Source organism: Capricornis sumatraensis, chromosome 11 (assembly GCF_032405125.1).
Source record: "Capricornis sumatraensis isolate serow.1 chromosome 11, serow.2, whole genome shotgun sequence".
Taxonomy (NCBI): Eukaryota; Metazoa; Chordata; class Mammalia; order Artiodactyla; family Bovidae; genus Capricornis; species Capricornis sumatraensis.
Window position 1 is genome coordinate 29,590,269 of NC_091079.1, and position 493,340 is coordinate 30,083,608.

At 46.0% G+C, this 493,340-nt stretch overlaps 1 protein-coding gene, 1 non-coding gene and 1 pseudogene across 3 annotated transcripts; 2 read left to right on the forward strand and 1 right to left on the reverse strand.

Annotated features, from left to right (window-relative positions):
- Positions 1–34,721: 34,721 nt before the first annotated feature.
- On the reverse strand, positions 34,722–35,036 carry LOC138088217 (small ribosomal subunit protein eS25 pseudogene; annotated as a pseudogene).
- A 110,784-nt stretch (positions 35,037–145,820) lies between these two features.
- Positions 145,821–481,448, forward strand: ASAP1 (ArfGAP with SH3 domain, ankyrin repeat and PH domain 1). 2 transcript variants are annotated; one of them, XM_068983842.1, is made up of 30 exons: positions 145,821–145,920; positions 177,394–177,479; positions 216,833–216,959; positions 341,757–341,829; positions 369,317–369,462; positions 393,289–393,363; positions 393,852–393,901; positions 402,729–402,858; positions 404,239–404,324; positions 412,423–412,498; positions 413,905–413,991; positions 420,127–420,227; positions 421,207–421,276; positions 430,684–430,771; positions 432,873–432,921; positions 436,306–436,469; positions 438,041–438,174; positions 440,198–440,289; positions 443,494–443,680; positions 443,921–444,006; positions 445,057–445,172; positions 445,482–445,549; positions 446,720–446,827; positions 449,678–449,906; positions 458,956–459,126; positions 466,580–466,649; positions 468,826–468,884; positions 474,362–474,843; positions 476,613–476,735; positions 478,749–481,448. In XM_068983842.1, the coding sequence occupies exons 2-30, from the start codon at positions 177,421–177,423 to the stop codon at positions 478,821–478,823; spliced, it is 3,381 nt and encodes a 1,126-aa protein (XP_068839943.1). In that variant the 5' UTR covers positions 145,821–145,920; positions 177,394–177,420; the 3' UTR covers positions 478,824–481,448. The 2 variants fall into 2 exon arrangements, with proteins under 2 accessions (XP_068839943.1, XP_068839944.1); XM_068983843.1 differs by lacking the exons at positions 145,821–145,920; positions 177,394–177,479; positions 458,956–459,126.
- On the forward strand, positions 310,444–310,515 carry TRNAC-GCA (transfer RNA cysteine (anticodon GCA)). Its single transcript has one exon. It is a non-coding gene; the product is annotated as a tRNA-Cys (tRNA).
- Positions 481,449–493,340: the final 11,892 nt, after the last annotated feature.

Genomic DNA, 493,340 nt, shown 5'->3' on the forward strand with positions numbered 1-493,340 from the left:
TGTGCCTGCATGGGCCCAGTCCCCAGCATCAGGCCGCAGTAGGCTCAACAGTCCTGTATCACTTGATCCTGCTATCATCTATGAGGAATAGACGACTTATTTTTGGCTCCTGTCTCTCTGATGCGGCCAGGATGAAGGGATGGAGGCTGAGCTCTTTCCTGGGTCACAGGGTGGCTGCTGACCCTGGAGAAGGTGATACAACAGGGAGGCTAAAGAACCAACCAGAAGCTTCACTTGATGTGGAATCCCAGCTCAGCCATGATGTTGGTCTGATGAGCCTGGGTCTGCCAGAGAGTCATAGGAAGTCATACCCAGAAGGAACATTAAGGGACCTCTTGGCCATCTCTACTTTAAGACACAGGGATTCTGAGGAGGAGAGGAGACAAACGACTTTCCCAAGGTCACCACTAGGCAAGTGGCAGAATCAAGCCTAGAACCCAAGTCAATCAGCTCTCAGTTCAGTGCTTTTTTTCATGATGGCCCATCACCTCCTTCAAGCAAGAATGGATAGCAAGGGTTGGGGATCCATCACATCTTACTTAAAGACAATGCAAGGTCCCATCTTCCCTAGATGATGACACTAGCCACCATCAGCCCTCCAACTGCTGTATCCTCCTTCTAGCCTGGGATGGTGCTTTCAGTTAAATTACAGGCTCAGATAAGTAGGTCACTGCCTGTGCTGAATATCTTCAATGTGGATAAGTTAACTAGATCATCATGTTGCAACCTTTGACCTTGGGGAGCCCAAGAGGACCAGAAAGGGAAGGAGGGGCAGGGTGTGTGGTAGTAGGGGGCTTCAGGTCAGGCAAGGCGGGGGTGAGTTCCTCGGGGTGGAAGAGAAAGCATCTGAGAGCAGGGAGAAGGGTCAGTGCAGGTGGCATGGTCAGCCTTTGAATCTGATGAAGTCTGTCTGTTTATGGAGAACTTGGGGAGGAGACAAGGTGAACACAGGTCTGGGAATCATGAGAGGAGCTAGCTATGGGGGAGGGAGGGGACCTTGGGTGCTCCTCACTCAACCTCATGGTGCTCCCACTGACTCAGCTGTGAGCATACAGCTCTAACCATCATTCTTGTCTTCCACCAGGAGGCTGTGGGCAGGGAGCTGGGAAGCATAAACTACAGAAACAAGAAAGACATCTCCACCCAGACTGGATTCCCTAGGAGTCCAGGAACCATTGCACAGAAGTGATAGAACAGGAAGTGTGCTTTAGGACAGCCAGTGTGAAATCAGCAGAGCGAGGCAGGAAGATGACTTTGAGGATGGAAGGGCTTGAGGCAGAAAACAGTTTGCAAACTGTTGAAAATGTCTTGGGGAGAGGTAATTAATTCTGTTCAGCTGTGAGCTGATGCTCTTAAGTACACATTTGGAATGATGGGACTTGACAGGTCTGATGCAGCTTTCCAGAATAAAGGTAAAATCAGACATTTCACAGCAAAACCAAAACAGAATGTAGTCACCTAATTGACCCCTAGGCTCCGACTTTTGTCCCTGCCCCAAGCACTGCTCCTCTTCAATAACCTCCCCCCACCTCCCAGGTCTGCCCAGGCTCCTCCCTCTTTGGGGAAAGAGCCCGTGGTAGTCATCAGTTAACCTGGTGTGAGTCCCACGCATGCTCACATGCTTGCACATGTACTAAAACATCTACTGTGCTTCTCTTTTCAATTTTTTTCCCACCCATTGGATTAATCAGACACCATATCTGATCAAACATAAGCAGAAGAGTAGACATTTTCAAACACCTGAGTTGAGTCTATAGCTGCACAGGCCCAGTAGCCATTTCTTACATTTCTTTACCATTCTTTCCTGGGATTTGTGAGGTACTAAGCCTAAAAAGTCGAAAGAACTGGTTTTGAGTCTTGGACACGTGGCCTTGGACAAAACACTTCCCCTGCCTATGAGCTTCAGTTCTCTGATCTGTAATCTAAGACCTGGTTTAGATGATTTCAGAGGCCCTTCCTTTCCTGACAATCCATTCTCACAACCCCAAAGCCTTTCTCCATCCCCTGCAGAGGAGGATTGGGGCGTGTGGCTGATGAAGACTAAGGGACAGTCGTGGTGACCTTCCCACTTCCCCCACTGGCCTCCCAAGGCCCCTGCCAGAGAGATGCAGGCAGGAAGGAGCATCTCCAGCATACATCAGTCCAGCAGGGGACCTGCTGGGATTAGCTGAGTCACTGTCTCAGCTGAATATTGTCATGAACTGTGAGAACTGCTAGGAAGCTGAGAGCAGAGGAAGATGGTGGTAAACAGCATGAAGCCTCCCTTGGTAGAGGTTTCAGCAAACCTGATCCCAAGACTTTGGACCTAGAAATGTAGCCTTGCTGCCTGGCCCCGTGGCACCCTAAGTCTCCAGCCCCTACCACCAGCCCAAGTCCCCACCTCATGGGCCTGAGAGTTTACTAGAAAGGGGGCTGTCTGCAGCGAGGAGAGGGTTTTCTCTACCAGCCCACCTGAACTTCACTTGGCTGCTATCCTCTTTGAGCTTTTCAGAAGTGAAAAAAGAGATAGGGCCAAGGGGGACGTGGCAGTTTCTGGAACCCTTCTGTTTCCTCAGGGGTGTTGAAAGAGGTCCAAGATGACTTTGGGTTTGAAAGTGAAGTGCCAGCTCCAAGCTGGATTCCTGACGAATGTGGCCCAGATGTTTCTGAGCGATTTATTTGCATTAATGGAAAGTGGCTGAGCTAATAACCTTGCAAGACATTCCTGTAGGGAGAACTGAGGTCTGCTCTGCTTCTCTGCTCCTTGTATTTGATTGTGGCTTTCTTTTAGGGAAAAAAAGAAAGAAACTGGATGTAGGACAAAACCCAAGTAACAACTTTGTCCATTTGACAACTAATGCCCAGAAATAGATTTTTTTGGATCAGATTTCTATCCATTACTGAACTTTCACTGAGGTCCAACCACTTCTCATTTAATCATTATGTCCTTTAATCCTCTAAGGAGAAGACCAAGGCTCAGAGAGTTGATATGTCTGCCCAGAGTCACACAGCCAGTGAAACTGCAGGGCTGAAGAATCAAACCCCAAGTATGAGCCTCTAGATCAAAAATCTTTCCACTTGGACTTCCACTTTCCAATTGGACTTCCTTGGTGGTCCAGTGGGTAAGAATCTGCCACGAATACAAGGGACATGGGTTCAATCCCTGGTCTCAGAAGATTCCACATGCCATGGAGCAGCTACACCCGAGAGCCACAGCTACCGAGCCTGCACAGTCTAGAGCCCATTCTCTGCAACAAGTCAAGTCACTGCAATGAGAAGGCTGCACCCTGCAACTAGAGAGTAGCCCCAGCTAGCCACAACGAGAGAAAGCCCAAGTACAGCAACGAAGACCCAGCACAGCCAAAAATAAACAATAAATAAACAAATAAATAAAAATAAAAATCTTCCCACTACAGTACTTTGGGGAAATGACAAGGGCACCCAAGGATTAAAAGGGATCTTGGGTTGGGGGAAGGAAGAAGGAGTCTTCTGATTGATCCATCTGCTTTTTGCAAGGACCCAAATTGTGCCCTAAACTCAAGAGGCTCTAGCGAGTTTCCTTTTCCATAAAGGAATAGCATTGCTCTTTAACATTCTGGCTCCCCAACACCTCCTGGGTAATGAGTAATTGCACTGTAGTCCAATGCCAAACTCATGACAACGTGCAAAGAGCTTTGAAGCAGACAGAACTGGGTCCAAATCTAAGCATCACCCCTGACAATCTGAGGGACTTTGAGCTAGTAAGTTATTTAAGCTCTTACTTCATTGTCAGCCAGCAGACTCTCCAGCTCTTTCCCTGTAACTGTAGTCACAGCCTATCGAAGGGGTGCTGTGAGGACAGTTTCAGCCCAGCATTTGGCACAGGATCTCAGTAGATGGTGGTTATTATAGTTTAACTATGTAAATGAGTAAATAGTGAATGTACGCCCCACCCCTCCCTGCTGCTAAGAGAGACTCGGTGATCCCAAGTTTAAACATAAGGCACATAAAGGACCTCCCTAGTGGCCCGGTGGCTAAGACTCTGAGCTCCCAATGCAGGAGGCTCAGGTTCGATCCCTGGTTGGGGAACTAGACCCCACATGCTGCAACTGAGAGTCTGCATGCCGCAACTAAGCCCAGGCACAGTCAAATACGTAAATATTTTTAAAGAAAAGAAAAGAAAAGCCACAGACATCTCCTCCCTGGTGGGGCCTGTCCCTGGTGTGCTTGTCCTGTGCAAGGGAACTGGGCACCTTGTACTTGGAGGAATAAGCAAATAACTTTATGGGAATTGGAAAATGGCTTGAGAGGAAGCATGCTTGCCATGACTTTCATATTCTCCTGTTTCCACGTGATGAGATCACAGGACTAGCTGGGATCCAGTAAGATCTTCTTGTTTAGAATCTATGTTCAAGGAGATGAGACCTAAACCATCTCTAGTGAGCAATTATTACATACCTGCCATGTGCCAGGCCATGGGCTGAGAGAGAATCTCAAACTCTCAGGATGAGGAAAAGAACATGGGCTTTGGAGTCAGGGGGAGATTGATTGAAATCCCGGGTCAATATTTTCTCTGCGTGTGATCTTGAGCAAGTTGTTCTTCCTTTCAGAATTTCTGTAGCAGGAAAATGACTATGAACTATTTCAATCAGATCAAATACATACAGCACCTAGGACACTCTTTGGCACAGATGAGAGTCACAAGGAGTGTTAATTCTCCTTTTTATTCGCTCTGTAAAGCTGTTATCCTCCTACTTTGCAGGTGAGAATGTTGAGAACTCTGGGGACTTGCCCAAAATCACAGACAGAAGGTGCAGAAACAGAATTAACCCGCTTCTCTTGCATCCAGTCGGTTTCTGTTTCAAGGTGCAATAAAGCTTCACTAAGCAAATGGCAACCCACTCCAGTGTTCTTGCCTGGAGAATCCCAGGGACGGGGGAGCCTGGTGGGCTGCCGTCTGTGGGGTCACACAGAGTCGGACACGACTGAAGCAACTTGGTAGTAGTAGTAGTAGTAGTAGTAAACACTTAATTGGGGCTTCCCAGGTGGCACTAGTGGTAAAGAACCTGCCTGCCAATGCAAGAGACTTTTATATTTCATGCAATAGGGGAGAGGCTGGACACTTCGAGAAGATCCAGGATACCAAGGGGCTCACATTTCAGTAGGAGAAACATTTACTTGGCAGATATTCATCTACACTACATTTTTAGAACTATGGTTAGATGGTAAAAATGCAGTGGTGGGCCTGAGAAGCACGGCTTTGTCCTCACGGAGCACAGAGCATCGAGGACAGACATGACACGTGTAATGAATGAGAGGTGGAAAGTGTCTCTATAGGGTTTCCATCCTGCAGCACAAGGACTCACGAAGGACGCAGCACCTCAGAATCGCTCACATCAGTCAGGGAGGGAGCAGGAATTTCCAGGACTGGGCTAAGAGCTTGAGGAGAGAGACCGTGGAGCCTCTGAAGAACCAGAAGAAGTTAACTGTGGATGGAATAGCAGGTGGAAGGGGGCAGTGGTCTTAGGTAAGACAGGACAATTAGGGCTGGGTCAGAGAGAGTCTTGCAGGACAGGTTGAAGAGTCTGGATGACTTCCTAGGTGGCACTAGTGGTAAAGAATCCACCTGCCAGTGCAGGAGATGCAAGAGATGCAGGTTTGATCCCTGGGTTGGAAAGATCCCCTGGAACAGGAAATGGCAACCTACTCCAGTATTCTTGCCTGGAAAATTCCACAGACAGAGGAGCCTGGCGGGCTGCAGTCCATGGGGCTACAGTCAGACATGCCTAGGGACTAAACCACCACTACCAGTGCAAAACCTTCAAAGTATTTTGAGCAAAGGAGTAAGATTCACATTTCAGAAAGATTACTTGGTTGCAGTTTGGAAAAAGGATTTGAATGAGAGACACAGAAGCAATCACTGGTAAAGTAAGGCAAATGATGTGATTGCCTTGGAGGTGGGAGGCTATTCAAAATATTTAGCAATAGGTATCAAATGGCCATCAACCAAATAGAATGGAAGGTCACTGAAGAAAGTCATGCCATGTCCAGCACCATCTCTAAGGGTCCTAGTAAAGGGGTGGGCTGCTGGGTGTCAAGAAGGGAGCATTCATGTGACAGGCCTTGATGACGAGGACATTGGCTCCTGACCCATTGACCTAGATTTCATTATTTCAGCCATTGTGGATGTCAGCTGGGGTGAGGGTAAAAGCCAAGTGATTCCAGAATCAACAGTGTCCACACATTTCACTTGTGAGCTGGTAACCAAGGAAAGGACTTTCCCATGCTCCTGATCTGAACATCTTGAATCTGGGAATTCCCAGTGAGAAAAGTATGAGTTCGGAGGAGTGTCACATAGAAGAATGGGGACACTGCCACTTTAAGAGATGGGGTCTCATTGTGAACGTATGGCAACCACAGCTGGAGAGCCTGTTCAAAACCACCCGCTGTGGCCAACCAGACTTTGTCTTGGATTCACCGGGACAACTCCCCCTCCTGAGATCTTGGCGTCCTGCCCTTTGTCCTGACCCTAATGAGGTTCTCCGTGAACATGACCATGCTATTAATTTTTTAATTCTGCTTGGTTCTTCTGTCCTGTTTGGTATTCTCTGCAAACACCAGACCTTCCCAGCTCCTTTTCGATCTCTGTCTCTTGTAATTCCTTCTGCCTAACCATCCAGCTCTGTGCCTACCCGTCACTCCCCGCTGGTACCCTGGCTTTATGTTGGGAGAAGCTGTGCTCCAAGCAGATACCAGAATTGAGTGTGGTGTTTGCTGCTTTGCAAACTAAGATAATCACTTCAGCAAAGCGATGCACTTCCTCATTCACTCAACCATTCAAGTTTTCTTACTCTGCCAGGGCAGAGTAAATGCATGTGGGGTTCATCACCTTGTCCATAGCCCCAAGACACTGCCTGGACCTACTGTGCCCTTAGGAATGACTGATGAATGGCTGACTGTGTGAATTCCTTGAGCAGCTGCTACATGTCTCTACTGAGCTAGGACTGCTGAGGATTTAAGAATGAGAGAAATACAGTCCTGCTCTCAGTGACTTTTAATCTATTAATCAGCAGACATTCAGGAGCACCCACTTTGTGGAGCAGTTTCTGAATTCAAGTAAATCGCGGTTAAAATGGAGAGATGGCTGGCGGGAACAACTACAGTGAAAGAGGTATCTTTAACTGAAAGACTGTGTCACCCGTGAAAAATGAAGTTGGGAAATAAAACCAAAGTTCCTGACGCTCTTTTGGAATTAAGTATTGACTTTGGCAAGAGGATGGAGAGTAGGTGGTCCTATTTGAATGATGAGGCCCTAAATTGTATGCAGCGGTTTCCCAAATCCACCTCACCTCAAAGATTTAAGTCTAACAGGGAGGGAAATGCTTGGACAGCTTGGACAGCTCATTGCGAGCTGAGCTCAAGTTCATGTGAGACTCACGCTCCATAAAGGGAGTGGCCAGACCCTTGGCGGTTTACTGCATCAGTGCTCCTCTCTGGAGAAACACAAAACTCCGAACAAGAGAAGGTTTTCCCCCAGCATGGTCCTGCCTGAACAAGCAAAAGATGCTCTCAATAAGCATGAATGAGCATCAAGCCCCTGCATTCCTCTTTCATTCCAAAAATGTTTATTGAACACCTGTGAGCACCAAGTACTGGGTTAGAAGCTTGATGCATGGTCGTGAGATCAGTCCCCGCTGCCACGGACTTCACAGATGGATGGGAATCTCAGAATGTGCCAGGCAGTGCCCTGAATAAACCATTTATAGGTGCATGGAAACTGAGGCCTGCGTGTGTGTGTGTGTGCGTGCGTGCTTAATTGCTTCAGTCCTGTCTGACTCTTTGCGACCCTGTGGACTGTAGCCCACCAGGCTCCTCTGTCCATGGGATTCTCCAGGCAAGAAGACTGGAGTGGGTTGCCATGCCCTTATCCAGGCGATCTTCCTGACCCAGGGATAGAACCCACATCTCCTCTGTCTCCTGCAGGAGGATTCTTTACCACTGAGTCACCTGGGAAGCCCAGGAAACTGAGGCACAGAGAATTTAATAAGCTTGCTGTGAGAAAATAAATAGATACTGGTCTCTGCCCCCCGGTTCCTGGCACAGAGCTCCTTGTGGTTTCCTAAGTTATCACTTAGGAAATATAAGTGTTCTTATCAGAACACTGGGAGCATCTTTTGTCCTGATGAGGTGATTCTGGGTGAGATGCAGGCTGGTCATCAGAAAGACCAAGCCTTGATTAGGAGCTTGGAAGTTTCAGCCCCACATCACTCCCATCTTCCAGAGAGGGAAGGGCTGAAGGTAGAGTTAACGATTGACCATGCCTTTGTGAGAACACCTCCATAAAGTCCCAAAAGCATTGGGGTTTGGAGAGTTTCCAGAAGGTTGATCACTTCCACACTGGGAGGGGGATGCACCCCAACTCCACGAGGACAGAAGATGCTGTACTCAGGACCCTCCCAGACCACAGCTTACCTACGCTTCTCTTCATCTGGCTGCTCATCTGTATCCTTCATCACATCCTTTAAAGAACCGGTGAACCTAAGTGTTTACCTGAGCCCTGTGAGCCTCTCTAGCATATGAATCAGATTCAAGGAGGGGATTGTTGCAATCTCTGATCGATAGCCGGTTGGTCAGAAGCACAGGTGACAACCTGGGCTTGCCGGAGGCATCTGAAAGGGGCCGGGTCCTGTAGGATCGGACCCCTCACCTGTGGGCTCTGACACTAGCTCTGGCCAGATCGCTGAGCTGAACTGTAGAACAGACAGCTGGTGAACTGCTTGGTGTGGGAGAAAGCCTCCACATACCCGCTGACACGAAGGGTCAGAAGTTAAGGGTTCTGTGTGAGCCGAAGAAGAGACACAGGGGGAGGAAAGAGAGACCCAAGGTGGCAAACTGTGTGTTTCCTTTATGCTCACTCAGCGGGGCATTACCAGCAACGGAAGAGCTAGGACTTGAGAGCACATGTGCGACAAGAGAGCAGACGGGTCTTCACCAGGTGCCAAGAGCCACAGGCGAACAAAACTGGGAGGATGACCTTGACGGGACAGCAGGGAAGAGGAACGCTGAGAGCGGCCGGGCAGGCATCTCCAGAAGGAAAACGGGATGGGGTGGAGGCCGTCGGCCACACTCCGAGCTGAGGGAGTGCTCCCTCCGCGGAGACGGCAAAGGTGAGGGCGGAGGCCGGCATCAGGAACCGAAGGACAGGCGCAGAGCATGGGAGAAGTGATGCGAAAGGGCGCTATTGATAGAGGCAGGGACAGGTCCTCAGGGCCTTGGCCGTGAAACCAGGAGCCTGGAGTTTGGATGAAGAGGAGACGTTCAAGGCTGACCGGACCTAACTTGTAACTGAGGACAGGATGAAGACATGGATCAGAAGCACAGAGCAGCCTGGGTTCACACCTGGACTCCCCCCACCATGAGCACGTGATTTATCCTTCCCGAGTCTCAGTTTCCTCCATCGATGAGAAAAAGATCACAACACCTTCCCCAAAAGACTACATGGAGGATATAAGGAGAAATTAAACGTGAATTCTTAAAACAGCGCCAGCCACCTAGTCAGCAGTCTGTAAGTGTTAGCTTTTATCTCTCGGTCCTTCGCTTCCTGCTAAATATGGCTTATGGCGAGAGCCTTCCCACAGGCCCTGTAATTAAAGGCAATACGTGCTCAGTACAGGGAACTGTAGTCAATATCCTGTGACAAGCCATAATGAAAAAGAATGTGTAGGTACAACTGAATCACTTTGCCGTACAGCAGAAATTAACACACCACTGTAAATTAACTACACTTCAGTAACATTGTTTAAGTAATATATGTTCAAAGCAGGAAACTCAGCATAGAAAAGCACAGAAAGACAATTATTCATATTTACACCACCAGGAGAAAGTAATCGCTTATACTCCGTGGCTTCATCCTGTATCTTTTCCCACACAGCCTCACATAAATGAAGCCAATACTGAGACAGATTTGGGAGGTGGGAAGGATGTTTATCAAGGATCCACAGGTGTGGTGGGGGTGCGGGGGTAGGAAGCAGAGGAGGGCAAACTTTAATACAGGTGCTAAGTCTATATATATACACACACACAACATACAAACATACATACATGTATGCATATATTAGTAGATAGATATTGATGTAGAATGCAGATGTATAAAGAGAGAGAGATTCTAGTAGGAAACGTGGAATGTCTGGTTGAGACAACAAACTGCTTTTTTTTTAAATGGAAATACAGTGGATTTACAATACTGCGTTAGTTTCAGGTGTACAGCAAAGCGGTTCTTTTATCAGTTCAGTTCAGTCACTCAGTCGTGTCCAACTCTTTGCGACCCCATGAATTCCAGCACGCCAGGCCTCCCTGTCCATCACCAACTCCCAGGGTTCACTCAAACTCATGTCCATCGGGTCAGTGATGCCATCCAGCCATCTAATCCTCTGTTGTCCCCTTCTCCTCCTGCCCCCAATCCCTCCTAGCATCAGAGTCTTTTCCAATGAGTCAACTCTTCACATGAGGTGGCCAAAGTACTGGAGTTTCAGCTTCAGCATCAGTCCTTCCAAAGGACACCCAGGACTGATCTCCTTTAGAATGGACTGGCTGGATCTCCTTGCAGTCCAAGGGACTCTCAAGTGTCTTCTCCAACACCACAGTTCAAAAGCATCAATTCTTCGGCGCTCTGCCTTCTTCACAGTCCAACTCTCACATCCATACATGACCACAGGAAAAACCATAGCCTTGACTAGACGGACCTTAGTTGGCAAAGCAATGTCTCTGCTTTTGAATATGCTATCTAGGTTGCTCATAACTTTTCTTCCAAGGAGTAAGCGTCTTTTAATTTCATGGCTGCAGTCACCATCTGCAGTGATTTTGGAGCCCCCAAAAATAAAGTCTGACACTGTTTCCACTGTTTCCCCATCTATTTCCCATGAAGTGATGGGACTGGATGCCATGATCTTCATTTTCTGAATATTGAGCTTTAAGCCAACTTTTTCACTCTCCTCTTTCACTTTCAAGAGGCTTTTTAGTTCCTCTTCACTTTCTGCCATAAGGGTGGTGTCATCTGCATGTCTGAGGTTCTTGATATTTCTCTCGGCAATCTTGATTCCAGCTTGTGCTTCTTCCAGGCCAGTGTTTTTCATGATGTACTCTGCATAGAAGTTAAATAAGCAGGGTGACAATATACAGCCTTGCTGCTGCTGCCGCTGCTAATTTGCTTCAGTCATGTCCGACTCTGTGCAACCCCATAGACAGCAGCCTACTAGGCTCCCCTGTCCCTGGGACTCTCCAGGCAAGAACATTGGAGTGGGTTGCCATTTCCTTCTCCAATGCATGAAAGTGAAGTTGCCCAGTCATGTCCCAATCATAGCGACCACATGGACTGCAGCCTACCAGGCTCCTCCATGCATGGGATTTTCTAGGCAAGAGTACTGGAGTGGCTTGCCATTGCCTTCTCCTATACAGCCTTGATGTACTCCTTTTCCTATTTGGAACCAGTCTGTTGTTCCATGTCCAGGTCTAACTGTTGCTTCCTGACCTGCATAAAGGTTTCTCAAGAGGCAGGCCAGGTGGTCTGGTATTCCCATCTCTTTCAGAATTTTCCATAGTTTATTGTGATCCACACAGTCAAAGGCTTTGGCATAGTCAATAAAGCAGAAGTAGATGTTTTTCTGGAACTCTCTTGCTTTTCCCATGATCCAGCAGCAATTTGATATCTGGTTCCTCTGCCTTTTCTAAAACTACCTTGAACATCTGGAAGGTCATGGTTCACGTATTGCCGAAGCCTGGCTTGGAGAATTTTGAGCATTACTCTACTAGTGTGTGAGATGAGTGCAATTGTGCAGTAGTTTGAGCATCCTTTGGCATTGCCTTTCTTTGGGATTGGAATAAAAACTGAACTTTTCCAGTCCCATGGCCACTGCTGAGTTTTTCAAATTTGCTGGCATATTGAGTGCAGCACTTTCATAGCATCGTCTTTCAGGATTTGAAATAGCTCAACTGGAAGTCCATCACCTCCACTAGCTTTGTTCATAGTGATGCTTTCTAAGGCCCACTTGACTTCACATTCCAGGATGTCTGGCTCTAGGTGAGTGATCACACCATCGTGATTATCTGGGTCATGAAGATCTTTTTTGTACAGTTCTTCTCTGTATTCTTGCCACCTTTTCTTAATATCTTCTGCTTCTGTTAGGTCCATATAATTTCTGTCCTTTATCAAGCTCATCTTTGCATGAAATATTCCCTTGATATCTCTAATTTTCTTGAAAAGATCTCTAGTCTTTCCCATTCTGTTCTTTTCCTCTATTTCTTTGCATTGATCACTGAGGAAGCCTTTCTTATCTCTTCTTGCTATTCTTTGGAACTCTGCATTCAGATGCTTATATCTTTCCTTTTCTCCTTGGCTTTTTGCTTCTCTTCTTTTCACAGCTATTTGTAAGTCCTCCCCAGATAGCCATTTTGCTTTTTTGCATTTCTTTTCCATGGGGATGGTCTTGATCCCTGTCTCCTGTACAATGTCACGAACCTCCATCCATCATTCATCAGGCACTCTATCAGATCTAGTCCCTTAAATCTATTTCTCACTTCCACTGTATAATCATAAGGAATTTGATTTAAGTCATACCTGAATGGTCTAGTGGTTTTCCCTACTTTCTTCAATTTAAGTCTGAATTTGGCAATAAGGGGTTCATGATCTGAGCCACAGTCAGCTCCCGGTCTTGTGTTTTGCTGACTGAATAGAGCTTCTCCATCTTTGACTACAAAGAATATAATCAATCTGATTTCAGTGTTGACCATCTGGTGATGTCCATGTGTAGAGTCTTCTCTTGTGTTGTTGGAAGAGGGTGTTTGCCATGACCAGTGTGTTCTCTTGGCAAAACTCTATTTAGCCTTTGCCCTGCTTCATTCCGTATTCCAAGGTCAAATTTGCCTGTTACTCCAGGTGTTTCTTGACTTTCTACTTTTGCATTCCAGTCCTCTATAATGAAAAGGATATCTTTTGGAGGTGTTAGTTCTAAAAGGTCTTGTAGGTCTTCATAGAACCATTCAACTTCAGCTTCTTCAGCGTTACTGGTTGGGGCATAGACTTGGATTACTGTGATAGTGAATGGTTTGCCTTGGGGACAAACAGAGATCATTCTATCATTTTTGAGATTGCATCCAAGTACTGCATACCTCTTTTATTCCATTCTTTTCCATTATAGTTTAATATAAGATATCGAGTATAGTTCTCTGTGCTATACAGTGAATCCTTGTGGCTTATTTATTTTATATATAGTCATGTGCATCTATTAGTCCTATACTCCCCATTTATCCCTACCCCTTCTTCCCCTTTGGTAACTATAAGTTTGTTTTCTATGTCTGTGAACCTGTCTCTGTTTTGTAACTAAATTATTTTGTACTATATTTTAGATTCCACACATAAGTGATATTGTATGTGTGTCTTTCTCTGTCCAACTTATTTTGCTCAGTATGACATTCTCTGGGTCCATCCATGTTGCTGTAAATGGCATTATTTCATTCTGTTTTTTGGTGGCTAAGTAATATTCCATTGTGAGTGTGTGTGTATATATATATATATATACGTATATGTCAATATCACTCACACTCTATCCATTCATCTGTGGATAAGCACTTACATTGCATCCATGTATTAGCTACTGTAAACAGAGCTACTGTGAACATAGGAGTATATGAATCTTTTCAAATTAGAGTTTCTGCTTTTTCCAGATATATGCCCAGGAGTGGGATTGCTGGATCATTCGGTAGCTCTAATTTTAGTGTTTTAAGGCACTTCCTTGCTGTCATCTGTAGTAGCTGCACCAATTGACATTCCCACCAACAGTGTAGGTTCTCTTTCCTCTATACCCTTTCCAGCATTTATTATTTGTAGCATTTTTGATGACACTCATTCTGACTGGTAAGAGGTGGTCCCTCATTGCAGTTTTGATTTGCATTTCTCTAATAATTAGCAGTGAAGAGCATCTTCTTATGGGACTGAGAACAGAATGCTTTACAGTCACAGAGCGTATTAGCACCAGTTTCCCACACCCCAGTCCCCACAGGACAAAGCAGTAAGGGCTAGATGTTACTCAGTGCATTCATCAGGACTGCACCAACTCCAAAATTATGAAACTAGAGCTTATATAGGGTGGCCAGCCCATCTGCCCATCCTCTCCTCTGAAGAAAAGGAGATCTTTACTCTAGAATATAAATATATATCACTGCAGGAGAAAGAAAGCATCTCCAAGCTTTTTACCCTAGAATGTAAGAATATGGCTTTAGGAAGCTCAAACTCTAAATCACATTGGAACAACACTTTATCTCTAACTTGCAAGTTCAGTTCCGTTCAGTCGCTCAGTCGTGTCCGACTCTTTGCGACCCCATGAACCACAGCATGCCAGACCTCCCTGTCCATCATCAACTCCCGGAGTCTACCCAAACCCATGTCCATCAAGTCAGTGATGCCACCCAACCATCTTATCTGCTGTCATCCCCTTCTCCTCCCGCCTTCAATCTTTCCCAGCTTCAGGGTCTTTTCAAATGAGTCAGCTCTTCGCATCAGGTGGCCAAAGTATTGGAGTTTCAAGGCACGTTAGCAATTCTTGGTTAAAAGTCATCTTTAACCAATTTTGCCAGCACTCTTTGCTGAAAAATCTCAGACTAAGCAGAAAATATGAAAATATTTATGAGAATTATTTCCCAACAGCAGATTTCCCTGGTGGCACAGTAATAAAGAATCCCCCTGCCAAAGCAGGAGACGCAGGTTTGACCCCTGGGTCGGGAAATCCCCTGGAGGAGGAAATGGCAACCCACTCCACTTTCTTGCCTGAAAAATCCCATGGACAGAGGAGCCTGGTGGGCTAACGTTCATGGGGTCACAGAGAGTCAGACACGACTGAGCCACTAAGTGTGTATGCGGCTCCTAACAGCAGCCTCAACACAACCGGGGCCAACGTCATGGGGAGCTCTGGAGCATAAATGGTGTACCATGATGTTCTGTGCTGGGTGGAAATGGGGTTTATACCCCTTCTCCAAACAGTCGCTGGAGGTGGGCCAGCTAAGAAGGATGTGTCTTTGGCTCTCCAAAGGAGACACATACCCTGAAGGAGCCAACGTGGGAGCAAGCCCTTTCTTGGACTTGGATCTAAGGATTCCATCTCCCTGTGCACCATAGCAACACGCTGGGAATGTTCCCTCCCATCAGTGATTCCCAACAGTTACAAGGATTTCATCATTTTGATTTATAAATACCCCATGGTTGAACATTGGATTGTTATGAACTTTCTTCTCTTCTAAATCATGTTGTTGTGAATTGTTGTTGCTAAGGTGTGTCCTACTCTTGTGACCCCATGGACTGTAGCCCGCCAGACTCCTCAGCCCACAGGATTTCCCAGGCAGGCATACTGGAGTGGGTTGCCATTTATTTCCTCCTCCAAGGGATCTTCCTGACCCAGGGATCAAACCCAAATCTCCTCCACTGGCAGGCAGATTGTTTACCACTGAGCCACCTGGGAAGCTCTTATGGCCTGGTATACATCTTTGACCTCTTCCCTGACTTTTCTCTTCTTAGGATAAATTCCTTAAAGTGGAGTCCCAGGGCAAGGTATTTGGATATTTTTCAGACTTTTTATACATACTACTAATCTGGCCTCCGTTAAGCCTGCCTGATTTATACTCCTCTGCCTTGGCTGAGCCTGTGTGCTTCTCCTGAGGCCTCCTGACACTATCTATCATTGGTCCTTTAAATCATTGTTAATCTGGTAGGCGCAAAAAAAAGTATTCCACTTTTATTTTTGTTTGAATTTTAAAATACTGTGGATAAACATTTTTCACATGCTCTTTGACCATTTTGATTTCTTATTTTCTTAACTGCCTGTTTACATTCATTCTTCATCTTTCGAATGGAGCATTTTTCTTCTCCTTAACGATTTGAAAGATCTCTTAAACATATATCAACTCGCTTCCACGATCATATATGCTGTCATTATTTTTCCCAGCTTACTGTTGGCCTTTTCATCTTGTTTATAGTGTTTTTGGCATGCACATGTTTTATAGTTTGTTGGAGCCAATTAGTCAATCTTTTCCATCTTAGATTCTGTCTTTGTCCCTGTGTTTGCAAAAACTTGATTCTTTTTATAATTTAGATGCAGGACCTTGATTTTTCCTATTAAATTTGACCCAGTTAATTTCAATTCATTGTTCCTTCCTGTCTAGATCTTTTAGAATCTTGATTATGTCACTCAGCATTTCAGCTCGCTCTCCCAGCTTCAAGTCAGAGTCAAATTTGATCAGCACTCTTTCTGTGACTTCATCCAAGTCGTCCATTACCCCTTTTACATTTCTCTAATGATGTTCATTCAGCTTGTCTGAAAGGGAGCCAGATGGAGCTTTCTCTGTCACCAACATGCAGCCAACTGGCATCAGGCACTGATGTGGGAGAGGAGACAGTTTCTGCCAACTGGACGCCTGGCCTGGTCCAAGATGGGTGTTTGCATCAGTGTTCTCCCAGCACCTGTCACCCCTAGAACCATCACTTCAGGGTCACAGTCATTTATTTATATTTTCTCCGCCCTTCAGCATATCTTCTTCTTTGTGGGATGACGAGGGACATAAACATATGGAAAATCATCATCAAGTGTTAGGTGAACATGACGAGGCACGGATGGCAGTGCAAACTGTCCAGGGTCACATCAGAAGTCCAATTCATTTCCTTGGAATCTTGGAAAAGACATTAAAGACTATCTGGTTCCCATCTTCTCACCTGAACCCACCTGATTCTAAGATCCTTTATGTATCATTAGGCTTAATTAGAGCCATCATTTATTAAAAAAAACATGGTTTTTTTGGTGGGGGGGTGGGGGCTTATTGACCACACCTCACAGCATGTGGGATCTTGGTTCCCTGACCAGGGATTGAACCTGCCCCCTTGCAGTGGAAGCAGGGACTGTTAACCACTGGACTGCTAGGGAAGTTCCTATAAAATCTATCTTGAAATACACAGTTTTCTTACATGGTCTCTAATTCTAAAAAAAAAAACTTGCAAGACAGGTGTTCTCTCTTCTAAAACAGGAGGAAATAGACACTCAAAGAACTCAAGACATTAGTCCAAAATCACAGTTTGTAAATGTTGCAAACAAACTTATCCACCAAACAGAAAAAGATTCACAGGCATAGAAAAGAGACTTGTGATTGTCAAGGGGAGTAGGGGCAGGGGAAAGCTGGATTGAGAGTTTGGGGCTAGCAGATGCAAAATATTGTATATGTAGAATGGATAAAGAACAAGGTCCTACTGTTGTTTAGCACAGGGAACTATATTCAGTACCCTGTAATAAGCCATAATAAGTCATATTAAACCACAATGGAATAGAATACAAAAAAGAATATGTTTATGCTTAGATATGTGTATGCTTGTGTCCTTAGTCGCTCAGTCATATATAACTCTTTGCAACACTCTGGGCTGTAGCCCACCAGGCTCTTCTGTACTTGGGTTTTTCAAGCAAGCAGACTGGAGTGGGTTGTCATTTCCTCCTCCAGGAGTTTTTCCCAACCCAGGGATCAAACCCATGTCTCCTATGTCTCTTGCATTTCAGGTGGATTCTTTGCCCATTGAGCCAATGGAAAAGTCCTATATATATATGCATAATTGAGTCACTTTGCTGTACACCAGAAACTAACACAACATTGTAAATCAACTATATTTCAGTTTTTTAAAAAAAAGGAAATGCTGCAGCCTGGATGTGAACTTGTATCTATGTGGATACAAACCAGTTGCCTCCGCAGCTGATGTTGATCAGCCCTCATTCTCTGAACACCATCGGGGATGGTAACTCCCTCCCAAAGATGATGCCAGGAATGCTCTGAGGGATATTGACTGAAATTTCCCTTTCTGTATCTTCTCCTCCTAGAAGACACAAAAAACTGATCTTCTAACCATTCCTCAAGACAGGTCTTCTTAAGGTCCTATTCTCCATCTCCTCTCTCTCCTCAGATCTGTCCCCAGCCCCTCAAACGACAGAGCTGGGAGACCCTTTATCTGACCCTGCCCCAGGGTGGCCCCATCACCCATGTTGCACAACTGACCTCCATGCTCCAGATAGGCTCTGATGACAGCAGGACTTGACTCCCTGGGGGCCCACCGGGTTCATTCCTCCCCTTTCCAGGAAGCCACTGAACCCCCTCTCCCACTGGCTGACTTTGTCATCCCTGCTTTTGAATCGAGCCCCTGCCCTTCCCTGACCACTCTCTCCCCTTTAGTATTTACTTATCTGGCTGCACCATGTCTTAGCTGCAGCCACACAGGATCTTCATTGCTCCATGTGGAACCCTTCAGTTTCGGCATGTGGGATCCTTCAGTTTCGGCATGTGGGATCCTTCAGTTTCGGCATGTGGGATCTATTCTAGTTCCCAGGCCAGGGATCGAACCCAGGCCCCCGGCAAGTGGAAGCGTGGAATCTTAACCACTGGACCACCAGGGGAGTCACTCCCTAACCATTCTTTTCTCACCTTCTACTCTTAGCTTTGTCATTCCTTCCTGCTTTCCTTGAACTTTTACGTATGGAGATGCAGTCTCTGGCCTTTGGAACCTCACAGGATAAAGGGAGAGAAAGGTGAGCAGAAGAGGGAAGCACACTTCCTGATCAGGGCTCCAAAGGTGACGAGTCATTCAGCATAGAACCAGGAAGAGCTCTTTGAAGAGTGGCCGACTTCTTTTCTATTGGTGCATAGTGGATGGAGTCGGGAAAGTGAGGTTGGGAAGGTGACACCCAAAAAAGGTAGTAGGAGTAGGGAAAGGCTCTTCAGAGTCCTTCCATGGTTCTATCTCAGCACCTCACCACTGAATTACATCTTTTTGTGTTCTGAGCCCCACAGGCTTATATTCCTCATTCCTAACAGGATAATAATATTACCCTCCTCATGGGCTTACTGTGAGAATTAAGTGATAATAACTGTAAAATGCTTACAATAATTATCCTACAAATGGTAGCTATGATTATTTTTAGCCTAGCCCTAGATTTAATTATCTTAATTAACAGATAACCAGACAGCATGAGAGACTAACATCCTCACTTCGTCACCTCTTGACTTTGTTGTTGCTGTTCAGTTGCTCAGTCCTGTTTGACTCTCTGTGACCCCATGGACTACAACACACCAGGCTTCCCTGTCCTTCACCATCTCCCAGAGCTTGCTCAAACTCATGTCTATCGAGTCGGTGATGCCATCCAACCATCTCAGCTTCTGTCATCCCCTTCTTCTCCAGCCTTCAATCTTTCCCAGCATCAGGGTCTTTTCGAATGAGTCGGCTCTTCACATCAGGTGGCCAAAGTATTGGAGCTTCAGTTTCAGCATCAGTCCTTCTAATGAATATTCAGGATTGAGTTATTTTAGGATTAACTGGCTTGATCTCCAGTCCAAGGGACTCTCAAGAGTCTCCAACACCACAGTTCAAAAGTGCTGATTCTTCAGTACTCAGCTTTCTTTATGGTCCAACTCTCACATCTGTACATGACTATGGGAAAAACCATAGTTTTGACTATACAGACCTCTTGACTTTAGCCCTTTATCATACATTGAATCCTCTGACCCTTGCTGCAGCCCTGAACAAGGGTGCACAATAGGCCCTTACGGATCTTCGCATAGTGAGGATGCAGTGAAGACTAGCTGAGTAGAGTTTATCTGTACAGTTTACCTGTCACTCTCCATCACCATATTTCCCCCACCATACTGTTTTGGTTTTAATACAGATTGTTAACCAGCAATAAGAACTGACTGAATTGAGTCTTTAACTTTTGTCTGGCAGCCCCTACCTCCATTTTATTCTTCCTTTGTCTCCCTTGGGCTTCCCTGGTGGCTCAGTTGGTAAAGAATCTGTTTGTAATGCAGGAGACGTGAGTTCAATCCCTGGGTCAGGAAGATCTCCTGGAGAAGGGAATGGCAACCCACTCCAGTATTTTTGCCTGGAGAATCCCATGGACAGAGGAGCCTTGCAGGCTACAGTCCATGTGGTCACAGAGTCAGACAGCACTGAGTGACTAACATGCATGTTTGTCTCCCTCAGGCCCTTATAGCAGGACTCAGCAATGACCGCTAGTTTGAGGCTGAAGTTTACCCCAGTGCCTGTATGCTGAGGAAAATGGCAGGAAGTTACTCAGCCCTGTAGGCTGTGTCATTGTTTTGACCTTCACTAGCAATTCTGACGGAGAAGACAATGGCAACCCACTCCAGTACTCTCGCCTGGAAAATCCCATGGATGGAGGAGCCTGGTGGGCTGCAGTCCATGGGGTCGCAAAGAGTCAGACACAACTAAGGGACTTCACTCTCACTTTTCACTTTCATGCATTGGAGAAGGAAATGGCAACCCACTCCAGTGTTCTTGCCTGGAGAATCCCAGGGACAGGGGGAGCCTGGTGGGTGGGCTGCCATCTATGGGGTCACACAGAGTCGGACACGACTGAAGCGATTTAGCAGCAGCAGCAACAGCAGCAGCAATTCTGAATTCAGCCCAGCCCTCAGCTCTGGACTCTCACATTGCAATAAGAACTGTGCAAGGTCTACAGACATTGGGAACAGACATGTGCTTACCAAGGTGGTGGGGTGGCGGATAGCATCAAGGAGGGACGTCTTGGGAGTTCGGGATTAGCAAATGCAAACTATCATATGTAGAATGGATGAACAAGATTCTACTGTACAGCTTCCCTGGTGGTTCAGCAGTTAGAAATCCACCTCGCAATGCAAGGGACACCAGTTCTATCTGTGGTCTGGGAAGGTCCCACATGCCACGGAACAATTAAACCCACGTGCTACAACTACTGAGCCTGCACACTAGAGCCCAAGAGCTGCACTACTTAAGCCTGAGCATTTAGGGTCCGTGCTCCACAACAAGAGAGGCCACTGCAATGGGAAGCCCACACACCATAATGAAGAGTAGCCCCCACTCATTGCAGCTAGAGAAAGTCAGCATGCAGCAACAAAGGCCCATCACAGCCAAAAACTAAAATAAAAACAAATAAGTCTTATTAAAAAAAAAAAAGTCTAGCTGATCTGTTTAAAAAAAAAAATCCTCTTGTATAGCACAGGGAACTATATTCAATATCCTTTGATAAGTGAAAATAGAAAAGAATATGAAGAAGAATGTATATATACATATATATATGTATGCATGACTGAATCACTTTGCTATACAGCAGAAAATAAATCAACATTATAAATCAACTATACTTCAATAAAAACTTTAAAAAATAACTGTGAAGGGTCTGGAATTTTACCCTACTTGAAATCTAACAAGTTACCCTACCAAAATTCATGGATGCTGGCAAAAGACAGAAAACTCCTGGTCAGAGACCAAAGACAGCTTATGACTCATAGTAGCCACAACATCATCACTGGTACTGACTCTGATGCCCAGTTCCCACCAGAAAATGCAGGGAAGGGCAGGCAACTCTTGCAAACATAGTGGGTTGTGTTAGAGGAGAGGAATCATGACCTTAAGAAAGTCAAATCTTTTAAAGAGGCTATAAGCAAACCTGCCTAACATTGGCCCTGGAGAGAGACGTGAAATGTCAGCAAACAAACCTGCCTTCTGCTCCAGAGACAGACACCAGCTCTGTGTCCCAGGGCTATTTGCTTTACCAACATCTTTGGAAATATAACTGCAAAATGAGCCCTCTGTGACTCTGTTCACAAGATGTGCAGAAATTTGAAAGACTCTTGGGTAATTGATTCCCAAGACCTTCTTCCCCTATTCTGTGGTCTGTCCAGTTATTCGGCTCATGGGTTCTGGGACACTGTTAACAGCCATGACCTTCCTGGGCCCATCAAATCAAAGTGATGCTATAATATCAAAAGCCAGGAGATTTTCAGAACCTTAATGTTCTTTGTGCTGCATGCTGGCATCGTGGATACAGGCAGTGCATCTTGGATACATCTTGAGGAAAGATGAAGTGTGATCCAGGGTTTCAAAACCAGTGTGGATATGAGTATGAAATCAGATAAATGAGGGGAGACTCTGATATGAATCTATAATGATGTCATCGCCCCTTTCTCTAATGATGAAGGTAATTAACTGCTTGTGATTATTTAACCAACATGGATTCTCTTGATGGTTGTGGTTTTCACTTGGAGTTTATTAAGACAGGTGAACAAACACAGAGCTGGCTCAAATCCAGAGAAGTTCACACCAGTTGAGCTGACCTCTGGCTTCTGTGGCTCATCTAAACATTCTTTCATCCTTTTATCCCTTAGACAAAGATTTATTGTAGTGCTCCCCGTGGGCTGGGTTTTTAAGCTTACACACTGGATGCCAAGGTGTAGACTGTACAACACTGTTAGTCTGGCTGGTCTGAAATAACCTGGCATGAAGTTTCTATTTGTCTGCCAAAGCTTTGCAAACATGTACACCCTTTTCTCTATCAATTTCATATCTAGGGATTTATCCTAAAGAGAGAATCAGAGATTAACAAACTGGCTTTTCTGAGGGTTAAGTAAGCTAATACAAAATGCTAAGAACAGTATCTTGTTCAATGTACTCAGTTTTACTTAACAGCGAATAGAAGTTGTGTATTAGTCGCTCAGTCAAGTCTAACTCTTTGCAACCCCATGGAGTGTAGCCTGCCAAGCTCCTCCATCCATGGAATTCTCCAGGCAAGAATACTGGAGTGGGTAGCCATTCCTTCTCCAAATAACCAAAATTCCCAACAGTAAGAGATTCTTTAAGTAAATTATAATGTCACCTACAACGAATTGCATAGCATGCTAAAACCATATTGCATTTGGGTTCTGCTTATATTTAGGATGTAGAAGTTAATGAAAAATGAGTGTACTAGTTATAACAATAAGAAAACACTGATAAACTAAAAGATATGATGAATATCTAGAAATAAATTAATAACATATGTGAAGACTGCTAAACTGAAAATTATGAAACATTGCTAAGATAAATGAAAGAAGGTAACAAAGAGATTTTAAAAAGAAAGACCCAAGTATTTAATTTTGTTAAATTAATTATAGATCCTCAAATCGATCTATAGATTCTATGACATTCCAGTCAAAATCTTGAAAGACTTTGTAAATATTAGTAAACTGACCTAAGATATATACAGAAATGGAAAGAACCTAGAATAGCTAAAATAATTTTTAGAAGAACAAAGCTGGAGGATGTACATTAACATATTTCAAACTTTACTATAAAGCTGTAGTAATTAAATAATGGTTAATTACAAGTAGACAAAGAAATCAATGGAAATGAATGGAGTCTAGAAATGGGTATATATATATATATATATATATATCACCCTACATATATACATCATATATATGTATATATATGATGATGTGCGTTTTGACAAAGATAGCAGTACAAGTCAAAGGGGAAAGGAAAGGAAAGCCTTTTTAGTAAATGGTGGTGGAATAACTGAATATACACATGTAAAAAATAAACCTTGATCTTTATCTTATACCATAAAAAAAAATCAGTTCAAAATGAATCATAGACCTAGATGTGAAAACTACACTATAAATCTTCATGAAAACATAAGAAAATATCTTAGACTGTGGAAGGCAGATGTGTACATGCACACAAACACACACACACACACACACACAATGGAATATTATTCAGCCTTTAAAAAGGGAATTCTGCCATTCGCATCAACATGGTACTATCCTAAGTGAAATAAGCCAGACAGATAAAGACAAATAATGCATGCTATCACTTACATGTGGATTTTTTTAAGTCAAATTTATAGAAACAGAGCAGAAAAAAAAGGTTTACTAGGGTTGGAAGGTAGGGGAAGTAGAGGTTGGTGAAAGGGTACAAACTTTCAGCTATGAAATGAATAAGGTCTGAGGATCTAATGTAAAGCATGGTGACTATAGATGGTAACACTGTATCATGTAATTGAAATTTGCTAAGAGAGTAGAAAGTGTGTTCTCACTCATACACAAAAAAAGGTTAATGTGTGAGATGATGTGCCTATTAACTAAGTGCATGGTGGGAACATTTCCACACTATATTCATATATCAAGTCATTACCTTGTACACTTAATATGTTACAATTGTATTTGTCAGTTATGTCTCAATAAAGCTAAAAAATAACATAAATGAAGTGAGCAAGCCACTTCAAGAAAAACAACATTTGTTGTCTATTATAAAATTCAGTTTTCAAAGTGAAAATTAGAATTTCAAACAGCTTCCTAATGCTGGGAATAATCATGAATGTGATGCTTTGATATTGTATTATAAAAAATGTCAATAATTGGTAGATCTGTATAACTCATGGAGGCAGTATTTTTCAAATGACCAATGTGTGTTGTTTAAAACCACAGATGGGTAAAAGATCTATTCAAGGTGCAAGACAGATCCACAGATTTCAAGGGAACAGAATACAAAAAAACTTAACGGTGAGGTAGCTGAGTTTTCTATGTTTTGACCACCGGTGAGAATCTGACTTTAAATCGTTAAATCCTGGCAGTACTAAATCAACTGTCCCAGATTTTATGCTTTGTTCAAGACCAAGATAGCAATTTTGGAGGGGCTAAATTTGGATTCATGCAACTTGTTCAAACTCAAGTCATGCTCTGTGATGTGGCCCCAAGTTGAATCCAGACTGTTTAAGTACATATGAGGGATAAACCATCACTGAGTTTCTTGGGCCAAAGTAACTCTACATCAAGATTCCACTGAAACAGTCACTGAGGAGAAGGACCCAACGGCCAGCTGGTTCTCATCAGGATGGCATACTGGTTGTTTATGGTGAGCATCTGTTCCATTTGCTTTAAGAATCACGCAAGTTAGTCGCTCAGTCATGTCTGACTCATTGCAACCCCATGGACTATACAGTCCATGGAATTCTCTAGGCCAGAATACTGGAGTGGGTAGCCATTCCCTTCTCCAGGGGATCTTTCCAACCCAGGGATCAAACCCAGGCCTCCCGCATTGCAGCGGATTCTTTACCAGCTGAGCCACAAGGGAAACCCATTTAATTCATTCAGCAAACATTTATTGAGCTTCCTACCAGTTGCCAGGCAAGGGCAGATTTACTATGAACTAATCAAGCAGAACCTTCAGGGTCTCTCACGACCAAAGTTCCCTTCTAAGGGTCTATGTGTATATGTGTGTGTGTGTGTGTGTGTGTGTGTGCTCAGTCACCCAGTCATGTCCAACTCTTTGTGACACCACAGACTATAGCTTGACAGGCTCCTCTGCTCAGGGAATTTTCCAAGTAAGAATGCTGGAGTGGGGTGCCATTTCCTATTTCAGGGGATCTTCCTAACCCAGAATCAAACCCACATTTCTTGTGTCTCCTGCAGGGGCAGGCATATTCTTTACTACTGGCACCACCTGGGAAGCCCAAGGATCTATATAGTCATGGGCTTTTATGAAGTGTACCAAGTAAAATGTTTTACGCATAATTGGTTAGGACCACTGTCTGTTTACACTCTAGCCTTCTCTCTGTCATACTTTCCCTCATGTTGATTGATGTGGGAGTAGTTGCATCATTTGGGGAATTCAGCTTAAGAAGTAGATTTATTAGATGGAGAAATATACCATGTTCATGGATCAGAAGAATCAATATAGTGAGAATGAGTATACTACCAAAGCAATCTGTAGATTCAGTGCAATCCCTATCAAGCTGCCAATGGTATTTTTCACAGAGCTAGAAAAAATAATTTCACAATTTGTATGGAAATACAAAAAAACTCTCGAATAGCCAAAGCAATCTTGAGAAAGAACAATGGAACTGGAGGAATCAACCTGCCTGACTTCAGATTATACTAAAAAGCTACAGTCATCAAGACAGTATGGTACTGGCACAAAAACAGAAAAATAGATCAATGGGACAAAATAGAAAGCCCAGAGATAAATCCAGGCACCTTGGACAACTTATCTTTGACAAAGGAGGCAAGAATATACAATGGATAAAAGACAATCTCTTTAACAAGTGGTGCTGGGAAAACTGGTCAACCACTTGTAAAAGAATGAAACTGGAACACCTTCTAACACCATACACAAAAATAAACTCAAAATGGATTAAAGATCTAAATGTAAGACCAGAAACTATAAAACTCCTAGAGGAAAACATAGGCAAAACACACTCTGACATAAATCACAGCAGGATCCTCTATGACCCACCTCCCAGAGTAATGGAAATAAAAGCAAAAATTTAAAAATGGGACCTAATTAAACTTAAAAGCTTTTGCACAACAAAGGAAACTATAAGCAAGGTGAAAAGACAGCCTTCAGAATGGGAGAAAATAATAGCAAATGAAGCAACTGACAAAGAATTAATCTCAAAAATATACAAGCAGCTCCTGCAGCTCAATTCCAGAAAAATTAATGACCCATCAAAAAATGGGGCAAAGAACTAAATAGACATTTCCCCAAAGAAGACATATAGATGGCTAACAAAAACATGAAATTATGCTCAGCATCACTCATTATCAGAGAAATGCAAATGAAAACCACAGTGAGGTACCATTTCATGCCGGTCAGAATGGCTGCTATCAAAAAGTCTACAAACAATAAATGCTAGAGAGGGTACAGAGAAAAGGGAACCCTCTTACACTGTTTGTGGGAATGCAAACTAGTACAGCCACTATGGAGAACAGTGTGGAGATTCCTTAAAAAACTGGACATAGAACTGCCATATGACCCAGCAATCCCACTGCTGGGCATACACACTGAGGAAACCAGAATTGAAAGAGACACGTGTACCCCAATGTTCACTGCAGCACTGTCTACAATAGCCAGGACATAGAAGCAACCTAGATGTCCATCAGCAGATGAATGGATAAGAAAGCTGTGTACATATACACAATGGAATATTACTCAGCTATTGAAAAGAATGCATTTGAATCAGTTCTAATGAGGTGGATGAAACTGCAACCTATTATACAGAGTAAAGTAAGTCAGAAAGAAAAATACCAATGCAATATATTAATGCATATATATGGAATTTAGGAAGATGATAACAATGACCTTATATGCAAGTTAGCAAAAGAGACACAGATGTAAAGAACAGACTTTTGGACTCTGGGAGAAGGTGAGGGCGGGATGATCTGAAAGAATAGAATTAAAACATGTATATTATCATATGTGAAATAGATTGCCAATCCAAGATCAATGCATGAGACAGGGTGCTCAGGGCTGGTGCACTGGGATGACCCTCAGGGATGGGATGGGGACGGGGTTGGGAGGAGGGTTCAGGATGGGGAACACGTGTACACTCTTGGCTGATTCATGTCAATGTATGGCAAAAACCATTACAATATTGTAAAGTAATTAGCCTACAATTAAAATAAATAAATTTTTTTTAAAAAGAAGTAGATTTATCCAGTGTGAGTTTAGTGGGATATATTTGTGTGGCTCCAAACACTTCCATGTACAGTGACATTATTGTTAGCTCAGGCAGAAAGGAACGACTTTCAGAAATACTCTTCCTGCCCACTATGGCAACCCACCTAGAGTCAGGATACAAATAATACCCAGGGTCAGACATTGCTTATCAAGATATAACTGGTTTCTATAGAGTCTGGCAACAAAAATACAGGGTAGTGGAGAAAAAAATGAGGTGCAAAAGCAAGTGTGTTGAAATCCTTCCTAATTTTATAACTCATACATGAAGAAGTTTGATAGAGATCTTCCCAACTTTGACATTACCAAGAGTGGATTGCAAAGTTGAAAGAAATCTTCCTGAAATATCATCAGTTAAAAAATCAAATTTCAATCAACCATACTAGAGAAAAGACTGAATTGTCTTCATGTTCTCTCTACAGAAAAATTATAATTTTTCTATTTATTATTAGTTACTGAGAAATATGTTGAAGTCTCTCACTCTGGCAGCAAATTCATGTATTTTTCCTTGAAGTTCCATCAAATTTAATTTTTTATGTATTTGAGACTATCTTATTAAGCATACAGAAATTTAGAACTGTTATATCTTCCTGGCAAAAGGAACCTATTTTTATTACCAAATGTCTTTTTTTGCATCTTGCGATTCTTGGCCCTTAAGCCTGTTTGGTGTGATATATATATATATATATATATGACATACCACCTTTCTTTTCATTTACCATTCTTTTGTTATAATTGTTTTTCTCTCTTATGTTTTAGGTGTGACTCATATGCCAGAATTTTTGAAAATCCATTCTAAAAATCTATGTTTTTTGCAGGAGCATTTATTCTACTAACATTTAATGTGATTACTGATGCTTTGGGTTTTAACTAGCATCTTACTAAGTAGATTCTATTCATTTACCTATTTTATTCATTTTATTTCTTTCTTGACTTCATGAAGATTGATAGAAAATTTTTTATTATCTCATATCCTTCATATCTTCGTGTATTTGCATGGACATTATATACTGTTTTATAGGTATTTCAGTAGTTACTCTAGTGATCACAATATGCACCCTTGATTTATCTAACTCTAATATTACCCATTTCCTAGCCAATGCAAAATTCTTAGAACACTGTAACATCTTCCTAACTTATAAGCCATTGCTACTGTGTATTTATTTTATTATTTACTTATGGCTGTGCTGGGTCTCTGCTGTGGCACATGGACTTTCTCAGGTTGCGGTGACCAGAGTTACTCTCTAGTTGCGACATTCAGGGTTCTCTCTCCAGTGGCTTCTCTTACTGTAGAACACGGGCTCAAGAGCATAGGCTCAGTAGTTGTGGTGAATGGGCTTAGGTGACATGCAGCATGTGGGATCTTAGTCCCTCTGAGCTGGCAGGCAGACTCTCAACAAATGGACCACCAGTCCCTGTTATTGTTTATTTTAAATATGTATGTGTGTGTATATAATTTTAATTAATCATAGTAGGGGTAATTTTCCTTCTATCTGAAGAATACTCTTTCATATTTCTTTTAGTATGAATATTACATTCTCTCAATTTTTCTGAAAATGTCTCTATTTTGCCTCCATTGTTACAAGATACTTTTCACAGGCATAGTACTTTGGTTGGAAGATTGATTTTTATATTTTCAGCACTTTAAAACTATTGTTCCTTAGTTTCTAGCATCCAGTGTTTCTGTTTTGTCTAGCTTCCTTTGACTTAATCTTTGATTTTATTGTTATCAGCATTAATACAAGATATCTAGGTATGTTTTTCTTTATAGCTATCCTATTTATGTTTTGTAGGGCTTCTTGATTTTGTGGTTTGATGTCTCATAAATTTTGAAATATCTGTCATTGTTTCTTCAAATATCACTCCCCATTCTCTGGTTCTATTTAGGCTATAATTTATTATAAATGAAGCCTTCACACAGTTTGATGTATAGCTCTTAATCTTAATCTTTTCATCCTTTGCTTCCCCTTGTTTCATTCAATGTTTTCTTCTGAGGTACCTTCCAGTTTACTATTTCTCTTACTGTCTGAGCTACCAGGGAAGCCCAAAAATACTGGAGGGGGTAGCCTATCTCTTCCCAAGGGGAACTTTCTGGCCCAGGAATCAAACCAGGGTCTCCTGCATTGCAGGCAGATTCTTTACCAGCTGAGCTACCAGGGAAGCATTTCTTTCTCTCTTTAATTGTCCAAATTCCTTCCATGTAGGTCTTAATTTTATTTGTTGAATTTTTCAGTTTTGGAATTTCAATTTGGTTCCTTCTTGATCTCTGCATTTGATAATTATCTTTGTATCAGTAACACAGGACTAAGCCTAGTACACAACAAGTGCCAATGAATATATGTTACATGACTGTCTGAACGATGCTTGACACAAAAATGTTAAATCCTTTCCTGCTTTTATAAAAGTTGTTTTTTTAATCTAATGGCTTGTTTAATCACCATAATCTCCCCAGCCTTAAGCACATTCCCTGCTACATAAAAGATGGCATTCAGTGAAGTTGGGAATCACTGAGGTAATGTCCATGTTCCCTTTGGGTTTCCTGGATAGCTCAATTTATGAAGATGTTAGTAATTAAGTTAAGGAGGATTTGTGGAGTGGGGTTTGTTTGCTTGTTTGTTTTGGCCTTTTTCTTTCCTTTTGTTACAAAGTCTCAATAAGAAATTACAGGGGTCCTCTGTAGGCATTCCCAGACTTGAAGCTGTAATTATAGTTTTCGAAGGAAAACTCTCACACCAAAAAAACCGAACTGATGAAAGCTGCAACTAGAAAATATTTCTCAAGTAAGAAAGTTACTTTCTCAAGATGAGGGGTTGATTAACGCCACTAACGCTCATGGGGCTATGCAGTCGTTAGTATATAGAGGTGGAGAGTGGAAGAGGACAGCCTTCAACCCTGATCTGCTTGCTCCAGGTTCATGGAAGGAAACAGCATAACTTAATGCATTTATGTGGTTCTACCTAACTCAGCCTTTAATCACCAAGTGCCTTGTGCCTTTGCTGAACTATTGCCTGTGAGTGTGCTTGTCTCCTGGGCTGGATGGTAAGCTGGTGTGTGCAGAGGTGCCAGGACTGATATGGCTTTTGCGTCCCTTGCTAATAACTAGCACAGCACTGCCATCTATCAATGTGTCCCTCCGTCTATGTCCATCTATCCATCCAGTTCATCCATCAGTTGCTTTAACCTGCCACTCTATTTAATCATTTCAATGACATCTACTATTTGCTAAGCATTGAAGACAGAATATTGAAAAAGATTTGGGAAACTCTTAGTAGAGCATTTTAAGTTCCTTTTCACTTTCTGCCATATGGGTGGTGTCATCTGCATATCTGAGGTTCTTGATATTTTTCCCGGCAATCTTGATTCCAGCTTGTGTTTCTTCCAGTCCAGCATTTCTCAAGATGTACTCTGCAGAGAAGTTAAATAAGCAGGGTGACAATATACAGCCTTGATGTACTCCTTTTCCTATTTGGAACCAGTCTATTGTTCCTTGTCCAGTTCTAACTGCTGCTTCCTGACCTGCATACACATTTCTCAACAGGCAGGTCAGATGGTCTGGTATTCCCATCTCTTTTAGAATTTTCCACAGTTTATTGTGATCCACACAGTCAAAGGCTTTGGCATAGTCAAGAAAGCAGAAATAGCTGTTTTTCTGGAACACTCTTGATTTTTCCATGATCCAGTGGATGTTGGCAATTTGATCTCTGGTTCCTCTGCCTTTTCTAAAACCAGCTTGAACATCATGAAGTTCACAGTTCATGTATTGCTGAAGCCTGGCTTGGAGAATTTTGAGCATTACTTTGCTAGCATGTGAGATGAGTGCAATTGTGCGGTAGTTTGAGCATTCTTTGGCATTGCCTTTCTTTGGGATTGGAATGAAAACTGACTTTTCCAGTCCTGTGGCCACTGCTGAGTTTTCCAAATTTGCTGGCATATTGAGTGCAGCACTTTCACAGAATCATCTTTCAGGATTTGAAATAGCTCAACTGGAAGTCCATCACCTCCACTAGCTTTGTTCATAGTGATGCTTTCTAAGGCCCACTTGACTTCACATTCCAGGATGTCTGGCTCTAGATGAGTGATCACACCATCGTGATTATCTGGGTAATGAAGATCTTTTTTGTACAGTTCTTCTATGTATTCTTGCCACTTCTTCTTAATATCTTCTGCTCTATTAGGTCCATACCATTTCTGTCCTTTATCAAGCCCATCTTTGCATGAAATGTTCCCTTGGTATCTCTAATTTTCTTGAAAAGATCTCTAGTCTTTCCCATTCTGTTCTTTTCCTCTATTTCTTTGCATTGATTGCTGAAGAAGGCTTTCTTATCTCTTCTTGCTATTCTCTGGAACTCTGCATTCAGATGCTTATATCTTTCCTTTTCTCCTGTGCTTTTCGCCTCTCTTCTTTTCACAGCTATTTGTAAGGCCTCCCCAGACAGCCATTTTGCTTTTTTGCATTTCTTTTCCATGGGGATGGTCTTGATCCCTGTCTCCTGTACAATGTCACGAACCTCCGTCCATCGTTCATCAGGCACTGTATCTATCAGATCTAGGCCTTTATATCTATTTCTCACTTCCACTGTACAATCATAAGGGATTTGATTGAGGTCATACCTGAATGGTCTAGCAGTTTTCCCTACTTTCTTCAATTTAAGTCTGAATTTGGCAATAAGGAGTTCATGATCTGAGCCACAGTCAGCTCCTGGTCTTGTTTTTGTTGACTGTATAGAGCTTCTCCATCTTTGGCTGCAAAGAATATAATCAGTCTGATTTTGGTGTTGACCATCTGGTGATGTCCATGTATAGAGTCTTCTCTTGTGTTGTTGGAAGAGGGTGTTTGCTATGACCAGTGCATTTTCTTGGCAAAACTCTATTAGTCTTTGCCCTGCTTCATTCTGTATTCCAAGGCCAAATTTGCCTGTTACTCCAGGTGTTTCTTGACTTCCTACTTTTGCATTCCAGTCCCCTATAATGAAAAGGCATCTTTTTGGGGTGTTAGTTCTAAAAGGTCTTGTAGGTCTTCATATAACCGTTCAACTTCAGCTTCTTCAGCGTTACTGGAATGCTGGAACCAAGCTGGAATCAAGATTGCCAGGAGAAATATCAATAACCTCAGATATGCAGATGACACCAGCCTTATGGCAGAAAGTGAAGAGGAACTAAAAAGCCTCTTGATGAAAGGGAAAGAGGAGAGTGAAAAAGTTGGTTTAAAGCTCAGCATTCAGAAAATGAAGATCATGGCATCGGGTCCCATCACTTCATGGCAAATAGATGGGGAAACAGTAGAAACAGTGTCAGACTTTATTTTTGGGGGCTCCAAAATCACAGCAGATGGTGACTGCAGCCATGAAATTAAAAGATGCTTACTCCTTAGAAGAAAAGTTATGACCAACCTAGATAGCATATTCAAAAGGAGAGACATTACTTTGCCAAATAAGGTCCATCTAGTCAAGGCTATTGTTTTTCCTGTGGTCATGTATGGATGTGAGAGTTGGACTGTGAAGAAGGCAGAGCGCCGAAGAATTGATGCTTTTGAACTGTGGTGTTCAAAAGACTCTTGAGAGTCCCTTGGACTGCAAGGAGATCCAAACAGTCCATTCTGAAGGAGATCAGCCCTGAGATTTCTTTGGAAGGAATGATCCTAAAGCTGAAACTCCAATACTTTGGCCACCTCATGCGAAGAGTTGACTCATTGGAAAAGACTCTGATGCTGGGAGGGATTGAAGGCAGGAGGAGAAGGGGACGACAGAGGATGAGATGGCTGGATGGCATCACCGACTCGATGGACGTGAGTCTGAGTGAACTCCAGGAGTTGGTGATGGACAGGGAGGCCTGATGTGCTGTGATTCATGGGGTCGCAAAGAGTCAGCCACGACTGAGCGACTGAACTGAACTGAACTAGTAAAGCATTTTATTTTGTGTGTGTGCTCAGTCGTGTCTGACTCTTTGTGACTCCATGGATATAGACCGCCAGGCTCCTCTGCCCATGGGGTTCTCCAGGCAAGAATACTGGAGTGGGTCGCCATTTCCTGCTCCAGGGAATCTTCCCAACCCAGGAATTAAACCCAGTTTCTTGAGTCTCCTGCATTGGCAAGTAGATTCTTTACCCTCTGAGCCATCTGGGAATCCCTTAGTAGGGCCCAGCAGGTTCCAAATTTTCTTGTGTACAGGAAAAAATATGTATGTTTGAACAGGCAGCTTCAATACATGTATTTTTATTTCTATTATATATAAGTTATGAATAAGTTAGCTTTACTTCTTATTAGGGTTTCCCTGGTGGCTCAGAGGGTAAAGTGTCTGCCTGCAATGTGGGAGACCTGGGTTCAATCCCTTGGTTGGGAAGATCCCCTGGAAAAGGAAATGGCAACCCACTCCAGTATTCTTGTCTGAAGAACCCCACAGACACAGGAGCCTTGTAGGCTACAGTCCATGGGGTCGCAGTTTCACTTTCACTTCTTATTAATGATACAAAGATTTCAATCTCATCAAAATAGTGAATAATAATAATAATAATTCATTTTTAGTTAGAGGAATGTGATTGAACATACTTTCTTGCTTTTAAAATGCTGCTTCCGTTTTGTAGCGTGGCACATATTGGTTTTAAGTTCAAAGATTTCAACCCTTACAACTAAGCAAGATAGCTCCTGAAGACTCATTAGTCCAATTAAAGGACTGCAGTGTTTCTATGCTGACTACATTATGAGATTCATTTTCAATTCTGCCTCCAATTTTGCAAAGATTTTTGAGCTAGTAAAATTTGACTAGTAAAATTTCATCTTTCTTGATCAACCAGAGGTTCCTGCAGCAAACTAACTAGAAGATATTCTATTAATATCATCATTTTATATTAAGGGCAAAAATTGATTCAAAAGTCCATGTGGCTCAGCAGTAAGGAATCCACCTGCAATGCAGGAGACCCGGGTTAGATCCCTGGGTTGGAAAGATCCTTTTCTGGAGAAGGAAATGGCAACCCACTTTATTATTCTTGCCTCGGAAATCCTGTGGATAGAGAAGCCTGGCAGGCTACAGTCCATGGGGTTGCGAAGAGTCATACACAACTTAGTGACTAAATCAACACCACCACCAAACCTCTTTACATTTAAGATTATTAAACATTATAAAATATTGTTTCTAAGCTTAAATACATAGATAAGGGTTTTTAAAAATAAGTATCACACTTTATACACAGTGACCAAAAAATCAAGTACTGATGGCATTGTCTCTAAATACCATTTTCAAAATATTTCCCTGAAAGCATGAGTTCTTTTGAAAATGGGAAAAAAGCATGAGTTCTTTTGAAAAATTATTTTCTCAATCATTGTTAAATCTTCCTCCTTTTTATTTAATAAAGTTTTATTTTTTAAAACGTACAGGTGGTAGGACCTGTTCATGCATCTCCACCCTTTGTGTGTCTGGTGTAAATTACTTAAGCTCCATGCTTTGAAACTAGTTTAATAAATCCTTTACTAAGGAGTTCCTGGAGGGCTGCCCTAGCCAGGGAACCACGGATCTCCAGTCTCTCAGAGACGACAGCTGGAGTTATAAGCTTATAGCTGGGAACCTCTTTACAGAGTTTGTAATACATTGCTTTGTCAAACAAGACTAGATTACTGAGCTTGTCCCAAACTCTGCCTTTGGACCACTTCTTCATTTTGGCCTCGCCCCCAGATTTGCTTACTGGATCTTTGTCTTTCTTGGCCAACTTTCCAGCATCTTTCTTCTTGTCGTCCTTGGGTGGCATAGCAAAGCTGGGATAGGATCTGCAACTAATGCCACCTCACTAAAATGCTGGACAAAAATGCAAATTTCCCCCTTTTAATCAAAGGGTAGACTGAACAGGTTTTGGTTTTTGTATTTTAATATTGGGTGCGCAGTATGCTGCTGACAGACATGTTATCCCAGGAACATCAGTAAACACAGAACACTTGCTTTTCATAAAGGAAAAACACAAGGCTCTTCTTTGCTTTTGACTGTTCATGATTTGCCATCAGATGACTGGTGAACCACCATGTCACTGCCACACTATGCAACATTGGAGAGATTCTCATTCTAGTTTAATATAATCTATAGACCCACTTAAGGAGATCAAACCAGTCAATCCTAAAGGAAATCAATCCTGAATATTCATTGGAAGGACTGATGCTGAAGCTGAAGCTCCAATACTTTGGCCACCAGATGCAAAGAGCCTACTCATTGGAAAAGACCCTGATGTGGGGGAATATTTAAGGCAGAAGGAAAAGAGGGTGACATAGGATGAGATGGCTGGATGGCATCACCTATTCAATGGACATGAACTTGAGCAAACTCCAGGAGATGGTGAGGGACAAACAGGCCTAGCGTGCTGCAGTTCACAGCGTCACAAAGAGTTAGACACAACTCAGTGACTACACAACAATAGAGTTATTTACCTGGGCACATATTCATAGCAAAAGGTCCCAGGTTGCTAAAAGTGAAAAAGCACCAATCTATTTTGGCAACTCCCCTTCTCCAGATATAAACATATAAGTAGAAGTTCTCATTTCTCCTTTGGTCTCCAGCAGGTTACTGTGTACATTACCTGAGGTACATACTTTCTACTTGGGGAAACCTTAGTCTAGTGGGTAAAGCAACTCAGGATCAATACCCATGGAGACAGTGATGACAACGCATGAGACAAAAGGCCAATGTTGTTTCCAGAGTTCTCAGCCAACCTCAATGGGAAATCTGGGGTCAGGAAAGACCATGAGAGCTACCCCAAGTGGAGGCCATAGAGCCAGGCCTCTCGCTCCTCCTTTACGACACTTGCAACGACCAGTCACTGGGAATGAGTTGCCCCACCCCAGGGAGGGGGAATGGGTTTGAGCAGCTCTCTTCAGCTGAGGGTGATGCCTGGGAAGGAACCCAGCTGTGAGCCATCAGCAGACAACATCAGCACCCGCTGGAGGAATGAAGGCATTGGTCCCAAAGGGAGATGAGGCAACACCCCAGAGCACCCACCATATACACTCAACCTCCAATTCAAGTTGCAGTGTGAACACTAGCAGGTATTTCTACACTTTGGTGAAAGGAGGAATTCCATAAATGCAGCCCTTTAAGAAAGTAAATAGGTTAAGTTGGTGGGACTCTTTTCTCCCCAAGGTATCAAAGAATACGACATTAATACTTGATGGTGACTTCCCTGGTGGCTCAGTGGGTAAAAATCTGCCTAACAACGTAAAAGACACCATTTTTATCCTTCGGGAAAATTCCACATGACACAGAGCAACCAAGCCCGTGTACCACAACTACTGAGCCCGAGCTCTAGAGCCCACAGGCCACAACTACTAAGCCTGCGTGCTACAGCTACTGAAGCCTGCACACCCAAAGCCAGTGCTCCACTTCAAGAGAAGCCTCCATAATGAGAAGCCTGCACACTGCAAAAAAGAGCAGCCCCCGCTCACTGCAACTAGAGAAAGACCCAGCACAGCCAAAAATAAATAAATTATTTTTTAAAAAAATCCTTGATGGGAGATTTCTCCTGGGCAGCTTACACAGACTGACAAGCATGCTCATTATCTTGACACTCAGGCTTTCCAGAGTCCCTGTTATCCTCTTTGTCAATTAACTACTGGAATAAAATTTATCCTGGATTAAAAAAAAATTGCAGTGTAAACATACAGATACTCACAAGAGAGGTATGTGATAGTTGGATCTGCTTCCTATAACCAAAACCCAAAAATATGTTGAATCAGGAAAGGGTATCGCCACTTTGATTCTGAGAATCTTTGAGCTGGAAGGCATCTCGGAGGTTCTGGAACTCACCCTCCTCATTTTTACAAATGAGGAAACTGAAGTCAATTCACTCGTGTAGCCAACTTACTTTCCCAGGGTCACAGGCACGTTCTGTGGCTCTGGAAGCGCTAGATTCAGAAGTTTGCTCTTTTGACTCATAATTCATCGTATGACTCCAGCCCTGCATTTATTTGGCAGGCATCTGTGGCTGGCAGGATATTATGCAAAAGTCATATAATCTATATTTATGATGTCTTAAATAGTTCTGAAAAAGTACTCTCAAGAGTCTCTTAGTTGTCAAGATTTTCGCATATACATTTCCCATTAGCATAATTGATTAAACTATAAATGTCTCTATAAAATTACACATACTGTTTTGTTATCCAAGTGTATTTAAGCCCCTGACAACAGAAAGATCAGAAATTTATGCAACCCAACATTTGTTCACTTCCAAGGAAGATAACTAGTTCTAATAAAAGCTTCATCTGGGTAATCCATTTATGTTCATTAGTACATCATAATCTCATAGCTACAGCTTCTGAACATTATCTCATTTAATCTTCTCAGAAAGTGTGACATGTCAGTTCAGTTGCTCAGTCGTGTCCGACTCTTTCCAACCTGGACTGCAGCATGCCAGGCCTCCCTGTCTATCACCAACTCCTGGAGCCTACTCAAACTCATGTCCATCACCTCAGTGATGCCATCCAACCATTTCATCAGCTGTCGTCCCCTTCTCCTCCCGCCTTCAATCTTTCCCAGCATCAGAGTCTTTTCACACGATTCAGTTCTTCACATCAGATGGCGAAAGTATTGGAGTTTCAGCTTCAGCATCAGTCCTTCTAAGGAACACTCAGGAGTGATCTCTTTTAGAATGGACTGATCTCCTTTAGGAGAGTCCAAGGGACTCTCAAGAGTCTTCTCCAACAGCACAGTTCAAAAGCATCAATTCTTTGGTACTCAGCTTTCTTTATAGTCCAACTCTCACATCCATACATGACTACTGGAAAACCATAGCTTTGCCCAGACAGACCTTTGTTGGCAAAGTAATGTCTCTGCTTTTTAATATGCTGTCTAGGTTGGTCATAGCTTTTCTTCCGAGGAGCAAGCATCGTTTAACTTCATGGCTGCAATCATCATCTGCAGTGATTTTGGAGCCCCCCAAAATAAAATCTCTCACGGTTTCCATTGTTTCCCCATCTATTTCCCATGAAGTGATGGGACTGGATGCCATGATTTTAGTTTTCTGAGTGTTGAGTTTTAAGACAGCTTTTTCACTCTCCTCTGTCACTTTCATCAAGAGGCTCTTTAGTTCTTCGCTTTCTGCCATAAGGGTGGTGTCATCTGCATATCTGAGGTTATTGATATTTCTCCTGGCAATCTTGATTCTAGCTTGTCCTTCATCCAGCCCAGCATTTCTCATGATGTATTCTGCATATAAGTTAAATAAGCAGGGTGACAATATACAGCCTTGACATATTCCTTTCCCAATTTGGAAAGTTGTTCCATGTCCAGTTCTAACTGTTGCTTCTTGACCTGCATAGAGATTTCTCAGGAGGCAGGTCAGGTGGTCTGGTATTCCCATCTCTTTCAGAATTTTCCAAAGTTTGTTGACAGTTTGTCATGGTTTGTCACAGTTTGTTGACAGTGTGACATGAGCAGGGAGCAAATGATTAGCTTCAATTCAAAGATGAAATGACATATCAAGCAAAGGGAAATGGCTCACTGAAAGATACACATCCAGTAAATCGTGGAGTCAAAGAAAAATTCAGGTTTGTTGTTGTTCAGTTGCTCAGTCGTGTCCAACTCTTTGCAACCCCATGGACGGCAGCATGCCCTACTTCCCTGTCCCTTCACTATCTCCCAGAGTTTGCTTAAACTCATGCCCATTGAATCAGTGATGCCATCCAACCATCTCATCCTCTGTGGCCCCCTTCTCCTCCTGCCTTCAATCTTTCCTGGCATCAGGGTCTTTTCCAACGAGCCAGCTCTTTATCAATCTCATAACCCAGTATGGTAAATATGCCCTAAGGTGACAATCCCCTCCCCCTTGAATTCTTGTACAATCTTCTCCCCTATGACTTGCTTAAAACATGGCAAAGAGGATGCGATGTGATGATCTTTTATTTATTTTTGGCTGCACTGGGTCTTCCCTGTGGCACACGGGCTCTTCATTGCTGTGTGGGCTTTCTCTAGTTGTGGTAAGCAGGGGCTACTCTCAAGTGGCGATGCACAGGCTTCTCATCAGAACACAGGCTCTAGAGTGTGGGCTCAGTAAATGTGACCCATGGGATTAGTTGCTCTGAGGCATGTGGGATCTTAGTTCCTAGACCAGGGATCAAACCCATGTCACCCTGAATTTGCAGGCAGATTCTTAACCACTGGACCACCAGGGAAGTCCCATAACTATCTTTATTTAAATTTTACTTTATTGAAATACAGTTGATCTACCACATTGTGTTAATTTCTGCTGTGAGCATTCACTTGTGAGCCAGTTCCTTATTCAGAAGTCCTTCATGTACGTCATCTCCTGGCTGGAGGCCTGGGTTGGTATTGAGTCCAGTGTGGTCTTGGCAGCTCACACTCGGGATGAAAAGGAATTGGAATAGACATGTGTCTTGGACAAAGACAGTAATACATCCTCCAAGGGTTGGAGCCATCACAAGCTGTCCCCTGATGGTGTCATCTGGTTTGCAGCCCCACATTCCTTTGAATTGTAGCCCTCATAATCATCCTGACAATTAGAAAGGCCCCAGGCTGCTTGAGGCCTGTTTCATTGTTGCAGTTGATTTCACCTACTAATAGAGATGTGGAACAGAGCAAGCTGCCGAGATTCTTGTTGTGACCTTCTTTATAAATGTTAGTATCATTTCTTCTTCTTTTTTTTGGCTGCACCCAGAGCGTATGAGATCTTAGTCCCCCAGTGTTTGAACCCATATCCTTGGCTGTGAGAGCACAGACTCCTAGCTACTAGATCACAAGGGAATCTCCATAAATGTTAATATATCATTTCTTCCATAACTTCAGCAGGAGAGCAATCAGCCCACATTCTTGGGGGGATCAGTGTGTGTGTGTGTGTGTGTGTGTGTGTGTGTGTATGGTGTGTTAGTAGCTCATCTGTGTCCGACTTCATGACCCCATGGATTGTAGCCCACTAGGCTCCTCTGTCCATGGAATTTTCCAGGCAAGAATGATGGAGTGGGTTGCCATTTCCTTCTCCCGAGGATCACGCTGACCCAGGGACTGAACCCGCGTCTCCTGCATTGCAGGCAGATTCTTTACCATCTGAGTCAACATTACCTAATTCTTTTACTACAAAAGTATGAGGCTCCACCATAGTAGATAAACTCCCCAATGTACAAATGTCTTTCTTCCTACAGACTAAGATTTTTTTTTAATCAGTGATTGTTTTGATCTGAATATTTGTGTACCTCCCAAATCCATAAGCTGAATGCCTAATGCCCAACATGACAGGGCAGGCCAGTGTATTAGGAGGCAGACCTTTGGGAGGTGATTAGGTCATGAGGGCAGGGCCCTGATGGCTGGGATTAGTGCTCTTATCAAAGAGAAGCCAGAGGACTCCCTCACCCCTTCCACCATGTAAAGATAAAAGAAGAAGTCTGCAACCCTCACCCAACAATGCTGGAACCCTGATCTTGGACTTCCAACCACTAGAACTGTAAGAAATAAATGTCTGTTGTTTAAAAGTGACTCAGAGGGACTGCCTTGGCTGTCCAGTGGTTGAGACTTCACCTTCCAATGCAGGGGTTGTGGATTCAATCCCATTTGGTGAGCTCAGATCCCACGTGCCTTGAGGCCAAAAACCAAAATGTAGAACAGAAGCAATACTGTAACAAATTCAACAGACTTTAGAAATGGTCCACATCAAAAAAATCTTTTTTAAAAAGTGACCCAGATATTTTGTTATGGCTGCCCAAATGATAGCCTAAGAAATGTAATTTCTAAAACTCTGAGATTGAATGGAATTTTTCATTCTTTCATATTCTTAGGAATATAACTCTTAGAAGATACTTGATATTACACCCAATTGAGTTTTTGATGTTTTATGTGGATTTATCAAACTTGTACCCTCAGTGCACAGAGTCCTTATATATATCTTGTGCCAAAAAAAAAAAAAAATGCTGTCAAATCCATGATTTCCACACCCAGATACATCATAAACTGCCCAAAGAAAAGTCTTGAAAAATGATGGCCAGAGAAAAATGACACATTAGTTATATGTCTATTTTTCTCTTCTCAGGTTCTTTAAAATATGTATGATAGTTAAAGCAAAAATGATAAAATTGTCTGGCAGGATTTTCAGAATATGTACTTGAAATACATACAACAACTACAAAATAAAGTTGTTGTTGTTGTTCAGTCATAAGGGTAAAAGACAACGTTCCAGCTCGGCTCTGCCCAGGCCCCCAAATCCACCCTCTTTGGACACTCTAAGCTTCAAAAGTCTCACCACACCTCCAAGAAGTCATAAGCCACTGGCCTCAGCATGAAAGAAGACACTGGTGCCCTTAATCAGAAGGCAGGTGCAGAAACCAGATTGCCAGCAGACTTACTGCTCCCAACATCCAAACCCCTGAGCTTCTGTACCCTAGCTCACACCCCAGTTCTTAACTGGGAAGAAAAACACCCCTAAAGGCTAGCCTTTGGAAGGGAGAGAGGGCAGACTCAGTCCAAGAAGCATGTTGTAGATGGAGCAGCCCCTAAAAGTCTCAGGCCAGAGCCAAAATGCCATCAGCTCAGCTGAGCTGCCTGGCAGTTCTAATGCTTGTCATCAAGGTTTGTCTGCAAGGTCTCAATAGAACTTCACAGACATGGTGTTTTCCAAGCACAAAGCTTTCTTTTAAACACTCTCACTCCATCTCTTGCAATCCCAAATGCTGTCCTGGGCTGTCTTTGCATCTCTTTGAGCTTCCAGAAGAAAAGATCCCCAAGCTCCTGCATAAAGGCTTCTGCAGAGCACCATGCTGCGCTTTGCCCAAAAGAAGCGAGCTGCCCCAAGAATGTTCCTAACCTTTAAAGGACTCCTTTTCAACGCTCTGCCTCTCCTAGATGGCACAGCAGTAAAGAACCCGCCTGCCAATGCAGGAGACTCAGGAGACGTGGCTTTGATCATGGGTCGTGAAGATCACATGAAGTAGGAAGTCAACCCACTCCAGTATTCTTGCTGGGATAACCCCATGAACAGAGGAGCCTGGTGGGCTACAGTCTGTGGAGTTGCAAAGAGCTGGACACAGCTGAGCAACTGAGCAGACATGCACAGTTTCAATGTTCTCCCAGGCTGAGTCCAACCAGAACCGTCCACTTTAATGTCTCCCACCAGAAAACCCTAGAAAGAACCTTCCCAGCAACAGCTCCCGCTTCCCTGCATCCTCAGAGAGCAGCTTCCTGCCAACCCCTCCCAGAGTCATCACAATAAAACCACAAACATTCCTTCATCATAATAGTAATATTATTACAGCTTCCATCTGTCAAGCATCTCATTGCCAATCAAGACAGTTTTTACTATCCTCGTGGTAATGCAAATAATGGCTAACATTTAGAAAATACTTATTTTGTGCCAGGTCCTACACTAAGTCCTTTTAATGCATTATTTCATTCTCTCCTCACATTAAGCCTGTGAGCAGAAAATATTATTCCCATTTCCCAGAATTTGAAACTCAAAGAGGATCATCATTACAGTCAGGATGGAGAGTAGCCTGCACTGGAAACTATTTCTGTCTCACTCCAAAGATCAACATTCTTCTCGGGATACAAATTTAAAAGAGCAATAATATGTTGTAAAAATTTCTTAAGTATTTAAAAAAAAATTGGGGGGGGGGGGAGCCATGCCATGCAGCATGTGGGGTCTTAGCTCCCCAACCAGGGACCAATCCCATGCCCCTTGCATTGGAAGCGTGGAGTCCTAACCACTGCTGACTGCCAGGGAAGTCTTGTAATGTTTAACATTAGTAAATAACATTGTAACATTGTCCCCGGGATCTCTCTGTAAAGTCGGGTCATAAGGAGGACCAACCACAGTGAGGAAATTCTATCTTCTAGTAATACGAATATCCTAGTCAAGTTATATCATCTGCAGTCATTACGATACTGTGTTGGACACAGTTTTCATTTTCCACTCCTGTATTAAGCAAGCATCTATTGTCTCAGGTATTAGTAACTAGCACAGTGAGTAAAACAAGTTCCACACCCTTGCAATCTAGTGGCAGAAACAAACAAAGGGATAATAACTTAAGGCAGAGGATGATAATTAATGAGATAAAGGATGTATACACCTGAGACAGCCCTGGAGGGTGTGGGAGAGAGGACTTCCTAGAATGAGCAATGCCTAGGTCAAGATCTAAGATTTGCTGAAAAGCCCGACACATGTCAAGAAGAACATTCTCAGCAAAGAGGAAAGCACATGGGACGGCCCAGCAGCAAGAGAGCATGTGGTACTTTCGAGAAACAGAGAGGAGTTCGTAGAGCACAGGGTGAGAAATGAGAGGGAACAGGGACCAGCTTGTGGAGGGCTTTATTAAGGATTCTGGCCTCCATCCTGTGAGCAGTGGGGAGCCATCAAAGGCATTTGGTATGACCTTTCAACTCTGCCCCTTACCAGCTCTGTGGCTGTGGTCATGTCAGGGGTCACAGGGGGGCTAGGTCTTTGCAGGGGCAGAGCCAAGATGGAGATGTATCATTTTGTCAGGATGTTTGGCTCCAGGATGCGGCAAGCAAGGCAAGGTCGCCCAGGACCTGGTAGATGGGGCAAGAACAAAATAACGGACAGACCCAAACAGCAGATCTTGAGCACGTCAGACAAGCCTGCAAGCCTGGGCAGAGGAGACTGTTAGCACAGGAGTCTGAGAACCCCAGGGGCACAGAAAGAGAGAGATAAGAGGCTCGACACAAGGAAGTGAAAGTGTTTAGTCATTCAGTGGTGTCCGACCCTTTGCGAGCCCACGGACTATAGCCCACCAGGCTCCTCTGTCCATGGGATTTCTTGGGCAAGAATACTGGAGCAGGTTGTCAGTTCCTCCTCCAGGGGATCTTCCCAACCCAGGGGTCAAACCCAGGTCTCCTGTATTGCTGGCAGATTCTTTACCATCTGAGCCACCAGGAAGCCCAGAGCTAAGGAGGAACCTGTGAAAACAGGAAGGAAGGCAGAACAGCATTAGAGGACGACCTGTTACAAGGTTTGAGGAACTAAATATGAACAGCATGGGGAAAGGTGGTTAATCCAAAAGCGGCTCCAAGGCACAAGAACTTTCTGCAGTCAAGCCACCAACACCTCTCTCTTGCGTTCCGTATTTTTATAACACCTTTATTGAGACACGATTCACATACCATACAATTCACCCACTTAAGAGTATACAACTCCGTGATGTTTAGTATATTCACAGAGCTGCACAACAACCACTACAGTAAACGGAAGAATGCTTTTTCAACTCCCCAAAAGAAAGGCCATACCTCAAGCCCCCATCTCACCCAGTCCCAGGCAACTACTAATCCACCCTCTGTATCTCTGGATGGCTCGCCTGTTGTGGACATCTCATATAAATGGAATCACAGTATGCGGTCACGTGTGACTGGCCTCTTTCACTCAGCATGTTTTCAAGGTTTACCCACTTCGTAGCATGGACCAGTAAGCCCTTTCTTTTTACTGATGAATAATATTCCCACGTGCCAACGCAGGAGATGAAAACAGCTTCTATCCCTGGATGGGGTAGAGTCCCTGGACAAGGAAATGGCAACCCACTCCAGTATTCTTGCCTGGAAAATCCCATAGGCAAAGGATCCTGGTGGGCTACAGTCCATGGGGTCGCAAAGAGTCAGACGCACAGAGCAACTGAGCACACACATGCACATGGATGTACACATTCATGGATACATCACATTTTGTCAGGCAGCCTAAGCTTTCCAAGAAAAGAAGAGCAACTGAAGAGCAACCAAATATTCCAGATATCTCTGAGGATGTCTCTAGGGCTTTCAGACAGCCGCAGACAATCACGACACAGACCCTGGGTGGTGGCTCTGGTGGCGGGCACTGGGCTCCTCAAGACTGAGATGATCCAGCCCCAAACATGCCTGGTCACCACGTACCCAGGGAAGCTGCCACCCATGCATCCTTTGTCCTCTTCCATCCTCAGCTTGGGCCCTCAGAGGTGACCGCATTCACTCTCCAGTTTGAGGGACTGGCACGCAACCCGAAAGGGATGGCAGGCAGGCCAGCCTCTGAGCTGCTCCCCAGAATACAGGAGAACCAAATTCCCTCCTCCCGACCTCAGGTCCGTTCCGTGTTCCTGCTGGTAGCAAAAGGGCAAACCAGGGGGGCCTGGGTGTATAAGACAGATACAGTCAGGCAAAGGCTAATAATGGTAAAAGGGAAGGCTCATAGCAGAGGTGGGGGCGGGCAGGCGGGCAGGGAGCATGAAGCGGGAGGAACCAGAAGGCTTTTCTCCTGATCTAACCTGGATTTCTGGAAAGCAGATTTTAATATCTCGTTGGATTCAAATCCAGATTGCATGACTTCACCTGACCAAGTCTGGGTTTCCTTTCTGGGAGGACTAAATCAGATATTGTAGATAGGGTGCTTGACAGAGCAGCAGGCACGTAGTAACCTACCAAAGCACAGTAGCTATTATTGGTTATTGTTGCATGTTCTTTGCGACCGTGTGCCAGCAGAGATAATTACAATGATATTCCATATTGGAGTAGTATTTTATAATTTCCATCCCAGGTCATACACATTTTCTCCCTAAGTTCTGAGCCCTCTGAGGGAGATTTTATTGCTATTACTGTTTCCACTTTATTAAAGAAAAAACTGACAGGAGAGAGAGGAGAGACAGGCAGGGATGAGAAAAGAGATGGGACGAAATGGCTAATTGGTTGTTACCTCCTCAGGGATGGGCCAGGGAGAGTGAACAACATCCTCAAAGAATTCAGGCTGTGTGTGCCAACGTCTGTCTGATCCCAGGAAAAACAAGCCAGAAAAACATACCCAGAGAGGGTAGGCTATGAAAAAGGAATAACAGACACTGGAATCAGAAGCTCTAGACTCACATACCAGTTTTGCTTCTTTTTCTTCAGACCTCAGTTTTCTCATCTGCAAAATGGGAGGAACATTCATACCTAACAGATGGTAGTTTTCTGATGATCAAATGGGACACTAGAGGTGAAAGGATCTTCTAACCACAGAACAGTATCTATTTTTATTACTACTGAAAGCTTCTCTCCAGCTTCTATTCCCATCTTGCAAACACCCAGATCACAGATTTTTCTGTTCTTATGATTTCCACAGCATTCCATACTTCTGCCAAATAGCTGAACACATTGCACTGTTATTATCTATTTACATAACAGCTTCAATCCCCAGGTCAGGAAGATCTCATAGAGAAGGAAATGGCAACCCACTCCAGCATTCTTGCCTGGAGAATCCCATGACAGAGGAGACTGGTGGGTTACAGTCCTCAGGGTTGCAAAGAGTCAGACATGACTGAGCACTAACACTTTCACTTTGGGGGTCCTTAATTTCTTAATGCAAACTCTGAATCACCAGCGGGATAATACTCCACGGTTTCCAAAATTATCTGACCATGAAAACCTTTCCATGGGGCATGACACAGGACTAGAGTTCATCCAAGAGTTTTGAAGATGCACAGAACTGGGCTGGAGGCCCCACCCCATCCTAGCTAGGAGACTAGGGCAAGCTCCTTTCATCTGCGAGAAATGGGGGAAACAAGAATAATTCTCAGTGGCGTGGAGCAGGTTACATGAGACCACACCAGGTGCCTTCTTCATTTTTCCCTTTCTCCTCTCTCTGATCACCCTCTTTCCCTCCCTCCTTTCCTCCAACACTCCCATCTTCTCCCTTGCTGCAGCCAGCTTCCAAAATGAACCCGAGTTAGGACTCTGCGGAAAGAACAAATGAGCAGGCCAACCCACCTGAAAGCAATTAGCTTTGCGGAACTCTGTGGCCTTTTCTTTCCTCCTAAAACTGGTTCTGTCTGGGCCCAGCACCTGGGTGACAAGTTGGGTTTGATTTTAAGAAGCCAAAAGAAAAGGAAAAAAAAAAAGAAAAAAGAAAGAAATGGAAAGCAACTAGCTTGAAAAAAATGATAAGCTCTTATTCTGATCTTAAGAAGGTAGGCGACGTGGCAGGGAGCAGGCAGGAGCACCCACCCCTCCCTGATGCTGTTTCCCTCTCTGGGGCAAAAAGCTTCTCCTTCTTGGTTGAGCTTAGACTCAGCTGGAGGGATTTGGGTCAGACTGAGCAGGCAGCTCGGATTAGTTGGAAAACACCCAACCAATTTGAAATGAATTTAAAGTGAGTCAGACCCAGAGGAGCCCGTGCATTCTGAGAGGTGGTGGCATAGCTGGAGAACGGAGGGTGGACATGAGTCCACTGTGATTTCTGATCATTTTATGGCCCCGCCTGCAGGCTCAGGCTCCAAGGCCAGGGATTTCCCACGTGGGGATGAGAAATCACTGGTCGGTCCCTTGACAGCAGGACAAACGGAAAATGAACAGATTCACCCAAGGGGTCAGGCAGACCAGTTTTCGTAACGAAGGACAATTCCATCAGCTCTCCCACAAGCTATTCCTCTTAGTGGTAATTATAAGTATAATAATGGATAATAATGCTAATAGCAAGTAATAATGGTAATAACAAATAATAACGGTAAAAACAAGGGCAATCATCTGTTGGTGCCTTCTGTATGTCAGACACTGTTCTGAGAACTACTGTGTATTGATATATATTTATTATATTGTCCCATTTTAATGCACATAACAACCATGCAAAAAAAAATTCATTTACTTAACAAGTATTTCACCTATCAAATGCACTCTATGTACCACAAACTGTGCTATAAGTGCTGGTAATATAATAATGAATTTATAACCGTGGAGGAGTTTCTGCCCCATTCTACAGATAAGGAAACTGAGGCTTAGAGAGGTAAAGTAAGTATGCTCCTGTAAACAGCGGCAGTTACTAAGGGCACAGCACAGATCCTCACCCCAAACCTTAAGGCCGCATACTGAAAAGTGGAAACGTTCAACAGCAAACAGACAGCACTGCAAATATGAGCCTTTACTGGAAGTTCTCTTCTTTTGGCAAGAAATTAAATGTCTTTTCTATCTTCAGGACATGTTCTCTTGTTAAACAAACAACGATGTGTCTTGCTACTTCATGAGTAAGCTGGTCTGCAAGTTTTCTGAGCAGGAGTTTTATAGAGCAGATGCAAGCAGTCCACCTCAGCACCGAGGGGAAGCCCAGCAGATGTGGGAACAAAAGACAAGAGAGACACAAATGCAGTAAGTAAGTATCCTCTTTGATCAGAATCACGTCTAGGATTTCATCCATCCAGAATCACAAAGTGTTAGAACCAGAAAGGGAACCATACACCCCTAAAGTGCACCATATGGGTCCCTCGCCCGCATTCACCACTTCTTTTGTTAAGAAATCTCTTGAGACTTTCCTGGGGGTCCAGTGGCTAAGACTCTGTGCTCCTGATGCAGGGGGCATGGGTTCAGTCCCTGGTCAGAGAACTAGATCCCACATGCTGCAACTAAAGATCCCATATGCCACAACTAAGACCTGGCACAGCCAAATAAATAAATAATTTTTTTTCATTTTATAGAAATCTCTGCTTTCAAATGGATGGCCACTCCTCCCTCTCACAGCCCCTTTACTACAGAAAAGCTGCTGCTGTGCCAGCTCCAATCAGGCATTCCATTCCCTGGCCCCAGGTGCCAGTGCAGAGATGGGATGTTGTCGATGGACCAGTGCTGTTCAGTGAGGGGCAGGCAGATACTCCTTGAGCTTCTGGGAAAAAAGCATCTTCACTCTTCAGCGACAACATCTGCCCTCTGCTTTGAAGCTGAAGCTATGCAGAAGGTAAAGCAGATAGCCTGGAAGAAACTGAGTCTCAGGCCCATCCCTGAGCCACTGAGTCACACCAATGGGAAGTTTACACTGACTTTGGACTTTCCAATAAATCTGCCCACTCTGTTATGAGTTAATTCTAGGTAAGTGGGGTTAATGCTACAGAGGAACAGTAGCCAATAGGAAGCCAAACTTGTCCTCTCACAGGTAGACAAACTAAAGCCCAGAAAGGTCCAATGATATGCTCAAGGTCACACTTCCGGGGGAAAGAAGGGGTCAAACTCTTTCTGGAAATCTTCAGAAGAAAGGCTAAGAAGATTCCAGTTTGGAATTCCTAGTTTGAAAATGAACTTCAACCCTTGATTTTCTACAGGGAATGAAGTTCCCCAATAGAAGCTACTAAGTTACTAAAGTGTTAGTCACTCAGTCATGTCCTACTGTTTGTAACCCCATGGACTATAGCCTGCCAAGCTCCTCTGTCCATGGGATTTCCCCAGCAAGAACACTGGAATGGGTTGCCATGTCCCTCTCCAAGGGATCTTCCAACTGAAGCTATCCAGTAACAAAACAGAGTGCCAGTGAGGAGGCTGGGCTCCCTGTCAGGAAGTATTCAAGCAGAAAGACACAAAGACTCAGCGGCAGACTGCAGAGGGAGATCGCGTCTCCTGGACGGTGGGTCTAAACACCCCCAACTGCACAGCTGGAAGGGACCCAAGAAGCCACCGTGTTAGTGCCTAAGAGTCTTTCCATTCTGGAGACTTTTAAGAATGAGGATCAGAACCCTCAAACTGGTCCAGAGCTCTGCCTACCATGTCACCCTCATGCCCCTAAGGAAGCCTGGTGTAGGGGTGTCAAGATAATGGGAGGCAGCCTGGTGTCATGGCTAAGAGGACTGGCATGGGAAAAGGGATGGAACCTTAAACACACGAAAAGATGCTCAATCTCATGCATAAGAAGAAAAATGCATATTGAAATGCAGTTAGATACCACTTTAAAAAAATCTATCAGATAAGGAAAACCCTCAAGTTGACAAGCTGTTCAGTTGATGAGGCTGAGTAGAAAGAGACACTCTGAACCTTGCTGGTGGAGTGTCTTACTGGTATAAGCACTATGGAAGATGGTTCAAGAGCATCTGTCAAAATTACAAACCCATATAGCCTATAACTTAGCAATCCCACTTTATCCTACAGATGTACTTGCATGTGTATAAAATGAGCTATATACAAATATAACCAATGTATTGGAGTAACAAAAGATACAACAATTCTAAATATCCACAATAGAGAACTGGGAAAATACCATGAATCATCAATATGATGGAATACTAGGCAACCATGATGGGAAAAAATGAAGACACTCTATGAATTACTCTGGAGAGAACTTATGTTGTTAAGGTGAGAAATTCCTAGAAAAAGGAAAAATGCATAATAGGATGTAACATACATTAGCTTTCAGTCTTAAAAAACAAGGGTACAAAAGAACTTATCTACCAAACAAAAAAAGTTTCTACAGATTTAGAAAATGAACTTATGTTTACCAAGGATAAGGGCAAGGGGAGGGCTGCATGGGGAGATTGGGACTGATATATACACACTACTGTACATAAAATGGGCTTCCCAGGTGGCTCAGTGGTAAAAAATCCACCTGCCAATGCAGGAGCCACAGGTGCGATCCCTGGGTCTGGAATATTCCCTGGACAAGGAAATGGCAACCCACTCCAGTATTCATGCCTGGGAAATCCCATGGACAGAGGAGCCTGGCAGGGCTACAGTGCATAGGGTCAAAAAGAGTCAGACATGACTGAGCAACTAAAACAACAATAATATATAAAGTAGAAAAATAATAAGGACCTAAGGTATAGCACAGGGAAATCTACTCAACACTCTGTAATGGCCTATATGAGACAAGAATCTAAGAAAGAGTGGATATGTGGATAAGTGTAATTGAGTTACACTGCTATACAGAAGAAATTAATACAACATTATAAATCAACTATACTTCAATAAAAATTTTAATAAATATATTAATTAAACATATTAGCTTTTAGTAAAAGGGAAGAAAATATTATATATTCATATTTCTTATATTTGCATAAACTTTAAAAGGAAACCAATAAAAGTGATGATGGCTGTTTGGAGATGGGCCTGCTGGGTGGCTGAGGGATGGGGTGAGTGGGCATAGAACTTTACACTATTTACTCTTTCATATTCTTTGAAAATATATTCATAAAGGAAAATCTGTAGTGCTTGAAGCCTGAAGGACCTAGATTTAACTCTAACACACAGGCTGTTACATGTAAGGTTCAGTTCAGTGCAATTTAGTTGCGCAGTCATGTCCAACTCTTTGCGACCCCATGAATTGCAGCACACCAGGCCTCCCTGTCCATCACCAACTTAAGGAGTTTCCCAAACTCATGTCCATCGAGTTGGTGATGCCATTCAGCCATCTCATACTCTGTCATCCCCTTCTCCTCCTGCCCCCATTCCCTCTCATCATCAGGGTCTTTTCCAATGAGTCAAATCTTCGCATGAGGTGGCCAAAGTTTTGGAGTTTCACCTTCAGCATCAGTCTTTCCAATGAACACCCAGGACTGATCTCCTTTAGGATGGACTGGTTGGATCTCCTTGAAGTCCAAGGGACTCTCAAGAGTCTTCTCCAACACCACAGTTCAAAGCATCCATTCTTCGGTGCTCAGCTTTCTTCACAGTCCAACTCTCACATCCATACATGACTACTGGAAAAACCATAGCCTTGACTAGATGGACCTTCATTGGCAAAGTAATGTCTCTGCTTTTTAACATGCTATCTAGGTTGGTCATAACTTTCCTTTCAAGGAGTAAGTGTCTTTTAATTTCATGGCTGCAATCACCATCCGCAGTGATTTTGGAGCCCAAACAAATAAAGTCTGACACCGTTTCCACTGTTTCCCCATCTATTTCCCATGAAGTGATGGGACCAGATGCCATGATCTTAGTTTTCTGAATGTTGAGCTTTAAGCCAACTTTTCCACTCTCCTCTTTCACTTTCCTCAAGAGGCTTTTTAGCTCCTCTTCACTTTCTGCCATAAGGGTGGTGTCATCTGCATATCTGAGGTTCTTGATATTTCTCCCAGCAATCTTGATTCCAGCTTGTGTTTCTTCCAGTCCAGCATTTCTCATGATGTACTCTGCATAGAAGTTAAATAAGCAGGGTGACAATATACAGCCTTGACGTACTCCTTTTCCTAATTGGAACCAGTCTGTTGTTCCATGTCCAGTTCTAACTGTTGCTTCCTGACCTGCACATAGGTTTCTCAAGAGGTAGGTTAGGTGGTCTAGTATTCCCATCTCTTTCAGAATTTTCCACAGTTTATTGTGACCCACACAGTCAAAGGCTTTGGCATAGTCGATAAAGCAGAAACAGATGTTTTTCTGGAAGTCTCTTGCTTTTTCCATGATCCAGCGGATGTTGGCAATTTGATCTCTGGTTCCTCTGCCTTTTCTAAAACCAGCTTGAACATCTGGAAGTTCAGGGTTCACATATTGCTGAAGCCTGGCTTGGAGAATTTCGAGCATTACTTTACTAGCGTGTGAGATGAGTGCAATTGTGTGGTAGTTTGAGCATTCTTTGGCATTTCCTTTCTTTGGGATTAAGGGGATTCCCTGGTGGCTCAGAGGGTAAAGCGTCTGCCTGCACTGCAGGAGACCTGGGTTTGATCCCTGGGTCAGGAAGATCCCCTGGAGAAGGAAATGTCAACCCACTCCAGTACTCTTGCCTGGAAAATCCCATAGACAGAGAAGCCTGGTTGACTACAGTCCATGGGATTGCAAAGAATCACACACGACTGAGTGACTTCACTTCACTTTTCTTTGAGATTGGAATGAAAACTGACCTTTTCCAGTCCCATGGCCACTGCTGAGTTTTCCAAATTTGCTGGCATATTGAGTGCAGCACTCTCACAGCATCATCTTTCAGGATTTGAAATAGCTCAACTGGAAGTCCATCACCTCCACTAGCTTTGTTCATAGTGATGCTTTCTAATGCCCACTTGACTTCACATTCCAGGATGTCTGGCTCTAGGTGAGTGACCACACCATCGTGATTATCTTGGTTGTGAAGATCTTTTTTGTACAGTTCTTCTATGTATTCTTGCCACCTCTTCTTAATATCTTCTGCTCTGTTAGGTCCATACCATTTCTGTCCTTTATCAAGCCCATCTTTGCATGAAATATTCCCTTAGTATCTCTAATTTTCTTGAAGAGATCTCTAGTCTTTCCCATTCTGTTGTTTGCCTCTATTTCTTTGCATTGATCGCTGAAGAAGTCTTTCTTATCTCTCCTTGCTATTCTTTGGAACTCTGCATTCAGATGCTTATATCTTTCCTTTTCTCCTTTGCTTTTCACTTCCCTTTTTTTACAGCTATCTGTAAGTCCTCCTCAGACAGCCATTTTGCTTTTTTGCATTTCTTTTCCATGGGGATGGTCTTGATCCCTGTCTCCTGTACAATGTCACGAACCTCATTCCATCGTTCATCAGGCACTCTGTCTATCAGATCTAGGCCCTTAAATCTATTTCTCACTTCCACTGTATAATCATAAAGGATTTGATTTAGGTCATACCTTAATGGTCTAGTGGTTTTCCCTACTTTCTTCAATTTAAGTCTGAATTTGGCAATAAGGAGTTCATGATCTGAGCCACAGTCAGCTCCTGGTCTTGTTTTTGTTGACTGTATAGAGCTTCTCCATCTTTGGCTGCAAAGAATATAATCAATCTGATTTTGGTGTTGACCATCTGATGATGTCCATGTATAGAGTCTTCTCTTGTGTTGTTGGAAGAGGGTGTTTGCTATGACCAGTGTGTTCTCTTGGCAAAACTCTATTAGCCTTTGCCCTGCTTCATTCCATACTCCAAGGCCAAATTTGCCTGTTACTCCAGGTGTTTCTTGACTTCCTACTTTTGCATTCCAGTCCCCTATAATGAAAAGGCATCTTTTGGGGGTGTTAGTCCTAAGGTGTCTTGTAGGTCTTCATAGAACCATTCAACTTCAGCTTCTTCAGCATTACTGGTTGGGGCATAGGTTTGGATAACTGTGATAGTGAATGGTTTGCCTTGGGAACAAACAGAGATCATTCTGTCATTTTTGAGATTGCATCCAAGAACTGCATTTTGTACTCTTTTGTTGACCATGATGGCTACTCCATTTCTTCTAAGGGATTCCTGCCCACAGTAGTAGATATAATGGTCATCTGAGTTAAATTCACCCATTCCAGTCCATTTTAGTTTGCTGATTCCTAGAATGTTGATGTTCACTCTTGCCATCTCATGTTTGATCACTTCCAATTTGCCTCGATTCATGGACCTACCATTCCAGATTCCTATGCAATATTGCTCTTTACAGCATCAGACCTTGCTTCTATCACCAGTCACATTCACAACTGGGTATTGTTTTTGCTTTGGCTCCATCCCTTCATTCTTTCTGGAGTTATTTCTCCACTGATCTCCAGTAGCATATTGGGCACCTACCAGCCTGGGGAGTTCCTCTTTCAGTATCCTATTGTTTTGCCTTTTCATACTGTTCATGGGGTTCTCAAGGCAAGAATACTGAAGTGGTTTGCCATTCCCTTCTCCAGTGGACCACATTCTGACAGACCCCTCCGCCACGACCTGTCCATCTTGGGTGGCCCCACACGGCATGGCTTAGTTTCACTGAGTTAGACAAGGCTGTGGTCCATGTGATCAGATTGGCTAGTTTTCTGTGATTATGGTTTCTGCCCTCTGATGCCCTCTTGCAACACCTATCGTCTTACTTGGGTTTCTCTTACCTAGGATGTGGGGCGTGTAAGGTAAGTAATGCTTATTTCATATATTTTCCTTAAATTATGAATAAAAGTTTTCATTTTAAAAGGTCACAGATAAACCATATCAGGTTCACCCAGATTTTTTTTTTAATGTGGTGGCAAAAACAGAGGTGAATCTTGGCTTGACTTATTCCTCTAAATGTCAGTTTTCTCAAAGGAACATAATGAGACCATTTGGAAGATGTTGTGAAAGTTTAGTGAGGTAATGCTGGAAGCACTTAGCACAAGACCTGGTGCATATAAATGGTTAATAAATGCAGATTTTAATACTCCTAAAATAGACAACTTTTAAACAAAACCATAGAGGAAAGCATTTTGAGACTAAATAATAATGCCACTGTATCTGCCTCCATCTGTCAGTTATACCCAATAGCACAAGCAAACCACACAGGAAAAAGGAACAGCTTACTAAGGTAAGAAACACCAAAACATTGACGAGATTCTCCTCCTTGCATGAGTAGATCAGGAAGGATGGACTAACAAAGACCCAGCGCAACCAAAAATAAAAAATAAATAAATAAAACTATATATATATATAAGAATGATTTTTGCCTGCTCATCACTTCTTTGGGAAACTACTTCCCCCAGCCTTCAGTCCTTGGATCCAGGGAGACATCTCATCTACACCTGTCTAATCAGACAATTTTAATTCCCTGGCCAAAGGGATTATTCAGGATGGGTATAAGACCCAAACATGGGCAAGGAGAGGCAATTCTGGGAGTCGGGCCCAAGTTACCAGAAAGTCAACAATACATTCCCAATGAGTTTATCTCACCGGAAGCTATAAGTTTGGAATGGCTAGTAGCCATCACCACTGCTTCATGGGCAAGGCTGTGCTGGACGGTTCCATGAGGGCTCTGCTGCAGCCCAAAGCATTGGTCCCCAGAGCTTCTCTGATGCCCATAAACACCAACAGGAACCTTCTCATCAAACCCGCATGACAGCTCAGAAACTGCCAAGGAGGTAACACTCCCAGGTGCAGCCTCAACCTGGGGGCTGAAGCCAAGGATAAACATCAATACTTCTGGGGTAAATTCTCAGCAGACAAATGTGAGAGGCTTTCTGATGATGAGCCAGAGTTGCCTACAGCAGTGACTTCAACAGCATGCCTGTATTAGTCAGGGTTCCCTAGAGAAACAGAACCAACAGAATATATACAAAGGGAGGTTTCACTTAAGGAATTGGCTCCTGCAGTTGTAGGGGCTGGCAAGTCCAAAATCTAAAGAGCAAGCCAGCAGGCTAGAGATTGAGATACGAGCTGATGTTGCAGTCTTGAGTCTGAAATTCACAGACTGAAACCCAGCCAGGGGTTCTGTGTTGCATTCTGGAGGCAGAGTTGCTCCTGCTTTGGAAAACTTGAGTCTTTATTCTTAAGACCTTAAGACCTTATTTTTAAGGTCTTCAACTGATTGCATGAGGCCCACCCACACAATGGAGGGTAATCTGCTTTACTGATTTAAATGTTAATCACACCTAAAGAATACTTTTACAGCAATATCTAGACTGGTGTTTGAACAAGCAATTGGGCATGACAGCCTAGCCAAGTTTATTAGTAAAACTAACCATAACAATGCTCTTAAATCAGCTTTTCTTCCTTCATTCTCCACATCCCTTACTTCTACTCTGTGAAACCACTTCCCAAATACACATGTGGCCTTCTGGCAGGTTCTGCTTTCAGGGGTGCCCCAGCATTCACCGTGTAGAACATAAGTGGTCATTTCCCCCATCTCCAACTCCTCATAGATCATTTCACACCTCTTTCCAATGGCTTTCAAAAGCACTTTGGTTATATACATGTAGCATAACTATTTGTAATATACAATACAAATTAGTATTAAATGAGTGCTATAGTCAAAATACTATGACTGTTTCAAGAAGAGGAAGGTCAGAAAAGGTTTTAATAAGGAGAGAAATTTCCATCTGGGACTTATAAGATGTGGACAGTTCAGACAGGTAGAGAAGAGAAGGCAGGTGCTTCCAGGAGGAGAGGGTCCACATAGTTGACATTTAGTGAACACCTACTACATACCGACCATTCTTCTAAACCCTGTATGTGGATTAACTCATTAAATACAACAACTTTGTGAAATATGTATATTATATATACTTTACAGACAAGGAAACAGACATAGAGAAGTTTAAGGAACTTGGCCAAGCTTCCATAGAGCTGGGATTAAAACTCAACAGTGCAACACCAGGTCCCAGGTAAGCACTCCACTCCACCCCTCTCCCTAAGCTAGGGTGTGTCTCTTTTGAGCTGCTGAGATCAGAAGCCAGGATTTTGATTGGCTGGTTAGGTTTTGGTTTGGGTTTGTTTTTTTGTGGGGGGAGAGGGTGTGGGCAGTGCTACACATGCAACATCTGGGATCTTAGTTCCCCAATCAGGCAGTGAGACCTCACCCACTTCAGTGGAAGCACACAGTCTCAACCACTGGACTGCCAAGGAAGTCCCTTCTTTCCTTCATAAGGCTGAATGATATTCTGTTGTATGCATATACTACAGTTTATTTATCCTTCATCAGCCAATGGACATTTGAGTTGCTTCCACCTTTTGACTATTGTGAATAACCCTGCAATGAATATGGTTGTGCAAATATCTCTTCAAGTTCAGTTCAGTTCAGTCACTCAGTTATGTCCAACTCTTTGCAACCCCATGAATTGCAGCACGCCAGGCCTCCCCGTCCATCACCAACTCCAGAGTTCACTCAAACTCATGTGCATCGAGTCAGTGATGCCATCCAGCCATCTCATCCTCTGTCATCCCCTCTTCCTCCTGCCCCCAATCCCTCCCAGCATCAGAGTCTTTCCCAATGAGTCAACTCTTCGCATGAGGGGGCCAAGGTTTTGGAGTTTCAGCCTCAGCCTCAGTCCTTCCAATGAATACCCAAGACTGATCTCCTTTAGAATGGACTGGTTGGATCTCCTTGCAGTTCAAGGAACTCACAAGAGTCTTCTCCAACACCACAGTTCAAAAGCATCAATTCTTCGGTGCTCAGCTTTCTTCACAGTCCAACTCTCACATCCATACATGACCACAAGAAAAACCATAGCGTTAACTAGATGGACCTTTGTTGGCAAAGTAATATCTCTGCTTTTTAATATGCTGTCTAGGTTGGTCATAACTTTCCTTTCAAGGAGTAAGCATCTTTTAATTTCATGGCTGCAGTCATTATCTACAGTAATTTTGGATCCCAAGAAAATAAAGTCTGACACTGTTTCTACTGTTTCCCCATCTATTTCCCATGAAGTGATGGGACCAGATGCCATGATCTTTGTTTTCTGAATGTTGAGCTTTAAGCCAACTTTTTCACTCTCCTCTTTCCCTTTCATCAAGAGGCTTTTTAGTTCCTCTTCACTTTCTGCCATAAGGGTGGTGTCATCTGCATATCTGAGGTTCTTGATATTTCTCCCAGCAATCTTGATTCCAGCCTGTACTTCCTGCAGTCCAGCGTTTCTCATGATGTACTCTGCATAGAAGTTAAATAAGCAGGGTGACAATATACAGCCTTGACGTACTCCTTTTCCTATTTGGAACCAGTCTGTTGTTCCATGTCCAGTTCTAACTGTTGCTTCCTGACTTGCATATAGGTTTCTCAAGAGGCAGGTTAGGTGGTCTGGTATTCCCATCTCTTTCAGAATTTTCCACAGTTTATTGTGACCCACACAGTCTAAGCTTTTGGCATAGTCAAGAAAGCAGAAATAGATGTTTTTCTGGAACTCTCTTGCTTTTTCCATGATCTAGCGGATGTTGGCAATTTGATCTCTGGTTCCTCTGCCTTTTCTAAAACCAGCTTGAACATCTGGAAGTTTACGGTTCACGTATTGCTGAAGCCTGGCTTGGAGAATTTTGAGCATCACTTTACTAGCATGTGAGATGAGTGCAATTGTACGGTAGTTTGAGCATTCTTTGGCATTGCCTTTCTTTGGGTCTCTTCAAGACCCTCTTTCAACTCTGTGGATGTATGCCCAGGTGTGGAATTGCTGGATCATATGGTAACTCTATTTTTAATTCTTTGAGGAACTGTCACACTCTTTGCCATAGTAGCTGCAATATTCTACATTCCCATCAAAAACACACCAGTGTTTCCATTTCTCTACATCCTCAAAGGAGCTTACCTTTCTGAATTTGATGTGAAGTTGGGACATTGAGTGGAACTCTCCAAGAAACAGTCAAAGATACTGACCAGAACTCAGGTGACAGGATAGTATTGCAAACAGATTTGGAATTTATCCAACAAGAAATGGGAGAAGCCATGAAAGATAAATGCATTTGCTGATGACAGAGCAAGAGAATAGGAGGTAAGGACTAAGCCTGGGGGAATAGCCCAGTTGCGTGGCACATTATTTCACAAACGGCAGCTGCTAACTGTTTTTCAAAAGCTCATTCTCTGAGTTTAACATTCCCCTGCAGTCCCTACATTTGCTTAGCAAACCCTTTTGCATATTAAAATAAATACTAACTTCTCTCTGATGGAGTTACCCCAAGTCAAAATTAGAGATGGCAGTGATGGTTAACATCTGGAAAGGTTTTTAGTTTTCACATATGTAATCCTTAACACAACCCTGTAGGGTCAACACCTGTCATTCTACTATAGCCTTATAATGAGGAGGCCAACCAATGAATGGCCCTGAGACAAGAACAAACTCTCCTGACCTTACTATGCATTCTCACCCAGGGTGGGAGGCTTAAAAGCAAAAATCAAATTTCCAGCATCCAAAACAATGCATTTGCTAGTTGGCAGGCACATTGTACACTTAAAAGTGTATGCACGGGACTTTGCTGGTGGCCCAGGGGTTAAGAATCTGCCTGCCAATGCAGAGGATATGGGTTTGATCCCTGATTCAGGAAGATCCCACATGCCTTGGAGCACCTAAGCCCCTGCACCACAACCACTGAGCCCTTGCTCCAGAGCCCATGCTCTGCAACAGGAGAAGCCATCACAATGAGATGCCCTTGCACCTCAACTGGAAAGTAGCCCCCATTTGCTGTAACTACAGAAAGCCTTCACACAGCAATGAAGACCCAGTGCAACCAAAAATAAATAAATAATACAAAATTTTTAAGTGTATGCACAAAGATCAGAGATTGTCAGGGGTTTGCAGGAGAGATGGGGATGAACAGGCAGAGAATCAGTGGTTTTTAGGGCTGAGGAATTATTCTGTTGGTCAATACAAGTCATTAACATTTGTCAAAACCCACAGAACACACAACACAAAAAGTGGACACTCATGTAAACAATTCATTTTAGCTAGTAAGTAATAACTAACTTACACTTCTAAGTAGTGGAGCCTGGACCCAAACTCAGATTTTCTAATGCTAGAGCCTGTATTCTTTCTATTACTCTACCCCACTTCTCTAGAAGAATAAGGTTTTCTTTGATATTTAAATGTTTTTCTACCTTCTATGGGCTTCCCAGGTGGCACTAGTGGTAAAAAAGTCACCTCCCAATGCATGACACATAAGAGACACAGGTTCGATCCCTGGGTTGGGAAGATCCTCTGGAGAAGGAAATGGTAACCCACTCCAGTATTCTTGCCTGAAGAATTCCATGGACAGAGGAGCCTGGTGGGATATACAGTTCATGGGGTTGCAAAGAGTCAGACACAACTAAGCATCTAACACTTTCACACTTTCACTAGCTGCTAAAGCTTATAGATCTCTCATCGTTACACAGAAGTTGATTACAATGCACACAGCGTAGGCACCTGCATGCATGATAACATCTGAATTTCCTTCATCCATATTCTGTGACTTTTCAGCTCCTCAGGTCATTTTTTCAAGGTGGGGAAGGACCCTCTTCCTAGGGCGAGCCCTACCCAGAATCATCCCAAGAAACACACCCAGAAAATCAAGGCAAGGATGAGGACAAGGATATTAAATCACAAAGGGATACCAGGGCTCTATATCCATCAAGAGAATGATCTTTTTGTTTGTGGAGGAAAAATAAGATGGATTCAGTCATTCAATGAACATTTACTAGAGCCTTGGGAAACACAGATGAGTAAGACACAGTTCTTGCCCTCAAAGAGATAAATGTCACAGGGGTGGGGTGAATAAGGGGAGTTAGCATATACTTACATGCAGGGGTAATACTCAAAATATTTTATACCTTGGAAGAGCATGGAAGCCAACCAATCAGAATTGATGCTCAACTATTCAGAATATACCCCAACTTATAAATAAGCCACCTGGACATACCCATGTGTATTAGTCAGCTCTGGCTGCCATAACAAAATATCATAGATTGAGTGGCTTAAACAACAGCAATGCAGAGAGAGAACTGGGTAAGAGATACAGATTATGAGAAAATGGAGAACTTAATCGTAAGAACAGGAGCTCTGTGGACAGACTCAGTTCAGTTCAGTTCAGTTCAGTTCAGTTCAGTCACTCAGTCCTGTCCGACTCTTTGTGACCCCTCTTTGTGGCAGCACACCAGGCCTCCCTGTCCATCACCAACTCCCGGAGTTCACTCAGACTCACGTCCATCGAGTCCGTGATGCCATCCAGCCATCTCATCCTCTGTCGTCCCCTTCTCCTCCTGCCCCCAATCCCTCCCACCATCAGAGTCTTTTCCAATGAGTCAACTCTTCGCATGAGGTGGCCAAAGTACTGGAGTTTCAGCTTTAGCATCATTCCTTCCAAAGAAATCCCAGGGCTGATCTCCTTCAGAATGGATTGGTTGGATCTCCTTGCAGACAGACTGCCTGACTTTAAATCCCAGCTCCCACCTGCTTCTTATAAAGAGTTAAAGAGGTTTTTTCAGTTGAAGTATACTTGATATACTATTTTATGTAACTTACAGGTGTACAATATAGTGATTGACAATATTTAAAGATTATGCTCATTTACAGTTATAAAATATTGGCTAGATTCCTTCTGTTGTACAATATATCCTTGTAGCTTTTTTTTCTCTTTCTTTTTATATTTTTAAATTATGAAAGTATGATAACACATTTATGGACTTGGAAAATACAGAGCAAAGTTACATATAGTTCCACTATATATTACAATTATTTTTAAGTAGATAAATTAATATATTTAGTTGGAGTTTCAATATCAAACTCTCAAAAATTAATAGAATGAATATACAAAAAAGTGAAGGATAGAGTAGACCTGAAAAGCACCATGAACCAATTCAACATAGTTAAGATTTATACAGTTTTCACACAACTCTGTAGCCTATTTGATACATCATAGTTTGTGCCTCTTACTCGCCTACCTCTATATTGCCCCCTCACTCCTTCCCTTTCCCCCCTGTACCAGTGTATGATGCCAGTCCTCTGTATCTGTGAATCTGCTTCTGTTCTGTTATGTTCACAAGTTCATTGTATTTTTTAGATTCCTCATGTGCTATCATACAGCATTTGTCTTTCTATGTCTGATTTACTTCATTTAGAATAATGCCCTCCAAGTCCAATCATGTTGCTGCAAATGACAAAATTTCATTTTTATGCCCAAGTAGTACTCCATTTTATATATAGGGGGTGCACATATCTTTTCAAATCATAGTGATTTTCGTTTTTTTTTTTTTTTCAGATATATACCCAGCAGTGGAATTGCTGGGTCAGACGGTAGCTCTACTTTTAGTTTTTTGAGAAACCTCCATACTGTTTTCCATGGTGACTGCACTAATTTATATTCCGACCAACAGAGTATGAGCGTTCCCTTTACTCCACACCCTCTCCAGCATTTGTTATTTGTTTTCTTTTTGATGATGGCCATTATGACAAGTTGGAGAAGGCGATGGCACCCCACTCCAGTACTCTTGCCTGGAAAATCTCATGGACGGAGAAGCCTGGTGGGCTGTAGTTCATAGGGTCACGAAGAGTCAGACACAACTGAGCGACTTCACTTTCACTTTTCACTTTCATGCATTGGAGAAGGAAATGGCAACCCACTCCAGTGTTCTTGCCTGGAGAATCCAGGGGACAGGGGAGCCTGGTGAGCTGCCGTCTATGGGGTCACACAGAGTCGGACACGACTGAAGCGACTTAGCAGCAGCAGCAGCAGCATTCTGACAAGTGTGAGGCAATATCTCATTGTTTTGATTTGCATTTGCTTGATGATTAGTGATGCTGAGCACCTTTACATGTGCCTGTTGGTCATCTGCATTTCTTTGGGAAAGACGTCTGCTCCAGGTTTCTGGCTGTTTTTAAAATCAGGGGGTTTTTTTGACATTGAGTTGTATGTCCTGGCTCCTACTTTCAAGCTATGTGACTTGGAGCAACTGACCTAATCAAGCTGTGCCTCAGTTTCCTCGTATGTAAAAGAGGTAGTGGAAGTGGAAGTATTAGTCACTCAGTCATGTCTGACTCTGCAACCCCATGGACTGTAGCCTAGCAGGCTCCTCTGCCCACTGGGTTTTCCAGACAAGAATACTGGAGTGGGTTGCCATTTCCTTCTCCAGGGGATCTTCCTGACCCAGGGAGAGAACACACATCTCTTGCATCTCCTGCATTGGCAGGTGGATTCTTTACTGTCTTAGCTACCAGGGAAGCCCAAAAGAGGGTAATAATGATACTAAATTCATCGGGGAAAAAAAAGGATGAAAAGACAAAGAGGCAGAAACCAAAAAGAAACAGACAAAACCACATTTCATTATTCTGATCTGCAGCAATGATTTCTACTACTATGTCTTCCAGCTCACTTATTCGTTCCTCTATCTCATTTACTCCACTATTGATTTCTCCTAATGCATTTTTCACTTCAATTATTGTACTGTTCATCTCTCTATGTTCATTATTTAAGTCTTCCAATTCTTTGTTAAATATTCCTTGTATCTTCTCCACCTGTGCCTCCATTCTTTTTCCAAGATCTTGTATCATCTTTATCATCATTACTCTGAATTCTTTTTCAGGCAGATTGCCTATCTCCACTTCACTTAGGTGTTCTTCGGGGAGTTTATCTCGTTCCTTCATCTGGAACATATTTCTCTGCTATCTCATGTTGTCTAACTTTCTGTATTTGTGGTCTCTGTTTGTCAGGCTGCAGGTATGTGGTCCCTCTTGCTTCTAGTGTCTGTCCCCTGGTGGGTGAGGTTGGTCCAGGGGTTTGTGCAGACTTCCTGGTGGGAGAGACTGGTGCCTGCCCACTGGTGGGTAGAGCTGAATCTTACCCCAGTGGTGGGCAGAGCCATGTCATGGGGTATGTTTAGAGGCAGCTATGCACTCAGGACAATTTTAGGCAGCTGTTCTGCTGATGGGTGGGGCTGTGTTCCCACCCTGTTGGCTATCTGGTCTGAGGCATTCCAGCACTGGAGGCTGCAGACTATTGGGTGAGACCAGGTCTGAATGCCAAGATGGCAACCTCTGGAAGAGCTCACACCAATGAATATTCTCTGGGGCCTTCACCAGCAATGTCCTTGCCCCCACAGTGAGCCACAACTGACCCCCACCTCTCCAGAAGACCCTCCAAGATCTGCAGGTATGTCTGGCCCAGGGTCCTATGGAGTCACTAGGTCCCAGCGCACACAAAACCTTGTGTGTGCCCTCCAAGAGTGGAGTTTCTGTTTCCTCTGTAGCCCCTGCACTCAAGCCCTTCTGGCCTTCAAAATTAAATGCTTTTGGGCTCTTTCTCCCAGTGCCAGACCCTCAGGCTGAAGAGCCTGATGTGGGGCTCAGAACTCTCACTCCTGTGGGAGAACTTCTGCAATAAAATTATTTTCTAGTTTGTGGGTCACCTACCTGGTGGGTATGGGATTTGATTATATCACAAAAGCACCCCTCCTACTGTTTCACTGTGGCTTCTTCTATGTCTTTGGACGTAGAGTATCTTTTTCAGTAGGTTCCAGTCTATTTAGTCAATGGTTGCTCAGAACTTAGTTGCAATTTTTGGTGTATTCAGGAGAGGAGGTGAGCTCAAGTCCTTCTACTCCACCACTTTGTCTCTAAGGACAAGAAACCACATTTCAAAAGAAGGCAGTGCTCAGAGATATCTGTGCACCCATGTTCATAGCAGCACCATTCACAATAGCCAAAAAGAGGAAGCAACCCAAGCATCATCCATCAGTGAACAGAGGGATAAACAAAATGCAATGTATACACACATAGGAATAATGTTCAGTGTTACAAAGGAAGAAAATTCTGACACAGGCTGCTACATAGATGATCCCTGAGGATATTATGCTCAGTGAAATAAGCCAGTCACAAAAAGATGACCATTGCATGATCCCACTTATATGAGGTCGCTAGAGTAGCAGTCAAATTCTAAAGAGAGCAAAAGCAGAATGATGGCTGCCTGGGGTGGTGGAGGAGGAGGAGGAGCTGTTGTTTCACGGGTATAGAGTTTCAGTTCTGCAAGATGAAGAAAGCTCTGGAGACTCGTTCTCCAACAGAGAATATATGTGACACTACTGAATTATACACTTGTCAATGGTTAATATGGTATATTTTGTTATGTGTATTTTGCCACAATTAATTTTGCTTTTATTTTAATAATGGGTAGTCAACAGTAGTGAACTCTGCTAAGTCAAGAAACCAGGACCAGAAAAGGGGCCCTGGGTCTAATCAAAAGGAAGTCGCTGGTAAGGCTTCAAGAGCAGCAATGGGACTGAGAAACACAAGGGTGGTGGGTTTTGGAGAAAGTGGGGGATGAGGAAGAGAAAGACTGCCAAGAAGCTTACCTGTAAAGGGACCCAAGACATGTGTCCACAGCCACATTTCAATTCAAATTTCTCTTTAAAAACTCCGACTTAAAGGCACACTCACCAAAACCACTCACACAGCACGTTGACCCACAGAGAGTCTGTGCTAACTCCGGTCAGAATTGCACTGAACTAGAGGGCACCCGGCTGGTGTCAGAGAATTGCTGGGGGTGGAAAACCCACACATCTGGTGTCAAAAGTGTCGTGAGTGTGAGAGTAATGGAGAAAAATAGAGGTGGTTTTTCCTCTTCATCATGCTTCCTCCCTTGCTGTGAGTAGATGACTTAGTATTTAAAAAAAGTGCTTAAAATAGTACCTGGCACAGTGGAAACACTTTATAAATGTTAGCCATGGTTACTGTGGAGGTCAAGCTCTTAATTATCAGCTGTTGGGCCTCAGTTTTCACTTCCCATCCTGATGATGCAAATTAGTGGCACCCTTTCTTCCTTTGTTCAACCAAACTGAGAAAACAATGGGGTCCAATGGCAATGGACTCTGTAGACATCAGAGGTTATTAATAATAGGAATAATAATAATAAACATTGATATCCATAAATTAGAAAAATTACCATATGGCAATTAATTAGAAAAAAAAAAAGTCATATGTTATATATGCCTCAGCATACATGTGCATTGAAACAGAATGATCAAAGGCCCCAAAATGATGACACTGCTTGGTAGGGATGTGATGGCACAAAGGGTAATACTTGATTTCTTTTTTTCTTTGAGTTTTTTTTTTTTTTTAAGTTCTCCATAATGAGACTGGATTCATTTCCTAACCATAAAGGTTACTTTTTAAAGTGATATCTGGGCAAAGGATCTGTAAAGCCCAAAGGAAACGGGAATGCACCTACGTCCCTTCCCTTCGCTTTCATCTCAGGATGTGCTCCAAAACAAGAAAAGATACCAATTGTTCCCTATTGTCCCAAGGTGAGATCACAGACGGTGACTCAGAACCGGCTTCTGACACCAGGTTGCTCTGCTCCTGGGCAGGAAAGAACAAGAGAGTGGGCAGCAGCCAGCCAGCTCTACAGAGACTCCTCACTCTCTGAAGGAACTGGGTATGCGGGGCTGCAGGGTCGCTGACAGCTTGTTCTCACTCTAAACCATACAAGGCCAGACTTGCTTAATTAATTGTGTGAATTGCAAAGAGGGAGCTTTAAGCAAACAGGCAGACCCCAAACACTGTAGAATCCAAGTCCAGAAACCCCCAGCTGGCTCCCTCCACCTTCAATAAAAATCAAAAACTCAGCAGCAGGGCTTGTTTTGATTCGGCTCCCCATGCAGCCTTGCACTAGACCAAGGAGCAGGAAATGCTGGGCTCTCGTTATTTTAATCAGTGTCTCTTGTTTTCCCTACCCAACACCTATGGCTCCTTTTCCTGGTAAAATGTTTCCATTTGAGGAAATGTCCCTACCTCTCCCCACCTTGGTGGACCTGTCAATCAAGGAGATCTTCCTCACCCAGCCCAGGAGGTGGGCACTGAGCCCAAGCCAAGCCAGTCAGAAGCTCCTTTCCATGAATAGAGGCGGAGTGGATTCCCGCAACAAGCCTTTTGCGGTTTGCCATTCCCTTCTCCAGGGGTTCTTCCCAACCCAGGGATCGAACCCAGTCTCCTGAATTGCAGGCAGATTCTTTACAGTCTGAGCCAGCAGAGAAGCTCTGTTTCATGGTCCCAACTGTACCCAAATCCCTGGAGCTGAGAGAGTCTGTATCCTTTGAGAGACTGGTTCTGCAGCTTTTCGCCACTTCTGAAAACTCCTCAGTATCCTTGCCATAAAACACTTTTTAAATTAAGGAAGCCAGAGTTCTGTTTCTGTTACTTGCACCCAAAGAACCCAAACTCTGCCATTTAGCATCAAGAAGAAACTAAGATAAAAAACAATGAAAATAATTAGCGGTGATCTGCTTACTATTAACAAATTATTTGCACAACCATTGTCTCTTTGGGACTTACAGCAACCGGCAGCTCAGAGAGGGTTAATGTCTGTCTTCTAGGCCACACAGCTGGCAAGTGACCGAAATATAGCCTAGCCCAGCTCGTTAGCTTCCTGGACCAGGAGCGCTGCAGCCTGGATGGGAACCTCTGTTGCATCACCCCTCCCACCCGAGTCAGTCCTTCTCCAGCTTTGAATTTTTCTCTACTTGCATGTTGCTCGTGTGTAGCTAGTTTACAAATTCCTTCCATGGGATGGGAAGAAGCTCTTTCTCCTGTTTTTCCTTTTCAGAGCCAAGCCTCCACAAGGAATCTAAGTGTCCAGGCCCCAGGCACATTTTCCATCCCAGGACCTCTCATGAAAAATGGGGTCAGCAAATGAACAAACCTCAGACCTTGGCAGTATTCATGCCAGAAATATCTATTCTAAGTCCTCAGGGCACAGTGGTGTAGAACGCAGAACAAAAGCTTCCATTCTAGTGAAAAAGATATTCAACAGAGGAAGAAACAATATAATAATTACTATAGCTACAATATACAGTCATATGTATTTATTTATCCAGTTGACCCTCAAACAACATGGGCTTGAACTGCACAAGGCTCTTTTACACGGATTTTTTTTCACTAAATAAAGTTGGCCTTCTGTATCTGCTGATGCCAAATCTACCAATTCGGAGGGCCAATGATGGGACTTCAGACTGTTGTGGATTTCGGTGTCTGCAACTTGTCCTATGAATGAAATCATTCATTGGGGAACCAATCCTCAGTGATAGCTAAAACCGATGGTAACATAATACCAGGTTGTGATAGATGCTCTGAAGAGATAAAGCAGAATAAAGAACTGGAGGTAGAGTTTTATAATACATGGTACGTGGGGACATGCATTTTAGTAGAAATTGGAGCAGGGGAATATCTGGGGAAGAGTATAAACCAAGCAAGCACAAAGGTGCAGAAAGGGCTTCTGGTGTGCACAAGGAGCTTCCCAGAGGCCAGTGCTGCCCTGATGGGGGTGGCAGGGATCGAGGGGGTAGGGCGGGGGGAGGCAAGCAGAGGCCAGACATGTATTTGGTCACAAGTATGATCAGGAGCTGTGGGGAGCTGAGAAGACAATAACATCCTCTGATAAGTCATTGTGGCTATGGCAACCACCCAAATGTCCACCACAGCGTGATGGAGAAACAAATGGCATATCCATGCAATGGAACACTGTTTGGCCGTAAACAGGAAAGAAGTACTGATACACACATGACACACACCAAAAAAGACACAGTGAGTGATTTCATTCATAGGAAAGACCTTGAACAGGCAAGTCCATAGAGACAGGAAGCAGGTTAGTGGTTGCCAGGGTCTGAGGGGAGCGGGGAGTGGGAGTGACTGGGGATTCAGGGCTTCCTTTTAGGGTGATGAAAACGTTCTGGGACTGTAGAGTGAAGATGGTCGCACAACACTGTGAATGGACTAAATACCCCTAAATTAGACACTTTCAAATTAGTATGGGGGGGAGGTGGGTGGGAGGGAGGCTCAAAAGGGAGGGGATATATATATATTTACACACTTGTGGCTGATTTGTATAGTTGTACAGCAGAAACCAACACAATACTGTAAAGCAATTATTCTCCAATTAAAAATGTTTTAAAAATAAAATTATTAAAATGAAGGCTTTCACATTCTATCCATTTAAATAATTTAAACAATCTAAAAATCATTTAAAGGGACTTCCCTGGTGGTCCAGTAGTGAAGATTTCGTGCTCCCAATGCAGGGGGCCTGGGTTCAATCCCTGGTCAGGGAATGAGATCCCACATGTCACAACTATGAGTTCACATGCCGCAACAAAGACCTGGTGAAGGCAAATAAATGAATATTGTTTAAAAATAAAAATCTCATTCTCACTCACGTATGCAGAGAAGGGATGGGGAAAGACGGAAACAGAGACCAATAGGAAAATTCATCCAGCTCGGCCCCAGGCTTCGGCACATTTCTTCCCTTCTCCAAGCCTCAAATCCTCCATCCATGAAAGTGGAAATGCTCACAGGCCCCAACTCTTGGGTTTACTGAGAAGACTAAAGGGACCTAGGGTGCAGCCCATGGATCTTTCCTCTTTCTGACTCAGACGCACTCCCTGGAGATCTCACCAAGGCTCGTGGCTTTGAATTCTGTCTCCCAACTTAACTCCAGCCAGATGTCTCATGTATACTCCCATTGGCTGACTCAGCAACTCCATTCGAGTTTCTAACAGGCATCTCCAAACTCACCGCGTCTAAAACAGACTGTTGAGCTCTGCCTCTCCCCTAATGTTCAACCATGCTCCCTATCTCTGTGCATAAAAACTCCATCCTTCGAAGTGGAGGGTAAATATCTAGGAGTCCTGGACTTACCTCTCTCACTCCTATCCAATCAGTAAACGCAGCCGACTCTGCCTTCAAAATACATCCAGAATCCAGCCCCTTCTGGTCCAAGCCACCATCACTTCTAGCCTGGATTACTACAACAGCTTCTGCTGTTGGCCCCTTCAATCCATCCCCAATGTGGAAGCTCTGAGATCCTGTTCAAATACAAGTGACATCAAGTCAATCCTCTGCTCAACCAAAAATGTTCACACTGAAGACACTTGCATTTGTCCCTTCCACCTGCTCTCCCAGATACCCATGTGACTAACACCCTCACCTCCCCCAGGTCTGCATTCAAAGAGACTTTCTCAGTGAAGTCTCTGCTGGCCACCTATTTAGACACACCCAGTTAAGTGTGCATCTCAGATAAACAAGGAATAACTTCTTAGTAAAAGAATGCCCCCTGCAACATTTGGGACATTTTAGCATAGGGCAGACTTACACTTTACAATGTTCTGTTGATAGATGAACAGATAAAGAAGATGTGGGAGGGACTTCCCTGGTGGTCCAGTGGTTAAGATTCCACGTTCCAAGGCAGCGGTCATGGGTTCAGTCCCTAGTAGGGGAGCTAAGATCCCATCTACTGCAGAGTATGGCCAAAAAATTAAGTAAAACTTGTTTTTAAAAAAAGACATGGTGTGTGTGTGTGTGTGTGTGTGTGTGTGTGTGTAATGGAATATTACTCAGTCATAAAAAAGAATGTTATTTTGCATTTACAACAACATGGATGAGTCTGGAGAGTATTTACACTTAGCGAAGTAAGTCAGATAGAGAAGGACAAATATATATGTTATCACTTACATGTGGAATCTAAAGAAATAAAACTAGTGAGTATAACAAAACAAACAGACTCAGATACAGAGAACAAACTAGTGGCTACCAGTGAGGACACAAGAAGGAGAGAAGCAATATAGGAGTAGGGACTTAAAAAGGTATGAACCACCATGTATAAAATAAATAAGCTACAAGGACATATTGTAAAGCATGGGGAATATAGCCATTACTTTATAATACTTACTTTAAATGGATTATAATTTATAAAAGTATTGAATATGTTGTACACCTGAAAATAATAGTTTAAATCAACTATACTTCAATTTAAAATAATAATAAAATAATATTATCTGCAATGCTAATCAGATGTCCTGTATTTTTATTTGCTAAGTCTGACAACCCTAACTAAAGATGATAACCATCACTCCAATACTAGTAAGCACCATTCCCAGAATTTATTTTTCTCCCTAGCACTTATCCAGAGAATGCAATGGCACCCCTCTCCAGCGTTCTTGCTTGGAGAATCCCAGGGATGGGGGAGCCTGGTGGGCTGCCGTCTATGGGGTCACACAGAGTCAGACACGACTGAAGTGACTTAGCAGCAGTAGCAGTAGCACTTATCACTATATCATGTATTACTCATTTATTTTGTTTATTGTCTGTCTGTATAGTAGCCACATGTGGCCACTGAGCATTTAAAATGAGGTTAGTACTACTGAGGATCTGAATATTTTATTTCAGTCAATTTCAATTTAGAAATGGAAACTTGATTTAGTTATTGGAAAACTTTGTGTATTTAGAAAAACTTGCATAAGGGAAATACTTTTCAACTATAAATTTTATGAAACAAAAATAGATCACGTATTTCCAATGAAACTTTAGCATTCAAATTGAGATGCACCATAAGTGTAAATTACACATGGAATTTTAAAGATTTACTACAGAAAAAAAGAATGCACAGTATCTCAATAGTAAATATAAATTTTATATTGTTACATATTGAAATTTATTGCTAGTATATTGGATTAAATATAATAGACTATTAGAATCAACTTCACCTGGTTCTCTTTACCTTTATTAACGTGGCCACTAGAAGTGTTTTGATTATGCATGTGGCTCACATCATGTTTTTTTTGGAGAGCACTGCCATAGAATGTAGGCTCCTTCATGGCTTGGTTCCCCCGAAAGCAGAGCTAAGACCAGGGTGGCAAGCCTATTTTTTATTCTAGAACGTGATACCAGGAAGCAAAAGCAAGGGGCTGGGGATACTGATAAAGAAAAATAAGTTGATATAAGCATGCATTATAGAGGTGTCTTGGTAGCAAAGACTCTGCTTCACAGGGACTTCCTGAAAAATTACAAGAAGGCCTCCCAGAACCACCTCCTGAGAGACAGGAAGCTACAGATTTTATCTACCAGCTCCCACCTCACTGTTGATGGCTGCTCCCAGGGGTGTTAACACTTCTGGCTGCTTTTGTTCATGGGGGCAAAGAAGCTCCCACAGCATTGGGAAAAAAAACAAAACAGAAACCCCACGGTTGGAGCCATAGGAAAGACACTGGCAGTCTGAGGAGCCTGAACTTGCAAGAGACTGTCCGCCACACATACAGTTGAAGTCAGAGGTGGACCAAGGGGATGCGATGGTGCAGTGCTTCATCCCATTCAGCTTTCCATCCCCAAAACCTAGAACAGTGCTTGGAACATAGTAGATGTTCAATAAGTAATTCTGAAGAAGAAAAAAAAAAGAAAATATCTGCACTCAAAAAACACACTCAATAGCTACTATGGGCTCAGTTTACAAATGTTCAATTAAATAACAGAATCCCTGCCCTCAAATTTCACTGGTTTTCCTGATCAGAAATCGTTCTTCTTAATAAACAATTGTATCAAGCACCTTCTTTCGCATGTCATGGAGACAAGTCTTTTCCGAACCTCCCGCCACAAGACACAGGACGGCCAACAGGGTTGAGAATGTGGAATATAGGTCTGGCAAACAAGAAACCTGGTCTTCTCCTTCAGTCTATGGTCCTCAGTGGGAACAAGACAGCTTAGGGTGTTTATTCACAGCCTGTAAAACGTGCTCTGGTAAATGTAGTTTTCTCTTTCATCCTATTTCATTGTGCACACAGCAAGGGCTAATAAATGCTTGACCAGCACGTTCCAAGCTCCATGGAAAGGATCCAGGACTGTCCACCGCCACTGCAGCACCCATGAAGGACCAGCCCCTGGGAAAATGCTTTCAGGCAATGGCACCCCACTCCAGTACTCTGCCTGGAAAATCCCATGGACGGGGGAGCCTGGTAGGCTGCAGTCCATGGGGTCGCGAACAGTCGGACACAACTGAGCGACTTCACTTTCACTTTTCACTTTCATGCATTGGAGAGGGAAATGGCAACCCACTCCAGTGTTCTTGCCTGGAGAATCCCCGGGACAGGGGAGCCTGGTGGGCTGCTGTCTATGGGGTCACAGAGTCAGACACGACTGAAGTGACTTAGCAGCAGCAGCCACGTTCCCTGAAACACCAATGCGACTGCACTTGCTTAGAGGCATAAAAAGGGTAATATGCTACTTGTATCCATAAGGTTTCCTTAATTTATCTCTCTGAGGCAATAGGTGTCCACCCATAATCAAGACCCTTAATTATCCACACCTTACGACAGTTCACAGCATTCATCTCTGCAAGACTGTGGTCTAGCTGTAATTTCAAAAAAGCAATTCCTTTGGCTGCATTGGGAGGCAGAACGTTTCATCTCCTGGACTTCTCAGGCCTCCTGTCTCACATCCGGGGAAACCCAAGGGTAAAGAGTGATTCTGACTTTCCAAACTAGAAGCAGGGGTGTAGGGAGAAGGAAAGAGGAGGGAACACGATTAAAGAAGAAAAACAAAAACCAAGTGTGAAAAGCAAGTTCACAATGGTGACTTATAAAAGCAAAATTACCTCAGAAAATAAGGCTTGAACGCCTAGAGGCTGCGGCTGAGCCAAAGCAAGACGTCCTCCCAACCCTAGGCTCCTTTTTCACTTCCTAGACACGGAACTGTGGAAAGACTACAGTTCCCAGCAGCCTTTGCGGTTTAAGCGGCTGCCCATGTGACCAACTCAGGCCAATGGTCTGTGAGTAGAAATTATAGCTGCATCTTGCTCTCCTCCCACCCTATCCTGCACCCTTGCCTCCCCACCATCCCCCCACCCCCCACCTACCCCCGCCCCGCACTGGAGAGCGTGGGTTGAGATGGTGGCACGCCTAGGTGGGGCAGCCTGGATCAGAGCATCACTGCAGGATAGCTGCTCTGGAGAGTGGCCAGACATGGTATGAGACCCAGACTGAGATACTGGGTCAGCAGCATAAGCCTGGCCCATCCTGAACAAGACACAGACTTTCTGTCACTTCCCCACCCATATATAAAGGGTGTCAGAAAATGTTTAAGGAGACTTACTTGACTGAGACATTTTAAAATTACCTAGCCTAGGACGTCCCTGGTGCCACAGTGGATAAAATCCGTCTGCCAATGCAGGGGACACAGGTGCAATCGCTGGTGTCCCTGAGCAGCAAACCCTGTGGGCCACTGCTACAGAGTCCCTGTGCTGCAGCTACTGAAGCCTGGGGACCCGAGAGCCTGCACACTGCAACTGGAGAGTAGACCCCCCCCCCCCCCGCCCCACGCCCCCACAACTAGAGAAAGCCAGGTGTGCATCCGGAAGATCCAGCATAGCCAAGATTAAATGATGCAGTGTGTACCTGTCAAAAAAAATCTATTTAAAAAATTATATAGCCCAAAAAATGGGGAAAAGGAGATACTGAACTGGGAGCTGACTTTATTCATTTACATGCTTGAGCTAAAACCTCAGTTTTCTCCTGTTAGATGCAAATAAAAATAACACCTGCTTTAGGGAATTGCCATGAGGTCTTTAAACAATAACTCATTTATACAACATTGTAAATCAACTATACATCAATTAAAAAATGATAATAATAGGACTTCCCTTGGCAGGCCAGTGGTTAAGACTCCACCCTTTCTACGCAGGGAGTGCAGGTTTGATCCTGAGTTCCTTGGTTGAGGAACTCAGATCCCACCTGCTGTGTAGTTTGGTCAGGAAAAAAAGAAAAAAATTTAATGATAATGAATTTTTTAATAAAATTTAAAATAGCTTAGCAAACACATGTAATATTTGTTATGGCCAGGCACTGTACTAAGTCCTTTATCAATGTTAATATAGTCAATTCTTGAACTGGTTTCTGAGAGTTCTATAACAAATTACCACAACTCGGGTACTTAGGACCTGAGTCTTAAGACAACTTTCTATTCTTAAGCCAATAGAAATTTATTTTTTCACAGTTCTAGAAGCTAAAAGTCTGAAATCAAAGTGTCACAAGGGCCAGGCTTCCTCCAAAGACTCTTTAAGGAAGAATGTTGGAATTAATAAATAGGGATCTGGGCTAGGAAGGAGACTTATTTTTCCTTGAATCCCTCTGTGCTATTTGAATTTTTTTTACAAGGAACACGTATTACTTTACAAAAAAAAAAAAAAGCAATGCTAGTTTAAAAAATAAACTAATAGTGAAAAGACAGACTATGTTTCAGGGAAAGGGAAGTTCAGGAATTAGTGAGTAGTTGGGTGGGTGTATTTATTTACTTTGCTTTCATTTAATTGAGGGAGAGGAAGCAACCCAGGGTTCCTCGCCCCTGAGTTATTAACGCCTACGCAAAAGGTCATCCCAGCAAAGTCTGTCTAACGGGATGTACATCAATGGCCGTTTTCTTCTCTTCTTTTCTCTGTTTCTTTATTGTGTGTTGTTTTTACAGATTTTAGAAATCATACATAATTCAGTTCAGTTCAGTTCCGTCGCTCAGTCCTGTCCGACTCTTTGCAACCCCATGAATCGCAGCACGCCAGGCCTCCCTGTTCATCACCATCTCCCGGAGTTCACTCAGACTCACATCCATCGAGTCCGTGATGCCATCCAGCCATCTCATCCTCGGTCGTCCCCTTCTCCTCCTGCCCCCAATCCCTCCCAGCATCAGAGTCTTTTCCAATGAGTCAACTCTTTGCATGAGGTGGCCAAAGTACTGGAGTTTCAGCTTTAGCATCATTCCTTCCAAAGAAATCCCAGGGTTGATCTCCTTCAGAATGGACTGGTTGGATCTCCTTGCAGTCCAAGGGATTCTAAAGAGTCTTCTCCAACACCACAGTTTAAAAGCATCAATTCTTCGGCGCTCAGCCTTCTTCACAGTCCAACTCTCACATCCATACATGACCACAGGAAAAACCACAGCCTTGACTAGACGGACCTTAGTCAGCAGAGTAATGTCTCTGCTTTTGAATACACTGCCTAGGTTGGTCATAACGTTTCTTCCAAGGAGTAAGCATCTTTTAATTTCATGGCTGCAATCACCATCTGCAGTGATTCTGGAGCCCAAAAAAGTAAAGTCTGACACTGTTTCCACTGTTTCCCCATCTATTTCCCATGAAGTGATGGGACTGGATGCTATGATCTTCGTTTTCTGAATGTTGAGCTTTAGGCCAACTTTTTCACTCTCCTCTTTCACCTTCATCAAGAGGCTTTTTAGCTCCTCTTCAATTTCTGCCATAAGGGTGGTGTCATCTGCATATCTGAGGTTCTTGATATTTCTCCCAGCAATCTTGATTCCAGCTTGTGTTTCTTCCAGTCCAGCATTTCTCATGATGTACTCTGCATAGATGTTAAATAAGCAGGGTGACAATATACAGCCTTGACGTACTCCTTTTCCTATTTGGAACCAGTCTGTTGTTCCATGTCCAGTTCTAACTATTGCTTCCTGACCTGCATACAGATTTCTCAAGAGGCAGGCCAGGTGGTCTGGTATTCCCATCTCTTTCAGAATTTTCCACAGTTTATTGTGATCCACACAGTCAAAGGCTTTGGCATAGTCAATAAAGCAGAAATAGATGTTTTTCTGGAACTCTCTTGCTTTTTCCATGATCCAGCGGATGTTGGCAATTTGATCTCTGGTTCCTCTGCCTTTTCTAAAACTATCTTGAACATCAGGGAGTTCATGGTTCACATCTTGCTGAAGTCTGGCTTGGAGAATTTTGAGCATTACTTTACTAGCATGTGAGATGAGTGCAATTGTGCAGTAGTTTGAGCATTCTTTGGCATTGCCTTTCTTTGGAATTAGAATGAAAACTGACCTTTTCCAGTCCTGTGGCCACTGGTGAGTTTTCCAAATTTGCTGGCATATTGAGTGCAGCAATTTCACAGCATCATCTTTCAGGATTTGAAACAGCTCAACTGAAATTCCATCACCTCCACTAGCTTTGTTCGTAGTGATGCTTTCTAAGGCCCACTTGACTTCACATTCCAAGATGTCTGGTTCTAGATTTGTGATCACATCATCATGACTATCTGGGTTGTGAAGATCCTTTTTGTACAGTTCTTCCATGTATTCTTGCCACTTCTTCTTAATATCTTCTGGTTCTGTTAGGTCCATACCATTTCTGTCCTTTATCGAGCCCATCTTTGCATGAAATGTTTCCTTGGTATGTCTAATTTTCTTGAAGAGATCTCTAGTCTTTCACATTCTGTTGTTTTCCTCTATTTCTTTGCACTAATTGCTGAGGAAGGCTTTCTTATCTCTTCTTGCTATTCTCTGGAACTCTGCATTTAGATGCCTATATCTTTCCTTTTCTCCTTTGCTTTTCGCCTCTCTTCTCTTCACAGCTATTTGTAAGGCCTCCCCAGGCAGCCATTTTGCTTTTTGCATTTCTTTTCCATGGGAATGGTCTTGATCCCTGTCTCCTGTACAATGTCCATAGTTCATCAGGCACTCTATCTATCAGATCTAGGCCCTTAAATCTATTTCTCACTTCCACTGTATAATCATAAGGAATATGATTTAGGTCATACCTGAATGGTCTAGCAGTTTTCCCTACTTTCTTCAATTTAAGTCTGAATTTGGCAATAAGGAGTTCATGATCTGAGCCACGGTCAGCTCCTGGTCTTGTTTTTGTTGACTGTATAGAGCTTCTCCATCTTTGGCTGCAAAGAATGTAATCAATCTGATTTTGGTGTTGACCATCTGGTGATGTTCATGTGTAGAGTCTTCTCTTGTGTTGTTGGAAGAGGGTGTTTGCTATGACCAGTGCATTTTCTTGGCAAAACTCTATTAGTCTTTGCCCTGCTTCATTCCGCATTCCAAGGCCAAATTTGCCTGTTACTCCAGGTGTTTCTTGACTTCCTACTTTTGCATTCCAGTCCCCTATAATGAAAAGGACATCTTTTTTGGGTGTTAGTTCTAAAAGGTCTTGTAGATTAGAGATTGCTAGTTATCTGTCTCCTAATCGTCCCCTCTCCCTACTGTCCAAGTAGCTCGCCGGCCAAAAAAGACCCATGTGCTGTCACTCCTTACCCACCAATGTCAACTTTTGTCTCCATAAAGTGCTTTTGATAGATCCAAAGCAATGACAGTGTGCTCTTGAATTGTCACTCTCCATAGGGTCATACACAACTAAGCGAGTTCACTTTCACTTTTCACTTTCATGCATTGGAGAAGGAAATGGCAACCCACTCCAGTACTCCTGCCTGGAGAATCCCAGGGATGAGGGAGCCTGGTGGGCTGCCGTCTATGGGGTCACACAGAGTCGGACACGACTGAAGTGACCTAGCAGCAGCAGCAGCAGCATAGTGCCTTAGGAGAACCAAGGCCAGTCACTAAGGCAACAACTGGCCAAATGTTTCTCCTTTCAACATGGCTCCCTGGTTGGGGAGTAGGGTAGATAAAGTGGGAGATTGGGATTGACATATAGGCACTACTACATACAGTTCAGTTCAGTTCAGTTCAGTTGCTCAGTCGTGTCTGACTCTTTGCAACCCCATGAAACGTAGCACACCAGGCCTCCCTGTCCATCACCAACTCCCAGAGTCCACCGAAACCCATGTCCATTGTGTTGGTGATGCCATCCAACCATCTCATCCTCTGTCATCCCCTTCTTCTCCAGCCCTCAATCTTTCCCAGCATCAGGGTTTTTTTCAAATGAGTCAGCTCTCTTCATCAGGTGGCCAAAGCATTGGAGTTTCAGCTTCAATATCAGTCCTTCCAATGGACACCCAGGACTGATCTCCTTTAGGATGGACTGGTTTTATCTCCTTGCAGTCCAAGGGACTCTCAAGAGTCTTCTCCAACACCACAGTTCAAAAGCATCAATTCTTTGGTACTCAGCCTTCTTCACACTCCAACTCTCACATCCATACATGACTACTGGAAAAACCATAGCCTTGACTAAATGGACCTTTGTTGGCAAAGTAATGTCTCTGTTTTTGAATATGCTGTCTAGGTTGGTCATAACTTTCCTTCCAAGAAGTAAGCGTCTTTTAATTTCATGGCTGCAGTCACCATCTGCTGTGATTTTGGAGCCCAGAAAAATAAAGTCTGACACTGTATCCACTGTTTCCCCATCTATTTCCCATGAAGTCATGGGACTGGATGCCATGATCTTAGTTTTCTGAATGTTGAGCTTTAAGCCAACATTTCACTCTCCTCTTTCATCAAGAGGCTTTTTAGTTCCTCTTCACATTCTGCCATAAGGGTGGTGTCATCTGCATATCTGAGGTTATTGAGATTTCTCCCGGCAATCTTGATTCCAGCTTGTGCTTCTTCCAGCCCCGCGTTTCTCATGATGTACTCTGCATAGAAGTTAAATAAGCAGGGTGACAATATACAGCCTTGACGTACTCCTTTTCCTATTTGGAACCAGTCTGTTGTTCCATATCCAGTTCTAACTGTTGCTTCCTGACCTGCATACAGGTTTTTCAAGAGGCAGGCCAGGTGGTCTGGTATTCCCATCTCTGTCAGAATTTTCCACAGTTTATTGTGACCCACACAGTCAAAGGCTTTGACATAGTCAAAAAAGCAGAAATAGATGTTTTTCTGGAACTCTCTTGCTTTTCCCATGATCCAGCAGATGTTGGCAATTTGATCTCTGGTTCCTCTGCCTTTTCTAAAACCAGCTTGAACATCTGGAAGTTCACAGTTCACGTATTGCTGAAGCCTGGCTCGGAGAATTTTGAGCATTACTTTACTAGCGTGTGAGATGAGTGCAATTGTGCGGTAGTGAGCTACATACAGAATACTACATACAGAATAACTAACTAATAAGGACCTACTGGGGAACTCCACTCAATACTCTATAATGACCTATATAGGAAAAGAATCTAAAAAACAGTGTCTGTGTGTGTGTGTGTGTGTGTGTGTGTGTGTGTGTATACACTTTGCTGTATAACAGAAACTAGCACAACATTGTAAATCAGCTATACTCCAATAACAATTTTTTTTAAAAAAGAACAAACATGGCATCCTCCTTTTATGCCAGTGGCAAAACTGATACTTCAGTTCTGTCCAGTTGATGGTCAATTTCAGCAGAGGCAAATGCAGAACAGAAGGATAAGAGTGTGCACAGGGAGGCTAAGAACACATTTCTCAGTGATTGTGGTGATGGTTATTACTGTAATTGCTGATGTTGTTGTTTTTAAATTCCAATTAAGAGTTTTCCTGAATGAGGGAGAGACCCCTCGTGGGCAGTATAGGATGGTGAAATGAACAATACCTGGACTCAAGCAATCCTGGGCCCAGTTCCAGATCAACAACTTGCCAGTGGGGTGACCTTGGGCAAAATTGTTTAGTAATTCTGAGCTTCAGTTTCCTCATCTGTAAAACAGGCATAATAATCACCAACTCACCCAACTAATTTTTCTTCTTTTTGTGGCCATGCCACATATCTTGCATGTGGGATCTTAGTTCCCCAAACCGATGCCCCCCAGAAGTGAAAGTACAGAATCTTAACAACTGGACCACCAGGGAAGTCCTTCAGCTAATTTTTGTTATATTTTCTTAGGTGCTAGACATTGTCCTGGGGATTCATGAACTAACTAATTGCCGAGATTTCTCCCGGCAATCTTGATTCCAGCTTGTGTTTCTTCCAGTCCAGCATTTCTCATGATGTATTCTGCATATAAGTTAAATAAGCAGGGTGACAATATACAGCCTTGACGTACTCCTTTTCCTATTTGGAACCAGTCTGTTGTTCCATGTCCAGTTCTAACTGTTGCTTCCTGACCTGCATATAGGTTTTTCAAGAGGCAGGCCAGGTGGTCTGGTATTCCCATCTCTTTCAGAATTTTCCACAGTTTATTGTGATCCACACAGTCAAAGGCTTTGGCATAGTCAATAAAGCAGAAATAGATGTTTTTCTGGAACTCTTGCTTTTTCAATGATCCAGAACCAGGTTCAATTCCTGGGCAGGGAATTAAGATATCACTTCATTCTATGGCTCACTGCTATGTGAGATCAGGGAGCCGAGTGAGTTGATGTGAGTTGATGTCCCTACAGCCCCAGGAGGGGCAAGGAAGGACTTTACCAGGGCGACAGCAGAGAGTGGAGAGAAGCCCTTTGGATCACCTGCCCAGTGAGCTCTGCCCCTGGAGGCACCTGTGCTTGCCAGGTACCAGAGTGCATCTTCATCTTCCTCCCTTCTTGTCCCCTTCCAGTGCCTCCCTTTCCTCCCCTCCCACACCTTCTCACCCCTTCCTTCACCACCCTATCCCTGTTTCTTTCTTCTCTCTCTCACTTAGAGTTTCACTTGGGGCAGGGAACTGAAAACCCCAGTTCTGGTTTGATGCTCATGTGCTCCATTTCAGAAAGCTGGAGCAGGAGAAAGGGAAAATAGAGGACCTGAAAATTCTCTCCAGTTTCAGTACTTCTAAAATTAAAAAAAAAAAAAAAAAAAAAACCCTTTTGGCACCAGGGCAAACCTCATGGGAAAGTTTAGCAGCCCTCATTTCTGTAGGCAAAGAGCTGATAGCTGCTAGGTCTCCATCTTCCAGCATGAGTGAGTGAGTGCTAGTTACTCAGTTGTGTCTGACTCTTTGTGACCCCATGGACTGTAGCCAGCCAGGCTCTTCTGTCCATTGATTTTTCCCAGGCAAGAATATTGGAGTGGGTTGCCATTTTCTTCTCCAGGGGATCTCCAACATTGCAGACAGATTCTTTTACCTTCTGAACTACCCGGGAAGCCCTATCTTCCATCATACCTTCTGCCAATAAAATATAACGGGAAGCTTATAGCAAGTCAGGAACTGGGCAGACACTGGGTATAAAGAGCCAAAAATGACACTGGACCCACATGAGCATGCTCATAGCCTGTGCAGAAGAAGCCACGTACAGAAAGAAAGCCAAGACAGTGCAATAAATCTTAGAGCAGAGGTCCATACAAAATCTTGCAGGACCACCCTTATAAAAATTGATTGTGTTCTTACTAAGTTCCAGGAAAAGGGCTAAGTTCTTTATGTAAGTAACTGCATCAAAGCCTCAGATGTTTGCAACTGTGTCCTTGGTACTTAGCACAGCTCTTGGTACACAGAAGTATTCATCCAAGATAAAAACAGCCATGAGACAGATCTCAGTATTGGCTCCAGAGCACAGATGAGGAGACTAAGGCTCAGAGAACCGGGGCCCTTGGTCCAAGGTCACAGAATAAGTGGCAGAGCTGGGGATCACACCAGGTCTGGCTCAGCCCATGATCTTGACTGCAGTGCCCTAGGGCTGGTCCTAGCAAGGGAAGCAATCAATTGTCTTGGGGCGGGATGCAGTTGAGGAAAGAGATGGGTGGCTCTTGAGCAAGCCCTGGAAAAATGAGCCTGCCAGGTGGACCAGCAGAGCAAGAAAGTCTGGAGGGTGAGGTGGGGGATGGGGAGGCAGCTCGGTGGCTGAACGTCAGATACATCTGGACGTGCAGGGGCAGATAAGACTGGAAACGCAGCGGGAGGCCAGATGAAGGGGGAGGGGATGGGTGGAAGGAGGCATTGAGATGTCCATCTTCCCCCTCCACTTCCCTTCTGTGGCTCTGATCTGGGAGTTTCCTCTGAACCATGCTGGTGGTTCTCACGCCTGTTTTTGATTTCTTTTATAGCTGGGGTTCCGGAGCTTTTTGTGTTTGCTGCAACCTATAATACGCAATTTCCCTCCCAAGCAATTCTTCATCTTTGGCAACCCACCAGAGTGTGATTTTGGCACCCCTATGTAACGTTGCAGGGGCTCAGCTGGTGCCAGCCTGGGACACCCCATGGCTGCCGTACCAGCTGCTTGGCCAAGGTTTGGGGTCCTGCCAGAGGGGCCAAGTTCATCATCCTCACTCATTGACGGGTCCTCTACGTTTCCCCCATTTGGGGGAAATGGCTTGTGGTCTCTTCGGTGCAGAGGAGGGAGAGAGCAGTGACAGCCATGTTCTTGTGTCTCTTTTCATCATTCCTGGTGTGGCTTCATCTCCCTCGGGACACATATCACCTTCTACGTCGAGGTCACCAAAACGTCACAAGCTTCTGAATCAAAACTCAGCTGGGATTCAGTCCCAGAGCTCGCAGACTGTCTTACTGTAGGACCTTGTGGAGGGAAGCATTTTAATCCCTCCCGAGTATCAAGTGCCTCATCCGCAAAATGAAAATAGCAGTGATGTGTGCCTCAGAGAGACATCACGAGGTATTAACAATAGCCTGTGTAAAGCACCAGGGATAACCCCTGGGCACATAGCAGCTGCTGTGGACTGAATGTCTGTCCCCTCCAAATTCCTCTGTTGAAGCCTTAACCCCCAATGTGGTATTTGGAGTTGGAGCCTTTGAGAGGGGGATTAGGGTTAGATGAGGTCATGAGGGTGGGGCCCCCAGGATAGGATTAGCACCCTTGTTAGTCCAGACACCAGAGAGCTTGCCCACTCTCTCACTCTGCCATGCAAGGACACAAAAAGAAGGCAGACTTCTGCAAGAGAGGAGGCTCTTCACCAGAAACTGAATCAGCTGGCACCTTGATCTTGGACTTCCCAGCCTCCAGAACTGTGAGAAATAAATTTCTGCCGTTTAACCACCCAGTCTGTGAAATTCTGTTACAGCAGCCTGAGCTGCCTAAGACAGTAGTGTAGTGTTAGTCGCTCAGTCTTGTCTGACTCCTTGTGACCCTGTGGACCATAGCCCACCAGGCTCCTTTGTCCATGGAATTCTCCAGGCAAGAACACTGGAATGGGTTGCCATTTCCTTCTCCAGGGGATCAGGTACTCAATAAATACCAGATCATCTTACACACGTCTTACTGTCTTACACAGGCTATTGTAACACCTTGGGACATCTCTCCAAGGTATACATTTCTACCATTTTCATTTTGCAGACGAGCACTTGGTACTAAGAAGAGGTTAAAATGCCGCCCTCCCCAAGGTCTTACAGTAAGTCTGTAAATAAGTCAGTCCTTGCAGGCAAGGACCCATCGTAAACCTTTTTTGTTTCTCCCATCATGCCAAGCAGACTGCCTTGTGCAAATTAGATGTTCCATAATAGTTGAAGAATTAGCGAGTGAGGAGAATGTGCAGGTGAGTGAATGCATGAAAAAGTGAGTGAGTGAACGAGAAGCAAAGAAGCAGCACATGGAATCCCCTCATTGAAGCAGCAGATTCTCTTCCCCCCATGTTTTCTCAGAGCACAAATACGGATCTCCTGGACGCGCTGACTGTTACAAGCCCCTCCTGGCTCTTAGAAGCCTTGCAGGATGGCCTGGCCTCAGCAGTGCCATGGTCCCTTGCCCTGGCGTCAACTGCAAGGCTCTGAAACTGCCAGCCTGCAGAGAGGGCCCCCACCCCAGGTGTGAGTAGAAGTGTATGTACCCCCAGGCTCTCACTAGAAAACAACTACTTAAAGGAGAGCCCAGAGATTTCAGTTCTTACAAAGGCTCCCAGTTCCCCACCCCACCTCACACCCTGTCATTCAGAACAATGACAACATCAGGTTATTGAAAAGATGCCTTAACTTATAAAAGCCTTTGTTTCCCTGGCCTTAGACAGCACCTCCTTAACCCCCTCTTCCTCACCTCCCCTTCCTTGAGTGTGCACAAAAACACCATTTGGAAGAGCAAGACTCCCAGTCCTGGCATGGAGCCACAAAGTGAAGTAATTGCGCAATTAGAACTTAATTGCTAGATTTAATTTCTTTTCCCCTACCCCCCCTTTTGCATCTCAATTGTTGAAAATGTACAGTTCCCGCCTTCAAACGTCTGATGAGTTCCCCATGTCTGCCCCAGGAAGGGATGGGTTGGGGGAGAGAGACCCAAAGACCTCTGGGTGGATTTTGAATCTCAAAGAGAATTTACAAATTTAACCTTCCCCGGTGACTGGAGGCTAAGAAGGAGGGAGAGATTTAACTCGGATATTTGGTAGCAAAAGATTTTTTCTTTGAGGACAGATTTTCAGTGACATTCAGCAAAAGCTGTGCCTGAACTTGGCAGTGTGTGACATACTACTGCATTAACCACCATTCACAGAAACCTATGATGTGCAAAGCAGGTTACATCATCCATCTAAATCCCCTCAACAACCCTACCAACAGAGGGTATCTATGGTTTAAAACGTTAGGAAACGGAGGCTCAGAGAGGTTCAGCAACGTGTCCAAGGTCACACAGCTAGTTAATGCTCAAGATGGAATGTGAAGCAGGAGCTAGCTTTTCCCTCCCTCCTTTCAACAGAGGGCCTCGCAAAGTGTCCACCATCCAGGGAGTCACTCCAGAAAAGATGGTGATTTGCATGAATCTGGAAAATGAAGATCTCTTTTCCTGCTTACGAGCAGGATGACTCTTACCCACACCCTCCACACCCACTCACTCACAAGGCCACACCACAGGCTTCTCTCATCTACCTAAATGGCACTAGGTCCCGCCTTCCCTCAGCTTCTCAACAGCTGCTGCCACTAACACTCCTTCTAGGCCCTGGGCATGTAAGACTGGGTTCTAGCACCTTCCCAGGCCATCTTCTGAGAACTGATGGTATGAACAGTTGCAGGAAGGGGGACTCCTTCCAGGGTCTGAGAGTGGACTCTTGTCTAACACTCAGAAATTAATTGTCTGAGGAGACACACATGCCGACAAAGCAAGAGACTTTATTGGGAAGGGGCGCCTGAGAGAAGAGCAGCAGCAGGTTAAGGGAACCCAGGAGAACTGCTGTGCCAGTTGTCCCGGGGTTTATGGTCATGACGTTAATTTCCGGGTTATCTCTGGCCAATCATTCTGACCCAAGGCCCTTCTGGGACACACACTGTGTGTGTGGCACACACATTGCTCAACCAAGATGGATTCCAGCCAGAAGGATTCTGGGAGGTGGTAGGACACATGGACTGGAGTCTCTTCTCTCCTTTTGACCTTTCCCAAATTCTTCCCCTTGGTGATAGCTTGTTAGCTCCACGTTCCTTACCAGGACATCCTGTTGTAAGATAACTCATCACCAAGTGGTTACTGTGGGCCCTGGCCATGGCGGGCGGTTTCAGTCAGCGGTTCTAACAAAGAGGGTGCCCCATTCTTGTCCCAGGTAGAGGTTGCCTTCACCAGGCACTGCAGGCGGACACTGAGGAGGTACCAGGAACTTGGCTGCTGAGCAAAGCAGCCCGGGGAAGTGGTGTTTTTGTCTATACACCTGGCCCAGGGTTGCTAAGTTAGAACGCTTTGTCTTGTCCTTTTCATGTTTATGGGGCAATCGTGAATGCTAGAACTTCAGGGGATTCATTAGGTAGAACGCCTGTCTCAGAAATCATGGTGCTATATTCGTCCCCTTCTGCTCTCATCACTGTTTTAAACAGAAAGTTTTGTGCTCTGACCTCATTCTCTCATATCCTTGAACGGATCAGCAAACAAGCAGCAGCTGGAGTCTATACCGGGCATGGGGGTGAGCACATCCAGCCTGCCTCCTGGTTTTGAACAGCCTCCAGGCTAAGGGATGGCTTTTGCATTTTTCAAAAATGGAAAGAAGGAGAGGGGGAGGAGGAAAAGAAAACGGTATTTGTGACATGTGAAAAACATATGAAATTCAAATTTCAGCATCAATAAAGTTTTATTGAAACACAGCTTCCCTCACTGATTTGCATATCACACGAGGAATAGTTGTGATGAATTATACAAGCCCTGCTAAGCCTGAAATATTTACCATCTGGCACTGAGCAGCAAGAGTTTGTTAATCCCTGGTCTATAACATGTGATCTACCCCTTACAGCAACTGTGTACCCCATTCTACCCTTCTTTCATCACCCACTTCTCCAAACCCTCTGACGGTTACCTCCAGGCCAGTCAGCTCCCCCTGCATCGGAAGGTGAAGTCTTAACCACTTCAATGCCAGGGAAGTCCCGGAAGTAAGGTCTTTGTGCATGTAATCAAGTTTCAGAGGAGTTCATACTAGATTAGGGTGGCCCCTCATACAAGGACTGGGGTCCTTCTAAGAAGAGAGAAATCTGGACTCTGGGATGGAGAAGAATGCCACATGACCGAGGGTGCAGAGGCTGGAGTGATGCGGCCTCTAGCCAAGTAACACTGAGGATCACCAGCAAACAGATGAAGCTGGGAGGAATTCTCCTGTCCAGGGTGCTCGGTGGGAGTGTGATCCTGCTGACTCCTTCATTTTCAGACTTTTAGCTTCCAGAGCTAAGAGAATAAGTATTTGTAGTCTTAAGCCACCAAGTTGTGGTTATTCACTATGACCACCCCAGGGAGCCAGCACACAGTGCAAGTGAAGTCTTATGGTTAAGCCTCCTGAGCACCTACAGTGGTCACACGCTCGTCTGTTCTGATAAGGCCACCTCTTTGCTGGCTTCCTCATCACCCAAACCCCCAGACCACACTCTGCCATCTGCATAAGAAGTGTTAGTCACTCAGTCGTGTCCAGCTCTTTGCGACCCCGTGGACTGTAATCCACCAAACCCCTCTGTCCAGGCAAGAATACTGGAGTGGGTTTCCATTCCTGTCTCCAGGGGATCTTGCCAACCCAGAGGCCGGGACCCAGGTCTCCTGCATTGTAGGCAGATTCTTTACCTCTGAGCCACCAGGGAAGCCCCTGCCTCCTGCACACCCAGGTCGTATTTGCCTTCCACTCAGTACTGTATCTGTCACACCAACAGGTAATCCTGCAGCCCAGGACTCACCACGGATGTGTGCAAGCACACACCAGACACTCTCCTCTGGACATACCCCCTCTGCTCCACGCCATGCCACCATGTTCTAAGAGGAGTCGTCCATTGGAGGGTCTGCTCAGGAAAGTTTTGCCCTGGGGGTCTCATTCACAGACGCCAAAAGAAAGAATTAGGAAAACATCTCCTGATGGAACTCCAGCGCCTAGAAGTTGTACACAGCACACGTGTGCAGTGTGTGAGAGCAAGCTAACTGTTCCTGGAACTCAGCACAGGCGGGGAGAACCTGATCCCACACACGGCTGCATGTCAGCACGCATGCGGAAGCGTGCACAAGTAACCCCCTCCAGTGTTGTCTGTACATGTGTGTGACTCCCACCCAAATCAGCGTGATCCTCAAGGCCTGCAGAGACAGGGGATGTAACAGAGAAGATTGAAAATACACAAGATTTCCAAAGGTGAATCTGCTGGAGAATCAGAAACAGTGTAGAACAGAGCATTAGACTCCTGCTTCCTGATCCACTCCCAAAACAAGTGGAACCAGGAAGTGGGTGGAAACCGTGGAGACAGGTTTTAGCTCAATCCGAGGGCAGTGACGGGACATCCAAGGAGGTAACCACACCCAGGATGCCAAAGGCTTCAGGGAGTTCTCACAGTGGAGTTTCAGGATTGAGCAGAGAAACTGGATTCTAGTGAAGTTCTATGATGTTAATATGCATATCCCAGATATGTGCTAAGTCGCTCAGTCGTGTCCGACTCTTTTGCGACCCTGTGGGCTGTAGTCCACCAGGCTCCTCTGTCCATGGGATTGATTCTCCAGGCAAGAATACTGGAGTGGGTTGCCACTTCCTCCTCCAATAATCCAAATATTCTCAGCTTTATTATATAAGTTATATTAGTTCTTCACTTATGATAATAAATTGTTAAATATTAAAAGACATCATCCACAAGGAGAATTTCTATGTACTGGGAACCAACATACACCTGTTACATATGTCACCTTGTTTAAAATTTTATCATAATCTGTAGAGTATTTTAGCCTCCTTTTTTAGATGAGACATTGAAACTTAAAGAGAATATCAATGAGAACTTTTTTGATGTAAGGAACAGGACACCCAATTCAAACTTGAAAGAAAGAGGAAATTATTGGGTTTCATGACTGAAAAGACCAGAGATGAGGGAGAGGGGTTTCAGGCTCTCTGTGATCCAGGAGCTCATAACATGATAACATGTCATGAGGATCCTAGCTCCATTTCTCTCTGCCTTTCCAGGCCCTTCTTTCTGTGTGTTGCCTTTATCTCCAGTTGGCTCTCCTTGGGAGCCAAAATGGCCAAAGAAGTTCTCGATTGTGAATCTTCACTCCTTACTATTTTCTAGAAAACACACACACACACACAGAGTATTTGCCATGAGGCACAACAATGGTCTGTCTGCATCTCATTGGACCAGACTGTGATTAAGGATCCTGAGAAGAGATTTTCCTGGATTATCTGGGTGAGCCCTGCACACTATGACAAGTATTTTCATGAGAGAGCAGCAGAGAGAGATTAGGCTCACCCATAACAGAGGGAGGCAATGTGACCAGGAGGCAGAGACTGGAGTTAAGCAGCCGCAAGCCAAAGAATGCCAGCAACCACTAGAAGCCCAAAGAAGAAACAGATTCTCCCCTCAGTCAGCTCAGCAGCTCAGTCGCATCCGACTCTTCCCAACCCCATGGACTGCAGCACACCATGCTTCCCTGTCCATCACCAACTCCCAGAGTTTACTCATGTCCATTCAGTCGGTGATGCCATCCAACCATCCCATCTTCTGTCGGCCCCTTCTTCTCTCACCTTCAATCTTTCTCAGCATCAGGGTCTTTTCCAATGAATCAGTTCTTCACATCAGGTGAACAAAGTATTAGTTTCAGGTTCAGCATCAGTCCTTCCAATGAAGAATCAGGACTGATTTCCTTTAGGATGGACTGGTTGGATCTCCTTGCAGTCCAAGGGACTCTCAAGAGTCTTCTCCAGCACCACAGTTCAGAAGCATCAGTTCTTCGGCGCTCAGCTTTCTTTATAGTCCAACTCTCACATCCATACATGACTACTGGCTTTGACAAGAGGAACCTTTGCCAGCAATTTGGATTCTCCCCTAGAGCCTCCAAAAGAAGTTGGACCCTGCTGAGACCTTGACTTTGGCCCAGTAATACTGATTTCAAACTTCTTTACCTCCAAAATAATGAGAGAATACATTTATGTTGTTTTAAGCCACCGATACTGTGGTCCTTCATTACAGCACCCACAGAAAACCAGGCTAGCATCTAATACCTGCATATGACTGGGGCTGGGAACCTGGGACATACTCCTGTCACCATTCAACCTCTATTTTAGCTCAGGGATGTAAAGAGTCTTCATAAAAGTCATGCCTACACTGAGACATATATTTGGAAGTTACTGTGAACCACATAAATATACCCCAGCAAACAAAAATGCATGCCCAGCTCATGGATGCCCAAGACTTTGTGAGTTTCTCCAGATTCTCCCAGTCACTCCGATATTATCCATCAGGAGGAAAATGGCAGGGAAGGCAATCAGATTGGAAAGAGACAGCAATCTTAGCTAACTACTTTCGAAAGCTTGCTTTTACAGATGTTACAAAAACATACCAAGGGCTTCCCTGGGGTCTCAGTGCTAAAGTATCTGCCTGTCAATGCAAGGAACACCAGTTCGATCCCTGGTCCGGAAAGATCCCACATGCCAAGGGTAACTAAGCATGTGTGCCACAACCACTGAAGCCCACACGCCCTAGAAACTGCTCTGCAGCAAGGGAAGCCACCCCAATGAGAGGCCAGTGCACCGCAACTGTAATAGCCCTGCTCGCCGCAACTAGAGAAACAGGGACCCAGCACAACCTAAATTAAGATTTTTTAAAAAAAATACCTAGCAGTGAGGATGCTGCTTGGGTCCCTCCCAGAACTCTGCCCAAGGCTGTTGCAAGTGAAGGGGTCCTGAAGCTTAGTTCACAGGTCCAGGGGGCGTCACCTCCACCTGATACAGCTCTTTGTGGGTCCCTCTGGCCATGTGTTGAGATCAGACTACAGAGAAACAAGGGCAGAAACGGGGGACCTTCAAGGAGAGCCTTTAACTAACCCTGGTGAGAGGCTATGCAGTGCGGTGGGAAGTGCTCTGGCCGGGTTCTGGATGTATTCTGAATGTCCAGCCGACTAGATTTCCTGACGGATGGGGTGTGGGACGTGAAACCACGGCAAAAGCCAACGAGGACACAGAGTTTTGGTCTGAGAAGCTGGAAGGATGGTGTTGCTATGAACTGAGACGTAGAAGACTTTTTAAAGAACCAGTGCTATACACTGTTCTAGCACCTGAACAACACAGAAAAGCCCTCTAAATTCTGCGGGCATTCTTTCCTCTGCTTCTTGTTTCCCCCAGAAACACCTGTTTCGCTTCACTCCACAAGTGATGCTCTCAACCTCCCACACGATTCCTTGGCTTGGTATCTGTGCTACCTTAAAGAACCCAGTCTTGGCTGCAAAATGTTCCCTTGTCTCCCCGGAGGAACTGCGCAGAGGAACTCGGAGGAGGCTTCCCGCGCGGAGCAGACTATGCTAATCAAGCGGCTCGGTCCCCACCCACAGCCTCGCCCCCCTCCTTCTGTGCCGCTGACAGCTGGCTCCTCCCACAGACTGTGGGGAAAGGGAGCCGAAAGATTGCCTGAAGCCTGAAATGCCAAAATCTGTATTCTCTCTGCACTGAAGATGGGGAACTGAAATCCTACAGTCACAGCCAAAATCCCACATGAGTACGGTGTGTGTGTGTGTGTGTGTGTGTGTGTGTGTGTGTGTGTGTGTGTTAAGAGGCCAGTGCCATACCAACTCTAGGGTCTAAACTGTATCCTCCACTGAAAATCACAACATATAATTAACTAATCTATTTCCCAGACTAGCTGAAAGCATCTGCTTTGTTGAAGCTACTCCTGAGCTAAAGAATAATCATATCTTGACAATAATAACCACACCCCGTGCTGTTGGTAGGCATCACTGTCACCATTTTACAGACGGGAAAACTGAGTCTTAGGTTGTCTTCTCCAAGTCACCAGCTGGCTCTTTTCAAGCTCTGGTTCTTTGCACTTGGCTGTTTCTTCTGCCTGGAATTGTTCTCCCCAGACTCTTCTGCAGTGAGTCCTCATCCTTCTCATCCTTCACAGCTTGGCACAAATGTCACCTTCTCCAGGAAGCTTCCCTGACCACCCTGAACAGTGGCTTCCCCATCACCCCCCGAGTCTCTCTATCAGACCACTCTATTTTCTTCTCATAACTGGACACATTTGGCACTGCTGTTTGCTCATTCATCTCCCTGATTTGAACATGTCTTTCGCTGCCAGGAAATAAAATCTGTAAAAGCAGGGGTCTCCCCTGTCTTGTTCATTCCCACACCCCAGGGTCTAGATGAGAGCTGAGTAAATGAAGCTCTTGACCAGGTCCTCAATTTTATTCTGCTGGTCTCAGCACTTTCCACCTTCCTCTGCATCCCTGTTGACTGTGTTAGTGTGATTCTTATCCACACGGTAGGCCGTGCTAGGAATATTTGTGTGACCCTTTACTGCCATCGAGCGCCAGGTGTTTGAAGAGTCACACGTGAGCAAAATGGTCTCTGTAGGATGGATATGAACCAGAAACTGTGAGTTGCTCAGTCATGTCCGGCTTTGCGACCCCACGGACTGTAGCCCGCCAGGCTCCTCTGTCCAAGGGATTCTCCAGGCAAGAATACTGGAGTGGGTTGCCATTTCCTTCTCCACGGAATCTTCCCAAGCCAGGGACTGAACCTGGGTCTCCTGCACTGCAGGCAGATTCTTTACTGTCTGAGCCACCAGGGAAATCCTATGAACCAGATCCCCCAGATAATAAATGAGACTCTCGGACCCAGTGTGTCTGCAAAGAGAAGCCATTATGTGTAAATTAACACTGTCAAATCATTACAAAACAGAAAGAGGAGATATGCAGCGGAGCAAACGATGTTGAATATAAAAAGTTCAACCTATCAACTCAGTTCTCATTTTAATTCTTCAACAGTAATGATTGTTGTACCCCTGGTATGCGCTACCATTTTGTGCTGGGAATATGCGGTGAGTGATGCCAAAAACACAGAGAATCAGAAACGAAGCAAGAAGGAAACAAACATGGTTCCGCTGGAGGATGAAAGGAGAGACTGGTGGCCCCAGAGGTGATCAGCGAGGGCTTCCCTGAGGAAGGGACCTGAAGGATGAGTAGAAGTTGGGAGCAAAAGTACCCTTTGACTGGAGGGGGTGTGGAAAAATTACACGGAAAGTACGGCACATGCCAAGCGAGGGGGGTTGCCAGGATGTGAACCATTTTATCTTCCCAGGCAGTGACACCCTCTCTCGCCTCTTGCATGTCCCATCTGTGTGTCTGGAACACCCTGCAAAGGCAGGGAGAGGGTCACGAACAGAACTCAGGCATGAGATTAAACAAACACAGTAAACAGTTGCAAAAACAAGACTCCATCCCATGGAACTTAACGAGGACATCCTTCAAACTGTCACCTTTCTCTGCAATGGTCTGTAAGGACTAATTAGAGGACTGATTAATACTTCGCAGAGGCCAAATATGAGTGACTTAAACAAGACAAGAGCTTGTTTATTTATCCCTTGACAGGAGGTGTTCAGAGAAGGTAGGTCACCTACCAGGTGTAAAGCTCCATTGGATAAAAGCTTTTCTAAGTCCTGCATTAAGGGGACACACCTGTTTGGGAACCCTCCATTTCTGCTCACTGCTGGATCTCAGGATCTAGCATATGGCAATCATCCTGGCAAACCCCCACACCTGGGATGTGCTATGTTTTGCACATAATCAAGACTCAATAAATATTATTTAATTGGTTTAAATATATGTGCCTACAAATATATGTGTGTATATATGTTGGAACGTCTTTATGTGGCGATTCCTACCAAAACAGCAGATGGGGAACTGTGTAATTCACGTAAGAATATAAAACAAGGGAAGAGCAATAGAAAGCTACTCCATTGTTAGGGTAATGCTACCTCCAATTAAACTTGGAAATTAAACTGTCCTCATCTCAAGAGGATGTTAGCAGGATTTCCATTTGCAGTCACCATAGAATAGTTCTCACACTCCCCATTCTCTTCCTAGCTCTCCGATCATCTTTTTTTTTTTTTTTTTTAGCTCCACTGAGTGGCATGTAGTGTCTTAGTTCCCCGACCAGGGATTGAACACACATTGGAACCATGAAATCCTAACCACTGGACCACCAGGGAAGTCTCCCAGGAGTGTTTGTAAAGCAAACAGGGCTTAGTTGCTCTGTTGCACGTGGGATCTTCCCGTATCAGGAATCAAACCCGTGTCTCCTGCACTGGCAGGCGGGTTTTCTTACCATTGAGCCACCAGGGAAGCTCCTAAAATTTACTCTTATTAACTGTAAAATTTGATGTGTTTTAACAAATGCATTGTTGTGTAATCGAGTCACAATCAAGAAATATGGCATTTCTACCACCCCAGAAAGGCCCCCTGTGTTTCTCTAAATTCAATCTCTTCCCCCATCATCAGCCCTGCCAACCACTCATTTGCCTTCTGTCATGAGAGTTTTGTTTGTTTCCACATTAAACAGTTTGTGTTTTTATATATAGCTGTAAACATGATGGCAGAAATTTTTTTTTAATCTGTTTTACTCATTACTGTTCTTTCAATGCCTATTTCAGTGTCTGAAAATGTAGTAGTTAATATTAATAAATATTTATTGAAAGAAAAATGTATGAACAAACAATCAATGAATGAAAGAACAAACCAGTTTGAGATGTAAAGTATAGTTCGGGTTTGATCCTTGGGTCAGGAATATCCCGTGGAGGAGGACTTGGCAACCCACCCCAGTATTTTTGTCTGGAGAATTCCATGGACTGAGAGGCTACAGTCTGTGGAGTTGGAAGAGTCAGACACAACAGTGCGACTAAACAACAACAACAATGATGGGTTATGGTCAAAAGGTTTAGAAGTCTCAGCTGTAGATGATGCCATAGAGTCAGTACATTTGGGGACTTGCTCCATACCATTTTGGGGCTTCCCTTGTGGCTCAGACTGTAAAGAATCTGCCTATAATGCAGGTGAGTTGGGTTCAATCCCTGCGTCAGGAAGTCCCCCTGAAGAAGGAAATGGCTACCCACTCCAGTATGCTTACCTGGAGAATCCCATGGACAGAGGAGTCTGGTGGGCTACAGTCCATGGGGTCACAAAGCGTGGGACATGACTGAGCAACTAACACTTTCACTTTTCCATACCATTTTAAAGTTGTCACATAGCTTTTAAAGGCTGCAGAGTATTTCACTGTGAGAGCACATGGTGCTTCTTTAACTGGCCGCTTGTTGATATACGCTGCAGTTATCTCCAGTTCTTTCATACTAATAATATCCTTAGACATATGTCACTAAGCGAATGTGTGCGTGTCTGTGTAGGATAAGCTCTGGGACATGATTTTGCTAGGTCAGGACTGAGGGCCTTTTTCATTTAGAGAGAAGTCGCTACATGGTCCCACAAAGAGGTTATCTATATTATACCACCCCTCCCCAAGAGCACTGCAAAAGCAGAGTGCTTGTTCCTCATCCTTAATGTGTGAGCAAACAATCTTCTTTTTTTTTTTGCCAGATTAATATAATAGGTGTATAGGCTATCTCATAGGAGTTTTAGTTTACATTTTTTTTCAGCAATGAGAGTAAGCCCCTTTCTTGTGTTTAAAGGCCACCGTTACCCATTTCTCTATGAACTTAGAACTTTCTGCACATGTCCTTTGCTTTTCCTTTTGGCTTGTTGGTCCTTTCCTTTCTCATCTGTGGGCATTTACATGGGCCTTAAGGAAATGAGCCGTCTGAGTCTCACACGTTGGAAACTTTTTTTTCCCAACCAAATGTGTTGCTTATCTTTTGAGTTCATAGTCATTTTTTGCAAGGCCAGAAATTTGTAATTTGATGATATCATATATGCCAATCTTTTTCTTTTATATGGATTCTGGATTTTGTGTCCTGTTTAAAAAGACAAAGTCCTTCCCCATTTGGATATTATTTAAATAAAATCTCCATGTTTTCTTTTAATACTTTTATGGTGAGTTGTTTTCCATTTAAATCTTTGCTCCATCTGGAATTTATTTGGGTATAGGAATCTAAGAAGGGATCTAAACTTTGTTTTAGATGGCTACCATTTGTCTAAACATGACACCATTTATTGAATAATCTCCTTTTCTCCCACTGATTTAAAATGTCCTCTCAATCATAAACTAAATTTCTATGAATACTTGAATTTATTTCTGTACTTTTCACACTGTTTTATTGGTCTATTCATGTACCGTTACCAAACTGCTTAATTTATTTTAGAATTATAATATTACTATTTTTAAATGTCTTTCAGGACCAGACTACCTTTTATTTTTCAGAATTTGATGATTCTCATCTGTTTCTTTTTCCATATAAACTTTAACATGTTTAATTCGAGAAAAAAAAAAAACACCTTTTTTTCAACTGTTGGACTGAGCGACTTCACTTTCACTTTTCATTTTCATGCATTGGAGAAGGAAATGGCAACCCACTCCAGTGTTCTTGCCTGGAGAATCCTAGGGACAGGGGAGCCTGGTGTGCTGCTGTCTATGGGGTCGCACAGAGTCGGACACGACTGAAGTGACTTAGTAGCAGTAGTATGTTAAATTTAAACGTTGATTTAGAGACAGTTGCCCAGTGTCTATATCCAGCTTCCTCTCTTATTTATTCATGTTTGTATATTTTTCTTAGCAGCATCTTCAAATTTTATTCACTGACATCTTACACGTAACCTAATAACTATTTTCCTGGATATGTAATCTCTTTGTAGCTAAATGGGCTTCTTTCTTCCATTATACTTTTCTGTCTGTTTCTTATTTTGGAAGATACCAACTCTGTTACCCAGACATCTTACCAAATTCTATCACTAGCAGTGTTCTTTAGTAGAATATCCTGGGTGTTGTAAGTATAAAGTCATATCAGCCGCCTCTTTAATGTTTCCTGATCTCTTTCTCCTTTCTGATCATGTCAGCTGTGCCTTGTGATCGCTGTCTGCTAGTGACAGAGATCATGAACTTGTCGTGTTCCTAGCTAATGGGCCTGCTTCTGAGGTTTGGTGGTTAAGCATGTGATACGTGTGTCCCCACTCCCCCACATCGTCCTGTGTCTGCACCATTGTTTTTACAGCTGGGACTTAGGGAAGGGTGGCCCTAGGGAACAGAGTGGGAGCAGAAGTGATGCAGAAAATGAGCAAAGTAGGTGGAGTCCATGTCTCCAGCCTGGGGACCCACAGAGATGCTTCTGTCTCCTCGCTCTCCTGAGCTCTCAGATCACCCCCCCACCCCGCCCTCCTGAACTCTCAGATCACCCCCCCACCCCGCCCAAAAGGCCCCCCGGGATCTCATCCCTCATCACGAAAGCTCACTGGAGCTCAGAATTCAGTCTCAGCCCTGGTGCTATCCCCCTGAGCCTCGGTCTTCCTTATCTGCAAGGTAAACTCCTCCCTACCTGTTCGGCCCACTTCCTACGGTGAGCATGAAATCTCAAGGCAACTGTGAGGAATTTAGGAAGCTGGTGGCCCTCCAGCCACAGAAATCGTCCTCATCACAATGACTGCAGCTCTCCGGCCATTGGAACCAGATGGAGCCACATGCATGAAGAGAGACACTGCAGGACAATTTCCTTTCAGCTCCATCCAGGGCTTACACAACAGACTCCCAGGACCAGAATGAACCTCCAGGTTCTGTAGTCTTGGCTCTCGGCCCCCAAGCACAGCCCTGCCATTCTCAGGAAAGGATAATAAATGGCAACGGCATTGCTGACTGGCTCATGGGGGTCTCCGAGGGCAAGACTGCTTTCTCCAGGTCAAGTTGATAGAGAAGAGCCTTTACGGCCCTGAGAGAACACTCGCCATGGCCAATGTCAATGTCCCTGCCAGTCAGGCGGCTCCCACACCAGAAATGGGTCTCTGCAGGACGAGGTCCCAGCCCAGGCAACCACTTCCAACTTCCACAAACATTGTTCAAAGTGCCCTGAGAAACAACAAATTGGAAAGGGGAAAATAAAAGATGTTGGCCACAACTGTGAGAACACGGTTCTTGAGCAAAATGATGAGAAAATCATTAAGATCATCAGTGGATAAATGGACAATTTCCAGAAGAAACAGCCGGGAAACATATGAGTTGGCTTTTTTTTTCCCCCTACCTTCTTTTTCCTTACTCATACTTTCTTGGCCTTTCGTAAAGAGCATTGATATTCCTCAGGCAATCACAAAATAATTATTTTATTAATCTGGACAGCCATTTCGAAAAAGGCCTAAGGCTTCTCCCTGGCTGTCACGTTCTTCAACAAAACGGCATCTAATGTGCACTTGAACGCCAGAAGCTGACAGATACTTGGCACATGGATGAGGACCCACCCCGGGCATAGAAAGGGAGGCTGGTCAGTGGATGCCCAGAGGGAGACAGACGACCCAGAACTATGAAGGAAAATGGTAGCAGTTATGTCCCAGGGGTCTACTGTCAGATGCCCTAGGTGGACTTACCAGCTTGTTTACTTAGCAGCGTGGTGACCTTGACTGGCATATTCAGGCCCTCTAAGACTCATCACCTTGTCTGTAAACAGGGAACAGTGGTATGTGCCTTTCAACCTTGTGAGAAGTCACTGAGATGATGTGTGGAAGGGACTTTAGTCCTCATCTATACTACTTAATGTGTGATTTTGGGCAACTCACATCTCTCCTGGGTCCTGGAGGATCTCTGAAGCATCTTCCAATCCGGACACCCTGAATCCTGTTCCTAGACCATCCCCATTGGTCTGCTCTGGGCTCAGCGGGGTCACAGCCCATTTTCCTGGTCTCTGCCCTCACCTAGATGGGATCCCAGTACCGTGGCATCTGGTGGAGATGAAGTAGTTCAGAGCCGAGACTTTGATGGTGGGAAGTTCGGCCCTCCCTTCCCCAAGGAAGCCAACTTCTTGTTTGGGTCTCGCTGCCATTTCCATGGAGACCAGAGCAGCAGGGTATTGAAAAGTCCTTCCTTCAGGAAAAGGTTCCTCCCGTCCCCTGGGAGCCCACTTTGCAGTGACGCACTTTCCTGCATCCACTAAAACCGAAAGAGTTTCCCATCTCATAGGCCTCTGGGCTATTCTGGGGCAAGGAAACTGGGCCAGGTGGCCCACAGAGGTGACGCCCTGGGGAGCCAGTCCAACTCAAAGCAGCTCTGCCTGCACCTGGCAGCTTTCTTGCGATTGGCTATGATCCCTCTGCTCCTGCAGGTACCTGCTTGCTCTTTGGATACAGGAGGAATTTTCCACAATCCCTGCTCTGGGAGCCAAGGCCTCAAGTGCCAGAGGACAAAAACCCCACATAACAGGCCTAGAACAGATGTCTCTTTTTTTGGCAGAGCTCAGACTACTAGGCCTACACGCCCACTGGCAGAGGCAGGACTCACACCTGTGGCAGTGTTCCCAAAGCTCCTACCTCAAGCAGTGCTCACCTCTTTTAGGAGACCCCCGCCCAGGTCAGCACCGTCAGCTGGTTGATGCCCTTCTTGCTTCTCCTGCCTGCACTGCTGGGCCCTCAGGTGCACAGGATCACTGTCTTCCCATCAGTGTAGCAGGGGTATTGGATTCTTGCTTCAAATACCAGTGCTGCCATTTACAACCTAATGGTGTTAGGCAAGTCATTTACTCATTTGAGCCTCTATTTTCTCATCTGTAAAATGGGAATAATAAGAACTACAACATAGAGTTTTCTATACTCAACAAGTGCTTCCTAAGGACTTACTCAAAGGCTAAGCATTAGTCCAGGTGCTGGAGGTACAAAAGTGATACAAAAATTACCCAAATTCTTGAGAATTAATGGAGGCAACCTCCATACTGTTTTTCATAATGGGTGCACCAGTTTACATTCTCACCAACAGTGTAAGAGGGTTCCCTTTTCTCCACACCCTCTCCAGTATTTTTTATTTGTAGACTTTTTAATGATGGCTGTTCTGATTGATATGAGATGATACCTCATTATTTTGATTTGCATTTCTCTAATATTTAGTGACGACGAGCATCTTTTCATGTGCCTATTTGCCATCTGTATGCCTTCTTTGGGCTTCCCTGGTAGCTCAGATGGTAAAGAATCTGCCTGCAATGCAGGAGACCTGGGTTAGATCCCTGGGTTGGAAAGATCCGCTGGAGGAGGGCATGGCAACCCACTCCAGTATTCTTGCCTGGAGAATCCTCATGGACAGAGGAGGCTGGCAGGCTATAGTCCATGGGGTCGCAAAGAGTCGGACATGACTGAACAACAAAGCACTTGCCTTCTTTGGAGAAATATCTATCTAGATCTTCTGCCCACTTTTCAACTGGGTTGTTTGTTTTGTTATTGAATTCTGGGAGCTGCTTGTACATTTTGGAAATTAGGTGCTTGTCAGTCACATCATTTGCAAATATTTTCTTCCAGTCTATAGGTTGTCTTTTAGTTTTGACTATGGTTTCCTTTGCTGTGCAAAAGCTTTTAAGTTTGATTACGTCCCATTGTTTATTTTTGCTTTTACTTCTATTGCCGTAGGAGACTGACCAGAGCAAACATTGGTACAATTTATGTCAGAGGATGTTTGGCCAGTGTTTTCTTCTAGGAGTTTTATGGTGTCTTTTTTTATATATTTAAGTCTTTAAGTTTATTTTGAGTTTATTTTTGTGTATGCTGTGAGGCTGTGTTCTAGCTTCATTGATTTACACCTGTCTGTCCAACTTTTCCAGCACCATTTGCTTAAGAGACTGTCTTCCCCATTGTGTGTTTTTGCCCTTTTTGTCAAAGATTAATTGTAAGCATCTGCTGATTTTTAAGCCCGGTGGATCTGACAGACTCAGGAGAACACAGCCGATGAGTTTTCACCAGTGTCATGGCACTTGGGAGGCAAAAAAAATTGCAGTGCAGGGCGACCAAGGTAAACAGGGTTTGAGGAGCTAATACTGTGGAGAAACAATAACTGCAGAGAGGTGGCCCCCATATTCCGGACACCTTTTCCTTGAAGACATGTTCCAATTCCAGTTCCCCCCAACCCAGGCCATGTGCCTCTTGCCTCTGATCCTGTTAGATCTGTGTGTGGATCGACTCACTCGGGGTTCCTATCCACAGGGGCACCACACTGGAGTATGGTGGAGTTAGTGCCCCATCGGGTGCAACTTCAGCCAATGCAAGATTAAGCCCCTGGATAAAGTATGGGGAGTGTGGCTCAAGAATGTCACTTCCCTGATAGTCCAGTGGTTAAGAGTCCACCTTGCAATACATGGGACTCGGGTTGGTTCCTTGGTCAGGAAACTGAGATCCAACATACCCTGGGTAACTAAACCTGGACACCACCACTACTGAGCCCTTCAACTCTGGAGCCCATGCTCCACATCTAAGAGAGCCCATACGTGGCACAGGGAAGCTCACAGGACTCAGCAAAGACTCCACATGCTGCAGCTAAGACCCCAACACAGCCAAATAAATAATTTCAAAAAGAATAATGTCTCCTGCCATATCCATAAACAAAGGACGCTGTTTGTTTGTTGATGACTGTTGCAAGTCATCAAGTCATCAGCCACTGCAGCCACCCGACTGCGCACCCTGAGGGGACTCAGGATGGAGAAAAAGAGCATTCTGGCCCAAGGTAGCTAAGATGCACATCAAAGGAATGATTTCAATGAGCCCTGACTCTTCCAACTTCCCATACATACAAAGTGCTAAAATCATTACATTGAGATGTCTGCTTTTCTTTAATTAACAGTAATCTTTCGATGTTCTGACCACCTAGTTTTTGTTGCAAAAACTCCTCCCTTGCCTCCAGGTAGTCCCTCAGCTATCTGAGAGGCTGTGTCCCAGGTTCAAGTCTGGATGAAAAATAACTCTCAACTTTTAGGTTGTGCATTTTTGTCCTGCAATACAGCCTGCATGGTTTCTTTGGGGGCATTGTCCTGAATTAAGCAAATAGTTTTACTTTGCAGTGGCGAGTGCAGTATCACCTTTTGTGTTCTGTCCATAATGCCAGCTGGTTTCTGGTGTATTTCATGAAAAAGTGAGAGTTTTCCTCTATCAACATCAAAATGCACCTATTCCTTGTAATAATAATAGCAAATATTTACTGACTGCTTAGTCTGTTCTAATGAAAGTTCTTAGTGCTTTGCACATTTTAATCCATGGAATTTGCACAGTAATCCCATAAGGTAGGCACAGGTATAACCCCCATTTACAAATAAAGCTAAGGCACAAAGAAATTTAAGAATTCACCCAAGGGTCTTCCCCATTGGACCATCTTTCACACTCTGGTGATCTAGCGGTTAAGAACCTGCCTTGCAGTGCAGGGGACGTGGGTTCAAGCCTGACACAGGATCTGCAGAATCTAAAGAACTGATTCCTTTACGGTTCTATTTTCAGGACCAAAGGCCAAACCGCAGTCATTCAAGAGTCTCCTTGATCTGGCTCCCAGTGTTTCTCTAAAATGGCCTCTTCACAGCTTCCCAATTGTGACTGGCCCCCTGCCTAGAGGGCTTTCCGAGTAGTTCAAACGATAAAAAATCTTCCTACAACGCGGGAGACCGGGGTTTGATCCCTGGGTTGGGAAGATCCACTAAAAAGGGCATGACAACCCACTCCAGTATTCTTGCCTGGAGAATTCCATGGACAGAGGAGCCTGGTGGGCTACAGTCCATGGGGTTGCAAAGAGCTGGACATGACTAAGCGATTATCACATACACCCTGGCCAGAAAGAGATCCCTCTCATCTTCACAAAACTAACCGGCCCATCCCCTGACTAAGCCCTTCCCCAGTTTCCCATCGCACTTGCAGTAAAACCTAAATTCCTACCAGTAGTCAGCTTGCCTCTCCAACCTCATCTCTGCCCACTCTACCTTCTCTGCCCTCCAGTCATACCCAACACTCATTCCTGCCTCGGGGCCTTTGCACTTTCAGTTTCCTCGGTAGCAACCTCTGTTCCTCCAAATCCTTGCAACCTTGATTCTTTCTGAACCTTCAGGCCTGTCCTGATCACACAATTTAAAGTGGCCCCATCTGCTATAGGCATAATCGAGTGTATCCATCTGTTTGACTTTCTTTGTAGCACTCGTTTTATTCAAATTTTCCTCATTCACTACTGGTAGGTTGAGTTGTCTTTTTATCTGTCCCCCTTCACACTAGTAGAATGGGCTTCCCAGGTGACTCAGTAGTAACGAAGCCGTCTGCAGTGAAGAAGATGCAGGTTCAATCCTTGGGTCAGAAAGATCCCCTGGAGAAAGAAATGGCAAGCCACTTCAGTATTCTTGCCAGGAAAAATCCCATGGACAGAGGAGCCTGGCAAGCTACAAGTCCACAGAGTCCCAAAGGAGTTGGACACGACTGAGCATGCACGCACACACATACCTATAACACAACCCACCAGGGCAGCCTTATTTCCTTATCCAGGTTAAGTGTCTCTGGCACCTGGCAGTATTCACATCCCCAGAGCAAGCACACATTTGCAGAGTAAATGACCAACAGAGAGGTTCCGGTTAGCTGGAACCCTCCAGAAGCCTCTGCTGATTCCCTGAACTGGAAATAATCTTCTTCCTCTGAACAGCAAAGCCACCTTCCCTGCCTCTCTTAAGGTCCTGGGCACCATCTGCCTGTGCTGCCGTGACTTATAGTTTCTCCCTCCCCTTCCAGACTTTAGGCTTCTTGATCTGACCCTGTACTTAATTCATCTTGCTGTCCCCTGCCTCCTCCCAGCCCTCAGCAAAGATCCTTGTATATTGCCGGTGCTGCATCAGTTCCCCATCTGCACTCAGTGATGTTGACTGTCATCACCAATACATAAGAATAACTTGGAATTCTGTGTCCCTGCACACCAAGCACCATGCTCGTCACTCTGTCCTAGATGACCATGAGTGTATGAGAATATGAGTTCCAAAGATGAATGTGGCTGGGGAGAGAGAACTGAGGAAACACAGGGCTATGCTGGCAGGTTGTTCCGATGGTTATTTTCTCCCCTATATTCAGCATAATTGAATGGCTGCAGCCGTGTTGTTTTGCAGCAACCCTCTTCAAAGGAGAGTGATTAAGGGCAGAGAAAGTGAAGTCACTCAGTCGTGTCCAACTCTTTGTGATCCCATGGAATGTAGCCTACCAAGTTCCCCCATCCATGGGATTTTCAAGGCAACAGTACTGGAGTGAGAAAGTGAAAACAAAATGCATCCATCTGATTAGGGGAATGGAAAAATGACAGATGTTGTCACGGGGTCTCTGTAAGAAATCTATGCAGAGAGGTGCTTTTTTTCAGGGCTGATGGGAACATGAGTTTAAGGGGCTTTAAGGGCTGTGACTTTGTTTCCAGGTTTCCACCACCAGCCTCCAGATTGTCTTAGCTGGTCTGCATTTTGCTGGAGTGTTCCATGATGCTTCCGTAGGACACAGGATCTCACCCGTTGTTACCTAGTGATGGATGGGTTTGGGAGATGTTTGCGTTTTACCAGATGTTGCAAACAAATCTCCTGCTGGCAGCCACTCTGAAGTGTCCATTCCCACTCTTCTGACCCTCACAGGCGTGTTCCTGCCGGACCTTATTACAGTTCCCCAAACTTTCATCTTGCTTTGCAGCCGTGTGTACGCGTGGCTTCTTCTGCCTGGACATGCCCTCCGCACACCACCACATCCCTCATTTATCCACTGGGAGACTTCACCAGTAAAGTAAACTCCAACCACCCCAGCTCAGCGAGAACTTTCCTGAGTGATCAATCAGTCCCTCCTTTGTGGTTCCTCTAGACCTTGTTCTTGCCTTCATCACAGCAATTTGTCATATGAAGTTGTCTGTGTCTGTCTGCCTCCTCCTTCAGACCCGGAGTTCCCAGAGGCAGGCTCTGAGCCTCAGTTATCTGAATAGTCCTTGCGCCAAGCTCAGTGCCTGGAACACAGGAGATGCTCGATAAATGTCAGTAGAACACAGGATATAGTGAGTGTGTGTGCGTGCTCCTTTGCTTAGTCGTGTCTGATTCTTTGTGACTGCATGGATTGGAGCCCACCAGGCTTCTCTGCCCATGGGATTTCCCAGGCAAGAACACTGGAGCAGGTTGCCATTTTCTCCTCCAGGGGATCTTCCTGACTCAGGGACTGAACCCACATCTCCTGTGTCTCCTGCATTGGCAGGCAGATTCTTTAACCACTCACTGCACCATCTGGGAAGCCCCACAGGATATAGGACTCAGGTTAAGTCTCAACTGTCGCCTGAGGGTGCAGAGCCGTGCAGTGCGTGGACTCTTTCTCCAGACTGCCTGGGTTCAGATCCTGGATCTTGACTTGCTAGATGTGCGACCTTGACCAAGTTACAGGAAGTCCTTTCCTCCTCCGTAAATTAGAGACGGTGACAGAGATAGGTCCCCGCCTCATAGGGAGGAGATGTTAACACGCCGCGTGGTGCTCAGGCAGTTCCTAATCCACGATGCCCGCTGCTGTTACTGATCATAAGTCATTTGCCCAGTCTCAGTTGTTTCTGCTCATCTCCTCAGTAACAAACTCACATTTGCTGAGAGGCTCCAAACAGATGGTATGTGTGATGCTGCTGGTAAGAAGGAAAATATTATACAAGTACAGCGAATCCCCACGTCCCAATAAATCACGCCTGTGCTTCTCCCCCTCTTCCTGCTCTCCTGCTCGCCTTTCTTTGTAAACTGATGTGACTAGGTTACTCTCCCCAAGTAAATAAGAGAACATGGAAACATGAGCTTATTTGAGTGAAAAATAAAATGACGATTTCTAAAGTAGACCAAGTACAACAGGAATAATTGTTCACCTAATCCCTTGATATAAGGCTGGAATGATCTGCCTTTGGTACCCAGTGGTGGTATTGCTAATACTGTGCTCCATTCTCATCCCTTTTGAACCATCTCTCCACTCTTTTTATCACAGCAGCAGGGGAGGAGGGACTGGGTGTGTGTTCCTTCAAACTTTGAGTCAATAAACTCCTGCGCAGTTGTGGCCAGATCTGCTCAAGGTTTTTCCTTTACACTGACTCACTTTTAAAATTTAAATAAATGTATTGGAAAAGAGAACTTGATCTCCAAAATGGAAAGTGTTTTCCATAAATAAAAAGTAGCTCCAAAAAGGACTGTAGTGAAAACAAAAAGCATTGTTATCGAATTTCAGCTAAATATCATTGCCCAATCAGAGCTCTTTGCCTAATATTCTCCTTACACATTATTTAAGAGGAAAATTAGGGAAAATCCTAAAAGCGTTTTAACTACTAACCCTGAACTGAATCTGTCTCCATCTTGTTACAAGAAGAAATGCAAGGGGGGTGGGGGTGGGAATTATATCTTTCTCACTTTGTGTTTTAAGGCCATTTAATTCCATGTAGGTGACCATCTAAAATCAGCCTCTAAAGCACCTTACAGGCATGTTTTATTGATAGAATCCAGGCAGTCCTGCAGGAACACTGTCCATCTCCTGGGAAACCATTCTCATGGACTAAATGGCAGGAACACTGCCGACAGCACAGTCCAGCCTCAGCACAGGCTGGACCCCAAGTTCTGCATTGCCCGGCACTCGTCCACATCAGGTCCTATGGAGTCCTCCCCCACCCCGCATCTCTTGAATCCTCTCTCGTCTCCATCAGCGGCACTGTCTTCTTGGTTCAGGTCCCCATCAGCTCCCCCTGGGCCCGTGCAATATCCTCCTCTACATCTCTCTTCCTCTCTCTCTGGGTCCATCCACCCTGTGCCTGCCTCATAAGTGTCCTCTGAATGAATGAACCTGTATCTTTAAAGACCCCAATAATACATCACCATGCTAGGCATGGCTGGCATTTCTCAGGGCCAAGTTAGAATGAGGTTGAGGTCTGAAAGTCCAGAGAAAGGGAGAAACGCACTGATCAGTGAGGTGAATCTGGGAGGTCTGTGGAGCTCTGTAGTCTCTAGGAAAAGTTTGGAATATTCTCTCCTAACCAGAGGAAGCCCGCCTGTCTCCTTGGCCTCCGTGGACTTCATTAATTGAGCAAACCTATACTGAGGATCTTTAATGTGCAGAGCTGTTCTGGGGGCTAGGGAGGTAGCTACAAACAAGCTAGTCAGAACCCAAGGGGTCCCTGCCCCAATGTCCTTGTGTGTGTTATGTTCTTCCTGGCTTTGAAGTGTATCTGTTCCTTCCCCCCACCAGACTGTAAACTCCTTATTTAAAACGCGTTTTAAAAAATTACTTTAGGGGCTTCCCTGGTGGCTCAGTGGCAAAGAATCTGCCTACCGCTGCAGGAGACACGGTTCAGTCCCGGGGTCGGGAAGATCCCACATGCTGCGAAGCAGCTAAGCACATGCGTCACAGCTATTGAGCCTGTGCTCTAGAGCTGGGGGCCGGAATTACTGAGCCCACGAGCCCGTGCTCTGCAACAGGAGAAGCCACTGCGATGAGAAGGCCACACACTGCAACCAGAGCATAGCCCCACTTGCCAAACTAGAGAAAAGCCCTCGCAGCAGCAAAGACACAGCATAGCTAAAAAAAAAAAAAAAAATCACTTTATTATTCTTATTGTGATTTTATTTTTTTATTTTTTGGCTGCACTGTGCCACATGCGGGATCTTAGCTCCCCAACCAGGGGTTGAACCTGCGCCCCCTGCATAGAAGCACGAAGTTCTGACCACTGGACCGCCAGGGAAGTCCCCATCGACTGTGAGCTCCTTGGGAGCAGGGACCATGTGGTCGTCAGTCTCTACATGCCCAGTGCTTAGCGCACTGCAGAGATGCCAAGAGATGGCTGAGCTGAATTGCTGAAGTCAGATGCCTCATAATTGCACCTCACCTGTCCCCAATCAGGGCTTTCTCTGCCAAAGCCAACAGTATCCTTGTCACACATCCAAGGCTTGAACGTATCCCTGGATGGGTTGCAAGCAGAACAATTTGTTTCTTGTTGGGAGATCTTGTCAGCCTTTTTCCATGGAAGCGCAGTTTGAGAAAAAAAAAAAAAAACCTTGGCAGTAAACAAATCCAACAGGAAAGCAACTTGAAGGAAGGTTAAGCAGGAGTGTTAAAAGGATCTCTTTCCAAAATCTCTTACCTCTGTCTCGAAGAATTCAGCGTAACAATGACTGCAGGTCACTACCATCTTCCCCTGCCAACCATAAAATTAAATCACTTTTGTCAGTGATTGCTGTCCCCCGGGGACCTTGCCGAGGGAAAGCCATTATTTAAAAGTAAGTTCAGCACAGGGCTTGTCTTTAGCTGCCTCCCAAGCATATTTTCACTACTATTTCATGAGTACTCTGTGCCAAGGCCACAAAGTGGATGCTTTAGTAATCCTCATTTTGCAGCTGCACGATTGAGGCTCAGAGAAGTCAAATAACTTGCCCAAGGTCACACAGCAATCAGTACAGCATACAAAACCAGTGTGCCTAACCATTACACACAGTGCCCACGTTCCACCCTAGCCACCAGCCCTTTCCAGCCGCCATCCCCTTCTTCCTGGTAAGAGGTCAATATGACAACTCTCAGGCTATGGTCTTCAGAGGGAGGGGGGTTCTAACATGCGATAGTGAAACATTTCCCAAGTCCATGAAGATGTAACAGAGCAGATGTAAAGTTTTCCAATCAGACACTTCCCACAAATAATAAGAAAAGGCAGGGATAATAAAAACGGGGCATTTATTGAATCAGGCTCTATTTTATTCTCATCAGTAATTCAGTGAGGCATTTTACAGATGAGGAAACTGGGACACAGAGAGGTTAAGAAGTCTCTGAAGTGATAAGTGGAGGAGCTGGGACTTCATTAATTGAGCAAACCTATACTGAGGATCTTTAATGTGCAGAGCTGTTCTGGGGGCTAGGGAGGTAGCTACAAGCAAGCTAGTCAGAACCTCCTCCATCCATATGTTTTATCTTATCTTCATCCTTTCATTTTATCCCAGTGCCTGGAATGATGATAGCTATGACTTACTACTATTTACTGAGTACCTGCTATGTGCCAGCCTTCAGTCTGCTCAACTATAAAATGGAGCTACTATTGCCTACCTAATGACAGAGAGTAGCAGCGTACTGTCTCATTAAATCCTTATGCAAAATTGGTAAAATATTAACAATATGACAATGCCCATTTTATCGTAGACCAAAGCAAGGCTGGGTCAAGTCCCTTACCCCTCCCTAGCCCATGAATCCAAATGCTCCCCAATCACAGGGCCCAACTCAAATCACATTTCACCTAAGAGGTCCTTCTTAGAGGACCTAAGAGGTCCCAGCCTGGCCACCTTCGGCTTCTCTGGACTCTGACAATGACAGTTGTCTGAACAATCATGAGATAGGGATCTGAAACTAGAGAAACACAGAAATGTATTAGGCAATTCTTAGAAATGCTGGCACAAGGTCTGGGCCAAAGCTGTGGCTCCTTATCACAGACCTTCTCACCCTCACCAACTGGAAGAGGCTTTAGGGTTTCCCTAAACTTCTGGGCCTTCATTCTTTGAAAGAGTGTGTGTGTGTGTGTGTGTGTGTGTGTGTGTGTGTGTGTGTGTGTGTGTTTGAGAATAGAGGAACTGGTGATGACAAGATCAATCCTTTATCTGGGCGGGTGTGCAGAGTCTAACTCAGATAGTACTGTGTGCTGTTGTATAGTCGCTCAGTTGTGTCTGATTCTTTTGTGACCCCATAGTTTGTAGCCCACCAGGCTCCTCTGTCCATGGGATTCTCCAGGCAAGAATACTGGAGTGGGTTGCCATGCCCTCCTGCAGAGGATCTTCCCAACCCAGGGACTGAAGCCTCATCTTTCACGTCTCCTACATTGGCAAACAGGTTCTTTACCACTAGCGCCACCTGGAAAGCCCTCTACCCACTAAGCATGAGCTCTATGCCAGGCACAGTGCTATACCCCTTACAATGCACGATCTCATTTAATTCTTTGAACAGCCCTGTGAGATAGATATCACAGATCAGGAGACTGAAACTTCAGAGATTAAGTAACTTGTCCAGATCACGTAGGGTCAGAGCCAGAGTGAAGATTCAGATAGGCCCGTGGGATCCAAACTGCCATGTTCTTGGCCACAAAGATCAACAGTGTCCATCACCCAAGATCCCCAGGGCCACTTAAGCTCGTCTCCATGTTGCTGTGAACCAGGGCGATCTTTCTGGCCCATGTTTTGCTCCCTTCTCTACCCCTTGTCATCACCAGTTCCTCTACTCTCAAACACACACACACACACACACACACACACACACACACACACACCCCTGGTAAAGGCAGTGAGAGCGAGGTAGCTGGTGGTAAAGAACAGATGATCTACCAGCTAGTAATTAAGAAGCCACAGAGGAAAAGAATTTAAAAAATTAAATAAATGTTTTTAAATAAAGAAGCCACAGGGGTACTTATCTGGCAGTCCACTACAGGGGACACAGCTTTGGTCCCTAAGATCCCACAAGCCATGCCACATGGCCAAAAAACAATAATAATAATAACACGTTTTTTTTTAATGCAGGAAGATAGATGTGGTCTAATAGCCTCAGCACCCTGAATAGCTCCTTCCCACCCCTGGGACATCTCCGGGTCCCTGTAACCTGTGTGCCCCCAGAGCTCCAGACTCTGGGGGCATCTCCAGCCTCCCACCCCGCCCCCACCCCTCCATTCTGAACTGGCCTGCTCTGCTCTGGTGACGTCTGCATTCTCTCCTCCAGTTTCCACTAGCCTCTGCGCTGACGCGTCTTCATCCACACAGCCTGCATTGGCTGTTGCTTTTGAATGCTGCCTTTCAGGCAGAGATGGATAGAAACAAGAAGGGGCCAGAAGCAGGCAAACCACTTCATGCTCCTTCCACAGATATTCATTCAGCATTTATTTAAAAGAAAGGGGCGGGATGGCAAGAAAGCTTGCTGGTGGCCACCCCAGCCTGTCCTCTGTGATCACAGCAATTTGACAGGCAGGTCCGGCTTTGCAAACCAGAGCACCTCCCCTCCACTGACCCAGGCAGACCTCCTTGGAGGGAAGTTAGCAATCTGAGCAGCTTTTGGGAGCTCATCCTGTATAAGCATCTTGTTAAAACATTTCTGGCAACCCTGAGCTGTATTCTTCTCGGGAGGAGTGATGGAATAATTCTTTCCTCCATCATCTTCCATCTCCAGCATTGGCTTTTGCTGTTTTAGTGCCTGGGTGGTGGATCCCTCCTACATCAGATCTCTCGGGTCTGAACTGGCCCCTAAGCTAGCCCTGCTCCCTCTGGGCTGAGGACAGACTTTCAGACTCTCCATCCAGGTGTGGGGATCCTGGGTTTAGCAGAAAGGGAGTTCAAACGGCCTTATTTTCCCAATGTTACCATTTCCATAATGCATCTAATAATCGATGTGACCATTTAATGTTGTAGTACTTCCGATTGTGTACCCAAAAGCTGTCATTAAATTAGAGACAATCAGTGGTGTCTTGGGAACATTCATAGCCTTAATTCGAGACACTGCCCCATAACACACATACCCAAACAGAATCGTTTTGTCTTTACCGTTTTCCTACAGAAATTTATGTCTGCCTCTTTGATAACCCTTGTCAGGGCGTATCATCACTGTTTGTTTGAGTGTCTCACCTACCAGACAGCAAACTCCTTAAGGGCAAAGTCTGTCTAATTCACTTTTACACTCTAATTCCAACACTGTGTCGAGCGCCTAGTAGGCACTAAATTTGATTTGGTTGAATTGGAAGGCAAATGAATTCAGATGACTCCTTTAGGGAAGACATTTCAGTCCTGGTATGTAGAGGGTTCTTTTCTTCACTGATCAGTAGAGGTGGCATGTCTCTCTCCATGCAAGCTCAGCCGCTGAATCGTGTCTGACTCTCTGTGGCCCCATGGACTGTAGCCCGCTAGGCTCCCCTGTCACTGGGACTTCCCAGGCAAGAATACTGCAGTGGGTTGCTGTTTTCTCCTTCGGGGATCTTCCCAAACCAGGGATCAAACACTTATCTCCTTTGTCACCTAAATTGGCAGGTGGATTCTTTACCACTGAGCCATCTGGGAAGCCCAACAAAGGGAAATGAGCCCTGTAATTATGCATGAAAGTGTATCACCCCCACGTTCCCTAATGAATTGGGCCAAGGATGAGATGCTGTAGTTACCATTTTGGAAAGAAAAATAGGTAGATATGACAAAATTCACCTGCCAACCTGTTTGTTTTAATAATCATGATAATCATCAATATGTGTTTGTGTTTTTATGTGTTAGATGCCATCAGCGCCATTTAGTAGGCACTCGATGAATTTTTGTGGACAGAATAAATGAGTAAATGTTCTTCTGCATATGTTACCTCTTTTAACACACACAGCTCTTGAGGTACATAACAATGAATCCATCTGCTAGGGCTGCCGCAACAAAGTACCACAGATTTGGTAACACGGAAATTTATTTCTTCGCAATACTGGAGGCTAGAAATCTGAAATCAGGTGTCCACAGGGTGGTTTCATCTGAGGCCACTTTCCTTGGCTTAGAGATGACTATCCTCTGGGTCTTCACATCCTCTGGGTCTGGCCTCTGTGTGTGCTTGTGTGCTAATCTCTTCTCATAAGGGCACCAGTCAGATTGGATTACGGCCATACTTTAAATTAATCACCTCTTCAAAGGCCCTGTCTCCAAATACAGTCACATTCTGAGGTTCTGTGGCTTAGGGCTTCAACCTGTGGATGTGGGAGGCACACAGTTCAGCTCATAAAATCATTATTATTCAGATGAAGAAATTGATGCTTACAGAGGCAGGAGGAGAAGGGGATGGCAGAGGATGAGATGGCTGGTTGGTATCACCGACTCAATGGACATGAGTTTGGGTAAACTCTGGGAGTTGGTGATCGACAGGGAGGCCTGCTGTGCTGCGGTTCATGGAGTCACAAAGAGTCGGACACGACGGAGAGACTGAACTGAACTGAACTGAGGCAATGTAGCTTGCCAAAGCTTTGCCAGGATAGAAGAAGCATGTCCGCATTCCAGTGATCAGGACCTCTTCTCCTTCAGCAAGCCAGGGTCTTACAGAGGCCTACAAGACCCTGTACAACCAGGTCTTTTCCCAAATGTCACTTTTTCTCTGAGGCTTTCCCTAACCTTCCTGTTTTAACAATAATGCTTCTCAACATGTCTTATCCTCACTTCCCTGATATATCTTTCTTCATAGTTGCCACCCAGGAGAATAGGTATTTTGCTTTTGGGGGTTGTTTATTGCCTTCTTCTCCCTTTTTTCCATATCCAAAGAGAGCTGAGTTTCAAAGAGCAGCTGCACCCAGAGATTAGTTTATTTGAAAATAGAACACTTTAGTTTAAGCACGAAAGTGGCAAATCACTGATCTACGTGAAACATGATAAGTGCGTGGACCAAACGTGTGAATCGCTCAGTCATGTGTGACTCTTTGCAACCTCCTGGACTGGCGCCCACCAGGATCCTCTGTCCGTGGAATTCTCCAGGCAAGAACACTGGAGTGGGTTGCCATTCCCTTTTCCAGGCAGATTCTTTACTGTTTGAGCCCCCAGGGAAGCCCGCATGAAACATGATGAGACTGTAAATGAGATGGAAGAAGAGAAAGAGGAAGGGGAGGAGGAGAGAGATAAGGGAGACTGGGGGCTGGGGGTGGGGGGAGAGGAACCGCCCACAGGGAGGCAATCAACCTGTCATTGCAAGTTTCACCTGGGACGGATCTGCCTCCAAGCTCATCCAGGAGCCTGTTGACAGGATTCAATTCCCTGGAGGCTGTTGAGATGAGAGTCCCAGCTCCTTGCTGGTCACTGAAGGAAGCTCGCCTCAGTTTCTTGTTCTATGGGCCTCTCCATAACACAGCAGCTGGTTTTACTGGAGCAATCAAAAGAGAGAGAGAGAGAAGTCACAATTTGTAACCTAACCATGGCAGGGACATCCCATGACTTCTGTTCCTCGGAAGCCAGTCACGAAGTCCAGCCCACACTCAACGTAAGTGGATAAAACAGAGGTGTGAATAACAAGAGGCCAAGTCTTTGAGCTAAATCATCCAATTGTAGCGACAAAGCTTCAGTCTGAGTTTCTGACATTGGAAGCTAGTTGGTCCTAAAGCCAAAGGCTCTTCCCATGTAATTCCTGCAATTCTGTGAGCAGTGCCCACAGTGAACTGTGAATGCAACCACTCAGGAACCTCCCGGTTCAAGGGCCACCATGGGACAGAAGCCCTCTAGGAAACCCAGACCTCAGGGAAGCGTGAGCAGATACAGGAGAACTGGAATCCTGAGTTCATGTCCCAAACGAAGAGGAGGAAGTGTTTGCAAGCATCAGGCTATCAACTAATCACCAATGGTCTGAGGAAGAAACCCCATTGTCAGGATCTCATTAAATCTTTCATTGAGAAATACCAGGGAGAGAGGCTTTGTTTGCTGTTTGAATAATTTACTGTATTTCATGTTTAAACTGAAATATCTAATTATAGAATTGTGAATCATCCTGATTCAAATAAAGTTCACCAAAATGATTTCCTTACATAACATTATCTTCCAAATACCTGCTCTCTTCATTTCATTATGTGCTTTGATTCTGCCAGAGTCTAAAGATTTAATTGTATTTTTTATGTATAAATTTATTTATTTATTTTAGGCTGTGCTGGGTCTTTTGTTGCTCATGGGCTTCCTCTAGATATGGCTAGCTGGGACTGCTCTCTAGATTTGGTGCACGGGCTTCTCATTGCCGTGGTTCCTCTTGTTGCGGAGTGCAGGCTACAGGGCACGTGGGCTTCAGTAGTTGGGGCACCCAGGCTCAGCCTGAACCCAGAGGACAGGCTCAATAGTTGTGGCATACAGGCTTAGTTGCTCCGAGGCATGTGGGATCTTCCCGGATCAGGGATCAAACCAGTGTCTCTTGCATTGGCAGGCAGATTCTTTACCACTGAGCCACCAGAGAAGCCCACTAATTGTATTTTTAAGTGTCCCATTAAATGAAAACAACAATTGGGCTACAATAGCCATCATGAGCTAGTGCGTCTTGACTGGTATTATGTTCTGAAATGTCATGCTTTTTTTAATGGTTATTTTCCCAGGAGAGTTTATAGCTTTTGCAATTAGGCAGCCTTGTAAAGCATGGTTTTAAATGATTCTCAGATTTCAAACTAACTGAGCATTTCAGAAACCAATTTCCTTTGCTTAAAAAAAAAAAAAAATAGTAATGTCTTTCCTGTATCTTGGCTCCTTACAGTTGACAAAATACAATCCTATTTAGCATTTTATTGGTTCCTCTTTTCCAGACCCAAGTTACGTGCTAAGAGAGGACTCGGGCTGCCAACAAAGTGAGAGACTCAGGCTAACACGAAGGCAAAAGGCTTTATTGGCAGGAGAGCAGACTGTTCTAGGAGACACAGGCAGGTGAGGGAACCTGGCCAGAGGCAGGGACCAAGGGAGGCTGGGCAGCTGAGAACACAGCCAAGAGCCTGTCACGGCCATCACCTAATTAGAGTAGATCTGCCAGCACTGGCAATCCCGGATACTTCTCGGGCTACTGGAGTTTGTTTTCTTTTTAACTGAAACACAACTTAGAGTTAAATGCACAATTTTAAAAAATTTATTTATGAGGGGGGGATGTGGTGTGCCACATGGCATGTGGGATCTTAGTTCTCCACCCCGGATTGAATGTCTGTGCCCCCTGTAGTGGAAGCACAAAGTCTTAACCACTGGACCACCAGGGAAGTCCCTAAATGCAAAATTTTTTCAAGTTTTTTTCCCTCATATATACTGTTTAAAAATTGGAGTGCCAGTTGCTTTACAATGCCGTGATAGTTTCTGCTGTACAGCAAAGTGAATCAGCTATACGTATACATGAAAAGAGAAAGTGAAAGTTGCTCAGTCACGTCTGACTCTGTGCAACCCCATGGAGTATACAGACCATGGAATTCTCCAGGTCAGAATACTGGAGTGGGGAGTCTTTCCCTTCTCCAGAGGATCTTCCCAACCCAGGGATTGAACCCAGGTATCCCATGTTGCAGGTGGATTCTTTACCAGCTGAGCCACAAGGGAAGCCCAAGAATACTGGAGTGGGTAGCCTATCCCTTCTCCAGCAGATCTTTCCAACCCATGAATCAAACCGGGGTCTCCTGTATTGCAGGTGGATTCTTTACCAACTGAGCTATCAGGGAAGCCCATATGCATACATATATCCCCTCTTTTGTGGATTTCCTTCCCATTTAGGTCACTGTAGAGCACTGAGTTCCCTGTGCTATATAGTATGTTCTCATCAGTTATATATTTTATACATAGCAGTGTATATATGTCAATCCCAGCTTCCCAATTCATCTCCCCCTTCCCTTCTTGGTATACATATGTTTGTTCTCTAATCTGTGTCTGTATTTCTGCCTTGCAAATAAGTTCATCTACACTATTTTTCTAGATTCCCCATATGCCCAAATGCACAATCTTTAACATGCATGTCCCTCAAATGTCTACACCCATGTAATCACCATCTTATTAAACACACAGAGTGTTTCTAACAACTCAGAAGGCTTCCTCGTGTGCCCTTCCAACCCACCCATCATTCTCTCTAAAAGGAAATCACTTTCATCACTTCTACAATATTGCTGTAGATTAGTTCTGCCTGTTTTAGAACTTCTTACGGGTGGAAACATACAGTATTTACTCCTTTGTGTTTGAGGGGGTTTTTTTGGGTTTTTTTTTTTTTTTTTTTTTTGCTTCATCTCTTACTTTATCTCAGATGTCTCCATGTGGTTTCTTGCAGTAATAGTTCTTGGGAGGTTTTTGTTTTTTTGGTTTGGTTTCATTTGGTTATTGTAAACAGTCTGTTGAATGATTTTTCTATGTTGTTTCATCTATTCTGCTTGACAGGTACATGTGGGTTATTTCTAGTTTGGGACTATGATGAATGATGCCTATATCCGTCTTTTCATGGACACATGCACTGACTTGTTTTGAGTGTTCTGAATTGTCATGAAGTTGGTATAGATTTCACAATAGTAGATATTCATTGATGGATTTTGTGCGTGTTTCAAAGCACATCACCAGATACATGATCTGCTGGCACTTTTTTTCTTTATTTTTTTAATTGAAGGATAATTGCTTTACAGAATTTCGTTGTTTTCTGCCAAACGCCAACATGAATCAGCCATGGGTATACATATATCCCCTCCCTTTTGAACCTCCCTCCCATCTCCCTCCCCATCCCACCCCTCTAGGTTGATACAGAGCCCCTGTTTGAGTTTCCTGAGCCACAGAGCAAATTCCCATTGGCTATCTATTTTACATATGGTAATGTAAGTTTCCATGTGACTCTTTCCATACATCTCACCTTCTCCTCCCCTCTACCCATATCCATAAATCTATTCTCCATGCCTCTTTCTCCATTGCTGCCCGGTAAATAAGTGCCTTAGTACCATTCTTCTAGATTCCATATATATGTGTTAGAATATGATATTTATCCTTCTCTTTCTGGCTCACTTCACTCTGCATAATAGGTTCTAGGTTCATCCACCTCATCAGAACTCACTCAAATGCATTCCTTTTTATGGCTGAGTAATATTCCATTGTGTATATATACCAAAACTTCCTTATCCATTCATCTGCCAATGGATATTTGGTTGCTTCCATGTTCTAACTATTGTAAATAGTGCTGCATCGAACAATGGGATATATGTGTCTTTTTCAATTTTTGTTTCCTCAGGGTATATGTCTAGGAGTGGGATTGCTGGGTCATATGGTGGTTTTATCCCTAGTTTTTTAAGGAATCCCCATACCATCTTCAATAGTGGAGATATCAATTTACATTCCCACCAACAGGGAAAGAGTGTTCCCTTTTCTCCACACCCTCTCCAGCATTTATTGCTTGTAGACTTTTTGATGATGGCCATCCTAACAGGTGTGAGGTGATATCTCATTGTGGTTTTGATTTGCATTTCTCTAATAATGAGCAATGTTGAGCATCTTTTCATGTGTTTGTTAGCCACCTGCATATCTTCTTTGGAGAAATGTCGTTTAGGTCTTTTTCCCACTTTTTGATTGGGTTGTTTGTTTTTCTGGCATTGAGTTGTATGAACTTCTTGTATATTTTGGAAATTAATCCTTTGTCAGTTGTTTCATTTGCTATTATTTTCTCCCATTCTGAGAGTTGTCTTTTCACCTTGCTTATAGTTTCCTTTGCTGTGCAAAAGCTTTTAAGCTTAATCAGGTCCCACTTCTTTATTTTTGTTTTTATTTCCATTACTCTAGGAGGTGGGTCATAGAGGAGCTTGCTTTGATTTATGTCATCAAGTGTGCTGCCTATGTTTTCCTCTAAGAGTTTTATGGTTTCTGGTCTTACATTTAAGTCGTTAATCCATTCTGAGTTTATCTTTGTGTATGGTGTAGGAAGTGTTCTAATTTCATTCTTTTACATGTAGCTGTCCAGTTTTCCCAGAACCATTTATTGAAGAAGCTGTCCTTGCCCCATTGTATATTCTTGCCTCCTTTGTCAAAAATAAGGTAACCACGGGTGCATGGGTTTATTTCCGGGCTTTCTATCTTATTCCATTGGTCTATAGTTCTGTTTTTGTGCCAGTACCATACTCTCTTGATGACTGTAGCTTTGTAGTATAATCTGAAGTCAGAAAAGTTGATTCCTCCAGGTCCATTCTTCTTTCTCAAGACTGCTTTGGGCTATTCTGGGTCTTTTGTGTTTCCATATGAATTGTAAAATTTTTGTTCTAGTTGTATGAAAAATGTCATTGGTAATTAGATAGGGATTGCATTGAAATTGTAGATCGCATTTGGTAGTATAGTCATTTTCACTATATTGATTCTTTCTACCCAGGAACATGGAACGTCTCTCCATCTGTTTATGTCATCTTTAATTTCTTTCATTAGTGTCTAATAATTTTCTGTGTACAGTTCTTTTGTCTTCTTAAGTAAGTTTATTCCTAGATATTTAATTCTTTTTATTGCAATCGTGAATGGGATTGACTTGTTAATTTCTCTTTTTGATCTTTCATTGTTAATATATAGAAACGCAAGTGATTTCTGTGTGTTGATTTTGTATCTTGTGACTTTGTTAAATTCACTGATTAGCTCTAGTAATTTTCTGATACTATCTTTAGGGTTTTCTATGTACAGTATCATGTCATCTACAAACAGTGAGAGCTTTACTTCTTCTTTTCCGATCTGAATCCTTTTATTTCTTTTTCTTCTCTGATTGCTGTAGCTAGGACTTCCAGAACTATGTTGAATAATAGTAGGGAAAGTGGACACCCTTGTCTTGTTCCTGATTTTAAGGGGGAATGCTTTCAGTTTTTCACCATTGAGAATAATGTTTGCTGTAGGCTTATCATATATTACCTGTACTATATTGAGATTTCTTCTATGCCCATTTTTGGAAGAGCTTTAATCATAAATGGGTGCTGAATTTTGTTAAAGGCTTTTTCTGCATCTATTGAGATTATCATATGACTTTTATCTTTCAATTTGTTAGTATGATGTATCACATTGATATATGTATATTGAAGAATCCTTTCATTCCTGGAATAAACCTGACTTGATCATGGAGTATGGGATTTTTGATGTGCTGCTGAATTCTGTTTGCAAAATTTTGTTGAGGATTTTTGCATGTATGTTCATCCGTGATATTGGCCTTTATGTCATCTTTGAAAAAAAGATAGTTTTCTTTTTTTGTGCTGTCTTTGTCTGGTGTTGATATCAGGGTGATGGTGGCCTCATAGAATGAATTTGGAAGTGTTCCTTCCTCTGTAAATTTTTGAAACAGTTTTAGAAGGATAGGCATTAGCTCTTCTTTAAATGTTTGATAGAATTCTCCTGTGAATCCATCTGGTCCTGGGCTTTTGTTTTTTGGGAGATTTTTAATCACAGCTTCAATTTCAGTGCTTGTAATTGGGTTATTCATAATTTCTATTTCTTCCTGGTTCAGTCTTGGAAGATTAAACTTCCATAAGAATCTGTCCATTTCTTCCAGGTTATCCATTTTATTGCCATATAGTTGCTCATAATAGTCTCTTATAATCCTTTGTATTTCTACATTCTCTGTTGTAACCTCTCCTTTTTCATTTCTAATTTTGTTGTTTCAATTTTTCTCTTTTTTTTTCTTGATGAGTCTGGCTAAAGGTTTGTTGATTTTGTTTATCTTCTCAAAGAACCAGCTTTTAGTTTTATTAATCTTTACTAATGTTTTTCTTCTTCATTTATTTCTGCTCAGGTCTTTATGATTTCTTTCCTTCTACTAATTTTGGGGGTTTCCTTGTTCTTCTTTTTCCAGTCATTTTAGGTGTAAAGTTAGGTTGTCTAGTCAATGTTTTTATTGTTTCTTGAGGTAGGATTGTATTGCTATAAACTGCCAAAGCCTTTGACTGTGTGGATCACAAGAAACTGTGGAAAATTCTGAAAGAGATGGGAATACCAGACCACCTGAGCTGCCTCTTGAGAAATCTGTATGCAGGCCAGGAAGCAACAGTTAGATCTGGACATGGAACAACAGACTGATTCCAAATAGGAAAAGGAGTACATCAAGGCTGTATATTGTCACCCTGCTTATTTAACATCTATGCAGAGTACATCATGAGAAACGCTGGACTGGAAGAAACACAAGCTGGAATCAAGATTGCCGGGAGAAATATCAAGAACCTCAGATATGCAGATGATACCACCCTTATGGCAGAAAGTGAAGAGGAACTAAAAAGCCTCTTGATGAAGGTGAAAGAGGAGAGTGAAAAAGTTGGCTTAAAGCTCAACATTCAGAAAACAAAGATCATGGCATCCAGTCCCATCACTTCATGGCAAATAGATGGGGAAACAGTAGAAACAGTGTCAGACTTTATTTTTTTGGGCTCCAGAATCACTGCAGATGGTGATTGCAGCCATGAAATTAAAAGATGCTTACTCCTTGGAAGAAACGTTATGACCAACCTAGATAGTATATTCAAAAGCAGAGACATTACTTTGCCGACTAAGGTCCGTCTAGTCAAGGCTATGGTTTTTCCAGTAGTCATGTATGGATGTGAGAGTTGGACTGTGAAGAAGGCTGAGCGCCGAAGAATTGATGCTTTTAAACTGTGGTGTTGGAGAAGACTCTTTAGAGTCCCTTGGACTGCGGGGAGATCCAACCAGTCCATTCTGAAGGAGATCAGCCCTGGGATTTCCTTGGAAGGAATGATGCTAAAGCTGAAACTCCAGTACTTTGGCCGCCTCATGCGAAGAGTTGACTCACTGTAGAAGACTTTGATGCTGGGAGGGATTGGGGGCAGGAGGAGAAGGGGACGACCGAGGATGAGATGGCTGGATGGCATCACTGACTCGATGGACATGAATCTGAGTGAACTCCGGGAGTTGGTGATGGACAGGGAGGCCTGGCGTGCTGTGATTCATGGGGTCGCAAAGAGCTGGACATGACTGAGTGACTGAACTGAACTGAACTCCCTCTTAGAACTGCTTTTACTGCATACCACAGGTTTTGAGTTGTTGTGTTTTCATTGTCATTTGTTTCAAGAAATTTTTTTATTTCCCTTTTGATTTCTTCAGTAACCTGTTGGTTATTTAGAAATGTGTTGTTTAATCTCCATGTTTTTGTGGTTCTTATGGTTTTTTCCTTGTAATTGATATCTAGTCTCATAGCTTTGTGGTAAGAAAAGATGCTTGATACAATTTCAATTTTCTTAAATTTACTGAGATTTGATTGGTGACCCAAGATGTGGTCTATCCTGGATAATATTCCATGTGCACTTGAGAAAAAGGTTCTTCTGCAATTGGATGGAATGTCCTGAAAATATCAATGAGATCCATCTCATCTAATGTATCATTTAAGACTTGTGTTTCCTTATTAATTTTCTGTTTTGATGATCTGTCCGTTGGTGTGAATGGGATGTTAAAGTCTCCTACTGTAATTGTGCTACTGTCAATTTCTCCTTTTATGTCTGTTAGTGTTTGACTTATGTATTGAGGTGCTCCTGTGTTGGGTACATAGATATTTACAATTGTTACATCTTCCTCTTGGATTGACCCCTTGATCATTATGTAGTGTCTTTCCTTACCTCTTGTAATCTTTAAGGTCTATTTTGTCTGATATGAGGATTGCTACTCCAGCTTTTTTTTGCTTCCCATTTGCATGGAATATGTTTTTCCATGCTCTCACTTTCAGTCTGTATGTGTCTTGAGGTCTGAAGTGGGTTTCTTGTAGACAGCATATATATGGGTCTTGTTTTTGTATCCATTCAGCCAGTCTGTGTCTTTTGGGTGGAGTATTTAATCCATTTATGTTTAAAGTAATTCTTGATAATTATGTTCCTATTGCCATTTTCTTAGATGTTTGGGGTTGATTTTATAGATCTTTTTTTTCCCTCTCTATTTCTTGACTATATACATCCTTTTAACATAGTTTGGTGGTACTGAATTCTCTTAACTTTGGCCTGTCTGAAAAGCTTTTTATTTCTCCATCAATTTTGAATGAGATCCTTGCCAGGTACAGTAAACTTGGTTGTAGATTTTTCCCTTTCAGTGCTTTAAATATATCCTGCCATTCCCTTCTGGCCTGTAGAGTTTCTGCTGAAAGATCAGCTGCTAAGCATATGGGGTTTCCCTTGTATGTTACTTGTTGCCTCTCCCTTGCTGCTTTTAATATTCTTTCTTTGTGTTTAGTCTTTGTTAGTTTGATTAGTATGTGACTTGGTGTGTTTCTTCTTGGGTTTATCCTGTATGGGACTTTTTGTGCCTCTTGGACTTGATTGACTATTTTCTTTTCCATGTTGGGGGAATTTTCAACTATAATCTCTTCAAAAATTTTCTCATACCCTTTCTTTTTCCCTTCTTCTGGGATCCCTATAATTCAAATGTTGTGTTTTATATTGTCCCAGAGGTCTCTGAGACTATCCTCACTTTTTATCATTCTTTTTATTTTATTTTTGCTCTTCAGAAGTTATCTCCACCATTTTATCATCCATCTAACCTATTCATTCTGCTTCAGATATTCTGCTACTGATTCCTTCTGGAGTATTTTTAGTTTCAGTAATTGTGTTGTTTGTCTCTGTATGTTTATTCTTTAATTCTTTTAGGTCTTTGTTAACTGATTCTTGCATTTTCTTCATTTTGTTGTCAAGGTTTTTTATCATCTTTATTATCATTATTCTGAATTCTTTTTTCAGGTAGTTTGCCTACTTCCTCTTCATTTACTTGGACTTTTGTGTTTCTAGTTTATTCCTTCATTTGTGTAGTATTTCTCTGCCTTTTCATTACTTTTTAAAACTTATTGTGTTTGAGGTCTCCTTTTCTCAGGCTTCAAGGTTGAATTCTTTCTTCCTTTTGGTTTCTGCCCTCCTAGGGTTGGTCCAGTGGTTTGTGTAGGCTATGTATAGGATAAGATTTGTGCTGAGGTTTGTTTGTGTTTTTCCTCTGATGGGCAAGGCTGAGTGAGGGGGCAATCCTGTCTGCTGATGACTGGGTTTGTACTTTTGTTTTGTTTGCTGTTTAGATGAGGTGTCCTGCACAGGGTGCTACTGGTGGTTGGGTGATGCAGGTCTTGTATTCAAGTGGTTTCCTTTGTGTGAGTCCCCACCATTTGATCCTCCCTAGGGTTAGTTCTCTGGTAGTCTAGGGTCTTTGTGTCAGTGCTCTCCCTCTGAAGGCTCAGGGCTTGATTGCTGGTCAGGAACAAAGATTCCACAAGTGGTCTGTTATGGCATTAAGTGAGATTAAAACAAATATCCAAAAACAAGAAACCACAGGTGAACCCCAGACAAATGGCAGTTACAAAACCAGGCAAATAATAATTAAAGTAAATAAAAATAATTAAAATACACACATACATATACACCCATGAGCAAAGTCAAAACAGTCCAACAAAAATAAAGTACAGTAGACTGACCTGGTGAACAAAAGAAAACAAAAATTATATTTATCAGTTAAGGACAAAACTAACTAAAGCACAAACCAGGAAAACAAAACTAAAGCAAGGTGCCACATGGGTAATAAAGCACTAACAAATATATTGAAAGGAAACATATGCAAAGTTAAATAGAGATAGATGAAGAAGATTTATATAAAGATTAACTACAAGTGGAAAAGAACAGTAGGAAAGGCAAACAAAGGAATAAATGTAGAAAAAATATAATAGGTTTAAAAAATTAAGAATTAAAATCATAAAAAAGAGAAAATAAAAAAATGGAAGGGGAAAGAAAGGAAAACTCCACAGAACTGCAAAAGCCCAATGTAGAGGCAGAGGTTTATAACAATAAAAAATGTGACTGAGAAAAATTAAAAAAGCTCAAAAGCTTAATTGGATTTCATAGTGCTGATAAAATCAACAACTACAGCAGAGGGGGGTGGAGAGGGAAAAAAAAAATCCAAAAGAATCTACAGAACAAGTCAAAACATAAGAATAATAAATGTTTTTCTTGAGTCACTGCTGTCAGAATCCTTTCCCTTGCTGGGAGTCACAGTCCACCTAACCTCCCTAGGATGCCCTCCAACACTGTGCTGATCTCTGGACCTGCTGCGGGGGCAGCTCAGATTCTAATCTGGTCCTACTCCTATGTGTTCCTGCCTCCAATATCCACAGCTATCAAAACTCGTGTATTTTCTTTTGTGGGAGCTCTCAATGGCCTTTTATATATTCCACAGGCACAGAGTCTGCCTAGTTGATTGTATGGATTTAATCTGCAGTTTGTACAGCTGGTGGGAAGGTTTGGGGTCTTCTTTCTTAGCCATAGTGCCCCTGGGTTTCAACTGTGGCTTTATTTCCCCCTCTGCATGTGAGTCGTCCACTGGGGTTTGCTCCTGAGGCTGCCCTGGAGGACTTGGGTTTGCCCCTGTGAGGGCCAGGTGTGGAGGCGGTGCAGCTGCTTGGGTCGCAGGGTTTCTGGCAGCACCAGGTACTCAGGGCAGTTGGCAGCTAGGGCAGCAGGAAATATAGTGCTCTAGAAGGGTACGGCCACTAGTATTGGCCAATATGCACTAGTATTCTTGCCTGGAGACAGCCCCCTCCCTGACAGAGAAGCCTGGCAGGCCACAGTCTATGGGGTCGCAGAGTCGGACACTACTGAAGTGACCCTGTTGGCATAGACATAAGACTTTTTTGCCTGTGGCAGCTCTGCCCCAGTGAGAGTTGAACGTGAAGGTGGTGCAGCTGCTTGGCTTGTGGGGACCCTGGTGGTGCCAACCATGCAGGGACATGGACTGTCTCCGACACAGGAGTTATGGCTCTATCAGAGTCTTTTTTTGAACCTCTTGTAGCTGGATATCAGAAGGCCTCTTTGGCCAGTCTTTCTCCATAGCTCCTCCTGTTCACACACTTGGAGGGCTCCCTTGCCTGGGGTCCTTCTCTCTTGTTCAGCGTGTCAGGCATATAGAAGGACCAACTCTGGCTGGGGTCCTACTCTGTAGATCATCGCATCAGGCACTTAAAGGGGCACCATGGGTGGGGTCCTGCTCTGTAGTTCAGTGCGACAGGCGTTTGATGGGCCAGCCTCTCTATTGTTCAGCTGTGGATGCTGGCAATGTGGGGAGAGACGGTATGCTGATGGCTCCACACCCTAAGGGTGATTCAGCAGTATCGCCTTGCTTCCACGGCTGCCCAGCTTTCCTCCACAAGCATTTCCACCACAGTCTCCTCCCTCACATCCCCTCGATCTGTCTCTCTGCAGTCAACAGCAGTCCTCGCCCTGGGATTGCTCCACAATCCCTAAACTCCAGCTCTTGCACCTTCCCAGGGACCTGTGTCCCCGTCCGGGGTATGTATGGCTGGAGCCAGGTCTGTCTGATTCTCATTCCATTTAGGCTGCCACAGATCAGCTGTTACACTCTCAGCCTTAAGTGTTTCTCCTCTGATTCAGACAATTGCCCCGATGTGGGGATTGGACCCCTGCTTCATTTCCCCCACCAGCCGAGGGCAGGTCCAGTCCTACTAACACTCCATTTCTTCCCCCTGGTTCCTTCCTCCTCCCGAGTTTTGCATGGGTCTGTATATTCTTTCCCTCTGGTCAGGCACTCCTGCCCACTCTCAGCTGGTGTTCTGCACACACTTCTCTGTCTGAAGGTGTATTCCTGATGTATCCGTGGAGAGAGATGTACTCCACATCCACCTACTCCTCCTCCATCTTGTTTTCTCCTCTGCTGGCACTTTAAAAAAGTAATTTTAAGTTGTTTTTTTTTTTTTTTTTTGGCTGTGCCACACAGTATGCAGGATCTTAGCTCCCTAACCAGGGATCGAACCTGTGCCCCCTGCAGAGGAAGCTCAGGCTGAAGGGCAGAGGCAGGCTTGGAGCCCTGAAAAGTTACCCCTCTCCCTTGTCCTTCCCACTGTGGTTCCAAAGTCACCTTTTCAGAACGCAGGAAAGGCCTTTTGTAAAGGAATCTCCATTGGCATAAAGGAAGACACATATGTTTTGGAACAGGCAGCCCTCTGGCCTGGAGCAAGTAGCTTCACCTCTGAGCTTTTGTTTTCTGAATAATGAAATGTACTTATTATGAGGATACAAATGAGGTCATTAAAGTACCCAGCACAATGCCCAGCCTGTCTTAGGCAAGAAGGGAAATGTTTCTTCTCTTCCATTTCTGGACTCCGGTTTGGTTAACCATCAGTTGGATGAAGCATATGTGGATAATCAGAAGCAAGGTGAGGACTTCCCTGATGGTCCAGTGGTTAAGACTGTGCTCTCAGTGTAGGGGACACAGGTTCAATCCCTGGTTGGAGAAGATCGTGCATGCTGCTTGAAGGAAAAAAGCAAAAATGAGGTTGGCAGTGCAGGGGAAGAAGAAGCAAGAGAAGCCTTTATCTATTTCCCATTCATGACTGAGACCAGCTGCTGAGGTCTTAGGGAGTCAGGAAATAATAACCCCTTTCTTCTCTCTGGACCATGGAACCAGTAGAGAAATGAGGTACACAGAGAGAGGGAAATCAGAATATCATCTTGATGACTGATAAAACAGATGGCAGATCAGGGCTTTAGACTTCTGACCATAAAGATCTGCTAACACTCTTTGCCCCTTTAGACCTAAGGACAGTCCAGCCCAGGGACATTTTGGGGTGTACAGCAGACCTGCCAGCCAGGCACATGCTCTATGAAGCTCAACCTGACTACTTTTATTTGAAATGGCAGCATCCCACAGAATGGGAGAAAATATTTGCAAAAAAACATATTTGATAAGGGATTAATTGAGAATATACAAAAATCTCCTAAGACTTGTCACCACCACCAAAAACAACAATAAAAGCCCAATTCAAAAATGGGCAAAGGACTTGAAAACATTCCTCCAAAGAAGTGACACTTTTAAAGAAGATCTAAAAGATGGCGACCGCGCCGGGGTCGGTGGCCGCGGCGGCTGCGGGGCTACGCGCGGGCCAGACCCACTGAGGCGGCGGCGCAGGGAGCGGGGCTGCGGGGTCTCGGCGGCGGCGAGAGGCCAGAGGGAGCGCGCGGCGCCCCTAACCTCCAGCCGCGGGAGCGCGCCGGCACCCGCCCTCCGGGCCGGCCGGCCGCGATGTCCGGCGCCGAGGAGGCTGGCGGAGGCGGCCCCGCCGCGGGGCCAGCCGGCTCCGTGCCGGCCGGTGTCGGGGCCGGGGCCGGGGCCGGGGTCGGGGTCGGGGCCGGGCCCGGGGCGGCCGCGGGGCCAGATTATATTTAAAATAAAATAAAATAAAATAAAGAAGATCTATAGACGGCCAAAATCCACATGAAAATATGCTCATCATCTCTAAACATTAGGGAAATACAAATCATAGCCTCAATATCACTTCACACCCATTAGAATAGCTATTATAAACAACAAAACAGAAAACAGTAAGTCATGGTGAAGATATGGATAAATTGGAATCTGGTGCACTGCTGATGGGAATATAAAAAGTTACAGTTGCTGTGGGAAAGAGTATGGTTTAGTCCTCAAAAGATTAAATGTATAATCACCATATGATCCGACAATTCCATTTTGGGTATATATACAAAAGAATTGACAGCAGGGCCTCACCCAGATATCTGTACACCCATGTTCATAGCAGCATGATTCGCAAAAACCAAAGAGGAAAACAACCCAAACGTCCATTGACAGATGAATGGATAAACAAAACGTGGCATGTGCATACAATGGAGTATTATTCAGCTTTAAAAAGTAACGAAATTTTGACACGTTACAGTATGGATGAACTTTAAAGACATTTTGCTAAGTGAAATAAACCAGTCACAAAGGAACAATTTCTATGTGATTCCACTTACATTAGTAACTAGGAGTAAATTATAGAGATAGAAAGTAGAATGGTGGTTCTCAGGGGCTGAAGATGGTGAGAAAATGGGGAGTTTTATGGACTCCCCTAGAGGCTCAGACAGTAAAGAATCTACCTGCAATGCAGGTGGATCCCAGGTTCGATTCCAGGATCAGGAAGATCCCTTGGAGGGGGGAATGGCTACCCACTCCAGTATTCTTGCCTGGAGAATTCCAAGGACAGAGGAGCCTGGCAGGCCACAGTCCATGGGGTCACAAAGAGTTGGACATGACTGAGCAACTAACACTTTCACTTTTCAGTCTTTAATGGGTATAGAGTTCCAGTTTGTTGGGATGGAAAAGTTCTGGAGATGGATGATGGTGATGGCTGCACAACAACATGAGTATACTTAAATTCCAGTGAACGTACACTTAATAATTACTAAAATTACGTTTTGTTGTGTATGCATGCGTGCCTGCTAAGTTGCTTCAGTCATGTCCGATTGTGCGACCCTGTGGACTATAGCCTGCCAGGCTCCTTTGTCCATTTGTTGTCTATATTTTACACACACACGCACACACACACAGATGTCAGCCTTGGTTCCACCCCATGCTACTCCTGATCTCCCTTCCTCTGGCTTGTTGGCTTTTTTTTTTTTTTTTTTTTGCTCCATGGACCTCATTACCTATAATATATTATGTAATTTACTAATTTTCTACATTTATTTTTCCCTTTGTAAGCTTCACAAGGACAGAGACGTTTGTCTGTTCTGTTTATTTCTTTGGTTCACTGAGATAGTCTGAGCACCAAGAACAGTGCCTGCATATAGCTGGTTGCTTAGTAAACATTTGTTGAGTGAATGAATCTCAATAAGTCCTTGATGAATACGTGAGTCAACCGAGGGCGGGAGGGACAGATGGGACAATGCTGTCAGCTGACTTCCTGGTACCATTTTCCATGCAGAGGTCTTTAGAGGTACCACGGAAGCCCATTCTACATTTGAGTTCAGTTAGGCACGGATGGCAGCGATGATTTTTCCAGTCTAAGGAGAAGCCTGGCTCAGAGCCACAGTCAGAGAAAATAGCAAATCCAACATGAGAGGAACCTTAGCTCGCCATCTCAGAAAAATGTGAGATTCACCTGCTTTATCTTTTTTTAGTATTCACCCTCAAGGAAAAACTTGTTCAACTTACAGTTTTAAGAAAGAAAGCCTTTGTGTTTTCTAGCAATATCACTACTGGATTTCATCAATCTTTTCCCAACTGATACCTAGTTGTATCCACTGGGAAACAACAGTAAAGTATTGAGGTGAAGAGAGGGCCATGGATTGAATGACCTATTGGATTTAACACAAAACATACCCTCTGAATCACATTTAAAGAAATATCTTGAAGGTTCTAGATAAATATCGTGAAGGTACTTAACTTTGTTGGGAGATTTTTTTGGATGGGGTGAGTATGATTTCCAGAGGTGGGGATCCCTTTTAGCTTTAGCATTTTAACACTGTCTCTCTGCTAAAATAACCTTTCCTGTCAGATCTCAGTTTTATCATCTGAACAGAAAGGGGACTAGGGACCCAGGGAAAGTGTGAGACCATCTCTAGGGTTTCAGAGCTATGTTTGCACAGTGATCACACTGTTTTTGCTTAGTGTGTGGGTTGGAGACCAGAATGGCAAAGAATTCTAAAGATGCTTCTATTTGCAGTTTACATCCTGCGTTTGGATTTGGGGTGACTGATGGAAAGCGAGGGTACAGGAGTTCCCTCAAAGGCACTCCTTGTGGACACCCCTGCAGAGGGGGCACCTCGGAAAAAGCCATGGGGAAATGAAGGGGGCTCAAGTCTGCAGCACTGGGGCCTCTGGAAGATATCAGTCTGGGTGCCTGTTTTGTGCCAAGTGGGAGGGCTTCAAGGGCAGAAGACAACCTCAGAGAGCTTGGAGGAGATGAAGCTGAGAAGTCTGTTCAGAGTCCACGTGAGACCCCCTTGAGGATCCCTCCAAAATAACTGCATCAGATTCTGAGGAGAAAGAGGTGAGATTTGCTTGGGCAAGTGGAGACAACCAGCCCGTGAAATCTGAGAGCTGACTGTAAATGTAAATGGGGTGAGGGCTAGAGAATTCATTTCCGGGTGCAAATTGATGAACTTTTAAACCAAACAAACAAAATGATATTACAACTGTTGAAATAGCTCAGTGGCCACTCCATGTGTAGTGCGTGTAGACATTTCAGGCAATCATTTGATTGCGGTTTGGGCCACATAGGAAGTGTGTGGTTAAACAGGCTGACTTTGGGTTTATAGCTGAGTTAAAAAACATAATGGATATTTGGATTCATTTCAGAATTCTGCAAATTTGGGTCCACATACTAGAAATAATAATCCTGTTCTCTTCTGCACTGGTCAGGTGCCACCTGGAGAATTTATGTACTTCTAAGAGCCTTATGTTAGAAGGATGTGAATAAACAGCCATTGGGTCAGACAAGAGCAAAGGAGTGGAGGGAAGGATCTAGAAATCTGTTATTTGTAGACTTTCCTAATGGTCCAATGGTTAAGACTCCATGCTTCATGTGCAGGGGGCACTGGGTTTGGTCCCTGGTTGGGGAACTAAGATCCCACATGCCCCAAGGTGCAGCCAAAAAAAAAAAAAAAATCTGCTATTTGAGAAATTGGGAATATTTGGGGATACTATGTTTGAGTGTTTAAAGAGCTGTTGGACTGTGAAAAGAGTCGGGCTTGTCCTGTATTGTTCCAGAAGGTAGAAGCGAATCACAGGAAGAAAAGCTCTAAGGACAGAGACCTTGGCTCTATTTAAGGAAGAACTTTTGATCTGATTCCTTCTTCCAAGGAGGCTGGCCTGATTTGGGAGCGGAGTCCTTCAGGTCCATCTGGGGCGGAGTCTGTTAGCTGTGGGAGTCATAGGCAGAGACAGCCACAGGGGCAGAGACACGCCGATTCCGAGTCTGTGAGAGAGAGCAGTACCCAGACCACAGGCAGGAATGGAGAAGAAAAACGGGAGCAGAGCCAAGCCTCAGGAGCCAGGCGGAGATAGACAGGGAGCTAGAAGGGCTGGCGGAGCCTCAGCTGGCCGTCACCCATCGGTGGCTTTATGGAATATGTGCAGAGCCATTATCTTAAAGACTCCAAGTTATAATAGAGGCCATGAGTTGGTCTCTGGCAAAGTCATCGTGTCAGGAAATGCTCTGATTCCGCAAGCGTTCAACAGATGCCTGGTGACCGTCCATACTTTCATTGGTTCAACTCTTTAAATTTTTAATCATGGTATGAATAAAATATACATGGACATATGATTTACCATCTTAAATACGGTGCCATATTAAAGTGTACATTTCAGTGGTATTAAGTATATTCACTTTGTTGTACAATCCCCGTCCATCTCACCATCATCCATCTCCAGAACTCTTTCTATCTTGTATACTGGAGACTCTGGGCCCATTAAACAATAATTCCCCATTACCCCTCTCCCAGTCCCTGGCAATCCCCATTTGACTTTCTGTCTCTATGAACTTGGCTCCTCTAGGTACTTCTGTAAGTGGAATTATACAGCATTTGTCTTCACATGACCATCTTATTTCACTTGGAATGTCCCAGGTTCTTCCACGTTGTGTAGCATGTGCTAGAATTTCCTTTCTCTTTACACCTGAATAATATATTTACAATGGCTTTCCCAGTGACGCAGATGGTAAAGAACCTGCCTGCAGTGCAGGAGATCTGGGTTCGATCCCTGTCAGGAAAATCTGCTGGAGAAGGAAATGGCAACCCACTCCAATATTCTTGCCTGGAGAATCCCATTGACAGAGGAGCTTGGCGGGCTACAGTCCATGGTGTTGCAAAAAGTCAGACACGACTGAGTGACTAAGCACACAAGATATATGTACCAACCATGTTTCATTTATTCATTCAGTCGTCAATGTACACTTGGATCAACTGGATTAGATCAGTTGATCCCAAATTAGATCGATTTTGTACCAGGCCCTCTGGTAGGCACTGAAGTTAGCTAATACGATGATGACAACTTTCAGGGACCTCACAGGATCCATGAGAGTGGAGGGAAAGGCTGGGGAGGGGAAAAGTTGGCAGATATGTTAACCAATTTTAATGCTTTTTGAATAATAATTGTGTGATACATCTGAGCCACAAGGGAAGCCCAAGAATATTGGAGTGGGTAGCCGGTCCCTTCTTCAGCAGATCTTCCTGACCTAGGGATCGAAGCAGGGTCTCCTGCATTGCTGGCAATACAAACCCTATATCAGATATCATGGGAACACCATGAAGGAGGACATTGGTCCCAGGGATTATGGGAAGGGAAGGGAGAAAATGTTTTTTAAAGAAGGCTGTGCCTGAGCTGATGAGATCAATATGGCTAAAGAACACTTGAATCTGGACAACCTTGTAGCCAGCAGCTCTCCTGAAAGGTGGACTGGTTGCATCTAATTCCTTGGGATAGCTTTCAAAAAATAGCGATCCTAGGTTCCAAGCCTCAAAATTCTGATTCAGTGAATCTAGAGTGGAGGGTACAAGTCTCTTTTGAGCAGCCCCTCCTGGTGATTTTAATGTACCAATCATGTTGGCAGGCTCTGGGGAAACACTAAAAATTCAAGTTTACATTTTAGCTAAAACCCTCAGACCTCACTGTGGAGGGGGCAAGAACAAGGAGTTAAAAAAAAAAAAAACCCAAGGCAGAGAAATTAGTTCCAGACCATGAGTACAATATTGCATGGGCTGGAGATGCTGACAACGATCATATATTGGGTATTCATCCTTCCATTCATTCAAATTATTTTTGGTACACAGCTACTTTTTGTTACCTGCACTGGACTCACTTTCCATTTCTAAGATCCTACAGGAGACAGGGATCAAGACCATCCCCATGGAAAAGAAATGCAAAAAAAGCAAAATGGCTGTCTGGGGAGGCCTTACAAATAGCTGTGAAAAGAAGAGAGGTGAAAAGCAAAGGAGAAAAGGAAAGATATAAGCATCTGAATGCAGAGTTCCAAAGAACAGCAAGAAGAGATAAGAAAGCCTTCTTCAGCGATCAGTGCAAAGAAATAGAGGAAAACAACAGAATGGGAAAGACTAGAGATCTCTTCAAGAAAATTAGAGATACCAAGCGAACATTTCATGCAAAGATGGGCTCGATAAAGGACAGAAATAGTCTGGACCTAACAGAAGCAGACGATATTAAGAAGAGGTGGCAAGAAAACACGGAAGAACTATACAAAAAAGATCTTCATGACCCAGATAATCATGATGATGTGATCACTAATCTAGAGCCAGACATCTTGGAATGTGAAGTCAAGTGGGCCTTAGAAAGCATCACTATGAACAAAGCTAGTTGAGGTGATGGAATTCCAGTGGAGCTGTTTCAAATCCTGAAAGACGATGCTGTGAATGTGCTGCACTCAATATGCCAGCAAATTTGGAAAACTCAGCAGTGGCCACAGGACTGGAAAAGGTCAGTTTTCATCCCAGTTCCAAAGAAAGGCAATGCCAAAGAATGCTCAAACTACCGCACAATTGCACTCATCTCACATGCTAGTAAAGTAATGCTCAAAATTCTCCAAGCCAGACTTCAGCAAGACGTGAACCGTGAACTTCCTGATGTTCAAGCTGGTTTTAGAAAAGGCAGAGGAACCAGAGATCAAATTGCCAACATCCGCTGGATCATGGAAAAAGCAAGAGAGTTCCAGAAAAACATCTATTTCTGCTTTATTGACTATGCCAAAGCCTTTGACTGTGTGGATCACAATAAACTGTGGAAAATTCTGAAAGAGATGGGAATACCAGACCACCTAACCTGCCTCTTGAGAAATCTGTATGCAGGTCAGGAAGCAAAAGTTAGAACTGGACATGGAACAACAGACTGGTTCCAAATAGGAAAAGGAGTACATCAAGGCTGTATATTGTCACCCTGCTTACTTAACTTCTATGCAGAGTACATCATGAGAAATGCTGGACTGGAAGAAACACAAGCTGGAATCAAGATTGCCAGGAGAAATATCAAGAAACCTCAGATATGCAGATGACACCACCCTTATGGCAGAAAGTGAAGAGGAGCTAAAAAGCCTCTTGATGAAAGTGAAAGAGGAGAGTGAAAAAGTTGGCTTAAAGCTCAACATTCAGAAAATGAAGATCATGGCATCCGGTCCCATCACTTCATGGGAAATAGATGGGGAAACAGTAGAAACAGTGTCAGACTTCATTTTGGGGGGGGGGGGCTCCAAAATCACTGCAGATGGTGACTGCAGCCATGAAATTAAAAAACGCTTACTCCTTGGAAGAAAAGTTATGAGCAACCTAGATAGTATATTCAAAAGCAGAGACATTACTTTGCCGACTAAGGTCTGTCTAGTCAAGGCTACGGTTTTTCCTGTGGTCATGTATGGATGTGAGAGTTGGACTGTGAAGAAAGCTGAGCACTGAAGCATTGATGCTTTTGAACTGTGGTGTTGGAGAAGACTCTTGAGGGTCCCTTGGACTGCAAGGAGATCCAACCAGTCCATTCTGAAGGAGATCAACCCTGGGATTTCTTTGGAAGGAATGATGCTAAAGCTGAAACTCCAGGACTTTGGCCACCTCATGCAGAGTTGACTCATTGGAAAAGACTCTGATGCTGGGAGGGACTGGGGGCAGGAGGAGAAGGGGACGACCCAGGATGAGATGGCTGGATGGCATCACGGACTCGATGGACATGAGTCTGGGTGAACTCTGGGAGTTGGTGGTGGACAGGGAGGCCTGGCGTGCTGCGATTCATGGGGTCGCAAAGAGTCGGACACGACTGAGTGACTGAACTGAACTGATATCTTATTAATCATATTTGAAGGTGCTTTGTCCTATAGAATGTGGCAGAAATAAGGTTGTGTGAGTTCTGAACCTAGGGCATAAGAGTTCTTGAAGCTTCTTGCAGAACCCTGCTGCTCTGTCAACAAACCTGGCCTCACCTGCTAGAGAAGGAACAACTATATAAAATAGAGATGAGCCATTCATTGACCTGGAAGTTGACCACAAGGTATGAATGAGTGAACCCAACCGAGATCAGAGGAAAACAACCTACCTGATTCTAGCCATGTTGCCAACCCACAGAATTATTTAGCTCATTATGAGCTAAATGATGGTTTTAAAGCCACTAAGTTTTGGGGGTGTTTTTTAATGTAGCAGAAGCTAACTGATACACTCTCCTGGGCCCTGGGGCCTTTATACATGCTCTTCCCCCTGTTTAGAGCACACTTTACTCTTTCTTGTCTCATTGATTCCTACCCATCACAGCTTGGCAAAATTTACCCTCGTCTTGATTAGGTCAAATGTCTTCATTTTAAGCTCACATTGTACTTTTTGCCTCTCTGGTAGCACTGCAATTGCTATAATTTTACATATATCTGTTTATAATATTTGATCATGGTCTTTCTTCCCTATTAGACTATAAGCTTCATGAGTCCAGGGACAATGTCTGTTTTATTCATCATTACATTTCAGCACCTAGTATAGTTCCTAGCACATAGTAAGTGCTCACTAAATATTTGTGGAATGAAACAGTGTGCTATTGGCGGGGCAAGGGGGCCGGTGGAGGGGGGGGTGGTTCTTCTTTAAAATAATAATCCTCATAGCAGTCTTCTCCTCCCACTATCCCAAGAATTAAAAACTAGGCAAGTCACTGAATAAGAACGTGTCTTGTAATTTTTAAAGGACTGTACAAATGTTAGTTCCTAATTGTTAGTGTTATTATTCTGGGCTGGCAACAGCTGGCTTTGGGGGAATCCTCTAGCTGTCTCATTCCCCTAAAATGGCCCCAGGCAGTTTCCAGCAGCTACAATTGTGGCTGGATGAGCAATTTACATGCTGAAAGTCTTGCCTAGAGTTATAACACAGATATGTAAATATCTCTGTAGCAGCAACCTAGCAAAGCATCTCCAGGCTGTTTAATTACAGAACTTGGTGGTAAGGATACCAATGCTGAGTTCAATTAAGGACTATTTACAAAACCAATGAGGGAGGATTTTTCTGCCTTTTCTGAAACAGTAGGAATTGACTAGAGGGACCTATTATTTTATAACATAAATCTACAGCTCAGATACACAATAAACTGCATAGATTTGGAGTCTGCAAACTCGATGCCCTATTTTGATCTGAAGCTCAAAGAGCACAAATCTAAGCAGAGAGCAGAGCAGTCAGAGCAGAGAGCACAAGTCTAATTAGTGAATCATTCCAAAGACAGATCCTCTCTGTGCAACTTTTCCAAGTCTTGGTTTCTCTGTACATATGATAGCCTTATACTGCCTGTTTATTCTGAGACTGAGATAATCATTGGAAAGCACCATTAGAATCATGAGAACAGTGCCAGGCATCCAGTAATCATTCAATATATTTTAACTATTATTGGTTATTATCATCACCGTTAATCATCATTGGAAAAAACCCTGATGCTGGGAAAGATTCAGGACAGGTAGAGAAGGGGGCAATAGAATATGAAATGGTTGGATGGCATTATCAACTCAATGTACATGAGTGGGAGCAAATTCCAGGAGATAGCGAAGAACAGGGAATCCTGGAGTGCTGCAGTCCATGGGGTCACAAAGAGTCAGACACAACTGAGTAACTGAACAACAAAAAAATCACAGTTACTGCTATTAACACACGTAGCTGTTTCAACCTGGACAACGTATTCTGCCAGCTTGAGAAGCCTGCTGGGAAACCTTCTTGACTGATTTTACTTACTTAGGAAGTGAGTGGGTTTTCTCACATAGCTGATGAGCAGCAATGTTTCGTAAAGTATTCAAGCAGTCATTCATGAGACATGGGTTGAGCACACACTATGTGTGGCATTGGGAGTGTAGAGGCGAGTAAGAGCACCCCTGCCCTAGGTCTACAGGGGAGCGGTGAGGTTCACTGCAGTAAAGGCTCCTTCCACATTGATCCCCACATGCTGCGGGCATAGAGAGAGAAGTCAACCCCACCCCAAAAGGTCAAGGAAGGTTTGCTCTGGGCCACCTGGGATTCTCGGGTGGAGGAGAGGATGAAGCCCACATTGTTGTTGCTTATTCGCTAAGTCGTGTCTGACTCTTTGCAAAACCATGGACTGCCTGCAGCCCGCCAGGCTCCTCTGTCCATGGGATCATCCTGGCAAGAACACAAGAGTGGGTTGCCATTTCCTCCTTCAGGGGATCTTTCCAACCCAGGGATCAAACCCAAGTCTCCTGCATTGGCAGCAGGATTCTATACCACTGAACCACTAGGGAAGCCTGAAGCCCTTCTTAACTTCACTCAAAACAGAAGAGGACATTCCTTCCTTCCTTAAGAGATTGTGGCAACGACCTATTCATCTGAAACTTTTGTCACAAAGCTCCATTATAACTGGAAACGAAGCTTTCAAAATTAATCATCTAAGGACACAAAGCATTTCCCCCAATGTTCAGCATCTCCCGAGGGAGTGCCCTCGGGTGTTCATCTTACCGGACCCTTTCAGGTTCTGCTTTGGCAAAGAGGAGTTTTGTTAGCTGTGTGATGAGGAAGACATCGTCACATCTCACATTCTTGTGACCTGGAATCAAGGGGAGGCTCCAGGACTGACAAAGACTAGATACAGTACAGGGACCAGGTTTTCAGGAGAAATAGCTCCCTGGGCATCAGGAAAGCTGGATTCTATCTCTGATGATGCTAACCGGACATATGCAACTGTGCTCCAGCCATTAACCTTTCTGCGAATTGGTGAGTCCAACTTGAGAAGGTTTAACAGCTCTTCCCAGCTTGGGGAGGGGACTTAACTGCTCACCACATGCTTCTGTCTGTTCCTCTCTTCTGCTCTCTGCAAGAGCTCTCCCAGCTGGAAAAACAAAGAAATGAACAAAAATCCTCCCTGGAGTCCCTCTAAGCTTCATGTTAATATTCTGTCTCTCCCCTTCATTACTCTGGAGCTTGAAAATTAATAATTTTTAAGACACTGATATCACAATATTAAAAAAGGAAAAAACACTGAATATTTATCGTGTGCAAGAATTTGGTGTGGCTTAATCCATTTAATCTTCCTAATAACTTTATGATATGGGTACTTTTATTATCCCCATTTTATAGCCAGGAAACTGAGGCTTAACACTTGAAGCGAGTAGCAAAATCACACTACTAGTAGCTGAGCCAGAATTTAAACCCAGGCTACTGACTGCAGTGCAGTTCTTTTTTTAAAAAATTTTTTTTGAATTATTTTAACTGTTTATCTGGGGAGTTTTTTGGTCGAGCTGAGCAGCATGTGGGATGTTAGTTCCCCTACCAGGGATTGAACCCAAGCCCTCTGCATTGAAAGTGCAGAGCCTTAACCACTGGACCTGGGAAGTCCCTGCAATGCAGCTCTTGCACTGTATGTTCAGTCGCTTCAGTCGTATCCAACTCTTTGTGACCGTATGGATTGTAGACCGCCAGGCTCCTCTGTCCATGGGGTTCTCCAGGCAATAATACTGGTGTAGGTTGCCGTGTCCTCCTCCAGGGGATCTTCCCGACCCAGGGATTGAACCCATGTCTGTTATGTCTCCTGCACTGGCAGCGGGTTCTTTACTACTAGTGCCACCTGGGAAGCCCCAGTGCAGTTTTTAAGCAGTTGATTCAGCATGTCAATTTCCATTCTTTCCTTACCTGCTCTCTGCACATTCCCACACCCTAGAATGTTTTCTTCTCGCACAAAGGATTTCCAGCTCGCCCCAAAGGGAACCTCTTGTAAGGGATATTTGTTAGATTTTGGTGCATAGTGTCCATTTCCTCTTCCAAAAAGCATTTGTTTCCTGTAGAATGACCTCCTCCCCATTGGCTGAAATCAAGACTCTTGCTTCCTCCTCCCTCAGGAACAGGGGAGTGACACAGGCTGGAATTTGACTTGTAAGCAGCAAGGTCAAGGAGCCTGGAAGACTCTGGCATTCTGTTCAATCCATCTGAACAGGTGCCAACAAATTCAGTGATCAAGATAAAAAATATTTTAATGCAGTCCTTTTTTTTTTGCAATCCTTTTAAAAAGAAAAATTAATGTAAAAATTCCAAGATGAACAACATTTCAAAATGTTACATAAAGTAACATTTCAATATGGCTGATTTTTTTTTTCCCTTTTGCCTTGGGCTCCACTGTGGCTGGACATGGCAGAGCTGACCATTCACCATCGTGAGGTCCCCCTGCGTCTTGCCCTCCAGCCCGTTGCACCTGCCTCACACTTGGTTTCCTGACACTGATGGATGCACAGGGTTCATGGAGCTCTGCTTTGGCTCCCGTGGTTTCTGCACTGAGGCCCTTCTCCTCCCTTCTTACCTTTCTGATAAATTCACCTTCCTTCACCTCCTTCTCTATATGTCAGTTTCTTCATCTAGAAAATGGGGATAATAAGTGGTATCTGTGAGCATTGTTGTTGTTCAGTCACTAAGTTGTGTCCAACTCTTTGCAACCCCATGGACTGCAGCACACCAGGCTTCCCTGTCCTTCACTACCTTCCAGAGTTTGCTCAAACTTATCTCTATCGAGTGGATGATGTCATCCAACCATCTCATCCTCTGTCATTCCCTTCTCCTCCTGCCTTCAATCTTTCCCAACATCAGTCTTTTCTAGTTGAGTTGGCTCTTCACATCAGGTGGCCAAAGTATTGGAGCTTCAGCTTCAGCAGCAGTCTTTCCGATGAATATTCAGGGTTGAGAGCACTAAATGAGCCTTAATATCTGCATAGCACCTGACACATGAGCACTCAATGGGCACATCAACATCACTGTCATCCTCCCCAAATACAGTAATCTGCTGTCATGCCTCTCATCACCCAAAGTTCAGGGCAGTTGCTCAATGCTGACTGGCTGAAAAACTCACACCTCTTCCCTGTCTACATTTCTGACCACCCAAATGTAAAATACAGATGCCTTACCCTCCAGCTGCTCAGTAGGGGTTTTGGCTTTCTGCTCCCTTCTTCTTCCTATCAGTCTCTCCAGGCCATTTGATAGCTGTCCATGGCTTCAAGGCTGACCTCTTATCTGTGATATGGGGTTGGCCAAAAAGTGTGTGTAGGTATTTCCCTAACATGTTATGGAAAAACCCAAATGAACTTTTGGCCCAACCCAATCCATCTGTGATGTCCATTTCTCCAAGCCCAGATTTCCAAATGCTCAGTAGAGATCTCACCTGCGCCTACACCCCACTACAAGCATTACTAATAATAGCATGTGACCACGTAAGCCAAGTGCTTTACCTGGATTATTTCCTTTCAACTTCTCAAAAACCTCATTCTACAGAGGAAAAATAAAATAAAACGTTAAACAACAATAACAATGAAACCAGTGGGGTCTTGAGACCAGGATTTGAACCCAGACAATCTGACTCTGCAGCTGGGAATAGGGGGTTCTGCTAAAAAGATAATCCAAAATTGTGACTTTTTAAAGAGTGAGTTTTAAGTTAACTGAGGACAAGAGCAGTGGTTCTCAATGAGGGGCAATCTTGCAATGTCTGGAGGCATTTTCGGTCGTCCGAACTGGAAGGATGCTATGCATTTGGTGGGTGCTGCTAAAGATCCTACAACGCATGAGACGCTCTCACAGCAAAGAACTGTTGGGTCCAATGTATTGATAGCACCAAGGATGAGAAACCCTGCTTTATGACTACGAAGCAAGGCTGAGAGAAGCTCATAAAGAGGGTTAACTTTTTAGGAGCTTCCTCCCCAACACACCAACTGTGCAGAGCCCTCCTCCTCCTCTTCCTCGCTTCCCACCACCTTCAAGCCCACCCCCCTACCCCCCACCTCCCAGCCCAGCAAAGCCAAACTCTTAGCACCACCCACTCAGCCTTCCCAGCACAATGCACAAACAGGAACTCATTATCTTCCTCCTCAAAACCTTCCCTCCCCTGCTCTTTATCACGGTTAAAAATACCACCCTCCTCCTCCTCCTCCCAGGTGAGCATCATTGTCCCCCACCTTGCCGTTCTCACGACTGCCCCCTCACCCCCCCACCATCCAACCATCAGTCACCGAGCTGTGTCTCTTCCTGCTCTCCAAAGCTCCTCCTGCGCTCCATCTCCTTCCCATCCTCACTAACCTACTTTGGGCCAAAATAGCTTCTTATGCTATTTCTTTTCCAGTTATGAGACTGAAGTCACTTTTTATTCATCTACACGGGGATGCATTCATTTCACCCAGAGCAGGAATGTCATGTGGAATTACCTGTGTGAGCCCACCCAAGTCCTAGCCTGGGGATCCAGGAGAAGTTCCTGATGGAATCTGAGCAATCCGTTCCCTTCCTTCTGGCCGTCTACTCCAGCGGGCGAGGTGGTCCCTGGGGGCCAGGGCTCATCCCCTCCCACCTCCCACCCGCTCACCCTCAGGACCTGTTCCATGAGGGACCCTGCTGTTCCCCTTCAACCTCTCCCTCCTTACTGGGACCTTCCCATCAAGCACAGATGCTCACTCACCCACTCTCCTTAAAGAATCCTCCACCCTTGCCTCCCACTAGCTAGACTGCCATGTCTCTGAAAAGAATTGTCTATACTTGCTGTCTCCCACTCAGTCTTCAACCCACTGCAATCTGGCTTCCAATCCCTCTACTCCATTGAGGCAGTTCTGGCAAAAGTTACCAGCCTTCTAACTGTCAAATAAAATAGGCACTTGCTTTCCTCCTGTGGTTGGATCTTCTGTGATATTTGAGAGGGTTGGCCATCGCTTTCTTTTAGAAGCAGTTTCTTCCCTTGACCTCAGGTATTCCTTCCATTTCTGTTCCTGGACCACTCCCTTCCCTCCTGGCCTCAGTCTGCTTTGTGGGTATCCCATCCTCTGCAGCCTACAGTGTCCCTTAGGGTTCAATCTTGATCCCAGTGCCTTCTCACTCTACATATTCCCCATGGGTGAATTCATCTGCAGCTTGCACCCACAGTTTTAACCACCAGGTGAGAAAGTAGAGGACAGTAGTTAGAGCCTGGACTCCAAAACTCCTCTGTGAACCAAGTGTTTGACCTTGAGCCAGCTAGTCAACATTTCTGTGCCTCAGTTTCCTCAACTGTAAAATGGTGCAAAGCTTTCATGTCTTATTGCTTTTCATGACCAAACATGCACAGTTTCCTCAGACCATGCTGAACCTTGTAGAGCTACCAGATGTATTACATGCTCCTACTCAGGTTCAGTCTTTGCTCAGACACAGACAGAAATCTTGAGACAAGGAACTGGGTGCAGCTAGCTCCAATACTTTGGCCACCTGATGCGAAGAGCTGACTCATTGGAAAAGACCCTGGTGTTGGGAAAGATTGAGGGCAGGAGGAGAAGTGGATGGCAGAGGATGAGAGGGCTGGATGGCATCATCGACTTAAGGTACATGAGTTTGAGCAAACTCATGGAGACAGTAAAGGACTGGTAATCCTGGTGTGTGCTGCGGTCCATGGGGTCAGTGGCAAGAGTTGGACACAACTTAGTGACTGAACAACAAGTTTATTTGGAAGGTGATTGATTCCAGGCAGAACAAATGAGGGAGTGAGAGAGTAAGGCCGGGAAGAGACAAAAGGCACAGTGAACTGATGCAAGTTATGCCTGGGGGCAATGGGACTCAACTCTACTGGGGGGGTCCTCTGTTGAAAGCACTTGAGGACTGTCCCCGTTAGGGATAGAAGACTGGGACATTTATCCACTGATAGGTTGGAGGCTGCCCCAGGGCTGTTAGGCACTTCTGGTCTGGGCAAGATTCTGCAGCCTTGGAGAAAAGCCCGGGCAGAGAGGAGGAGACAGGCAACAAAATGCAGCTGCGGGTGAACTCACAGCGGGGTCCAGGGAACTGAGAACTTAGCATCACCAGCTCTGTGCCTTTTGCTCTGGCTCCCAGGCCTGTGTTCCCTTATCTACCTAGGTAAGTTCAACCTCTTCTTAGAAAGTTAGTTTCCGAGCACCCACTTCTTGGAAGTGGTTTCTAACCCCCTCCAAAATTCATATGTTGAGAAACCCTAACTACCAATGTGATGCTGTTGGGAGGTGGGGCCTTTAGGGGGTGATTAGGTTATGAGAGCACGTGGGGTTCTCATGAATGGGATTAGTGAATTTATAACAGAAAGACAGACCCCTTGCCCCGGAAGAAGATGGTCATTTGTGAACCAGGACGAGGGGTCTCACCAGACACAGAATCTGTCAGCATCAGACTTCTTAACTTCTAGAACTGTGAGAAATAAAGGTGAGCATATAAGTCACTGAGTTTATGATATTCTGTTATAGAAGCCTGAACTAAGATACCCGCTCCCTACTGATTTAGGAAGACTTCCCTTTGATACCCTGAGCATACCTCTATAAGGATAATCATTTCTCTGCTTTCTAAATATAACCTGGAGGGCAAGAACAGTGCATCTTTGCAAATCTATTGCCCAGAAGATTTTTGAGCACTTAACTAGTGACTTTTTTTCAGTTGGCTGTGAGGCACAGGCTTTTTTCTCTAGTTTCAGTGAGCTGGGGCTAGTCTCTAGCTGTGGTGTGCGGGCTTCTCATTGCAGTGGCTTCTCTTGTTTCGGGAGCAAGGGCTTTAGGGCATGCGGGCTCAGTAGCTGTGGCGCACCGGTTTAGTTACTCTGAGGCGTGTGGAATCTTCCTAGATCAAACCTGTGTCTCCTGTATCGGCAGGCAGATTCTTTACCACTGAGCCACAGGGAAGCCCTTAACTAGTGATGGCTTTAATTAATTCAAATTCACCCTGCTCAGGGTCCTGGCCAGAGTAAGTGGTCAATAAATGCAGTCCTTTCCTTTCCCTCCAACTCAGAGTTTGCCTTCTAACTTAGGAGGGGACTCACTGAGCAAGTGTAGAATGTGATATATTCTTTAAATGAATGGAAGTGCTACAGGAGCACAAAGGAGGGTGCAATTAACTAGGACTGTATCAATGAGATTGCAGTTAACTTGTCTGACAGTCTTAATTACTTCGAGTTTTAACTTTCCTGAGCCATTAATAGAGGTGTCTGACACTTCTTCCATTACACTGGGCTTTCCTATTTGAAAGCCTCCTGGTGGCTCAGAGGGTAAGGAATCTGCCTGCAACGGAGGAGATTCGGGTTAGATCCCTGGGTTGGGAAGGTCCCCTGGAGAAGGGAATGGCTACCCATTCCAATATTCATACCTGGAGAACTCCATGGACTGAGAAGCCTGGTGGGCTATGGTGTATGAGGTTGCAAAGAGTTGTACATGAGGTTGCAAAGAGTTGTACATGAGGTTGCAAAGAGTTGTACATGAGGTTGCAAAGAGTTGTACATGACTGAGACTAACGTGCCCTTTTTCAAGGGCTATAAAGCAATGAAACAGGGCATGTGATGTGCAGGAGAGGTAGGGGTGGGAGAGGTGAGTGTCAAAGTCAAGTAGATCCAATGGTTGGGGAAAGCTCCCTTTGAGGACTTGACTTCTGAACTATGAGCTGAGTGCCACGAACAGTCAAGCAGAGATTCTTCCAAGCAGAAGGAAACGCAGGTGCAAAGGGCTGGGGGCAGGACCCTGGACTCCCAAGGCCAAACCAAGAGCTTGTCCCACTGCTTCTGGCCACTGATAAAGGATTTGCAGAAAAGAGACAAAATGGATCTAAAACTGATGTCTGGTCCTTACTTGAGGTTTGAGGAGCTGATATCCAACTTCCAGTCCCTGGCAGACTCATTTCAAGTTTGGTTTTCACTCACTGGGTATGTTGATCCCTCTTCAAAGTCAGACTGGGTTTCAAAGGAATTTGAAACACTTACAGCAAAACCACCAAGCTGCATCCTCCAGGTAGAAAAACTCCAAATGTGGCATTTCCGTGGGAAACCACAATGAATCACTCCCACTGGCCCACCTAGTCCAGGCCCGACTGCATGGAGATTTACTTTGGTTTTCTCAAACTTCCTAATACCTCTCTAGACTTTTTAACAAACTCCCACAGTGTCCTGAGTCTCAGGTTAAGAGCAAAATACCAAATTCTGTAGCGTTTGCGGAGTTTCGGATTTCACCAGAAGGGATTCTGCCATAGCTGCTAACCTTTTCCTCTGCAGACAGCAGTTGCTGAAATGCTGCAAAAAAAAAAAAAAAATCAGTTGTGATAAGCATGGAAATGAAGTTTGGGGGCTTTTTAAGTAGATATAGATAATGCACAGCACACACTCCATCAATTAAAACCCTCGCCTCTCTGATGTCTCTTGTAGTAAAGACAATCATGGTTATCATTTATTCGAGCATTTACAATGTGTCAGTCCTGGTCTAAACGTTTGGTTTCCAAATCAAACCTATGAGGGCAGTATGACCACCTCATTTCACATTTCAGCAATCCGAGGCTCAGTGAAGTAAAGTGACTTTCCCAAGGTAACCCAGTTGGAAAAGAGACAAAGCGTGGATTCCAACCCAGGTCAGAGTCCAAAGTTCATACTATGACTGTCCATACCATTTGTATACTATCCTGACCTGGAAAGGTCCTGTCCCCCTGGCACTGGAAAAAACATGAGGAAATTAGCAACGCGGAAGCAATGAAAGGGGTAGGAGGGTGGTAGTCAGGTAAAGTCATTTATTTTACGAAAAATAGGGGAAACGGCCAGGAGATTTCAAGTTCATTCTCTGTAGGATGGGAGAGAGGCCAAGGTCCTTTCCTGGTGTTGGGGGACTTAGAAAGGCACCTCCCAAGGCCAAGGTTTTATGGGGACAAATCCGACCCCTTCTACATCTGAGCGTGGAGGAGGCAGGCCACCGCGAGTGTGGGGCCGAAGAGGCAGGAGGCCCGACACTGGCCCAGCTCGCACGCCGGAGTCGTGGGGTCGGAGACCCCGCTGGTCGGCCGCCGGGTGTCCGGCCGCCGCGCTCTCCGCGCGATGTCGGGGAGCCAGCCGGCCCCCCACTCCCCTCCTGAATGCCGGCGGGCCAAGGGTTAAGCGAGGCGGGAGCCCTCGGCGCGGGGCGGCCCCGGGACCGGGAATGCTTAGTCAGGATTCCGATTTCCTGTCGAAGTGTTTGGATTTCCTGAAGCCCGCGCCCTCCGCCGCCGAGCGGGATCGTCCGAGCCGCGCGCGTCGCTGCGGCCTCCTCCCCTCGGCACATGGTCGCCCGCCCCTTCCTGCGCCGCGCTCGGCTCCCGCGCCTCGCCGCCGTCGCCGCCGCCGCGGGCGGGCTCTCTGCGCTCGGGCAGCCCCCGGCCCGCGCCTCCCGCCCCGCCGGCTGCTCCCGCCGCCGCCGCCGCCGCCGCCGCTGCCTCCCGCTTTCTGCTGCGACAGTCGCGATCGGCCGGCCGAAGAGAGCCGGGGCGCAGGCGTCTGCGCCGCCGCCAGGGAGCCGCTGCCGAACCCGCGATGGAATAATGCCCAGCGGCCCGCCCGGTCCCGGTGAGTTGCGGGGCGCTCGGGCTGGCTCGGCGGGGCCGCGCGGGGGTCTCGTCGGCGCCCCCTTGCTCGGCTCCCGCGCGGAGAGGCGCCGGCACGGGGGCGGCGGGCGGGTCCCGGCTCTGTTCGCGCTGGGGAGCTGGCCGTGGGCTTCGCAGGGCCGGGCTCGGCCGTCTGGGGGGCTGAGGGTCTGCACCCCCGCGGCGCGGGGGTGGGGAGGGTGGGACCGCCCGTGGGGGTTTGGCGCGCCCTCCCGAAAAGGGGTCCAGGCCCCGCCGATCGGGCGCCCTCCCGAACGACCGCGGCATTGTCTCGGGCGCGGCGGAGGAAAGTTCCCCGCCGTTTCTGGAGCCGGCGGCCCGGCCCCCGGCCCCCGGCCCCCGGCCCCCGGCTGGGACTCGGCGCTGCCAGGCAGGCCCTAGACCACTTGGCTTACAGCGAACGAAACTAAAGAGAAAAAAATTTTAAATCCATTCGGGGCTTGGGGTTTGTTCCCGGGAAGCCAGGAAAGTGGCTTGTGTTTTTCTCCTTGTACCATTTGGAGACCTGCTGCATTTTCTGAGAGCGACGTGAAGTTTCAAAGAAAAAAAAAAAGAAAGAAAGAAAGAAACTCTCTGGCGTCTGGTATTCTGCGGTTTCATACATCCCGAGTGTTCTTCCCGGGCATTCCTAAAGCGGTTTCCTTCAATAATTAATTTTTCCACTAGCGCAGGCGGATGGAGGGCTAACTTCAGACCATCCTCAGCGTGACCTCAGCTTTACCCTCACTAATCAGAGAGAGCAGGAACTTTCTCCCACTCTTCCCCATAGACTCGGTCAGGTTGTCTTGGCACATTGGATCCTGGAATGACAGCCGGGCACGGATTGCTGAGTAATGTTCGGGATTGTAAAACATAGTTCAGTGTTGAGGCCAGTTTTGTCTGTCCATCAGAGTGCAGCCCAGGGCTTTCCCGTTTTGCAGTTGGAGATTCACCTTTTAACAGTTAGATCTTAGATGCAGATCTTCTGCAAGCGTCAAATCTCAACAGTTTAGGAAGAAACAGGACGTTTGAGAGCAGTTGTTGCTGCCCCTTCTTATTATTCCTGCAGCAGAAGAGGTGACTGGGACTTATGGAAAGTCACGTGGCCAGGGCTCAGACTCCCTGACCAGTGCTCCTTACACTGTCAATTTCTGGTCTGTGTCAGCCATTAAGTTTGGAAATATGTCTTCTTGGCATTGTAACTTTCATCATTTTTAGTGCCTTCTCTTGTTTTGTCTTATGTTATTGCTGCTATTTCTGAGATATGCAGTTACCTCAAACTGCTTATTTTGAGATAAGAGTTAGAGATGAAATTCCCTAACCCCTACTATTCAGTCACTAAATGTATTTGGAGTTTCAGTCACCAAATGGATTTTTTTCCCCCCAGCAAATGGATTTGAAATATAAAATGGGTGGCTTCTTCTATGGGGGATGACTTTTCTCTATTCTGTTCTTTTGTACGAAGTAGAAACTCCCAGGTCCAGAAAAGGGCAGTATCTTAGCACAAAATATACTCTGTGATGTTCCCTAGGCTTGACTTCCAGCCCCTCTGTATCTTGTGAGCTCGGCAGCCCATCTATTTTTCTCCCTATGAGAGCTCCAAAGGGCTGGTTTTTCATTTTTAGTATGTGATAATGTTGGAGAGAAAGGACTTTTTCGAAAGCTTGCCATTTGGTGAAGGAAATTGAAATTCTCTCCCACCTCCCCACTCCTCACCAGCCACAGTGAGCCAGATTTTGCAACTCAGTCACAGTCTTGCAGGCCCCCACGTGAATGTGTACTTTCAAATAGGACCCTCCCTCGCCCTCCCTGAGGATGCACCTCCCTGCGGGCCTCTCCACACTGCACCCAGGTGGCTGAAGTCTAGAGCAGGTGTGTTCACACCCTCCCAGGCCATGTACCTGTCCCTGGCCTGTTAGAAGCCAGGTCCCCACAGCAGGAGGTGAGTTTCAGGGTAGAAGTTTTACACCTGTGTTAATAGCCACTCCGCCTTGCTCGCATGAGTTCTGCCTGTCAGATCAGCAGCAACATTAGATTCTCATAGGACCCCAAACCATCCATACTGTGCTTGAATCATTCTGAACTCCGCCCCCCTGCTCTGATCTGTGGAAAGATTATCTTCCATAAAACCAGTCCCTGGTGCCGAAAAGGTTGGGGACCGCAGGTCTAGAGGAAAGGCAGTGTTACCTGGAACCTCATTGTTACTGTATCTTCCCTCCAAGTTCTGAGTGTCTTGCCTGGATCCCATGTCCCCGTTCTCGTTTTTCCCTCCTGTGTATCTCCTTCCCACTTCTCTCCCAGCCACTCTGTGTGCGTGGGTTGGAGCAAGTCTTTTCTGCAGGCTGTGTGACTGAGGCCCCATGTCAACGACAGTGACAGTGACACCGGCATTTATTAAGCAACTGCTATGTGCCCTGGGTCTGCCCCCTCCTAAGAAGTCCCAGAGAGGGACTGCTGCTTCGGGAACCTTGCCCAGAAAGGACAGCACTTTTCAGATTCATCTGGAACCTGAGTCATTCTTTCATTCATTTTGTGCACATTTGCTAAGTGGCTCCCCTGTGGGAGGTGCCAGGAGCTCAGAGATGGATAGGATCCTGTGTTCAAGGCCTTCTATTTCCAGCCTCATCTCTCAGGGTCAGCCTTGCGCTTTCTCTTTTAATTAGTTGATTCAGCAAGGCTGTACTGAGTGCTTCATGCTAAGCACTGGGTGCAGTCCCAACAATACAGTGATGAATAAGATAGACCCAGCCTCACCCTCCTGGGGCTCGCATTCCAGAACAAAGGAGAAAGCAATTTCTAATGAATGAAAGATGCTAGCGCTTGTTATTAAAGAAACACCAGGGATCGAAATGATGACTGAAGTGAAGGGGAATGGGGTGTAGGGACGGCCCTAGTTTTGCCAGGGAAAGGCCTCTCGGAGTCTCAAGAAGAGAGAAAAAACTGGCCTGGGTAGAGAGGTTGCTGGAGAGGGGGCATTCCACCCAGGGAGCTCAGCGAACGCACGAAGGAGCTTGATGTGATCCCAGAAGTGAGGAAAGTGGGGCGATGAGCAGGACAGAGTGTAAGGGAGCGACGGGGAGGATGCTCGGGGGGTGAGGGTGAGATTTCAGAGGGAGGCAGGGGCATCATGCTGGGGACGATCACCTCAGCAAGTACGAAGAGGAACTGATGCATGTAGGCTCAGGAGTGGGGTCTGATTGACATTTTAAGGAGATTACTTTTATAAGAGTGGATCACAGGGGGCGAAGAGCAGAAGCGGAGAGATAGGCATATAAATAAAATTGCAGGCAGATTCTTCACCGTCTGAGCCACCAGAGAAGCCCATGTTAGTGTGTGCGTGTGTATATATTATATAATGATAAATAGTGTATTAGTTTCTTCTTGCTGCCATAACAAATTGCCACAAACTTGGCAACACCTTAAACAACACCAGTCTATTCTCCTTTAGTGCTGGAGGTCAGAAGTCTGAAATGGGTCTGATGTCAAGGTGTGGGCAGAACACTTTTTTTTCTGGAGGCTCTAGAGAATGATCTATTCCCTAGCCTTTTCCAGTTTCTAGAGGCTTCCTGCTTTCCTGGGCTTCTGACCCCTTCCTCCATCTTCAAAGCCAGCAATGCTGGTCCTAGTCCTTCTCACGCTGCCATCTTTGGTTCTTTCTTCTTTTCCACTTTTGAGGACCCTTTTGATGACAGCAGCCATCCTGTATAGGATGAAAGTGTTAGTTGCTTAGTTGTATCTGACTCTTTGCAACCCCAAGGACTGAAGCCCACCATGCTCCTCTGTCCATAGAATTCTCCAGGCAAGAATACTGGAATGGGTTGCCATTTCCTCCTCCAAGGGATATTCTCGACCCAGGGATCAAACCCAGGTCTTCTGTATTGCAAGCAGATTCTTTACAACTGAGCCACCTGGGAAGCCCTAGAATAATCTCCCTATTTTAAGGTCAACTGATTAGTGACCTTATTTCCGTCTTCAGCCTTAGTTCCCCACTGCCGGGTGACCTGTGTAGCCTAACACATTCACAGTTCCTGGGGATTTGGACGTGGACATCTTCGCAGGCTGGTAGGGGAAGATGTTATGGGGGCTGTGGGGCAAGGCCCCTAACCCAGTGAGGGAGGGGAAGCCAGGGACATCTTCCTGGAGGTAGTGGTACCTGGATGGAAGTCAGTCTCTACTTGTATCTTCACTGCCCTTCCAAGTATTTCACTGTCTCATTGAGATTTATTCATTCCTTCATTCAAAGTCTTGTCGATGCCCGGCTTTATGTGGGGAGTCAGAGTTGAGGATTCACTTCACTGCACATCCTTCAGGCTGCAGGCCAGATTGTTCACTTGCAACTCAGGACATTCACTTTTTTTTTTACCCCACCTCATGAATCAGTTAAACTAACCAACCCATGAACACCCTCCCCCAGCCCCCCTACCTGGCATCCACTCCCAAAAAGAAGTGGAGACTGAGGGGAGTCGGTCCTCTCTTTAAAATTGCCTGGGGTTGATCTCCCGGGATGGCGGGAACCCCAACACGTGTGCCTTTTGTGCAGTTAAAACCTCAGTTCCTGAGCTATGGTTACTGTCCCTAGCCTTAGCCATTCCTGTTCCCAAAGCAGGCCATTGACATCAGGAGAGGGCGTGTGGTTTGATCAGGACAAATCCGTCTGAACCGAAAGGGGAAAAGGCATCCCAAGGCCTGGCCTCCTCGTGGCCTGTGGCAGGTGACCCCATCTTCCGAGAGTAAAGGAAACGCACCATGATGGGACGTGTAGCCGCGTCGCTGCGAGGGGCTGATTAAGACCAGATTGCGAACATCTTCCCTGTTATTTGGAAGAAAATGGGCTCTTGTCCCAGCTACTCTCCAGATGGTGTCTGGAGACCTTCAGTGCCAGGGGGCCCCCATCAGCTCTGCCGGCCAGCACCATGGGGAGTGCAGGGAGACCGAGGTCCCTCACTGCCTGCGCTTCCCCTGCCGACCCCCATCCCTTCGAAGTGCCACCAACTAGCTGGTCTTGTAGTATTTTTGGCGTTTCCCCTTCCTCTACCGGTCTAAGTCAGGAAATGCAAAAAGTGCACAGCGTTAGAAAAACAGAAATGAGCAAGCAGTATCTCTCCAACGGAGGGATACCAGGTGGAAGTCTGGTTAGACTTGGAGTAAAGAAGCGTGACCGTCAGCGTGTCCCCCAGATGTCGCGGGGCTTCCCGAGAACCAGGCCCACACCAGGCATCCGTAGGCAGGACAAGAAGGAGAGGGTCTGGCCTGTTTGTGGTTTCTGCGGACTGGCTCGTCTTTCCCTCATCAAGACTCATCATGCGTTTTTCCAGCAAGGCATCTGCCTTTATAAAACTCTTGCTTATGGGATGATACTGGGTGCCTGTTTCATTGTAGTTTTGTAATGAAATAATTATCCTTTCGAGTGGGAGGGATATCTAAACGAGAGGGAAACCTAAAAGGGAGGGGATATATATTTATAAGTGTGGCTGATTCATTTTCCTATGCAGTAGAATCTTAACATTTTAAAGCAACTACCTGCAATAAAAATTAATTAAAGAAAATAGACCATTTGTCCCTCTACAGCTACAGTCTTCTTTTAATTGTTAAAAAATTAAAATACAAATAATATTTCTTTTTGAAATATAGTTGCTTTAAAATGTGTTAATTTCTGACTCAGTTATCATATATATATATCTTTTTTCATATTCTTTTCCATTTTGGTTTATCACAGGATATTAACTATAGTTCCCTGTGCTATACAGTAGGACTTTATTGTTTATCTATTCTATATCTATTGCTAATTCCAACTGCCTAGTCCATCAGAAATGCAGAAAGGCACTTCAGTAAAAGATCATCATATGGGCAACTTGCCCTCAAATGGTTCAGAAAATAATTGTATTTTCTGAATACATAAAAATTACATGGGAGGAAAAAAAAAAGGAAAAAAAAGCAAGAGGAGTAAAATATTAACCATCAATGCAGGTGGGTAAAGGGCATGTGTGTTCCTTGTACTATTCGTATTGACATTTCCAAATAGGATTTTTGCAAACTGAAGGGGGGATGTAGAAGAGGGCTCAACATTCCATGGTGATTGTGACCTTGATTCAGGATGGCCCAGAGGAAGCCAGAAGATGCTGGGGTCTGCTACGGACCCCACCTTCCTGGCATCCTCACACTTTTCTGTACCGAACCGAAATCATGGAAAAGCATCCCGCACGGGGAGTGCAGAAATGCAAGATCATCACAGCCGTCCTGTATGGAAATGCACTTGCTGGTCTGGTTGCCTCCCCTTCAGACTGAGCATCTGGAGGGGCGCGGGTGGGGGTTCGGGCTTACTCCTCTTGTCCCCTCGTGCTGGGCGCAGGCCAAGGGCAGGCACTGGGCAGGGAGGAGGAATCAAGCGCCTTGGCTTCTACGTCACCACGTTTCTTCAATTTTCTCGTCACTGAGTTTCTATTTCTGATGACTCTCCATTTTACTTCTGGAAATTCCCTCTGGTTCTCTTTCCAATCCATTGGTTTTGAATCCTTGGGTCTTATTCTTCCATGAGAATTCTTCATTCTTATTTCATATCTTTACTTTAAAATGTACTGATACTCTTTTTCAGACTGCTCTGTTATGTTAATTCTGGAGGAGCCTATTCTCCCATTTCCTGCATCTTCCGATTTGGAGGGCAAGGTGGTTCATACCCCACCTTTCCTGGGTAGCAGAAGAGGATTTACAGAGCTGGTTTTGTGCTTCAGCCAAGGATCTGAGGGTTTCCTAGGTCCTGGAAATGCTGCTGTGCTAACTGCTGAACCGGAGACTTTTAACCCCAGTCCATGCTTTTAACCCCAGTATCTTTGAGCTCTGCGTCCATACTTAGGGCCTCAGAGTTTGCACAGAAGCCTTTTTCTCCCCCATCCAGACCCAGAGGCAGAATGTGCTTTCTTGTCATTTCTCTGCACTGGAGAGAGGAATCGTTTTGGCCCACTTTCAAAGGAGGCTGGGACCTCTGTGGGGTTATGGCTTTATGGAGGGTTCTCAGCTGTCCTGTCCTGCAGGCACCAAGCAGAGACCAGCCAGCTTAATACTCTGAGTCTTCTTTTGCAAACGAGGAAAAGAAAGAACACTTACAAAAATGTAAAAACTGCCATTTCCAGAAAAGAAAACCAGAATCCTTATCAGACCAGTAGCAAAGATGTGATTCAGAGCAGCAAGCACTTTGAACACTTTCTGCGTGTTCACCCTGCAGAGCAGTGGTTTGGGGAGGCAGGAATGAGCTGGGCCTTAAAATGTCTTGTTCATCTTTGTAACTCCCAGTGCAGAGTAGACAATAAGTATTTAAGAAGAGAGGGAAAGAGAAAGGAATTGTATGTATCAAAAAAGACAAATGACTGATGTGGGAGACAGATTAATGGAAAGGAGCACTGAATTGAGACTCAGAAGTCCAGAGTTCTAGTCTGGAAATTGACTAGATATTGACTGTGATGTGACTGTTACAAGTAGTCACTTACCTTCTTGGAAGCGCCCTACCTCACCCGAGTCAAAAGGTGGTGATAATTCTGTCCTGACCCTGACTCCTTGCTGGGTTGCGTGAGGTCACAAATGTGGGAGGAGGGAGCCTCAGAGGGTACGGGGGCTTTCTTGTCCTCAAGGTGGAAGGGGCCCCGTGTCCTCCAGCTGCACCTTGTTTTGAAGACTCCCCTCCCCACCCGCCTCCACCTTGTCTCACCACCAGGGGCCCTGGGTTTTCCAGGGAAGAGCTGCAGGCATTTCGGGGTTCTCAAAGCTTGTGCAGACTAAGGGGCTATCCCCTGGCATATGGGCAATAGTTGGGCACTGGGGTGGCCAAATGGCTCCTGTCTCTTTCCCCTGGGAGGTCCCCCCCAGATCCCACAAATGAGGGCAGAGCTGCAGCTGGGAGCCCTTGTGGGATGGAATTTGTACATTGTGTTGCCTTCGTGCTGTTTTCTGAGACAGTCCTCTGGATGATGGAAATCAAGATTTCTGTGGGGTCTATCCTTTGGTCAGGTCACTCTCATGCCTGGGTTGATTTGGTAGATGTAAGTAGTAGCATTTGTTATGATACAATGGGAAAACTGCTGGACTCGGGATCAATAACAACAGCTAATATTTACCCCATGGACTGTAGCCCACCAGGCTCCTCTGTCCATGGGATTTCCCAGGCAAGAATACTGGAGTCGGTTGCTATTTCCTCCTCCAAGGGATCTTCCCAACCCAGGGATCAAACCCGTGTCTCTTATGTCTCCTGCATTGGCAGGCAGGTTCTTTATCACTAGCGCCATCTGGAAAGCCCTATCGTACATTAATACACATCAAACATTGCTTTAAGCAGCTTTCTTATGAATTTGTTTAATGCTTGTAACAACCCTGTGAAACAGGTACTCTTTCTCTCCTCATTTTATGTGGGAGGAAACAGACACACAGGGACTAATTTCTCCGAGGTCATACACCTCACAAGTGGCAAGATTTTAAGCGAGGCTGTCTGTGTTCACGGCCCACACTTGACCATTGCCTCTGAAGACTTGAACTTGAATTCCATGCCCTAATTCCTCATGTGGCCTTGGAAGAGTCTGCCTTTCACTTTTCTCTTAGCTTTTCTGATCGTCAGTGTCTTCCTCTGTAAATTTTGAAAAAGCTTGCAGGTTTTTTTTAAAAGGTGTTAAACCAAGCCATATATTAATATACAGAAAGTAGTGCCAGGCACATAATCAGTTCTAAACAAAAGTGAGTGGGTTCCATTTGCAGGATCAACAGGGGAAGGAAAAATGAGTTCTCATTTGCAGGATCAACAAGGGAAGGAATAAAGCAAGGACCAATTCAACTTAGAGAGTCTTCCCTGCACACACTTTTACTGCATATCCCACTGTGTGCCAGGCACCCAGGAGACAAAGGTGAAAACTCAGGGTCCGTGGGCTAGAGCCTCTTATAGCTGATTAGAAGAGAAAGATATGGAACTGTTTGCAGTTTTGGACTGATGTCCGTCCTCACCACAGCAAAGCTACACAGGCATGGATGGCCGTGAGTGTGCAGGGAAGGGAGAGTACCCCAGTGGGGCAGAAAGGGGAACCTTTGGGGAAAACGTGCTCTAAGAATTTATGATTCAGGGTGGGCAGGCTCTTAGTATGTGGAGGGAGTGAGGAAGGAGTCACTTCTGATCACAGTCCCTCTGATAGGAATGTGCGGGGTATTTTTAATCAATCAATTACTTTTTATTTCTTTCTTTTTGGCTGAGCTGGGTCTTCATTACTGTGTCGGCTTTTCTGTAGTGGCGAGCAGGGGCTATTGTCTAGGTGCGGCTCGTGGCCTTCTCTTTGCAGTGGCTCCTCTTGTCGCTGAGCGCAGGCTCTGGGTGTGAGGGCGTCAGTAGTTGCCCCACGTGGGCTCGGTAGGTGGGGCACATGGGCTTAGTTGCTCCACAGCGTGTGGGACCTTCCTGGACCAGGGATCGAACCCGTGACTCCTGCATTGGCAGGTGGATTCTTTACCACTGAGCCACGAGGGAAGCCTCTGTGCTGGTTATTTTTTTTATCGTTGAGGCCTGTTGTTCAGTCACACAATCGTGTCTGACTCTTTGCGACCCCATGGACTGCAGCACGCCAGGCCTTTTTCTCCCTAAGGAAAGAGAGGCCTAAGGAAAATATTTGTTCAAGGAGACAGGCAAAACTCTCAGGTAAAATACCACAGCATCCGGGGTCTCTATCTGGAACGCAGGCATCCCTGCTATTTCCTACCCCCGACTGTCACAGAAGTCCGGATCCAGAAAAGCAGACTGCAGTGTTTATAGACCTTCCCGTCATAACTCTCAGCCAGTTTCCTCTCCTAGGACAGTTACTTCCTCAGACCTAAAATAGAACCGCTGAAGGGTGGAGGTGCCGGATGTTTGCAGGTTGCACTCAGTTTAATGGTGTACTTCAGGGGCAGGCAGGTAAGAAGTTATAGAAGACACTGTTGGCTGTTTATCCTACGTCTTTGCCCTTTTGCTTTGCTGACAGAACACAGATCTTCAGGAGCCCAACCTTCCAGGGACATTGAGAGAGACCAGTCCCAGCCCCAGTGGTGAACCTCTGTGGTCTTGTCCTCCTTGGCAGTGATTGGTTTAGGCATGGGCATGTGACACAGCTCTGGCTGTAAAATATACAGGGAAATTTTCAGGGGGGTGGAGGAAGGTTTTTCCCGTCTTAAGCGGAGGCATTTAGAAACAGCCTCTCTTCTGCGCTTGTCGTTCAGTCGCTGAGTCGTGCCCGACTCTCTGTGATCGCGTGGACTGCAGCACGCCAGGCCTCCCTGTCCTTCACCATCTCCCGGAGTTTACACCAACTCATGTCCATTGAGTCAGTGATACCATCCAACCATCTCATCCTCTGTCGCCCGCTTTTCCTTCTGCCCTCAATATTTCCCAGCATCAAGGTCTTTTCCAATTTTTGAATCAAGTGGCTGAAGTATTGGAGCTCCAGCTTCAGCATCAGTCCTCCCAGTGAATATTCAGGGTTGATATCCTTTAGGATTGACTGGTTGGATCTCCTTGCAGTCGAAGGGACTCTCAAGAGTCTTCTCTAGCACCACAGTTCAAAAGCATCAATTCTTCGGTACTCAGTCTTATTTATGGTCCAACTCTCACATCCATACATGACCACTGGAAAAACCATGGCTTGGACTACACCATGGGACCTTTGCTATGGGATGTAGTAGGGCTGGCATGTGATACTTGGCACAATGGCAGCCATCTTGGGGCCATGAGGGGGCCTTGCTTAGGGAGAACATGTTTGAGTGTGTCTGAACAGAAAGATGGGAGGAACAAGACGCTGAACACCCTACCTTGAGACTCTTTTTGCGCTGAATTTTGTTAGCCCCTATACCCAATCTTAACACAAGGGTCTGGCCATGTCACATAACATTTGAGTGATTCTGGGTCCACTATACCGTCCTCTAATAACCCTGTGCTTAGCCCAGCACCCTATTTGAAACCACCACCAATTTGTACATGTTTATACCTTGGCTGTCTTGCTATTTTTTTCACCTACCAAATACACAGCTCTTTAAAGAATGGCTCAAATGTCCCTTCTCTGTGAAGCCTTTCCTGATCATTCCTGTTGTGAGTCATTATTTTTGTCATTGAGCACCATAAGATTTGTTGCCCCGCCCATTGTCCCTGCCTATCCCCACTCTCCTTCTTTAGTAGGTGCCTACTATGTGCCAGCTGTGGTGGTATACAGTGGCATTGTCCTTCACTGTAGTGGGGGCAGACGTGGGCAGTAAATTGTGAGCCAGCGTGGTTTGTGTGATCCCAGGGGAAATAAGGTATCACTGAGTCCTTACGAAGGGGACGCCTGACCCCACCCTGCACAGAGGGTCGAGAAGACTTGCTCCAGGATGGAATCCTTGAACTGAGTCTTAAATAATGAATAAAAATTAGCCAGAAAAAGAGGGATGGGAAGAGAAGGAAGTTCCAGGTGTAGGGAGCCACTTCAGCGAGGGGTGGATGGTGCAAACCACACGGTTTATGCTGGGAACCGAGTGATTCAGCCTTGGTGAATCCACTGTGTGGGGAGGGATGCACTGAGCCTGCAGGGGACATCAGGAGCCGCATCCAGAAGCTGGGACTTTATCTTGGAAGCTGTTGAGGAGCCATTGAAAGCTTACGGCGGGGCAGTGATGTGACCCTTGGTCTTTGGGGAAGCTGACTCTGGGTACCTTGGACCGAATGGACCGGGCGGGTGAGGCCTAGGACTGGAGGTGGGCAGGCCATTCAGGATGCTCTTGTAGGAGTCTGGCGGCGAGTGGCCCGGGAGAAGGAGAGGGAAGGTACTAGGCAGTCGCACCGGCTGGCTTGGGGATGGATTGGGGGAGGGCAGAGGGAGAGCCATTGAGGACGCTGAGCCTTCTGGCTTGTTTACGAGGCTGAGTCACGTTTGCATCTCTCAAGACCACAGCCTCCCCGGACTCCTGGTCCTTCTGGTCTCTGCATCCCTAGATGCTCAGTGCTGGGCTGCAGTGGCGCATGGGTGAGAAAGAAGCAAGTCTGGGCCTCTCTTCCGCCTTCTCTTCCCCTCCCACAACTTCAGCTCTTCGGTTTTTTGTTTACGTGGAAGGGGAAGGGGAGCTGTGATGTGGTTTCCTGGTGTCCTGGCTTCCCTAGATCTGAGCCTCGAGAAGAGGGAAGAGGTTCTTACTGCCCATGGCTCACTCCCTTTCCTTCTTACGCCTCCTCTAAGCCAAACGGATTCTGCAGAAGTCTGTCCCCACATCTCCAGTCCAGCCCTTCCGTGTGTCCCCACAGTTTCTGCCACAGGCCAGGTTTCTGCAGGATCTCCCCTGAGCCATCCAGCCTTTTCCCAACTCTCTGCCCTTCGCTTCATCTGTCCTCCAAGCTGCTGCCAGGGGAGTCTCCTCAAGACTTCACATCGGGGTCACCCCCTGCTTAGTAGGAGATGACATACTCCTACTAAGTAGGGTCACCAGCTCCGGTCCCTGGCTCCGTTGCCTGAGCGGTCAGATGAGGAAGCAGGCAGCTTGGTTTTCTCAGCTGCTCTGACCTAGGGGGTCAGCCCTCGTTCTCACCTTATCTTATCCTCAGGGATGTTGCTGGTTTGGTTCCAGGCCACCACCATAGCTGGTAAAGAATCTGCCTGCAATGCAGGAGACCCCAGTTGGATTTCTGGGTTGTGAATATATCCTGGAAAAGGGATAGGCTACCCATTCCAGTATTCTGGCCTACAGAATTCCATGGACTGTATAGTCCATGGGATCGCAAAGAGTTGGACATGACTGAGTAACTTTCACTCACTACCATAGAGTGAATATTGGTATAAATCGAGTCATGCAATTTGTTTGGTTTCCCAGTGCGAATAAAAGGTATGTTTACGCTATAGTCTATTAAGGGTGCAGTGGCATTATGTCTAAAAGAAGCCAATGTAGATACCTTAACTGCAAAATACATTATTACTAAAAAGCGCTAACCATCATCTGAGCCTTCAGCAAGTCATAATCTTTTGCCATAGTAACATCAGAGATCACTGATCTCAGTGATACCAGGGTCTTGGCCTTCTTAATCAATAGAAATTGATAAGAGACCAGACAAGAAATTCAGGCACGGCTTTATTTATTATTTATTTATTATTCTTTATTTATTCTGGCCTGGAGAATTCCATGAACTATATATAGTCCATGGGGTCGTTAAGAGTCGACTGAGTGACTTTCACTTTCACTGGAGCTAGAACAAGGAATAGTTTCCCCTTCTCACTTGCTCATGGTGGAGTGAGCTGGTTCCTTATATGTGGTGAGGGTAGGGTAAGTGGAATTGTACAATATATGACCCTTTGTGTCTGGCTTTTTCCCTTAGCGTAACGTGTCTAAAATTTTCTCTTCAGTTCAGTTCGGTTGCTCAGTCATGTCTGACTCTTTGCGACTCCATGGACTGCAGCATGCCAGGCTTCCCCGTCCATCACCGACTCCTAGTGCTTGGGCAAACTCCTGTCCGTCGAGTCAGTGATGCCATCCAACCATCTCATCCTCTGTCATCCCTTTCTCCTCCTGCCTTCAGTCTTTGCCAGCATCAGGGTCTTTTCTCATAAGTCACTTCTTCACATCAGGTGGCCAAAGTATTGGAGCGTCACCTTCAGTATCAGTCCTTCCAATGAATATTCAAGACTGATTTCCTTTTAGGATTGACTGGTTTGATCTCCTTGCAGTCCAGGGGACTCTCAAGAGTCTTCTGCTGCTGCTGCTGCTGCTGTGTCGCTTCAGTCGTGTCCGACTCTGTGCGACCCCATAGATGGCAGCCCACCAGGGTCCCCCGTCCCCGGGATTCTCCAGGCAAGAACACTGGAGTGGGTTGCCATTTCCTTCTCCAATGCATGAAAGTGAAAAGTGAAAGTGAAGTCGCTCAGTCGTGTCCGACTGTTCGAGACCCCATGGACTGCGGCCTACCAGGCTCCTCCATCCATGGGATTTTCCAGGCAAGAGTACTGGAGTGGGTTCTCCAACACCACAATTCAAAAGCATCAATTCTTCAGTGCTCAGCTTTCTTTGTGGTCCAACTGTCACATCCATACGTGACTACTGGAAAAACCATAGCTTTGACTATATAGACCTTTGTCAACAAAGTAATGTTTCTGCTTTTTTCCCTTAGCATAATAATTTTGAAGTTCATCCATGGTGAAGCATGTTTCAGTCCTTCATTCCTTTTTATGACAGAACCATATTCTAGCGTATGAACAAGCCACATTTTATTTGTCTATTCATTGGTTGATAGACATTTGGGTTATTTCAAATTTACGATTATTGTGAGTAGTGCCTCTGAACATTCACCTGTAAATGTTTGTTTGAAAACCTTTTTTCAACTCTGGGAAATATACCTAGAATGGAATTGATGAATCATCTGTTAACTCAGTATTTAAATTTATTGAGGACCTGCCAAGCTTTTCCAAAGTGGCTGAATCATTTTACATCCCCCTAGCAATATAAGAGGATTCCAGTTCTCCACATCCTTGCCAAGACTTGTTATTTATGGTTTTTGGTATGATAGCCGATCTAGTGGGTATGACATGGTGTGTCACTGTGGTTTTAATTTGCATTTTTCTTTCTTTTTTTTTTTTTTAAGAAAATGTTTTATTATTTATTTACCTGGCTGCGTTGGGTCTTAGTTGCGACACGCAGGATCTTCACTGCTGTGTGGGCTCCTCCCTAGTTGTGGCTTGTGGGTGCTCTTGCCCCATGGCATGGCATGTGGGATCCTAGTTCACCGACCAGGGATTGAACTTGTGTCCCCTGCACTGGAAGGCAGACTCTCACCCATTGGACCACCAGAGAAGTCCCTGATTTGCATTTTGTAATGACTGATGCCTTTGAGCATCTTTGCTGTGCTTGTGGGTCATGTGAAGGGATCTTTAGGGAGGTGTGGGCAGGTGCAGGGAAGCTCCAGGAATAGTGTGGTGCCCGGGTCACGTGGCCCTGGGGCTCCTGTGTCATGCCCAGTTCGAGGGGTGGGGAGGGAACAGATTCTGGGACCTGGAGACAGCGAGGGCGTGAGGAGGGTTTCTGACCAGAGCTCAGACTTGGGTCGAAGGTGGCAGCCAGTTCACAGTGGCCCCCAGAGAAGGGGCAGTGGTGGGTCCAGAGAGGGGCAGAAGGGGGAGTGGATGCCTCACCCTCCCTTCCCTCCTGTCTCCTGCTGGGGGCTCCCTGTTGGCCAAAAGCATCCTGCAGCAGAGGGAAGGGGGCCTTGCATTATTAGTCCCTAAAGGCCAATCTGGGGCTTGGGAAAGGGGATGGTGGAGCATGAGGGACGCGTAGCACAGAGCTAGTGTCCGTTCCAGGCGGCCCCGCTCCGTTTTCCTGTAGGTCTTCAGATCTGGCCTTCATCTTGCACTGACTTCTGCTTGAGGCTGGTAATGAGACGGGCCGCCTCCACCTCGCACATCTTTATTATAACATCCAGAAGAAGGGAGGAAACACCATTCCCAAAACCTCTTCTAGGAGATGCAGAAAGAGCCTCCGACTCCAGGTCTCCTTGATCCAAGTTGGGTCACGTGCCCTTTAGATTAATCCCTGGCAAAGTACTGGGAAGGTGTTCTTTTTAAGGTTTTGTAGAGTCCACATTTTGTTTTATTTTTGTTTGAAAGGTGTTATTTTTCTTTAATTAATTTTTATTGCAGCAAAGTCACTTTACAGTGACCGGGAAGGTTTTGAACTGGCAGAGCCTGTTCCTGGGAGCTGCAGGAACACGCACCTCCTGGGAGAAGGGGGATCCTGAATGAAGTCAGGAATGAGGAAGGGTGCTGGGTGGAGCCCCATGGTGCCCTTCCCTGGGGATTCTTTGGAACATCTGATAAGCTGGAGCCCACGATTTTCCCACTCCACCCCATACTGTGCCAGGGGCGAGATGAGAAGCTTGGACCAGGCTTCCGGGAGGGTTTACGCCCTGGCTGCTGAGTCATCTCCAGTCATACCAACCACCTCAGGCTTCAGGGTCTCCCAGGTCCGGTCACCCCTCTGGTCCACATCCTTAATAGTGATTCCAGGGAGTAAGTCCAGACTCAGTTCAACTAGGAGTCCAGGAAATGGATTTTTTTTTTTTTTTTTTGCAGATTTTAGGACAAAAGACAGAATTCTTAAAATCCACCCACTGGGCTTCCCTGGTGGCTCAGTGGTAGAGAAACCACCTGCCAACGCCGGAGACACGGGTTCTATCCCTGGTCCGGGAACATCCCACCTGCCCTGGAGCAACTAAGCTCAGGTACCACCACTGTTGAGCCTGTGCTCTAGAGCCTGGGAGCTGCAACTGTTGAGCCCACCTGTGGCAGCTGCTGAAGCCCATGCATGTCCTTGAGCCCACGCTCAGCAATAAGAGAGGGCACAGCAGTGAGGAGCCCACACACTGCAATTAGGGAGTTGCTCCCGCTCGTTGCAACTAGCGGAAAAACTCGAGCAGCAGTGAGGACCTATCACAGCCAATAAGTAAATAAAAGTATTAAAGCAAAAAGCCAAACCACCCCCCAACACCTTTTGTATGATTCTGTGTATGTGAAATCGCCAGAATAGGCAAATCTATAGAAACAGAAAGTTACGCTGTTCTTTTGCCAGGAGTGGGTGGAGGTGGAATTGGAGGGGAGTAACTGCTGATGGGTATGAGGTTTCTTTTGGGGGCAACAGAAATGTTCTAAAATCGATTAGAGTGGTGGTCCCACAACTCTGTGAGTTATGTTTTAGACCGTGGAAAGTGAAAGTGAAGTTGCTCAGTCACGTCCGACTCTTTGTGACCCCATGGACTGTAGCCTACCTGGCTCCTCTGTCCATGGGATTTTCCAGGCAATAGTACTGAAGTGGATTGCCATTTCCTTCTCCAGGGGATCTTCCCAACCCAGGAATCGAACCCAGGTCTCCCGCATTGTAGACAGACGCTTTACCATCTGAGCCACCAGGGAAGTCCGACTGTGTCCTTTAAATCGCTATATTGTATGGTATGTGAATTATATCTCATGAAAGCTGTTACAGAAGACAAAAGACACAAAAGCTCGGTCAGCTGCTGTTCTTCTTGTTTTGTTTAAAGCTGAGGTTGATTGCTGTTTTATTCCTTAATAATAAAAATTATTTGTGGCTTATACCATGTGTTTTTTTAAAATTTCATTTATTTGTTTGGCTGTGCCAGGTCTTTTTTTTTTGTTGCCAGGGCTTTTCTCTAGTTGTGGCCAGCGGGGCCTGCTCTCTAGTTTTGGTGTGTGGACTTCTCTTGCTGCAGAGGACGGGCTCTGGAGCACTCGGGCTTCAGTAGTTGCAACAGGTGGGCTCAGTAGTTGCGGCTCCCGGACCGTAGAGCGCAGGCTCAGCAGTTGTGGCGCACGGGCTTGGTTGGCCCACAGCGTGTGGGGTCTTAGTTACCTGACCAGGGATCGAACCCATGTCCCCTGCATTGGCCCTGCCACTGAGCCACCAGGGAAGCCCCCTGTTTTCTTTATCCTCCCTCTTTCCTTCATTCTCTTTCTCTCTCTCTTCCCTACTTTCCTCCAGATGAGTACCTACGTCCCCTTAGTCTATGTGGGTCTTGTGGACGTGACCCAGCCGTTCACCTGCATGGACCTGTGAGCAACAGCCAGCCCGTGGAGTCTTCCAGCCCCTGGCCACAGGGCCGAGTTCAGGGCTGCATACAGTCAGAGTCAGCCCTGAGACTTATTAGAACCACGGGGAAAGAGATCTGGCCTTCCGCAGGGGTTGCTGAGCTCTGACTGCACATAAACCTGAAGGCCAGTGGCCGCCTGGGGGCAGAGCTGCCTGAAACACCCCCCATCACCCCTCCCGGAAGACAGAACCAGCAGATGGAGACCAGCCTTGCCCTGACCACACGTGAGCCCCTGGATCTAGCCGTGCCTGAAGTTACAGCCATGCCGGGACTTCTCAGTTTGGTCAGCCCAGCATCTCCCGCTTCCCTTTTTTTTTTTTTTTAAAGCCAGTAAGTGTTGAGTTTTCTGTCTCAGAAAATCAGTCTAGATGTGGCTTCTGCACACGTGGGCCCTGCAGGCTTACACGATTCTGAGGCCTCCTTTCCACAACAGTCCCGGTGCTGTGTGAGGGAACTGATCCTTCCGCCCATCTCTAGTATCAGAGCAGGCCAGGAGGACCGCTTCCACAGAGGAAACAGGCTGCTGCTGGAACGTCCTGTGGCCTGGCACACAGAGTCCTTTGTGAGGCTCCGGACGGTATCTGGGTCCGCCCTGCGGCCTGTTGTGCCCACACAGGTCAGTCTGCGTGCGTTCTTCGGTTGCAGGTCAGTGTGTGTGTGTGTGTGTCTGTGTGTGTGTGTGTGTGTGTCTGTGTGTGTGTGTGTCTGTGTGTGTGTGTGCGCAGCTGGGCATGGATGTCTCCTGGAGTATGGCCTTCATTCATGGCCCGTGGTTCCTTTTCTTCTCTCTCTGCTTGTTGGTTATAACTTTTAAACCATTGGAGTAACACTCAAGATTTTCGGCGTGACAAGGGGGAAGGGTGCCCACGTCCACTCAGCTGTCATGTCGCCAGAGTGAGAAACGTCTGATATTCTTTCTGCTCTGTCTCCCTGGTTTCTGGGAAACACAGCTGTTTTGAGACCTGGGCCTTATCCTTCTCATTGTGCTTCTGAGGCTTTGAGGAGCCAATGGACTTTCCATTAGAGGGTTTTATCCCCAAAGCAGGTAGAAGGGGCCAAATCCCCAGCTACTTTGGGCTGCAAACATTCCTGCTTCAGACTCAGGTCCTCATGGTTCTTTGTCATTTAAGGGAAATAGAGTTGGGGAAGGTGAGGAGCCTTGATTCTAAGAGAAGTTGAGTTCATACCAGGCCCCAGAAGATGATGCTTAAGGGTGACCTACGTTTATTGTTGTTTAGTCCCTAAAGTCGTGTCTGACTCTTTTGTGACCCCATGGTCAGTAGCCCCAGCCAGACTCTGCTGTCCATGGGATTTCCCAGGCAAGAATACTGGAGGCAAGAAATGTATTGCTCAGTTGCTAAGTCGTTTCTGACTCTTTGCAACTCCATGGATTGTAGCATGTCAGGCTTCCCTGTCCTTCTCTGTCTCCTGGAGTTTGTTCAAATTCATGTCCACTGAGTCAGTGATGCTATCTAACCATCTCATCCTCTGCCACCCCCTTCGCCTTTTGCCTTCAATCTTTCCCAGCATCAGGGTCTTTTCCAATGAGTTGGCTCTTCACATCAGGTGGACAAAGTATTGGAGCTTCAGCTTCAGCATCAGTCCTTCATATGAATATTCAGGGTTTCCTTTAGGATTGACTAGTTTGATCTTCTTTCAAGAATACTGGAGTGCCATTTCCTTCTCTAGGGGATCTTCCCTGACCCAGGGATCGAACCCACGTCTTCTGCATCGGCAGGCAGATTCTTCAGCAGCCATCAGACAAGCTGACTTATGTTTGAGACAGAGGGAAAGCAGGAGGCTTGCAGGACCCCATGACACTTTTAGCTGATGTTGACCGGTTGGCAGCTGTACTCTGGTGGGAAATTAAAGTGTGCTTGCAAGTCTTGGTGTGAGGGTGTTTGTTTAGGTGGTCATTCACTCATTCAATGAACATTGACTAAGCCAGACACTGTGCTAGCCACAGGGTCTCCTGGTTTCCCCGAAGTCTTCTTTGGAAGAGTAATGGTAGAGGTGGGACTCTTTGCTCACAGCTCTGTTGTGCCTACCTGGGTGATTTTCCCAGGGCCTTCCAGTCTGGTGGGCATCCTGGATTCGGTGACTCCACTGGTGGGGACCTCAGGGGCGCGGGGAGTGGACTCAAGCCTGCCGTGAGTCAGTTGCATCCAAATGCAGCATCCTGCTGTGTCACTTGCCATACCTCGGAGACAAATAGCTATGAAATAGAGAAGAATTACATCCTCAGGAGAAGGAAAGAGTCTTGACTCTGGAGAAACTTCATTTTGAAATGAAGTCTTATAGACATTGGCTGATCCTTCTAGGTTTTGCAGGCAGTAAACTTCCTAAGATGGATTTCCAGAAAGAAGTTTGAGGATTGGGGTTTTCTTGCTCATGGGGTTTCCTCAGGGTAGGGCTGGGAGGTAGTTCCTTCTCGGGCTTCCTGTTCGACCGGAGGTGGTGGAGTGCCAGGGAAAGCTGGTGTCGGTCACATGACTATTTCCCTGTAGTTTAAGGGAACCCCTGGTTTCTCATTTTGACAGCTCATACAGAAGTCTTTCTGATGTTTCTCCTGTTTTCCTCTCATTCTGATCATGTGTTCGGTCAACAGGTATTCGCTGAGCACCTATGAAGCATATTGTGTTACCCTGTCATGACAGCATTATTGAGTTGACAAATCACCTCTGCCTTCAAGAATGAGATGAAACCAATCAGCCAGGTCCCTCTTTGCAGTCACCCCTGCTCATCCTTCTCTCTGCCAGACTGTCCTTTTTCTCTTGCAATGCCACCTCCTTCCAGGAAGCCTTCCTTGATTGACTCTGCCCCTCTGTTACCATTCAACAAATGCTGCCATATGCCTGCTGCATGTCAGCCCCTGGACAGTGGCTTTGGGGGTCAAGATCAGAGATTTAGAGGAGAGTTTAAGTCATGGTTCCTGTCCCAGAGGAACTTCTCGTATTGAACACAATCATGGGAGCGATGTTAGCCTTTGGATGAGGAGGTTTCCAGGATGTACCTGCAGTATTGTGTTAGGCTTCCCTGCTGGCTCAGTGGTAAAGAATCTGTTTGCCAATACAGGAGACACAAGTTCAATTCCTGATCTGGGAAAATCCCACGTGCCACAGAACGTCTCAGCCCGTGTACCACAACTACTGAGCCTGTGCTCTGGAGCCGGGGGGTGTAGCCCCTGCTCGATGAAGCCAGAGAAAAACCTGTGTAGCAGTGGAGGTGCAGCACAGCCAAAAGTAAAATAAGCGAGTAAATTGTAGAAAAGCACTGTATTGTTGGGGGCTTTCCTTGTGGCTCAGCTGCTAAAGAATCCACCTGCAATGCAGGAGACTTGGGTTCGATCCCTGGGTCGGGAAGATCCCCTGGAGAAGGGAAAGGCTACCCACTCCAGTATTCATGCCTGGAGAATCCCATGGACAGAAGAGCCTGGTAGGCTACAGTCCATGGGGTCGCAAAGAGTCGGACACGACTGAGCGACTTCACTTACACTTACTTACCCACTCCAGTATTCTGGCCTGGATGATTCCATGGACTGTATAGTCCGTGGGGTGCAAAGAGTCGGCCACGACTGAGCGACTTTTACTTCACTTCACTTCATTGTATTATTGGGACTTCCCTGGGGTCCAGTGGTTAAGACGACGTGCTGCCAACGCAGCGGGTGTGGGTTTGATCCCTGGTCAGGGAACAAGGATACCACATGCTGTGTGGCACTGCTGAGAGACTTTTTAAAGGTACTGTGTTACTATGCTGTGTCTATTGTTCATTTGGCTTTCCAGTGGTGAAGAATCCACCTGCCAATGCAGGAGGCGCAGGCTTGATCCCTGGGTCAGGAAGATGCCCTGGAGAAGGAAGTGATACCCCAGTCCAGTACTCTTGCCTGGGAAATCTCATGGACAGAGGAGCCTGGCAGGCTCTAGTCCATGGGGTCACAAAGAGTCGGACACGACTGAGTGACTGAGCACACACGCATATTTTTCATTCACTAAATACATCGCTCATTTACTCTTCAACTGTGTATCCAGTTCTAGAAACTGGAACCCTTGTGCACTGTTGTTGGGTTTGTAAGATGGTACAGTCTCTGTGGAAATCAGTGTGGCAGTTCTTCAGAAATTAAAACTAGAATTACTGTCTGACCCAGCAGATCCGCCTCTGGGTGTATATATATATATCCAAAAGAATTGAGGTCTCAAAGAGATGCTTGAACATCCATGTTCACGGCGGCCTTATTCACTCTTATTCAGCCATCAGTAGCTGAATGGATAAACAAAATGTCATATGTACATATAATGGAATATTATCCAACCTTAAAAAGGAAGGAAATTCTGATACAGGCTGTAACATGGATGAATCTTGAGGACGTCATGCTAAGTGAAATAAACCAGTCTCAAAAAGACAAATGCTATATGGTTCCACTCATGTGAGCTATCTAAAGTAGTCAGATTCATAGAAATAGAATGTAGAATGGTGGTTGCCCAGGGCTGGAGGGAGGAAGTATGTGGAGTTATTGATAAATGGTGTAGTTTCATTTTTATAGAATGAGATAGTTCTGGCATCTGCTGTTAAAGCAATGTGAATATACTTAACACTGCTGAACTATATACTTGAAGATGGCTAAAGTGGTAAATTCTATGTCATGCGTTTTGTTTTTTAACCACATAAAATAATAATAAAATAAATGTATCCAGTCTTTTTTCCCTTTCTTATATGTGCAGTCGTGTCAAACTCTTTGTGATCCTATGGACTGTAGCCCTCCAGGCTTCTCTGCCCATTGGATTTCCCAGGCAAGAATACTGGAGTTGATGGCCATTTCCACCTCTAGGAGATCTTGCTGACCCAGGGATCAAACCCATGTCTCCTGCATTATGCTAGCTGTTATTATTATTTTTTTCAGTTATTATTTAACCTGTCAAAGCTGTTGTCTCCTCTCAAAGGTGGGGCTCATAATTGCAGCTGTGCTTCTCACTGTGGGAAATGGGGTGAAGTGTGAGCACAATCGAAGGTGGCAGAGTGCCTGGTGCCCACGCAAGCCCTTCATGGTGCCCACGCAAGCCCTTCATGGTGCCCACGTAAGCCCTTCATGGTGCCCATGCAAGCCCTTCATGGTGCCCTATGGGCACTGGGCAGTGGGGCTTCCTGCAGGGGGATGAAGACCTTTCCATGCAAAATCCTTTCCATCCCAGTTCCCTTTTCCTTGGGCAGGACGGAGGCCAGGCCTTGGTCGTGGCCCCCCTGCCTGTCCCCTGCAGCAGGATGACCAGCTGCAGGAGCCACGTCTACGGCACTGGCCTTGCTGAGAAGCCACCTAGTTGGGACCCTGGGCTGCTGACGTCCTTTCTACTTGTGGGTTGTCACTGGAGGGGAGTTTATCCATCACACATCTGCTGTGTGCTAGTGTTCCTCACATCCTTTTGTGACGGCCACATCTGAGAGTATTAGTTCTCTGGCACTTGTCCAGTCGCTCAGTTGTGTCTGACTCTTTGTGACCCCGTGGACTGCAGCGTGCCGGGCTTCCGTGTCCTTCAGCATCTCCCAAAGTTTGCTCAAACTCACGTCCATCAAGTCGGAATTGCCATCCAACCATCTCATCCTCTGTCGTCCCCTTCTCTTCCTGCCTTCAGTCTTTCCCAGTGTAGAGCTTTTTCTATTGAGAGCACATTCTCCGGCAGGAGGTCCCAGTGCTGCTTGCCAGAGGATGCACTTGGACGTTCATGAACTTGTGGGCACCCTGGCAGTGTGTAGGGCACCATCAGTGTCTGCTGCCATCCGCATTTTCCAGAAGAAGACACAGACTTGCTGAAGTGAAGCTCATGGCCTGGGGTTGCGCAGCAGTTAGCGGGGAGAACCAGTGCTTCAATGGAAGCTTTCCTGCTCCAAAGACTGTCCTCTTTCCAGCGCTTGGGAAATTCCCCCAGCGCAGGGCTGCCTGCTGCTCCTTTTCCTACGCAGCGAGCCTGGGGGGCAGCCACACAGATGGCTCTGCGCTCAGTGTGCTTGCTGATGGTAAACACGCAATTGTTTGCAGGGACCTGCGTCGTGCTGTTAAAACAGTTGGTAGCACAACAGACCCTAGGCACCCGCAGACTTCACACGCCGCGCTTGCAGTTCTTCCCAGGAGACCCCAGGAAGTGTGTAAATTTTGAGGTGGCACAGACTGAGTTGGACCTGCTTCTGTGTTGTGTGAGGAGCAGGCACTGTGGTGAGTGAGGCCCCCTGCACATAGTTCTGAAGGTTACTCGGTGGTTCTCCTCTCAGCTCCCTGAGCTTGTTTGCCTGGCATTCACGTATGTTAAGATTCACACAGTTCTCAGGGTGCAACTTTTTAAGATGCTGAGAAGTTATTATTCACCTGCAGTGCATAGGTTCCTATGGCACCCAGCACTTTTTCTCATTGCCCAGGAGGTAGTTTGGTTAAGGTCTGATTCTCTTAACCACGAGCTCTAAGCAGAGCCTGGGTCTGTTTTGCTCTGTGTGTGTGTGTGTGTGTGTGTGTGTGTGTGTGTGTGTGTGTGTGTGTGTGTGTGTGCCCTCAGTTGCTCAGTCATGCCCAACTCTCTTGCAACCCCATGGACTTTATAGCCCACTAGGCTCCTCTGTCCATGGACTTTTCCAGGCAAGAATGCTGGAGTGGGTTGCCATTTCCTCCTGCAGGAGATCGTCCCGACTTAGGGATCGTACCCTCATCTCTTTTGTCTCCTGCATTGATAGGCGGATTCCTTACCACTCTGCCACCTTTGCTGACCATTATTACATCCTTGGCACTTAGCTTAACAAACACTTTTCCAGTAATTGAATGGAGGGATTTTCCAACAGGTGACTCTCATTTACAGGAAGCTCTTGCCAATGGGACATGGCATGCAGTAGGCACTTGCTCATTGTTTGTGAGGCAGGTCCTACGTTTTGTTCACACCCAGACTAGGTCACTTGTGAGAGTTTATTCTGTCATCTGTATCCCTGGCCCCCTGCACCCGCTTGACTGCGGTCTTAGACTACCCAACTTGGCCTCCTGACTGTGGCCTAGTGTGCAGTCCACCCAGGAAACATGATCTAAGACATTAACACAGTCATCATTAGTTTATAATCCAGCCAGCCAGTGTACTGAGTAGATTTCCCTGTGTATACAGTAGGTTCTTAGTTCTCTGTTTTATTTATAGTCACGTGTATATGTCAATCCCAATCTCTCCGTTTATTCCTCCCTCCCCTGTTAACCCCTGGTAACCATAAGTTTGTTTTCTATATCTGTGATTCTATTTCTGTTTTGTAGATAAGTTCATTTGTACCCTTTTTCTTTTTACATTCCACCATAAGTGATGTCATGTGATAGTTGCCTTTCTCTGTCTGACTTACTTCTCTCAATATGAAAATTTCTAGGTCCATCCATGTTGCTGAAAATGGCATTATTTCTTTCTTTTTTATGGCTGAGTAATATTCCAGTGTATATATGCACCACATCTTCTTTATCCAGTCCTCTGTTGATGGCCATGGAAGATTGCTTGCATGTCCTGGCTATTGTAAATAGTGCTGCTTTGAATACTGGGGTGCATGTATCTTTTTGAACTACGGTTTTCCCCAGATATATGCCCAGGAGTGGGAGTGCTGGTTCAGACAGTAGCTCTTATTTTAATTTTTTAAGGAACCTCCACAGTGTTCTCCATAGTGACTGTGCCAATTTGCATGCCCACCAACAGTGTAGGCGGGTTCCCTTTTCTGGAGAAAGCTGCTTGAAGGAGAAGGCATTTTGAGTGGGGATAGACAAGCTAGGCTTCCAGTAGATAAGAGGAAGATTGGTAGAAATATGTGCTCAGGCTATTTCCTTTCCATCCCTGGTTTTCTAACTATGATTGCTACAAAACAGGAAAGAGTCTCATCAGTAAATAGGATAAGTGTTTGCTGAATGTTATGGGAACAAAGGAAACTGTCCAAACTGTAGTCAGCTGCAGGTGACTCCAGTTCACAACGTCCTCCATAAAAGGATATGAATCTCCACATTGGTGAAGTCACTTCTGTTGAATAAAACTCAACACCTATTTGGAGATTGGCAGTAAAGAAGGGCTGAGGTGCCCAATGATTTATGTCCCTGTTTCTGCCTGGCGTGCAGTAATTGCTGTCTGGAATGACAAACTGTAGGACACAAAATAGAATTTCAATGGAAAAAGCAGAAACGTGGGTGGATAAAAATTAAGATGCTTGATGGTAATGAGTTCTGGTTCACTCTGGCAGGTACTTGCTCTAAATCTTCCTTCGCTGGTGGCAGGGGGAAAGGAGAGGTTATGGAGAAGAGCAAGGGTGTTGATAACACACGTTCATTCATTCCTCTGGTGTGTATTTATCGAGCATCTAGTTACGGATGCTGTGTGTTCCCTGCCTGTATCCTTGAGCCCACCCTGGAAGGTCTTGCAGACAGTGCCTGTTTCATGGAACGGCTTCCTGCATCTCTCTCTGAGGCCATTCCCTGGCTGTACTCGGCCAGGGCGGCATGGAGTTTGTGCATAAATATCCCAGCTTCCTTACCCCCGGGAGGCAATTTTGAGGTGTGTTCCCATCTCTCATGGGGTCCCCAGTGGGCTTGGGCTCCAGGTGCTAAAGTAGTAAGCGCCTGACTTCTTGAAGAGTTCCCTAACCTGTGAGTTTCAGATTCTTGTAGGATGGTTGTGTGAATTAAACAAGATGATACTATTACTACCGCCACTACTGGTTACGGTTTGGCTTGGTGCTTGAACTTCAATTATCCCAGTTTTAAAGATGAAGAAACCGAAGTACGAAAGAATAAATAACAGAGGCACTATCTGATTTCTAACCCAGATGCATTTGTTCTAAGGGGCCAACTTTTAGTTATAAACCAAACTGTTAAAGTACAAGGTCTAGCAAGGAAATTGCCATTATTATTATTACTAGCAAGTGCCCAGCGTATATAGTTGGTGCTCCATTTATTTGTGGAGTTAAAAAGAATCTCAGTAAAAAAAAGAAAAGGAAAAAAAGTGAGCACCAGTCTTTGAATGGAGTCAGAATTCTGGATCAAAAAAATATTTGTGATTAGATGAAAAATAAAAGGGAGGGTGGGGATTCTCCAGCAGGTCAGTGATTAGGACTTGGCACTTTCACTGCCGTGGCCCAAGTTCAGTCCCTGGTTATAGAACTAAGATCTTGCAAGCTGTTCGTTGTAGCAAAAAAAAAAAAAAAAGAATGAATGAATGAATGTTAGTTCCTTGAGATTATGAATTTTTTTATTTTTGGCTTTGTCTTCCCTGCCAAAGAGTGGTAGGTCCAAAACAAATATTCCTTGAATGAATGAATATGGATTTTTTTTTTTAAAGTTGCTGGTAGTTCCCTAGTTATTTGACTTACAAAAACCAGTCCCAGAAAGGAAACAGCCTTAAAAATCCTGTGAATATTTCTCTCTAGGTGTTGGGATACTGAAATATTTTATTTTCATGCCTTATTATTTTTCACTGATGGACTTGGATTACTTTATAACTGGAAAGGAATAATCTCTGTTTGAAGAAACAATCAGTCTCAAAGCATAAATGGTTTCAGAGCGCTGTACACTGACCTACACGTAGATGCTAACCTAATGCAAGTGAGCTCAGAGTCGAGGAAGCAGGATGTGAACTGACTTTGGTGTCAAAGCAGTTTCACACACCATCTCTCTGGGGGTTCATGCCAGTCTAGTGACGTAGGTCAGGCCAGGATGCATGTGAGTGCTAAGGCGCTTCAGTCGTGTCTGACTCTTTGTGACCCTATGGATTGTAGCCCACCAGGCTGCTCTGTCCAGGGCAATCTGCAGGCAAGAATACTGGAGTAGGTCGCTATGCCCTCCTCCAGGGGATCTTCCTGACCCAGGTATCAAACCCATGTCTCTTGTGTCTCCTTCTGCACTGCAGGTGGATTCTTTACTACTGAACCAGGCTAGGATAGTGACCTCATTTCACAAACAAGGGACCCGGCAGCCAAAGAAGCTCACTGACCAGGACAAGGCTCTGTCTTGGGGCCTAGCTGGCTTGCGACTCAAGGCATTTGAGTTTAATTCCAGTGACCTTTCACCGTGTCCCTGCACCCCTTTGTGAAGACCCATTCAAGAAAGTGGAACAAGGACAGAGGTGGATTGGTGGGCCATGTGACATGCTCGGGGACTCATGTGACAGTGGTCTCTCAGCATCTTTGAGTTCTTTTAAGGAGAAAAAGTCTGGCTTAGACTTTGTGAGTCAGACAACAACCTGGGTTGGAATCCCAGTTCTGCCACACACTGACCTGGACACACTGTTGCGTATCTCTGAGCCCCTGTGTTTCCATCTATAAAGCTGGCCTGATGTCTGCCCAGCAGGATTGTTGTCAGGGTCAAACTGGCACCAAGTAGGTGTGTTTTCTTCAAGAGGCGGCTTTGCTGATTGTTATCACACCTGTGCTGTCTGTGTGTGTCTTTTTTTCCAGTCACGTTGATACTCATTGGTGTCCATGAATTAGTGTTCCCATGTGTATCAGTCAGGTTTTGCTGAGTAACAAAAACTGCAGAACTGCAGTGACTTGCTTGACAGCCAGTGTTTATTTTCACACTCGTGGGTCTGTGAGTCGGTTGTGATTTGGCTGATCTAGGTGGGGCTTGGCTAGCTCGGGCTGGACTTCAGATTGGGTTCCCTGCAGGATCAAGACTGAAAGGCAGCAGTTGAAAGAGACTAGTGACACCACCTCGCCTCATGGCACAGCACAGAGGGCAAGGGATAGACTTGGGAGCAGTACATTGTCGCTTCCGTCCGAATTCTGTTGTAAATGAGTCATCAGTGGGCCAGTCTAGAATCCAGTGAGAAAGAACGAAAAGAACCACCAACCGCCACGGTGGGAAGGACTGCAGAGTCACATGCTGAAGGGCAAGGATGTATAATTGAAATTCAGATTGAGAGTGAAGAATGGGAGAAATGATCCAGCCTAGACACTGCCTTAATTGTTTGCTTGAGTGGAGCAAGGAAAGCAAAGGGAAGGTAAGATGAGAGGTGGGCTGGGAGAGGCCAGTACAGGGTCTTGTTTTCCATGTACATAGAGCATGTTAAGTTGTGGTCAGGAGGTGAATGTTATGGAAAGATCATGCTCTGTGATTCTGGGGGGCAGTATATGTTTATGCTATGCCTGTACCTCGCTGCCTTGATTATTCCCGCTTTGTAGTAGGTTTTATTTAATTCCTTATTTTTGGCTGTCCTAGGTCTCTGTTGCTGCACATGGACTTTTTCTAGTTTCATAGCGGAGTCCACTCTCTGTTTTGGTGCTTGGGCCTCTCATTGCGGTGGATTCTCTTGTTGCAGAATACAGACTCTTGTGAGCTCAGTAGTTGTGGCTCACGGGCTTATTTGCCCTACAGCCTGTGGGATCTTCCTGGACCAGGGATCGAACCCATGTCCCCTGCATTGGCCGGGGGATTCTTAACCACTGCACCACCAGGGAGGCCGGTAGGACACTTTGAAATTGGGAAATGTGAGTCCTCCAGATGGTTTTGGCTCTCCTGAGTTCATTGCTTTTCCATATCAATTTTAGGATAAGACTGTCAATTCCCCATCTAATTTAAATGTATGACTCAGAGTTCAGGAAGTCAATCACCGTTGGCATCTAAGGTTGAAAAAAGTAGTTTGATCATTTATCCAACAAATATTTATTAATACTGTGCTGGACACCACTGTGTGGTCTGGCGATGCAACCAGAAAATCCAAACATTGTCCTTGTGTACTCACATGACTTACTATCAAAGCAGATGTTAATCAGTTCTCATGTGAATAATGTAGAGTTACAAACGGAGATAAATCCTGTGATCGAATCTAGAGGAGTAGGAAGAGTTTCCCTGAGGAAGTAAGATTTAAAGAAGCACAGGAATTAACTAGGCAGAGTCAGTGAGGAAGCCTTACAGGCAGAGGGAACAGCAGGCACAAAAGACCTGAGGTAGGAGGACTGTGGGAAGTTGCAGGGTTTGAAAGAAGGTTGGGTGGTTGCAGCAGTGAGCCAGCTGCCTGGGTGGACAAGGTGAGGTCAGGGAGGAGGTGGGTAGGAGTCTGAGTATGTTAAATGATATATATATATATATTAAAACAATTTTTTTTAGGGAGCTCTTTTTGCTTTTATTTATTTAAAAAAAATTTTTGGCTGTACCGCATGTCATGTGGGATCTTAGTTTCCCAACCAGGGACAGAACCCATGCTCCCTGCCCTGGAAGTGCAGATTCTTAACCCCTGGACCTCCAGGGGAGTTCCTGCTGATGGATTTTTATCTGGAAGCACTGAGAAGCCACTGAAGAATGTTAAGCTGTAAATGAAGAGATGACACGATCAGATTTGTATTTTAAATTGTTTTTAATATTGCGTTAAGTTGCTTCAGTCGTGTCCAACTCTTTGCGAGCCTATGGACTGTAGCCTACCAGGCTCCTCTGCCCGTGGGATTCTCCAGGCAAGAATAATGGAGTGGGTTGCCAGGCCCTCCTCCAGGGGATCGTCCCTACACAGGGATCAAATCTGCATCTCCGGAGTCTCCTGTATTGGCAAGCAGGTTCTTCACCACTAGCACCACCTGGTATTAGCCAGTTGTATTCAGATCTGGGATTTTTTTGTTGTTGTTAAAAAACATATTAAACATTTATGAGACTATTGGGTGATATCAAGGAATTATCATCTTTTTAGGTGTGGTAAAGGTATTGCTGTTACATTTTTGTAAAAGACATATAGCAACACATGCTGTAATGTTAATGACTGAAATAAGATGTCTGGAGCTTGCTTCTAAATAACAGTGTGGAGAGCGGAGGGGTTAGGGTATGGATGGAGTAGGACGGATTATAAGTCGATGGTGATTGGGGCTGGGCAGTGGGGATCTCTATTGTTGTGTCTGTATAAAATTCTGCACACTAAAACATAAAAAGGAAAAGATTGTCCTGGCTTTAGTGTAGGGGATCAGATTTCAGAGGAGAAATGGTGACGAGGGGAGACCAGTTTGGAGGTAGTGGTAGGTGTAGTCGTCCAGTTTGAGAATGATGGATTCTGGTCCAGGGCTGTGCCGGTGGAGATGGAGAGAGAGAGGGACAGGCTGAGAAATACCTAGGAAGAGACATGTGACTTAGGGCTGGGTTGGATACAGGAGTAATGGAGATGGTGCTTCAAGTGTGTTCTGGGTTTCTGGCCCCAGGTGAAGTTACCACTCTGAACTAGGGATCACTGGAGAAGAATCAAGCAGGTCCTTTGACTTCTCTTGTTTTCACACCCACCACCTCTGTTTCCCCTCCATTCCAAAAATATTGAAGCTGTTCCCTTATGTAACACTTTTAATCCCAGACTTCCTGTGCTCTGTGCACTCAGCAATTAATTAAGCTTTGGTATGCATGAATTAATTAAAATCCTGTCTCCGGTTCAGAGGGGCTGTCCTGAAATATAGAGATTCATGTATATATCTGCCTCCTTCTTGGGGTTGATTGCCTTGGCTGGGGGAACTTTTCTACTTCCCCGTGGGCATACAGCTGTGGCTGTCTGTCTGTCTGTCTGCTGTACCTGTCAGCACAATTTAATTTCATATTTCGGAGCCCAGGTCTGGAGATATTAATGACTTGTAAATTGCTCTCCAACGTAGAGCTAGAAATAGAATGCAGGAAGGATTCCAGAGCACTTGCGCACATTTACTGATGGAGATGTCAGCCCCAAAGTGGATTGCTGAAACAGTGGTTTCCCAGCTGTCTTGCTTCCCATTCCTGGATGGCCAGTGTGGAGTGGGAATATTCCTAACAAGGGTGCTGGCCTCCAGATGAAATCACGTGTTGGTCTGAGACGATGTCTTCTGTCTAAGCCCTGCTGTATGACTCTTGTCACCTTTTTTTCTTGCTCCCCCATCCAGGTAATTTTCTGATGTGACGGCTGAGACATGAGATCTTCAGCCTCCAGGCTCTCCAGTTTTTCATCAAGAGATTCGCTATGGAATCGGTGAGTGGTCCAAAGAGCCCAGCCTGGGAAATGTGGAGGGATGCTTTTGGGAGGTTGAAATGCAGAATTTGACCAGACTCAAGCCCTGAAACCTGCAAGAGACACCACGAGCATGGATGTTAGTGGTGACCAGATCTTCGGCATTTGTAGAACGGCAGGCTTTTTGATGTGTCTCCTGTGGGCCGTGGGAAAGGCGGTGGGGACCTGAATGAAGTCAGGAATGATAACAGAGCAGCACTGTCAACAGTAATAAGTGCTAGTTTAGCCGAGTGGCTCTTTAAAGATACGATTTCATCCAGTCCACCTGATAATCCTACCAGGAAGGGTTTACCGCATTCGCTTCACAGATAGACAGCTTGCCCGACTGGATTTTTCCTTTTTGATTGGAGTATAATTGCTTTACAATGTTGTGTTAGTTTCTGTTGTACAACGAAGTGAATCATTTCTGCGTACACGTGTGTCCCCTCCCTCCCGGCACTCCCTCCGGCCCTGCTGGGGCGTCGTGGAGCACTGAGCCGCGCTCTCTGTGCTGTGCAGCAGGCCCCACTGGCTGTACGCGTATCTGCCAGGGCCACTCTCAGTGTGTCCCCCTCCTCGCCCCGCCTCTGACCCCCCACCCCTCCTGTCCATGCCCACATATCTCTTCTCTACCCCTGCCTCTCTATTCCTGTCCTGGAAATAAGTCCATTTTTCTAGATTCCACGTATATGTGTTAATATATGATATTTGTTTTCCTCTTTCTGCTTGACTTTACTCTGTATGACAGACTCTAGGTCCATTGACATCTCAGCAGATGACTCGATTTCGTTCCTTTTTATGGCCGAGTAATATTCCATTGTGCATATATGCCATATCTTGCCTGGTTGGATTTGAAACCAATGTTCCTGATTCCAAGTCTCTTGTCTTTTTCCTCCCGCAGTGTTGGCTCTTGTAGAGGTATGATTTGCCCCATTTTGCAGCTGGGACTACTGGGACCTGGCATAGAGCCACATGATAGAATCTTAAGGCATCTAACCTCAGTGGGTGGAGGTTTGTGTTGGTGGATGATAAAAAAAAAAATTGGACTGGACAGTCTGTGAAGAACCATGAAGAGTAAGCAAAGAAAACGAAGAGTCCAGGAATCTTTAAGTTGCCAGGGTGAATCAACATGGGGTCCACCTGCTATGATTGGCATATCCCAGAAGTCAGCTTAGTGGTGGAAAGACTGGGTGCTGGACAGGTGGTTGAATCTTGCTCTGCCTCCATCTTGCTGTGATCTCAGACAAGTCACTGACTTTCTCTGTTCTTTTTTCTTATCTATGAAATCTGGGCAATAATATTTATGTTTCAGGTTTTTGTGAGATTAGGAAAAAAGGTCTACAAGAAAGTGTCTCATGTAATGTAAGGGCGTAGAGCATTGTAATTATTCCAGTTTTTAAGATGAAAGTCATATTTAGAGATAGTTAGACAAGAACGCCCTGAGTGTGGAGGAGAAGTTAGAGGCTGGAGGCAGAGAGGCCAACCTAAGAGGCTTTCATGTGACCCAGACATGAAGTAATGGGAGACTGTTGTTACCATCGTCTAGGATAAATGAGACTTTGCCTGCTGATTTTCATAGTTTGACTATTACAGAATTATGTTTTATTCTGTTTTGTTTTATAAATCAAGAATCCAACACGAAAGTGACATTAGTTTTGGAGATATCTGTTTAGGTGATATTATTACCAAACCAAACTGAGTCTGCTCGCCCAAAACACAGCAAAGTCAGTCTGCTCACACCAGGTTGTGGCGAAGGAAAGTACAGCTTTTATTGCAGAGCACCAAGCAAGGAGAACGGGCTTGAGATCTAAACTTGTGAGGAGAGGGTCACAGGGTGTGTGATCAGTTTGTGCATGGTTCTCTGATTGGCTGCTGGTAAGGTAACAGGGTGGTGTTTGGGGAATCTCATCTATCAACCTTTTGCTTCCAGCCCCAGTCTGGGGTACACATGTTAGTGGTCAGCCTGCAGTTAACGTCTTCCACCTGGTGGAGGTTTCAGTATCTGCAAAACAGCTCAAGGATATGGCTCAGGATGTTACCTGTAGCCCTTGAGGAAGAACTTATGGCTAAATTATTATTATTTTGTCTTACTTCACTGCTTTCTTTGTGCATATTCTCATTTTTCTGATTAAATTTGCTCTTTGAATCTTGGGGAAGGCCTTGGAGGCTAAAGCCTTTATAGAAACAAGTGGTAGGGAACATGGTAGGGTGTGTGTGTGTGTTTGTGTGTGTGTGTGTGTCTGTCTTGTCTGTCCCTGGGAACATCCTGCAGAGTCTTCTTCAGTTTCAGTATTAATTATAATTGTTATAAGAGTGCATTATTTAAGATTAGGTTTTGTTATGAATGATGTAAAATCTAAAAGAACATTGGCTTAAATAGAAAACAGAAGTAGTATATTTATCTCTTACCTAAAAGTTCAGTTACAGGGCTGCTACAGCAACCTGTGAAAGACCCACACTTTTCCTCTCTTGTTTTTCTGCCGTGTGGGCCTCCATTCCCCCCAAGGTCACCTCATGGCCCATTCTGACTGCTTCTGTCCCAGCTATAACATCTACCAACAGGAAGAAGGGAAGAAGAAAGGCAGGCCCTCTTTTTTTTTTTTTTAATCACAAATAATGCTTTTTAATTATTTAACTTCTTACAATACTTACATAACAGAAACTGACAAATCCATGTTGTTGTTTAGTCTCTAAGTCATGTCTTGCGACCCCATGGACTGCAGCCTGCCAGACTCCTCTGTCCATGGGATTTCCCAGGTAAGAATACTGAAGTGGGCAGGCAGGCCTCGTCTTTTAAGGATGCTTCTGGGTATCACATCTACTGCTTCTGCTTATATTCTGTTGGCCAGAATTTAGTCCTTCAGCTATACTTAACTGAAAGGAAGGCTGGGAAATGTGATCTTTCTTCTGCAAGACTACCTGCTTACGAAAATGGAAGATGATTATGAGACCAAAGAAAGAGAACAGATATTGGAGGACAGATCTTTCTTTGCTATGCAAGTATTTATTAAAAAGAGAGTTCTCTTGAGAGGACAGACTCTGTGGCCAGACTGCTGGTATTAAAATCCTGGATTTAGGACACTCTCTGTGACCTTGAGAAAGCTACTTAACTGCTGTGCTTTTATCTGTGCTTATCTTCTGTGCCTTTAAGTTCAGTTTCTTTATCTGTAAAACCCTATTTTATCTGTGTTTATAAGGATTGCTTTGAGCATTAGCTGAATTAAGGTACAGCCCCTGGACCAGTATCTAGAACGCCCTGTGTGGTATGAGTGTTAGCTGTTCCTGCCACTGCTGCTTCTACTCTTAATAACACTGCCTCTGTTACCACTATTACTGCTTCTGCTGTTGCCATTGCTGCTGCTTCTATTCTTGCAACTCCTGCTCCTCCTATCACATCTGCTGTCACTGGTTCTGTTACTACTACTATTACTACTGTTCAAACAGTGACTGTTGCTGCCAAGTATTGCCCATACGTATATGAAATGTTATGCTCGTGGCATGGTAAGTGTTACTCATGTTCCCCGTGTGAAGATGAGAGTCAGGGAGGATAGTAACATGTCAGATGCATGCGTCTTGCAGGATAGTGGTTCACCTTTGAGTGGGTCGGTGAAGAGTGAGTGACCTGTAGGGAGCATAAGGCAGCTTCTGAGATTCTGCGAGTGCTCTGGGTGCTGATTACCTGGATGTCAAAATTCTTCGACTGGTAGTTTGATGACATAGACCATGTTATGCGTTTGTTGTCTATTTCAATCAACATCTCATGGAGCAGATAAGTGATAGACCGTGAGTGAAACAAAACCCAACCTGATTCTAAACCACCACTCTTTTTAATAATAATGTAAAGCCCAACACCATTGCTTCTTTTCATTTATTTGTTTGTTTGTTGACTCTTTCATGTAACATATATAGATTCTTATTACTTAGGTGCCAGGAACTGTGCTCAGCGTAAGCAGCAGTGTAACTCAGCCCTAGGCTCATGGGGCTTTCTGTCTAGGGGAAAAGGGAAGATGAACATTATACAGACTGGAACTTCCCTGGTGGTCCAGTAGCTAAGACTCCATGCTCCCAGTGCAGGGGCCCAGGTTCCATCCCTAGTCCGGGAGCTAGATCCTGTGTGCCGCAACTAAGCACTGGCGCAGCCTAAATAAATAAATATTTTTAAAAAATCATTCACATGGACAGCTACTGGCTTAGGCTCAGCGTGAGATGCCCTGGGGCCACAGGAAGGTCACAGAAACTAATCCAACCACACAGTCCTGTGTCTGATAAAATAACAGTGATCTCCGTCTCAACTGACTGCTTTGATAGGGTGGAAAGTCCCCATGTCCGTGCTTAAGCTGACCAAGTCAGGGCTACATCAAAACACATAAAGCAGTTCTTTGCCTTTCCTGCTAACCGGCTCTGAGAAGGGGTCAGCCTTTCTTTTCCTTGCTTGTCACTGTGACAGTCGTTGACCTACACCTGGCGTCTCATGGAGCAGACAAGTGCTGGAGCTCTGGAGTTCAGTATACAGAGGGAAAATGCCCAGGAGCAGAGATTCTCTATAGGCTTCCCCAGTGATTCAGTGGTAAAAAAAATCTGCCTGCAGTGCAGGAGCTGTAGGTTCGATCCCTGGGTCGGAAGAGTCCCCTGGAGGAGGGCATGGCAACCCACTCCAGCATTCTTACCTGGAGAATCCCATGGACAGAGGAGCCTGGTGGGCTACAGCCCACAGGGTCACAAAGATGATTCATTCAGAGATGCCTGAAGCGACTTAGCATGCACACATGCAGAGTTTCTCTATATGTACCAGGACTTGAGTCCAGGGGCCTCTTATATATTATGTATATTCATACAGAATAAAAAATAAATGAAGTAAAACTTCCCTGGTGATCCAGTGACTACGGCTGTGCACTTCCAATACAGGAAGACTGCTCACTTCCAATACAGGGGGTCTGGGTTCCATCCCTGGTCAGGAAACTACATCCCACTTGGCTCAGCTGAGACCCAGTGTACCCAAGTACAGAAATATTTTTTAAAAAATAAATGAAGGAATGGATGAATAAAATCATGCTCCACAACTGAGCAGTTGTCATCCCTGGGAAAGTTCAAGTCCAGAGGAAGGAAGAACAAGATGTTCCTTTTTTTCACCCCAAATAGCACCAGGAGGGCGGGAGTAGCAAATGGCAGTGTCACTGAATTCTGAGCCGGCAGTGGGAATCACTTGGCCTTATTTTCAGGATTTTTCTCCATGTGTAGAAATGAACTGACCTAAACGTTAGACCCTTCCAAGCCAAGCCCAGGACGAACCTCTGCGTCTCTCCCTCCCTCCCCGCCTTTGCCTTTGCAGAGGTCGAGGCAGACGCCCTGTCCTCCTCAGGCCGCGGGCTGTCAGCCCGAACTGAATTTCCCTGAGCCCAGCTGATGTCCCTTTTTGGCCGCAGGGTAGGGGTCAGGCTGAATCCAGCACAGAGACGGGAAATGTGTCCTTGGAGCTGAACGCAGAAGCGCTGACCTCTCAACTCAGAGGTGCATTTCTGACATTGTTGGAAGGGTTGGGAAGCCTTATGATTTCTGGATGTGAAAGAAAAGGAAGCGCGTTTCAGAAAAACAATGTTCAAGTTCATGTGAAAGACAAAGCAATGTGTTTTAGAATAACAATATTCAAGTGTTTAGAAAAAAACATATTCAAGGAGGGGGAGGTGAATTATATTCAAAGGACTGTGAAAGCCCTTTCTGTATAATTGAAGCTGTTTAAAATCCAGCTGCTTATTTCATGACCTTGGCCATTCCTCAGTTAGATGCATGCAGGAAGGAAATTCCTACCTAGACCCAGAGTTGGGAAAGTATGATCTTGGTCTGCTTTCCTTCGCTCCCATCTTTCTCTTCATTTTTTTTTTCCCCTTCGCTCCAAAATTTATTAAGGAGATGCTGTGTTCCACACTCGCTGCCGAGTCCTGGGGAAATAGATGAGTAGGACTCATTGCAGAACCTTCCTGGGCTTATCATTTATTTATTTAAAGACACTTACTCATTCTTCAAACATTTATTGAGCACCTCATTTGCTCTGATGTGTTCATAGAGATAAAAGACTTAGTTCCTCCTCCTCCTGAGTTTATACTTTATTAATTTTTTCTCTGGCTCACCCAACAAACACTTTCTGAGTACCTTCTACTAGCCGGGGACTGTTTCCGTGTTTGGGGTTCCAAGATGAACAAAGTATAGCTTTTTTTAAAAAAAGATTTTTTGATGTCGACCATCAAAAAGACTTTAAAAAGTCTTTATTGACTTTGTCATGGTATTGCTTGTTTCGTGCTTTTGGTTTTTTGGCCATGAGCCATGTGGGTTCTTAACTCCCTGACCAGGGATCGAACCCACACCCTCTGCATTGGACGGTGACGTCTTTATTTTTAAAAAGTAAGTGTATGTATTTATTTTTATTTGGGGCTGTATGAGAGTTTTTCTCTAGTTGTGGGGGCTACTCTAGTTGCAGTGTGCAGGCTTCTCGCTGTCGTGCCTTCTCTTGGTATGGAGCTCGGGCTCTGGGACATGAGGCTTCAGTAGTTGCCGCGCCCCAGCTCTAGAGCATGGATTCAGTAGTCCCCCTGGGCTTAGTTGCTCAGGTCCCATGCCCTGGCAGGTGGATTCTTTACCACTGAGCCACCAGGGAAGCCCTGGAAGGTGAAAGCTGAACTGCTGGACTGCCAGAGAAGTCCCTAGTTTCTGTCTTGATGGAGTTAACAGACCAGGCAATATTGTGTTCATTGGACTTCCTGGGTGGTTCAGTGGAAAAGAATCTGCCTGCCAGTGTAGGGGACACCGGTTCGATCCCTGGTCCGGGAAGATCCCACATGCCACAGGGCAGATAAGCCTGTGAGCCACAGCTACTGAGCCTGCGCACCCTAGAGCCTGTGCTCCACAATAAGAAGAGCCACCTCGACGAGAACTGCAACTAGAATGGTCCTGCTCACCATGAGTAGAGAAAGCCCATGTGCAGCAGGGAAGACCCAGTGCAGCCATAAATAAATGAATACATTTTTTAAAATATTGTATTCATCTCCTAGGGCTGCCATAACAAAAGTACCACAAACTTGATGGCTCAAAAAATAGTGGAAACGTGTTGTCTCACACTTCCGGAGTCCCGAAGTCCAAAACCAAGGGTATTGAAGCCTCTGGGGGAGACTTCTTCTTGCCTCTTTCCAGCGTCTGGGCTTGGCCGGCAGTCGTTGGTGTTCGTTGTCTTGCAGCTGCGTTGCTTCCGTCTCTGCCTGGGTTGTTCCATGTGCCTCTCCCTCTGTGTCTGTCTTCCTCTCTCTTACAAGGACACCAGTCTTATGGGAATAAGAGCCTGCTGTGCTCCAGTATGACTTCATCTTTAATTTATTAATACATCTTAGTTACATCTGCAAAGATCCTGTTTCCAAATAAACCCACTTCCATTGGTTCCCTGGTATGGGACATTAACAAATATCAACCCATAACACACACACACTCACACACACACACACACACACACACACACACACACACACACATAAAACAATGTAGCAGTCACCAACATTTTGGGGACTAGGGACAGGTTTTGTGGGTGACAGTTTTTCCATGTCCCGGGTGTGGGGGTGGGGGATGGTTTGGGGGATGGTTCAAGCACATTACATTTCTTGTACACTTTTAATTACTGTTATTACATCAGTTCCACCTGAGAGCATGAGGTTGGGGACCCCTGAATTGTAAAGCAGCTACAAAGGTTCCGAGTGGGTCCTGGGTCAAGGTTAATTGGCCCCTTTTTTCCACTTTCTCTCTGCATCTGAAGGGTCTATGCCTTTAGGGCAGGAACCCTGTGTTGCTCTGAGTGACTGTGTGTGGATTTTGGCCTGGGAGGTGAGACGTCTCCTGTGTGGTCGAGTTGATGGACAGGGCTCATTCCTATCACTCTCGTTAGCTGTAGTTTCTCGGGGTGGTCATGGAGCACCTGCGTTGCCTGTGAGGCCCAGCCTGGTGGTAGGAGCTGTGGATTCCTGTCCTGGCTTTGCTTTGGCTGGTCCTGTGAGCCTGGATTCATTTCTTGGCGTTTCTCTGCCTCAGGCATCTCACTGTGCCTCCCTCCCGGGTCTTGTGAGGACCAGGTGGATCAGATCTGTAAAGCGTTCACACGCCCCTGGCCCGCAGTATGTGTTTGGTGTGAGCTGGTAGGAGTTAGGCCAGGCATGTAACACGTCTCTGGAGATGGCCTTGACCCAGCTCATTCAGCACAATCGCCTTAATAAAGACTTTTGTTCAGTGTTTAATGCCATTTACCGTCAGAACATTCTTTCCATAATCTTTCCTAAGGAAAGTTTTGTGAAATATAGCAAATACCTTCAGCACAAAAATATCCACTGCAGTATAGTTTAAAATGTCTGACTCTTTCATGACCCCATGGACTGTAGCCCGCCAGGCTCCTCTGTCTGTGGGATTCCCCCGGCAAGACTACTGGAGTGGGTTGCCATTTCCTCCTCCAGGGGATCTTTCCAACCCAGAGATTGAACCCGCATCTCCTGCACTGGCAATTGGGTTCTTTACCACTGAGCCGTCAGGGAAGCCATTAAAATGGTAACCAGTGGCAACCAAGACAAAGACCTGCCTTACTGTGAGAAATGAGTTACCAAATTAGGGCAAAATGATTAAAAAAATAATAATAGGGTAAAACAATGAAAACCAGTGATACAGCCATTAAGAAGAAGATAATGGTCACTTTTTAAAGGTTATGAGAATGCTCATGATGTAAATGCCATGTAAATAAAAGAAAATTTTATTTTTGAGGAAGTGGCTGAATTTCCCTGGGCCTCAGTTTCCTCATCTGTAAAATGGAGATAATAACAGTACCTTCTTTAGATATAAGATTGAGAATTAAATGAAATAATAATACATGGGAAACAAACGATTGGCACCTGGCATATATGAGGTGCTGATTGTTATTATTATTGATCACGTGATCTAAATTATGTAGAAAATAGCCACAGAAAAATATTTAGAATAAGTAACAAGTGAAGCACCACAGATTTTCCCTTTTGATGTCTTATGCAAAGGACTTGATTCTATGAGTCACTCAGCAAACACTAAGCCTCTCCCTGAAGCACTGTTAGCCACAGAGCAGGAGGTGTCAATATAGGAGAATGCATCAGAGTCCCTTCTGAGAGCTTTTGGAAAATCACAAGATGTCTGGAGATGCTGATTTAATTGATGTGTGGTAGGTCCCAGGCATCCATAGTCTGGAAAAAAAAAAATTCCACAAGTGATTTAGATTCTCACAGTAGATGTAAGGCACAGTCACTCCACTTAAGTTTGCAAACCAGATGAGAAGATGGGAACAACAGCATAATATAAAATGAATCCTAAAGAGAAGGCAGTGGCAACCCGCTCCAGTACTCTTGCCTGGAAACTCCCATGGACGGAGGAGACTGCTAGGCTGCAGCCCATGGGGTTGCAAAGAGTCGGACATGACTGAGCGACTTCACTTTGACTTTTCACCTTCGTGCATTGGAGAAGGCAATGGCAACCCACTCCAGTGTTCTTGCCTGGAGAATCCCAGGGACGGGTGAGCCTGGTGGGCTGCCGTCTGTGAGCCTGGTGGGCTGCCGTCTGTGGGATCGCACAGAGTCGAACATGACTGAAGCGACTTAGCAGCAGCAGCAAAGGAAATCAACCATGAATATTCACTGAAAGGACTGAAGCTGATGCTCCAGTACTTTGGCTGCCTGATGTGAAGAGCTGACTTACTGGAAAAGACCCTGATGCTGGGAAAGATTGAGGGCAGGAGGAGAATGGGGTGACAGAGGACGAGATGGCTGGATGGCATCACCAACTCAATGAATGTGAATTTGAGCAAACTCTGGGAGATAGTGAAGGACAGGGGAGCCCGGCGTGCTGTAGTCCATGGGGTTGGAAAGAGTTGGACACGACTTAGTGACTGAACAACAAGTGCTTTAGCTTGGGGCTCCTGAGTCTGGGTCCCGTTCAGAACTCTGTAATATTAAAGATCCCCTTGACTCCACCCCCAGATGTATAAAATCAGACCCTCAAGGAGGTTCTTTTTTCTTTTCTTCTTTTTTTTTTTTTGACTGCACCACACATCTTGTGGGATATGGGCTCTTAGTTCCTCAATCAGGGATTGAATCTATGCCCCCTGCTCTGGAAGCGTGGAGTCTTAACCACTGGACTTCCAGGCAAGTGCCCCTCCAGGAGGCTCTGATGATCAGCGAGATGGAGTTTCTGCGGTTCCCTCCTCCTGCCGCCGGATGCCTTCTACCCAGTCTGCAACAACATAGATAGAGAACCAGAGTTTTTCCAAAGCCGTGAGGCTGATATATTTCCTCTGGTTGGTACCTGTGAATGCTTTTTAAAACATTATTTGTTTATGTATTTAAAAATGTTTTTAATTGTGCTGAAATACACATAAACATAAAACTTAGTGTCTTAATGATTATTAAGTATATCATTCAGTGCTATTAAGTATTCTTATTGTTGTGCAACGGTCACCACCATCCGTCTCCAGAACTCTTTTCATCTTGCAAAACAGAAACCGTACCCAGTAAACAACAGCTCCCTGCCCCCCCTCCCCACCCACCCACACCGTTTATGTTCTTCCTCCAGCCCCGGGCACCCAGCATTCTACTTTCTGTTTCTGTGACTTTGACTCTATGTATCTCACTGAGGTAAATCCGCAGTTTTTGTCGTTTTGTGACTAGCTTCTTTCACTTAGTGTATGTCCTCAAGCTTCATCCATTTTGTACCATGTGTCAGAATTTCCTTCCTTTTAAAGGCTGCATCTATTCCATTGTATTTAATATGTGTATATACCCCATTTTGCTTATCCAGTCGTCCATTGCTGGGTGCTTAGGCTGTTTCTGTCTTTTGACTGTTATGAAGAATGCTGCTGTGGACGTGGCTGCTCCGATGCCTTGAGACCATGCTTGGTGTCTGTTGGTTGAAGAAATTCCACCCAAAGGTGGATTTGCTGGGTCCTGTGGTGATTCTATGTGTAATTTTTTTTGAGGACCCACCATACCACAGCAACTGTCCCATTTTATTTTCCCATCAAGAGTGCACAGGGGTTTCTGGTTCTCCACGTCTTTGCCAACACTTATGACTGATTCTCTCCAGTCTCTCAATGGTGCTCTCTTACTCCAGCCAGCCTCAGAACGTTCATGAAGACCATCTGTATGCTGACTGCTTCCAAATTATGCCTCCAGCTGAGTCTGTCCTCTGTCTTCCAGACTTGAGTATCCCAGGTGCCGAACTCAAGTCTCCATTTGAAGATCTAGCAGGCACCTCGAACCTGGGATGTCCAACGTGGCTTATTCTCCACACACCTCCCGGATGAGAACTTGCTGTGCCCCTGCTTAAAACCCATCTGTGGGGCTTCCCTGGTGGCTCAGTGGTAAGGAATCCATCTGCCAAGGCAGGAGTCACGGGTTTGATCCTTGATCCGCGAAGATCCCGGATACCAAGGGGCAGCTAAGCCCGTGAGCCACAGCTGCTGCAGGCCGTGTGCCCTAGTGTCGGTGCTCCTCAGCAAGAGAAGCCCATAGAGGACAGCCCCGCTCGCTGCAGCTGGAGAGAAGCCCTGGCAGCAACGAAGACCCAGCACAGCCAAAAATGAATAGATAGAATTATTGTGAAAAAAATGCATCTGTGGCCCCAGTGCCTTCCCTGCCCGTTATTTTGAATGGAACCCAGGTTCCTTACCATGGCCTGTAGTGACCAGCATGATCCAGCCCGTGCCTAGCCTGCATGTCTCGTCTGCCCTCACCCCATCCGCTCAGCAGGCTTCAGCTGCCGACCTCTTTCTGTTCTCACACTCAGCAAGTGCTGTCCAGCCTCAGGCCTCTGACTCATGCTATCTGTCTGCCTGCAGGACCCCTCTCCCTGCACCTCCAAGCCCTCAGCTTCTGCTCCTCCATGGGGTGACGACTTCTCATCCTGCAGTCTCAGCCCGGATGCTATTTCCTTGGACAGACCTTTCCTCACCACCCTACTCTTCTAGTTACACCTTGTAGCTTTTCTCCCCAGGACTGTGACACTCTGGAACTATTTGTTCACTTGTGTGTGTCTGAGGTCCCCACCAGACCACAAGGCACGATGCTGATGGCTGCTTATCCACAAATGTTACCCCAGTGCCTGGCATAAAGCCTGGTACATAGTAGATGCTCAGTAAATACATATGATTGTTTAAAAACACATTTTAAAAGTGTTTTTTAAAGTTTAATTTATTTAAAAGCTTGTTGGCCATTCTGGGTTTTTGTTGCTGCACATCCGTTTTCTCTGGTTGTGGTGAGCAGGGGCTGCTCTTCGTTGCACTGTGTAGGCTTCTCATTGCGGTGGCTTCTCTTGTTGCGGAGCACAGGCTCTAGAATACGGGCTCAGTAGTCGTGGCTCACAGGCTTAGTTGCCCCTCAGCATGTGGAATCTTCCCAGACCAGGAATCAAACCCGTGACCTCTTGGGTTGGCAAGCGGATTCTCATCTAGTGTACCACCAGGAAAGTGCTGAATATATATGATTGTTGAAATCAAACCACTGGTCCCTGTTTGGCCGATCATGGGAGACTTCCCTGGTGGTCCAGTGGTTGGGACTCCGTGCTCCCAGCGCAGGGCATAGAAATTCAATCCTTGCTTGGGGGAACTATTAATAGGATCCCATGTGCCGCATGGTGTGGCCAAAAGAAAAAAAAAAACCAACCCAATCGTGAACATAAAATACCAGTTCTAGGCCTGTTATTTGCGGAGTCCTTTCACAGGCGAGGCGGTACTTGAATGTGTATACAGGTGATTGAACGTTGGATGGGACCTGGGCTTTTCTGATGGATCTCAGTCTCTGTTTTCATGTTTCTCCTTGCTGGGCCCTCCAAAATGTTAGGACTTACAAATGTAATCTTTGGGGAAACAGCAGCCTCAGATACCCAGTCCATATTAAAGTTGATTTGATTTGGGTTTAAAATGGAAACTATGAGCTAATGCATTTTACAGATTTGAGTAGAGAACAATTCTCTCTGTTTAAAGAAAAAAAGAAGTCTGAGATGTAGAACATTTTGTGTGGGTTATCGTAGTGCCAAAACCTCCTGAAAGGGGTTCTCTGCAAATATTTGGGGTTTGATGCTCATAAACAACTACACAGGTTTTCCTCGGAATCGATAACCACGGCAACAGCAGCATAGCTTCCAAAGTGAAAAATGTGCTTGCCAAGCGACTGTTTCTGGCTGAGCCACGAAAGTAAAGGTTTACAGAGCGACGGCAGACAGGTCATTAACAAGCCTGGCTGCAGGCTACTTGCCCTGCTCTCCCTTGCCGCTGCCTCTTCATCAGCAGAAAGGTAATTGACTGTTAGATTCCTGAGCCACAGACCAGGTTCTCACATTGCAGCTTCCAGAAGCACCTGTCTGACAACTACCAGTTTATCTGAGATCCAAAGCTTGTCTTTCGAGAAATGCTAGCAAAATCCCTGGCTTGGTGTCCATTGGTTCAACCTGGGTCCCTTGTCCCAATCACTGTGGACAAGGTGTTGGGATATTCGGACCATACAGGCCTATGTCACGTGACCACCTGCAGACCTGGAGAGGGGTCATCACCATGGAAACCGAAGGACAGTGCTGGATGCTGGGAGGCCAGAATGCAAGGGCCACCCCACTAACCAGGTCACTGGAGGTGGGGACAGCCAGTAGCTTAAGCTCAAACCATCTTTCTTAGCAGGTGTTCTAGAGTCTTTGTTCTGCTTTGGCTTTTAACATGAACCTCCGGCACACTCCCAGCAGCCAGCTACATCCCGACTTGCTTCTGGGATGACTCCAGGCCATATTCATCAGCTGTGTCTGTGTGTGTGCATGTGTGTGCTCAGTTGCTCAATAGAGTCCAGCTCTTTGCAAACCGATGGACTGTAACCCACCAGGCCCCTCTGTCCGTGGGAGTCTCCAGGCCAGAATACTGAAGTGAGTTGCCATTTCCTCCTCCAGCAGATCTTTCTGGCTCAGGGATCGGACCCACATCTCTTAACGTCTCATACATTGGCAGGCGGGTTCTTTACCACTAGCCTCACTTGGGAAGCCCATAACGGGCTCAGATTTTAGTCTCAGTGCCTTAGCAAGCCATTGTTGCAATTTGTAGTCCAGCCTGGAGTTGGTGCTTTTCATTTTTGCTTCAAACACTGTGACGTCCAGTAGGGTGGCCACTAGTCACATGCGGGCTACTAAGCACTGGAAATGTGGCTGGTCTGAATTGAGATATCCTGAAGTATGAAATATACCAGTTTTCAAAGACTTTGTAGAAAAAAAAAAAAGGTACCAACTACATCATTAATAATTTCTATTGTTTACATGTTGCAGTGATATTTTGGATATATTAGACTAAGTAACATTATTAAAATGAATTTACTTTTAAAATTCAGTAATCTAACATTTTAAACTTTTTCTTTTTGGTTGTGACATTTGACTTTCAGGATCTTATTTCCCTGACCAGGAATCAAACTTGGGCCCCCTGCAGTAGAAGCACAGAGTCCTAACTACTGGACTGCCAGCAAAGTCCCCTAAAATTTAAAACTACATGCAGTCCTGTTATGTTCCATTATGTCTCTGCTGGTCAGCACTGCTCTAGAAGCGACTTTAGCCTTTGCTTTTACCTGCCTGGGTTATGCCTACCTCTGGCCTTGCGTGCGTCCCCACTTGAGGACTGACCTCCTTTGGTTGGTGGTCTTCTCCCTGGGCAGAGTGTACTGGAGTGGTATTAGTGCACCTGTCTTCTTGGAACATACAGGTTCCCCTTGGCACATACGGGTTCCGAGGGTGCTTCAGGACCCGAGGTTTCTCTGCCAGCCCAGGCTGCGGATGGGTCAGGCCAGCAAAGCTGGGAGTTAACTCCACAGGAGCAATCAAAGTGTTAGTCGCTCAGTCATGTCTGACTCTTTGCGACCCCATGGACGTCACCCGCCAGGCTCCTCTGTCCATGGGATTCTCCAGGCAAGAATACTGGAGTGGGTGGCCATGCCCTTCTCCAGGGGATCTTCCCAAACCAGGGATCGAACCCGGGTCTCCCACGGGAGCAGCCCCCTGCCAAGTAAGGAAAAGAGTTTGGGAATAATTGCCTTAGCCCCCTGGCCGCGGGCACACCATCTGAGCTGTGTTCCAGCCTCTCCCTGGCGTCCCTACTGGAACTGGAGCCCCATTGCCCTCGGCTGGAGGCTGCTCTTCCATGCACCCCTGTTGGCTTCCTTTCCATTTGTGTCCTAGTTCCCTGGGATCGTTGCCTTAAATCCTTGTTTCAGGCTCTGCTTCTGAGGAAACCCAGCCTGAGATGTGGGGTGCCCAGCACACAGGAGCTCAGTGGAAGGAAGAAGGGGACCATCTGTCTGGCACCCCACTGGGTGCAGCAGTGGGGGCGGGGTGCAGGTGGCAGGGGTACAGGCTTCCTGGCCAGTCTTCTCCAGCCCTTGGACTTCCTTTTTTTTAAAAAAAAAAAAAATTTATTTGGCTGCATCGGGTCTTAGTTGCAACATGTGAAATCTTTAGTTGCAACATGTGAACTCTTAGTTGCGTGGGATCTACCAGGGATCGAACCCGGGCACCCTGCTTGGAGTCTTAGCCACTGGACCTCCAGGGAAGTCCCTCCAGCCCCTGGACTTCTGAGCCAGAGGGCTAAGAGCGAGGACATAGGGCCAGGCATGGGGCGTGCTATCTGGCTGGTCCTGAGCACCTCCAGCAGCCACACCCAGAGGGACAGTTGAGTCAGCAGGTGAGTCAACTGCTGCCCAGATGAGGGCTGACCTTCTGTGGTCAGTCTGGCTGTGGGATCCGGGTGTGGCTCCCAGCCGAAAGGGCAGCGGGAAGTGTCCAGCGCATGCCACGAAGCAGAGTCGATGGGTGCGGTCTTTTTTCCTAGCACAACTTCTGACTGAAGGCAGCTTTCCAGTTCTCCGTCATCCACTGGTGTGTCCAACAATTCAATTCACTTCTGACACTATGTACCTGGAATTAAGCAGAGACCCCACAGGACAGCCCCCACTTCAGATGCCAGTCACAAGTCCCAGAGGCTACTTATTTATCTTATTTTTCTATTTTTGTCTCTGCTGGGTCTTTACTGCTGTGAGAGCTTTTCTCTAGCTGTGGCGAGTGGCTTTTCCCTAGCTGTGGCGAGTGGCTTTTCCCTACCCTTCGCTGCGGGACTCAGGCTTCTCACTGCCGTGGCTTCTCCATCCTGGAGCACAGGCTGTAGGCATGTGGCCTTCGGTAGTCTCAGCACGTGGACCTAGTCGCTCCACGTGTGTGCTCTTCTCTGACCAGGGACGGAGCCCGTGTCCCCTGCGCTGGCTGGCGGATTCTTGATTGAGCCACCATACATCCCGAGGTTTCCATGAGCCCTCCTCAAGTTCTGTAATTCCATGAAATGACTCACTGAACTCAGGAAAGCACTTTACTCACTGTTACCAGCTTATTATACAGGCTGTAACTCAGAAAGCGTCGAATGGAAGAGATGCAGAGGGCGAGGTGTGGGGGAGGGCAAGGAAGCCAGCACACTGATGTGCCCACCTACCTGGAAGCCCCCAGTCTGGAAACTGTTTCATTGCACAGGCATGACTGATTTAATAATCATTGGCCGTTGGTGACTGAACCCTGTCCCCAGCCCCTGTCCCTTCCGCGGAGGTCTTTCTGGTGACTGTCGTGAAGCCGTTTTGCCCCACCTCTGAGTCGTCTCATTAGTATACGAAGACACACTTAGGGACTTCCCTACTGGCACAGTGGATAAGAATCCACCTGCCAATGCAGGGAACACGGGTTCAATCCCTGGTCCGGGAAGATTCCATGTGCCGCAGAGCAACGAAGCCTGTGCACCACAATTCCTGAAGCCCGTGCACCCAAAACCCCCTGCTCCGCAACAAGAGAAGCCACCGCAATGAGATGCCCACTCACTGCAATGAAGAGTGGCCCTCGCTTGCTGCAACTGGAGAAAGCCCACGTGCAGCAATGAAGACCCAGCACAGGCAAAAATAAATAAATGAAGAATTTTAAAAAGGACACTGTTAGCCCTCTGGATATCCCAAGGGCCTTCGGAGCTCTGTGCCAGGAACCAAGGGCAAAGATCAAATATATCTTTCATCCTGCCACAGCGGAGCCAGTGAGATCCCTGGGAAGACCTGTGACTGGCGAGTTGCCTGGAGTGTGCTGCATATGTATTGGAAGGAGGAGGGAGGTTCCAGATTTTGCCTTACACAACTGCTGCTGTGCATCCATTGTTCAACAAGCACGCAGATCACCTACTGTGTGCTCCTGCCATGCCCAGGTCAGGGCCAATGGTGTTGCCAGATTGAACATTCTCAGCTTCTAACCCATCGGCCCCTGCCAGCTTAGAAACTCTGACTTGCTTTGAGGACAAAAACCGACTCCTTGGCATGACATCCAGAATCCTCTTCGGTGACCCCCGCCAAACCGCTCTTACTCTGCCCACACGTGTCCTTCACAGTCACTGCACTCAGCTGTTTGCACCACCCCTCATCTGATGTGTCAGGCCTCCACACACTTGTATCTGCTGTCCCGTCTGCCTGCCATCCTACTAGCTACCTGCTTACTTCTCTGCATCACCTCCTCCAGGCAGTCCTTCCAGATTCCCTCCTTACCGTTGATGCCCTATTGTTTCTTGATGTTTCCCATGTCTACTTACCCTGGAACTTCAGCCTTTTAGTGGTTACATATTGGGCACTTACTGTGTTGACGGGACTCTACAGTTAACTCAGAATCTCTGCTGTATCTGTCAGCAGTGGTGAAGAGCGAGACGGTGAGCTCCTTTCTCTACTTGTACTGTGTCGTTCGATCCTCACTGCCGCCCTATGTAGTTGGTAGGCGCTAGTATTAACCCCATTTTTCAGAGGTGGATTCTGAGGATGAAGCAGGTTTAACAGAGATAGGCAGTGGGGGAACCAGGATGCGCATCAGACCCCAGAGCACTTGCCCCTCCCCAAAGACAGTACTGTCTTCCTGGCGCTGCTGCGTTCCAGTGCAGCCCTCTTTACTCTGCCTCCCTGGGTCCGTCGGGGTTCCCAGCAGGAAGCAGATGGTGAACCCAGAATAGGATAATTCAAGCAGAGTTTAATAGAATGCTCGTTTGAGAAGTGGGGGTGAGGGGCAGAGAAACCATAAAGGCTGGTGGGGCCTCCAGGCTCCCCTGAAGGTCTGAAGAGGGGAGCGAGGGTTGTCTCTGGACCGTGGAGCCGGAGAGGCCGTGTGCCCACGGCTCCCGCTCCGACGGCAGCAGGAGGGCAGGAACCTGGAGGGTAGGGACACCCGCTTCCCCACGCCTTCTCCTTCTGTTCCAGCGGCCGAACCCAGCTGGAAGCCAGAGGGCCAAGGACCCCGAGGTGTGTTCAGAGCATATCAGGCCCCAGGGGTCCAGGGCAGGGCAGGGCAGGGTAATGAGTGGACCTGGAGGGCCTCCCTCACCCCCAGGTTAACCGTAGGCTTCTTGATCCATCAAGAAGGGCTTCCTGGCTCCTCCTTACACCTGGGGGACCTCACGCTGAAGCCAGCAGGCTGCCTTCACTTCACGTGTGTGTGTGTGTCTGATGAATGATCTTTAGCAGAAAAAGGTTCCTTCCGCCATTGTATAGCACTGGAACTCTGCTCAGTGTTATGTGGCAGCCTGGATGGGAGTGTAGGGGAGAACGCATACATGTATATGTATGGCTGAGTCCCTTTGCTATTCTCCTGAAACTATCACAACATTGTTAGTCGACTGTATCCCAATACAAAATAAAAAGTTCAAAAAAGAAAAAGCATGACTCCTTACACACTGCCTGCTTGTTGATCATGTGTGGACTCAAGATTCTGAGTGTGAGAGTGTGTCTGTGTGTCTGTGTATCTATCTGTGTTATCTCTGAAGTTTGCAGTGAGGAAGAGGATGGTAACAATTCTGAAACATTTGATTTTTTTAAAAGTCTATTTTAAATTGAAGTATGGTTGATTTACAATATTGTGTTTCAGGTATACAGCAGTGATTTAGTTATATATATGAATTAGATTCTTTTTCATTATGGATTAATATAAGATATTGAATATAGTTCCCTGTGCTGCACAGTAAACCTTTGTTGTTTATCGTGTGGTGTGGTGTGTATCTGTTAATCCCATACTCCTAATCTATCCCTTCCCTGCCCGCTTTCCCCTTTGGTAATCAAGAGTTTGTTTTCTATGTCTATGATTCTGTTTTATAAATAAGTTCATTTGTATTGTATTTTAGATTCTACACATAAGTGATAGCGTATGACATTTGTTTTTCTCTGATTTACTTCACTTAGTACAATAATTTCTCGGTGCATCTATGTTGCTGTGGTGGTATTACATTTACTCTTTTTATGGCTGACTAATATTCCATTGTATATATAGCTGTCCATCTATTTATCTATCTATCTACCTATCCATCACATCTTCTTTGTCCATTTCTCTGTCAATGGACACTTAGATTACTTCCATGTCTTGGCTATTGTGAATTATGCTGCTGTGAATTGGGGTGCACCTATCTTTTTGAATTAGTTTTCATCTTTTCTAGATATATGTCCAGGAGTGGAATTGCAGGATCATATGGTAGCTCTACTTTTAGTTTTTAAGGACCCTCCATACTGTTTTCCATAGTAGCTGCACCAATTTATCTTCCAACTAATGGTGTAGGAGGGTTCCTTTTTCTCAACACCTTCTCCTGCATTTATTATGTGTAGTTTTTAATGATGGCCATTCTGACTGGTGTGAGGTGATACCTCGTTGTAGTTTTGACTTGTGTTCTGACTTCATTCTTTTCAGTGCTTCTCAGAAGACTTTTCATGTCTCTTGCCCGGTTTGAACTTGGATATGAAGGTAGAAGACAAGACCTTTTTAAAAAATTTAGTAAACAAGTAAATGCCACACTGATCTCACACTACAGAGAGGCAGGGGTAGGGGGCAGGTTATCTACCCTCTCCAAGGATGTTGGATGAAGTGAAAATTTCTGTCTTCCCCATTTATTTATTTGTTTCTCAGCTTATATCAGCAGGGGTGAAGCTGTAGGCAGCCTATGTTAAAAAAAAAAAAAAAAGCAAACAAAAACACTGGCTTTGAAATCACACAGACCTGCTTTTAGAACCTGGGCCAAGTATTCAACTTCTCTGCGCCTCAGTTTCCTTATCTGTGAAATGGGTATCATACATCACGAGGTTGTGGAAGAACTAAAGGAGATACAATAGGGGCATAGCTCTGAGGGTGGTGGGTAGGCAGTAATGGGCGTTCCCTTCCTTTTCTCTCTGCCTTTTGCTGGCAGCACTCCACTTGCCTGCTCTTCCAATTACACCTTTCAGAATCTTCTCCAGTGAAACCAGAGGAAAGAGACCTCATTTCTTTTTTTTTTTTTTTTTTCAATTGCATTGTCTATTTCCTTCCTTCTCTGTTCCCCCTGCTCCCACCCCCAGCTGTAGTCAGAACCTACTGGGGCTGTTCTTTCCAGTTAATCCTCCAGGGCTTCCCTGTGTGTGCTCCTTCCTATAGGGGCCAACAGAATGTTAACCAGGGAAGGTGAAGTACAGCCTGAGGACCACAGAGTCCGAGGGATGAGAGCCCTGAGTCTAGACTCTCGTCAGTAATCAGAAAGCCTCCCTGACATTGGCCCCCGTCTTTTCCACCTGTGGACCCTAAGTGCCCACCAGAGAAGGCCTGTAGCTGAAACCAGTAGTTTGGAGCTTATTTAAATTTGCAGCAACCTCAGACGTTGCTGTCTGCAACCCCATTGTAGGGATGAGGAAGTTTGAGTCTTCTGCCCAGTGTCCTACAAGCTTGTATGCAACAGCGTCAGGATTTGATCTCATGTCTTTTGACTCCTAATCTGTGCTCACATTGGCTGTGACACTTCCCTTGAGGAACTGGCATTTTCTGCAAAGCCTTTGAGCACCAAATACGTTTTGTTTTATGTTATTTTTGCTGGTCTGATTGAAAACCCTCCTAAAAGACCTGCACCTGGCATGCTGCCTAGACTATAGCATCATGTCTCAAACCTCTTGATTGCAAAGGTTCATCATTTTGAATATCACCTCTTATTGAGGTTGGCGTCGGTAGAGCGGAATGGTGTGCCTTCATTAGCAAGCACATGTATTTAGAATTTCTTTCTGGTGGGGGTGAATGCTGGCAAATTTCTACAGTTTTCTTTTTTTTTTTTCTTCTTTGTAGTCCCTTCTCACTATTTCCAGCATAATTGCTCCCTTCAGTTTGCTGAGGGCTTAGGAACCAGCTTACCAAACCTGTAGCAATTGAGTGTAAAGTAAGAGACACAGGGTGAAGTGAGTGCTGTGGAGTGGGGGTAGGGGAATTCCTGTGATTAAAAAGCATGAATTTTGGTTCATGGACTTTGTGGAAATGAATTTGGCTCTCTGGGAAATCTGTGTACTTTATTTCCTGATGCCTATGTTCTAGAAGAGATGGTGTGTGTGTGTTCACATGCATACATGTACATTCTTATTTTATTTTATTTTTTGGCCGTACTACTCAGCTTAAAGGATCTTAGTTCCCCTACCAGAGATCAAACCTGAAACCCGGCAGTGGAAGTTCAGAGTTCTAAACCACTGGACCTCCAGGGAATCCCTACATGTATACTCATAGAAAAGGAAAAAGGGTAAAAAAAAAAAATCCCACCCAATCTGGAGAAAGGGTTGCAATAAATTTTAATCTGAATTCTGTCTCTTCTTACTTGGACACATATACAGACACATAGCCTATGATACAAAATAACAAAATAAAATCAAAACTTTTTACCCTCATCAAGAGTATGTGGGTTACCAGCTCTAGCTGGTAGGGTGTAAAAAAAATCAGATATATTAAGCTACAGAAAAAAACAGTGTGGAAAAATCTTTCCTTCCTCCAAATGTTTTATCTGCACTTGCGTCATTGTGGTTTGAATTCTTAAGAACCCTAATGAGAAGGAAGGAGAATCAAAGAAAACCCATTCTTGACCCAAAAATACTGTACCAACCTGCTGTTGGGTTATAAATAATACACTGACTGATGCGAAACACATCTGTGTTTTGTAAATAAAATAAACAACAAAACTGCTATTCTTTGTCAACTGTGAAAGACCACTACCATTTGTCTTTCTGGAAGGGAAAATAATTTTAGAATTTTAAATGAATGCTCTGGAAAGACTGGGCAGAACATTGATTTTAAAGCAAAGAAGTCTTTGATCTTTATCATCTTATTTCCTGTTTAGAATCTGTTCTGTCTCTTCTCTCTTAACTAAATTGTGCAAAGGTTGTGTAAATAAATTTGCTTCTTCAGAAATCCAGTCTGTGGAAGCCTGTTGGCCCCCATGTGGCTGTGTTTCTAAAGCAATTCCTAAGATGAATTTAAGTACTTATAATATGTAATGCCTGTACTTGGTAAATTGAGACTGGTCTCTTCACTGATTCTATAATTCCACAAAATAGACCTTGGTGCCTGTCTTCAGAATAATTCAATAGAATCTTTATGCCTCTGAATATAGAGTCTAATATACAGGACAAAATGACTCTGGTAGATTGTTTCAAATTTGACCACCTCTAAGCTTAGCTGTTTTTATACATTCTTAGTTGGTTAAGTATGTTCATAGGTTCAATATATAAGCTCAGATTATATTTCAGCTGCATGTGAAGAAAATACAAATAATATTAGCAATTAGGGTCCCTTCACCTCTTTCTCCAAGACCAAAGAAGCCTGGAGATAGTCCAAAGACAGATGGTGCTTCCATGATTATCAGGCACCCAACCTGATTTTGTCTCACTGGTTAAACCATCCCTAGCATATTATCTCATGATTCAGAATGGCTGCTGGAGTGTCAATCATCATATCTGCATTCCAGGCAGCAGTATGGAAGAAGAGCGGTAGCAGGGGTCCTCCTCTAGCAGAAGTAACTCCTTTCAAAGCATTTCCTCAAAGGCCTACATAGTACTTCAGCTTACATCTTACTGGTTAGACTTAGGCACACAGCCAACCATACCAGCTATAGCAGAGGCTGAAAGATGAGTCTTTTGGCTGAATATATTTCTCCCCTGAATCAAATGGGGCTCTGTTACTGAAGAAAGGATAGAGGTGTACTGGATAGAGGTGACAAACCAGTAGTCCCTGCCACATCCAGCAAGGTACTGTCTGTATAAAGAACGCAGTAGAAAGAACTTGAACTTGGAATTCGGACAGACTTGTGTTTGAACCTTAGTTCCTCTACTTACTGGCTGTAGCGCCACTTCTTTGAGCCTCAGTTTCCTACCCATGAAACACGTGGAGAGTAATAGCTACTTTTTAGAGTTGTCATAAGGTTTAAACAAAACCATTGCCTAAATTGCCTTGTACATGTGTGTGCGTGTGTGTGTGTGTGTGTGCTCAGTCATGTCCAACTCTTTCTGACCCCATGAACTGTAGGCTGCCAGGCTCCTCTGTCCATGGAATTTTCCAGGCTAGGATTCTGGAGTGGGTTGCCATTTCCTACTCTAGGGGATCTTCCTGACCCAGGGGTTGAACTCGCATCTCTTGTATCTCCTGCATTGGCAAGTGGATTCTTTACCACCTGTGCCACCTGGGAAGCCCTGTACAAAGTAGGTACTGAATGGTTATAGTTGTTATTGTTATAAATGAGTAAGTTGTACCTTCTTCCTGCATCAGAATAGTATCTTAAAAATTGCCATAGCATAAAATTTACCCTTTTAAAATGTCCAATTCAGTGGGTTTAGTGTATTCACAAAGTTATATAACCCTCACCATGATCTAACTCCAAAACATTTTCATCACTCCCCCAGTCTTATGTCCGCTGAGTCACTCCTTCTTCCCTTCCCCTAGACCCTGGCAACCATTAGTAAGCTTTCTATTTCTATGGATTTGCCTTTTCTGAACATTTTGTGTAAACGGAATCATATATTATGAATATGAATCAATAATTGTGATCCTTTGTGTCTTTCACTTAGCATAATGTATTTTCACGTTTAATCCATGTGGTAGCCTGAGTATCAGTACTTTTTTCCCTTTTTGTGGCTGAGTAATATCCCATTGCATGAATGTACCACAATTTGTTTACCCAGTTATCTGCTGGAAATTTAGGTTGTTTCCACTATTTGACTCTTATGACTGATGCCGCTGTGACAGATGTAAGTCTTTGCATGAATGTGCATTTTCATTCCTCTTTGATATATACTGAACAATGGGATTGGCAGGTCATATGGTGGTGGTGGTCACATTCTGTTTAACCTTTCGAGGAACTACCAGGTTGTTCCCCAAAGATATTTTACATTCCCACTAATAATGTATGTTGAACTTGGGTCTCCCGCTTTGCAAGCAGATTCTTCACGGTCTGAGCCACCTTTTAATGGCTGACAGTGTATGAGGGTTCCAATTTCTCCACATCCTCTCCAACTCTTGTTACCTTCCAGCTTTTTTTTTTTTTAATAGCCACACCTAGTGGCTGTGAAAGGGTGTCTCATGGTTTTGATTTGTATTTCCCCAATGACTAGTGATACTGAGCATCTTTTTCATGTGCATATTATCCATTTTTATATCTTTTTTGGAGAAATGTTCATTTGAGTCCTTTGCCCATTTAAAAATTAGTTATCTGTCTTTTCATTGTTGAACTTTTAGAGCTTATATATTTGGGGGAACTTCCCTGATGTTTCAGTGGTTAAGAATCTGTCTTCCAGTGCAGGGGATGCAGGTTTGACCCTGGTAGGGGATCTAAGATGCCACATGGCATAGGGCAACTAAGCCCATGTGCTGCAAATAAAGAAAGCCCTTGCAACGCAATAAAGGCTCAGTGTAGCCAAAATTTTTTTTTAGAGTTTATATATTTTGGATGCTTGACTCTTATCAGATATATGATTTGCAAGTATTTTCTCCCATTCTGTTATGTAAGTCAGTAAGTGATAGTCACTTAGTTGTGTCCAGCTGTTTGCGATCCCGTGGATGGTAGCCTGCAAGGCTCCTCTGTCCATGGAATTCTCCAGGCAAGAATACTGAAGTGGATAGTCTTTCCTTTCTCCAAGGGATCTTCCCATCTCAGGGATCGAACCTGAGTCTCCTGCATTGCAGGCAGATTCATGTGTATTACCTAATTTGTTCTTTTTAATAATCTTTTGAAGTGGACATCAGTATTCCCTTTTTACAGATGAGGAAGCTGAAGCTCTGAGGCAGTGAATAGCCTCCCCAGGGTAACACATCTACTAACTGTGAAGGTGGTGCTGGAAACCAGGAAAAGACTAACCAGAGCTCTTTTTGTTTTATTGGTAGAAACCCACCTCAGACAACTTAGGCTGAAAAAAAGAAGTATCAGTTCAGTTCAGTTCAGTTCATTCGCTCAGTCATGTCCAACTCTTTGTGACCTCATGGACTGCAGCACACCAGGCCTCCCTGTCCATCACCAACTCCCGGAGTTTACTCAAACTCATGTCCATTGAATTGGTGATGCCATTCAACCATTTCATCGTCTGTTATCCCCTTCTCCTCCCGCCTTCAATCTTTCCCAGCATCAGGGTCTTTTCCAATGAGTCAGTTCTTCGCATCAAGTAGCCAAAGTATTGGAGTTTCAGCTTCAGCATCAGTCCTTCCAATGAATATTCCGGACTGATTTCCTTTAGGATGGACTGGTTGGATCTCCTTGCAGTCCAAGGGTCTCTCAAGAGCCTTCTCCAACACCACAGTTCAAAAGCATCAATTCTTCGGGGCTCAGCTTTCTTCCTAGTTCAACTCTCACATACATGACCACTGGAAAAACTGTAGCTGCTCACATACCTGGAAAGTCCAGGACTGGCAGCAGGCATGGGAGCGATTCTGGGGTCCATTGATTCAAGCGATCTCACTAGGTTCTTCCTCCCTCCCCCGTCTTCCTCCCTCCATCTCTTGCCATCTTTGGTTAGCATCATTCTTAGGTACGCTCTCTTATGTGTGGCAAAGATGCATGTGTGCTAAGTCACTTCAGTCGTGTCCGACTCTTTGCTCCCCTATGAACTGTAGCCCACCAGGCTCCTCTGTCCATGGGATTCTCCAGGCAAGAATACTGGAGGGGGTTGCCATGCTCTCCTCCAGGGGATCTTCCCGACCCAGGGATCTAACCCGCGTCTCTTGTCTCCTGCATTGGCAGGTGGATTCTTTACAACTAGTGTCACCTGGGAAGCCCTGGCAAAGATAGTCACCAGTAACTAAAGGCTTCCTAAGTCCGTTGAGACCTGGAGAAAAGGCACATTGTTCTTGACTCTAGCTTCCATATCAGACCTTCATATGCTCCCTGACTGACCTTGCTCGAGTGTAATCCCTATCAGAATACACATCGATGCTGTACTCAGAACGCTGGTATATTCTGGACAGCTTGGTCCAGCCCTTTGGTTGGGAATATGGCAACACTGCCTGGAAAATCATGTGGAGTTATGAGGATGTGTAGGGCAGACAAAAATTATAGTCAGTGTTCTTCAAGGTCTGTATAGAACTGCAGAGTTCAAGATGCATGAATTTCTTAGGGTTAAATGAAGGTTAATTCCCAAATCCAAAGAACAGGGAAAAAGTCAGTTTACTCACAAAAGAAAAACAAAAGATAATTGAAAATAATCATCTCCACATCTAATCAACAGTGAATTCTCTGCTGTCCACTTAAACATAGCAATTTTATAAATTAGTTTGTATAATACCTCTAAGTCTCTAAGACCTGAGCAAAGAGACTAATTTTTCAAAAACAATACACAAAATAAAAGGCAGGAAACAGAAGCTAGATGTTTGTGTCAGAAGCTTAGCTAGCAATTGTAGAGTTGTTTGTTGTTGTTTTTTTTAAATTAGAGCCCCTAGTGTGATTTGGAATGTTCACATTTGAGAAAGACTTTAACCAAATAGCATATGCTAGGAACAAAACTCTGCAGTGGGTGGGCAATTTTCTTTTTTCAAATAGAGCAATGCCCTACATTTGACAAAATTACAGGAAAATTCTGTGATAATACAGCTCATTGTTATGTGGGTTCAAATACATTGCAGGTGAAATCATATTTTTGAAAAGCAACAACTGAGCACTGTGATAGATTCATATAATGTAGGGTGCTCATAACAGAGGCCCCCAACACAGAAGTAATGACCTCCAGACTGTTCTTGGCTTACAAGTAGATCTTGAGGCAGAGCTGGTGTTTGGGTTGGTTATAACACTGACATAAGAAGAGAATTCGTCAAATTGTAGGATGTTATTGCCCTAGGACCTCAGAGAGCATCTGCCCTGGGTTCCTGGGAAGTGAGACGAAAGGAGGTGAGCCGATTTGGCTGAGGAAGGGAGGCTGAACTCCCTGGCAATGCCATGTTCTCTCTCAGTGCTAAAGTTGCAAACAGCTGTCATTTATCAAATGTTTCTTCTTGAGTAGTGTTTCAGATGATAGGCAGCTTTGAACAGCCACTTGTAACAGTGGGTCTAACTGGGCTTTGGGCAAATCAGAGATACATGAAAGGACCTTTTTTTGGACTCCACATGCATAGGTCACATAGCTGAAAGACACATTTATTTCCTGTTTGAGTTCTTTGAGCATTTGTGGCAGTTGTGCTGCAGACCTGTATCTCTGCCTACATGTGAGCACAGGGGCTATATCTTATGTGTCCTTTTGGCTCCTCAAGAGTCTAGCACAGGACCTGTTTCAAAGACAAATATCATTTACTGTATACCAATACATCTTGCATGGATTATCTCATTTATATCTCACAACAGCCTTAGAAGAGAGAGAGAGAGATCACCTTTTAAAGGACACCTTCCTTTGAAACCACATTAAGTAGCTGACATTACGTAGGCCTACCGTTAACCATCCCTATTAAGTGGCAGGGCTGGGATTTGAACCAGGCAATCTGGATCCAGATTACACATTCTTAACCTCTGGAAGGATTATTAGTGCTGCTCAGTAACTGCAAATGGAATTGAACCAATGGGTTCCAACCTAAATACCTCTGCATCCATTGAGGAATGTCCTCAGGGACTCAGGGACAATGGTCTTATCTCTGAAAATGTCCCACAAGGAATGAGTCAGTCCCAGAGAGTAAAGTGGGTTTGGGAGGAGAAACCTCACTTACCCTGGGATTATCCTATAGGGCTGCCCTGGGTTGGGCAAGGAGAAGGTTGTTTACTAAAACAACACTGACTCCCAATGTTCTGGTCACCGAAACATCTCCTTATCTCTTGTGACTTCTAACCTTTTAAAAAGGGTCGCTTAAGAAAGGAATTAGTAACTCACTCCAGTATTGTTGCCTGGAGAATCCCATGGACAGAGGAGCCTGGTGGGTTACAGTCCATGGGGTCGCAAAGAGTCGGACATGACTGAGTGACTAACATACAAGGAAGGGCACAGGGGTGGGAGGGGCGGACTTAGAAGGTTCTTGATTGCTGTCAAGTTTCTAGCTTAGTTTTTGGAGAGCAAGAAAGAAGAGAAAGAGGCAAGACAGTGATGAAAAGGGGGTGGGTATCACTCCAGTCTTTGACTGTACTCACAGTCTCCTTGCTCAAAATTAGGAGTGTTAGTTAAGTAATCTTATGCCAAATTTTATGTAGTTAGAATTTTAGAAGTTTTAAATGGTAGGCAAATGTCTGCAGGGATTCCTTGACATTGCGACACAAAGACCATTATAATCCATTCTTAAATGGCAGTTTCATATATTTTTTCTTAAAGTAAGTGTAAGTGAAGTCGCTCAGTCATGTCCAACTCTTTGTGACCCCATGGACTGTAGCCTACCAGGCTCTTCCGTCCATGAGATTCTCCAGGCATGAATACTGGAGTGGGTTGCCAATTCCTTCTCCAGGGGGTCTTCCCGACCCAGGGATCACCCAGGTCTCCTGCATTGGAGGCAGACGCTTTAACCTCTGAGCCACCAGGGAAGCCTTATTAAGGCAAGGTCTTTTAAGCACTTCTTTGAAATGAAGGGGGAGGAGTCAGGCAACCCTTAGGAACCAGGATACTTGGGATCTCAGAATTCCCCACAATTCTGCCAGGGGATACTGAGCAAATTCATTTAACCAGTGAAGAATCTGTTTCCTCATCTGAAAAATGAAAGAGTTGGTAAGCATATTATCCCTGAAATTTTTTCCAACTCTGGTAGCTTTATGATGATGTCAGAAACTCTTTTTTTTGGTATCCACTCTTTTTATTTATTTATTTTAATTGGAGGCTAATTACTTTACAATATTGTAGTGGTTTTTGCCATACACTGACATGAATCAGCCATGGGTGTACATGTGTTCCCCATCTTGAACCCCCCTCCCACCTCCCTCCCCATCCCATCCCTCAGGGTCATTCCAGTGCACCGGCCCTGAGTGCCCTGTCTCATGCATCGAACCTGGACTGGCGGTCTATTTCACATATGATATTATACATGGAGAAACTCTTAAGAACCAGGATTCCTCATTCCAGTTGCTGCTCTCCCAATTCCTCTCACACCCCTCCCCCATCTTAAATATTCATCCATTCATTCCTCCTTCCATCTGTTCAAGAAGCATCTCTTGAGCACCTGGGTCTCTGAGACTGTAACAGCAAATGGAAAACCCTCGAGTCTCAAGGACCTCACAGTCTTGTTGGAGATATAGAAATATTTGGAAAACGGTGCCATGAGAAAGGGTCATAAAAAAAAAGACATGTTGTCAGCCTTGAGATAGCGCAGAAGTGGGCACGAGTAAGTGTAAGCCACCAAACTGAACTAAGACAAATGCATCAGAAAAAAAGAAAAGAGACCTGAAGGTTTTCTAAGTGTTTCTCTTTTTTCAGGTGATGATTTCTTTTTCAGAAACAAACTAAGGTTTAAAATCCCTCACTCCTATAGGTGGCAAGGTTTTAGGAACCCCATATAACACCACCATTTTTCTTCACTGGATGTTGTTTTACTTATATTAGGAAACATGTAGCTCATAAAAAAGAGCTGGCTTAATCCAAAACACGTTTATCAGGGACCCACAGGGAATGTGTACGAGGCAGCACCTTCTGTGGGGAAGAAAAAGCCTGCAGGGTTTGGATTCAGACCGGCTGTGCATAGCGATTCTCTGTTTATTACCTAGAGTCCTTAAGGAGATTGTGCATGTATCTGAGTTCTCAACAGGCAGCATGGCCCCTCATTAGGCCACTGGGGGGGATTTCAGGAGATGGTGCTTATAAAATGCCAAGCCTGGAGCTCTAGGAATCTCTTGCCCTCCCTTAGATCTTCAGGGATATTGGTAATACCAAGAAGGATACAATGTACCACCCTCCTTCCCCCAGGGATGGCCAGTCTGGGAGTTCTTCTGTGCAGGAAACTCATTCAGTTCAGTTCAGTCGCTCAGTCGTGTCCGACTCTTTGCAACCCCATGAATCACAGGACACCAGGCCTCCCTGTCCACCACCAACTCCCGGAGTTCACCCAGACTCACGTCCATCGAGTCAGTGATGCCATCCAGCCATCTCATTCTTGGTCGTCCCCTTCTCCTCCTGCTCCCAATCCCTCCCAGCATCAGAGTCTTTTCCAATGAGTCAACTCTTCGCATGAGGTGGCCAAAGTACTGGAGTTTCAGCTTTAGCATTATTCCTTCCAAAGAAATCCCAGGGCTGATCTCCTTCAGAATGGACTGGTTGGATCTCCTTGCAGTCCAAGGGACTCTCAAGAGTCTTCTCCAACACCACAGTTCAAAAGCATCAGTTCTTTGGCACTCAGCCTTCTTCACAGTCCAACTCTCACATCCATACATGACTACTGGAAAAACTATAGCCTTGACTAGACAGACCTTAGTCGGCAAAGTAATGTCTCTGCTTTTGAATATGCTATCTAGGTTGGTCATAACTTTTCTTCCAAGGAGTAAGCGTCTTTTAATTTCATGGCTGCAGTCACCATCTGCAGTGATTTTGGAGCCCCCAAAAGCAGGAAACTCATTAGGAAGACGAAATTCTGAGCCGCGCCCTGACACTAGCAGAGCTGTTTGTCACTGGGGAAGTTCTCATCTCTCCACGTGAGGGAGTACTTAGGTCCTTCCCAATGGTGCCAACAGTCTTCATACAAAATAAGAGAGAGGCTGTATTGTGGAATTCCCTAGTGGCTCAGTGGATAAGAATCTGCCTGCCAATGCAGGGGTCATGGGTTCAACCCCCTGGTATGGGAAGATCCCACGTGCCTCAGAGCAACTAAGCCTGTATGCCCCAAGTAGAGAGTAGCCTCTGCAACCAGAAAAAGCCTGTGTGTAGCAACAAAGACCCAGCACAGCCAAAAATAAATAAAATTATATATATATGAATAAAGTTATATGTGCTGCTGCTGCTAAGTCACTTCAGTCGTGTCCGACTCTGTGCGACCCCATAGACGGCAGCCCACCAGGCATGTACTGCAGCCTTCCAGGCTCCTCTGTCCATGGGATTTTTCAGGCAAGAGTACTGGAGTGGGGTGCCATTGCCTTCTCTGAAAATTATATGTATATATAGATAAATAAAGGGAGGCTTTACTGTAAATATCACTGTGAAGATTAATTCCAACTGCAGTAATGGAGCAATGGGAGTGCTCTCCACTTGGAAATCAACCCTGATTTTCATTGGAAGGACTAATGCTGAAACTGCAATACTTTGGCCACCTGATGTGAAGAGCTGACTCACTGGAAAAGACCCTGATGATGGGAAAGATTGAGGGCCAGAGGGGAAGGGGACAGGATTGAGGAAGGAGGGGGAAGAGGATGAGATGGCTGGATGGCATCACCGACTCAATGGACATGAGTTTGAGAAAACTCTGGGAGATAGTGAAGGACAGGGAAGCCTGGCATGCTGAAGTCCATGGGGGTCTCAGAGAGCCTGACACGATTCATCGATTGAACAACAACTCCACTCCAGCCATTACTTTGCCTTTGAGTTGGGCTTGTAACAAGTTCCCCTGGAGGGAAAAAGATGACACACAGGCTCTAACAAAAGACCATCCAAGGGCTGTGGACCCATTGTCAGGAGACTAATCACACAGGCTGTGAAATCAGACCAGTCAGTCTCCTCTGCTTGCTAAGGTGACCTCCAGGTTCCTCCCAGGTATAAAATGGGGATAATACCAGTGCCTGCTCTATGTGGTGGCTGTTGAGTATGAAATGAGGGTATGCCTGCAGCAATGCAGAATCATGCAGGGCATATAACAAGCCCAGCATTTACTAATTGATGTTATTATTATTCCTTTATAGAACAGAAGTACATTCCTGAGTCCTTTCAGTTGATAAGGAGGAGAAGAAACCATGTTCTCCTCCTTACTCACTGGGAACACTCTAGTGGTTTTTACTTGGAGTATTTACATTAAGTTCATTGGAGACTAGAATAGGCTTTTTGTTTGTTTGTTTCTTACTTGAGAGAATATAAGTGTACTTGGGAAGCACTCAGACAAGGCACATGAGTGAAGCACTCTGCTGCTGGGGTCGAATATGGCAACATGAGCCCGACAGTAAAACACGTGGAATCCAGTGTGTCTTTCCCTCTTCCTGCTCCCCCAGCCCCATCCTCCGCCCACCGCTTTCCTTGCTTCTAGCTCTTTGTTAAGACGATAGAAAACAAACACAGAAGGTGAAATAAGCAACAAACAATACTTATTTTGATTGACCGATGAGAAGGACATCTAATGGAGTAGTACTCTGTGAATTATTATTGAGAACTTTATTTTTGCAGGCAGTAGAACAAGCCCAGGATTTCATCTCCTGGGTGCTGGGACATTAACTTGCAGTGAGCTCTCATTGTGTTTTGGTTTCCTTTATTGGGTCTTTTTTTTTTTTTCCCCGGCCACGCCCTATGGCATGTGGGATCTTAGTTCCCCCAACCAGGGATCAGATCCAAGTTTGATGCATTGGAAGCACGGAGTCTTAACCACTGGACCGCCAGGGAAGTCCCTTGGTTTCCATTATTGTAATACTCCCACATCAGAACTGTTACCCACGTAACAGTGAATTCAGACACTGCCTATATAACCAGGGCAGTGCCTGGCTCAGAACAAAAGCTCAGAAAGTACTATCGCACACCTCACTAGCCTCGGGTTTCTCTCCAGTAAGTTTAGGATAATCATAACTGGGACTTCCCTGGAAGTCCAGTGGTTAAGACTTAACTCTCCAATGCAGGTTCGATTCCTGGTGGGGGAGGAAAAAGGGGAAAGAGGGGCTATGATCTGATATGCCTCAAGGCCAAAAACCAAAGCATGAAACAAGCAGTATTGTAACAAATTCAATAAAGACTTTAAAAATTATCCATATTAAAAAATCTTTATTAAAAAAAAAGATAATCATACCTACCTTATGAAGTTGTCATGAAGTTTAAAGAAGGATGCTACTGCTGCTGCTGCTAAGTCGCTTCAGTCGTGTCTGACTCTGTGCGACCCCATAGACGGCAGCCCACCAGGCTACCCCGTCCCTGGGATTCTCCAGGCAAGAACACTGGAGTGGGTTGCCGTTTCCTTCTCCAATGCATGAAAGTGAAAAGTGAAAGTGAAGTTGCTCAGTTGTGTCCAACTCTTAGCAACCCCATGGACTGCAGCCTACCAGGCTCCTCCATCCATGGGATTTTCCAGGCAAGAGTACTGGAGTGGGGTGCCACTGCCTTCTCCGTTAAAGAAGGATATGTATGTCCAAAATGCTATACTTGGCAAGGTGTCAGGTACATTGTAGGTTTCAGTAAATTTTAGGGGGGAAGGAATATCCGAATTTTTATCTCCAGATCAAGCTTTCAATATTCCCATAATACCTGAGAAGTATCATCTACTTATGATCCCTCAGCCCCTGCTAAGCACCTTATATGCCATAGCTTATGAAATCCTTAGAGCGCTAAGACATAGTTACTAACATTGCCCCCAGTTTGCAGATGTGAAAACTGAGACTCAGAGAAGTGAATTACTTCAGTGAGATCTAATAGCTGCTACATGGTAGAGATGTGAGGCCAAGTCTTTCTCATGAGAATCATGCTATAACTCATGCTCTTATGAAACAAATGCCTATTCTACCCTCTAGAAGTTGCCTTGGTTAGAATATCCTTCTTTACAGGAACTGTGTTCCACGAAAACCAGGCTTTTACCGTCTCAGCTCTCTTCTGATCCCCATTAGTATTCATTCTGTTTGACTCTAGATACTGTTTCTTTACTTCCAAAATCCATCGTTGATGGATCTGACCTCACAAGGGATACTTACAAGAATAAGCAAAGTTTCTAAAGACGATCCCCAAATCTGAGATCCCAGACTTTGGGAATTACTGAGCAGCTTCCCCTTCTCTTTAGTCTTTCCTCTGCCAGGTGACTAATTTAGGGAGAGATCTGAGTCCTGGAATGAAAAGAGATGTATTCATGGTCATAGTTGACATAAAAAGGGAGTTCAAAGGGAATTGACATTGGTTGATTGTTCGCTATACATCAACTGCTTTATCCACAGCTTCTCAATTTATTTCACTTAACAACCTGTAACATGGTCATTTTATTACTATACTAATTTCACAGATGAGACAACAATGCATTATTATAAGTGACAAAGTGGAGATTCAAACCCAGATCCAAGTAACACAAAGCATATTCTCTTCCCACACTATCTATGGCCCTGCCCCATGAAGGCACTGGGAGCCTTTGATGAATGCTGTAATTCCATCCTGTCAGCCTGGGCCACTTTCTAGGCATGTGAATCAGAGCACTGATAGCTCTTCTTGGCTTCTTTTTTCCCCCTTCTGTTTTTTTGGCTGTGCGCAGCATGTGGGTTCTTAGTTCCCTGAACAGGGATCAAACCCGTGTTCCCAGCAGTGGAAGCTCTGTGTCTTAATAACTGCACCAGCAGGAAAGTTCCTGGTTTCTTGTGCCCAGAAAGGACCCCACACTTCCTCCGTACTCTCCCACCCCTGGTACATTGTCAGCTATCTTGCAAATGCACCACCTTGGTTGTTAGGCAGATAGATGAGTGAAGCCTGCCACTGGGAATCTAATTCAGCCAATTCCCTGATGCCTGTGGGGTCACTAGTGCCCTTGCTGACCAGGAGAATAAGCCACCACTATTTTTATTCCTGCTTTTCTAGAGGAAGAAAAGCATTCTGTAAGGACCATTCTTATCTCGTCAACAGTGCTCAGAGTAACAAACAGGCTTGAGGAGTGCAAGGGCGCAGAACAGAATTGGATGGGGGTGATGTTGATGACGAAAGAGATGATGTACGCTTTAGACAAAACTGGGTGTGCACGAGTTAAGTGTGTGTGTTTTTCCTGGCTCCAGAAAGGATGATGTGTATTTCTGAGCGGGGTTCCCTAGTGGCTCAGTGGTAAAGAATCTGCCTGCCAATGCAGAAGACACGAGTTCAATCCCTGGGTTGGGAAGATCCCCTGGAGAAAGAATTGGCAACCCACTCCAGTATTCTTGCCTGGCAAATCCCATGGACAGAGGAGCCTGGTGGGCTACAGTCCATGGGGTTGCAAAAGAGTTGGACACAACTTAGCAACTAAATAACAACAAATATTTCTGAGCAGTTCTGCACAAAGAAATCAACTTTAAGTTTTGCCTGCATCAGGCTCTATCCACAGAAGATAGCCAGGATGGTTTTCAGGGTGTTTTGAGAAAATGAGAGGTGCAGATGGTTTGCACTGGGGCATGGTTTCAAATTTTAAAGGGATTATGGTTCATGAACCCTAGGAATGGTGGATGGAGGTGTGAACCTTTGAAATTCTAATTGCACACCAGTCTAAGGAGGTATATACTTACCTGGGCACAATATCTCATTGTTCACATATTCCTTTCTTGGCTAGGGAAGACGGGGAGGAGGAGCGGATATATAACATAATCTTCAAATGAAACTGAAACAACAATTGGTGGCAGCAGTTTGGACTCTGGTGAATTCCATTAAGAAAGCAATCCCCATTGTTTACCATCGCAGTTAGCTTAGCTCGTTGTAATAATCTTTATTCCTTGCATCTGTAGAGCTGAGGGCAGACACAGACTCAGCTCCTGCTGGGAAGGATCTCTGTGGTCATTTTGACATATGCATCCCTTTATTTTATCCAAGTGAGGGCACTAAGGCCCAAGCTGACAGCATCAGTTATTAGGAGAGAAAGCTCTGGAATCCAGGCCTCCTGGAATTGAGGCAATTATTCACTGACTCCAGGCTTTTTAATAACAGCTCATATTTATCAAGTGTTTGCTCTAAGCCATACATATGGGATAGAAGGTGCTACCAGCCCAGCAGGGATGACAGGTATTCGATGACAACTTGGAAGAGAGAGAAAAGTGGAAATAATGCAAAATCAGAGTCTCAGTTGATTTCCAGCCTAGAGGATGGCCTTCTTGGAGTGGTTGGAAGGCTAAGTGCTGGGTGTTAGAGTCTCAGCTGCTGCATGGGGATGCATGCATGCATGCATGGTAAGTCGCTTCAGTCGTGTCCGACTCTGTGCGAGCCCATAGACGGCAGCCCACCAGGCTCCTCTGTCCCTGGGATTCTCCAGGCAAGAATACTGGAGTGGGTTGCCATTTCCTTCTCCAATGCATGAAAGGGAAAAGTGAAAGTGAAGTCGCTCAGTCGTGTCCGACTCTTAGCGACCCCATGGACTGCAGCCCTCCAGGCTCCTCCGTCCGTGGGACTCTCTGGGCAAGAGTACTGGAGTGCGGTGCCATTGCCTTCTCCAGCTGCATGGGGATAAACATGGGGTTACTTGAGGCTCTTGGAGCTTAATGAGCACAAGCTAGTAGTGGCCATATTTGCTCCCAAGTCACAGAACCTTCTAGATACAGGATGACCCAGTTAGAATATGGGAAAAGAGGTAGGGTTTTTTCTGGTGTCTCATATTCTGTCAGTAACAGCATGTGAACAAGTGACCTCCGGGTACGGGTCTTAAATGCCAACTGGCAGTTTCCCCAAAACCTCAACCTTGGTGTGTCCCAATGCAGACTTTTAATGTAGAAGGAGGAGAAAGTGTGTACCTGTTTGTTTCTTTGTTTTTTAGGATGCCCTCAAAGCTGATGTCTCAACATTTTGCCAGAGCAGAGTCTTTATTCCTGTATGCTGCCTTACCAAGGCCTTCCTCGTGAGCTGCACTGCTTGCCTTCCTGACATTAATGAGCGCTTCCCCAGAGACACAGTGCAGGTTCAGGACAGCCAGCACAGGCAGACAAAACACCTTGAACTTGGTACAATGGCTCTCCGGTGCACAGAGCACCTTCTCATCTGTTATCATTTACCAGCCTCATGGGGCTGACACCCTCTTCTTTCATCTTCGTGGGAGGCAACTGAAGGCCAAGATCCCATAGCTACCAGGATACCTGCAGAGGCAGCCAGCCCCTCATTCTCTTTTCTTCTTTTTATTATTTGGCTACATCGGATCTTAGTTACAGCACACAGGACCTTTGATCTTTGTTGCCACTGCAACATCTTTTTAGCTGCGTCCCAGGAACTCTTTTGTTTGCGTCATGTGGATCTAGTTCCCTGACCAGGTATGAAACCCAGGTCCCCTGCACTGGAGCGGGGATGTCTTGATCCTCCAGGGAAGTCCCTTCATTCTCTCTTCTGCTCTAGATGTCACTTTGTCAAGGAGGTTTTCTCTGCTCATTCCTTAAACCATAGCTCCTGCATCACTTGCTTACTCTGTATGTACTTCACTTTATATTACATGTATATTGCTTGTCTGTTTCCCTTACTACTGTTGATGGAAGAGTAGCTGCATTGTCTGTTTACGAATCTCCAGCGGCAGGAGAAGGGCATTAGTAAATAGTTGTCAGCGGTGAGCGAGAAGTTCTCCTTTGACAATCACTCCCGGGTCCAATGTCCCTCCCTGCCGGTGGGCACTCTATTGTGGTTTGGGGAAGGACCAGAGGACAGATAACCGTACAAGATCGCAAAACTCAATCCCAGGGGAGGCCTGGGGGCTAGCCTTCTGCCCAGGTTGGTGAATTTGGGACTTTATGAGCCAGCTCCAGTTGGCTCCAATTATAGGAGCCAATCGTCAGGCGCTTCCTAAGGGCCTAGTTTTGTTTTTTTAAAACCAATTTGATCCGCAATCAATGGTGAGAAGTTAAATGGATTCTTTGGGCTAAGTAGATTGAGCAAAATAGCCATCTGCCAGAGCCGAGGAATGAGCAATCTGTTGGTAATTTTTCCGCTGAAATTTGGCGTCTACTTAGCATTGTACACCATTTGCACCTCGGGAAATGCCTTTTACACCCCTTCCCCTCCTCTGTCCTTCGGGTTAAAAACAACAACAAAAACCAGTGTAAATGAAAGATTAGAAAATTGTGGTATATAAAAAAAAAAGAAAACCCTTCCTATATCCTATATCTTCACTTAGCACTTTAGCGGCTTCAGCAAACGACACAAAACTAGCCTTCGGGAGGCTCGTGAGCGCCCTGCTGAGTGAGGAGCCGGAGCCAGCGGGCGGGCAAGCTGCAAGCCGGGCCCCGGAGGCCGCCGCCGCGCTTCCCTCTCGCCGGGCCCGCGGCCCGCGCAGCCGGAGGCGGCTCTCCGGGCCTCGCTTCCTGCTCCCACACGGGGCTAAAAAAGAACGCGCACAACTTTTTATTTTTTTGGTCCCCCTTCTTGCGAAAAGCTCGCGTAACGAGCTCGCCCGAGTAACCGCTCCGGGGGCGGCCCTGGGGACGCGGGCATCCGCCGCCCCAAGAACCGCGCGGCCCGGGCCGCCTGACGGGGCACTCAGTCAGAGCGCCGCGCGCGGGGCTGGAGGGATTAGGCCGGGGATGGCGGGGGCGGCGAGTGGGCGGGGGAGGTCCGGGGCGGGGCTGCGGGCCGGCGTGGGCGGGCCCGGTGGCGTGGGCGGGCCCGGTGGCGTGGGCGGGCCCGGTGGCGTGGGCGGGCCCGGTGGCGTGGGCGGGCCCGGTGGCGTGGGCGTGGGCGGGGCGGCGTGGGTGGGGCCGGGCCCCGCGGGGAGGGGGGCGCGGCGGCGCGTGCGCAGAGCACTTCCTTGTTTGTTCCCGTGACCATCGCGGCAGCGCCGCCCGCCCGCCCGCCCGCGGGAGCGTGTGCTCAGTCAGTCGGTGTCCGCGCTGCCGCCTGTCAGAGCGTGTGAGCAGGCAGCGCCGGCCAGCCGCGACTTGCCCGGCCCCGGGCGCCCCCTTCCCGGTCCCCCGCGAAGCGCCCCGCCGGGTCTCCTCCCCCGTGGCCGGGCATGAGCAGAGGGAGGCGGGTCGCCGAGAGCCCCGAACCTCGCGCGCCGCTCGGAGTTTGAAGGGCCCCGCGCAGATCGCTGATCGGGGCCGCCGCCGCCTCCTTCCTCGCCCGCCAGAGCTTTCCTCCCGCTGCCGCCGGGATCGCAGCCGCGCCAAGCCGGGCGGCGGGTGGCGGGCTGCGCGCGGGGGTCGTTCATGAGCCGCCGGCCGGCCCGCGGCCCCGGGAGCCTGCGCCGTGACTCACCCCCCGCCCTCGCTTGTGTCTCGCCCCCTCCCCCGGCAGGATGCCGGACCAGATCTCCGTCTCCGAGTTCATCGCCGAGACCACCGAGGACTACAACTCGCCCACCACGTCCAGCTTCACTACGCGGCTGCACAACTGCAGGAACACCGTCACGCTGCTGGAGGAGGTAGGTCGGAGCCGGTGCCCTCCGCGCGCAGCCCTCCGGGGACCCGGGCCCGCCCGCCGGGACGCCTCGCTGCCTCAGCTCGCGGCCGCTGCCTCGCCGTTGGATTGCGTCGATTTCCGAGCCGGGGAGGAAGGGGATGTATGGGGCTTGGGGGAGCCACACCCCCCTGCAGGACCCCCTCCAGCCCACCCGCGGCCAGGTGATGGGCGGGGGACATCGGATGCGCAGCCCCCAGCTCCGTCTCCACCCCCCCCCGCCGCGAGGCTGGAGGTGGGGAGAGGATTGAACAGGCTGTGGACAGCCCTAAGAAGAGGGAAGTCCTCTCCCTGGCTTGAGCCCTTCTAGGCGCTTTCCACATCACGCTGACCCTCTTGTAACCCGCCAAGCAGATGGTGTCAGGCCTCTGAGGGCAGAGGGAGGCAAAGCAACGTGGCCAAGGTCACCAGCAAGGGACTGGGAGATGGTCAGTTAATTAATGCACCTCTCCACGGCCCGGCTTGGCTGGGCAGAATGAGCTGCATCGGCTAGGACTGGTGGAAAAACCCCAGAGGAATGAGAGGGAGCTCTGGCCGGGACTGCCTCCACCCCAGGATTCCTCCTCCTCTCTGGTCCTAAAGCCCTGGGTGGAAAGAGCTATCTCTGCAGACTGGTCCCCACCCGGCTCCCCTGGGCGGCTGGTTTGGTAGAGTCAGGCTGCTGCGCCAGCAGGACCTGCCCGCAGGGCACTCATAAGCTGTGAATGGAGCCCCGAGGCCGATGCTGCCCTAAGGACCTGGCCAGACAGGAAGAAGGGAGGACTGAGATGCAGAAAGAATCGGTCCTCTTATCTAGGTCTCCAGGGAAAGCTTGTTGGTGCCTCCGACAGCGTCAAGAACTTAGCAATTTCCTTTACAATTTTAGGTGCATTAGTGATAGGGCCGAGTGGGTACAGAAGGAGAAATCCGCAAGCCTGGGAGCTGGGAAGCCTCTGAACCTCCTCAAAAACGGGATATTTGCCCTGGAACTCTGCCCCATATATAAGTGCCATAAAGTGCCACTCCCTTCTCAACCCCAAAAAAGATAGCACTGGAGGAAGTTAGGAAGGCAGATCGTTTTCCCTGGGTGGATTCTTCTGTGGTTGGTTTATATGAGGTTTAGGGGAGCTCTTTCTGATGTAAGCTCCCCAAGGTTCCTCCTCTGTAATACTAAGAAGCTTGGGCTTCTGTGAGCAGACTACTCTTGATGCAGGCTGTGATGCTTGTTCCTGGGCCAGGTTACACGCAGAACTATGCGTGTACTCAGAAGCACCGGGGTCCTACATTTTAGGAGGGGAGAGGTTTCTGCTAGTGCTGGGTCCTGTTTTGCCAATCTGATGCTGCAAATGAGTCTGAATGTTTTATGCCAGTTGAGGTTGCTTCTGGATTCTCTCTGAAGTTAATGTTGGGTTATTGAACTGAATTTTGAAATTCAGTTGGAGAAGCACCATCTGACTAGGTTTGTTTGAAAGCCAGAGGTAGATGACTTTTTTCTTTGCTGTGGTTTTGTTTCTGTCAACTATCTTGTCTGTTGAAGCAGCCTGATGCTTGGTGTCTGGGATTAAGTGGACTTGCCAGGCATTCAACCCTATGACCAGTCTGTCCTTCACTTAATTGTGATGAATTGAAACATGCTGATATGGCAGCACTTTGCATCCTTTTTCTGTACCTACTGTATATGCTCCTAAAGGACGTGACATTGGTTAGACTGAGGGGCTATTTTCCTTCTAGATAAGTCCTTCAGGGCCTGCTGATGGAGCTGTCAGTTATTTTAACTTTTCCTTTCTGCGCATTCAGATAATGTTACTGTATTCTGTTTGTGTGGAGTGTGATAAGGGTAAGTGTATAGTTGGTGATGCTGTTTGTAGGTGTATGTGCCCATACTATGTGGCCACGCTGGAGGATAGGGTTAGTGTTTTTAAATTATATGCAGCTGCTCTGGATCTTTGATTGAGGTTACTAAATTTAAAAGCAAAGGCAGCTGATGTATTTTTTTGGTGGGCCATGCTGTTTTGCAAGGTTGGGTAGAAAAACAGACCCAGTCTTATTACCAACCTGGTCACCTATGAACTTGAGAAGGAATTGGAACCAGGCTAGAAGTTCAAAAGTGTCGTGTTAGAGTACGTTGGTAATACTCAGGTTCTCAAAAATACAATAGTGATTCATCAAGAGCAGCACAATCATTTTGTAACTTTTTTCTGACTTTAGTACAGTCCTAGCCAAGAAGTCATTGTCCCCAGTCTCCATCTTTGAACTCCTTTTTAAAAATTTTTTAAAATTTATTTTATTATTATTATTTTTATTTTTTTTGGCTGTGAATAGGCTTTCTTACTTGTGGCGAGTGAGGGCTACTCTTTGTTGCGGTCCTCAGGACGGGGTTCTCATTGTGGTGGCTTCTCTTGTTGTGGAGCATGGGCTCGAGAGTGCTCGGGCTTCAGTAGTTGCGGCACTTGGGCTTAGTAGCTCCACGGCATATGGGCTCCTCCTGGACCAGGGATTGAACCTGTGTTCTCTGCGTTGGCAGACGGATTCTTAACCACTGGACCACCAGGGAAGTCCATCTTTTAACTCTCGAACTGAATTCCATGAGGTTGGATTCAGAGTGATTGCCTTTAGCCTTAAAGTGCAATATGCCCTTTAGGTTCTCAATTGATAGATAACTACCACGGTTGAACTTTTAATCCCACCCCCCCAAAGCTTGTATGTATGAAGGAGGTACATTTATAAATATCTTACGTGGATCAACATTCAGTTCTCAAAAATTACGGGGCTTAAGGTTATTACCCTCAAAATATAAGGAAAAGTTTTGGGGCAAACCACAAATTCTTGTTGGCATAGGCTTCACCAGTGAAATAGGTGGAAACTTGAAGACTGCTGTTTGGGTTATCTTGTGGTTATTCTTAGGAAGAGAAATTTTGGGTACTTTTTTGGTGATGTGGAAACTCAGGAATAGGAATTAATTTGGGCAGCTTGGAATTTTTTAAAAAATATTTTTCTAGTTCTAGCAGTTGTCTTCCTATTTATTTATGGACTGTTTTGCTCTTTGAATTCCAAAGTAGCATGCCTTAATATCACGTAAAAAATTGTGTTAGATCTCCTAATTTGGAACCCCAAATTAACCCACACTCTCCCTTTTGGTTTGTCCTCTTGGCAAAGAGTTCTGTGCTTTGCAGATGTTGCTGCTTTTATTTTAACCTATCACTGATGAGCACTTTAGGAACTGGGTCAGACACACGTGGTTAAAAAAAAAAAGAAAAGAATTTACTTCCAGGCTTCAACTTTGGGGGCAAAGGGTCCCCCATGATTTTGGAAGTCATGGCGGGGCTGGCACAGAATGAGTGGCTGCTTTTGAGAGGCAAGAGTGGATGGGCTGCCAAGGTTTCATGCTGGTGTGTGAGTGTTTTCCAAGCAAAAAGCCAGTGTTTTGCTTATTCAGCAACCAAAGCACACTGACGTGTGCCATTTTACTCGTGACCGTTTGGAAATTATGAGTAAATGAGTAGGAGAAGGCTGAGCTTTCCCAGGAAGGGAGCAAGCACCATCGAGGGAGACAAAAGGAGAGGCTCTTCATTTAGAGGCTTAGGTTGGTGCATACGTAGTGTTGGCTGAAAGGGAGAGTCCAGTATGACATGTGAAGGTCAGCTCGGTTATTGATTCAGTAGTATTGGCCCAGCACTTTTATCTTTGGTGATGATGGAGGAGGCATGCTCTGCCCATTCATTAAGCAGCTAGCTGCTTGGTACCAGGACTTCGAAGACACACAGCATGCCTGAGAACACTCCACCCTTACAGAGGCTTTATGGAGGAGAAACAATTGTTAGCCCCATTTTACAGGGAAGAAAACTGAGGCCTAGCGAGATGAAGTGATTTGTCTCCAAGATCAGATGGCTAGTAAGTGAGTGGTGTTAATGATGAACTCTGCTGCGGCTCAGTTGCTTCAGTCATCTCTGAATCTTTTCAACACTATGGACTGCAGCCCGCTAGGCTCTTCTGTCCATGGGATTCTCCAGGCAAGAATACTGGAGTGGATTGCCGTGCCCTCCTCCAGGGAATTTTCCCAGTCCAGGGATTGAACCTGCCTCTCCTGCATTGGCAGGCGGGTTCTTCACCACTAGCGCCACCTGGAAAACCCCTAAGTGGAGTTAGGAAGCCCCTAAATAGTTAAGACTTAAAATAGATGTTCTAAATGTCTACAAAGACAGACTTCAGTGGTTAGTGTTTTGTAGAAGTGTAGGAGGCTTCACTCTTATTGTCTGTTCTCATTTTGGTACCATGAATCAGGTGCGTAAGTTCCTAGGTGGTTTGGTTTATCTTCATGTTCAAGTTCCAAGGAGTTCTTCATGTGGTTGCTGCTGTTCAGTCGCTAAGTCATGTCTGACTCTTTGCAACCCCATGGACTGTGGCACAGCAGGCTCCCCTGTTCTTCACTGTCGCCTGGAGTTTGCTCAAATTCATGTCTGTTGAGTCAGTGATGCTATCTAACCATCTCCTCCTCTGCTGCCCCCTTCTCCTCCCCTCAGTCATATCCAGCATCAAGGTCTTTTCCAGTGAGTCAGCTCTTCACGTTAGGTGGCCAGAGTATTGCAGCTTTAGCTTCAACATCAGCCCCTCCAGTGAATGTTCAGGATTGATTTCCTTTAGGACTGACTGGTTTGATCTCCTTGCTGTCCAGGGGACTTTGTAGAGTCTTGTCCAGCACAAAACATCAACTCTTTAGCACTCAGCCTTCTTTTTGGTCCAACTTTCACATCCGTTCATGACTACTGGAAAAAAATCATAGCTTTGACTACACAGACCTTCATCAGCAAAGTGATGATATGCTGTTTAGGTTTGTCATAGCTTTCCTTCCAAGGAGCAAGCATCTTTTAATTTCATGGCTACAGTCACTGTCTGCAGTGATTTTGGTGCCCAAGAAAATAACTCTCACTTCCACTTTCCCCCCTTCTATTTGCCATCTAGTAATGGGACTGGATGCCATTATCTTGCTTAGTTTTTATTAATGTTGAGTTTCACATCAGCTTTTTCACTCTCCTCTTTCACCCTCATCAAGAGGCTGTTTAGTTCCTCTTCAGCTTCAGCCATTAGAATGGTATCATCTGCATATCTGAGGTTATCGATACTTCTGGCAATCTTGATTTCAACTTGTGCTTCATCCAACCCGGCATTTCTCATGATGTACTCTGCATAGAAGTTAAACCAGCAGAGTGATAATATACAGCCTTGATGTACTCCTTTCCCAGTTTGGAACCAGTGTGTTGTTTCATGTCTGGTTCTAACTGTTGCTTCTTGACCTGCATACAGGTTTCTCAGGAGGCAGGTAAGATCAGTTGTGATCTTAAAGGAAAAATAAGTCTCAGGAAAGGTTTAGATAAAACCAAGAGTCTCTGTGCATTGCTTAAGTTCAAGAAAATGTGCTTTCTTTGTCCCTGAGCTCTTGAAGACGAAACAACAAAAGGTGAACAAGTCTCCTGAAGCCACCGTCCCATGCAGAATTCTGGGCTCTGTGGCTCCCCACTCAGTGCGGAGGGACGTAGGGTGAGTTTTCTCTGGACTTTACCAGATAAGGCCAGTGAATGAAGAATACATTTGTCTGCAGAAGCAAAGAGAGAAGGCTACTTCCTTTCTGTAACAGAACTCACACTCTTTCTAAAACAGGGCTCAAACCCGTTAGTGAGCTAGTCTAAGCTAATGCTGTTTGCCTTTTTTATGCATAAATAAAGAAACATTTTTACCATCTAATAAAACCCCTGTCTGATAGCATTCTTATTGTTCTTTTACATATGAATAAACCTCAGCGCAGCCTTCCCAGGTGGTTCAGCTGTGAAGAATATGCCTGCCAATGCAGGAGACACAAGAGGCATGGGTTAGATCCCTGGGTTGGGAAGATCCCACGGAGAAGGAAATGGGAACCCACACCAGTATGCTTGCCTGGAAAATTCTGTGGACAGAAGGTCCTGGCGGGCTACAGCCCATGGGTCCAGCAAAGAGTCGGACACGACTTAGTGGCTAAACCACAAACCACTGCTCAGAGAGGTAAAATGCCTTATCCAGAGTTGCACAGTAGTGAATGCTCTGAATGTAAGATCTCAGGATCTGAAAGCCTTTGTGTTTCACCTGTAGCTCACTCTGTGTTTCCTGTCTGCTGTGGGTTTTCTTTTTTTTCTGTCTCATAGATATTTACGGATTATTTTTCTTATCTTCACTTGATTTCTAGTGCCAGGGAGGAGACAATTTTGGGTAGAGAAGAAAAGGGGGAACTCTGTGTCCCTCTTCTTCTGAGACCTCGTGTTGGACGTCTCTCGAAGTCTCTGCCTTTGGTCCTCAGAGGTGGCACTGCCAGCCACCCTGCCTGGGCTGAGCGGAAGTGGACAAGGCCCTGTGGTTTCCAGCTCCACCCTGGCACACTTACGGGACTGTCGCCCAACCTGTCCTTGCCCGTGAGCTGCCCACAGCCCTGGCTGAAGAACCTGCAGCTCTGGGTGGAGTTGCTGCAGGGCTCCATGGCCGGCTGCCTTCTGGCTTCCTGCCCGTCCCAGCCCTGCCTTTGGGGTGGCTGCTGGCAACTCTGGGCATCAGAGCTGACAGGGCCTGGGAGAGAATGGAGGCTGGTGCTCACCAGCCCAGGAACCTGGTCTCTGAGGGGCCCGTGAAAGTCACGATGTAGGTCCAGTAGCCAGTGGCCCAGAAGAATGAATGGACACCACCTCTCACAGCGCGGTTCAGCATCTTTTTCATGCCAGTCATCTTTGATTTTGGCTGAAATAGGTCAGGTCGGTGGTGTCACACTGATATCTCCTGCTGATCAGATACTTGGATCACCAGTCATAGATTCCTAAAATTGGAAAGCAAAAGGTTCTCTCATTCTCATGACTGGTTTGCTTGCAGAACCTTCGAGTTCTGTGTTGCTATGGGAGAGAGCTCGTGAAGGAAAAGGACCCACACAGATCTGGTTCAGTCCTGCTGTTTTCAGAGGTGGGGACCGAGGCCTGAAGATGGGAAGGAAATGGGGTGAGGATTTGGGTTCCCGTCTCCAGACTCCCAGTCCAGGCTCTCTGCACTCTGCTCTCCCAGAGGTCTACGGAGACTGTTTATTCACGGGGTGGAGGGGTAGGGGTGGTGAGCCTGGGGCTTGTCCAGTGCCCTTCCCTAGAACGTGCTTAAGGCAAGAGGTGGAGAGTGAGCCTGAGTTAAGGAGCCTCGATCTTGCTGGCCGGTCTGCTGGTAAGTTCTGGTCTCACATCACGTGCCCAGTGAGGCCACGGCGGCCCTCCTTGATGTGGGGCTCAAAAGCTCTCATTAGATGCCTTTGTGGTGTTGGATGTTCAGACGCTACGCAGACCTTTGCATTTGTGTCTGGGCGTCAAAAGGAGCCTCAGAGAGGTGGTTTCCATTTATGTAACCTAGTCATTTGAGGACTGGAGGCAGACCTTGGCCTTGGCCTTTCCTTCGTGTATTATCTAAACATGAGTAAGCGATGGGCTCGATGGGGATCACTTGGCAGCTGAGCCTCGGTCTCCTCGTTTGATGAATAAAAGAAGTATCAAAGGGGAGAATGCACGTGCGACACCCATCCGGTGACTTCACTCCTGGTAAAATGTGCACACCAGGGGCTGCCCTGCCACGTTAGTCAGCCTTCCTCCCATGGGGCGGGGCTCAAGGAGGTGAGAGGCATTCCTTGGTAGGGAGCTGGGCAGAGTTCTCGCCACTGTGGACCGGCAGGTGACACTTGGGTCAACAGGAGGACAAAGTTCCCTTGCCAGGGTTAATCGCAGCCCTGTTATTTTCTCGTGTGTGTCGGGCGAGTCCCTGAGCCTTTTTACATCTTTGTGTGCTGCCTCTTAACCTGTCGGTGTATGCGAAGTGCTCAGAGCCCTGCTGGTGTGGCGAGTACTCTGTGAATGATTGTTCTCACCGCCTCACCATCCTCGCTGTTTAGTATTATTGGGTTGGACCCTTGAACCTGTAGGAGGAGAGGACGAGAGGACGAGACCCCTTTCCGCAGAGGATGGGTGAGGAGGTCAGTGACAGGGCCGGCTGTGTGCCTCAGAGGACCCTGATGGTGGAGGTGCAGACGGCCACTGGGCGGTCACGGTCAGAGCCAGCTTGATCTGAAATAGAGTGCCTGCTCAGTTTTACTATGTCCGCCTTTGGCGGCACTGCTCTGAAGTAAGGGGACCGGTGACCAGCGCTGCCTCCTCGGACCCGGGCCAGCCTCACGGGCTCTGCGGGCGCTGCCTTGCTGTCCGGGCTTCCTTGGGTCGCTGCTGTTTCTTTTTTTCCTTCTCCCGACCTCGTCCTGCCACATGCCCTCCATCAGTGCATCAAAGCTGGGGCAGTTGTCCCTTTTGATTTTCACTGGGGCTTTGTAGTAACCAGTCGCTTTCTCTGTTCCATAATAAATGCAGGTATTGGGTTTGGGTCGTTTGTGGGGAGGCGCTGGGGGAACCATTTCTGCCCTGGCCCCAGGAGGACAGAGCGTGGCAGCTCGGTTGTTTGCTTTCCTGATTACAGCTTGAAGCACTGAGACCACAAGGAATTCTATTTTGGTTTGGAGGCAGGCGCCTTCAAAGGAAAGGATCTGTCCTTGAATTTGCATTTCTGTGTGCCTCATAACTTCTTTTCAGCCTCAGTAAGATGCATTTTCATGATCTCTGGGGCAGGGCTTAGGTCAGACCTGGACGCCCTTGACCCTGCCTGGTCTTAACAGAATAACAGCTCACGGTGGGCTCTCCCCACCCAGAGCTCATTCGGAGCAGCCCAGGGTCTCGGTGTGCTTAGCGTTCACTTACATAAGAACTGAATTTTAATGTTAAGGCCATGGTATGATTTTCCCCCAAGAACTGGAATATGTGTGCCTTTGTTAAGACAGCACCCAGTTTAGCCACCCAGAAGCTAGGAAAACAAAGTCAGAGCCACCTGTCCCAGGGAGGTAAAGCCCTAAAGATGATTGCATTGCACGTAGCAACTATTCTAAAAAGCAGAGTTGGCCAAGTCCAGCCAGACCATCTCTTTCCCCGCCAGATGTGATTTGGATGGAGAAAAATACAGGTTCTTCCAAGTTCGTTCTGTTATCAGTAGAGCCTGGGTACCTTGCCTCTGTGTAGCATTGTGCTCAGGGACTCGGGGGAGGACAGCCGTGTCCCGCCAGTGTCCCGTATTACTATATCACACCTTTGACAGACCTGGTAAAGTTCTTGGAGACCATCTATTCAGCTCCTGCTTTCCATGGACGAAAAAACGGAGGCCTAGAAAAACCCAGCCATGTTAGGCTTTTTTGTTGGAAGTAACAGGTTCCGCCTTCCCCCTACAAAACAGAATACAGCCTGTCCAGACAAAGTGAGCGTTGATTGTAAGGACTCATAGGGGTATTTTATAGAACACGAGGGTCCAGAATGGTGGGAAATGAAATATTCTCCTGAGCAAATGATAGAGAGGGGACATCCCTGTCTCCAGTGCCCTCATCAGCTAAGTCTCTGTGCCTGGTGGGGACACCTGGGGTTGGAGTGGATCAGATTGGCGCAGCGGGGGTCAGGAGACCACTGCTAGTGCAGTCAGCTTTGTTGGGAGGGTGGGGCTACCTGACGGAGTGCAGGCATGATGGTGGTCCTCAGAGCAGGGTTAGGGACTAGGGAAGCACCTTCTCCATACCGGATCACACAGGGGGATGGGACTGGGATCCTGTCTTCTGGTCCCATCACCCTCCATTGGAGCGAGAGCCGGTTGGAGACGTCGGTACCTCGCAGGGTGGCCCTGAGAACCGGTGCGGGAGGTAAGGCAGCCACGTGCCTTGCACCGCGCCCTGGGGATGTTAGTTCTCTGCCCTTGCTTCTGCAAGTCTCGCCTCCCCATGACCCCTCCGCTCTGTATTCACTTGGGACACTCTGAAGGGCTGTGGTCAGGGCACCGCGCTGCCTGGTTGTAGCTTTCCTGATGTGGTCAAGAAAGACCAACATTCTACACAGGGTGTGGGCAGAGTAGGAACACCCTACCGCCGTTTCAACCCGCAGTGATGACATGGTGCTCAGAAGTCACCTCCCATGGCTACCCAGGACGTTTGGGAGACGCTGGGCCGCTGGGGAGTGTCCTGGTCTGACTGCTTCCTTCCAGTGTTGGATAACAAACCACTTAAAGGTCTGACGAGGACCACAGCTTTCCTTCCATCCAGTGCCTTCACTGACCAATTTACACACCAACTAAAATTCGAGTGTCTTTGCTGTTTTGAAATGTGGGGAGTCTTCCTTTATGTTTCATAAATCACTTTTTTATAAAAAAATAAATGCAACCCATTTCCTTTTCCCTATGATGTTTATTCACATTAATAGCACTTAACATAAAATTAGATACTCCTTATTTCCAGGAGGTGCAAATCAAAATAAGCGTTCACGGCTGGCCCAGCAGCTGCTGCTGCTTTAATAATAGTAATATTTTTCATAGCAATGCAAGTGAAGGCGCTGCCTCCCAGTAAATAAATTGATGCCAAGGCAAAGAGTGCTGTCACTGTCTCAAGGCTTGCGTGTTTTGAGTGAAAGAGTTTGAACAAATCCTGAATCTGCCAGCACTACAGTTAAGCACCTGCTCTATGCTGGGCTGTATGCTGGGCGCCTTACACACATCATGTCACTTAATCCCTCCAACAGCTCTGTTGGCTGGGTGCTGTTGCCCCAATTTACAGATGATGAGCTCGGCCGAGAAAGGATTCAGGTCAGTCCATCCTCTTCTCCCTCAGACTTATCCTCAAGACAAAATGCTTTATATTGTGAATGGGTTGCTAATGAAATAGAACCACCAGGAAATAGGCTTCAGCTGAAGCGTGTGATATTTAGGTTAGAGTTGAATAATAACTCCCTGGGCTTTCCTGGTGGCTCAATGGTAAAAAATCCGCCTGTCAGTGCAGGAGACACGGGTTCGGTCCCAGGACTGGGAAGATCCCACATGCAACCAAGTCGATGTGCCACAACTATTGAGCCTGTGCTCTAGAGCCTGGGAGCCTCAACTGCTAAAGCCCGTGTGCCCTAGAGCCCGTGCTCCATGACAAGAGAAGCCACCGCGGTGAGAAGCCGGTGCACTACAGCGAAGAGTAGCCCTAGAGCAGCAAGGAAGACCCAGCGCAGCCAGAAATAAGTAAATAAAATGATATGTGTATAAACACGAAGAGCTTCCTGACAAGGTATTACGTATCAACTGCATGGCCCCGGAAGTCATATTTTCATCCTCCAGTTGGCTAATTGAATTATATACTTACTCATGGTCACACATGTATTCCCTTTTAGTAGATTATAAGTACCTTGAGGCCAGGGATACCCTTCTACTCCTCCCGCTGCCCTTTCTTTTTTCACCTGCTAGGCACTCAGAAATTAGATGAAATTGCATTTGATTTTTAATTGTTGAGGGCTGATCCGGTAAAAGTTTCCCAAGTACTTCTGTTCATCTCTCTGGACTTCAGTTGTATGCCCACCAGCTGCATAGAGCAATTGGGAAAAACCCTCAGTTGCTAAATTTCCTGGAGGTCTTGCCACAGATACATGGCCGAACTGGATGCCATGCTGAGTTTTTGGTCTGGCCTCTTGGTGTCTGGAACCTGCGGTCTTTCAGTAGGTTAGCAATTTCATGAACATTGATAACTCTCTTTGAGTCGCAGCTCTGTGCTCAGTACAGAAATAACTGTAGGTGCAATTTCTAAGCCTCACGCCACCCAGCTAATAAAAAATGGAGTCTGGAATCACAGCCAGGTCTGCGGGGCTGCATAGCCCACACCGTCCCCACCTCCAGCCAGCCTTACTTTGTGGTGATTTAGCTGCGCAGTGCCAGGAAACAGAAGACAGGTTAGTGTTGACTTCCTTAGTGGAAACAGACACAAGACCTGCATCCTCCACTGGAAAAGAAAGCTTTTCCTGACTCTGGGTTTGTTTCCTTAAGTAGAACGGGGGGCATTTAAATTCAGATAATTTACATCCATCTTCGGGGGCAGCCAGTTTGTGGTGTGGTATCGGAGGGATTGCCGAGAGGATTGGTATTTTCAAGAAGAGTTGACCTCTCTGATTTTCCTTTACAAACGGTGAAAGTCGTGATGTGAGGCAGTTGTGCTGTGTGCTTACTCTCCAGCGTTTCTGTGCCCCGTTATGACCGCTCACACCGGGCTTTCATGTACATTGTCTCGTTTCATCCACAGTACTTGGTAAGGCAACAAGCCACCATTTCCTCTTTGGCAGTTGAGGAAACGGAGGCTCAAAAAGTTGAAGTGGCTTGTCAGGGGCCGCAGGACTGAAGAGGTAGTGTGCTGAAGCTCGAGGTCAGTTCTGCCTTCTGGTCTCATGTTGTGTCCACCTCCCCTCCCCACCCCGTGCCCCCCAAGTAGCTCCCAGCTTAAACAGATCGATCAGTGGGATGTTTTGTCAAATGCTTTTTAACGTAAATAATTCCCTTTGACTTTAAGCACAGTTTTATTGGACAGTCACATAATACTTTGCATTACTAGATTCCTCCCCATATGTAGTCTCTCTTTTGTAGTCTCTTTTTTCCTTAGTAGCTCAGTCCTTCGAATGGCTTTTTACTTTGGGCATGTTTCTGTTTTAGGGTGTTGGTTTGTGACTTCTACACAAATGCACAAGTAGGCAGAACAGTAGGAGCCTGCATGTACCTCTCACCCAGATTCAGCAGATCTGCTTTGGCCAGTCTTGTTTTTATCTCTATCTCCTGCCCCCCTGATTTTTTTTTTTAAGCAGTCCCAGATATTCTTTCATTTCTTCCATAAATATTTTAGTATGTGTCTCAAAAAGATATGGACAAACAGCAGCAGCTTCAATGAACCGCAATAAATATAAGGATCATATCAAAAAATGAACATTTTCTCAATATAGCATTAAATGGTGTTCTGATTCCTTCAGCTGTCTGTTTTTGTTTCTGTTAATGATTTGTTCAAATCAGGATTCAAATGCAATCCATATGTTCAATTTGACTGACATATATTTAAAATGTCTTTGTGGGTAGTCCCTCTTTTTTCCCCCTCTAATTTATTTGTGGAAGAAATGAGTTGTTCGTCCCATTGAGTTTCCCATAATCTGGATAGTGTTGCTTGCGTCTATTTTTCTGGTGTCGTTTAACATGTACTACAATCTGTTCTTAACATATTTTGTTCCCAGTAGTTTTTGAGAATAAAAGAAATTAAACTCCCCTTGTAGAGAAGTATTAGGGAGAGCACAAAAGAATTGAAAAGTCACCCATAACCCCAGAAGTTAGGGAATCGCCTCTCTTGTCCCTTCAGGCTTTTCTTCAGATTCACCTGCATCCTGCTCACCATCATTTAACACATTGAGAGCCTTTCCCCATATCATCAAGAGGTTTTCAGTAACAGTTTATGAGGTGCATCATTTTATTAATGACCTTTCCCTCCTCCCCTTAAGTTACTCCCCCCACCCCACCAAACTGAGGACTTTGTGTTTTTAAATAGTTGGCTCAGCAGTTGCCCAAGAAGACTAGTCAGCCCTCTGAGGCAACTGCTTGGGCTCCAAGGAGATCAAACCACGTCAGCCCTAAAGGAAATTAACCCTGAATACTCATTGGAAGGACTGATGCTGAAGCTGAAGCTTTGGCCACCTGATGTGAAGAACCGACTCGTTGGAAAAGATTGGGAAAGGTTGAGGGCAGGGGGAGAAGGGGGCAACAGAGGATGAGATGGCTGGATGGCATCACTGACTCAGTGGGCATGAGTTTGAGTAAATTCTGGGAGATAGTAAAGGATGGGGAGCCTGGCGTGCTGCAGTCCCTGGGGTCGCACAGTCAGACACAGCTTAGCGACTGAGCAACAGCGACAGCTGGGCAGAGACAGAGCGGTGCGCGTGGGACTGCACCTGTCTGTCTGCATTGGTGCTCGCAGAGTCCCAGGAGGAGAGCGATGGGGTCCAAGGCCGGTGTGCTTATCAGTTCCTGATACGGTCGTCATGGAGCCAGACCCTCCTCCTGCCCCCCCACCAGAAGGATGGCCTGTGTCGCACAACCCCGGAGCCCCAGGCAGCCTGTGAACGAGCTTGTCTCCTCGCAGAGACAAGCCTTGAGTCAGGCCTTTACTTAAAAGTTTCTGCAGAGGGAAAGGCGTGCTGTCGCCCTGCCCTGCGTGCTGATGCTCCAGAAGGGACTGTGAGTCTGAGAGGAGAAGGAGCAAGCGGGGGTGTTTCCAGGCCGTCTGCAGAGCTGAGTGGGCGGCGAGCCGAGAGCCCATGTCCTTGGGGTCACAGGAAGTGGCAGCTCTGCCCTGTCAGCCCTCGGTGACATCTGTGCCTTCTGGAGCCTTCCTGCCCAAGTCCCCGCTTACCCTGGAGATAATGTTTGCGGAGGCCTGTGCCTCGTGCCTTCAGGGATAAGGAAAGCAATTTTGCTATGAAGAGGGTGGACATGTAGAAGATGGACATGGAGTCCGTTGGACTCCTCGCCAGCCCTGGTGGTTCTCCTTCCTGCCTTGTTGCCTGGACGGTCGCACTTTCCCTGTTAGCGTCACAGGCTGTTCTCCAGCTGAGAAACACCTTAGGATCAGTGAGTATCTTTTGCACACCTAAGTACTGCCACACATGGTTGTACTTCATACATGGTTGTGAATTTGCTAGTTGGATTGTTTCCAACTCACCACTTGGCCAAGAGATAGCTTGCAGGGGGTAGGAGGGGAGGGTGTTTTGGAGAGAGGGACCTCTTCTCAAAGTCACGTGGGGCTTATGGGGCACCTGGGCCTTTGGAATAACCCGAGGGGAAGAAGGTGCCAAAAATAACTTAACTTGTTCTCTCTGAGAGTTGGCACATGGTTTTTTATTTTCAGAAGCTTGTATTTTAGAGTCCTTGAGTTGTCTCTGGGCTGGGAGCCCCATAACTTTGTCACGTGAATTGTTACATGACAGGTCCATAAGGTTTTCCTGGTTGACCTGGAAACTCAACCAGGACTGTCCCTTGGCTGGTGTGTTCCCAGCACCAGAGGTTTCAGAGAGGCCCCTTCTTAAGTCTGAGCGTGTCTCTGGATGTGTCGGGACCCCATTTCCCCAGGGAATCTAGGCAGTGGCTTTCTGGGGCATTTTTTTGCAGTGGGATTTCCACTTAGTGGAGACTACTTCAAGTCAGGGTTGACTCTGGGTGTGGTGTTCTGGGTTCCATGCTGGTACTCCGCTGGTGGTGTCTTCAGGGTCCTCAGAGCATCTGGAACCTGAGAGGTAGGAACTTCATTTTACAGATGAGAAGACCGAGCACAGAGAATTGCAGGGCTTGGCCCCGACGTGCAGGCAGCGGGGGAGGCTGGAGTTTGTGTGTTTTGTGGCTGGTGTGGTCCTCACCCATTCGGGTCCCTTCTCTATCCTTCTTGCTTCCCCTGGGGGTCCCAGGACATCCCCCTCCTCACCCCGCACTGTCCCTGTGCTGGCTCAGGACCTGGGTCTTCTGCACTGAGGTCTGCTGGACCAAAGTCTGACTCTCCTGGAAGCCAGTCTCGCTGAGGATCCCTTTCAGTGTTAAAGCCTGACGAGGCAGCTGCCGGCTTTTCCTGGAGCTGTGTGTGCCCCCCGCAGTGCTGATGCCCTGACCTGGCATCACCAGGAGGCGGCTGGGAGGCAGCTTTAGGTGTTGGGCACGGGGATACCCTCGCACTGTACGGTGTAGCTGCCTGTCTCTTCCTGTGTGTCAGTTCAGTGAACTCTTAGAAAAAAATGCCAAATTGCCTCAATTTCTTAAATGGTTTCTCGCTGCCCCCTTTTCTCCTGTTTGTTAGTAAATGATAACATGCGTGCCTGTGTGCTCAGTCACGCAGTCCTGTCTGGCTCTTTGCAACCCCATGGACCATATAGCCCTCCAGGCTCCTCTGTCTTTGAGATTCTCCAGGCAGGAATACTGGAGTGGGTTGCCATGCCCATCCCTCTCCAGAGGATCTTCCTAATCCAAGAATCGAACCTGCGCTGCACTGGTCGGTGGGTTCTTTACCACTAGTATCACCTGGGAAGCCCAGATTATTACATAAATAAATGCTATTCCTGTTTCCCTTTCTGTCTCCCAAGAATCTCCTAAAGCCTGTTCATGAACCCTTGGTGCCTCAACCCTGGTTACCAGGTATATGTCCAGTATTGGGCTGGGCAGTCAGGTTAAACGTGTTGCATGATTTAATCTTCGTATCAACCTCAGAATATGGATTCTCAGCTCACCCATGTTACAGATCGTGGAACCATTGGCTCGGAGAGGTGGCAGGCTCTTAACGTGTATTTTATCATTCAGTTCTTACAACAAATCCATCATGTAGTTAATACTTGGATATTCCAATGAGGAGCCTGAGGCTGGGCAGTGGGCAGTTCCCTGGCTCAGGTTATACCACTAAAGGGAAAGAGCTGCGTTCAGACTGAGCTCTGTCTAGCCCCAAGGTCTCTGCCCTTCCCCTCTGTGCGCTGCAGTTCTTACCCAGGATCCCACGACCGCCGCCTGGTTACACCTCCTCTTGGCTCGGACACTGGGCACTTCCCCACACTTATTCTCTCAAGCGTGAGTAATGGAGACAGGAGCTCAACATTGTGACCCAGAGTCACACATCCATGTGGGGTGCCCTGCGCCTTCCTGGGCACCCTGTGGGTGATGTGCGTGCTATGCTCTGGAGCCTAGGGTTGGGGGCTTAGTGTTGCTTCCTGCAATGATGCGTTGTGTCCCATGACTTACTGACTTAATTTGATCTGTTAGCACCCCCACAAACATGTGGCATCGCTGCACTAAATACTGGTTAAAGCAAAACAAAGCAAAATAAAACACCCACTCCATAACACCCCCATTAAAAAAAATATATACTAGGAATTTACTAGGTAGCCTCCTGAAAGTGTTTCCACATCCCGTCACCATGACGCAAGCCGCCTTTGGGAGTCACTGTAATCTTATAACAGCCACCATTTATTAAGCTTTTCTTTGGACCTAGTACTGTGCTAAGTTCTTCACAGGTTTCTGATCCTTAAGACAGCTCTGCAAGAGTTTCAGCACTTGATAGGAAAGAAAGAGATGCTAAGAGAAGATCAATAAATTCTCAGGTTACACAGCTGGTTTATGGCAGAACTGCACTTCAGAGGAGGTCTGTTTAGCTTCTCAGTGTCACACCACTTTACAGCTTGTTACAAAAAATAGATGTGGGATGAAAATTTGTAAATTTGTAGTTTAAATATATATGTTATGTAGTGCATGTGTATAATATATATTTTCTACATTGAGAAGGAGAATATGAATACGGCAGATATTATTCATCAGATACTCAACTTCTGCTCGTGCCTTTCCCCTAGAAAGGTTATAGGAAGAAGGGAGCTGGAGGGATTTTCACCGCATCCAGCGTAAATGGTTCCCTGGGGAGAGGTAATTTGTGCTTATTTCTGGAGCAGCAGCGGATGCTCCCTGAGGGCCCAGCCCTGTTTGACTCTCGTAGGATAAATCTCTCTCTCAGTGTGTTTCCTACTTTTCATTCCCTGGGAAGTTCCCCCTTTGCGAGGAAGTTCCCCCTTTGCGTTGCAGGCACCCTCATCTCATGACCGCGTGGGATGCTCAGAAAAGAGGGAATTATTTGGGGTCATTCCCTTCTCCATCTGCTCAGCCCAGCCTTTTCTCCTTGTGTTACTGTTTCGAGGACAGGACGTGGTCTTCTTGACTTCCTAACCTCCAAAGCCTGGGAACCAGGAGGATGAACACTAGCTGAAAATGAACAGATGACCACACGCACATGTCTACGCGTTGAGGGGCCTTGAGGCATTTAGGCAAAAGTGACCCTTGCTCTGTGGCAGGCAGAGGCAGGGGAGGGTACTGTGTGTAGGATTGACCAGACAGTGGGGAGGAAGTTTTGGACTCGTAAGAGGTCAAGGGACATCACGTAATCTTGGCATTTCGGAGGCGGAAGGAGCCTTAGAGATCCCAGAGATCAACATTTTCCGGGTCACTGAGATCTCTCACCAGCCCTAAATTTGCAGCCACTGCCCACTTCAGGGCCCAGAACCGGACAGATCTCTTTAAATTAGTGCTTTTATTGATTTCAGCACTTAACCGTTCATCGTGTTGTGTTTTATGTTTGAAGTAATTGATTTTGTTTTTTGTTGGAGCCCTGAGGTGGTTTGGGTAGGAAGGAAAAACAACTCTAAAAATTCTAGAAACTAATCAAATAGCACACTGCCTTCAGGTGAGAGAGAACTGGATCTTAGGCCAGCCCTGCTGGCCACCTCTGCCCTGGCCTCTTTTCCACCCCCCGACTCTTATTACGTTGCCGATGCCCCCCTGCTCTGTTTGAGAGGACCTGTGCATTTGCTGATTCTTAAAACTTACTCTCTGTCAGGACCTAGACTATCTGTCCCCGTCTGTTCCACAGCACGATCCTTTAACCACCGAGAAGGTTCCCAGCGTCTTATATTTGTGTAGCACTTGACAGTTTACAAAGAATTTCTGTGTCTGTTGTCTTACTTTGAGAGGTACTGATAGGAAAGCAGGTAGGTTTTCCACCACCCCTCTTTGCAGCCTTTTAATAGCAGGAACAAAGAAGTTCTGCGCCCTTGTGCACGGCCAGGTTGAATCGGCAGAGACACTGCAGAAGGTTAGCTGGGGCGGCTGCGGACTCTACAGCTGTTTGTGGTAATGTTCTTGGAGGAGAGCCCCTCTTTATCCACCTGACATCCATCTCCAGTTGCTGTTGCTGGCTCCTCTTTGGGAACACTTCCCATATGAGGGTGCTTTCACTGTAGCCACTTGTTTTTATTAAGTGCTTGCTGTATTAGATACGACTGACTGCGTCCGTTCATCGAAACCCCACAGCAACCATTAAGGTAGGCACTGTTCATTGCCCCTTCCTAACTGTGCTATTTTGGGAAAGTGACTTGACTTCTCTGTGCCCTGGCACAAACTCCCTGAATCACTGGAGTATTAATGCTGCCCTACTGCATGAGGCTGTCATGTAGTGAGTGAGTGGCTGCGAGTGAAGCGTCATAAACTCCTTGGAGAGTCTTATCCCTCAGTGCCTTGCCCCTCTTTTTTCACCCATTAAATGTGCACAGTAGGTTTTGAGAGGGTTGCTGTGAGGCTGGATGAGATAATGGCTATTAGGCATCTCATGGTCTGCATCGGTACGTAGTAAGTACTAGATGCAAATGGTAGTTATAAACGCCATTCCCGTGGGGAGTTGTTTCTCACCCTCTTATGTGCTGAGTAGATTACAGGTCAGAGGGTCTTGTTAGCAAGGCTGGCCCCTGGCCACTCTCTGTAGAAGACAGAATGTCTTGGTGCAAGGGAACGATGTCAGGTTGAGGGTAGGAGAAAGTTCAAAGACTGTGATAAAACCAAGGCAAATACAAGAACATAGCTCTTCGAGAAGCCGGAAGATTCCGGCAGCCTTTAGTACTTTTAATTTTCAATTATGGAGCCTGGAAGTCTGAGGTCAGGTGTCGTCATGGTCGGCTTCTGGTGAGAACCCTCTTCTCGGTTGTGGACAGCTGTCTTTCTGCTATGACCTCGTGGGGGACGGGGTGAGGGGTCTCTTTTGTAAAGGCACTCAACCCATTCATAAAGGCTCCACCCCCTGATACTGTCTCAATAGGCTAGGCGTTCATCATCTGAATTTTGAGAGCATGCGAACACTCAGTGAGCATTGCAGTAACATTTATTTTCTGTTAATTATCATGGACATGTTAGGACTTGATTGTTTGGGAAGGACCAGCACGCTTAATTAGCATTCAGAACTTAGCATTTCTAACAGGGGTTCTCTTGGGAGTGGATTCATTTTTGTTGCCTTTGGAGACCTAACTTCTGAACAGCCAGGGTGCTGTATAGGTTATCAGTGGGGAATCAGAGGCAAGTGGTTAGTGGGACAGATCTGGAGAACCACCGCCCTCCACAGCAGGTTACCTCCTGGGTCGCTGGCCGGCACGTGGAAGAACCTCAGAGGGAGGTGTGTGCCCCGGTCTGAGGGGGCCCACCCTGGGGTCTTTGACATTGGACGTGACTTGTGTGTCCAGTACAGACCACCAAGCCTGCTCCCTTTCCTTTACCCCAGGGACCCTGTGTTTCTGTAAATGCAGTAATTTCAGCTTTTCTCTTTGAGTCACAGCATCCCTTTTGTGATCCATGTAATTTCAACAAGCATATAAAGAATGTGAAAACAAAAGGACAAGGGTGTAGCGGAGTTGGGTCCCTTCTGGCAGCCGCCTTGCAACGGTGGCTTTCAGAATGGAAATAAACAAGGAATTGTGGAGTTAGCACTTTCCTTCAGAAACTCAGCGCCACATCGTTGAGGTGTCGGGCACTGCAGTTTTTCTGGCTATTTTCATCTCAGAACTTCAGAGTCCTTGGGAAGAATTCTGTAACTGGCACCAGCGACTCCTTCAGAGCCTCTTCCCTTTTCCCCCGCCTTCCTCTTGGTGGTTTACTGTGAGACCGTCTCGCTGCTTTTTCCCCTGGCCCAAAGTTCTCCTTCCTCTGACAGGTGTTGGAGGTGTAGACCACGGAGGAGGGCAGCGTTAGGGAAAGGCCTCTATCTGATAAGAAGAGGTGCGTCAGCATCTGTCTCTGCAGCGCGCCCAAGCCCATGCCGAAGGCAGACATCAAGGGCCCAACACCCTCCATTTTTGTTACTGATTGACACGCCTGTCTGTGTCTAGGCTAGAACTAGACTGAAAATCTCCATAATGACTGTCTTGCTTCTTTAAATTTATACTGAGTGCTCAGTGCCTGTTTGTTTTTTCTTTATTCTGAGTTCTTTCAGATTTTTCTTTTTAATTGAAGTATAGTTGATTTACAACGTTTCTGCTGGACAGCAAAGTGGTTCAGTTATACACGTATATACACACACACACACACATCCTTTTTTAAAATACTCTTCCTCATTATGGTTTATCGCAGGCTCTAGAGCGCTTGGGCTTCAGTGGTTGTGGCGCATGGACTCCGTTAATTGCAGCTCCCAAGCTCTAGAACACAGGCTTCGTAGTGGCGGTGCGTGGGCCCAGCTGCTCCTCGGCACGTGGGATCTTCCCAGATCAGGGATCGAACAAACCTGTGTCTCCTGCACCGGTGGGCGGATTCTTTGCCGCTGAACCACCAGGGAAGCCCTGTCATTGTTACTTGATGAGTAAATTCTGGGCCCTGCGCAGTCAGATAGCTTTAGTGTAAGTGGTAGAGCTGGAACTTATTGAACTCTCTTCTCCTGACTCTGAACTTCGTTTTCCTTCCATTGCCCCTGGACAAGGCAGCCAGAAGGGCGAGCAGACAGCCGTGGTGCCCCCTGACCTCCCAGCGCAAGGAGTCCCTCTTGAGGGGAGGGGCAGCACTCTGACCACTGAACCACTTCCCTGGAGCTGGCCTGGTCAGTTACAGTTTGCAGCCAGTATGTTTAGTTGCTGGCGGCTTCTGTGTGGGTGATTCCCAACCACCCCTCCCCTGCTGCCCCAGAAGAAGATAACTGTTTTTGTTTGTTTTTAAGAGCCAGTGGTTTCTTATTAGAAACATTGTGGACTTTTTCCTGTCCTGGTGCCAAATTGTGGACGTTGATAAACACAAAAGCTGTGTATCTTGTGTCTGCATCAGCTGCTTAAAAATACTAGCATCTTTGGTAACATTTTTCAAGCTCCCCACTGGGCTTTTTTCAAGCCCCTTACAGTAAGAGAGAAGCTCCCCATAATAGCCCATTTATTGCATTATTAATTTCGGTCGAGTGCTATTTAATTATTGATGTTGCACTGAAGGCTGGTTTGGCCAACATAAGTAAGCAGCTTGACTGGGGAGAGATCCTTTTGTCCCCATGGCTGGACTAGAATCCTCAGTGCCCGGTATCCTGCAGGCTCCGCCGCCAGCCCTGAGAGTCACTTGTTGGCTCGGGTCTTGCTGAAGCCCTCCCTGTTTGCTTATTGGGAGATGGGAGGAGATGCTTGCCTCTACCTGGAGCTGTTTGATGGAGCAATAGTTCCTCTCAAATTGTCCTCATCTTAACATTGTTCCACCTATTCTCCTGGGTCTGATGTCTGTTTCTGGTGCAGAATAAAATTTCGCTTTCTGCCTCTCTACCTCCCTAGCATTGCTAACTCAGGATACACATAGGTTCTTTTTTTGGTTTACTAACTAATTGAAATGAGGACTGTCCGAAAATGGTTGTTTCCCCTTGGTTGGCTTTACCACGCGTCTCCCAAAGTCGTAAGAATTTGCAGCGTTTCTGAATCCGTCTGTTACATCACATGATGAGCGTGGACACGGTTCATCCAGCCTCGCTCTTTGCTGTTTGGTACCTAGGAGGCGGGGGCCACATTAATGGCTCAAGCGGTTAAGAATCCATGTGCAATGCAAGGGCCACAGGAGACGAGGGTTCAGTCCTTGTGTCAGGAAGACCCCCTGGAGGAGGGCATGGCAGCCCACTCCAGTGTTCCTGCCTGGAGAATCCCACAGACAGAGGAGCCTGGTGGTCTGCAGTCCTTGGGGTCGAGAAGAGTCGGACAGGACTAAAGTGACTGAAATACCTTGGAAGCATTCTTTTAGTTTATTGCCTTGTCTTTATACATTTTGCTTTGAATGTGTTTCCTAGATGTAGGCCAATGTCTCTCAAAGTTTCCTGTGCATGCAGGTTACCTGGGAAGTTTGTTAAAATGCTGACTTTCATTTAGTTGGTGTTGGGAAAGGCCCAGTAATTTGCATTTCTAACAAGCTGTCAAGTGATCCTGCCGTGGCTGGTCCAGAGGCCACACCATGAGTAGCAAGGAGGAAAACCACTGATACACACACACACACACATACATGAAGACACATACATGTACACGTGTGCACACACCTTTGTTTACCTTTACTTTCTTGTCCACTGCTGTGATTAAGTGTAAGGCAAGACTTTTCCTTGGAGCGACTAATCATTCATCCTTTCAGTAAACATTTATCTTGGGTCACAGGAGTGGAAGACCTGACTGGAAAGGGCTGTTTTTGAGGCTTCTTTTTGTCGTGTGTACATCCCAGGTGCCCACCCCTGCTGGGCAGTGACTCAGCAGCACTTGGTGGTCTCTGAGACATGTAGCCTGCCCCCACCCTGGGCCTCCGTTCCCCTATCTCACGTGGAAACCTCATATCCTAGTAGTCAGACTTCTGAGTCATGCAGGTGCCTGCAGTTGGCTTTTTTTTTTTAACATCCTGAAAATTTATTGCAAATCGTGGGACTGACTCAGCGGTGTTATAAAAGAAGTGATGGTTGCCCTAACAGGCTTACTGATCTCTTGTTGAGGCTCACATGTACTGTGCTCACTCCTGACTTGCTGGCGGGGCTTTCCCAGGAGCTGCATTTCCCAGATGACCTCTGACGTCTCTCACTGACCAGAGAGCCCCGGGTTTCACGAGGAGGAGGGGGTGGGCAGCACAGCCTCAGCAGAAGGAAGGGCTCTGTACCCTCTGTCTCCACAAGAGGCAAAGTCAGGCCCAGAATCTGACTTCCAGCTCTTTCCATCTCTTTCTCCCCTTGGGTGACTCTGTACTCTCCAGACACTGTTGGTTCCTGGCTGTGGGTCACAGTCCCCCCATATTCCAATGTACACGGATAGGGCGGTTCACCCTGCCAGTTCTCAGCAGAAGTGAGTGTGACCACCCAGGGTATGCGTCTGGTGGACATGGGTTTGGATCCTGGCTGTGTCACTCAGTGTTGTCAGTTTATCAGTATCATACCCTTCTCTGCCTCAGTTGCTTTGGACCTTAGTTTCTTCACCTGTGAAAACAGAACTCATACACTGACGCTGCTGAACGATAGTGAGAAGGAAGTGAGTTAGTCTCTTTCAGTGCCTGGTGGAGGAGGGTCTGCTCCCTGATAGGTGTCCAATCAGTGGTCATTCTGGTGATAAAGATGGTCAGGGGCATCAAATGAGAAGGAAGGGAGTATGGGTACTCTCTCAGTACCCAGGCTGAGAGTATTAATAGTTTGGAGGAGATGATGCTCACAGTGGGATAGGAAGTAAGGGCAGGAAGCCTCCATTAGTTCACTCTGCAGGGAGGAGAGAATAAATCAGCCGTCTTGAGGCTTCTTGTGTCAGTGACAGAGCAGTGCGATCAGAGAATTTTGGGAATGAGCACGGCCCCGGGAAGGTAGCAGTGAAACGGAGAGAGGCTTAATGTGCTGCCAGGTCCAAGGTGTGACGGTCTGGGGATGTATTTGTATCATCTAAAGGGAAGGTCTGTTTATGATAAAAGTACTTTGTTAATGAGATGACTTTTCTCAATCCCCCTGCTATTTTATCTTGGTAAATGGTGAGCTGTTGCCATGTGAGAGGATGCCCAATTTTTCACCAAGTCTGAAAGAAGATCTGTGTTGATATCATAGTATAAAAAGCACTCTGTGATACGGTACAGGGCTGCCCAAAGAGGGAAAAGAACAGGAAGTCACCACGCACAAAACAGAACAGAGCTTTCATTCATTTTGTGTTTTGTATCCCCCCCCTCCCCAAGCTGTTAAATAAAAGTTTATTTTGGTCACATTCTACAACTGGAAGTAATTTGTAAGCCGTCAGAGTGGTTTTTGAGGAACTGTGGAATAATCTCAAGATAACTGTCTTTGCTTTATGGCATGAACTGTTGGTCGAACTTAGTTCCCCATCTTCTAGTTTAAAAGTGAAAGAGCCCATGTACCTGGTCTCCTGAACTCTAGCTGGTTTTGATGAAGAGCAGGTGGGGCTCTTGGGAGCAGAGGCTTCTAGGAGACTTCAGTAATTACTAGATGAATGAAGGGCTGCAATTTCGTGATAGCATTTCATCACATGCTTTTCTTTTTCCATTACCTGAGAAGCGTACTTGATACACCAGATTTTTGTCACCTGGAAATGCAGGTGTAACTCCTTGTATGTGGGGCCTCGGTAGCTCCCCGTGGCTTCCAGGACAATGTTCGTTCTCTTTGGCCACCAAGCCTAGAGTCCGGTGCCCCTCTGCCCTCCTCCTGCGTTGCTGAGTCTCCTTGGCTTCTCCCTGACTCTCTTTCCCTTGGACCAGATATCACCTTTCCCAACTGTTGTTCCCTGATCTTGTCCTTGTTCCCATTTGGCCTGGTGGCTGTGGGGCTTCCTAGGACTGCTGGTAGTGGTGGATGCCTTCTGTGGGACAGTATAATATTGTTGTTGTTCAGTCGCTAAGTCCTGTCTGACTCTTTGTGATCCCATGGACTGTAGCACACCAGGCTCCTCTGTCCTCCACTGTTCTCCTGGAGTTTGCCCAGACTCATCATGTCCGTTGAGTCGATGATGCCGTCCAGCCATCTCATCCTCTGCTGCTCCCTTCTCCTTTTGCTTTCAGTCTTTCCCGGCATCAGGGTCATCTCCAATGAGTCGGGTCTTTGCATCAGGTGGCCAAATTGGAGCTTCAGCATCAGTTCTTCCAGTGAATATTTAAGGTTGATTTCCTTTAGTTTGATTTGACTTTGGTTTGACCTCCTTGCAGTCTAAAGGACTCTCAAGAGTCTTCTCCAGCACCATAATTCGAAACTGTCAATTCTTCCATGCTCAGTCTTCTTTATGGTCCAGCTTTCACATCCATACATGACTGCTGGAAAAACCATGGCTCTGACTATACAGACCTTTGTCAGCAAAGTGATGTCTCTGTCTTTTTAATGTGCTGTCTGGGTTTGTCATACTTTTCCTTCAAGGAGCCAGCCTCTGTTAAAATACATCTGATAGTCTGTGACAGAGTTTATTTATTTATTGTCTTTTTAGGTTTTATTTTGGCTGTGCAGACTCTTCATTCACATGGGCAGGCTTTCTCTAGCTGTGGTGCACGGGCTTCGTTGCTCTGTGGCACAGGGGAGTCTTGGTTCCCCAACCAGGGATCGAACTCGCATCCCCTGTGTTGGAAGGCAGATTCTTAACCACTGGACCACCAGGAAGTTGCAGTGTGGCTTCATTTTATCAACACAATCAGCAAAAATATGATTTTTTTTAAAATTTTTGTGACCATTTGACATAAACCATTCTGCTTCAGGATGGGGAATGTCCTGCCATATCTTTATATTGTTAGAGCCATGCCTATTGTAGAAAGAAAGGAGAATGTGAAAGTTGCCTATAATTCTATCACCTGAAGATTATCAAAGTTAGTATTTGGGGTTATAATTCTTTTTAAAATCACCTTTTAAGTGATCCAGTGGGTTTGGATGGGGGAGAGCGTTTAGAAGACATGAGGGGTAGATAGAGAGAGAGTCTATAGTAGATGTATGGTTGTAATTTCCCCATGATGTTTGAGAGCACGATCTGGTTAGAGCACCTAACAAAAGTTATCATAAAAGGTTGAATGGCTTTATGCTTATAGAATCTTTGCATATGTTTTTATTTCTAGTTCATTCTGTAATGTGAAGACACTTTCACTTTATTTTCCCTTTTTAAAAGATATTTCTCTCTAGCCACTATAAATTTGTTAGATTTTTATTTTTAACAAATGTTTTCTAAAATTTTTTTTTTTTCCAATGAAAATTGTGTCTTCACCTTAAGGGCAGCCACTGGCCAGTTGGTGGGCTTCTCCTTCCTGGTGGGGGAGTGAGTAAAGATCACCCTTTGACTTTGAAAGAAGTGATAAGGGAAGTAGAAAGTAAATTGGCATGAGATTAACCAGAGAGGGAAGCTTTTTTTCCTATTCTCAGCTATTTAGGAGAAAGAAAAACTTTTTTTCTTATATGAGAAAGAAAAGCCCTTTTGCATTCTGGAATACTTGAAAAAGCATTGCTATTGGTGTTAAATTCCATTTGGATTTGGAATTATGAAATTTTTAAAGTGTTGAAGTAAAATTAGTTCTCTGTGTTATTTTTTGACAGTGTACAAACAACAGTAACTTGAATTAAGCTACCGTCACATCATCACAGAAACCAGTATAAAAGTAGTTATTTAATTTGAAATGGAATTGAATATTCAAAGGTGTAGACGTGGTGGATGGGTTTATGGGCAAATGCGGTTTCCTTTCTCAGTGAGATATGAGGGAGTGAGAGTGTTTCCATTGGAGCCACTGCCAGTGGTGATGGGTGTGGAGACCTGGGATGGCCCAGGCAGTGTCTTCAGCGAAAGCATCATAAAAGCACAGAGCAGAAGCAAGCAGTTTCACTGGAAACTCTAGTAAATCAGATCATTTGATCAAGAGTTGCACAAAAAACTCCAGATAGAGGTCCTGAAATAATATGACCCAATCAAAAATATGACCCCCCAAACCAAACCAAACAAACAATAAATTGCGTTCAACATATTCTTCATGGCTTCATGTTTAATTTTCTATTTGAGTCAGTTTATAGGCTCAGGGAAGCCTGGCATGCTGTGATTCATGGGGTCGCAAAGTCGGACACGACTGAGCAACTGAACTGAACTGAACTGATAGGCTCAAGAAGGGTGGTATATAAAGACAGGCTGGATTCTCACATGATAAAAAATACACTGTTAGATTTATTGGCTAGAATCCTGTACTCTCCCCCACCTCACATACAGGCATAAATACTCATTTAATATGGGGATGGAGACAGAGATCCATCGTAAAGCTCACCCATAGGACAGATACCTTATGGCTGTAAAAATCTCAACTGCTCAAGAAGGCCTCCCATCAGACTGTGTGCGTGCTCAGTCGTGTCCAACTCTTTGCAACCTCGTGGACTGTAGCCCACCAGGCTCCTCTGTCCATGGGATTATCCCGGGAAGAATACTGGAGTGGGTTGTCATTTCCTGCTCCAGCGGATCTTCCTGATCAAACCCTCATTCTGCATTGGCAGGTAGATTTCCTTACCACTGAGCCACCTGGGAAGCTGCACTCCCCTCCTCCCCCCACCCCCTGCCCCTCCCGCCAATATCAGACTAAGTTCAGTTTAATTTGCTTCTCCCATTGTTTGAGCACCTGCTGTGTGCCCATTCTGTGTTGGATGCTGAGGGGGGTTGGGTAACAGAATGAATTAGACATATGATTTCTGCCCCAGAGGTGTTCGCAGGCGAATGAGGTCTAGGGAGAGGGCGCAGAGTTACGTGTAACGGACAGTGCTGTGAAGCTGCGTCTCATGGCTCGGGGAGTGCAAGTGGAGTCACAGCTGGTTCCAGCCGGAGAGAGCTTACAGCGTCCCTTCTCACCTGGACCATGAAGGGCAGATGAGTACAGCATTCCAGGCAGAGGACACCCTTTGCGCAAAGGCCCAGGGTGGGATGAACTTCGGTGAGGCGGGGAGGCGGCGGGCAGCACACCCGTGGTGATGGTGTTGGCTTTATTTCATCCTCTTCCATTTGATTAGATGAAGCCATCAATCTCCTGCTCTGTCTTTCTCCGTCTTTTTTGTTTTATGTTTTGTTGGGGGTGTATGTGTGTGTGTGGAAGGGAGTCATTTCCAGCTGGGTCAGGCTGCAGTGAAAATGTCGTGCTTGACAAATTAGGAATTAGATTACAACCATCTCTCATTGCAGGCCGGGACAGTAGCTGCAGCATCAGACACCCCTCGCTGTGGGGGCAGGACAGGAGGGAAGTGTGGATTTAGGGCTGCTGGGTGTGTTGACTTAAAAATTATTTGAGAAACTAGGGCTGTGTGGTCCCAGCTGGTTAATAAATATGGCTGCTCGTCCCGCCCTGGGGCTTTTCTCTGGGGAAAACTTGGGGGTGGCGCTATCAGAGGCTGCCTTGGCAGAGAGGTACGCATATCGTAGGTGGGTGAACATTTTTTTATTGAAAGAATTAGTGCATTTATGTGCTTGACTATTTAGTTCCTGTTTCAGAGCCCTTCTTAAAATGTAAAAGATGCTCAATTTTAAACTTTTGGAAACACCTGGAGTTTTGGGTCCGCATTTAATGAGGCAGGAATATGTTTGCACAGAAGGTCCAGACTCAGGCCCCCAGAGTCACGGGGGCTCTGCGGCAGTTTTGCAGCCACCCGCCCCAGCTACTTTCTATGTCTGTAAGGTGATGGCTTTGGAGCAGCTGGCCTCCAGGGGCGCCTGACACAGGAGCCCCTCAGAAGTGGGAGGAAGGAACCCCAGGTCCTGGATCCTAGCTCTGCTCTGGATAGTGTAGCAGCCGTGTAAGGAGGAAGTGAGTGCTGGGGAGCTCGGTGGTGTCCCCCACGGGGAGACTCCCGGCCACGTCTGCACCGCAGCTGGGGGCCACATCTTGAAAGGAGTGATGGAAGCCAAGTAGGGACAGAGCTGGAAGTCTTTCCAGAATTGACTCGGGGAACGATTGTGGTGTGACCCAGAGAAGGGGCAGCGTGGGCGGGAGTGGGGGCAGTGCCAGCCCAGAGAGCTCTCCTGCCCTCGATCCTGAGCTTGGGTTGAGGAAAGACGTACCACCCTGAACTGAAACTGGGGGCCTCAGAGAGCCCCAGGGGCCTCAAGGGGACGGTTTAAGCAGACGCCGTTTTCCAGCTAGGAGAAATCTGGTCAGGGAACCTAGTGCCCTGAATTCCCAGCTAGTGTAGGCGGCCTCCCCTCTTCCAACTGTTAACAATCTATACTGAGCCTTAACTGATTACTAGTGTTTTTACAGCTTTTTGTATTAACTGTACATCTCCCTCTTGAAAACAATTTGCTGTAATATTATCTGGTCAAGGTGCTATGTGCCCATGTCCTATTATAGACAGCAGGTGCTTAGAACCTCTTACTTATTTGGCGGGGCGGGGCGGGGCGGGGGCGGGGGGGCGGTTCACACTGTGTGGCATGCAGGACCTTAATTTCTTGGCCAGGGATTGAACCCACACCTCCTGTATTGGGAGTGAGGAGTCTTTAACCACTGAACTGCCAGGGAAGTCCAGGAACCCCTTGGTTTTTTCTTGTCAAAATTACATCTATTTCTTGTCTTTCCTTAGTCTGAAAATTAATGTGGAATTTTCATAACAGGAATAATATCAAGGTTAAGTCACCTGTGCTTTCACTGCTCTGAAGACTGTTGGCCACTGTATAATTTGGCACAGAGGTCGACAGCGTCCAGGCTTCGGTCTGATGGTCCTGGTCTTGGATCTCCTCTGTACCACCGTGTACCGACTGCATGGACTTGGTCAAAGTCTTCTGTGTCCATACTTTGTGACCGTTTCCTCATCTACCACAGAACCAGTTTCACCTGCTTGTTGTGACGATAGGTGAGAAATGCATGGAAAATACCTAATCAGTGCGGGTCCGTGGTTTGCACACTCATTAAATGGTAGGCAGTTGCAGTATTGATGGCAGAAGTAGAATTAGTAGATGGCAGTAAGCCTGTGAATGTGTGTGTGTGTTGTTTTTTAAAGTTTTTGCAAAAGTGGAATCTTATTAAATAATCTGCTTTAAAACCTACCTTTTCCCCTTAACATTATATTGAGCATTTCTCTACATTGTTAGTCTCCCCAACCATAATTTTTTTATGACAGCTTCATTGAGATGAAATTCACATACCATAGTGCTTCCATTGAAAATAAACAGTTCAATATTTTTTTTTAGCGTTTTCAGAGTTGTACAATCAATTTTAGAACATCTCTATCACTGCCTCCCCCACCACCCCTTGTGCCCAGAGTAGGAAATGGCAACCCACTCCATTGCGCTTGCCTGCAAATTCCATGGAGAGAGGAGCCTGGCAGGCTAGAGCCCATGGGGTCACGAAGAGTCAGACATGACTGAACACATCACACCACCCCCAACAAAAGCCCTGGACCCCATTAACAATCACTCCCCATTTTCCTCCAAAGCCCACTAGTCCCCAACTAATCTGTTTTCTCTCTTTATGGATTTGCTTATTCTGGACATTTCAGCTATTTAAAGGCCGCACAGGTTTCTGTCATGTGAATGTCCATTGATTGAGCAACCATCCCTCTGCTGGTAGGCGTTTAAGTTACTTTCATTATTGTAGGTAACACCCACGGTGGGCTTCTTTGCCATCTCAGTAGAGTCACCTGGGAGTCATGTTATTAAGGTGATGTCTTCAGCTGTGTGGGCCACACCCCTGCGCTGGGAGATGCCCCTGGACCCACCGAGGAAGACCCCGGCCTGAGCCATGAGGTCTCTGGCGTTTTTCAGGGGGCAGCAGCCTGCCAGGGGCAGGGAGGACGATCGGCTTTCTGAGCAAAGTTGTTAGAAGACAGACCAAGCACAGGGCCATAATCATCACCAACTCTTTCAATAGTGCTACGGTTTCAAGTCCAAGGACAAATCCTGGTGGAAACAGAACACAGGGAGAATTACATCTGAGCAGAGAGAGCTATTCAGGGCCGCCTGCCGGGCATCCGTCCACGGTGAATGGTGCTTCCTGTTGGTGGTGCAGAGACTGTTGGGGTCGGGGAGAATCAGCCACAGTGCATCTGATGAGCCTCCATCTAAAAGGCTCAAGTTCAGGTGCCTTGGGAAGGAAAGAGATCTTGAAGAAAGAGACCACTCTTGCTCCCTGAATCTCTCCCTCGGGATCGTGTTCCAAGTCCCAGGGCTGGATAATGTGCTGTAGGGAGGTGCATTCAGCTCACACTCTGCTTTGAAATGTCGGGATTACTGTGGGAGAATTGGCTTCTGCATGTTTGCTGTCTGGCTGTTGTGAGCGCGTTCAAGTTTGGAACATTTACATTCGTTGGGTGTTTTCTCCACCCTCTGCCGGGCCCCCAGGTGAACACCGCTGATGCAATTTGATTAGGGCCAGTAGGCTGGCCCAGCCTCTTTTGGGGGAGACGGAGGTGGTTGCCACAGGAGCTCAGCAGGGTTGTGCTGACCACCATTCAGACATGCCAGTCCATTCGTGCTCTGCATCAGATTTGTGTTAATTTGGGGTGGGAAGTGGCTGCAGGCGTTCCAGCTTCTTTGTGCTTAAACTGAGGACCCTGGTGCAATTGACTGTTTTATAAAATGAAAGAATGGAAGGAGAGAAGCAAGGACCTTGCAGGCCTCTGAGGTCTCAGGTTTTGTAGGTGGGCCCGTAGTCCTCCCATTACGATGGCAGACCTGTAAAAGCAAGCCCCTTGCGTTTTCCATCATGCATGGGCGTGCCAGGGCTCTGCTCATTCCTCAGTCCCCAGCAGGAAGGGATGGGCCCCGGGAGGTAGGCAGGGAGCCACGGCATTGGTGTCACATGCCACCTCCTCCCTAAGCCTTCTGATATCACAGGGCGCCCCGCCTCATCGACGCGGGGGTGGCGGTGACAGGTACTTGCTACTGAGTCAGAAAGCCCTAGGCTCCTAACCCAGCTTTGCTGAGGCTCTTTACAAAAATTCTGTGCGTTTCCTCATTGGTGAATTGGTGTCAGTGATACTACTTAACTTAGAGGGTTGTTGTGAGGTTGGAATGAGAAAATTCCATGTGAGCTGTGTTCATGTAGCACAGTTTTCCACATTTTTAGTGCCCTGTAACAGCCATGGTTACTGTTACTTATTGTCTCAAATTTTTGTTTATTTCAGAAGTTGGAATTTTATTATTTATTTTTGGCCATGCCAGCAAATGTGGGATCTTAGTTCCCGGAACAGGACTCGAACTGTTGCCCCCTTAATTGGAAGTGCAGAGTCTTAACCCACTGGACCTCCAGCGTAAGCAGGGGAGTCCCTGTTTCCAGTTGTCTGATTTGGAGTCAAATGTCTCTGAGCCTCAGTCGTGTCACCTACAATATGAGAACAGAAATATCGAAGTCAGCAGCAGCTTTGTAAGGAGTGGGTGAGACGGTGTGGAGAAGCATCGGCGTAGCTCCTGGCACTTGTCCCGGCTCTTGGTGTATCAGGATGCGGCAGTCAGTACAGTTACAACAGTTCGATCTGCTCTGTGGTCTGTAGTTGTTTATGAATTGCACACCCCCACACCATGAACCTGTAAGCAGAGGCTGTGCTTTCATCTCTGCCCCCCAAATACTCAGCCCAGTAGTTAATCAACGAATGGTCATTCAGACAAGGTGTGCTTGAGCTTACAGAGCATATGGACTAAGAACAGGTGCCTCTTACCACGCTCCCGTTGCTGTCTAGTTGCTCACATTGCTGTTTGTTTGCTCACGTTGCCATTTAGTTGCTCAGTCGTGTCCGACTCTTTGCAACCACATGGATGATATAGTCCTCCAGGCTCCTCTGTCCATGGGATTCCCCAGGCAAGAATACTGGAATGGGTTGCTATTTCCTACTCCAGGGGATCTTCCCGACCCAGGGACCGAACCTGCATCTCTTGTGTCTCCTGCATTGGCAGGCCGTTCTTTACCCCCGAGCCACCCGGTAAGCCACCTGCATCTACGCGAGGGGAGCGTCGTGCCTTTCCTCGCTGTGTGCCGTGTGAAGTTGTCCTCAGCACTAGACAGCTGTATTCCCTGAGTCAATGTCTAGATATTTCTGCTTGCCTTCAGATACAGTGAAAGAAAAGAATTCTCTCATGTGTCAAAGTCTCCTCACAGTTAAAAAGAAACCACCAGTTGTGGCCCCCTAGAAAGAGCCGGCTGTAAGCTTGTCTGAGTTTTTGGAAAAGGAAGTGTTGAAAGCCCGCACGTTCATCACTGCGCTGCTGGTCTCCCCCTCCCTCCCCATTCCCAGCATGTCAGGGGAATTCTGGTCCCTAAGATGCTGAGAAGGCCCAGGTTAGGAAAAGATGCCATCACCTCTGAAGGGCTTGAGAGCAGGGCCACCAGTGACAGCAGCTGAGGCTCAGGCTTTTGGAGGTTTGAGGTCTCAGCTGTTCACCTATGTTTTCCAAGGTTTCAGTCGCCTTTGCTTGGCTGTTGCAGAACTCAGGGTTACCGAGCCGACTGTCTAGAAGCTGTTCATGCTTCTTGCTTAGATGCTCACGTTCTCCTACCACCAGTCAAGGAAGCAAGTTTCCACTAGCCAGGGGCTTTATGTTTTTTCAAAAGGATATCGAGCAGTTAAGATGTTAGCCATGTGAACATTTGTTCTGTGAGTCTTTGTGCCTCTGGATAAAACTGATGAAGTCGTAAGTTCCACTGAAGTTTCATAGCCCTGTTTGGGTATCCATAAAATCTGAGGCCTATGTTTTAACTGGTTTTATGAATTATGCTTCCTAAATTGATGTAGTAGAGTTAAATAGGATGTAATTAACTCTCCTGAACACACCGGAGTCACTGGGTGCACGCACAGGTGCCCCTGGTTATCTGAGGTCCGTGCTCCAGCCAAGCGACTCCCCAGGTCACATCTCACCCTGCCTGTTTCCTCTTCCTCAGACAGAGGGGTCAGACTTAGATTAATCTTTAAAGACCTTCAGCTTTTTATTTTGTAAGATGATTTTTGTTCTTGATGTGGACTTGTTTTTAAAGTCTTTCTTGAATTTGTTACAGTGTTGCTTCTGTTTTATGTTGTGATTTTTTGGGGGGATGTGAGGTGTGTGGGAGTCTTAGCTCCCCGGCCCAGGATCGAACTAGCAACCTCAGCGTTGGAAGGTGAAGTCTTAACCACTGGACCACCAGGGAAGTTCTTACTTTAGCTTTTAAAAAATCACTTTTCTGCAGATGAAGCCAGCCCTCCAGTTGGGTATGGCTTCATCCTTTGATCCTTCATCCTGCCTGTTTCTGCGACAGCCCGAAGTCTTGCTGGTCTCTGATGCTTACCTTCCGTTCTGGAAAAAGAAAAGCCAGCCTGACGTTCCTGGAAGCACAGAAGTTGACAGACAGCTGGAGGAGAAGTGGGACTGAGTCAAGATCTCTGCAGAACCGGGAGGGCCCCGCCCACATGGGCCAGGTCTTCTGATTAAGAGCTCCCAGCTCTTTATACAAAGCTGGATTCTACTTCTGCAGGGATGGAACCAGAGCGTTTTGTTAGTTTACATCCAGAAGAGCTGGCTGGCAGGGCAGGAGGGGGATCGCCACTGGGGGAATAGGGGTGCAGTCTTATAAGGAAACCACAGGCAGCTCTAGGCAAGAAGGGAGAAGTTCTCCTGCACCCAGTCCCCCTGTGTTTCTGGGTTTTTATCCAGGTGAGTCGTTTTCATGCCTGGTACTTTGTTAGGCTGTGGGGTATAAAGGCAAGAGTGTGCCCTTAAGGGGCCTCAGAGGCTAGAGGGGAGACACTTACTGCCGTTATCACACATCTGCTGTGCTTTCCCTGTGGATGACCACATAATTCTTCTCTTTTTTTTAAGAATTATATATGTATATATGTATGTGAGTTAGTCGCTCAGTCATGTCTGACTCTTTGTGACCCCATGGACTGTAGCCTGCCAGGCTTCTCTGTCTGTGGAATTCTCCAGGCAAGAATACTGGAGTGAGTGGCCATTCGCTTCTCCAGGGGATCTTCCCCCCCCAGGGATCGACCCCGGGTCTCCGGCACTGCAGGCAGGTTCTTGACTATCTGAGTCACCAGGGAAGCTTATCTATATGTGAAGGATCTTAGTTCCCCAAGCAGGACTCAAACCTACACCCCCTGCAGAGGAAGCGCAGAGCCTTAGCCACTGGCCCACTAGGAAAGCCCCTGTCCACATATTTCTGATACAGAGATCAAGTTCACAGGCAGTGTCTGCAAATGGCTGAGGGCACATGGAGGAGAGAGGAAAGTCCTGGCTGGAGCTGGGGAGTCAGAAAGGGGTCATGGACGGCAGAGGGAAGGAGGAGAGGTCAAACATGGGCATTTTCAATGAGGCAGGAATCTCAGATCTGCTACACATGGCAGTGGAATGTGTTCACTTTCTTACCCAGCAGTACAGGGATTGGTAAGTAGGAATCTCTGCCTTGAGAAGGCATATATTTATCTGCAAGAGCAAGGACAAATGAGTACTGCCTTTCTCCATGTCTTGTAGGTTAGTTATAGCCTCTAAAGGCTTATTAGTTGGTTTCTGGAAAGTGGAACAAGAGAAGTATGTTCCTCTTGCTTCTCCTGACCAGTATTTAAAAACCCCAAGCGTCTCCACCCCTCTTTCTCAACCCACATCCCTGAATGAAGTGTCTAAAGGGTGGTATTCATGCTTCTGTTTGCGTCAACCTTGGGTGGCCTGCCCTCCAAGCACATGAGCCAGAAGAACATCTGGTCTTACCAGGCCCTCGCTAGGGGTGGTTGACTTTGGTGCTTCAGGAGACACCGGTTCCTGCATCTCTGTGTGGTACTCGTCTTTAACCACCGGGGCGCTCTCTTCTTTGCAGCAAATGCATTGTTACTTTCTTTGCGTTGCTCATTCTGCTCTGAGTCTTTCTCATCCAGCTGGACCCCACAAACGCCCACAGTAACACAAAGTCTGGGTGGAACTGGTCCTATGGGTGTGTGCTGTGTCCTCCCTGAAACTTTCTCAGACTCCCTGGCCTGGAAATGATCTTTCCTTACACACTAGTCTTTGTATCGCTCTTCTTGCCCCATGACATCCTGCCCTTCATTAGTTATTTATATGTGTGTCCTATCTCTCCTCGCAGGTTGTAAACTCACCTTGGCAAGGACTGTGTGTTCTGTGCATTCTTCACAGTCCCTAATGTAAGGCTTTGACCATAATAAGCACTCAATAAATATTTATTGAACTGAATCCAGATAGCATTATTTATTTTGAGCGGAGTCCTCATCAAGTACAAAAGGAATTGTTTTTAGAAAGGTCAATATTTACTTTCGCCCCCAGATCTATATTAGTTAGTTATTTAAGACAGGTATGTCTTCTATAGCCTGAAGGATATGGCAGACTCAAGATGAGAATGCAAGATTAAAAGAAGGCAGTTTGGTAGAAGATTCACTAGAAAACTTCTGTGGGAGGCAACAGACTCCTGAGTTCAGCAGATTGTAGTAACTCCATAATCTTTTGTATCTAAGACAAAGAAGGAATCATGGGTAGATACAGCATTTTCTTTCTTTTTTTTTAACCACAGATGGCACAACCTTCATCTGTAGAAAGACTTCTTGGTCATAAACTTGAATAGGAATTTTTAATCTCTCAGGTCCTATGCAACCTGTCATTGCACATACCTACCTAGTAAGTCTTCCTTTGTGAGTTGTCTTATTGAATTTTTGTTATTGTTGTTTTTCTGTTTCACTTGCTGCTTCTCTTGTCTTCTCCATGGCTCATTTTTCTGAACAAGAAACTCTAGAGATATGAAGAACCGTGTCAGCAGCAGCGTCCTCAGTGCAATTTATGACTTGGGTCTCCCGGGTGAGGACACTCAGCTGCATGTTTTCAAGCAAGTTTAGTTTGATAAAGAAGTCAGATCCGTTAGATTCAGATGTAGCTGCTGTCTTTTCACCGTCTGCTGTGAACTCGGCACTTGCACAAACGTCATTGCATCTTATCACGGACAATTATAACAGGAAGGAAAATCCGTGATTATTAAGAACCTTGCATCTCATACTAGGAAATGCATTCTTGGGGGATTTATGTGATGTCCTGGGAGGAGAGAGGTGAGGTTACAGGACACCCGTGGTATAGCTTCTGGGAGCATCAGCTTTACTCAAAGACCAGGTTGTGGTAGGTAATGCATGAACTCAGGCCATTTAAGTGACCAGTGGTCATTTTATATTTAAACCATCATATTTAAATTAGAGGTATATGGAAATATGGAGGAGATGTAGAGAAGAATGCAAAACATACATGAGTCTTGGTGATAAAATAGAGACTTTATTAGGATTATGTACTTAGAGTAAGTGCTTTAGGACATGCCCTGTCTCAGCTCAGGGGGACCTTGTGGAAGAGTTGGAGAGAAACCCACCCCCCCCCCCCCCCCGCCACCTACTAGGTTCATCGCTCTTTGTCTTGTAGACACTGGAGTCCCAGAGTTTCCATCCCAGTTGGCTGATGTGGGGCATGAACTTCCAGTTCATTGATTGCCTTTTCTGTCACGTTGCCTCTTGCAGTTGTCTGTCTCTGTGGCCCCTGAGTCCTCACTCCCTTCCACTCTGAGATTCATACACTTTCACAGGAAAGTGACTGCCCTTTGGAAGATTTGGAGCTTCCCTGGTGGCTCAGCTGGTAAAAAATCTGCCTGCAATGCAGGAGACCTGGGTTCGATCCCTGGGTTGGGAAGATCCCCTGGAGACGGGAACAGCTCCCCACTCCAGTATTCTGGAGAATTCCGTGGGGTTGCAAAGAGTCAGACAGGACTGAGCGACTTTCACTTTCACTTTCACTCACTCTCTTAAGACCATACTCTGTCTGGGAGTGCCAGGGATCTTTCTCAAGATACTTTTCCTTCCTTCCTTCCTTCTTTTTTTTTTTTTTAAGGACAGAAATGGTTCTCTGAAAATTAGCAGCAACTGGGGGCTGCTTCTGGCTCCGTGATCCCACATGACAGTGACTTAGACGAGCAAACAGCTCTTTCCGGCTGCAGAGCTTCCTTGGCGGAGCCTAGGCATCCTTCACTAGGGTTCTGGACTCCTGTGCCGTTGCTTCCTCATGCAACCGTGGCCGTTGCCACAGAGGAAATGAAATGGTAAAACCGCTTCGGAAGATTGACAGCCGAGCTGATTGTAGGAGTGACTGCTCTTAAGTCCTAATAAATTGTGTTCATTTTCTTAGAATTTTCATTCAGATACATTGGAAGCCTCAGTTTTTTAATTCCCCTTTTAGGTTTGAGAGTGGCTTGGTGTGTTCCCTTCCCGATTTCCTGGCCTGTGTTGCCCCAGAGAGACCAGGAAACGCGGATGGCCCACCTGTTCTGACCTGCTCATCTGTTCTTTTTTCTATTAACCTTTCTCCCTCTAGTTGGTTTGACTTAGTGTCTTATTTCCACGATGGAGGAAAAAGGTTTCTTTTTTTTTTTTTTTTTTTGGTGTTTGGTCCTTATTTGAAGTTTAACAAACATGGGCTGAACCTCAACTCTATCACCAGTTTGTTTGTTTTTTTTAATTAAAGGTGTATTTAACTTGTGGCCTTATATTGGTCTCAGGTATACATCGTACTGATTCAAGACTGTGTGCATTGCAGAATGATCACCACAGTAAGGTTTGCTAACATTGTCCCCCTTACATAATTACCAAAAAAGAAAATTTTTTCCCCCTTGTGATCACGTGTCAGTTTGAAGACTTTGGGAGACCACTTGCCGTGTCTGTAAGAGGAGATGACAGCCCTCCTTCCCCAGGCTGTTGGCAGGATTAACCTGGATGGATGTCACGTGCAGAGGGAGCGCTGAGCCTTTTCCTGTCCTGTCAGCGACCCTCAGCTGGGCTCCCGGTGTTGCTGTGAGGATGGAAAGGGCGGCGTGGGAGATGCTTGCCCTGGTGCCCACACGCTTCTCTAAGCATCCTAACCCCCCACCCCCACCTCCCGTCACCGGCGATGCTCCTCGTCGGGAAAACACCTCCTGTTCCACGATCCCATGAGGCCCCTCAGCGCTCTCTCTTTACGTCCTGTCAGAGGGTGCTTTCTGCACACGCATTTGCAAACCGTTTCCTGTTCCTGATTTTCAGCCGCTTCTGTGAAAGTAATTGCGCAGAGACTGTTTCTTCACCAGCTCTTCCGGGTTCTCCCCTCCACCCCGCCCCCATCCCACGCTCGTCTCTGCCGCCGTGGCCCGGGTCAGCAGCTTCCGTGGGAGACTGAGGGGCCATGTGCGCAGGATGCTGGGCTGGGGTTTCAGGAGCAGGCCACAGCTCCCTGTCTGGCTCACCGAGTCGCTTTATTTTTATCCATTGATTCAGTGACCGTTTGTTGAACTTGTGCCGTGCTCCTGGCACTCTCAGCTCCAGTGACACTAACAGGCCGGGCCACAGAGCCCCAGGCCTCAGATGCTCACAGTGAGGTTAGCTGGTGTCCAGGTAAAGTGCTGGAAACTGTGGTGGTGTTAGGCTGGGGCTCCAGCGGGTTCTGGAGGAGGCACGGGTGATGGACATTTCCGTTTGGCGGAGGAGACTCTGAAAAGCCTTCGGATAGGGTGGGGGGTGTTCTGGTTCACAGAATCTGTCCAAGCCCTTCACTCCTTCCTCTGAATTACTCCCTGGTGGAATCCGGGAAACTCAGGAGCAGAAAATCCGAGTTCAGCCCTTTTCCTACAGTAGCTGAAACTCTCAGTTCAGTTCATTCGCACAGTTGTGTCCGACTCTTGGCTGAAGCCCTGAGGGTCCATTATGGCATTTGGGTTTATCATGGAGATATTTTCCCTTCCCTGGTGGCTCAGATGGTAAAGAATCTGCCTACAAGGCAGGAGACCCAGGTTCGATTCCTGGGTCAGGAAGATCCGCTGGAGAGGGAAATGGCAACCCACTCCAGTATTGTTGCCTGGAGAAGCCCATGAAAAGAGGAGCCTGTTCGTGGGGTCGCAAAGAATTGGACACAGTTGAGCGACTAACACTTTCGCTTTCTTTTTCTTTGGAGATATCTTTCCCCCTGCTCGGGTCATCCCCTCTTGCCAGATTCTCGCTGAGAAGTGGGGGTTTATCAGGACCGTTTTGCATATATGGGGGTTGTTGTTCAGTCACTAAGTTGTGTCTGACTCTTTTCGACCCCATGGACTGCAGCACACCAGGCCTCCCTGTCCATCACCATCTCCCAGAGTTTGCTCAAGCTCATGTCCATTGATTCAGGGATGCTATCCAGCTATCTCTTCCTCTCTTGTCCCCTTCTCCTCCTGCCCTCAATCTTTCCCAGCATCAGGGTCTTTTCCAGTGAGTCAGCTCTTCACATCAGGTGGCCAAAGTATTGGAGCTTCAGCTTCAGCATCAGTCCTTCCAATGAATATTCACAGTTTGTTTCCTTTAAGGTTGACTGGTTTGATCTCCTTGATGTCCACGAGACCCTCAAGAGTCTTCTCAAGCCTGTAATGATGTGGTATGAGTGAAGAATAAAACCGACTCTTATTTGTTACTCTTTTGAAAAAAAATTTTTTGAGATGTATTTTTTTCTTTTTAACACGTTTGTGATACTTTCTACAAAGGTTATATTATAGACAAAATGAATGAAGTCTGAAGGTATAGTATAATGTACCACATCATAGTGGGGACAGGAACATTCAGTAGGGCATCCTATACTGATAAAAAGCCTAGGAAACATTGACCTTCACTCTCTGGACCCCTCTTCGTTTTGGAGACCCTGCCCGCAGTTGGTTCATTGTTTGCCATTATTTGATCATTGGCTTGTAATAGTAAGGATTTGGTTGAGCTGTATGTAATAGGAACAAAGCAAAAACAAGAGAGGCTTAAGTATGGTAGTTTGTTTCTCACCTGTAAGGAGTCTGGACGTGAGCCTGGAGTGCCAGGCCCGTGGTGCCGTCAGGGGTTCCGGGCTCCCTTTCTCTACTCCACCTTCTTCCATCCTTAAGTCCACCTCCTGGCTCGCGATAGATGCTGGTGCTCTAGCTCTCCTTTCTGAGATGAGATGCTAAAGAAGAAAGGAAAAGTTGCCTCTCCACCCCACGGAGTCATTTGTCTTCCGGAACCCACATACCAGTACAGCTTAATGGGCTGCAGCTGGCTGCAAGAAAGACTGGGAACTGGAAGTCTTTTATTTCCAATGGCAAAATACCTGCTGAAAACTGGGTTTCTGGTGCTAAGGCAAAGAGGAGAATGGGAGTCAGCCATGTCTGTCCCACAGCCAGGATTTGGGGTGGAGAGAAGATGAAGCTGAGTGTAGCATCGCAGGGAAGAAGTCAGGGTTGAGCGTCACCCTCGTGGGTCCTGACGTGGCTGAGAGTGACGGTGGGGTGTTGTTACTAAAGTGTTAGTGTCCTGGAGCTCAGGGGAGGGAGATGGTGGGCATGAACCCCCAAAGAGGAGATCATGGGGTGGCGCCGGTGTGACAGTGGCCGCAGGTGGACTTGTGGATGGGAACGTGGTCGTAAAAGGACTGGTGTGCCTGAAGAATAGATCATAAGGAAGGGAAGTGAAAAGGCAGAAGTGCCTTCTCTCCAGCCGTGGAAAAGATGTAGAATTGATGCACTCAGCAAGGAAGAGACCCCGGGGGCGCTTGGAATCAATTGATTAAAGCCGGTGGGGAGGTGAGGCGTTAAACCAGATAAGAACGAAAAGGAGGCGAGGGGGGTTTATGTCTTGGGCTTGGGTGGTAGCTGAATTGCCAAGAAAGGGAAGCTGGCAGGTGGACGTTAGGGAGAATGAGAATGGTGGCTAGGCAGAAAGTGAAAGTGAAAGTCTCTCAGCTGTGTCCGTCTCTTTGCGACCCCATGGACTGTACAGTCCATGGAATTCTCCAGGCCAGAATACTGGAGTGGGTAGCCTTTCCCTTCTCCAGGGGATCTTCCCAACCCAGGGATCGAACCCAGGTCTCCCACTTTGCAGGAGGATTCTTTACCAGCTGAGCCACCAGGGAAGCCTGGATAGGCAAAAGTGTGAGTGAAATCATTTTGGTCTCTGTATCGCGTTTCTGAGGTTTTCGAGTGTCCACATGCAGTAATGGGTGGCCCACTGAAAGTTCCAGTTGGGTAGGCCACCTGCTGGCGGGAGGCACGTCTGTCCCATTGAGTTTGGGAGGTGGAGGTGGGTGTCCTGCTAAGGAAGGTGCTCCGCGGCAGGCTGCCCACGCACAGGGCAATTCATTTTCTTGGCTCGCCTTGACCTTGAGGGCCTTCATCTCCCGTAAGAGAGGAAGACGAGCTTCCACTTCATGCTCTGCTCACCTTGTAGGACTTCTTCCTTCCCCTTGTTTGCAGCTCTGTCTTCATTATAGACAGGATTTGTGGGGAGTCCTGCCTTTGAGACTTGGCCCTGCCGTGGCCCACAGTTGCCAGCTCTTGCCTCATGGGACCCAGCTTCACCTTTCTGTTCCCAGGTCTCAGCTCTGATCCCGGACGGAGCCTGAGACTGACTTCACACGATCTCTCTTGCTTATATGCCAAAGGAGTAGCCGTTCTGTGGAGTGGGCCCATTTTTTGGTTTTGTTTCGTTTTCTTTTTTTTTTTTTTTTTAAAGGCTAGCATGACCACTGTCTGTCATTAGCATCATTAGGGACTGCGCAGTACCTTCCTGGTGAAAGTCTTACCGCCCCGCTGGTATGTCACGTTAATTCTTTCCATTTCTGTACCACTTTATGGTTTACAAAGTTCTTTAACACAGTTTCTCCTCTGATCCTCATAATAAAGAGAGCTGTGATGGAGCAGACATGACTTGTCAGTTGTTTACCGTCAGAAAACCTAGGCTCTGAGGTCACCCAGTTATGACACTTGTGGAAGACCTGAGGTTGGAAGCCAGGTCGTCCACCTTCCTTTTCAAGCGTTTAGCTTCAGAGGAAGCAAGCGAATGCTAATTCTCAGCCTGAGCAGAGTCTGGTTAGTCAATCTGCTGTGGCTGAAACTGTTGTCTGCACATCCCGACCGCATCTAAACGAGTCTCTCCAACTGGTAAAGTTTGGTATCTTCTGTGGCTCAGCCCCTTCCTTGCACACTGGTGGGGCCAGGTTGATGACCTAGCAGCTCCATCCTGGCTGGGCCGTGCAGGTTTTGGCAGGTCCCAGGTTCACAGGTGCCTGTGGGCGGCAGCTTACTGTTGTGCAGAGAGCTGGCCCAGGCGTCGGGACCGGGTAGGCCTGGATGTGTGTGGTTCCCGGCGTGGGTACCAGCTCTGCATCCTGGGCTCACCACTTCCTATCTCTGAGCCTCGACCTTGCCATTGTACAATTAGGGTCAAAAACATACTGTTCTGAAACGCTTTTGTTACCTGTGCAGATTTTCTTGCTCTCTCATCTGTGAAATGGCGCCAGCGTAGCACGTGGCCATACCAGGAACTCAGCACCAGGCCTGGCGACGTCGCTGGCGCCCAGCATGCATTCTGCCTTCTTCTCCTTGCTCTTCATCTTTACAGAGTGTTGTGAGAGCCTCCTAAAAAGTGATGATAACAAAAATGAAAGCTAACTGGCACTGATGAACCTATTTGCAGGGCAGGAATAGAGACAGACATAAAGAACCAGACTTGTGGACCCAGCGTGGGGAGAAGAGGGTGGGACGAATTGAGAGTAGCTTTGACATATATACATTATCATATGTCAAATTGATAGCTAATGGGAAGCTGCTGTGTAGCCCAGGGAGCGCCCGGGGTGCTCTGTGACAGCCTCGAGGGGTAGGATGGGGTGAGAGGGAGGTTGTAGAGGGAGGGGACACATTAATACTTACAGCCGAGTCACGTTGTTGTATGGCAGAAGGCAGCACAACATCGTAAAGCAGCTATTCTCCAGTTAAAACTAAAGGCAAGAATATCGTGGCCTGGCTGCCCTGCCCACTCAGTAGAGTGGATCTATGGTGTGTTGAGTATGGGGAGTAAACCCACCTTTCTGACTAGGGTGAGAGAGCCTTGCCCACGACTCATCTCTGAACAGTGGCCTTTTCCACCCAGAGCATTCACTGCGGATGGGGGTGGCTCCACGTGCGAAGGTTCCTGTCCTTCCCTCTGCAAATTCCACAGCCGATAGCATCCAGCCACGAGTGTTCGGTCTACTCAGAGTGAGGACATTGTTCAAGATAAAAGTTTATAAGCCTTGAAGATTCTGGGGTTGGTAGTTTTAAGCAGTGAAATTTTTTTTTTTTCTTTAGCTGAAACCTCTGGTTTTCTGTGAGGACGTTGATTTTGCCATCTGCACCTAAGCAGAGTTTCCCATTTTCGAACTGTAGCTCCACCATTGGGCAGTTTGGCTGTCGATGGAGAATACCACCACTCCGGTGTTCTTGCCTGGAAAATCCTATGGATGGAGGAGCCTGGCAGGCTACAGTCCATGGGGTTGCAAAGAGTCGGACACGACTGAGTGACTAACACTAATAAGAAGCGTAATTCTGCAGTTAACCTACAGCCAATTTGCTTGAGGGCAGGGCTTCCCTCGTGGCTCAGATGGTAAGGAATCCACCTCCAATGCAGGAGACCCAGCTTCGATCCCTGGGTCGGGAAGATCTCCTGGAGAAGGGAATGGCAACCTTCTCCAGTATTCTTGCCTGCAGAATTCCATGGACAAAGGAGCCTGGTAGGCTACAGTTCATGGGGTCGCAAAGAGTCAGACACAACAGAGTGACTAACACTTGTACTTTTCACTGCTTTATAATGGCTTTCTTCTCTGATCAATAATTACAAAGCAAAACAGCAGTTTCCTTTCTAAAAGGATGAGATTTGGAAAGAGGGTTAAGTTTATATGTGATCTCATTGAGACTGAGGGTCCCAAAGGTGACAATAGGAAGTAGACCTTTACAATTTTTTTACGTTTTTTTTGTTTTGATGAAAGTGGTAGTGGATGGGTGTAGAGGCTATATTTTATTTAGGGACCCACCAGAATTACTTAAACATGCCCTGTAGGTTCTAGGGTATTTTTACTGACCAGTCATCAGCTTGGCGCTTAAGTGGTTAGTACTCAGTCCTCCTCTTTCCCTTCTTGCCTGGTTTGTTAACTCAATTACTCTGATGTCAGGTCAGACTTGACTGTTTATCAGAATTGCCTAGAAGGCTTCTTGGGACACCTTGTGGGCCTCACCCCCCAGAGTTCGTGCGTCTCAGGAGGTCTGAAATAGGGCCTGGGAACTTGTATTTCTAACCAGGTGCTACCGAGGCTCCAGGCACCACTCTCTGGAGTCAGCAAAGCAGAACTTACAGGGAGCTTATTTAGCGCTGAAACATTCGCTTCACGGGGCTCAGCTGACCGTTTAGAAGGACTGAGTCCTAAAGTCCTGAAACAGCAAACAGCTGAATGTTTAAAAGAGAGAGAGAATGGGGTTAGGGAGACTTACTGATGGCCTGTGACTTTCACTTCCTTTGTAATTTTGACGGAACTCGCATATCTGCACCTATGTCTGTCATTTTTTTTTCTTGAACATTTTATGCTGGAAAATGTCAGGAAACCCAGCAAAGGCAGAGGGGATAATGAGTTCCCTCGTACTCAACGTCCAGCTTCAACAAGAGTCAGCTTATGGCCTCTTCACTGCTGCCTTCCCTGCCACGGCCTCCCCCAACCATGGCCCTTTGTTGCGAGCAGTTCAGTACACGCTCTTAAAAAATAATAATAAAAATAATAACCACAATACTATTATCTCGCTTAAAAAATTAACCGTAGGGAATTGGCTGGTGGTTCGGTGGTTAGGACTCGGCGTTTTTCACTGCCTTGGCCCGGGTTGAGTCCCTGGTTGGGGAACTAAGATCCCACATGCCAAGTGGGAAAACAAAGAAACACAGTAGTTCCTCAGTATCAGTAGGGCTTCAGTCAGTGTTTACATTTCCTCGGAGGTCTCAAATGTTGGTTTGTTTAAATCTGCATTCAAATAAGAATCAGACAGTCGTTTTGGCTGGGCTCCCCCACCCACCTTTTTTCCCTTAATGATTAATTTGTTAAAGCAATGGTTCATTTGTCCTGTAGAACTCGCCACATTCTTTGCTGGGGTTTTGCTAATTGCAATCCCTGTGGTGTTTAATGTGTTCCATTGATCTAGCAGGCTAATCAGATTCAATTTTGATTTTTTCCCCCCTTTTTTGGGAGAGTGGAGTGGGATCAGAGTCCTCTGGAGTGATGCTGTCAACTTGCATCAGGAGGCGTGTCACGCCTGCCCTGTTCTTTCTCCCTGTCTCTGTCTCTCATATGTTAAGACCGACCAGCTGGCTCAGGTGTCGTCAGCTTTTTAATCTACTGTGTCTTTTGGTTTAGCAGCTTTCAGGGGAACAGAGCGCAGGCGAGTGTGAGGCGCCTCCGTGCTGGCTGCTCTCATGCACTGTTCTCACCCCGGGTGTTAGCTTTGCCGCCTGGGCTATTTTGTTTCGTTAACCAAGGCTTTATTCTTTCTTTCGATTCACATTAGTATTCCAGCCTTGTGAGAGCTGCTGTCTTTGAGTGAAATACACTTTCTTGGAGTTTATTTCAGGTGCATTGGTCCAGAACCGCCGACTATTTATCTCCGTGATATGTGTGTCTAACATAGTGCTTTGGGGAGGCAGTGGAGGGAGCAGAAATTGGGCACCTACAGATTGAGTTACTGGCTAATCACACACACAACACATGCACAGTTGAGGCAATATTCAGCTGTGTGGCTGTCTAAGACCAAACTCATTTAGTATCTTTATATTTTCTGAAAGAAAGGTGAAAACAGATCTGTTCAAACCAGAAGCAGAAGACGAGGGCATGTTTCCATGCAGAATTCAAGTTAGACACCGGTGTACGAAGGTCACGTTGTACTCAAGTGCCTGTCCTTGCTTTCACAACATAAAGCATTTTCATTTCAGAAAGGAGCTTTAACGATCATCTAATTTAGGGCCTCAGAGAAGGAGGGTCTTCCTCAAGCTCACACGTTGAACTATTGTGCCCTGCTATGCCCCGGCAACTCCAGAGTGACCCCGAAGGTGCCTCCAGTAATGAACACCTGTTTGTTCCTGGCAAGGAAAAGGCCACCCCCTTTTTCACAGGGACCAACAAGGCCCTGGTACTTCCTCGGAGCCCCAGAGGCCTAGCAGCAGAGGGCAGCCTCCTTTAGTCATCTGAACTTGATGCTGCCATTGGTGGGATGAGCCGTTTGCAAGCGAGCTCCAGGGTTGTTGGCCTCCCAGAACGTCTAAAGACAGACTAGCTCTCTCTTCTAGTCCCTGAAAGTCCAGGGAGATGCGTCAGGGCGTTTGCAGGACGAGGTGCCGTGTCACTGTGTCCGCTTCTCAAGCAAGACCGAGAAGAGCTAGAAAGACAGAGTGATGTGCTGGACTCAAGAATCTACAGCCTGCACTTACTGCTGTGTTGTCCACTTTGCTGGGCCTTAGTCTCTTCATCTGGAGAAGGCGATGGCACCCCACTCCAGCACTCTTGCCTGGAAAATCCCATGGACGGAGGAGCCTGGTGGTCCACAGTCCATGGGATCACAAAGAGTCAGACACGACTGAGCGACTTCACTTTTCACTTTCATGCATTGGAGAAGGAAATGGCAACCCACTCCAGTGTTCTTGCCTGGGAGAGCCTGGTGGGCTGCCGTCTATGGAGTCGGACATGACTAAAGCGACTTAGCAGCAGCAGCAGCACCAGTCTCTTCATCCGTAAAACTGGTGGATCGAACAGATTGTGGTTTAAGCTTTTCTGTTTTGACAAAAGCTCTGTGTAACCCTGGTGGCTCAGACAGTAAAGAATCCACCAACCATGCAGGAGACCCGGGTTCCATCCCTGGGTCAGGAAGATCTCTGGAGAAGGGAGGGAATGGCTACCCACTCCTGTATTCTTGCCTGGAGAATTCCATGGTCAGAGGAGCCTGGTGGTCCACAGTCCATGGAACTGAGCGACTGACACTTTTCACTGTGACCTCTGATACATTAACGTTTCTGAAACAGTTTTCTCATGAGTGTTGAATTGGGGAACTGGACTGGCTGATTCTGAGCTAACATTCTGAAGCTCTGTTTATTTCATATACACACACACACATATACATACACCCACACACATGCACACATATATACATACACATTCACACACACATACACCTACATACATACACATACATGTACATACACTCATATTCACAGACATACACACAGACCAAGATATAAGGTAAAAGTGTTTTATATACTGAATGTTTGTACCTCATGCTGCTTCTTAATTCATTCTCCTCCTTTGGCTCCAGACTTCCTTATAACTGATACTCAGTTTAGAGATTAAAAATTAAAACTGCCAACATGGCTGTCAGCTAGAGCATTTGTTTTTATTGTGATTTTCCAGAACGAGTGTGAGCAATAATCTTGCAAACTATGAGGAAGGGATGACACATTTGTTGAGACAGGAGGAGGCCCAGTAAGTGGGTTCTCTGCTACAAAAGTTTTGGGCTAAATTGTTAATAAAGTGAACGGGGACCAAATAGACCATCTTTACGCTGGTCAAGGCTTGTGTTCGGTGACCTGGCTTCTCTTGTGATGGAGGCTTCCTGACGCAGCTTGGGGATGGGCGCATCTTGCCAGAAGTGCTGGAGTAGCAGAGCAGAGGAGCGTGGTTCCTCACCAGGCCTGCACCTTCAGCTTCAGCCCCCCTTGCAGTGGGAGAAGGGCAGGGGTGTCAGAGCAGTGGGCTGCCCTCATGTGCATGGTGACGTCTGGCTGGAAGAAGCATCGCCCCCGGCAGCATGTGTGCCAAAAGCTGTGGCCGCCGGTGTCTCACAGGTGTTCCTTGGTAGCTTGGCAGATGACTGTAGTTTCCCTCCATCCTGTTAGTAAGCCTGTGTTTCCTAGCATACCTGCATGCTCGGTCGTGTCCGACTCTTTACCGTCTCATGGACTGTAGCCCACCAGGCTCCTCTGTCTATGGGATTCTCCCGGCAAGAATACTGGAGTGGGTTGCCAACCCCTCCTCCAGGGGATCTTCCCGACCCAGGGATCAAATTCACATCTCTTGCGTCTCCTGCATTGGCAGGCTTTCCTAGCATGTGGCTGTGAATTCCTAGCGAACAAGGTTAGTTAAGGAGGCTGCCTGTGCTGGAGCAACCCCTCACTGTTATGGGGCACTATCTTCGTGCCTGCCCCTGTGAAAAGCGTTTTGGACTTGTGTTTTTTTATTGAGTAGTGTAGTGTTAGTCGCTAGTTGTGTCCGACTTTTTGCAACCTCACGTACCTGCCAGGGTCCTCTTGTCCATGGAATTCTCCAGGCAAGAATACTGGAGTGGGTTGCCATTCCCTTTTCCAGAGGATCTTCCTGACCCAGGGATCAAACCTGGGTCAGCTGTGTTGCAGGCAGTTTCTTTACCGTCTGAGCTACAGGGAAGTCCTGAAGTGAGTAAATAGGTGCCATTTATCCCCATTTTGTAGATGAGGAAACTGAGGCTTAGTGAAGTTAAACAGATGCCCAAGGGTCACTGGTGTAAAGTAAGAAATGACAAGTAGTCATTGTATTCCATCCTGAGTCTGTACTACACGCTGGTGGTGTTTTGCTCTCTAAATCTGGTGTTGAGTGGCTCCGGGTAGGTAGCTGGACTTGCAGCATGGTTAAGCGAAACCTTCAGCACCACGGCTGAGAAGAAGCAATCAGAAGAGATGGTCTGATGTGATCACTAGTATCAACCTCACGTGAGCAACTGACAGTTATTTTAGAAAATGTTGGGTTCGTCTGTAAGATACGAGTTGAGGTACAGATCAATACATCAATACCTGCTTCCACTTACTGGTGGCATTGCTGGGTGCCAGGACTTGGGCCAGGTGTTTTATGGGTGCTGGTCTCTTTGAAACATTAACATGTGAAAAGGACTGGTGAGAGCCCGCTGGTCCTTTTATAAGCCATTTACCTGCCCTTCAGCCCTCTAAGCGTGTATACATTGGACCTCCTGGACCAAAACACTGTTCAGTGTGATCAACCACGACAAACGTCTCTATGCAGAGGATGTTCTTGAACAGACAGGGGAGCCCCTGGGAATTGATGCAGGTGGCGGTATTTCTTTTTAAGCTAGAACCCCAGGTGGGTTCCTCTGCCTCCTTTTAACCATGTCATATTCTGTTCGGGTGTGTGAGATGACGTTTTGTTCTGGTCTGGGTCATGTTCAAGCTCCTTTTCAAAGGCGCCATCAAGTCCAAGGTGAGGGGCTGAGCTGCAGGGACCTATAGACACATCCCTTCCATCTTTAACAGTGGGTGGTGGTCATTTAAAATTTTATGAGGTCAGTAAGCAAAAATGTACTTGCTCATACATATGCCAGGCTGAGTTCAGATCTCCTCTTTCAGAGGGAAGGAGTACACGTAATAAGGTGGCTTATTACGTGTACTAAGGTGGCTCAGTGTGGCTCAGCTGTAAAGAATCCGCCTGCCAGTGCAGGAGACACGGGAGATGTGGGTTCCATCCCTGGCTCGGGAAGATCCCCTGGAGAAGGAAATGCAGCCCACTCCAGTATTCTTGCCCAGGAAATCCCATGGAGAGAGGAGACTGGCGGGCTACAGTCTGTGGAGTCAGAAAGAGTCGGACACAACTGAGCATGCATGCCTTTAGGTTTTTGTTCGTTTGTTTGTTTTTAGTATAATTAACAGCAATTTTTAATTAGTCATATGTAAATTACCATGGTTTCAAAATATTGCCATTGTTAGCTGGAGTAATTGTTTCTTTGAATGTTTCTAAGAGAATTTTAACTGTCTAACATGGTTTATGATTATCTGGCTTAACAACTGTGCTTTTTGTGTTTATTTTTTTTATCGATGTGTAGTTGACTTACAATGTTGTGTTAATTTGCTTTCTGTAATTATAAGTAACATTATATATATATTGTTTATTTTGCCCTCCCTTTTAAAATAATGGTGTAACATATGAAAAAAATAAAGCATATTCATTGAAAGAAGACTAGAGAGACATATAAAGCAGATGGATGGTGGAATTGGCCATTGCTGTTCTAGTCTTTTTCTGTATTTTGCAAAATCTCCATCTAAGTGGCTGCTGCTGCTAAGTCGCTTCAGTCGTGTCCGACTCTGTGCTACCCCATAGACAGCAGCCGACTAGGCTCCGCCGTCCCTGGGATTCTCCAGGCAAGAACACTAGAGTGGGTTGCCATTTTCTTCTCCAGTGCATGAAAGTGAGAAGTGAAAGTGAAGTCACTGAGTCGTGTCCAACTCTCAGCAACCCCATGGACTGCAGCCTACCAGGCTCCTCCATCCATGGGATTTTCCAGGCAAGAGTACTGGAGTGGGGTGCCATTGCTATTTCTTGTTAATTTTTAAAAATATGGCCATTGGTAAAACTTGAAAATAGAGCAAAATAAGGGGAACAGAATTTAAACGTCCTCCCACCGCCTCCGCCACTCAGATCACTCACTGCAGCTGGCATTTCAGCAAATCGCACTTGTCACTTGTCTGAACAGTTAAGAGGCTGCGTTTCCCAGGCTTGCAGTTCGCTCCCCTTGTACAGTTTCTGACAGCCTGCCCTAGACAGTATTTTCACAGAATGACTGTCGTCCCCACAATAGGAGCACCTACTGAGTCTAGCAAAACTGCCTCCTTCACGATGGATTTTAGCAGCAACCTGTTCAAGGAAACAGGATCCCGCTGAGTTTGGTCTCAGCCCCAAACTAGTACGGTGTGTTCCCCAGGAGAGCGTAATCTACGCACTCTGCTGGCATCATGTGAAGCCTGTTTATTTACAGTTTAAACAGATCATTGCCTTATTTCCTTCAGTAGGCATGGAGCTGCCCTGTTTAACATACCTATTCAAGATATTTTTCAGAGGCTGGTTTTTTTTTTTTTTGAGGATATATGATTTGGTTATGGAATCTATATATAAAGTGACCCATTTTTAGCTAGATTGCTGGTGTGCTTTTCAGTAGGACTTTGTGGTTTAGCTAATGAAATCTTTCAGAGATGCTCCTCTGAACCCTCTGTCTGGTTGTATCACCACTTTCATGACTTAATTGGCTTTGTGGTTTAATTCTGTTCGTGACACATCCATCACTGTGAAGTTTACAGTGTTCACCCATGTCTAGCCTAGAATTTGTTTGATGACTCCTGGGGTCAAGGAGAGGTTGAGAGGTGGTTTTATGCTATTAAAAATAAGTGGTTCCTTTGTATGGGCTAATCTATCTTTTTTAATTAAAACAGTCCTCTTCATTTTAATTAATACATTAAAGCTTCTTCTCCCTTTTGATAATTTAATGTTCTGTAGTACTGTCAGCTGAGCCTGCAATAAGTTCTTTCTTTCATTTGTGGAGAATTAGATTTTATAAGGTCCTTTCATATTTCTTCTATCATTTAATCATTCCCACATTCGCTTCTAGAAAACTCCACGATGGTAGATGACATTGTCCTCATTTTGCAGATGAAGAATCTGAGGCAAAGAACTTAAAAGGTCATTATAGCCAGTGGTGTAGAATTGGGACCTTCCACTGTGGAAACTGGGCAGTTGAGATTGGTCACATCTTCTGTTTTTGTGGACTTGGCCATGCATCCATGGGGTAGTTTGGCTTCAGATTCACTGGCCTTAAAAGTCTACTTTTGAAGAAACCTAAATCTGTTCTTATGGGGTCTTTCCAAGTGGTGCACTGGTAAGGAATCCACCTGCCATTGTAGGAGACACAGGAGACACAGGTTCGATCCCTGGGTTGTGCAGATCCCCTGGAGAAGGAAATGGCAACCCACTCCAGTATTCTTGCCTGAAAAATCCCATGGACAGAGGAGTCGGGCAGATTACGGTCCGTAGGGTTGCACAGAGTCAGACACAGCTGAGCAACTGAGCACAAATCTGTTCTTAAAGAGTCAGACACGACTGAGCGACTTCACTTTCTCTTTTTCTTTCGTTTAGCGCCAAAGTTGGTTTGGCTTGAGTTTTCCCACTTTCTCCAAGTCATCGGCGAGGTGTCTGGTATTGCCACAAGCACCCAGTGTCTGTCTTCCTGACCTTGGCCCTGTCCACATAGAGTGGCCCCTCGGGCTCACATGGTGAGAGCGCAGCCCTCAGGCCCTCCTGGCTGAGCCCCGTCCCCCCAGACCTGCCCCTGTCCCCTCATCTGCAGCAGCGGGTACACACACACCTGTGCTTTCCGGGCTGTGTTCATTCCTGCCAGCCCTCTCACCCTGTGCTCCCGATCAGGTCTCCTGACTATGAGGGGCCAGGCCGAGAGTCAACCCCTCACGCTTCACTGGCCACCCCCATGCCTCTGCTGAACTGGGCTGGGTTGACACTACCCTCTCATTCCTAGCACTCCTGCACTTGTGAATCAGGGTGTATTCTGCTGAAATGATACTTGTCTCTCTCTGTACCCACCACTCTACCCCCTCAAGACCAAACAACTTCAAAGTAAGGACCGTACCCCAAAGAAGCCCTGTGTTTATTAAACAGTGGGCGCTCCTCAACTGGATAATCCCAGAGCTTTAGCACACTGTCAAAAAACAGTGCATGTTGAAAAAACTAAATCTGTTGCTGAAAAGATTCCAAAAAGGACTTCTGAATTATCCATGTTTGGGGTTTTCTTCCTTCCCTGATGCTAATGTTCACAAATAAACTTGACTATGTAGCTTTGTTTTATTGAAAGATCTTACACTCAGTGGATTTTTGATTAATGTCCTACAGTAATTTTTAAAAGAATATCTTACACTGAAGGGTGGAATTATTTTTGTATGCAGACCCATCCAGCATCATAAATGTACAGCTTGATTTTAGCCTGTTTGATTTACATTTTATTTATTGAATAGTGCATTTCATGCTTTGGGTTTGCCTATAGTCACACTTCTCGTTTTGATCGTAACATGGACTAGGTTATTTTTGAGTTCAGAATGGACTTGAGAATCGATTTTTCATAATCCAGTTGGAGAATACACTCTAATATCTTACATTTTGAATTGGGCAACTGGGAAAATCTTAGCTTGGGAATATATTTTAAGTTTGCAGTAGAATTTTGAAGCTATGACTTACAAAACTTATCCTTAAGATGGGTAGTTTAATACATATATAAAATCCAGGTATTTTATATGTGTATAAAATATTTCTGTAATTATTAATGGAACTTGTGATAGTGTTATATAAATTCAAGACTGTATTGCCAGGAGCAAATTGAGTTACAGATTTAAAATGTGAACATTTGCTAAATTAATTCTGTGTCAGGAAATGGAGACAACTTTTGAGAGAGGAAGCTACTCACTGAAGCTGTGCAAATGTTATTCCTCTCAAGTGTATTTGAATATTGATGTTAAAAAATCCACTTTATGTATTTGGAAAGGCAGCTTACTGTAGTAGAAAGAAGGAGTGAGCATTTTAGAGCCAGAAACACCAGGTTTCATGTCCATCTTCCTCACTCCTTTGTGCCTTTGGGCTAGTGCAGCCAATTTGACTCAGTGCAGCCAGTTAATTAACTTTTAAAAAAAGATTAAAAATGAGAGGGAAACATTTAAGCTGTCGAACACTATACACATGTGTATGTGTGGCTGTGTCCAACTCTGCGAACCTACGGACAGTAGCCCACCAGGCTCCTTTGTCCCTGGGATTCTCTAGACAGGAATACTGGAGTGAGTTGCCATTCCATCCTCCAGGAGATCTTCCTGACCCAGGGATTGAACTCTCATCTCTTACATCTTCTGCCCACTGGTGCCACCTGGGAAGCCCACACATGTGTATATGTATTTCTTTCTCATGAAGAGAAAGTTGGGTACTGGGGAGAAAAAGGAAGTAAGAGAAAATCCAGAGGCAGGTGACAGATAAGACTTTTATGAGTTTGCACGGGACTTCTAGGCCCCTTTGAACCACTGAAGGCAGGAGCTGACATCCCTGGTCTATTTGGCATGGCTTATACCTGAGTCTGCTGGGCCATTGCTGTGGGTTGTACATGCCATTGGTCAATAGCCCCCATTTGGGGAGTGTCTACTTTTTGTCAAGGGATCAGATAAAATTTGTGACCTTCAATTAGTTACTTTTTCTTGAGAATATTCACTATATTTGTGTAATCAAGGAATATGAAATTAAGCACTTACCAAGTGAGCGTTAGCCGTTCAGTTGTCTCCAACTTTTTGTGGCCCCATGGACTGTAGTCCAGGCCCTCTGTCCATGGGATTTCCCAGGCAAGAATTCTGGAGTGGGTAGCCATTCTCTTCTCCAGAGGCTCTTCCCAGCAAAGGGATTGCACCCCTGTCTCCCTCACTGCAGGCAGATTCTTTACCGTCTGAGCCACCAGGGAAGCAGGCAAGCAGTTACTGCTGTGTGATAGTAATTGTCCTAGGTGCTGGGGACTAGAGCAGTGCAAAAACAAAAGCAAAAGCCCTGTCTTCTCAGTGTGTTTCATGGGCAGGCAGACGATGCAAACAGATGTAAAGATAAGTTCAGCTGGTGATCACAGCCTTAAAGAAAGCAAGTCAGGTGTCTTTGATAGAGAGCAGATGTGGGAAGGCTTAGTAGGATCACCCAGGGATGCGCTGAGGAAACGACCTTTGAGCTGCAACCGTGGTGTGAGAAGTAGCTAACCTGAAAAGAGCTGGCCGGACCTCAGAGCTCGAGGCCGTGGGAACAGCTCCACCAGAGGCTCTGGATGAGGGAGGCTGGATGTAGCGAATTCCACGTTTCTCCTGTTTGGCCCAGTGCTCTCTGCCCTGAAAGAATTACATTTTTAATTGGAGGAGAAGAAGTACGGTAGAGGTAAAACACAGAGGTGAAAAATAGAGCTAATCTTAATCTAAATGGTTGGTACATTGTGAGTGCCAACAGATTTACTTCGAGAGTGTACCCTAAATATAAGGATGAGCTAGCTTCCCAGCCGCTTCCCTTCATTCTTACATCTGCTAATTTAATCTTGTGCCAAGAGCTGGGTTTGCTGCTCCTCATACCCTGAGGTTACCCCTGGCCGCCATCCCCTGGTCTCACATGCAAGAAGAGATGGACCAGCTCAGCTCAGACCTTTGACCAGTTGATCACGTGAATCCTTGGGGATTTTGTGCTAATGACAATGGATATGGTTTTCTCTTCGCTTCAGAATTGATTTTGTGGCTAAAAAAAAAAAAAAAAAAGATTTATCAAAAGCTAAAGGGATTGTCAGTGTGGGGAGAGGGCATTAAAAAAAAAAGCCATTAACCAAATGACTGCTCGAAAGGAGTCACTTAGGATTTATAGTGACTTGCATTAGTAGAAGTCAACAAATCTCTGAGTGAATTACTTGCTAAATAATACTTAAAAGCTTAAAGGAAAAAAAGAAAGTTAACACATAGGAAGTGATTGCTGCTTGCTAGACTCCCTGCAATTTCTATACCTAATTCTGAGTCCTCCCAAAGTCCCCATAAGGTTGGTATTAACATTGCTGTTCTTCAAGTGAGACACCTCAGGCTTAACCAGGCTAACTTTGTTGGAGTTCTCATAGTCAGTCCGTCGATGGCCGAATGGATCTTGGCACCAGGTTTTTCTGACTTCAGAGTCCTGCTTAATCATGACAAGTCACGGCTTCCCCTGGCAGGGTTACTGCTGTAGGCATAGGGCCTTGCAGGAAGGTCATCTGGGAAGAAATGATAAATCGATGGAGGAGACCCACGTAAGTATGAGGAGCTCAAATAGCCAGTAAAATGCTTTGGAATAGCTACAAAGGGGAGCAACTGGATACAGAGTTCTTGGCACTGACCCCTGTGTTTCCTCTCTTAGGGTGACGTGGGGACCTCTGAAACGGGTCACAGTGAAGTTCGTTTGCACGGTGGAGTCTTGATGTCACTCAAGGTTCACTTGCTAATGGTGACTTAAAGCTAGTGTAATTTGTCTGGCCTTTAGTTTCTCACTTATACAGTAGGGATGGTTAATTAACTGGTTCATTATAAGAATGAGTGACTGACTCCCTTGTGAAGTGCCTACAATGTGGCAGGAGTATCACTGTGGATAGAACAAGGAAAAACAGGCCAACAGTGTGCTCGATGAGCTTACCTTCTCTCTCTTTCTCTTTTTTAATATATTTTAATGAAATACAGTTGATTTGCAACCAGCATACATGTTTAGTTTTGCTTTAGCCCGTACTTTGAGAATCTCAGGCCTATAGCAACCCCAGGAGCCAGATGTGCCGTAAAACCGGCTAAGAGACGTCAGTGCCTCTGGTCACTCTGCCAGTGAGTGAGCTGAAGCCGGGATTCTGACCCACAGCTTCTAACTCAGTCGGAGTCTGACACTGGCACCAGCGTATTAGGTATCTTTGGGATCTTCCTTCTGCATTGTGTGTGGATTCTTCTGTTTTTAACCCAAATACTCTTCCTTTGTTTCCTTGGTGACTTAAGTTTCTTGTCGCCTTTTCACTTCAGTTCAGTGGAAGTCTTTTAAGTGCATACTTGGTTTCTTAGTGGCCTGCCCTGGTGGCTCAGATGGTAGAGAATCTGCCTGGGATACAGGAGACCCAGGTTGCATCCCCAGGTCATGAAGATCCCCTGGAGAAGGGAATGGCTACCCACTCCAGTATTCTTGCCTGGAGAATCCCATAGACAGAGGAGCCTGGCGGGCTACAGTGCACAAGGTCACAAAGACTTGGACACTTCACTCAGTGTTGTAGAAGCAACAAAAATGAAGACGCCGTGGCCTCTGGCCTCCAAGAAGTTTCTATGCAGTTGTGTCTGGCCCCTTCTTTCTTCCTGTTTTTCTCGCCTTTGATGTGGTTGCCCCAGAGGATAAAGGCACAGTGATGGTGTCCTCCAGTGACTCAGTGCTTCCTAGTCCTGGGACCCAAGCCCTGTCTTCTCCCGAGAACCATCACGGAATGAAGAGATGAGGCATCAGACCCCCGCCCCCACCTCCCAGGTGGTGTCTGTCTCCGGGCTTGGCTGCCGTCTCCCAGCTTCTTCCTGTGGCCGCGGGTCTGGTCCCCGTGGCAGATGGCAGCGGATCTGGATAAAGAAGTTGGTTGTTCTTTTCAGTGCCCAGTAGAGGCCTGCCCTCCCGACCTGCTCTTCCTGTTTGCGTGAAGAACAGCTGGCAGTGTTGGTCTTAAAGCCAGCGTTTTCATTTGTTTGGGATTGCTGTCTGTTTATTTTTCAGCATTTCTCTTTCATCCGGGGAGATGGCTGTTCATAGTGGTACATGTCCAGTGTCTGGGGAAAGTGAGCCCTCTCCTGCCCACCCCCAACACACAGAGACACATCCCACCCCACCCCCTCTCTAAACTATACATTTCTAGCACCCCTGGTTGTTTTCCATCGTTTAGAGAATTTTCCTCCAAAACTGAGAGAATTTTCTTAAATAAGGTTGGTATAGGGTCTTGGAACTGGTTAACGTGAAAAGGTACACGTGGTCTTCCACATCTTTGGTGCCCGTGTCAGTTTGTGCATGCAGGCGCCTCGTACATCACGTTAGACCGCCATGGCCGGCTTGTTTGTTTACATGCCTTTCTCTCCTTTTAGAATGTCAACTCCTGGAGCTTGGAGATTGATCAGTCAGTATTTGAATGCTTACTGAGAAGCAGACTCTGGGTGTTGGGTAACGTCTGCCTTCATGAGCATCTTCTTGCAACTCTGACCCAGACATCCTACTTGGTGAATTTTATCCTATATGCAGGCTTTGTTTAGAATGGCAAAAACAGAGACTTGTACATGTCAGCTTTAGTGAAATCTGTCAATGGAATGAGATCCCCAAGGTGGCGCAAGTGGCAAAGAGTCCACTTGCTACTGCAGGAGACACAAGAGACGCAGGTTTGATCCCTGGGTTGGGAAGATCCCCCTGGAGAAGGAAATGGCAACCCACTCCAGTATTTCTTGCCTGGAAAATTCCATGGACAGAGGAGCCTGGTGGGCTACAGTCCATGGAGTGACAAAGAGTCAGGCACAACTGCGCACGCGCACACACACACAACAACATCAGTGGAATACAGTGAACAACAGTACATATGCATACCTACTGATATGGGAAAATAGTCACCATATGTTAAGTGGAAAATAGCAGGTTATAAAACAACACAGGAAGGAGGGATCTTTTCATTTTATCTAAAAAGAAAACTTTGGAAAGATGCACTAAAAGTTGCATGTTAGTTATCTCTGGATGCTGGAGTTTAAAGATGATTTTTTCATAATGCACATGCAGTATCGATTTAATCAAATAAAGAAACAGGGCAAGAAAAAAAACACTGTAAGCTGCTCCTGTCCTGGAGTTGGGGGGCAAGAGGAGTGACTCATGTCAATTTCAGTGACCACTCAGTATAGCAAATGCTTTTTCCTTCATCCAACAACTCTCTATCGAGTGCCAACTATACTCTGGGCACATTTATAGGAACTCAGACTATAGCAGTGAACACAATAGAAAGAAGTCCTGGGTTTCTTAGAGAATCACTTCTAAAACACAGTTCATCATTCATTTCTATTTAATAATGGAAATGTGTATAAAATGCTACTTAGATAACAGGGAAGGAGAAGCAAGGTATGTGGCTTAAAGTCACACTGGAATTTCCATGGTTGTGCAGAAAACAGTATTTTGTTTGTGGGTGGGATAAAGGAAGGCGCCATGCTTGGTATACATATTGAAAGACTGGGATTTTCTCCAAGAGCCGGCATTGGTACATGTCACTCCATAGTTATTATAGAAAGTGGAGTAAGGTAGCTTCATTAATTACTTGAGCCACTTACCATTAGGAGGGTCTGGGTAAGATGTAAATGGTTCTTCCTTGTCATGTCCTGTGTTTATGCTGGTTCCCTCATCTGGTCCCCTCATCTGAACTAATGGGCTTTTTGGCATCATCTCCTTAGATGCATCACAGGGAATGAATTTCTCCACATAGAAGCCCCGTTATAGATTTGTCAGACAGGGTTTTGATTTAGCGATAGCACAACATGCTTTCCAGACATAGGACGGCAAGGAGGGAGGGCCCCTGCCAGCCCTTAAGTGCAGGCAGCCCCCTTCTTAGAGGTGAAACATCACTTTCTGAGAGATGCTCTCCTGCTGAAACCTGGACCAGACGGGGCATAAAGGACTGGACGTTGTCTCCTCGTTCCTCTCGTGGCCAAAGGAGCCGACCCAGTGGTGGGCTTTGGTTTTAGGAATCCAGTTGTTGAGAAAGGGGATAGTAAAACAGGAAAAGATGTTTTCTTTTTAGGAATTAAGAGACTTTCTGATAGAATAGTTGAGTTTGAATTCCTTCCACTTGATTATCTGTTCCGGAAACTGAGAAGTTGCCATATGAATCTGGGAAATACTAAGAAGGTGGTTCTCATGTAATAGTGCTGGGAACTATTAAACATCCCAGGCCACACCCTGGACCAGTTAAATCCGAACCTCCAGGGGAGGGTGCCAGGCGGCAGGAGTGTAAAGCTCCCAGGTGCTGCTAAGGTGCTGCTAAAGCTGAGCACTTCTGCAGTGTTTTCATGCCAGCTGCTTCTAAAAACTGGGCCAAAAGTGATTATGAAAATTAGGAAATGACATGAAAATTTTATCCTTTCCTTTAAAAGGAGAAACATACAATGGGATGAATTTACTTAGATGTCCTAACTTGGCTTCATTTTCAATTCCCACAATTAATTAAGGCCAAAGCCACATCTGTTGTTTGCCTGTTTGCAGGATCTGATCACAGATTTTTCTGGGAATTTGTAGCCCTTCTGTATTGGGGTGTGTGTGTGTGTGTGTATGTGTGTGTGAATTTTTTAGAACTTGTAGCCATTATGTATTGACATGTGTGTGTGTCTGAATTGTTTAGAACTTGTAGCCCTTCCGTATTGACGTGTGTGTGTGTGTGTGTGTGTGTGTGTATGTGTGTGAATTCTCTATTTGGCCAAGATATTGTATGTGCTTGTCTGTTTTTCATTCTTTGTTTTGGTTACATTGTTTTTCAAGGGACTGCCTGACTCCTCCTTTAATTAACTTCCACCTCCTGCTTATGTGGCCCGTTTCCCAATCCACCCTGTCTTTTGGTGGTTTTCTGTTCCCCCAGGAAAGATTTGTATGAAAGCTCTTTCTCCCGCTTATTTCTTTGAAGCGCATCATTTCTGGTCTTGAAATGTAATGTTTCTAAATGTGTTTTTAAAATAGGAGCTTGTTCTCCTCTGAACTCTGTCCTTGCTGCTGCAATAGTTCCTGCCCATCTTGAACTTCTTCGGCTCAGCTCTGGAAGTTTCCCCAGGTTCCAGCTTCTTGATTGCTGTCTCTTTAAATCCCGAGTCATTCTGCATTTTCCCTTCGCCCATGAAGTGCCACATTGAGTCTGCCTTTCTATCTTGTCACAATTTCTGGGGAGTGCCCGCAGTGTCTGTTTAAATAGCACAGTAGCCAAATCCCATCCATCAGTTGTTTTCTAGCCATGTCCTGTCTGGATCGGCATCTTTTAAAAAGGAGAGGGAGGGGGGCGGTCATGCCGGACAGAGCTGGTGCACAGCAGAGAGGGCAGTAGACACGTTTGCTCCTGCTGTCTAGTGACTAGCATGGCTGAGTTTACTCGTGACCCACTCTTACATCCTCAGTCCTCCATGCAGACATGCAGTCCTGAAACAGCGTTCTCACTGCCGGCACGTCCGAACGCCGGAAACACAACTGACAGCGTCCCTGGGCTCCACGGAGTGCAGCCTGGGCACAGCTGACAGAGCACAGCGCGCAGCTTGCCTGTGCAGGGATCACTGCTGCTGCCCTCGCTCACAACCTCACCCAGCCTCTGGGCAGACGTGCAGAGGCACAGACGTCCCCTCTTGGGCTCCCGGCCGGTCCCTACCCCCCTTTCAGCCTCTCCTCTCCATTTAGCCAGCCCTCGTTCTCCACCTTCCACAGCACACCATTACGAGACCCTTCATTTCATCAGCAGATTTCTGTGTGTTTGTTTCTAAAGTTTGCACTGTGTGCCAGGCACTCTGCCAGGTGCTGATTGCAAGACAGATGTGGTTTCTGCCCCCTTAACACCGATAGTCTGGTGGGGGTGGGGTGCGAATGAGTAAACAGGAATTCACAGTGAAATGTTGTCAGTGCCGTGATGGGGAGCAGGCAGGTGGTCTGGAGTCCAGGGCACGACCCACCTGGTCCACAGAGGGTCACAGGAGGTTTTCCAGAGAAGGGACCCCTCAGCTGGGACCTGAAGCGTAGGGGTGCAAGGCAGTGGCTTTTGAGAAATCACGCCTGTTACAGCTGGAGCTTGATGGGAGAGAGGGTGGTAATGGGCATGGGAAGACAGTGGGGGTTTGTCCTGAGAACAACAGAAAGGCTCTAGGCTGGCAGCAGGGCATTGGCGCGCTCGCTCTGCCTTTTAGAGGTACGACTCCTACCAGAGGGTGGGGAGTGGACTGGAGAAGGCAGGCCTAGATGAAGGGCCATCATCACGTCCACTCAGTCACGTCCAACTCTTTGTGACGCTTGGGACTCTACTTCTCCAGGCTCCTCTGTCCACGGGACTTTTCCGGCAAGAAATACTGGAATGGGTTGTCATTTCCTCCTCCAAGAGATCTTCCCAACTCAGGGGTCAAACCCCCATCTCTTGCCTCTCCTGCATTGTAGGAAGATCCTTTACTTCCCGTTGAGCCACTGGGGAAAAGAAAATGAAGGGTAATAAGTGTTTATAGACTGCTAGCAATGACCCAGCAAGAGCTGTTGGTGGCCTGACCTGGAACATGAAATGGGATGGACAGGGCCGGAGAGAGAGAGCCCCAAGCAATATTTAATCCGTGACTTCCTTCTGGGCACAAAGATGGTGTCTGGCTCCTGAACAGGGGGCTTGTCCTGCCTGCCTGTTACTATGCGATTTCATCAGGGTTCTACATCATGTCGAAAAGATGCTCATAAGCTTCCTACTGATGGAAGCGTCTTCGTGGATGCAGCCATGTTTACAGATTCCCTGCCCTTCTCTTGGTCTCTCGATCCTCGAGCTAAAGCGTCGGGTGGCCTGTGCAGTAGACATACTCATCAACTAGGTCTTTGTCACTTATTTAGAATCCCAGAGTCCAAGAACATTAGAGGAGAATGAATCCTTGAAGCCTAGTGCATCCCACCCTCTGGCCCCACGCACATGGTTTACCTGTGAAAATGTGGCACCCAGAGAAGAAAAATGACTTGCTTAAACTCCCAGAGAGAACTGGGACTAACACCCAGGTGTCTTAGCTCCCAGTCAGGTGATTTGGGGTGCTGACAGCTGTTCCCCCAGTTTAACTGCAGGAATGTGTCTCATTGCCAGTGTTCCTCTCACTCACTCTCAGCTGAGTGGACTGCAGTGTGTGACAGGTGGATAAATCAAGGCTGGTCTTGGGTGTCACCTTCTTTTAAGAGCACAGGCTCTTTGTAAAGAACAGTGTGAATGTTATCCTCTAGCTCTGCTTTTCTCTTTCATTTTCACTCCGTGATTTCTTCATTTCTGACAGCAGAACTTAGATCCTGGATTCCCCTTTCTGAAGCCACCTGATGGGCGGCGGGGGGCGGGGCGGGGCAGGCCCCTGGGCTTCTCTTGGGCTTTGTTGTGCTGAGAGGTGGTCCCACTGCATTTCTGTCACAGACAGCCCGGGTTTGGGAGTCAGACTGGCTGGAATCCCGCCTCTGCCACTTGTCTGCTAGGCAGGTTTTTTTGGGGTGAAATAGGGACAGTGATATTTAATTAATTGGGCTTCCCCAATGTAACTGGTGGTAAACAGTCCTCCTGCCAGTGCAGGAGACACCAGAGTCATAGGGTTCAATCCCTGGGTCAGGAAGACCCCCTGGAGGAGGGCAGGGCGACCCACTCCAGTATTCTTGCCTGGAGAGTCCCATGAACGGAGGAGCCTGGCAGGCTGCAGTCCATGGGGTCGCAGAGTCAGAGACACTGGAGTCATAGGGTTCAATCCCTGGGTCAGGAAGACCCCTGGAGGAGGGCATGGCGACCCACTCCAGTATTCTTGCCTGGAGAGTCCCATGAACGGAGGAGCCTGGCAGGCTGCAGTCCATGGGGTCGCAAAGAGTCAGACTGATCATGCGCTAGGATACTTAGCTAATGAGAACACAGACTCTAAAAGAAGTAGATGTGAAGAAAGCCAGCACCGTGCCTGCGACACAGCTGATGCTCAGTAAGTGGTGACTGTGTTGACACTAGATTATCGCTGTCCTGTATCTTCACTGCATTTGCCCAAACTGTAATCCATCCAGCACACGCCTGTTTACCACCAGCTGCCCTCGAGTCATTACCCTGATGGACTCCTGTTTCCACCCTTCCAGAAGGTTGATCTGAGCTCTGTCTTCTCCCTGAGGAGGGTGTCTCTCTCACCCTCCCTGAACTGCGTCACTTAACCTTCAAAGCTGTGTGACTGTGGAGACTACATAAGACCCCTGGCCTGGGAGGGGGCTCCAGCCTTAGTCACAAGGGCCCAGAGCAGAGGAGCAGATAGAGCATACGTGGGAGCTCGTTGTTGCTGCTTTGGAAGCTAGCTCAATTTTTTTTTTTTTAAAGTGTTTGTATGGTCACTCTTGTGCTCAGAAGAGACACGTGACTGATTACAATGAAAGGTTAAAAAGGAAGAAGGAGAGGACTGGACTTGGTGATACAGAGCCTTGAATCCTTCCTAGATGCGGGATCTTAGAACGGCAGGTGGAAAATGCAGTGCAGGACGTGATCGGTCTAGCTTCTGCTCAGCTAGAGTGACAGCAAGGACTTGGCAGAAGGAAAAAAGGGGAAAGTGAGGGTGGAAATACCAAGTTTAAATAATGCAGAGGATCCGTGCTAGAATTTCACCCTGGAGGGAGCGTGAGAATGACACAGTGTTGAGCGAGGCGCTCCCAGAGCTGAGGGTGCCTCTCGGGAACAAAGACACCTGGTTTTCAAGCAGAGGAGCATCCAGGTGCAAAACGTGTTTTATCTGGCATCCCTGGGTTGTGAAGATCCTTCTAAGGAGAGAGGAGGCCCCCCCTCCTCCAACCGGAACTCCTCTGGGCTGGGGTTGCGGGGTCAGCACGGGCCCCTGTTGCTCATTCCAGGAGAATCCAGCAGTATCTTTTTTAAAGTAATAATTATTCATTTATTTTTGGTTGCACTGGGTCCCGTTGCTGTGCGGGCTTTTCCCTAGTTGCAGGGATTAGGGGCTCCTCTGCAGTTGCAGTGTTCTGGCTTCTCACCGTGGGGTCTTCTCTTGTTTCAGAGCCCAAGCTCAGTTGTTCTGGTGCACAGGCTTAGTTGCTCCGCAGCATGTGCTATCTTCCCAGATCAGGAATCGAACTCGAGTCTCCTACACTGACAGGTGGACTTTTCTCCACTGAGCCCTCCAGGGGAAGCCCCCAGCAGGGCCTTTGGTTGGTGGTGTTTAGGGAACTAAGAGGAACGGCTTTGGGAGTCGAAGGTAGGACAGGAGCGGGGAAAAAAGTCTTTTTTTTTCTTTTTCTTTTTATTTGATATAGGGCCTAGCTCTTAAACTTCGGAGAAGGCAATGACACCCCACTCCAGTACTCTTGCCTGGAAGATCCCATGGACGGAGGAGCCTGGTGGGCTGCAGTCCATGGGGTCGCTAAGAGTCAGACACAACTGAGCGACTTCACTTTCACTTTTCACTTCCATGCATTGGAGAAGGAAATGGCAACCCACTCCAGTGTTCTTGCCTGGAGAATCTCAGGGATGGGGGAGCCTGGTGGGCTGCCGTCTATGGGGTCGCACAGAGTCGGACACCACTGAAGCAACTTAGCAGCAGCGGCAGTAGCTCTTAAACTTAATATATTTAACTTTGAAATGTAGCACAGCTGGGACTTGGTCCAAAATGTTCCTGAAATCTCCATGACACCTAGTTAAGGGCTGATTTTAAATTAAAAAAAAAAAAAATTCTTCTTGGGTCACAGCTTCAGGATATTTCTAGGAACCTTCTGAAACCAGGGGCAGCACAAATGATAGCCCAGCATCAAGCGCACCTCATGTACATCCGCCAGTTTACAGTTTGTTAGGAAAGCCTTTTCTGCTCCCAGGAATCAGTCACAGTAACTGACAGCTGCATCCATTGTGTGCTTGCTTTTTGCCAGATGCTTTGAATACCTTTGTTGGTGGTGGTAGTGGTGGTGTTTAGTTACTCAGTCGTGTCCGGCTCTTTTGTGACTGCATGGACACCCAGGCTCCTCTGTCCGTGGGATTTCCCAGGCAAGAATGTTAGAATGGGTTGCCATTTCCTGCTCCAAGGGATAGAACCTGCATCTCCTGCATTGGCCGGTGGATTCTGAGCCACCTGGGAAGCCCTTTGTAGACTTTAATCTCTCAGTGACTACAGGGCAAATATTGTTATTTTGTTTATTTATTTATTTTAGCTGAGGGAGGTGAGGCTAAGGATTTTTGTGTAGCTTGTCCAGGGTCACAAGTCTAGTATATGCCAGAACATAATCAGACAGAATTCAGTTCTATCTGATTTGGGAACCACTTCTTTTTCCACAGTCCTTCTTGGGTAATCACTGTAGTACAGTATTTGCAGCAACAACAACAAAAGTTACCTTCAGGACTTTAAATCCATTTGGGAGAAAATTTAGGACATTATTAATATTCCCCTCACTGTTATATGCTAGGCCCTGTCCACCTGCCTTTAAATTGGATTTGATCATCTTTCTGACTTCCAGATATGTTAACAAAGAAGGCATCTCATCATCTTTTTAATGGCTTCCATTCTCCTCCAAGTTAAACCAGAGAGTCACTTGTAATTTGCCTTGGTAATTGGACTGTGACTTTCAGTGGCGGCTGGAGTTGGCCTTTTGCTGACTTGAGTCGTGTTCAAGTAATTCTCTGTTCTCATTAGCCAAGTAGGACATGTAACTCTTAACGCTGTTCCCCCTGAAGCAGCAAGAAGGCGGCCCTTATATGGGAGAAGAGAGGTTGGATTTGTGGACATCCACGGTGCCTTTAAACACATTCAACTCACTTTAAACATGCTGTCTCGTGTCTTCCTTTCAACCTCACAGGAAGCTGCAGTTGCTACCCCCCTGGTGGAGGTGCAGAAAGGGTTAGCGGCACCACCCAGCTGACACATGGTGTGGGCTTGGGATGCAAACCCAGCTCTGTCCAGCTCTTGCATGTTTCACTCTGTGTGAGGGATGCCCAGGTGGGTCAGGGAGATGACAGAGGCCCCAGGAGGAATGGCGCTGCCTTTCTGGGCACTAGTTCCAGGTCATAGAACTCTTGCAGTGGGCAGTAGGCCGTTGGGTTTTGGTCGTTGGATGGAAATACTCTCTGTAATTGGGGGCTTCCCAGGTGGTGCTCGTGGTTAAAGAATCTGCCTGCCAACGCAGGATGCAGGAAACTTAAGACACTCCTGTTCGATCTCTGGGTTGGGAAGATCCCCTGTAGGAGGGCGAGGCAACACACTCCAGTGTTCTTGCCTGGAGAATCCGATGGACAGAGGAGCCTGGTGGGCTGCAGTGCCTGGGGTTGCAAAGCGCTGAACCCTGAGCATGCACGCACACTCTAAGACTAGCAAAGAGCAGACAGACTAGCCGCAGCTTTTCTTTGTGTGGGATGCATCTTGTGTTGTGCTGCTCCTGTTTCCTCACCTGCAGCATGTGGGTGTTCATACGTGCTTCGTGTGGCTACCACGAGGATTGAGATGTGAGATGGTGACAGGCAGCATGATCAGAGGGCACCTGGCACTTCCTCGGGGGTTCCAGTCTCAGGGGTGGGTGGGCGAAGCTGTCTCCTTTGCCCTCCTCAGCCCCTGGGCCACTCAGGCACAGGTGTGGTGCGTGTCCACTAAATGTTGGACGTTCCCACTTCACTCACTGCACAGGTGTTCGAGCACCTAGCCCTGTGCCAGGTGAGGGAAGACGTGGGGCATTTATCATCCCTGGGGTGCTTATAGTCTCAGGAGATACATGCTCCTCTACCAAGACAAAAAATCAGAGAAAGTAACCCAAGTGGTGGTCAGGTGGTGACCTTTGAGGTAGCGGAGTACAGAGCTGACTTGGAAAGCCTCCCAGCTCCGTGGCTGACTGTGCTGGGGTGGGGGTGGAGTCCTTACCACTACGGGCTCTGCTGTCAGAATTGGACCTCATGCTGCTGCAGAAATCCAACGTCTTGTCACCACTCTGTGACTGGAGGGTGATTTACTGTGTCATGAGGCCGTTTGGTTTCAGGAACTGATGGTTTACTGGAGCGTAGGAATTGGTACTTGGCCACCTGACGCCAAGAGCCAACTCATCGGAAAAGAGCCCGACCCTGGAAAAGATTGAAGGCAACAGGAGAAAGGGAGACACAGGATGAGATGGTTGGGCGGCATCACCGACTCAATGGACATGACTTTGAGTCAGTCCAGGAGGTTGTGAAGGACAGGGAAGCCTGGCATGCTACAGCCCATGGTCTTGCAGAGAGTCAGACGCGACCTAGCAACTGAACGACAACAGGAATGGTTGTTCACAGTTGGGAAAGAGCTAGCAATTAAAGAGCTGCTTCAGCTGGGTGACTGAATCCACTCTTAGCCAATGGGGCAGCCACACATTGATTTTTTAAAGCACCTGGGGGCCAGCAGCGTCGTCACCAGGGAGCTTCTTAGAAACACTGAACTCGAGTCTCCACTCTAGACCTCGTGAATTAGAGTTTGGAGTTTAATAAGATCTCCAGGTGTTTGTATGCAGTCTGGGGAGCAAACTTTGGGAAAGATGGAGCAATCCTATAGACCGAAAGCCTGGGAACGAGAGTGTTGTTTGTGGAATGTCAGTCATTGTGCAGGACTGCCAGTCAGAGCCAGCTTTCTCACTTTTTAGTACTTGCCAAGTATTTTAAGCAACAGAATTCCAGACTGAGCTGCATAAATATGGATTACTGATGAAAACAATGGTATCTTAGCATTAAAAACCCATTTATATCCATCCTCTTCTCTGATCACATAGCCTTCTTGTGAGATACTCAATTCTCTGCTTTGTAGATAATAAAACCGAAAGCACAGAGAGGTTATGTGACATACCCAGAGCCACACAGTAAAATCAGTAGCAGTATTTGAACTGTGGTCTTAAAACAACAGGTTCAGACCTTGCTTTTCTTTTGAATCATCTAATGTTTTAATAGTGAGATACAGGAAATCCTCCATCGGGGCCATGGCTTTGTGTAAGTGCACTTGTGCAGAAGGAACGTGGAAAAGTTCTAAGTGGAAAACAGTCTGGGCCAGGGACGGAATTCTGTAGGAATCGACTTCTAGAACGTTTCATGATCCCCTGGCTTAGAGCCGGGAACAGTAAGACACTTTCCCTCTTCCCTTGGCTTACCATTCACCTCCAGCTCTTCAGTGAAGCCCAGCCCAGGGGAGTCCTGCTCTGTAGAACCTTCCCTCCGGGGAGGGACGGATTGCTGGTTCCTCCATTAGCGTTCTGGGCTTCCCTCACAGCTCAGTTGGTAAAGAATCTGCCCACAATGCGGGAGACACAGGTTCAATCCCTAGATCGGGAAGATCCCCTGGAGAAGGAAATGGCCACCCACTCCAGTATTCTTGCCTGGAGAATCCCATGAACAGAGGAGCCTGGCGGGCTACAATCCATGGGTTTACACAAATCGGACACGATTTAGCGGCTAAACCACCGCCACCATTCATGTTTCATTCATGCTTCTGTTACAAAAAGGATCACTGCGTCTTAACTACTTGTCTTATTACCCACCTACCCAGATAGTCTATATAAGCTCCTTAGAAACCAAGAGACGTCCCAGTTCACCATTATAGCCCCAGAACCTGGCTTATTTTGGCCCTCCCTGCATCCTTGGTGGCTCAGATGGTAAAGAAGCTATTTGCAATTCTGGAGACCCGGGTTCAACCCTTGGGTCGAGAAGATCCCCTGAAAGAGGGCATGGCTGTCCACTGCAGTATTCTTCCCTGGGAAGTCCTGTGAACCGAGAAGCCTGGCAGGCGATAATCCACAGGGTCGCAAAGAGGCGGACACGGCTGAGCAACTAACACTATACTTTTCGCATGTTGACTGTACGACGCGTGCATGCATGGTCTAGATGCGGTTTTCGTCCACCCCGCCCCATCCCACCCCCACTGTCTGCTTTTTAAGAGCATCTGGTGGGTTGGGGGCAGGAAGTGTATGGGTGGGAGATAACACTCAAATTTTTAGTTTGGCTCCTCTTCAGTGGCTTTTGGGAAAGCATTTTAAGGAAGGGAGGGGGATTCACTTGGGCTTGAGGGTGATCTGGTCCATTACAGTGAATAACCAGGCAGGGACTTCAGCTGCACTTACGTGAAATGCTTGCACATTGTCTTCTCAGGGTCCTCTTGTAAGCAGTGGAATGTAACAAGTGATTCTGGGAAGTTCAGGAGTTGCTAGGCTTTTCCATTGTTTGGGGGACTCTGACTATAGTGCCTTGGGATCTAATGAATTAACTCATGTCTGAAAATATAAGTCAGGGTGAATTTTACCTCCTAATAAGTAAAATGGTAGGGAGAAGGCTCTGACTGCTTTTTCAAAGAGTGTATGCAACATACTCATTTGTTCACTCCACTGATTGACAGCATTCATTTATTTATTCCTTCACCGTGTATCTCATTTGTCAGCCTTTCCTCCCCTCTCTCCTTTCAGAGAGGGAGAATCAAATCCCACCGACTACGAGGTTCCTCTGTCGGTGGGATTTTCCAGGCAGGAATATTGGAGTGGGTTGCCATTTCTGCCTTTGGGGGATCTTCCCAACCTAGGGATCAAACCCACGTCTCTTGTGTCTCCTGTATTGGCAGGCGAATTCTTTACCACTGAGCCAGGTGGGAAGCTCTGTGTATTTGATTCCCCTCCCCTCATCTCTGTAATCCCTGGGAGCCTGAGGGCACCTGGAAGCTAATCAGCATTTTTGCCCTGTGGGCGTTGCCATCTCACATCTTCCATTTTTCTTTCTCGAGGACATCGAGGGGAAGTGGCAGAAGGTGACATCTGCAGCCCCTTTCTCTTAATGAGGACAGTCGGCCCCTCAGTGGGGACAGGCGCAGGCATGAGGGGCTGATGAACCAGAAACTGTTGGCTGAGGTCTTAGCAAATTATTTTCTCTGGAATTCATCCACTTGGAATATATACGCTAGCAATTGTCTATTTCTGGCTCCAGAATTTGTCTTTGAGTGTCAATCCTGGTTTCATCTCTTGAGTTTTTTCAACAGGAGAATTTGATATTCACATTCTGAGAGCACTGTGTAATGTTACCACTTACATCCCAGTCTGCCTCGTTTTTTTGGCTGGAAGGGTATGTGAATATATCCAAGAACCCGAGGTTCATTTTTAGTTGCAGCAGAAGCAAGCCCCAGGGGAAAAGTCAGGATAACTGGATTCCTGAACTGGTAGCTTGGCAACTCTTCTTTTCTCTTCCTCAGCCTGCCAAGCAGTTCACTGGTTTTAGAAGATAAGTGGCTCCTACTTGTGAAGGTCTTCTGTAGAAGGATGCCTTGAATGTGTCAAGAGCCCTTGTAGTCTTTACTCCCTTTACCCCAGGCCAGATGTCATCAGCCTAGAAGCACATCACAGCAAAGGAAGAATAGTGTATTTGATGTGTGTACGCACATGCGCTTTATCATATCCAGCTCTTTAGTGGCCCCATGGACTATAGACTACGAGGTTCCTCTGTCGGTGGGATTTTCCAGGCAGGAATACTGGGGTGGGTTGCCATTTCTGCCTTCGGGGGATCTTCCCAACCTAGGGATCAAACCCACGTCTCTTGTGTCTCCTGTATTGGCAGGCGAATTCTTTACCACTGAGCCACCTGGGAAGCTCTGTGTATTTGATTTCCACTAAAATTGTTCATGTCTTCTTGGTACAAGGAAAGGAAGAAGTAACGTCCTGTGTGTTCATATGAAAGTTTGGTGATTCAAAGCACCTGCAAGGAAGTTGTCCCAAGGCACAGACCAGCAAGAGGTTTGGAATTGAAAAGTCTTGTACACGTTACTGTAGCCTGGGAGAAAGGACCACCATTGGAATTAGGAATGTTTGGAAAGACTTAGGGGGTTCTTTATGAAATCAGGCACACACCCTGTAGAGGATGAGGCTATACAAAGGCCTCCCCTAGCCCCGACTCAGGCAAACTCTTGTTTCCAGGAAGGCTTCCGCAGCTGTCCCATGAAATCCTACAAAACCTGGGTTGAAAGGGCAACCTGGGATCTCTAGATGAAGGTGGTTAATGCATATCTGTTTGGTCGATGCACAGAGCAGACTTCAGAATGTCAGGGTGCGTAGCGTGTGAAAGCCGGCCGAGCTGATAAGTGTAGGGCTACAGGTGAGACTGCAGCTGCAGGCAGTGTTTCCTGTTAAGCATGGGCAGAGAGGTCAGACCTGTCAGAGGGGCTCTGTGTCCTCTTAAAAACATCCCCTTTTATTAACAGCTGTATAAATGAGGGGTGCTTTTTTATAGCAGCTGTTGCAAAAGAAGGGCACTATTTCTGAGGAGTCAGTTCTGGGGAACCAGGGTAAGGAATGGTGCTCTTGAGGTCAGATACTAGAACCAGAAAGATTAGAAATAGATGAAAAGTCCCAGTTTAATCAGAAACAAAGCCACTGATCAAATGTCTCAGTTTCCAGCTTGGTTGAGGAGGTAAGTTTACTATATTTTCATTAATTAGCAGGAGAGCCATTTAGCATCAACGGAGCCATCTGGATGGTGAGATTTGCCCACAGATCTGGGCTTCCAGTCTCTGGTCCTCGGAGTTTATATCTCCATCGGATTGTTTCCCCTGGGGTGGGAGAATTAGCCCAATGAGCCCTCCCCGCCAAATCATTTGGCCTCCCTTCTCAAAGACAGATATGCAGACGGATGGATTAGATAAGATTCATCAAAGGGTATGCCTGAATGAGTGTGTTTATGTCACCCACTCCGCTGGCACTCATTCTGTTTGTTCAAGCTCCTGCTCATCTGAAGTGCCCTCACCAGCCCCATCTTGTCGATTATTCCCCAGCATCCTTCAACTGGTCATTCCATCCCTCTATACTTTTCATCCACCAGCCAATATTTCCCTGCCAAACACTAGGCCTCAGGCAAGGAATAGACAAGAAACGATCTATGGGTCAGTCTCTGACCTCTGAGTGCCTATGCAATCGAGCTTTGTTCAGTTGGAATCAAATAATTCTGCTCATCAGCCTCTGATTTCCCTCAGGCTGCACTCATCTCTGTTTCTGTCTGGTTCCTCAGGGTCCCCTCGCCAGGAACGCACTCGCGGCCCTTCTCTGAGCAGCACCTGTCAGGGGCTCCCTCCAGGCACCCTCTCCCCTCCCCACCTCCCCAGCCCTTCCTCCTCTGTTGCCCACGCCTTCAGCTTGAAGACTCACGCTCTCCTGAGCTGTGTCTTCCCTCTGTCAGTCTGTCTCATCTTGCTTCTACGCTGGTGCCAGGGTTAACGTTCCCCAAGGGCACGGACTTCTGCTTCCCTGTTGTTTCATGACAGTGAGCACGCAGACATTAAGGCTGTCTGCTCATTTGTGCATTTGCTTAGATAGCTCTCAGCAGGTTTTCAAGTTCAGGAAGTCTGATGGATGCTCTCAATGCGATCACCTGCTCAGTTCACTTGTAAATAGGAGCCTGAACGTACGAGAAGCTGACCTGTGCACGTACTTGCTGTGTATCAAGCAAGCCTTCTTCGTGCTCTGCGGGCTTTGACTCAAGTCCGCACAGCAAGCTTCATTTTCCGGAGGAAGGAAACGCAGCATGAAGCGATAAGTGTCTTGTTCAAGCAGGATTAAAACCTCGGGAGTTCTGGCCTCCAGACACCATCAGTACGTGGAAGCGTTGCCTGCCGTGACTCTCAGATTTTGTGAACGCTTTTTTTTTTTTAATATGAAACAAAGTGATGGGCTTCGACTGTGAACAGAAATAGAATCTGACATACACGGTGAGATAGACATCAGTGAAATGAAACCTCAGCCAGCTTTGTTTTTAGTTAATTGAGAATAGCTTTGTCAACCGCTTTGTAGTAACTTTTGATTACTGTCCCATTTTCACTCAACTGTAGTTCAGTTTATAGAAAAAAAGAAAAAGAACAAAACCATTTTCACGAAAGCTCACGGTTAGTGTCCCAGGACAGGTAGGGTGCTGTACCTCGGGTGTCCTGGTTTCAGGAGCCTGCTCTGCCCTTTGATACGTGAGACCTGTGCTTCTCTGAGTTTATTTTTCTCCTCTGGAAAATCAAGATGGTAATTGACCTGGCAGATTTTTTGTGAGCATTCAGAGAGGTAACACACGTCGCCTGCCAGGTCCATGCTTAGCACATAGTAGGTCCTCAGAAATGATGGCTACAAAGAGCAGAATTTTCAGAATCCTGTCATTCGCAGGCAGTTATCTTCTGATTTCCAATAGTTATTGAGTTCATTATTACATCTGTGCCTCTAAGGCCTTGACTGCCTGTTTTGTTTTTGTTTATTTGTAATCAATATATGGATCACTGTACGGCTGAAAAACACCATAAAGTTACAGCAGAGACTAAAAGCAGCAAGCCTTCCACTGTGATCTGCATAAACATTTCATGTTTTTAAAGAAAGTCTGGCTATTGCCTATGGAACACAAAAACTGCTATCAGCTTTTTTCCAACTGTATTTGAATGCCAGAGTGACACTAATCATGGATGCCTTCCCAGAACTTTCAGAAAAATAAAACCAACCTTTTGTGTTTGTTTAGTTTGCCATGGATGTTAGGGTTGCGATTGGTTGGGTATTTTAGCTGCTACACACACGATGACTGTCTCTGATTCAGCAGCTAAAACAAAATTTTTTTTAGAAGATGACTCTCAAATAGGCAGATATGATTATAATTACATTTTTCTTCATCTTATTTAGACCACCAAACATGATTCTAGTGATAAGATCATTTTGTTTGGGCCAGTGTACATAAAATTCTCTTCATTCATGGAAGTCTGTCCTGGCTAGTGCTGGCACCGAAACAGTTTTTTTTTTTTTTTTTTCCCCAGACTTAATGGTTCAAAACTCTGAGTATTCTGTCTCCTTGTGTGTGTTTCTGAAAGCTGCATAAGGAGGGTAGGCTATTCAGTGTCATTAATGGTATGTCCTAGTTTTTATTCTGCTAATCCTTTCCCATCTTGCTTCCTGTAGGAAAGTGAGTATGGATCGCCAAACCCTCCTTTTCTTTTCGATCTAGTGTTCCCTGAAGTAACCCCCTCCAAATCTTACAGTCAAGGAAGGCTCAACTGTTAAGGAACCACTAGGACCATCATTGTTAGAGACTGGTCTGTACTTTGATGGGTCATGAGCAGAGTGTGGGGTGGGAGGTTTTCCCATTCCTCTTTCACAGGCATTAGGACCAGTCTCCATGGATAGCCCCCCGCACAAGACAGGTGGGTAAAGGGAGAAAGGATTGATCAGTTTCAATACCTTCTAGGAGGTCACATCTTTTGTATGGGGGGAGGGGACACCAGGAAAGATGCCTTATCCCTTGCAGAGCGGTCACGCACTGCCAGTGGTTGCTGAGATGCTTAAAACTACGTTGCTCCATTATCCCTCCCTCCCTCCCTCCCTCCCTCCCAGGACCACAACTTAACTCTCAGTCTTCATGGGGTCACCATGGTTCATTGTCACTGGTTCCCAGACATAACCAAAGGAAGTCGTGCATCTTGTCTAGAGGTGACGCTTATCTTCACAGATCCCAGCTACGCTTTGGCTCATCTCCTCTGGTTTATTGCTCTTCATAAAACACATAAGATAACTTTATCCACCTGCTGCGAAAGGCTGACTCATTGGAAAAGACCCTGGTCCTGTGAAAGACTGAAGGCAAAAGGAGAAGGGGATGACAGAGGATGAGATGATTAGACAACATCACCAACTCAGTGGACATGAATTTTTGAGCAAACTCCAGGAGATAATGGAGGACAGAAGAGACTGGTCTGCTGCAGCCCATAGGGTTGCACAGAGTCAGACACGATTTAGCGGCTGAACAACAATAATGTAAAATACAGGTCATCTTACCTTACATGGGCTCCCCATCACCTTTACTGAAAATTTGGCTCTTGTTTCTGTCTTTCTGGCCTTCAGTTGAGCCTCATGCCCTGTGGACTGAATTACTGTATAATCACTTGAATCCAATTATAGATACAATTTTGGGGGGGTCTGGCTATTTTTAGGATGCTTATTTGCCCAATTTTCCTTTTTCTACTCTCATTGCTCCAGTGTTTTGAGATCTTGGATTATGATCACTACATTTCTGAAGAAAAAACAAGCATTTTTTTAAAGGCATTCTTTAGGGCCCCCAAACTCTTAAGAAACCCTGCACATACAACTGGCCACTGCAGTCGTTTTCTGGGGAGGGATCCTGTCCATGAGACCCTCTGCCTTCCATGTCAGTGGACTGGGAGTTAGGGAGGGTGTGATGGAGGTGGGTCTAACAGAGCCATCCTGATCACACTCGGTTCTCCACGAGGTTGCTGTCGATATAGCCAGTGAAATATTCATCCCTCGGGGCTGTCCAGACCAGTGCCCTGCAGTTTCTGGGGACTTCCTACATCACTCAAGTCTCTGATTGCCTAACCTGAAGCTCCTAACACTAATGTGTTCGTGAAAACTTTTGCCTTTTGTCCAAACATGGGTTTCTCCTGAGACGTGACACCATTTTTTTTAAGGCCTTTTGTCTTTGTGGGAGTTTATCACGCTTTTCTGTTGAGGCAGCTACTGGCAATAATTCTGCTTTGCCCACCAGAGTAGATCTGAATTCCTCTGCCTGGCTTTAAAGGCCTTACCATCCGAGTGTTCCTCCTGTGCCTGGTCGCCCCCGGGACTGTCTGTCCTTACCAGGCCAGTGGCCTCCAGCACTATCCCCACACCTCCGTGCCTTGACACGGCCTCTCCACTCCTCCCCGGCGTCTGCATCTTTTAAAGCTAATCCCAGACCCCATGTTCTCTGCACAGAGGTCTTTACGATCCAGCCTGCCTGGGTGTGGTTGTCTTCTCGCCGACTGTAGTTCCTGCAGGGCTCACGAACTGGTGGCGCTCTTGCCGCCTCCAGCCCACAGATGTTTTGTGTTTCCACCAAATTTGACTTAGTTGCTAACTTTTAAGTGTCGGGAAATTTCACATAAGTATTGAATTTCTGGCTCGTTTTGAAAAACCAGAGAATCTTATAATACTGAACTCTCCCATATGGCAAAAGCCAGCTAAAGCTACTTAATTAGTGGCTGCTTTTTTTTTTTTTTTTTTTTTTTTTTACTGGCAAATGTTACTGGTTTGCCATAGTCAGGCCCTCTCCCTGTAAAACTAACCAAACTTGCTTCTCTTATTAACATTATTACCTTGGCTCTGGCAAGCATTTGTATTTGTGGTCCTTTGGTTTCTAGCCTGTATCATCCCTACCCCTCTCCTCTTTGTACCTTCAAATTGTTATTTGTGTGATTTTCATGAGAGTAGGATGCATGGCCTTTTTTCCCACCAAATCTAATTTCCCCAAGAGTGTCCATACTCTGATGGGTAACTGTTCTTCCAGATCAGTAATTGGTTTTGATATTTTAGCTTGAATGCCATGGTTGAGGTACACAGGACAGAATATTCTTATTTAATCTACCCTACCTGGCTTTTGCAGCATCACAAATCCTCGATACACTAATGCGATCATACAGAGGTTCCATGCAATACATCTCAGCACCTCTGGGACGAGGCAGAGCAAACAGCCATGTAGGGTGAACCCTAGTTAGAGAGAAAGAGGGGAAGGGACGTGTCTTTTTTCTAGGCTTTAAGCATTGGTTGTGGCATCAGCTTCCATAGCAAGTTTCCTGGTCCAATTTAGATATCTCTCTGTTGGATTTATTGAGCACATCCTTTTCTGTCTGTGGGCTTCCTGAGGTCAGGGAGTGTGCTTACTTATTTTTTCTATTCTTAGCACCTAAAACAAGACAGACAACTAAGGAAATAATTGGTAAAGGGAGCATATGTGAATGTGTTTCATTTTTTCCCAACTTGTTTGTAGGTCTTTTTTGCCTCTTTCTGTAAGTTCTCATGTGGTCCCTTTTGGGAGTAGGCTTTTTTCTCTTTGATAACCATTTGTATTACAGAAAATGGAAAGACACTTGAAGTATTTAGCCTTTCAATTTGCCAAATAGGGATCTTATTAAGTGTTCCTATAATTACATTCACAAGTCAGGATTGATAATAGATATCCATGAAGTGTGCCTAAGACACCAGTTTTATTGCACTGGATAGACCTTAAGCAGTTTCCGATGAGATTTTTTAAAGATTTTAATTCCGTTGTTTTTGCAAATAGAGTGAAAATAATTAAGCCTCTTTTTTCAAAAGGGAAGGATTAATATACAAATACAAATGAAATGTATAGTTTTGACTAAGATACCTAAAAATTATGGAGTCACAAAATCCTTTTGTTTGTGTTTCTCCTTTTTCCCCTATTTGGTGAATTAAGTAAAGAAATGATTATTTGTCAGATACATTATTGAATCCCTGGAACACCATAATTGCAGGGTCTCAGATACTTTGACAGCATGATCAAATCATATTGGATTGTAATTAAGCTATACTGCAAAATGGAGAACACACACGTGTGATGCAGAATGAGTTGATGTTTGCCAGGACTGTGTATCTTGATTGCTGGGTTCCCTATGTGTCATCATACAGTTGTATCTCAGAACAGAATAAATCAGGTTGCTTAAAAAAAAAACAAAACTCTATTTTTAAACTTACGCTACATCTTCCAGCCTGAAAAACTAAACCAGTACGTTGGTTGTAGACCCATAGTCACCACCCCGAGATAGAAGCCCCTCTTCTCAGAAGGGTCTGGCATAATTAAGAAATCAAGAACCAGACAAGTAAGTCCCCAACCCCATAGTAAATTTTTTACTTCACTTAATAAGCATGTATCTGTCTTTCTATGGGGGTGGGGGCGGGAACCAACCCATAAACAGTAATGGGATTGACCATAAAGAGATTTGTAAAAACTTGAAGCAGAGAGAAAAGCCATAATTAGTAGAGAAATGCTGTTTCTGTTGACTTGTAGATCCCTAAGACTGGTCGCTTCCTTTTATTGAGTGGTGGGCTTGCTTATGTGACCTCTTGAAATACATATCGTTTCTGGTTTTACAAATGAGGTTATTGAGTCCATCAAGATGAATTAACCTAGACAAAATCTTAGCGACCCAGATTATCTGAATCTAAGTCTCTGTTCTCTTCTACTGACCAACACTGCTGCCAAATATGAGGTATTTTCATGTGTGTATATATATATATACATACACAGACATAGTCTAAACCTTTTTGTTATTTAAAAAAGCAACGTGTTGTTTTATGTTGGGAAGATCCCCTGGGCGAGGAAATGGCAACCCATTCCAGTATTATTGCCTGGGAAATGCCATAGACAGAGGAGCCTGTTGGGCTACAGTCCATGGGGTCGCAGGAGTTGGACGTGACTTAGCAGCTAAACCTCCACCACCATATGTTACTTGGAAAAAGTGATTCTCTAAATGCAAGTATTCATTCACTCATTCTTAGACACACCAGTGGCTGTTAGAGCACATGTGTACTGGCAGCAGGGGACTGACCGACAAACCCGCATTTCCTCATTTCTTTTTAAATTTCAGTGGCAATTGAAAAGTCGTTGAATTCTAATGTAGAAAGTTAAATACACTTTTGGTATTCTTCCCAGCTCTGAATAAATAACCCTTCTGAATTTTAAGTAACTGAATCATTTCTGTTATTTTATTCAAGCAGAATCTCTGATGAGTATTTATGTACCTCTTTGCTCGCTTTTCTGCTGCCATTAATTGGCTTGGATAAATATCTCTGGCCCAAAGCTGGACGAGTTTATTAATGTGACAGAATTACATTGCATGGATCATGCTCTGAGAAAAGTTTCAGTCCAGCTGCTGAAAGTGCTGGCATGATTGATTCTCGTCTATCATGGTTGACTGGATGCCCAAAACTCCTTCCAGGAGCAGTGCTGACTTGTGAAGACAGTTGTCAAAAGAAGCCAGTACCATTATCTCAGTTAGACTATTTGCACACAATGCTCACAGTTCGGGGTGGGGGGGGCAGGAATACAGTCACAGTTGATTATACAGCATACCACTTTCCTAATCTTGTTTTCTGGGCCGGAGGTCAGTTAACCAGTTCTATGCTGGATTCTTCTGACATCCATAGATGAGTAAAGAAGGTAGAAAGGGAACATTAAGGAGTATTAGAAAGGGCACAGATGAAATAATCTTTTTCCAAGTCTATCTGTGCTACTCACTGGCCTGATGATTTTTTTTTTAAGGCCCGTTGATCCCTTTGATTCTTGGTTTTCTCCTGAGCAAAACAAAGGCAAAAGCATCAGCTCTTCCTCTCTCTCTTTTTTTTTTTCTTTTAATGTGGACCATTTTAAAAGCTGTTGAATTTGTTACAGTATTGTTTCTGTTCCATGTTGTTTTGGGAGGGGTGAGGGATGTAGGATCTTAGTTCCCCAACCTAAGGGATCGAACCTGCATGGCTTGCCTTGGGCAGCGAAGTCCTAACCCCTGGACCGCCAGGCAAGTCTCTGCATGTCTCTTTTTAATGACCAAGGCACACAAAAGTAACGGTGGAAAGTTACTGAACTGAGACACTCAGGTTACTGAACTTTAGAAACTCAGGTTTCTAAATCTGGTACATAGTTGATGTTCGTTCACTGATAAGTTATTTCCCATTTCCTCTTTTTTAGCCTTGGATTTTATGTTGGTTATTGGTTCACGGGGGCATTGGATTCCACACAAAGTAGGGTCCCTCTTAGGGGAGGATGCCCCAGACAGCTCAGGGGATCAGCACCCCACTTCCCACCATACACTCTTTCTTCTCTGCTCTCACTTCTGTTTTTTTCCTTTCTCTCTCTCCTACTTCATGTCTTCCTCCATCCGATCTCTCTTACAGAAATGACAGAATATTTTTAGAGTTGAGCACCATCTAGGAGGGCTTCCCTGGTGGTGCAGAGGTTAAAGCGTCTGCCTCCAATGCGGGAGACCCAGGTTCGATCCCTGGGTTGGGAAGATCCCCTGGAGAAGGAAATGGCAACTCACTCCAGTATTCTTGCCTGGAGAATCCCATGGAGAAGAGCCCCTGGGAAGAGCCTGGTAGGCTACAGTCCAGGGGTCACAAAGAATCAGATACAACTGAGCAACTTCACTTTTCACCATCTAGGAATCATCCGGTCAAATCTATTTGTTTTACAGATAAAGGAGCTAAAATCAAGAGGTCAGTTCCCTGCCCAAGAGCACACAACTGGCAAGCAGCCAGGCTGGTGAAGCCCATAGGTGCAGTTTCAAAAGCAGCTCTGTTTTCACCACACCATGCTGCTTTGAAAATTTTGTCCCCATGGAAGGGGCTCCCTAGCCCCCACTTTAAAACATGGTTAAATATTTCTGCAGAAGTGGATTTCTGACACCTGCCATTAACATTCTGTGCAGTGTCAGCCAGGTTCTCAAGGCCCCAGTTGTCGTGTCCATGGCTCCGAGAAGCAGCTTGTGGCAGAAGGTGTGGGTAACTTCAAAACCCCTAACACTGGATGTATGATTCAGACCTTACATGAGAAAAGAATAATTTCCTCTGCCTCCCCCATGTATTTCTGAGCTAAAAATGCAACCACAGAGTTCAGAGGAAGGTGTAGGATTTATGCTCTTCTGTTAACTTTCTTTTCTCTCTCAGTCTCACTGGGGATCGAGTGCTGAAGTTTTGGGGGTTTTGTTTTTACTTGACAAGCAGGTAGACTGAGTCAGAAACCTGTATCTGTTCCACTCCTTAAGAGCTGGGTGACCTTTTAGAACTCTGCTCACTTCAGCTGTCTCATCTGTGAGAAGGGTTTGCAGGTTCCTGTCTTGAGGGTTGTTTTGAATCAACTAATGGGGGAGGAAGGGCTTTTGTAAACATGCCAAAGGCTGATTGTGGGGGCTTTTATGAAGAGACTTTAAAGTATGAGATAAAAGAGCCTGGTGAAAAGAGCCGACTCATTGGAAAAGACTCTGATGCTGGGAAAGATTGAGGGCAAGAGAAGGGGGCAACAGAGGATGAAGTGGTTGGATGGCATCACCGACTCAAAGGACATGAGTTTGGGCAAGGTCCGGGAGATAGTGAAGGACAGGGAAGCCTGGCGTGCTGCAGTCCACGGGGTAGTAAAGAGTTGGACACAACTTAGTGCCTAAACAACAGCAATAAAAGACGTGGGTTTGAGTTCTGGTGCTGTCCCCAGCTTGGGACTGAGCTAAGTGAGAGGATGCTGGCGGACCCAAAAGCAATGGCTGACTCTCTTGCGTTCCCCCCCTGTGTAGTTTAACACAGATATTTGATACATATGGATCAAATATCCTAGGAATTGTTGGGGATATTTTTGTCCTTTATCACTCATCTCTTCTGTCATGTGTCTTGATCTGATAAGTGTGTTCCCTAGCTACAAGACCGGATGGTACGTATTCAAGAGAAAGAAAAAACAAAAGAAGGAAAAAGAAACATTGATTTGCATGGAAGACTTGCAAAGAAAGAGGAATATTTTCTCATTGGCAGATACCGTCTTCATGTGTTTCTAATGAAACAGAAGCCAACAAGTGTCTGGTTTATTTCTTTGTTTGTCCCCTCACATTGTTGATGTCAGCAAAAAAATTCAGTTTGTTTTTTGGCGAGGGCCCTGTTTTCCTTTTCCATTTAGCACAGGAATGGTGGCTTCTATGTGCCACACCCTCTAAAATAATAAAATACGTATAGAATGTGGGATGTGACTACAGCTCTCTGTGGTTAGATCCGTCCTAAAGACCTGGGTTGAGAAAATTCTCTTGGAAATGCCTGTGTGAGCGCAGTGCCCAACATGCATCACTCTGCGTAGTAATTACTTAACTGTGCTTCTTCCCTAAGGACCCTCTCCTTCAAACCCTGCGGGCATGCAGTCTTAGGACATTGGTGCTGATTTACACGTGATAACATGGCCCTTTTATTTGTGTGTGGGGGGGTGGGGTTTCCCACACACTCTTGCATTCTCTTCTCTTGGCACCTCTCTGAGAAGCAGTCTGCTCAAGATTTCTCGCTCTTGTTGCTAAGAGCACGTTTCTTTGCCTTTCTGAGCTCCGCCCAGCGGGGCAGGCTTCCCACCTGTCCTTCCCTCTCTCTGCCTGTTGGTTCCGGGCAGTCTGGGTACCGCCCTGCCCACGGGCCCACTCAGGTCTCAGGCAGCAGACACGATGATTGCCTGATGTGGAGACACATGCAGAAACTCCTGTGAGAAATCTCACAGAACTCATTCCCAAATTGGAGCTAATGGCTGCCTGTTTGCGATGTTCGCTGAAGCATTTGCTGTTCAGATACAGATACAGAACTGTTTCTGTATCTGTCCTTCCTTCATGCTCACCCTTCAGACTCTCTGTCTTGGCCGGTGGATTCTGAGCGCTGTGACCCTCATCTCAGATATCTGTCATGAGAACACCGAGTGTCATGCTGCTTACTTCCTGTTTGTGCCTTTTTTTGTTGTTGTTGGACTAACAAGATGGGGTTGTCCAAACATTTTTTTTCCATGTGGCAAAAATGGAATTGATATTTTGAACTTGTTTTTGTTGCACTGTAATGAGTTTTCTGGTTCTTTCACTTCAACTCAGCTGTAGCTGTTGGATCTTTTTTGTTTTAAACTCATTGGACATGGAGAGTTGGCGTGGCTTAGGGTCATTGGCGGGTTATTTTTTTTTTTATTTGGGGGAGTTTTTTTGGGGGAGGGGCAGTGAGGAGCCACGCCAGGCAGCCTGTGGGATCTTAGTTCCCTGATCAAGGGTCGAGCCCACACCCTGGCAGTGAAAGCATCGGGTCCTAACCCCTGGACCGCCAAGGAGTTCCCTGGTGTTTTTCTGTTGCCTCTGGAAGTCGTCTCACTCATTTCTTGCATCCTTGTGGCAAAGCGGTTATCGCAAGGGAGTGCCGAGGAGGTGAACGGCCAGACCAGGTGAGGCCCTCCTGCCCCCAGCCCCGTTTCACCCCTGCTTTCTCCTCCTCAGCCTTTGTTCCTGGCTGTGCTGGGTCTTCACTGCTAAGCGGGCTTTTCCTCCAGTGCTGGTCCACAGGCCTCTCACCGCAGTGGCTTCTCCTGGCGCCGGCTCCGGCTCCCGGGCAGGGGCTTCAGGCTCTAGAGCACAGGCTCAGTGGTCGTGGCACTCCGGGCTCAGCTGCTCCTGGGCCTCTGGAATCTTCTCGGACCAGGGATGCCACCTGTGTGTCCTGCATTGGCAAGTGGATTCTTTACCACCGAGCCCCCAGGGAAGCCCCCTCCTCAGTGTTATTCCAGACACTATGGCCTAGTGTGGAGGGCTTCCCTGGTAGCTCAGCTGGTAAAAGAATCCGCCTGCAAAGCAGGAGACCCCGGTTCAGTTCTTGGGTCAGGAAGATCCCCTGGAGAAGGGATAGGCTACCCACTCCAGTATGCTTGGGCTTCCCTTGTGGCTCAGCTGGTGAAGAATCTGCCCGCAATTCGGGAGACCTGGGTTCGATCCCTGGGTTGGGAAGATCCCCTGGAGAAGGGAACGGCTACCCACTCCAGTGTTCGGGCCTGGAGAATTCCCTGGACTGTATAGTCCATGGGGTCGCAAAGAGTCAGACACCACTGAGCGGCTTTCACTTTCATGGCCTGTGGCCCTCTGCTGGAGCACCTGTTGTAACCTTCCCTCTCAAAGAGATTCTGGAAGGTACAACCCAGGGCCCAGGTGTGTGTGATTAAAAGCACTCACCGGGGATTCGCATGTGGGCGGGGCCGGGCCTAGGATGCAGGGCGGGGTCTCGCAGAGGGAGCCAAGGTGTCCTTGCAGAAACTGGGAGGGTGCGCCTCCGCCTGGCACTCGCCTCTTCTGGCAGCGGGCAGGGCCCGCGGGCCCTCAGGTTCCTTCCCTGCCTCGGAAGCTCCCGGCATCGTCGGGGAACCGCCCGCCGCATTCTCTGCTCCAGCCAGTGCTTCCTGGCTCTTCTGGTCTCCTGGTCTTCTGCCTCCTGCAGCCGCAGAGCTTCTTTGTGAGTGTGTGTGTGTTTCCTATTTCAGGTCACATGACTGGGTGCCGTATTCTTTATTTTTCTCAGTTCAGGCTGAGCCTGCAATTCACAGCTCTCCCTGTTTGGTGAGAATTTAGGTCGGGTGTTCACAGCAGAGATTCAGAGCCGCAGCCGGGCTCCTGTTCACAGAGGACCCATATGGCCACTCCTGCGGCTCCTTCTTCCTCGGAGGATCTGCTGGTTACACAGACCGTGGATGTCCTAGCAGACTTGCCTTTGTAAGGCATGATTGGGTGTAAGACAAAAATAAAAAATTGGAATTTGAATCAAGAGTTATGAGTTCCAGCCCCAGCCCAGCCACCTGTCAGCAGTGTGATTGGGGGCAAGTCATTGAACCTTACTGGGGCTCACCTTCCTCCTTTATAAAACGGGCTAGTAAAGTGGAATGTACATGGAATCACTTTTTAAACTAACACAAATATTGTTAAAACTGGAGCAGTAATGTGCCACACACACCCCTCTTGTCTATGACTTTTTTGTCCTCCGCTTTATTGAGATGGAATTGACTTATAACATTATTTAAGTTTAGGTGGACAGCATAGTGATTTTGTATATGTATGTATTTCAAGGGGCTTACCTCAGTAAGGTTCGCTGGTACATTCACCATCTCACAGAATTATAGTTGTGTGGTGAGAGTCCCTTGGACTGCAAGGAGATCCAACCAGTCCATTCTGAAGGAGATCAACCCTGGGATTTCTTTGGAGGGAGTGATGCTGAAGCTGAAACTCCAGTACTTTGGCCACCTCATGCAAAGAGTTGACTCATTGGAAAAGACTCTGATGCTGAGAGGAATTGGGGGCAGGAGGAGAAGGGGACGACAGAGGATGAGATGGCTGGATGGCATCACTGACTCGATGGACGTGAGTCTGAGTGAACTCCGGGAGTTGGTGATGAACAGGGAGGCCTGGCGTGCTGCGATTCGTGGGGTCGCAAAGAGTCTGACACGACTGAGCGACTGAACTGAACTGAGAACCTTTAAAGTCTATCTACTCTCTTAGAAACTTTCAAATAGACAGTACAGTGTTATCAACTGTAGACACCTTGCTGGACCTTAAATGTCTTAAACTGGACGTTGGTACTCTTTCATCCCCTCCCTCCCATAGTTTTTTCTTTTTTAAATTTAAACAAATGAGCTGGCTCTAGGGGTTTGCTGTGCCTGGGGGCACCATACCTTGTTAATCTCGGCAACACCAGACCTGGAAGCCAGGCCCTCGGGGTTCTTTCTGTATCTTTTTTTCAGTGCAGAGCATCCATTGGTTCATGGAAGGTCCTGGGACTGAGTTTTCCTCACGTGCTTTCCTTCAGAGAAGCTCGCCTCTCTTCCCTTGATCACTCTGTCTTCGCATCTCGTGTCCTTGGCGGCCTCTGCCGAGGCCCAGACATTGTCAGGACATTTACTTCTGCAGTGAGGCTTCTGTTGCTTCCGGCTTGTTGGTTAGTGCCTGTGTCCTTTTCCAGGTCTGCTGTTCTAATCTTCGTGAGGAATATAAACCGTTTCCAGGGGCCCTTTCCATTGCAAAGTTAGAACAAAAAGAGCAAACAAAATAGGTCCCTTTGGTTTCTGATAAGGCTGCTTTAGTAAGCCTTTTACTTCTGAGAGCAAGCTCTCAGCTCTGTGCATTCCCCTGTTTGGAAGTGCTTTTCAGCTTCTGTGCTGGCCAGGAGGAGAGCTTGCGCAGGCCGGGAGGTTCTCAGGGGGCTGTAACTGAGAGAGCGGTATTGACCCTGTGGTCATCAGTCTGAATGTGCCTAAGTGGGTAGCCGCCCAAAGCCATTACTGCCGCCTTCCAGGAATCTTTGATAAGTGAGTTAGTGGGCTTTCTGCAGCCATGGATGACCTGCAGAAAGCCTTCCATGGCCCTGAATTGTTCACCCATTTATTTCCTTCTGCTGGAGCCAGGAAGATAACCCCTTCCTTGGAAACCTCCTGGCGGTGGTTTCAGAGCTCTTGGGAAAGAGGGAGCGGCCATCCGTTGCCTGTCTTGTGAGTGCTCTGTGTGCCCTCTGATCTCTCTCTAGAGCCTCAAGGTGATAAGGATGGATGTCCCTTCCTGCTTCACAGACCCGGGTAGGGGAGGCGGACAGAAACCTGCCTCACCCACCAGCTCCACAGTCACAGGCTGTGAGTAGTCTTACGAGCCTGTGCTCCCTCACCCAGCGGTCTCTGTCCCAGGTTATGGGTAGTGAGCCAGACTCATTCTTCAGTTCCCCCTGCAAGTGTGGGTGGAGGGGGTTAGCATGACAGGAGTGGTCGCTCCAACCAGTCAGGTCCTGTGCTGGCAGCATTGAAGAAGCTTGAGGAAGCACGTGGCTCCTACGGTCACGTCAGTGCACGTGTCTGCTCTGTGCCCAGTACTCTGCTGCGGAAAGGAGGTGCAGTCACCCCTCAGTACTCGGCACAGGGGTGGTGGTTCCCAGACAACCCCCACCAGGATCCCCAAACCCACAGATGCTCGAGTAGCAGTCTCAGACCCCAGTGTCCTCTGATGCAGAGCCTGCAGATACCGAGGCCCAGCTATACCTTGCCATTCACTCCTCTTGTTCCCGAGGAGGTGGGCTTTTATTGATCAGACTTGAATGAAATCATATCTCGTCAGGTCTTAATGCCTAAGGTACATCCCTGACAATGAATGCTAGAAAGTAGAGTGAAGAGACGTTGCTCTATCAAATTATACTCTTGGGCACAGGTTGGGGGATTAAGCGTCCCTTTTTCTCTTTTCCGTTTAGGATATTTGGGTAAATGACGGTCCAGGATAGATTGAGAGATGGATGCAGTTCAAGGGTTCAGACCAGAAACCTCGGCTCCCTACTCTTCAGCCTGGTTCTCTATCAGCCAGCTATTATCTTCTCTCTAGCAATGAAAAGAATATAACCTCTCCATTTTTGCATGACTGCCCCCCAGAATAAAATGCTCCCATGTACAGTATAAGTGAAGACTTGGCCTCTCTGAAAAGTACTCAGAAGATATCAGCCAGGCCCCTCTTCCCTGCCGTGGTCGCCCTCCTCCTGGTAACACAGTCTGTCATCCTGGGATCATCTCGAGCCCTGCCGTTTGGTGTGGTTCTTCCCACAGGGGAAGCGGTACAAACATGCAGGTGCTCATTAGCGTGAGAAGGAAAAAAACAGTTGATCATGCTTAAGGTATTGCGAATTACAGAATTTTGTACCCTCAAGGGATCTTACTGCAAACATTTCCCTTTTATAGATGGGGAAACTGAGGACCAAAATAGATCAAAGCCTGTGATGAGGCTATTAAGTGGGTTTGATACAGTAGTGGTCCTGTAAGAGACAACTCGGAGACCTCAGAGCCAGTTAGTGGCTGAGCCAAGATTAGAACTCAAAGCTCTTCACTCTAAGGCCTGGGCTCTGGGGGGCGTCCCCCACCTCCTTCATCCTCTGCAGGGTTCTGGGGATTTTGAGCAAGTCTTGGGGGTGAGAATAATGAGCTTTGTGGTCACAGCAGGCAGGATCAATAGGTTTCATCCACACGCCTCCTGCTCAACCCTAGCTGGGTACTGGAATCATGTGGGAATCTTTAACAGTGCACCTGAGGACCACCACAGCCCAGTGAAAACCACTCTCTTGTCCTCCTGAGATTGATGTCTCAGGTGTGACTGCAGAGTTTTCTCTAGGTGTGGTCGTGGACAGCCTCCATCAGGATCCCCAGGGTGCTGGCAAGGAAGCACACTCCGAGGTCCTGTCTGCTCCTCCGAGGTCCAAGAGCCAGGCTTCCCGTTTGCAGCCCGTTTCCCCAGGTGATGCGGATGCTAAACCAGTGTTCTGGACATGGGCAGTCCTCCCCCTGAAGTCCCCTGCCCTCCTCTCCCCTACTCTGTCCCTGCTTCTTCTGGGGTGCCAAATCTGGAGAGGCAGGTGCCTTTGAATTTCAAGGTTTTAAATCACTTTTGATGTTTCCCCCCTTCTTCAAAAAGGAAAGAGATTTAAAATATAGACCTCTGTATTAATTTTAAATAGATGCATGGAGGTTACAGGAGTTAAGTGAACTTCCCTCTTTTCAAGAAACTAGATACTGATCCTGCTGGTGAGTCGGTGGTAGGATTGTATCTTTCTCCTTTAGCTCATCCTTTTTTTGAGCTTAATTTCAGAAGTGACCCTTTGCATGCCTTTTGCTTGGCACCAGCACTGAGCTCAGCATATTAAAAAAAAAAAAAAAAAAGCGTTTCTCACTTTCCACTTACATATGCAGGGATCCAGCAAAACAAAGATCTTAGAAAAAACATGCCATCAGTTATTTACAAGAGAAATGATAGTATTTCTCCCTTCTGAGTTTTTTTCACTTCCAGCACATTTTAAAACTTCACTGTAATGAGTTTTTCTTTCTGGCCCTAGGATTTTTTATCCTGCTTATTACAAAAGAAACAAAACTGGGTCCACTGTAGCTGTGTGTAATAATATTCCTCAGGTAGAAAACAATTTGAAGGAACAGACCCAAAGCGTGCCTCGGGAACATGCAATAAATGCATTTTCATCTGATATCTCTCAAAACTTGAAAATTGCACATTTTCAAAGAAAAGACTGCTCAGTTCCCTCTCTTCTAATTTATAATTTTAGAGTATGGGGATTCCTTTAGTGTTTGTGCAAATCTCTTTTGCTTGCTTACTGTTTTTTGCCTTGACATCATTCATTTCGTGTAAGGTAGTACGATCAGAGATGTGCTAAAATGTTTCAGTTTGGGGAACCAGTTTTTAGAACTCTGGCCTAGGAATGTTTTCTCCCCTTCCAGACCCTGCCACCCTGTCTGTGTACATGATTTTAAGTAATGCCATGATGTAGTACCATTATTTCAGTTCTGTCTTTACATCCCTCTGGTATCAAAGGTTTCACGATGCACCTTCTAAAATGTGTGCATTGTTGAAACACAAGCTGATTTGCTATATTATAGAAGTGGGCACCATAATTTAGTTGCAGTTTCTGAATGCTGGAGAAAAAAAAAAAAAGGCCAAGAAAACAAGTGGAAAAGTGGTATTTTAATTTAAGATGACTTTTACCACATTAATTCTTCTAATTCCATTTCTTTACCGTAAAACAAATTGAGCGTGAATACTTCATAGGAGGGACTATTTAGGGATTGAATGTTCATGTAGAGTGCTTGTCATTAGAGGGTGGTGAGTTTAACAGATCTTGGCTGAATATGAATCCCTGTGTGGAAATCAACTCTAAGGCTTTCTAACACGGACCATTGTGTGACCAAAGGTCTGAATCTGTGCCTTGGGAGGAGAAGTCTTTGTTTTTATTGTTGTCTTTTTCTGAAATAAATCAAGTAGTTGCATAATAAACCATATGAGAATAAGGCCATTCCAAAACACTCAAGCATGTACCTACTGCAGGCCAATCAAAACAAGCCATGGACAACATGAGAAACAATGAAAAGTTAGACCTCAAATAATTGGATAATTAAGGATCAACTCATTTGCTGCTGCTAAGTCGCTTCAGTCGTGTCTGACTCTTTGTGACCCCATAGACCCGCCAGGCTCCTCTGTCCATGAGATTCTCCAGGCAAGAATACTGGAGTGGGTTGCTGTGCCCTCCTCCAGGGGTCTTCCTGACCCAGGAATTGAACCCGCATCTCCTGAGTCTCCTGCATTGGCAGACGGGTTCTTTATCACTAGTGCCACCTGGGAAGCCCCTTACTCCTCTGACGCATTAGTAACTTAGTAATTCTTAACTTTTTCCCCTCTTCCTATCTAAAGTCATGCAGTGTTTATTCCCACCAAGGTTTTATACATGTATAAATAAGAAAGTGGGAAAAGCCTGGAACTCAAAAGTAGCACAGATTTGTAAACAGGAGGCCGGAGAATGATAACTTTAACTTAGTAATTCAGTAGTGGATATAATCACGTGAAAATGAGACCCTGGGGGCTCATTCCCTAAGAACATGAAATCTTAATAATGAGCAAGTTTAGCTCAACGAGTGATCAACCTAATAGTGTATAGCTTGTTCAGTTCCATTTTTAAAACTTGTGGCTCTTATATTTATGAAGGATTCAAAAAGAGACGAGCAAGAAATATGCAGATATGGGTGGGTAGATGGGTTGGAAGCTAAAATCTGAAGTTAGGTGGATAACATCTGAGCTCTGCACATAGCAATGGAAGGAATGTTACTGGTTTGGGTTCCCTTTACTTCTCCTTGAGGTGGTTAAGTATTCTTTTGACCAAAATGCTGTGGGGTAAAATTTCCTGGCAAAGAAGAACAAATACCTTGGAGTTCTGTGCCATACAAGAGAACAGTGTCTTCAAAGCACATTGTGATAACTTGTATTTTTTTGAAAAGAGCAGAGTGAGTCTGAAGTTGCATCCCGGATGAACTGCCCCCCTTAGCACTGGGTATGCTGGCAGTGGATACTCCTGAATAAGTCTTCAGAGCAGCCCCACCCTGACCGGACAAATGAGAAGCTGGGGAATGAGGGAGATATGTTACCCACAGGGCAAGAGTGAGCTGCCCACAGCTGACTCTGCTGACCAGCAAGGGTGCCTCTGGGACGAGAAAGAGCAGATCCTCCCGGCGGTCAGCGTGATTCCCAAACCGCTGCCCAGGGGATGGGTGTCTATGGAGGAGACAGCGATTTGTTTGACCAAGCACATTGTTGAGCACTTGCTTTCTGTGTTGGTGACTCATCTGAAACCATGAGATAAATGACTCCTAGGCAAAGGTTATAGGAGAAGCTAATTTGAGCAGACCAGGAAAATGGATTTTAAAGGTAGAGACACTGAAGAAAAGTCTGTAGCCCCTCTTTAAGTGTTATTTTCTTCCCTAGCAAGTAGGACAAAAATTACCTTCCTAAGGTACCTCTATGTTTTGAAAAGTGGTTGTTTTGTGTTTTTTTCCCCCCAAAATTCAGATTGTTAGGAGGTTAGAACCAAATTGTCTTCTCCCAAAACAATGTGAGGGTGAAGATCTGGCCAGTCTGTTTAATTTTTATGTCATCATCTGTGTTACCCACATTAAGCAAACATTCATCAAAATGAAAAGCACTCAGTGTTTAAGAACTTTGTACAACGAGTTACCCAGTTAACATTTTTAACAAGAGAATTTATTTCCTTCCTTTTTACGTACAGAGCCGATTCTGTTAGAAAGCAAAGATGGGACTGAGTGAATGTGTGAATCAGGCCCATTGAGAATGCGAGGAACTTTATAGAAATATGCTAGTCAAACTGCAGAACACAATGCATTCTGTGTTAGGAAATGAATTTAGTTTGATCCTTAGATTAAAAAAAAAAAAAGTTTGTTATTAGAGGGGAAACGTAGGTCCAAATAGCGGAGTGACTTAATTTAGGCCTTTTGTTCTAGATTTCTGATAGCTTCTTTTACTTTGCAGTAATGCCTGCCAAATATGGTGATTCTTAGGTACTTGAAACTCACACTTGGCCTACTTACTAATCTGGAGACCAGATGAGGGCAGCAATTAAAACTAGCCCTTCCCCCACATGGATGCAGAGGTCTTAGAGCCAGCAGCCCCTACCTCTAGTATCAAGACGGTTGACTTAGCTGACGGTGACCCTGAGGCTGCCACACACCCTCTGGGTGGAGACCTGGCTTCAGCCAGGAAGTAGGTTTCCCTGGTGTACCAGGAGGAGAGAGCCAGTCATCCACAGTTGTCAAAAACTTATACGTTCTACACGAAGCCAACATCTTGCCGTAATAGGGGATGGCACGTATTACCTAAGCTGCAGTGTGGCGTGTCTGACATTTCTATCTTTCCTGCTCTTGACCCTCTGAGCAAGTGTAAACAGCCTGTGGAACTTGTCACTACCTGTATTCCCAGGACATACTGTTAACAGTTTGTTGTCCACTTCCTTGCAGCTAGAGGTATGCTCGGGTCACACAATGGCTGGTTTATTGGGGAGCCATATCGCAGAAATCTGCACCGAGCTTTCTAACTCCTGCTCTGTGGGTAATTCTGAAAACCTCAGATCTTACTTTCAAATCGTCCACAGCTAAACCCAACTCTGCTTCTTTCCCGAGTCTGAAGAATGCATCCCAGACAAAAGTTCAGCTGACCTTAATTCTCCCTCTGCGGCATTCCTTTAGTTCTGTGTGTTTGAAATTCAAGGCCTGCTCTGGTTTCAAGTACACTTTTTTAAACAGTCTGAAACAGAAATGTATTATTGGACCGATAATGCCTCACGGAGGCCAATAATGGTCTTATGTATGAGCCACAGTGCTTTTTTTGTTAGCGGTCTGAGTGCCTCTGACCGTCCCTTCTCCGTGCCGTCCCCCTCCCTCAGGTTTCCTGAATCATAAGCGCTAACCCGATATTGCTCTTGTCCTGTGTAACGGAAGCTAACATTGGCAAAACCGTGGGGAGTAGGGGTGCCTCAGTGGAAAATCTTTAGTTTAACGAACGGTAGTATAATTTTGTGGAGAGTGCAAAGGATTATTGACTTGGAACATTATCAAGACACCTGAATGCCTCCCCCAAATAGTATACGCTGGAACAATGGCACATTAAAAAATATTTGGAGAGTAATGATCCCCCACCATTCCACCACCCTAACCTAACAGTTTTTGGTTATTGCTATTCAGTCTTTGTTGCTTCATGCATTGTTTTAAGGGCTTCCCAGGTGGCTCAGCGGTAAGAGTATCTGCCTGCAATGCAGGAGATCTGGGTTCGATCCCTGGGTTGGGAAGCTCTCATAGAGAAGGGAATGGCAACCCACTCCAGTATTCTTGCCTGGAGAATCCCGTGGACAGAGGAGCCTGGCGGGCTACAGTCCCCGGGATCACAAGAGCCCGACACGACTTAGTGACTGCATACCCACTGCCACGTTGCTTCAAACACTTGCAGCTTTGAATCTTGCTGTTTTACTTATGAAACTGTAATGGCACACACACTGTTCTGAAGTGTTGCCATCTCTTTTAGTTTAAGGGCCCCATAATAGTACCATCATATTTGTTGTCATTGTTTAGTCGCTCAGTTGCGTCCGACTCTTAGCGACCCCATGGACTACCCGACCACCAGGCCTCCCTGTCCTTCACCATCTCCCAAAGTTTGCTCAACTCTCCCAGAGTTTGTCCATTGAGTCAGCGAAGCCATCCAACCATCTCATCCTCTGTCTTTCATCTGTGGCATCATATGCTGCTGCTGCTGCTAAGTCGCTTCAGTCGTATCCAACTCTGTGTGACCCCATGGACTGCAGCCCACCAGGCTCCTCCGTCCATGGGGTTTTCCAGGCAAGAGTACTGGAGTGGGGTGCCATTGCCTTCTCCGATGGCATTATAGAGATGTTCCTTAATTTACTAAAATCTCTGTGCCTGCCTTTGGGCAGAGACCATGTATGCAGTGGTCCACTCGAGTCTTTAGCCTCTTTTCCCCATTGAGTGAGCTCCTTGGGGAGCTTTCCCAGAAGTGAGATCCTTGGGCAGAAGGCACGGGCACCGTCTTTGGGATCTTGCACTGCCATGTTGCTTTGTCAAACTGTCATATAGCTACAAAGATGCGTTATGGTTTTTGGAAAAAAGACTCCAGCAGCTTCTTCCCAAGTTTCTCCCTAGAGAGAAGGCCTCTCCCACCCTCCCCTCTAGCTGACCCCTTAGGAGGAGGATTTCCCAAGGAAAAAATGTACTGGTCATCGCTAATATCACTGCTCTTATGAAGGAAATGTGTCCTATCCAAAGGGCATAGGCGGTTCCAGCCTGACCTCACTGTAAGGATGGAGTAGGGGAGTGCCTTCAACATGTTATTCATTTAATAGTTGCAGATGAGATCTTTTATCAAAGGAGAGGGGGTTCTGCCTAGATGTGAGAACGGTTCATCACCCAGCTCTGGAATTAGACGGTCTGGGTTTGACTTCCAGCTCCCCTTTAGCTGCAGTGTGACTCTGGGCAGGGCGCTCAGCCTTGCTTATCTGTAAACCGTTGTCATCATCTAAGCATCCCCATCCCGTAGGTTATCATGGAGTTTAATCAGGTCCTCCATCGAAAGTGGTCAGCTCAGTGTCTTGTATAGACTAAGTGCTCAGTAAGTCTTAGCTGTTAGTATCATGTAACACACCTTTTATTTCCCAGTTCTTCAAGGTCCATGAATTACTTCAGCACTGTTGCTCTTATTAACTCTTTTTCTCACTGAATTCTAGTGAGCCCTAGGAGCTGATACTAGGGTTAACGTAGGCATTGGTTTAGCAATAGGTTCTGTGGTCTCCACTGGCTTAACAATGGCTTAGTCAAACAGAATATGTGCAGGCGGCTGGCTGTACTTGTTTTGTGTCCTAATAGTGGCTCCCTTTGTTCTTGGTACCTGCAGGATGTGCTTAAGCAATGGTTGATAAGAGATGACGTTTCGGAAAGCTAACAACCGTATTTCTTTGAGCTTTTCAGAATATCACATTGATCTCTCCACTCTTTCCCACTGTTCTCTCCTTCTGGAACTTTATTAGATTAGCATTGGGCCTTCCATTCTATCTTCCATGTCTCTTAATATCCTATTAATACATTGTCTCTTTAAAAATTAATATCCTATTAATACGTTTTTGTGTGTATCTTCTTAGGATAATTTCATCAGACGTATCTTCCAGTTCACTAATTCTCTTACCGGTATATGTTTAATCATTCCCTTGTTAAATTTTTTTTTAATTTTTGGAGGATCTGTTTAGTATTTTTTCACATCTGTCTATTGTTCATAACATCTTTTTTTTTTTTTCTCTCTCTCTCATTTTTACTATAGGCTGTCAAAAGGCCTCCTTTGCTTTCCTATTTTGCGTTGGGGAGAGTCAGGGGATCTCCCTCCCAAATTTGCATGCCTTACTTGATCGTTCACTTCCAGAAATGTTTAGGGTCATCTCCTGTCAGTCACCCAGTGCTGGGTGCTCTGGGGTGCCCTGAAAGAAACAAGACTCGGCCCCGTCACAGATCGTACTGAAAGCCGCCTGTGGCTTTATGTGGCCTTGAGAAAGGGTCAGCTCTTTGGCCCCAGTCACAATTTTCCTTGAAGTGTGTTAAGTCACTCAGTCCTGTCTGACTCTTTGGGACCCCATGGACCGTAGCCCGCCAGGCTCCTCTGTCCATAGACTTCTCCAGGCAAGAATCCCGGAGTGGGTTGCCATTCCCTTCTCCGGGAAATCTTCCAGACCCTGGGATTGAACCCGGGTCTCCTGCATTGCAAGTGGATTCTTTACCATCTGAGCCACCAGAGAAGCCGTCATATTCTTTGAAAGAGCCCCTCATCTTTTAATACTCCCCTTGCACACCAGGGATTCTGGTCCATGTCACTTCTCCTTGCCTCTGCTCACCCCCCTTGTTAAAACATCTTTCCCCTGATGCCTGGAGAACACTGGCTCTTCAAAGCCAGGAGACACCGCCCTGTCCGGGACCTCCCTCCCGACCTCCCTGCAGGGCTTCTGGAGCCCTTTGAGCACGGCGACCACCTCACACTGCTTACGGCTCACTCCTGCTGCTCCGGCATTGTCACCGCCCGGTGTGTTTCTACCCTTTCTCTCTTTTAAAAAAAAAATTTTTTTTTCATTTCAATAGAATATTTCCCTTCATATACATTTCTGTCTAAGTCTAGTTGGTGCACAGTACTACATAAGCTTCAGACAAACAAGGATTTTCCCTCTCATTTGTACTCACAGGGAGGCCCAAGCACATGGCGTAGCACATACTAAGCGCTTAATCAGTTCCTGCATGAAAGGAAATACTGGTGTGTATGAATAGCTGATAGCAATTCAGGAATACAGTTATTATAGTTCTTTTTTAAAGTGGTTTAGACAACCATTGTTTGCCAGCTCTGCAAAGAGAGACACTGGGGACTTCCCTGGAGGTCCAGGACTTCATGCTCCCACGCAGGGGGCACAGGTTTGATCCCTGGTCGGGGAACTGAAATACCACATGCCTGGCCAAAAAAAGAATAGGGAGCCACTGCATAGGCAGGGAGATCAAAGGGGATTTTCTGCCCATTTCACCGCGTCTTGCTGGTCTTTCACCAGCCAGTGCAAGCGCCCCAGGCAGCATTGCTTTGCCCACTGAGGAGCTGAGAGGGCCTGGCTGGCTTGAGAACTGTGTCTCCCTGGTGGGGCGGGGCGATCACGAGTGTGGTAGACCCTGCAGCGTCTCCTGCCAGGTGAAAGGTAGAAGGAGCCAGCCTATGAGATGAAGCATCAGCGGTTTCCTCTCACCGTTTGGTAAGAGCTTCTGTCATTTAATCATGCAGCTTGGCCAGCATCCCTGATTCGGTTTGCCTTGAGGGTCAGCCCAGCCCGGTCGCCCTCCTGTCCCATTGTCTCCTCTCCCCACAGCTGGGGAAGCCCTTGAGCGTGTTTGTCCATCTGTTCACCTCTACACCTGTCACGTTGTGACTAAGAGCCCTCAGCTCTTTGCAGTCGTGGCTGGTTTTCCTCTTCTCACCAGTTTCAGCAAGGCCCAGAATCTCCCAGTTGTCAGTGTCTGCAACACGAGTGGGATCACGGGACTGGTCTTTCTGGCCTGTGTGACTGCAGACAAGGCACTTGGCCTCTCTGAACCTCGGCTTCCTCACCTGTGAGATAATGACGAATGCCTGTTTTCCTAGGCTGTTTTAAAAAAAAAAAAAAGATTGATGATTTTTACCTAGTGTCTCTATGTGCCTGGTTCCTAGCACTCAAAATGGGTAATTATTCTTCCAGGATGCCTAGAGCTTGGGGAATACACTCAAGGAACTGGAGCAAAACACTGCTGAACTTGATTCTCTGATCTTGCAGTTTAACCACTCCGTGGCCTATAGAGGTTAATACTCCTCACTTGGTGGAGTTGTTCCGAGAGAAAGAACAGAGAGCTTCATTTCCATTGGGCTCTTGAAAGAGCAGAGGCTCATTTAAACTTACTCAGAAGTAGTGATGGGGGGCAGCGTTAGTTCCAGACCACCTCTCGATCTCTCTGCGATGTCTCCTTTATTGCGTCTGTGCTTTCCTTCTCCTCCTGGTCTGGACTTGCTCCTGCTTTCTGTATCTTTGTATCTCTGTTACCTGCTGCTTAGTTGGAGTCTGTGTTTCTTCATTAAGGTGCCTGTGCCCGGTCGACCGTGGCTTCTCCTCTGTCACCTTTTCCCTTTTGCAAGTTCCTTAGGGGGTCAGCTCTGACTAGTCCAGCTCATCTGTCTTCTCTCCAGCCACATCGTCAGTTCCTGGGAAGCCCTTGGTCAAGCTACCTTCCCTGGCCTAGTTAGTGCTGGCTAGAAGAAAAGTGTGGTCCCTTGCCATGGAACCTGGCTGTGTCTTTGCTGATCTTTGAGTTGGGGGTCTTTGAAGGTAGTTGTGATCACATGTAATCAGACGCTATATACCAACTCAGTGCCATGTTAATAAACGTGTTCAGTATTTTTGAGAATCATTTTCTGTGTTTCCATGTTACACAAAAACGGAAATATTTTCAAGGCAAAGGTTAACGATAACTTTTGGTTTCAGGAGCTATTTCTTCCCTCTTGACACAAGACAGGCCTTTGGTTGGAATGTAACAGACTCTACAATGAGTCAAGATTCCCACTGGTTTGCATTTTTCATTAACGTGTCATTCAAGGAAATCCTGGCTTTTTGGGTCATGGAACAGACCTCTCTGTTTATCATTCTGCAAAAGTTAAAAATGTGAAGTATTTAATAATACATCTGAAGATAGACTTGTATTTGGAGATCTGTTCTCCTAGAGCTATTTGGGGGAATTGCAGTGGAGCCTTTTGTATAAATATTTTCAAAATTTTGTGATTGTCTTTATCTCAACAAGGATCATGGGAAAAGAGGCGTTCTTACAGTCTAAATATCAGTTGAAAGGATTTAAGAAGCTCAGAATTCCAATGCACATTCAAAGACTACTTTCTTCATATTTAATAAAGTATTAATTTTCATCCCAAATGTTTACTGAAGTGGACAATGAATAAACCTTCTGTACCCTATCTATGATCCTACATGGACTTTTTTTCATTTAAAGCAACACTGGGAACATGACAGTCTATGACATGCATTTTGTTTTAATCACATGGTGATTGTTAGCTAATGAAGAAGTATGCAAAGTTTATATTGTCCATATCTAACAGTTACTTTTATTTTTGGAGTATACAGTCTTTTATGTTTTTGCAGTAACTGTCAGATGCGTTTGTCTTGTCCTGTTATGCCTGGCAACCATATTTATTTATTCATTCCGCAGTTGTTTGCTATATGTACACAATAGTAAGAATTGTGATAGTTGCTGGGAGTCAACTATGAGTAGTCCTGGAACTAAGAAAGAATGGAAAAAATATGAAAGCGGAAGAGAAGGCAATGCCCTGACTATAATCATGCCCACTCCAGCGTCTCCTCACCCAAGGTCCCCTGGCCACCTCCACATAACACCGTTTACGTGAACCTTTGAGATTTTATTGTGTATCAGAGACTCTTACTCCACATCAACTATTAATATATGGGCACCTTAGGTACTTCTGCCTGAGGAGTTACCAGCCTCTGATTCAGACCAAAGTATAGGTTTTCTTGGCAGTTTTTTCCCATACAATCAGAGATGCTCCAGGATCCTCCAAACCTACCCCAGCCCCCACTGCCGGCATAGAACCCCATCCCAGGATTTCTCAGGGATCTCGCCCGTCTACGCCTCTTTCTCAAGCTTACTTCCTGGAAGAAGGGTTGAATTTTATGCTGGTTTGTCATTAACTAGGAGAAAGAGGCATAAAGGCAGGAATACTCTTGAGAATTTCTTAGGAAGATTCTATGTTTGTGGCCAACACGTCGACAGTCACACATTTTCCTTTCAGTATACTCTGTTCATTCAAGCACCAGATAACGTGGTTGGCTTACATTTATGGGCCATGATGTCATGAGCACACTTATGCCTATACACACACACACACACACACATTTTATAAATGCCAGACTCTGTTGTGAGTTGCTGAGATCTTGGAATAAGCAAAGCTGCAGGATCTGAGGGATTAGCAGATTCTTTAATATCTTCCTTGGTTTCCATGGCCTGGCCTCCTCACAGTGGGTTGATGAGGGTAGAAGCAGGCACACACATGTTTTTTGGGCCATGCCACGTGGTGTGTGGCATCTTAGTTCCCTGACCAGCAATCAAACCTGTGCCCCATGCAGTGGAAGCGCAGAGTGCTACCCACTGGACCTCCAGGGAAGTCATGACGCTCTGATACTTCTAACTAGTAATTCCTCTGCTACTCCTGCACTTTCTGAATGCATGTAATTTGAGTCATTGTGGAGTATGTTTCTGCTGAGGTTCCTTGAGGAGTGGGAGACCCTACAAGATCTGGACGTTTCCTGGAAGTGCTGTGCTTTATCTTGAGGGAGAAAAAGCAAATTTGCCCTTGTGCTCCATAATATAATTTGTCTTAATGTAAAAGTCTGTTTTCCCCCCGCAAATCTTCAGTGCCCTGGAAAGAGACTCCGTGTTCATCCAGTTTGGGGCGGGTGGGGGCCGGGTTGCCCTGGCATACCTCTACTTATGGTCCAGTCCACTGGCTGGAGGAGACAGGGGGGTTTAGCACACAGAGACCCAGTGCGACCCCTCAGAGGCCTGTTTGGCCCAAGTTTCCTACAACCATGGAGTCATCCCAGTGACTCCTCTCACACCCACCAGGTTTCCCAGCTGAGGACCACGAGTGCCATCCTCGGGCCAGTCTGAAATTCCAGTTGCATCTTGGTATAGGGAAAAGCCACAGGAGTGGGAGACAGGCGTGGGCTTATTCCTGGCACTAAACTGTCCTCTGTGAACTTGGGCAAGCCGTTTAACGTCTCAGGATTACAGGGTTTGCCTTTGTTTTAAAATAAAATGTGGCAGTGCTGTGCTTAGTTGCTCCGTCGTGTCCGACTCTGCGACCCCATGGACTGTAGCCCACCGGCTCCTCTGTCCATGGGATTCTCCAGGCAAAAATACTAGAGTGGGTTTGGAGATATATTAAGAGTTTGGGACAAACATACAGACACTACTCTAGATAAAATAGGTGAACAACCAGAACCTACTGAATAGCAGAGGGAATTATACTCCCTATCATATAATAACCTATTATGGGAAAGCATCTGAAAAAAGAATATATGTACATATACATGTACAGCTGAATCCCTTTGCTATACTCTTGAAACTAACACAACATTGTAAATTAACTATCCTTCAATTTAAAAAATAAAACTTTGGCAGTACAGAAAATACGTAATCTCTTAAGGTCTTCCCAGCTCTACAGTTCTGTGAAATGGGGTGAGCTTTTTTGACTGTTAGAAATAGAGAAAAATGGCAGAAACATTTCTAGCACAGAGTTTAGCTTAACCTCGGGGCCTCCCTGGTGGCTCAGATGGTAAAGAATCCACCTGCAACGCAGGAGAACCGGTTCGATCTCTGGGTCGGAAAGATCCCCTGGAGAAGGACATGGCAGCTGTCTCCAGTATCCTTGCCTGGAGAATTCGTTGGATAGAGGAGTCTGGCAGGCCACAGTCCATGGGATCGCGAAGAGTCCGACGTGGCCGAGTGACTGGCACACCTAGCTGGACTGCCGCAAATGCGCAGGAAGTAGACTAGCGCCTGCTCACCCCACGCCCCTGCCCTAGTAGCCTAGCGAGAGGGACAGCCCGTTTGGAACAGAGTGGTCAGTGAGTTCGCAGGAAGAGACTGTTACTACGGGACCTATTCCTGTGGCAGAGGGCACGCGCTCTCCGATTTTACTGATGTAATTAAGTCATCGTTACACGTGAGTGTAAAGACCTTTTTGTGTCACAGAAATAACAAGAAACATTCGGAACACCTACTGACAGAAGGAAACTAGGGATTCTTGCGTTTTTTCCTATAACTGGACAACATATAAATGAACAGTGTTGGTTGGCCTTTTTTCTTCCCTTTCAGAAAAGGAATTGTAACATACCCATTATTCATTATCCCAAAAATGTTTTGAGAAGAGCAGAATCACTAGTTAAGGTGTTTTTTATAGTAGAGCCAATGGCTAAGAGATAAATGCAATTAATTTGAAAGCCTTAATATTTCTTAAGCCTCACCCAAGAAGTAGCCGAATACATGCAATTCACTTATCTTGGAACTCTTGCCCTGCATGAGGTCTGCTGCACTCAGCTCTGATCCAGCCTTCCATATGTTTCTCAGGTGAAGACGTGGTAATGCAAATGCGTCCCAGCCTGCTTCCCCGTCCCTGTCCATTGTAAGAAACTAAAATGTGGTGTGAGGCAATGTGGCATCACTAATTAGCAAGCGAGCATGACAAGATAATGATGGTTCGTTAGGTTCGACTTTAAAAACAGCACTTCTAATTTATGCTAATTTTGCTTGAAAATTTTTGTATAGTCATAGCCAGCCCAAAAGAGGCACTTTCTGGATCTGAGCCCTGCTCTCTTTCGTTTTGCTTTGTCCCGTCTGCTTCTTGAATATTAGCGTCAGACTCGAAAAGTCCAGAGGGCAGGGGAGGCCTTGCATCCAGGGCAATCCCCGTGTTGTCTCACAAAAGAGGTCTGGCAAGGGCTGAAAATGAATTTTAAACATTTAAGCGTCCGCTTTGAGATTTTCTTTCCATGGTGAGAACTCGTGAGAAATGGCTTCAGTTATTAGCTGGATTGAAAGGAGACAAATTTAAAAGGAGTGGAAAACAGGAGAATGTTTGAAGCTCTTTGGGAACAAATAAAGACTTGGGGGAAAATCCCCAGGGAAAGTTTTCTGATATTTAGTAATCCCAAGGCATAGAGGAGAAAAAAAAAAGAAAAAGCCAGTTCATCTTAGTGCATGAGTCATCACTTCATTTCTCTAAATTACAGGCAGATTGTTAGTTCTTAAATCACCTCAGGTCATGAATTTTGTGAACCATACTCTGTGGGGAGAATTTTTTTCTTTCTTCTTCTTCCTCCTAGCCTTCAAAACATTTTTTAAAAAAATTTTTCCATAAGTAAATGGACAGATGCCCTTCCGGAATTTATTTTTTAAATTGATGGGGACAAATAAGGAAAGTGTTCCCGTATCAGTTAACCCCAAATTGGCAAAATTAAAGAAACATGAGAATTGACAAAATGGCAGTTCTTGATGCTTTTTCTTTTTTTGAGGAAAAAATCAGATCAGTCAGCAGTCATGTATTATGTATAGTATCTGCCATGAAAACCCAAAACCACTGGATTCGAATGACATAATTCCAGGGAGTTATATTCTCAGAACTAAAAGTACTAGTTATTGAACCCCTGCTGTTTATCAAGCACTTGCTGCATCCCTGATCTTCCCGTGAACTCTGAAATAGGGTGAAGCGGGTCTGAATCGAGAGGCATTAGAGGACTTGTCTATATGCAACAAAGCCATTCAGCGGCAGGGCCCAGAATCAGACCCAACTCACCTGGCCTCTGATGTCAGTCTGATTTCTCTAAGGCTCACATGAAGCAATTGGGAAGTACTGAAGGGCAGACTCAAGTGGTAAAATGCATCTGTGGGACTTGAGGACGTGGAGGTGAGTGTCTGGGAGGACTTCACAGCTCCGGTGGCTGTGTCCTTATCCAGAACGAGACGAGGGTGAGGGTGGCTCTGTTACTTGTTATGCCAAGGCAGTGGGTATAAACAGGCATCATCCTTGGCAAGCCTTCGTAAGGGAGGTGGACTGGCGGGATGGGCAGGTCAGCAGTGACCTTCTCTTCCTGCATCCCAAGCGTGCCCTGATGCCTTCATCATGGAGCCATTGCCCAGAACAGAACAGGGGTCGGATTCATAGGACCCTTTGTGAAACTGGGGCCAGGCCTGCGTGACTGGCACAGACCTGGTGATTCAGTGGCAGCTGGAGACTGTAGACTGGCCCTCCTCCTGATGGGCATTCCTGGGGAAAAGGGCCTTCAGCTCCACCAAGGCATTTTATAGGGAAGGTTGGACTTCTGAATTTTTATCTTAAATCTCCCAGGTTTTAAAACCAATTCTGTGGCATCACTGGCTCTATGGACATGAGTTTGAGTAAGTTCCAGGAGTTGGTGATGAACAGGGAAGCCTGGCGTGCTGCAGTCCATGGGGTCACAGAGTCAGACATGACTGAGCGACTGAACTGAACTTTTAAAAATGTGTGGAAGCTATATTCAGAAGTTTACAAATGATATTTTGCAAGTTGAATTTAGACTCTGAGCTACCTATTTGCTTTCTCTGATATAAATTAGAACAGATTTTTTTTTCCTTAAAATATTATGGTCCAAGTGTGTGTAGCCCAAAGAGTATCATGTGGAGAGCTAATTCTGAAAGGACAGTGGCAGGAAGTGTGTTTTTGTGAGGTCAATGAGTTTGGGGAATCCTGTATTAACCAAAGTTAAAGAAACAGGAAGCTCACGAACATATAATAGATCCATGCTCTTTGGGTCTTCAAAAGAGGGTATAGTGTGGAGCATTTCCCAGACCTGCTGGCTGTTGTTGTTGTTGTTGTGTCTCAAAGTCATGCCCAACTCTGTGACCCCATGAATACAGCCCATTAGGCTCCCCTGTCCTCCACGATCTCTCGGAGTTTGCTCAAATTCATGTTCATCGCATTGGTGATACTACCTAACCATCTCATCCTCTGCCACCCTCTTCTCCTTTTGCCTTCAAATTTTCCCCAGCATCAGGGTCTTTTTCCAGTGAGTCGGCTCTTTGCATCAGGTGGCCAAAGTATTGGAGCTTCAGCGTCAGTCCTTCCAATGAATATTAAGGGTGGATTTCCATTAGGATTGATTGGTTTGAGCTCCTTGCAGTCCAAGGGACTCTCAAGAGTCTTCTCCAACACCACAGTTGGAAAGCTTCAATTCTTTGACACTCAGCCATCTTTATGGTCCAGTTCTCACATCTGCACATGACTACTGGAAAAAAACCATAACTTTGACTAGATAGACCTTTTCTCAGCAGAGTGATGTCTCTGCTTTTTAATGTACTGTTTAGGTTTGTCATAGCTGTCTTTCCAAGGAGCAAGTGTCTTTTAATTCCTTGGCTGCAGTCACTGTCCACAGTGATTTTGGATCCTAAAAAAATAAAATCTGTCACTGTTTGCATTGTTTCCATCTACGTGCTATGAAGTGATGGGACTGGATGCCGTGATGTTAGTTTTTTTAATGTTGAGCTTCAAGCCGGCTCTATCACTCTCTTTCACCCTCATCAAGAGGCGCTTTAGTTCCTCTTCACTTTCTGCAGTTAGAGTGGTATCATCTGAGCTTTTTTATATTTCTCCCAGCAGTCTTGATTCCAGCTTATGATTCATCCAGCCCAGCATTTTGCATGATGTACTCTGCATATAAGTTAAATAAGCAGGATGGCGATATATAGCCTTGACATACTCCTTTCCCAGTTTTGAACCAGTCTCCCCCTTTCTCAGAGCATTGGTTGGACTAGTTGGGCATGACTTTTGGGAAATGCTGATCTAAGCGAGTAGTTCTCTGATTTAAGCATATTTTAACTATGTGAAAGCTCTAAAACCATGTGTTTCTCCACACTTCTACCCGGCAAACAAAAGCTCGTGGAATGAAATAAATATTCGTCCTGAAGTACTGTTCCCCCAAAGCTGGTCTGTGTGAGACGCCAGCTGAGCTGTTTGTCAGTGTTGTGGTGTGAGGGGGCCTGGGCTGGACCACTTGTGAGTTGATGGCGCACCTCGTCATTGGATAAGAAGGGCACTGTTTGTTCAGTTTCGAGAAGTGAAGTCATTTGAAGGATCTCTAGAGCACCTAGATAGTAAAACGCCACTCTGCACTGTACTAAGGGTCACGATCGCAGCCAGAATATATTTAAAAGGGATTGAGGGGGCCCATTATAGTTACTGCCCTGGGATCACTCAGGCTCCCCAAGAAGTGGCCTGTGAACATGTTGCTTTCCCAAACAGTCAGCACAGACATTTGGAAAACATCTTCGTTTTTATGAAATTACTGATGATAAGCTGATGCTTTCTTAGAGCCTTAGCACTCCAGTTTCTTGTGTTTTTTTTTTTTTTTTAATGTTGGTATTTGAAATGGAAACCACTTCTTAAACCATTAGTATCCCTCTAAGTTGATTCCCAGCAGCATATTAAAGAATCATTCAAGGGAAGTTGTCCTCTCCTTTTACAAGATAACTCAGTCCGCGAGATGGGATTTAATAAAAGCTTCGATATGTATTTATCAAGGAGAGTGAATGTTTGTTTTTTTCATTCCTGGCTTCAAGCTATATTTTTTCCTTAAACATTTTTTAAAATTTACTACATACTTCGCTTCTGGGTAAATACATTTTTGCGGTGGCGTCCTTATCCCCAAATGTTATATTATAGGGAAGCATTCATGGTTCAAAACATTTTACATCCAGCTACCTAATAAACATGATTGGAGTAATCCTTCACGATCCCTGAGGTCAGGGACCGTCTCTGTATTCCCCGACTCTGGGATTTTGTTCTCACCAGATGTTTGTCAAGCTAAGGCATTCGTAGCCTGGAGATTGAAGTTGTTTTCCAAATGTTCCATAGATGCTTCTACATTTCAGATAAGCTGGTTGTGAGTGTGGGAGGGTGTCATTTACATTACAAAAGGACTCTCTGATGAAGGTAACAAGAAGACTGGAGGCCTGTTGAGGAAAGCATCTCTGAAATGTTAATGTGTACATCTTTGAGGGAGTAAGGTTTAATATCAAAGGTTTGATTTGTAGAAAACTTCAACTCCCATAAACAGAAAGATTTACCTTTATGGAAACAGCTGCCAGTGGAGCATAATATTCATTTATAGTTCAGAGCAAATTATGTTACCTCAGCCTTGTTTTCTTCAAAGGGTATTGAATCAGCGGGTCCTGGGATCTGTGCACATTCTCCTTATAATAAGACTTCCATCTGAACTGGCCATTCGGAGGGAGCTTTATTTGAAAGGGTGACTTAAACAGTTACTGGTGGCAGCGTCGGGGGCGGGGAGGGGGGCGAGGGTGTTTAGAATGGGGAGCATTCTACATTAGCCGCTGCCCCCTTTTAAGAGGCCTGTGCTTTTTGAGTTAACCGCTATCCTAAATTGCACTCATTTATAATTTTCAAGAGGATTAGTTAGATCTTTATGACATTTCTGGTATGTGACAGCTTTTTAGAAGTCAGAAACTTAAAGACCTTTTCTGAGTGTTGTGCCTTGGGGGCATGAGAATTATTCAGATACTAAAAGATATCATTAGTGCCTGCTAGTACTTCATGAGCATGTTTAAAACATACACAACTTAAAATTATCCTTATTAAAAACAACTTGATTATTTGACAGCCATGCTGGAACATTAAGTCTTAAATACCTTTATTTACAAAAAGTGAAAAAGCCAGCCATTAAGTTGGCTTTCAACAAGAGCAACGCGTAGATGATATGTGATATGTAGATGATATATGAGAGTGATGGAATGCCGAAGTAGTAATGGCTGTGCTCGTGCAGGAAAAATAAGCAGCAGTATTTGCAGTATAGTATTAAGTGAAAAAAGCAGAATACAGGTTGTATGCAATGTCGATTAGTTACATAGAAATCATAAAACGTGAATAACGATGGCAAGTCAAGAAAAAAGAGAATAGTGTTTTAGAGTTGCAGAATTAAAGTTTTGAATTTGTATTTCCAATTTACTCAGTATTACATTAAAAACAAAAGCAGATTTTTTTGATGGTTTGTTGTTTTTTTGCCAGTAAACCTTTTTCCTGAGTGCCTTGTGGTAGGAAGCAAAAGACCAAGAAGCAGCATCCACTTTCAAACACTTTTGGCAGTAAATATACAGAACACTTGTGAGCAGAATCATTTTTTAACACTGTATTCTCATTTGAGAGACTTGAGTTTTAAGACTCCTTTTATTACCCAGGTGAGTTTAGAAAAATTCCCCTAGTCTATCTAGGCTCTCCCTGAGCCTTCATTCATTCCCTTAGGAGAGACTGTGATAATATTTGGGCAGCTGGAGAAATCAGATGCAAGATAGTAAAAGTGACAAGCAACTAGGTAAAAGGGTATTCTTTTATTTTGAAATCAAACTAGTACCCGTTGCTGCCCCTCCGAGTTCTAAGCTAAGTTATTAGATTGATTGACGCTACTTGTGAGAAACCCACCGGCATTTCTGGCAACGTCCTTTTAAGCATTGAACCAAGCGCTGTCTTCTCTCCATGTGCAGACAGCAGACAGCCCTGGGCCACACGGTTGTCCTAACTCCTTGTTTCCCCACAGTTCCTACTTAAGAGAAGTAAAATCTTCATGTCCGTTAACAGAGCAGCGTTTTCCAAACTTCTGTGCATCTCATTTGTAAAACGTTTTAATGCGTGCATGCCACATGCATGTATGTGTATATACATCTGTACATACTCTTTTGTACTAATACTGTATAATTATCTAACATAAAATAGTACAAGAGTTCTGTTTTTCCTCCCATACCAAAGTGAACTCTCCTGTGTGCATTGTAGGGAGGTCACCGATCTAAAGAAATGGCCTGCGTGGAAGGTTTTATATCAGCTTCTCCCTTTTCTTTTCCTCCTTTTTTAAAAATAAAGTTTATTTTTGGCTGTGCTGGATCTTTGTTGCTGCTCGGGTTCTTCTCAAGTGGCGGCAAGCAGGGGCTCGCCCTAGGTGCAGAACGTGGGCTTCTCATTGCGGTGGTTTCTCTCGTTGCGGCTCTAGAGCACAGGCTCAGTAGTGTGGCACACGAGCTTAGTCGCGCCTTGGCATGTGGGATCTTCCCGGATCAGGGATTGTAACCGTGTCTCCTGCATTGACAGGAAGATTCTTTACCACTGAACACCAGGGAAGTTTCTATAGTAGCACCACCAGCAGTGTAAAAATTACACTTGCTAACTACATATCTCTTAGGAACCTTAGAAAAAATAAACCCAAGTATCCACACTTGCAAATTCTAGCTAACATTTGTTGATATTGCTTCTGCTCCAAGCACCATTCTGAACACTTCATCTACATGGTTACTCAATCCTCGTAACTCTGCAAGGTGGATCACCGGTGGAGACACTGAGGCACACCTGGATTGAGTAACTGGCCCAGATCATATAGTCAGTAAGTACTCAATCCACGTAACTGTGCAAGGTGGATCACCAGTGGGGAAAATGAGGCACACCTGGATTGAGTAACTGGCCCAGATCATAGTCAGTAAGTAGTGGGGCTAGAATTTGACTCCAGGCCGTCTGGCTTGAAATTCTGTCCTCTTAACCACCATGTTTCCAAGCATCTAGTCAGCAGTCTCCACTTTAGATAAAATTATGTAATTAAGCCTAAAAGACCCTGATGCTGGGAAAGATTGAAGGCAGGAGGAGAAGGGGACAACAGAGGCTGAGATGGTTGGATAGCATCACCGACTCAATGGACCTGAGTCTGAGCAAGCTCTGGGAGATAGTGAAGGACAGGGAATCCTGGAGTGCTGCAGTCCGTGGGGTCGCAAAGAGTCAGACACGACTGAGCGACTGAACAACAACAAAGTCTATATGACTAAATCAGCACCAGCGTATCTTGAATCATTGGGTCAAGACCCATGCCCATGGTTTAGTAGGTCATTATAGAACCTCAGAACTGGTAGGAATTTAAAAGGCTCAGTAACTCCGTGGTTCTTAATCTGTTCACCAGTGAAAACTCTTGTTCTTTTATGAGGTAGGTTCCTGATAAATTCTCAGGATCCTGAAAAGACATGACTCAGGAAACTCGTTTGCAGTCTAAGTTTTAAGTCTTTTAATGAACTCTCATTATGTTATAACACGGAAAATGGTGTTTTCATGACTCTTTTTTTTTTTTTTTTTTTTTGGTCTTTAAATACCTTGTTGTACCTATAATTATTATTTTCCTAAGAATGGAGCTGAAATTGCTTCAAGATGAAAGAGCCATGGTGCTTGTGGGTGGGTATGCTCCTCCGAACTTTAGAACTACAACAGAAATTAGAGGTTCACAAGGTAATTGCTATGATTACAGTTTTCTTTTTGGCCCCAGACAGGAGCTCTTGAAACACAATATTCTACTAATTTTTTAAATGTACAGTTTTCAAGGCAACAAGGAAATTACTGAGAGTGTGTACTGTTTCTCCCTCATTTTCGATGAAAGTTAGCATCTTGCTGGATCTCTTGCAATTGCTGACAGAGAAGCAGACATTGAACGTATTACAAGACTGTTAAAAGGCTTAGAAGAATTTGAAGTACTACATCAGCCTTAAGATACTGCACAACTAAACTTATTTTAAAAGAAAGCTCCTAATCATAGCAGTCCAAGGTAACAACAGGTTTTAAACCTCTTTATGCACCCTTCTAAACTTTATATTTCTAGATAGTTCACTTCTTCATAATATCTGCAATTTTACATTGTAAAATATGGAATTCCTTACTATTTGCACATCTCACACAATAGGCATCAATAAATGGTAGACCTTATCCTTTATTCTTTCTAATTGTTACAGACATACTTTTCAGTGACCATATAAGCCCTTCTCTTTGTTTCATATTTTACTTTGTCATTTCCTTGTTGTTAAACTTAGGTTATTTCTAGTTTCTTACACTGTAAAACTTGGTGATGAGTTTTATACTATCTTCTTTTTATTCGTTCTTGAGGGGATGGTGGTCGTTTTGATAGGAATTGTCAGGAATGGAGTTGCTGTGTCAAGTGTAAGAGCAGTTTTGTGACTTGGAATAATACACTTTGTCCTGGTTATCAGTTGGGACTGTTTCTCTGAAGCCTGTCCTTTCATTGTTTTTTATTTATTTATTTATTTTTAACATCTTTATAAGGATAGAAAAGCCCTTCACTTTTACTTGGAATTTAAAAGTTATCAGTGTGATTGAAGTCCTTTGCATAGGTTTACTGTTTTCAATTTCTTATGTTAATATCTTTTGTCCTCATTCTTCTGGATCACAATAGCAGCAAAATAAGAATTCCACATAGTAATTATGTCCTACGGATGTCAACGTTTTTTCCTCTTCTTGTTGTTGGGATTATTTTTACTTCTTAGTTCTTTTATCGTGGGTTTTCTGTTTTAGTCTGGTTTTAATCTTGGTTTTTTTTTTTTCTTGTTTCCCTAATAGCATCTGTCTGTTTTTAGACCTCTTACTTCATATACATAGTGTATTTTTTGAGGCTTAACTTTTGTTCATTTTTTTTTTTAATATGGAGTTTTCTGTATTGATGTCCCAATAAGTACTCTGTAAGTGTGCACAAAAATTTCTGATTTTAATTATTTAAGTTATTTTAATGGAGAATTGCTGGGTTATAAAGTTAACCATGTTCCTTAAAGTGTCCCAGTCTTCCACTCCAGGGTTGACCTGGCCTGGCAAGTCCCGAAAGATGTGTCTTTAACTCAGTTTCAGTCCACTGTGGCCATCCGCTACATTTGTGGCGTGTTGGTGAGTAGACTGCTGCATGGTTCAAAGCACTGCGTCGTGTGGTACGTTTCTAATAAGGACAGTGTTCTCCTGTACTTAAGCACTAAAGCTCTACTCTATCCCAAGATGTTTTTCTTCACACAGTTTTGTGTTGTTGTTTAACTATCATTGTTAATAATTTCAAATTTTGAAGTGAATTTTTATAATAAAATGGGTTTACTAATAAGACCCACACAAACAAAGTATCCCAGCCTTTGATATTCTTGTGTGCCTTGGGGATCCAAAAGAAAGGTATAGTTAATTAGCACATGGTAATTAGCACATAGTGTTTTCCAAATTTGCAGCCTCTTTTTTCCCCCAGAATACTTTCCAGCATCTCAGAAACAGTTATCTACGGACCTCAGTCTGGGAAATGCCACTTGAATCCATTTCATTGTTTGTTCGCAAGAAGTGGTCCTTCATTTCCAGTGTCATCTTCACGCAGGTGTGGAGTTGGGGTTTCTTGATCTCCACTGTCAAATCAGGCCAGTCTTTCTTTGTAAAAACCATTCCTTAACAATGACCCAATCTACGGTCAGCAGCTCTGAGGTTTCTTTTGGAGAGGACACGAGAGTTCTAAACTCGGCTGAGCTGGGGACATCACCAGTGGCTTAGAGCTTGTTTCCCCTTAGAACTTCTTTTCTCAGAAGCTGGGCCCTTGAGCCACCTATAGAAAGCTTAGTGTGTGAAATAGCTGAGCATAATAAGAAGCAGAATAAAACATGTCTTTTAACTGGAGAGGCAGTCTGATGTGGCAGAAAGAACACAGACATTGAGGGTTAGACTTTCCACGGTGAAAAGCCTGGTTTTGCCATTTCCCAGACTTTTGGCCCTGGACACTTGCTCTGAATCAGTTCCTTCATCTTTAAAAAGTCACAGTGAGAGAAGCCACCACAAGGAGAAGCCTGTTCACCGCAACTAGAGAGAAGTCCCCGCAGCAGTGAAGGCCCAGCGCAGCCAATAATTAAGTAGATTATTTTTTTAACAGGCACTAAGTATGCTTATCTTATATGATCAATAGAGTCTTTGAACACAGAATTCAGAATGAACTTTTCTAAACATTTCTTGGAGGACAGAGAACACAGAAAAGTGACACAGAAATGACTGGAATTGGAATCTGAGACCAAAGCCACGGTTGAGCTTTTTAATAGCACAGAGGTCTTAAATGTACGGTCCTTCCTAGGGTTACTTCCTTTTTAAAAATTAAGGTGTCAAAAAAAATTAAGGTGTTTTCCCTTTAAAACAAAACCTAATATGCTAAGTGAGTTGAAGCAGTAGGATATAGTCCCTAGGACTTGAAAATGGTTTGTTTTCAGAAAACTAGAGCCAAGAGAAGCTATGTAGTGGCCAGTCTTCCAGGTTTACAGGTCAGGAAGCTGGGAGCCCGAGTGGTCTGAGAGTGGGGTCAGAGTTAGCCTCCAGGTAACCCTTCCTGGATCCTGGGTGGGGTTCCATCTGTGCCCTGTGAACATCTTGGTCTCCAGGTCCCATGCATGCCTAGGGCAGGGAGCTGGCTCTGCAGTGGGGAAAGGCAGTGAGTATGTGTGTAGCGTCTTGAAAGATTCATAGCTCCATTTGTTGGAGATGGAAATGTAAGGAAGAAGTCCTTATGATAAGTGCTCTCACAGCACTGCAGAGAGATTCGTTCTCAGTAGGAAGGGGCAGGTTTCAAAGAAGAGATGATAAAACTCAAGCGTAAAGGTTGAGCCTGTGTTTGTAGCATGTTAAGATGGAGAAGAAAAGGCAAAAGTGTTATTGAGGACGAGAGCTGTAGCTAGTGGAGTTGGCATCTCCAGAGTCAAACAGAGGCCAGAAAAGTGCTGCGTATGACTGGGCACCATGGACCTGGACCGCCAGGAACATCTGGTGAGAGATCGGAGAGAGCAGGTCATCGTGCTGCAGAAGAGAGCCTGCGGTAGCCCTTGGAGTAAGGCAAAGAGGGTTTTCAAAGTCATTGAAAGAGTCAGCCTGCTCATTATTCTAAGTTTTAAGGCGAGAGAGTGCCATGATCGGATTCATAGTTTAGAAGAACTCCTCCCTCTGCCTGGGACGTTGTGCAGTCCTGAAGTCAGGCTGGCGCCCAGGGGATGGGTTTAAGGACTGCTGCAGAGGTGGGCCTGGCGGGGTTTGGTCTCCTGAGTCCAACTGGGCATCTCAATGCCCTCCACCGAGGTCGTGAGTAGGTGTGGAGCAGGGAGAAGAAAAAGAGGAAGCCTTAAATACGAGTTCCTGAGTGGGTGTCAACAGGGGAAAGCTACTTCTGGAGGAAGCTTTAAATACGAAGTGTGATCCTAGAGGAGGAAGTAGATCCAGCCACATGAGAAATACTTAGAAGTTCTGTCTGTGTGAGACCCAGCCGATTGGCTCTTTCCTATCCAGTCTTGGTCCTGTCCCTCCCATTCCCAGCACATCAGCCGTAGTCATTTTTCCAAAGTTCAGGAGTAATTCCCACCTTCTTTCTTGTAAAAACCCTGCAGCCCCACTCTTGACTTACCTTTGCCATCAGAATAAAACCGAACTCTTCCCGCGGCCTCTCCTCCCAGCGTGATCTGGCCCCCGTCCATCTCTTTATCCTCCACGTGTCCACGTGGTCCAGCCACCTGGCCTCCTTGGTGCTTCTAGACCCCAGCATCTCTCCTCTGAGGAACGTTGGTTTGCACCTTGCTGTTCCCTTTCTCTCCCTCTTTGAAGAAGAGCACTGTCTGGTCTTTGCCTGGTGTTCCCACGTTGAGTGTGGACGTTGGCTGTTGAGAGGGGTAGGTGCTTGTGGATGGATGCGCCCAATCTCTGGATAGTCCTCTCTGTCCCTCTCACTCTGCACAGCAGGGACCAAAGCGACCTCTCCGCAGACCAGAGCCGAAATAGAAGTACCAGGTGGAGAAACTGTCCCTCTTCTTAAAATAGGCTCCTGATTCCCTCACTGACCCCAAGGATAAGCGCACCAATTCTTTCCGAGGGTTTTTCTGCCAGTCACTCTTAGTAATGTTGTTCAGTCTCTGATATTTTAAGGTGCACCTGGATGCTTTCACAAGCCTGTGGATTTCCATGTGCTGTTGTGATTAGTTATTGCTCTTTAACCTGTTTTCCTCCTTGGGGGCACACACGTCAGTGATCAGTTTTAGTGCAAGTCATGCCCAATATCCAGCATGGCTCTTGGTGAAGTCCACGAAGGCTGTACTGCAGTCCTCCGGGTGCCCCTGAAGCCACGTGGAAACCCTCTCTGTGGCTGACTCATCACCACCACACCCAGCACAGTGCTTGGTTAGCAGATGGGCCCACGTGAAGTGGCGCGGGGGTGTGGGGACAGCCAGGTGACTCGGCGCCAACGAGCTGCAGGCTGACCTCCTCCCACTTTGCTTTTGTCCCCTCCCCCCTGTAAAGAGCAACTTCAGGTTCTCAAGCTAAGCGTTGGTCTCAATTCCTCTTTGGCTTCTTGCGAGAGCGACCCTCACATGGAAAGGAGAAGGTTTCAGAAGTTGTTTGTCTCGTGGGCTGCTTACCGAATCCTTGGCTCATCCGGTCTTTTAAAGTTTCCTTTGGACCCAGTTTGTCAGGCTGGCAGCTTGGAGAACACAAAGCTCACTAATAAGGGATCGCAGGTCAGGAAGACACGGGCTCAAACCTTGACTGCGTCTCTGACTTGATGCAGGATCTCGGGCCATCCTGCGCTTTAGTCTCCTTGGTAAAATGTGGGTGACAGAGACGTCCTGATCGGTTACTGTGAGGGTTAAATCAGAACACGTTCCAGTTGTTTTTATCACCCTCATCATCAGTGTTGGGAGAAGGGAGGTGAGACTGGGCCGATGTAAGCCTCTAAGGAAGACTTCCCTCGTGACTCAGTGGTTAAGAATCCAGCTGCCCACGCAGGGGACACAGGTTCGATCCTTAGTCCAGGAAGATCCCACACACGGAGCGGCAACTAAGCCCATGTGCCACAACTACTGAGCATGTGCTCTGGAGCCTCCTTGCCACAGCTACTGAAGCCCGAGCACCCTGGAGCCCCTGCTCCCCAGCAAGAGATGCCACCACAGGGAGAAGCCCATTCACCGCAGCTGGAGAACGGCCTCCACGCACTACAACTAGAGAAAGCCCACGTGCAGCAGCAAAGACGCAGCACAGCCAGAAATAAATAAATAATTTTGTAAAAAAAAAAAAAAATCTCTTTAAAAGAAAAATGTCTCTAAGGACAGTTAGAGGCCGAGGAGGCAAGAAGGAAACACTCCCTGTGGTGGCGGCGTGGGAGGAGGGCAGGGGCACTTCAGGACAACTTGCCTGAGCAGGTCCCAACGGAGCCAGCAGAAGTCGTCAAGGGCTGGGCCCTCCGAGCTCTCCACCACAGCATCCGTTTCTTGATGGCTCCGCAGCCAGGCCCTGCTTCTTTCAGGGCCCAGATATGCACCAGAGGCAAAGGCTGCACTCACCAACGAGGGCTTGAATGCTGGAATATCAGTGACCCCATGGAACTGGGGGGCCCCCGTGGTAACAGTGCCACATGGTTGCAGACCAGCGGGAGTTGAACCATTAGGTGTAGAGACCCAGCCTCACGGGGCAAAGCAAGACTCGGCTTAGCGCTTTGAGTCCAGCGGGTCTTATTATATGGCTTTAAGGATCTTAAAGGGGCCGTTGGTCCCCACAGCAGTGCAAGAGTCGGTTTATTGGTTCAGCGAAGGGAGTCTTGACTATGACAATATGAGGTTGTATGAAACACTTAGCTTTTTAAAATAAATAGCGCTTGAGAAATAAATAGCATTCTGTGAGTCCCAGTGCTGTTCTGTATACCTTTACTTTCAGATGCTCTTAGTACAGAGGCAGATTCAGCTGACTCACGTTTATTGAGCCCTCGCTCTGGGCCTTGCGTAGTCTCCTTCCTCGAGATGTGTACACAGGAAAGAGGACTTTGGTGAGCCGCAGTTTTATGCAGTGTCTTTTCTTCAGCCTGGAAAGTTGATAGGTTGGTGTTGTTTTCCTGCATGGCATAGATCCTTAGAATCAATCAGGAGGTATTGCTGAAGGTATATGGCATCACCAACTCAACAGACATGAGTTTCAGCAAATTCCAGGAGATAGAGGAGGTCAGAGGAGCCTGGCAGGCTGCAGTCCATGGGGTCGCAAAGAGTCGGACATGACTTAGTGACTGAACAACAACATTGCTTAAGGTGATACATTGATCTTTGCTGCATATCTGAGCTGTGAAGTCTGAAGCTTCCGTGTGAAGTGGGGTCCAAACCCTTAGTCCTCAGCACCCGCAATTCTCTGCTGCCTGTGAGTCTGATTCCCTCTGGTTCAGCCATTCAGCTACAGGTAGAGTAGAGGACAGAAGTTTCTGATTGAAATCTGTATTAACAAAGGAGAATCTGAATCTTAAGGACACTTTTATAGTCTAAAATAGCACAAAGAGCTTAAAACCTATGTGGATGACCTGTCAACTTTCCCTTTTTGAGATGCATTATGCAAATCACGTTTTATTTTAGGTTGATCATTTCCCCTTGTGTAGCAGCCTCATTCAACTCGTGTTAATCTTGAAACTAAGAAATGATACCATCTCTCCCTCTTCCTTTCATGTGAGCTGCTCTTGGCCTCCTGTGCTGATGTGTAGCTGAACCACAGGGTGCCTCTCAGCGCCCCCATAACTTCCAATCCTCAGGTTAATAGGGGCTGTGCTTCCAGCATTTGAGGTGAATGCATAAGAAAAAAGGAGAGAGCGAGCAGGCCACACCCCTTTACATCTGGGGAAGAGTTTGGAGAAAAGGATTTCAGCAGAGATGTTAGCAGTTGCAGAAGCTCTTGGGTGGATTCAAGCTTATAGGTTCCAAAACGACTGCGGATGTGGCTTACACATGAGTGGAGAGTGTGGGAACAGAGTCAGAGGCCACCAGCCCTGGACCTCACAGGGCCTGGCTGGCAGTGATGAACATAGGTTTTATCCTTGGTTCAGTTCAGTTCAGTCACTCGGTCGTGTCTGACTCCTTGCGACCCCGTGGACCGCAGCGCACCAGCCTTCCGTGTCCATCACCAACTCCCGGAGCTTGCTCAAGCTCGTGTCCTTCGAGTCAGTGATGCCATCCAGCCATCTCATCCTCTGTCGTCCCCTTCTCCTCCTGCCATCAATCTTGCCCTGCATCAGGGTCATTTCCAATGAGTCAGTTCTTTTCATCAGGTGGCCATAGTATTGGACCACTGGGTTCATCCTTTCTTCCTTCCGTGTGTATTTTCCTTTCATTCAGCGGAGCAAGTTCTTACTCAGTGTCTTCTGTGCAAAGAAAGAAACAAATACAAGTATTATCATTGGAGTGCTTTCAGTTGACAAGTAGAGGAAGAAACAGAGGTATTAAACCCCTAAAATTCAAGGTGAAGTATAGTACAGTTTGGGAAGTGTGGCCAAAATCCCAGGGTAGGGAGGATTCCTACTTTATGAATAACTTCCTTCATGTCTTATCTAACGCAGTCCCAAGCATCCCAGCTGGCCTAGTGAAGGGTTTTGTTGTTCTTATGCAGCAGGTAGAAGGGGACGTGCAGCTGGGGAAGCAGAGGCAGAGGCAGTGCCTGGCCCAGAGGAGGGACCCCTCTGAGCCAGCCACAGCTAATGGATGAACAAGTGAGCCAGTGCCATAAAAACCCAGGATTGATCAGAACAGAGACTCAGCTGCATTAACCTGAGACTGTCCACCAGAGGCCTGGGTGAACCCTCCCCTGAAGAGCTTTGGGAGGAGAGTTCCAGGCAGACAGATCAGCTGGTACAAATGCCCTGAGTGGGGCGAACGGGCGTGGCTAGACTCCTGTGCATCTCTGAGAGCATCTGTTGGCACTCCGCTGTGACTCAGGAATGCCCCTCGGCCCAGAGGGGTACAAAAGGTTCCATGTCCTACTCCGAGTGGCCTCTTCATTCTTAAAGAATTTTTTTCTTTCGTTCTCATGTGCAGTTTGAATAATCTTTCCGAACCCTCGGGTTCCCAGCTTCTGTCGGTGCGGTCTCTCCAGCAGGCAGTCTCTCACTTGCCACAGCCTGTGCCTTCTCTGTGTGTTCAGATGCCCCAGTCCTTTCGTGAGGAAATGGCATGGTCACTCTCCCTTCATCCCACTGGCTCGCTTTCTGGGCCCACGCCTGGTCCACGCTACAGTTACACACATGCATGCTAGGGTGTGGGGTCTTGTGACGGATAATGAATGTATTGACTTGGCTAGGAGGCTGCACGCGAGCCTCCATCACTATTTCATTCTCAGAGAGTTTATGAGAATTAATTAGGCATCTCCCTCCTCCCAGAAAGGCAGTGGGGTTGCTCAGCAAGGTGAAGGATGAAGCATCTGGGCTTTGAACCAAAATCGGGCCAGCATCGTCTCCCTTTGATTTCCCTATTAAGCCAGTTGCACAGAAGAAGAGCTCTTACCTTGTGGTGATTATGGGACAAATGCATCTATTGAAATGCATTTCTGAAATTACCTCCCTGAATAGGACTATTAAAATAATAAAACGGAAGCGCTCCTTTTTTTCCCCCCAACTGAGTAAAAATTCTTTTCATTGAAGAAACCGCTTTGCTAGTGGGAGTGCTTGTTTCAGAGACGCTGTGCTGTCACTGCTCCAGGTGTTTCAGAAACTCCTCTCTTGGAAGCACCTCCAGAGGTGAGCGTAATGATGCTAGCAATTTTTGAGCACCTGCTCCATGCAAGGCTTTGTGCCAGCCACATCCAGGTACTTTAATCTATTTAATGTTCAGCATCCCTAGAGGGTGGGAGGTGTGATTGCTGTCTTCCCAGGCATGTCTGTAAGAAATCTGTGCAGTTATTTGTTATCCACTGTTTGCTTTCTCTGTAAGCATACGCATAAGACTTAGCACCAAAGACTTGTGCTTTGTTTTCAAAAATCACATCTACCTAAAATAAGACACATTTTTTTCCCACTTGGAGTATATTGAAAAGAAGGTGCCCTGGACTTAGAAAGTAATTCTGAAAGAGAAAATCTTAATGAGTATTAGCAGTCATATTGGCATTGCTCATTTAACGTAGGTGTACTGTATTGCAGTAAAATGTTTTTAACAGTTGCCAGAATAACCATCTTGAGACACAAAACTAACTGAAAATGTGTAAGCTCTGTCTGTCGTTTTAAACCGTTACTCGAGGTACTGAGTGGTCATATTCCTTATACATATATGTGTGACATACATGAATCACCACTCACAAACACACATACACACTCACGCATTTAACACATACGTACTTTTAGACCTCAGCTGTTCAAAACCATCAGGGGAAGAATTGCAGAGGGCCATGTTTTCTCAATTCAAAATTCTGTTTGGCCATTTTCAAGGCAAGCTTTGCATTGCGTAGGGTGCTATTTGGGGAGCTGAGAATAAGGAGGGGTTCGTTGATTCATTATTTGTAACTTTGTTTCATAAGCATTTTTGAGCTTCCGCTCAGCTGGACGCCAGAACTGGGAAGTCGGCCATGAAGAGGTTCCACAGGGCCCACATCCATAGTGCTTTCCTTCTCCCGGTGGAGGGAGAGAAATTCCTTACAGGTCACGACCAGGACCATTTCAGGGATGTGTAGCGCTGCTGAGTATCCAGTGTGAAGTGTATGAGAGAGTGAATGGTGGGGGAGAGCGGATAAGCTGCTTTAGGTGATCATAGAAGGTCTCCTGGAGGAAGGAGCTTTTTTTTTCTTTTTTTTTAATTTGGCTGTGCCAGGTCTTAGTTGCGGCATGTGACATCTAGTTCCCTGACCAGGGATGGAACCCAGTCCCCTACATAGGGAGCATGCAGTCTTAGCCACTGGACCACTAGGGAGGTCACAGGAGGGGCTGATAACCTGAGGCCTGGGTAAACAGAACCCTCACCTGAAGAGCTCAGGGAGGAGAGTTCCAGACAGACAGATCAGCCAGTACAAATGCCCTAAATGGAGGGGAACAGACATGGCTGGATTCCTGTGCATCTTCAAGAGCATCTGTTGTGACCCAGGGATGTGGCTTGGCCCAGAGGGCTATGAAAGGCTCCATGTCCTACCCCAAATAACCCCTTGATTCTTACAGAATTCTTTTTCATTCTCATATCCAGTTTGTAGACTCCTTCTGAGCCCTCAGGTTGCCAGCTTCTGTGGTATGGTTTCTCCAGCAGCCTCTCGCTAGTTTGCACAGCCTGTGCCTTGTCTGTGTGTTCAGATGCCCACACTTGTTAGGACTGTACATGAAATAAGATGTCTCCATATAAAGATGAGAGTACTTTCTGAGGTTAATGCCCCTGCTCTTCGGTAATGCAGAGAAGGCGAAGTTGCTGTCTTGCAGAATTCTTAGATGGGGAAAGTGTTATTGCATCATTAGAGATCAGCCTGTTCTCCTGGATTCCTGCCTTGGCTCATTCATCCTTCTCCCCTCTCCCTCTCTCCTTCTCTCACAAACACATAGGCCTTTTCTAGTGATTCACCTTCAGATGCATACTTGGAACACAGGCACGAATTTTAACATACTTTTAATGGGTTGAGAGAGAGGACAGTTGTGAGGCCCATTCATCTGCCACCTTTCTCTCCACTTTATTTAGTTTTACACACAGGACATTTTAAAAGATGTCACTGCCGAGTGTTGCTTGTCTGGCGGTCGAGGGGATGGCGCTCTCTAGCACATTCAGACATGTGTTATTTCTGGAGGGAGCCTTGTTTGATTGAAGGACAGCGTTCCCTAGCTCTCTTCAACACGGGGCTCTTAAAAGTGCATTTTACTTGGCTGCCTTTTGCCAGTGGCCAAATAGGAGAGTGTAAAAAGAGAAGTGTCACCTAGATGTAATGGTGGCTGTGGATGTCATTAAGAACCTTTAAAAGTAAGTACGTGAACTTTACATCCTATTAGTTTATAGACAGGTTGGTAAGAATCCAACATAAATTTCTGAGACTCCCTCCTGCAGAAAGGAAGCAGATAACTGGCCTCATAAAATGTTACGGCTGAAATCTTCCCCAGCCCTTTGCTTATTGGGAGTCATTAACTCTGTGCGTGGACATTAAAGTCCACTCATTAATTTCTCTATGAGTAGAATCATTCTTCAGTGGTTATCACTCCCCAAAGCTAAGCCAATAGTGTATTTTCTTCCAGAAGAAGATCTTTTGTTCTTTCTCTAAAGTTATTAAAAAATCAGGAGAAACACGAGCATGCCATCTACAGTGGGTTTTTAGGTGGCTTGTTTGAAAAAGCATCAGCTGCTTTTTCTTTTACCTGGTATGTGACACCTGCCAAGCCGTTTGACTTCTCCAAAATAAAGCAGCAGTTTTCATCAGGAAAAAAAAGATGGCAGTAATAATGGATATAAAGGCTTCCCTGGAGCCACAGGAGACTTGGGTTCTATCCTTGGGTCAGGAAGATCCCCTGGAGGACAGCTTGGCATCCACTCCAGCATTCTTGCCTGCAAAATCCCATGGTTAGAGGGGCCTGGTGGGCTACAGTCCTGAGGGTTGCAAAGAGTCAGACACGACTGAAGCAGCCTAGCAGGCATGCTCAATATGTATGTAAAAAAATAAATGGTAGCTGTTATTAGAATTATTTTTTAAAATATCCTCACCACAGAAGCAGTTCATCAAACGATAAACCCTTTGGATCCCATCTCTTAAAATGAGTGCTTATTTGCACTTATTTTCACTAATGTCTTCCCTTCCCACTCTTACCAGTAACCTAACTATCTTAACTCAGATTTGCCTCTGCAAACTGGTGGACATTCCCCACTCAAGATGAGATTGCTTTCAGTTTCAGTTCCTCAGGGATATCATTGGAATACAGTACTGGTAGTGATTAGGGGGTGGCGTTTTACTGTGAAGACCTGGATTCAAATCCCTACTCTGCCACCTGGGCAAGTTCCACTTTCTAAGCCTCTGTTGACTCATCTATAAAATGAGTCCAGTACTAGCACTTACCTCAGAGGGTTTTTGTAAGAATTCAGTGGAATAATCTGTGTAAACCTCAGCTCCCTATGTGACTAAACATTTATTAAAATGTTAGTTATTTTCCCTTTATAAAGTACAAACCTCAGATCTTTGAAATAACTCAAGCTTTGTCTCTTCTCTGCAACTATGTCGTGAAACATGGTTTCTTAAGCGTGATATGCAGTGTCCCTGGTGTTAGATGAGATGGTTCGAGGTAGTAAGGTGAGCATTTTGTGTAGTTAGAGGTACTACGTCATTTTTAGGGTATCTTCTGTTAATGATGAATGATCCAGCTCTTTACAATGTCCATTTATTTTTTTGAAAAGAAGATGTGAATGGGGGAAAAAAGGGGGGGAATGGACCTGAAGAAAAGCATTGATTTAAAAAGAATACAAAAAAGGGAGTACAGGTGGGATGTGGTTGTGACAAAGTTATGGAGGTGGGAAGTAAGTGATGGGTGTGGCAGAAATAGCCTTTGACCTGCAGTCTTATTTTTATCCCAGTATCCCGTTAGATTTGGGATTCAAGAGCCATTTGTGTGAAATGTGACCTTTAGCACTTTCTGACTCTATGACTTCGAGCAAGTTAATATTTTCCTCCCTTCTTAAAAATATTTAGTGATGACCTACCACATTTCCTTATCTGAAAAATACAGATACTGCTTTCTTTTTTGTTGAAGATGCAACTCAGAGAGTCTTATCTGCTGGGTGTGTCTTCTCCACCAAGCTTACATCTGGGTAGTAAGTCCTCGGTCTAGTCAAGACTATGGTTTTTCCAGTGGTCATGTAAGGATGTGAGAGTTGGACTGTGAAGAAGGCTGAGTGCCGAAGAAATGATGCTTTTGAACTGTGGTGTTGGAGAAGACTCTTGAGAGTCCCTTGGACTGCAAGGAGATCCAACCAGTCCATTCTGAAGGAGATCAACCCTGGGATTTCTTTGGAAGGAATGATGCCAACGCTGAAACTCCAGTACTTTGGCCACCTCATGCGAAGAGTTGATTCATTGGAGAAGACTTTGATGCTGGGAGGGATTGGGGGCAAGAGGAGAAGGGGACGACAGAGGATGAGATGGCTGGATGGCATCACTGACTCGATGGACATGAATCTGAGTGAACTCCGGGAGTTGGTGATGGACAGGGAGGCCTGGCGTGCTGTGATTCATGGGGTTGCAAAGAGTCGGACACGACTGAGCGACTGAACTGAACTGAAACTTCCGTTCTTGTGTTACTTAGGACTCGTGGTTGCAAGTGACAGCCTCAGGTTCAGCTGGCTGAGGACTGAAGGGAGTCCTCAGTCTGCAGGAAGGCTAGCGGTGACACAGCCTTGAGGACAGCTGGACGCAAGGACTGCCTCCTCCGCCTCTTGTTTCTGGTGCTTGTCTCTGTTAGCATCATCCTGTCTGGCCAGATTCTTCCACCACAAAAGCCGTGGCAGCCCCCAGGCGTGCATCATCAGAAAGGGGCTGAATGTTACAATCCCTGTTCCCAAGCCCAGAAATCCTAGGCAGGACTGAGGCTAGCATTCACCACGTTCACCCAGAGAGCAGGAGCCAGAGGAAGGCAGCAGGGCCCCTTGAACCCCACGTTCAGAGCAGCAGGAAAACCCGTCTTGCAGAAGGGGAATAGTAGGTGCCTGCTGCCGTCACCGGGCGCCTTCCTGCAGTGAGGAAGGTCCTGTCCTCTGTGGGCCTCCATTCACTCCTCTGGTGTCTTGAGGTTTAGCCGACGTAATAGGCGTGAGTGCACATTTAATGTTCCTAAACTATACAAATGAGTTTATGACGATGGCTGCTGTTGCTCCTGCCCTCCACATGTTCACGTAACCATCCAGGGGTTCCCAGCCTGTGAATGGATCCTAGACCCTTGGGAGAGCAGAGAGGGGCTTGAAGTTGTTCTAAGAACTTTAAGTCAGCATGCATAAGAGTGTTATCTTATACTGACTTGCTTTTGAAGTGTAATGCGCACGTAGAAAAGAGTGCACACCCTACGTGCATGGTGTGATGAATTTTCAAATGAAACACAATTGTGTATCCAGCACTTGGGTTAAGAATCAGGAGTGACAGTCCCCCAGTATACCCCACCCCCACCCCCCTCCGTAATACAGGCAGATGGCTGGAGATGTGTTCATTCATCACCTAAGAAATCATGTGTAAGCATTACCAGCATCATGGTAGCATTTTCCATGTTGTGATTTTTAATAAGTGGAATATTTGAAATATCAGCCTTATGTCATCAAAAAAATTTTTAACACTGAAAATAATCCTCAAGTTAAAAGTTTGAGAAGCACTTCGGGGCCACTCTTACTTATTACACCCCCTTAAATGTTTTCTTTCTGGCTGAAGTTACCATTTGATGATGTGCTTTATCCTCTGGGAACATGTCACATGTTTGCCTTTTTCCTTTCCCAAGTTATAAGCTTTCCAAGTGAAGGAATCAAATCTTAAGATTTATTAGGTGTTCTCTATTTTCTTTCCTGTGCATAACTTAGCACAGTTACCAACTGACTACCACGTTATCCACTTCACCCAATGTTGAGCCTTATGGAATAACTGCATTTATCTCAAAACTACTCAAATGCTGGGCAAATCATGTCTCTGAAATGGTTCGCCATTAGATAAATGTGCCAGTTTGCTGTTGCTGCAGTGCTTAGCACAACAAATGCAGTTATGAATAAGTTTTTCTTTTTCTTTTCTTTTTTAAACTTACCAAGTTTTCTAACACTTTCTCTCCCTGTTTTTCTCTTTTAGGCTCTAGACCAAGATAGAACAGCCTTACAGAAAGTTAAGAAGTCTGTAAAAGCAATATATAATTCCGGTCAAGGTAAGTACTTACCAACACGGACAGCACCAATCATATATATTTATAGATAGTCTTGGACTTCCCTGATGGCCCAGAGGGTAAAGGATCCACTTGCAGTGCAGGAGACCCAAGGTTTTCTGTTATTTGTCAGGTGCTAAGTTTATGAAAGACTTTCTACAAATGGAAAACCAAGTAAGTCAAAGAAATTCAGTTCTTCTGTCAGTCCAAGCCTGTTACTGGTTCCCAAGAAAAAAGAAGAAAAAACATTAATTGCAGTGGTAAGTTGCTTCAGTCATGTCCAACTCTTTGCAACCCTATGCACTGTAGTCCCCCAGGCTCCTCTGTCCAGGGGATTCTCCAGGCAAGGATATTGCAGTGGGTTGCCATGCCCTCCTCTGGGGATCCTCCTGACCCAGGAATAGAACCCATGTCTCTTATGTCTCCTGCATTGGCAGGCAGGTTCTTTACCACTAGCGCCACCTGGGAAGCCCATTAATTGCAGTAGGTTTTATTATACATTGAAAAACTTAGTAATGTTTTAGGTAATTTTGCCACAAGTGACATGTAAAATCTCTTTGTGTGGCTGGTCAGGCTATAATTCACTTAAACAAGGATCTTTTCCATCTGAAGCGTACTTGTACACATTTGAAAATTAACATTGGTGACAGGCTTCCCAGGTGGCTCAGTGGTAAAGAATCCATCTGCAATGCAGGAGATTCAGCTTCAACCCCTGGGTAGGGAAGATCCCCTGGAAAAGGAAATGGCAGCCCCCTCCAGTATTCTTGCCTGGGAAATCCCATGGGCAGAGGAGCCTGGTGGGCTACACAATCCATGGGGTCACAAAAGAGTCAGACACGAATTAGTGACTGAACACCACCACCACCACCACCAATTGCTGACAGACGTGGGGTGAAAGTTAGAGGGGATGTGGGGTACAAGGCTAAGTGGACACCTGGACACAGCCTGCCACAGCCTGCTTTGCTTGTGGCTCAGGGCAGGCCAGGTAACCTGTGTCAGCAAATGGGCTTCCCTTGTGGCTCAGCTGGTAAAGACTCCACCTGCAATGCGGGAGAGCTGGGTTCGATCCCTGGGTTCGGAAGAGTCCCTAGAGAAAGGAAAGGCTACCCACTCTAGTATCCTTGCTTGTAAAATCTCATGGACGGGGGAGCCCAGTGGGCTGTAGTCCATGGGGTCGCAAAGAATTGTTGTCAGTGGATAAGAAGAAACAAACTGAATGAAGATAAACAGTAGGTGTCCACTTGAAACAGTAGGTTCTGGCATCCCCGGGGGAGAGAGGCTTGGAAACGTGAAAGGAGTTTCCAGGTCTGTGACTCACATATTTTGTTATTGTTACTGCAGCCATCAGCTGACTTTCCCAGAGGTCATGTCTCTAAGAAGTCAGTTGTCTGTTACAGAAGAGAACACCTGGGAGGGGAAGGCAGCAGGGTGTTTGGACAGGGCAGGGCTCCGAGGTCCGGTGGGGGTGGGTTTCCATCTTTGCTCTAACCCTGACCGGCCTCGTGACCTCCAGGTGCTCCACTTTTTGAACTTCCGTCATCTTCTCTGTAAAGTGGGGATGGTGCTATTACAGGACTGTTGAAGGGATTTAAGTAGTTCACATCTGTAAAAGGTCTGCCACTTCCTGGGAGTTTAGTTAAGTATGATACATTCATATTTTATTCATTTTATATTTTATTTAAGTTTATGCTCCCTATTTTGGTAAAATCATGGGACTGAAAGGAACGTGGAACCAGGCAGAGCTCAGCCCTCAGATACTCTTCCTGATCCTCCTCACCTTATCAGAGCTGAGAATCAGTCACTTGTCACCCTTAAAGCCCCAAGCCTAGGGCACTCTATAATCCTAATTAACAGATTTTGTACCCTGGTTCTTTGAGACCCATCTCTAATTTCTTTATGTCCAATAATACACTAACTTCTAATTAAAGTAGATAAATGGTATTTGTCCAATTATCTAGTGACCAAGTGGTACTTTAAGTCTTGGCCTAGGTTATACACATAATTTGTAACTTCTCTCTTAGCTTGCATCTGATAAACTCTCATGAGGTGGTAGGCCGTTTACAGATATTAGCTCTTTTGTGGAGGATGGGATAAATTACTAGCAGGTTGCCCAAGGGGCTTCTGAGGTGCTGGCATTCCCCTGTTTCGTGATTTGGAGTGTATTATTGGGTTGGCCAATAAGGTCATTTGGGTTTTTCTGTAAGAAACTATGGATTGGTCTATCAAATCCATAGTTAAGTCTGCTTTTTGATAATTCATGAAATGCTCACTTAGAATATATGTACTTTTCTACATGTATGTGTGTGTGTTATGCTTTATATACAAGTAGGTTCATTGAAGCATTGACCGTGATTTGATAAAACAGAAAATAAATGGAGGTTTGTTGGACAGTATCATATCTATTGAATATATAATAGAATATGAGACAAACTTTATAAAAAAAACGATCTTAGGTGTAACGTAGGTCTAAGTTTGAATTATAGCTTTATTCCTGTTTGTCAAAGTCAAGTAAATTATTTAACTTCTATGAGTTTTAAATTACCTCACCATAACATGAGAAAATAACGTCTAATTTACAGAGTCTAATACGGACAAAATGAGGGAATATTTAAGGTCCCTAACATACTGCCTGCCATGTAGTGCCTGGCTAACACACAATAGGCGAGGGAAAATGACAGGTAGGTCAATAGCGTGGATGCCTTCTCTGTATTAATTCAGCCTTTCTACCAGTAATGTGGAACCAGTCTGATTTTATAACAAATGTAATGAGCCATTGTCTGCCTCAGGAATGCATGTCAGTTCTCCGTAATGTTAACAGCTTACGCTGTGACTCATAAAGGGAAACTTCTGATTTACATATCTGAGGTGTGCCATGTCAGTTCTTTGCTGGGGGCTCCTTGCCAGTCTTTTCTTTCCAAGAGTCCTTACTCAAGACACATCGCCTCGTTTTGCACAATGACCACACCATTCAGCAGCTCACACAGCGGCTCTTGTGCTTGGTCCCAGCCGTCCTGGGCATGGCAGTGGGAGAGATTGTCCTGCGTGTGCGGAAGGTGTGGGGTTGCGGGGTGAGTGCAGAGTCTAGCCTGGTCTCCGCTGCCCAGTGATGCTCTCCTGTGGGTGAGACCACAGCCCACGGAGCTTTGAGTCCTGTCACCTGGATTCCGGGCTCTCATATGTCTTCTGCCCTGGCTAATAGAAGAGCTCCTGGCCACACATAACTTTTTCAGTTTAAATTAAAATTCAGTTCAGGCCCTCAATGTCAGTAGCCACACTGAGTCCGCAGTAGTCACTTGTGACAAGCAGCTACAATATGTGCAGAGACAAGACGCCTCCATCATCCCCGGAAGAACATAGCTCACACAGTAGGGTAACTGTCGCTCAGTCTTTCAAGCATTAGACCAGTGAGTGTCAATCCTGCCTTTTCATTAAAATCATCTGAAGAAGGGTTTCTCCCTAGTGGCTCAGTGGTAAAGACTCCGCCTGCCAATACAGGAGATCCGGGTTCCATCCCTGGTCTGGGAAGATCCCACATGCCGCAGGGCAGCTAAGCCCATGTGCCACAACTCCTGAGCCCACGTGCTGCGACTTATGTCCTAGAAGCCATGCTCTGCAACAAGAGAAGCCACCTCAATGGGAAGCTGGCACATTACAGCATCACAGACCCAGCACAGCCAAAAATAAATAATTTTTTAAAAGATCACCTGAACAACTCTTTTAAAACACAACAGCAGAGATTCCCATAGGTCCACCCTCCAAGAGTTGTTCCACAGTAGGGGCCAAGTATTGGGCTTACAGCAGTATTACTCCCCAGATGACTAAATACAACTGGAATTGAGAACGGCATCGGTGGCCTGGGAACTCCTTGTTAGCGGGCCGGTATTGTGTCTTTCATGTTTGTATTTTGTGAATTTGCCAGCATAGTTTATTAGCTTATCAAATATTTATTGGGCCTCTATTATATGCTACTGTTTGGGATGTTGGGTATATTAGATAAATCAGACAGAATCTCTGCCTTGATGATAATTTGACAGTCCGGTGGGAGAGAGAGAGATGTTAATATCAGATCCTCAAGCTGGAAAGTACTTAGAAACTGGCAAGTACTAAAGGAAAGCTTGCAGGATACAAAAAGGAAACCTGATGTCATTCGAAGAGGGTGGGTGGGGAATACCTCTGGAGCACGCAGTGGGTGCTCACGCCATACTAAGTGAAGCCCACCAAGCCTTTGCGGTAGGTCTGCTATTATCTCCTCCTTATAGATGATGGAGCTGAATTGTGAAGGGGCACACCGTCTTGTCCAGGAGGCCACAACTGGCAAGGACTGGGAGGGGAGCCTGGCTGACTCCAGCTTGGCTGTTTGTAGCTACTGTATGCATGTCGTCGACCTGACACTTGGCAGGAGCTCAACAAGCACAGGATGAATTGCTGCTTATCAGCCGGATGGGTCCCCAGGAAATGCTCTGTCAGTGGCCATTAAATATTCACTGGTCGTGAATATTCATGAATGAATCCATCAAATGTAACCTCACAGCAGTGTAACCCATGAGGTGACTTTGGTGCCTCTCAGATAGGGGCCACAATAGCAGTTATCATCATCCCTGTGGCCTAGAAATGTGGGGATAAAGTCAGATCTTACCCACTGCAGGGGCCTGATAGGGTTTCTGCAGTCACCAATGATTACAGCGTATTTAGGGTTGTTTTTTTTTTTTTATCAGCTTATGTGGGCAGCCCTGTGACATTTAATTCTTAAAAAACAACGAGATGAGTAAAACAGTGATGTTGCACATCTTCCCATGAGCCATACTCAGTGGAATCCAGGCCGTTCCTGTCCAAGGGCTTCTGGTCTCTTCCAGAGAAGCCACAAGAGGCTGAGCCCTGATGTCTGTTTCCCAGTGTGTTTTCATAATTTTCTTGGTTTCTCACAGTGCTTAAGTGACACAAAGGCCATCTGATGTTCTTCGGAACTTTAAGAAGCATTTCTGTATTTCTGGTTTGAGAGTACTCAACCACCCACCTCCCCAAAACGATTTGAAAGATGGTTGAGAATGGTGGAAAGACTTGCTCTATGAGGGTATCTATTATTTTTTGCATGTAAGCTTTATCAGTATTAATTATAAGTTAATAAGAGATCTTTCACTGGAAAAACAAATCATCTCCCTTTAAGCAGTTTAGTTTGAAATGGCTTTAGGAATTTGTCTGTCTCTCTCTTACTTGTCGCTGCTGTATATGAGGAGATTTTGAAAAACAAAAAACTGAATTCTGCAAACTACTTGGATCAAGGGGAAAATTTCCAAGCCGTTCAATTCTTCTATATTGGTTCTAAGTTTTGAAGTCTTAACAGTGTTGAACTGTGAAATACATTGTCATTAAGAAAGTTTTACCTGGTGAGTGTGTTCTTTCCCTCTCTCTCCCACTAATAAATGTTTAAAATAGCTGATATTTTCTTGAACATTGTAGAGGTTTTGAAGGATGTTGCAGTTCTTTGGGGTTTTTTTTCTTTCAAAAGATAGAGTCCGATTCTCTTTGCTTTGGACATATGCCAGACTTAGAACTCTCTTCTATTGAAGAGAGTGTAATAGAAGTGATACCATGTGATTTCCAAGGCCAGTTCATATAAGAGACAGCTTCCACCTAGGTCCCCCACCTTTTCTTTTGTTTGGAGGAAACCAGCTGCCATGCTGTGAGGACACTCAAGCAGCCCTGAGGCCTTTTTTCCCCACCAGAAAGTGCCACTGAAGCACATTGGCTAGCCCCAAACCTTCAGGTGACCGCAGCTCTGACCGACATCCTGCTCTTGGTCTTTGAGTGCGACCTGAGGTCAGAAGAGTTGCAGTGGGGCTGACAGTCACAGGATTTCTGCCCCTTTGAGCACCAGCATGTGTGTGCAGGTGGTGGGTCCAGTGTAAGCCAGTGTGTCTCTAGAGAAAGGAGAGCTTACTACGTCTCATGCTGCTGGAGACGAAAGTGGTACACTGTGCTTGTATAAAGTGGGAGAGTCATGTGGTTCACTGTGAGCGTGGGTGTACCAAATTTGTTTTACTATCACATGACTTAGTTGAGTTGAATTGGTTCTTTTTTTTTTTTTTTTAACAGAGGTGTTATTTAAACACACACACATGTACACTTCTCCTTGGCAGGAAAAACCCAGGATATTCCTGCTACTAGGTCTTTTTCTGTGATTAAAAAATAATGAATCACAAATCAAAATGTGTGTTTTATTGTTATATGGTGGCTTCCTTAAAATTCATGCCAAGATATATTTGGAGTACATTTTAGCTTATTAGTAACACATGGTATCCTAGAAATCTCTGTAACATCGTTAGTCTGAAAATTCGAGTTCTCAAATCCTTTTATTTTAGCAAATAAAAAAGTGACAGTGGTATGTCATTTGATTACAAGCATATGATAGGGAAGTATTATTTCTGAAATAGAGCTGGATGGTCATGAATAGTTCCCAGCTTTTGTCAGTCAGGAAAGGAAACGCTGCTTTCTTATTGCTTCCTATTTTATTTCCCCTTTCATTTTCAGTTACAGTTGCATAGTGAGTGGTTTTACAAGAACATTTGTATTTTTAAAAACAAAATTAAAATGTGATGTTCACCCCAGATTTTCATTTTGATAATTTATGTTTTAAGAAATAGCTTGTCATATATGAGGAAATCTTAAGATTTTAAAAGGTAAAGTGCTAAATTCATCAGTGGATAGGAAGTAAATCTTTATATCCAAGTAATTTCCAACTTCATTTCAGCTATTTTTATTTAGTTAACATTTTCTCACATTTAAAGGTATAGTGTGAAGTTAATTGTAAGTAGAGTCGATAATTAAGTTTAGAGTCTTAATTGTAATGATATTTTTAATCCTGTGGTTTTCTGTGGGGAGAAAGTTTTCTTAAGAATCAGTTCAGGTCAATCACTTAGTCGTGTCCGACTCTTTGCGACCCCATGAATCACAGCACGCCAGGCCTCCCTGTCCATCACCAACTCCCAGAGTTCACTCAGACTCAACGTCCATTGAGTCTGTGATGCCATCCAACCATCTCATCCTCTGTCGTCCCCTTCTCCTCCTGCCCCCAATCCCTCCCAGCATCAGGGTCTTTTCCAATGAGTCAGCTCTTCGCATGGGGTGGCCAAAGTACTGGAGCTTCAGCTTCAGCATCACTCCCTCCAAAGAAATCCCAGGGCTGATCTTCCGAATGGACTGGTTGGATCTTGCAGTCCAAGGGACTCTCAAGAGTCTTCTCCAACACCACAGTTTAAGAATAGATAGAGATAAAAATAGATTCGAATTTAAATGGAAAGAATGTCAAGAGGTATACAGAGAACATAGTCCGTGTTTAGAATATTTTCTCCTTTTTGCCATTTTCCAAATTGGTGGCTGATAATCTGATTTAAAAAATTTTTTTGAGTGAAAGTGAAGTCTCTCAGTCGTGTCCGACTCTTTGCGACCCCATGGATTGTAGCCTACCAGGCTTCTCAGTCCCTGGGATTTTCCAGGCAAGAGTGCTAGAGTGGGTTGCTATTGCCTTCTCCAGGGGATCTTCCCGACCCAGGGATCGAACCCGGGTCTCCCACATTGTAGGCAGACGCTTTACCCTCTGAGCCACCAGGGAATGAAAGTAAACCTATAAATAAACAAAACTAGGCCCTCAGGAATAGAAGGCCCTAGACAGAAAAACTGCAAATAGCTCTTGATGGTAGTTGTAGTGATTTGAGCAAAGTTTAAACAAATTATTTTGGACCTTCAAGGCATTTTGAATTCTTGTGAGTCCATCATTACTTCTTCATTTAAAACAATATTTTATTGTTATTTATTTATTTGGTTGCACGAGGGATCTTTTAATTGCGGCATGTGAGATCTAGTTCCCTGACCAGGGATCGAACCCAGGACCCCTAGTTGGGAATGCGGTATCTTACCAGGGAGGTCCCCCATCATTACTCCTTAAAAAATGAAAGCAAAATAATGGATTCCTTCAGAATGATCAAGGAAGCAGGCTTTTCTAAAAGGGAGTACAATTATCTGGTCTAGAGTATTATTGCTCAAATTATGTAGGGATAAAACCAGAGGAGTTTTTTTAAGCTGCCTTTAGAAAATTGAAGTCTCTTTCCAGAATAACCTTACACCTTGAGGCTCTTTGGGAACTGACAGTTTTTTTATTCAAGCCATTGGCTCAAACACTCTTGTTACTTGAAATCAGAAGCTATCTGGGGTATGTATGTGTATGCACTTCCTCCATTTTGCTGATCTGGAATGAGTGGTCTTAACTTTAAAGTGAGTTAATATTTTATAATGTTTGCTTACAACTAATGGGAGCATGCTTCATGAAAAATTAACTCATGTTAAGTGAAATTGGGAACACTTACTCTATAACCTGTAGTTCCGGTCTTTTGAAAAGCCTTGAGATGAACAAGAAAAACACTCCGTTAAAGGTGACGATTAAAAAATGTTTCTGTACCTTCGTGGTCCAAGTTTGATAGAAGTGATAAATTATAACTGCCGTTTATTGAGTCCCTGCTACAGGCCAGGTGCCTGTTGTTGCTTAATCATCTCAACAGTCCTGCATGAAAGACATTGTCATCCCCGATTTAGGGGTGAAGGGACCTGGTTTAAATTACTGGCATAGCTAGTAAGTTTACATTTAAACCTGGCTTAAATTACTCACACAGCTTGTCAGTAGCTACAAGTCTTGAAACTTAGTTCTTTATCATCCCAAAGCTGCCGAGGCAGAATTGCCAAGACTATTAGCTATCAGAGGTGAATGACTGCCGACCCAGGATAGCGCACTGAGGATTCATTCAGTGGGGTGCAGAACTCATGGGCACGCCATCCTGGGGTGCCTCACCTGTGGAGACAGGGAGACAAGAAAAAGAAGCAGTAATCCTGTAACTTGGAAGTGCTAGATGGGTCACTTAAAACGGAGAGCAGGTTTATTCCTTCAAGCTAGAGCTGGAATTGAGGATTACCCACAAAGTATTCCCCAATTTCTCTCCTATTACTACTGTGTCCTTTGTAATTAGCCTAATTGGTACATGAACAACGAGGCACTTAGACCAGTATATTCGTATATTCTCTTACGTAGATTAAACATGCCTCCTGCACACCATCATTAAAGTACTGTGGGTTAGTTCAGACAAGTTTGGGATCAAATACTGATTTAGCCTCTGATTGTTGGTGAAAAACCTGTGCACAGAGAACACTTTAAGCAATTGGGTCTTCATTTCTGTAAAAGGGAATAATAATTTCTGCCTCACTGGACTGTCGTGAAGAATAACACATATGATTCAGAACCAGTGGTGATGGTGTTGATCGCCTTCATCCTTATCAACTCGAGGCTTATAGCCAAGGGAAAGTCTGGACAAACCTAGTTTGTCATTCTAGATCTGCGACCGTGGAGATGTGTCCAAGACCCTTCACCTCGCCCTCCACCCCATTTCAGTCCTCAGTTTTCTTATTCTGAAAACGGGGCGTTAATGCCTACTTTGTGAAAAGTGGGAAATACATATATAAACTACTTAGTGTTGATGCTAGGACATAGTGCATGTCAGTTGCTCAGTCAAGTCCAGCTCTTCGCGATCCCACGGACTGTAGCCTGCCAGGCTCCTCTGTCCATAGGATTTTCCAGACAAGAATACTGGAGTGGCTTGTCATTCTCCAGGGGATCTTCCCGACCCAGGGATTGAACCCAGGTCTCCCGCATTGCAGGCAGATTCTTTACCCTGTGAGCCACCAGGGAAGCCCGGGACATAATAATCAGTGATAATTATTATAATTGCAGTTAATTCCAAAAAAAATTTATCAAAGCTTTGAAAACTTTTAGCCTGTATGTCTTCAAATTGTTTACTTATTCTTATGTTCTCTTATCTTTCTGGGATTCCAGTTACTTTTATGTTAGATATCGTCCCCACAGGTCATCAAGACTCAGCTTGTTCAGGTTAGGTCTTTATACTTCTCGTGCTTCAGTTTGGATAATGTCTACTTACCTGTCTTCAAGGTGACTGCTTCTGTCTTCTGCAGCATCTGGTCTGCTAATAATCTCGCCCAATGAATTTTTTTATTTGAATATTGTAGTTTTTAGTTCTTAGATTTCCATTTAGTCCTTCTTTAGAATTTTTATCTCCTCTGTAATTCTTCATCTTCTCACCCATTTTATCCGACTTTTCCTATACATTCTTGAAGGTATTTGTAACATTTACTTATTTTTGGCTGTGCGGGGTCTTCATTGCTATGTCTGGGCCTTCTCTAGTTGTGGTGAGCGGCGGTTACCCTTGGTTGCAGCACACGGGCGTCTCACTGCGGCTACTTCCCTTGTTGCAGAGCACAGGCTCTGTGCATGGGCTTCAGTAGTCATAGCGCACAGGCTCAGTAGCTGTGGTTCACAGCGTCTGGAGCACAGGCTCAGGAGTTGCGGTGCGCAGGCTTAGCTGCGCTATGGCCTGTACAGTCTTCCTGGACCAGGGGTCGGACCTGTGTCCCCTGCACTGGCAGGTGGATTTTTATCCACTGCACCAGCAGGGAGGTCCTGTACTATTTATTTTTGAACTTATTTCATACTAAACCAACATCCAGGTTGTCTGTGGTTCTGCTTCTCTTGACTTTGTTGACTTTTAGCTGCTTATCCTGTTTCTTTGCATGTCCAGTAGTTTCTGTTTGCAAGGTAGACATAGTGAAGTACATGTTGTAGAGGCTCTGGATAGTTACCTTTCTAAGAAGTGTGTTTATTTTAGTACACAGTTGAATTGCTGGTGATCACCATCACCTTGACTCAACAGGTATGAGTTTGAGCAAACTCTGGGAGATGGTGAGAGACAGGGAAGCCTGGTGTGCTACAGTCCATGGGGTCACAAAAGTCAGACACGGCTTAGCAGCTGAACAACAGCCATCACCTTGACCCTGTGAAAAGCGTTTTTAGGGTGAGTTTGTTTTAGTTTTGCTCACGGTCCTAGGATGCAGCTCTTCGTCCTGCTACATGGTCCGTACTCCAAAGGTACAGTCCTCTGGGCCTTCAGCCCACAGTGCTTACCATGCCCTGCTAACTTTGTGGGACTTGAATTCCATACCTTACTCAGTCTAGGGAAACTTGCTGGCTGAAACCTGCTCAGCTCTCAGATGTTGTCCTCCACAGGGCTTCTTGAAGTATCAGTCATACATGTGCAGTGCAGGGTCAGCCAAGGATTTGAAGGGAGGATATACACAGACATGCGGGCTCTTCTTTCTCTGACTTCCTCCTTTCTATGATCCCCACCCCACCCCCGCCCTGCCACTCAATATCCAGCTGCTAACGCAATCCTGAATTCTGACCTCTGACACCTTAGCTCAGTAAAATGCACTTTCTGCAGAAGTTCTGTTCTTGCCCAGCATGAACTGAGGTCTGTCCTCAGGAGAAAAGCCAGTAACAGATGGTCTTTTCCCAGAGCAGTTCCCTTCCTCAAAGGCTGGCATCCCTGCCTCTTTCTTCATGCCTTTGTGTACTTTGCAGTGACTTCAAACGGTTGTTATTTTTATATTTTGTCCATCGTTTATCGTTGTTAATGAAAGGAGCATTAGCCTGGCAGAAGTCACTCTGTCACGTTAACAACTGCAGGCCTTTAATTATTAGAATCATATATGAGAAGGTTTCCCTGCTGGCCCAGTGGTGGAGAGTCCACCTGCCAGTGCAGGAGACACACGTTCAATCCCGATCCAGGAGGATCCCACATGCCGTGGAACAGCTGAGCACGTGCCCCACAGCTCTTAAGCCTGTGGCTCCAGAGCCCAGGAGCTGCAGCTGCAGCAGCCCATGAGCCTGGAGCCTGTCCTCCACAAGAGAGGCCTCCCTGAGAGGCCTGCGCACTGCAACTCGAGAGTAGACCCTGCTCGCCACAGCCAGAGAAAAGCCCAGCAGCAGCAAAGATCCAGCATAGCCAAAATTTTTTTAAATATATATGACTAATTCATTTATTATCATATATGACTAATTCATTTATTAAGCCCTTATTGAACTAGAGCTAGAAAGAATTGCCAGAACACTCTTGGCTCACAGCCGGTTACTATGTTTTAAGGCAATTCGACTTAAATCAATAAATAATAAATGCCAGTGTATGACAGGTGACTTGAGAGGTGTACTTTCAACTGAGGTTAGTGGAGTTGAAAGTTGGCATTTCATTTGTTCAGTCAGAACTACTAAGTATCAGCGAGATGAGTGAGTAATAGGATGAACAGGATAAGTAGTGATGTCTGCTCTCTTAAACTTAGTTTATTGTAAAGTAAAATATATTTATCTACAGTCACACTTGATTTGAGGTTAGATTTTAAAGTCTGCCTGGATGGAAAGTAACCCATGGAGTCAAAGCAAGCCTTGAATATGCTTGGATGGCCTATAAAGTACACTTGAAATAGAACTCCTGTGTTTTTACGTAGCATTGGCAGTCCTTTAAGAGCCCTGGTATTTAAAGACACATGGTCTTTAAGCCAGTCACCCTTAGCCCAGGGAGAGAGGCCCTCTGCCAGCAGGTGGAGAGCAGGTTGGCGTGTCTTCCTGCCCCAGGGACATGCGCTCATTGAGTGGAATGGGGGCCCGCTCACTCTCTACCTCTGTCTCTCTTGTTTTTTCACATCTGCTAAGTTAAATCTCATCAGTTAAAGACACAAATATATAACCCCATTTGTGATTTTCTGTCCTTTTCACTGACCCTTCTCACTGTTTAAATATTCAGGTCAGTAGCTATCTATAGATTTTTTTTTAACTTTTTGTTTTGTATTGGAATATAGCCGGTTAACAATGTTGTGATAGTTTCAGGTGGACAGCAAAAGGACTCAGCCGTACACATACATGCATCCATTCTCTGCGCCCCGCCCCCCACCCAACTCCCCTCCCATCCAGGCTGCCACATGAGCAGAGTTCCCTGTGCTCTAGTAGGTCCTTGTTGATCATCCAGTTTAAATAGAGCTGTGCATACATGTGGATCCCAAACTGCATGACTATCCCCTTGCCCTGTTCTCCCCCACCCCTCACCCCCTTACCCAGTAACCCTAAGTTAGTTCTCTGTGATTCTGTTTCTGTTTTGTGAATAAGGTTGTTAGTATCATTTCCGCATGTAAGGGGTGTCACATGGTATCTCTCCTTCTCTGTCTGACTTACTTCACTCAGCAGGACCCTCTCTAGGCCTGTAGTTCTTTTCTCAGGACCACCTTTCTCCTTTGAACAGCCCTTGCTGACCACTGCAGCTAAGATTCTGTAGCCTGCCTGTACCTTCCTGCTTGTTTCAAACTGCATTCGACTGTGCTCTTGGATGGTTTATATCTCATCAAATTCGGATTGTTTTTTCCTGTATGAAGATATTTCACTTCTCTGGAGGAAAGCCAGGGTCTCTGGGTTTGTTTCTGTGTATGTTTCTTTCCCCAGGTGTGCTTAAACCCTCTCTTTTTTCACACACGCTCTCCCGATCACCTGGCGTATCACACGTGAAGCAGCTCCTTCGCGGTTCTTCACCTTATACACCATCGTAAGGCAGCCATGCTCTGTGATAACCTCCAGAAAGCAGTCGGCCGTGTGTTGAATGCCGTATGTGGTTTGGGAGCAGACAAGAATCGTAAAGTGTCTGTTCCCAGGACTGGAGGGACTTTCCAGTTGAGTCTTTAGCCTGGAAAGATAACTCCACATTGATTTTTCTGATCCTCTGTTTGAGTATGGAAATCAAGCAAGTTGCTATTGATCATGAAGTGTCTTTCACTGATAATCAGTCCCATGGGACAGAATGCTCAGGAGCTGTCAGAGGATGATTTTGTGAGGATGACATCACTTGCATTCACCGGTGGCAGAATGGTATTCTTCCGTGTCTCAGACAATTCATCTACCATACACGTTCTCTGTGTGGAGAATTGCAGGGGGCTGCTTCTTTGGAATGCCTGGGGCTGACTTTTTTTTTTTTTTGAGTGACATTTTCTATTTGATTTTTTTCTTCCCATGTGGAAGTGTAATGTGGATTACCATGTTTTCTGTAGAAAATTCAAATTAACTAACAGAAGAAAGTACTACTCAGCCTTGTTTCTTTTTACACTCCATTTTGTTTTGTGTATTCTCAGTCCCAGACAGCACAGTTAGGTGGTACCTAGCTGCAGTTCTACAGCCCTCTTCCTGCTTGTCTGCCCTCAGGGTGATGTCTGTTACTTGAGTCCTGAGATGGAGAGATCTGTCTTGCTGTATTGCTCCTGGGCTGCAGGCACAGTGACGAGTGGAAACAGTGGCCCCAGTGCAGAAGAGCTGGGATGTGCCCAGGCTAGCTGTAGCTGCACATTTCTTAGCAAATCCCTTCGTTTCTCAGGACCTCATTTTATTATCTGTGAAACAGAGAAGATGATCCCTACCATGTCTGATTATGAGTTGAAAGTGAAAGTGTTAGTCGCTCAGTTGTGTTCAATTCCTTGCAATCCCATGAACTGTTGCCCACCAGGCTCCTCTGCCCATGGGATTCTCCAGGCAAGAATACTGGAGTGGGTTGCCACGCCCTTCTTCAGGCGGTCTTCCCAACCCAGGGATCGAACCTGGGTCTCCTGCATTGAAGGCGGATTCTTTACCAACTGAACCACCAGGGAAGTGGTTATAAAGTGAGATTAAGATTCTTTTGCCACCTAGAATTCACAGTACCTACCCTAAGGGGAGCCCATGAGGGCCAGTAAGGAATGCCTTTCCCCAGGGACCAAAACCAGAGTCCAGGCTTCCCTGGTGGCTCAGTAGTAAAGAATCCACCTGCCAGTGCAGGAGACACAGGTTTGATCCCTGATCTGGGAAGATCCTATATGCCTTGGAGCAGCTGAACCCATGTGCCACAACTACTGAGCCTGTGCTCTAGAGTCTGGGAGCTGCAACTGCTGAAGCCCACATGCGCTAGAGCCCATGCTCCTCAACAAAAGAAGCCACCACAGGGAGGGGCCTGCACCCGGCAACTGGAGAGCAGCCCTGGTTTGCCACAGCCAGAGAAAAGCCTGCACCCCAGCAAAGACCCAGCACAGCCAAAAAGTAAATTAAGTAACAATCAAGGAATCCAGCCTAGCCCTCTTGACCACTTTTGTGTGTGTGTGCTGACGTCCTCTCCTGAATGCACTGCACTCTGTCCTTGTCGAGGCCAAGAAGATTTGTCTTAGATTCTGCTAACATTTCCATAGAATGGGAAAGACTAGAGATCTCTTTAAAGAAAATTAGAGATAACAAGGAACATTTCATGCAAAGGTGGGCTCAATAAAGGACAGAAATGGTATGGACCTAACAGAAGCAGAAGATATTGAGAAGAGGTGGCAAGAATACACAGAAGAACTGTACAAAAAAGATGTTCATGACCCAGATAATCACGATGGTGTGATCACTCACCTAGAGCCAGACATCCTGGAATGTGAAGTCAAGTGGGCCTTAGGAAGCATCACTACAAACAAAGCTAGCAGAGGTGATGGAATTCCAGTGAGGCTATTTCAACTCCTAAAAGATGATGCTGTGAAAATGCTGCAGTCAATATGCCAGGAAATTTGGAAAACTCAGCAGTGGCCACAGGACTGGAAAAGGTCAGTTTTCATTCCAGTCCCAAAGAAAGGCAATGCCAAAGAATGCTCAAACTACCGCACAATTGCACACATCTCACACACTGGTAAAGTAATGCTCAAAATGTTCCAAGCCAGACTTCAGCAATACGTGAACCGTAACCTTCCAGATGCTCAAGCTGGTTTTAGAAAAGGCAGAGGAACCAGAGATCAAATTGCCAACATCCACTGAATCATCGAAAAAGCAAGAGAGTTCCAGAAAAACACCTATTTCTGCTTTATTGACTATGCCAAAGCCTTTGACTGTGCGGATCACCACAAACTGTGGAAAATTCATCAAGAGATGGGAATACCAGACCACCTGACCCGCCTCTTGAGAAATCTGTATGCAAGTCAGGAAGCAACAGTTAGAACTGGGCATGGAAGGACAGACTGGTTCCAAATAGGAAACGGAGTACGTCAAGGCTGTATATTGTCACCCTGCTTATTTAACTTATATGGAGAGTACATCATGAGAAATTCTGGGCTGTATGAAGCACAAGCTAGAATCAAGATTGCTGGGAGGAATATCAATAACCTCAGATAAGCAGATGACACCACCCTTATGGCAGAAAGTGAAGAAGAACTAAAAAGCCTCTTGATGAAAGTAAAAGAGGAAAATGAGAAAGTTTACTTAAAGCTTAACATTCAGAAAACGAAGATCATGGCATCCGGTCCCATCACTTCATGGCAAATAGATGGGGAAACAGTGGAAACTGGCTGGCTTTATTTTGGGGGGCTCCAAAATCACTGCAGATGGTGACTGCAGCCATGAAATTAAAAGACACTTATTCCTTGGAAGGAAAGTTATGACCAACCTAGACAGCATTTTAAAAAGCAGAGACATTACTTTGTCAACAAAGGTCCATCTAGTCAAGGCTATGGTTTTTCCAGTAGTCATGTATGGGTGTGAGAGTTGGACTATAAAGAAAGCTGAGCACTGAAGATTTGATACTTTTGAACTGTGGTGTTGGAGAAGACTCTTGAGAGTCCCTTGGACTGCAAGGAGATCCAACTAGTCCATCCTAAAGGAGATCAGTCCTGGATGTTCATTGGAAGGACTGATGTTGAAGCTGAAATTCCAATATTTTGGCCACCTGATGCAAGGAGCTAACTCATTTGAAAAGACCCTGATGCTGGGAAAGATTGAGGGCAGGAGGAGAAGGGGATGACAGAGGATGAGATGGTTGGATGGCATCACCAAATCAATGTACATGAGTTTGGGTAAACTCCGGGAGTTGCTGTTGGACAGGGAGGCATGGTGTGCTGCAGTCCATGGGGTCGCAAAGAGATGGACAAGACTGAGCAACTGAACTGAATATTTCCTCTGTGCTTCTGAAATTCTGAAGTCATAGATCCCTTTATAATGTGACAAAAATGGGTCTTCTCCTGAATTTCTAAAAACTTTTAAAATTTTTATGTATTTAATTGGAGTATGATTTGTTTACAATGATGTTTTAGTTTCTGCTGTACAACAGCGTGAATCAACTCTTAAGTACATATATATCCCCTCCCCCAGGAGCTTCCGTCTCACCCCTCTCCCAACCCATCCCTCTTGGTCATCACAGAGCACAGAGCAGAAATTCCGCATAATTTATTAGCCAGGAAGCTAAAGCTGGGAACCACTAAGGCCACAAGATGCACCCGAGGCCACAGACATAATGACCTAAATAATCTTTGTATCTCAGTGTGGGTGCTTGATGCAGGTTTTTAGTGAAATATGAAACCATATTTTTTTTTAAGCCATATTTTTAAAGTTCATCTTTTTATGAGAAAACTTGGCTCCACTGGGTGATGGGCACTCCTGCTGTGGAAGACTTGAGTAGGAGAGGAATTTGCTCGTCTCTTTAGCTTTTTCAGGGGCCAGATCTAAAATTACCTCAGGAGCCATCAGCAAACCAGGCCATGATGCGTATTTGATCTGGCAGTTAGGAAGCCTGAATAATGGAGCCAGAAGACAGAACATTTCTGCTTCTGCTATAATGGAGTGATGCTCAAGTGCCGTTTAAATGCTGAGTAATAGCCCCGTGGAACTCTGCGGGCATCTTTTCTCGGGGCTCCGTGAGTTAATGGGTCTGTCAGCACTGTGGAAATGGGAGTCTGCACGCTGCGTTTCCAGATAACACCCCTGGGGCTCAGGCAGATTCCTGCAGAAGCTCAGCTAGAACTTGGAAAGAACCGATCCAAATTCAAAATGACCTTGAAAAGGCAGTGAGATGACTCACCCAAAGTGGTATGGAGAAAGACAATTTACAAAAAAAAAATCAAAACGTACACAGGGCTTTTCTGTCTCCAAGGATGTTACCTTTCATCTTAACCAGTGCAGAGAGTGGGAACAGATGGGGAAACAGAGGCCCAGGGACATGAAATAACTGCTCAGAATCAGGTGGATGTTGTATGTCAGAAAATACAGGCTCTTAAGTCCAGAACTCACCCCCCAGTCACATGGCATCTTATAAAATTAAAACAGGTTGTTTTCGGGGTCACAGGGTAGGTTTACTGGCTTCATGGATTGGTATGGCAAAAGAGATCTGAGCCCATGTGATAATGAACGGGAGTGGAAGGCAGTGCTTTTAAACTTAGCATGCCTGATTCTAGACCAGAGACAGTGAGCTCTGGAGAGACCCAGGGCCCCCTGGTAGTCGCTTTCTAACCCCTGGCTACTTGATGGTGCCTTGGCAGTAGGCTGCTACCTCTTCTTACCTGAAGCATGCTTCACCCTAAATCAGCTTGTTAACTATATATTCTTTAGGTTGCTGCTCAGGTACCATCTCTTATGAAGCCTGATCTGCTCCATTCAAGTTCTGCCATGTGTTCATTTATCAGATATTGAAAGGGTACCTACAACCGGCTATGTTAAACAGTAATATATTTTCATACAACAGAAAGGAAATAAAATTAGAACTCTTCCTTGTGCCATATGAATGCATCCATTGCTGATGAATTGACTGTTTAAATATTAAAAAGAAAACCAAATTAAATACTAGAAGGTTTAGGACATACTTTAAATAATGTTAGAACCCTTCTTCCTGCTGTATGAACAAATAACATTGCACTGGATTAAAGACTTAGATGTTTAGAAAAAGTACTGAACATTAGAAGGGTTAAGGAGTAGAAGCAGTGCAGGAAACTCTTAAGTCTTTTGAGTAAAGCCTGATATATTTGCGACCTCCCTGGTGGTCCAGTGGCCAAGACTGCACTCCCCATGCAGGGTCACCGGATCCGGGAACTAGACCCCACTTGCTGCAACTAAGAGTTTGCATGCCTCAACTAAAGATCCCACGTGCCACAATGAAGACCCAGTGCAATGAAATAAATATTTTTTTAGAAACGGGTGTATTTGACTACATGAAATTTCAAAAGTTCATGGCCATGGGCACCACTGAAAAGTGAAAAGACAAATAGGAAAAAAATATCCGTGATAAGTATTACAAAAAATTGCCACCCCTTAGGCAAAACAGTCTTTTCATAACAGATGGGAATTATGATAGGGTTTATTATAGATGATCACAATTAAAATAATTAGATTTAATTGTATTGAATTTCTCAATCTTTATTCAGGAGAGAAAAAGCAAGCCATGGAGTCTTATGTAATACCACATTTATTTTTTAAGTGAATTAAGAAAGAGGAGAAAATCTGTATGTGTGTATATATTTTTTATATGTAAAAAGAGTTTACAGATTATTAACTTGGCTTGTTTCAAGGAGATGATTGAAGAAGAAGAAAGAGATAATAATTTTTATCTTCGTACATCTGTATAGTACTATATGGATTATATTTGTAATTTTAAAACCAAATGGAATTAATTTTGTGCAAGTATGATTTGTGCCACCAGGTATGTATAGTATAGTATAAAAGAATTTATTGCTTCCCCCTCTATGCCAGCACTATAATTTATGACATGTATTACATGGCCTTTTTTTTTTAATTGTTGTTATAGTTCATTGTTTTTTCACCCCTGGCACATGGCCCACGCTGAGTCTTCTTTTGAAGGAAGAAAGAAGACTTGTTCCAGGAGAATTCACTATAGACACTGAGCATTTTACTGAACACTAACTTGTACGTCAGTCTCAGCGCTGGGAACTGCTTGCATAACAACAGATTATACAAGGCTAGGAGCCTGGGTGTTGCAAGAGATTGAGAAGGAATGACAGGCTTGCTTGGGAGGTCACAGTTGCATTTGATCTTGAAAGAGGCAGGCTAGGCCTGGAACTGATGAAGGTTGGTGGACTGGGAACTTGGGCTAGGTTGTATAACTATAGTACAATAATACCTCTACTTAAACTGTCCTCCTGAAGATTTTTTCTAATATCATAAGGATAAACTGACAAGCACAAGTTGCTATGGACTCTTGGTGTGGAAGATAACTTGCATAAAGATCTTGGAAGAGAAGCTAGGCTCCCAGGAAAGAGAATACAGCAAACTGAGGAAGTGAGTCTTGCTTAGGAGGGAGGAAGGGGCAAACTCCAGGAGATGGTGAAGGACAGGGAAGCCTGGCGTACTGCAGTCCGTGCGGTCGCAAAGAGTCAGACGCGACTTACTAACTGAACAACAGCATCAGGGGCTCCAGCAGTTAGCCAAGCCTATTAATTAGACTCTAACAAGTCAGAGCCTGTTAAGGGCACAGGCTTGGGGGACTTCCCTGGGGTCTAGTAGTTAGGACTCCATGCTCTCACTGCTATGACCCTGGTTTGATCCCTAGTTGGGGAAACTAAGATCTCCATGTTTCATAAACAGCCAGTGTAAACCAGGCAGAGAGAGGCACATTATAGACTCTCTTCATCCATTGTACATAATAACTCTGTTAGGTAGGTATTACTGCAGTTAAGCAGAGTCATCAGAGATGGCACAGAGATTGCCCCAGATCCACAGCTGGTAAAGGGGAAGACCAGGCTTTGGTCCACAGTTGTCTTACGTACCTTCGTTGTTGTGTTAGTCACTGAAGTCGTGTCCGACTCTTAGCGACCCCATGAACTGTAGCCCGCCAAGCTCCTCTGTCCGTGGAATTCCCCAGGCAAGAATACTAGAGTGGGTTACCATTCCCTTCTCCAGGGGATCTTCCTGACTCAGGGATCAAACCCAGGTCTCCTGCGTTGCAGGTGGCTTCTTTACCGTGTGAGCCACCAGGGGAACCTCTTATGTAACTTGGAGCCCTCAAAAAAAAAAAAAAAAAAAAAGCCATAAAATTTGGATTCTCTTTGAATGTCCATCACATCAGAACTTCAGCCCTCAATCTCAGGGTGAATAGAAGTAGTAAAAGTAAAGATATTTTTTTGGAGAGTTGCTATGTACTTTCTGGATATCATCCACCACAGTTCACATACAAAGTCAAAACCCAGAAAACTTTGGTTCCTTTTCCTGGATCACACATGGCCAGGCAGGACCAGAGGGAGGTTCACACTCAGGTCACTGCACCACCCAGAACTGTGTCCCTCCATCAGGTGTGATGCCTCTGTGAGCATTTGATTGTGGTGGTCCAGGTTGGGGCTGCTCTTTAGGAGGGATTTATGATGAGTGCCTTCCAGGCCTGATACTCATTAAATAGAAATAATCCTCTATGATCGTCTAGTGTCCTCTGTTGTTGTTACTGTTGCCGTTGTTTTCCCCCAAAGAGCTTTCACATTAATGATGACATCTTTTACCTCTTGGTAGGCAGCCCCCGGGAGTAGGCTGGGTAGGTTTCATTAGACCTGTTTTCTAGATGAAATTAAAGCCCCCAAGAGCCTTAGTCACCTGACCAGGGTTGCATATAGGTTGCACTAAGACCTCGATTTTCCAGTCCCTCCATCACTTGACATCTGGCTCAAATTAGGAAGTAACTAGGGGTTCCAACTGCCGACTCATTGGAAAAGACCCTGATGCTGGGAAGGATTGAAGGCAATCTGCAATGAGATGGTTGGAGGGCATCATCATGGACGTGACCTTGAGCAAACTCCAGGAGATGGTGAGGGACAGGGAAGCTTGGCATGCTGTAGTCCCTGCAGTTGCAAAGAGTCGGATACGACTCAGTAACTGAACAACAGCACCAGGGGCTCCCCAGCACTCAGTCAAGCCTGTCGGTTAAGAACGAGGCTAGGGGGACGTCCCTGGGGTCTAGTGGTTTGCATCCAGTGCTCTTACTGCCGTGATCCTGGGTTTGGTCCCTAGTTGGGGAGCTAAGATCTTGTAAGCTTCCCAGTCAGTCAAAAATAACTCAGGCTCTGCAGTCAGCACATATCATCACCGCTTGCTAGCTGTGTCACCGGATGTGACTTGTTTAACCTCCCTAAGCCAACTTCTGCATATGTGAAAGGGGGGTAATATTAGCATGTTCTTGTGAGCATTAAATTCTCAGGAAAAATATCTAGCACAGTTCCTGGTATAGTGAGTCATCAAAAAATGTAGCTACAAGGGGACTTCCCTGGTGGTCTAGTGGTTAAGAATCCGCCTGCCGGTGCAAGGGACACGGATTCGCTCGCTGACCAGGGAAGCTCCTACATGCGGTGGAGCAACTGAGCCCGTGCTCCGCAACGAGAGAGGCCACTGCAATGGACTTCTCCCTTGCGGCGATGAAGACCCAGCACGGCCAAAAATAATAAATAAACCTTTTTAAAAATTAGCTATCATTCATTGTTACAATTATTATTGTTATTATAATAATCATATTATTGTCATGGGCCAGGAGGTCCATCTTTCCCCCCCTTTCTTCTTGCTATTCATCATCCAGTCTTTCACGTAATAGATTCCGCGTAATTATTTGTGACTCGTATCCCCATAGCCGTGACCGTCTTTCCTGAGCCTGTCAGTGGAAAAGGATGAGGTCTGGAATCCGACGAAGCTGGGTCCTCACCTGGCTTCACCACTGAGTCTCCCTTTTCTTATCTGTAAAACAGCTGCCTTAGGTTTTAGAATATCCTCTGTGTCGTTATTAAATGACAGGGACAGAATCGGAGGTGGGCTTGGTGGGCCAGTCGGGGGGTTTGGGAACGTTTCCCAGGTGGGTAAAGTCTAACAGGGTGACAGTCAGGCAGACACCCCTCAGAGAAAGGCCTGTGTCATCATTGTTGTGCTTCTGAAAATTCTAGGGAAGGCCTCACTGGAGAAATACAAGATATTTTAAAGAACACTGTATTTAATGTATTCCCAAGGCACCTGTTACTGCCAGCCACTAGGAGTGTAAACTCCTGAGTGCAGACATCACTTTCTGAATATTGTTGGAAGCCCCTGCCCCCCAGCCTAGGCCGGGCAGCCTGCTGTTTGTCCCCATCACTGTTGTTGCCCTTGTCGTGGTAGAAATGTATCGAGTCTGCTGTATACCACTCAGTATCTTACTCCATCTCTGCCATGCTCCTGTGAGGTCAGTACCATCATTACCTCCATTTCATAGCATGGGAATGAGGTTTAGAAGAAGGTGAAGTTGTGGGTCAATGCATCACGAAGTGTCAGTAATAGACCTGAGTGTGTGAGACACGCTGTGTCTCACAGCTCTGAGAGTAAAAAGTGCTAATTTAAGTTCCCTTATGCGTTGTGTGGCCTTGGCCATTTTTTTTTTCCCAGTATCTTCCCAATGAGGATGATAACAGTACTTATCTCATAGGCTTGTTAATAAACGTGATTGAAGGAATGTATGTAAAGTGCTCAGTGCAGTGAGCGGCGTGCTCAGCAGTGCTCAGTACTGAATGCTCAGCAAACTAGCAGTTGCCACTGTTAAACAGCCAGAGTAAGAGGTCACTACCTAGATACTGCCGTGGTGCTTAAATGTGTGTGTGTGCACTGTGCTCAGTCGTGTCCAGCTCTTTGCATTCCATGGACTGTGGCTCACGACTCCTCTGTCCGTGGGATTTTTCAGACAAGAATACTGGAGTGAGTTGGTATTTCCTCCTCCAGGGGATCTTCCTGATCCAGGGATCAAACCCTCATCTCCTGTGTCTCCTGCATTGGCAGGCTGGTTCTTTACCTGCTGAGCCATTGAGTAAGTATACAAAGGTGATTTCAAGCTGTGTGGAACACATCAGGGGATTAGTGTATCTTCGTCATCTCTCCAAAGTAATGCCAGCAGTTGAAATCCTAACTAAGTGGCCCTTTCTGGTTCAGTTGTTAAAACTATATTATTTTGTTCTTTCGTCAGAACTGAAAGAAGCAACATAGCATTTGCTGTCTTATATTCTGCAACTATACCCTGAATGGCAGAAGGTGAAGTTGCTCAGTCGTGTCTGACTCTTTGCGACCCCACGGACTGTAGCCTACCAGGCTCTTCCATCCATGGGATTTTCCAGGCAAGAGTACTGGAGTGGGTTGCCATTTCCTTCTCCAGAGGATCTTCCCGACCCAGGGATCGAACACAGGTCTCCCGCATTGGAGGCAGACGCTTTACCATCTGAGCCAGCAGGGAATCCCCTATAAATATTAGAAAAACATGGGTCTCCATAAGAGAGGGATCAGATTTCTCGCTCACCTTATTTTTTTTTTTCTTTCCTTTTATTCCATCTCTGTCTTCACCTGCTTCTCCCAGCCTCTACTTTAAAGATTTATTTGTTTGACTGGGCCGGGTCTTAGTTGTGGCACGTGGGATCTAGTTCCCCGACTAGGGATTGAACCTGGGTCCCATGCATCAGAAACTCGGGAGTCTTAGCCACTGGACCACCGAGGAAGTTCCAACCCCAGCCCCTACTTAACCAGCTTCCAAAAGTCATCAGGCACTTGAGTAAAGTTCTTAAAACAGACTGTCCTGCTCTCTGAGATGTCCTGAACCGATTCTTTGCGTCCCAAGTCCCACCCATGCCTACACGGTGCTCCCCTAGCCCAAGGCCTTCATTTCCCTCTCGTTCCCTAAACCCCTGAGTTTACATTCCTCTCAAATTGCTTACTCTACTCTGTAATCTGTCCCTCCCTTCTGCCTCCACCAGGATCCTGCCTCCTTGCCCTCTGTGCCTATTGAAAGCCTGTTTGGTAAACCCTTAATTTTGTACAAAGGGATGTGTGTGGTTATATAATCTTGCGGGTGAATTGTCGCTGTTGGCTCTATAATGCAGTATGTTAAAAAAATACTTGAAACGTGGGAGACCTACATTCCTGTGTTATTTGGTATGAAACACATCTCGGTATTGTGATTAATCATGGGCATAGAGGTAGTGGCTGACAATTTAGGGGCCTGTGCCGCCTGCCAGGCACTGTTCTAAGCACCTTTTATTTAGCTCCCATCACTTAAACCCTCAGTAGAATTAGTGGTAGTATTCTAAGATTTAGCTCACTGAATTAGCGGTTCTGTCTTCAGATGTGTAAAATTTCATATACATGTGTATAGATTATAAATGTGGGACTTAAACCAGGTGGTCCTGGTGGTAAAGAACCTGCCTGCCAATGCAGAAGACGTTAAGAGAGACAGGTTCCATCCCTGGGTCGGTCCCCTGGGAAGATCCCCTGGAGGAGGGCAGGCAACCTTTTCCACTATTCTTGCCTAGAGAAGCCCATGGACAGAGGAGCCTGGCGGGCTATGGTCCATAGAGTCACAAAGAGTTGGACACTGAAGCAACTTAGCACGTATGCACATACAAATGTGGTTATTACATGTAGACATACATTCTTGTGAGTGTGTGTGTAGATAGATAGATATATATGGCTAATGATTTGAGGCCTCAGTGACTCAGTGGACATGAGTTTGAGCAAGCTCCGGGAGTTGGTAATGGACAGGGAAGCCTGGCATGCTGCAGTCCATGGGATCACAAAAAGTCATACACAACTGAGCCACTGAAGTGATTCATTTGTGGGCTAAACATACAGGACCCATGATCTTGCCTAAACTTATCCAGTCTTACCTTCTGCCTCTCTCATCATATTTTTTATTTTACCTACCTGATAAGCATAATTCTTCCCAGAGTTCTGGTGTGGGTTAAATACAATATTGTGAAAAGCATTTGGGTCAGAGAAGGTTCTCAGCCAACTTCCTGTGACCTCGCTCTCTGCCTTGTCCAAGTCCATCTTATTTTTTGGTGAATCTGTCATCCTTCATAAACGGAGAGCTTCTCATACAACTTCCTAACCCCTCCCTGAAGTCCAAATTCAGGATAATGGCTGTGGCGAGGAAGGGGAGGAAGAGGTTGGAATTGGGTAGCGTGAGAGGGAGAGAAGAAGCATCCTGAAATAGTTTATGTCTTAACTGGTTGGTAGGTACCGGGGTATCCTATAATCTAAAGATTTCAATGTATCCTTTGAAATGTGTTCTAATTTCAAGCAGACACAAAGCCTGCCACGTAAAGTTTGCCCCTTAGGTTTTAATTCTGAGACCCTTCCTTTGAAAGCGGTTGAACAGGTTTCTGAACCCCTTTTTTGCTGACCTCCAGAGCAGGAAAGGATGTCGGGCAGAGTGGGCTTCTCAGGGGCGAGGTGAGGCCCTTGGCCTCAGACAGCTCACGAAGGAGGTGCTGGGGTAGCTCCAGCTTACGAAGGAGGCCAGGCGTGGGCATCCTGTCTGCAGCTGATGTAGCCTTTCTTTCGTGTTTCTCAGAGCAGCTTTACGGGAGGTAACTAGAACTGCATTTTATCTTTTTTAATATCTCAACCCGAAATGCTGACATCCACCCTAGGCATCATGCATTTCTAATGTGGTGACAATTAGAAGGCTGCTCGGGCCTCGTTTCATTTCGCTCGATGCTGTGATGCTTGTTACCATTGTCGTATTTTGACTTCTTTCTGGGGCATCCACCATCCAGGCTTACACACACTGTTGCTCCCAGGCAGTTATCGAGGGTGTGTTAGAGAGTGAAATATTTTTAAATTATTTAGTGTTCAATTATCGAACAACCCAGGAGACTTAAGGAGTGAATGCTTCTTAAATTCCCTAAAGGGTAATCGAGGAATCCAAGTCAACACCTCTTTACTGAGCCCTAGCCTCATAAGCTGAGCTCCCTGATACGTGAGTGGTGTGTGTTGGGTGCGAATGCAGAGGTGAGCCACTGGGAAGCCCTGCCTTGTGGTCTGGGGGCAGGGAAAGAGCAGTACTTACACGAATATGATGTGACGTGGTGGAAAATACCGCAGTAGCGGTACGGGCAAGGAAAAATCATTGCCAAGTAAGGGGAGGCTTACAAGAGAAAGAGCTGTCATTAGAATTAAGCCTTTAAAGGTATGGTTCTGATAGACGGTTTTGTGTTCATTTATTCTTTTCATAAATATCATGCATCTGCTGTGGACCTCCATATAAATTCATGCTTCCCTGCACTCCAGCACAAGGAAAGAGACGTGCAGAGCTGAGCACGGGGAACTGAAACGCTGCCACGTGAGGCTGGCACCACCTGCGCTCACATGTCCTTGGTCGGTGCCGGGTTACTTCAGGGTATGGGGATGTGCAGTACCCCTTTCTGTAAGCCTGCAAGGACTCAGAACATGGGGAGGGACAGTGTCTGCCACGAGACTCATGGGATCAGACGCACAACTCCCCAGGATCACACTGGGTGCCGTGCTGGGAACAGACCAGAGGCTGCAACAAGGAGCTTTTACAGGAAGGGTTGTAGGGATGGAGGCAAGAGATGATGGATGGTGTTGGATGAGGTTGATAGTCATGGGAGCGGTGAGATGTTGTCAAATTTTTGTTATATTTTTAAAGGTAGAGGCCAAGGGACTGCATCTGGGGTATGAGAAAGAAAAATCAGGTCTGACTTGTTTCCTGACGATCATGGTTTCTTAAATGCTTGAAAATGGGTTGGTAATTTGACCCCTTAACCTGTGGTGCATCTGTGGATTAATTGGGGGTATAAATGAACTCAATGCTCTGAAACAAAAGAGGGGAGCTGCCTTTGATAGAGTGAGAACACTCAGCACACTGCCAGCCACCTTCTAGATACATTCAGTAAAGAATGGATCCAGCTTCTCTGCTTTCTCTTTGAGAGTGTCTGGTGATCAGCCAGTGTTCAGAGTAACTTGTCACTGTGGCACATAACAGCTCAGACTCCTCTTTCTTCTTCTTTTCAGACCATGTACAAAATGAAGAAAACTATGCACAAGTTCTTGATAAGTTTGGGAGTAATTTTTTAAGTCGAGACAACCCAGATCTTGGCACTGCTTTTGTCAAGTTTTCCACGCTTACAAAGGAACTGTCCACACTGCTGAAAAATCTGGTAAGCCATTTCGCAAGTAACATTTAAAAATTGCAGCCTGATCAAAGGAAGCAAGATCATAAAGTGAACGAAGTGATAATCCTCTCCCCAGCCCTTGATCCTGGGGTCAAAAAAAGAAAACGAAAAATAAAAAGCTTTTTCAGTCCTTGATATGGAGTCACATTTAAGGAAAATGCCTTTGGGAAATGCCTAGAATTTGTACCACTGGCCCCACTTAGAGCAGGTAGAGAAACTGGTTAACCTGAACTCTCTTCCACATTCCTCCATTGTTTGCTTTTGTGTTTGTTTAGACAAGCGTTAGTGACTTTGGCCTTTTAATTTATTGAAAGAATGGGGATTATTTCTGTGTCAGACATACATGTCACCCTTCACACATTTCAGCCCTTGATTTACAAATAATTAACTTCTCCCAACTCCCCATATCCTTTTAACATCCTCCCAAGGAAAAAGATTTTAAGGTTTAGAGAATCTATGGTTTCAGAAGTAGATGATGACAAGAAGAATCCCTAAAAATCTAAGATACTGGAGCTGCTGACCTAGGAGCAGACATGAGGATTGTTTAGTCACCAAGTCATGTCCAGCTCTTTGCAACCCCATGGACTGTAGCCGGCCAGGCTCCTCTGTCCATGGGATTTCCCGGGCAAGAACAGTGGAGTGGGTTGCCATTTCCTTTTCCGCTGGATCTTCTGGACCCCAGGTATCAATCCTGTTGTCTCCTGTGTTGCGGGCAGATTCTTTACCGCTGAGCCATCAGGGGAGCCCAGAGCGTGAGGGTGGGAGACCCGTTTGCCAGGCACTGTGGTCTGGCTGTCCCCAAATCTGCACACCAGCCTTCCTCACCCTCACACTGCGTTCATAGCGAGAAAGCTTCATTCTGTCTAGCACGACCACCACAGCTGTGTACGAGTTAATTTGTAATCAAGCCTCCGTTCTAAGTCCCAAGAGGTGGGGCAGTGGGAGGTTGAAAGATGCCAAAGGAAAACTATATCATAATTTTGTTGGCTCCTTCCTGAAACAGAGGAGCTGTTTCCTCCTCTTCATCTTCCCAGTCGCTCAGCATTGCATCTTTGCCTCCTTTAAAGACCCAGAACTCAAGCTTAAAATGCCTTGATCCTGAGTTAGTTACCCATATCAAACAGACCTCTGTGGTCTTGCATGAGACTCTTGTCGCAAATCTGCTTGGTACAAATGGCTACCTTACAGATGATTACACTTTATTGTAAAATAAAGACAACCTGGATAATTTGACCAATCAAATTCTTCGTTTTCCTGTCCCACGAGATGAATATATGTATGTGTCTGTCATCCTGACAACTTAATTTTAATTGATAGTTTCATGCCACTGCATTAGTCTTACACAGTGACAACTAATCATAAAGAAAATAAAGGTTGAAAATAGAAATACGTCTTCAGAAACTGGAGAAAGGATAATTCTGACTGTAGGGCCTTTGTGTTCCTAAACTTGGGAGTTTATTTGACAAACCCATGATGTTTCTGTAATTCTTATATCATTTAAATCTCTCCTATTCAGATAGGGCCTCCTATTTCTTCTTCCTCGGGGCATCGCCTACCTTTTTCCAGGTGGCGTTGCCCAAAGGTGCTACGGTGGGAAGAAAGGAAGTGAAACAAGACTGGGACGTTTCCCTTTGGTCATAGCTGGTAAAAGGCTCCCGGCTCGGGAGGAAGTTCTGTTTTCCCTGACATGGGCGTTTTCACCCATGAAATAGAATATCTTGCTAACCTTTCGTTGCCCAGAGACGAAATATGTTTAGTTTAAGTCAGTAGCCATCACGTCCGCGTTTCCTGGGCCAGTTCATCTCCACACTTCCCTGTCCCATAGGTTCCTTCAGCGAAGAGATTCCTGTGTGGATTTAATGCCATCAGTTGCCATTCAGTCATTGTCTTCGTTTGCTTATCTCTGTGCAGAAACAACTGATATACATATATATATATATATATATATATATATTTTTTTTTTTTTAAGATCTGTGCATTTTCTGTATCGGCTACTAGGTCTTCATTGCTGCTTATGGGCTTCAGTAATTGCGACTTGCTGGCTCAGTAGCTGTGGCACGCAGGCTTAGCTGCCCTGTAGCGAGCGGGATCTTCCCAAACCAGGGATCAAACCCATGACCCCTGCATTGGCAGGCGGATTCTGAACAACTGCACCCCCGGGGAAGTCCCGCCACTGATACTTTTTGGGCACTCTGAGGCGCCTAGCAGCGTGCTTCATGTGGATTTTGCACAGAACAGTGTTCGACATAGTGGTGGTGGTTATACCTCGAATCCAAGTGAGGAAACTAAGGCACATTATGTCAGTGCCTTGTTCAGGCGTGCTGTTAGTTACCAGATGTGAACCCCACACGCTGGCTCTGCGTCCGTCGTCCTTCCCAGCCTTTCCCCGCCACCTGGCACCTCCTGCTCTGGGCGTCATCTTTCCGTAAACATCCCTCACGCTGCAGGCCTCCTGCTTCCAGAAGTCTAAGAAACAAATCAAAAGAAATTGCTGGAAGGTTTCATTCAGTTAGTTTAAAACAAAACAAAGTCATTTTCCCAAAAAAGGTGGTGGTGGCAGGGAGCTCCCTGGTAACTTGAAGGAAAAGTGAAAGTTGCTCAGTCATGTCTGACTCTTTGTGACCCCATGGACTATAACAGTCCATGGAATTCTTCAGGCCAGAATACTGGAGTGGGTAGCCTTTCCCTTCTCCAGGGGATCTTTCCAACCCTGGGATTGAACCCAGGTCTCCCACACTGCAGGCAGATTCTTTACCAGCTGAGCCACAGGGGAGGCCCCACTGGTAGCTTAGTGATTAGGATTCTGGGCTTTCTGTGCCATGGCCTGGTTCAGTCCCTGGTTGGGGAACTGAGATCCTTCACGCCTTGCCATGCTTCCAAAAAAAAAAAAAGATGGAGAAGGTGGTGGCATTTCCACTGCGGGAGCAGATAGAAGGATCAGTGTGTGCCATAGCCAGTTACTAGGGAAACACTATTCTGATTGAATAAAGTCTGTCCCAGGAGTTTGTACAGCCTGACAAGAGCCAGCAGCTTCTGCTTCTCTTTTTCTGTCTTAAAGGAAAGGGAAGATGGATAGGGCCACGCCCCAGAGCAGGGGGACCAAGGGAAGCCAACCCCCTCAGGGAGGGACGGGTTGGTTGCAGCACCTTCAGTCCCCTCATGAGTTTGGAGGGAGCACCCCTGGGAACCTGTTTTTCTCAGGAGATTGCTGAAAATCCTACTCACTTAGGCTAGTTAAGGTGAGAAGATGGGAAAACTTAAGCAATAATGGATCATGTAGAAAGTAAGATGAAAGAAGATACTTTGGCATTTTTTAGACTTCCTAAATTTATCCTCAGTTCAGCCAGCAAATACCCAAATATCTGTTGTGCTGAGGTCTATAGTCATGTTATTTTCTAATGAAATGTTATTTCATTAGAAATGTTATTTTCTAATTAAAAGATTGCTTTTAATGGATATTTCCATAATTTATATTTAAACAGTTATTTTTATGGGGGGAAAAGGGTTAGATTTTAGGGTCAGGTCTAGCATTCTGCTTTTAACAAACGCTAGATCTAGATAGAACTTCCATTAGTTGTGCTAATGACTTTCAAGCAGTCTGTATGACAAGCATATTGTGTTTGGGAGTTTTCCGTGTAGGATTGGTTCTGCAAAACATGACATCACTAAGGGCTGGTGACTCTCTGAGTCACCATTTAAATTTTTGTCTCTCCATACTTGCGGCAATTGTGGAAGGTAGGGTGATCAAGTGAAATGTTATTGTGAAAATCTCAGGAGCTGCACAGATGTTGTTGTCAGCATCACATGAGCTGAGGCTGGCTTTTCTTAGCTAACAGAAGTCTGAGGACTGCAGAGTAGATGGCAGTTGCAGCTGATGGTCCTGTGACCTCATACCGATCACGCCCCAAGCAGGTTTAAGTAACTTGCTTTTCTTGCAGCTCTTGCCCTCCACGTAAGAGCTTGTTTTGTTTGTTTGTTTTGCGTTTCGCTGCACCACATGGCTTTCAGGATTTCAGTTTGCCAACCAGAGATCAAATAGCAGTGAAAGCACCAAGTCCCAATCCCTCAACCGCCAAGGAATTCTTGAAAAGGGTTTTTATAAAAAGATCTCTTACCTCTGATTATAGGATGGGAGAGGCTGTGCCGTGTTAAGCAGTGGGAAGAACACAGGTTTTGGTCACAATCAGACCTGGAGTCCCAGAGCCCAGCTTTCTAGCCTAAGGCAAATCATTTAACTTTTCTCTAATGCTAGTTTCCTTATCTGTAAAAAGAGATGATGGTATCTAATTGTTTCTTGATAGTAATGAGACTTCATTGAGATCCTGGAGGCAAATTACCAAGCACAGTACCTGACAGATGGAATTCACTTAACACATACAAGCTTTTATTATTGTTGTTTACATCTCTCACTTGAGCTTCCCTTGTAGCTCAGTTGGTAAAGAATCTGCCTGCAATGCGGGAGACCCAGGTTCTATTCCCGGGCTGGGAAGACCCCCTGAAGAAGGAAATGGCTACCCACTCCAGTATTCTTGCCTGGAGAATCCCACGGACAGAGGAGCCTGGCGGGCTGCAGCCTGTGGGGTCGCAGAGAGTAGGATGTGACTGACTAAGCAGGAGCACAATAGACGGGATGTCAACGGCCCATCGGACGCCATGGCGGGGCCCTGTGCCAGCTGCCATCCCACTCCTGTTTCTCTGCAGCTTGCGAAGTGTCGATGCTTTCTTCTCTACCTTCTCCCTCTGGTTTCCCTCACTGCGCTTGTGCTGAGTCGCTCAGTCATGTCCAACTCTTTGCGACCCCATGGACAGTAGCCCACCGGGCTCCTCTGTCCGTGGGATTCTCCAGGCAAAAATACTGGAGTGGGTAGCCTTCCCCTTCTCCAGGGGATCTTCCCAACCCAGGGATGGAACCCAGGTCTCCTGCATTGCAGGCGATTCTTTATCATCTGAGCCACCAGGGAAGGCCTTCCCTCATTAGTGGATTATATATGTATTATATTGGGAGACTCTTAGCTAGCAGTTCTAAAACTTTTGGGTATTAGGATCCTAATGTTAAAAATGATTGAGGCCACCCAAGAGTTTGTGTTTATGTGGAATATTCCTATCCCTGTTTACTATCTTAGAATTTAAAACTGAGGTGTTTTTTTTAATGAATTAATTCCTTTTGTTGTGATATGGTTTTTAGTTGAAGTAGACAAAATTACAGAGAAAAGTACTTTAAGACCCTTTGCAGGTAGTTACCAATATTTTTCTTTGATACTATGGCAAAACAAAGAGAAGGCTATGGCACCCCACTCCCATGCCCTTGCCTGGAAAATCCCATGGACAGAGGAGCCTAGTAGGCTGCAGTCCATGGCGTCACAAAGAGTTGGAGACGACTGAGTGGCTTCACTTTCACTTTTCATTTTCATGCATTGGAGAAGGAAATGGCAACCCACTCCAGTGTTCTTGCCTGGAGAATCCCAGGGACGGGGGAGCCTGATGGGCTGCCATCTATGGGGTCGCACAGAGTCAGACACGACTGAAGCAACTTAGCAGCAGCAGCAAAACAAAATTATGATTCCTTAAAAAAGTTAGTAGCAGTATGAATTTGAAACCATGTAACTTTAAGGATCTGGAAACTGTCCAGTCCATGGTGGCAGAGTTTTTCCAAAGTTTTAACCCTTCTCTGGAAGTTCCAGTTCTGTCATTAGCAACAAATGCTGCCACCTGTTTACCTTGTAGTGATGAGTGATTCATTTTAAAAAATGTTTGCCAAATACCCAGGTTTCAATACCACAGTTCATCGGTCACTCTTTTATGGGAAAAAAAGTGGTATTCTACTAGAAAACTGACAAAACCAGCCAGTTCAACTAGCAACTTGAAAACCTGCATTCCTCAAGATCGCCGTCACATTTTGGTGCACCTTGGCAGTTCTTTACATCCTATGCATCCTGTTTCATGTTGGTGTTAGTGTGTAGTAAAAATCAAGCATTTCTGTTGTTTCATCGTGGACTTTCTTAAAGGAAAATGGCCTTTTTGCAACTTTTTGTGAATCTATAATTTTTCTTCAATTTAATAAGGTTAATAAAAATGAACAGATGTTAGGGAGAGAAAGTTGGGGAAAGTCTTTAATAATACAGCTATTCTTGGAGAGAATCTTCGATAATATAGCTCTCATTGTATAACTTTAATTTCAGAATTTAAAAAATGCACAGACCAAAAACCAAACTCTAGCCTCCCTGCTGTTCCTATAGACCAATTCCTACTTCCTTCTGACTCTTAAAAATTGTCTAAACCAGCTCCTGTGCCTTCCGAGTTTTTCTTCTAGTTAAAGGCCTCTACGAGGTCACTGCTCTCACAAGGTGAAGGGATTAACTGTGTCCTCCCGGAAGTGAATCCCTTCATCATGTTTGCTGTGTCTCTGGAGTGCTGCCTCCTAGTGGCGAGAGGCCAGAGAACCACGGACATAATCTGTTCTGTTGACGTTTTTAATACCGTTGCAGTGAGGTTTTAAGTGCCTGAGCTTTCCTTTGAAGTATCTTTTGGAGGTTTGGTTCATAGCCTGCTTTGTTGATAGTAGCAGTTTTTTAAAATTATTGGAAATATTCAGAGTTCAGTCTCTCTGAACTCATCCTTCCGACGCCTTCCGGAAAGGACGCAGGCATACTTACGGCTGATTCATGTTGGTGTATGGCCGAAGCCAACAGGACATTGTAAAGCAAGCATCCTCCAATTAAAAACAAATAACTTTTTTAAAAGAAGAAAGTGTAGAGGAAGTGACAAAAAAAGGAAAGAAACCAAAACTTTCCTAATCTAAGTCAGCTCCGGATACAGCAAATTATTTTGCTGTTACCGGAACTTTGGCTGTTCTTTGCTTCCGTGTCTTTACACATTCGATTCCTTCTACTTCAAATGCCCTTCAGCTAATGTATTAATAACTAATGCTTCCTTGTAAGGAAAAGAAGAAGAAGAAAAACTGGGTGCTCTTGCGTTTTTAGTTGGTTTAGTTGGTCCTAGGTTTTCTTTCCGAGAAGGCAATGGCACCCTACTCCAGTATTCCTGCTTGGAAAATCCCATGGACAGTGGGCTGCAGTCCATGGGGTCGCTAAGAGTTGGACACCACTGAGCGACTTCACCTTCACTTTTCACTTTCATGCATTGGAGAAGGAAATGGCAACCCACTCCAGTGTTCTTGCCTGGAGAATCCCAGGGACGGGGGAGCCTGGTGGGCTGCCGTCTATGGGGTTGCACAGAGTCGGACACGACTGAAGTGACTTAGCAGCAGCAGCAGGTTTCTTTATGTTTCATTTGATTAAATATACAGTGCCAGAATTGGGTTCAGTCTTTTTGTGTGCCTTTTTCTTTTTTTCTGTAAAGTCATCACTTGCTAAACCATGCTGGACGTGCTTATAACCAGCGTCAGGCCATCATCCTGTGATCCTGACAAAGAAGCAAAGGAGTCAACAGAGCCCTGCATCCATTTAATTACCAAACCACAAAAATGGGACAGGAAAGGAGTAATTGGTGGATTGAAATAGATTCTCAGTGGGCAGAGGCAAACCATTTAAACCGTATGCCAAGAGCCCCGATGTAGCAGCAGTTACAGAAATAAATGGAGAAGCTCTTTTGAAATTGTCGGAGGTGCCCAGGAGGATTCCAGTCCAGCCAGGACTGTGTGTGCCTCCTGGACAATTCTGGAGCTTGCATAAGAGCCCAGGCCTCTTTTCTCAGTTAGAGGGCAGTTATTGCTTCAGAACTACTGAAGCAAAGCAGAGGTTTCTCCAGCTGCGTAGCATTTCCTGTTTGCAATCTCTGACTGCAGGGCATTGTGGTTTGGGTTAAGGATTTTTTTTTAATTTTTAATTTTCCTTCTTTTCTTCCCACTCAAACGAGAATAGTTGGAAATGTGCAGATAACATCTAGACTCACAGCAAATGGATTTTTTCTCAAGTTTTTAAAACGTGGAAAAGCACTGAAAGCCTGGGTATCCTCAATGTAATTGATAGCCTCTGGGTGCTCTGAATTATATGTTTTTAAATTTTTATTTTATTTTGTTTTTGGCCATGCCACACAGCATATGGAATCTTAGTTCCCGACCAGGGATCCAACCCATACCCTCTGCGTTGGAAGCACGGAGTCTTAACCATTGGACTGCCAGGGAAGTCCCAGGATAATACATTTTTCAAACGTCATCATTTGGGGAATTGCCTTGTGGGCCAGTGGTTTGAACTCCCCCCTTCCACTGCAAGTGCCACGGGTTTGATCCCTGGTTGGGGAACTAATATCCCACATGTGGCATGGCAAAAAAGCAAAAACATCATTTGCAAAAATCATTTTGCAAAATGGTAATCCATAATTGAAAGATTTAAGCTTTTGATCTGCCAGGCTTCCCCTCACGTCCTGACATGCCTTGCCACTGACTAGTATTGTGGGACATTTCATGACCTGAGAGCTGTCCATTTGGGGGAGGGTGGGTGAAAGCAGGGAGGTTTTCTTTTTGCTTTCTATTATAAAAGTTGTATGTGCTTACTATAAAAATGAGGGAAAAACAGGAAATTCCAAATAAGCAGATAAAGATCATTACATAATTCTTAACTTCTGGGAATACTAATATTATATATAGTCTGTCCTTTGAAAGTGTTTCACAGATTTATACACAGAGATACTGATAATTTATACACACATTTGTGTGTGTGTGAGAGAGAGAGAGAGAGATGCAGCTCCATGGGCTCTTTTCCAGAACTCTTGGGGCTAGATGTTTTTCCAGATTCAGACTTCTACAGATTCCAGAAGAGCTGGCAGGGTGCACTTGCTATATGCAGTGTTGTGTAACGCCCCCTGGTGACTCCTCGGGTGAACAGTTACATGAAGTAGGATAAATGAGAATTCCCACCTCAGTTCAAGTCCGGCCTAACCACCACATGCATTCAGGTCAGGTTTCGCTGCCAAATATTGGGTTGGCCAGAAAGTTTGTTCGGATAAGGTGTTGGGGGAAAAACTCAAATGAACTTTCTGGCCAACCAAGTTTTGGTTTCTTTAAACCTTGTGTTCCTCATACATTTTGCATACTTTCTTTTAAAGCTTGTTAGCTCTCCATGACCAGACAAATAAAAAGGCAGAATCCACTTCCACAGGCTCCATAGTACTTCACTGTATAACTAAACCATCATTCTGTGCATAGGATTTGAATTATACATTCAGTACAGGTGTACCTTGTCTTAAATATATCCAATATATAGAGATCCTGATATCCTTTGGCCCAATGTAACATGTTTTTCTTTTTTTCAAGATTTACATTAAAAGTGTTTTAGATAAGAATTTCAAAGAATGCATTTGAAACAGTATTGGTTTCCATCTTGTGAATGCTACATGCAGTGAATAACACTTTTCATTTAGAATGTGTGTGCTTGTGGTTATGTGACTGTCAAGTGTTGACTTGAAAGAGATTCACAGAACAGCATTTTGATGCTGCAAAAGACAGGTTTTTAGAGTTGTGGGTCTACGAGAGAAGGAGGGAAAAGGAGGAAAAGAGAAAGGAGGATGGAGATGGGTGGAACTGGCATTTGTTGAGAGGGGGTTCATTTGCCAGAGCAGAGGGCTGAACGTGGAACATGGAGTCTCTGCTTGTGCCCCATGCTTTAGGATGTCCCTGACATTTTGCTTCTGATCTTCTCTTTTAAATAAAGATGGATCTGATCTTATCCTCCAAGCTTTCAGGCAGGCAAAGTTTTCATTATTTTTTATGGTTAACTTTTTGTCTATACAAATAGCAGTGACAGCCAGTGTTTTACAGTGTGGGCACTACATGCCAGGCACTGTTTTTCAGTCACTTTGCATGGTGTCAGCTAGGATAGGCAAGGATGTGCTGCAGTAATAAACTTAGCTCCCGCACGTGCACCGCTTAACACAGCAAAGCAGTGTTATTTCCACATCCTGTCCCCTGTCTACCGAGGGTTCAGCTGTACAGTAACAGCAATGCGGAGACCAGGGCGGAGAGAGGCTGCTCTGGCTCCTCTGTGCAGAGGAGGAAAGAAACTGGAGACTCACATGGAGCCATGTCTTTAAACTGTGCTCCTGGCCCCATTTACAGGGCCTCAGAGAGCAGAAAGAGCAAACGGAGGATATGGTGAGCAGTACTGTTCAGATGTGGTGAGAGTGTTGTGCCTCATCTAGAGCCCACTTCACTCCTCACATGGACCCCACCAGGTAGCAGCCGTAATCATCCTTACTGGATGGCTGAGAAAGTCGAGTCACAGAGCCCCGAGTGGATAGTGGAGTCAGCATGAAACCCAGGCAGTCTGCTCCCCACTCTGCTTTTAAGCAGTTCCCGGGACTCCCTGCCTCTCAGAGGATACAGACATAACTTAATGCAGGAGACCCCAGGTTTGACCCCTGGGTCAGGAAAGATCCTCTGGAAAAGGGAATGCAACCCACTCCAGTATTCTTGCCTGGAGAATTCCATGGACAGAGGAACCTGGCCTCCATGGGGTCGCAAAGGGTTGGACATGACTGAACAGCTAACATTTGCACTTCTATTCTTTATAGATTTAAAGACTAGCATACGAAATAGTGGCAGGGATGTTGCAAGAGTAAGGCAAACACTGTTTTTGAGATAATCAACAGCCCTCTGGCTGCATGATGTTAGTCCCAGAAGCCTCCAGACCGCCTTCTCCAGCCCGAATCTGGAGCTGCTTGGTGAAAAGCAAATGCAGATAACTTTGCTTGGCTCAGAAAATTCTGCCAGTCTCTGCCTTGCCCCCGCTTCTTTGCTTCTTTCCCCTCTCCCTGGATTCCCATTGTCATCCCAGGCTTGGCCTCCTATCTGCATTCTTCTTGCTTCACATTAAATGTTCTGTCTTGAACTGGTTTGGACTCCTGCTGAACGGTGCCTGCATTCGCCCCTCACCTCCACTTTCTGTGGCCCTCAGATGAGACCACCCTGTCCAGCCCAGACCGCTTGGCAGAGGTGCTGCACAGCCCCACCAGTCTTCTCCCTGATGGATGGGTGAGGGGAGCATGGCTGGGACTTAGGCTCCATGGTACTTGCCAAGTGTGTGCTTTGAGGTGTGCACACCCCATAAGCCCTTCTGCTCAGTGGCCAGGCTGGGCCCAGTGCTTCTGCTTCCGTCTTGCCTGGAAGCGGGCATATCAGAATGTGAAACACCTTTCCCTAAGTTTTCCTTGAAACACGAATCCCATGCCTTGAGTTCTGGATTGAGAAGCACCACATAATTAACACCCTTGCAGGATTTACTGCGCACACGTATATATCAAAGGCTAGAGGCATCGTGCAATGAAAGAGACCGGTCCAGTGTTTTCCTAACTTCCTTGACCACCAGCCTTCTTGTCCTGTAAGAAGCATTAGCTTCCTCCCATGCACCCGCCCTGAGAAATGCTGCCTGGGATGTTAGGACCAGGCAGGCCCCCAGGCCTCCTGCTGGATCAGGGGGTCCATTTCATCTGTCCTGTTTTCACATCTATTCTTCTAGAATTTCTTTCTTCCATTTCAGTGAATCGTTTTCGAGTATTTTAAGCCTCTCTGTTTATGTGTTGTCTCTTTTTCTTAGAGGATTCCCCTTCCCGTGGTACCTTGAGGTTTAAAGTGGAAGAAACAAGCCTCCTGATTTCGTCTGGAACTAGTAGCTGACTCTGTCTTCCACTCAGAGTGAATGGCCCTTTTATTGACTAATTGCCCGGCTGGGTTGAGAAACTGGAAGTTCAGAGAGCTGGCAGGCGTAACACGACTTTGAAGTCAGTTACAACTGAGTTCAGATCTCTGCTCTGCTGTTTCCCAAGCTAGGTCACCAGAGGCAGATTCCTTTATTCACTCACTCACTCCCTCACCCATTCATCCAGAAAGCACGGAGACCCAGAAAGGCTTCCCAGAAGAGAGACCCTTGACCTGAGCCACAAATAATCAATCAATATTTTGTGAAACTCCTCTCGGGCTTGCAGAAGCTCTTTTCTTTAAATAGAAACATTGTACAACACTAAGCATCATTTAATACACCTGACATTTCGAGAGATTTAGAAAATACCAACGCTTCAGTAGTTTTAAAAAGAAAGAAAAGACTTTTTCTAAAAGCGTGGCCTCGACTCAGCCAGCATTTACTAAGTGTCCGGTCTGTTCCGGCCTCTGTGCTAAGCTTGACTGTCACCTTCCATTTAAGAGATTGCTTATACAGAATCTTTTAGTATTTGTACTAAAGTGCTACTTCATTCTATAGGGAAAGGTGGATATGGGTTTAGGACCAGATTTTTAAAACTTCCTGTTTTTTGCCCCCCACAAGTAGAGAACACTTTTATTTGGTTTCTTAGCAGCACTTAACATCACAGGCATGTGTAGGAAGGTTCTTTTTCTTCACGGGTGGCCTCGAAATACATCAGCTGGGCTGACCAGAGAGAAAGCGGAGCTCAGGTGGTAATGTGAGCAGTGGGGAGCAGCTGTAAACACAGATGAAGCTTCACCTGCTAGACTGTAGCTCACCTCTTGCTGTGTGGCCTGGTGCCAGTCCATAGCCCAGGGTTTGGAGGACCCCTGAGTTTAAGAGAAATTCTTTGAATTCTAAAATACTCATTGAAGATCAAGTGAAGTGAGTCTTAAAACGTATAAGATGTGGAGCAAGCCGAGAGAGTAGGGCAGTCTAAGCAGAGAAAGCAGCAGGTGCCTGGTTTCTGACCAGGGAAATGAAGACAGAACCTGTCTGCTGAGTGGCATCACCTTATCCTCCCGGTACGTGGTGAGCCCTGTGTGCTTGTACACGTTTATCAGCTTCTTAAATTGCCTTGACAAGGTTCTTCCTAAGTAAAAGTTTGTTGTAAAACATGTCCCCTAATGTATGATAAAGATGTTCAAGGAAGGCAAGGAAAATGTGATTCGATGTCAGTTTCATTATGGTTTTGTTCTAGTTTAAACGTAGCAGATTATAGATAGCATGCATGGAAATGAAAGTAAAGGTCTGAAGGTTGACCACGAACTAACAGAGTAATCCTCTCAAGCACACTAAAGAAGCCGTTAGGGTCAGCCTGACTCTTTTAAACCAAGGCATACCTATACAGGCTTTTTTCTTTTGCTTTCTCATTTATCTCGATCTTATAAATCTTAGCTGCCCTCCCCTCCCTTTTCTTATTATTATCCTCAGATGAAATCACATAATGCAAAGGAAAATCGTGCTTTCAGTTTCACTGTTGATGTAGGAAATGATGTTAAATCTAACCCGTCATTTACTTAAATTGAATTAGACAAAATATAATTGCATTATTTTACATTAAGGTATTCTCTTATTCTCTGACACTCCTACACATACCCAGTTTTCTCTGCAAAAATTTCAGTGAAACTGTACTTTCTGGTTAAATTCAGACTTGCTCGTTCCCAGTCCCTTTAGCTTAAAGTGGGAATTTGGTTCTCCTCACCTCTCGCTCACCTCTGTTCTTTCTTCCTAGGAATTATCCTCAGGCCTTAGGCGAGTGGGTCCCACTCTCTGGCTGTAGGGCTTTCTTCTCCAACAGAGCTTTGGTTTTCCTTCTACTCTGAACAGCTAAGGCCATGGGGCCCAAACTTGCCCTTGCATTGATCTTCCCAAGAAAGCTTGTTTAAAAGCAGGTTGTTGGTCCCCTCTTGCCGCACCCCCACGCCGCCCGCCCGCCCCGCCCTGAGTCTAATAAGATTGGAGATTTTGTTTCTAACAAGTTCCCACCTGGCCTGACACAGTTGGTCCAAGGACTGCACATTGGGAACCACCAATAAGAATTGCTGTCCTGGGCAGAGAGCCCGAGTTCCCTAGTGTTATGTTGTCGTTTAGTCGCTGAGTCGTGTTCAGCTCTTTGCGACCCCGTGGACTGTAACCTGTGGGACTTCCCAGGCAAGAATACTGCAGTGGGTTGCCATTTCCTCCTCCAAGGGATCTTTGGGACCCATTGCAGGCACATTCTTTACCACTGACCCATCAGGGAAGCCCTCCCTAGTGTTACAGAGAAGATACAACATTTTTCATCCAAACCCACTGCCTTATTAATTATTTTTACTTTTATACACACCACCTGCTTTGTATCTTATAATAACAAGTAAGTTAAATGAGAAATAAGCTGCTGGGTGATTATATCGCCCTCTTGTGTTTCTGTGTCAAATTTCTTTTTAATAACAGCCTATGTAAACGTACGGAGAAGGCAATGGCACCCTACTCCAGTACTCTTGCCTGGAAAATCCCCTGGACGGAGGAGCCTGGTGGGCTGCAGTCCGGGGATCGTGAAGATTCGGACACGACTGAGCGACTTCACTTTCACTTTTCACTTTCATGCGTTGGAGAAGGAAATGGCAACCACTCCAGTGTTCTTGCCTGGAGAATCCCAGGCACGGGGGAGCCTGGTGGGCTGCCGTCTGTGGGGTCACATAGAGTTGGACACGACTGAAGTGACTTAGCAGCAGCAGTATGTAAAAGTAATAGCCAGTTCATTGTTGACAACCTGGAAGATGCAGGGGGGAAGAGTAAAATAAAAATCACCAATCACTTTACAGTCTTACCATTAAGGGGTTGGGAACTAGCTAGCTAGCTTCTGACGTTCTTTCTGTCTGTACATACGTCTTGTTTTCCTGTGACTAGTTCTTATACAGTTGTTGCCGTTCACTTTCTAGAGTCGTGTCCACCTCCCTGCAACCTCATGGATTGCAGCATTCCAGGCTCCCCTGCCCTTCGCTACTGGAAATTTGCTCAGATTCATACCTGTCGAGTCAGCAGTGCTATCTGATCATCTCATCCTCCGCCATCCCCTTCTTCTTTTGCCTGTTACATATCATACAATACTTAAACAACACTGGGCTCATACTGCAGTGCTGTTTTATACCTCCAGTCTTCATTTATTTATATACTCTGAAAATGTTTTCCCATTTTGTAAAACATGGTAGCCTAAGAACTTTTGTTTCATAAGAAGCTCCCTAAAGCAGAGCTGCCCAGGGACTTCCCTGGTGGCCCAGTGGCTAAGATTCCATGTTCCCAATGCAGGGAGCCTGGGTTCAAGCTCATTTTTTCATCCATTTACTCAGTCAACAAGCATTTTACTCGGCATATATATATATTGTGTCTATGCTGAGGACTTTATAACACAGTGGTCGACAGAACAATCAGAGCCCCTGTCCTCAAGAAGCTTTGCTCCAGAAAGTGAAAAAAACGCAAACCACTGACTCTAAAATGCAGACTCTCCTGAAAGAAAACCTGTTCTGCCTGGCTGAGAGTAATGGGAGATCAGAGGGGAGCGATCAGTCTAGAGCTAGACCAGTCAGGTCCTCCCTGAGGAAGCGGCCTGGAGATTGGAAGCCCGCTTTGCCAGCAGCCAGAGGAAGAGAGGTCCCGACAGAAGACCCAGCAGGTGCCCGGAGGAAAGACTGTGATGGGTCAAGACACGGAGGGGGCCTGGTGCGGTCGAAGGCTAGTGGGAACTGGTGGGGGAGCCTAGGACATGGGCGGGGCCAGACCTGCAGTAGGACGGGGCACGTGAAGCCAATTGATGTGATCTGATAAGCACTTTAAAATCTCAACCTAACAGCATGGCAGAGCACAAGAGTCTTTGGAGTCAGTGAAAACCTTTATTAATACGCTGACCGACTCCTTTACTTACTGTTTGACCTTGGGCAGGTGGCTTAACCTCTCTCAGCCTGTTTCCTCATTAATTGGGTGAGACCAAGACTCATCTTAAGAGAGTTGTTTCAAACAATAACTTTAGACTGTAGTTGACCAGGCTCCTCTGTCCACGGAATTCTGCAGGCAAGAATACTGGAGTGGGTTGCCATTTCCTCCTGCAGGGGATCTTCCCGACCCAGGGATCGAACCTGGGTCTCTTGTGTCAGGCAGGCAGGTTCTTCACCACTGCACCACCTGGGCAAGCCCCAGTAATTTTAGATAACATGTGTTAAACACAATGCCATCTGTCATTTTAATAACTATTTCAGGCTACCTAGGTTAAAGCAAGGTATACATTGCTTTTGTACTGCAGGGGTACATTATCCTGCAGTTCTATAGGAGGTTGAGACGGGGAAATCACTCTGAAACTTACCAGAGGAGAGAGTGGTGTAATCTGAAGGACACTTGGGAGTCTCCCCTCCACTCCTCCAGCCTCAGAAGACCTGTTTCAGGATCTGAAATGCTATCATTAGATTTTTTTTTTCCCACTATTACTGCTGAGCTTTTCATGTGTAAAGACTCCAAAGAAAATAAACGGGGCTACATTTTATTATTAAGAGTCTGTGTTGTGCCAGGCATTTTGCATGCATTGCGGGCAGTGTCTGCGTGTCGTGGCCCCTTGGCAGCATGTGGCGTGGCCGTGAATGCCTTCCCCAGGCGCAGCCTGGCCGAGTGCACGTCCCCCGGTTGACTGTGCGAGCACAGGGCACTCTGGTGGCTGTGAGGGTTGCACCTACAAAACCCTGAGCAGGGGATGAAGACGCATCCTTACCTCTCACCCCTTGACCTCTGAGCAGAACCTGTTTCCCCTTAATGCATATGCAACCAAATAAAATAAAGCTTAGCTTTTGTTGTTGTTCAGTCGCCAAGTTGTGTCCAACTCTTCACCACCCCACGGACGGCAGCATGCCAGGCTTCCCTGTCCCTCACCATCTTCCAGAGTTTGCCCAAGTTCATGGCATCAGTGATGCCATCCAGCCCTGCCCTCCTCTCCTTCTGCCCTCAATCTTTCCTTTAGCTTAATAGGTTCGTAATAGCTGATAATGATTGTTCATTCACACATACAGTATATCGTAGTTTTCAAAGCATTCTGATACCTCTAGGAAGACAGTGAGGTAAGCATTTCGTTACCTTTAGTGCCAGACCTGGTCTGTGGTTTGATGCCTCCACTTAATAGAGTGTTTGAACACACCTTGCATGGTTCTCAGGAGCCGCCAGTGAAGCAGGCAACCCTTTGTGTCTGCAGTGAAGCAAGAATTTCGTTGGCGTCAGGCCCTGGTCCCTGCACACTGGCTCGGGCTCATAGAGGAAGGCGCCAGGATGCCCATTTTCAAATCAGGGAGCCAAGTCAGCAAGTCAGGCAGTTCTCCCAAAGCCACAGGCCAGGAGTGATGCATGGCCTCATGCCTCGCGGCTCCTGCCAAGAACTCTTTCCTCCGGATCTTAAATGCCCTGGAAGACAGCCTGATGCCCAGGCACCAGAGTAAAACAGCTTCACAGTGGTGAGTCACTCTGCAGGGCAGGAAGGAGTTAACACATGAGCCAGAAGACCTAATTTATACCAGGGAACCTCGGGAGAACGCTGGGAGCTGGCTCATTACTTTAATTGGATTTTCCAATGTGCTGAGCAAGTCAGCAGATTCGCATTAGCTTTACTTTCAGAGGAACTCTTTCTGTCTGCAGAGGGGAAAGAGAGAGAAAGAGAAACCAGTGGGCGGTGAAGACGGGTTGTCAGAAGTAACGCAGGATGACAAAGCAAGCAGATTACGTCCTCGTTAGTTGATAGAGTTGCATGTGCAGGTCGGTGTTGTAGGTGTCCTGGGGGTACCGTCTGCAGAGCTGCGCTGCTGAGTCACTGCCCCACCCCATCGCCAGGCCCGCACCGGCCAGCCAGCAGCTGCCTTGGAGCATGAAGACCTACAGCTGCCGCTTGGCTCCTGTGTTGGGATCTGATCAGTTAGTGAACAAAACAGAGGAGCCGCCTCCCCGTAGGAAGCATACCTTCTAGAAAAGATCGGCGGGAATCAGCAAACGCTAACAAGATCATTCCCTAGCAAAGCTCTACAGGGGTAGAGAAAAACTAAGGGCATGGAGGTGTGTGTGTTTTTATATCCAGGAAAACGGCTCATGAAGCCTTTTCCAGTGGCTGGAATTACAAGGGCAGTTTGTATAATGTCTGGTAGCGTTTAAGCAGTTGTAGGCAAAATGTTTTCCCCAAAGCCAATATTAATCATAGTTCATGTGCTTAAGCAAATCACTTTTGCATCATTGTGCAGGATGGTAGCCCTCAGCCACTCCCTGTCTGATTTACCCCGGATTCCTTGGTGGGCTTGATATGTGTGCTCACAGGGGAAATTGCCCTTTTGTAAGGAAGGAAACAAACAACAGTGTGTTTGGAAAGCACATGCATTTACCACAACTAAACATCACTCCTGAAAGGGGCATTAGTGTGTTATGTGCTTAATAAAATGGAAAAGATGTACCTTTAAAAACATGCCCGTCTACATTGTGTAATCTTGAATCACATAAAGAGCTTATGTTAGTTCAACTCTATTGATAAAGGAAATGGGTTGGGAGTAAATGGGAGTGGAGTAATCAATATAGGACCTCAGTAAAATAAATAGGAAATGATTATATAATGGATTTGAAAGGCTGCTTTTAAAAACCTGAGGCTGACGAAGGTGATACCAGAAGTCTGTCCGCCCATATTATTACCATGTCACACTGACCGCATTGCCCATGGGGTGCTTTTGTTATATATCCGTTTGCAATGAAAAGTTTGCCAAGGCCATGAAAAGGATTCCTGAAAGAGCTGGGAAATTAGCAAAAAAAAAAAAAAAAGGGAAATGACAGAATCCTTCAACTGTGAATCGACCTGATCCATCCCTGTCACAGAAGCAATGCCTTAAAATATCTGAGAGTAGGTGTTCTAGGTTGAGATGGCCAAGGAAGGAAATTTTTCTCTTTAAATTTCTGTCATGAGCGTATTTATTTATTTTAATTTTTCTTTTTTGCTGCAGCAGGTGGCCTGCGGGATCTTAGTTTCCCTTCCAGGGATCGAACCCACGCTCACTTGCAATGGAAATTCAGAATCTTAACCATTAGACTACTAGGGAAATCCCAGGAAGGAAGTTTAGTTTTGCCTAAATATGTCCTAAAAGTTTTCTTCTCTTGAGATTGCTCTGCTGTTTGACTTCTCTCCCTGTCTTTATAAAAATAAATAGTTACTATTCTCACAATCTCCTTTGCCAGTTTCTGTAAATGAACCAACTTCTTCCCAGGAAATAAGAGTTTGTGTACGTTAAAATTTTTTTTTTTTTTTCCTATGGCCTTTTCATAGGCTCATCACTGGAAAGATTCTGAATTCACAATATGTGGTACTTTTGCCTTCTTGGTTTCTTATCAGCCCCCAAGAGTATGTATGCGGATAACCACAAAGAAATTCTTAAGTCTTGGGGTTTTCCATCACTGCAAACTACAGTCCACCACGCTTACCCGGTGCCTCCCCACGATGACAGGGCCAAAATGTGGGGCTGTGTGTTCATTGTGTGGTCAGTACCTGGCTTTTAAGGGACTTTTCCTTCCAAACAACCCTCAAATTCAGTACAAACCATGGAGTTTCATGACTATTATTGTTATTTTGTAACACAGCCTTCAGGCCAAAGTGGCAAGGACATTTATGTATTTTTTGGTTTTTCCTGCTTTTATTTCCCGAAGGATAAGAGGCCTTGGTGAAAGCCTTGATGTGGGACTCATGGTTTAAAATGGTTTATAATCACTGTCTCTTCATGTTCTGTTTTAGAATTTTCACCTGTTTTGGATCAATAGCACAGTCCAGGTTATCCCTCTCCTCACCTCCCCCAAGATGCACAAGGTGCACCGAAAAGGCTTCTCTTCCAGCCAGTGTCCATCCCTGGAAGGGACCATCAGCGGTGTAGTCTGTATCCTCTCTGACATAATTTGAGCGTAGCCATATTTTCTTCCCTCTTTTTGTACAAATCGTTATACACCATGAATACTGTTTTTCACTTTGCTTTGATCACAAAACAGTTTATCTTGGAGGTATTTCCAAAGTCAGACATAATAAACTTTCTCATCTTAATGGCTATTGTGTAGAATTTCCCATAATTTATTAACTGGTCCTCTACTGACAAATACTAAGTGAAGTGAGTAAAGTCGTTCATTCATGTCTGACTCTTTGCCACCTCATGGACTGTAGCCTACCAGGTTCCCCATCCATGGGATTTTCTAGGCAAGAATACTGGAGTGGGTTGCCATTGCCTTCTCCAGGAGATCTTCCCAACCCAGGGATTGAAGCCGGGTTTCCCGCATTGTAGGCAGACGCTTTACCGTCTGAGCCACCAGGGAATTCCGATAAATACTAAACTCAGTCTGAACATTCCTGTAGAGAAGAACCTTGTACGCACGTGACTTTGTGTTTCCTTCATTCTGAAAATATTTAGTGAGTAGCTGCTCTGTGCCAGGCAATGTTCTAAATTCTGGAAGCATAGCAGTGAACACGCAGACCACACTCTCAAAGAGTTTGCATTAAAATTGTGCCTTGTCGCTCAGCCATGTCTGACTCTTTGTGACCCCATGGACTATACCCCACCAGGCTCCTCTGTTCATGGGGATTCTCCAGGTAAGGATACTGGAGCGGGTTGCCATGCCCTCCTCCAGGGGAGCTTCCCAACCCAGGGATCAAACCCAGGTTTCCCGCATTACAGGTGGATTCTTTACCATCTGAGCAACCAGGGAAGCCTGCATTCAAGTTGAAAACACAGCAAAACACATAAGGAAACAAATACACGTATAAATGATAAGGGTGGTAAAGGTTGAGAAGTAATGCAAGGATCTTCACAAACAGGGGATAGGTACTTTCTGCCTTGGTTAATGGAGGTCCGTACCTCACTTACCACCGTCCACACAAGGTGAACGTGGCCCCAAGTCCCAAGACCGCAGGGTAGCAGGATGCAGGGGGCTTGTGGCCCAGGAATGAGATTGTTGAGGACTCAGAACAAAATATTATTCTAGCTATCTGTCCAGGACAGAGAGTGAATCCTCTTAATCTTTATTTTTCCCCATCTCAGATCCAAGGCCAGTGGTTTTCACCCTTTCTTTTTTTTCCTCATTATTACCTGCAAGCCTCCATCCCAGGGAGCATTTTTATTATTTTTTTAATAATTTTACTACTAATTTTTGGCTGTGCTGGGTCCTTTTGCTGTATGGGCTTTTCTCTAGTTGTGAAGAGTGCGTGGGGCGGGCTACTATCTAGCTGCGGTGTGCCAGCTTCTCACTGCAGCGGCTTCTCCTGTGGAGCCCAGGCTCTAGGGCTTGTGGGCTTCAAAATTGCAGCGTGTTGGGCTCAGTAGTTAATAGCACATGGGGCTAGTTCTCTGCAGTGTGTGGAATCCTCCTGGACCAGGGATCAAACCCGTGTATCCTGCATTGACAGGCAGATTCTTACAGACTGTACCACCAGGGAAGCTTACTTCTTTCCTAATAACTTCCCCTATGAAATTCGAATACTGTGGTATTCTGTTTCAGCTTACATACTGTGACCCTTTGGAAAGCCACAGACCCTTATAATATCTGAGGCGTTTTCACCCCACTCCCTGAGACCAGCACCCCAGACCACCCTGGAACGAGGACTGTGCATCTGGCCTGCCAGCCCAGCTGGGTGATGGTGAGATGGCAGAGATGAGGTGGCCTTGGTAGGAATCTCTTTGTCTTTGAAATAAGAAGAGTTGGTTGTTTCTGGTCTAAGCCCTGTAGTGGTGGGGAACTGTCCTCGTGTGTATCTCATTGGTGGTCAGGGAGAGCAGGACATGGAGTGACTTAGAGCTGCAGGAAACCTCAGATGAGAACCTCAGGCCAGGGCTAGGGAGGTGTTCCGGGCAGGAGGAAAAACCTCCCTGCCCTGCCCCTCCGCCTCTGCTCCCACATTGCCTTCAGTTCAGTTCAGTCGCTCAGTCATGTCTGACTCTGCAGCCCCATGGACTGCAGCATGCCAGGCCTCCCTGTCCATCACCAACTCCCGGAGCTTGCTCAAACTCCTGTCCATTGAGTCAGTGATGCCATCCAACCATCTCATCTTCTGTTGGACCCTTCTCCTGCCTTCAGTCTTTCCCAGCATCAGGGTGTCTTTTCCAGCGAGTCAGTTCTTCACACCAGGTGGCCAAAGTATTGGAGTTTCAGCTTCAGCACCACGTTGCCTTCATTTCTATTTAACATCCCATAGGATTTTCAAAGTAAACACGTCTTCAGCTTTTCCCAAGTATCAGGGAACACACTAGCACTTTCCTCGTACGTGAACTCACTGCATCGTCACAGCAGCCACCCGCAACAGACTGTAACATCCTCGCTTTAGAGATGTGGTTAAGAGGGTCTCACACAGAGCCTGTAAACGTCAGCCTTGCTCCTTCACACACCGGTTTCTCCCTCTGCTGCTGATAAACACGTGGCATCATCCTCTGGTAGAGTTGGCTGCATGCTGATTGTGTCTGCCCCCCACGTGCGGGCTCTCTGGAGGCAGGCGGTGTTTTAGACATTCTGGCACCCCTATCTCAGCCCTGGCATTGCAGGTGTCATGGAATAGGTACTAAGTCAATGATTGATGGAAGGGTGGGTGGGTCACCTGACAGGTGAATACACTTACACATGAACAAAATGACCTCTCAAATGAGGGAACCCACGGCCTCCGCATGTGAAACCAGTGCTGTGGGTCCCTGGCGTCTTGGTTGCACACTGCTGAGACTGACTTCCCTGAGATGCCTGGGTCTCCTTGAAGACAGACTGTACCATAAACTCTCCTCAGCCCTGGCTCTCCTGACTGTGTGCACACTAGACCATCCTCCCCTTGGTTTCCCACCCCCTGCCCCCCTGCTCCCCAGCTGGTTATAGTCCTACCCCCTCTCTGTGGACTTCTCTCTGCTCCATCCTGAAATCAAGGAGACCCAGGCCGCTGCCCCATAACAGAGAAAACCCCTCCCCCAGCTGTAGGTTGCACTTGCTAAGTCGTTTTCTTTTTTGTTTACTTTTTTAAAATTTATTTATTTTTGGTTATGCTGGGTCTTCGTGGCAGCACACGGGCTTTCTCTAGTTGCGGCAAGGAGGGGCTACTCTCCAGTTGAGGTGTGCGGGCTTATCGCGGTGGCTTCTCTTGTTGGGGAACCCAGGTTCCAAGCGCAGGGGTCTAATTAAGTTGTTGCAGCCCGCAGGCTCAGTATTGGGGCTGGTGCGCTCTCGAGCACAGGCTCAGTAGCTGTGGTGCCTGGGCTTAGTTGCTCTGTGGCATATGTGGGAATCTTTCTGGGCCAAGGATCCAACCTGTGTCTCTTGCATCAGCAGGTGGATTAGTAAAAAGTAGTAAATTAGGGTTTCCCTTGTGACTCAGCCGGTAAAGAATCCACCTGCAATGCAGGGGGACCTGTGTTCAATCCTTGGGTTGGGAAGATCTCCTGGAGAAGGGAAAGACTCCCCACTCCAGTATTCTGGCATGGAGAATTCCATGGACTGTATACATGGGGTCACAAAGAGTCGGACACGACTGAGCAACTTTCACGTCCCTTGAGTAAATTAGATGGCTAGGAGACTACATTATTTCTTTAAAATTGGGATTAAGTTTACCTACCATGAAATGCACAGATCTGTTTATTTCTTGGCTGTGGTGGGTCTTTGCCGCCGCACGTGGGCTTTCTCTAGTTGCAGTGGGCGAGAGCTACTCTTCCTCGTGCTGTGCGGGCTTCTCATTGCAGTGGCTTCTCTTTTCTGGCACAGAGGCTTAAGCTGTTGCAGCTCGTGGGCTCAGTAGTGTGGCTCGTGCGCTCTAGAGCACGGGCTCAGTAGTTGCAGTGAGCAGGCTTAGCTGCTCTGCCCGTGTGGGAATCTTCCCAGACCAGGCATCAAATCGGTGTCCTGTATTCCAAGACAAATTCTTCCCGCTGGGCCACCAGGGAACCCCTGAAGAGCTTTCTCTTTCAACAAAACTTGGGCACTGAGGATACAGTTGCAAGCAGGGCGAGCAAGGTCTCTGCCCTCACTGCGTCACGGCTGTACTTGCGTGGGGGCGACGGTGCTCACCGAGCATCAGCTGGTTTTGCGGTTCCCTGTGTGCTCCCTTTTTAACTGTCTCCCGTCTTCGTTTGCTTTTCAGCTCCAGGGCCTGAGCCACAATGTGATCTTCACCTTGGATTCCTTGTTGAAAGGAGACCTGAAGGGAGTCAAAGGCGTGAGTGTTCTGAAATTCAATTTTCACTTTAGCTTCAAAGGATCGATTTGTTCTCGTCTTTGAAGATCCTAGTGGCGCTGGTATCTGAAAGACACTCTGAACATGTTCAGCATGAAAAGTGTTGTTGGACGGCGGTCATTAGAAGAAAGACACCGACTCGCATAGTGTTATTGGCTGAGAAATAGGATGAGATGCTGTCAGGAAGATGGGCGGGCAGGGAGTGGGCTATGCTGAGTCTGGGCTCCACCCTGGTGGACCCACCTCTCAGAACCACCAGGTACTGCCTCATGGTTTTGACTGGGAACATGCGTGCTACAACTGTCTTAGCTTTCTTGGGTGTAATAAGTCACATGGTGTGCCTGAAAGTGTCCCATGTAAAGTTTCCAGGGTCCTGTAACAGAAATTGTTTCTGCTAAGATGTGATTTGAAAATTATTCACCTTGAAGCAAAAGCATGTTTAATCTCAATTTTATTTTCTCTTTTCTAAGGATCTCAAGAAGCCATTTGACAAAGCTTGGAAAGATTATGAGACGAAGTTGTAAGTGTGTTTTTTTTTTATTGGTTTCTTTTTGTTGTTGTTACTGTTTTAAGTGTTCTAAGAAAAAGAATAACTAAAAGAAGGACAGAGTCTTGAACTAATTCCTTCAGGAGAAAAACACTGCCAAGTCCATCCTTGTAAGGGCCGTGAGGCTGAGTATGCTGACCTGATTAGAAGTGGTTCCACCTCCCATGCTGGTTGTCTAGAGTGAGATGTACTTTCATTGTCAATTATTTTGGCGTCTGTGGCTGATACTGACGGTCAAGTTAAAGGTCAGTGAGTATTGTAGTTTTTCTTTCTTTAAAGTTCATGCATAGCGATAGACCATTTACCCGTTTCTGGATAACACAGCAACTCAGAAATAAAAAATAGCTACTGTTTGTGTTGTGACTCCACGGTGAAGAAGCCCGCCTGCCAATGTAGGGGACATGGGTTCTTTCCCTGGGTCACGAAGATCCCCCGGAGAAGGAAATGGCAACCCATTCCAGTATTCTTGCCTGGAGAATCCCATGGACAGAGGAGCCCGGCAGCCTACGGTCCACAGGGTTGCAAAGAGTCAGACACGACTTGGCAACAAAACAACTGTAACGTCCATCTGCCCACCGGGGCCTGAGCAAAATGCTTTACATGCATGACCTCCTCACAGCACCCCTCTCAGTGTGCACCTTGGACTGCCTATTTGTGGATTAGGAAACTGAAGCTTAGAAAAGCTAAGGGGCTTCGGAAGGTCCTAAGGCTAGTAAGTGTGGCTTCCCGTCTGGTCTCTGTGACCCCAGAACAGCATAGCGTGGCTGCAGCCAGAGGCCTGCAAGCTGGAGCGATCCACGTGGGACCAGGGAGACGCTGCCCATCAGACCTCAGCGTGGACCTGGCTCATCCTCATACTATACGGGTCGTTCTTCCACATCCCTTTCTTATTATTTGTTGTTCAGTCGCTCAGTAGTGTCCAACTCTTTGTGACCCCATGGACAGCAACATGCCAGGCTTCCTTGTCCTTCATTGTCTCCCTGAGTTTGCTCAAATTCATGTCCTTTGAGTCGATGATGCCATCCAGCCCTCTCACCCTCTGTTGCCCCTTCTGCCCTCAGTCTTTCCCAGCATCAGGGTCTTTTCCAATGAGTTAGTTCTTCACATCAGGTGGCCAAAGTATTAAGCCTCAGCATCAGTCTTTCCAGTGAATATTCAGGGTTGATTTCCTTTAGGATTGACTGGTTTGATCTCCTTGCTGTCCAAGGGACTCTCAAGAGTCTTCTCCAGCCCTACATTTCGAAAGCATCAGTTCTTCAGTGCTCAGCTTTCTTTATGGTCCAGCTCTCACATCCAGACATGACTACTGGAAACACCATAGCTTTGACTTGATGGACCTTTCTTGGCAATGATGTCTCTGTTTTTTAATACACTGTCTAGGTTGGTCATAGCTTTTCTTCTAAGGAGCAGTCGTCTTTTAATTTCAAGGCTGCAGTCACCATCCATAGTGATTCTTATTAGTACTCTGAGACATTTATAACACCAGGCAGTGGGGTGAGGCAGGAGGAGAAATGTATTTAAAAGCATTTAATAAATGTCTTGGCTATAAACTTGGATAACTATAAACATGAGAGAATAAAAACATTTCCGTAGGCAGCAATAACAGGAAAGTGAAAACACAAGCCAGAGAAAAACAAATTCAGGATTAAAATGTTTTCCCCGAAATCACTTCTATAATCGCTTATGTAATACGCACATCGTTGAGGATTTGCTGCCTAAGGAATGCTTCTGATGTGCTGTGACGGTGACAAATGGTGCTGAGAACAGAAGGGTTCCTAAAATGGCCAGGCAGGGTAAGCGAAGGCCATGGGCCATGGCGTCAGGCCCATGTGTCTTGCCCTGTGCAAGTGGGTCTTGAGTGCTCACAAGACTGCCAGGCCCAAGGGCGTCTGCACACAACAGAAAGGAGCTAGAACTGAGTCCTTACAAGGAGGGTGGGGCTCCTGAGTTCTCCCCACATCCCTCAGGTTCCTCTTGCTGTACCTTCTTGGTTCATCTGTATTGTATTGCCGTGATAGGTGAGGATTTATCACGCTTGTACAACCATCCCCATCACTTTTCCACCCCACCCCCTCCTCATTCATCCAGTAAGATAAATACAGTGATTTGTGTTTTAAGCTAGCTGTCAGTGATTACATTTTTGTGAGTATAAATATGCTGAACATGCATTTGTGCTCAGGCTGTCCATGGGATTCTCCAGGCAAGGATCCTGGAGTGAGCCATTTCCTCCTCCAGTGGATCTTCCTGACCCAGGGATGGAGCCCACGTCTCCTGCACCTCCTGCATCAGCAGCCTGGTTCTTTACCTCTAGCGCCGCCTGGGAAGCCCTGAACATTCACGCATTAGTCTTTTTGTGGATCTGTTCAGTTCAGTTGCTCAGTCGTGTCCGACTCTTTGCGACCCCATGAATCGCAGCACGCCAGGCCTCCTTGTCCATCACCAACTCCTGAAGTTCACTCAGACTCACGTCCATCGAGTCCGTGATGCCATCCAGCCATCTCATCCTCTGTCGTCCCCTGCTCCTCCTGCCCCCAATCCCTCCCAGCATCAGAGTCTTTTCCAGTGAGTCCGCTCTTCGCGTGAGGTGGCCAAAGTACTGGAGTTTCAGCTTTAGCATCATTCTTTCCGAAGAAATCCCAGGGCTGATTTCCTTCAGAATGGACTGGTTGGATCTCCTTGCAGTCCAAGGGACTCTCAAGAGTCTTCTCCAACACCACAGTTCAAAAGCATCAATTCTTCGGCGCTCTGCCTTCTTCACAGTCCAACTCTCACATCCATACATGACTACTGGAAAAACCATAGCCTTGACTAGACAGACCTTAGTCGGCAAAGTAATGTCTCTGCTTTTGAATATGCTGTCTAGGTTGGTCATAACTTTTCTTCCAAGGAGTAAGCGTCTTTTTCATGGCTGCAGTCACCATCTGCAGTGATTTTGAAGCCCCCAAAAAAAGTCTGCCACTGTTTCCACTGTTTGCCCATCTATTTCCCATGACGTGATGGGACCGGATGCCATGATCTTCGTTTTCTGAATGTTGAGCTTTAAGCCAACTTTTTCACTCTCCACTTTCACTTTCATCAAGAGGCTTTTTAGTTCCTCTTCACTTTCTGCCATAAGGGTGGTGTCATCTGCATATCCGAGGTTCTTGATATTTCTCCCGGCAATCTTGATTCCAGCTTATGTTTCTTCCAGTCCAGCGTTTCACATGACGTACTCTGCATATAAGTTAAATAAGCAGGGTAACAATATACAGCCTTGACGTACTCCTTTCCCTATTTGGAACCAGTCTGTTGGTTCATGTCCAGTTCTAACTTTTGCTTCCTGACCTGCATACAGATTTCTCAAGAGGCAGGTTAGGTGGTCTGGTATTCCCATCTCTCTCAGAATTTTGCACAGTTTATTGTGATTCACAGTCAAAGGCTTTGGCATAGTCAATAAAGCAGAAATAGATGTTTTTCTGGAACTCTCCTGCCTTTTCAGTGATCCAGCGGATGTTGGCAATTTGATCTCTGGTTCCTCTGCCTTTTCTAAAACCAGCTTGAACATCAGGAAGTTCACAGTTCACGTATTGCTGAAGCCTGGCTTGGAGAATTTTGAGCATTACTTTACTAGTGTGTTGAGATGAGTGCAATTGTGTGGTAGTTTGAGCATTCTTTGGCATTGCCTTTCTTTGGGATTGGAATGAAAACTGACCTTTTCCAGCCCTGAGGCCACTGCTGAGTTTTCCAAATTAGCTGGCATATTGAGGTGCAGCACTTTCACAGCATCATCTTTCAGGATTTGAAATAGCTCAACTGGAATTCCATCACCTCCACTAGCTTTGTTCGTAGTGATGCTTTCTAAGGCCCACTTGACTTCACATTCCAGGATGTCTGGCTCTAGGTGAGTGATCACACCATCGTGATTATCCAGGTCATGAAGATCTTTTTTGTACAGTTCTTCCATGTATTCTTGCCACCTCTTCTTAATATGTTCTGCTTCTGTACTGTCCATACCATTTCTGTCCTTTATCGAGCCCATCTTTGCATGAAATGTTCCCTTGGTATCTCTAACTTTCTTGAAGAGATCTCTAGTTTTTCCCATTCTGTTCTTTTCCTCTATTTCTTTGCATTGATCACTGAGGAAGGCTTTCTTATCTCTTCTTGCTATTCTTTGGAATTCTGCATTCAGATGCTTATATCTTTCCTTTTCTCCTTGGCTTTTCGCTTCTCTTCTTTTCACAGCTATTTGTAAGGCCTCCCAGACAGCCAGTTTGCTTTTTTGCATTTCTTTTCCATGGAGATAGTCTTGATCCCTGTCTCCTGTACAATGTCACGAATCATTCCATAGTTCATCAGGCACTCTGTCTTATCAGATCTAGGCCCTTAAATCTATTTCTCACTTCCACTGTATAATCATAAGGGATTTGACTTAGGTCATAGCTGAATGGTCTAGTGGTTTTCCTTACTTTCTTCAATTTAAGTCTGAATTTGGTAATAAGGAGTTCATGATCTGAGCCACAGTCAGCTCCTGGTCTTGTTTTTGCTGACTGTATAGAGCTTCTCCATCTTTGGCTGCAAAGATAAATATGTATTGTCAGTCTGAAGGTATGCTATGATTGAATTCCCAACTCTTTTTTTTTGTTTGTTTGCTTTTTCTTAATGAAGCAATTGCCTCATTTATTCATGTACTTAGTTGTACATGAATCTATTGTGAATTCTTATTATCCCAGCAGATGTCCAATATACCTATTAATGTTGCTGCTGAGCAAATACATGATGTATATTATTATGGTGATTATATATCAATTATCATTAAATTCTCTGTCAGTTCCTTTGCCTTCCTGGAGACATCCTTCCAGGGCCTCCTATGTCAGCAGAGGGGCTTCCTTCATAGCTCAGTTGGTAAAGAATTTGCCTGCGATGAAGGAGACATGGGTTCGATTCCTGGATCAGGAAGATCCCCTGGAGAAGAAAATGGCAACCCACTCCAGTATTCTTGCCTGGAGAATCACATGGGCAGAGGATCATGGTGGGCCACAGTGCATGGGGTCACAAGAGTCGGACGGAGTGACTAAAGAGAGAGATGCCAGCAGAGCGGCTCTCACCCTGGGGCTCCCCCTAGTGGTAGGCCTGTTTCCTTGCCGTGGTAAGCCCAGAATTTGGTGAGCACACCACCTCTTCCCTGAGGGCTTCCCTGATAGCTCAGGTGGTAAAGAATCTGCCTGCAATGCATCAGACCCTGGTTTGACTCTGGGTTGGGAAGATCCGCTGGAGAAGGGATAGGCCACCCACTCCAGTATTCTTGGGATTCCCTTGTGGCTCAGCTGGTGATGAATCTGCCTGCAATGCAGGAGACTGGGGTTCTACCCCTGGGTTGGGAAGATCCCCTGGAGACAGGAAAGGCTACCCATTCTGGCCTGGAGAATTCCATGAACTGTATAGTCCAGGGGATTGCAAAGAGTCGGACACAACTTAGCAGCTTTCACTTGCACGAGACCTCCAAGCCCTTCCCAGAGAGCAGCTCTAGAGGAGGTAAGATGTTCAGGTTTTGGCATGTCCAGCAATGCCTTCCTTCTGCCATCACACAGAATTGAGAGATGGCCGAATACAAAATTTTAACTTTATAATAATTTTCTCGCAAAATGTTGAAAGCATTACTCCATTGTTCTGCGATTTCCAGTGTTGCTAGTGAAAAAAAAGTCAGATGTCTCTGATTCCCATTTCTTTGTGTGTGTGACACGTGGAGGTTTTAGGGGGGGGCGTGGTTGGTTCATTTTCAGTTAGAAAATGTTCAAGTCTTCCCTTTATGAGTGGTCTTGCAGAGCTGCTTCATATGCCGTGGTGTGTGCACTGACCTTCTGTTTGTAGCTTTTTACTCCTTCACGAAAAGTCTGGAAACTTTTCATGTGATTCCTCAGGTGTTTTTTTTTTTGTTTGTTTTTTTTTTTAACACACCTCATCATACAGTGTTGGACTTCTAGCTTGTCCTTACACTTCTGTCTTTTCTGTCCTATTTATATTTTAGGTCATTTCTTCACCTTTTTTCCCACTGTTTCCATTTATTTTGTGTGTGTGTATTATTTTGGTTATCATGTTTTAAATTTCAAAAAGCTCTTTTTCACAGTTAGTTGGGGTTAGGGACGCTTCTTTTATAGTTTCTTGTTTTGTAGAGGCACTGTTTTAGCTCTCTGAGGATTTGGTTACCTTTTATAAATTTTTTTCTGCTTTCTTACTGCTCCTGGTTCCCTATGCCACCCCAGCCCTGCTGTTTGTCTTTTTTGATCTCTCCATTTCATTTTGGGGCCTTTGCTCAATTATCCTTACTGTCCCTGACTGCCCATTCATATCTCAGAGCAAGGCACCCCACGTATTCACTGAAAGGTCATGTACATATCAGGGTTTCTCAAGAGAACTAGAGCTGGCTCTTTAGGTATTAAGTTAGGGGATGTCAAATCAGTTTTTTAATTGGGATTATTCTACATGTCAGTATCCAGAGGTCTGTCTTCTGGGACCACCCAGCCCCTTGTATCCCCAACTGGTGAGTGTATATTCTGGAAGCTGCAGAAGGCAGGGGACCCTGTCGTTTGGGGTGCAGACTTTTCTCTCTTCAGACCTGCTCTTCCAAATCTTTGTTGAATTCTCTCGGTTTTTTTTTTCTTTTTGGTCTCCAGTTCCTGTCTTTGGGAGATTATACTTTTTTAATGACTTCCCTATCATTTTAGTGAGCTTGGTGAAGGAAGAATAAATAAATGCATGTGGTCATCACCATGTTAACCCAGCGTCTGTCATTGCCCAGTTGTGTCCGACCCTTTGGGCTGCAGCACGCCAGGCTCCCCTGTCCTTCACCATCTCCTGGAGTTTGCTCAAACTCATATTCACTAAGTCGGTGATGCCATCCAACCTTCTCATCCTCTGCCACCCCCTTCTCCTTCTGCCTTCATTGTTTCCCAGCACTAGGGTCTCTTCCAGTGAGTCGGGTCTTCACATCAGGTGGCCAAAGTATTGGAGCTTCAGCTTCAGCATCAGTCCTTCCAATGTATATTCAGGGTTATATTTCCTTTAGGATTGACTGGTTTGATCTCCTTGCAGTCTGTCATTACTATTAAGTTTTTCCCTGCTCATGTTCCCTCTCCAGAATCTGTAGCTTCCTGCTTCTCTTCCCACCCACACCAGTGGAGAGAGAGCTGAGGCTTATTCTCCTTCTGGTAAAATCCCTGCCTTCACACCCTTTTAACCTGTGAGGTGCGTAATGGAAGAGTTGTTAGGTATGCCAGACACTAGGGTATTACAGTGAATCTCAGCCCAGTTTGTAAGTTTTTCATTGAGTTGATGGCTCGATTTTTCTACTGTGTTTGTGTGTTGGCAAAGATATTGGCTTTCATAGGGTTTGTTTTCCCATCACCGCAATTTAAAAGAAAACTCAAAGGCTAGGTCAGTCTTTGCTTTCACAACTATAAATGATAGGCTCTCTTTGGTGAGAACTTTAATGTTGCTTGTGAGTGAATGTGGGGAAAAAAATTTTGGTGAGAGAGAATACTGGTGAATATTAAGTTTTACTGGTTGAGGTATATAGGATTTTTTTTTTTCAACTGTGTGTCCAGTTGAATGAATCCTGCAATGCAGGAGGCCCGGGTTCGATCCCTGGATCGGGAAGATCCCGTAGAGAAGGAAATGGCAACCCACTCCAGTATTTTTGCCTGGAGAATCCCAGGGACAGAGGAACCTGGCAGGCTACAATCCATTGGGTCACAAGAGTCAGACACGACTTAGTGAGTAAACCACCACCAGTTGAATGAAAACTGAAATGAAGCTGTCATTAAGAAAGTCTGAGTTAGAAAGAAAGAAATTAGAAGTCTGCTTTCAGATTAAATGGATTTTTAGAAAAAGAGCTGTGGCCATTGGTATCGATACCAAAATATTATCTACCGTAGCCAAGGATCCCCCTCAGATCCTCTTGGTTTAATGTGCTTTCTCCGCGCTTATTTCCTTGGCTCCCTCCTGGTCCTCTCCCAACTGAAGAACATTTTCACAGCATTCCAAAGAAGAGATTTGGATTTCTCCTAAATCTTGACTGTGTACAATCCATTGCCAGGTGGTTAAATGACTAAAATATTAGAGAGTGAAAAACAACCTATGTTGAGAGAAATATTGAATATTACCTTTGGCTAACTTTTGTGCATGCCTCCAAAGACCCATTATATACTCTTGAAATACCTCTCAAGTCTTATAGTCTATTAATAATCAAGATATGCCTGAGGCCTCCAACCTCCTGATTTCTTTTGTATCATGAAAGTGCTTTACTGCAGAAAAGGTAAACTGTCACAGTGACTTGATGCCAACCAGCATGGAAGAGAACTTAGGTGAATCCTCTCAAGGGTGAGATCAAAGTTAAAACGTAGGCAGTGTCCTTGGTGAAAATCCATACAACGTGTTGACTCTTCTTTGAACTTTTGATAGAAGCCGTCCATTTAAGAGTCCCTGCCTCTTCTGGTACTCTTGCCTGGAAAATCCCATGGACAGAGGAGCCTGGTAGGCTGCAGTCCATGGGGTCGCTAAGAATCGGGCACTTTCACTTTTACTTTCACTTTTCACTTTCATGCATTGGAGAACGAAATGGCAACCCACTCCAGTATTCTTGCCTGGAGAATCCCAGGAACAGAGGAGCCTAGTGGGCTGCCATCTGTGGGGTCGCACGGAATCAGACACGACTGAAGCGACTCAGCAGCTTCTTCTAGTAATGAAGAAAGAGTCGAATGGCTGTCCTTAAAGACAAGAGTGTGGTTTTCTGGTTTTTAAATGCTGGCGTCTGCTTTGGTTACAGTACCAAAATTGAGAAGGAGAAAAGGGAGCACGCTAAGCAGCACGGGATGATCCGCACGGAGATCACTGGCGCCGAGATCGCAGAGGAAATGGAGAAGGAGCGGCGCCTCTTCCAGCTCCAGATGTGCGAGGTAAGGACGGCCGGAGCCCGCCCTGCGCCTCGGACGCGGTTCCCGCTCGCCTTTCCTGCTGGTCAGCCGTCCTTATGCTTAAACGCGGGCTGTGGTTTGATGATCAGAGGAGGGGACCGTTTCTCAAGGACTCTCTAATCTCCACTTTTCTCCAAGCCTTTTGGGATCCGCCGTCTCACTGTTGTCTCATATTTTGAGCCCGGGTCCTAGGGGGCTCTTTAAGCCAAAACGGGATTCTTTGGTGAGAACTTTAATATCGCTTGTGAGTGAGTGTGGAAAAAAAAAACAAAAAACTGGGAGTGAGAGGTAACACTGGTGAATATTTTTACTAGTACAGGTTGTACAGCATGGTTTTTGTTTTGTTTTGGTTTTAACCCTGTGTCCAGTTTGAATGAAAACTGAAATGAAGTAGTCAAAAAAGTCTGAATTCATGGGGAGAAATGCAATGAAAAGCATGTTACCGTAGCCTTAGAACAGTGGTTCTCAAACTGGGTTCCCATTGAACAGTGGCATTCCGTGACCTAGAGACCAACTCATTCTGATACTAATAGATTTTTTTTTTTTTTGGCAGTTTTCAGAAAATATTAAAGTAGATAGAATTTTCTCAGTTTCAAGATTTTCTTCCTTAATTTTTTTTTTTTAAAATTTCTGTTCTGACCCCCCTCATCAGCCTTCAGCTCCTTCTGGGAGCTTATCTGTTCATGAGCACTTTCACACCATAAACAAGTGAACAAGAAGCAAACAATATCAACAGAAAATCTTGGCCAGTTGTGAAAATCAGAGCCAGTAACGTTTAGCGCATAAATGGCAACCCATTCCTGTGTCCTTGCCTGGAGAATCCAATGGACACAGGAGTCTGGCGGGCCATCATGGTCCATGGGGCCACAGAGAGTCGGACACGAGTGAAGCGACTAAGCAAGCGAGTGCATTATTATTTTTTTTCCTTTCCCTTTTTAGTACCTAAAGTACTTTCCAATTTACCTCTTTGGTCTGAATGTTTGAGTATCTTACAGCATTTTCCTTAAAGAGAATGCCATTTGTCTTTCAGTCCATCTTTCAGGTTTTGTCCCCATGAACAGTGAGTTTGAGATCCACTGAACTGGGGTGGGGGCTGGGATAATCCATTATTACGGAATGTTTTGCTGTGTTTGGTTTCCGCTTGTCTAGTAAACTAATCTTAAGCATTTCTAAAATGCTAACACGCTAATCAATTTGTGCTGCACACTTGTGACTGTCAGATCAGCGTTCCCTAAGTCAGCTCACACTGTCTGACTGCAGCCCAGCCTCCTGCAGACTCACGATTGCTGATCTGGCCCCCAAACCCATGCCAGAGAGCCTTCTCTGTAATGATCAATGTCCAATTCTGTTTTATTTCCACAGTATCTCATTAAAGTCAATGAAATCAAGACCAAAAAAGGTGTGGATCTGCTGCAGAACCTGATAAAGTATTATCATGCACAGTGCAAGTAAGTGGACGATTGCCGCCGTAATCATCAGCCCACGCAAGCCTCCGCTGAACGGTCGCTTTCTTCCTTCTTTCTTCTCTGTCCTTCATTTGGTCCCTGTGCATGGTTGTTACAGTGACCATCTGTGGCCAAATGCCGAGAAATGGTTTTGTCTTCCACCTTCCGTGTTTTCTGTAAATCAGTCACTCGAATTAAGGGCAACTGTTCGGCCTCTCTGAATGCCTTCTTACGGATTCTGGCATTGGCCTTGACAGCCCGTGGAGCTACCGGGGCAAATGCATGGTGGCTGTGTCACTCTGTCACTAAAGAGGCCTTTCTAGTAGCTTCCCTCCCCCACTTAACCTGGCGTCTTACGTGTTACTGGGTCATTTGTACAACATATCCCTACATGGGACTGGTTTTGTTTCATTTTTTGCACCATCCAAACTAAGGGCTTCCCTAGTGGCTCAGACCGTAAAGCGTCTGCCTGCACTGCAGGAGACCCGGGTTTGATCCCTGGGTCAGGAAAATCCCCTGGGAAAGGAAATAGCAACCCACTCCAGTATTCTTGCCTGGAGAATGCCATGGACGGACGAGCCTGGTGGGCTACAGTCCATGGGGTCGCAAAGAGTCGGACACGACTGAACAACTTCACTTTTAAATTAAGGGAAACTGAAAACTCTGGACGCTGGCAGCGCTTGGTGTTCGTACTTGAGCTCCTGTGTAGCTGCTGCTGCCTTTTGGGGAGGCACGGTTGGCTCCACGGGCCCCGCTGTGGCTTGTGGTGCACAGCCACCCTTGTATTATGCTTGTGGCACCACGTTGGCTTCGTCACATCTGCTTTACTTTCTGGGTTAGCTTTCTTGGGTTTTATGGTAGAATTTCTGTCTGAAAATGTACCGATTACTATTCAAGTCTGTACTAAATCCGTGGAATTTAGAGAGAAATAGTGCATGGACATTCCAAAATGGTCCAGGCAGCTGTCATACTTATTTATATGTACTCTTGCCTGGAAATCCCATGGACAGAGGAGCATGGTAGGCGGCATACCTATAATGACCGTAGTCTATAAGCAGTAGTCTCTAATTGGACTAAAAGTCCTTAGTATTATACTAGGTGAGATGCTGACTCTCCAAGAACTTAAATTTTGTAATTTCCTTTGGTCATCTCTTGGATTCTTTTTTATAATATCATACCTAGGAAATCCTTTGTGTTCAATGGAAACATTCAAGGGAGCCAGCATTAACGTGATGGGAAAAGCACCAGGCTTGAGTGGGGCAGATAGGGGATTTCAGATCCAGGCTCTGGTAACCATGTGACCCTTGTCAGGCGCTTCTCTAAACTGCAGTATCCTCATCTGTCAGGTGGGGTCAGGTGGGGTTAAGGTTCATAAGTAGACCCACCTCAGATCTTGGAAAGATGCGAGAATTAAGTGAGAAAATGCATACGCCTGGTGCACTGTGCCTGTTTGCTGCTTGGGTGATTCTAAGTGGAATTAAGAATTATTTTTATTATACAGGATTGTTTCTGTTCAAGAAGATCAAACTTTTAATGATCAACTTGTTATTTACATAAATTCGATTTTACTCTTTTTCTCTTTTCAAAGTAAATTCTACTTTCTATGAAAGTTTCAGGTATAAGAATAATACAGTGAAATGGAGACAGTTCCATGTTTATAAGATAATTTGACCTGCAGAAGCCTCATCCTGAAGACCCAGACTAACCTTTGCCTTCTTATCACAGCAGGGTGCTTATGAAACCTTGAAATGTGTAGTGGTGGTCCCTGATTTTAGTTTAGGGGGAGTCTTTCATCTTTCATCAGTTTTACTTTTCCTCAACACAGATCTTTCTTTGAAACTTGTACAGAAATCAGTGAATCTCTCTGTCTTCTCGGTCACAATATTTGAGATGCTCCCTGGTGGTCCAGTGGTTAGGCTTTGGTGCTGTCTCTCAATTACAGCAATTGAGCAGCAAGTCTGATTTCACCTGATTTTAGAAATCTCTTTCGGTCTCAAAAATCTGTAAGTCATGTAGAAGGATTTAATGTAAACAAACATGAGTTTTCCAAAAATAAGACGTTATGTAAACTACAGATATATTAGCCTTTGTTGGTAAAGGTGAAAAGGAGAGCATCTTCCCTTAATTCTTGTATTTTTCTCCTTCCATAAATATTTATCAGTCCCTAGCAGAAGCCAGGGACTTTGCTAGGTTATAGGGTGCAGAGACGTAACAAGGCTTCCACCCTTGGGAGTTCATTGTGCGATGCAGGAAGTAAGTCGGGTCCATCAAGAATCATCACGCGGCTGGGAAGTGACTGATAACACAGAAAATCAGGAGGACAGACTTATGGCTACAGAGACTGCTGAGGGCTCCTTGAAGGTGGTGGGGGCTGTTGGGACTGGACTTGGAGGAAGGCTGGCATTTGGACACTGGAGCCTGGTAGAAGCGTCTACCCCAGGGCAGAGAAAGATCAGCAGGAGGAAAGCCTACACACTGAACACATCCCTGTGGGGAGAGCGATTCAAAGCCATCCAGCAGTAGAACTGGGCTATGTGGTAATCCGACCCTGGCCACCCCAGGCTGAGGCTCACAGATGCCGTTACAGCGAGAGACGAGTGGAGCTTTCTTTCCAGGACTCTTCTTCCTCCTTCCCAATTCAGTCTCCCCAAACCCTTAACAGATGTAGCGTGGACCTGTAATGCGTTCTGCTGCTGCTGCTGCTAAGTCGCTTCAGTCGTGTCCGACTCTGTGCGACCCCATAGACGGCCTCCCACCAGGCTCCCCCGTCCCTGGGAATCTCCAGGCAAGAACACTGGAGTGGGTTGCCATTTCCTTCTCCAATGCATGAAACTGAAAAGTGAAAGTGAAGTTGCCCAGTCAAGCCCCCATGGTCTACAGCCCAGCAGGCTCCTCCGTCCATGGGATTTTCCAGGCTAGAGTACTGGAGTGGGGTGCCATCGCCTTCTCCGTAAAGCATTCTACTCAGATGTAAAAAGAGAAATTTCATATTCTGAGAACCTGATTCCAGTTCTCAAAATTATTTTTTTTAACATAAAGTCAGGTGGAGCTCCAAAATGAATTTGCTCTGATAATCTCTCATCGTAGTGCTTGTACCTGGCAGGCGTACAGCTGCTGCCGTGGAAAAATAAAGGGAGCAGAAAAGAAGAAGTCGTGTCACTCATTTCAGCTCGCCCACACCGATTACTCCTCACCTGCCAGCATGAACATTGTCAGTAACATGCTGTTTCCAAGACAAATGTATTGTTCTGCTGCTTAGCCACCCCTTCTAGCAGTGGCAAGTATCGTTATGGTCTGCAGACTCAAGAGCACTTACGCACATTACTTTATCATCTTTCATCTTACAGATAATAACAGCTAGAATTTATCAAAAGCAATCAGGAAATTGTAGCTCAGAAAAGATCAGTAACTTGCCCAAAGGCACAGTCGTTCATTTAATAGATGCTCAATTAATATGTGTCAAAACAGACAAAGCACAAGGAACCAAAGGGGAAAAAAATAAAAATGGATTTCGAAGTTAAAGACTTGTGAGTGAAAGGATACTGTTAAGAAAGTGAGAAGACAACCCACAGAAGGGGAGAAAACATTTGCAAATTGTTTATCAGATAAGCATCTAGTGTCCAGAATGTATGAAGAACTCTTACAACTCAAGGACAGAGAGCGCAGTTTAAAAATAGACCAAAAATTCAGATATCCAGTTCTCCAGAAAAGATACACGAATGGCCAGAAAGCCCATGATTAAATGCTCGCTCTCATTAGTCATTTGAGAAGGGCAAATCAGAACCCCAGTGCGATGCCTCACCACACTCAGTGGCCAGGACCATAATCAAAAGCAGCAGTGGCAGAGGGGTGTGGCCGCCAATGCAGTGGAGTAAGCCACGGAGACGGGCTGCAGGACAGCATGTTCCAGAGATGACGTCCAAGCCAGACGTAGAAGGGCAGCCCCACTGAGCCACCAGGAGGGTCATCCGTGCCCAAGGGGGTTTCAGCAGCAAGTAGTCTTAGCTGAGACGCCAAGAGAGGCTGCAGTGCTATTGGAACACCCAGCTAGCTGATTGCAAGAGATGACAGCTATATTAGCCCAACTCCTTTTAGCCTGGGTTTGTTTTCATACTGGTTCAGATTACTGAAAGAGGAAGAGTTGAGACACACAAGGTTGACTTCTCAGCTTCCAGTATGGCACTGTTAGCTTGTGATGTGTTCAGTTAGACAGTTAGACACAAGTTCAGCCCAGGTGTAAGAAGTAGGGTGCAGGGACTTCCCTAGTGGTCCAGCGGCTAAGGCTCCACACTCCCAATGCAGGGGGCCCGGGATTCAATCCCTGGTCAGGGAACTAGATCCCACATGCTGCAACTAAGACCTGGTGCAATAAAATAAATAAAAATAAATATTAAAAAAAAGAGAGAAGTAGGGTGCAAACTCTATCATGTGATTTAAGGAACTCAGAGTAGATCTGAAAAAGATTTTATATGTAAAACTGAATTACTTTGCTGTATGCACGGAAGTAGCAACATTGCAAATCAACTGTACTTCAATTTTCTTTAAAAAGTTGTTACTTTAAGTGAAAGAAGCCAGATGCAAAAGATTACATATGATGTGATTCCATTTAAGTGAAATGTCCAGACAAGGCAAGTCCTTTGAGGCAGAAAGCAGATTGCTGTTTGTTAGGGGAAAGAGGAAGATAGAAATTGGGGGTCACTGTTCACAGGTACAGTATCCTTTTTGGAGTGATGGAAATGTTCTGGAATTAGGTAGTGGTTGCACAGTGGTAACTGTACGCTTTAAAATGATGTATCATTTTATGTTACATGAATTTTATCTTACTTTTTTAAATGGGAAAACAAAAAAAACCAACAAACCAGAAACAAAGATTCTTGAAACTTAACAGTTGGAAGATGGCAGAACCAACTCTTGAACCTAGGTCTCTCACTCAGAGTGCATGCTTTCAGTATGCAGAAATTCTGATTTGTAAGCCTGGGATTGGAATTGGACATCTGTATTTTTAAGAATCTCCACGTGTGAGTCCAGTCTACCACTCTCCACCTCTCTTAGATCTGAACTGTCAAGATGTATTTGCAGTTAATTAGCGCTTACACTGCCCCTGTGCTTTCAAGTTTCTTAAATACCACAGGACACACACAGAATATATCTGGGAGAAAATGTCCCCATTACCTAGACAGCTGGGAATCAATACCTGACTTAAGCCAAACCTGAAGCTTGGATCTCAGGCTTTCCTAAGGGACTGGTGGTTGGATTGTGAGAGGGTGCTTTTTAAAAATTTTTGCTTTATAGTTTGTTTTATAGAACCGAACTCTCTGCTATTCCAGGGAGTCGTAACTGATGAAAATAATGCTCTGTGAATCTTTCAGCTTTTGGCCAAGCAATACCAAGCAGTACATGTGATAAAGGGGTATCAGGGAGACCTTCTGCTCTCTTTCTTTTAAATTAAAAGAAAGAACACAACATATTCCTTCCCCGTCACTGCTTAGAGTGACTTAAGAAAGAAGCGAAGTACATGGCGACTCTCAGGATCAAGAAGGTTCCAAGTTGTTCTAAGGAGGATGTGTCTTGCCTGATGGGTGGGTGACGGTGTTGGGCACTCCTGTGCTTGCTCCCAGCCTCTGGAGGTGTGTCTTAGCTCTTCGGTGTAAATGCAGGGGTCATTCCGCCCATCAGTTGGCAGCTTACCTTTTTCTTGCACCCAGTATCTTTAAAATGTGGTCATATTGCTTTCAAGCTACGTATTTTAAAAAATGAACCAGTTCTGCTGTGTCCCTAAGTTCAGAAAAATGAAGAAGCCTGTTCTGTGGCCATCAGGCATTGAGCTGTTTCTCTGTGCCTGGCAGTTTATCTTGGTGCTCATGAGAACTCTCCAAGGTCCATGCCATTCTGTAAAAGGACATCAAGGCACAGGGCTCCAGAGATTATGCTGTTACTCAGTGGGAGAGCGAAGATTTGGGCCCAGATCAGCCTTGTGCTTTAATTACCTGTGCTCCAGAGATGGGAAAACGGATACTCAGATCCAAACTCTGCACTTAAGGACTCAATGACCCTAGACAACCCACTTGACCTCTCTGAGCCTATTTCTTTATCTGTCTTACAGGTTAATGATAATAATTGCCTATTTTGTTAGATTGTAAAGAGACCTTTAAAAGGGGATATTTCATGAATTATGCATAATGATGAGTGACTGGCACTGAGTACTCAATTACACATTAGCTGTCATTATTATTATTATTACATCATCACCTATTTTCCACATTATTTCACTAACTTACAGAGAAGTTGGCCAAGGGACAAGTGGGATGTCACTCAGCAATTTCCGCTTCTGTAGGGAAAGCATCCAAGTCCAGGTTGAGTGATGGGTCATCAGAGCTAACACTGGTCTTTCCCTCTCCAGCCAGCAGAATGCTTTCACCGGTAGTGGCTCATCCGATGCCCCTTGAAGTTCAAAAAGCGTCCACAGGTGGAGCTAAGCATGCTCGTGGTCAGCCAAGGGCAGTAACCCGCCCCAGGTTATTATACATATGGTGAGGTTTGGAGCCAAAATACGATACGCTTTTTACTCCTGAGGCCAGGCTTTTCCACTGAAAGGGAACCAGGTCAGAGAGAGGGGAGAGGGAAGCAGGGCACAGGGAGGTGGGGCCTTGGTGAAGGTTGCAGCTCTGAGCCCCAGCCAGCAGGCGGCAGCGTGGAGCGTGGATAGGCGGGGTGCTTGGGGCTCTGCTGACCGCAGTGCTGGCCCCTGGGTGTCACTAGGACTGTTGGGGGCTGCGTTGTTCGCCTGCAGCCTCTGCCCCCCGCCCCCGGCAACTCCCCTACCCCCAACCCTGACCCCCACTTCCCACCAAAACCCAGAAGTTGGCCCTAAAGTAATCATCTGAGAGGAACTCAGCTCAGCCTCATCCTCCTAGGCTAAGTGTTGATTCTTTGATTTTATTTTGCCTGAGTAATATATGATCTTAAGAAAATATTTAGAAAATGGAGCTAATGGGAAAAAAAGTGGGGCGGGGGGAAGGGGACTTGTAATCTCCTTACTCAGAAATTTACTGGATTTACGTATGTGACTTGTTTGGTTTACAAACGTTGGATCGTACTGTAGATTAAAATCATCCCTCCTTACGTCGATTTTTCCTAGTCTGTGTCACATTCAGAAGAATTTAACTGTAGACAGATAAACTGCCTGGGTCTTTCTTCAGCCTTTTGACTGGTAGGGATTATCCCTCCTTCCAGCCTGCTTTCACTGTTGGTAAAGAACTTCATGTTTTTATCAATACCATCTCAAACTGAAACCATCCCTCTTTCTCCATAAAAATGTATGTTTTATAACATTCCTTGCAGGCTGTTCAAATCTCAGTTTGCTTCTTCTTCACCTGGAGCAGCACTGTCCAGTAGAACTTTCTGAAGTGATGGAAATTTTTTAAAATTTATTTTTAATTGAAAGATAATTGCTTTACGATATTGTGTTGGTTCCTGCCATACTGAAGTGATGGAAGTGTTGAAATTCTTTCCTGTCTCACGTGGTATCCACCAGCCACATGTGATGACTGAGCACTTGAAATGTGGCTGGTGCATCTTCATGAACTGAAAGCTTTCCAAATTCATTGGTACCACTGATTCGACAGCCTTTGTTTCAAATATGTCGGGACACAGAGATCTTGGGAAACAGAAAGAACCCTTGCTGTCCTCTGCCCTTTACTGCTCTCCTTAATGTCCAGTTCAGCTTCATTTACTCCACTGGTTTATGTATCTGTCTCTTTTGAATTCAAATTTGGCACAACCATGAAGAAATGTACTTCGTGTAAATCGGAGTGTTGGGACTATAGCTGTTGCTTGCGTATCCATGTGACACCTGCTAGCATATGTCAAATGGTGTCTATAATTTGGGCTCCCCTCATAGCTCAGCCAGTAAAGAATCTGCCTTCCTATAATTTGTCAGTACCTCTTTATAAAATACTGAAGTTAGTTTTGTAAGTGTTTTGTATAGATATATGGATAGAGAGTAAATGTGTACCTGTGGAAATTTCAGATTTTTCAGGTAACTATGGTTCATATTGTTTTTTTAAAACCGCTGGTAAATCTCTGTTGTTTTCCATTGTAGTTTCTTTCAAGATGGTTTGAAAACAGCTGATAAATTGAAACAGTACATTGAAAAACTGGCTGCTGATTTGTATAATGTAAGTTCTTTACAAAATGCATGCACTTTAACTTGGTTTTGTGGATAAATAACAGTAAATTTGTAATCTGTATTCTAAGAGTGCTAAAGAAAAGAAGACAGGGTGAAGTGATGTGTCAGCATAAACCTAAGGCCGATAAACTTTTCTTTCCCCTCCAGTTTAACTCGGAGACATCATCCCTGGTCAGATATTCCAGAGTATGTTTCTGGGACATAGGAAGAGCAGGGTAGGGCAGGGAGCAGGTGGATGGCCATTGGTTCTGAATGACTATCATCCCATGAGTGCCCTTTCATCAGCAGTTGCAGAAAGAGAAAAAGAAATTTTTATCCTGGAAGGAAACCAGCTAAGTGACTGTCTCTGAATGAGCAGATATTTATGATTTTTTTTGCTTGCTTGCTTGTTTTATATTCCTTCTCCTTTCTTTCCCCCTACTGTCTGTGTTTTGCCTTTATAATAAGAAAATCAAGAGAAAAACTTTTTTGAGCAAGAAACTAAATGCCTATGTAGAAATCTCAAATTTGTTCTTCACGAACCAGTTGGCAATGAATAATATTAAAAGTATATACAAGGACCTAATGTACAGCTCATGGAACTCTACTCAGTGTTATGTGGCAGCCTGGATGGGAGGGGAGTTTGGGGGAGAATGGATACTTGCGTACATATGGCTGAGTCCCTTTGCTGTTCACCTGAAATTACCGCAGCATTGTTACCCCAATACGAAATAAAAAGTTGAAAGTTTGGGGGTGGAAATGAACATTCACTTTCAAATTTAAAAAAGAAAGTATGTATTTAGGAGTGTAACTGCATGTACTCAAATAAAGTTTTAGCGTTACAAATGATACTCTGATAGAACTTCAAAAATACACAGCTGTGAATTTTTTCTGATTTTTCTTGAATAAGCTAACATGGCTCAGGTTGCAGTTAAATTCCAAGTAATTAGGAAAAGCAGCACCAAAGGAAAAGAAAAGAAGAAAGGAAAGCAGCACCAGTCCCTTGCCCTCGTGTAAACTTTCGTCTATGCATTAGTTCTGGGATTCCGGTCATTCTGAGGGTTGTCTTCTGGCCATTCAATCACATCATGGTATTTCCGCTACCACCCTTTGAAAAACTCAAATGACTCAGTGTTACTTCTTACCTTTGTTTAAAATAGTTCTTCTGAGTTAATTGTCTAGCCTAGACGTACTATGTAATAAGAAAGCAGGTTGCATTATTCACTAATTTCCAACCTCACTGGTAGTTTAAGAAGATGAGAAAATCATGCCTGTCAAAAATGAGACCATGTGAAGGACTTTAATAAGGAAATCAACTGTATAATTGTTTGATGAGTGGTATTTATTTGGATGAATTAAGCTCTGCTCGTAAATGTATGAGAGATGAGTGATAGAAGAAATGTTTTTCTCTCATAGATCAAACAGACCCAGGATGAAGAAAAGAAACAGCTGACTGCACTCCGAGACCTAATAAAGTCCTCCCTCCAACTGGATCAGAAAGAAGTAGGTGGTCTCTGTGTTTCCAGCAGGGCTCACCTTCTGAGTGGGGCCTCGCATCCCGACCTGCAGAACAAGCGTAGAGAGGGCTTCCTGCCAGGGTGGTCGTGGTGTTGGTGGGGACAGATGAGACCCAAGATACAGCTGTCATCTAAAACGCAGTAGAAACAGCCTCTGAGTTCCCATTCCCTCCTTGTAAAAGAACAAAAAACGATGTGCCCAGTTCCATGACCAGATTTGCCGTCCTGGCTCTAAGAGGTATGCTTCAGAAGAGCATCCCCCCACGCTTTGAAGAGTAAGCATTGATGAGCACACCCCCATTCCTCTTAGGTCATCGCGGTCTTTCCAGGCAGCTAAGAGGAGCCTGTCTCATTCTACCAGAAAAATAGAGAACTTATTTTGATGCAGAGCATATAGAGCTTTTGTCCCAACAGTTAGAAAAATTAATGTGAGGTTGTCCTTGTGGGCTGAAACGGCCTATATGGTGAATGGTTAAGTGTTAAATGAATGCAGTACACATCCTTAATGACTAGTCTCATCTGTTCGTTTGGTCAAGCATTTAATGAATACTTACCGTGCACCAACAACTGTTCTAGGCACTGAACTTGGGTCCCTGCCGTCAGGGAGCTCATTGCCTAGTAGGAAATAGTCAGCCGTGTGAACCAGCGATCAGACCTACAGCAGTATGGAAGCTGTAAGAGATTGGGAGGGACCGTGCCAGACAGGAGAAGAAGCTAGAAAGACTCGGGCGGAGTCCGCAGCCCACCTACAGCCTGGGGCAGGGTGGGTGGAGGAGTGAGACATGCTGCTTCTGTCTCAGACGTGGTTGTGGAGGACCTGGGGTGCAGCTGAAGGGAAGGGACTTCACGTGAAGGCACATGGGGTGGTGCGCACCGTTCATTGCATGGGAGAAGGTAGTGCTTACGTTATGAAATGACGATGGATTCAGTTTAAGTGCAGTACTTAATCAAAATCACACAAAATACAGCACTTTTTTATAGTGCCAGTTCCTCCCTGTATTATCTCACAATTGCAAGCTGATTTTTTTTTTTTTTTTTTGGCTGCACCGTGCATCATGTGGGAATCTTAGTTCCCCAACCAAGGATTGGACCCACCCTTCCTGCAGAGAAAGGCAGTCTTAACCACTGGACCTCTGGGGGAAGTGTCCCCCCTGCTTCTTTTTAAAATGTTGCAAACTAACCCTCTGTAAATTCCTAAAGTTTCCAAAAGGGGTTCAATGAGTCCAAAACAGGAACAAAGCAAACCCCCTCAAGCATGTACCAGCACCGTTAATCTTAAAGCAACCTTGAAGGTTCCCTTGACTGAATGACTGTCACCCTCTACCCTCCTGCCTCCTCAAATCCAGTTTTTATATAAATCCTGGGTGTTCATGCAGTGAGTGGAGCCTGAAGCCCTGCTCTGAGCACCTGCTGATCCCTGGAAGGAGGCATCAAGGGCCTGGGAGGCGTGTGAGCTTGCACCCAGCTCACCCAGTCTCTGCAGCGTCTGCACCTGTGCTCTGAAGCTTCAGATCATGCTTATTGCTGGCCCTGGGAGAAGCTGTCTCCTATAGCTTCTTCTTACTTCTCAGTGTAAGAGCCCTAGAAATACCCAACTGGAGGGGTAAGAGCTAGGTCTCTGTCTGGGGAGAAAACAACACGGTTTTTAACTGGCAGTTGTATACTTAAGCACTTCCTACCTTTGTTTTGTCACACGGGTTTACCTCTTTCCTGTGCGTGGAAGCTTTCTTGGGCGAAAAAAGAAAAAAAGATTATTACAGTCCCTTTTTGTTTTGCATAAAGACTATTCTGCTTACACTAGTTAAACAGCACAGTTGCATCTAAGCCTCTCATACGCATGAGGGAATCCACATGATTTATTTTAATTCCACCCCAAATTAATAAATAAGTTTTCATTAACACCACATCCAGAGTATTTTACAAATAAAGTTGACTTTTCACAACATGCCTGTGCCATTCTCATGGTGTTTATCATCTCTTGTCACAATATATCTTTAGAAGGTAATGATTTTTAATGACTTAGTAAAAGGCTGTCCACTAGAGAGTTCTTGTACTCCAGTTGGGAAGAGTATAAAATAATCTAAAATAAGGACTTGAGAAATTAAAGTCACCCATCAAATCATTCAGCCTCCTCATCCCCACCAGCTTCAACCTGACTCCATTAAAGGAAGCTTCAAGAATTTGAACTCTAAATAGGATCTTTGGATTTTTGGTGGATTCATTTTTTCCTTGTCCCAATTCTTTATTGACCTTTGGCAAATGTTTCAGGAAATTAGTTATCTTAGGTTTTTATAATAGCCTAATTTTGTAAAAGGACTGTTTGCCTTAATACTATTTTCAGGGTTGAAAATATTTTATTTTTAATGATGCTATCCATAAATCGTTCCCCAAACTCCACCTTCTTTTTTTGAGTCTGTCTCAGTAACCCATCTTAGTTTGCAAACTATATGTATTTTGCTCATCTCTCCTTTCACGGTATCTGGTACGTTGCCTGGCACCCCAGAACAACTCAGTAAATATTTAGTGAGATGAAATGAACTCCTCTGCCCACTCCATGCATACCTTACATTAGAAATTTGAAGCTTCTATAAATAGAGGTTTAGTTATAAATTGGATGCCAGAAACAGTTATAAGCCATTAAGTCAATGAGGGTGTAATTGCTTGCAGTTTTAGAGGATGTGAGATTCTGCTCCTTTGTAATGCATCTTATATGTTAATAAGGTTTTCTAATAAGAAAGTAAGCTAATTTGTACTGCTAATAGAGAATAGGAAATTGAGCTAAAAAAATACCACCGTAGTTTCTCATTCTATAGTTTACATCTCTTGACTCACATCGTGGCATTTCTCCGAGGTTTTCTTTTTAAGTGTAAGTCTAATTTTAAATTGCTTGCCTGAATGAGTTTCTCATTTGCATCTCCTTTCCTCGGCACATATTGGTTCCTGTTCCACTGTTAGAGGATTGACAATCTATTTCATCCCTTCAGCTTTGCTTTGTTTAGTTATTGTGTGTGTGAGAGTCACTCAGTTGTGTCCGATTCTTTGCGCCCCCGTGAACTGCAGCCTGCCAGGCTCCTGTGTCCATGAATTCTTCAGGCCAGAATACTGGAGTGGGTGGCCTTTCCTTTTTCCAGATTGTTTCGTTATTAAGTGTTAACAATCCTCCAAGATTTACTTTCTCGAAAAATAGAATCCTCTTTTTGTTTATCTGGAGTGCCATGCTGAACCATCATTTCTCAATATCATAATCATTTGTGTGACTTTCTTAGGTCATAAAACTCATTAGTAGTTAGTTTAGGATTGTTGATGCTACTTCTGACTCATCACTTCCTTCCTGCTTGGTTTAATGAAACAGACTTCTGGGGTCAAAGCCTAGGCTTCAGCCACTTTATTAACCTTTAAAACTATGTTTGTCTGATATAAAGCAAAGTGAAAGTGAAGTCGCTTAGTCGTGTCCGACTCTTTGCAACCCCATGGACTGTAGCCTGCCAGGTTCTTCGGTCCATGGGATTTTCCAGGCAAGCAAGGAATATTCAGTCTGCTTGTTATTCAGAATTTAAAGTTAATTTAGGCTAGTAAAAATATATGTAAGGAATGTCTTAGTAGTAAGTTTACAGAATATAATAGTTTTCATCAATTGTCACCATCTGAATCCTTATTTTTTTAAAAAGATAAGTACTTTTACTTTTTTATACTTGGACCTTTATCTTAAATGTTAGCAGGCCAGTTAAGGTGAAAGATGAATAGTTTTAAAGCATTTAGACAGACTAGGAATTATGTGAGCAGATAAAGAGAAGTTCATTGAAAAGGGGTCCAAGGAAGATAGTTATTCTTTTAATAAGAATCTATATCAAGGAGATTTTAGAGTTTGTTTTTAATGTTGTGGGGAGGTATAGATGTGGCAAAGATACCTGTTAAGTAATTTTCCGTAGTTAAGTGATTTCCCTGGGATTTCACTGGGTTAAGGCAGGAACTCTGTGGGTTTCATTTATCCCAGCCTGTTATTTTTGTCTCATGGCTCAAGTCTCTACCACCTGATCTGATTTTCTGTCCTCATATTTCTTGACTAATATTGTGGACATGCTGCTGCCTCCTTGAAAAAAATCCCAGGTGTCCCCACCATTGTATTGGGGTGTCCCTGGAGGCACTGGAGGAGGCAGACTCCTGCCTGTTTGGTATGAGGTCGGTCCCTCAGTCACAGCGCCTGAGTCCAAGGCTGTAGACCCTGGTTAAAAGTAAACCTGGAGGGGAATTGTTCAGCATTCCTAAGCTCCCCCCTTCCTCTGATGATTAAAACTGTCCAATGATATATTTCAGCTGGAGGGAACCTGGCCAGTTAAAGAAATGACTCAGATTAAGAAAACAAGCAGGGACTTCCCTGGTGGCCCAGTGGTTAAGACTCTGAGCTCCCAATGGAGGGGGCACAGGTTCGATCCCTGGTTGGGGAACTAAACTCCACAAGCTGCATGTCCAATAAATAAATAAAACAGACAAAAACAGAAACCAAGCAGAGTTTGTAACCTCTTTAGTCTGAGTCACCGAGCCTGGTACAGCGTGCAGTCAGCTCTCAGTTACCCACGCTAGTGAGCAGGACAGCAGGGGCCAAGGGTGAGCATCCAATTCCGGGACAGGTTGTGTCCCAGCCAGCGTCCTCAGCACGTTTGCAGCAGCCGGTTTTTAGGGAGCATCCGGGGCATGCTTTTGAACAGTGAGCTCATGGTGTGTGCAGTAGCCCTATGGATTTCCCTGCAGCTGTTACTGACATGCACCGAGCACTCACCCAGCACACGCTGTTGGTCCAGGGGATCTTGAAGGCCAGGGAGAGGCCGTCCTGGCCTGGGAGGCAGGCCGTGGGTGATGATCAGTAAATGTGCCTCAGCCTCCTGCCTCTTTACCATCATGCTTCAGGGGTTGCTTCTCAGCTGTTTGTTTTTATTTTTATTAAATTCTCTTCACTTCACATAAATTGTAGGAAAACAAAGGGTCTTCCTACCATTTGTTGTTTTCTTTAGACTTTATAAGTAAAGAACTGTTTTTTTTTTTTTTTACACATAAACATGGTGAGGTTTGTCAGCCCTTTAATCTTGGTGAAGTGTGTGCTTCCTCTTCCATTCAGCTTTCTTTTCCCTCTGTTCTCAAATGACCTGAAATGAAACTTGATAAAGATGTTTTCTTATCCTATCACCCAAAGTTTATCATGACTCAGAAGTGTGAGTGAGAGAGAGATACCTAATGTTAATTATCCTTACAGTGATGTTTACTCTGTGTGTTGTAAAAAGTGCTTAGCCTATAAACAATAAGACTATCAATGAAATTAACTATTTTCAAATGTTCTGCCTTTTTTTCCCTCTTGCTTTTGCCCTTCCTGATCGAAGTCTAGGAGAGTAAGTCAATGCGTTTTGTCAGACCGTATTGTCTGTGTCTAACGCCCTGTGTTCTCGTTCTACAGTTCAGCGTCGTCAGTTCTTTTTTACATTTCCACAGTGCAGTCTTTAGAAACGAGGGGAAAGCTTTCATGGATGTTACATCGAGCTTGTCTGCATCTGTGTTGTCCTGTCACCATGTCATACACTTTTCCCTGCCACCGAGTCATCTTTTTAAATGCAAAGCATGGGTATAGGTGTATTTTTACAGAGTACTCATTAGTTGCAAAACAAGAGTTTTATTGCAGTTCTTCATCCCTCACTGAGAAGAGCTACTTTTTGTTGGGGGTATTTTAGCAGAAAAGGTGAGGGACAGGCAGCGTGCCCAGAGGAGGAACTCTCGGGGTGCATGAGCTTTGCTGGGTGCCCACTTCACTTCCCCTAGCCCTCTCTGCGCTCGCCTCTGCTGCCAGCGTAGACTAGTTTGAGTCCTAGAATAGCTTGCTGCTGCAGTGTCTCTGAAGTAGAGCTGGCTTCCAGACTAGAAATAGGAGACCCGGACCCCAACCCTCAGCTCAGGCTTGTCTGGCAATTGCTTACCTGCCCAGTTTCCTCTGCTAGTATATGATCAAGGACCCGGCAGCTCTCAAAAGTCCACAGTTCTCTTAGCTCCAGACCAACAGGCCAAGGCTCCATGGCAGACTAGAGTCAAGGAGTGAATTATCTCGGCGTGAGTCTTATCCATGGCGTCTCCTTTCTAGGATTCCCAGAGCCGGCAAGGAGGCTACAGCATGCACCAGCTGCAAGGCAACAAGGAGTACGGCAGCGAGAAGAAGGGCTACCTGCTGAAGAAGAGTGACGGGTACGTCCGCAGCCAGCCCGGGGTCCCCTATGTGCTCAGCATCCTTCCAGGGGCCAGTAGCCTAGGGACCTGCCCCAGCCGCTCAGGCAGGGAGACGCACTTACAGTCTCGCGTGCACCAGCTTCGAACGATGCTTCCCTCAGGCAAGGCTGAGAGTTAACCTGCTGTCTTTAGAAGCAGTGGTAACTGGCCTGTGTCTACAGATGGCACCTGTGACTTGTAATGTGTGGTTTGAGGAAGGCAGGGACTGTCCCCACACGTTCAGCAGATACCTTCTGGGAGTCCTGCATGCTACGCACTGTTGTAGATGCTGGGGATACAACTCTGAACCAAAGAAAGTCCTTATCGTTACAGAGCTTACATGCTCACCAGGGAGGCAGACAATCAAGAAGGAAATGCATTTATACATATATGTATAGAAAATGTAGAATGCCGTTTCATAGGTCTGAAATTTTAACTTTTCTAGATGATACCCAAAGTATCTTAAAACAGCTTGCTTTTTCAACCAACAGTATGCTTCAAAAGTCTACGCAGGTGGCCCATATTGTAGCTGTTGTTCTTTGTAAATGCCTGCATGGTACCCTGTAGTATGAATGTAACAGGAATCATTTGCGTATTCTCCTGCTCTCAGATTTCTGTTGTTGTCTCCCGTTTTCACTGTCAACAACAGTGCTGTGGGCTTCCCTGGCGGCCCAGTGGTTAGGACTCCGCTTCCACTGCAGGGGACACAGGTTCAGTCCCTGCTGAGGGAAGTTCCACGTGCCGTGAAGAGCGGCCAGAGGGGGAAGAGCCCAGTGCTCTGGTGCCTCCTTGTGTGCCTGCTGGTCTGCATTCCCCTCCGCCTGGGGTGATAAACGGCAGCCCAGACCCTGGCTTGTGTGGGGTCTGCTTGGGGTTTTTTGTGATGGTGGTCAAGCATGAAACCGTGCAGCTGCGTGAAGCAGGTACTGTATCAGGTTGTGTTTGGCTCCATCCTTAGGATCCGTAAAGTGTGGCAGAGAAGGAAGTGCTCCGTCAAGAACGGGATCCTGACCATCTCCCACGCCACAGTAAGTGTATCCGCTCGTTCACCACCCTTGTGTCCATGATGCCTCTGGCCACATGGCCCGGAAAGCAAGTGCATGATGTAACCAGCCTGAAAATCTCCCCGCGTGTGTTTAACGTGTGGGATTCAGTCCGAGGGTTTAGGAGATTCCTTCACAAAAGTCTGCCCCTCTTTGTCCTGCCTGGTTCTCCTGTTTCACCAGAACTTTGCCTTCTGCTCCCTCGAAACCGAATCAGGCGCTCCTTTACTTTTTTCATCTCATCTCTGGGAAAATATTGTTGGCTGTTCTGAAGTTGTAACACATCTAGATGCTACCCAGATTATCTCAACAGCTGGCTCTTTCTTTAGAAATCTGTGTAACTTCACACATACGTGGAAAACCTGAAGTTTTCTGAATCCCAGGTTCACCATTTGCCTGGAGAAAAGCATTTAACTGCCAGAGGTGCTGGTGACGATGGAATGAGGCACCATGCTGGGTGGGGGCCACAGTTAATAGCAGTTGGTATTTGTGTTACCAACTAGTACCAAACAGCAGTTGCTATTTGTGCTGCCTCCTTCTCGGACGTCCCTGTAGGTGCTGAAATCTATTGACAGGCAGCCTGCCCTGCTACACACGCTGGAAATTGTGAGTCCACCTCAGCTGCCCCCAGAGCAGACCAGGGCAAGTGGGTCCTCTCCACCTAACCTCTGGCCACCTCCCACTGGTTTCTGTTAACCTGGTCCCTACTTTTCATTGGCTTCAAGCCACACTTTACCGCCAGTTACATCGCTTTGTAATCACATAACCTGCCCCCACAGAATGATCTCTGTGGCCAGTTTTAGCTGGCTTCTCCAGACTTTGCAAACACCTCTGATTCCTTAGAAACAGATTGAAAATCAGGGCCAGCAGTTTCCTGAGAAAACATGCCGAATTCAGTGGTCTTTTGAAAAATGGATAAAAGAGCTTTTTTCGGTCAGGAAATACAGGGTCTTTGTTTGGGACCCCTTTATTAAGACAGGGGAATTCCTCATGCTGGAAGGGCCCAGTCACTTTGGCAGGTTCTTCTTACCAGGTTGACTTGGGAGAGGGTCAAGTATGTGTTTAGATTGGTGAGCCATGGCCTGTTGGCTTGACCACACACTTGCGTTCTGCTCCAGGGACCATTCGTCTCTCAAGCTGACTGTTTTGGAAGAAATCCATTTTCTGTTTACCTGCACACATCCCCAGAGATTTCTTCCATAATTTCACTGCTTCACACATACCTGTTAAAAGACATTTTTTTTTTTTTAGTTTACTATTCAAAGTAATGCAGCACTTGGAGAATCAAATTCAGTGAGACCCTCTGAATCTGCTGTCACAGTAATATTGATTGAGTCTAGTATCTGTTCAGTGCAGCATGAGATGTTTTCATTTAAAAAGCCAATTCTGACAAATCTGTGGCAAACATTAGCGTAAAGCTTAAAGATAAAAGTGTTTATGTTAAGCCACTAGACCATTATAAATAGATTTCTGTATCTTTGTGTTGTTTGCTTTTACTTTAGTTTTTTAGCATCAACATATAATACAATAGAACAAGCGTTCCAAGAAAGAAAATACAAGGATTCTGTGTGAAGTACCGCTTGACCGTCATGATCCTGAGAAATTAATTTCAAAAGTGTAAGAAGCTAGTGTCCTGCTTGCCTCTGAGTTCCCAGTGCCTGTGTTCTTTCTACTACGTAATAGTCCTTTCCTCTGGTGCCAGCTTTTGTTAAGATACTTTACTCCTCACCTGTCAACTGGGATATTAACAGTTCCTGCCTTTCAGTGCCATGAGAGTTAGATGATTCATTTAAAGCTTTATAGAGCCTGGACCACGGTAAGTGTCCCTCAGTCGTGTCCAGCTCTTCACGATTCAATGGACTCTACCCTGCCAGGCTATGTCCATGGGGTTCTCCAGGCAGGAATACTGGAATGGGTTGCCATTCCCTTCTCCAGGGATCTTCCCAATCCTGGGATTGAGCCCACATCTCCCACATTTCAGGCAGATTTATTTTTACCATCTGAGTCACCAGGGAATCCAAGTGTCTGGTAAACTTAAATGATTACTCATCTTTGCTGGTGGTTAAGGCTCCGAGCTTCCAGTGCAAGGGGCATGGGTTCGATTCCTGGTTAGGGAACTAACATCCCACATGCCACGTGGTGTGACAAAAAAAAAAAAAAAAGTTTAAAAAAATCTGATTGGGATGACGTCACCCATCACCGTGGGCCCAGACTGCCATGATTTGAGTCAAAATAACACTGAATTCCTCATGCTGCTGCTAAGTCGCTTCACTCGTGTCTGACTCTGCGACCCCACAGACGGGCAGCCCACCAGGCTTCCCCATCCCTGGGATTCTCCAGGCAAGAACACTGGAGTGGGTTACCATTGCCTTCTCCAATGCAGCAAAGTGAAAAATGAAAGTGAAGTCGCTCAGTCGTGTCCTACTCTTAGCGACCCCATGGACTGCAGCCCACCAGGCTCCTCCATCCATGGGATTTTCCAGGCAAGAGTACTGGAGTGGGGTGCCATTGCCTTCTCCGTAAATCCCTCATAGTAGTGCCCAATTCATAGGTACATGTAAAGATTAAATGAGTTCATTGATTACAAGTAATTAGAACACAATGCAAGTTGGAAGTAGCACTCAGTAAATGTCAGCTGTCCTTATTGCTGTTACTATCACCTTCTTCCCTCATGTGTTAACATCTCATATTTAATCTCACTTATTGGAATTCTTTGTACTGCTGTTTCTTCCTGGAGGGACTTGATGAAGCTCATCTGGAGCACCTGACCTCTCATAGGAATTTCATTTCTTCCTGTTAGAAGTGGACAACACTTCTGGCACCTCCAGGCATCACACTAGAGCAAGACTTTGATTCTCTCTCCCTATCCTTGGGCTCTTTAGACCCACAGACATTTCCCAGGGAATCTTGTTCTGCATCTTGTCCAGAGCCTGGAAGACAACATTCAGCTTCAGGACTTTAACAGATGCTCTGAAAGCCCGCTCACAGCAGGCTGCTCCCCGTCTTGCAGTGTGTTCAATAACCTGGTTTCTGTAATTGGCCTCTGTTGAGGCTAACCTGGACTCTGCCCAGTTCCACATCTTTGTCCAAGTTGTCACTGCAAGAAGAGACTATTTTCCCCTCTGCCACGAGATTAGACGCAGCACTGTGAATTATAAAAGGACAAATCCTGGAGTTGATTAGACCTGGGCTCCAGCTCCTGAAACAAGCTGTAGGACCTTGGATAAGTTACTCAAGCCTTTGGAGCCTCCGTTTTCTCTGATGTCAAATTTGTATAATTTGCTTATTAAGATATCTTATTTCCTTCTAGCTTCCCAAGTGACTCAGCGGTAAAGAATGCACCTGCAAATGCAGGAGATAAGGTTTAGGTGCTCAATAAATGAAAACCGCTACCTTGCCCCCAAAGAAACCAAAATACTTTGCAAAAGCCAGAAGTTTTAATGTACTAAATTTTTGGAGATAAGATCTCTCTTCAGTGGTAGGTGTTCAGTGCATGCCTAACTTCTAATCCCGGAGTTGTGTGGTTGTTGATGGTGTACCAAACATATGTGTCCCTCTAAGGCATGGTAGGTGTCTAAATAAATATTGAACGAAAAATTGAAATGAGTGTAAGGATCTAAACAGCTGTGTTAGCAAGCATTCGCCTAGGAAATGAAGAGAGCTTTATTATTTTATTTTTATCTCTTTCTACCCAGCAGCCTGAGCCTGGCTGGGTCAGCCTTATTTTCCAAGTAATTAATAATGTTCACTTGTTTGTGCAGCGAGCAATCCAGCTGAATGATGGGGGTAAATAATTTCATTTCTGGATACTAATTCCAGTAGCAGCTGTTTTCTGCTAACAGAAATAGCCTGCGCTAACGACTTCACACTTCCAGCGAAAACACTTCACCACAGTGCATGCCGAGCTGTGGTGGACAAATGTGTGGTGTTTGTTTTCTTTCAGGAAATGCAGAAACGTTCATCAGAATCGAGTCATTCTGTTTCTACATACATTTGTGATGACTTTCCTAGCTGAAGGGCATCTTCTGTTTAGGGTGGCAGAGCCTTTTTGTCAGAGGGGTGATGTCTTCACTTCTGTGCAGGGAACGTGTCAAGAGCTTACCGAGTGGAAACATGTTCAGAATCCTGCGAGTAGCTTTGCCATGTGTGCGTGTGTATGTGTACATGCGTGTGTATGCACACACACATGCAAAAATGAACACTAACGTGAATACTGTTAACTGGAAAAAGCAGTTTGCAAAACAATATATACAGATGGAACCAACCCATGTTTTTCTAAAAACAGACATTTCACACACACACATATATTGTTAAAATCAGGTATTAGCCATGAGTGTCCCTGGGTTTAAGTAAGTAGGATTAACAAGTAATGTTCAGTTTCTGCTTTGCACTATCTCTGTCTCCTAGTGTTTCTTCCAGAAATATGCGTTCTTTTAAGGAACAGTAAAACCTGTAAAAGGACAGGCCTCAAAGATTTTCAGGGAACAGAGCTGGAACAGTCTTCATTTTTGAAAGACATCATAACGATGTTGGGGTGGGGGCACTTGGAGCTTTTTAAACTTGCTGTTCAGCAGAGCCTACAAGGGTGCAGACCCCCCCCTCCCCCCCACCCCCTCCCCCTCCACCCACCAAATGCGGAGCTTGGGAGAGCCACCTGCTACATAGAAGTATCTTTGGGAATAATTGAAACGTCTTTTTTCAGCAGTGTCTTGAGTCCCCAGCGGTCAGCGCCACAACCATCGCTTTGATTCAGGCCCTGTCATCGCTCACCAGTCTTTCTTGACTCCTCCCCCAGCCATCTCCCTGGATGTCGGTGGGCTGGTCGGTTCTGGGAGGGGGTCCAATCAGTGTAACTGCCGCGCTCCCGGGAAGGGGCGCGAATCCTCCGCGCCAGCCGCAGTGCCCTCCGTGTTAACTACTTCATCATCTTTTGCCTTGTCCCTCTCACTCCCAGGGGCCTGCACCCGCGCCTCCTCGCCTCAGTCCTCGCCCAGGGACGAGGCCACCCTTGGAACCTTGCGGAAGTCCCGATGCCCTCCTGAGCTCAGGCTCCGGGCTCCAGGCGTATCCTCGGTCCTTGGTCGGGTCTGTTTCCTGTATCTTACGGGTGGCACAGACCGCCTGCCCTTCGTATGTGCTTAGATGGACTTGAGGCTTCTGCAGTATTTTGTAAAACGCATTAAGTAAAGAGGTGTTTGAAATAGGCTTCTAAAATTTGTTTGCATCAATTATAGAAGCTAAATGACCTGAGAAGATTCCAGAATAGACGTTCATATTTCTAGTTATTTCTAGCCCTTACTTTTCTCAGAGGAGGTGTTCTCATGGGTTGCGGCTTTGGGCTTCCCCCTGGGCAGGATTGGGGTCACGTGGCTGGTTCCGTGGCTCTCCTTCCCGTGGAATCTGAAGGGATGAACGCCAGACTCTGTGCTGCTTGTCTACCGGGAGATTTTAGGGACGCCAGTTAAGCTCTCTGTGCCTGTTTCTTCATCTTAGTAAAAGAAACTAAAAATAGTCCCCTCGCAGGTCGATACATGAGATAGGTATGCGTAAGGCTGAGAAATGCGTTCATTCATTTGGTAAATATTTATTGAGTACTTGCTGCAGGCCAGACATATTTTAGTGAACAAATCAGAAAGATGTTTGCTCTTTGTGGGAAGAAAGACAAGCGGTAAAGGGGAGTGAGAAGAGCCTGGAAGGCAGTACAACGGAGTGTGAAGGAGTAGGAAGTCCAGGGAGGGAGGTCAGGACAGGACCACCCCTCCCTCCGGGGACTTGCTGGACTTGCTGGACTTGCTGGCTGAAGGGGCTGAAGGGAGCGAGCCCAGAGGTGTAGGGGGGAGGCCAGTGCCACTCGCTGCCAGCAGGGGGAGCCGCAGGCCAAGTGGCAGGAACCGAAATCAGAAGGAGCCTGAAGGTGGTCCGTCCGGGTCCTGACCCAGACTGGGGCTTTTATTCCAAGCATGGTAGGAATCATCAATGGTGAGGACTCAATAAATAAACATTTCCTTTGTGTCCTTTCCGTTTTTGTTTTTTTTTTTTGCTTTCCTGTAACATGATGGACGTGAGTTTGAGTGAACTCCAGGAGTTGGTGATGGACAGGGAGGCCTGGCGTGCTGCAGTTCATGGGGTCGCAAAGAGTCGGACATGACTGAGCGACTGAACTGATCATAAACAGTATGAAAGCATTTCCTAAACTGTTCATCAACGATGTAGCCCAGGGCAGGTCATTTAGTCTATGATTTTAGTCTGCTGAACTGGCAGGAGAGATTATACCTTCCCTAATCACTATAGCTGTCAGTTCAGTTCAGTTCAGTCGCTCAGTCATGTCCAACTCTTTGCAACCCCATGAACTGCAGCACACCAGGCCTCCCTGTCCATCACCAACTCCCGAAGTTCACTCAGAGTTGCGTCCATCGAGTCAGTGATGCCATCCAGCCATCTCATCCTCGGTCGTCCCCTTCTCCTCCTGCCCCCAATCCCTCCCAGCATCAGAGTCTCTTCCAATGAGTCAGCTCTTCGCATGAGGTGGCCAAAGTACTGGAGTTTCAGCTTTAGCATCATTCCTTCCAAAGAACACCCAGGACTGATCTCCTTCAGAATGGACTGGTTGGATCTCCTTGCAGTCCAAGGGACTCTCAAGAGTCTTCTCGAACACCACAGTTCAAAAAGCATCAATTCTTTGGCGCTCAGCCTTTTTCACAGTCCAACTCTCACATCCATACATGACCACTGGGAAAATCATAGCCTTGACTAGATGGACCTTTGTTGGCAAAGTAATGTCTCTGCTTTTTAATATGCTATCTAGGTTGGTCATAGCTTTCCTTCCAAGCTGTACATTAGTGCTAAAGGTCTAGAAAGGACTTTGAAATTTGAGGAAGTTACACAAACCTGGAGTTCCAGTGATGACTGTCGTGATTCCAAGCCTTCTGGTCCCTTGGTCCGTAGACTCTGGTTCAGCGTCTCACTCCACTTCCTGGTGTTCCTGGGCTCATGACTGGTCGCATCCAAAAAATTGTGTTCTCTGCTCTCCAGATTCGCCTTTGGAGTGGTAGGCTGTTTGTCCCACTAGCATTTAGAGGAAGAACACTGTGCAGGCATGACCTGTCTGCCAGGTGAAGTTCATGTCGACATGGCAGCTGTCAGTTCAGCAGACTGGACAGGCTTCCACGGGAATGAGGATCACGTGTCATCATGTCATTCAAGTTGTGGGTCGGTCATGGAATGATATAAACTGCACAAAGCCCTCGTCCTCAGAAGCTTCCAGATAACATACTTCGAGGTAGCCCATGCTTTGAATGAAAGAATGGTGCTGTTTAATTTTCCAGAATCAGTTGACACTTAGCTGAGTATGTTTTCCTTTTTAAAAATTTTGTCTGTGTTGCTTCGTTGTGTCTGCTGGTGAGGTGGTTCATAAACAGTAGAGTCACGAAGATTTGGGAAGGAAAAAGAAACCCAGTTAACCCTCTGCCACATTCAAAAATGAATGGTGTCTCAAAAATTCTTAAGGTCTTTGAAGAGCTTTCTCTACTTAGGTTAAGAAACTTGCAACCCCTTATTAAGCATGATCAGTGTAAACCTGGGAAGTTCTTCCTCGTGTCTGGCTCAGACCTGCTACAATTGGAGGGCCTTTCTCCTCCGTCTGTACAAATGGAAAACAGCTGCCCAGCCTTCCCCAGTGACAACCCTTCACGTCCCGGCAGATGGTTAAGTCACGCCCCAGCCTCTTTGCTCCAACTAAAAGATGCCTTTAAACCCACCTCAAAGTCCCCGTTTTCCACTCCTTTAATCATCCCTTGATCTTCCCTAAGCTTTTCTGTATCCTCTTTCAGAATGTGGATGCCACATTGGAACGTGGTAGTCTGCAGTCTCACCATTAACTGGGCTCACTACCTTTTCAGCCTGTCAGATGTCTTTGTCATTCATACGGGAAATCCAGCGATCTTATCAACACGCAAAAGGATGAGGACTAGCAATTCCTTTTACAGTGGACCCAGCCAAAGTTTGTGGTTGTAGCCGCCGGTTTTGGAGACTTGAGGCCTTTAGCAACCCAAACCCCAGGTCTGTTCTAAGAAAAAATTGCAGACCCACAACCTCCTTGCCTCCCTATTTTGGGTTTGGCAGTCAGTCTGTAGTACAGGACACTGTTTCTTCTTAGGCAAAACCATCCTGTACAGGACTTGACTTCTGGTTTCTATGCCTAAGTCACATGTACATGCAAAGAACATTAAATCCCTGGATTGTCTTCTCACTTCCTGCCCACAGAGAGCTTGTTTTGGAACAGATAACTAAGGACATAGGGTATCTAATATCCTTTCTGTGTCTGATATCCTTGAAACCACAGGGGAAGATCTCAGAAGTTGTTGAAACGGAAATTAAGTGTCTGGTAGCCATTATTGAGAATGAGAGGCACAAGGTGCGTCTGAAGTGTTCTTGATCATAATACGCCACCGAGGGGCCCCCTTTCTACTTCCTCCCCCTCTGTTTTCCCTAAAAACTCAAGTTGGTTGGGTGGTCGTGCTCCTGGCATGGAGGTTGTCAGCATGATGACCTTCAGCTGGGGTGGGCTTGCAGGCCTGACTTTTGCAGGCTTCTGTTGAAGCACAGCCAGGCCTGGGCACTCAGGCCTTTCACCCCTTGGTTGGCTCCTTCCAGAAACTGGCATTCATCATTGACCAGAGTGTGACCGTGGACAGACGTGGGCAGGAGGGCCGGAAGGAGTTCTGAGCAGAGTGATCATGTGGCGAGACTCTCTTAAGGCAAAGCCTACATTAGCACGACTGTCTAGACGCTACAGAGTCTGTGTGAATTATTAATACATGCGTGACCAAGAGACTAGCTGTGAAGTGATAGGAAATCTTCGTTATATTTTCCTCTCTCCAGATTTTGGAGTTGGTTAAGCAATATCTCACAGGTGGTAACTGTTCTTGTACTTCTGGGGAGAAGTAACATGAATTTTGTGTGGCAGCTAAAATTTGTGGCTGCCTGGGACATGGGATTTGCAGTGACTGGGGTCATTTTGAGTGGATAAAGAAACTACACTCAGCTGTGTTTCACAGTAAGTGATTAAAGTGTCAACTCTTTGCGCTTGTATACGTGTAGATTCCAGAAAGTCACAGTTCCGTGGGTTATACCCACTGGTCATTGAAAGTGAGATGAATTATCTTGGTTCCATCCTCATTAACCACTGGGACACTTATGCACAGTTAAAAGACATTGAGTGGGCCACCTAACTTTTTTTTTTCCCCTCTTGTTTAATGAGATTAAGTATTCCAGTAGGGTGAATTAGACCTTATCGAATGTATGATGAACCCACCCACCTGGCCCACAGGGCACTGGGCCGGCGGGTGGCAGTCTGTGTTACATTTAACTTCTCTGTTTTCTCTCGTGTCCAGTCCAACAGGCAACCAGCCAAGCTGAACCTTCTCACCTGCCAGGTGAAGCCGAATGCCGAGGACAAGAAGTCTTTTGACCTGATATCACGTGAGTCCTTTTTCTGCCGGGTCGGTTACTGTGGATCCTGCCACCTGCCCATTCTTTGAGTCGGAAGCCACGTGTTTCCCAAGCAGGGCTCCTTGAGAGGAGGTGTATGCTGCACACACTGCTCTAGGAAGAGCCTGGGTCTCTCTACACGGAACTCACCTGTGGCAGGAAGGCATAAGTGACCTGCAGTGGAGGAGAATCTAGATTTGTACAGTAAACCAGGCCAGTTCTTGACCATGAGCTTTATCCCCTGGGAGGGATTTCCCTGAGCACGTTCCCATTGTGCTCCTATGTCTGCTGAATCGGTCTTTGATGTGATGCCCAGACATAGGTGTCTTTTAAGAAGTCGCTGGATGACTCTGATGTATACCTATGGTTAAGTGCAGACAGGGGACTTCCCTGGTGGTCCAGTGGGTAAGACTCTGCACTTCCAAATCACGGGGTGCAGGTTCATTCCCTCATCAGGGAACTAAGATCCCACATGCTATGCAATGTGGTCAAAAAATAAAATTTCAGTTAAAAGAAAACAGAAGCATGGACATGGACTTGACAGTGAGGCGTGCCGCTATCTCTGCCCAGCTCCAAAGTTTTACCCCTGCAGAATCAAGCTCTGAAAGGAGAAGTCATTTCCCTGCTGCCAAGAGCTGCCTTCTGACGTCCTAAATCAGTGACACTGCGCTCTGTCCTCCATGGGTCGGGCGTGCTTTTGGCCCATCCACCCCCTCAGCTGATAGCCTGTGTCCTCATAGTCTTTGGAGTAAAAGGAGATTGTTTCCCTCTAGGCTGGCTCCCTGTGCTTTCATGGGTGCCACTGGCACTTTAGTACTTTGGCCACCGGATGCAAAGAGCCAACTCCTTGGAAAAGACCCCGATGCTGGGAAAGACCGAGGGCAGGAGAAAGGGGCAGCAGAGGATGCGATGGTTGGATGACATCACCGACTCAATGGACATGAGTTTGCGTAAACTCCCGGAAATAGTGAAGGACAGGGAAGCCTGGCATGCTGCAGTCCACGGGGTTGCAAAGAGTCAGACACGACTTAGTGACTCCAACCACAATATGTGCCGGGTGCTTTATGTCCATGATGGGTAATCCTCTCAAAAGCCTTGTCATTTTCCTATTTCACAGAAGGAAAAACTGAGACTCAGGAAGGTCCAGGGACTTAACATAAAGTCTCAGCAGTAAAGCCGGGATTCAGCCGGGGCGCTTGGGTTCCAGTATCTGTGTTGTGTCCTTGGGCACACGCACGACCTCTCTCGCAGGGGGCAGGGGCTTCCTGGCAGAGCAGTCACAGAGTGAGTGACTGCCTAGAAAGTGAAGTGGTGAGACAGTGGTAGTTGGACCTCAGTGTATGGAAGCATCCCGGTAAATCCCACATTCTAAGGAAGTTTCCTTCATGCACACCTGCCCACACTGCCCAGGTCCAGCTACCCCCTCCTTATGTGGGTCACACGTTGGAGGATGACCCTCCAGCAGGGCTTGAACCCTCCCTTCCTGAAGTCTGATTTAACCAGAGAGCAACCTCGGGCAGGACTTGTCTGATCATCAGGGCTGCCCTGTGAGTTATGAATTCTTACGAAAAGAAATTCTTTAAAAAGAAAAACCAGTGAAAGGCAAATTGGAAAAGGAAAGTGAAATATTAATACTGTGGCACCTAGCACTCTCTGATTTCTAACATCTACTTGAGGGACTTCCCCACATGTCCAGTGGTTAAGACTCCACCTGTCCAATGCAGGGGGCTCGGGTTTGATCCCAGGTAGGGAGACTAAGATCCCACGTGCCGGGTGGCGCGGCCCAAAAAAAAAATGATCTGCTTGACCAGGTGGGACCCCTCCCCCTTCCCACTTGTTTTTCAAAAGAAATGCTTAGGCACTGGCGTGGTGTTTGCAGTTATCTTCTTGTATTCCTGTTTCTCTTCAGAAAAGCACTATTGACAAAGTGAATCCTGTAACTGCTGAAACAAAAGGGTGCAAAAATAATATCAGAATCCTACTTTCAATGTGTTCTCCTCAGGAGCTTTTAAAATCTATATTAATACATGAAGCATTCTGCTTTCTAAGATTTTGCTTTTTTTCTCTCTCTCTCTCTTTTTTTGTATTTCAGATAACAGGACGTATCACTTTCAGGCTGAAGATGAGCAGGATTACGTAGCGTAAGTAGTTTTGAAATCATGGCATAAGGCCTTAAACTGAAAAAAGCGCCTCTCTCTTCTGTATAGTATACTTAAAAGTGTTCTTGTTATTACTAAGAACCAGTGCTGGTGGGTTTCCCCTGCTTAGCTGTCCACCCGGGGCTTTCCCATGGGTCTCTTCTTTAGTCTGGGGAGCTCAGTCAACTCAGGTGCCCCCTTCAAGGTTCTGCTCAAGCCTCGCTGCCCGAGGGGTTTTGCTCCCTCCCCACAGGCCTCTTCACACCCCTCTGGGTCCCCTGGCTCGGTCTGGGCCCTCTGGAGACCTGGAGCTTCTGAGGACAAGGACTGCGCCTTCTTCATTTCTAATCCCACCATCTGCACTTGGGAGGGCTTTACTCAGCGCTGGAGTAATTCACGTTTGGGGGAGTGGCTCCCTTTGGGATTCTCTCTGGGTACCGGCGGTGGTGATGGGAGACTTGATTTTGATGGAGGAGATTCTGGCATCCTTCAAGGAGAGATGTTCATTTTTCTCCAAGTCACACGGAGGAAGTTCCACTGCCTCATTGAGCTGTTGTCTCATGTGAAAGCATCCAGTGAATTAACAGAGAAGTCCTTTCTCAGCTGAATGTTTGAGGTCCGGCAGACTCGGTTTCTAGTCCACAGTCTGCCTGATAGTGGCTTTTGGATCTTGGAAAGGTCATCCCACGGCTTTCTTGTCCGTGAGAGGGTTACAGGCCTCGCTTGCAGAATTTTGAGACTTGAGATGAAGTGTGTGGTGGTGGTGGTGGTGGTTTGGTCGCTAAGTTGTGTCCGACTCATTGTGACCCCATGAACTGTAGCCCACCAGGCTCCTCTGTCCATGGGATTTCCCAGGCAAGAATACCGGAGTGGGTTGCCATTTTCTAAAGCCTCTCATACAGTGCCAATTTTTTTTTTTCACTCCTATAAACTCAGAGTGGCTTTTAAAGTATTAAAACACAGTTATGCACTATTTTATTTCTTAATACTTTTTTATGTATTTACTTTAAAACAATTTTAAATGTTTTTAAAGAATTTTCAGAAGTAGTTGCTTTGATTCTCAACCCTTTTGAAATGTAGCTATTCTACCATATTTGCATTATTCTTCCAAAAAATGAATTGTCCTTTAAATGTATATTTTTGGATCATCATAACAAACTTTTTTATTTAGTTAATTTGTCATGAATTGTCAAGTAAAGAGAACGTGGCATAACAGGAGTAACTCTGAAAAAAGGGGGTCAGCAGAGCTGTTTTCTCATCCCAGTCTGACGTCAGTCCCATTATAGGGCTCTGGGGCAAGTCACTGAATCTCTCTAGGCCTCTGTCTCTTTAAAGCATTGTAAACCCTAACTCAGAGGCTTATTTGGAGGATTATATTTCAAAAATTATAAGTACTTGGCACATAGTAGATACTGGAAATATCAGATAGCCAAAATATCAGAATGCCTAAGGAAAGCAGTATAGAGACTGCAGTCAAGTGAAAACTCCGGCATCATCAACACGACTGCTAATGAATGCACAGTGACCTGCCCTGTGGAACCCAGATCCTTACAGAGTTTAACAGAATAATTTCTAGTCTCTAACTTGAGACTACATGATAGAAAAAGTATTTTTTAACTTAGACGGTAGTAATTGCCTACCCCGTCCCTGGACTGTTGGTTTTATCTGAACAGTTTCTCAGAACATGGTGAGGGTGAGCACCACCTAGAGTCAAAGTTGTGACTCGCAGTTCACCTGCACCAGGTGCTTTGATTTTTAATTCTCACTGCAATGGGACCCCGCTCCAGTACTCTTGCCTGGAGAATCCCATGGACAGAGGAGCCTGGTGGGCTGCAGTCCATGGGGTCGCTAAGAGTCGGGCACGACTGAGCGACTTCACTTTCACTTTTCACTTTCATGCGTTGGAGAAGGAAATGGCAACCCACTCCAGTGTTCTTGCCTGGAGAATCCCAGGGACGGGGGAGCCTGGTGGGCTGCCGTCTCTGGGGTTGCACAGAGTCGGACACGACTGAAGTGACTTAGCAGCAGCAGCTGTCTCTGTCACTCATTCCAAACCTCTTGTAGACAGACTTTGTTTCAAGACACAGTTCTGGATCTCTGTGTTCTTTATTGAGAGTGGTTATTAGCTGTCTGTGCAATAGGTGAGAAGTGACTGTAGTTTAGAAATGTCTTTCATTTTCTTCCCCAAAAAAATTAATTTGGCTTTTTTCCCCTCTCATTCCTGAAAGAAACACAACTCCTTATAGATTTGGACAATTACTGAAAAGTACAGGGTGAAGGCATTCCATCTGTTTTTTTTTCCTACAGAAAATCACTTAAGAGACATCCAGTATTCACATTTTGGTGAATTTTTTTTCTAGCCTTTTCCCCACAAAACATATAATTCATGAATACATTTCAATCTGAGATTATTTGAGGGGTTTTTTTCCCTGTTTATTTCACAAAGCATTATATTGCGAGCTTTTCCCCAATGTCATCCAAAAATTAGTTGGAAACTTAAATTTTAGTACTTGAGTAACTAGTCCACTTTGTGGTTATTTCATACTCTGCTAATCAACCTCTGTTGTTGGGTATTTAGGCTGTTTTATGCATAGACTGGTAGTGAAGAGTTGTTTTGTTGGGTCCACATTATGGTCATGCTGTATATATATTTTAATAGCCTGTACTTTTCGTTTCATATAACAAACATCAGCATGTTTCCATGTTAATGTACCTTTTTTGTAAGCATGAATTTTCATGGAAAATGAAATATCCCTTCATTTTCATTTGTAAGTGCCCCTGCTGATATGGACTTCCAGAAAACACTACCTTTTGCTAAGCCCCCTTTCCTGCCTCCTGTTCCCTTCTCACCTGTTCTTTCTCATCCTTTCCCTGGGTTGATCCCATGCCAAGTCCTCTTCCTCCCTTTACTGTGGCTGCGTGTAAATACAGATATCATGGGTTTCCCAGGTGCTATTAGTGGTGAAGAATCTGCCTGCCAACACAGGAAGTACAAGAGATGCGTCTTCAGTCCCTGGGTCGGGAAGATCCCCTGGAGAAGGAAGTGGCAACACACTCCAGTATTCTTGCCTTGAAAATCCCATGGTCAGAGGAACCTGGTGGGCTACAGTCCCTGGGGTCGCAGAGAGCCGGACATGACTCAGCACAGCACACGTGTGTTCACACAAGCCTCTGGTTACTGATGTTCACCATCTCATCTCACGTTGCGCGCTCTTCTCCTGTGTGTTGTTTTCCAATCTCTGACTCTTTTTTCCAGGTTTAATTTCTTTCATTTTCCTTCCTGTTACTGCTCGAGTTCTAGATGAAGATAACGAGTTTTTTGCAGGGGAAGGAGAACACAGCGGCCAGCCAGGCGCTCACGTCTCCTTCCTCCTGGTCTGGCGGCAGGTGGATCTCGGTCCTGACGAACAGCAAAGAGGAGGCCCTCACCATGGCCTTCCGGGGGGAGCAGAGCGCCGGGGAGAGCAGCCTGGAGGAGCTGACGAAGGCCATCATCGAGGACGTGCAGCGGCTCCCGGGCAACGACGTCTGCTGCGACTGCGGCTCGGCAGGTATTCTGGCTAGGGGTGTAAGTGAGCGTGTTGTTTGCACACCCAGCACATACTCCCAACCTGAATGGTTCCCACCTCTGAGTGTGGTCACCTGTGCTGTCCACTCCACCTGGGACATCCCCCCCCTCCCCCCCCCGCTCTACTACCTTGTTCTCCCTAAACAACACCTGCCAAAATACCCCCTGTCCTGCAAGGCCCAGTTAGGTCAGCATTGTGGACCTGGAGTCCGTCACCCTGAGTTCGAATCACCAGCCCGCTCCTCACGTCTGGACCTCCTCCAGACCAGTCCCCAGCTAGTCTGATCTTCAGTTTGCTCGTCTGAAAAGTCAGATAACGAACTTCAGCTGCTGCGAGGATGCAGTAGAATGGTGTCCCCAAAACTGGCTGGCACATGGTGCCTCTCTTTCCTTCCTTTCTGTTCAGTAAAACGTGCCCAACCTCTGTATCACACGGGTGTCACCTTCCTCCATATTTCTGTTCTCAGATGGCATCTGTGTTGTTTTCCTATTGACACTGTGTGCGTGCTTAGTCACTCAGTCATGTCCAACTCTGTGACCCTATGAACTGTAGCCCACCAGGCTCCTTGTCCATGGGATCCTCCAGGCAAGAATACTGGAGTGGGTTGCCATGCCCTCTTCCAGGGGATCTTCCTGACCCAGGGATCAAACTCACATCTCTTATGTCTCCTGCATTGGCAGGTGGGTTCTTTAACACTAGCACCACCTGGAAAGCATATTAACATTAGCTAACATGTATCCAGTGCTTACATTATAGTAAGGATTGTGGCAGTTGTTTTGCTGGTCTTTTCTTATTCAGTCTTCACAGGAGGTCTCTGGGCAGGATAACTGATCTTATCCCCATTTCACAGATGACAAAACTGAGGGACTGGAGAACTTTGAGTGACTCGCTTGAGGTTCTGGTAGGGCTCAGAACATCAGCCTGCAAACCCGTTCTTAGGCGTTATGGCTGGCTTTTAAAATCGTTTTACTAGTGCAAATGGATTCTTCTATACAACAGTCCGTACCCCCTCAGAGGCAGGCCCCAGACTTTCTACTTTCGTGCATGTGTGTGACACTGCTTCGCACAGTGTCAGGATGGCAGAGGAGCAGTAAATAGAAGCTCGCCGCAGACAGAGAGCCCTGAAGATCTGGGTAACAGAAGTATTCGTTCCGTTGCTCTAGGGCACTTGGGGGTTGTCTTATACCAAGAGGTGCTTGCGAAGAAGCCATAACCAGGATAACAGTTAACCAAGTGTGCAGGTTAACGATGGCTGCAGAACCCAGCCCCTTGTGAGCTGTACTGAGAAGTCTTTTATCAGGGTGTTTCATAGGCCTCACATTTTCACAAAAACCAGGCACTGAATTTTGTTTTCAGCTCAGTATTGAGGAGTTATTTTTCAAATTTGTCTTAAAGAAGATTTGCTCTCTGACAAGCTGTTAGTTTTAAAAATAGCTGCTACCTTCCATCTAAATCTTTCCCTTATAAATTTTAAAAATTTTACTACTGTTCCAGCTTCCTCTGTAATTGGCACACTAAAATTAGATATCATGTCTTTAAAATCCTTTCCACAGAACCCACCTGGCTGTCCACCAACTTGGGTATCTTGACCTGTATAGAATGTTCTGGCATCCATAGAGAAATGGGGGTTCATATTTCTCGCATCCAGTCTTTGGAACTAGACAAATTAGGAACTTCTGAACTCTTGGTAAGTAGCGACCTGTCATGAATACATTTAATACATTGCTTTGGGGTGTTTCGGTTTCTGCTGAGTACAAAGAATTCTAATTCCTGAGTTCAGTGAGTTTGCATAGATATTTAAAAACGTAAATTTTGAGGTATGTAACACTGACTGTTTCTGTTTCCTGAAGAACTGGCGAATCATACATTTCTATAATTAGCTTGACAGAAACCAGCGCTTTTCTTCTGGGATAGCCTGTTTCAAAGTTGCTTTTTCTTTTTTTTTTTCTTTTAGAATTAGTGTTTATATGATTCACTATCCTAACGATAAAGGGAGCTAGATGTCAGACTCATGTGTTCACTTTATCTAGTGGCTTACATTATTAAAAATAAAGGCTAAAGAGTTCTTCTCTGGTTTTCTTCTGTTTGTAAAAGTACATATGAATTAGGAGTGGCCTATTAGCCACTGTCATAAACCAACCACTCCTTAACCCGTAACTTCCTCAGGTCGTCAGGGGGAAAATTGTGTGCAGTTGTGGTGCTTAACTTTATGGTACGGCAAGGACACCCTCATCAGGTCCAAGTTAAATTGGTCCCACAGTTCACCAAATAATAGGAGGGAAAGGCCCATTCAGAGTCTCCTATAATGCCTTTTGGTCATCAGCACCATCTTGCCTATTTGGAAGCTGGTGCCTATGAGAGAATCTTTATACTAAGGATGTGAGGGTTTGAAGTGAAACAGGGCTTCTTCTCAGACAGAAGAGACTCTTGAGCAGAACGTGAGGGAGCCTGGGGCCCAGAAAACCTAAAGTCTAAGCAGTCATTAAGCAGCAGTGGTCTCTCTCGTGTTGCATGAGCCCCTTGATTTAGAAGATATGGTACTTATTATACACGGCTCCCTATTCACTTCAGCATTATAGAGAAGAGACTCAGACCTAACACCTGCAACACCCTTTAATATGAAAGTGCTGTCAGTCCCTCTCCTTGAGTTGGGTAAATGAAACCCAGTTTGACAACTCAAAATAGGAAGAGTCCAAATCCTAAACACTTACATACGGTAAACGCCAGAGACCTGATCACCTGGATGTTTCTTCTCATCGATCCCCAGGTTATCCGAGTGACCAAATGACCAAATTTGTCCTGAAGAACACATTTTCTTGGAAGGGTTGTGAAAGTTAAAGTGTTAGTTGCTCAGTCGTGTCCGCCTCTTTGTGACACCATGGACTGTAGCCCACCAGACTCCTTAGTCCATGGGAATTCTCCAGGCAAGAATACTGGAGTGGTAGCCATTCCTGTCTCCAGGGGATCTTCCTGACCCAGGGATCAAACCTGGATATCTTGCATTGCAGGCAGATTCTTTACCTTATGAGCCACCAGGGAAGCCCAGGAGACCGATTGCATGAATGTTTCTTCGCGTCGATCCCTAAATTATCTGAATGACCAAAAGCCCTTCAGGACAGATTTTCTTGGAATGGTCTTAAACTTAGAAGCAATATTTTTCCTGTGGCCTCTTCATTAATTACCTGTAGCATCTTAATTTGTACCCCAAATATAAAGGAATCCTACACTCTTCTCTGGCTAATAAGAGTAAATCTGCTTTATTTAAAAATGAGTCATGATGGTAATTGAAAAGTTTTTGCTTTAAGCAATAGCATTTAACCTCATTCATATGAGATTCAAATATGGAACCTGCTGTTTAATCTCAGACTCTGTGTGTGTGTGTAGGACCACATCGTATTCTAGTCAAACATTTATCACATTGTGTTTGTAAAAATCATTAGTTTTCTTATCCATGGTTCCACCAGTCCATCATCTCCCTTGAGAGAGAACACTGTTGACCCATCTCTGTATTCCAGAACTGCACTCAGAAGCTCACCGTCTGGCACATAGTATATGCCCAGTAAATTATCTCTTGACCAGATGGATGAATGGTCTGTATTCTGAATCAATTGAGGGAAAATAATATATTCAGAAATCTCAAAAGCAAGTAATAGTAAACTCCTAAACCAGTAGTAATACGTTCACTCTGCTGTGTTTTGTTTATGTTACAGCTGGCCAAGAATGTAGGAAACAATAGTTTTAATGATATTATGGAAGCAAATTTACCCAGTCCCTCACCAAAACCCACCCCTTCAAGTGATATGTAAGTATTTCGAATATCCTGAGTTCTTTGCTGTTCTATAATTGTTCTTCTCCCCTTCCCCAAACTTCTTCATGGCTGTGGCATTCTTCCCCACCAGAGGAAGCCTCATTATGAGGAAAAGGCAGAGCAAAGTACTTCTGAAATTGTTGTTCAGTTGCTTCAATCGTGTCCGACTCTTTGCGACCCCATGGACTGTAGCCCGCCAGGCTCCTTTGTCCATGGGATTCTCCAGGCAAGGGTACTGGAGTGGGTTGCCATTTCCTCCTACAGGGGAATCTTCGCAACCCAGGACTGAACCCACGTCTCCTGCGTTGGCAGGCGGGTTCTTTACCTCTGAGCCACCTAGGAAGCCCGTTTCTGGAATGCACCGACTATTTTTGCCATCACCTTTCCCTAAGTAATTGTAGCTGCTCTGTGGAGGATAAATCTTCATAAGGACAATTAATGCTTAATCATCACATATTGTAAATAAGAGACATACTAAAGCAATGCGAGATTCCTATCAGACTGGCAACAATCCAGGTGGTTAACGGCCTGCTCAGCCAGACTGTGGGAAAACAGGCATCTCTGCTCGTGTGTTGTTGGTGGGAGTACAAATGGAACACCAGCCACAAGGGGCAAATTAGACATGTTTATCATAATTACAGATTTATTTACCCTGACTCAGCACCTGCCCTTCTGGGAAGTTGTTCCCGTTCTGTATTAGAGAAAGATTAGGAACAAAGCAGATGTCTACCTAAGAATCCCTTGGACTGCAGGAAGATCAGGTCAGTCCATCCTAAAGGAAATCAACCCTGAATATTCATTGGAAGGACTGACACTGAAGCTGGAGCTCCAATACTGTGGCCACCTGATGGGAAGAGCTGACTCATTGGAAAAGACCCTGATGCTGGGAAAGACTGAGGGCCGGAGAACGGGGCAACAGAGAATGAGATGGTTGGATGGCATCGCTAACTCAATGGACATGAATTTGAGTAAGCTCCGGGAAATAGTGAAGGACAGGGAAGCCTGGCGTGCTGCAGTCCATGGGGTCACAAACAGTCGGATATGGCCAGACAGCAGACAGACATAGTCTATAGTGTGGCCAAAAAGTGGAACACCTTGTAAATGTAAAAAGGAATAAAGGAGCCTCTCCTGTCCTGTTCCGGGATGATCTCCAGAATGACTGTCAAGTGCAACCATCAGGGTACAGAGCAGCCTTCACAGCATGCTGCCTTTGGAGCAGGGAAGGGTAGAGGGCATGGGAGGAAGTGCGTATAGGCACATCTTAAACCCCAACCCAGAATCACTCTCCAAACTCAGGAACTGAATTTTGGGTACATCTCCCGATTAATCCCTCACTTTTGAACTCTCGCTATTCTATCTGGACTCAGGCACCAAATTGATTTACATATACATTTATTTTAACTTGGGTCTGCTTAAAGAAACACTGGCAAATACCCAGGAAACTAATAAAAGTCCTTCCTCTGGGGTGGGCATAGACACGAGACCCCCTGAGTCATGAGTCCTAAGACTCCCTAACTCATTATTGTTGAGTCATGTGACTCTTTAAACCTATTCAAAAGGGTTTACGTTGACTTTAAACTTTAAAATTCTAAATCCTGTGGCTAAATAGGAGAAAAGAGATTTAATTCCAACTCAAGTGATCAGAGATGCAGACACCAGCCTCAGTGTTTTGCCAGCCCTTCCCGGGTGGTTGGTTATTCAGGCACCAAATTTCCAAAGCACTAAAATTATTATGGTACGCATTCGATGAACATGCTTTTTCAGTCTGAAATTATGAAATGCAATCTTCCAGAAGGCCTTTTGGCAGTTGTCTTTTCTTTGAATTCAACAAATGCATATCGTATGTTTAGTCTGCACCTCGAATTATGTTAGATGCTACGGATCTGGCAAAGCAAAACTAGGTATAAATCCTGTCCTTGGGACACCTGGGTACTAACCAGAAAATTAAACAACAGATTGTTTGCTCATAGTTGTGGTTTAAATGTCAGAGAAGAGAAGTCGAGGATGTTGGGCGCATGTATAATAATACCCTAAGCTAATCTGAGGGACGTGTGGTTTAACCGACCATCATCCTACCACAAAAACTGCTTGCATGTCTTTTTGTCACACTAATGAGCTCAAATTGCACTGAGAAACAGGGCTTTCAGAAGCTAGTTTGATTACAAGACAACCACAACCAAATACATTCTGGGATCACTTCACAAATGTGGTAACAGTAAATGCTCAGCTCATACATGGCCCAGTCTTGCTCGCACCAGCGTTTTTTAAGTGTTTACATGACCCAGACCTTGAAGGCGTTACTTTAGGATGAACTTTGTAAGAGCATGGATTTTTGTTTCCTACTGCTCACATGAGAGGCAGCATTCGCCTTGCCTTCCCGTTATGAGCGCTCGTGATTCTCTGAATCTCTCATGTAGACTTGGGAGCCAGACTCCGTGAATTAGAGCCCTTTTGGAAAGCAGAAAGCACCTATTAGGTACTGTGTGTTCTTTAATTCAAAATATGCTGGTGAGTTACTATCCTCATTTTCAGATGAAATAAACAAAAACTGAAGATTAAGTAGTTTGACCAAAGTTACGGACTAAGATTGGAACTCCAAATCCATTCATTGTGTTTTAATTAATGGGCTCACATAACAGGGAAATTCAAAGGGTGAGTTCAGGCACGTCTGTATCCAGGATGTTAGACAGCATCACCTGGACCCTAGCTCACTCTCCTGACTCTTGTCTCTCCTTTCCTCTGAGCCAATGTCAACATCAGCCTTTCCCCAAAGGTGGCCACCTGGGCACTTAGGTCATAGACTCACCCCTGCAGCTGGGGAGGCAGGCCCAGAACCATTTGAACTGAAGCAGAGGAGGGATGGGTCCTGATGAGATGGAGAAATGCTGCCAGGCCCACCCAGGCTCTGGGCATGTTATCCACCGCAGGAAGGACCACCATCTGTCTCCCTGGAACTCCGCACATGGCCTGTGGGAGGGGCTTCAGCGACAGCCACGTGGAGCCTCAGTTTCCTATCAGTTTCTTCATTCTGTCTCCGCTGCAGTCAACTTGAGTTAAACCTAGTCAGCTGGAATGTTGAAGAGAAGAGTGTCCTAATTAAAATAACTCTTCACGGAACTGTTTGTCAGAAAAAATTTAAATCTTTTCTTAGCTCTTGAAAAATAAAGTTTCAGTTCATTTTGTTTTGGTCTATTTTAGGACTGTACGGAAGGAGTATATCACTGCAAAGTATGTAGATCATAGATTTTCACGGAAGACCTGTTCATCTTCATCAGCTAAACTGAATGAATTGCTTGAGGCCATCAAATCTAGGGATTTACTTGCACTAATTCAAGTCTATGCAGAGGGGGTGGAGTTAATGGAACCGCTGCTGGAACCCGGACAGGTAACAGCCTCCCCAAAATCAGGATGAGGAGGGATGTGGAAAGCCAGTTTAAAAGGGGACGTCGTAACAACACAGAGTGAGTGAGGAGACACATTAAGTGACCATGTTTAAATCAGGACGATCTGAGAGTGAAAGGGGCTGCTATTAATAACTACTTAGGGGTAACTGGATGTAAATGAAGTCTGTCTAGGCAAACGAGGACATCTGATCACCCTATTTATACTTGTTCTTTCCTTTTAGGAGCTTGGGGAGACAGCCCTTCATCTTGCAGTCCGAACCGCAGACCAGACATCTCTCCATTTGGTGGACTTCCTTGTACAAAACTGGTACAGTTTTAGTTTTCCCTGAATGTGCTTTGTGAGTTGACACAAACAGCCCTCTTGATGGCCTGGATCAGGACTCGGCAATTTTTTTCAGTGAAAAGAACCAGATACTCTTATAGGCTTTGCAGGCCATTTGGTGTCTATCACAGCCATTCAATGTTGCCACCATAGTGTGAAAACTGCCATGATCAGTATGTAAACAAGTGAGCATGGCCGTGTTCTAATAAAACTTTATTTACAAAAACAAGCAGAGGGCCAGATATGGCGCTTGGCCTAGATAACTGTAAAATCCTTTCTCTGTGTCCAAAACCTGCTACTTAAGGGAGGCTGAAAGAGCAGAGACTTAACAGCACAAGTGAAACAGCTGTGAGTTTTTATTGTTCGTAACTTCAGCATGTGTGGCTGACTCAATTGCTAATTCAAATTTAGGACGTACTAAGGAGAACAATATTGAGCGCAGGAGGTTTGGGTTTATTGAATTCTTTTTTGGGTAGTTCTGTAATCCACAGATTAGGAAGAGGAACTGGAGCTCATTCAAAGAAAAGTGATCAAAATAGGGGATTTGAACCCACATTCAAAGAATGGTGTCTTTGTTCTTCACGGCAGATTGTAACTCCCAGCCTCTTCCATAGAGGTGGTTCAGTGTAGTGGTTCATACCATTGGCTCCAGACACACTGCCTGTGTTCAGATCCCTACTCCATCATCTGTGTCTTGGTAATCTCGAGGACTTTGTCCTCTGTAACTGTTTTTGTCTGAAAAATAAAGGTGATAATATACGCACCCCATAAGGTGGTTGTGAAGATTAAGTGAGCTGGTATGTATAAGCGACGTGTGTCTGCCCTAAACACAGTAGGCACTCTGAAAGTGCTGGCTGTTGTTGTCATTACGCTGCTTATAAATTCAGGTGTCATGCTAGAAACATCATCATCTTCCCTGCCTCTAAGAAGTAGGTCTCAAATTTGACTCAGTCTTTAGCATGGGTAAAAGTGGTTCATCTGTAGTTCTAAGTTACAGAGCAAGTCATCTGTTTTCCGAATGCTTTCATTTTTCAGTGGGAACCTGGATAAGCAGACGGCCCTGGGGAACACGGCTCTGCACTACTGTAGTATGTACAGTAAACCAGAGTGTTTGAAACTGCTGCTCAGGAGCAAGCCCACTGTGGATGTCGGTAAGTATGGCCAAGCGTCTCTTCACAGCCACAGTGAGGGGCTTCACTGGAGGTGCAGCGGTTAAGACTCCATGCTTCCAATGCAGGGGGTGAAGTTTCCATCCTTGGTTGGGAATTAAGATCCCACATGCTATGCAGTACAGCCAAAAAATAAAATACATTTTTTTTTAAGGCAAAAGAATAACCACTGTAAGAGCATTCAGTCTGCTGAAACTGAGACATGCCCCTTCCGTTGTACTCTGAGTCTTGTTCTTTGCCTTGTCAAGATGCATCTTAGATAATCGTGCAAATGTATTCCCCCTGTTTCAGTTAATCAGGCTGGAGAGACCGCCCTGGACATAGCAAAGAGACTGAAAGCCACTCAGTGTGAAGACCTGGTAAGCAGAGTGGGAAACGGGTTAGACCCTCTGCCTTAAAAGGGCGTTCTCAAAAACCGAGACAGGAGGTGAGAGAAGCAGATTTTTTGAGGAGGAGGTGAGGTGGGGGACATAGGGTAAAGAAACTCAGACCAGCACTAAGGCTAGATTTTAAAAACCAGTGAAGTGATAAATTCTTCATCCACAGTTTTCCATGCAGTTACAGTGTAGCAGCTAAAAGGTATCTGAGGGGTCTTGTTACCAGCCAGAGTTGTGGACTGAGGTGCTGGGGATATTTTTGTTGTTTGGGGGTTTTTATGGGGGGAACCTCAAGTTGTCCCAAAGTGCTGCTATTTCTTATTTGCCAGGCCATTAGTCTTTCTCTGTAGCTTAATACTAAATAATTATTTGAGGACTTCCCTTGCAGTCCAGCAGTTAAGACGCCACACTTCCACTGCAGGGGGCCTGGGTGCAGTCCCTGGTTGGGGAACTAAGATTACGCAGGCTGTCCCCAAAAATAAAATGAAATAAGATATTTTTTTTTTTAAGTTGAATTATTTGGGAAGCCAGTTCCAAAAATAGGGCAAGTAAAGCTCAGAGTGTAATGATTTTCAGCATGTTCAGTGCCCTGCCCTGCCCATTCTGTGTACATGCTCACCCCTAGCCCCACTAGTTCTTGCTTAGACCTCTGGGCCTTTGCATAGAGCTTGAGTCTCTTAGCCACAGAAAAGGGTAAGACAGGAAGGATAAGTGATGCTCCCTGGAGTTTGTGCCAAGTGCCCAGGCTCAGAAGTTGTCCTTCTTTATTTTTTGTAAGAATCCTTTGAGGAAGTTGAGTCACCCCTGCCTTATTTTATGACTGAGAAAGTGTATCCTGCCTGGAACCGGGGCCATCTGACTTTAGAGGCAGACCTCTCAAACTTTTCTAACTCCAGTTTTGCCCTCCAGCCAAGAATTTATGGTTGTAAATTCTTGAGATGCATGTTCATAATGTTAAGAAAACTTCTTGGCAGAAGTTTTCGGTCTGTCCTGTGGGAGTTTGTCCCATTTGGATAATCAGCGTTTTGCCTACATCGCAGCTACTGGTGATTAATCTGAAACCAGGAATGAGGTGGAAGCTACCTGACGTTTATATAATGTCAGAGTGTCTCGCCTTTACATTAAAACAGTTCTGCCTGCTGTCATTTTCAGCTTTCCCAGGCTAAATCTGGAAAGTTCAATCCACATGTCCACGTGGAATATGAGTGGAATCTTCGACAGGAGGAGATGGATGAAAGCGATGACGACCTGGATGACAAAGTGAGTGGAAATGATGCCTCGGGATTCCTAAGCGCTGCTCCCAGGTTCTGTCCCCTGTGCAGATAAGAGCCATTCTTTGTGAGGCTGATTTTGGTCTCATGACCTGATTTACCCATGCGGGACCAGGTGACTCTGCGCCACTGAGGTTCTATATCTGGAGGTTGCAGGGCTGCCGTTGCTGTCACCGCGGGTTGGAAGTGTCTGGAATCCTAGAGGTTGGGCTTAGGTGTGCAGGCCTGAGTCATCAACATTTGTCGTTCAGTTGCCTGATCGTATCTGACCCTTTGCGACCCCGTGGACTGCACCATGCCAGGCTTCCCTGTCCTTCACCATCTCCTGGAGCTTGCTCAAACTCATGTCCACCAAGTCAGTGATGCCATCCAAGCATCTCATCCTCTGTCACCCTCTTCTCTTCCTGCCTTCAATTTTTCCCAGCATCAGAGTCTTTTCTAATGAGTTGGCTCTTCACATCAGGTGGCCAAAGTATTGGAGCTTCAGCATCAGTCCTTCAATGAATATTCAGGATTGATTTCCTTTAGAATTGACTCATTTGCTCTCCTTGCAGTCCAAGGGACCCTCAAGAGTCTTCTCCAGCACCACAGTTCAAAAGCATTAATTTTCTAAATGGATGTTAATAAGTCATCAACATTAGCTGGCAGTTACGGCCACAGGCATGGGTGAGGCTCCCTCCCCAGAGGATGCAGAAGGAGGAGGGGAAGGTGGTGGAGAGCTTGGACATCAAAGGGCTGAGTGGAAACAAACAGTGTAGATTACAGATGGGGCCTCACCGTCCAGACGCTGGGGAACGTGTCCTGCACAGGGGCAGTATCTGTTCTGTTCAGTTCAGTTCAGTTCAGTCGCTAAGTCTTGTCCGACTCTTTGCGACCCCATGAATCGCAGCACGCCAGGCCTCCCTGTCCATCACCAACTCCCGGAGTTCACTCAGACTCAACGTCCATCGAGTCAGTGATGCCATCCAGCCATCTCATCCTCGGTCGTCCCCTTCTCCTCCTGCCCCCAACCCCTCCCAGCATCAGAGTCTTTTCCAATGAGTCAGCTCTTCGCATGAGGTGGCCAAAGTACTGGAGTTTCAGCTTTAGCATCAACCTTCCTAAGAAATCCCAGGCTGGTCTCCTTCAGAATGGACTGGTTGGATCTCCTTGCAGTCCAAGGGACTCTCAAGAGTCTTTTCCAACACCACAGTTCAAAAGCATCAATTCTTCGGCACTCAGCCTTCTTCACAGTCCAACTCTCACATCCATACATGACCACAGGAAAAACCACAGCCTTGACTAGACGGACCTTATTGGCAAAGTAATGTCTCTGCTTTTGAATATGCTATCTAGGTTGGTCATAACTTTTCTTCCAAGGAGTAAGTGTCTTTTAATTTCATGGCTGCAGTCACCATCTGCAGTGATTTTGGAGCCCCCAAAAATAAAGTCTGACACTGTTTCCACTGTTTCCCCATCTATTTGCCATGAAATGATGGGACCAGATGCCATGATCTTCGTTTTCTGAATGTTGAGCTTTAAGCCAACTTTTTCACTCTCCTCTTTGACTTTCATCAAGAGGCTTTTTAGTTCCTCTTCACTTTCTGCCATAAGGGTGGTATCATCTGCATATCTGAGGTTATTGATATTTCTCCCGGCAGTCTTGATTCCAGCTTATGTTTCTTCCAGTCCAGCGTTTCTCATGATGTACTCTGCATATAAGTTAAATAAACAGGGTGACAATATACAGCCTTGACATACTCCTTTTCCTATTTGAAACCAGTCTGTTGGTCCATGTCCAGTTCTAACTGTTGCTTCCTGACCTACATACAGATTTCTCAAGAGGCAAGGTGGTCTGGTATTCCCATCTCTTTCAGAATTTTCGGTGAGACTTAGCGAATTTATGGTCATTAACAGAAAGGGATGGGGGAAGGGACAGTTAGTGAGTTTGGAATGGACATGCACACGCTGCTATATTTAAAACTGATTACCAACAAGGACCTACTGTAGGGCACAGGGAACTCTGCTCAGTGTTATGTGACAGCCTGGATGGGAGGGAGTTTAAGGGAGAATGGATACATGTATATATGTGAATCCCTCTGCTCTTTTCCCAAAACTATCTCAACATTGTTAATCGAGTATACCCCAATACAAAATTAAAAGTTTCTTCTGAATACTGTGACCCCTCACAGCCATGTTCGTAGGGGGACCCTGGTGAGGACAGGAGAGTCAGACACGAACTCTCTAGATGTTTTGCTTGTGCTGTGTCACGACTCTGAGTTTTCATGTGGCTAACTCCCGATGTGCCGAGCCACAGGAGCCCCACCCCCTCCCAAGCCTGCCCTGCCGACGTCCCCCACCTGCTCCCAAGCCTGCCCTGCCCACGTCCCCCAACCCCTCCCGAGCCTGCCCTGCCCACGTCCCCCCACCCCTCCCGAGCCTGCCCTGCCCACGTCCCCCCACCCCTCCCGAGCCTGCCCTGCCCACGTCCCCCCACCCCTCCCGAGCCTGCCCTGCCCACGTCCCCCCACTCCCTCCCGAGCCTGCCCTGCCCACGTCCCCCCACCCCTCCCGAGCCTGCCCTGCCCACGTCCCCCCACCCCTCCCGAGCCTGCCCTGCCCACGTCCCCCCACCCCTCCCGAGCCTGCCCTGCCCACGTCCCCCCACCCCCTCCCGAGCCTGCCCTGCCCACGTCCCCCCATCCCCTCCCGAGCCTGCCCTGCCCACGTCCCCCCACCCCCTCCCGAGCCTGCCCTGCCCACGTCCCCCCACCCCCTCCCGAGCCTGCCCTGCCCACGTCCCCCGGGCACCCTGATTACTGGCTGACCCCGCCGCCCGCACTGTTGTTTCGCTTGCCAGCCGAGCCCCATCAAGAAGGAGCGCTCCCCCCGACCCCAGAGCTTCTGCCACTCCTCCAGCATCTCCCCCCAGGACAAGCTCTCACTGCCAGGCTTCAGCACGCCAAGGGACAAGCAGCGACTCTCCTACGGCGCCTTCACCAACCAGATCTTCGTCTCCACAAGCACAGACTCACCCACGTCACCGATCGCGGAGGCGCCCCCGCTGCCTCCCAGAAACGCCACGAAAGGTAGGAGCCTTGGGAAGGGCCGCATGACTCCATCCTCAGAGCTGGGAACCCACCCGGCTTTGAGGTCAGAATCGCGGGGTGAGTGTGAGCACCAGGGCTGTGACGTCAATGCGGCTTGAAACAGGGACCCTGCCCTCTGCTGCATTACAGCCGAGAAATAGTGTTACCGGCACACCTTGTGCCTCGTCTTGTGTGAACCTCACAACCTCCCATGAGGTGCGTGCTTTTGTGCCAATTGTACAGACGAGGAAACTGAGCTAGAGTGACTCACCCAAGGTCGTGCAGCCAGTACGTGGTGGAGCTGAGGTTCCATCCAGGGTCACTTGGCTCCAAAACCAGTGCTCTTTCCTGTGTAGTATGGGGTGGGATTTCTGTTCTTCTTTGAGAAGTTTCTTTCCTCGACACTAAAATGTAGTAACAGTGATAGTTAATACTTACGAAGCTCTTGCTTTATGAGTGGCCCTAAACCCAGAACTTCTTTTTCCACACTCACAGAATGAGGTGCAAAGAACAGTTGGTGGCAATAGGCAGACAAGGGTCCATGGTTCAAGGAGGCTGAGTCATTGTTCTGAGGTTCTTGGTGGTTGGGAGCCTTACCCAGGTGCTGTGTGACCCCAACCCACATTCCTGTGCTCTCTGATAAGGAGTGGTTTTTCCGTGAGACACCAACCGGGGCAGGATTTTACCAGAGGAGGGTTATTGTGCCAGGGGTGACAGTCCACAGACTCCCCTCCAATCCATAGAACACCCTGCCCAGAAAGCCCATGTATTCCCACCTACACGGGGACAAGTTGAGAAGCAGAAATGGTCACATTAAGGAGTCACCCTGCCCAGTGCCGGGGAGCTTCCCAGGTGGCTTAGTAGTGAAAGAATCCACCTGCCAGTGCAGGAGACCCAGATTCAATCCCTGGGTCGGGAAGATCCACTGGAGAAGGAAACAGCAACGCACTGCAGTATTCTTGCCTCGGACATCCCGTGGACCGAGGAGCCTGGCAGGCCTACAGTCCATGGAGTCACAAGGAGTTGGACGCGACTAAGCACTGCCCAGGGGAAATCCGAGAGGTGCGCAGAGCTGGAGCTTCAGGTCTGGCCTCAGCCAGTAAATCCAAGTGCAGGATCCTCGCTGTGTGCTCGGCTTGTGCTCACGCAGGTTCGGGGGCTCCCCGGGCACAATGGCATGCCTGTTGGAGTCACACTGGGGCTATTTTCTGGGGAATGTGAGCTTTATTCAAAACAGTGTTTTTTCAGAGCTTATTCTCCATTGAAATAGTGTTATAAATGGGAGCAGTGTTCTTAGACCCCAAATGGCCTCCGAGATTATAAAATAGCGGAGGAAGTTAAAATAAGACTTGGGCACAAACGGTGCCCATCAGAGATAACCCGTGACCAGAGCAGCAACAGCACGTGGAAGCCAGAGGCTTCTTCACCCGCCGGCGCAGTTCTTGCCACCCCACGCGTTACGCTGGAACGCACCTTTTACATCACTAGCAGGTCAGGGTGCGCGTGTTCTGTAAGAAGGCTGTATTGCCGCTCACCTCTGCGTGACGGTGTTTCCCATCAGGGTAGCAGTCTGCTCAGAGCAGCATTCCTCTCTTCATCCTAAAGAGGACCTAATTGTGCTTACAAAAGAAAAAGTGATGATAGCCTCTCAGATCCTCCAGGTCACTGAGAATCTTGGAGAGGTCTACAGGAGGAAATGACACCAGAGTCCTAGGAGCCAGGAGCCCCCCCTCATCTCCCTGTACCCCTTTCTGTAATTTTATCTCAAGGGGATGCAGAAATCCATAAAATACACTGACTGAACGCCGGAGTATGTATCTGTTGCTGCCTTGAATAAATTTCTCATTAGCTCTTTACCAAAGGCCCGGAAGACAAAGACCAGACTTACTTAGTGATCCAGCTCCTGAAACAAGTGCTGAGAGACAGCCACAGCAGCCGTGGTCAGCTGAGGATAGACCACCCCCCTGCCCCCCGAAAATCCCATATTTGAACGTAGACCTCCCTCCCTGCTAAAATCAGGAGTGTTCTTCCAGGCCGTTCACAGCAGGACATCAGATTCCGAGCTGATGAGAGACAAGCCCGGCCCACCCGTGACTTGTAGAAGGGATTTGAAACAGGAGATGCTTCCTGCGGTCAGCTTGGCTCACGTGCCCTTACGCGTGGGAAGGAAAGCAATTGTGTTTGCGTGGCGTTCTCAGGTGCTAACCCTGTCCCGCCCTGTTCCTTCTGACATTCAGCTCACCTTGCCGAGTTTCAGACTCTTCATCTGAAAAATCAGGATTGGGCTTCTGGCAGGTCCTTGCTTAGAGCGTGAAGTCAGATCTGCAAAGTGACTGGCACGGCGTGAGCATTCAATACGTAGCATGGCAGCCTGTTTGGTCCTGCTGCAGGTGTTCGGTTCTGCGAGTGTCCTGGGTCCTGGGAAGGTAGCAAAGGGTGGAGCTCAGGCTCCAGTGGACTAGAGAGGGGGGAGCTGGCCATCGGGGGCAGCTGCGGGTGCCACTGCAGGTATGAAGAAAGGGTGAAAGAAGTCTCCCTTCCACTCTCCCCTCCGCTCCTGCAGGGATGCTGTGAGTGAGCCGTCCCTGCATCCCCGGCACAGGTGTGCTCCATCAGCACTTGTTGTATGAATAAACAACAGCAGAATCAATGAGAGTGTGTGACCAGAGCAAGGAGGGGATACTCAGAAAACTAACCCAGATGTCCTGGAGGCATAATAGTTGACCTGCTGAATGTGATAGATAGTTGCCCTGCAGAATGTTTATGCCCACACTCGGTTGTGTAAGCCTTTTATATACCATTTCTCTGACTCTCTTTTGAGGTCTGTGGCAACAGAGAGGGGTGGCCAGGGAGCAGACCCCGCCCCGGGGTCTGAAGGTGGCCAGCCACCCTCAGAGTGTGAATCAGGGAGCCTAGGAGATGTTTTCTCCGAGAGGGACATGATTCATACGCAGATGACTCTTAAGTTTCCTGGGATTTTTTTTTTTTTAATCTCATAGGAAGATAGCAACTTGAACGGCTTGATTTTAATACTTCCCAGGGACCATTGTCGTTCATTCCAGTTGAATTTTCTAGGTTTGGGTTGGGGGTGGGCATTGTGGGATGGGAGATTTGGGGGCCTGTTTTTTTTCAGTCTCTGTCACTCCTCTTTAAAGCATCACGTGTGTCACCTTGCGCTGACCAAGAACACCGCTGTCATTTCCCCCCTTGGCCGTGATCACTGGCTCAGGCTGGCCAGCCCAGCCGCCTGACTTCAGGGCATGGAAGGGAAGTCCTTGCTCTGTGTCTTGCATAGAAGTATGTATGAGTAAGCATTAAGGAGCCAACCCTGAGCCCCTTGAGTTTGGCTCTTTTCTCTTAATATTCCCAGAAGGATACTGAAGGACACATGAACAGCTCTCATGTGTTCTGTGACCGCCGTGTTGGGACCCCGCCGGCTCCATGGCTGACCCACCATGGTTTCTCCACACGCTCCCTCCACCACACTGTGCCTCTGTTTCCCCTTCTGAGCAAGGAGGTGTTTGTAGCTTCTTCCTTGTACACACACAGTTCTTCTTTAAATAAAGTTACTACATCTTTACCTATGTTTTAAGTGATGTAGTCTCTCCTCTCTCTCAGGCTCTGTACTTTAAACCATTCAGTTCAGTTGCTCAGTCGTGTCTAACTCTTTGCGACCCCATGAACTGCAGCACACCAGGCCTCCCTGTCCATCACCAACTCCGAGAGTTCACTCGGATTCATGTCCATCGAGTTGGTGATGCCATCCAGCCGTCTCATCCTCTGTCGCCCCCTTCTCCTCCTGCCCCAGTCCCTCCCAGCATCAGAGTCTTTTCCAATGAGTCAGCTCTTCGCATGAGGTGGCCAAAGTACTGGAGTTTCAGCTTTAGTATCATTCCTTCCAAAGAACACCCAGGGCTGATCTCTTTCAGAATGGACTGGTTGGATCTCCTTGCAGTCCAAGGGACTCTCAAGAGTCTTTTCCACAGTTCAAAAGCATCAATTCTTCGGCACTCAGCTTTCTTCACAGTCCAACTCTCACATCCATACATGACCACAGGAAAAACCATAGCCTTGACTAGATGGACCTTAGTCGGCAAAGTAATGTCTCTGCTTTTGAATATGCTATCTAGGTTGGTCATAACTTTTCTTCCAAGGAGTAAGCGTCTTTTAATTTCATGGCTGCAGTCACCATCTGCAGTGATTTTGGAGCCCAAAAAATAAAGTCTGGCACTTAGACAATGCTAAATTTAAAAAGAAGAAAATGCTAAAATTTTCATTCGTGTTGTCCAGAGTTGTCTGCATGACTGTCCTTGGCTCCTGTCATTAACACTTAATATGGCATGTTAGAATGTATATATTATACTTCTACAGACAGTTTTCTGCCCCAAACTGACAGGGTAATTTTTAAAGTCAACTTCTGGGTTTTTCTCTAAATTGAAATTTCAGAGGTGTACCTTTGGTCTCCCAGCATGGCAGGCCTCTGGGTCCTCTGTTTTATTAAGAACCAAAGGTACAAGGGCTTCACTGATAGCTCAGTTGGTAAAGAATCTGCCTGTCATGCAGGAGAACCTCAGTTTTATTCCTGGGTCGGGAAGATCCCCTGGAGAAAGGATAGGCTACCCATTCCAGTATCCTTGGGCTTCCCTTGTGGCTCAGCTGGTAAAGAATCCACCTGCAATGCAGGAGACCTGGGTTCTATCCCTGGGTTGGGAAGATCCCCCAGAGAAAGGGCTACCCACTCCAGTATTCTGGCCTAGAGAATTCCATGGACTGTATAGTCCGTGGGGTCACAAAGAGTTGGACACAACTGAGCGACTTTCACGTTCTTTTCAAAGATACAAGGACACTGAAGAAGGATCCTCCCATCTTACACCATGAATTATGTCCATAGGCTGTGCCCAGAACGTGCCGGGTGTTGAGAGAGAGGACAGTATGACCCTTGCCCTGAGGACGTGTCCAGCCTGGGAAGGCGGAGACAGTGTGGGTCTGATGCTGGGTGGAGAGTGCGTGTGCAGAAATATTCATAGCTGCAGTTGCTCCAGGGCAAAGGAGGGTTAGAGCAGGCTTCTGGATAAGGTTACACTGGACCTGACCCTTGACAGATACTGAGGTGGAGGGACCATGGCTTTTGAGATGTACAGCATCTCAGAATGTGTACAGCATCATCAGGCTCGTGAGCTTCCCAAGCCTTGGCCACGTGTCGGACTCTGTGAGGGGCCTCCACGATCTGATGACCGGGAGATGCTTTCAGCAGCACAGCCCAAGGGATGTCCAGTGGGGCCGCTTGAGTTGAAGGCACGGGAGGAGTGTCCAACAGATGAGTGACCCAAGAGGCTGTTGGCAGTGCAGGACCTCAGCCCAGCCACGCGAACCCCCAATAAGAGCTGAAGTACACCCTGCCTCCTCGTAGAAAGCCTTTCTAATAATGCAGCCTCAACGTTATTTATAGCAACTTTGTAAGCCTAGACCGGTATTTTTAAGAAAAGTGTTGGTGGATAATTTGACATAATAGCCGATATTAGTGGGCACTGTGGTTTAGGGTGTTTTCTGCCTATTCCCACAGGCCCTGGCAGAGTTCAGGGGAGGGACTTGGCTGTCCAAGTCCCTCCCCTCCCCGCCTGTTAATTGTGCCTCCCTTTTAAGTATGTTTGATGCTGTGTCTACTCTTTCCTCTTCTCTTTTGTTTTAGCTTTCTTTCTTTTTTAATATATATTTCATTTATTTATTTGGCTGAACTGGGTCTTAGTTGTGGCATGTGGGATCTAGTTCCCTGACCAGGGATCGAACCCAGGCCTCCTGCATTGGGAGTGTGGAGTCTTAGCCACTAGACCACCAGGGGAAGTCCCTGTTTTAGCTTTCTTTACCCAGCAAGAATTGCTTCTTTCCTGACTGAGCCAGTCCTCAGGTTTATTTCACTTGAAACATCATTTTCAGTGCCTATAGACGAGTTACTCATTTTGGAAATCTTTTGAGCTCTTTACAACTTAAAAAAATTTTGTCTGCTTCCCTGGGGTCTGATACAATGTTTTTCACCCTTTTTTAACTCAAGACCTACCAGTCAGGAGATTCAGTGGAACCTTCTTTTCTGTGGCTTCTGTTCCAGAACGGTAGGTGGGTCTGGGTGTGTGTAAAATTTTCTATGAAGGTAGATTACTGTACTGAATGTTTCTCTTTGAACTTCTCTCACTAGGTTCCCTCTCTGCCTGGTTTCTGCTCTGTCTCCCTAAGGGAGACATTCTATCTCCCTTAAGGATCACTAGCCTTAAAACAAGAGTAGCAGTTTACTCATCCATTTATTCAACACTGCATTGTTAAATTCAGCTTACCAGGCCAAAGAAAAGCCTGACCTCGATAGAACCTGCAGCGTGGTGGGGAGGGAGGCCGTGACAAGTAAGCAGAAAAGGAATAATTAGAGACTGTGGCAGCTGACGTGAAGAAAGTAAGGCAAGGCTGTGTTGACGTGATGAAGGGAACACGAACCCCTACATTTTTAACATGATGATTCAGAAAGCTTGATTTTGCTTGGTTTGTGGTTGGTTGCAGGACTGCTCTGGTTTGCTCTCTCCTAAAATCACGTACACAGACTGCTCTGCCCAGAGACATGGTCCCATTGGCCATCTGCGTTTCCAGGCAGGATTTGGAGTTTCCAGGCCGGATTTGGAACCCATTGAATGGCCTTTCCGATGCAGTACATCGAGAAGTCCCTAGGTGGCGCTAAAGACGAACCTGCCAGAGAATCTCACCATTGTCTATTATCTATATTTCCAAGAGGAAAGTTACACTTCCTAGTACTGAGCTTTGTTGTTGCCGTTTGCATCAACGTGTGCGGAGCCCAGAAAATGCTGGCCTTGCTTTTAGGACAGGGTGAGCCCTCGCCAGCCCCAGAGACCTGCATCTTGGTCCAGCCCAGCTCCTCTTGGCTACCTAACCTTTATCACATCATTCCCAGCTCCACTTTCCTGGCTGCAAAATGGGGCCAGTAATACCTGACCCCAAGCTTCCCAGGTGGTTCAGTGGTAAAGAATCCACCTGTCAGTGCAGGAAACGCAAGTTCAATCCCGGGATTGGGAAGATCCCCTGGAGAAGGAAATGGCAACACGCTCCAGTATTCTCGCCTGGAGAGTCCCATGGACAGAGGAGCCTGGTGGGCTACAGTCCATGGGGTCACAAAAGAGTCAGATACAACTTAGCAACAAGAACAATACCTGACCCACATGCCTCACAGAGTTGTTACGAAAATTGAGGGGGACACCATGTAGGAACATATTTCAAAAACTAAGAAGCCCTCTGCAAACGCAAGGCTAAAGTAACAATGCCTTTATTGTTGCAGAAATCAAATCGTTTCTGAAACGGCAGTGACTGGTGTCATAATTAGGCATTGCTCTGGGGTAACAGGCTTCCGTCACATATCTGTCAGTAGGACTGAGAATAAATGCTACGGCCAGGGCCGGGTCATCCTAAAGCAAATGACTGTTTTCCTGAGCTGAGCAGTATTTACTTCAAGACAAGACTATCTCTGAGAAGCAGAGGTTTAAGTCTGTGTTGGTACTGACCATAACTGATCACGGGATACAGCAGAGCTTGTTTTCCAAGGAAGGAGGCCAGCAGTAATTAAGCTTCTCTTTTAATACACGGAATGTAGAAGGCTCTTTTGGAGCCTTTCTGGGGCACCAGGTACCCACCCTCCTGCCTTAAACATTTGGGGTAGCAGTGTCCCTAGCTTTTTTCATTTCTTCCTTTTCTTCTTCTTTCAATGTTTGTGGAAACCGTTGTCTAGTTAAATCATATATCTGGTAATAATCACGAAGAGAGGTTTGTCAAGGTGCCCAGTGTCACCCAGGTCCCCAGGCACACACCAGCCACTTCAGTGTCACTTGAAATAAATTTAACAGCATATATACTTAAAACTCCCTTTTTTTTTTCTGAAAACATTAGAAATGGTAGTAATGGTGTGTGTGTGTGTGTGTCTGTGTGTAATACTAGGATCATTATTGCTATCCTGTCATTACCTCTAGAGAAAACAGAATCTTACTTACTGGCTCAAGAGGGAGGGGATATATGTATACATATAGGTGATTCACGTTGTACAGCAGAAACTAACACAACAGTGTGAAACAATTATACTCCAATTTAAAAAATAAAATTAGGGTGTTTAAAAAAATTTAAAAACCTTTAGAAATCAGTGAAGCTTATATCATTTACTCAAGCTTCCAGTATAATAGATGGTTTATGATTTCTGGGGTTTCCCTGGTGGCTCAGATGATAATGAATCTGCCTGCAATGAAGGAGACCTGGCTTCAATTCCTGGGACAGGAAGATCCCCTGGAGAAAGAAATGGCAACCCACTCCAGTATTCTTGCCTAGAGAATCCCATGGACAGAGGAGCCTTGGTGGGCTACAGTCCACAGGGTCGCAGAGGACACAGCTGAGCGAATAACACTTCCACCTTTGTGATTTCTAGAACAGGTCAGAGTTGGAGGGGAAAAAAATGTTTTTGGATTTCCCTTCTTTCTGAGTAACCCTTTACATTAGAGCCTTCATTATTTATAAAAGTCATCAGAAAAGAGAAAAAAAAAAAAAAACCTTCTGGCAAAGTTTGCTGACTAGAAGAAAAAGTTGCAGTGGAGAGGAAACCCTGGTCTGAGGCCCTTGGCGGTTGCGTCTGTTCTTTGCTCTCCTCTCCGTTGAAGTTGCTGGCAGTGCGGGGTATCTTCTTCCTCAGCAGGTTTCGCAGTGGTTCCAGTGAGCTTACTGGTGTGAAATGTGTGTTTTTCCCATTGCACCCAAATGAAGGTATAAACCCAGTAGTATTCTGTGTTGACTGACATTTTGTTTCTTAACAGCACGCGTTCTCCTTTTTAATTTTTTTTTACCAGCAATTTTTTAAAACCCTTTTTGTGGGTTACTGGGTGGATGGACTGGGCCGTCCCCAGCCTCCTGCTTCCGTCTCCGTGTCATACCCCGTTATGTGCTCGGGAGTAACCGCATATGGGCTGCTCTGTCTGCGAGACCGGAATTAACCTTCCTGCCCCGTTCGATTCCTTTCCAGGTCCGCCTGGCCCACCTTCAACACTCCCTCTAAGCACCCAGACCTCTAGTGGCAGCTCCACCCTGTCCAAGAAGCGGCCTCCTCCCCCACCACCCGGACACAAGAGAACCCTGTCCGACCCTCCCAGCCCACTACCTCACGGGCCCCCAAACAAAGGCGCAGTTCCTTGGGGTAAGTCATCCTCAAGTCAGGGCCCACGCTGCCCAGGGTCGGGCCGCGCATGGGGCTCGGGGGGCAGTGGGCACTTACCACGCTGAGCAGCCGGAGGAGACCGCAGCCATGCTGGGCCAGGGCTTAGACACGTATGATCGTGCAGCCTCTGACGGCCAGGAAACGTTTGGGACAATATTTCTATCACCACTTAGAAAGCTTAGTAATGATAAGGTGCTGAGCATTTCTTGTGCACCAGACACCCACCAGGGCCTCTGTGATCAGGTTGTGGCTCTCCCAGCTCCCTTTCCCCCGCTCTCAGCCTCACTGATCTGCTTTCACTGCTGGGTCCTCCAGGCTCTTTGCCTCCTGGGGCCGCCTCCTCCCTGCAGCTCTGTTGTGGGCTTGAAAGCCTGGCTCCCTTTCGTCTGTCTGTTCTCTCTAAGGGAGCCCCCATCCCCCTGTTGCCCTCCAGGCCCCGGATCTCCGCTGACACAAGAGTGTTTTATTTGTGTTTGGTGTTTTGGTCTCCATAAAAGCAGGGCCCTTGTGTGTCTTGTTCTCTTCTGTGTTCACGGAGCCTAGAATCGAGCCAGGATGCAGTAGGTGCTCAATAATCGCTGGAGAAGAAAGAAACCCACACAGAGTCAGTCAGTAGTTTACCATTTCTGTGACAGCTGATGGTGGATAGCACACTTCCATCCACGAGGAGCGCCGTTTCCAGCTCCATCTGCCTTTTTAGTTTGCCAGCCTGCCACCAACTTCAGTCGAGAGCCAGGGGTCCCCTGGGGCCCTGGCTCTGCTGGTTTACAGGTCCCACCTTCCCCTTCTAGCATGCCGCCCTGTGGCTTGTTTGTTTGTTTGCCATTGCAGCTGATAGGGAACTCAGCTGAATGCTTTTAAAGGCATTGGTGATTTGGTAGTTAGTCTCCAAGCTGTGTTCGACTCTTTATGACCCCATGGGCTGTAGCCCAACAGGCTCCTCTGTCCGTGGAATTTTCCAGGCAAGAATAGTGGAGTGGGTTGCCGTTTCCTCCTCAGAGGATCTTCCCGACCCAGGGATCAAACCCAGGTCTCCCACATTGCAGGCGGTCTCCTTACCGACTGAACCCCCAGGAAAGGCCGTCGTTAAAGGCATTAGGTGTTCCGAACTTGGGGAGCTTTGGGGAACGGCCATGCTGCCGTCTGCACACTGGCACATGCATGAGCCGCACGTGGCTCGGAGCGCCGCATCGCAGGTGGGCTGTCCTGTCTGTGCTCAGCCTTCCACTCTGCTCTCTTCATGCCTGGGGTTCGGGCCTCTGCACATGCGTGCTCCAGGAGGGAGATGAGTAGGAAAGCGTGTGCAGTGTGTTCTTCACCTCCAGGCTGCCCTGTGAGCAAATACTGTGGAAATGCTGGACCGAGGCGTCCAGCTGCACAGGGAGGCTTTTCGGGGACTTCACAGCAGGTGTTGAGTAATCAGTTCTCAGTGAGACGAGCCAGAGGAGCCTTGGAGGGCACAGCCCAGGCACCCATCAGCTCCACACAGGTCCCTGAGGCTGCCCGAGACCCCACCCAAGGCCTTTGGGAGTCCCCAGGGTTCGTTCAAAAGGACTTCGCCCAGACAGTGTCGCACTGACGGTCACGAGTCTCCTGCAGGTGTTCCTACCACGAATCTCCGATTCCCTCCTTGCGACCCATCAAGCTTTGATCCTGCTGTTCATTCAGGTTTTCTTTGATTTCTCCGTGAAGTTTATCATGCCTTACTCCACTGGTCTGTACCTTTCTGTTTTCTGGCTGAAGAATCATCTCTTTCTTAGGTTCCTTCCACCTGACTGAGCAGCGGGACTCACAGCTGCCGTTCATCTTGTTTGGTTTTGGTTTTGGTGGTTTTATTGGGGACGAGGGGCATTTTTCACTAGGAAGCAAAGCTCCCCCTCTGTGAGACAGAGTCAGTGTCCTGGACGGTCAGCGGGAGCCTTCGAGCTTTGAAAACTTAGGGCCGCGAGCAGTCGTCTGCCCTCCCCACCCACCACCACCAGCCAGAGCCACTCACCTACCACCCGCCTCCAGGCACAAAGGCAGAACCTGTCCATGCAAAAGTGGCGACTGTCCACGTCGCAGACGACCCCAGGCGGTCATTCTGTGACTGTCAGCTCTCTGAGGTGGTGGGTGTGCACGTAGGGAAGACCTTCTTGCAGACCCATATAGACGCAGGTCAGTGACAGGCCTCTCACCAGGCACGCTGAAGCGACTTTTAGCTCTAGCCCACCACGTGCTTTATGTTGTCGTCCCCACAGGTTTTATCTCTACCTGTCTCCCGCTGACACCATGGTCCAGAAGCTGAAGGCAGAGGCCAGACTCTTGTTAATAAAGCACATGGGGTGCCAGATTCCCAGGGCGCGTTCACAGTGCCTGCAGTCTCCCTCCAGGAACCCGTCTTTCCAGTGCTCTTTGTGGCTGTCGTAGTTCAGTTGTGTCTGACTCGGTGACCCCAGGGACTGCAGCACGCCAGGCTTCCCTGTCCTTCACTGTCTCCCAGAGTTCACTCACACTCTTGTCCATTGAGTCGGTGATGCCATCCCAGCCATCTCACAGTTGGAAAGCATCAATTTCCAGTGCACTTACATTCCCCTAAAGGCCCCTTCTCCTCCCAGCCCCCGAGGGTGAGGGCTTCTGGACTCTCCGAGATCTGGACAGGGCTGGGGGAGGTGGGTGTGAGGAGCGGGCAGCACAGCCCCTGAGCCCTCGCCAGGCCCCACCTGCCCACCCTCGGCCCCTCTGGCATAGGGGTTATTACAGAGCGGTTCTATTTGCTGCTCTGCCTTTCTTAGCACCGTATGAGCGCTTTATGCAGGCACGAGCTTTTTCTGTCTCTGGAGCTCCAGTGTGGACCTGTGTCACACTGCCTGTGTTCTAATCCGTCTCTACCACCTGTAGCCCTGTGGCTTTCAGCAGTTATATTTGGTTCATTTCCTACCTCAGTTTCTCCAGCTGTAAAACAGGGCTAGTTAATAGCCCTCATTGGATTCTTTGCCACAGTTTCACAGAGTAGGACATGGGGAGCTTGACTGTAAGGACACTGAGATTCAGAAAGGTTCAGTGCACGGCCCAGGTCCTCTCGGCTGGTATGAGGGGATCCCCTGTGGCTGGAAGAGCCCGTACCCCTCGCCCCCTCGGTGCTCTGCTGAGTTCTGCTCGTAACGGCTCGCTGATCCCTGTGGCCATTCTCCTGTCTCAGCAGTTGTTCCTTTACCTGTGAATGAGTTAGGGAGAAGGTACCCTAGCAGGTGGACACCTTCCACCAGGCTGTGCCACCCCGTCCCTACAGCATGGTGCCCTGATCTTTGGGGAGGTCGCCCCAGGCTTTCTCCCCATTAGATCCACAGCATCCACAGCACCCAGATAGCCCAGACGTCACGTGACTACCGTCCCACCACAGTGATGAGTTCAGCCATCACCAGGGAGATGGTGAAGGCAGGATTTTGATCAGAAGACAGCCAGGCCTGTGGGCGAATTGGGTTTTTGCAGGGACTGTTGCTTTTTAAGGTGGCTTGTTGTTAAACCTCACCTTTGGAGATAAAATAAGTTGCTTATAACCTACTCTCTAAGAGACCAACACATTTTAACACACAAATTAGTAAGGAAATGAGGACAAAGGGAAAATAAAGGTAGCAAAGTAAAATGAAGTCCAGGAGTGTGGTGTCTTCACTAAAAGCATAGCATAGGGTCACATGCAGTGGCTGGAAATAGACCAAGGATTTGACACTGAGGTTCTTACAGGCAAGAGCACAGAAGACAGTGCAGCCGGTTATCCACTTGGTGGTGGCCATAGTATTAAACCTCATCTCAAACTTGAGATCCTTGTAATTGCTACCCACGATCAGCCTCCGCTGGGACCGCTATCCAGTACTCACAGAAGTGTTTACAGGGCCACAACCTGGGGAACTGTAACATGAACTGAGTGAACTTTTCAGAAGCCCAAGTTCTGATCCGTGTTCCACCGGTTCTTGCCTAAGTGACCTCTGGGAATTACTTTAATTAATTCCTTGTCTTTGGCTTCTGGGACTTAAAATATTCTATACACTTCCTTTTTTTCCCTACTTTCTGGGCCCCCATCCTCCCCAAGCTTCCTTTTTTTTTTTTTTTCTTTTTAATGGAGAATAGATGATGGATAGATAATGAATGAAAAGCTATTCCAAAAATTGATTCACTTCTCCTGTTTCAAGGCCAGAACTTCCAGGTGATAGAGTCAGTATTTGAAATGTCTGATCTGAGGTGCCCACATCTACTTATTGGAGGTCGCATTGACTTGTACAAGAGCCTTTGGGTAGATACTTTCTGATTCTTTCTTTTTCTTGGATTTCCCGATATAGTCTCAAGTCAGCTGCCCCTGCCCCCCAACCCCGTTTTACATGCAGTTCTATAAATAATAGTGGCTACTGCCATGTATAGATTATTTGCTAGGTATCTGGTCTTGTACATTTGTTCATACATTATTGTATTAAGTCATCATTTGTTGTTCATTCGCTCAGTTGTGTCCGACTCCTTGTGACGCCGTAAATAGCAGCATACCAGGCTTCCCTGTCCTTCACTATCTCCTAGAGTTTGCTTAAACTCATGTCCATTGAGTCAGTGACGCCATCCAACCATCTCTTCCTCTGTTGCCCTCTTCGCCTCCTGCCTTCAGTCTTTCCCAGTCTTTTCCAATGAGTCGGCTCTTTGCATCAGGTGGCCAAAGTATTGGAGCTTCAGCATCAGTCCTTCCAATGAATATTCAGGATTGATTTCCTTTAGGATTTATTGGAGAGTCCCTTGGACAGCAAGGAGATCAAACCAGTCAATCCTAATTAAGTCATAACAACTGTCCTATAAAATAGGGACTGTCATTGTCCTGGGTTAGTTGATTCGATCGAAGCACAGAGGTCTAGTGACTTGCCTAAGATCACAGGTCCAGTAACTTCAGAGCTGGGATCTGAACCAATTTCTGACTCCAAGGCTCATACGACTGTCCACTCTTCCAGAAGACTGCTGGAGCCCATGTGCCAGGCCCTGCTAGGCAGCGCCTCCTCTCATTCCACACTCTTGGCCCACAGCTGCCGGGCCATACCAAGGGACCTCGAGTCTCGGCCACAGCATTTGTTGTTGTTTGTTTATTTACTTTTGGCTGTGCTGGGTCTTGGTTGCTGTGTGTTGTTGCGGTGAGTGGGGGCTGCTTTCTAGGTGTGGTGTGCAGTCTTCTCGTTGCAGTGGCCTCTCGTCGCAGAGCACAGGCTGTGGGGTGCAAGGGCTTCAGTAGTTGTGGCTCGAAAGCTTAGTTGCCCAGAGGCATGTGGGATCTTCCCGGCCCAGGGATAGAACCCGTTGTCCCCTGCATCAACAGGCAGATTCTGAACCACTGGACCACCAGGGACGTCCCTGGCCACAGCTTCTTAAATTGCCTGTCCCGCGTCTGTCTGCCGCCGTCCCTTCCTGCGCATCTGTGTGTGCAGCACAGCCCTCCCCAGATGGCACAGAGAGAGGAAGAGGACTGAGCTGCTTCCATGCTCGTGCTCCTCCCCCTCCCTCCAACCTTGTTCTCCTGTTTCTGGAAATTGTGCTGAGCCACGTTTCTCTTCCCAGGCATGGCAGGTGGCCTTTGCCTGGCTCTGAGAAAGGCAGAATTCCTGTCTGCCCAACCTCACATGCCTTCCCCAGGCCCACCCTCGCCCCCAAGGAGTGGGAGAAGCCGGACTGGGGGTGGAGAAGTGGCGGCGGCGGCTCTGTGGGCCACGATTTCCTTCAATAGCACCCGGAGGCGGCTCTGGGCAGACAGCAGGCTGGAGAGCAGGGCCACGGAACCAGAAAAGGCAGAGCCCCTGTCAGCGAAGCGCTCACCTGTTGAGGAAATAAATCATCACCATTTTCGCTGCATCACATCAGAGAGCTCGGAACAGCGATCCCCCCTTCTTGTCTCGCCCCCGTGGTCCAGCCCCGTGCACCACACTCCGTGATTTCTCCCCTGAGATGCTCACGCCGTCTAGTGGAGGAGTAACTGTTATCCGTCTTTCATACAGGCAGGAACTGAGACTTGGTAGGAAAAGCAGTGTCATCAGAACTCATGCCCGCTGGGCAGAGGGCACACCTGGACTCCAGAGCCAGGCTCGTCTGGCTCTAGAATCTGCACCCTGACCGTCCTCTGTGATTAACAGTTGTAGGCTCGCCCGGGAGATGAAGGGACAGAGTCCGACTTTTGAGAGACTCTTTTCTAAGGTGGCAGAGGAATTTACCACAAGTGGGAGGGGACAGGTGCTGCAGGGAATGGGGACAGAAGGGCCAAGGTCACAGAGGCGTAAAAACATGTAGCATCTTTGGAAAGTGGCCAGAGGAGAGGGTGAAGTGAGGATGCTGGCCGTTTGAGCTGCAGTGTCGCGCCCCAGCCCCTGACGTGTTGGCTTGTCTGTGAGTCAGCGGAGTGGGTGGCCCCGAGCAGAGCAGGGGCTCCTGCAGCCCTGGTGGTCTCGTGTGCATGCATAATAGGGTGAGAATCACTGGTTTGGGGTGTTTCTACCTGGAGCAGGAATGAGCAGATGCAGCAGCGTATTCCCCTCATCTAGAACTTTCTTTGACATTTTGATTGTTATGACCCATTTAAGTCTGAAAGTGTGAGATGTGAGCACCATGCTGAAAAGAAACACCTGCCTTAAAGGAAGTCTCAGCTCAGAGGATGCCGTGAGAGGCTGCCAAGGAAGACCTTCAGGGTTAAGCTGCAGACTCGTGGAAATAGAGTGATGGTTAGAAGGAGTGTCTCATTAAACTAGATCTGTATTTGAAAGTCTGGCCCTATTCTTCATGCATCAGTGACCTGGTGTTACAGTCCAATCCAGGAGGTTCCGTCTGAGCACTTAATCAGCCTCTCCCTCCTGTAGGTTATGGGGCTGGGGTGGGAGGGGCGAGAGTGGGGGTTCATTGCAGACCCTGGAGGAGGGCTGCCTAGCTTTGCCTCCCGGCTCTGACCCTTACCAGCTGCTTGACCCTGGCCTCTGCTTTACTTCTTTGTTTCTTACGTAAACCGTAAGGCAAATGGTATGTCTGGGCTTCCCCACTGACTCAGCGGGTAAAGAATCCACCTGCAGTGCAGTAGACAAAGGAGATGCGAGTTCAATCCCTGGGAAGATCCCCTGAAGGAGGAAATGGCACCCCACTCCAGTATTCTTGCCAGAAAAATCCCATGGACAGAGGAGCCTGGTGGGCTACAGTCCATGGGGTCGCAAAGAGTCGAACATGACTGAGCGCACCCACATGATAATATGTATCTCACAGATGTAATGACTATGAGGTACCTAACACAGTACCTCACTGGTAGTCAGTGCTGAGTACACAGCAGTTGCTGTTATTAACGTGGCTCTCAGGGCATCTCCAAGGAGTAATGAAACTTGAGTGCGTTTGTGTGTGGGACCTCTTGCAGCCCTGTGACCTGCAGCGTTGGTCCATTTAATCCTGTCTCCCCCAGGTAACGATGTGGGTCCGTCATCGTCCAGTAAGACTGCGAACAAGTTCGAGGGCCTGTCCCAGCAGTCAAGGTGAGCCATCTCCACGCGGACTCCCCCGAGGGGGGCCACTTAGGGTCGCCATGGACAGTTATACAAGTGGACTTCAGGGGCTGTCTGCTCAAGGTGGGGCCCGCCAGCTGATGCTGACCGTGATGGGAACCTGAAAGCCTCCATCACTTTGCATGGCCCCCCTCAGCACACAGTTCTCGGGCCTGGACAGGGTCTGCAGACGGTGTTTCAGGGGATCAGCACCTCCCTGTCCAGATTCCAGGCAGGAACGGACCTCACTTTTCTGAGGATTGCACAGTCTGTGCTGGAATGAGTTCTTATTTTCAATTTTTTAATGAAGTCATTTTGTTTTGTTACTTTCTCTTTTAGCTCCATTCTGCAGACCTGAGAATAAAAAGATAATCCTCAAGGAGATCCAACAGCCTAGAGATTTTCAAACATAAAAATAGGACTCTTTCCAAGCCTCCTGTTTGTAAGATTTCTTTAAGCTAGGCTAACGGAGGGGCATCCCTTTCTGCTCTCCTCTCACCGAAATGAGATGCTTCAGAAGAGTTTCTATGGACAGTGTATACCCGGTCCCAGCACAGAGGGTTTTCCCCAGAGACTCGATCCCAGATGAGGACACAGGGAGCCGCTTCCTGACCCAAAAGCTCAGGCAGGAGGAGTCAGCTGGTGCGTGGGGGTTGCCTTCCAGAGTTTGTCGAGGCTAAAAGCCAAAATCCTCATTTCTTCTAATGCCACCGCCCTGTTTTAGCCTTTATGAGCCCGTGAGGTTTTTACAGGGTCCCACTAACGGTTTTTACAGGGAATCGAGCCCCCACATGTGCACGCACTCTTGCATACATGTGCACGCACTCTTGCATACATGTGCACACGGCACCCCCCACAGCACGCGAAGCAGCCCAGATCCACGCACAGCATCCACCCCAGGTCACCCGTGTGAGATGCTTCCAAGCATCTGGCCTCAGTACCCAGGCTGGGAAAGCATCGAGCTCATGTCTGTGATGGGCAGACATGTGTCCCTGCAAAGATGCTGAGGCCAGGACACGCACCAGACGTGTTCAGGGCAAAACCCTTCTAGTCCAGTGGTGGCTTGATCTCACCAGCCTTAGCTTTGAGTAGCCCAGAAGCCTTAAAATTTCGAGGGAGCCAAGGAGAGAGCCACTGAGACCAGAAGTGGTTTGTGGGCCAGGATGAAAGACACCTGCATTTCATCTTCTTTATTGAGCTCTTTGTTTTCTTTTTGGCTGGTTTGGCTTTTCCTATCCTTTTAAATGCAATTAGGATAGACGAGGGGTGGAGTCGGTTCTTAGGCCAGCAGAGGATAAACGAGGTAATAAAGGGGGCTCTTGGCAGATACGAGTCTGGCACTGGGATGCTGTGCTGTTTGGGTCCTCAGGGCCCCCGGTGTTCCCTGAGCACAGTCACAGCCTCTTATTAAAGGGAAAGAGCGGGTTCCCACCGAGAGTAGTCTCCTGCAGTGCTGGCATTTCAGTGGTGGCAGGGGCATTGGGGAGTCCCTGATACCAGATGACATGGGGCAGCTTCTGTGCCTAGGGCCTGCTTTCCGGGGCTCTTCTCTGCTCATTTACAAATTGTTCAAGAAGAGGAACAACTCAGGGAAAGCCTGGAGGCCTGAGACCCAAGCTGTTTGCTCTGGTGCAAAGAAAAAGTGAGAGCTCTGGAGTCCAATGGAGCTGGGCCTGAATGTCCAGCTCTGCCACTGACCAGCCTTGGAAGCGTCCACAGGTCACTGGAGGTGCACAGGCTCTGGTTTCCTGTGCTGCAGATGGAGGTGATATGCATAACATCATGGGGCCGCATGAGAAGAGCTGCCTCGGAGCAGCACGCTTGGCCCAGGACCTGCAGGGTGCCCCGCGCTTTCATCAGCGCTGTTCCTTCAGGGAAAGGTGTCAAGAAGAGGAGGGATTAGGCTTTTTCACTCAGTGGGTTGGTGGTGGTTTTGTTACTTTCCCTCTTGACTCCATTCTGCAGACTTGGGAATAAAAAGAAAATCCTCAGGGAAATGCAGGCAAGCTTCAAATCTGGGCAACTGGACTATAATCTTTTGTTAGGGAAATGTTGAAAGCAATTTTAGATAGATAATTCTGTGAATTTCTATGATTTCCTTGAATACTATTTCACTATTGATTTTATAGCACTCTGAGATCATAAACGATTCTTATTTATTCATTAGCACCGGTTCTGCAAAGACTGCCCTTGGCCCAAGAGTTCTTCCTAAACTACCTCAGAAAGGTAAGATTTCTCTTTTTCATCCTGTTTGTTCTCTTGACTCTTTCTGACACCAGAGACAGCAGCTCACCAGGCTTCCCTGTCCTTCACTGGATATCTACCAGCGTTTGCTCAAATTCATGTCCATTTAGTTGGTGATGCTGTCTAACCATCTCATCCTCTCTTTCATATTTACATGTAATTATACTGTCACTGTACCCTCCAAGGGGTCGGGGTGTCTGTCTTTTTTGGCCCCTGCTTTATCTCAGATGGCCTTGAGCAGCAGCTGACATGTAAGAGATGTGTAATTAATATTTGTTCAGTGAAGAAAAATATTTATAAGCTCAAGTTTTATAATTAACAAACACCAAACTTTTCCTAAAAAAGCAATGCTTTTTCAGAAGATCCATCATTAGTATCCCCAGATATCATTTCTTCTATTGCAAACAAAGTGAGAGAGACCTCAGAACCAGGACTGGCTCTCCTTCTTACTAGCTGTGAGGCCTGGGCAGGGCACTCAGAAGCTTCACTGAGCCTGAGATTCCTCACCTGTCAGCAGGGCCAGGACACCTACTCCACCAGGTTTTGTGAGGACGAAGTGAGATCATACTTCAGAAAGGCTGGATTTTGCTGATCGGCACCCCCATGTAGTCATTTAACATGTTCCTCTGTCCTCTAATATGTCCTATCAATTGAAAGTTGGATCACGAGACCCGATCAGATGCTGCTAGTTCAGGCTTTGGCAAAACTCCTTCCCAGGCAGCAGTGCGCTCTTCTGTCGAGAGGGACGTGCCATCTGACTGCCTCTCTCTATGTCAAGTTTGCTGCTACCAGTTCTCCAGGCCGAGATCCATTCATGTGTCTCTGTTAAAACCCCTCCACGAGGCCGTCAGCGGTGATCAGCTTGGCCCGTCTGCAGCCTTTGACCCAGCTGGTCTCTGCACTTGACCTGTGGACACCATCCTGTTCTTATGGCACTGACAGTCCCTCCCCGCATGTGCAGGCCCCTCGTGTCCGCAGCCCCCAGAGATTGGCTCGGTTGCAGTCACTTCTCTTCTGAATCTGCCCTCATTCCCTGGGGTACCCACCTCGGCATCTCTGTATCATGTACGTAGTCCAAGTGTCCCTCTGTAATCTAACCTGCCACTGTCCTGTCTCTGCTCAGATGTCAGACAGCTTCTCAACCTAAGATTTTGAAGATCCTTTACACACACACACACACACACACACACACACACACACACACACCCTCCAGCCAAACCTGTTCCTCGCACAGTGTCCCTGTCTGTTATAGGCAGTGTTGTCCAGGTACACACACACAAACACACACGCACGCACACGCGATGTTGTCCAGATACATGCACACACACACAGCACACACACCCCTCCGGCCAAATCTGTTCCTTGCACAGCATCCCTGATTGTAACAGGTTATATTGTCCAGGTACACACAGACACACACACCCCCTCCAGCCAAACCTGTTCCTTGCACAGCATCCCTGACTATTACAGGTGATATTGTCCAGGTCCAGGAGATTGGATCTTAAACCTAGGAGAGAAGCCCAGCTCCTCCCTTCCTCCCATGCCCCTCATCCTCCACACACACTGTTGATTCCCGTGTCTCCACTCTCACCGTGGTCTCCCAGACCATGCTCTCCTGTCTAGACTCTGCAGCCTCCTCTCTGGTCTGCCTGCTTCCACCCCGGCCCTGCAGTCTTTCCCCAGCAGAAGAGCTAGGGTGCTCCGTGTTATATCAGTGGCTGCTGCGCCATCCATCCAGTATGTCCTTGTCTCACTCAGAAAACAAGCAGAGTCTGGGTGTATTTCTGAGCCTCCTCAGCCAGAGGCAGAGGGCGTCTGTGACACTGAGAGGGACCGGGCGCAGCTCCTTCTGCCCGCCTATCCTCCCCAGCACCTGCTGCCACTTCCATGTGGACTATCCTGACCACACCTCACTGTTTTTCCCTCCCAAACATCACTTGTTTTTTAAATTCTTTGAAAGTGTTAGTTGCTCAGTCGTGTCCGACTCTTTGCAACCCCATGGACTGTAGCCCTCCAGACTCCTCTGTCCATGGGATTCTCCAGGCAAGAATACTGGAGTGGGTTGCCATTCCCTTCTCCAGGGGATCTGCCCGACCCAGGGATCGAACCCAGATCTCCTGCTTTGCAGGTGGATTCTTTACCATCTGAGCCACCAGGGAATCCTTTGGGCTTCTTCTAAAGGGCTTAGTGAAAACCTCAGCTGGGGATTGACTGCTGCATGGAGCCATTTGTTTAATGAGTTTTAAAGGGCAAAAGTAGAGAAACTTCAGGGGCCTCTCCAACCTGAACAGAGTCACCGTAGTGTTGGGCTGTGACACAGCCCTTGGTCCCTTACATTCTTCCCTAGCTGTCATCACAGTGAAAGTCCAGCCCTGCATCCTGGGTTTTTCCACTTAGGATTCTGTCATCAAGCGGCTGCCATCCTCTGCTTGACGCCCCCTTTTGTTGGAAACATGAGCTGAGAGCACGCGGACTCTTTCTTCATCTTCCTCCTCCTTCTCAGTTATGTCCTTAGAGCCTATTCTCAGTAACAGAACCGTCACAGCCCAGGGCAGAGTGTTTCAGCACCTGAGCTCTGTGTCATACTGCTGTCCAAAGGGCCAAATCTGTTTGTTTCCAACCAACCTTGCCTGCATGAACCAGCTGCACCATAACTCCCCGGGTCTTTTTCTTATTTTTCAGCTGTGCCATGCAGCATGCGGAATTCTAGTTCCCCAACCAGGGATCAAACCCACATCCCCTGCAGTGGAAGTGTGTATTCTTAACCACTGGCCCACCAAGGAAGTCCCAGGGATGGGGTGGAATTCTCACTCCTTTCTTGTTCTTGATGTCCTCATTCGAGCAGAGTACTCTGTGTCATCCAACTTCGGGGGGAAATTTGCTGGTCTGCCCATCAGTTAAGAATGCAGCTCAGGCACTTCGCTAGTAGTCCAGTGGCTAACACTTCACACTCCTAACGCAGGGGGCCCAAGATCGATCTTTGGTCAGGGAAAATCTCAAATGCCACAACTAAGGTCAAGTGATGAAACTTAAGACCTGGTACAGACAAATAAATAAATTTTAAAAAAAAAATGAAGCTCACAAAGGACTTTGAATTAGAGAGGGGAAAACACAAGATCATCTTGGAAATAAAATAGTCAGAGAGACTTCTTTAGAGGGGAGACTCTTTTCATATTTCTTCATAGTATAAAATGAACCTATATTCATTCTAGATTTAAAAAATGCAAAGAAGTATAAAGAAAATACAAACCACCGAAAGTCTCGCCACCCAGGGTCAATTTAGTCGGTCCTCTTGGTCTTTTTCCTATGATTTTTTCATGTCACTATGTAAGCTGGTTTTTGTCATACAGTGAATCAAGAGCCCTTTCCATGAGATTAATTGTACTCTTACTGGCTGTGTAGTGCTCCGTTATCTCATACCGGGCCATATTAAGTAGTCTGTCCTCTTCCACATTCGCCCGGTTCACAGTTTTTTTTTTCACTATAAACAATGTCATGCTGAACACCCTGGCACAGGCATGTGCCCTGGCTTTGATCCCCTTTTTGGATAAATTCCTAGAACCGGAGTTGCCTGTTTGGGCAGCCCAGCACTTCCTCACGGTTTCTGTTCCCCCGTAAGTGTGGCTCAGAGCTAGGCTTTTCAGCCCCGCTGCCTCAGGGGATTCCCCCAGCTGTTCCCCCATCACCGCCTGCCTCAGTGTCTTGCTTGTTTTGTTTACCCCAGTGTCTTGCTTCCAAGAGAGGAATCTGATGGGCCTGTTGCCACTTTCTGAACTGTGCCATGTTGGCCGAAGCTCACCGGCCGGCCCGTGAAGTCTGAGTTCCTTAGGAAGGGGTGTGGCCGGCAGCCCCCGAGCAGGAGCAGCTGCAGTGTAGATTGTGACTTTACAACACTGGGGTTTGTCGTTACTTTTTTAAAAAACAAAACATTTGAAGAGTCTCTGAGTGTCTTGTCTTTAGAATACAGTTCTTAGTTGGGCTCCTTCAGTGTGCTTTATTCCGCTGTGTCCTCGCTGAGCACACACTATGTGCTTGGGGAATCCTGGCCTCAAGGAACCTTGTCTCAGCAACAGTGACAATGCTCCGTGATATTCTGATACTGAACCTAGAGTCTGCCTTGTCCTGTTGGCAAGTTCATTATGTCAGCTCGTGTTTTAGAGATGAGGAATGTGAGGGGTTTTGCAGCCTGCTCAAGGTCACACAGCTGGTAACTAAGTTGTGGAGCCCAATTTGGAGACATGTCTTAAGTTCCACTGGTTAGAGCTGTGCAAAGGTTCAGACCGCAGACTCTCCAAGCGATGGAGTACTGCACAACCTTTAAAGAGAAGGAGGAAGAAGTGATTTATTAATAGAAATTCTCCCAAGCATTTTAAGTGGGGAAAAACCAAAGTTGTAGACACTGTATTTTGTGTGTGTGTGTGTATATGAGTGAGTGAGTGTGAGTCGTTCAGTCATATCCGACTCTGCGACCCAGTGGACTGTAGCAAGCAAGAATACTTGAGTGGGTTGCCATTTCCTTCTCCAATGTATGTGTCCCATGTTAATAGAAATTCTCCCAAATATATTAAATGGGAAACCAAGTTGCAGGCAATGTAGGTATTGTAGTCCCATTTAATGTATTTGCTGTAGTCCCAGGTTTTTAAAGATAATTCATATATACACATTCATAGATACACATATTCACATATACACATATGGGCATCACTAAAAAGGAATGGAGCTGACCTCAAAAGGGTGGTAGGCGGGAGTGGTAAGAGGAGAAACTTTTTCCCTCTTACACAGTGTGTACATCATACAAAACATGAGAAATTAGAATGATACCACTATAGAATGGAATAGGATGCAGCATTAAAAGTATATGCTTAGTATTAATGAACGATTTTTATAAACGTGGTGAATATTCTTGCTAAATCAGTATATAGATAGGAGCAGATAGATGTTTTATCTATGAAAAATGCATAGAAAAGTCCAGAAGGAAATTGCACCAGAGCGTTTTAAGTGGCTGATTTACGCAGTGGACTTACGGGAAACTTCCCCTCTTAACTCTGCACCTTTCAGTTTCCTGTAATCTGTATTATGTGTATGAAAGGGTGAGAGTGTTAGTCGCTCAATCACATCTAACTCTTTGCGACCCCGTGGACTGTAGCCCACCAGCATCCTCTGTCCATGGAATTTTCGAGGCAAGAATGCTGGAGTAGGTTGCCATTCCCTTCTCCAGAGGATTTATTATGTGTATAGTTGTGGTTTTTTGTATTTCTTTTTTTACTTCTGGGTGAGTTTGGATGTCTTATTCTCACATAACTGAGGCATAAGATCATCCATTTGTAAGGTGGATGCCTCCAGGCTTCCAACTTTCTTAAAAGCAGGCCAGTCATGTGGGGTCTGGGCCTGCGACTGCCTGGGGCGCGCGCTCAGGGTCGGTCCTGCCCGTGAACCCTCTCTGTGGTCGCCTCCCGCAGTGGCACTAAGGAAAACAGAGACCAGCCATCATCTGTCCCTCGACAAAGCCAGCGTCCCGCCTGAGATCTTCCAGAAGTCATCCCAGTTGGCAGAGTTACCGCAGAAGCCGCCACCCGGGGACCTGCCCCCGAAGCCCACGGAACTGGCTCCCAAACCCCCCATTGGAGACTTGCCACCTAAGCCAGGAGAGCTGCCCCCGAAGCCACAGCTGGGCGACCTGCCTCCCAAGCCCCAGCTCGCAGACTTGCCCCCCAAGCCCCAGGTGAAGGACCTGCCTCCCAAGCCACAACTGGGGGAGCTGCTGGCAAAACCCCAGACGGGAGACGCCTCGCCCAAGGCCCAGCCACCCCCGGAGCTCACCCCCAAGTCACACCCGGCGGACCTGTCCCCGAACATCCCCAAGCAGGCGTCCGAGGACACCAACGACCTCACGCCCACCCTGCCAGAGACACCCGTGCCGCTGCCCAGGAAGATCAACACGGTGAGTGGTGCTCGGAAACCCAGGCACGTGCTCACCCGGCCCAGCCGGGGTCGGGTGTCGTTGGGGGTGCAGGGCCTGGGGGTTGGGGCCGGGCTGTGGACCCCAGCAGATAGGCATCAGGACCTGCCTGCCCTGTGACCACGGGGCCGTGGCCACCTCCTCACGGCCCTGAACCTCTGTCTCCTCCTTCACAGAAAGGGGTTAGAACACTGCCTGGCTTCATGGGCAGTGAAATGCAGGGAAGTGCGAGCAGCGCCCAGCAAGTGGTCGCCCTTGTCTGTGGTCCTTGAGCAGGAGACCGTTCCTTTCCCAAGGTCCCGGGAAAGCAGCCTCACACCTCAGCTTCTCTTTGCACCTTTTGGAGGAATTGGACATAAAGCCCAAAGAGACTTGTACCAACCAACGTAGAGTTTGGTTTGAAGTCTCCCACCCCTTCATTTTCACAGAATGCCTTCTGCTCTATAGTAGGTCCTTTTTGCTTTAAACATGCCTTTCCCTCCCCACCCCCTAAAAAAAAATCTTCTTTTGGAAAAATGAAGCTCTGGGAAGATGCACACGTACTGCCTGTCCTGCCCACGCCGCACCCTGACCGGGGTGGGAGCACCCCGGGTTAAGGAACACAGGTAGCGGGGGGACCAAAAGCCTTGCTCACATCTTCCCATGAAAAAACAACATTGTGATAGAAGTGTGTCCCTTCAATACTAAAGGAAAGGTGAGAATAGTGAAACAGAGCCTCTCCCGGGTGGGAGGCCACAAGCATGTTCATTGATGGATGCTTGCTTTTCACGGTGCTCGAGAAGCCTGAGCACCACCCTTGGCCTTGATGTACACAATTCCAGTCTGTGCTACTGCACACTTCACCGTTTAATTATCTCATTTAACCCTCCCTGTTATAAATGGTCACACATAGGTCTTCCAGTTTGCTCACAGAGTCAGAGCGGAAAAGATTTAAGACCTCGACTGGCCGTAGCCCTCGGCTTCTCAGACTCCACCAGCACTGGCTTAGCCCGGGAAAGGGAATTGTAGAAGCAAGTGGGCCATCAGGGAGAGTGAGGGAGAAACCAACAAACCAAGAGGAAAAGCCCTTGACCCCAGACTTTGAGCGGGACAGCTTGCTTTTTTAAAATTCCTAATTATTTAATAAGCCAGGTGCCAGAAACATCCTTTGGGAGGTCAGTTCTCTATTTCCATCTTCCTGTTTGCAGAGAACTGGAAATCTAACAACCAAAAGCTCGGATCAACATGGGTCAGAAACTAAAACGTTTTGGGGAACTGCCTGGAGTCCCCCGCCCCCGCCCCGGGCTCCCCTGCTCTGTGTCAGCAGCGTGTGCTGACACGGCGCTTTGCATGAGGGGCTGAGAAATGTGTTTATGCTGCATGTGTTTGGTCTGCTTTACATCATGTTTCCCCAAACCATTTTTAGAATCTGCTGTCATCTTTGCAGGCCGCTGCGGGGCAGGGTGGGGCGGGGTGTGGTCGGGCACATCGCTTATTTCTGGTGAAGCTGGATTTTGATCCCTTCCCCGTGATGTTTGCTCTCAGATGGAAGTCATCGGTGGCCACCGGCCCCCCTCCACTCTCCCTGGGCCCCCCTGTTGCCTTGGGCAGAGGGCCCTTCTATCTGGAGAGCACCCAGGGCTGGGGGCTCTCCCCCCTTTCATCAGGGAGAAACTGAGGCTCGGCGAGGTGAAGCCACTCGCCCTGGGTCATCGTGTCCTCCTTTCCCTTCAGCCTGTCCTGCGAGCTAAAACCCCGCTGCTTTCTTGAAGGGGAAGAGCAAGGTGAGGCGAGTGAAGACCATCTACGACTGCCAGGCGGACAACGATGATGAGCTGACTTTCATGGAGGGCGAGGTGATCGTGGTCACCGGGGAGGAGGACCAGGAGTGGTGGGTACGTACCAGGCACGTGGCGCTGTCCGCGGTCAGCCCGCACACGCCCCCCAGGACACAGTGCCTGTCCTGCCTCTTAGCCGGGAGCTTCAAAACCAGCTCCGGAGAGTACCCTCATCACACAGGCCGCAGGTGCTTTCTGGCTTTTCAGATGTAAAACTGAAGCTCATTCAACACTGGCCCAGCCAGCTCTGCTCACCCTTCAACACCACCGCCACCACCACACAAACACACACACCTGCCAAATGTTCTCAGGCTCCATCACCACACACACACGTATACACACACACATACATACTTGTATGCACATACATCCCCACCACACATCCTCAGGCTTTATCACCCCACCCCTCCACATACACACACACGCACACGCACACGCACGCACACACACACACACACACACACACACACACACACACACACACACACACACCCATCTTCGTCCAGCCTGAAGTTCTATCCACGTGACCCACCACGGCCTGGGAGCTGCCTGGGTCCTGGGTGGCTGCAGGGGACCCGACGTGCCCACAGCTGTCCAGGCTATCGAGGGAGGAAGCCTCTGGCGGGCGCTGCCGGACAGAGGGGCAGCGGGTGGACGCCTCCGAGGCGATCACTCCCCACCCCTGGCGTGGAAATTCTGCTTCCTTCGCAGCTGGAGCCCTGTCCTGCCCAGAGCGCCCAACACTCTGTGCCGAGAAAGGGACCTGTGGTTCACTGCTGAGCCCAGGACCTGCTGACACCCAGAAACACACATGGGCACACTCGTGGCCCTTCGCCTTTCCTACCCTTGGGCCCAGACCTTGACTCCAGAATCCCGGTCACAGCCATCGGGATGCTCCTTGGGCCGCAGCAGTGGTTCAGCCGGGGCAGTCTCACTCTCCAGGCACATGTGGCAATATCTGGAAACATTCTGCTCGTCAGGGCCTGGCCAGAGTGTGTGCTGCTGGCCTCTGCCGAACGTCCTGTGATGTGTGGGGGAGCCCCCATCACAAACAACCCTCTGCCCCAAATGTCAGAAGCACCGGGGCTGACAAACCAGAGGCCCCCTTCCTCCCTCTCTCTGTCTGTCGTGAAGTCTGGTGGGTTAGATCCCTGACAAGGAGACAGGCGCTGAAATCCCAGTGTGACTCACCGTCTGGCCCTGGGTGCAGCCTTCTGTGAGCCTCAGTTTCCCCCTCTGAAAAGGGAGGCATGAGTCACCCTCCCTCACAGGGATGTCTGAGGACTCAGGTGCATGACGCCAACTAAGACCCGATGACGTGGGTCATCCTGGCCTTGCTATTAACCCCTCTGTCCAGATGGAAACCGGTGCACAGAGGCCCGGCTGACCGCCCAAGGCCCCAGGCCTGATGAGCAAAGGAGGCCGCCCATCTTTCTCTGTGATGGTCATCTGAAGCCAGCATGCATGTCTCTGGTCTTTTTCCTGATAGGGTTCTCTTCGAAGCAGTTAATCCTCATGTAACAGGTTATTCGGAGCCTTGGGAGGTAACGATGGCTGACAGGTTTAGGCAGCAGACAAGAAAACAGCTGCCCTCATCACTCTCAGACTTTCACAGCGTCCTCTCCTCCACCACAACCAGACAGCAAGTTCTTGGTGCCTAGTGGCCCTTTTTATGTGTAGAATCGTTGGTGTAGCTTCCCCACAGGCCTGGGAAGCAGGGGTTTTTCAGCCCCGTTTTACAGACAAGGGAGGCTTAGCACACTTTGCAAGGTCACCCAGCGGGAGAGGCAGCCGAGCGGCCTGGTTAAGCGCGGGGTTGAAGCTGCAGCCCAGGAAAGACCAAGGCAGGACCCCACCCCTTGGGGCCCCTGTCCCTTCGTGTAGAAAGTGAGGGCCCCAGGACCGTCCACCTCCCGGGGCTGCCTGCTAGCGAAGCGATCCCTGTGAAAGCGGTTTCGCCGTGCGTGGCGCCTTCATTGTGTCTGCCCGGGGCCTGCATCAGTATCAGCTCCGGGGGCGCTCGGACCTACCGGCTGCCTCCTGCCTGACGCCTCTCCCTTCTCCCTGCAGATTGGGCACATCGAGGGGCAGCCCGAGAGGAAGGGCGTCTTCCCAGTGTCCTTTGTCCACATCCTGTCCGACTAGCAGAAAAGCAGAGCCTTCAGACTGTCCGCGCCCGTCATACCAGACCGCTGCCTCCCCGGGACCCTGTGCACACCGTGTAAATAGCTGCTGTTACCGAGTGGAAGCTCCCGGAGGGGCCGCCTCAGGAGAGGAACGGAACGCGTGTTGTAAATATCCTGCGGTCTCTGCCTTCGCCAGTATTCGGGTAGCCTTGGGGCCCGGCGCGCCTTACTGGCTTGCCAAAGCCATCCTTGGTATCTAGCACTTACATCTCTGTCTATGCTGTTTTCCAAGCAAACAAACAAGCAGGAATATAGGAACTGCTGGCTTTGCAAATAGAAATGGTCTCCAGCAACCGTTGAAGGGCACAGAATTGCCTCTCTGTTCCTAACCTGACAGTATTCTCCATTGTGTTACTGAGAAATGCAACATTAGCAAAGAGGTGGGTACTGTCTTCCAGGTGAATCTTTCCACTCCGTGACAGACCAGCCTGTTGTTATCTGTGTGCACAGTTTACAGCTACAAAAACCGACTTTGGTATTTATTACAGAAAAGTGCTCAGTTCTGTGTAAGTGTTATTCCTTCAGCAAAACATCCACTGACCCAGAACGCTGGGTGGCATTTTACAATGCCCACAGCCTCACACAGGTTTAGACACGTGGGTTTATGCTGTCTTAAGAAGATGAGTGCCCGCCCCTGATATTACCTCATTATGCAAAAATAACATATCCTTCATGACTATTTTCACAGAAGTTTAAGACACATCTGATGAAGTTCAACTTTCAGGAACCAAGGACTGCCAGAAAATATTAGCCTCTACATTATGCATGCATTTAGAAGCTTACCTGAAATCTGCCTTTTATAAAGGAATAGTATGGATACGTTGAACTGTACATTTTTTTTTAACTTGATTGCCATTAAAGCAGAAATTATAAGGTTGCAACAAATATTTGTTTCCAGTCAGTCATTTGGCTTCCTCAAGAGTATGAATGCACATATCACATTATGAATTAGCATCCTTCAACTGTGTTAACACCCCTAACATGTCCGTCTTAAATTCTTTTCTTAGTTTCCATTCTGGATAAATTTAAACTTTCAAAAGAGTGTTCAAGAAGATGACGAATTCAGAAATCAGTTCTGCCCACCATTTTCCCCCGCCCGCTCCCCTCTAGAATCCAGGTGCTGAAACCAGCCTTCTTTTTTTTTTCCCCCATTTTCTTTACTAAACCCCAATCATAGATAAGTTTCCAAGCTCTGTTGAACAGACACGTCATCTTCAAGTCAGTTCATAACCAAGTTTCTGAACGCTGCTATGAATTGCACTGTGAAACATGCTTTTCTGCCAGGGGTCCCTGCCCCTCCCGGTTTTTTTCTCATCCCAGCCGCGTTCATCAGGCCATTAAGACCATCCTAAGTTTTTCAGTCTTTTATATCAGTCTGAATCTGGGGAAAGAATACAGCAGCTCCGCTCCCCCGTCCGTGGGACTGCTCTCAGATTCCGAGGCCCGTGTGTCGTCCTGGCAGTGCACTTGCTTAAACAGCTACATTGGCAGCAGCGCAGGAAACTAATATTTTTAAGCAGATCATCCTGGCAACAAGTGAGAAATGTTCATTTCACAGAAGCACAGCTCCCAACCAGACCCTTAGGGGAGCCCTCTGTAATCGAGTCGCATTGCTTGGCGAGCATTAACTTAGCTCTGTTCACGTGATCACTGAACCAATAAACCTTGCATGACAAACCTGCAACATATCTCACCAGCTATTATCGGAAAGTGATTTTAAGCAATTGCTTCCTCAGCGTCGTGGCACACGTGAACTCCACACAGATACGAGGAACCAGCCGACGTGCTGGTGTGCGTGGTCCACAGTGTTGGCAGGCTCAGTAGAGTAGCGACCGGGTGTCTGGACAGGAAGTCACCTCCCGAAGTTATTTAGTGTTCCAATTCATTCACTTACACTTAAGTTGCATTCAAGCACTGTTCATTTTTGTGGCCTACAGTATTTTCAACTGATCTCAAAATAAACTGGCTTTAAAAAAAAAAAAAACACAAAAGCACGATGTCTAAAATTACATGGAATTAATTCCTTTTCTTTTTTCCTCTTTTAGAGCAACTTTTACACAGATGCTTTTTAACACTTGTTTGTTTTTTTCCTGGTTTTGTTTTTGTTTTCCATCAGGACTCTGAGTTTTCTCTAACCCAGCTTACTGTGGGACATAGGAAAAATAGATATAAATAAATATCTTTGGCGACCTTGGTTGAGTTTGAATCTGGTATTGTTCTTAAACTCAGTGAGCCGCTATCTGCAATTTTGTACATGATAGAGAGTATTTTGAAGGTATGGAACCTTATGGGAAAAATAGCTAATTCTTCTTTGCTCCCCCGCAGCGGGGAAAGTTATGTTCTGCAAATAGTGTGTGTCTTATTTTACTGTTGAACAGCAATTGCTATTTATTTTTTTATTGCCTAGAACTTCAACATGTTGTATAGGGATCCCACAGCGCCACAAGTTAAATTCCGAATTCCCATCTGGATGTTATGCTTAGACATCAGTATACTCGTCATTTCACATGTATTTAATGTGACTGTTTTTCAGTACTGTATGTGTTCATTTCTACTTTTTTTAATATTTAAAATTGCTTTTAAATAAACATACTCTCAGTTGATCCCAAACATCTGACATAAGGTCGTTTTGTGAGTTGTCCATGGCTCTTCTGGTTGGAGGAAATTAGAACTTGACTTGGCTGTGCTTTAGGTGGGGCGGGAGGCAGGTACAGATAACACAAGTCACGCAACTTCTACGTTCAGATTCACTTCAGATAAAGAATGTGCATTACTTTCCTCGGCTTAACAAACCATGGACCTTTAGCATTTCAGTTCTTTCTCCTCTCTGACCCCGCTACCCCCAACCCACCCCCACCTATAGGCACCCAGCCTGCATATCTTGGAACATCATGAATGTTACATTTTTTTTTTATCATAACTTTTAAAAAATACATATTTCTGTACTTATTTGGCTGCACCAGGCCTTAGTTGCAGCACATGGGATCTGTGATCTTCATTGTGGCGGGCAGGATCTGTAGTTGTGGCTTGTGGGATCCAGTTCCCTGACCAAAGCTCGAACCTGCATTTGGAGTGCAGAGTCTTAGCCACTGGACCACCAGGGAAGTCCCCAAAGGTTACATGTGGATACACTGAAAGTTCTTGGGCCCTACTCAGTGCTGTGTGTGCGCTTCTGTTGTGGAGCTGTCAGCACTGATACTGCTGTGCTGGGAGCACATCCCAGTCTAAGCACCGAACATGTGTGGTCTCATCTCTCCCTCAGGAAACCAGGGGAAGCTGCGAGCCCACCAGGAGGCTCAGGGAGACGCAGGCCCCTGCAGCAGCCGTCATGGTTACTCACCGACCACTTCAGGGTCCAGGTGAGTGGTCCTGGCTCCAGGGCCGTCCTCAGGATTTCCACCAGGTGGGAGATGGTCTCCATCACGAAATTGTAGCCAGAGAAATGCCGCGGTGGAAAGCTGATCGAGACCATGGCTTTGGTCCCACCACCTGTTTTGTTTGCTTTCATGAAATTTGGTAGCTCTCAATGCCTGTTCACTCACCTCAACAAGATAAACCCTTCAAGCCAAGCTGTTGGGGAAGATGGCGTTCGCCACGAAAGCCAGAGACTTTTCATCAGGATGGATCTGGGAGAGGCTTGCATGGTTATCTGGCTGTTTCAGGCCAAGGGGCAGCCAACTTTGCAATTACAAAATGCTGCAATGATTCCATTGGTTATGTATTATTTTAAACCTGGAGCAGCCTCTGAGGTCATCGGACTGGCCCCCGTTGAAAGCTGCCCCTCCAGTACTCTGTGAGCCCTCGGTGGCCCAGAGATCCTGGAAACAGGCAAGCTCCCTGAGCTCTCTCCCTCAGGTCCTTCCAGCACCAGTGGATGCAACATTGTTCCCTGTACGTGGAGTCTGTCGTCTGTGAGGCAGAAATCCTCCTCTGTCCATGTTCAAATGAGGAAATCCGCTTGTAGGCTGCAGTGACTTGCCCAAGCTCACAGTAAGTCATGGCAGCAGTGTGAGCCTGAGGCTTCCTGGCTTCATTCCCGGCCTCCCCACCTTCCCTCCCCAGCCCTGCTGTTTTCTCCTCTCCCCTGACCCTGTGCCCTCCACTGTATTTTTTGAGTCTTCCTCCTCCCAGAATGTGGCTGTATGTGTGGCAGTGGTGGGGTGGGAGGGATGATAATTATTGGGTTATTCAACCCATTCTTTGCCTCCCAGATGTTCTCATCCATCCCAAATGGAAATCTTTGATTTCCCCAAATCCGCAGCATGTGGGGTCGTTTAAAGCCAGTGGGTTTCCTGGAGGAAGGAAGTCTGTGCCCATCGTAGGGGCCTGCGACGATTGCAGGGGGCGGGCGTGGGGTGGGGGGCAGCAGAGGAGGCAAAAAACTGGGGCAGAGGCTGGTGAGATGGTGTGTTGTGAGCCTGCAGCAGCTCAGAAAGGGACCAGTGCTGAAGGTACAGGCAGGGATGCTCCACCCCAGCAGTCGTGCCCCTCTGCTTCCCGGGAGGCCCCTCTGCACGCTAACTGCTAAACCAGCACTGTGGCCACGGCGCTGGGTCCAGTACCTTATCAGTACAACCATGCTCATCCCAGCCCCACTGAAGAGGAACTGTTCTCCTCGTTTTACAGTTTAGGAAGACTGATGCTCAGAGGCGAAGATATAACTTGCCAAAAGTAGGTTTGCTTGAGAGGTGAGCAGGGGCCATATCTAAACCCAGAGGTCCAGGCCCGTGTGGCTCCTAGCTGTGACCTTGTGCTGCCTCCGCTGCTTCTGTCCCCTGGCTGCCTTTGCCGAAGAGAGACTGGGTTGGAGCCCGCCCACCCAGCCTTGCAGCAGGTCAGCTTCAGGGAAGTGTAAACCAGGAAGCGCAACGAAGTTTGCAGCTCAGAGACGTGACGGCCTTGGCAGGAGGGGCCTCAGGGTTGGTGGCGCGGGGGCGGGGGGGGGGGGGGGGGGGCGGGATGTATCTTACTCCTTGGACAGCTGCTCTGCAGAAGTCAGGCTGGCACCCAACGTGTCGGTGCCTGCAGTGTGTGACTGAGAAGAAAGCGGTGGGTACGCAAGTGTGTCTTGTCTGAACACAGCAGCTCCGTGTGCAAACACCGAAACACTTAAGCTCCTGGAAACAGGAATTAGAGCTCCGATAAACACAGCTGTTTTGCAAAACTCTTACTACACGGCAAACCCTAGTCAGAGGGAAGGCCAAAACGATGACCTTCTGCAAAATCTTCAGGGAAGACGCCAGCTTGGCTTCACGCTTCTTTGGACAGGATTTGAACTTTTGCTTTATAAGTCTAAGCTGATTTGAGGACGAGAAATGGAAAATGTGTCATCTGCACACAGGCCTGAGAATCCAGCAAGCCCAGGTTTTGAGATCTGAGCCAGCATCACCTGGACCCTCAGCATTTAAATCAGACTCCTGGGCCCTGTCCCTGGAGATTGGGCATCTCTGAAGGGGGCCCTGGAATCGGCATTTAACCAGCATCCTCAGGTGGCCCCCATGTACCGCCGGGGGTACAGAGCCCTCTCACCTCCCAACAAGGACTTTGAACCTCTCCTTCCTCAGAGATAAGTGAGAAACCACACAGATCTACTCATTGTTGACATGTGACCCCGTAGGCTATAGCCAGTCAGGCTCCTCTGGCCATGGGATTCTCCAGGCAAGAATACTGGAGCGTGTTGCCATTCCCTTCTCTAGGGGAATCTTCATGACCCAGGCATAGAACCCCGGTCTCTTGCAATGCAGGCAGAATTTTTACTGTCTAAGCTACCAGGGAAGCCCACTGACATGCAGTTGATGACCTCCAAGTATTCCTTGCATGAGCAGGCCCATGGAACCTCCCAGCAAAATTAAGTAAAAGAGCACCCACTGTTGAAAACGGGTCATGTTTGGTAGGCAGAGCTTCCCATCCCGGGGTCAGAGCAGGGAGGGGGGCTCCGGTCCACATTTGCTCTGCCCACTTGCACTGCATATTGCCGACTCCCACCCAGTAAACAGGAGGCTTGACAATGGGCCTCTTTCTATGGTGTACTAAGCCGCAGAACAAAGATGCACAAGAATACATTGTCTGAATGTGCAAGCTTAGTTCCTGCTCAGCTGGAACCACTTAGGAAGCCCAGACACCAGGACTCCCCTGGCCTGCTCCACCTCCGGAGAGCAGTTGACTGCTTCCCTATCTGGGTCCCCTTCTGCGGCTGTGCTTAGAACGTGCTAGAGCTGGTGAGCTGCAAGTGCACCCAGGCTGTCTTGCGTTCCCTTCCAGGCCAGTCCAGTCTGCAGCCTAGAAATGAGACTGAGTCTGGTCTGTACCCAAGGTCTGCGATGCAGGTGGTGAGCAGCTCACAAGGAGAGGGGCCGGGAAGGGAGTCAGGAGGCAGAGAATGGGAGCAGAGTCAAAGTGAAGCTGGCTGAACGTCTCGTCTACTACAGCTGGACAGAACATATTTGCCCCAAGACTTCCAGGTAGAAATTGTGCATGTGCCAGGCAAAAGAACGCTAGAGTGTTCATAGCAGGACTATTTATAATAGTTAAAACCTATAAACTACCCTCATGTCCCTCCAGGAGGGGTGGTTTAGTCACTCAGTTATGTCCGACTCTTAAAACGCCATGGACGGTAGCCCGCCAGACTCATCTGTACGTGGAATTTCCCAGGCAAGAATACTGGAGTGGGTTGCCATTTCCTTCTCCAGGGGATCTTAGAATGGTTCTGTAAGTTGACTAGCTCCACACAATGTGTAGAGCAACGAGAGTGAACCGACCACACAGAACAATAGGGATGAATGTCACAGAGGATGAGGCAAAAAAGCCACTTTTGAGACTACATAGCGTACAAAAATAGGTCATCTGTGTGCAAGTCAAATCATGGTTACCCAAAGGGAAACTTGGAAGGGAGGCCTGGGGGAGGGACTTTGGGGGTACAGATACTATTCTTTCTTCTTGGTGCAAGCCATTTTTTTGTTGTTGTTTGTGAAATTCATTGAGCTATTTGCCTCTGATATGTGCACTTTTATGGGTGTGTGTTATTCTTGGTGGAATGCTGATAAATACATAAACAGCTCTCAAAACACTATATATATATATATATATATACATATATATATGTGTACACACATATATATGTACATATATATGGGCGAAGGCAATGGCACCCCCCTCCAGTACTCTTGCCTGGAAAATCCCATGGACGGAGGAGCCTGGTAGGCTGCAGTCCATGGGGTCGCTAAGAGTCGGACATGACTGAGCAACTTCACTTTCACTTTTCACTTTCACGCATTGGAGAAGGAAATGGCAACCCACTCCAGTGTTCTTGCCTGGAGAATCCCAGGGATGGCAGAGCCTGGTGGGCTGCTGTCTATTGGGTCTCACAGAGTTGGACACGACTAAAGTGACTTAGCAGCATAGCAGCATATATATAAAGGCCCTTATTTGTAGCATTTGCCAATTCCCATGGTGTAAATATTTCTGCCAAGTCTGATTCCAAGCTACCAATTTTATGTCGCTGAATGCCAAGTTAACAAAAGTTTTTTTAAAAAAATAAAGTCTGCTAAAATGCAGAGATGAAATAAACGCTGGGGAGGGCCCCATGCTAGCAACACCATCATCTACCTCCCCACCACCCTATGCATTTTTTTAAAACAACTTTATTTCAATATATTCCATATACCATACAGTTCACTCATTAAGTGTACATTTCAGAATTGTGCAACCATCATCACAAATTTAGAACCTTTTCCTCACGCATAAGGAAACCTCGTACTTGTTAGTGATCACTCCCATTTTCCTCCAACCCCTGCTGCTGCTACTGCTGCTAAGTCGCTTCAGTCGTGTCCGACTCTGTGCGACCCCAGAGACGGCAGCCCACCAGGCTTCCCTGTCCCTGGGATTCTCCAGGCAAGAACACGAGTGGGTTGCCATTTCCTTCTCCAATGCATGAAAGTGAAAAGTGAAAGTGAAGTTGCTCAGTCGTGTCCAACCCTCAGCGACCCCATGGACTGCAACCTTCCAGGCTCCTCCGTCCTTGGGATTTTCCAGGCAAGAGTACTGGAGTGGGGTGCCATTGCCTTCTCCGCCTCCAACCCCTAACAGCCACTAAATTACTTCCTGTCTCTATAGAGATTTGTCTCTATAGGAAATTTCATATAAACAGAGTCATAGCTGGTCTGCTGTGACTGGCTTCTTTTACTCAGTATAATGTTTCCAAGGTTTACCCATGCTGCAGCATGTGTCGCTATTTCATTCTTTCTCACCGTAATACTCTACTCTGTGGCTATCAATCACTCATTTTGTTTCTCCATTGCTGCACAGTTGGGTTGTTCCCACTGCTTTGACTATTATGAATGATGCTGTTATGAACATTCACGTCTAAGTTTTTGTGTGGACGGATGTTTTCATTTCTCTAGTAGGTTTCATTTCTCTAGACCTAGGAGTTGAATTTCTGGGTCACAGAGTAACTCTGTGTGTAACCACCTGAGGAACTGCCAGACTGCTTTCCAAAGTAACCACACCATTTTGCATTCCTACCAGCAGTATATGAGGGCTCCAATTTCTCCACATCCTTGACAACACTTGTTATGATCCATCTTTTTTATTACAGCCAGCCAAGTGGGTGTGGAATGGTATCTCATTGTGGTTTTGATTTGCGCTCTCCTGATGACTAATGATGTTGAACATCTTTTCATGCGCTGACTGGCCACGTGTATGTCTTCTTTGGCTATATAGAATCTTTGTCTTTTTAATAGGACTTCCCCGGTCATCTAGTGGTTAAGATGCTGTGCTTCTACTGCAGGGGGCACGGATTCGATCCCTGGTGCAGGAACTAACATCCCACATGCCGCTCAGCACAGCCAAAGCATAGGGAAAAAAAGAAAAGAAAGGAAGAAAGAAATTTTGTCTGTGTTAAGATTGGACCATGTGTCTATTTCTCATTGAGTTGTAGGAGTTCTTTATATACTCTAAAGTCTCTTATCTCTTATCAGATATGTGGTTTGCTAAGCTTTTCGCTCATTCTGCATGCTGTCCTTCCCTTCTCTTTTGAACCTGAATGTTGTCCTCATGAAGATGGAACTTTCAGGAATCACAAACTCCAAAGCCTTTCAAAAGCCAGGCCAGTCACCTGAATGTGTGAGGTGGCCTTGGGCTTTTCTCCAGTAATACACGTGTTCAGGCCAAAGTATGTGCCTCTGTGGCCTCCAGGAGCACAGATGTGGGCAGTGGGTTCTCTGGCCCCGGGGTTGACAGTGCCTGCCCCCACCCCACCCCTGTAGCCGAGTGAAGGTGGTGTGGTTAGTGGGCCCCTCTGAGCCCGAGGCTTTGTCCATGAAATGTGGATGCTACTGCTGCCCTCACGAGAAGGCCTGAGAGCAGACAACTGGAAACACCTTGGAATAGGCCCTCCTGTATGATGTCCACATTTTACTCTGATACAGTTTTTAGTACAGTGTAAGACCTACACCTGGTCTGCTGTCAGTTAGGGGCTCTGTACATGGTAACTCCCTCCCTCACCCTGCTGTTGATGCTGAAAAGCCCGGCTCAGCCCCCTTTCCCCTCTCCCCCCAAGCCTTCCTGATGGCTCACAGCTGCCCTTAGCAGAAGAAGCTGGAACCTGCCACCTCTTCATGCAGTGGGGAGGGCGAAAGGGCTAATATCCCTACTTTCCTTTTATTATTATTAAATCAGAGACAAACAAGTGTTTCTCAGCTCCTTGGGCCAGTAAGAACTTGACCAATAGTTGAAACCAAAGAAAGTGCCGTTTTGCTCTTCTTTCTAGAGGAAATAGACTTTTGGCCCCACAGAGGTTTCTCAGTCTCCCCTACAGCAGCCGCCACCCCACGCCTGAAAGCGGAGCCTACCTGGGCGTTTGTGCCCCTAGAGGCTGGAACCTGGTCTGCTCCGATGATGCCTGCAGCCCGCTCTTTGCAGAGGGGCCAGGGTGAAGGGCGGGTTTCAGATCCCAGAGGGGCAGATTGGAAGGTTCTGCAGCCAAACTTCCTTTACCAGTCAGGTGTACTCAGGGGTCACGGACACACCACCCCCAGGTTGAGCTGTGGGTTTCAAAACAAAAATGAAACTTGAGAAGTTCCTCATCTCTGCCCCTCTGGCCCTTAACGGTAAAGTCACTCCCTGCATGAGTCAGGCTGGAAGTGCTGATTTCAAGATAACACATCACCTCAGCTCGGAGAACCCTCCCTGCCAGGCAGGATTCTTGTGGCTCTAACACACCCAGATCTGCACTGAGGAAGCCCGTGGGGCCAGGAGGTCCTCGGGGAGCCAAGCCCAGAGCAGGTACCCAACACTCGCCTTGCCTCTGCCAACCCGCCCATTATTCTCTATCCCATCTCTGTGTCCATCTGTCTTCCCATCTGCTTACCCTGTGGGTCTCATACTTCAGTGTTTAAAATGCAAATCCTACACCCCAACCCCTGTGATTCTGAGTCAGTGGGTCGGTCCGGGCGTAGCAGGTAGGGCCCAGGTTCTGTACTTCTAGCAAATCCACCTAGGTGACTTTCACGTGGGTGGTCACGGACTGTCCTTTGAAAAATAATCGTCACGCATTTCAACTTTTTTTTTTTTTTAAACCAAAATAATGTGTGGCTCTTAAAGCAAAAAGGAGCATTTCTCTGGGTGCTGGCCTGGCCTCTGAGGCTTCACTTGGCCAAGCGAGAAGTGTCCTTCTCGTGTCCTCAGTACCTTTTCGCCCTCGCCAGGGCCCTGCTCCATTGCAAGTACCCATAGTCTCCTCCGGCCAGTTCTAGGACTCAGCCCGCTGGCCAGACATAACGCTTCTAACAGGCACCACCTCTGTCTGCCTTTCATGCTCCCTGCAGCCTTGAGCTCACAGGGGGTCCTCAGACAACATCTGTAAGTAAGGGGGCCACTAAAACCCGACCTCAACCCACCAAAGTTATCCTGAGAGAAGAATGACATCAGAATTACAGGAAGTGGTCGTCTTTCCTTCTGGCCTGGTAGAGGGTATTCAAACACAAGAGCCTGCTCTCGAAGTGGAGTCCAGCTGGACTTTGTTGCTGTTGTTTTTCAGTCCCTAAGTCGTGTCGGACTCTGCCACCCCATGGACTGCAGCATGCCAGGCCCCTGTGTCCTCCACTTTCTCCTAGAGTTTGCTGAAATTCATGTCCGTTGTGTCGGTAATGCCATCCAATCATCTCATCCTCTGTTGCCCCCTTCTCCTCCAGCCCTCAATCTTTCCCAGTGTCAGGGTCTTTTCTAATGAGTCAGCTCTTTGCATCAGGTGCCCAAAGTATTGAAACTTCAGTGTCAGTAGCTGATGCTTCACCACTGAGCTGCCGACCTATGCTATGCTGCTGCTGCTGCTAAGTCACTTCAGTCATGTCCGACTCTGTGCGACCCCATAGATGGTAGCCCACCAGATTCTCCAGGCAAGAACACTGGACTGGGTTGCCATTTCCTTCTCCAATGCATGAAAGTGAAAAGTGAAAGTGAAGTTGCTCAGTCGTGTCCGACTCCTCGTGACCCCATGGACTGCAGCCTACCTAGGCTCCTCTGTCCATGGGATTTTCCAGGCAAGAGTACTGGAGTGGGGTGCCATTGCCTTCTCCAGATCTATGCTATGCTGCTTTAAAAGATCTATGTTATGCTGCTTTAAGAAAAAATACACCTGTAGAAAAAAAATTTTTTTAATATACACTTCTAGTTAATTATGGTACATCCACCCAATAAAATACAGGCTTCCCAGGTGGTGCAGTGGTAAAGAATCTGCTTGCTAGTTCAGGAGACACAAGAAACATGGAGTCAATCTCTGGATCAGGAAGATTCCTTGGAGGAAGAAATGGCAATCCACTCCAGTATTTTCACCTGGGAAATCCCACAGACAGAGGAGCTTGGCGGGCTACAGTCCGTGGGTTTGCAAAGAATCAGACACAACAGAGTGACAAATCAGACACCCACCCAATAAAATAATATGTAGCCACAAAACACAGCTACAGAACATGCAAACACGCTTACTACATGATGTTTCAGGGCATAACCAACAGGGAACTGATTCACAAAGGCAAGGTTCTTTCTGATAATGGGATGCTAACAGCTGTTCCTGGAAGACCTCAGAGCACAGGAGACCTTCCCCAGCCCCAGGAAACACCTGGAGGGCACCCACTGGGCACCAGGCCCTGCTCTAATGCTCCTGATACCACAGGGAAAAGGATACACGCGATCCCCATTTTCCTGAAGCGTCCACTCAGTGGGAGGAAACAGAAAATAAATAATACCTGATACTAAGTGCCGTGGAGAATTTGAAATAAGGTGATCTGATAATGAGTAGTGTTGCTTGATAATCCCAGGGTAATTAGAGCCACCTTTCCACCTCTACCCCACCAGCCCTGAACAGGGTTTAAAATGATCTTTTGTCAAGCAAAAAAAAAAAAAAATTGTTTTAGGCTTATGATCAAAAGAAGAGGGAATTCAGGTTAAAACAGTATCATTTTTCCCAACTGTTAACTGTTAAAAAGAATCATTTTACTCTTTCTTGTCCTTCTGAAATACCTTCAGTGTGCCAAGACTGTGACTTTTATGAGCTATATTTCTCTGATGGTAGTGTCTGTTCTTTCCCTGTTCTCACCACAAACAGCAACAAGCATTGCAGGGGAAAAAGCAGTTCTTCTTGGTACTGATCAGGTGGTATATCCAAAGATTAACTTTTTTAAGCTGTAAAAGAATTATATCAAGGTAAAGTATGGTGATTATGAGTTTATCTTACTCTTACTTTTTTTATTGTTTAAAGTATAGCTGTGTTAATTAAACTAAGAATGTTGTATTCATTTCAGGTGTACGAATCACCCAAAGTGATTCAGTTGTATACAACTGTATACATGTATACTTTTTCAGATATATATATATATTCTTTTATCTATATATATAGATTCTTTTCCACTGTAAGTTATTGCAAGATACTGAATAGAGTTCCCTGTGCTATATTGTAGGTCCTTGTTGGTTATCTGTTTTTTGTATCACAGTGTGTATATGATAATCCCAAATTCCTAATTTATCCCATCCCTTCCTTTCCCCTTCAGGAACCATAAGTTTGTTTTCTGTGTCCCTGAGTCTGTTTCTATTTTGTAAGTTCGTTTGTATCATTTTTCAGATCCCACGTGTAAGTGATATCATATGGTACCTTTCTCTGCCTGACTTCACTTAGTAACGATCATCTCTAGATCCATCCATGTTGCTGCAAATTGCATTTTTCTATTTATGACTGAGTAATATTCCACTGTGTATATGTACACACTTTTATCCATTTGTCTGCCAACAGACATTTAGGATGCTTCCATGTCTTGGCTATTGCAAATTCACTCTTTCTTCTAAAGGCTTTTTTTTTTTTTCTTTTAAGGGTAAATGGCACAGGAAGAATCATTCGTTCTTCTTTGCATAAATGTTTCGTGAACACCGTCCTGTGAAGGCCATAGTGCTTGGAGCTGGGATGCAGGTGTGGGAAGGTCAGAGTCTCACGGCCGTCATGTTCTTGGGCAGCTTTAGCACAAGGTAGAAAAGTGATAAATGCCACAGAGATGCATTGTCATAGAAATTCAGGGCAGAGCAGGGTCTTCTTCGAGCAGGGACACATCCAATGGAGCTGGTGGCAATGGGGCTGGACTTTACTTATTTACTTATATGTATTTACTCATATAAGTAATGAGGAAATACATGTAAGGAGATGATGGAATTCCAGTTGAGCTATTTCAAATCCTAAAAGATGATGCTGTGAAAGTGCTGCACTCAATATGCCAGCAAATTTGAAAACCTCAGCAGTGGCCACAGGACTGGAAAAGGTCAGTTTTCATTCTAATCCCAAAGAAAGGCAATGCCAAAGAATGCTCGAACTACTGCACAATTGCACTCATCTCACATGCTCCTTGGAAGAAAAGTTATGACCAACCTAGACAGCATATTAAAAAGCAGAGATATTACTTTGCCAACAAAGGTCCGTCTAGTCAAGGCTATGGTTTTTCCAGTAGTCATGTGTGGATGTGAGAGTTGGACTATAAAGAAAGCTGAGTGCTGAAGAATTGATGCTTTTGAACTGTGGTGTTGGAGAAGACTCTTGAGAGTCCCTTGGACTGCAAGGAGATCCAACCAGTTCATCCTAAAGGAAATCAGTCCCGAATATTCATTGGAAGGACTGATGCTGAACCTGAAACTCCAATAGTTTGGCCACTTAATGCAAAGAACTGATTCATTTGGAAAGACCCTGATGCTGGGAAAGATCGAAAGCAGGAGGAGAAGGGGACGACAGAGGATGAGACGGTTGGATGGCATCACCGACTCAATGGACATGAGTTTGAGTAAACTCCAGGAGTTGGTGATGGACAGGGAGGCCTGGCATGCTACAGTGCATGGGGTTGCAAAGAGTCAGACACGACTGAACGACTGAACTGAACTGAACTGATTTACTCATTTATGGCTGCATCTAGTCTTAGTTGCAGCCCGCAGGATCTTTGGAGCAGCCCAA

Coding starts and splice junctions, on each gene's coding strand:
- ASAP1 (XM_068983842.1), top strand. CDS start 177,421: ATGAGATCTTCAGCCTCCAGGCTCTCCAGTTTTTCATCAAGAGATTCG. Junction 393,902..402,728: donor AAAGATTATGAGACGAAGTT/GTAAGTGTGTTT, acceptor CTTTGGTTACAG/TACCAAAATTGAGAAGGAGA. Junction 404,325..412,422: donor TATTATCATGCACAGTGCAA/GTAAGTGGACGA, acceptor TTTCCATTGTAG/TTTCTTTCAAGATGGTTTGA.